The 576,716-nt window shown below is 37.9% G+C and overlaps 1 protein-coding gene and 1 pseudogene across 9 annotated transcripts; both read left to right on the top strand.

The window, feature by feature from the left end:
- Positions 1-52,900: 52,900 nt before the first annotated feature.
- LOC149254045 (glycine-rich protein) lies at positions 52,901-371,154 on the top strand. 9 transcript variants are annotated; one of them, XM_089460056.1, is made up of 14 exons: positions 52,904-53,884; positions 115,030-115,286; positions 115,417-115,482; positions 116,119-116,200; positions 176,431-176,510; positions 177,060-177,083; positions 177,358-177,482; positions 224,071-224,287; positions 224,643-224,696; positions 255,072-255,118; positions 286,309-286,393; positions 364,211-364,274; positions 369,947-370,089; positions 370,773-370,937. In XM_089460056.1, the coding sequence occupies exons 1-13, from the start codon at positions 53,560-53,562 to the stop codon at positions 370,048-370,050; spliced, it is 1,530 nt and encodes a 509-aa protein (XP_089316182.1). In that variant the 5' UTR covers positions 52,904-53,559; the 3' UTR covers positions 370,051-370,089; positions 370,773-370,937. The 9 variants fall into 9 exon arrangements, 5 of the variants coding, with proteins under 5 accessions (XP_089316184.1, XP_089316185.1, XP_089316182.1 ...); XM_089460057.1 differs by having other exon boundaries at positions 370,784-370,937; XM_089460058.1 differs by lacking the exon at positions 369,947-370,089 and having other exon boundaries at positions 52,901-53,884; positions 370,773-371,154.
- Positions 371,155-522,020: 150,866 nt separating this feature from the next.
- Positions 522,021-528,787, top strand: LOC149254046 (DEAD-box ATP-dependent RNA helicase 42-like; annotated as a pseudogene).
- Positions 528,788-576,716: the final 47,929 nt, after the last annotated feature.

Genomic DNA, 576,716 nt, shown 5'->3' on the forward strand with positions numbered 1-576,716 from the left:
CCCTGGCGCGCATATATATAAAGGGGTTAGTTTAACATCTGGTTAGACTAATCACCATAGCCGCCTGTTCACACCACATAAATCAACCCATAACCAAATTTTGTACCCCCGCGAATATTAAAAACATTAAAAAATTACAGCGGGTCCCGTACCATAACCACCCGTCATCTGCATTACCCGTCGACTGTCCGATCCCGTGCCGTAGATCCAACAGCTGGCGGCAATATCGGAGCCCCTGATCTGCTGAGAGTTAGCGTCCGGGGGATGGGCGGTATTGCTGTCGTACCCCTACCACGCGTCGGCTTCCCGGCGTGATCGGAGAGCCCTCCTGCAAAACCACCATGGGCCGAAGATGGTGTGGGGAAAACCACTTACCGCCCGCCGCCTACCACCTGACGTCATCCCCATGTCACCCGATGACGTTGCATCCAAGTCGCCCGCCACTGCTCTGCACCAGCGCCATATCATCTGCTGACATCACCACCCTGCCACCATGTCATCCACCACATCATCCCACACGTCAGCTGCCATGTCATCCTCCATACCCGCTACACGACAAAAATACGTCATGATGATGTCATCACAAAAAAGCGCCAAAAAGCACTAAAATGCCCAAATTTTGTTAAAAGTCGTGAAAACGACAGTTTTACGTTCATTTTTATTTGTGCGCCTGCGGAGAACGTGCATGCCATTTACGACCAATTCGCCTCCAGAACACTAATTAGCCACCCAAACGAGTTCATCCTGCAAACTCAGCCCCCCAGCTCAGTGTTGTACCTGCAATTTGTACCACTCGGGAAACAGGTATTTACCCATTGTTCCCCCGTAAACCCTGTTTTTCGAAATTTCTCCATTTGAAATCGACTGAAGCACTAGAATTCGAAGTAAAATGCACTTCTACCTATGAATCACCACCTTCTAATTCACTGTGTGAGCCATTGTTCAAAATAAACCGGCAAACTTTGCCCTCCTCTGCAAATTGGCCATTAAACCACATTTCGAGCCCATTTCCGCCGGCAGAGTCTCCAAAACTGCCCAAACAGTGAGTTCATTTATCAAAATCCTCTGCAAAGAGCACCATTTCCTCTGTATATCTAGTCTCCCAATTTAACTGTGCAGACTTTGTCCTTCCTGTGAAGTTTACCCAGTAAACCCGTTTTTGTATAAAGTTCGATCTACAAATTCCCTGACAAAAGCCTTAGAGGCGGTTTTCAGTGTTCAGTTGTTGCACAAACCCAAATTCTAAATTACAAACACAGAGAATTTAAAGATAGCCACTCTAACAGCCTTGAACATTACTCCTCTCAATGAACCCCACAAGGAACTGGAAGCATTGCCTTTGGCTGATAGGGACTACTTAATTCAAGACTTGGTTGGTGACAGAAACCACCTGCAAACATTCTGTGAGTTGAGAAACAGTTATTTGAACAACAGTGACATCTATGGCATTTGGGAATCAAATTTGCCCATATACTTCCTCCCTTCTGTCAATGTCTTCCTGAAATAATTCGCCTCTGTTGCGAAAAATATGAGCCAACTCAAAGGGCAGTCAAGTCTCCATCTGGGAGCATCCTCTTCCATATAACTCCTGACTCCATCAATCAAATGCTAAACTTCAAGAAAACTCAGCTTCTGGTCCCTCTTTCTATGAAATTCCTGCTTGATGAAGGTCTCAAGCTCTCCAGCTCAGAGATAGCCCGAATTGCCCAAGTATTCATGAGGGCAGATCCCAGCCTAGAGGGCCACCTCCTTTTCTCTATGTATGTTTCAATGAAGTGGGTAAATTACTAGTAGATATGATATCTTATGTGCTGGGTTTCAAGACAAGTGAACATATTGATGAAAATATACTGGTCTTGATGTCTGCATTTAGCCCAAGACAGCCCCCTGCTGTCAAATACAATTATGCCAAATTAAGTGCCAATAAGATACATGACCAACTACTGAAACTGGATAGGGAGGGAGTCTTCAAATACTCATCCTACATCTATCATCTATTCATGTATTATCAACCAGACTGTTTCCAATGCCCCATCAAAAGATTGGACTCCAAATGAGAAAAGAGGTCTGTGATTTTTTGGACCTCAGTCTTTCATGAAGTCCGCAACTCTCCCTACTCTTACTGTGAGTTCATTGACCTGTTTGTCTATCCAGTCTCTTCTCTCCTAATGAGAACTCCTCCTGCTAGGCTATCCTATGACATGCAGAAAATATTGCAGCTTTCAAAAAACTACAAAATAGGTGACTGGTACTTTTACCATAATCACACTATCATGAGGATATATGGCTGTCAGTGGTGTCCCTACCGGCTGCCAAGATATGTGCCAATGAGATTATTTGCCTTGGAATATTACAGGCAATTTATCAACTCAGATCTAACTCATTTTCATAGCACCAATAAAAAGGCTCAGTTGAAATTCAAAGACCAACTAGGCCCCTTTGTCATGAACAAAAAAGAAGGATGGCAAGATGCTGATCAAATATTAGGGGAAAAACTCAGGTTGAAAAGAAGTTTTTGGTGGGTACTTTATGACCCAAATGGCTTTACCAATGCCAGAAAAATAAAATATAGGCTGTCAGCCTATGAACATTGCAAAATCCCACAGATTGAACAATTTGCCAACCAAGATGAGTGGGTGGCAGGGACACTAGTTGAAGAATTCACCCAAGAAGAAATAATGGAGCAAAATGTGAAAGATTTGGAAAAAACTCTTGACTTGGATTCTTTTGAGCAGGTGACATTCAAACTGCCACAGCAAGTTGGAGAAGGCACATCAGCTGCTGCTCCACAAGCTGCCCAAGAAAGGTCTACACCAGCAACAGGGACAGCAAAGGGCAAGGAGGTAGTTGATGCAGAGAAAGAAACAATGACAGAACAACCAACTACTTCAAAGGAATAGAGTCAAGGGCAAACCCCTCCACTACAGATAGAGGCTCCACAGGTACCAACTTTACAGACTCCTCTCAATGAGGAAAGAGGCAAGAAATGGGACAGGGAAGAAACCACACCTGCTAGTGGGTCAACATAGCAGCCAGAGGCCAAAAGGCAGAGAGTAGATCCTCAAATTGAAGAGGAAGTTAGTGAAGAAGTCATAGAGAGCCCAAGGAGGGAGAGGGAAACTAGCGAGCAAACATCCATCAGCTCTCACAGACAAGAAACAGAGAGGCAACAGGGTATGGAGGTATCCTCCTCAACGCAGCAAGGTGCAAAACCATCTGGTATTAAAGGAACTTTTATGGAAATCAATGCCCAAAATGAGTTATTGAGAATACAGCTGTATGATCAATTTCTCAAGACAACACCCTCCAAACAGCAGAGATTAATGGCAGCTTATGACATTAAGGAGGAGAAAATGATCTTAAGTCATTTCAAGCCGAAGATACCACAGCCACAGACAGCTGCAGATTACATAAAGACAAACTTAGAGGTCCTCGCCAAGGACATACACTCGATGGACCAAATTGAACTACACAAGCAGACAGGTGAGATGGTCTATGCTACTCTAGCAGACAAGGCAATGTTGGCCCACCAATTGAAGGAATCGTTGAGAAATACATCTAATCAATTAGATTTGGAGAGAATGTCTTCCTTGGCCAAAGACAACAGAATAAAAACATTGGAGGAAATTATTATGGAACTAGGGCATGATCCTAAGGATGCCAAGGGCATCAAAGCCCTCATAAGAAAAAAGGAAGAAGATATTGCTGCATTTAGAAAGTAGCTAAGGCTACCTGCAACCATGCACCCTCAAACTACAGAACTTGTACAAGAAAAACAAGGTGAAGATACAATGGATTTGCTAATGAGGATGAATCAAAGGATAATTCAAATGGAGGAAGAATTGGAGAAAGAACTGCAAGGCAAGTGGGGAGAGTCGACCTCCCAACCACCTGTAACAGCTGCAACAGTCCCCACTGCCCTTCCCACAGTGGCAGCAGCAATTCCTCCTATCATTCCAGCATCAACAACAGGTACATCAACTACAGATGCTTCAGTAGCAGCAACAGCACCAGGATCTATCATGAGTATGGAAGAAATGATGCAAGCAGTCAAAGAGCTAGAAGTCCAAATGACAGAGCTAAAAGAGGCCAAGGAGAAGTTGGCCAAGATGGAAGTAAGCTATGACAAGTCCAAGATAACAGTGGCTGAGAAAACAAGGGAAATAAAGGCCTTGGAAAGTAAAATAAAGTCCTTAGAAAAAGAGCTTACTCTAGATAAAACTCTAGCTGAAATCAAGAAAATCTTATGGGCCAAAATTGGCCAATCTATCACTGACCAATGGCAATCAATTCAGACTATACATGAGCAAATAGAATTGATAGGCCAAGCTCAATTTGAGACTCAAAAGGCTAGAGCATCATTGGGAAATATGCCTGAGCAAGCCAATAGAATGATCCAATTTTTGAACACTCATACTAAAGAGCAGCTGGCAGCTCTAGATATCAGGAACAAGACAGACACCATTTTGATAGTGAAAAAGGTGCTGACCCTAAGGAATTTTGTACAGACTCTAGAAAGGAAGTGCCAAGAAATGCAGGCAGAAATAAATGCCTTCAAACTAAAGTTTGCAACATTGCAGAGCAAAGGATTACCCAGCTTGTTAACCAGCAGTGGAAGATTGCTAACACATGAACAGTATGCCAACAGGGTAAATAATTATGTCTCCAATCAAATTACAGCATCCTCAAGCACCTCAGAAGAAACAAGGCCTCCCTCTGGACAGAGTCTTTATGATAAATTAGAAAACCTGTTCTACATTGAACATGAGATAAATCACCTTTTTGAGGTTCAGCCCAACTTTTATAGATATATTGAAGCTGATGAAACACTGATAAAGATACAAAGACATCAGTTGCCTACAGAAGACTGGTGGCAGAGAATGCTAGAAATTTTACCAAGGTGATTTTGTTTCTGTTTCCTTTTTTTTGGTCAGCTACAGGTCAGCAAATTCAAAGGCACGGGCCACCTATCAAAAAGTGAAAACAACAGAAAGAAGAAGTCAAATTGTGATTGCATCTCATTAATGAAAAACCAAGCACTGATGACAAGGCCAGGACAGCAACACAGCAAGACATCAAGGCAGCAAACGCAGGAAACGCAGAGTAAAGACGCAGCCACCAGCCGACTCACTCAGTCCAGAAAGTCAAATATCTCTGACAAATTGGACAGCTAGCACACCAACATTTACTGCGGCATTTATTTCTCTCATTTACTTCTTCTGAAGAGTTGGTGAAGGAAGTTATTGCATGAGAACTTATCTACAAGATATTTTGTGTCTCCTTTTTGTATAAATACCTCCCCATAAAATGTATTTGGGGTTGGTGATTTTCTCTCTGGATTGCACTGTAATTTTGAGACTCTCTAATACAAAGGCTATTGAAGTTCAGTGTTGTTGCACGTCTGAATGTGGATTTGATGATTCTGGGACCTGCTACAGAATTCTTGTGTCTTTCTACGAATCAATAAGTTGTTCTAAACTGTGTTTGTGTCTTCTATGTTTGCAAATTTCATTTATGTTTCATAATCTTAGTATGCTGACATATGTTTTGTATTGTTAAACCTGTAAGCTCCTCCAGGGTTATCCAGGACTAAAAAGATATTCTTGAAAATGAAGGCATCAAAGTTTTGTATTATAGACAATGTGTTGTTTTGGAAAAACCATGAAGGTATTTTGCTGAATTGCCTAATACAGGATGAAACTAACAAAGTGCTCAAGGAATTTCATGCAGGAGACTGCGGAGGACACTTGTATTGGAAGTCAACAGCTGATAAAATTCTAAGAGCTGGTTTTTATTGGCCCTCCTTGTTTGCTGATGCAAAGAAATATGTAGCTTCTTGCCATAAATGCCAAATTTTTGAAGGCAAGAAAAAGTTGCTGCCTTTGCCCCTCAAACCCATTTCAACTGAAAGGCCATTTCAACAATGGGGTTTAGACTTCATTGGAGAAATCCACCCTTCCTCTTTTGGCCAGCACAAGTGGATTTTGACTGCCATAAACTATTTTACCAAGTGGATAGAAGCTGCCCATTGCAGGCTAGCCAATGACTCAATCATCATGCAATTCTTAGAAACCAACATCTTGTCTAGATTTGGTTGTCCGGAAAAGATTATTACAGGCAATGCAACTGCTTCTAAATCCAATTACCCTCAAGGTAATGGTCTAGCTGAGTCCTCAAACAAAAGCTTAATCAACAATATTAAGAAAGTCTTGGAGGAGAACAAGAAAAATTGGCATAAAAAACTGGTAAATGCACTATGGGCAAACAGATTGACCACCAAAAGATCCATTGGAACAAGCCCATATGAATTGGTTTATGGCATGGAGCCAAGATTCCCGTCATCTTTGGGAATCCCAGTGATAAAGTTGCTACAAGAAATACAAGTAGAACCTAATGATATTCAAAAAAGGATCAATCAAACTGTTCACTTGCAGCAGACCAGAGAGGAAGTATATCAGAGAAGTTAGGTTCTACAAGAAAAACTGAAAAAAAAATTAAAAATAAATAAATAAATAAATAAAATAAAATAAAAAATAAAGAAATAAATGTTCGATAAAATAACCAAAGCAGAGGATTTCTTCATTGGGGATAAAGTGTTAAAGTGGGATTCTAGAAGAGAGGATAAAGGGAAACATGGGAAATTTGATTTTCTTTGGAAAGGACTGTTGTGGAGGTAAATCCTCTCTGCGGACAGAGATGATCCCTACTAGCCCAGACCGGGTCTAGCAACAATCAAACAATGGTATCACGCAAGTTCCTAATTGCAAGTAAAAAGTGGATGGTGAGAACCTACTTGGATTCCAACACTAATGTTCATAGAAGAGATGTCGCTCTTGTTCCTTTGCCTCGGCCGATCACGATCCCCACGATCTCCATGATTGGACACCTACACATGCAAAGAATAACACGAATACAAGCATAAAATCCACTAGATGCAATTATATATCAGTCAGAAAAGATATAACTCAACATCAATCATAGAACAATGAGAGTGGAACCATAATGATAGTCATCTATTATTGATAAATAACAAAGAAGAATACAACCATAGTTCTGACGTCAAATCCTCCTTTGGCTGGGTAGTCAGCTACACAAGTCTTGCAAAACTTGTTGGGATAGGGAACAAGCCTCTCTCTCTTTGGGTGACAAGAATCTCCTCACTTAGATTTGGCCTTATGGGTGCAAAGAAGGCTCTTGCAGCTTCAAACTCTTGAACTCCTGGTATTCTCTATAACTATGCTGGAACTAGAACTAGCTTGCTCAAGGCATAGAGACAAAAGATAGAGAGGAAAGAGATAGGATCAACCACATTATTCGTGGGATTGGCTTTATCACATGGAAACTTCCATGAAAGGTGGCAAACCACTTCCCTTCTATGGAGATTCGAAGCCAAACCATCCTAGCTCAACATAGATTCAGTTGGTGAATGGGTTAAGGAGAACCTTCGGAAGCTTGTTCGTTGAAAACTTTACTCAATTCGGTTGGCGCAAGTGCGACTCTGAGACAGAGCGCCAATGGCGCGCCCTTTTTAGAGGATTTCCCTCATTGGCGCGGGTAGTGAACTGTGGACCCGCGCTAATGCAAAAAGAGCTGTTTTCATAGATATTCTGCAGGAGATGTCTTCAGGGCATATGAAGCTCATACTTAGAGGAATATGATGCAAGTGGTTTTAGGTCATGTCACTTCTCACAAGTCCCGGAATGAGTCCTCTAGTGTGTGGGTGAGGGGTAACAGGGACGGTGACAAACGGTGACAAATTGTTGTGTAACAAGGACCATTTCTTATTCAGACTATACAAGGAAACAACACCTATTTTCTGAAAAGCTTGGATAGCACACAGGCAGATGAAGGGCCAGTAAATGGTCGAATGCTAAAGCATTATTTTGACAAGATTTTTTGAAAAGAAATCAGCACTGTAATTTGTACATAATAGTGTTTTCTTTCTGCAAATTTATTACAGCAATATGATAGGGAGTGACATGCAGCAAATTTTGAGGAAAGATGAGGAATTGTGACACCTAATGGTATGGCACTTTGAGTATATCACAAGAAGTTACAAAGAGACTTGGGAACTATAAAAATGATGGCAAATGTTTAGACAGAGTAAGCCAAACACAGCGGCAACTAAGTGAATGAATTCATGAGAAACACCCAAATTCTGCAGAAGCGCCATTAAGTGCACAACAAAGGAGGAATTTCAGATTATAGCAAGAGTTGAAAATAAGGCCATCTGACCTGCTGTTCTTGGCTTTTCACCAGGAAAAGCCATCCCCAAGTGGAGCCAACGTTAGGTTCCTATACCAATAGGTTTCATTTTTCATGATTGACTGTAGAAGAGCCAAATATGTTCATCCTTGCATGCTGTAAAGGTTCCATATTTTGTAAACAAATAAAAAAAATTAAAAAATTAAAAGAGGGTATGCCCTAAAAGAAAAATCAAAGGGAAAAAAGAGTAAATTGGTTAGAAAAACGATGAAAATGAACCCCAAACCAAAAGACCAATAAAGTGTGCTAATTTAAATGCCACTATTGTTTATGGTTGGAGAATTTCATTGTGTATAGGTGGTTGATTCTGCATACAGTTGATGAATAGCCAGACAGTCCACTCGTGGCTAGATCATGTTTGAATTTACTTGTCTTTAGAATAGAGAATAAAGATCTGTCCAAACAGTTCAAGCTTGGCAGATGAGTAAATAGGTAGAGAAAGTAAGGAGCCCAAGTGCTTAATCTGGGCCCTTGGAAGAGATAAGGGTAGATTTAGATAGGAGGGCATTCAAAAGAAAAGAGGAAAATCAGGGTTTGCTAGTCCAAATGCACCCAATTAAAAGGAAGAAAAAATGTTAGGTGTATTAGGCTGGGTAGGCAGTTTGAGGTTGCAGAAGTAAGTTTGTGATCATTTTTGTCTTATCAAGAAAGATTCATCTCATCAATAACACAAATACCATGGCAGGGTGACTACAGGACAGTGGAAGCATGACTAATTTCCCCTATCATTCCCCCAAAAATAATTTGCTAACATCCCCTCAAGGACTTTGGGATCTGCCCAATAGTCCTATTTCACTTCATTTTATGAGAAAAGCTAAGTTGAACTCTGAGTCTACTTAGTGAAAAGAAGCCACATTTCTTGTGTAAAAGATCTTACCATTTTTTCATTTCCATAAAAACCTAAGTTATTACCTTATCAACTTAGTGTTTTCTATCCATAAAATCATATTGACATTAACTCTATTATTTAGCTCCTTTATCATTACCTACCCCTATTTTACAAAAAACTATATAAAAAACCCAAAAAATACTTAATATTCCCACCCTTGGCAACTATAGCCATATAACACAAATTTTGGGGATTATTGGCCACTTGGGACCTTAATAATAACCCTTCCGCGTATAAACCTTCGGGGTTTATTTAACACCAGGTTAAATAAATAACCGGATTGACCCCCCCCCACACAAACCATACAATAAAACCCTCGTGCGCATATATATAAAGGGGTTAGTTTAACATCCCGTTAGACTAATAACCATAACCGCATGTTCACACCACATAAATAAACCCATAACCAAAGTTTGTACCCCCGCGAATATTAAAAACATTAAAAAATTACAGCGGGTCCCATACCATAACCACCCGTCATCTGCATTACCCGTCTGCCGTCCGATCCCGCATCGTAGATCCAACGGCTGGCGACAATATCGGAGCCCCTGATCTGCCGAGAGTTAGCATCCGAGGGATAGGTGGTATTGTTGTCGTACCCCTGCCACGTGTCGGCTTCCCGACGTGATCGGAGCCCCCTCCTGCAAAACCACCATGGGCTGAAGGTGGTGTGGGGAAAACCGCTTACCACCCGCCACCTACCACCTGACGTCATCCCCACGTCACCCGATGACGTTGCATCCAAGTCGCTCGCCACTGCTCTGCACCAGTGCCATATCATCTGTTGACATCACCATCCGCCACCGTGTCATCTGCCACGTCATCCCACACGTCAGCTGCCATGTCATCCTCCGTACCCGCTACATGACAAAAATATGTCATGATGACGTCATCGCAAAAAAGTGCCAAAAAGCGCTAAAATGCCAAAATTTTATTAAAAGTCGTGAAAACGACAGTTTTATGTTCATTTTTATTTGTGCGCTTGCGGAGAACGTGCATGCCATTTACGACCAATTCGCCTCCAGAACACTAATTAGCCACCCAGACGATTTCATCCTACAAACTCGGCCCCCCAGCTCAGTGTTGTACCTGCAATTTGTACCAGTCGGCTCTGAAACAGGTATTTACCCATTGTTCGCCCGTAAACCCTGTTTTTCGAAATTTCTCCATTTGAAATCGACTGAAGGACTAGAATTCGAAGTAAAATGCACTCCTGCCTATGAATCACCACCTTCTAATTCACTATGTGAGCCATTGTTCAAAAGAAACCGGAAAACTTTGCCCTCCTCTGCAAATTGGCCGTTAAACCACATTTCGAGCCCATTTCCACCGGCAGAGTCTCCAAAACTGCCCAAACAGTGAGTTCATTTGTCAAAATCCTCTGCAAAGAGCACCATTTCCTCTGTATATCCAGCCTCCCAATTTAACTGTGCAGACTTTGTCCTTCCTGTGAAATTTACCCAGTAAACCCATTTTTGTATAAAGTTCGGTCTGCAAATTCCCTGACAAAAGCCTCAGAGGCGGTTTTCAGTGTTCAGTTGTTGCACAAACCCAAATTCCAAATTACAAACACAGAGAATTTAAAGATGGCCACTCCAGCAGCCTTGAACATTACTCCTCTCAATGCACCCCACAAGGAACTGGAAGCATTACCTTTGGCTGATAGGGACTACTTAATTCAAGACTTGGTTGGTGACAGAAACCACCTGCAAACATTCTGTGAGCTGAGAAATAGTTATTTGAACAACAGTGACATCTATGGCATTTGGGAATCAAATTTTCCCATATACTTCCTCCCTTCTGTCAATGTCTTCCCTGAAATAATTCGCCTCTGTTGTGAAAACTATGAGCCAACTCAAAGGGCAGTCAAGTCTCCATTTGGGAGCATCCTCTTCCATATAACTCCTGACTCCATCAATCAAATGCTAAACTTCAAGAAAACTCAGCTTCTGGTCCCTCTTTCTATGAAATTCCTGCTTGATGAAGGTCCCAAGCTCTCCAGCTCAGAGATAGCCCGAATTGCCCAAGTATTCATGAGGGCAGATCGCCAGCCTACAGGGCCACCTCCTTTTCTCCATGTACATTTCAATGAAGTGGGTAAATTACTAGTTGATATGATATCTTATGTTCTGGGTTTCAAGACAAGTGAACATATTGATGAAACTATACTGGTATTGTTGTCTGCATTTAGCCCAGGACAGCCCCCTGCTGTCAAATACAATTATGCCAAATTCATTGCCAATAAGATACATGACCAACTACTGAAACTGGATAGGGAGGGAGTCTTCAAATACTCATCCTACATCTATCATCTATTCATGTATTATCAACCAGACTGTTTCCAATGCCTCATCAAAATATTGGACTCCAAAGGAGAAAAGAGGTCTGTGATTTTTTGGACCTCAGTCTTTCATGAAGTCCACAGCTCTCCCTACTCTTACTTTGAGTTCATTGACCTGTTTTTCTATCCAGTCTCTTCTCTCCTAATGAGAACTCCTCCTGCTAGGTTATCCTATGACATGCAGAAAATATTGCAGCTTTCAAAAAAACTACAAAATAGGTGACTGGTACTTTTACCAGAATCACACTGTCATGAGGATATATGGTTGTGAGTTGTGTCCCTACCAGCTGCCAACATATGTGCCAATGAGATTATTTGCCTTGGAATATTACAGGCAATTTATCAACTCATATCTAACTCATTTTCATAGCACCAAGAAAAAGGCTCAGTTGAAATTCAAAGACTAACTAGGCCCCTCTGTCATGAACAAAAAAGGATGGCAAGATGCTGATCAAATATTGGGGGAAAAATTCAGGTTAAAAAGAAGTTTTTGGTGGGTACTTTATGACCCAAATGGCTTTATCAATGCCAGAAAAATAAAATATAGGCTGTCAGCCTATGAACATTGCAAAATCCCACAGATTGAACAATTTGTCAACCAAGATGAGTGGGTGGCAGGGACACTAGTTGAAGAATTCACCCAAGAAGAAATAATGGAGAAAAATGTGAAATATTTGGAAAAAACTCTTGACTTGGATTCTTTTGAGCAAATGACATTCAAACTGCCACAGCAAGTTGGAGAAGGCACATCAGCTGCTGCTCCACAAGCTGCCCAAGAAAGGTCTACACCAGAAATAGGGACAACAAAGGGCAAGGAGGTAGTTGATGCAGAGCAAGAAACAATGACAGAACAACCAACTACTTCAAAGGAAAAGATTCAAGGGCAAACCCCTCCACTGTAGACAGAGGCTCCACTGGTACCAACTTTACAGACTCCTCTCAATGAGGAAAGAGGCAAGAAAAGGGACAGGGAAGAAACCACACCTGCTAGTGGGTCAACACATCAGCAGAGGCCAAAAGGCAGAGAGTAGATCCTCAAATTGAAGAGGAAGTTAGTGAAGAAGTCATAAAGAGTCCTCAGGTACATCAACTACAGATGCTTCAGCAGCAGCAACAACAACAGCACCAGGATCTAGCATGAGTATGGAAGAAATGATGCAAGCAGTCAAAGAGCTAGAAGTTCAAATGACAAAGCTGAAAGAGGCCAAGGAGAAGTTGGCCAAGCTGGAAGTAAGCTATGACAAGTCCAAGATAACAGTGGCTGAGAAAACAAGGGAAATAAAGGCCTTGGACAGTAAAATAAAGTCCAGAAAAAGAGCTTACTCTAGATAAAACTCTAGTTGAAATCAAGAAAATCTTGTGGGCCAAAATTGGCCAATCTATCACTGACCAATGGCAATCAATTCAGACTATACATGAGCAAATAGAATTGATAGGCCAAGCTCAATTTGAGACTCAAAGGGCTAGAGCATTATTGGGAAATATGCCTTAGCAAGCCAATAGAATGATCCAATTTTTGAACACTCATACTAAAGAGTAGCTGGCAGCTCTAGATATCAAGAACAGGACAGACACCATTTTGATAGTGAAAAAGGTGCTGACCATAAGGAATTTTGTCCAGACACTAGAAAGGAAGTGCCAAGAAATGCAGGCAGAAATAAATGCCTTCAAACTAAAGTTTGAAACATTACAGAGCAAAGGATTACCCAGCTTGTTAACCAACAGTGGAAGACTGCTAACACATGAACAGTATGCCAACAGGGTAAATAATTATGTCTCCAATCAAATTACAGCATCCTCAAGCACCTTAGAAGAAACAGGGCCTCCCTCTGGACAGAGCCTTTATGATAAATTAGAAAACCTGTTCTACATTGAACCTGAGATAAATCACCTTTTTGAGGTTCAGCCCAACTTTTATAGATATACTGAAGTTGATGAAACACTGATAAAGATACAAAGACATCAGTTGCCTACAGAAGACTGGTGGCAGAGAATGGTGGAAATTTTACCAAGGTGATTTTGTTTTTGTTTCCTTTTTTTTTTTTGGTCAGCTACAGGTCAGCAAATTCAAAGGCACGGGCCACCTATCAAAAAGTGAAAACAATAGAAAGAAGAAGTCAAATTGCGACTGCAGCTCATTAATGAAAAACCAAGCACTGATGACAAGGCAAGGACAGCAACACATCAAGACATCAAGGCAGGAAACACAAGAAACGTAGAGTAAAGACACAGCCACCAACCGACTCATTCAGTCTAGAAAGTCAAATATCTCTGACAAATTGGATAGCTAGCACACGAACATTTACTGCGGCATTTATTTCTCTCATTTACTTCTTCTGAAGAGTTGGTGAAGGAATTTATTGCATGAGAACTTATCTACAAGATATTTTGTGTCTCCTTTTTGTATAAATACCTCCCCATAAAATGTATTTGGGGTTGGTGATTTTCTCTCTGGACTGCACTGTAATTTTGAGACTCTCTAATACAAAGGCTATTGAAGTTCAGTGTTGCTGAACGTCTGAATGTGGATTTGATGATTCTGGGACCTGCTACATAATTCCTGTGTCTTTCTATGGATCAATAAGTTCTTCTAAACTGTGTTTGTGTCTTCTATGTTTGCAAATTTCATATATGTTTCATAATCTTAGTAACAGAGAAAAAGAATAGCCCAGCTCTGTGTTCAATCTCTGCTATTAATTATGTTTTCTTCAGAATTAATCATAAATAGGAATTCTTAGCTGCTCCTGTTTTCACTAATTCTTTCATTTTGAATACTATTTAGGAATTCTTAACTGCTCTCTGATAATATTCAATCACCTTCCCTCTGCCAACATGATCAAGGATTCTTGACTACCCTTCATCCACTGGCTTACATTCCATGAACTTCCAGATCTCAAAATTGTTCCAAGACTGATTATCTTGCTCTGTAGCATTGCCCTTTACCAAAGAAACACTTTCAGCAGTACATCATCATAGACCCCATTGCCCAATGGTATAAACTGTTTTGGACTTGCATCCCAGCCCTATTTGAGATCACCATCCAACAAACTAAAAACCAAACTTTGTGCAACATAACTAGCCTAAAATACTTCAAAATAAAGCTAAATTACAAAGAGAGAGCCCTCTCTGGTTGCAGATGGGCTAGAATCTACAGCTAAAAGATTGGTTAGTGGTTACCTCGGCCGTATTCCCTTCTGGAGGCAGGGAACAACCTGAGTGATAACATGGACTATTCTTCTCTTTTCTCTAGGAGATAAATAAAATGGCATTTTTCTTGTAGCTAAATAGTTAGCAATATCTGCATACCAAGGTGATTTAGTAGATACTGCAAAAAGATATTCATCAGAAAATTTATCCTCTATGGGTTGAACATTATTTTCGTTTTTTATTCTAGATAAAAGGTCAGTTATTGTATTCTGCTTTCCTAGCCTATCTAGAATGGTTATGTTGAATTCTTGTAACAATAAGAGCCATCTGGTTATTCTTCCATTAGTGACTGGTTTATTCAATAGGTATTTAATGGTAGAATGGTCTGTGTGAACATAAGTTTCATAGCCAGTTATGTAATGTCTGAATTTATTAATGGCATGAACTACAGCTAAAAACTCATTTTCAGTTACAGTATAATTTAGCTCTGCAAGAGTTAAATTTTTACTAGTATAATAGATTGCATAAGGATTAAGATCTTTCTGTCCCAACATAGCTCCTAAGGCTGAATCTGAAGCATCTGTTGAGATATGGACAGGACATTTCCAGTTATGTCCTTTTAAGATAGGTGCTTCAGAAATTTTCTTTTTCAAAGTTTCAAAGGCAGCTTGACTTTCAGAATCCCAATTGAATTCACAGTCCTTGGTGAGCAATTTAAAAAGTGGAGATGCAATTTTTGTGAATTTTCATATGAATCTTCTATAATATCTAGTAAAACCAAGAAAACTTCTAACATCTTTTTGACAACTTGGCACTGATAACTTAGAAATGACTTCAACTTTAGATGAGTCTACCTTGATTTGATCTCCTAAAATATGATGACCTAAAAAAATTCCTTCGTTAAACATCATGAAACATTTTTCATGGCTTAACGAGAGATTTGTTTCTTTACATCTTATTAATATTTTTTCCAAATTCTTGAGTGCTTCATTGAAATAATATCCATAAACTATGAAATCATTCATGTACACTTCCACACAATCATGAATAAGATCATAGAAAATTCCGAGGGCTTCTCTTTGGAATGTTGCTGGAGCATTGCATAATCCAAAGGGAAGTACTTGGTAAGCATAAGTTCCCCATGGACAAGTGAATGTGGTTTTATCTTGATCTTTAAGGGCTACCTGAATCTGGTTATATCAACTCAACCCGTCCAAGAAGGAAAAATATTTTTTTCTTGCTAATGTGTCTGAGACCTAATCTATAAAAGGTAGTAGAAAGTGGTCTTTTAATGTTGCTTTATTTAGTTCCCTGTAATCGATGCATACTCTCCATTTTCTATTTTTCTTAGGAATGATTACTAGGGGTGAAACCCACTAACTGTTGGATATCAGATAGATGAGATTTACATTTAACAATTTCTGCAACTCCTCCTTAACAATCTCTTTTAAATTTGGGTTCATTCTCCGTTCAGGCTGTCTAACCAGTCTTACATTTTGTTCAATGTAGATATGATGTATGCAAGTTTTAGGATCAATCCCTCTCATGTCAGTGTATTCCCATGCAAAAGCAGAAGAATGTTTTTGTAAAATTTCTATCAATTGATTCTTTTGCAATTCTTCCAGGTTTTTATTAACATTCAAGGTTTTCCCTGGAAAGATTTCTATCGAGGAATTCCCAAATTTTTCCATGGAGAGCAATGATACATGTTTAGATGAGAGATACTCATTGCGACTACGATCATAATGTGAGGAAGATTCATTATTTTCCAGTAGATTTAGAATTTGGTCTTCCTCTCTTACTTGTTCAGTAGTAAAAATAGGTTGTATATCTTCTTCATCTTCTATCCATTCTTCAGTTTTTGTATCTATTATCGTCCTTGCAGGAGGGTCTAATATAAGTTTTTTTTGTAGAATTTCCATCTGAGATAAATATGTCACCTGATCTACAATCGATGAAAGCATCAGTTGTAGCTAACCAAGGTCTTCCTAGAATTAATGGATGTCCTCCTAAATTATTCTTAGGTGTTAAGACCATGAAATCAATAGGATATTCCCAAGAATCTAAGGATACACAAACATCTTCCAGCACACCATCAGGTTTAATCACAGACCTGTCTGTTAATTGCAATAAGGTTGGTGTGTATTGAATGTTAGGAACCCTAAGTGTGTCCATAACTTGTTTACTCATTATGTTTACGGTTGCTCCTAGACCAATCAGTGTGTTTGGTATTTCAGTTCCATTGATGTGAATTTTTATAATGGGGCTTCCTGGATCTAAATATTTTTGAATTGTCGTCTTCCCCATCATAAAGTCTGCAATTTTTCCAGCTAATTGAATTCTTTTTATGTCTTTTATTTTTCTTCCTGATCTTTGTGTACTTAGTTCCTTAATTGTTTTCGCAAAAATTGGTCTTTTTTAATGGCTTGTAATAAATGAATCTTAACACAGACATTTCTCGATTCATCCATCATATTGTAATCATGCAAGATAATTTGTTTTTCTACTCCTTCATCAATTTTCAACCATTCAGGGAAAGGTGGTCTAATTGATACCGATGGTTGTTCTATGATGGGAGTATTTATTGGAACATCTTTTGTTTGTTTATTATTTTTTTGAGGGAGAGAGGTCTCCCCTTCTTCTTATTGGTTTTTGTGTTTTTGAAGATCGGATCTTGTTTCTTGAATGACAACAGGGGGTTTTCTTGGTAACATTCTTCTAGACCTTAATTGGACATTATTTAGGTCTAGTGGAGTTATTGCATAAGTTTGAGAATTCTGCCCGTGCATGTTGTACACAAGTTGTTGTGGTATTTTCTTGTTAGGATTTGGAAGTGGTTGAGCAGGTAATTAATTTGGTTTTTGTGGAAATGGTAGGGAGAGTTGTGGATTTTAATTCTGAATTGGAATTTTTGGTAATTGGTTAGCTTGGGTAATTTGATTAGATGGTGGTAGAAATTGTGGTGGAAGGTAGGATAACAAGTATTGTTGATATTGAGCATAGGCTCCATAAGGATTTTTCCATCCTTGATTCCAAGGTTGTGATTGTGGCTGAGCCCAAGGTTTGATTCCAATTATTTTGTGAAGACTGAGCAAATTGTTGTGGTCTAAATCCTTGTGATTGATTTGGTTGGGGGTTTTTCCATGGTCTCTTGGCTATAAAGTAAAGAGGATCTACTTGTTCTGGAATCCCCTCATCGTTAAATACAGCCTTGAGACCTGGTAAAGAAGGACATTCCTTCGTATCATGATTATCTGCACATATGACACAAGTTTCTATGGCTTTTGAATCTAAGGGACACTCTCTTAGAGCATGTTTCTTTCGGCATTTAGGACAGAAGATAGATAATGCAACATTTTCATAATTTTGCTTGTTTTGTATTTTAAGGGTGTCTATCTGCTCACTTAGGCTCCCTAAAATATCTGTCTTAAAGGTATCAAGAAAGTTTCCTAATTCTGCCCTGCTGACTGTCCCAACTGTGGATTTATTAATTCTTGACAAGAGAGGGTCTCTAGGACTTCTTCCAACTCGTGCTTTACCCCTTGAGATATGTACACATACATCACAAATATCTGCAAATGGTAGTTGGGAAATGTTTCCCTTCCCAGTTAGGTTAAGGAGATCAATCCACTCATCTTTAACAACGTTGAGTAAGAGGGCTTTTAAGGTTTCCTCATCCAAATCATCCATTTTTTCTCTTTTAACATTGTAGACAAACCTTTCTACTAAGTCTTCAAGATTTTCATCTTCTTTTTGTGTCATTTTGAAAACTTCATATTTAAGGTTATTAGGCATACAATAATCTCTATATTTGCCTAAGAAAGCCTCTTTCATTTGTCCCCATGTTGTTATGGAATGCACTCCTAGACTCATGAACCATTTTAATGTTGAGTCTTTTAATGTAGCAGAGAACAATTGTAATTTTTGAGCATCATGCAGATAGTCATATGATTTGCATAATACTTCAAATTCGAAGAGAAATGTCTCCGGGTCTTCTTTTCTTTTTCCGTGGAAATTAGGAAGAATTGAGAGTGATACGTTTTTCATTATGAGGGTTGTATCTTCATCAAGAATAGGAAATCCAGAAGGATCTTGGTTTCCTCTACCTCTACCCCCTCCTCTGTTCCTATCTCCACCTCTACCTCTACCCCTACCTCCTCCAATCCTATTTTCCTCGCCATGGACATTGTGTACCTCTCCTTCCCCTTCTTCAGCCATGATAGATTCTTCAGAACTAATATAGTGTTCTTCTAATATTTCTGGTTCCTCTATCAATGGTTGTTCAAAATAAGTTTCATGTTCCTCTTCTTCACTAGGAACTTCTAATTTTTCTCCCAAAATTTGTTCACCAGTGGAGGATAGAAAAATTACTCCTGTAGTTGGGGATGTAGGATTTTCTTCAATTATAGCTTCAGTAGAGGAAGTGGGTGAAGTTCTGGATTGGATTTCTGATCTTGGGATTTCAGGAAGTCTTTGTCGACCTCTAAATGGAATTCGGGTTTGAGTAGGTGGTGTGGATTCTCGAAATCACGGTGAAGTGAGCGGATTTGTGGAAATTAAACTTCTTCCTCGCCATACAAATCTACCTCTAAAGTCTCTATCCCTACGCATGTCATGTTTTGAATTAACGATTTTTTCTTTCTTTCTTAACTTCTATTTGTACTTCCCTGACAACGGCGCCAAAATGTTTGGCCAATTTAATGTATTTAAATTATCAATCATAAATTATCAACCAGGGTAGGTATGAGGATGAAGTACAGGTGCACTATATGTGCTAGAAGTTATTTCTTATGTCATTATGTTTTTGTTAGGATCTAAACTTAAGATTAGTATGCAGATGGTGTCGTTAATTATATTAGTGTCTCAATCCCTAAAGTTATCAGCTAATTTCTTAGGAGTTATTCTCTATTGAACCAATTTATGGATGATATGGGAGTGATTCTAGATTTTACTTGTGTTAGACTATTTTGGATTTTTGTCTTGAATTTTTATGCTGCAGCTCTAATTTACTAAGTGCAAAAGAAATCTATTCTATCAAACTGTAAAGGAATACTGTCTGAATTCAATTGCTAAGGAGAAGACTCTCACTCTTTTACTTATTCAATTTCATCCAAACAAGACATTCTGAACAACAACTACGCTATGAAGTAAACACAGTTGGACTACACTAGATAAAAAGCAAATGAAATAGCCACATTGTACCAGATAAAAAGCAAATCAAATAGCATAGTTAAACTAGGTATAAAGCAAAGGAAATTTCTCATGCATATAACAATTCATTGGCAAACTCATCATACTGCATTTCTTCACACAAAACAAAGTATTCAAGTAATGAAAGAAATCTAATTGCAATTGGTTAAAGACCTGTTACTAGTCGTAGGGACCCTCCATGAATTAGTCAACAATCTCCAATCAACACAACGCATACAAACATAAAACCAAGTCTATTACTTGCAAAACGAAACTTAACAAACTGTTCTAAAAAATTACATCATCTGGTGCGCACCCAAAACACGGTGCGGCCATAGTTTTTATAATAAGTCTTTAGCATAACATTATGAGCATTCCAAGCCTAAATATATTTATTTCAATCAAAATATATCGCTAAACAAACAATTTGCTATTCTGAAAGCAAATCAATAAGATTTCGTTGAAACTCAGATTCTATCCCGACGACAATCTTGTAGTTGACTTTGAGGTTTGATCGTGATATCCTGCGCTCATCTTGATGAATTGGTTCAAGGGAATAGGAAGGAATCCACAAGGGGACCATTCCTTATCCATCCGTATCTTTATTCCTTGAGCTGGAGCTTTTTAACCTTGCAAACAATGAAGGCAGCTGTAGAAATCTGGATTAGCTGTAGAAACAGACTAATTCCATAGCCGAATGTATTCTTTAAAAAAATAATAGGGTATATAGACAAACATGAAGAAGAAGACATGTAATTGCTTACCTTAAACAAAACCTTGTGTCTATTGCATTATTTAGGTGATAAGTATAGGAAAAGAGAGGAAATATAGGCAAAAAGGGATGTCAAGGTAAGACAATCTTTGGACTCTACAATAGCCAAGCCATAAGAAAGGAATTCATATTGACATAAATGCACAAATATATATCCAATAACATGATTATGCTATAAAAGGAAATTAAATCTGCATTAAAAATAATAGTATTCAAAAGAACAGATTGATTAAACCTCGTCTCTTACCTAATTCTTTGAATCTAAACTCCAACAGTCCTCTACAACTCATAAACTATGTTGTTAAAACAAGAGCTACAATAGTGCAAGCTCTGCTTTCCATACATAGTTCAAAATGCAAAAGCAAAACCCTCAATTATCCCAGATTTAAGATCGATCCTGTCTACCTACAACATGAAACTTCTATTACAATAGTGCTCTTAAGAATTCCAAAATTCTAGAGAAGAGAAGCCCTTTGCTCATTCTACAAACCACTATTTATAATTTACAAAACAAATTCCAAGTAGAAGAGTTGTTGAAGAGTAATTTTGCTCCAACCATTTTCATTGGTCCAAAATATTTTTCTTATATTGTTGGAGCAATTTCATTGATTGAAATCTTATTTTCCTCATATCTTCAACTGTTTTCCTACCAAAACCAATTAAAATACAAATTAAAATCAAAATACTAAATCTGGAACATAAAATATCTTCAATCAAAACTCAAATAAATAAATAAATAAAAGAAAAATTGTCTTTCATTGATCCCTGTAAAGATCTAATTGACCAAGGAGAACATAGTCAAATGGATTTGTATTGAACATAGGTTATGAGTAAATGAAAATGCAGAAAATCAAACTCAGAAAATTAATTTTGTTTAAAAATTCGGAGCTTGATCTTCTGCTAAATTTTAGACTCATTAAATGGTCAAATCTGGTTATGCAACCACTTCATAAATATTCTCCATGATTTTTTCTATCCAACAAGCCATCCTGTAGCCAAGTAGAATTCAAATTATGAACTTCCAAAGTTAAAGTGTCAAAATAGCTAGAATTCTGGAAAATGTGCTCCCTAGGCAAAAAATAAGAATTTTTTAATTAAAATATAATCCTAAATTATATTAACAATTATTAGCTAATTAATATTAATTTAATTATAAAATTAAACTAAATTAATTACAAACTAATTATATATAATTAAAATATTTTTTAATTTAAAAATTTAAATGAATTTAAAAGCTTATATATGTAACCAAATCCAATACCAAAACCCTCATGTGGCTTTAACGAATCGAATGAAATGGAGGAAGGCTTTTAATGGAGGTGAAGGCGGAGGATGAAGGAGGAGTGGCAGTAAGGCAGAGGACCTAATGTTAAAAAAATAGTCACGACATAAAATCGAATATCGGAGACGGATTAATATCAGAATATTTAAAATGCACACCAACTAAAAACATCAATTTTCAATATCGGGATATCGAGACTTTTTTATATCGGCAAGTTTTTTCTAGAGATATTTATGTCGGAATAATTTTAGCAGGATACTTGATAATGGAGGAGGTGAGGTGAAGTGGGATCCACTTGGAGTGGAACTAAAAATTCTACAAAATGAACTAAACCACTTTGGTAAAAAAATCTTACAAAATCAACTACAGCCACTTTGCAATTTTGAGATTTCAGGTCTAGTAATTTCTTTTAAAATTAGAAATTGGAATTAATTACCGAGATCCCGAAAACACATAATTTTAATTCTTCTACAATTTGGTTGGGCGATTTTGTAGGACCGTTAGTGAAAATGAAAAAAAGGTAAAAATATCTATAATGAATTACTAATTTAATTACCAAAAATTAAAATTATATATATATATAACCAAGACGATGAAAATTATTGAACTTTAGATGAGCACCATTTGCAAACCGTGTAACCAAATGAGATGAAACAAGTACCGATGGAAAGCTAGCGAAAATTCAAACTCAATGAAACAATCAAAATAGAAATCCGATGAAAATGAAAAATTGGCAAAATTGTAGGACACTTAACCAAAAGAAAATATTAAAAAGTGATTTAGCCAAAAAATTATGGAAAGGGTCCCCATTATTTGAAATAAATAAGTAAAAAATGGGGGTGTTGAGTTTTCACTAAAATACTAGCGACACACTGAGATGAATCAATTATCTCTGGTTAAAGACACTGAACTTAATTTACCAAAAGGTTGAAATAATGGAGTCCATTAAATCATCAAACAATAAAACATTTCCATGGGTCCCACATAAATAGATTAAGCAATATGAGTTTGAAAAGACAAGTACTCAAAAACAAACCTGAGTAAAAATCATGAATTTAAATTTTTGGAAAATTTTGTTTTATAATTACCTCGTATGAGAAATAGAAGAAGGTACGAATATATATATATATATATATATATATATATATATATATATATATTATAAAGCATATATCCATTGTTATGAATGGTCTCTGACATCACTTCGCTGCCAGCGAGCCTGAACAGTACCCCGACGAAGTTGTCTTTTATGCCATATAAGTCTGGCCCTACTGCCAACGAGCGTCCATAGCCCCGACAGGTTTACTTGTATTTCCCATGCTTCCTCTTTTAATCACCCTTTTGATAAGCACATTTGCAAGCTTTAGTTTATGATGTATCTGAGTGAAAGAGGTGGGATGGTAATAAAGACTTATGTTAATGGATACAATACTTTCATAATGTTGACTCCAAATTCTTTTCTCGTGACTATCAATCAGAGGCTTTTATAAAGTGGAGGGGTGGGAGGGATCCATTGAGTTAAACTTAAGTCAGTTATTTCCTTGAAAAGGTAAACCCTATCACTTAGAAAGGATGTGTGTTTATCCATGAAAAAATATTTAAAGCAAGCGGGATTTATGGTTCCATAAAGATATAACTTTAATGATAAATGAAATTTACTAACATAGACAGAGTAAAAGACTTCCCATTTATGGTAACCATTGTTGGGTGAGCAAATGGCATTCCACATAAATCATGGTGGAGTTACCACAATCAAACCATAAGCAATGGCAAAAACAAAAAGAAATCTAGATTGAAATGAAAGAAGAAAACAACAACTCACATCATGTCAAAAATAAGGAAAGGAGAAGCTGAAAGAAAAGACCAAATTTAAAAGGCAAACCCCAACAAGATTAACTACAAAATGTCTCAACAAACGAATAAAAGAAGATAAGCATGTGTGTATTTGCCTTATGTTGAGAGTTTAGTAAATTTTAATCTTGTAGAGTTATAAATAATGAGGCTTTGAAACTATAAGGGAAATAACAGTCATGCAATGAGATTAAGCCAAATGAGAAGTCTTTGTCTGTTGTAAATTTTCTTGTTTCAAAGCAAAACCTGCATAAAATCATCTCAACCATTTTCTAATAAAATACATGCTTAAGAAATAGATTAAAGGTTCTGAAACTCCCCAGTTTAGCTGATTCAATGAGGATCATTACTACTTCTCCCAAAAACTTGAAAGCAAACGAGACAAAGGAGAATGAGATCCAACTCTGATCTGCTAGAGGCATGAAAATTTTATGAAGAGCTGCAAAATAGAGTTTTATATTAACAAAAAACAAAAAACTAAACTGAAATCAAAAGTAACGAAATGAAAATGAATGAAAGTGGACATATGAAACTTACCATTGGAGAATTTCGTTCAATCTTACCTGAGAGATATCATCTTCTCCAATAAAAGATAAATTATTCTTTTAATTAGAATTAAAAGTATGAAGAATTTGAACTTTCTAACATCTTATTGACCCAAAATCATTATTTATTGAATCTAAACTAAAGCAATCAATAAACTCGAAGAAAACAATGATTCATGTCCAAGGAATCTGAAGTAAACCAAATTCATGAGAAAAGAGCATGAAGATATGTTTTTTTAAGAATTGCAATGATGATTGTTCTCTTTATTTTTTTCCATTTTGAATTTACATCAGCCCTAAAATATTGAAATCGATCCAAAATCCAAAATAATGTAGCAACTATGTATATGAAGAGGACTTGAATCTTTATATGATAAGTATGGAGTGATATATCAAAAATTCAAATAAAAGAGAATTCAAACATGAATTAACCATGGTCCATTACCTTTACATGTTCCAAATTCCTTATCACTTGTTATATTACCATAGTGGTTGCTCAAAAATGCCTTGAAGAGAAAATGAAGATGCTTACTAAAAGATGATTGAGATAATAAAATGTGCATCAAATAATGAGTCAAAGGCAAAAAGGTAAATGAACCAAAAGTGATGAAATTTATCATTAGCTAAGCAGATTGTCGAGAAGAGTAAAAGAGAACCATGTGCATACACTATGAAGAATGTATATCCCTAAAGTCATAAAGTCATGTCGATGAATGAATACTTGGATTTGACAAAATTATGATTAAAATACATCCAAGCTCTCGACCACCATGATAACATGAAAGTAGCATATATATACAAAGATAATTAAACAAGACTTCATGTGAGCATAGTGAAAGATCAAAATGAATTGATTAGAGACCTACGAAGATATTTAACCCGATATTATGAAGTTACGAGTTTCTGAGAGAATCAAAGTGAAAGGTAAGAGCTCAAGTTTTCCAAAAATTCGTAATGGGCAAAGCTTCAATAAACAAAGACCTTGCTTTATAATTTTTCGACATCATTCGTTTTCAGAAGTTTAATTAAATTTCACCTCTGATATAATAAGTCCCAATATTTAAAATATTAAAGGGAAGCAAGATATTGGAACAAAAGTTTTTTTTGTAACTTTTACAAACAAAACTTATGATATTGATTGTGTCCAATAACGAATGCTTTTTTAAATGTATAATGTGGGAACATTGCCTTTATAGTACATCAAACATTCATGTATCAAAGGTAAAAGTTTCGTAAGAGTTTATAAAGTAGTTTTGATGACTTTCATTCTGATAATGAGATAACTTTAAGTTTTGTAAAAAATAATAATTGTAAGAACACTTACATTTACCTGTAAAATAAGCTTATGAGGAAAGGAGTCTGAGATTTAATAAATATGAGAATAAATCGGGTGTCAAAGATCTCAAAAACTTTTTTGAACCCAAAATCAACTTACAAGACTTTGAGACCACAAGATTCCAGTAAAGACAGTGAAATAGGGGTCATTTCCTCTGCTAAGTGTAATGGACGTGATAGTGGAGGAAAAGGCAATGTGGATCTCGAAGAGGTAAATATCAAGATTTGTTTTAAATGCTTCTTATATAATACAAATACAAGAGTCCAATACGCTAGAAAGTTTGAAATTCTAAGGAAAAATCTCGAAAAAATGAAAAGCAGAGGATCGGGATTCCAAAATTTACCAATTAGAGGCTCTGAGTCCCTTCAGAAGAAAGGAATGTGACTAAAGGGAAAACAATATGAACAAGTGTGATGCAATGTTTCAACTCAACTCGGCAATTGTAAGATTCAGAACAAGCATAGATAAAATCATGGATAAGATCATTCGCTGCAAGATTTTTGTGCAAAATTTTCCTCTGTTTGTAGCAAATATGAGCAATGAAGAGTGTAAGCATTTTATTTAAGTTACATCGATGAGAGGCAGAATATGATTATTGACTCATATTGCTAAGTGAAAAAAAAAACATGAATTCACGTGGGTCTGCACACATGAGCGTATCAAAAGAAAAATATCAGAGAAATCACTTGGATATACTTTAGAATTACGATATGTGAGGTTTTTGATCCAAGCTTTTTAAAATTATAATGGTTATGAGAGGAGGTGGGATAACAAATCAGAGGAATTTTCACCAACATAGTGTTATATTGGGAATATCGGGAGTGTAGTGAATAGGTGCTTCTTATAAAAAATCTGATATGATAATGATGGAGGTATTGGGGGGAACCAAATATTGGGATATCGGAATATCGGGAGACTGGGATTATCGGGACATCGAGAGTTCAGAGATATTGGATTATCGAAATATTGAATGATCGTGATATCGGAGTATTGGAATATTGGATGATCGAGATATCGAGAGTTTTGAGCATAACACACTTTATAAGTTATGATATTTGCGAAGGTCAATATGCCAAGTGGCAGTTGTGTAGCTGAAAGCTCTTAAAGTTTTTAATTTAAAAGGAAGCACCCAAATCAACTTTTCCTTTTAACAAAAGCCACTTTTAATAATTATATTAACTAACGGGAATATTTAGTCCAAGAATTATTTTATCGTAACTTTCTTATGAGCAGAGTTACGATATTATAATTATTTGATATGAATCTTCTGATAATGCATTAATTTAAATACAAAAGGGCCCCTTGGGGTGTTAATGAAGAGAAGAAAAACTAAAGAATGCACAAATTCTGATGAAACAACAAATACTTCCTTGAACATGTTGCAAATTAGAAAGGGTTGGCTGCTCGCTTATCTCAAGTCTCCAAAATCAAGTCAATGAAGACCTGCAAAAAGAAACATAATAGAAATAAGGAATAAACTATGAAAAAAAAAAAGAGAAAATCAAACAACAGATGAAGATGAACTTGTTAATGCATACCTCAAAGAATTTGACTGTAAGTTTACCTCATGAATCTTCAAGTTCTGCCATGGATTTCTCAAAATTAATGTATGTTCAACCTCGTCTCCTTATTTAATTTAAAATTCTAAGTAATGAACTTTCAAATTGCATGCTCGTCAAATTTACATCATAGGACAAAATTGGTGAAAATGAGTCTTTTCATAAATATTTGTGAATAAAAAAAATGCCAAGCCATAGCAAATCCTTGGAATTTCTTCATATAAGATTTGTTAACAATGTGATGAAGTTTTTCAAAAACAAGACAATCAAGCACTCTCACAAGTGTGTGATTCGACTACATAAGAACTTGATATGTTCTAAGCCACTTTACCAGAGAATGAAAAGGGATGCCAAGAAAAACTTGGATACACTACTTATTTATTAAAAATCCGTAATAATGAAATAAATTCAAACAGAAAGAAAATCCAATCTAAATTAATCTATTCCTATTGCTAATTTAATGAAAAGAAACATGACTAGGTATAGTCGTACTTCAAATGTAACCATTCTCTCATTTTAACTCCTGCATGTATGTATAGGTCAATCAACAGGAGTAAAATTGCAACTAAATTATTAAAAAAAAAAAAAAAAAAAACTCAGTCTACTATATATAACTAACAAGTTTGACGAAATAAATTTATTTACAAAATTCTTACCTTGACATTCTTCCGAACATATGCTTATAACATCATGAAATTCAAGATGTATTTCTATGAAAAATTGGAAGAAGTTCAAAGGAAGAGGAAACATCATGTTGGACTTGAATAATACACTTTTAAATATGGAAGCATACCGAACACTGGCAAAGTTAGAAATATTCTTGAGCACTGGAACTTCTAGGCTTTTTTCAAATGGATCAATAAAGAATGGAAGAATATTTAAAAAGTTTCTAGAAATATTCCATTGCTGGTTAGAATGAAATGGTGTACTCTCAAGTGCCATAATTTGTGATGAACTTATTTGAAAATCCGAAATAAATTGGTAAAACATGAACAAATAAAATTTCAAAATAAAAAGTAGTTGATGTCCTTGCCTGAAACTTTGGAATTGATTTTCATATATGCTTATTAATGCACCTGATGAGTGTCTAGAGATTGAATGTTCAAAATATCAATAGAATGTGCTCAAAAATTCAAAAATGAGATTCAAAAGAAAAACAAATTTAAAGAGAGGGAGCTAAAAATGAAGCATTCAAGTTTACATTAATGTTAAAAATAATGGTACAACATGGCTGGGATTAATTTGCGTAGATTTATTTCCCACAAACATCAATAGAAATTATAAAATTAAACTCATTATTTGTTTTCTTTTGCAGGAATGGAAAGATTTCAAGCTTATGATCCAAAAAGGGCATTTCATCATTGTAGGACTTAAAAATTGGGATAGGTTCTTGAATACTGAAATCATGAGTATGGTTAATTGTTTGAAAATGCGAACTAGTTGAAACAATTTATGAGTTAGAGTGTTCTTCATTTTCACGTGTGATTTGACTTTGACCATGAGAATTCAATTGAGAAGACGACAAATCAACATCTTCAATGTCAAAATAATCATCATAAATAACTTCACAACACCCTCTAGAATTCTCTTCATTCACATCCGGAGTATCAAGGCAAGAAGGAATATGGAGCACATGTTCATTAATGCCAAAATTATGATGAATAATTGTCTCTTTATCTTGAGAAAAACTAGTAGGAAATCTATTTAAACCAACCTCTATGTTTTGTGGAATAACATTAATGCAAAGAGGGGATAAATTCCTATCAACAAAAATATCAAGATAGAGGGAAAAATGAGAGCTTGAAGAAATGAATATCAAACTATCTCTATTTGTGAATTCTTGTGCATTTTCTTCATTGCAAATTTCATATTTATGATCATTCATTTGTTCATTAGTGCTTTCTTGAAGAATATTGCTTGGCTTCCCCGAATTTGTGTTTTGATCAACGTGATCAAATTTAGAAATTTGTATAGCAAATCACATATTATTAGAAACTTCAATTTTTGCTTGTACTTGTTGATTTATAATCTGTTTTTTTTTTTTTTTAAATTTAACTCATAGTGATTTTCAGATTTGGTGGCGGATGGTCCTTCAAGATTATTGCAAGTTTTGTAAGAGCGATTCATTAGCATGATTATCATTAATACTTTCAGAGGCGTGTACTAAATTTAGGAATTTACCAGACATGGTTGAGGCCACTTCATCATGGTTAATATGCACCTCTAAATCAAAGTTTTTAATAATATTACTAGAAGTTAAAGGAGAGTCATCAAAGCTTGGAATTGTTACATACAGATTTGAAATGGGAGGAAGAGAACAAATATATTCAAACCAATCGATCAATTCAATTTCTGAAGGTTTATCTTCAGCGTTGAATCTTAAGCAAATTAATTGAAATCTAACGGTAAAATCTAAAAGAGATTCATTTTCAAATCTTCGTAAATATTTGAATTCGTCACATACATGTTCATAATTATAATCGTCAAATTTATAAAGGAATTGTGTGATAAGTTGATCCCAATTATGAATAGATGCAACTGGAAGAGATCGACACCAGCTTCTGGATTTTCCGGAGAATGTAATAGTAAAAATCCCGCATAAAATGTCTTCATCAATATCATGAAAAGTAGAATTTGATTTTTTTTAATAAACTGCAAGGCATGATCAAATGCAGAAACATTATTTTTATCGTTAAACTTTACCTTTAACAAGTGTCTTACTATTTCTAGTGGAGTATTGATAGATGCACATCTAGATATACGAATCCAAATTGGAAGTTTGAGAGGAGCCATTTATGATTAAAATAAAACTTTAAAATACAAAAACTCCAAAATACAACAAGTCTTTAGGCCTTCCTTCTAGTGCCAAAAATGTTGAATGCTAGAAGTTTTATGCCTCAACATTATAAGGGAAACCACCCGGTCGGGACCTTAGAGAAGCTATTTTTCCATTTGGAATGGTGGTTCCAACTAGTTAAACTAGGTCCAATTACCTTCTCTCTATATCTACTGGCTTAAAGTATGACTTTCACTTACCAGTGGAGAAGAGACATCAGATCGACCCTCTTGCTGATCAAGAAGGAGAGTGATCCTTAAGTTGATCTAGGGCTCAGCCAAGCCACAACTAAATCTTGCCTTTTTTATAAGAGGGCTTCTATGAATGTAGAATTAAATCTAAATGAAAGCAAAAAGAAAGAAATCCTAAACCTATCTCGATTAGGAAGATCTAGATCTAACCCAATCGAGAGCAAGATATTAACAAAATTGGGATTTTAACATGCTTGGCTTAAGGTGAATATATAATTAATGAAATAGTTCAATTAACTAATATTATAATTGCCAAACATGATGTTCGAATATCTATTAACATGAATGATTAATCATTAGCATTAGGAAGTAATTCACATAATGCTAATAACCATTAAACTATTAACAATGAATGATGAACCAATACCATTAGGAAATAGTTCACATAATGTTAATAGTAATTAAGTCAAGATTAAATGGAAGATTTCTAAGTAAATAGTTACTCAAAAATATGGTTTCCATGCACAAGAGCCAAAAGACAAAATTGATAACAGAAATCACGAGACAAACGTATTAGATAACTAAGCCATAAGAAAGGAATTCATATTGACATAAGTGCACAAATATAAATCCAATAACATGGTTTTGCTATAAAAAAAAAATGAAATATGCATTAAAAATAATAGTATACAAAAACACATATTGATCAAAACCTTGTCTCTTGCCCAATTCTTTGAATTTGAACTCTAGCAATCCTCTACAACTCATAAACTTTGTTGTTAAAACAAGAGTTGCAATAGTGCAAGCTCTGCTCTCCATGCATAATTTAGAATGCAAAAGAAAAATCCTCAATTATCCCAAATCTAAGATTGATCCTCTCTGCCTACAACATGAAATCCCTATTACAATAGTGCTCTTAAGAATTCCAGAATTGCAGAGAAAAGAAGCCCTATGCTCATTCTACAAACCATTATTTATAATCTACGAAATGAATTCCAAGTAGGCGAGTTGTTGAGGAGTAATTTTGATCTAACCATTTTCTTCTATTGTTGGAGCAGTTCTATTTATTGAAATCTTATTTTCTTCATCTCTTCAACTGTTTTCCTACCAAAACCAATTAAAATTTCGTTAAAATACAAATTAAATTCAAAATACTAAATCTGGACACAAAATGTCTCCAATCAAAACTCAATTAAATAAATTAATAAATGGAAATCTGAGTTTTTCATTTATCCCTGTAAAGAACTAATTGGTTAAGGAGAACATAGTCGAATGGATCTGTATTCCACAGAGGTTATGAGTAAATGAAAATGCAACAAATTAAACTCAAAAAAATAATTTTGTTTAAAAATTCGTCTCTTGATCTTTTGCTAAATTTTAGACTCATTAAATAATCAAATCTGGTTATGCAACCACCTCATAAATATTCTCGATGACTTTATCTATCCACCGAGTTGTCATCGGCCTCATTTAGCCAAGTAGAACTCAACTTATGAGCTTCCAAAGTTGAAATGTCAAAATTGCCAGAATTCTGCAAAATGTGCTGCATCGGCCAAAAATAAGGATTTTTTAGTTAAAATCTAATCCTACATTAGATTATCAATTATTAGTTAATTAATATTAATTTAATTATAGTTACAAACTAATTATATATAATTAAAATAAATTTTAATTTAAAAATTAAATGAATTTAAAAGTTTATATATATATATATATATATATATATGTACAAATAAAGCAGGATATGAAAGGATTTCATTTGATTGATCCTTTCAATCAGTCGCTGTTAGCCCTGTCGTCATAATCATGTGCATGAGTATCTGGAACAGCTGGATTATTATGGCCAAGTCTGATTTGGTCTTGTTCTATCAATTCCTCAATTAGTTCTTCATTGTTTGGAGCCAGCACTTCGTATGGGACAGATTCATCTAGCCAATATGGTGCTGCATCTCTGGTACAACAAAAGAATGGGAATGTGAACATGAATGTTGGCCTATCATGTGGATCCACTGATATCAATCCTCTGAATCTGACAGAAAGCTTAAAGGACTCATCTTCTTCATTAGGAATGACAATTGTGTGTTTGTGGATGAATTCGAACTCTAAGACGTAATCATTCTGGACAGCTACATGCATTTCCCAATGGAAGATTCTGAAAAACTCAACAAAAGTCCTATCAAAAATGCTTTTAGCTCTAGGCAAATATCTAAACATGAATAGCTTAAACCATGGACTCCACCAATTGTTAGAGGGATCTATAGCGTGAGCATAAAATATGACCTTAACCGAACCATGTATCCTAGCTCTTTGGTGAATAGAAAAGTAGTCTGACCATGTCCAGTCAGTATTTTGAATACACCCAAAATAAACAGGATCTGATTCCCTAGATAAAATAGTGCAAGCTCTGCTCTCCATGCATAATTTAGAATGCAAAAGAAAAATCCTCAATTATCCCAAATCTAAGATTGATCCTCTCTGCCTACAACATGAAATCCCTATTACAATAGTGCTCTTAAGAATTCCAGAATTGCAGAGAAAAGAAGCCCTATGCTCATTCTATAAACCATTATTTATAATCTACGAAATGAATTCCAAGTAGGCGAGTTGTTGAAGAGTAATTTTGATCCAACCATTTTCTTCTATTGTTGGAGCAATTCTATTTATTACAATCTTATTTTCTTCATCTCTTCAACTGTTTTCCTACCAAAACCAATTAAAATTTCGTTAAAATACAAATTAAATTCAAAATACTAAATCTGGACACAAAATGTCTCCAATCAAAACTCAATTAAATAAATTAATAAGAGGAAATCTGAGTTTTTCAGTTATCCTTGTAAAGAACTGATTGGTTAAGGAGAACATAGTCGAATGGATCTGTATTCCACAGAGGTTATGAGTAAATGAAAATGCAACAAATTAAACTCAAAAAATTAATTTTGTTTAAAAATTCGTCTCTTGATCTTTTGCTAAATTTTAGACTCATTAAATAATCAAATCTGGTTATGCAACCACCTCATAAATATTCTCGATGACTTTATCTATCCACCGAGTTGTCATCGGCCTCATTTAGTCAAGTAGAACTCAACTTATGAGCTTCCAAAGTTGAAATGTCAAAATTGCGAGAATTCTGCAAAATGTGCTGCATCGGCCAAAAATAAGGATTTTTTAGTTAAAATCTAATCCTACATTAGATTATCAATTATTAGTTAATTAATATTAATTTAATTATAGTTACAAACTAATTATATATAATTAAAATAAATTTTAATTTAAAAATTAAACGAATTTAAAAGTTTATATATATATATATATATATATATATATAGTATATGTACAAATAAAGCAGGATATGAAAGGATTTCATTTGATTGATCCTTTCAATCAGTCGATGTTAGCCCCGTCGTCATAATCATGTGCATGAGTATCTGGAACAGCTGGATTATTATGGCCAAGTCTGATTTGGTCTTGTTCTATCAATTCCTCAATTAGTTCTTCATTGTTTGGAGCCAGCACTTCGTATGGGACAGATTCATCTAGCCAATATGGTGCTGCATCTCAGGTACAACAAAAGAATGGGAATGTGAACATGAATGTTGGCCTGTCATGTGGATCCACTGATATCAATCCTCTAAATCTGACAGAAAGCTTAAAGGACTCATCTTCTTCATTAGGAATGACAATTGTGTGTTTGTGGATGAATTCGAACTCTAAGACGTAATCATTCTGGACAGCTACAAGCATTTCCCAATGGAAGATTCTGACAAACTCAGCAAAAGTCCTATCAAAAATGATTTTAGCTCTAGGCAAATATCTAAACATGAATAGCTTAAACCATGGACTCCACCAATTGTTAGAGGGATCTATAGCGTGAGCATAAAATATGACCTTAACCGAACCATGTATCCTAGCTCTTTGGTGAATAGAAAAGTAGTCTGACCATGTCCAGTCAGTATTTTGAATACACCCAAAATAAACAGGATCTGATTCCCTAGACAATGCATAATAAACACGCCATGGCCTAATCCTATATGGTAACTCTTTTGTATATGACCATCTAGACTCCTCAGAATCAAACCATTTTTGCAAAATGATTTGTCTTAAGCATAATGGCAAGACTCGGACCTGTTTTGATAGACATTCTAGACAAAACTCATAATGACAGTTACTACAGACTGTAACATACTTAACTCTTTTAGACTCGACATGACTGGACTGACTTGTAGAAGCTTCGTGCTGATTAAGTGGTCTGAACATCTTGATCTCCTTGGTTTCTTGAGCACCTTCTCTGGTAAGCATGTCAGCAAGATAATTTTCTGCACCAGATTTGTAAACAATATCAAAATCAAAACCTTTTAGCCATAGTGCCCATCTTAGTACTCTGGTACTACCTTGTTCTAACAATCTTTTGTTTGCCAACATCTGTTTCATATGCTTTAGATCTGTTCTGACAATAAATTTAACACTTTTCAAGAACAAGTGAAATCTCTTTATTCCTCTCTTTACTGCAAGTATTTCTTTATGAGAAGAAGGATACTTTTTCTCTGTATCATCAAAAGATCCTGAGGAATAGGCACAAACCAATTCTTTTCTTCCATGCTTTTGTAACAAAACTGCAGCCCAAGTGTGATAAGAAGCATCTGTTTCAAGTATAAAAGGAAGATTAGTATCAGGAAGCTTGAGTTTTGGCAAATCATTAAGCTTACTCTTAATACTAATTACTGCTGCTGTCATTTCATCTGTCCAACTGACACCTTTCTTCTTTAGTCTGTTCTGCAGTATATTTGTATCCTCTGATTGTTTAGCATAAAATTTTCTTATATAATTCAGACATCCAAGAAATCTCTGTAGGGTCTTTACATCGACAATTATATCAGGAAACTTTAATAGATGGGTAGCACATGTGGTTGAAGTTCTACATGTCCTTTTTCTATGTGTAAACCCAAGTAATCAATCTTGACTTTTCCAATCTGAAACTTCTCTTCTGAATCTGAAAGTATTAATCCATGCTTATATACAAGTTGGTAGAATTGTTCTAAATGGATCTTGTGCATATTTACATCTCTGCTAAATACAAGCAAATCATCAATATATACAATAATGTACTCTACCCCACCAAAAATGTCTTCCATCCTTTTTTGGAATTCAAATGGAGCATTTTTCAAACCAAAGGGCATCACAGTCCATTGATATTGGCCATGAGGAACAGTGAAGGTTGTTTTATACCTGTCAGCAGGAATAATACCAATCTGCCAAAATCCACTTTTAAGATCAAACTTGCTAAACACATTAGCATTAGCAATCTTAGCAAGTAACAATTCTTTGTTAGGCAGAGGATATCGAATAGGAAGAAGAGCATCATTCAAAGCCTTATAATTAATCACAAGCCTTTTCTTGCCTCTTTTCTGCTCACTATGCTTATTGACATAAAAAGTCGGGCAGGCCCAAGGGCTCTTGCAGGATTCAATAAGCTTTTGTTCTAACAATTGTTCAATTTCTGCTTTGCATAATTCTTGCTCTTTTAGACTCATATGATTTGCACTGGCTTTTTGTGGCCTAGGAATATATCCTTCTCGGTAAGGTAGTGCAACAAAATACTTTTCTCTTGCCCAAAAGGCATCTGGCCTACTGGAAGTACAATCTGCACGAATTTTATCAGAAATTTGTTGCAAAGTTTTGGGACCATGTAACTCTGCATTTTTTACGATTTTATTAATCTTGGTCAGATCTTGCAGACTATACTGGAGAGGATCCTGATCTTCAGGCTGCACATTAATTTTGTAATCACTGGAAGCAGGGACTGTGATAGGACCAGCAGTGGTGGAGAATATAACTTAATCTTGTCCAAAAGTGACTGGCAAATATTTCTTCAGAAAATCTTGTCCTAACAGAACATCAGCACCAGTATCAAAACTATACAAAGTGACAAAAACCTGGACATCATTCAAGAAAATAGGAAATTCAGGAGCTATGTGACTTATTTCCATTAAATCACCAGTGATAGCCCTGAATTGGAGTTTAGTAGGCTGCCAATAATAATGAGGAATGGCTTTATATTTGCAGCAGCTACTCATAGCACCAGAATCTATTTGAGCATCCAAAGTATACGGTTTAATGCTAGGGACTTTAATTCTTATTGGAATAACTACTATATCTCCGATGCCCATAACATTAAAAAGCTCAACATTTTTCTTTGGGGATATCTCTTCAATAACTGGCACATTTTTCATCAGTAGGCTGGTTAATTTGGAATTACAATCATCATAATCAGAAATAAGTATTTGAAGTTTGGAAGACAACTGTATCATTTCTGACCTTGTATGATGAATTGAAGATTCCAAATCTGTGATCTTCTTTTTAAGAGCATCAATTTGATTCATACCTGGAGATACTGAAATCTGCAAAGGTCTGAACATTGAATCGAACTCTTTCTTGATGAAGTCATCATCATCTCTTTCTTCCTCTGAAAATCTTTCTTTCCTTTTGGATGGCAGTTGTTTCTCAAGATTCTCAAGTTTTTCAGTCAATCTTCTTCTTGCCGTAAACTGAACTGGATCTAACTGTGCTAGATCAGCTTTGACTGCTGCAATCTTTGCTTGTATCTCTCCTGAGGAATTCAAACTGAACATTTTAATATCAGGAATGAATGTTTCATCAGAATCAGATGATTCTGAATCAATTGTTAATTTCCTGATTTCAGGAATTTCACTATCTGAAGATTCTGAAGAAGAACTTGAAACTTCAAAATATTCTCCATCAGAGTGGGATATGAGATCCCAATCTTGTGGATCATGTACTGTAGAAAAGATATTCATTATCTTCATCTGCTTTTTATCTTTTCTTTCTCTGCAAGCGTTATCATAATGGCCTTCTTTACCACAAATAAAACACACACCTTTTTTAGAAGGTTTTGATCTTTTCCTAAATACTACCCTTCGTCCTTTAAATGATCTTTTGGAAGGAAAGTATTTTTTCCTTTTAGGAAAGTATTTATTAGCCTTGCAGGAGCAAGAGTTATCAAACTTTGCCTTCTTAGAAACCTTTCTTTCACTTTTCTTGTGACAACCAAAATTATAGGTTTCTTTGAAATTATTGCAAAGCTTTGTGCTAAAGTGCATCTGTTTTGAAAAATTCTTCTTGGCTTTGCTCTCTGCACATTCTTTCTGCAATATTGTGACAATTAATTGGTGAATAGCTGCAAATGATTGTCCTTCCAAATTTACTTTGTGATCTGCTATGTACTGGTTAATTAGATCAGGAATTTTACGAGGCATAGACTGGATGTAATATCTCAGATAGGCAACATTATGTGGATCACTAGCCTGATACAGAAGTTTTTGCATAACACAAAAGTACTCTTGTAAGTAATCAATGTCGCATAACTTCTGGGAGAGAAATAGCTGTGAATGATGGGCTGAATCTTCAGGGACTAATCCAACAAATTCATGTTTTAAAGCTTCAAACAGTGCTCTTAATGGATCAGTACTATGTTCAACTATTTGATCTTTCTCTTCCTCTGCAAGCCTTTCCCACCATTGATTTAGTATGCCAGTAAAAGACCATACAATCTGAGTAACTACATCAGACCATGATACTTTGGCTTCAGCTTTCCTCTGTAATGCCCAAGCATGGACATTATGCAAAACAGCAATTACTTCATTATAATCAAGGCAATCAAAATTTACTAACAATGAATTTCCATATCCTCTGGAAGCAGGATTGTCTAGCCTTATAGGTATAGATTGCAGATTTTCAGTATATCTGTTGAACGGGCTGGATGCTGATGCTTCATGTGCATTGGTATCACCAGCACCTCTTTTTCCTTTGTTGGAATGGAAAAAAGAATCACTTCTGTCTCTTTTAGAACTTGATTCACCTTGTGTTTGCTCACCAGTTACTCCTGACATGGCCATTATTGAAGGAGCAGATGGTTGGCCATTTTGTTTCATCAAAGAACTAAGGCTGACATAGTTCTTTGGTAGTCTTAGACTTTCAACAGAAGGAAGATCAACTAGTCTATTCTTCATCAACTCTGTCTTTTCTCTAGCTAGATTGATTCCTTTCTTGATCTTCTCAAGTCTGGCTCTATCTATATTCTCTATCCCTTTAAAAAAGATTTGCTTTGATTCATCAGAATTGGAGGAGAATTTCAGCTTTGAACTTAAGACATCTACTTCTCTATAATGAGGTGGAGAAGCAGGAGTGGGGAGTGCATCTGTAAGATGTTCCAAAGACTTGGAGATGATACCCATGTTTGACTGAATATTGTTTAACTTTTGTGTGTGTGCATCTTGGATTCCCAATGTCTCAATATAACCAGTATGCATCTTTTTGATGTGCTCTTTTATTTCTAAAACATCTCGGGCTATATCATCAATATTCTGAAGCATACAAACTATTTGGTAGTTTGTATAATTATGCAGCTTTTCATTTTCATTCTGATCTGGATCAGAAGTTGCTCTCATAGATAACCATTGGAAATCTGCTTTCTTCGTTCCATTGCTAAATGTCCTTCTAGAATTTCCAGATTCTAAATATCTTTCTGGTATTTTTGCAGTAACTTCTGACTGAGCTCTAGGAAGTGAGAAACTTTTGATATCAGGTATAAAGACTTCAGAGCTAGGGGATTCATCAGTCTGGAATGTAGAAGATGAAGATGGAACACAGAACTGACAATCATCAGGTTTATGAGAGGTGGATTTTCTATGATCCTCTCTTGGAGCAGAATGTCTTGATGATAAACTTCTGGGAACAGGGGGTATATGTGGATTCCTACCACCCAAAATTGTAGATCTAGGGAAGGATGACATAGATCTAGTAAGTGAAGGAGTGGTAAATTTAAGACCAGAGGATCCGTCAGGATGATGGACGAGAGACAATTTCGGAGGAACTTTAGATGTTTGCAGTTGAGGATATTTCTGTGAAAGTGGAATATAAGTACTATTCCATTCATCTGGAAGAGTACATTCTGCAAAACCAATATGTAGGGGAGCAGTGTTACCAGGGCCAACGATAACACCTTCTTTTAAAGCTCTACCAGCTAACTTTGGATTCAGAGGAGGCATGGAGGTGGAGACAAATCTCAGGCATATAGAAGCATGGAGCTGAGCAATCTGTGACTGTGGGGCAATGTCAAAACCATAAAACTGAATATAAGCATTCAAGAATTCATTGATATAAGGGTCTGTCAATGAAACTTGATACCTAGGGATAACTGAAGACCAAACAGGGCCATTATTGAGGGGACTTTGGAGTCCTCCCAATAAAGCGTCGTTGAAGTTATTCATTCTTGTATCAAGGACACATGTCAAGCATGAAGTATTTAGACCAGGACAGACTAGAGGATTAATTCCAAATTGTATGATACCGATATGGATATATCTATAACCATTTTCTAAACCCCATTTGATATTTTCTGGCTGTATTAGTGGGATTTGATATACAGACTGGCCAGTGGAAATAGGAATATTCACAGATGTAAATCTAAATAACTGAGCAGCTCGAAACTGGAAAACAGGCATTTTATAAAGCTTATCAATATCAATCTCTGGCAATGTCCAGTTAGGCTGTGGTTCAAATTCTTGTACTAATACTTTTTCATCATAGAGAACATCTTCATTTATGGTTTTATTTAAAAACTTATTCATAAAAGACCATCGATTCTTATGAGCTATCTTTCTGTCTTCGGGCTTCTGAAGAGAAAACTCATTCATATAACTAGCCATTGAAAGAAAGTATGAGTAAGCACCTGAACAGAGGAGAATCAAAGCTTTTGTGCACCAGGAAAGCAAACACGGCAGTCCTTCGCCTTCACAGCTTTCTACCAGTGCCTTATCGCAAACTTAGACTCGTGGACAGTAGCTCAGACAAATACTACTTAATGGAAGAACCAGATAATTTAAAACAGCTCTTGGACAAAGAACCAGATGGCTATATATATATACACACACACACACCAAACCCAATAGCAAAAACCCTCACGTGGCTTTAACGAATCGAATGAAATGGAGGAGGGTTTTTAATGGAGGTAAAGGAGGAGGATGACGCATAGATGATGGATGAGCCGGTGTCATAAGGCGAAGGACCTTACGTTAAAAAAGATAGTCACGACATAAAATCGAATATCGGAGGTTGAAGGGGATTAATATCGGAAGATTTAAAATACGCACCAAATGAAAATGTTGATACGCCGATATCAGGACCTTTTTATATCCATAGTTTTTTTCGAAGATATTTCTATCGGGATAATTTTATCGGGTCTTTTTATATTGGGGTTTTTTATATCGAGATTTTTGAAAATGAAGGGAGGAGGTGAGGTGAAGTGGGGTCCACTTGTAATGGAAATACAAATTCTACAAAATGAACTACAACCACTTTGGTAAAAAATCCTACAAAAGGAACTACAACCACTTTGCAATTTTGAGATTTCAGGTCTCGTAATTTCTTTTAAAATTAAAAATTAGAATCAATTACCGAGATTGTGAAAACACATCATTTTAATTGTTCTACAATTTAGCTGGGTGATTTTGTAGGACCGCTAGTGAAAAATGAAAAGAAAAAAAAACAGTAAAAATTAACTAGGAATTAATATTTACAATGAATTACTAATTTAACTACAAAAATAAAAATAATTTACATTTTATACTCTCTTTTTTTAACCCATACGGTAAAAATTATTGAACTTCGGATGAGCACCATTTGCATACAATATAACCAAATGAGACGAAACAAGTATCGATGGAAAGTTAGCGAAAATTCGAATTCAATGGAGCAATCAAAATATAAATCTGATGAAAACAAAAAAATGGCAAAATTGCAGGACACTTAACTAATGGAAAAATATTAAAAAGTGATTTAGCCAAAAATTATGGAAAGGGTCTCCATTATTTGAAATCAATGTAAAAAATGAGGGTGTTGAGTTTTCACTACAACACGACCTTAGGAAGTTGGAGGTCCATAAATCACAATGATCTCACCTATACGATCCATAAATCACTAAAATCAACTAGAATGGGCTCTACCCAAGTCGTCCAAGGCTCCAGATTATTTGTTCCAACCTGTGACTCTGGGGACTAATAACTCAACCCATAAGGCTCCAAAGCGTTTGTCCCAACCTATAGGTTTCAGGAACTAGTAGCTCAACCCAAGTTGTTTCAAGGCTCCAGAGTATTTGTTCCAACCCACAACCATAGGGAACCTGAGAACTAATAATAAAATAAGTGGGAAACCCACAACACCGTGGCAATCTAAGTAATGTCAAGGGAAGGTTGAAACCACTAATAATCCAGGCAATCCTCCATGCCAATTACAACACATAACCAAGGAACTACAAACATATACCATGCATCCAAAAATCAACAAAGAAATCACACATGCAACCTATTACCTGCAAAGTATCCCTGTTTTAGTCGTTGATCCAACTATCTCCTTGTGCTCCCTCACTTTCCTTTGTTTTTTTTCTCCAATCCAAGTGAATGCTAGAGGGCTACAAGAATGCTCTAAGTATGCAAGAGTATGAGAGTGAGAGAATGAACTAGAGCTCCACCACCAAACTGTCCAAAAAGTTAGCAATTGTTTCTTTGAATCTTTTTTATGATTGATTTCCCTTTTTCTTTGTATTCCTTCATTTTTCTTCTAATTTCCCTTGCATGCAAATTTGTGTCTCTTCCATCTCCCTTTTCTCTTATTTTCCTTTATTTTCATAATTAAATGTCAATTTTTGCCTCTTTTCTTTTGCTAATTTCCATAGACATTAATAAAACACAAGTGATGCCCACTATAATGTTTTGCTCATCATTCATCTTGGAATACATGTCCCATGACCTTGGTCGTATTTTATTTACATGTAAAATTAACCAGGGGTTGTTACAATATTGTGTACATGTTGTTTATAACATGTGTATTCATTGTGTTGTATCATGTGTGTGTAAATGTGTTGTTGTTTTACACTGTGTGTATGTAAATGTGTTGTGTTGTACACTGTGTGTATGTGTATGTGTTGTATAATGTGTTGGGACAGGCAGGCAGAGAAAGGAATGACTGAATAGAAGAGAAGTGAAGGGGATTGTTTCTCAGGTTCCCGAGAGGTTGTGGGTTGGGATAGGATCTCTAGAGCCCTATAACAACTTGGGTTCCCTAGAGGCTGTCGGTTGAGGTAGTAGTCCCTAGAGCCTTGGATAGCTTGGGAAGAGACCAATCTTGAGTTGATGATATTGAGGGTGGAGATGGTATAGTCTTGGGATGCCCTTTTGTTGATATTGAGGGTTGAGACAGTATAGTCTCTTGATTCCTTTTTTGCTTTGGGAAACTTATCTTGCATATGGAAAAGGAGAGGAGAAGGCACTGGGTGCTTGCTGAGTTTGGCAATCGATCCAATGTGTGTACATGGTCAAAGAGAAGAGAAGGCAATGGGTTCTTATCGAGTTTGGAAATCGATCTAATCTGTGTATGGAAAGAACAAAGAACAAATGCAATCTATGATGGTTGAGTTTAAAACTAACCGGATGTGATATTTTGATTTGATCAAGGAGCTAATTTTACTTGTTGTGACATGAATCAAACAAAATTGCAAGTGTCACCTTATTGATGAGCTACCAATGAGGTATGATTTAAATTTATTACAATTCGTTTTGAGTCTATTGGAAATTATGTGCTTGATATAGGAAAGCATGGAAAATGCCCAGTTTGGGTGGTTGGAACTTACTGCAAGAGAGTTAACATCAACAAAAAAAGGAATTTGAGCATGCAACAGTATTTTGGTAAAGCACTTTAGGAATAGGGACATTGTGGGAAATTGGTAACCAATAGTGTCCATTGATTGCCACAATCATGCTATGACCGATACGATGGTTTCGAGGCAGGGGTACGCCTTGGTTTTTGGACCTTTTGATGTAAGGAAACCTTACCAAGGCATGGATCGCTTGAGGGACATGAAAGCAGAGAAGGGGATGTCAGGGAACTTGGAAGGTGAGTGACTGCACAGAAAAGGGTGATCATATTTCTCAAGGGACTTGGAACTAGAGAAGGGAAGGTTGGGAATAAATTTGTTTTGGTCAATAACATTGTTGATTGGAATCAAAAGCACAATGAGAGTGTGCTCGAAAACAATGAGTTGGTAACTATTCATTGAGAGAACATGTAACACAAGGATTGTAGCACTAGACATTGGAGGCAGACCTTGATCTTAGCAGTGGATTCTATACTTCCTGGGAAGGAGGTGAATCCCTGGTATTAATTTTGGGGGAGGAGGCGTGAGCCTCTAGATTCCCTTATTGCTGATGCAGCCATCATATCCTTTTATTTGTTGGTTAAAGCAAATGTGCATATGTATATATGTGTATATTATTGTAAATACTGTATCGAGTTGTGTTTATAAAGCTCCATAAACAGTATGTTTATTTGTTGGTTGAAGCAAATGTGCATAAGTATATATGTGTTTGTCATTGTAAATATTGCATCGAGTTGGGTTTATAAAGCTCCATAAGGAATATGTTTGTCATGTGCCAGTAATTGTCATTGTAAATACTACATCGAGTTGTGTTTATAAAGCTCCATACGTAGTATGTTTTGCTGGTCATAGGTGTCATAGAACATCGAGGACGGTTTCCCCTTTGTAACAACCTTGGGTTAAGTTTTCATGTAAACAAATGGGCATTATAAAAAAGATAAAAATCAAGCCAAGGTCATGGGACATGTATTCTATGTTGAATGAGGGGAAAACATTACAATGGGCATAAGTTGTGATTATTATTGGTTATGGAAATTAGCATTGGCAAAAGACAATACATAGAAATTTAATATAAGAAATAAAGGAAAATAGGAGAGAAGGAAGATGCAGAGATAATAATATGCATGAAAGGGAAAATGAAGGAAAAAAGAAGAAGAAAAGGAACTAAAAGAAGAGATAGAACATTCTATCATTGTCTCTTATACTCTTTGGACACTCTTGGAGGATTCTAGCATTTACTTGGACATAGATGTATTCTCACTTGAACTAGGAGAGAGAGCACTTGGACAACAACAAGTAAGAAAAGGAATTCTTGGGTAGTGAAGAAGAAGGTTAGAAAAGCAACTACAATAGGAGTACATTGCAGGTAACAAGTTGCATGTGTGATTTCCTTGTTGAGATTTGAATGCATGGTACATGCATTTGGTTATTTGGTTACTTTGTTATCACTGACATGGGATTTGCCTAGGTTGACAGTGATTACAACCTTTCCTTTGTCATTTCTTGGATAACCATGATGTTTTGGGCTCCTTGTTTTGGTTAAGCTTTGGATGGTCGGGAGACTTTGGATCTTGGTTGAGGTGGTCCCATGAAAATTCCCCAAGGGTCGAGGGTGGAGATGGTGTTTCTCCTAAAACTCTTAACTGATGGGTGGAGGCAGGAAAAATTCTTTGGGTATGGTGAAGAAAATCGAAGGCATCCATGCTTGCTTTTGTATTAGTGATTTTTGGACTGATTGAGGTGAAATCACTATGGTTAAGGTTAGATGTGGTTTAGCCTCTGGACCCTGGTTGGTTTTGTTTTGGTTTATCCCAAGTGATACCACATTCATGCTTGGAATATGGCACGGAGGTGATTGGATGAAAGAAAGAATTGGTTCAACCCAGTCTATGGTTGGGTGGTACGTGGAAGTCCCTAACTTGGTTGGCTTTATGCATATGTTATTATGTGTTATTCTTTAATGATGATCTATGAACACAAGTTCTAGTTTAATGTGTGATTTTATGACTGGTTTGTCATGGTCTCATTCTAGTTCAATGATTATTACATGCATGGTATAATTCTCATTATATAATGTGCTCTTGTTATGGGTCTATTCCATGGTTTGACATGCTCTTGGTTATTTTATATGAATGCATGAGCTAATATGTGTTTGTTACAACTATTAAGAGAGAGAAATAAGCCTTCTTGATGAACATTTGATGAAACTAATGAAAACAATGAACAAAATATGCATCCATGACTTATAGGTACCATGGTCACAAAATGTTTGTAAAAATGAATGACATGTGCAAGACACATTAGATCCTATTTTCGTAATTGCATCTTGGAAGTTGGGTCATGCATAGTACCTCTTAGCTCATGTTTACCCTGGTGAGCAGGTTCAAGTGGGTAAATGTGGGGTGGGGTGTTACAATTTTGTTGTATGAAAGTGTGTTCCCTCTTCCGCTATCATTCACCTATTTTGACCACTATGTTGGGTAAACATCATCAAATTACCTTAATTCCCCACACAACATCACATACAAACACTACACATAAGTAAAACTAGAAATGGATTTGGTCAAGGATTCTTAGGCTAGATTTGATTTAATGCTCCTATTGAACCATGCGAACTAGGATATAGTAGCATTGTGGCTGCACGAATGAACCACATCAACCCAATAAAATTCGTGATTGCAAAATGGGATTTACCTTGCTCGCAAAGCTTACAACTCCATAATTCCCATGCATGAATTAACTTTCTTGTTGTGTTGACACTAAGTGTACCACCCTATACTATCCACATAGGTGAAGAGTGGCAACTTGTATTTAATGCCGCCGAGAAGGGGGGTAATCATTCCACGTGCTAGGGCCCTCATTAGATTTATTGTTGATCTCGACATCTTACACAACCAAACAACCCCACATGTCTTGCCTCATCAAATCATGGGATTGGGTGGGTTTAAGTGGAACCATTCACTCGCAAGGTTCCAAGGGGTCTCCTTATTGTTTGGTTTGCTAATGCATTTATTGTGTTGTTTAGGTCAAGGAGAACATGTATGGGTTTGTACTCCAAAGCTACGCTGACACTAAAATTAATCCTTTTGTGAATGAGTTGTAACTTCAAATTGGAGGGTTGAAGCATAAGTTTAGATACAAGAAAAATATTGTTTAAGTCCTTGATTATAATTAGCTTGTCAACTGGAATACTTTTAGAGAGCTTCATTCCTAGCCATAGGGCATACCATTCCACTTGGTAATTTGAGGTTCTACCCTAGCTCCAAGAGTATGGAATTTCAACTTGTAATTCATGGCTTAAAATGAACCCCCCACACTTGCCATCTCTTATGTTTTTAAATTATAATTAGAAATGGGATAACTGAGTGGTTGGCACAATGGGATGTTATCTCCTCCCCCCAATGTCAACTCCTGCTAACTCATAAATTCCTGGTATATCTTGCTTATGCGTTGTTTGCTATACCCTTGGTGTTTTAGTGGCAGTTGCTTGGTTTGATATTGAGTCTCACCCATATTACTCCAACGAGTTACTGATTCACCATGGTAAGAATAAAAAACAAAATTAGAAATAGAAATAAAAAAGATTATTATTTATTCCATGTGTGAGTGATAATAAGAAATATTTCTTTAAAAAAAATACAAGACCTTATTAGGGTGAAAAAATAAAGGTTGACTTTAAAGTAAATTTAAATTTATGTTGATAAGTTAAAGTAAAGGAAACGCCGTTAATTTAGCATATGTCAATAATAATTATAATGAAGATTTACTTTTTAATATGAAAATGTTTACTTAATTAGTTTCTAATATGAAAAGCAATGAATGCTTATTTTTAAAACAATGCAAAAACCTATCATAACTTAGTTGTTGAACCAACAACCAGTAAATGTTTATTTATGTTCATGAGTTTAATGAAATTAGAAAAATTATTGATTTTATTAGTTGAGAAAGAACAAAATAAAATAAAATTCTATTCATAATTGATTATAATCGTTTACGACCTAGTATGGGGGGATGTTGTCACTTAACATTTAGTGACAACAAAAACATAAATAACTACATATGCACACATCTATATGACCAACCAAAAAATTAAACAAAAAAACTTGTATGTATATATGTACTCTACAACATTTATAACGAAAATCAACATAGATCAATCTTACACCTAGATCCATCAAGCACCCAAAAAAATCAATTTTCTTAAGATTTACCTTTTATAATCATTTAATGTGAAGAAATTATTAAATGACATGGGATTAAGTGATAAAAAATTTCACATCAAAAAATTTAATCCCTCTCGATGCTTGATAGATCTAGGTTTAAGATGGATCTCAAATTTGAAGGTGACAAAATTTATTATAATTCAATTGTTATTTATGGATGCAGGTTGAATCGTTGTTGTTATTTAAAAAAATGCATAGTCTAACTAATAGATGTTTTGACCTTTTCCAATAGAATCCAAGAATGTAGTTTTTGGTGAGATTATTATTTCTTGTTGTTTAAAATGCATTTTTGAATGGATAAGACACCTTGAAGAATTCCTCGAGCACTTGGATTCTACATATTACACAACTCAAAAACTTATGATTCTAAAAAATATCTATCGGATATCAGGAAAAATTGACCGAAAAATGCTCTAAAAAGGGTCAAATTGTTTATTAGTTAAATTATGCTTTAAAAAGGAGTAAGGAGAGTGAAATATTTCTAGGATTCGGGCAAATGGAGTTCCTCTAAGCTCCTCTACCCTAACTGTGTAAGTCTTTCTGCAAAGATGAGGCCCTTGTTTAACAACTTTGTGTGGCCATCTTTGGTGTCCTGGAGGATTACCCACTTGGTTGATGACTCAACATATATGAATTTGTTCAACAACTGTTTCTGGAACCTGAGAAAATGTTGTTGTTGCCATTATGTCAAATCTGATCTTGTTTAACTTGTCATTCACTGTTCGTGGTTACAGGGGAGTTTAGATTTGTCGTACTAAAGTGTAGATCAAATTCAGTCTATGCATAGATCTGAGCTTTATGTTGCTAGAAGTTGCTTGCCTGGGTCCTCTCCTCGTGGAAGCACAACAAGTGCCCCAAATAAATTTGTGAAAAAAAGACAAAAATTATTCCTTCCTTGGATCTCGAGTTTTCCTCCCTAACAAAATAGAATGTGGTTCTTTTGAACAAAAAAGGGTTATTGAGAAAGTTCACTGGCCTGTAGCCAAGCTATGAATCCATTAAAGATTGGGTTTCTGGCGATTGAGAAAATCATGAACCCTTGAGTATTCTCTATTGTGGAAATGGGTACTACACATTCCTTTTTGAGAACCAAGAAGATAAAGACTAGATCTACAAGTCAAGTCATTATTTCATGGGTAACAGAGGCCTATTTTTCACCCAATGGACTTTGGAATTTAATCCCTAGATAAAAATTTCATTTGTTCATGTGCGGATTAGATTGCCATTTCCCCCTCTTCTTTGTTGGGGTGATGATATTTTTAAGGCAATAAGAGATCAACCATGCCATTTTATTACTAGTGATACAAACACTGGGGGGAATCTTTCGTGTGCCAAAATTTGTGTTGAGATGAACCTCTTAAAAGGACTCCCAAAGGTGATTCAGTTAAACCTAGATGGTTGGTCTCATATTTAGGCTTTAGATTATGAACACATTCCTTTCAAGTGTAATTTGTATAATGAGTATGGACACTTCGCAAAAAGTTGTCCAAAAGCTCTAGTTTCATGAAGCTCTGCAAATCTAATGCCTCCTGAAGAGTAAGACAAACATAAGCAAGGATTCATTATAGTTAAAAGAAAGCATAAGAAGCACGAAAATAAGAAGCAACAACCATATAAGGTAAAATCTTAGCACCAACCCCTTTTAAGCATAGTTTTGAAGTCCTGAATGTTCTTGAAACAGAGGATGAAATTATGAGGCCCAAGCAGATCAACCAGTTTCCAAGAAGACTCTCGTTCGAAAGATCTCTCTTGATCAAAAAGATGAAGAAGGCTCATATCAAGATTTCCAAAGAAAACTTCTACATTGGAAAAAATATTCTCCAAAGGAACCTTCTCCTATGAAATATAAAGAAGTTGGCATGGTGGACAAGAATAGGTTTACCTCTTCTTCTCCTTCTTATTCATACGTGCTTAAAAAGTAGTGTTCTTCCCCACCCGTAACAAGAAGTAGAAATAATCATAACAAAAAGAACTCTGGTTCTGAGAACTGACTTTCCTCCCATGTGTCAAGCAATGGATAGTCTTCTTGCATTTTATATAAATGTTGTGTTTCTGCATTTTCTTGTGTAAGCAATTCGTTAAAATTTACCCTTGCTCCCATGAAGAAGTAGGAAGAAAAATCTGAAGATTTAGTCTTGGAACTTCGTCCTTCCTGCTATATTGAGAGGAGGTTGGTTTTTCAATTTCTTTTGTGCCACTAGATGAAGCTAGTCAAAGGGGCTCACTTGAAGAAGACCATATTGTAAAGCTTTTTGTTTATTTATTATGACCAAAAGCATATTTTATAAAGCTCTACTCATTTTTGTTAAAAAAAATTATGCTTTTAAAAAAGCGTACTATTTAAAATGACTCGGTAATGGTTCACAAGGGAGTAGACTTTTATTATAGCCAAATGCCTTGGTCTTATGCAGTTGCCATGTTTCATTGTGTTTAATGAAGACAAACTCTTAACCAGTCATAAACAATTCAATTAACCTCATTCATAAACAAAAAAAACTCCATTAACATTGTCGATTAACCTCATTCATAAATAAAAACTTCATTAACATTGTCAATGATTTTTAAATATTTATTAAAAATATAAAATAATGCATTTATTTCAAACATTTAGAAGGAAGAACCCTAATCACACCATGCAACTTGATTAATAATTTTTATTTTTATTATTTTTTATTTTTATTTTTATTTTATTATTTTTTATGTTATATTATCTTTTTTTTTAACCAAGGGAAATCAATGATTTATTATAGTGATTTGGATCAAGGTTGGTGATTCATATTGGATCAATATAACTATTTTCTTCCATCTTGATGTTTTTTAGAGTGGAAAAATTGGAGGAATAAACTTATAGGACCATTTTTGGTCCCAAGTTGGTAAATTGGGGTATGGAAATTTTCAAAAGCAGTGTGACGCATTATTTTTTTTTTTTTTAGTAAAACTTCACCGCTTAAGTACGACACCTCCTAGCACTATTCTACACACATATTATTTTCCAATGACCCACGAACGCCTCAATTGGAGTTCATGTGCAAAAGCTATGCCACTTGGAAGTTGACCTTCCTATTTCAACCACTATGATTTAAGAGCATGCCATGTCAGCCCCCATTATTCGTGGAAAATGAGCTAGCCACATGATCATGATTTAGAAGACTCTAGAAGAGTCGATATTATAATTCCAGTTAAGAGTTGAACGAGTCAAACTTAATAACTACTAGGTTATCAGGTTGTGTTATAACTGGGCCACTAGGAGGGAAATGGGTTTCATTCTATTTAAGTGCATTTTGTTCTATAAATGAACAAAGTAACTGAGAATGAATAGAAAAAGAGAGCAAACAAAGAGGGTTTATGTATTGTAGCATCCCACTTGCCATAAGCCTCACTCCTTTGTACTTGCATCCATTTCCATTCAAAGAAGGAGAGAGCAGAGTAGCCTTGCCTTCCAATTGTGTTTTCTCTCGAAATAGTTTCTTAGGTCATATCTTGTTATATTATGGTTGTGAGTAATTGTACTTGTGTATGTTCTCTATTTTTCACATTTGAGATATTGCATGCATGAAAATAGTTACTTAATACATCCACAAATCTAAGGAAATATAACCCTCATAATATAGATTTCATATTTCAAGTGTAATTTTATTAGATTTGTTGCGACGAATTGTCCAGTGGAATATTCACGATGGTTTACAGATTAGTTGAGATTAAATCAAATGATTGTCAATATAACCCAATAGTATGTCTAGTAGTTCACAAGTCAATATACCAATATCTTATGACTTAGAAAGGGTTAAGACGTCGAGAGTCACACTTGCAAAACAAGTCCCATTCTCAGGAGGTATCTACCCTTTGACCCTTATCACAGAGGGCCAAATGTCTCATTTGGGATTTGACCCTGAGTTAGGAGAGTGTGATACCTACTTCCCAATCCTTTAAGCTATCACCTCTCAACATCTACATGTTATTTATCAAATCCCTTCTCATAGCTTTTCAAAGACATCCCTAAACCTTAATTTAATCATAACTACTTATAATACAGTCCTTGAGTGGTAAATTGACTACTTTGCATTGAGTGGTAATATGCTCCAGGGTAGTGGTTTAAATCTTGTGTAAAGTCTAATATAAAATTGTTGTATTTTTTTATTTATATATTAGTAGAGTTGATAACTACAAAGGTTGTTAACATTGCCATGTTGAAGTCAAAACCCACAACTAACATGATAATGCTGGATGAGAAATGCTACCACCCACAAGTACAACCTCACCTAGACTAAGCCAATCCAATATCATCCAAATCACATCTTCACAATCCACACTAATTACCATTCAACCAAATCCTAATGGGCTAAAATATTGGATCACTTTGTCAAGATATGTCCAAAGATTACTCCACTTTTTAAATAATGTGCAACAACAAGTCTCTGAAGTGCTCTCTCTTCTTTAAAGTGAAGGTGGTTTGCTTGAATAGTTGAGAATTAAGTCTTGCACTCTCCATACCCAAATTAAAATTTCCCATAAAACTTTAACCCATTGTGATAAGGCTAAAAGAAAAGACACCCCACATGAATGAAACCTGTTATAATATGTTTTTAAACATCTTAACCTTTTACTATATCATGAGTTTCTCACCAAATATTGGCTTGCAAACTTTAAATGCCAACTTAAAATTTATAATTATAATGAATTTGCATTAGATATTAATAATCCCCATCCATTACCAATTTCCCCAACATAATGCCATATGCTTAAACTCCACTTAGGCACCTAATTAGTAGAGTAAATAAATGTTAAGGGACCACTTCATTATTTAAAAGTCGTCTAGGAATTACTTCATTCTTTGAAGCATAAGGAAGGCTTTCTTCGTTAGCACGAGTCTTTACTTACAAATCAATTCCAAACACCAAAACTCCAGAGGCCGAAGTTGGTGATGGGACCTACTTTCATTGCTTGTATATCCTATCTATGAGCTTATGGGCGAAGCCTCTAAGAGTTGAACACATGTCTTTTACTTACAAATCGATTCCAAACACCAAAACTCCAAAGGCTAGAGTTGGTGATGGGACTTGCTTTCATTACTTGTATATCCTATCTATGTGCTTATGGGTGAGGCCTTCAAGAGTTGAACACACTTTTAGTTACAAATCGATTCCAAACACCAAAACTCCAAAGGACATAGTTGGTGACGGGACTTGCTTTCATTGCTTGTATGTCCTATTTATGAGCTTATGGGTGAAGCCTCCAAGAGTTGAACACGAGTCTTTTACTTATAAATTGATTCCAAACACCAAAACTCTAGAGGACGGAGTTGGTGATAGACTTGCTTTCATTGCTTGTATATCCTATCTACATGCTTATGGGTGAAGCCTTCAAGAGTTCAACATGGGTCTTTTACTTACAAATTAATTCCAAACACCAAAACTCTAAAAGCCAAAATTAGTGATAAAATTTGCTTTCATTGCTTGTATATCCTATCTACACGATTATGGACCGCATCGAAAGTTGAAGTGTTTGCATTGTTCACTCCCCATGGATCTTCGTAGGAAGTTGGAACTCTCCCCCACAATTTTTTTCAAAAACATGAGGGATAATCCGTCATTGAATTGGGACCATGATTAGGGACAATTACATCTTTGGCTGCATGTCGTCAATCAGTTACCACGGGTTAGTTCCTCTTACTTTGAGGTTTAATGGTATAGTTGACGTAATTTTGAAAGTTACGGGTGTTGATTTTCTGGGGATTAAGATTCATAGTTGCTATAATAAGATATGCGGTTTAGTGCATACGTGGTGTGTTAACTGTGAAGTGGGATGTGAGAACCAAGAATGTTCTCTGCCCTCACGCTACCCAGTGCCCCGGCCAATTAAATTATTCTGCATCACCAGTTCAGAAGGAGATCCAGAACACTCTCTATGTAAATGTGATAGATTTATAAATGCCAACAACTGACTGAAGCATTTAGTCATTATAGAGATTTCAGGAGCCCCATCGAAAAGGCTCTTAATAGGAACAAAATAAACAATAACAGTTAGCAAGCAAATCCTCCATTAAAACAGGAATTTTAAGAATCATCGATAGGCTTTTGTAAAGGACACACAGCAAAAAATTTGAGGGTTTTGTGGGGTTGGCCTGAAAGTTGATTTTCCACGTGGGTTTTGTAGGAATGAATCTCCAAGTTCATATTTAACGTGGGTTTTACTGCACTGAAAAACCCAAGTTGTATTAATTTCGTTTTTCTTTCAATTATACCCTCTGTTGGGTTCCTGGCAACATCCACGGGCAGTTTTTGGCAGAAGAAGACCGAATTATCTTCTCCGGGTTACCTGTTTTTCGCTGCAGGGAAGTTTCCAAATCAAAATTCTGTACAATTGCTTTGTTTTCTTTGCTAGGTGATCAGTTTTTGAAGTAAATTAACAATGGCGGACAATAATGGATCAGATGAGGAAGTAGATATGTCAGAAGAAGAAAGGGTGCGTTCTGGGAGTGAAGAAGAGAAGGGAGAAGACAGTGAGCAGTCATCATCGTCTTCTTCTTCTAAAGGCGACGATGAATCGGATGCAAGTAGTGATAGCAGTGGAAGTAGGAGTGGCAGTGCTAGCAGTGGTAGTAGCAGCGGCGCTGAAAGCGACGGGCATGAAGAAGCAGCCAATGAGGGCGAGGAGGAAGATGAAGCGGATCTCTTTGGCTCTGATAATGAGGACTATCATCGGACTTCAGCTATCAGTCGTCTGGCCATACCCAGTAAGTGGGTTTACACCGGTGAATCAGTTAATTCTTATTTGTTCTATTGAATTAGTGATTGGTTCTACCATGAAGTCTATTGGTTTACTGATTTTGATTTTAAGTTACTTCACAGCATGGCCTGGGAGCACCTAATCATCATAGCGTAACTTATTAATTTTTTATCATAGCAATTCAAGTGACCCATGGTGCTCTTCAAATCAAAATTTTCAAATGTTTTGAAAAATGTTGCTTTAAAGATCCGAGTTGAACATTAAAAATTCAGTCGTCCACTTTTCCCTGACCCTTATAGAGGGCAGACACTACCTAACATTTTTAGCAGATGTCTTAGTAATTTACAGATGTATTGGAGTTTCTTCCACTTAAAAAAAGAAGAAAAAACATAGATTGGTTTCTTCCCTGAAGAGAGGGCAGAACCCTACCCATGTAGAAAATTTATGCACTGGTGCAATTAACGCAACTCTGAAAATTTTACATTTTTCCTAGAGGTTTCGTGGATCTTAACTCGGTAAATTTTTAGCCTTAGGGCTGTTATACAACATAAATGAAACAGCAGTAACAGCAGATAGTGCTTCACCTTTTAACAACATCAATTCACTAGGCAATTCAAGAGAACAAATACCAAAGTGTGCCAACAAGTTTCCACCCACTAGCACAATGTTACAATGCATAAATCGGATCTGAATTTCAGTTTATGACAGCTGTAAATACAGCAGCAAGTCTACCCTATCTTCTTAATTATTAGTGCTAAATCAGCAAGACATACAAGTACTGGAAATTACAAAAACATGAATAAATAGATTGCTGAAAATCAAATCTGCAATAAAGACAATTTTTGAGAGTTGGAAACTTCATATAGATGTGTAAAGATGAAGTTCATGTACACACCATAGCCTCATCCCAAGGCTAGTACAATCATCTAGCTCTTCAAAACCCTAGCTAGGGAAAACCAAGAAAACCCTATCTCATAGCAAGGAGCTCCAAAAAGTATCACGCTTGCATGTCCTCCAAGGCAAGACGTTTCCTCACACTAGCATGTGCTCAAAGGCAATATGTTTCCTCTTCTTCTTCACTTCAGTAAGCAACCTAGGGTTTTGTTACAAAACCCTAATCTCAAAGTCTCCAAGGAATGAAACCCTTATCTTAATATTCAAGATGCTCCAAAAGCTCTAAGAAACCCTAGTGTCTCTAAGACAAGAGAGATAAAATACAAATGAAGATGCACAAGAGAGAGGAAGACTAGTTTGCCTCTCTTAGTCACATCTCTAACAAAAGATAATGAATAGCAATGAAATTAATGAAAGGAATCTCTCCTTTCATTATATATGAGAGAGGTAAGGGAGGCCATCAAAACATGTATGGGCCTAAATCCTTACAAGCAACCTACAAAGCCACATATAGGCTCATACATGTGAAGCGCTGCACTCCATGAGTACACATGTCAAGTTTCATGGTGATGTCATGCACAAACAAGTTCCAATACAACGGTGCTCCATGTGATGTGTCCAATGCTCCTCCTCCAAGACTCTGAAGACTCCAACATTCCTCATAAGTTATGTACTCCACTGGGTCCACTCCCCTTGTATGAACACTATCGGAAGCCATGTTTACCTAAGTCAATTCTGTGCCTACATGCAAGCATCCAAGCTATCACATGCTGACTAGGGCTCAATGCCCTCTTCCTAAATGCCAAATTCTTCCCTTTCAATGTAGGGTGTTCTCTGACCAAACAACCTCCTCCATGTGGCCAGCATGTAGAATGTCACAAAGTTGTCTGAAGATTTCTAATGCCCTTAGGAAAAAATGTCATACAATCTCCCAAATAACGTCAAGGAAGCATCTAGTGATTTATCTTCAATGTGCAAATCTATCATGGATCATCTAGGGGCTGATCATACACCATGCAACCCAAATCTCTTGAAGCATCCCCAAACATGGTGCAAACACTGTCAGAGTAATCCCTAAAGCTAACAACCCAAATAGTGAATGGATGTCAACTGGAACTCTGCTTCGTCATAAAATTTTGTACCTTAACTTTCTCAACCCTACAACCTACGATTGCAGAGTACTTTTGCTTGCAATAAATGACTGTCATCAAGTTACTATGTGACATATTTTGCCTCTTTAGTGCCGGGTTTACATTATTCTGAAGTTAGTATGTAATTTCACTGGTTAATGAAGTAACTGGCCCCCGTTTAAAAGCCTCATTTAAAGTTTAAACAATATATCTCTTTCTTTCGTGGAATTGACTAGTGAAATGTTGGATGAATGAATGGGCATTCCAATGTGGATTCTCATTGTGTATTGACTCTGATGCACCTAGCAGTCCCTTTGACCTATTCATGGTTATTTGTTGGACATCAATAAAATTATCTGATCTTATCGATGAATTTTATTTTTGTTGGAATAATTACATTCAGTAAGGCAAAAAATGTGCCATCAATCACAGGGATGGATTGATCACTAGACTCCTTTGTAGGCTAGATAATTATATGGAGGTCTCTTGAATGATATCCATTGCAAAATTTAGTCATGCCAAACGCAGAGAAGTATTTTATCTGATGTAGCTATTTGTCCCTTTGACCTATTCATGGTCATTAGTTGGATACTAATAAAATTATCTTATCTTATCTCGATGAATCTCAATATGGTTAGAATAATTTCATTCAATAAGGAAAAAATGTGCCATAAATCAGAGGGATAGATTGATCACTAGATTCCTTTGGAGGCTTGATAATAATATGGAGGTATCTTCACTGATATCCATTGGAAAATTGCTTATAAAATATGGGGAAGTATTTTATAAATAAGGATTGAAGACAGAACCAAATTGTCTTACTATGGTCAATGTCAACAAACATTGTGGTCAAACTGTGGCAGAATTATGGCTGCTTGAACCTGGAAAGGAGCTGCATGAATTTCAGAAACAGGCTCACCTGCTCCTTGCTCCTAAGTTGGAAAGCGGATAAGTCTCATTTGTGTATGGAGAATGAAAGAAGATTATGAAGTTCTATGGATGGCCAAAATACAACCATTGGAATTGTCAAATGCATCATGTATGATTTATAAAGGGAGTGCCCAAGGGATCTCTAAATTAAAGTGAAAAATATAGATGCAGCAATGGCATGGTCATAGGTAAATAGCCCTGTAGTGCTGTACAACTGCCGTAAACGAGATGCCATTAAGTTAAACAGTTGTTGCAAGTCATGAGAGCCTGCACTTTTCAAATTAAAGTGCGAAATATAAATGTACAAATGTACAAATGGCATGGTAATAGGTAAATAATACTGGGGCCTGTAGTGCTGTACAACTGCCATAAGGAGATGCCACTAATTTAAACAGCCATTGCAAGTCATGAGAATCTATACTTACTATCATACGGTATACCAACTGACTCAATTCAGAAAAGTTGCCTGCTCTGAACCATCATGTCATTTATCAGAGTGGGATTTAATGTATCTTTTTACTTAAGTGAATGTGCATTCAATATGGATTTAATTTACCTGTTTTTAGATGTCTAGAAAATCCAAGAAATTCTGCAACTGCTAAAATGAGCAATCTGAAAACTAGTTTCTTTTCATATAGACACAGAATTTCTCTACTCAATTTGCAGTGGAATAGGAACAGAAATAAATACACAATCACACAGTTCAACAACACAATTTTTCTAGGGAACCCAACTGGGAAAACCCTCTGCTTGCTTGAGAATTTTATTGATAGGAAATTTAGAGCAATGGATCTCTTACAATACAACTCTGTCTCAATAGAAACCAATCTGATTTCTCTGCTAGAACTAAGCTTGAAACACCTGCAAGTAACCTTGATCTTGCTCCCTGAATTCTTGTGCACTTCTGGAGGCCTATTACTCTGCTCGAAAATCCCTATTTTCTAGTGCAATAGGTGCTCCTATTAAATAGGGATGCTCCCTATTTCCTAGCGCATTCCCTGCAAGAATTCATCTCCTACAAGCTCCTCTTGGCAGTCTTTCTCTCACAAATTCACACACAAACTAGTGCATACAATTATGATTACAACTGTGCCTTCACTCCTTTTAAAGCAATTCGAATAGCTAAATCTGGAAAATTATATTTTAGTAATTGATTTTGTGATTGATGAGTTCACTGAGTTGAACTAACTCATGCTACTCGTCTCATCTCAATTCTAGAACTTGAGATTCAGTCACTTGTCTTTTTCCCAATTTAACTCGCACTAGAAGACAACGAACTCGGCTTTCCACTTTTGCACATTAGTTAACTGCTTCATAACTTGTCCTAACTTTTAGGAACTCGTATTAAATTATAGGAACTCGTCCTAATATATAGGGACTTATCCTAAATCTTAGGAATTCGTTCTATAACTTATAGGAATTAGCTTCTAACTTATAGGAATTGATTCCTAACTTATAGGAATTCGAGTATGCTAAGGAAAAATTCGTTGAGGTCCCTTTCTTAAGGCACAAAGCAAAGAACCTTTTTCGCTATTATTTTCAACAAGATGAACTCCGATTTGATTGGAATAATTACATTTAATACAGCAAAAAATGTGCCCTGAATCACAGGGATGGATTGGCTACTAGACTTATTTGGGGGCTAGATAATAATCATTGCATATGTATCTTAGTCCATCTTGTTGAAGAATCTAGGTCAAATTAGGTGTAGTGTGATTCTTCGTTACTTGATAACAATTTGTGGAGTCTCTTTACTTTTCTTGTTAGCTTAATCTTCTTCTTCTTCTTATTAATGCATGTGTGTGTACTTCATCAAACTGCTACCAAAACACAAGAACAAGAACACAAGATGTTGGCTCTCTGCCAGGGCCAAAACCTCTCTTCTCTTGAGAGGAAAACCCGTTCGTGAATTTCTCTTATTGCGGCTTCTATTGATTAATGCCAAACCCTAGACCCTTGACAAGAATATCCTCCAAGCACAAGTCAAGTCCTTTCTTCTTTCTGCACTTTGTTTCCTGGCACATAGGCTTCCTTCTTCCGGCACTTTGCTCCCCAGCACTTCATCCTTCTTTGTTTCTTGCCTAGAGATAGACCTTCCTTGAGTGAGCCTTCTAGATGAAGTGTTCCTCTTCTATCCCTTGCTCAAGTAGACTTCTTAAGTGAGATCCTTCTTGATGTATGGGTGTATGACTGTACTGCTGTTCTGCTGCCCTAGTTTTCTTATGTGTGGAGGGTACCCTTAGTGAATTAGGGTCCTTTCACCTTCGCTAGAGAGATAGGCTCCTTTTCTAGGCTTGGGAGTCCTTGTAGACTTGATTTCTCACCCAAACAATGATATTTCATGGACTGTTTCACTAGCTGCTGTTATGCCACAGATATACCCTCCTCTTTTTCGCACGTGTGACTGTTTCTAGCCCTAGAAACAGTCCTCTTCTCCTTGGTCTTATTCTTTCTTCCTTCGTTTGTGAGAGTCTCTTCTTTGCTCTTAGAGGGAGGCCTTATAGACCTTAATTTCTAGCCCAAACAGTGACAAGTATGGGATTGATGTACTGCTGCTGTTATGACCGGAGAGGCCTCCTTTCTTCGCACGTTTGGCTGTGTTTGACCCTCTAACCTTCGGGCTTGTCTTCTCCTTCGCTACGCTAGAGGCTCCTTAAACTCGTCTTCTTTCCCTCCTTTCTCGACTTCCCTTACTCGCTGATTTCAGAGATGAGTTGCGTTATTTTAGAGAGGTGTAATGACCCTTATATATAGATGTCTGCTCCTTCTTTTAGGCCGACTTGAGGCTGACTTGACTTTTATGCTTCGGATTTCTTCCTTTTAGGATGTCGTTGCTTTGAGGAGGCTTGTGACTTTGCTTGGAGGTATTCTCTTGACCATAATACATGCACATACAAGGTGTAACATGCCCTTAAGGTCTTCAACCTTTTCTTTTGACTATTTGACTCGCCTATAGCACTTTAACTAGTGCTAGACCTATTTCAATGAGCAAGAAACTCATTGATATATATTATAAAAAAATATTTATTTTCTTTAATAAATACAAGTATCAAAAGTACATTTATGAAGACCAAACCTAGTTACATTTCCTTCAACACTCCCTCTTAACTAGGGAGGTATTCATACAATATTCCAAGGTGTTTGTCTATTATCAATCTTGAAGAATTCACATAAGAGAAACCGGATTTGCAATCCATTTGTTATAGCATCATATTCATCAGCATTGTCATAGTGCAAGGCCTTGACTAACAACTCCATCTCTCTACGAGACCATGAGCTACAATGCTGGCGAGACCAATGATTTATAGACGCCTTCATCATTGTCTCTCAAGGTACATACCCACCCGGGTGTTAACTGAGTATGACCTTCTGAGACTATTCTTGTCTTGGGTTCCCAGCCCTCAAAGGATATCGGTCCTCTTGCCTACTCTTGTCTTGGATGCCCTACACATCCTAAAAGAGTATCAGATGCCAGATGATTATTTAATCCTCCCATTTTTTCTTCCCAAGTGAAGACAAGAATGTTGTGTCTATCTTGTTTCTACATTTCCATTCATGGCCTTCATCTAGACTTTACGGCTGTTAGTCCTGGTCTAGGGCATGACCCATGAAATGGAAAAACACAATTGTCACTCCTTTGTAATCAGGGGCGATCCAAAATTCCCTCTTGATCAGGGACTTGTCAGAGCTCCCTCTTAACTAGGGACTCTTTTATTCATCAACAACTTCTTCTTCGTGGGTCCTTCAACTGCTTGATCTCCTTCCTTGCTTGATGTCATGAAGTGTTTGTTCGAACTTCTTCTAGGTAGGGCACCATCCATCGATCACTTTCCTTCTTGGTTTGTCATGTCATTGTTTCCTCCGTGGAAAGTGGCTTTCTTATCATTCATCAGGTTTTCTTGTCATCTTGGCTACTCCTTTGTCATCTTGTCCATGCTTCGGAATACTCTTCTCATGGATGCTTCGTTGTACTTGCTTGTTTACATGCTTCGACCTAGTAGCCCATCATGACTTTATCCTGATATTACTTCAACATTGCTTTTTCTTTTGTGCGATGGCTTCTTCATCATGACATCTTTGTAGAGTAGAATCAGTTATCTGCTTATTTCATATCTCCAAGGCCTTCATAGGTGTCACGGGTCCTTTCTTTCTTTGTTAGAATTGTCCTGCCTTCTTTCAGGAGATATCTTCAAAGTATTTTGTCAGACAGTGATTCTCGGTTATCATGGAGTTCTTCACATGATTGATCTCTTTCTTCATTTGCTTCTTCTTAGATAGATAGGTCAACCATCTTATGCTTCTTGTGAGAGCATTTCTTTATTGCTTGCTTCCTAGACTAGTCAACATTTCTTCTTGCTTCTTAGTCAACAATCTTATACTCCTTATGTGAGCATATTCTTTTGTTGACCTTCATTGTATTGTAGTACATGCCTTCGAGCATGTCCTTGGTGAAAGAGATTCTTTCATACTCGATCATGTTATAGAACTATTCCCATGACTCAATAAGATACAAATGATAACATGACTAAACTTTGATGCATACATACCTTATCTTGATTCTCCTTTGATCATCTTAGCTTCATTTGGTTGTCCTTGGTGTGGCCCTTCTTGCTTCATCTTAGCTTGCCTACATATCATCCTTTTCTTGAATCACATGAATGGGATTCCCAATGAGACATCTGCTTTGGTTCATGAACCTTCTTTTGAAGATTCCATCATAGGATCTTAAAGACCCTTATCTTGCAAATGTTTCCTTTTTCTTTTGATGATGGAGGTCTTTTAAGATTATTAATCATGATCAATTTTCTTTCATCTTGGATGAGGTCCTATACTAGGTATGCTTCTTCTACATGAATATCTTGAGCTATATCTGCCATGCTCCTATATTCTAGAAGATATTTCTACCCATGCATTTTTATGCTCATCTTCATGAGTATCTAGAACTCTATGTACATCATGCTTTTAGATTTTAGAGGATGTTTCTAGCCATGCAATTTTATTCTATTCCTGCATGCTCCCATACTACTCAAAACTTTGAAAGAAGACTTGAAGTAAAGAGTTTGACCTAATCATAGTAGAGATCTGGAGGCTCTTCCTTCTTTAGCTTCTTTCCTTCTTCTTTCACCTCTTGAGTTATGTGAGCTTCTTCCCTCTTTCTTTTGTTGTTGTTGTCCTTCTTAAGCTTAGGACAATTCCTTTTGTAGTGTCCATATTCTTGGCATCCAAAACATTGGATTTTGGACATGTCTTTGTTGTTTGTTCTTCGTGGATCAAATTTTCCAAATTTTCCCTTTCTCTTGGCCATGCTAGCAAATGCTGGCTCCTTTGATCCCACATCTTCTTTTGCTTTGAGTCTGGTTTTCTCTGTCCTACATAGAGACCACATTTCATTGAGAGTGGTTGCTCCCTTCTTGGCATATATGCTTGATGTGAAGTTGCCCCTGTCCTCAGGTAGAGCATTGAGTACTACAGTTGTCATCTCTCTGTCAGACATGACTTCCCAAGCTCTTGAAGTTGATCTCTCATTTAAGAGATTTTCATGAAGTAGGGAGCTATTCCTTCCTTTGTTATCTTCATCTTGCACAATTAATTCCTCACAGATATTACTTTTCCGGTTGTTGTGGATACCGAGAATAGCTCTACTAGCTTATCATAAATTTCTTTCGATGTCTCAAATTTGGAGACATAGGGAATGAGAGAGTCTTTGATTGATTCTATCAAAATCCTTTGAGCTCTTGTCTCATCCTTATTGTACTTGGCTAAGGCTTGAGTTTGTTCCTTAGCAGGGATAGTGATATTCCCTTTGACATGTTCTAGGGGTTCATTCTCCTTCAGAAGTAGATCAATCCTCTTCTTCCATGCAAGAAAGTTATTGGTACCTACCAATTTATTTCTTTCCTTGCAAAAATACATTGATGTATATTTAGAAGGGGACATGCACTTACTTGATAGATTTTGAGATGTAGTGGATTTGCTTTCCCCTTGAAGACTTGATGGCTTGTCTTCCTAGGGTCTTGATGTTCTTCAAGTCGCCTTCTCCAAGTGGACTTGCTTGATGATGATATTTGCTTGATGACTTGTAGCTTGATGTAGGTCCTGCTTCAATCTGCTCTTCTTTGTAGGTGCCTTTATGTAAGGCGCTTCTTTTAGCTTTGTAGACTTCCTTGATGAATGATGGATTGTAGGCCTTCTTGTCCTTGATGTGATAGAGAATTCTTGGCTTGGTGCTTCAACCTTGTAGATGTCCTTCCTTGATGAGTGTTCTTGAGATGCCCTTTCCTTGATGTGTCACCTTAGCTTCGATACCATGTGGAAGAATCTAGGGCAAATTAGGTGTAGTGAGATTCTTCGTTACTTGATAACAATTTGTGGAGTCTTTTTACTTTTGTTGTTAGCTTAATCTTGTTCTTCTTCTTATTAATGCATGTGCGTACTTCATCAAACTGCTACTAAAACATAAGAACAAGAACACTAGATGTTGGCTCTCTGCCAGGGCCAAAACCTCTCTTCTCTCGAGAGGAAAACCCTTTCATGAATTTCTTTTATTGAGGCTTCTATTGATTAGTGCCAAACCCTAGACCCCTGACAAGAATATCCTCCAAGCACAAGTTAAGTCCTTTCTTCTTTCTGCACTTTGTTTCCCGGCGCATAGGCTTCCTTCTTCCGACACTTTTCCCCCAAGCATTTCGTCCTTCTTCTTTGTTTCTTGTCTAGAGATAGACCTTCCTTGAGTGAGCCTTCTAGATGAAGCGTTCCTCTTCTATCCCTTGCTCAAGTAGACTTCTTAAGTGAGATCCTTCTTGATGTATGGGTGTATGATTGTACTGCTGCCCTAGTTTTCTTATGTGTGGAGGGTCCTTTCACCTTCGCTAGAGAGATAGGCTCCTTTGCTAGGCTTGGGAGTCCTTGTTGACTTGATTTCTCACCCAAACAATGATATTTCATGGACTGTTTCACTAGCTGCTGTTATGCTGCAGACGTACCCTCCTCTTTTCCGCACGTGTGACTGTTTCTAGCCCTAGAAACAGTCCTCTTCTCCTCAGTCTTATTCTTTCTTCCTTCGTTTGCGAGAGTCTCTTCTGTGCTCTTAGAGGAAGGCATTATAGACCTTAATTTCTAGCCCAAACAGTGATAAGTATGGGATTGATGTACTGCTGCTGTTATGACCGCAGAGAGGCCTCCTTTCTTTGCATGTGTGGCTGTGTTTGACCCTTAGAACAACCCTCTAACCTTCGATCTTGTCTTCTCCTTCTTTGCTGCACTAGAGGCTCCTTAAACTCGTCTTCTTTCCCTCCTTTCTCGGCTTCCCTTACTCACTGATTTCAGAGATGAGTTGCGTTATTTTGGAGAGGTGTAATGACCCTTATATATAGATGTTTGCTCCTCCTTTTAGGCTGACTTGAGGCCGACTTGACTTTTATGCTTCAGATTTCTTCCTTTTAGGATGTCGTTGCTTGGAGTAGGCTTGTGACTTTGCTTGGAGGTATTCTCTTGACCATAATACATACACATACAAGGTGTAACATGCCCTTAAGGTCTTCAACCTTTTCTTTTGACTATTTGACTCACCTATAGCACTTTAACTAGTGCTAGACCTATTTCAATGAGCAAGAAACTCATTGATATATATTATAAAAATAATATTTCTTTTCTTGAATAAATACAAATATCAAAAATACATTTATGAAGACCGAACCTAGTTACATTTCTTTCAACATATCTATTGCAAATTTGCTCATACCAGAAACAAAGAGAGTTTCATAATTCTAAGAATCAAACACAAAACCAAATTGACCGAGGTTAGTCCATCTTAACAAACATTGCGGTCAAACTGTGGCAGAATTTATGGTGGCTTCAGCCTGGAAAGGAGTTGCATGAATTTCTGAAGCAGGTTCCGATAGTCCTTGCCTCTAACTTGTAAAGTGGACAAACCTCATTTGCATAGGGAGAATGAAATAAAAAGGAAAATTATATGAAGCACTATGGATGACCAAATTCAATCAAGAGAATTGTCAAATAGCTCTTGTACAATTTATCAAGGTAGTGACCAAGGCATTTCCAAGCTAAAGTGCAAAACATAGTATTACATTGGTAATGTATACATCCCTGTAGTGATGTACAATTGCAATAAAGGAGATGCCATTAAGTTAAACATCCGTTGCATGTCATGAGAATCTGTGCTTACTATTAAATCAAACGGCTAAGTTCAAAAAAGTTGAACCGTTGATTTATTTACCAGAGGGTGAGTTAATTTATCTTTCCTCTTAAATGATGCGAAGCATACCATAGGTCAATGTTGATTAGGCCCGACTTCTTTGCTCTTAGTGTGTGCATTCGCTGTGGATTAATTTACCTGTTTTTTATATGAAATCTAATTTGATGTGAATAATTACAACAAAAAATGTGCCTTAAATCACAGGGATGGATTGATCACTGGACCTATTTGGAGGCTAGATAATACCATTGGGGAGGTATCTTATCTATTGTGAAATTGCTCATACCAGAATTGAATAAGTATTTCATAATTCTAAGGACTGAAGACCAAAGCCCAATTTTACTTAGGATGGTCAAACATTGCAGTCAAACTATGGCATAATTTATGGTGGCTTAAGCCTGGCAAGAAGCTGCATGCATTTTTGAAACAACATTGGTGGATGGCCTTAGATGGATGATTTTGTCCTCATGTAGCACTTTTGATCACTGTTTGTCACTTGGCAGAGGAGAAATGTAATATACAGGGATAATTTTGCCCTAACTTTTCTCTTAGCTAACTAGGGTTTTGATCCAAATGAAAATTAGCATCCACCCATGGTATTCATCGACCCATCGTATTTATCCACTCATGGAATATAACCATGGTATTGTAAGTGGCATCCACCCAAGGTATTTATCCATCCATGGAATTTACCCATTTTATTGTAAGTGGCATCAACCCATGTTATTTACCCATGATATTGTAAGTGAGATCCACCAATGGTATTCAATCACCCATGGTATCTACCCACCCATGGAATTGACTTGTGGTATTATAACTAAAAAAACTATAAGTAACAAGTCGCATTTTGTAAAAGGACATATTGTCCACCACAATGTAGCTTTTACAATTACTCTCTATTTTAATAAAAATGTTCTTGATGGTTTTGTTTAATGTGTGTTCTCCTATTTTCTTCTGGCATTTCAATTTTTCAGATCTTGGGGGCCTCCCCCCCAAGATCCATTTTAAATTTTTAGATCTTGGGGACCTCTCCCCAAGATCTGGATCAGGGTTTATCCCAAACTTTCCTTTATCATTCAATAATGGAAACATATATCTTTTTCAGAGCACAATACAAGAGTAACAGTGTGGTTCCAATCAATGGCGTTGTACATTTAATGTAGTAAACTATCAAGACAATAACGGATTCAATAAGCAATATTCTTTCAACACATGAAACAATATCTCACTCAATCACAATGCCAAAATTCACCAAGCCCTAGATTTTGGCAAACCAGTGCAATGTCCAAAATTCAACAGGATTCAACTAACAAGTGCTCGTATCCTATCCAATTGACCTGCACTTTAATACACGATTTGAAGTCGTTATTCACTAGTAGGTTCTGTTGTGCAGAAATATCTGATAGCTTCAAAATGAGGGCCAGATTCCATTACAGGCTTGATCATGGCTATAGGACTACCGAATTGTGATCCGACTTTGTTAAATTTGGCAACTAGGGCCAAACTTCACCTTGGACAGCTCATATGTGGTAACTGATATTTTTATTGGATTCCTCTCTCTGAGAGGTGTAGGATTGATCTAAAAATCATCCCATTCTAACATGTACAAATGGAGTTATGAATTTATTTTGATTATGGACAAATTGTCAAGGTTGGCCAGCCATCAAATTAGCATCCTCAAGCCCTAAACGTTGCATATAAATACAAGGAGCCTCCTCCTCATTTTGGCATCTCACACATTCATTCTTCTCTCTCCTTTATTGTTTGGGTACGGATCTTTTGAAGCTTCTCTCTCTCCACACGTGCGAAGAAGGGATTGTTCTTTTGCTGTCCCTGCATTGACCAACATTGACTGAAAGTTGCAGGAAGCCGTTTTGACCAGCATTGACCATCTTTGACTGCGGTTTTGTGTGGGGTATTTCTGTTTGAGTAGGCCGCAGTTGTGGCCTAAAATCCGAGGTTGTTTGACCTTTGTTTGACCAGCGTTGATTGTGCTAGGGCTTGCTCCTGCGTTGGCTTTTGTTGACCAGGTTTGACTGGATATTTTTGGATTGTTTTTTGGTTCATTTGACTTGCTGTTAGAGGTCGAGTTGATCGAGTTTGACCGAGCTCTTTTGGAGGTCAAAATCTATCCTATTGACCAACGTTGACTTTATGGTTAGGGCTTTCTGTTTCTATTGTTTCACTGATCAGATTTCACTGTGATTGGGCAAGTGAATATTGTATATTGTACTCTCTCTGTGCTAAACTTTTGAAGAATTATAAGAAGAATTGATCAAGGGTTTCCCCACATTGGGGTTTGTCCCTGGCTGGTTCCATATCTTGTGTCCTCTTGTCTCAGCTTGTCTTCTATTGTTATTGTTTATGTTCTATCTGCATTTTACTATCATGATGATGTGATTGCTAAATTGGATATTGATATTGGGCTAATAAAGAAATTGAAGTAAAATTGCTCTAAGCATAGAACATACCATTGTTATCTAAAATTAACATGGTATCAGAGCTGAGGTGAAGACAAAGCCCAAGCAAGAGTGAGAAGAGCAATCACTGATCAAGGACAAGATTCAATGGCCTCCACATCCTACTTCAAGTCTGATGACAAGCTTCATGATAAGTCTGATTATCATGCATGGAAGATGTCTCTTGATTTGACTTTAGAAGAGCAAGATGTTATGGATTATGTGCATTATGTGTAGGGAAAGATTCCAGAACCTCCTTCAAATGCATCGATTGCTGCTAAGACAAAGTACAAGAAGGGTGATTTTAAAGCCAAGAAGATCATTAGAGATTCTATTCATAAGCATTTAGTTGCTTACATCTTTGATTTGAACACATCAAAGGAGATATATGACAAGTTGGTTGGCATGTTCAAATCTAGCAATGCAAACCAAGTTCTTTTCCTCAAGAACAAGTTGAAGGATATAAAGAAGGGAAGAAATGAAGATATTCAATCCTACTTCATGAGGATTACTGAGATAAAAAGTGATCTTCGTTCGATTGGAGAAGCTATTGCTAATAGGGAGCTTACTCTCGTTGCCCTTGGAGGACTCCCTTGTGAATGGCACATGTTCAACACTACTATTCTTAACAACGACAGGATTCCAGGTTTTGAAGAATTGTTGACTAGTTGTTCTCAAGAAGAAACAAGGATGATGGAACTATATATGCCTTCAAATAGGAATGATCCTATTGCATTCTCCGCTCATGCTAAAAATAAGAACAATGCAGGTTCAAACAAGGAATGTCAAGGAAGGCCGGGTTTCAAAAATGGAAGGAAGGGAAGATGCTTCATTTCCAACAATTTTGGCCACTATGCTAGGGAGTGTCCTAATAGAAGGGATACACCTCATGATGATGACAACCACAACAACAACAATTTCAGGGGCAACAACAATAAAAAGAATGGTAGATTCAACAACCGAGGAAAAAGGAATGATCCCGCTCCTCATCAAGGAAATGGTCGCCCTCCCAAGAAATCAAGAAACACCAGGTATGATGAATCTAATGTTGTTGATAACAAGCAAAAGAATTTTATCTTATATTTGCCCTTTCCACTACATCTCCTCCAAACTCTTTGGGAAATTGGTTGATTGATAGTGGTGCCTCAAGGCACTTCATTGGGTATAAGGAAGCTCTTTCAAATCTGATTGAAAGGATATAAATTTGGAAATTATCCTTGGAGACAATGCCACCTATCCCGTGAAGGGAGTTGGGGATGTTACTCTTCAATTAAATCAAGGTAACACCATTCATCTACAAGAAGTACTATATGTACCCGATCTAAAGAAGAACCTGATATCTATCTCAACGATAGAAGACAAAGGATTCAAGGTGGCATTCATCGATGGAAAGGTACGTGTGTGGAATAAAAATTTCAAAGATACATTTACACTTGGCTTCAGTGTTGATAGTCTATATCAAGTTGGAGGAAGTCCATTGGGAGCTATGTCTTGCAACACATCACTTCAATCCAAATTATGGCATCGAAAGTTTGCTCATCTACATTATAAGGCTCTACCGGATGTGAGGAAGATGGTGACAGGTATGCCCAAATTTAAAGTAGAACATGAAGCTATTTGTCAGGGGCGTGCCGAAGGAAAACATACAAGGGGACCATTCCCCTCAAGTGATAGCAAGACTACTGACATATTGCAATTGGTTCATTCTGATCTATTTGGTGCGATGCCCGTGAACTCATTAGGAGGATATTTATATTACGCTATCTTTATGGATGATTTCTCTCGCAAGACTTGGATATATTTCTTGAAGAAAGAGAATGAAGTATTCTCATGGTTTCGTTCTTTCAAAGCTTTGGTCGAAAATCAAACCGGGAAGAAGATCAATATATTGAGGACCGATAATGGAACCGAATATGAATCAAATGAGTTAAATAATTATTGTAGAGAAGTTGACATTAAGAGGGAGACTATTACCGCATATACTCCTGAGCAAAATGGTGTTGCTGAAAGGAAGAACCGTTTTATAGTAGAAGCCAATCGTGCCATGCTTCATGATCGAAGCCTTCTGAAGTTCTTATGGGCCGAAGCTGCAAACATTGCCGTGTATGTTCAAAATAGATGCCCCCTCATCAAGCGTTGGTTCCAAAACTCCCGAAGAAGTTTTCACCGGTAAGAAACCTGATGTTTCTTACTTTAGAATTTTTGGTAGTCCCGTATATTTTCATGTGCCGAAAGAAAAGGGAAGCAAACTGGATGCTTCTGGGAAGAAAGGAACATTTGTGGGCTACAATGAAACTTCTAAGGTATATAAAATCTATGTGCCTGGTCAAAGAGAAGTGGAGATAAGTCATGATGTCACCTTCAATGAGGATGATGCCCTTGGGAAGATTAGTAACCTTCCTCCTCCAAGGAAGGACAAAGAAGCAAATTCAGGAAAGCAAGGAGAACCACAGGATGAGCCAATGCCCGATGCTAAAGGACTAGTGGATCCCATTGATGCACCTCCTCATGAGCCCTCCTCCTCAAAAAGAGACCCTCATGGCTTAGGGAGACTCTCGAAGATGCCGAGAGACATGTTGCACCTAGGGGGGATATTTTTTGAAAGTAAGAAGCTGAATAGGTACCAAGGGTACTTAACTGCAATGAGCACCATTGTTCAATTTGAGCCTTGCACATTCGAAGAAGCTGTAAAGCACCAAGTTTGGAAGGATGCAATGAACGAAGAGTATGAGTCGATTATGAAGAATGATGTCTGGGATGTGGTCCTTAGACCCAAGGACAAATCCATTGTCACCTCGAAATGGCTCTAGAAGATCAAGCATGGAGCTGATGGAAGTGCTGAAAAGTTCAAAGCTAGATTCATTGCTCGAGGCTTTTCTCAAAAGGAAGGTGTAGATTATGATGAGATATTTGCACCAGTTGCCGGCTACACTACCATCCGATCGATCATTGCCCTTGCTGCCTCGCAAGGATGGAATCTACACCAGATGGATATCAAGACTTCCTTCTTGCATGGTTCTCTTAAGGAGGAAGTTTATGTAGAACAACCTAAGTGGTTCGAAGTTCAAGATCGTCAGACACATGTATATAGGTTGAGGAAAGCCCTCTATGAGTTGAAACAAGCACCTCGAGCTTGGTATGAGAGAATCGATAGCTATCTAATGAAGCTGGAATTTACGAGAAGTGAAGCTGATCCGAACCTTTACTTTAAGGTTGAGAATGATAGATCTCTCATCTTGGTACTCTATGCGGATGATCTCTTTCTAGTAGGTGCAGACCCTCTTATTCATCAATGAAGAGGGAGTTGGCTTTCGAATTTGAGATGAAGGACCTAGGATTGATGCATTACTTCCTAGGGTTGGAGGTATGGAAAAAGCCAGGTGATATTTTCCTTTCTCAAGGAAAATATATTGTGAAGATACTTGAAAGATTTGGGATGGTGGACTGCAAGTCCGTGACTACTCTGATGGAACTTAACTTCAAGAAGTTGTGTTGCTGGGCCTCATTTGGGAAATCCTTCTGAGTATCGTCAACTCGTGGGGGCACTGATGTTCTTGGTGAACTCTCGACCGAACATATGTTTTCCAGTGAATACATTAAGTCAGTTTATGGTCGAGCCTCATCACATACATTGGATTGTTGCTTGTTAGTTGTTTGTAGCATTGGATGTGCTCCAACCATGAAAATTGGTGGAGAGGCTAAGGCACATGAGTTCTAAAGAACCCAGAAACTGTTTGGTGAAATTCCACCCAGATTGTATTTTATTAAAATAATTAATATTTTTAATGGGGTTCCTAAGTCTAAACTTAGGAAAATTAAAGTATTAATGGGTATTAATAAAAAATTGAGTGAAAATGTTCTAGAAAACGGATAAGTCAAATTTTTAATCTTAGCCGTTGATTAGAGACTTAATCTTGGCCGTTGAAGTCTCAATGAGAAAAGTATAAGGAGGCTCGGGGTTCATTTAGAAAGACACACCGAGAGAACGAATTTGATCTAGAGCTCGAAATTTTTGGGGCTTGGAAGTTGAGAAATTCGAACTAAGTGATCATTTTGCAGCAGAGGGGCAGGGATAGTTTGGGAATATTGGGCAGAGAGGCGGAGAGCCACTAGTGGAGGCAGCGCAACACCTAGAGGGACTGACGCTGGGCCAGTCTGGGCCCACGCAGGCTTGACCTTGAACCAGGGAGAGCCAATGCAGAGGAAAAGTTGCCTTCACGTAGAAATCTGAAACTGCCGGGAGGGGTTGATGCAGAAGCTCTAGGAGGCATAAGAGATAATGCAGGGCCGACTCAGAGCCTTTGAGGCTGACGCAGGGCCAACACAGAGATAGCTGGGGTTTGCCAGTTCTGTTGCCAGATCAATCGAAAACTGATGGGTGAAGTGAGGTAATCTCACTTAGTTTTCCGCCATTATATTTTTCTTTGTTGCTAGATTGCCGGTAGGGCATCCAGCATTGTATTCAGAACTACTACTTAATAATATAAAACACTCAGAGCTACTGCACCGGTTTTCCCGCATTGGGTTTTCCCGGGGACTATTTTATCCAAAATAACGGTGTCTTATGTATCTTGTTCTTTGCTCAGTTTCTTGTTTCATGTAATCAAATTAAATTGGTGTAGGTTGCAGAAGTAATTTACTTAAGTATTTTTGAGAAAATTACTTGATAATGTATATTAAAATCAAGTAGGAGAAGTAAATTCAATTTTGCTGGAGTAGGGGTTCCTTGAGTATAAGAATTTTCACACTGCCAAGAATCTCTTGAGATATCTTTGGGGCACAATCACTTATGGACTGAGATACACTGCCAGGAATGTGAGGCTCCATGGTTACTCTGATGTAGACTGGGCTAACAATGTGGTGGATCGTAAAAGCACATCTGTATGTTGCTTCTCTCTAGGTTCTGCTTTGATATCATTGATGAGCAGGAAGCAGAAGTTGGTTGCATTAAGCACCGCTGAGCTGAATACATTGCTGCTAGTATGGCCTCTTATGAAGTTGTTTGGTTGAGGAAGCTCTTTAGTGAGCTGTTTGGACATGTGCTAGATACCACTGTGATCTTCTGCGACAACCAAAGTGGGATTCGTCTTTCGAAGAATCCCGCGTTTCATGATCGCTTTAAGCATATTGATATCAAGTACCACTTTATTCGGGATATGGTATAACGGGGAGCAATAAGGCTTCGACACATTGGGACTGATGATGAGGGCACCGATATTCTTATGAATCCCTTAAGGAAGGTTAAATTCTTAACCTTCTGTGAGCAACTTGGAGTCGTGGAGAGACCCTCTTATGAGGGTCCCGTATGAGATGGATGTTGAGCTCTGGGAGCTCTGGGGGCTTGGGGTACTTCTTGGAGCGATGAGCGACCATAGGGTGAGTGGTTCACCTTTCCCTAATGGTGCACGATGTACATGGTGAGTGGTTCACCTTCCCCCTAATGGTGCGTACAAGGTGAGTGGTTCACCTTCCCCTGTGATACCCCATGGTGACATATGCATAGGTTGAGTGGTTCACCTTCTCCTGTGGCATATGAGCAGGATGAGTGATTCACCTTCTCCTCCCGGCGTATCCTAGCCATGCAGTCCGGGACTCATGGGAAATACCTCTCATCTGGCCAATGAGTAAGGAAATGAGGATAGGGACCATAGTACTACCGATGGACGCATCGTGTACTACCGTACTCCCTATGCTAGGATGTTGATATTGATCTGGGATCTATGGAAACTGGCTTCGGGTCGGTTAAGAGTGGTATGACACTCTCTATTATTGGAAACTGACTTCGGGTCCGTGGAGAATGGTATGATACATTCTTGATCATTTCTTCTTTCTTCATGGTTCAACAGAGCAGAGACTGTGATGGTACAGATTGTCAGACAATTTGACCAATGAAGTTCTCCCTAGTTGAGAGGGAGTGTTAAATTTGGCAACTAGGGCCAACCTTCACCTTGGACAACTCATATGAGGCAACTGATATTTTTATTGGATTCCTCTCTTTGAGAGGTGTGGGATTGATTCAAAGATCATCGCATTTTGACATGTACAAATGGAGTTATGAATTTATTTTGATTATGGACAAATTTTCAAGGTTGGCCAACCATCAAATTAGCTCCCTCAAGCCCTCAATATTGCATATAAATACAAGGAGCCTCCTCCTCATTTGGGCATCTCACACATGCATTCTTCTCTCTCCTTCATTGTGTGGGTACGGAGCTTCTAAGGCTTCTCTCTCTCCACATGTGCGAAGAAGGGACTGTTCTTTTGCTGTCCATGCATTGACCAACATTGACTGAAAGTTGCAGGAAGTTGTTTTGACCAACGTTGACCATCTTTGAATGTGGTTTTGTGTGGGGTATTTCTATTTGAGCAGGCTACAGTTCTGGGCACGAAATCCGAGGCTGTTTGACCTCTGTTTGACTAACATTGACTATGCTAGGGCTTGCTCCTGCGTTGACCTTTGTTGACCAGGTTTGACTAGATATTTTTAGACTGTTTTTGCGCTGATTTAACTTGCTGTTGGAGGCCGAGTTGATCGAGTTTGATTGAGTTGTTTTGGAGGTCAAAATCTGCCCTGTTGACCAGCGTTGACTTTTTGGTTATGGCTTTCTGTTTCTGCTGTTTGACTGATCAAATTTCACTGTGATTGGGAAAGTGAATATTGTATATTGTACTCTCTTTCTATGCTGAACTTTTGAAGAATTATAAGAAGAATTGATCAAGGGTTTCCTCACATTGGGGTTTGTCCCTGGCTGGTGCCATATCTTTTGTCCTCTTGTCTTGGATTGTCTTCTACTGTTATTGTTTATGTTCTATCTGCATTTTACTATCATGATGATGTGATTGCTAAACTGGATATTGATATTGGGCTAATAAATAAATTGAAGTACAATTGCTCTAAGCATAGAACATACCATTGTTATCTAAAATTAATAGACTTGCATCAGAATGCCAACAGACTGATTAAGAAAGTGATCAAATTTTGCCTCTCGATCTACACCTTAAGTCGTCCCTTGATTTGGCCCAGATCAATGCAATTTCTTTGCAAAACTTGGGTGACCTGTTCTAGATGTCTTTCGGTGCCTCAACCACCTTAGAAAATCTGTTAACCTGCCTCAGAAAACTTGGGATGAGAAACTTCGGTTATTTAGCCTCAGTCCTAAATCTTCACTCTTGTCCCGAATCCTGCCTCAGGAAGAACTCGCTCGGATTTAACAAGTTCTCTCTGTCCGGAATTGCACTTAGAAGGATTCCAGTCCACCAGAAGAAATTTCGCTCTGTCAAGAATAACCGTAATGTGATCCGACTTGCTTTATTACTGCTCTTTCCACAATTCGACCTTGTTGCTTCTTGGAACCTCTCTCTGTCACAGAATGGAGATGATTTTTTCGTATAGGCACAATAACCATCGATCTTACTGAATTTGACCTTCGCTTGGCCTCAGGATATTCGTTTGCTTCAGGAATAAGACTTCTATTTTGCCATAGAGTAGCTCGTATACCTTCAGCCTAGAACCTCGTAATGGTTTGTCTTCAACACTTCGCTTGACCTCAAAGAGAAATCCCGATTTATCTTGCTTCAAAATGCTACCTTAGAGAGGGATTTGATTGACTTGATAACCTTCTTCAGGCCAGAAACCTTCAATCAATAATCTTGTGCCAGAATAGAGTAGAAAAATAGGAAAGTATAAGAGAAAATAGATTTATCAACTAGGGTAGAATCTTTCAACACCGAAATTGATAGGAGGAAAAAGGTCTTAAAACCCTCAAAGCTACAGGCTCAAAGAATAATAGAGATAAATGGTACAATTCCATGATGATCCAAATGAATCCAATCTTCTTGTATTTATAAATTTCTTTGAGAAGATCTTCCTCCTTAACTGATTGAGTGAGGTTCATTGAAAACGCCCAACTTCGGGTTTCTTTGTCTAACTTCCCCAAAAATTGCCCAAACTTTGGGTATTTTGGGGTTTTCCCCTTTATCAAGGACTGTAGCCTATGGATATCGATAAGCTACTTTGTTTCTTAGGCAATTAATTTCTTGGGAACATTACAACTCCCCTTCCTGACATTGCATGTCTTCAAGCAATGGCAAGTTCTGCTATTGCCCCCTTTGTTTCCTTTCTTCAACTTGATGCTCATTTTCAACCCCTCTTTTAGAATCGGAAACAAGTTCATATTCATCATCATCAAACTCAGAGTCACCACCATGGGTAATTTCTATAGCATCCTCTGTAGATTGTTTGTTCAATCCATGCTTGGTGCTTCCAGGATTTTCCTTGGTGGTGTTAATATCTTTCACACAAGCATCAATATCACCAATAGTCACAACAGTTGCATCTTCAACAATATTGTCCTCATTCACAGTTCTGGCAAGATGTTGATCCCTGGATGAAGAACCTTTGTTTCAAGATCACCCGAGCTTCCCTTGTGACTAGTGTTGGAAAAGTAACTAGGTTCGGTCTTCATAATTATTTATGTACTTGTATCAATTTGTATTTTATGTAAAAGAAGAAAAATAATTTTATTTAAGCATGGGTTTCATGCTCAAGTCTAGGTCAAGCATGTTCTTCATGCTTCTAGGTTTTTGATTAAGTCAAAGAATTAATTTTGAGTCAAAGTCCATTGGGACTCTTTGTAAGAAAAAGGAAATATATATATATTTTATTTAAAAGGAGTCAAATAGTCCTCCATAAGACCAAGTCAGCCCTCCTGTTGGTCAAGTTAGCCTGTTGAACAGTCGTGACCCTTCATAGTGACGAACAACTATATATAGGCTTGAATCCTACACGAAAATGATACAAGTTTAGTTGAGTTTTTCTGATGAAGTATGCGAGTTGCAGTGGCTGGGATATGCAAAGTTTTCTTATGAAAGAATGTGCGAGTTCCTTGAAACCTTGTGACAAGACCGAATATCTGAAGCAACTTGTAATTTTTGTGACAGAACCAAAAATCTAAAGAAGTTTGCAATTTGGGATAGGGCTGAAGTTTGAAGAAGCTTGATTTTGACTGTGACTTAGAAGGGGGGCTGACTTGGGGATCATATGGAAGAAAGCATCTTGGTCTTGGTTTTGATATCTCATTTTGATCTGATTATGGAAGAAGAGGATTGTTTGGGTTTTCCCCAGTTGTGGGGTTTTGCCCTGGCGTGGAGCCTATATCTTGTGTTTATTGTCTCTTGTGATCTTCATGTCTTTATTTTGATAATTGCTTGATGAAGAAAAGAAACACAAATAATTTAATAAGAAGCCAACTAAATTCACAAATACATATTATTTAAGGAAAATCAACCTTTACCTTGATTTTCCAACAACTAGTGCCCTCAATTGCTTCAAAATTATCTTTTGCAAGTTCCTTCTCTTGCTTATCATCAGTTTTACCAAACATATCTACATTGTCATCAATCAGAGTATTATCTAATTCACTATCACCTTGCAAGGGGGGAGGGGGGTTTTGTTGCCACAAGGAGAACTGAAGGTTTCTCTATGAAGTTTTTAACATCTCAAGCCTCAACACCAAAAACATTAGTAACTGATTCATAAGCTCCACCATTTTCATCATTGTGTTGAGAGGCACTCTCCAACCTAGCATGGAAGAGATGTTGTAATGTCTTGTCCTGTCCTGTCTTGTTAAACATTTTGACTCAGTCAAATACATAAAAAAAGAAAAAAATATAAAAACAATTAAAAAATAGAAAAAAATAATAATAATAAAACATTTTGGGTGGGTCAAAATTCAAATTACATAAAAATAAAAATAAAATAATAAAATTAATAATTGTGCGGAGAGGAGCTCTCTAGCCCAGTATGGTAGAGATGTATAACATAATGTAATGTAATATAAACATTTTGACTCCGTTAAAATAAAATAACAATAAATAATAAGTAATGTAATGTAATGTAAGGTAAGTTAAACATTTTAACATGGTCAAAATAAAATAAAATAAAATAAAAATAAAAATAATCCTATAAAAATAAAATAATAATAAAAATAAAAATGACCCATGGTATTCATGTCAAATATAGCCTATTTAAGGGGGAAATTAAACCAACCGGATCTATGTGACCATTGCATACCCTTGCCTCCTTGGAGGGTTGAGCATAATATTCAACTGCATCCAAACCTAAGTGACCTAGCTGATTTGTACATTTGCAGCTAAAGGTAAACATAATCAGTCAAACTATGCCTTCTTCGAGATAAATCTTATGACTTTAATCTAAATAGTACTACTCCATTCAATGATGTAAGCAAAATGTGTTTGGACATGATTTAATTTACCTTTGTGGATTTAGATTTCACTATTTTGTCTATCTTATTTAGGGATTTTAATCAAATTGGATTTTTCAAATTATAGGAAATTGAATCCCATTAGAACAATGCATTATTTGAAGGAAATCGTATCGCTTTAATTTAAAGGGCATGTCTCCATTCAATCATCATAACCAGAATGCGATTGGCTATGATTTAATTTACTTTCGTGGATTTGGATTTCATTGTTTTGTTTAATCTTACTTAGGGATAAAGGTTTGTAATTGGATTTCATCGTTTTGTTTATTCTTTATTTAGGGATAAGGTTCTGTATATTGAATGAACTAGGTGGATATTGGTGGCCACTCGCCTATTCCACTTGGACCCCCACTGATTCTTTTTAGTTTCCTTGATTGTAGTACAACTTATTATTTTTAGCAGTTTTTCGGGTCCTAAACTTCCGAAGCTATTTTGAGGGCCTAAAAAATGTTTTTTGGGAAAACAGAGAGATTGGAAAAGTGCCAAACTGATTTACCTATTGTTTTCAACTTCCTCTTGGAGATCTTCCAACTAACCCCAACGAGGGCCACAAGCTTTTGGCACTTCATCTCCTAGAGTTAGGTTTTGGATGTTTAGGGTTTCCTATTATTTCTCAATGATGAAAATGCCACCGAGCCTCATTAGAACACAGTTTAGAGGCATGTTGCCGCCACATCTCTTCTCAGAGATAAGCTACAATTGACTGAGCTAGTTTATTTCCATTCTGTATGTAAGCATATTTCAGTTCTTTGATATTAATGAAATGAAGTTTTATTTCTGCTGCATTTTGGTGTTTATGTTTGTATCTGTATTCTGTTGCGTTTCTGTATAAGTCCGAATCAGTGGTATCAGAGTGGTTTGCTTTTTCTATGTTTTCTTTGCATGTCCCCAATGAGGCCAGGGTATAAGGAGCTAGGGCTCAAACTCGTTGAACCTTTGCAAGGCCAGCCTTGCAAACCCCGATGACCTCCCATGGCGAAGGAAATGAAAGACGAGGGAGCAGGAGATCCTTTCAAAATATTGCTCGAGGAAGCCCTCATGCGACAAAGGAACGTGATGATGGATAAATTTGCCCAGATCCTTCGGCGACTACCCACAGGCGACGCATCTTCATCCAACAACCACTCTGGAGGCACCACTCCCTTTAAGATACAAGTCAAATTTGACATTCCCATATTTGAAGTCCAGATAGATGCAAACATCGTAGATAGATGGTTAAATCTGTTGGAAGGATATTTTTCGGTTCATGACTTTTCCAATCGGGAAAAAATTACTTTTGCACTCCTCAAAGCCGTCCCCCATGTCAAAGACTAGTGGGAAACCTATTGTGAACCGAAGGATGAGAGGGAATCCTCATTGTTTTCAGCCACACCCGCTTGGAATTCTTTCTGAGACGCCATTAAGGAACAATATTACCTTGTCAGGCGCTACAAAGATAAATACATAAAGTGGACCATGTCGTGATAGGGAAGGGACCAAGACGTGCTGGAGTTCACAAATATTTTTCATACGCTTTTGCACAAAGTTGGGTATCAAAGATTCTAAGTGACATTTGGTACTCAAGTAACACAACTGTTTACGCAAGTACATACAAGACGAGATGGAGTTCCTGGACATCTCCTTGCTTTGCGCCGCCTATCGATACGTTGTCAATATCGAGCAGATATTTAAACAGAAGAAGCGAGACTTTGGATTTGCGAATCCGAAGCAAGGGAAATACACCCTCAAATCGCAGAACAAAGGACAAAGCCAAGGCGGGGCGACCCAGGACAACCTGCTGAAGCCACAAGCAAAGAACTACACCACGAAGACAAAGAAGAACACAGGGAAATGGTGTGAGTTCCATAAGAGCCCCACTCACAACACAAGTGAGTGTCGAGCCAAGCAGAGATTGGTGGCCGAGTTGAAAGCTTACGAATCAGATGCATGTTCCGACTCTGAGTTAAAACTCGACAAGGGGAATGACAAAGGGAGGCAGATTATTGATGTGAGGGCCCAATGCCACTGTTGCCACCACCAAGCTCCAGAAAATTGAGCCCGGAGATCTAGAGGAAGGGGAGTGGCTTTTCCACTCACAAATGTGGGTGAAGGGTTCTCTGTTGCAGTTTATTGTTGATAGTGGAAGCCAAAAGAACCTCATTTCAGCAGAGGTCGTGGAGTGGTTGGGCCTATCGTTCACATCACAACCGCAACCATACACCATCAGATGGATTCACCAAGAACGAGATTTTTGCTTCAACGAACAGTGCCGCCTTCCCTACAACATTAAGCCCTTCACAAATGAGGTACTGTGTGATGTTGCTCCTTTTGAAGTTTGTGATGTATTATTAGGCCAACCATACTTGTGGAAGCGTCATGTTGTGTATGAGTATAGGCCTCACACTTGTATTATTTCTTTGGGCAATAAGTTATACATGATATCAGAGGTAGCATCACCTACTGCCATCTCTTTGATCTCTTGGAAGCAATGCGGTAAGATCATTTCCTAGACTGAGAAATTTGTCTTCCTTATGATTCGCTCTCAGGGCAAGAAGAAGGTTGTGGCCACATCCGCAGTCTCTAGACAGGGCTCCTCTGCACGACAACGGTAGATGGACAAGGCCGTGGAAGAGTATAGGGACATCTTCACCTCACCCACAACGGTACCCCTACACTATCAGGTCAAGCACTCCATCGATCTAGCCCCGGGCGCGCTGCTACCTAATGGACCGATCTAACGACGCTCTGTTCTGGAGAATGATGAAATTAAGTTGCAGATTTAGGAGTTTTTGCAGAGAGGGCACATCAGGCCAAGTTCATCACCCTGTGGGAGCCCGATCATATTGGTATAGAAGAAAGACGACACCTGGAGACTCTGTATTGACTATCGGGCGTTGAATAAGATTACTGTCCAGAATAGGTATCCAATCCCATGGATTGATGACCATTTGGACCAGCTCAAGGGGGGCCAAATATTTTAACAAGATTGGCTTGAAGTCCGATTATCACCAGGTACCAAGTGAACCCTCTGATGTGTGAAAGACTGCCTTCAAATCCAAGGAGGACCTTTTTGAATGGCTGGTCATGCCTTTCGGGTTGACGATTGCCCCCACAACCTTCATGCGGCTGATGGACAACATCTTGTGGCCCTTCACCAATTCGTTCGTGGTAGTGTACCTGGACGACATCCTGATCTTCAGTTGGAGTTGGGAAGAGCACATACACCATATCTCTATGGCAACATTGAGGAAGGATTACCATCACCTCAACAATATTTTTCCTATTGTTTAGTTTATTTGCCACAAGGGAGTCTTCCCTGTATTCACCTATACAGGTATCCTAATTAAAAGTCTCAAGATGATAGAAATGGCCTAAGAAAAGATAATTTGAAGCTAAAATAGATTCAAATCTTCTTTATAAAGGAACAAGTATTCCAATCCTAGACTAGCTAAGGACTACTACAAGTTAGGGTTTATTGATAGGCGATGATAAGGAATATCCAGACATGCAGAAGTCAAAAAAAGGATTTCCTTTATAATTTAAGTCAACAAAGGGATAATGGAACCCTTAGATAGGCTTCAAGTTGAAGCTTGGCAGACAATGTGATGGATCATAGGAGTACTTCTAGGTGCTACTTCTCTTTGGGTTCTGCTTCGATGAGTAGGAAGCAGAAGTCAGTTTCTTTGAGTACTGCTGAGGCCGAATACATAGCTGCGAGTATGGTCTCGTGTGAAGCTGTCTGGTTGGGGAAGCTCTTCAGTGAGCTGTTTGGACACGTGCTGGATACCACCATGATCCTCTGTGACAACCAGAGTGGGATCCGATTATCAGAGAATCTCGTATTTCATGATCGCTTCTAGCACATAGACATCAGGTACCACTTTATCTGGGATATGGTACAACAAGGAGCAATAAGGCTCCATCACATTGGGAGTGATGTGCTGGTCGCTGATATTCAGATGAAGCCCCTAGGAAAGGTCAAACTCTTGACTCTCTGAGAACGACTAGGAGTCGTGGAGAGACCCTCCCCTGAGGGTTCTGTATGATATATCGAGCTTTGGGAGCTCCAGGGGCCATGGGGTACTTCTTGGAGCGATGAGAAACCATAGGGTGAGTGGTTCAACCTTCCCTTAGTGGTTTGCTATGTAGGCAGGATGAGTGGTTCATCCTTCTCCTGCTGAGACACAATCATAGGGTGAGTGGTTTAGCCTTTCCCTAGTGATTTGTTGTGTACAGGGTGAGTGGTTCAACCTTCCCTTGGGATACCCCATGGAGACATGTAGGTAGGACGAGTGGTTCATCCTTCTCTTGTTGAGACATCCTACCCATGCAGTCTGGGACTCATGGGAAGTACCTCTCATCTGGCCAATGAGTAGGGAAATGAGGATAGGGACCATAATACTATCGATGGACACATCGTGTACTACCATACTCCCTATGCTAGGATGATATTGATCTAGGATCATTTGGAACTGATTTCAGATTAGTAAGAGTGGTATGAGACACTCTCTTTATTTGGAACTAATTTCAGATCAGTAAGAGTGGTATGAGACACTCTCTTTATTTCGAACTGATTTCAGATCAGTAAGAGTGGTATGAGACACTCTCTTTATTTGGAACTGATTTCGGATCAGTAAGAGTGGTATGAGACACTCTCTATTTGGGACTGATTTCGGGTCAATAGAGAATGCTATGATGCATTCTCGATCACTTCTTCTTCATAGTTCAACAGAGCAGAGTAATGCAGGGCACTGCATTGATGGCAGAGATAGTATGGACTGGCAGGTGGATTAGCAGATGGAGTTCTCCCTAATTGAGAAGGAGTGTTAAAATTGGAAACTAGGATCAAACTCCATGTGGGTCATCTTATTTATGGCAACTGATATTTTTCTTGGATTCCTCTCGTCGAGAGGTGTAGGATTGATCTAAAGATCATCTGATTTCGACATGTATTTATGAAGATATAAATTTATTTGTGTTATTGACAATTTGTCAATGTCGGCCAACAACCAAATTACCCCAACTTATCCTCAACGTTGCATTATAAATAGAAGAGGTCTTCAAGTCATTTTGGACACATTCTTCTCTTAAGATCTCTCTCCACTCGTTTGGGTTTGATGGCTAGAGAGATCAAGAGGGAGAAGCCCTAGACGCAATGGAGGAATGGTTCTATACGCAGTTGATGGAGGAAGCCTAGCCGCTGATCAAAAGGGAGATCTAGCCATGCCCTAGCTGCAATCACAAAGAATGTATGGCCGTTGTCTTGGAGGTGCCCTAATACCCTAACCGCGGGCCTTATTATGTAGCACCAGGAGGCCTAATCAACAACCCTAATCCGCTGTCAAGAGAGACCCATTCGCAGTCTTGAGAGGTTCCTATTTGCTGTCATGAAAAGGCCTTATACACAACTCTCCTAGCCACAGTTTGTGAGGCCCTAATCAGTAGCATATGAAGGCCTAACGCCGTAGTTAGAGGAGCCGTTAACACAGCTTGAAAGGGACCCTTAGACGCAGCTAGAAGTGTGGACCCACCCGCAGCAAAAGGAGTACTACATTAGCGTGAAGGATCTGTGTTAATACCACATTGCTGTAGGTGACAGTGTGCTCTAATTCAGGTTGTTTGGGCATGATAAGGTTGGTCTTGAGCTTGATGTGCAAGGCAGTGGAAGCCACTTAAAGGAGGAGCAAGAGACTATTGTTTGAGGGCTGATTGGGACACTGATTGAAGGGACCAAAGTTGCAGTCCATTGTTGGGCTAGGCTGCAGGCCATAGCCAACATTTGGAGGCCTTTTAGGAGTTGCGTTCAGAAGGTTAGCAGCCCTATAAGGTAGCGTATGGTTGGAGGGACTGTATGAAGGCTAGCCACAGTCAATTGGTGGATTATGGAGTGTGTTTAGAGTGTTGTAGCTCTTTGAGTTTGTGCCCTAACCAGGGACCAGGTTTGCAAAGATATGCACCACTCCTTCAGCTTATATAAGATGCCAGATGAGCAGCCTTGACATGATCAATATAGCAGCAAAGGAAGGAGAGTCTTATGGAAGGAAAGCTTCAGTAATCTGGGTGATTGGTTGAGTTGTTCTAGACTTATCATCTGTTGTATATCTTCCGTCCTTGGTGTCAGAATTCCAACCTCATTGTGTCATCTTCATGGAGAAGATCTTTGATCTCGTATTTGGCAAGTCAAGTATTGACTTCAAATCATTGTACTATATCTCTTTCTCTCTGTTGAACTATTAAAGAATATAAGAAGATTTGATCAAGGGTTTCCCCACATTGGGGTTTGTCCCTGGCTGGTGCCACATCTTGTGTCCTCTTGTCTTGGCTTGTCTTCTACTGTTTATGTTTATGTTCTATCTGCACTTTACTATCATGATGATGTGATTGCTAATCTGAATACTGTCATTGGTCTAAAAAGGAAAATTGAAGTAAATTGCTCTAAGCAAGAACATACCTGAATTTAACAATCTCCTTGTGCTAGGCCGACTTGTATTTTGGGGTTGACCTGAACAATTTAATTCAAATTCGAATTTTTAGTTTCCATCCTTTTTATTTCTCTCATGAGCCAACTGTTGAGAAATCTAGGGCATAGAGATTAGATGATTTCTCTTATTATGATAACTGCTTGTGAGGACTTTTTACTTTTTGTTAATTAGGTTCTTCTTGTATTTGACTATTATTGTGTGTTCTTCTTCATCGAACTACCAAACCATAAAGAGCAATGAGACGAAGGACACAAGATATAGGCAATCAACCAGGGCCAAAACCTCTCCAACCTGAGAGGAAAACCCACAAGAATTATTCTTCTTATAGAATCTTCAATTGATGAATTCCAAGACCTAGACCCTTGACCAAGAACCCCTCCAAGACCAAGTCAATGCTTCCTCTTTGAATAAATTCTCCTTCCAACAACTTCAACCTACTTGCGACTGCAACATCGACTTGCCCAAAAACTGCAACTTTGACTGCAACCAAAAACCACAACTTTGACTGCAACCAAAAACTGCAACTTCGACTACAACCAGAAATTGCAACTTGACTGCAACCAGAAACTGCAACTTGATTGCAACTTCGACTTGCCCAGAAACTGGAACTTCTCTTCTTCGCTTGGGTAGATTCTCTCTCCTAGAGAATTTGGCTTCCAGAACAACTCTTCTTGGTGACCTAACTTCACTTCTGCAACTCGGCTTCACTGCAACAATATGTGCCCTAATTCCTTTGCACATGTGGAGAAAAGTAGCCCAAAACAAATCCAAAATAGCTCGACTTTTTCTCCTTCCTTTGTCTTCCTCTACTTTGCACTTCTTCTTGTCCTTATCATCGAACTTGTGTGTGAGAGTGAAGTGTCTCCAAATGAGGTCGAGGTCTTCTTTATATAGGCTTCTCATAGGGTCAAATTGCTTTTTTAGGCTGACTTGTCCACTTGTGTAGGCCGATTTGAACTTTGTGCCATGACGAGGTCTTGGAGGGTCTTTTGACTTGATTATGACTCAATACATTTTTCTTTACAATATGTAACATGCCCAAATGGGTCGTTCATACATGACAATGACTTAATGACTTTATAACAAACCTAGATGCACTCAATGGGTGCTTGACCTATAAAATAAATTTTCTTGAGCTTGAAACCTGTTGTCGCGCAGATTGACACGACAACGCTCAGACCGGGGGCTGTCACTCTGATCCCCGATCCCTCCGTTTAAGCCTGTCTCCCGCGGCTAAGGGGGGTAGTCCCTGTGAGATGATGATACCAACTGTCGACCAGTTGGTTGGGAGACACGAGACACGATTAAAATAAGCACTAAAATGATTTGATTTATTTAGCAGACCAGTGCCTTAAGAGATTGTTATTAAAACGATTACTTGTTAGATGATATAGAAACATAAACCGTGAAGAGCAATCATTTGTCATCAGCTAAATCACAATGCTCTTAAAATGACCAAAACGATATCCAGCAACTGAAAATTTTGAAAATATGAAAGCCTTAAACCACCACGAAAATCATGAATTATTAACCAGATATCATATTCGCATCTCGACTTGGAAATTTTAGATCTCAGCATGAAAGATGATAAATCCCGAAATTGACTGGATCTGACGAAGAAAATTTTCCACAAAAAATTTATTTTTCAATTTTTTTTTTTTTTTTTTTTACAAACAAAAACCAAATTTCTAATCTAAAATCTAAATATTATATTTTTTATTTTTTATATTAATTTAAAATCCTAATAAAGTCCTAAACTGAAAAACAAAAGATTACAAACTAAAATGAAAAATTAAAAAAAACATAAACATTTTTATCTTTGATTTTTATGAATCTATATACTACGCTAACTACGCTAACACTACATACTATATCAAACGCATATATAACAAAAATAAGAAAAACCTAATCTAACTGCCGATGCGTTTAAATTAGAACTCACCCTAACCTGAATAAGCAACGCAGAACCAAGTGCGTATTGCGTAACCAAGGCAAAACGAGGATAGACTTACCTGTTGCCGGCGTGAATGAAGCTCGATGCCCAGCTGAAATCGCTGTTAGTCGGTGTGAAGGGAGACTGGGCAGAAATCGTTCGTCAGCAAAGAAAAATTTCAGCGGTGATTACGGGCCCACGATGAAACCAGCGATACGCTTTGACTCCCAGATGATTGACGGCAGAAGCTTTCTCAATTGGTAGAGGTTTGCAGGTTGGACGACGCAGATACAGGTCGACCGGAGAATGTACTGTAAAAAGCACGCTTCTTCTGGAGCTTGCGTGTTGAAAAGATGATACTCAGCCACCGCAGAAAGGGAAAGCGTGACCCGGCCTGGATGCTGGCGTGATGGCCTTGGTGAATCACGCTATATCCCTCAGCAAAATCCAAAAAAAAACGATTTACGTATATCACAATGACCAGATGCGTAGAGCATCAAAGCCGCTGAAAGCAGAACACAGGTATACTGGCGGCGGAAATGATTGTCGGCTTTCCTGAGATTGATCTGATTCTCCACGCATGCAGCCCTTTTGGGAAACTGATTTGCAGCTACGCTCTCACTGACATTGATGGAATGCTGGGTACTGATTAAATGTTTTGCTGCTGGGCCTGGATTGGCGTTTATCATTACAGTTGCAGTGGGTGAGAAAAATGACGGCAGTCTTGCAAAAACAAAACCCTATACCTGCAAACACAAAAGAAAACGAAACCCTAATGAAAAATTTGTGAAAAGCAGAAATTTAAAACCCTAGATCAAAAAATTTGAAACCCTAGAACAGCTGACTAATGTACAAACTTGGCCCCTTAACAGCCAGATTCAGCAATAAGCACGAAAATATTTTAAAGAACAGAAATTTTAGGTTTTCACTGTGAAGAACTTCAGAAAATCTCTCATGCAACTTAGAAAAATAAACCGAATGATAGACCCAGGATCAAATTCAACTGGGCTCAGCAAAAAATGCTTGTGGGAGTTGGCTGGCTCAGCCGAGAACTTCCCCGAATGCCCACAAATTTCCTTCAGAAAGGGTTTTCTGCACAACTCAAAACAACCATCAGTAAAGAGGGCAAAAATGCTGCTAGATCTTAGGAAGTAATGGAGATACCTGCCATTACTTCAGAAACCCTAACAACACTCAAACCCTAGCAAGTGAACAAGATACCTGTGCTCACAATACTCTACAAAAAGCTATTATTAACGGCTGAAAATAACATATGCAGAAAATTAAACAATCTCACAGCATTTCAAGAGAGTAACACCAGCAAGATATGGACCCCAAAGTCTTCTTTTATTAACTAGAAACAGTTTACAAGAGAGCTTCTTCAGTACAAGACTCACAGATCCAATTGATCTGAACTGACCCCTAGCACCCTACTTAAAGGAAATGATCCCAACGGCTAGTTTGAGTGATCCATGTCGAAATGATCTCGACCGTCGATGGAGATCAAGACATCTCTTAATCTCATCCGTCGAATTTGTTAACTTATTATTAAAAATAATATTTTGCATGCATTCACTCAAAATATTATTATTTTATTATTTAGGGTTTTTTGCATTATTTTATAATTATTTATTATTTTATTATTATTTTTAATTATTTATTATTTTATTATTTTATTAAATGGATCATCGAACTAAGCCTTCGGAAACATCACCTAGGACCTAGGACTTAGGACTCATGAGGGGATTTAGAACATTTTTCAACCCTCAAGACACATTTCATGATGACTTTTACAATTTACATCTTAAGGGGGGAAAACCCCTTTAACATAGACCCTCACAAATCATCCAGTTCTGCGACACACTTATAATCTAGCAGATCAACACACTAGGATTCTCCTAAAATTCTAATGACAAAATCCATCCCGGCTTTGGGGTCAGGTTTGAAAGAAAACTCTGCCGATCGTAGATCGGTGAGACGAAAAACCTTCTGGGACATAGATTATCATTAGAAAGCTAGGTCCACCTAGGCAATTTTACACACATGACTCTGATCTGCTAAGATTATTTACAAATTATACATGCAGACTGGGTTTACAATCAAAATGATTAAGCTGCTGATGACTGCAGGATGGCACGGACATGCTGTTCAGGTGCTACCCCTTTCTGCCAAGAAAAGAGGGTGTACTGCATGGGAAGTTGACCAGTAGTGGTCAACATCTGGCTCTACTTGGGGACACGTTGCTGCTTGCAGGAATGTGAGAATCCAGAATCTGCATCCATACAACACAAAAATAAGTAGCGTCCATCCAAAAAATCATCATATACATTGAGCACAGGAAAGATATAAGCTCTTCATTTATTAACTATCTAATCCTAAAACAGAAATGGAAATGCTGAAAAAACAAGGAGTAGGGTTAGAAATACAATACAAAGGATGCCCCATGGCATCAGATATGTTCAATATAGTGTATACTGAGCATTTGCCTGCTTTCAGGCAAATCTGTCGGCTGCTTGTCGGATGTACCATGTCCAATTTTGCATATGGTAGGACTTTTTCCTATCCGAAAATCAAGCTGCTCGCGGCCGTCTGATGCATCAAATCTTCGTCTCATTCTCTTTCTCTTGCGCTTTTTCTTTCTGGCTGGTTGTATGACTGATGTCATAGAACTTTCTGTTTCAAAACTATCAGATGAAGTATGTAAGATATGTCTTTCTTTATCCTGCATCTGATCCTTATCATTCTTAAGTCTATCTGGATCACCTTCAATCAACCATCTTTCAACTGAACTAATAACCTCCTCATAATAAGATGGAACTTGTTGTAACAAATGAGAAGGCTCTGGATCTGTTGATGTTCCCTGGTTTCTCTTATCTTCCAATTGCTGAAACCTTTGAACTTGTATTCTAATGGGATCCATCTGACTAGAGTGTTGAACCTTTATATCACTGATTTGTCTGGCATGGTGTTCTTGCATATCTTTTATTACTTTATCGTTCTTTTCCTTTACGTCCATCAAGTAATGCCGCATGAAATTTATTTCTTCTTTATGATTCGCTTGCATGTCAGCCAACTGATTATTATGATTGAACGTCATGATAGTCATTTCCTCATCCATAGTTAATAACTTGTTTTGCATAGAATCGATTTCCCTATCATGATCAACTTTCATGGTCACCATATTTTCCTCTAAGACCGACAACTTGCTTTGCATGATTCTAATTTCTGTTTCATAATTAGTTTTTATGGCCTCAATTTCTTTAGCATGCTGATTTTGCGTGACCTCAATCTCCCTATTACGTTTTTCCAGGTGGGTGCATAAAGTTTTCACATCATTGATATAACTAGTTTGATTGCTTTCCATATTTCTTACCAGCATCATTAGATCTTGTATAATTTGCTTTTGCTCTTCCTTTTCATTGTCATTTGTCCCTGATTTTTCACTACCATGAACTTGATCTGCAATATTTCCGGTGGATGACACATTCTGATCTTGAAATCTTTCTTTCTGTTGCACAATTTTAGGGGCAGAAGGCAAGCTGTCCGGATAACCATATCTATCTTCGAAAGCATTGATGATGTCTTTTAAAGAAGTAAAAGAATCCTTAGGAAAATTGTTAAACCAATTCAAAGCATCATCTTCTAAAGAAAGAACAAATAGACGCATTTTGATATCTTCATGATTAAACTGAGGGGGTCTGCAATATATGATCATGATGCGAATAAACAAGTCTAGATGCCTTTTAGCAGCGATTGGATCACCATCTGAAAAAATAGGTAATTCAGGAATGGCCTCCTCCGGAAAATCATGGAAACGGTGAGTAAAACGACATGGTTTACATGAATAATCCATGATGAATAATAAAGGATTAGATAGATGATAGAACTAGATCTCTGCTCAAGAAAAACAAAAAGATGAAAGGAGTGGAGTCGCCACTTGAACAATGAGTCTGATTCTAAGATCCAGAAGTAATCAACAAACAGATATGCGGGAGGCTTCTTGTCTGGGAAAAAATAAGAAAATGGAGTCGCCACCCAAACAAGAAACACACCGAAGAGACACTGATGATGTGACGAAAAAGATCCAAATGATAACCCCAAAGGTCGAATCTGCCAGCTCAAATGAGAGATGAGAAAGATGAGAAGATGAATGTCGATGAAACTCCAGGAACAGAAAAACTCTATCCCCGGCAACGGCGCCAAAAAATGTTGTCGCGCAGATTGACACGACAACGCTCAGACCGGGGGCTGTCACTCTGATCCCCGATCCCTCCGTTTAAGCCTGTCTCCCGCGGCTAAGGGGGGTAGTCCCTGTGAGATGATGAGACCAACTGTCGACCAGTTGGTTGGGAGACACGAGACACGATTAAAATAAGCACTAAAATGATTTGATTTATTTAGCAGACCAGTGCCTTAAGAGATTGTTATTAAAACGATTACTTGTTAGATGATATAGAAACATAAACCGTGAAGAGCAATCATTTGTCATCAGCTAAATCACAATGCTCTTAAAATGACCAAAACGATATTCAGCAACTGAAAATTTTGAAAATATGAAAGCCTTAAACCACCACGAAAATCATGAATTATTAACCAGATATCATATTCGCATCTCGACTTGGAAATTTTAGATCTCAGCATGAAAGATGATAAATCCCGAAAATGACTGGATCTGACGAAGAAAATTTTCCACAAAAATTTTATTTTTCAAATTTTTTTTTTTTTTTTTTTTACAAACAAAAACCAAATTTCTAATCTAAAATCTAAATATTATATTTTTTATTTTTTATATTAATTTAAAATCCTAATAAAGTCCTAAACTGAAAAACAAAAGATTACAAACTAAAATGAAAAATTAAAAAAAAACATAAACATTTTTATCTTTGATTTTTATGAATCTATATACTACGCTAACTACGCTAACACTACATACTATATCAAACGCATATATAACAAAAATAAGAAAAACCTAATCTAACTGCCGATGCGTTTAAATTAGAACTCACCCTAACCTGAATAAGCAACGCAGAACCAAGTGCGTATTGCGTAACCAAGGCAAAACGAGGATAGACTTACCTGTTGCCGGCGTGAATGAAGCTCGATGCCCAGCTGAAATCGCTGTTAGTCGGTGTGAAGGGAGACTGGGCAGAAATCGTTCGTCAGCAAAGAAAAATTTCAGCGGTGATTACGGGCCCACGATGAAACCAGCGATATGCTTTGACTCCCAGATGATTGACGGCAGAAGCTTTCTCAATTGGTAGAGGTTTGCAGGTTGGACGACGCAGATACAGGTCGACCGGAGAATGTACTGTAAAAAGCACGCTTCTTCTGGAGCTTGCGTGTTGAAAAGATGATACTCAGCCACCGCAGAAAGGGAAAGCGTGACCCGGCCTGGATGCTGGCGTGATGGCCTTGGTGAATCACGCTATATCCCTCAGCAAAATCCAAAAAAAAAACGATTTACGTATATCACAATGACCAGATGCGTAGAGCATCAAAGCCGTTGAAAGCAGAACACAGGTATACTGGCGGCGGAAATGATTGTCGGCTTTCCTGAGATTGATCTGATTCTCCACGCATGCAGCCCTTTTGGGAAACTGATTTGCAGCTACGCTCTCACTGACATTGATGGAATGCTGGGTACTGATTAAATGTTTTGCTGCTGGGCCTGGATTGGCGTTTATCATTACAGGTGCAGTGGGTGAGAAAAATGACGGCAGTCTTGCAAAAACAAAACCCTATACCTGCAAACACAAAAGAAAACGAAACCCTAATGAAAAATTTGTGAAAAGCAGAAATTTAAAGCCCTAGATCAAAAAATTTGAAACCCTAGAACAGCTGACTAATGTACAAACTTGGCCCCTTAACAGCCAGATTCAGCAATAAGCACGAAAATATTTTAAAGAACAGAAATTTTAGGTTTTCACTGTGAAGAACTTCAGAAAATCTCTCATGCAACTTAGAAACATAAACCGAATGATAGACCCAGGATCAAATCCAACTGGGCTCAGCAAAAAATGCTTGCGGGAGTTGGCTGGTTCAGCCGAGGACTTCCTCGAACGCCCACAAATTTCCTTCAGAAAGGGTTTTCTGCACAGCTCAAAACAACCATCAGTAAAGAGGGCAAAAATGCTGCTAGATCTCAGGAAGTAATGGAGATACCTGCCATTACTTCAGAAACCCTAACAACACTCAAACCCTAGCAAGTGAACAAGATACCTGTGCTCACAATACTCTACAAAAAGCTATTATTAACGGCTGAAAATAACATATGCAGAAAATTAAACAATCTCACAGCATTTCAAGAGAGTAACACCAGCAAGATATGGACCCCAAAGTCTTCTTTTATTAACTAGAAACAGTTTACAAGAGAGCTTCTTCAGTACAAGACTCACAGATCCAATTGATCTGAACTGACCCCTAGCACCCTACTTAAAGGAAATGATCCCAACGGCTAGTTCGAGTGATCCATGTCGAAATGATCTCGACCGTCGATGGAAATCAAGACATCTCTTAATCTCATCCGTCGAATTTGTTAACTTATTATTAAAAATAATATTTTGCATGCATTCACTCAAAATATTATTATTTTATTATTTAGGGTTTTTTGCATTATTTTATAATTTTTTATTTTTTTATTATTTTTTTAATTTTTTAAATTTTTTTTTTTTTTTTTAATTATTTATTATTTTATTAAATGGATCATCGAACTAAACCTTCAGAAACATCACCTAGGACCTAGGACTTAGGACTCATGAGGGGATTTAGAACATTTTTCAACCCTCAAGACACATTTCATGATGACTTTTACAATTTACATCTTAAGGGGGGAAAACCCCTTTAACATAGACCCTCACAAATCCTCCAGTTCTGCAACACACTTATAATCTAGCAGATCAACACACTAGGATTCTCCTAAAATTCTAATGACAAAATCCATCCCGGCTTTGGGGTCAAGTTTGAAGGAAAACTCTGCCGATCGTAGATCGGTGAGACGAAAAACCTTCCGGGACATAGATTATCATTAGAAAGCTAGGTCCACCTAGGCAATTTTACATACATGACTCTGATCTGCTAAGATTATTTACAAATTATACATGCAGACTGGGTTTACAATCAAAATGATTAAGCTGCTGATGACTGCAGGATGGCACGGACATGCTGTTCAGGTGCTACCCCTTTCTGCCAAGAAAAGAGGGTGTACTGCATGGGATGTTGACCAGTAGTGGTCAACAAAACCCATGCCTCAAGATTTACAATAAATTTATTTTTCTCTTTTACATAAAATCATAATTACACATGTCATTATGAAGATCGAACCTAGTTACATATTTCAACACTGACTAATCCAACAATTATGCAGTGTTATTGTTTTTTCTTTCTTTAGTTTTTTCTAGCTTGTGGAGGTTTCCTTGTAATTTTTTCAAAGAGTGAAAAGATGATTTCAAGGAGTAATGACCTGTGTATGTGTGAAATTGATTTTAGGATTTCACTATTTCATTTGTAGCTATTATGTAAATTTATTTATGCATTATTTAAATTCAAGAATTATTTGTTTAATTAAGATCATAAGTACTTTAGCCACCTAGGCTTGGAAATTTTCACACATATGCCATGTCATAAAATGTCTAACCAATCCAAGAGAATGTGCCAACATTACATTGATTTAAACATTGAATAATTAAATCAACCTTAATGTGTATACAAAGGACAATGTTGAAATAGAACTATAGTTCCCCTCCAGATAGTCAACATATGATTAAATCACTATGAACATGTGTGCCAATGAAGGGTGCACTCTAATAAAGTGGTTTACAACCATGTAAATAAAAGATGCTCCTTTGCAAAACTCCACAATGATATCAACAAGACATAAAACCTTATCTAAGGCGCTTTAGCACCAAGGGGTTGTTACTTCAAAATTCATCATCTAATCTTAGGAAAAGGTTAGATCACCATCAAATAATAAGTAGTACCCTCCCTTCTAACTCAAACGTTGGAAACAACCTATCAATGAGGGTATCATGAACGTCATGAACTACATCCCCCCTAGGTGATGCCTAACAAATGTTACATCTTAGAGTTAAATTACCTAGGAGAATGCTACAAAGGCCTTATGAATTATCTCACCATAGCAACATCGTAAGAGAGGGGGACATAATTATCTCACCTTTTGCCTTTACCTCAATCCTCTAGGGACATTAGTTGACACCACCATTTTTGATGAAACTACTTAAGCCAAGCTTTAAATATTGAATGAAAAGCTTAGCATGTTGAATCAATGATTTTGGTTTGACTGAAGGGTATTTTTGCGAAGGACATGACATGGGAGTCCAACAAGAAATATCATGAACATCGATATACATAAAGGGATGGTGCTCTTGATTAACTACCAATTCCATACTCTCAGTCTCTCATACATGATATAATCTAATGAAAATGCTACAATCCTACCAATCCTAAAATCTTGAAAATTGTTAAGTCTATTGAATTTTGAATAGGATATGAAATTCTACTTTCTCCATATGAAGTCTGATAAGGTTGGAACCACTCTTAAACAACTTGAAACAATTAATAGTAATGTTAAAAATTTAAGTAAAAGGATGAAAAGGAAAGATAAAGGGAAATGCGTTTTAGTCGTGTTTTAGTGTTTCGATATGCAAACACAGTTGATACGTGGGGGGGAGGGACACGTTTCCTGCGACATGACTTCTAATACTCTAGGAAAATTGACAAGAAATGTAAACTTTGCTCATCACTATCTCGTAAAGCTTCATAATCTCTCTCAGGAAGTATCTTTTTGTCTTTCTTTTGTTAGAATAAGAACTTTCAAGGTGACTTTTATTGAGCTAACCATCTCTCCATTATGTGTGACTTGTTTTGCCACCTACTTAAGGTCATTTTTTACAATACTTCAACCTAGTTGGAAAGTATCTACTTGAAATTTTGAAAACCATTGGTGCTGGGGGATTTGGCCTTTTTCGATCTCAAATACAACCAACTTTAGTTCTTCCCTAGGTTTCATTAACAAACATTTCATACTATCTTTGGCTAACAACTTTAAGAATGTGAGATGACATTTTTCAATTTTGTTAACTTGGCATATAATCATGCATACACAACAAGTTTCTAAATGAAGTTTCTCTTGGCTTGGGGTATCTAAATGAAGTTCTTGTTTGGGGAGGCAATGAGGTTTGGATGTCTTATTAGGTTGTTGGAATGGAAACTTATATTTTTGGTTGTCTTTAGGCATGATACTTGATGCTCTTTATACGTTTGATGTTCCCTTTATCATTATGACCAATGTGAGCCCTATCTAGCCACTCCACGACATAGCAGGTTATCACTGGTTTTTTCCCTGTCGATAGGAGACTAGATCATTAGGTGGTGTCATAGGTTCAGGGAGAGCTACTTGCCTGTCTAAGGACTCCCTTTGAGATGGGGATTCTATAGTAGCTTCAAATGAGTTTGCTAGGTTTATGTGGATTCAACTCGGTGGATTTTCCTCCCTCCCCAAGACATCTATGTGGCAATCTGTTAATTATCCTGATTACATCTTAGTTTTCTATTCACAGTAACTAAGACAAAGACCCCTATTTGGACCTATATGTTGGCATTATTTAGTATTCGACAATGGGGAATGCCATCTTATTGGGTGACTTCAATGCTCAGTTTAGAGCTCTTTAGATACCTCTCCATGATCACTTAGAGGAGTTGTTTTACATTTAGGAAGCATATCCAAATTCAGAAGGATCAAATGGCTATGTGATGGTATCTCTGGGCATCTTACAAGTTATGGCAGGCACCTTTTGTAGCTTGGTGAATCTCATGATCGACTGATCTTAAGCGAGCTTCCCTACAACTTGGAGTCTCGCTTATTCATTTGTCAACTTCATGGTGGAGGGGCGAGTGTAGTAGATTATGTCTTTTCTAGTCAGGTTCTACTCTTCTTTACCCATCATTTCGCAGTGACTCCCATCACCCTAGTTAAGCACGCTCTTCTATCTTTCTCTATTTAGGCTAACAACCCCCCTCCATCTTGGCCCATCTTGGACCACTTCTCTTTGATGAGGGTGATCTCGACATCTTTGTATCCCATCTTTGCTAGATGCTCTCATCTCATTGCTTATTCTCATATCGAGATATTCAGAAAGCCATTGAGATGATCAAAACTAGCAAAGTAGTGGATGAGAAAGGGTTCTAGGAAGTAGGGTCTTTATGCTATGAATGACCACGTAATGTTATAAGAACTAGTGGAACCGGTTGATCCAATTGGATTGGAGGAAAAACCAATCCAATCAGTTGCTTTGAATTGGAGAAGGTTGATTTGGTGCTAAATCGACTTTTCTGTCACCAAATCGACTAATATTGTACAGAATCAGTTAATTCCATATGACATCTTATAATTCGACTAAGTACCCATAAAACTCAATTTAAAAAAGAAAACAATAATTTATGAGTGGGACAACCTAATACTCAACCCAGGGCCCTGCTAATGCTATGTAATCAATGGTAATGTTAAAATTATCCAAGTAAAAGGTTGAAAGTGAAAGATAAAGTAGAATGTCATTTTCGTTTTCATCCTTTTACTTAAATTTTTATCATTACCATTAATTGTTTCAAGATGTTTGAGAGTGGTTCCAACCTCATTGGATTTCTTATGAAGAAAGTAGAATTTTAGATCCCATTCAAAATTTAGTGTAGACTTAACAATTTTTAGGGTTTTAGGATTGGCAAGATTGCAATGTTTTCATTGAATTCTATCATGTATGAGGGTGTGGAACTAGCATTTAATCAAGATCACCAGGCCCTCTACATACCTCGATGTCGTGGCATTGATTATTGAACTCCTTTATAATGACCCTAGTAAAAATGTACCCTTCAACTCAAGAAAAATCATTGACTTTGTATGTTAAGTTTTTTCTATCTTAGTTTAATGCTTAAAGGGTGATATTGATGAAGAGGATCCTAATATAGGCAATGTTTTTGATGATATGTAGTTATTTGTCATAACATGATTTTTTTTGGGATTTTTGGGGCCATTTAGAGCCTCGTTATTGATGTATTTTTGGTTTAGAGATGGATGGCACTCGATGCTCTTTTGGTTATATGCATCCTTGCTATATGTATGAGAAACTTTGCATATTTGTTTATAATGGCTTGTAATCATATGGATGCACATGAATATGTATGTTATTTTTTTCAAACTTTGAATGTTTTCTACATATCTTGGTTGACTGGTTTTTTAGTCCGATTTTTGTTGGTTGTAGGATTCAATTTTAAAAACATTGTAACCACCTAGTTGACTTGTTAAACCATGTGGTCTCGATCGGTTATCCACCATCTTGGTCACATCACATTGTTTACGAACCCACAAATTATGCTCTAGTATGGATACTAACAACTACGAGATGTTCATGGTAGGCCACACATTTTCTAAACTTTATGCTATGGTCCTCCATTTGAAGCTCTCTAGGGAGCTTGATAGGAGACAACTTGGAGCTAGAGGATAGATTGGATTTTGACCTAAGCACTAGATCATTGATCACATCCTTCCACTTTTGGCCATCATTGAGGAGGTGCTACATCTCTCCTTGAAAGTTTACTGTTGCTTTGTGGACTTTTGAAAAGCTTTTGATTACGTTCCTTGATAGGCATTGTTTCGTAGACTTAGAAACATTGGTATCTCAAGGATGTTATTGATTGTTGTTTCGTAGACTTAGAGACATTGGTATCTCAAGGATGTTATTGATTGTTGTTTTGTAGACTTAGAGACATTGGTATCTCAAGGTTGTACCATTCGGGTCAAATAGGGTTTCCCCTTGTCCCCCACATTGATTGGGATCTACATGTAAGTGTTGGAGTCCTTTCATGAGCACATATAGGATGGAGACAGTGTTTTAAAAACCGTTTTGAAAAACCGGTAACCGGTCAAACCGGCCAAAAAACCCGGTCAGACCTTGCCTTTCGCCATTTTTGGGGCCCTAACCGGTGAAAACCGGCCGGTTTAGGACGGAACCGGCCGGTTTGTATCAAACCGGCCGGTTCTGTCCTAAACCGGCCGGTTTATGGCATGCCCACCGATTCATGCAAAAAGGCGTTGGTGGTTTGTGGTTTAGGGGTTTTGGGGGGGAGGTAAAGGTATTTTCCCTCCAAAAACACCCTCTCCAAGCTATAAGAGACCCCTCTCACTCTCATTTGTCTCACACAACTGATTTGGAGTGTTTGTGAGCTTGGAGAGTGTGGAGTTTTTGCTGAAGTAGTCATCTTGGAGTTGGAGTTGGAGCTATTTTGGAGATAGTGTGTAGCTGTCAGTGGAGTTGCCATCTTCAAGAGGAGGCTAAGGGAGCTAGTTTGCATTTCCAGGTAAGGATTTGCACTTGATAATTCCTCATTTGAGTCTGCTATCCATGATTTTTTTTTTTTGTGTTATAAACTTCTCACTTCTATGATCTATCATGTATGCTATAAACTCTCTAGTTCTATGCTATCAAATTTTGTCGCTTGAGCCTTGCATGCGCATTTGTTTTCCTACATTTATCTTTGGTTTTCCATTTTGCTTAGCTGCAATTTTTTTTTTAAATGGCAGATTTCTTTGCAAATTGTTATTATTTCAAGCAAACATGGCTCCAAAAGGAAAGGACAGTGCATGGACTCATTGTGATGTAATTGATGGAAAAATGATATGCAAATTATGCCATAAATCTATTGGAGGTGGGGGTATTCTTAGGTTGAAACAACACTTGGCTGGGATAAGAGGCCAAGTAAAGCCATGTGATGCACCAAATGCACTGTTAGGTCCTATTAGGGCAGAATACATTTCCAAGCTTGAAATTTTTTATGAGGATAAGGCTAGGGAGAAGGCCATCCAAGATGACATTGCAAGGAAGAGGGAATTAGTTGAAGCCATGAAAGAGAGTGGGTATGATGATTATGAGATTCAAGACTCCACTTCTATCCCTTCCACCAATGATCCCTTTCACTATGTTCATCCTTCTATTGGCCAACCATCAAAAGGAACAAAGAGAACAAACATCCAAAGTTATTTCTCATCTTCTGCCAACATTGCCTCTTCTAATCCCACTTCCTCCCAGCCAAGTTCTCAACCCACTTTGGATCAACATTGGAAAAGACAATGCAAAGAAACTTCTCACCAATACATTGCTAGATGGTGGTATGATTCAGATATCCCATTTAATGCTGCTCGCTCACCTTATTACCAAGCTATGTGGGACTCTGTTATCGCTGCAGGAAAGGGCTTCAAAGACCCTAGTATGCATGACTTGAGGGGAGCTCTTTTGCAAAAAGAGATATCTTCCATTGATGAGTATTTGGTTGATTTTAAAGATTCATGGCTCAAAACAGGTTGTTCCATTATGTCAGATGGATGGTCCGATGGAAAGAACCGCACTATCATTAATTTCCTTGTTTCTTGCCCTCAAGGAACCATCTTTTTGAAATTAGTTGATGCATCTGATAAGGTAAAGGATGCAATCCTTCTATTTGAGCTTTTGGGTAATGTTATTCAGGAAGTTGGGGAGCAACATGTTGTGCAGGTCATCACTGATAATGCCTCAAACTATGTTCTTGCTGGAAAGATGGTTGAGGCCAAATATAAGACCATATTTTGGACTCCATGTGCTGCACATTGCATAGACCTCATGCTTGAGGATATAGGCAAAGTGGAGTGGGTAAAAAACACTGTAGAGCATGCCAAGTGCATTACAAAATACATTTGCAACCACTCATGGGTATTGAACCTAATGAGGAAACACACTGGAGGCAAAGAGCTTGTTAGGCCTGCAATTACGAGATTTGCAACTCACTTCCTCACGTTGCAATGTCTCAATGGTCAACATAAAAACTTGCAGAAAATGTTTTCCTCTGATGAATGGTCTGAATCTCGGTGGGCTCGTAGACCAGATGGAAAAGACACCAAAAAGAAAGTGTTAGACACTTATTTTTGGAAAAGGTCTGTAGAGCTTGTGAAAATTACCGAGCCCCTTGTTAAGGTGCTAAGGTTGGTGGATGGGGAAAGATTGGCCATGGGCTACATTTATGAAGCTAAGGATCAGGCAAAGGAGCAGATACGGGCAGCTTACAAGGACAGGTTAGCTAAATATGGCCGTATATGGGAGATCATTGATAACAGATGGAACAATCAACTCCATCGTCCTATACATGCAACCAGGTATTTTTTGAACCCAGGGTATCACTATAAAAATCTGCTAGGAGATCAGCATGATGGGGAGGTCAGAGCTGGATTGATTGATTGCTTGGAGCGCATGGTCCCTAGCCATGTAGACCAGTTGGAAATACATAGACAACTTACTATTTTCAATATGGCAAGTGGTACTTTTGGCAAAAACTTGGCAAAGATGGCAAGAGATATGGACCAACCAGGTAAGCAATTCCAATTTCCATTTTGTTTTTCATTTCAAGTTAAAATTGTTTACGTTCTTGAATCTTTACAATTCAAATTATAAACTAAGTTACTAATTAATTTCTTTTTCTTTGCAGCACATTGGTTGGAGTCATTTGGTGGCTAGTGTCCTCAATTGCAAAGGTTTGCAATTAGAGTCCTCAGTCAAACTTGCAGTGCTTCAGTTTGTGAGCGCAATTGGTCTGTTTTTGAGCGCATACACACGAAGAAGAGAAACCGTTTGGAACAAAAACGGTTAAATGATCTTGTTTTTGTGCAATACAACCTTCGACTGAGGAGGAACCAAATGATGAGCAAATCACCTGATCTAGATCCTATTGTGTTGGACGATATGATCCAACATCAGAATGGGTGGAGGAGACTGAAGACCCTGTGTTTGAGGCTGATTTTGATATTGACATGGCTTTAGCGGGGGATGAGGCAGATGATGTGGCGGCATCAGAACCAGGATCAGTAGCAGCGTCAAGGAAAGGCAAGGAACCAATGGAAGGCACTAGTCGTGCAGGTCGACAAACTCGTGCTTCCATTAGGTCCACTTCTATTGTCATTGGTGGCATTGATACTGAGGGTGCAGATCAGGCTGAGGCATCCTCAGACTCTGAACCAGATGATGTCTATGTAGCTCCTGATGATGATCCTGTGTCTAGTAGTGGTGATGGACTTGATGATTGATCATGTGTACACTGTAGACTTGTAGTAGCCTAGTAGGCCAATGGCCTCATAGCTTGCAGCATTATTTTTGGACTTTATAGGCCATTTAGAGCCTCATTGCTTATGTATTTTGATATTTTGTCGATGATATGTATTGTACTCGGTGCCATTTTGATATATTCACCTTTACATGGTATATAAATGAGCAAACTTTGCATATTTTGTCTCTATTGGCTTGGAATCATGGTTTTACATCTTAAAAATAGTTTTGTTTCATTAAAAATTAATTATTTAATGTATTTTTTTAAAACCGGTTCGTTTAGACCAAACCAGTCCCGGTTAGACCGGTTCCGGTCGGTAAACCAGTTCATTAGGTGGACCGGTCCGGTCACCGGTTCCGGTTTTAAAAACATTGGATGGAGATGAGTGCCTTCTTCATTAGGCCTTGATTTATACTTTTCGTGGAGATGATTTGATCCTGTTAGCCTCAACCCTTAATGGGTTGCAGAGACAATTGGATGTCTCAGCGCTTTTTTGTGACCTTCGTTAGCTGATGTTCATCCTAGGTAAAACTGAGGTCACGATCTTCAATGGGCCAAAGAATATCCTTTTTGATCACCATTTATTTTTCAGAGTAGACATGATTGAGATAAAAAATTCATATACTTATTTAGGGGTGTCATTCACATGACCTTGCTTTAGCTTGTGTAATGCACTTCAACCTCAAGTCAACAAAGGCTATGGATCCTTGGCCCTTCTCAAATAGTAGTGTTTTTAAAACCATTTTCAGGACATATGGTCTAAGAAGTCTCTCACGGACACATTTATTTGGCCCACAGTTTATTTGGTTATGAAATTTGGGGACTTGGTTCATTGGAGTCTAATTGGTCTTCAACAAAGAGAGTACAGATCATCCTCCTTTGCTTATTCTCATACCAAGATATTCAGGAGGCCATTTGGATGATCAACACTAGCAAAGTAGTGGATGAGAAAGGGTTCTAGGTAGAACTCTTCAAGTAGGGTCTTTATGCTATGGATGACCACCTAATGTTATCAAAATTAGTGGAACGGTTGATCCAATTGCATTGGAGGAAAAACTAGTCCAACTGGTTGCTTTGAATCAAAGAAGGTTGGTTTGGTACTATATTGGGCATTTTGTCACTAGATTGACTAATATTCTACGGAATCAGTTAGTTCCATATGACATCTTATAATGCGACTAAGTACCCTCGAAACTCAATTTAAAAAATAAAACAATAATTTATGAGTGGGGCAACCTAATACTCAACCCTAGGACCTTGCTAATGCTATGTAATCAATGGTAATGTTAAAATTTTCAAAGTAAAAAGGTTGAAAGTGAAAGTTAAAGTAGAATGTCATTTTTGTTTTCATCCTTTCATGTAAATTTTTATCATTACCATTAATTGTTTCAAGATGTTTGAGAGTGGTTCCAACCTAATTGGATTTCATATGGAGAAAGTAGAATTTTGGATCCCATTCAAAATTTAGTAGACTTAACAATTTTTAGGATTTTAGGATTGGAAAGTTTGCAATGTTTTCATTGGATCCTATCATGTATGAGGGTGTGGAACTAGCATTTAATCAAGAGCACTAGGCGTTCTACATACCTTGTTGTCAGTGGCATTGATTGTTGGACTCCATTGTAATGACCCTAGTAAAAATGTACCCCACTCAAGAAAAATGACTGATTTTGATGTTAAGTCTTTTCTATCTGAGTTTATTGCTTAAAGGGTGATATTGATGAAGAGGATACTAATATAGGCAATGATTTTGAGGATATGCAGTTGACTCTTGAGGCCATTTAGAGCCTCGTTATTGATGTGTTTTTGGTTCAGAGATGGATTACACTGGATGCTATTTTGGTTATATGCATCCTTGCTATATGTATGAGAAACTTTGCATATTTGTTTATAATGGCTTGTAATCATATGGATGCACATGAATATGTATGTTTTTTTTTCAAACTTTGAATGCTTTCTACGTATTTTGGTTGATTGGTTTTTTGGTCTGATTTTTTGTTGATTCTAGTTTGGTTCACATTTTTGGGGTCAATTGGTTTGTGATGGGTTCAATTGTAATAACATTGTGACCACCTAGTTGACTTGTTCAACCATGTGGTTTGGATGGATTATCCACTGTCTTGGTCACATCACTGTTGAAATTTCTAACTCTAACACGTCATAAATTCTTCCTGCATTATCTGGTTTATTTCATCTACTTGTTTATTCCTTAACAAGTTATTTAACCATATAAATTCTGAAAATAAACACAAATGCAGTCTCAACTCATCTACAGATCATCAACTGAAATAACAGACAAACACACAGGGGACATCGTTATTTTTGGACAATCTTCCCCGAAAAAACCCAACTTGGGAAAACCAGTGCAATAGTTCTGAGGGTTTTATTATTACGTAACTTTATTGAGTACAACTAGGGTGCCAAACTGGGTCACCCAACAAAGATTTCTATCTGGCAGTAATACCTCTCTTCGGAAGCAAATATTTAGCAAGTCTGTCGCACGAAAATCCTTCCAACGCTTCTTTGAGGCTCTGCATCAACCTTGCTAGCCTCTGCGTAGCCCTGGAACCCTTTGCGTCAGCCCTCTGCTCCTCTGTGTCAACTCTCTGGCCTTCTGCGTCATCCATGCAAGCCCTGCTAGCCTCTGCGTAGTCTCTCTAGCCTTCTGCGTGGCTCCTGCTGGCTCTGCGTAGCCTCCTCAATCACTGCGCTGGCCCTTTGGCACTATCTCTGCCTCTCTTCTATGCACTCACTGCCCCTCGCTGCAACTTTGATCACTTGTTCGAATTTTCTCAGCAAACCCCGCTCCAGAAAATCGAACTGACTGATCAATCTTGGTGTATCTCCAACTGACCCTCAAGCCTCCTCTTATACTTTTCCTGTTGAGTCTTCAACGACCGAGATTAAATCTCTAATCAACGGCTAAGATTAGATTTGGCTTGATCCATGTCATTTAGAACATTCTCACCTAGTTTTATATTAATACCCATTAATATTTTAATTTTCCTAAGTTTAGACTTAGGAACTCCATTACAAATATTAATTATTTTAATATATTTCTAACCAGGTGGAATTTCCCCAAACCATTTTTGGGTCTTGGAGATCTCATTTTCTTTGGCCTCTCCACCAATTTTCATGGCTAGAGCACTTCTGATGCCACCCCAAATCAACACTCCCTCTTAGCGAGGAATGTGCTCTAGTAATGCTCCACCACTGAACATCACCCTGATCCAACACCGGTACCTGTGTTGATGCTTGGCCTGTTGCCCAACATCCTCTGCATTGTTGCCTCTTGTACTGCTGCCCATGGCTCTGCCACTGCCACTGCTACATCTGTACTGCGGGCTGCAACTCCCTCTGCATCTGTGTTGCCGCTGGTCCTTCCTCCAAACACCGCATCTGCATTGCAACTCTCTCTCATCATGTTGCATCGTGTTGTCCATAACACTACCACTGTTAATTGTTGAATAACTGATCTACCCAACTACTGGCATCCTTGTCAGGCTAGAAGCCCCTTGATGTTGAAGCTACCTCTGCTGCTATCCTGTGCTCTCTCTGCCGCCTCTGCGCTGCTGCAACACCTCTATGCCTCTCACACTACTGCAACCCTCAATGCTTTGCCAGAGACCAATGCACTCTAGCACTACCTTGTCGCTCCATCCGCATCTTGCTTCTACTGACATCTGTCATCCTGCGATTGTTTCTCAGGGCTCCTGTAGCCGGATATGATCCAAGAGTTTGGGTACCTCAAAGATCCAGCCATTCATCTTCTGTAGTCCCCCTGACTACAACTCGATGTCACCCTACCTCTTCTCTAGAGGTGCATAAGCACTCATGGCACAATCGTCATCCGTTTCAACTTCTTTCTCCACCTTAGCCGGAGCTGCCTTGGAGTCAGAAGCCTCTCCCTTATTCTTCTTCCTAGGACACTGGGTTGCATAATGACCCAACTCCCCACAATGGAAGCACTTTACCTTGGAGATGTCCTTCTTCTTCCTCTTCCCTTGCTGTCCCGCAGATGCCAGATCTGCATCCTTCTCCTCTTTCTTGATTCGACCTCCTTTGCTGCTACCCCCCGCCTTGGTCAGCCATCTGATCTCTTCTTGGCGAAGAGCTGTCCACATCTATTCCCATCCTGGAAGAGTTTCTCTGCCCAAAATGTTTTGGACAAATGTTTCCCAATCCTCAAAGGCTGCATTCAGGGCGGTGCTCATCATGAAATCTTGATCCAGCATGGACCCTATGGAGGTAAGTTGGTCCCGAATCTCTTGCAATTTGCTGAGGTATAGATCTATCTGCTCCACCTTTTGCATCTGATATGATCGCAACTGATTCTCCAGTAGCATCTTCCTTTGCACGAAAGTGCCTTGATACAATGTTGTCAAGGTATCCCACATCTCCTTTGTCGTGTTCTTCTCGGCAATATGCTGAACTGCATGATTCTTGACCCCATCAAGGATTATGCACATTGCTTGGCAATTGCATCCTCATACCTTTCATTTTCAGCTAGGTTGATTGGGATAGCCATGGTTCTCAAGGCGAAGCCCTTGATGCGATGTCTATCCAGAACAGACAGGGTCCTGGCCTTCCAGATGACAAAGTTGGAGGTCCCGTCCAACTTGTCCTGATCCCTCAGTTTGTTCATTCCATCTCCGCTTTTCTCCTGGACTCCCTCTGAGTCTCGACTTCCCTCCTGGAAGTTCTCTTCTAGGCTCCCTCTGAGTCTCGATTTCCCTCCCTCTCGAGTCTCCGATTTCCTCAGAAATCTTAGCTGTCGCTCTCTCCTCCATTGTCTTCTGCAACTGCAACTCAGATCTAGATTTCTTTGCTAGAAATCCCTCAAGGCAGTGGCTCTCGTTACATTGGTTCTGTCTTGTTAGGTATTGTTCTGCTTCGACAACAACAACACCCCACCAGCTTCCCAATTTGCAATCTGCCCACAGCTCCCTAGGCCCCAACCACTGAAGAAACTGAGCCTCTTAGCTCTGCACAATCCCGACAAGGTTGAATCGCTCCCCTGGCCAACTGCGTCAAGCCTGCCTGACTGAGTAAGATGACGTGGCTCTTTGTGAGCCTCTTCTGTCTCTCTCTGCCTCTCCGCTAGCCCTCTCTGGCTCGAAACGATGACGCAGGCCCTCTGCGTCACTCTTTCATTGCTGCCTTCTGCTTAGAAACAGTTTTGTCTCTCGGGACAACTATTTTTGCTGCAAATTTTCTGATTTAGCTGGTACCTTCAACTCTCCTGTGATCTACCATCCTTTGATACCATGTTGAAATTTCTAAGTCTAACACATTAGAAATTCTTCCTGCATTATCTGGTTTATTTCGCCTACTTGTTTATTTCTTAGCAAGTTATTTAACCATATAAATACTAAAAATAAACACAAATGCAATCTCAATTCATCTACAGATCATCAATTGAAATAACAGGCAAACACACAAGGGACATCGTTATTTTTGGACAATCGTCCCCGGAAAAACCCAACTTGGGAAAACGGTGCAACAGTTCTGAGGGTTTTATTATTAAGCAGCTGTCTTGAGTACAACTAGGGTGCCAAACTGGGTCACCCAACAGAGGTTTCTATCTGGCAGTAATACCTCTCTTCGGAAGCAGATATTCAGCAAGTGTGCGCCACGAAAATCCTTCCAACGCTTCTTTGAGGCTTTGCATCGGCCCTGCTAGCCTCTGCGTAGCCCTGGAACCCTTTGCGTCAGCCCTCTGCTCCTCTGTGTCAGTTCTCTGGGCTTCTGTGTCACCCACGTAGGCCTTGCTAGCCTCTGCGCAGTCTCTCTGGCCTTCTGCATGGCTCCTGCTGGCTCTTCGTAGCCTCCTCAATCATTGCACTGGTCCTCTGGCACTATCTCTGCCTCTCTGCTATGCACTTACTGCCCCTCGCTGCAACTCTGATCACTTGTTCGAATTTTCTCAGCAAACCCCGCTCCAGAAAATCGAACTGACTGATCAATCTTGCTATATCTCTAACTGACCCTCAAGCCTCCTCTTATACTTTTCCTGTTGAGTCTTCAACAACAGAGATTAAATCTCCAATCAACGGCTAAGATTAGATTTGGCTTGATCCATGTCATTTAGAACATTCTCACCCAGTTTTATATTAATACCCATTAATATTTTAATTTTCTTAAGTTCAGACTTAGGAACTCCATTAAAAATATTTTATTTTAATATCTCTCTAACTGGGTGGAATTTCCCCAAACCATTTCTGGGTCTTGGAGATCTCATGTGCTTTAGCCTCTCCAATTTTCATGGCTAGAGCACATCCGATGCTACCCCAAATCAACAATCACATGGTTTACAAACCCACAAATTGGGCTCTAGTATGGATACCAACAACTACGAGATGTTCATGGTAGGTCACACATTTTCTAAACTTTATGCTATGGTCCTCCATTTGAAGCTCTCTAGGGAGCTTGATAGGAGACAACTTAGAGCTATAGGACAGACTGGCTTTTGACCTAGCACTAGACCATTGATCATATACTTCCACTCCGAGCCATCATTGAAGAGGTGCTACATCGCTCTTTGAAAGCTTATTGTTGCTTTGTGGAATTTTGAAAAGCTTTTGATTACATTCCTCAGGAGGCATTGTTTCAGAGACTTAGAGACATTGGTATCTCAAAGATGTTATTGATTGTTGTGATGCGCCTATATGATTCGATCCTTGGTTGTACCATTGGGGTCAAATAGGGTTTCCGCTTGTCCCCCTTAATGATTGGGATCTACATGTACGTAATGGAGTCCTTTCATGAGCACATATAGGATGGAGATGAGTGCCTTCTTCATGAGGCCTTGATTTATGGTTTTCGTGGAGATTATTTGATCTTTTTAGCCTCATCCCTTAATGGGTTGCAAGGACAATTGGATGCCTTGGCCCTTTTTTGTGACCTCCGTCAGTGTTCATCCTAGGTAAAACTGAGGTCATGATCTTCAATGGGCCAAAGAAGATCCTTTTTGATCACTGTTTATTTTTCAGAGTAGACATGATTGAGATTAACAATTCATATACTTATTTAAGGGTGTCATTCACATGACCTTGCTTTAGCTTGTGTAATGCATTTCAACCTTGGGTCAACAAAGGCTATGGCTCCTTGGCCCTTCTCAGATAGTAGTGTTTTTAGAACCATTTTCAGGGCATATGGTCTTAGATGTCTCTCATTGACACTTTTCTGTGGCCCACAGTTTATATGGTTATGAAGTTTGTGGACCTGGTCCATTAGAGTCTAATTGGTCTTCAATAGAGAGAGTATAGATCATCCTCCTTTGCTTATTCTCATACCGAGATATTTAGGAGAGGCCATTTGGATGATCAACACTAAGGTGGTCTCATTGCTTGACCCCATTACACACTTCACCATTAGATGCATGCTCTTCGGATCGCTTTGGGCCAGTTTAGAGTTGCCTCTCATAGACTATGGATTGAGATTGATCGATTAGATAAGATTTGTTGGCTGTTCCATCTTTGAAAGTTTGAGACTTAGGAGCTCAATTTATTATGAGGTTTGTGGATAGTTATACTGTCTTTTCAGAGAGCTACAAATGTTTGGCAATTTCTTTAGGTACCCTAACAAATGATGCTTGGCCTTATACACGTAGGAGGTCTTCCATCTTCGCTTTTATATACTCCAGCCACATCCACATCCATGACCAAGGTCCAACCCCCACACAACATATCACTTTCTTTTTTATGGTGCTCTCAACTAGGGGCAGATTGATAGAGATGACGCCAGATCAATAAGGACATGGGGCACTATTTCTATCTCTGTGAGACCCTGGTGGTAATACTAAACTAGGCTTTGCATTAGCAGACATACCAGTCACTAGATGATATATTCTAGAACACAACAATGATATTTTCCTTCCAGAAAACAATATGACACATATTCTATTTCCTCATCTAATTCTTCTATTAGTTTTAAAACCCAACAACTAATTTAATGAAATTTCAGAAATGAAAGAGCTGAACCTGAACTTTCAGAAGACATTCATCAAATATACTGAGTTTTTTAACTGAATACGCAGTCGAAAATAAACTTGAAGACACAAACCCATAAAATCAATACACCAGAAATTTACCCATGAAACCCCAACTGGGAAAAACCTGCAAACTTGTGTGTTCTTATTATGCTTTAGGGAAATATTCAGAAAAGGATTACCAAGAATAGGGAAGACTTTCCTTCACTTAGCAAAACACAAACTGACCTGTGCCCTTCTCTTCCTCTCTGTCTGGCTGCCTGCGCATTGTGCGAAAATCGTACAGGTTCGTACGACCTGAGTATGGCCCCTCTACACAACAGAAATCGGCCTGGCTGAAGATGAACGTTGGCTGAAAATTTTGAGGCTGTTTGACCTCTATTTTTTGCCCTAGTTGCGTTGAACTGAAAACCCTAGGTGCTGAACTAAACACCCTTTTTCCTGCTGAGCTGAACACACAAGTTGTCTAGCGCATAATGAGCCAAGTCTGCACCCTTTTCCTCCTTTGAAGTCGACCTGGGCCCACCATCCCGACGAATGGTTGAGCTTAGATCTCAATGGATATAGGAAAATTTTATTGAGATAAAGTGTAAACTGTGCCTTTGGCCTACTTGTGGGTCCCCCTGGTAAATTTAGTGCACCTCTAAATTTAGCTGAACCCTTCCTCCTCTAACTCCATATTAACATCTTCTTCTGGATTGACATCTATTTTGAGTTTCTCCATTCGTCCTTGGATGTTAGAATGGTTCCAGTCAGTGTTGCAAACATCTCGATAACAACCCGATTTTATCTCGAAATCATGATTTTTTGGCCTAGCCGATGTTTGCCTTTTTTTAAAGATATTTTAATGGTATCTTAATTTTGCCGATGTTTGCCGATTTTTTACCGATATTTTCCCCATTTTCCTGATTATTTGGAGTTCTGGACCCTTGCCGATTTTATCCCGATGCCGATGTTCACAACATTGGTTCCAGTGGACAAGGATACCCTGGTTTCATTCGCGCCATAGACTCTAGATCCACTCACCTTGTACATCTCTCTTGTGGATTATCTCTCTATCTTCAGGGTTAGCTTTCTAGGTTTTAGATTAGACTTCTATTCTACTTTACGTTCTGTGTGGCTTGGCTGAAGATGAATGCTGGCTGAAAATTTTGAGGCTGTTTGACGTCTCTTTCTTGCCCTAGTTCTGCTGAACTGAAATCCCTAGGCGCCGAACTGAACACCCTTTTTCCTGCTGAGCTGAACACACAAGTTGTCTAGTGTATAATGAGCCAAGTCTGCACCCTTGTCCTCCTTTGAAGTCGACCTGGGCCCATTATCCTGACGAATGGTTGAGATTAGATCTCAATGGATGACAAAGATCACTTCAATTTTTGACTATAGGAAAATTTTAATTTTCCTAAGTAAAATTAATGAGATAAAGTGTAAACTGCGCCTTTGGCCCAGTTGTGGCCCCCCCTCCTAAATTTAGTGCACCTCTAAATTCAGCTGAACCCTTCCTCTAACTCCATTTAACATCTTTTGGATAGACATCTATTTTGAGTTTTCTTTATTTGGCCTTGGATGTTAGAATGGTTCCGGTGGACCAGGCTAGCCTGGTTTTCATTGGCGTCATAGATTCTAGATCCACTCACCTTGTACATCTCTCTTGTGGATCATCTCTCCATCTTCAGGGTTAGCTTTCTAGGTTTTAGATTAGATTTCTATTCTATTTTACTTTCCGTTTCTTGCTTTTATATAGGAGCCCTAACAGTCCCATTAACTTACTTCCTTGGTCATTTGTTGGACATTAATAGATTTATCTTTATCTTTATTGAAAACAATTTAGAGCACTTCCACTAATATCTTCCTCGTCATGATTTTATTTGTCGTGGCCCACAATCCTTTTGGCTCTGTACTGAATCCATCTCTTCAAAATGGCCTTTTGGAAGACATGGTATTCTTATCTTCTGCTTTGACCCTCAACATCCTGGACTTGAACCTTCAATTCTACTTATTCTTCCTGCTAATTTTATCTGAGATAATTTCTTTCCCTCAAGCTGCATTTCCTTAGTTTCCTCTTACAGTCCTCCTTGAATCATAGGAATGAGATGATTCATATCCTACTCTTCTTTATCTTGAGGTTGGGTGCTCTAAGCCTTGCAGCAGAATTTAATCCACTGAAATCCCTTCATGAGGATGAATCTTCTCAAACCACACCCATGGTCACCTTGCTGTCAGTGCCTCTTGATTATTATAAAATATCATCTTCCTTTAACCATCTCCAGTTTCAAAAAATGTTTTCTGTTCTTATTTCAATTGAGAAACTAAGGTCAATCGGCCAATGATTATTACTTATCAACCTGTAAGAATTCCGGATTAATTCAGAATTGAACATGCTTTTTGTTTTTCTTAATTTATATAAACATTGGCTAAATGTCGTTGCATAAATTGCATGAATTGGTTTTGGGGTTTTCAGTATTTTGTGAGAAGACGTGTCCTATTACCATTGTATGGCAATTGTGCCTTTCCCCAACCTGGGAATATTACAATGCTATGTAGCTGGCTTACAACACTCGAGGAAGATCCCTTCAGGTGAGAAGCTGCATGTGAAGGATATCTATTCTGCTGAAGTCACCCACGACTTACACCTATCCCCAACTGCTTTAGATGGTTCACTTGCATGAGTGAGACAGCTCCTGAGGGACAAAATGTATCTTTTGGGAGATTTGAATCTTTGTGGGCAATGTGAAACACCCCCACTTTATGATCCAATCTGTTAAAAAATTGTATATTATAGAGAAATGAAACACAAAATATTGCGGAAACACAAACACAGAAAACACGTAAAACAAGAGGCACGGATATATGCAGTTCACCTAATTTGGGTTACATCCACGGCAAAACAGTCAGTCCTTCCTTTTATATTATCCAGCAAAATGAAGAGAGACAACCTACAACAAATCTGCTGTAATTTCCTCTTCGCTCTCATACAATCTCCTCTCTCTTTCTCGCTCAGAATGATAATACCCAGCCGCAATACAATTCCCTCTAAGTCAGGAAGATAATCAGGCTCCACACCCAACACAATCAAACCCCTCATTGGTGGTTTTGCAGTTTATATTTTAGCTTGAGTTTCCTTATTTTATTGCATGACTTGCGATTGTTGTCATAATGCCCTGTCCAGTTGTCCAAAATAAAATTGGGACACTGCTTTATGTACTTTTCTTAGGTATGTTCTTATTTGCTTCTGTGTTGCTTCAGATTGATCTACTGGTAGCTAGCAATTCTACATTCTTTTACTTCAACAGTAGATTGTATATTTGGTAAACTGTCAACTAGTTGGGTTGACCTTGTTTTTTTTGTTACCAGTGCAGGATTTCTGTATGTTTTTCATGATATTTATTGTATGCATCATTGCATGTAATATAGCTATGGGTTTGGTTACTCAGTGATTGGATAATGTAATGTTTAGATTATGTGTATTTGTGTTGTCTTAAGAGTATGCTTCTGGCTTGGACTGCTACTTCTTTCCTTGGCATTATAAGAACTGCATATTTTAAGTTATAGGGGTTAAATTGCTTCCTAAATTATGATGCTTTCTAATTTTCAAAAGAGAATCTGTACATTTTCTCATTCTTTGTTTACATTTTATAAAAATGGCGTAAATGTCCCACCCAGCAAAGTATTGACTGCAGGGAAGTGAATCAATATTTATTTATCCAGAACTTAAAGATTTAGTATTTACTAAAAGTTTCACACTTCTTAAAGAATCAATTTCTATTTACAAAAGTACCCTACAAAATATTGGGTACAGAATGAAGCCCCTGCTGTTGTCTACTATTGTGGGTTTTCTTTTGCAGAGTTTCACTTAAAATATGTACAAAATTTTAATGATTTTCCCACTGATATTTTGAAAATTTAAAATTTCACAAAATAATTCTTATAAAAGATAGCTGTGGAAATATTTACCAAGCTCGACTTCAAAATTGTGGTCACCTGAGGACATTAATAAAATTATCTTATCTTATTGTATCTTATCTTAGTGAGCTGTCTCCTAACTTTTACTATAGCGAATCTGACACTGAAGAATTGGAATCATCCCTATCTCTAATTTCTTCTGTTCGCTGGAGATTGTGCCCAGAATGGCCTGTATCTTTGTATGTGCTCATATTACTCACCCAGAAGGTTGTTACAGTCTTCTTCCTGCCCCCAGGTGATGCTGAGGGCATGAAACAGTATCGCTGTCTGTTTCAGAGGGGTTTGATCATTGCTTCCAGAAGGTTGTCACATTCTTTTCTGCTTCTAGGTGATGTTCGAGTCTCCTGAATCCCTCAGTGTGTGGTGCTTGGAACTTGGGCACTGGCGGTTTACCATGGTTCCCATTCATTGACACCTGTGAAGTGTCCGCGTGTTTCCCTTGGATGGTTGTAACGAAAAAAAATATCAGACTAGGCTAAGCTTCCTATGTTAGAATACCTCTTGAAATTTAGTTTGTGGTATTGTTCTCCTAAAGAACCTTACCAAATTCACTATTGATAATACTTTCGCAGGGGGATGTGATCTAGCCATGGGATGAGAATCCCAACCTCATGCTGATGCAACTCCTCCATTGTTGTTCTTTCCTTATCAAGTTCTCACAGAAAAAATTGGAACACTATTAGAGCTGAAAACCAAATCCAAAACTGATCTGTCTCACATATGAGAAGTTTGATGCTGGGTTTGTCAAATCTGATAAATCGTTCACACTTTTAGTTTTATCTACTAAAACTAGGACGGGAGAGGTGATAATTTTGAACTTGCTTCTAAAATTTAGTCCATCAGCGTGGGCTTTTCAAGGAGTTGTTCCTTTCCTCTGATGCCTTCTTTTATTAAAGGCCTCCCTTGCCTAAATGAATGGGTCCACCAGAACAAGATGAAGAGTGGCTAAAGACCTAGATTACATGCCTTGCTAGCAAATTTAAAGAATACAAGAATTAACAAAGCAATTAAAATAGGGCATCAAGTAGAATTTTTAGGGCTGTCCCAAGATGGACCAACATGGGAAGAAAGGTTTTAGCTAAGGGTGATGAAGCTAACTGGGAATATAATACGGTCACAATGACTTTCATTTACTCAAGCCCCCTAATTGTTCCATAGGCCCCTTGTGTTCTTCAGATTTATATGTTGGTAGTCCAAGAACAATCTAGCCACTTTTCTTGTGTTCTTCTGAAGTTATATGATTTCATATAGTTCAAACATAAGGCTGAATTACAAACCGAATAAGCCATTTGCACCTAACCTTGCATTTTTACAAATGCAAGATGATTTTAAAGTTATTGAGTATTCCCATTAAAATTTTGTCCATATATTTATAAAGGAGAAGTATTACATTTTGTATTCTCTTACTGTGCGTGTTAAAACATTTCGTTTGTGTAGTTTCCATGCTTCTACGATATGCTGTATTTTTGCATACACAATTATTCATAATTTCATATACACATTTCTTAAAAATGTTTTTGTGACGGAGATAATGGTGATTGATTAAGGTGTTCAGGGTATTCAAATATTCACTTGGTACAAGGGTGTTCTTCAGTGTTGCTAACATTGTCTGGGCAATCAAATAACAGTTCAAATTAGATGCAAGAATTCTTGATAGGTTCTGAAAGGCTGGGCTTGAGGCATCTTCATGAAACTTTTATATGGAGTTGCTTCCCTTTGTTTTCAACTATAAAGATTGTCATACTAATTGTGCACATGTTAGGCTATCCTGCTATCGCCCGTCATCCAAACAACTCAAACCGGTCGAATTCTGGGCGCAGTCGGTCGCAATCTGGTAATTCAAATGATAGGGGTCCTCCACTGCTTCCACGTTCAGGATCTTATCAACAAAGGAACTTTTATGGCTCCAGCTCTGGGAGTTCTATAAAAGGAGGGAGACGCCCAGAAGAGTTTGTTGCTGAATTGAAACTTTCGAATAATGAAGAAACTTTATCGAGGAAGTGTCCAACTTTTCAAGAAGTGAGAGATATTTTACCTGCTTTTGATTTTTTTTGGACATTATTTTCAATGATAGGTAATTATTAAAGAAATTTTCCTAGATTATTCAGTTCAACCATTTCTGATTAAAAATTATGTTTTTGATATGAAGCCTTGCGAGATTGCATGTTACAGCCGAGCTTCAGATGGGAATGTCTATTTTGATAATCGTTGTCTGGTATGCAAATCTATGATGTTATATCTGCTATGATGTCTGTTGTGTGGCATGAAAATTTAAAATGCTTATAATTAGCTTCTGAGTGAATTTTGTGCTGCATTGCCCTTCTCAGATTAGTTTAGTTACTGGTGAAACAGAGGACTAAGTAGACAATATTGTCAGGTCTAAAACATTGACTTCAAAATCTCATTGTAGTATTTTGTCAATTATTTATCTCTGACATAATCCAAGATTTGTTGAATCGCTTGTGCTTTGTATAAGGGGTAGTTTTGTGTAACCATTTCTCAAAGTGTTGCATAGTTGAGAGTACTGCTTTATTTAGTCCTTGCATAATAGAAGGCACTTGCCACAATGGGAGAAGCATATAACTTGGTTGCATTACAGAAGTGAATCTTTTCTTAGGTGGATCTTGGAATTCTAATTGTCCTAAGATTGCTGATAGCTTGTGCATACTTCTGAAAGGCTTGTGAGTGGGTAGTCATGTATTTGATTGTAATAAATTGCCACATAAATTTACATGCACCATTGAATAGGCCAAGAGTGATACATGATAATTATGTTTACGTTTATGTATGTTTTGTATATATGGTTGCCATTTTTCTCCATTTATTCAGATATTTTACATTTCTCGATCAGAGGCCTTTCCGGCGCCATGTACTTGAAGAATCAGGAATTGATCTCAATGAAGGCTTTGAGACATTTGTGGAGAAAAGAGAAGGTATTGTTCTTTTTTAGAGATTTCTTTTGTAATTTTCTAAGTGACTGGTCATGTTGGCAGAAATTTGTTTCTGTGCTTACCTCGGATGAAAGATAATCTAATCTCTCTTTCTCCTATTTGATGTCTGATAGGCCTCATAGCTTCTTGAATTCTATGTTTATGATTTTATGAAATAAGATTTTGAATGCAGAGCTACTTTAGGTTGGAAATTGGCTGCACTTCGTTCATACAGACTTAATTATTTAGGTGTTTCCTTACTGAGTTCCATGGTGTAAGGGAAGCTACTTGTAGTCCCTTAACATTATTTCGGTCAAGGAAAAATCAGAAAATAATAAGACAATTTATTATTTAGTTGTTCTCTTATTGAGTTAAGCTACATCTAGGCTCTTAACATCATTTTGGTTAAGATAAGATAACTTTACCGATGTCCAACAAAGTACCAAAGTAGGTCAATGGGACTAGGAAATGCAATAATTGATACCACTTTGTAGGGGTTCCCTAAGCAACCTTCGAAGCATTAAAACAAATTGCAAATTACAACCAGATTAAGGAAGAAAACATTTACTAAATATTACATCAAAGGAGAAGAAAGAGGAGGGAGTACAAGAGAAGAGATCCACTAGAGGTCCATACAAGGTGAAAAGTTAGATGGAAAAGAAGATTAAGTCTTTGTGTTATGAATAAAGTATATTAAATATAAATAATGAGGATAATTTTTATAATGATTAGCTAATTAGTAATTAGTGTTGCAGAAGAATGTCTAAATGGGACATGACTTTCCATGAAGAGGCACATGCCTAGTATATAAGCAGGCACTTCACTCTCATTTGTAACATCATTCTCATTCATACATTTTATATATATTATTGTATCAATGGAAATTTTTATATTCCAAGTCTTCAAGAGTATTTAATTTAAGTACGAACTTTGTTCGCTGCATTTGGTATCAGAGCCACGTTGGCTGATCCCGGTCTTTGGCCATCAAGTTGTCGTCAACTTGATTGTCCTCGTAATCAAAGCATTTCAATTTTCGCTATATAGTGAGAGATTCTCCATTTATCACCAAGCCTTTGGCCATTTAAAAAAAATAACAAAATGATTTTTTTGTTTGTATCTTAAATACAATAAAATAAAAATAAAAAGTCAAAAAACATATATTAAAGGTTAAAAAAAGAAAGAGATTATATCTATTTAAAAAAAAGAATAGAAAAGAATATATATATATATATATATAGATGGAAAAAAAGATTTAAAAAAAAGGGGAAAAAAATTATTAAAAAAATCATTCAAAAAAACTAATAAAAAACAAGTAAAGATATATCTTTTTTAGTTAAAAATATTATTATTTAGTTAAAAAAACAACAACACACACACATAATTATACAAATTAAGAAAAAAAGGGGGTTATTTACAAACCCTAAGTTCTTTGACGAACACAAAATAATTAATATTCGACGAACAAATGGAGTCCAATTAGAAAATGATGAAGGAAGTCAAGATTAGTTTCACACAACATTCATTATTTTGTACTAAATGTCCATATTGTATAACATATATTGAATTTCCTTGGATTCATAAAAATTGTGAATTATGTTGTTCAACATGTGGAAAATGATTTAATGCGGAAGAATGTCAAGATGATGTACTGATGCAAATGATAGAACGAGAGGAAAAACTTGCAAAACTGGAACAAAAATTAACAGAAAAAGACAAGGAAATTTTACGTCTAAGGGACCATGGCCAAAAATTACTTTTGAAGGTCAAAAAGTCCAAGGAACAAAAGAAAAAAATACAAGAAGAAAAGGGATGTGTCGAGAAGAAATTCAATGAGATTCTATCAGAGAAGGAAGAAGAATATTTGCGCTTAAAAGACCTGAACCAAAGGTTATTGGAACAAATCAGATATCTAAAAGATGAGAAACATAATAGTCAAGACATAAAAATAAGGTTGATGTATCAGAAACACGTTTGAGAAACCATAATCGAAGTCTACTCATTCAAATTAATTAACTTAAAGATGATAAGAAATCATTCAAAAACAAGTTAGAAGAATTACTTACGAAAGAATCTTTAGATGTAACAGTCCAAGTTGAAGAAAAGGAAACAAACACAGATCCCATTAATTTCATAATTCAGACAAATCCAAACCCAACTGAAGTAAGGACGTACTCAGAAGTTGCAGTTCAAATGATGGAAAACCTAGGTGAAGATTTTGTGACCAACTCGACGACATCAAAACCTGGAGTAAGTCTCAATCTTGCCACACACATGATAAGGGAAAGACAAACTCCTTATCTACATCCGAATCACAAAAGCAGGCATTCCAATCATTTGCATATCTGTATCTCTCAAAACAAAAACAACAAACTTATGTTCAAAAGGATACTGAAGTGCGCACAATTCAGTGATAAGGATTCATAACAAGTTTCTAGTAATCGAAAGATTCCACAAAAGATTAATTTAGGATGGTCAGATCCTTTCTCTGTGTGACAAATTTATATATCACTCTAAGGATCATATCAACTTGTATCAACGAAGATGACAGTTCTAAGACGAGAAGACATTCGAAACATAAAAAGAGTTCAAGCCTTTTTATCAGCAAGCTTTGAGGACAAAGCTTTTTGAAGAGGAAAGCAATGTTATGAATAAAATATATTAAATATAAATAGCGATGATAATTTTTATAATGATTAATTAATTAGTAATTAGTTTTGAAGAAGCATGTCTAAATGGAACATGACTTTCCATGAAGAGGCACCTGCCTAGTATATAAGCATGCCATTCAATCTCATTTGTAACATCATTCTCATTCATACATTTTATATATATTATTGTATCTTCAATGGAGATCTTTATATTTCAAGTCTTCTGGAGTATTCAACTTAAGTACGAACTTTGTTCACTACACTTTGCCATGGAATCAAGCATTTATAGGGATCCAATACAATGTCAAGTGTTATTGTCTAGTGAGTGCCCAAGGTTGAGACGACATGGCTAGATGATCATAGGAGGCACATGGGAGGCACGGGTAGATCTTCTCCTAATACTCAAGGCCAAGTAAAATAACATGATGTTGCTGTGGCCTGAGTTGGGCTATTGATCCGATCTACATAGAGAACAATTCTCTTGTGGTGAGGATTCCTTTGACTCTAGAGTGATGCTGTAATATCCCTTAGGGTAATTTACCCGTAGGGTTGAAAAGAGCACATGACAAATTTTGTATTCTTGCGAGTGTCACAGGATTCCTTCAATTTTTGCTATCAGAGAATATTAAATGCACAAACAGTGTAGTCAAGTAGTAGATTTCTCCAGCAATACCAATACATAACAGGCTGCCAATTTACAATCTGTTACACTAGCTATACTTTATGTATAAGTTTATAAACAGTCTCAATCTTTCATTGAATGCCACAGCCATTTGCACAAGGATTATGACATTGCTTAATCGTATCAGCAGTCTGTACATTTGGCTAATTCAACTTACAAGATCATCCATTTCCTTGCTGCCTCTGGAAACACCTGAACAATGCCCTTCAATGCTTAGATTACACCTTGCTGCTTATCCAGAGGTTCCCTAATAGGCCTTGCTGCCCAGACCAGTCTTCAGAAAGGCTTCTGCTGCCACAATTGACCCTCAGAAGGATTTGCTGCCTCAATTGATCTCTCAGCATGGATTCACTGTCACAGTTGACCTTCAGAAAGGATCTGCTGTCTGAATTGACCTCTCAGTAAGGATTTGTTTTCACAGTTGACCCTCAAAAAGGATTTGCTGCCACGATTGATCCTTTAGCAGAGGTCTGCTGCCTAATTTGACCTTCAGAAGGGGTCCGCTGCTACAAATAATGCCACAGGGGTAGTCTGTGGTTAATAATAGAGATTCAGTGGGACCTTGCTGTCTTAGAAATGGCTTCTTAGATTGATGGTTGCCTTAGTTATGTGTGTGCGACGACACTTAGCCTCAAATAATGGCACAGGCGGATGTTTCGCTGCCCACGTAGTGCCTCCGGACTGTTGCTGTTGCAGACTTCACTTCACTGCCCAGATATGACATTAAAGAGGGGCTGCTGCCATAAAGAACGCTTCAGAAATGGCTCGCAGCCACCGTAGGGTTTCTCACACTCTTGCTATTTCAGAACAGAGGCTTTCAAACCCTTGCTGCCCAGATAATGCCACAGATTGTTCCACAAAACTGAAAATTTCTACGAAATTTCCATTGCAGCAACTGAAATTAATTCTTCTAAGTGTAAAATTAATTATGCAGTTTATGGCTATGGAAACAATGAATTAATCACACTGCAATCTTCACAAATAAAATACTGCAGAAAATAAAAACGTTGGAAATTGAGAAATGCTAGCACACACACATAAAAATGACACCGTTATTTTTGGACAAAAGTCCCTGGAAAAACCCATTGCAGCAACTGAGGGTTTCTATCAATGTTGCATTAATCGTTATCGGGATAATATTGGTGCGTGGAAAAAATCGTAATTATCAGGAAATAATCGGAAATAATCGGGAAAAAATCGTAATTATCAGGAAATAATCGGGAAAAAATCGTTTGGTACAAAAATATTCATTTTTTTCAATTTTTTTAATATCTAAACCATCTAAAACATAAAATAAATACATTGACACATAAATATGATAAAAGAACTAATATATAAGATGTTTAATATCATTTCTAGTGCTAAAATCACACATAACATGAATCATGTCTTGAATAGTAAGTCCTGACTCTTGAGTCCCAACTTAGCCTCAAAATATCAACAAAAAATATAATAATGTATCTCATCATGTCATAATGTCATATACAATAAAATGAAGAAAATAACTAAAGTCTAATCCTATTGATTTCCTCTGCCCCTCTTGCGAGAAAATGCCACAACTTTCCCTTTCCCTCTAGATGTAAATGCTGGTGCTAGTGGAGTTGGCAGTGGAGTCTGCTATGCTCTAGAAGTTGAAGAACTAGAAGTAGGAGCTATAGGAGGTAGACCACATCCTCTACTGGTGGCAGGGGTGTCACCTGGAAACATTACAATCTCCCAATCCTGAAATCCTGAAAAACTGATAAGTTTGCTGCATTTTGAATGAAATTTAAAATTCTACTTTCTCCATATGAAACCCAATGAGGCCGGAACCACTCTCAAACACCCTGAGTCATTTCATGGTAATGTTAAAAATTTAAGTAAAAGGATGAAAATGAAAATTAAGGAGAATGTGACTTTTACTTTAAGAATTTAACATTACCATGAATAGCATATCAATACTAGGGCCTAGACTTGATCATTACGTTGCCCCACTAAAAAATTATTTGTTTCTTTAAAAAATTGCATTTCGAACATTTAGCATCCCTTATAAAACCTCGCTACCCCGATTGTGCAAATGATTTCATAAAAAAACAAAAAAAAACATTATAAAACCTCGCTGCTGGAGACCCCCACGATAATTTCGATTGTTATCGCGATAAATTCGAATTTATCGCGATAATTTCATAAAAGTCGTGCAAAAAAAATTGCCCGCAATAAATTCGTATAAAAATCGCGATAAAATCGTTTGATCGAAAAAATCACGATAAAACGATAAAATCGCGATTTTCACAACATTGGTTTATATTATTATTATGCAGCAGAAATTTTGAGTAAAATAAAGTGTTGCCAAACTGGTGATTCTACCCAAGATAAATATTGGCAAAAATATATGAGGGATTTTACCCTCCCTCCGAACAATCCCGACACTTGACTGCCTCTGAAAAGCAACCATCCACGTGCTTTGTGCAGGCCTTGCATCACTTTGGCGCAGACCCTCACTTGCTTGGCTTGGAACAACTGCCAATCAAGCCGTTCTGCCTGTTGCTCACTGGGAAAATGCTTCTCTGACCCTCTAGAAAATCTTCCTGGGTCTGGAACTGAAAACGGCCTCCCCTTTAGCCAAGTCGAACTGCTCACTTGAGGCTCCGCGCTGCCTCTGTGCAACCTCTTGGAGAATAATTTCGACCTCCTCTTTCTAACTATCCTAAACTGGAAAACTTCCTTCGGATAACTACAGACTTCTCTCGCCACCTCCTACTCGCCTCGCGACTCGATCTCCATTGCTGAATAACTCCTGCAACTAGGAATTCAAATTGCTTGGGCAACTGAGTATCTACATAGGTGTGTCCTCCATCTACCCATCGACCTTCTCTTATAATCTCCTGTTGGGACTCTAACGACCAAGATTAAAACTTAATCAATGGCAGAGATCATCTCAAGTCGATCCGTGTGAGTTTCTAGATAAATCACACATTTCCTCTATTAATTCCTATTAATTAACCACTTTTCCTATGTTAGACTTAGGAAATTCTTAATTATGGTCAATTAATCTAATTGAGCCATCTCTAGGTGGAATTTCCAGAAATGATTTCTGGGTTTTGGAGAACTCCTGTGTTTTAGCCTCTCCACAAAGTCTCGAGACTAGAACACCATCTGATGCTACAAAAACTAAGAAAAACCCTTGTTTCCACAGATAGATGAATGATGCCTTAGAAATTATGCTAAGTAGAGTAAAGAGAGAGAGGGATTGGCTAGGGTGGAATCTTTCACCAGAGGAAAGGGGCATTAAAACCCTCAATAGCCTCAACTCACAAATCAGAAAAATCAACTTTCCATGATAGTTAAATTGATTCTATTCTTTCCTTTTTACAGATTTCCTTTGGGGTCTTCCCTCTTAATTTTAGTTTGAGGGGCTTACAATTTTCCCTCCATTTTGCCCCCAAATTTGGCTTTTATTACAAGTTTCTCATCATTTACCCCAAATTATGTAATGTTACCCCAATAACATCAATTGATGGGTTTCCCCTTTTACAAATGACTATAGCCTATGGGGTTAGATAGGTTACTTCGTCCTCCTTGGGCAATTTAATTAGAAGAGGACATTACAGTCCCCGCTTTCTAACATTGCTTGTCCTCAAGCAATTGTAGAGTCAGCACATCAATACTATGATCCCAAGTATGCCTAAAGAATGCTCCAACATACATTTGCTATACTATCCTAGCTTTATTGTCAAACTATGAAGACTTCAACATAGTGCTTATTTCATTTCTTTGCTTCCTAACGTGGTACCCACACTGCAACAAATTCAATAGCTTGTCATTTGCCATGATCAAAGCTTATTTTCCTCTCAGACTTAATCTAGATGTTTGAGGTTGTTCGTCCTCAGATTCAAAAAGATCATCCTCATCATCATCATCCAAATCCAAGCCCCTAATTTTTTTGAAGCTGTTCTTCTCTCCTATTGGTTTCAAGAATGAGGACCTCTCAAATGATGCAAATTCCTTTCTCTGATAACTTCCAAACCTTCCATATGCATCATAATTGTGGACGCCTCTTTTTCCTCTGGCATTGTTAGAATTTCTATCATATCTTTCAGATGTGCTTCCACCAGACTTTTTCAATTAGAATCAACAACAATAGATGGAAGAGATGATGTAATGTCCTGTCTTGTTATGCTATGTTATCTACATAGTTTGGCTTGGTCAAATTATTAATTGTTTTTGAACTCATGGGTTTTGACAACCCATGGTTTTTCCCATGGTATTATTCTCTAATGTAGCCTATTTAAAGGCATAAAATTCCAAATAATTTTCCATTTTCCCAAAGGGATTACATTATTTATATAGATTAAGTACATATATAGAAACCACAGTCCTTTTCTGCCTCCTCTAACAGCGTCCAGGGCAGTGGGCGATTAATTGTGTCGGTGTTGATCATAGACCAGGTGAGGTCCAATGCGATCTACACTGCAAATTACTCTATGGGAGCCTTGTTGTTGTTGAATTTTCCTTACATCCTAGGTTTGGTCGATGGCTAGGCTAGCACACAAACACATTAGGAGTGTTTAACCAAACAACTTTGCACAACGGAACTACGACAAGAGTGAATCAATGTAATACACAGATAAATATATTGCCCAAAAGACTTCTTATTAGCACATCAACAATAAATACATAGGGCTCCCATATTAGGGATCATGGCCCTTTTGAAACCTGATACAAGACTACAATATAAAACTAGGGCTTGAGGTCATATCCCTTTGATCTTCAATCTGCCCAACAAAACAATGACAAAACAAATAACTTGCTGATGTAGCCCCTTCACAACCAGCCCCTTCAGTCCTTATTTTCCCTTGATACTTGGCAGTCCTTTGCCTTCTTGACACACAGATTTGGCTCCTTTCAGATGTCTGTACAAGCAGCTGCTCACAATGGTAAAATCCTTCAGATCTCTTGCATATATCAGCTCCAACCACTTCAGCTACTCACAGTCAATTTGTCCGTACAAATTCACTGCATAATCAGCCTTTGACCTTGCTGTTCAAGGCTCCTTTTATGAACATACTTCAAGATATACACTCAACAACCCTCTACGCAGCATAACAGTAGCTCTTTCATCCTTCGCTAGCCTCACACAGGCCTGAGATACCTCATGTCACCAAACTGATTCCACTTGGCTTCTCCTGTCCTGCCACTGAGGCCTCACGGCCCTCAGTCCCTCTGCTTGCGGCCTCCTTAACTCAGTTGCGACCCTCTGGACTTGATCCTGAGGCCTTTATGCCTTCTTCCACCCTCAGCGCTTTCGACGTAACTTTTACAGAAATTAGGGCTTCAGCCCTCTCTCAAATTACTGAACAGAACCTCGATCTAGACTTTCCAGCAGACATGTTCCACGACATTCCTTCTATCAAAGAACCTTACGACCAACAGATAGACTTAGGAGGATACTCAGCCTCATTCACAAGACAGAGCTCTTCTTTAGATCACAGAAATGTCCTCCAGATCTGTGGCTTCTCTTCTTGGCTTGTTCTCTTCACAATATGAGTTGCTATGTGGTGAATGATTCTCATGGTCTTTTCAATATATAGCTCTCCAATTATTGTCTTAGGAGCCCTTAGATCCATTAAAGTGTTTCCTCCACAATAATTAGAATAACAAATAGTTTCTTTGGTTCTCAAGCCCACAGCGTTGAGTCCAAAACTCACTGGCTTCAGTACTTAGCCCACCAAGTGGGTCAAATCCTCACAAGTCAAGTAATCCCTAGATTTGTGGGAGTACCTCCCAAGCTACACTTTTCAACGGTTGTCCCTGTCGCTTTGTGGCCAAGAATGACACCGGGGCGTCAAAACAACCTGATGGTTGTTAACTTTAGGGAACTGGTGTCGTGTTCAATGATGTTTGTTGCCAATAAGAAAGGAACTGTAAATTCTTCCCGTCATTCATTATGTTTAAGACCATCAAAGTTTAAAAATCAGTAATATCGAATTTACCTTTTGCTGGTAAATTCATCCCCTCATCCATTATGTTTAACAACAGCAATTTTTAAAAATTTGTAATATCAGGATTCAGATTTAGCTTTTGCTCAATGATAAAATGGGATATTGCTAAATTGGGATTTACATTGATTGGTTACATACACAGTGGTGTTGGGAAAGATGGAAAATTTGGAATTTTTATTTTATTTTTAGTATAAAAAGGTTTAGTTTTTATTTTAATTATGATGATGATGATGATGATGGTGATGGTTAACGTCCACTAAGACCAAATTGGTCTATCGGACCTATAATTTCTTAATTTCTGATTGCCTAGCTCCTCGTCTTTCTTGGTGAGATTGGTGATGCAGCTTTCTTTTTCTTCTCTACGGTCTTACAACTTTCTTTATCTTGCATCTCCTTCATATCTTCTAGTTCTTGGGACATTGGTGTCTTAGCTTCGTGATCTATTGCGTTCGTCCTTTTGGAGATAGTCGGAGAAGAAGTTTGGTCTAGGAGATCTGCTTTGCTATTAAATGAAGATTTATTTTGCGCGTTATTCGAAACCTCATAACTGTTGATGCTTGAGGGGTTGTTGAGTTCACTCTTTTGTTGTTTGATGGGGCTTTCCCCCTGCTTGTCTTGAGAGTTGTTTCTATCTTGCCCGATTTCTTGTAATTCAGAGTTTTCTCGAGAGTATTCTTCTTGATTGACAATGTAGTGTTCTTTTTGTGCTCCTTCCCACCATGTAGATCTATGGTGATTTTTTCTAGCAGAATTTTTCTGGGAGGCTTTTGGGCAATTTTTGGCTAGGTGGCCTGTCTCAAAGCAGGATCGACATCTGAAGATGACACTTTCATAATCGAGTTTCTGGTTCCACACATAGTCTTTACTTGTTAGGTGTATTTCAGCTGGGAATCCGATGTTGAAGTCCATTTCCACACAGATGCGTGCATACGTGGTTCTAGCATATTCCTCTTGTTAAATTTGGACAACTAGGTCCAAACTCCATGTTCTGATGCTCAGATTAAGAGGCTAATATTTTTGTTGGATTCCTCTTTCTGAGAGGTGTAAAATCCATATAAAAATAGTCGTAATCCGATGAGCAGAACTTATATTTTGAATTTATTATTCTTAATAAATTATATGTGCAAGGTCAGCCAGTTTTGTAATGTAGGCTCACATGCCCAACAGATGTGTCACACACCCTCATTGATGGATATATATATATATAGGAAAAGTTGGAGAGAATTTGAACACACACAACTCACATCTTCCTCTCTCATCCTAAAAAGTACGAGCTACCTGGAGGACGAATTTCAGCCACACGTGGGAAGGACGAAGAGGATTTTTTTGCTGCTAGGGTTTCTGCTGCTAGGGTTTCGCAGAAGTTTGACCAGCGTTGACTTTGGTAAACGCTTGGTCCAAACACGCTGAAAACTTGTGGGAGGTTCGATTTTTGAAGGCCGTACTACCTGGCACAAAAATCGAGGTCAAAGGGTTGACCGTTTTGCTGCTGCGTTGACTTTTAGCTTGCTGCCCCTGCGTTGACTTTTCAGGACAGCGTTGACTTTTGTAGAACTGACTTGGGTTGACTCATCTACTGGTTGGAGGGTTGTTGTGACACATGCTGGGCTGGCTGACCAAAGGAGACTTTGCTGGTTGAAGCACCCTGTTGACCGCCGAAACGAACACATACATTTTTCTTGTTTCTGATTTGTCTTCTGTAAGATCTGCTTATATGTTCTATCTGCATTTTTCTTATCTACTTGTATGATTGCTGTGAGAAAAGTGAAATTGCTCTTAGCATAGAACATCTACAAAACTTTACATGGTATCAGAGCTGAGGTGAAGACAAACTATATCTATAGCAATCATCATCGAAGGAAATGGATTCCTCTAAGCTTGAATTCAGGGAGAATGACAAGCTGACTGGAAGTGATGACTTCCATGCCTGGAAGATGTTATTAGATCTCAAATTAGAAGATCATGATCTCCTAGATCATGTGACAGGGAAGATTCAAGAACCTCCATCAAATGCCTCTGCTGCTGTTAAACACAAGTATAAGAAGGGAGAAATCAGAGCAAAGCTGCTGATCAGGGAATCCATAAATAAGAGTCTGGTTGCCTACATATCTGAACTAGGCACATCCAAGGAGATGTATGACAAACTGATACTTATGTTCCGAGTAAACAATGTGAACCAAGTGCTATTCCTCAAGAACAAGTTGAAGAATATGAAGAAGGGCCGAGACGAGTCTATTCAAACTTTCTTTATGAAGTTGACCGAAACCAGGAACAATCTGCTAGCTATTGGGGAGACAATAGCTGATCGTGAGATGGTTCTCACCGCACTTGGAGGACTTCCATATGAATGGCAAGTATTCACAACTACCATTCTCAACAATAATACCATCCCTAACTTTGATGAGCTTCTGTCTAGATGTATGCAAGAAGAAACAAGGATGAAGGAATTTGATAATGAAAGAAATGCTGCCTATGTTGCTCATTCCCGAAAGAAGAACTCTGGTGGTTCCAAGGACAAAGGAAGGACTAAGACTCAAAAGAAGAAGGGTAAATGTTTCACCTGCCATAGGACTGGACACTATGCTAGAGAATGCCCCTTCCAGAAGAATTCTCCCGATAGTGACGACAACAACAACAACCGAAGGAATGGGAATCGAAGAAATGACAAATCCAAAGGAAAGAGGAAGGCTCACTTTGAAGGAAACAATCCACCTTCTAAAAGGACCAGAAATACCAGGTATGAGGAGTCTAATGTTGTTGATAAAAGAAATGAGTATATTCTAATATCTGCTCTCTCAGCGGCATCTCCGCCCGACACTATGGATGTTTGGCTAATCGATAGTGGTGCCTCAAGACACATCACCGGATTCAAGGAAGCACTTTCTGACATGGTTGAAAGGGATACTAATCTAGAAATTATCCTTGGGGACAATGCCACTTATCCTATGAAAGGGACCGGGACTGTGACCCTCCACTTGTCTCAAGGACAAGTCCTCCATCTACAAGATGTACTCTATGTACCCAAATTGAAGAAGAACCTTGTGTCTGTATCTGCCATGGAAGACAAAGGATTCAATGTAACTTTCTCTGATGGAAAGGTACTCATGTGGAAGAAGAGCTTCAAGGAAGCTATCTCAATTGGTTTTAGAGTTGGTACACTCTACCAGGTTGGAGGGAGTCCGTTGGGAGCTATGACTTGTGATACTATCCGTCAAACCGAACTATGGCACCGAAGATTTGGACACCTTCATTACAAGGCTCTTCCCGAAGCAAGGAAGGTGGTGACAGGGATGCCTGATTTTGGAAATAATCATAAAGGTGTATGTAAGGGCTGTGCTGAAGGAAAACATACAAGGGGACCTTTCCCCTCAAGTGTCACAAAGACATCTGAGATATTGCAACTGGTCCATTCTGATCTTTCCGGTATGTTGCCTGTAACATCCCTGGGGGATGTTCTTACTATATGACATTTACTGATGACTTCTCTCGCAAAACCTGGATATACTTCTTGAAGAAGAAGGATGAGGCTTTCATGTGGTTCAGTACCTTCAAAGCCTTGGTGGAAAATATGACCGGAAAGAAGATCAAGATTTTGAGGACTGACAATGGCACTGAATATGAGTCAAATGAGTTCAAAGACTTTTGCAGAGAAGCTGGCATTAAGAGGGAGACTACCACTGCATATACTCCTGAGCAGAATGGTGTTGCTGAACGCAAGAATAGGACTATTGTGGAAGCTGCCCGTGCCATGCTATGTGACCAGGGTCTTCCAAAGTTTCTGTGGGGAGAAGCTGCAAATACTGCTGTGTACATTCAAAACCGATGCCCTCATTCCGCTTTGGACTCCAAAACTCCCGAAGAGGTTTTCTCTGGTAAGAAACCTGATGTCTCACATTTTAGAATTTTTGGATGTCCTGTCTATTTTCCTGTGCCGAAAGAAAAGAGAAGTAAGCTGGATGCTACTGGGAAGAAAGGAATGTTTGTGGGCTACAGTGAGACTTCTAAGGCATATAGAATCTATGTACCTGGTCAAAGGGAAGTAGAGATAAGCCATGATGTCACTTTTGACAAAGATGCTTCCTTGAAGAAAGTAGTAGATCTTCCTAGATCTGAAGAAAACCATGAAGAAAAACCTGGAAATCTGGAAGAACCCCAGGATGAGACTATGCCTGATGTTGAAGGGCCAATGGACCCTATTGATCCTTCCCCTTCTCTAGGAAAGAGGCCATCATGGCTCAGGGACACCCTCGAAGATGCTGAGGGTCATGCTGCCCCAAGGGGAACATTCCGAGAAAGCAAGAAGCCGTGTAGATACCAAGGGTATCTAGCTGCCATGAGTACTATTATACAATCTGAACCTGGATCTTTTGAGGAAGCCATCAAGCATCAAGTCTGGAAGGATGCTATGCATGAAGAATATGAGGCTATTATGAAGAATGATGTCTGGGATGTGGTCCCGAGACCGAAGGACAAATCTGTTGTCACCGCTAAATGGCTCTACAAGATTAAACATGGATCTGATGGGAGTGCTGAAAAGTTTAAGGCAAGATTTGTTGCCCGTGGCTTCTCTCAAAAGGAAGGAATTGACTATGACGATATATTTGCACCTGTGGCTCGATATACCACCATCCGATCCATCATAGCCCTTGCTGCTACGCAAGGATGGAGTCTTCATCAGATGGATGTCAAGACCGCTTTTCTGCATGGTGCAATAAAGGAAGAGGTGTATGTAGAACAACCTCTGGGATTTGAAGTTCAAGATCGAGACACTTATGTCTGCAGGTTGAAGAAAGCCCTCTATGGGTTAAAGCAAGCACCCAGAGCTTGGTATGAGAGGATGGATAGTTACTTGATGAAGCTGGGCTTCACTCGAAGCAATGCTGATCCAAACCTTTACTTTAAGGTTGAGGAAGGAAAGCCTCTCATTCTAGTGCTGTATGTGGACGACCTCTTCTTGACAGGTGATGACCCTCTCATTCATCAATGTAAGAGGGAGCTTGCTGCTGAGTTCGAGATGAAAGACCTAGGACTGATGCACTATTTCCTAGGCCTGGAGGTCTGGCAGAGACCTGGGGAGATTTTCCTTTCTCAAGGAAAGTATATTGTGAAGCTTCTGGAAAGATTTGGGATGGTGGACTGTAAGTCCGTGTCGACACCAATGGAACTCAACTTTAAGAAGTTGAGTGGCAGCGCTGCAGGGCCTATCTTGGCCAATCCTACTGAGTATCGTCAACTCATAGGAGCTTTGATGTTCTTAGTGAACACCCGTCCGGACATATGTTTTGCAGTGAATACTTTGAGTCAACAGATGGTTGAGCCTCATCATTTTCACTGGGTTGGTGCCAAGAATCTTTTGAGATATCTTCGGGGCACGATAAACCATGGGCTGAGATACACTGCCGGGAGTGTGATACTCCAGGGATATACTGATGCCGATTGGGCTGGCAGTGTGGTGGATCGTAAGAGCACATCTGGATGCTGTTTCAATCTTGGTTCTGCTTCGATCTCATGGATGAGCAGGAAGCAGAAGTCGGTGGCTTTGAGCACCGCGGAGGCCGAATACATTGCTGCTAGTATGGCCTGTTGTGAAGCAGTTTGGTTGAGGAAGCTCTTTAGTGAGCTGTTCCAACATGTGCTAGATACCACTGTAATACTCTGTGATAATTAGAGTGGGATTCGTATGACTGAGAATCCTGTGTTCCACGACCGATCCAAGCATATTGATATCAGGTACCACTTTATCCGGGATATGGTACAGCGAGGCGCCGTAAGGCTCGATCATATAGGAACTGATGAGCAGGTCGCGGATATTCTCACTAAGCCCCTAGGGAAGGTCAAGTTCCTAACCTTCCGTGAGAGTCTTGGTGTCGTGGAAAGACCCTATGATGTGGGTCCTGTTGGACGATGAGCTCTGGGAGCTCTGGGGGGCTTTGGGGATAGCTTCTCGGAGCTATAAGCACTCATAATGCTTCTGCCCCACCCTTGTGATTATTGAGCTGGTTCGCCACTCATTTAATCTGTGCCCCGTATGCATCCTACCCATTGAGTTCAGGGCTCATGGGAAGTACCTCTCATTTGGCCAATGAGGTGTGGAAAAGCTAGAGACTATTAGCAAAGACTGATGGACGCATCAGAGATTGCCGTACTCTCTATCTAGGATGGCATGGTCCAACCACTTGATCTGGGATCAAGATTTGTGAGGTCTGGGACCTCTGGACTGATTATGTCAGTCGGGGAATGATGTCTTTGTGACTGACCCACTTCTGTTCTGAAATAAAGAAGCCAGCAAAGCAAGTTTCGGCGGGATGACTCACGATGTTAATTGCACTAATAGATGGAGTTCTCCCTAGTTGAGAGGGAGTGTTAAATTTGGACAACTAGGTCCAAACTCCATGTTCTGATGCTCAGATTAAGAGGCTAATATTTTTGTTGGATTCCTCTTTCTGAGAGGTGTAAAATCCATATAAAAATAGTCTTAATCCGATGAGCAGAACTTATATTTTGAATTTATTATTCTTAATAAATTATATGTGCAAGGTCAGCCAGTTTTGTAATGTAGGCTCACATGCCCAACAGATGTGTCACACACCCTCATTGATGGATATATATACAGGAAAAGTTGGAGAGAATTTGAACACACAGAACTCACATCTTCCTCTCTCATCCTAAAAAGTACGAGCTACCTGGAGGACGAATTTCAGCCACACGTGGGAAGGACGAAGAGGATTTTTCTGCTGCTAGGGTTTCTGCTGCTAGGGTTTCGAAGAAGTTTGACCAGCGTTGACTTTGGTAAACGCTTGGTCCAAACAAGCTGAAAACTTGTGGGAGGTTCGATTTTTGAAGGCCGTACTACCTGGCACAAAAATCGAGGTCAAAGGGTTGACCGTTTTGCTGCTGCGTTGACTTTTAGCTTGCTGCCCCTGCGTTGACTTTTCAGGACAGCGTTGACTTTTGTAGAACTGACTTGGGTTGACTCATCTACTGGTTGGAGGGTTGTTGTGACACATGCTGGGCTGGCTGACCAAAGGAGACTTTGCTGGTTGAAGCATCCTGTTGACCGCCGAAACGAACACATACATTTTTCTTGTTTCTGATTTGTCTTCTGTAAGATCTGCTTATATGTTCTATCTGCATTTTTCTTATCTACTTGTATGATTGCTGTGAGAAAAGTGAAATTGCTCTTAGCATAGAACATCTACAAAACTTTACACTCTGTTTCTGGGCACCTGCAGTAAAATTTCCCAATTGCATTTCCAATGGCTTCTAGCGAAGAGAAATTCCAGAGATGCAAGGGTAGGTTTGGCAATCTCACCCAAACTGGTGCTGAGGTTATGACTGTTGTTGAGGGATCGAATGATGGGTTCCATGGCCTCATAAATAGCCCTGATTTATCCCAAAACCAAGGGTCGGAATCTAGAATACATTGTCTGCTTTCACGGTTTTCAAAATCTACTATAAAGAAACCCCTAGCACAAGGGTAGATATTAATTGCATCAGGAATTAGAGGCTTCCATACCTCTGAAATCCAACTATGGAGCGCTGTTAGCAGTGGCCAAAAACCATTGAATCGAAATATTAGGGCACTTTCAGAGAACTTCAAAGCCTCATCGAGTGAAGCTTGGACCACCTGGATAGTGGGAGCTGGGGCTTCACTTACGATATGGGCAGGAGCTGGCCCCCCAGAGGTGGACGGAACTGAACCAGCAGCTATTTTCACGAAGCTGGGAGCCATCTTGTTCTCCTTAGCCGGCAAGGGAGGCAAGACCGGGAATGTATATTAAATGTGCTGCAAAGCCGCAGATCATATGATGGTAGATCTGAAAGCCGTAGATCCCCGCAGATCTGAAAGCCCCAGATCACCACATATCTTCAAAGAGAGCGCGTAATATAATATCCACCAATGAAGAATGCCAGCAGATCTTAAAGCCACAGATCACCGCATCAAAAATCTTCACGCAGATCTGAAAGCCGCAGCTATCCCTCACTCAGAAGGCGATCCCTCGGAAGTAGCCGCGCAACATTAGGTGGAAGTTTCACATGCCTGGGAAAATAGAATCCCGCTTAAGTGAAAACAGAGAAGGGCTAAAGCCGCATACCACCGCCGAAAACAGAGAAGGGCTGAAGCTGCAGATCACCGCCGAACGCCGAAAACAGATCACTGCCGAACGCCGAAAACAGAGAAATGAAGCCGCAACCGCAGAAGGGCTGAAGCCGCAGAAGTGCAATATAATTTGTTATTAAGCCTCCGAAAACAGAGATTTAATACATATATAGCCGCAGATCACCGCCGAAAACAGGGATTTAATACATATATAGCCGCAGATCACCTCCGAAAACAGGGTTTTAATACATATATAGCCACAGATCACCTCCGAAAACAGGGATTTAATACATATATAGCCGCAGATCACCGCCGAAAACAGAGAAGGGCTGAAGTCGCAACCGCAGAAGGGCAAAAATAAAATTTAAATTTTATATATAAATGATATATTAGTAATAATAGTAATTTATTTTTAAGGTCACAACGAAGTTAGATATCAAAATGGTGTAAGATCCCTTCTAAGGAAGTTTCTCAAATGGCCACAATTTTCTGGTTTTTTCAGTGAAATTTCTAGCTAGGCATTTTGTCAAACATGTCATATGCATATTACTGTAGGTGAGTTCTGAATAGTTTCCAATTCAGTTTGGCCTTTGAAAACAAATGCATATAACTCATAAATATCTTAGAACAGAAATATACTCCTGCATTGAACTCACTCACCAAATATTATTCAAATGACAACATGTCATAGCAAAAATCTGCCATTTCCATTAAAATAATCAACTCAGATTTATACAGTGAAATGCCATTGTTTGAGAGACTGAACAATGAACTGAAATAATAGATAGGAAGCAGGGAACCGGGTTGCTTGAGATAATATCGTGACAGTTTCCCCTTCAGCAATTTGTATCAGATTTCTACAGCCCAGAATATGTGGAAGTCGTGGTCCTCTCGAGTAGTATAGATCTCTGTGTAGAAGGTTCTTTTATCAGTCACACGTACAGCAAGGAGAAAACACATGCATACAACCAATCCTCAGCCCAGTACACTATATTTCTGAGGTATGTTGGCCAGCAAATGAACTGCAAGGTATATGGCCTTCACACAGCAACATAACACCCAATAAATCGACCCCTCCAAGAAATGTGCTCAGATACCACACACAGTGATATTATGGCATCATTATAAATGGGAATCTCGTCCTTTTATTAATACAGACTTGACCCAGAAAGATGATAGCCCGACCAGCAACAGGAATGAGAAGATTCGTTCCCCTTATCCTCAAGGAAACTTGTGCTAACAGTGTGAGGCGGTCCAGCAAATAAAATGGGAAACTCATGCTCTATTCACTCTTCAAAAACCCTTCCATCTTCCTTCAGAAACTCGACCCATTGGAACAGCAGCAGTATGGGATATAGTCCAGTCCCTTTGGTACCCTTTTGTCCAGCAAATCGACCTCAGAATTGCTTGAGAGTTCGATGCCTTTGAATGTCTTCTTCAGCCTGTAAAAATGAGAGAAAATGCTGTTTAAGCAAATAAAATCAACTGATAACACTTTCTATCTCAAAATCTTCTGCAAATCTTTGTTTCTTTCGAATCCCAATGGTGAAATATGTGTGATTTCACTCCTTGAACTAGTCAAGGTACATAGTTTCAACATCGAAACTAACTTTGGCGGCTAGGATTTCTCAAACCCTAAGCTTCTCTCCAAGAGCTCTTTTTTCTCAAAGTACAAGTGAAAGAATGAGGAGAGACCCCTTCATTTCCCTTTTTATAACTCTTTTACCTTTTACTCCATGGTTACACTGGCCACCCAAAACCCCTTTTTATCAATTCAGCCCTGTAGATCTTTTTGGCCCGATTCTAACAATCTATTACACTAAGGTGTTTCTCCAAGTAATCATCCCGAAACAACATCTTAAATGTAATTAATTAAAATATGTCTGTTAATAACTCTGTTTTATAGGAATCGTCGGAATGCAACGGAGCCAAGAGCAAAGAGTGTTGGAACTGATTGTGGTGGTGAAATATGGCAAGCGATCTCAGCCGGACCCCGTAGAACTTCTCAAAGCCTACGAGACCACCAATAACGTAATCTATTATTTGACTCTTGTGACCTGGCTGACATAAGCTCTGGAGACTCCTAATCTCATCACAAGATAATGCAAAAAATTGGGGACATTACAAATGGTGTATGAGACTCCATTATATATACAAAGGTGTACTTATCCTACCTTTATGGATTTGAACCTATGACAAGATAACACATGTTCTGAACCATTAAGCTAACTCAACTTATATAAATGAACTAAATTGTTAATGTAACTAGCCTAGATCTATCTTAACTCTAGATCTATCAAGCGCCATGAGGGATCAAATCTCTTGTGGTGCAAACCTTTCTTTAAGTTTTGCACTCAGAGATTTTATCACTCTCGGCACTTGATAGATCTGGAGGTAAAATGGATCTAGGCTGGTCTAAATCCAAGTTTGAAACATTATCGTCATCTAAATCCATAGCTGGAAAGTGACTTGCTTTAGTACTGGAAGATCACAATCTCTTTTCCACTCCCAAATCCCTGCTACTGAAAATTTCCTTCTCATTTTCTTCTTTCTTTCTGCCAATTGTGCTTCCACTTCTACCTCCATGTGCAGGGAAGTCATTATGCCATGACCCCTGTTTCTTGCACTATTGAGCAAATCATCATCGGTGTTATCTGAAACAAGACGCACAGGAGCACTATAATTGTGTAGTAGAGAGGGAATTGGCCTTTTAGGAATGTCAACAAAGACAAACTCTTCTTCCTCCTTTTCAATACGGAGGATTATTGTTGAAACAGAATGACCTTCACTAGTAAAGGACTGCAGAGATTCTCCATTATAGACTGATGAAAGAGGCAGATCCTTTCCATTGGAATCCAGCAACCCAAGAACTATAGGTAAAGTGTGATGTGGAGGTATCTGAAGTCCATCAAGCAAGGGCTGTAGTCCATTGTTTTCAGCCCGAGCTATTTGGATGAGTACAAGACAAATAATTTGACAGATCCAGTTTTCCAGCGGCCTCTTTTATAAGAAGGGTACAAGACATCTACACCATTTGAGTCCCAGCGTTCAGACATGATAACTTGAAACTGAATCCTGGGATTTGAAAAATCTTTTCCTTTTTCTTTTTCTAACTGCTCAATCGGAAGCTGCAAGTATTCTTCATATTTTCTTTGCCCATCATATTCTCCAAGCGTATTTCTTGACTTCAACAAAACATGGAAGGTAAGATACCTGATACTTCCTCTACTGAGTGCAGAACTAACAGCATACTTATTAAAAGTGTGATAGATGTAGTCTAATGTAGCACAAGCCTTCTGAGAGTCCTGGTCGATGGAATATTTGCAATCTCCTTCTGAATTTGACTTGTGTTTTGCTAATTCTTGAAACTCCAAAATTTCCGTAGCTGAAACTAGATTCAAAATATTAGAAGAAAGAAAGCCAACAACAACATTGGAGTATACAAGGTGAATCTGACAACCATAGTATAGAAGCTTCACTTGAGAAGTTTCTTGAGGAGAAGATGAGATGAATTCCTCTTTGTGATCTGAACACATTCTAGACATCTGAAAAACAAAGAGAAAAGAACCATCCCCCGAAATGCATGCATTTAAAAAAAACTGAAGAGAGAGTAATGTACCTAGGTTTCATCAAAGGCTGATGTTGAAGTTCTACCACCCTAACCTTGCTCCTGTCATCAACTAGAAGCCATTCTGCTTTCCCAGGAATACACTGTATCCATATTATACTTGTACTCCTAGAAAACAATTCCAACATAATTTCAACACCTGTCCTGTCTGTGTTCCGGAATGATTCATCAAACCTGTATATTAAAACCTTGGATACTTGAGCATCATATAATGCCAGGAATCATGTAGATTCTTCAAAAGACAACAAAGCAAAACCCCGTTTAAATATGCGAATAGGATTGCTCCCTAGCTTTCAGGACATGTACAAGTTCTGCCCATTATGTTTTGTCATGGATAAAAACCAGCAACTTACCAGATCTCAGAAATGCTACCTTTTGATATCTTCTATCTCAATATCACAACTCACTAATTCAGATGGTTCCTAGAAATATGTGATAGTGCAATGCATGGAAATTGAATTTAACTCATCTAAGTCCTTGTTCTTTGGTGCCATCGCTACAATCATCTATTGTACACTGGGCTTTTCCTCTTCTTCACTTTAAATTTGCAAGTTTGCCTCCAAAATTCCAAGCCTTCCAACAGAGCAACTTTCAATGTACGCACGTCTTTCAAGCACTCTTCTTAGGGATGGATTTTCCTTTGTTTAAGTAAGAAAAATTTCCCGTTCCTTTTTGAACTGCTGCTCCTGAAGCTTTTCCACTGCTTCTTTTTCAGATTCAATATTTTCTTAAGCAAGAGTAGCATCTCCTTCCTGATCACTGGCAGGACACTGTCTGAATTCTTCTTTCCCATCTCTGTAGATGGATAAACAGATGTATTCCATGTGTCAATGATAAAGACAGCACTGCTCGAGGTCACATCAAGGTAAAACTTTCTTTGCCATTGCAGATAGGAATCTTGCAAGTGTGGCCTGTTTATGATCAGTCTCTTCTGCATGACCATGCCGGGAGGACCATTTTTTCCTTTTGCACACAGCACAATTACTCTCTCTGTTTGAGAAACACTGGGTTGAGTAGTAACCAGCTCAACGTTATCTACTCCGCCACTCTTTGTTTCATTCAGGGATGTGAATGGCTTAGTACTGTCCATCTGAGAATTTTGGACCTCAGTAATGATCTCTTCAATTTTAAGTTGTCTAGTGGCATCCATATATGTAATATCATGGCCTTATTATATTTAAGTTATAATATATAGGTTAGTCCTTTAACTCCATTAGATGAATTGGGGATAGAGCCAGGATCAGTATCCATATTCTGAGATCCACTGATCATTACCTCCTTCAAAGACACATTTTCAAACTCTTTGCTTGCATCTGATGGCAATACAGAGCTTGTTTCTGATACTTCCAAAGTATTCCCTTCTGATGATAAATAAACATCAGGGACTAATTGCAGCCAAACATCTACTTTCTTTATGTTGCTTTCTTGAGAAGGTATAGAAGAAGGTACAGTGGTCTCCCTTGCTTGATTTATGCGGGCACCCATTCGATCCTTGTTATAAGGCGCTAGTAATGTAAAATAACCTGGGTTTGCCTTCACCCATGTGTTAGCTCGTTCTATCCTTTTTATTAGGTCCTTGTTACAATCCTCAAATATTTGCCAAAAGTCTGCGTGCTCCCTGCCCGAGGGGGAAAATAATTCCTGCTGCCACATTTTTCAAATAAACCCTCCAGGCTGGCAGGAGAGCCAGATCTGCGACCGCTGTAATATCCATTGGGGAAATTTATCTGTAGGGTTGAAAAGATCACATGACAAATTTTGTATGCTAGCTAGTGTCACAGAATTCCTTCAATTTTTGTTAACAGAGACAATATTAAATGCACAAACAGTGAACTCATGTAGTAGATTTCACCGGCAATACCGATACATAACAGAATGCCGATTTACAATCTGTTACACGGGACACCATCTATATAGTACTCATAAGTTTATAAACAGTGGCAATCTTTCATTGAATGCCCCAGCCATTTACACAAGGGTTATGACAACTGTTAATCCTATCAGCAATTGATCCTTCAGAAGGGGTCGGCTGCGTAATTTGACCTTCAGAAGCGGTCTGCTGCTACACTTCATCTAATGGAGTTAAAGGACTATCGTGGCTGATATTATATTATAGTTTTTGGTCAAAGGGATTTGTAAAGGGTCATGATCCCTGGCATGGGATTCCTAAGGCTTTCTCATTGAAGGACTAATAAGGAACATGTTTTTAGCCGTAAATATTCTGTATTGTTAGTGATCTCATTGCTGTTATATTCCATTGTGCTAAGTTGCTTAAAGTTGGGCATCTCTAGTGTGTTTATGTTCTTAGCTAGGGCATAGACTAGACATAGGGTGTGTGGAAATTCCAACACCCACACTGTCATCGAATTTGATCTTATGATCCCTTGCTATCATAGAAGATTCCTTGAGATAGGTTGATGCCTTCAAGAACTGTCCCAAGGATCGTTTGTTGTTAGATAGAGCCCTAGAATTCTCACTGCCATGGACAAAACTACGCTCTCAAAAGAGTCATTTGCTCTGCCCAAATAACACCACAAATTGTTTCACAGAACCCTTGTTGCCACAAATAGATGAATGACATCTCAGAAATTATGCCGAGTAGAGTGAAGAGAGAGGGATTGGTTAGGGTGGAATCTTTCACCACCGAAACCAACCAGAGGAAATGTGTAATGTTCCAAAATAGGAAAAATAGTGATATGCAAGGAAATAACAATTTTCACCACCGAAATTTCAAAACAATTAGATAACACCCATAACTATCAGAGAAATGGAAGCAACTGAGCCATTTTATAATAAACTGGTGCAAGAATACAAAATATGGAAGCGGAGCAAAGCCCCGACGAAACAATGACAACCTGGAGCTACAATCCACTGACCAACTGTTGCACTACGCAGTTCACAACAATTCTGCATTGTCTATTGCAAAGATATGGCTGAAAACCCCAACTTCAGTGCTCAGAAAATTCAGCAAAATTATATCTAGGCTCCTCAGGAAAAACCCACAAAAACCCAGAAATGGTTTGGCCTGATTTTGACCTTCTAAAATCGACTCCCAAAAGGACTGCGCAGTTCCCAGCAATTCTGCACTGTCTGTTGCAAAGATATAGTTGAAAACCCCCCCATCGGTCCTCAGAAAATTGTGCAAAATTATTTCTGAGGTCCTTGTCAAAAACCCAGAAAAACCCAGAAATGGTTTGGCCTGGTTTTGACCTTCCAAAATCGACCCCCCAAAACCCTACGCTTTCCAATAGCTGTTGAAGCACGCTGTTTGTCAAACCACCAACAAAATCTTCCCTAGACACTCCTAAAATGTAGCAATCAACTCCACCAATACTTCCCTTATTTCTCCCGACAAACAATAGCCCCAATGGCTGAAACTCAATCTCCCACCTATGCCTAGTTTTTCTCTTTTGCGCTAGCCACAAAGTCTACAAAATCACTCCTGAATATTGCTGCCACTTCCAGCCCTCAAACTCGCCCAATAGCCAACAAATCTATTGAGCCCTAGCCCTCCAGAAGATTTTTGCAATGACCACACTAGATCCACTATTGCATCTTTTAAAAATACGCACTGCTGGGGCGAGTTGAATACAAATGCTAGAAATCTCTCTACAAATCTCCTCAGGATGATAATTGTTGAATGACACTCGAAGTCCCTTGAAGAAAGGGTCGCTTGGAAAACTCTGAAGCGAACAAAGTTCGTTCTTCAGGTTAAATACTCCAGAAGACTTGGAATATAAAGATCTCCATTGAGATACAAGAATATATATGTTAAAATGTACGAGTAAGAATGATGATACAATTGAGAGTGAGGGGCTTGCTTATATACCAAGCAAGTGTCCCTTTATGAATGGTCATGTCTCCTTAGACATGCCCCTTTGTTTAAATAATTATTACTTATTTACGTATTATTATGTTTATTATTTATTATCTATATTTATTACTTGTTACATAATTATATCCATAACATTGCCTTCCTCTTCAAAAAAGCTTTGTCCCCAAAGCTTGTTGATGAAAGGAGTTGATCTCTTTTTTCTACTATGAATGTCTTCTCATCTGGGGACAGTCTTCTTTGTTGATACAAATTGATATGATCTTTGGAGTGATATATAAATTTGTCACACGGAGGAAGGATCTGACCATCATAAATTAATCTTTTGTGAAATCTTTTGATCACTGGAAACTTGTGATGATCTGTTACCATTGGACTGAGTTGTGTGCACTTCATTTTTCTTTGGCACATAATTTTGTTGTTTATGTTTTGAGTGATCTAGATTCGTAGATTTATTGAGATGTCTGATCTTTTGATTCAGTTGTAAATAAAGAGTACTTTTGGTTTCCCTTATCATGTGCGTGGCAAGATTATGATTTACTTCAGGTTTCGATGTCGTCGAGTTGGTTACAAAATCTTCACTTGAAGTTTCTTTCATTTGAACTGCAACATCTGAATATGTTTTAACTTCCATTGGTTTCTCCTCTTCTTGAGTTGTGATATTTGACAGAATCGGTACTCGTTTCTCTTTCTTCCACTTGGACTGAAGACTTCGACACTTCTTTTGTGATAAGTTCTTGTAATTTGTTTTTCAATTATTTCTTATCATAATTAAGTTTCTTAATTTGAGTGAGTAGACTTTGTTTATGGCTTCTGAGACATAAAAGTTCCTCATTTCCCAAGTCAACTTTATTTTGGTATTCAAGCTTCTCATCCTTTAAACAATTGATTTATTCTAATAACCTTTGGTTAAGGTTTTTTAAGCATAAACTTTTCTCTTCTTTTCTTGATAGACTTTCGTTGAGTTTCTTTTTAGAAGTTTCTTTTTCTTGTTCCAACTGGTGTTTCTTAGCTTTACATTTTCTCACTTGCGTAAATAGTTTTTAGTTATGCTCCTTCAAACATGAATTTTCCTTATTTTTGTTGGATATGACTTCTTCAAGTTCTTTCTGCTTCCTTGATACTATTTTTGGATTCTCTTGAAACATTAGTTTCAAAATATCCTTAAGATCTTTTGTTGAAGGCATTATCAATTTTGATTTCGTTGTCATGTCTTGGAACGTGACCATCTTCTTTTTGAAAGGGAACATCAAGAATTTGTTTTCTGTGTTTAGAATGAACATACCTAATTCCTTGAACCAAGGTCGACTGAGAATTATGGTAACCTTTTTGTCAAACATAGTTACGACACGAAATTGAGATATGTACTCATAATGATCAATTGTCACTTGTAAATCATTAGTTTCATATTCTTTTCCTCCAAAAAGACTTTCTTGTTTGCCTATATTTGGCTCTAAAATTAATAGTTGATTTGCCAAATTAATATTGATGTAATTATTCTCGGTGTTTGTATTAATAGCGATAATAATTTCTTTCCCTTGGATACACCCCTTTAATGTAAATAATCTAAAATCTATAATTGGAATACCTTTATAGGAAAATCTTCATTCCATTGTTTTTGAATTAGACTCCATCTTTTCTTCTTCAGATGAGCCTAGGGTTTTTAAAAGTAACCTCTTTAACTTTTATTTTCCTCAATTATATATATATTTTTTCCACTTTAAAAAACTTAATATAGCTCCACTATTTCAATAAACTGCACCTTATATTTATTATAATGATTTTAAAAAGTACTCTTTCTTTGTTATAACTTGTTATCTTTATGTCTTTTTATAGTTTTAGATTTAACCCTTATAACTTTAATATATGAATCTTTCAAGTAACCTTTTATAATAATACTCGTCTTGTACTCATATATATTTTCAATAATTTTATGACTTGAACTTTTCTTTAAAATAGCCCTTTATAATAGAATACTTCTCTTTATATATCTTTTATTTAGAATTTTTTGTTTTTTTTTTTTGTTTTTTTTGAAAAGTTACAACCCTAGTGAAATGTGGCTATTCACCTCTTTGGGGTATAATATAAAATATATGTCCACTTATGTGCTTTTGATTCGGTTAATTTTCTCCACGTAAAAAGTAAAATCTACCATTCACATAAAGAGATTTTTTATTCTTTTTGTTTTTCTTTTACCTTGAAAATACCATGGGTTGCTAAAACCACGAGCTTGTAAACCATTTAATGAAGAATCAAGATAATATTATCTACTCTTCCTTCTCTTACGTATAGTTTTAAAGACATTTGGAAAGATTCCCTTTTAACTTTATCATGCACTTTTTTATCAATAATGTAGAACCGTTATATATATATATATATATATATATATATATATATGAATGTTCTCCTTCAAAATTTACACCGGACTATATATATCTTTTTTTTTAATAGTATATTTTTATATGATTTTTTTCTTTATTATTATTATTTAAAAAGAAATCTTTATATGTACTTTTTTTGTCTTTGACTATCTTTTTTTTTTCTTTATTTTATATTCACCTCTTTGTGGTATAATATAAAATAACTCGGTTAAATTTCTCCACGTAAAAAGTAAAACTTTCTATTTACATAAAGAGATTTTGTATTCTTTTTGTTTTTCTTTTACCTTGAAAATACCATGGGCAATTACCATGGGTTGCTAAAACCACGAGCTTGTAAACCACTTAATTAAGAATCAAGATAATATTATCTACTCTTCTCTTACGTATAGTTTTAAAGACATTTGGAAAGATTCCCTTTTAACTTTATCATGCACTTTTTTATCAATAATGTAGAACCATTATATATAATGGTTCTACATTATTGATAAAAAAGTGCATGATAAAGTTAAAAGGGAATCTTTCCAAATGTCTTTAAAACTCTACTATACTATATATGAATGTTCTCCAAAATTTACACCGGACTATATGTATCTTTTTTTTTAATAGTATATTTTTATATGATTTTTGTTCTTTATTATTATTATTTTTTAAAAATCTTTATATGTACTTTTTTTCTCTAACTATCTTCTTTTTTTCTTTATTTTATTTTTTGTTTAATGGCCAAAGGTCTCCCAAAAGTGTAGCGAAACGCTTCAATCTTGATGACAACAATGTTGACGAAACCTATATGGCTAAGGGCTTGGATCAGAGAGCGTGTCTCTGTGCAGCGGTGGAGCGACCAGAGGATCGAACTGCTCTGATCCCAAATAAAGCGAACAAAGTTCATTCTTCAGGTTAAATACTCCAGAAGACTTGGATTTCCATTGAGATACAAGAATATATATATTAAAATGTATGAGTAGGAATGATGATACAATTGAAAGTGAGTGGCCCTTTATGAACGGTCATGTTTCCTTAGACATGCCCCTTTGTTTAACTAATTATTACTTATTTACATATTATTATGTTTATTATTTATTATTTATATTTATTACTTGTTACATAATTATATTCATAACAAACTCTTGTTAAACAACAAGTGCCTCGACTAAATAGCTCGAGCAACAAAATCAAATTCACTAAGCCAAGAATGCCAAATGAAGTGTGCTGCCTTCCTTTTATAACTTTCGTGGAGCCTTTCTTCCCTCATGCATTTTGAATCATTGGCTTAGCGAGTGCATATTTCTTATGTGGGTGGTCCCCACATACCATTAACAAAAAATAAAATAAAATTAACTTGCCTCTAACTCCTAAGTCTTCTATGAAAAATCAAATGGGTCCCATCTTCCACCAAAATTGGCACCCAAAATGTAGAAATAAATACTGTTCCAAAATAATTTAGGAAGGGACATTACAGTACTCCCCGCCCAAAATTGCTTGTCCTCAAGCAATGCTTGAACAAGTGCCCTCTCTGACTGTTGATCACCACTGTAACCACCAATAATACTAGGGTCCGAAATGTACCATTGAGGCATCCCCAATCTTAGCACTGTCCCGACATGATAGAATCCGTCGATACTAGGATCCCAAGCCATCCTAATCAATGTGAAGCACACCTTGCTCCACTTGCTATCCAACCAGATACAGGTACTAGAAGCCCTCTGCATGCTAGCAATAAGTAGAGCATCATGATAATGTAGGACTCTGCCCAACTCCCCATGAAATTTTCCTACTGAGTAGTCCATCTCATGCACTACAAGAGTAAACTCTTGAAGATGCAATCCAATCCTAGTGGGATTGAACCCTCCTCTACCCGGGCCTCCCATGATCTCCTCCTGTCGATCACCCTCTGACACTGGTGAAGTTCCCCACACCATCAACGAATCACTAAAACCAAATGGAAGATCTGGATGACCCTCCCTTGTAGAAACTAGCTCACCTCTACAGGTAGCTGAACTGCTCAGCCCTGTTATGCCATAATCCCCTGCTCGTCACAGAAGGAACCTATCCTGTTGACATCGTGACACTTTAGTCATGACTGACTGCCTAGCATGCTCATACCAGAGCCTCCTCTCTCATAACTCTCGGACATAATCTATGCGATGATCGAGGCTAGGCCAATCTTGCCAAAGTGACTCAACAGTGCCAATGCCTATTACTCCATGGCTAGCCCCAATTCTGAGCAACAATCTGCCTCGTCTTATGGTGAGGGCTTCGGTGATCCCCCATGTGTCCACCTGTGAATGAATCAGTCCGCTTGTTATCCCGACCATGCTCAGTGAGGAGTGGAGTATCCCACCAATCCACTGGTTCCCTGGATCCCATAACCATATTAGAGCTCCATAACCCCCAATCCTCTCTGCCTACCACTGTGATATGCTGCTAGCTGTTGGGACCCCTCCGTGTCCCATCTCTACCTATTGTATGTATCCAATAGGTAGGCAAAGAGCATCAAGAACCTGTGCCGTGAATATCCAGCTGCTCTGTGCCTTCCAAATCACACAGCGAGATCTGCTATCCCAACTCCTGATGATGTGCTCGAGTATGCTCGGGTACTGCCAGAAGCCTAGGCATCATCCTTCCAACAAGGACTACTGTCCTCCGCAGCTCATGCTCACCTAATGCCTCGAGTTATCCAGCTGAAAAAGCACCATGTAACTCCCTCATGGTCACCTCCCCGAGTGTGAGCCTAGGGGTGGAACATATGCTATCTTGACAATCAACCATGCCATCCCTAAGCCTGTAACCGTCAGCTTGTGCACCTACCAAGTGACTCAACTGTAGAGTCTCCTCTTGGCCCATGACACACGGTGTCTCATCCAACTGCCTAAGGTGAGCCTCCCATGCCCTGCTGCTTGAATGGAGAGTGTCAAAGGGCAACAACCAAAGCCTCTACGACTGTAAGCAACATTGGAGGATGATGGGTGGGTATGTCCCAAAGAGTATGATCAAGAGTCTTCCGGAATGCTCAAGAGTAATCCTATTGACGACCTTCTCTTCGCTTCGAATCTGTTGATAACTCCCTCGAGGCCCTGCCTCCACTAAACATAGTGCCCCCAAATGCTCAACAATGCCCTCCTCAATCCTAAGTGAGTTGCATCTAAGGGTACACCTACTATCCTTGTCCATAAATCTCCCTAGAGGCAACGCTCCAAGAGCCTACTGTGTCGCATCATGTGTCATTGCATACCACCAAGTACCGCCGCACTCCTTAACATGCCACTGTACGTCGCAACTTGTCCCTGTACACCACTAGATACCCTCGACTACGACTATACCACGCTGTGCCATCCTGTGTCTTCCTTGTATCACTGCACTTGTCACTTCCCGCACGTCCTCAATGTAATGCGAGTCACTCCTCCTACCCCACAGTGTAAACCGACAAGCTGTGGTATACCACATGCATCTCCATGCTCCTCTGCAGGCCATTGCTCCTCGCTGCATAGCCCTGCACACCACTGGGTGCTATGGCCTAGAATTGGGTTTGTATGCATCAGGCCACATCCCTCTATATAACACTGGACGCTACAACCTGACTCTGTGCAGTCATGTGTACCACTGCCTACTGTCATACCACCTTGTAACATATGGTATCCCGCATGTGCCAAAGTGTTTGCCACTTTGCTAGTGACCCCACCATGACATGCGTCATGTCCCCTCATCCATCCTGGTAGACTTGAGCACCCTAACTCCACTCCTGCTAGAGGGGATATCTCTGTTGTGCCGATCCTCTATGACCCCTGAGTCCTAAACCTCAATGGGAGAACATTGTCTCCATACAATATCTGGTCCGGTGGCCTACCCATGCCACATCCTCCAACCAACATGCCAAAAAAACCAGTGGAGTCTGCTCACAAAACCCCTGCCCACTAGCACCGACTAGAACTCCCCTAAGGAATGTATGCGCTCAAGCACTGGGTTGACTACCTCATCAATGCTATAGCCATCCCGCATGTTTGATATCGGATAGGACGTCCCACCTGGATCCCAATGCCAACCTGGGCCTCTAGTACCCTCGATGTCTGAGAGTTCCCACTAAGCTTCACTACGGACTACGACCATCTCCATGAGTCTAGCCCACTCCACCAGGTACCACCTCAGAATCTCTCGCCATCCAACCCCAAGAGAGGGATCGAGTGCACAAACTCCAACACATAGAACAAGCCCTCCATTCTGTGAGCGTTGCACCCTGCGCAACTAATGTCTCCTCAACTCACCATCCTGGTCAACACAAAAAATTTGTCGGGGGTCCTCTGCATCTCTCTCTCCGTGGTGCAAAGGTAGTCTATCAATGTTGCAAGCCCCATCTATATAAGCTCAGAGAAAGCTACTATTTGGAAGTACTGTAACTCTGTTGACGGTCTGTGCATCTATCTGCTCTATGTCAATGGTTGGCCCTAAAGAAGACTGCTCGTCCTCCTCCACCATGGGTTGAACATGAGTCACAAACTGCCCCTCCATGACTAGCTCATGCCCCTCTATGTGCTCTCCATGTTGTTGTAGGTGACTGTCATCCCGCAATTCTGTTGTAGATCTGGGTGCCTTTGTACCTATCGGCTCCTCATCAAGGGTGGTGATGTCTCTCAACACCTCATCATCCCGTCGTGTGCTGCTATCACCTGAAAACTCGGTCACGACCTCAGATACCTCAACAACGGATGTCACCTCCTCAACGGTGGACATGTTTGTGTCTCCTGCCACCTCGTCAATGGATGGCCCTATGGGTGTATGCTCTACTCTCTCCCCCAAGGTGTCAATTGGTGCTATCAAAGAGGCCTCCAACAATGGTGACTCTTGTGCTGAGTATACCAATGTGCTCCTCACACTCTCGCATGTCCTTTGCTTCATGCTTAATCTCCTCCTCAGGCCCTTCATATCTAAATCTAGGTCTCCACCAGCAAAAGTGCCTCCTAGTCTCACCCTCTAATTGTTCCTGTCCTGTCTACTCCTTTCGAGGAGATTTGGTGTCCTGAGTTTGTCGATTTACCCCACATGGTATAGATGACTGCACCCCCACAATCTGTGTAACTCTAGTGTCTCTGTTGTAAGGATGAGGATATGTTTGGTCTGTCACTCTCCCAATGGATTCCACCTTAGAATTTCTGCACACTGAATTTCTCTTGAGCCATGGGTTTGTCTATGGTTTCACTTGTTACTGTACCTACATACTCGAATCTTCCATGATCTTACTGGTTACCCACAGCTAGGCCAAGATCATGCTCTGATACCAGTGTAATGTTCCAAAATAGGAAAAATAGTGATATGTAAGCAAATAACAATTTTCACCACAGAAATTTCAAAACAATTAGAAAGCACCCATAACTATCAAAGAAATGGAAGCAACTGAGCCATTTTATTATAAACTGGTGCAAGAGTACAAAATATGGAAGGAATGCACTTGGGGTCTTAGTCACCAGATACGCCGAATTTGAAGCATTAAATTCGAAATTTGGCGTTTTTCAAGGGAAAACGAACATATTCGGCGTTTTTCAAGGGAAATTCGGCGTTTTTCAGACCTTGCAAGGGTTGGTCACCAAGTATCAAGCATTAAACATCACTTTTTTGTGGTCAAATCTCCAAATTTTCATTCCCTAGCTCTGCTAGTTATTTCTCTATAAGGCTGATCTGTTATTGGCATGTATATGTGCATTGTGGGCTAACAAACTGTGGTTGCAGCAGTCATAAAGGTCTGATATTTGTTTTTGAGCTAACAATTGGTGAGTGCAGCGATTGAAAAATTGATCTATTCTGATATAAAATTTGATATTAAGCATTTAATAGTCTGATTATAAGGATAATCATGATAAAATTCACTCCATACCATTTCTCATATGCATATGATATATCTATCTTTAATATACATTTTTTTTTTTCGAATTTCTATATGTCGAATTTTATCGACACAATTTGAGTTGCCGAACTTTATTCGAATTTCATGGTCCTCGAACTCGAACTCAAACTCGAACCTGGTGACTAAGCTTGGGGTTGCCTCAAAAGCAAGCGGAGAAAAGCCCAGGTGAGCAATGACAACTCAGAGCTACAATCAACTGACCAACTGCTGCACCACACAGTTCCCAACAATTCTACACTGTCTGCTGCAAAGATATGGTTGAACACCCCACCTCCGGTGCTTAGAAAATTCTACAAAATTATATCTAGACTCGTTAGTTAAAACCCACAAAAACCCAAAAATGGGTTGTCCTCATTTTGACCTTCCAAAATCGACCCCCAAAAGGACTGCGCAGTTCCCAGTGATTTTGCATTGTCTTCTGCAAAAATATGGTAGAAACCCCACCTCCGGTGCTAAGAAAATTCTACAAAATTATTTTTGAGGTCCTTATCAAAAACCCAGAAAAACCCAGAAATGGTTTGGTTTGGTTTTGACCTTCCAAAATCGACGCCCAAAAGCCCTATGCTTTCCAATAGCTGTTGAAGCACGTTGTCTGTCAAACCACCAACAAAATTGTCCCCAAACACACCTGAAATGTAGCAATCAATTCCACCAATACTTACTTTATTTCCCCCGGCAAGCAATAGCCCTAATGGTTGAAACTCTATCTCCCACATATGCCCAATTTCTCTCTTCTGCGCTGGCCACAAAGTCTGCAAAATCACTCCTAAATGTTGTTGCTATTTCCAACCCTCAAACTCACCCAAGAGCCAACAAATCTATTGAGCCTTCTTCTCCTAATTTCTCCCGGCAATAGCCCTCTAGAAGAATGTTGCAATGGCCACACTAGATCCACTATTGCGTCCTCTAGAAATACGCACTGCTGGGGCGAACTGAATACAAATGCTGGAAATCTCTCTACAAATCTCCTCCGGATGATAATGGATGAACCTCTCTAAGGTGGCACTCGAAGTCCTCGAAGAAACAGTGAGTTCTCCGCTCGGAAAACTCTTGCTAAACAGCAAGTGACCCGGCTAAACAATTCGAACAACAGAGTCAAATTCAATAAGCCAAGAATGTCAAATGAAGTGTGCTACCTTCCTTTTATAATTTTCATTGGGCCTTTCTTCCCTCTCATGCATTTCGAATCATTGGCTTAGGGAGTGCGTATTTCTTATGTGGGTGGTCCCCACATATCATTAACAAAATAAAATAAAATAAAATTAACTTGCCTCTAACTCCTAAGTCTTCTATAAAAAATCAAATGGGCCCCGTCTTCACCAAAATTGGCCCCCAAAATGTAGAAATAAATCTTGTTCCAAAATAATTTAGGAATGGACATTACAAAAGGGGTCTTAAAACCCTCAAGAGCCTCGACTCAAAAATTGAAAAGATCAACAATCCTTGGTTGAAATGATTCTCCTCTTTCCTTTTTATAGATTTCCTTTCGGGGTCTTTCTTCCTAATTTTAGTTTGAGGGGCTAACAAGTTTCCCTCCATTTTGTCCCAAATTTGGCTTTTATTACAAGTTTCCCTCCATTTACCCCAAATTATGGAATGTTACCTCAATAACATCAAATAATGGGTTTCCTTCTTTACAAATGACTATAGCCTAGGGGGTTAGATAAGCTACTTCGTACTCCAAATGCAATTTAGTTAGAAGGGGGCGTTACAGATGCAATGTGTGGTCTCATTGACGTAGTGTCTGTTGTGCTACCCATTGGAGGATCCACCTATCAATTGACACCACCAAGTGTTGGAAGTTGGAACCAACTAAAAAAGGAGGTAATCAATATGACGAGGTTCGGTTGGGAAGATCCTTGCAAGATTTGTTGTTTGAGAGTCATTGCATCATGCATGTAAAGTGTTAAACACTTTTGGTTAAGATATGGTGTGAAGGTGTATAGGGATCTCCTCAATTCATAAAAAAAAGTAGTGGTATCCCTCCTTTGATCTGACATTGCACGAGGCATCTGAAAAATGATCCTTTGATTCCACCTCCTATTGATGGCATACCTGACATAGCCTCTCATCTCATAGGATATGATGCCTAGACCCAATCCAAAGCTGATGAGAGCCTACCCTAAACTAGCCAAGCAGGAACTTGAGGCCATTAGACTAGTGACACTGTGTATGATAAGTTCCCATCTCAACTACATAAAATGCTCTAATTATAAAGCCATATCAGAACCAAGGGCTTGTGAATGAGATATTTGAGTAGCTTGTTTATACTATTGATAAATGTTTTTTTAGTCACCCTTTTGATCTCTTGATGAAGGGGAGGAATATAGCTAGTAGCATCCCAAAGGATTGTTGAAGAGTGGGGGAGAGGGGGATGCTTAAGGGATGTGCCAATAGATTGAAGCAGTGAGGAAGCTTTAGAGAACCAAACTCTTCGCCAATTTGAGAGGGAATTAATCTCCATCGAAGAGCAAAGGGCCCGGAAAGGATACCCATCCCCTCTTGACATTGTATCAAGTTTCAACCATGGAGCATATCTTGTAAGGAAGGAAACTAGTTTGGAAATACTCTCTAGCTGCATTGTATGGGCTCTAGGATAAGCTTGCACAAATGGCCGTGGGATCATTGATCATGGCATGAGAGATTGCCTTCGCTCAATGCAAGTCCAATAAGTGGGAACTAGGTTAGGGCCGTGGATTTCGAAACCACACAATTTTTTTTATTTTGATGATCATATGAAGATTTAAAAGTAGGTTAGGGCCATAGATCTAAGCACCATAGGGAACATTTGGGCAGTTCAATCGTGGAAATCTGCGTACACAAACCTGCATGACACTTTTAGACAGTAAACCCTCCCACGGTTGAAATTCTCTCCATTCGGACATGGTGTTTTCTAGTCTTGGGGTGTGTGTGTGTGTCCCTAGGTGATATATGCTGTTATCAACTAAATGTTCCTGTGTAAAACTTCAATTTTGATTAAGCAGCCAATAAAATTTCACTTTTGATCTGCCAGTGAGTAATCAAAGGTGAGTTAAACCTTGGAATGAGTGAGATCAGATTTCTAAAAATAATAGTAACAACAAAATTAAATGTCATCAAAGAAATGAATGCATACCTTAAGTGAAATAAATTCAAAACAAATGCACTCTAAACTACTATCACATTGCATAAAAAATTTATTCAATGGCCTCCAAAATATTCAAAGAGTTTAAATCAAGCATAATTGAAATAAATCACAGATTACCCAAGAAGTTGGTTGCACCATAAGGAGTCCTAGGAGACAGGCTGCCATGAGTTCCTTTGCTTGTGGTGGATATAGTGGTCTGCGAATTAGAGCATGGAAGATTGAGGAGATGTCCGCTGCTATGAAAGAGTGTAGAGAAATGACTTGTCCAACCCTTGAAATGCTCCCAGGATCTGCAAATAGAGAAAACTCATCTCTTAAAATCCAAGTTGCCTTCACTGCCTAGAAAAGAAGAAAGAAAACATCCCAAATGGAAAAAGCTATCCATGCACAATGGGTGTGACCTTTCTTGCCTATGGATATCTTTCACTTAGTATTTTGTTCTGCCTTTCCATGCTGTCCTAACCAACTCATCTCCTTCAATCCAAGTCATCTTCATTGCTGAGAAAACAAGAAAGCAAGCATCCCAAATGGCTAAAGCTGTCCAAGCACAATAGGTGTGACCTTTCTTGCTTTTGGACATCTTTCACTTAGTGTTTTGTGGTGCTTTTCCTTGCTGTCCTGACCCAGTTGACCTCTTTCTTGCTTCAATTTTTTTTCTCTGCTTTTTGAATTGGCTTTTACTTTTTTCCAAATGGCCTTTACTCAAGTCGAATTATCTCCCAATATGACTGCTGTTTCCAAGGGAATAAAACTTGAAATTATTGCTGTTTTATGTCCTTTTCCATCAGAAGAAATGTCATTTATTGCTCTTTCTCCAAGGCACAAAGCATCCTCTTCTTCACATTCACTATCTGGCTGTTTTTTGGCCTTGTAACTTTATGGTAACACCACAAATATGCACGCTCACTTTCTAAGGACAGTTGAAGGCAAGAAGAGGAAGTTTGGAAGTCATTTTGATATGAGTGCTACTCCTATCAAGCAAATCATCCTTTGTCATTCCATCTTCAAACAATTCAACCCACTAGTGGAATATGCTTTTGGGAATGACAAGCCTTTTACAACCTTCATTGGTATCTTCCTTTACTATGCTTCACTGCCTTTTCCTCCTCACAGTAAAATATACTACATATATGCGCATTTAGGACTAGTTCTTCTATGGAGAATTATTCCTCTGAATATATTTTCCTGTAGCATGCTATTAAGTGAAAAACCCCTTTCTTTGACCGACTTTGCTAAAAGGATTTCAGTGTTGGGTCATTCCTCCATGCTGGAGTGAATCATGATACCAATTTTCTTTATGTAAATCTAAGGCACTTTGAATTCATTCCTCTTAATTTGCTGTTAGGAGCATCCCACATGGCTATATTTGATTGCATATCACCAAATTGTTTAACAATAGAAATCTTTTCCTGAGTTTAACATGATCATGTGCCTGTTGGGTAAGGAGATTTCCCTTTAAACTGAAAAGACCATATATATACACTTCATACTACACATACAGCTAGTTTAAGCTGTTAGAAACAACTTAGGATATGGCTGGGTATGAAAAAGATATCAACCCGTGTCAATGGCCCAATGGTCTCTGCAGCAACTAAACTATTTTAAGGCATTTGGCTACAAAAATCTTAGCATAATTGCTGTAACGGCAGGTGACTTTAAGCTTTTAACAATTTTTGATTGTGAGTAACACCACAGTGATGGTTGCAACAAGATAATGAAATCTGGGGGATCAAATTACTTACCTGAGTGGTGACCTCAACCCAACATCATAGTGTTGTTCCTGAAACATAACATGCTGATTTTTGCAGCTGCATTCGACTAAATCTGTGCACTGACTGGAGGATGTATTCAGACATCCAAGGTTCTGTATCATTTTTAACAGTTTGATTATAAATATCTCCATAATGCAGCCTTGAACATGAAGTTGAGTTACCAGCTTGGATGATATTATATCACCACCGAATGAACAAGAGAATAAAAGTCTTGTTTGGCTCAATGCATGATAAAATCAATCCGTAAGTGTTAAGAGATTGGAAGAGAGTATGAATAGTAGAATTTTGCATCCCATGAACTGATGCATATTTGTATTTCAGTGCCAATTTTTTGTGGATAGTACTGATTATAACCATGTCCTGTACTTGCACACTCCTCTGCCTTATTCATTCATAAAAATTACTTTTCCAAAAGAATAATGAAATCCTCAAGGAACGAATGACCATCTTAGCTTAATTGATTAGGTAAAAGCAGAAAATCTACTTTTCTTGTTGCTTACCTACCCAAGTGGGTGACCCCTAGGAGATTTTTTCCCATTTGTTCAGCTTGCTAGCCAGTAGCCCTATGATGATCTATAGATAGCTATACTCTAGAGCTCTCCCCATATGTCCCGGTCAATGCTTTCTATTATCTAGCTTTACCTTTTGAAGGAAGGAAGGTTATTTAATATTCTAGTATAAATCACGGGTTGAGCTGGATGATTGACGACACTTGATTGTATCGTTGTTCACACGCTTCACCTTGGTGGTTATCCTTTGCTCCTAGTCCAGTGTGAGCTTCCTTGAGGCCTTTTCTTCCCACTGTCCTAGAGGGCACAAATAGGAGGCACTAATTGATGTAACGTGCCCAAGGTAATCCATACTTATCACCTTCCATCTACCCCTTATCCACCTTCATTCTTCCGGTTGATTGTCATTTGTCATTAATACTAGCACCCTTTATCCTCATCTTTGAGTAAGTTCTTGGAACTTTTCCCTTAAGATGTTGATGCAATTAAAAGAAAGTTAAAAACATATATAGCCACAAAAGGAAGAAAATAAAAAATGCAAAAGATGGTTGGGACAAATAATAGTGCGTGGACAAAAGCCTAGCCTGAGCTCTGCCCCATTCATTAGCCCTCACCTAGTTCCTGACATATTATGCTCTATCCAAATGAAAGGAACTTATGAAATTCCCAAGCTTGATGAGCAATAAACCACTACATTTTTAAGGGGTATTGGAAATATCAAGCAAGCTGGTAACCAAAGCTATGCAAGAAGGAAAAAGAAAAATCATTTAAGTAAAAAACACAATATAGGGGTGGTAAAAATAGGTCGAGGAAAGGGGTAACTTAGGTCCCACTATTTTGCCCTCTTCACATCATTACACTCAATATGTTGGAGCTCCATCAACCCGTACCAAGATGATGGCATCCTCCTTGAAGTTAGTCCCCTTCCATGCCCACCTTTCTCACATTCACCTGCTGATTGATTGGTTAACCTAGGAACCGTTCCTCTCCTTACGGTTGGAAGCACCTAATAAGGCCTTGGGATAACCCTCCCATACCTAAGTGTGGTAACTTGTTTACAAATCATCAACTACAAAGACATTTGAAGGCAATGCTTGTGTGAAGTACTTTTGTGCCTTCAACATTAGATATGGTCCACTGTAATGCTTTTTTGGTTTTTTTACCTAACATTGTTGATCTTATTGCATCCTAAGGGTATCTCTGAGATGTTTCTTACCAAGTACATTTGATGTCGCTTGAGGGATGGCTTAACACTTCTCCAACACCTTATTGAGGATGTCTATCTTAGGGTGAGAACACTTCTGGATTTTACAACCACAATGTTGACCTACTTGAGATGAGTGTTGGCTATTGAGGAGGCCTTGCATTGATATATGACACCTTCCACACCTTTGAAAGTTGGAACACTGCACAAAGAAGCTAGGACGTTTCTAGTATTGATGGTGTACTCTAGAGAACCTATGATGCCCCCAGTTTGGCCTTGCACCTTGATGGGCATTGCCTTGTTCCAAGACCCTATTGAGGATGATGATGACTTGTGATCCTTCTATAGGGATAGTACTCCCCTTCTTGATGATGATGTCATGCCCTAGGCTTGTAACACCACCCATACAAGGTCTAGAGTGATGATGTGGGGCTTGTTGATGATGAAGTTTAGATGAGAGGAGTTGTGACTTGAAGATTGCACCCTTTCATGTTGATGAGATGATTTGGAGTAAGGAGCATTCATGGACCATTGCTAGCACCTTCCTTGATGGAGACACTCACTTTGTGAGGATGATGTCATGTTGGAGAGCCTTTTTTCCTACACGAGTGGAGTAAAAAGGGGGTAATTTTGTTATATTTTATCATATTGAGAGCTATCTAATGGATCAACTTGTGACCTATTGAACTTGTGAACACTTAAAATCAACGTTTTAAGGATTTTAATTGTAAATTAAGGTAATTTGACTTGGTTACGCTCCTATAAATAGAGGGGAGTTGAATTCCTTGGATCGTTGTGACATACACTCGATTCTCTCTCTCTTGCAAAGAGTGCACACTAGCTGTTCTTTCTCTTGGACACAATGGCTCATTAGGGTAGTGAATTGTCTTGGGGAGGATATGTATTGCATGGAGAGACTTTCTTGGAATGACGAAGTAATTCTTGGATGAATGGGTGTAAGTTCATTGCTATTTTTCTTCCATTTTGCTATGATTGTTGGAGTTAGGGTTTTCTTGAGCCATTTTATTAAATGCTATATCTTTTTTGAATTCTTTTTTCATCATCAACAAAATTTGTTGTCAAAGTGACCATCAAGGAAACTAGATTGGATTCCTTGAACTTAAATCTTGTTTAAATGAATTAGAGAGCTAGTTTCTCTCTCCCCCCTCTATCCAAAGTCCTCTTCCTTTGACCTCATCCACTTAACTCCATATGCCCAGTTGATTGAAGGCACTAGTCTTTGTGTGTCGGTCATACTAACTTTTTTTTTTTTTTTTTTTTTCTAGTTTTGTGGTAAACTAGTGTTAGGGTTTGGAAAATTTGCATTTAATTGCTTAATATAACATATATATTATTTTCCTAGAATTAGGGCTTGCATTTGAATTCTAAAAAGAAAAATTTATATTTCATGCGATTTTGAGCCATAATTCTAGGGTTGATGTCTAGGGTTTCCTAGCTGTTTTGTTTATTTTTAGCCATTAGAAACTGTGTTAACCTCTCTTGTTTACGCTTGCGATAGCCTTGGATATTTTTTTGATAACATCATTAGTAGGCTATGTTTTTATGTTGCTGTCATAAATTTTGTATGTTGTAAAAGCGTCTCTACTTCAAACCCTATTTTATAACAACAATATTTAATTTGATGGTCGCTTGTGGCTATGTCATAGGGTTCGTCGAACTCGAACATTGGGGTTCAAAATATGGCGAACCTCTAAAAACTTTGAAATTCGTTCGGGTTCATCTAACCTCAAGGTTGAACTTAAACGAATTTGAAAACAAATTTAAAGGCAAATATAGTCAAATTTTTTTAAAGGTTCTAATTAAAAATCGTTTAGAGTTTTACATTCTTTCAAGGTACAAATTAGGTCGTGGTAAAAATTGGGATGTGCACAATCTTCTTGCCATAGGCTGCACACGGTTTCCATTCTGTCACGCTTTAACATAATTGTGTTTTCAACTGAGCTCAAGTGGTTTGCTTGGAGGTGATCGAACAATGAGCTATGATTGTTGTGCTACTTGCTTAGAGGTGGGATGATTGTTGTGTGGATTGCTTGGAGGTGGGCCTCTCTCTATTCAATGACTCACGCAACTTTCTCACACATGGATTTCCTTCTGCATATGCATTACTTATTTATTGCATTTGCAGTGACGCTCCTTTTTTAGGGTTCCAAGTTCCAATATCAAGTCTACAATGATAATAGATGGGAAACAAAGACATTAATACTTGCGGACATTTCTGGCCGATAACTAAACGGTTTCAAAATGACACACGCTGAGCAAATATACTTCCGCCTCTTTTTAGATATGCGATATAATGACCTAGTGCATTTTTACTATAAATTTAAATGAGATTATAATGGGCATGAAATGATGTAATTTTAAATTATACTTTATTGATATAATTTATCGTAAATTTAAATTTAATTGATTGAAATGTAAATGATATTAAAAGTTGCAATATATTTTGTTAATATAATTTTATTTAAATTTTAAATTATTTTATTATAAATTTATAAGTAAAGTATGAATAATAAATATATTAAATTGAAATTTATAATAAATAATACTAATTATTTGAATTATAATATGTACTTCAATAAAATAACTTTAAAATAAAAATAATTTAAAACTTAAAATATACTTTATTAATACAACTTAATTTATTATTTTAATGCCTTTATATTCAATATAAATAAAACCATTCCTCTCTCTCTCTCTCTCTATATATATATATATATATATATGGTCGAACCTAATGGTGACCCTCATACAAACTGTTAGGCCAAGAGGTAACTCCTCAATGCAAATTGTGTTTCTTCATTAAGATTGCTCATAGTTATATACAAGGAGGGAGAGACTCTTGGGCTTCACCTCCCAGTGTCTCTTCATTTTCTTATTCTCCATTATTTACTAATACATTATTTACAAATGTTCACCCAATCCCAATGATTAGGTGTCAACATTCCCCCCCTTAATTTGAAGGGATGTTGGTGAGTCCATGATGTCAAATCAGATGGTATTTTGTATTGATGTGCTTCGTTCGATCATGGAACTTTGTGTTCTTGGCCAACTTTATTGCAGAGGTGTTGCGAATCATTAGTGGAGTTGAATGTACTTGTTTTACTTGCAAATCTTCCAAAATTTTCTTGAGCCACACAATTTCTTTTGTTGCCTTAGCTGTTGCCACATATTCTGCCTCTGTTGTGGAATCTGCGGGAACTAATTATTTGCGTGATCTCTAGGAGTCAGCTCCTAATCCAAGACTCATAGCATAACCTGAAGTAGATACCCAGTTTCTTTGTCTCCATCGAAGTCTAAATCAGAGTATCCAATCAAGCTGAAGTTGCCCACCTGTGTATACTTGAGTCCAAAGTCTTGGGTACCCTTCAAGTACTTTAGAACTCTTTTTGCGGCAGACCAATGTCCCTCACAAGGCTTTTGCAAACCTGGAGTGGATTCCAACAACAAATGAAATATTCAATATGGTAGTAGTCAGGCTACATGCTGTCTATACCTTGTTGCATCCTTAGATTCTTTTCCTTCAATGGATATGAACTTTAAGTTATGTTCCATTAGAGTAGTCAAAGGATTGCAGTCAGCCATACCAAACCTGTTTAATAGATCTCCAATGTACTTCTTTTGTTAGAGGAATATATACTTCGGATGTTGAGTTACTTCAATACCAAGATAGTAGTGAACATATCCCAAGTCAGTCATTTCAAAACTTTTCCTCAATTCCTTCTTTATGGATGCAATGTAGCTCTCATTGTTCCCTGTCATCAAAAGATCATCTACATATACCACAAGATATACCACTGTTTTGCCAACTTTCTTGACAAACAAAGTTGCATCATCAAGTTCATAATGTTTGAAGTTGAGTTTTAGAAGATGCTTAGTTAACTTTTCATACCAGGTTCACGATGCTTGCTTGAGGTCATACAAGGATTTCACAAGTTTGCATACTTTATGTTCATGTCCCTTCACAATAAATCCTTCTGGCTGGGGCATAATTTTTTTTTCTTTTAGATCTCAATTCAAGAAAGCAGTTTTTACATCCATTTGATGGACTTTCCAATCGTTCTGAGCTACCAAGGCAAAGAGTGTTTGGATGGTAGCCCATTTTGTTGTGGGGGAAAGGTCTCCTCATAATCGACCCCGTCCTTCTGTCCCAAACCTTTTGCCACAAGCTTGGCTTTGTGCTTGTCAAGTGAGCCATCAACTTTATACTTGTTCTTGTAGACCCACTTGCAACCAATTGGTTTGGTTCCCAATGGAGGTTCAACCGGCGTCCAAGTGCCATTCTTTATCTCATACTCCTTTTGCATCGCTTCTTTCCATTCATCATGAGAAGCGTCTTCTTTGAAGGAAGTTGGTTCAAAATCTGTAGACAAATTCAATGCATAATCATAAGAAACATCCATATCAACAGGTGAATCAAAATCATCTACATCACCTCCATTTTGTCTGGTTGAATTTCTTGTACCTGTCTTTCCAACCTCATCAGGATGAACACTTTCAAGTGTCTTTGTTAGCCATTTTGGAGGAACTTTTTGAGATGGCCTAGGCTGCTCAGTTGACTGAGTTGGGATTGAATCAAGATTGAGACTCCCAATTCTGTCAATCATATCACTCAAAGTTGTTAGTTTTTGGTAGCATCAGAAGTGCTCTAGTCTTGAAAATTAGTGGAGAGGCTAAGGCACATGAGTTCTAAAGAACCCAGAAACCGTTTTGTGAAATTCCACCTGGATTGTATTTTATTAAAATAATTAATATTTTTAATCGAGTTCCCAAGTCTAAACTTAGGGAAATTAAAATATTAATGGGTATTAAACAAAATATGGGTGAGAATGATCTAGAAGGTGGATCAAGTCATGTTTTAATAGTAGCTGTTGATTAGAGACTTAATCTCGGTCGTTGAAGTCTCAACCAATGTTTTAAAAATCCGACTCCGGTTCGGAAACGACCGAGGGTCGACTTCGGCTCCGACTTTGACTCCGACTTGGACTCGGTATCGACTTGATTGGTTTGATTTCAATGACTCGGTCGTTGTAAAAAATACCTTAAATATTTATTTATTTATAAAAAAAACATAATTTTAAAGATTTTCATTCATGTTTCCAAAAACAAAGCTTTAGAATATAGAGAGAAGACAACATATGATCAAAGTAGGCTCATGAATATATCCATTAGGGTTTGGAAACAATGCCTTTTTAGGCACGTCTATAATTAGTAACTTTATGTATTTAGTAAGTGCAGGTATCAGTGATGGCTCCTAACAAGCAACTGAGGTGTGGTCTGAGTCTCCTTTGCATGGAAAGTAAGGAGTTAAGGAGTAGCATTTTTTCATTGGTTTGTGTCTCAAGTTGACACTTGACGTGGATTTGAATCCTGTCTCTTGGTAAATTTTCATGGACTATGACCTTAAAGTCATAAGTTGTAAAGTGATTGATTTATCAAATCCTCATTTAATTTATAATTACATGAAAAAGGGGTCAAATTACTTTAATGAGAGATTGAGAGCTTTTACTAAATGTTGTCATGAGTAAAGTTGGTGAAAAGAAAGTTGTTTCCGTTTCATGGATGAGATGAGAAAAGTGGATTTTCTTTAATGTTTCATTCAATGCAAATCTAGCAGCCCAGTGCAAAGCCTCACTAACCACTCTAGATCTTGGGCAACAATGAAATTAGCCACCACTGTCACCTTAGTGGCTTCTACAATGTTGTTTTTTGGTCAGATGTGATTCCCACAAGGGATGCTTCTCCAATAAGACCCCCTAAGGAGCTTGTTAATTTATATCTCCAGTAATGGTTTTCAATAAAGAAAGGCTCAAGGTGAGATTGAGATGACGAGTTGAAGAACACTACTAGCTAAAGCCTAGGAGGTTGAGATAAGTCTTATACAGTTTCAAGATAGTTTTCTGACAAGCCTATGTCACATGGTTTGGATTTGAATTCGATTTTTTCTATGAGGTTTGTGTTGACACTTAATCATTGGGATTGGGTGAACATTTGTAAATAATGTAAATAGCAATGTTGCGAAAATCGCGATCGGGATTTAATCGGTGAGGGTCTAAAATTGGAAAAAATTGTAAAAATTGGGATAAAATCTATAAAAATTGGCAAAATAAAAAAAAATAAAAAAATACAAAATCAATATTTCATGAAAAAATCGGGATTAAATCGCAATTTACTGATTTAATCGGCCTATTTAGTCGTTTCAGTGAAAAAATCACGATTTTCCCAACACTGGTAAATAGTAAATAATGGAGAATAGGAAAATGAAGAGACACTGGGATGTGAAACCCAAGAGTCTCTCCCTCCTTGTATATAACCATGAGCAATCTTCATGAAGACACACAATTTGCATTAAGGAGTTACCTCCTAGCCTGACATGGTATCAGAGCACAAGTCCCAGCCTCTATTTTTAGCTCTCTTCATGCCCTTGTAACTCCCTCTTTGCTTCTGTCCTACCTATATTCTGCATACTAACACCTTTGTTCTGCCATTCAAATCTCTCTGCTCCCCTCTCCACAGTCAATTTTAGACGCCCCTCCATACAACACTCCCCTCTTTCTGCTTTCTATGCCACTGTGTTATTCTCACAGCATAAGGACAAGATTCATCTTTGTCCTGGCATGGTGCCACTAGTACAGTGAAGATAGTGCATTGAAGCCAGAGCACTGTTGGGGTATGTATTGGTAGTGGCACTAATGGTATGTAGTGAAGCACCATACGTTGAATATTGTGACCGTGTTTTTTTAACACTGTGACTGTGAATATCGTGATTGTAAAGAATAGATGTCATTTGAATACTGTGACTGTGAATACCGCTTGGCACCGCTGTGAGGTTTTTAACTACGCTTTCAATATATATATATATATATATATATATATATATGTTGCAGGAAATGTTGCCCCCAGGTCTGTTTCTGCCAGGAAATGAAGCGGAAACGTGTACCGTACAGCCTAGAAACGAGTTTCTGGCCTGGAGAAACATGGCTAGTACAACTGGAAACGAGTTTCCAGGCCGTACAATGGAGACTACCGGGTGTTGTATACCTAATAAATAAATTATTATTAATTAAACCCTGAGGCCACGACCATTTGTCTTGACCCATCTATTCATCACTACATAGATAGATCACATTGTTCGATTATATCAGCACATCCATATCAAAATTGTATCATCACGGCCATCTCAATCATTTTCTATTATTATTTGTCTTTGACATAATATTTTCATGTATTGTGTTCTTTTTCAATGCATACTCAGTTTCTAAAATGAGTTTATGAACCATTCGGTTCATAAAAAATCCCCCTTTTATTTGACTACTTCATTCCACAGTAATTGTTTTTCCCTTCCCTATAGTGGTCCATTCTGTTTGCATTTTGTTAGGTTCATTTGACATGAATGGCTCTGGCTTTTATGGTGGTTTACATACAAACCTGGTAATGCTTATAACAAAAATCAATTGTTTTTCATTCCTACTTAATAGTCAATACATCAATATATAGCCTCCTGGGTTGGTTAAGGTGGTTGAGTCTCCTAGCCCTAGCCTACGTTTATAATATAATTCTATACTTTAACATTTATCACATTAGTCACATATCACTAAATAAAGTGACTTACATACACTCATATATTTGTGTTATTTTCTAACAACACATTGATATCCATCACCACTATATTAATATAGGAGAGTAGGCAAAAAACAAAAGAATTGAAGTTCTATATTGCAGAGTTGAATTCTTGAAGATGAGCTAGTGTGTATCTTCATGAAGGCATTCAGCGACGAAAATTTGATCTGTCCTTGTGTTTAAGAACCAAATTTAGAAACTTTTGTATTGAAGGATAAAGTATCCTAATAACATCCACTTAGACCAATTTGCCCTGTTGGACATATGTTAATTCCCTTTGATAATGGAGGGAAACACCTTAGGAGGTGGAACACCTTACTTGACACACACACATACACACACAAGGGCTCTACAATTGCTGGGGTTTGAACCTGGGCTGTATGTGTGGCAGCTCCCCATAGTACATACCAACCGCTAAGCCACAGCCCAATGGATATATGCTATCAATCACTGTAAATTCATCAATTTCAGTGCAACTTTCTTCCCTCTCTTGTAGTATGTCTTGTATATATGTGATTTGATATCAAACATCTTTACTTTATTGCATTTTCCATCTTGATTGCATTGAATCTCATTTCCTATTTTCTGAAGTTTTGAAACACAGTCCATTTGCCGAAGATTAATTTAAGGATGCCCATAGTTTTAACATTTTCCTGTTTCGTAGATTTTTGAGTAGCCACTTAGTTATCATTTAAGTTGAATTGAACTTTACTGAAAACTGTTTTTATTTTGTATTCATGCTAGCTCTACAATTGCTAGGGTTTGAACCTGGGCTGTTGTTTGGTCAATTTAGAGTGTCCTAAATTGCTATATTAATTGTCAATCCGGGAGTCGTAAACTGTTGAAATGTGACACACGATATGTGCAAGATATCCTATTTCTTACTTTTTGTCGTTTTTGATTTTTTTATTTGTTTTGGGGGTTTTATCTTCGTTTATCTCCTAATGTGAAATGGAAATTCTAAAAGACAAGTATGGATATAAATTTTCAAGGCAATTATGTCTTTTATAAGGATTTCCAAAACTTCAAACTTCAGAAGATCTTTAGAACATGCAATGATGAAATCAATTTCTAAAAGAAAATAAAAATGTGCCACTATTTTAATCAAACAAACAGTGAACTATTGATCATGAAACCATTATCCCTGCTGCTGTCTAAATACAAGAGAAATGAATTAAGCTACTGTACTCAAAGAAATCCAAAAATTGCAAGTAAAATAAAGTTAAAATCAAATTACATCAATTCATATTCTGACCCCTCTCCAATTAGTCTTGCTATGGCTTTCGGAGGTAATCATAAACAACTTGAGCAATCTGCTATCTATTTGCAGACAAGTAAACTTAAAATCAAATCACATCAATTCATAGTCTGACCCCTAGCCAGTTAGTCTCGCTATGGATTTTGGAGGTAATCATCAACAACTTGAGCAATCCGATATCTAATTTGCAGAAAAATAAAACTAATATCAAATTACACACTCATACTTCAATCCCTCACCATTAGTCTCGCTATGGCTTTCGGAGGTAACTGACAATGATATGAGTAATTTAATATCTAAGCTAACTAATAAAGCCAATGAACAGAACTGAAATAAACAAAACAGAGTTGGAATTAAAAGCTAAGAAAAGTAAGTCAACAGAAAGACAAGCTTGATTCCATGTCATTAGTCATTGTGAAAACTATATGCAAATGTCCAGGCTGCCTACTGTAATCTGGAACAAATACACTGATCAGCTTTAACAGCAATGTAAAGCATGTAAAATTATGGACAAAAATGAAACGTTAGTACCATAGGAAATGCAATATACATAAGTGAATAACTATGGCATGATAAACATAAAGAAACACAACGTGAAACTGTACAACAATAAACAAAACCTTGGCGTGTGCAGGGGCCCTCTGCACAACCTCGGGCAACAGCTATCAACCACGAATTATGCTCAGAAACAGAGTCTTCTCATATATTCAAAACGCAGTCACAACAACGAAATAATGTCACAGCACAGTGGGCTCGTTAACAGTCAACAATACATTCGAAAAAGACTAACTATTATGCGTATGGAAACACATTATTTATAACAGAAGGCTACATAACTGATTTCCTAAAAACTGCGCTGACAGAGGACACGTGAACGACAATGTCCATGGATCTAGCATCATGGCTGCCGTGATGATTAAATCTATTGAGGGTGGCTGTTGGATTCGCCTTATGGAGCAGTCCACAGGTGTCGATATGTCCCCAGAGATCTAGGAACGGCCACAAAAGTCTTCACGTGTTTGAAAACGGAGTCCTACTGCTATAGGACTACTATATTTGACCACTGCTTGACCACCTTTGACCACGACCTTCTTTGATGAATTCGACTGAGCCAATAGGACTCGGTCCATGTCGACGTCATTTTCAATTTGCCCATGTGGCTCGATTTGCCTGAAGACATCTGCAATATAGAATTTAACAAAAAGGTTGTGGAAAATTGAACTGGCTGCGGAAAGTGACAAGATTCTGCAGCTTATGAGCAAAAATCTAGTTCAAACGGCAAACACAGAACATAGTTAGAAAACCACTTTATGTGCTCTTTTAAACTCAATATGCAATGATGTTGATAGCTTATGAGGTCCAGGTGGATGGAGAAAGTTTAGGAAAATGTGTAGGAAAAGTGTGGTTTCGGGGCTCAACATACCCCCACTGCAAAGGTGTTGCATGCCCCCATGCAACCAAAATTTTGATCATCCTCCCTTTAGTCCATGTGCTCTGAAACTTCTGCCAGTACATCCAACCCTCTTCTTTTCTTCTTTGGTGCTGCTAACATTCTTAACTTCCTCATCAAGCATCTGAATTTGAGGTTGATCAATGCCCTACTCAACTTCTTGCACTTTCTCTTTAATTTCCTGTTCTTCTTTTGCCATAGCCCAAGGTGTAACATTGTGTTGTTATGAATGATCTTGTCCAATCTACTTTGTTCCTTTAGTGCTTCATTTTCTTGTTTAATGTGTCTGTTTAAGACCTCCAATTCAGAAACTTCTTGTTGCAATGATTGGACTAGAGCTTCTTGTGCTGTGTGAGGCTGAGTGGATGACATGCTTGGACCTGCAGCTGTCTTTTCTAAGGATTCTATATAATCATACATCTCCTGCTGATTCGGGTCTACCTCGGGTGTAGTCTTCCTTGGGCTGACCCCAAAATCCTGTTGAGAGGGACTGATCTCAAAATTTTGCCGAGAGGGACTCATGTCAACATCTGGCTGTGAAATGGAAGTATGGTGTGGGCTATGGTCAGGAGAGGTTGTTGGAGGCTTTTTTGGGGTTTCGCCCCCCAAATCAATAAAGTGGGGTCCTTTGGTTTTTACTGTCTTTAATTTCCCTTTAAGCCTAGAGCTGCTTCTTACATGCTGTGGACTAGTATCTTCCTTCATACTCTGCTTTTCTTTTCGTTTCTTCTTGGTTGTAGCCGCTTGTTCTCGAAGATAAGCTAATCTTTCAGACAGTGTTTGGTGGTCTTCTTTTTGAAAAGGCTCTGAAGTTTGATATACAACTTCTATGTTTCGTTTCCCTTTTGATTTTCCTTGGTTTCTATCCTTGGTTCTTTCTAGCCTCTCTTCTTGATTAACTTTTTTGGTTTTGCTAATAGGAGGGTCTTGAATTCTTACACTTGTCTCCTTCCTCCTACTCCTTGTTGTACTGCTCTCAGGTACTTCGGGTGGCTCTTGAAAGTAGTTTCTCACCAAAAACCATTCCCAGGTGTCCCTCTTTTTCTTCAACTGGTCTTCAATTAGAATTTTCACAAGCCCATGATGATACAAATGGGGTTCTATGTCTTCTATATTCTTTTGGACTGTTGTGCACATCTTTTTCAAGCTCAGCAATAAAAAGTAGGGCAAATTGAGGGTTTGGTTTTCTAAAAAGTTCATCAGAAACTGGGTATGATACATATACATTGACCCGAAACGGCCTTCACAAGTAATGAACTTTTAAATAATTAACAATAAACTGGCCCACTCTTTTAAAGCATGGACATGAATTCCTCTTTTGAATATAGTTACATCCATACCTGGATTGTGTAGTATGACTCTCCAAGTCTTCTCGTCAAAGCTCTTGTTCTTGAACCATCGTTCACCCTCCTGCGGGAGTTCTGTACCGGCTGCTATGGATGCCTCGGTGATTGTAAACTTGAGGTCCCCAATTTCCACCTCCTGGCCGTTAAAAGACCTCGCAAAAGTCTTTGTAATCTTCTTGTTGTAGCCCTTGAATTTTTGAATAAACCATAGCCATCTTGCCTTCTTCAATATGTTTTTCACTTGCGGGTATCCTTCCAAAAACTTGGGCCCTTCCAGTTCTGCCCTCAACAACAGACCCATCCTTCCTTCTGTTCTTAAAACTCGTCTGCGTGAGGAGGGTTTAGCGGAAGTGAGATGGCTGGGTTATGGGAGTGAACAGAGTTTATGGAGAAAACCAATGACTGTGAGTGGAAAACAGAGGACAGGCAACGGAAGTGAATTCGTGAAATGGGGCGAAGGCTTATGTGAGCAAGGTGGAAATGCAGCCGTGATGTCAATAGAACAGTAGGGGGAGTAAAGTGCATCTGGCAGAATTTTAAATTGGGTGGCTGCAGAGTAGACGCGAACATGTTTATGAAACGGCTGCGGATTTTGTGCGGTTGAGAAGAGCCGTAGTCAAATCGACCACGTCCTCATGATTACAGGTGGAGTGTTAAAATGCAGCCAACACAAATTAAATCCGAAGGCTAATCATAAGACCGTTTGGAAAATAAATGCATGGTTCGTGGAGGAATGTCGTGGAATGGTTATGGACGCTATCACACCAATCATTGCATATAGTGGAGCTTATGGTTTAATAACTATGCAAAAATGTGCTTTGATTGCTATTTGAAATAAATTTCTACTCATACCTTGGAATTTTTGCCATTTGTTGTCCATTAACCCTTGATCAGCTGCTCCTTATTGATGCCTTTAGGTGGCCCATGTTTTCATAATATGTCTTCGGTCATACCTGCATTTGATTTCATGATTATTTAACTAACATCTGACTGTTAGTTTTGAAAAACAGAGTGATAGCTGCAGAAACTGCTTCTGGTTGCGGAAACTGACACAACAATCATTTAACTGAATGAAGATGGATAAATGATGACTGAATGGATGAAAATGGTCATAAAAACTTTTATTGGCGGAATGAAATAAAATGGAATGAAATGAAGTGGAGTGGAATGAAAATGGGAATTTTTCTTTTTTGGAAAATATAGGGCGTCAGAGGATTCTGATTTTCGCCCTGTATTTTTTGTATAAGACTGCGAGTCTGTGATTGGTTTTCAGGCTTATACAATTTTATTTTATTATTTATTTACTTAGAAACAGAAAGGAACAAAGGCTAGGCTAGTGGATAAGAAGGATTCTTCTTCACCAGCCTTATCGCAGAACTATCTTGAAACATTTTGACAAATTCTTCTTTTGAGAGTGGCTTATGATAGATCTTTAATCTGTGGCCATTCACAATAAGAGGATTTTGAAATTCATCAATGGTTTTGATTCTTACCGCTCCATTGCTAAAGACTTTGTCAATCTCATATGGCCCAAGCCAATGAGTTTGGAATTTACCTTTGAAGTCTTTAAACTTGGAATCAAATAGCAATGTTCAGTCTCCTTCTTGAAACTTTTTCTCTTTGATGTATTTATCATGCCATTTAGCTCTTTGATACTAAACTAGATCAGTTCTTAGGATTGCTTCTTGTCTGATCTCATCCAGCTCATTCAACTGCTCCATTCTATGCTTTTGGGCTTCTCATAGATTCATTCTCAAATGAACTGCTATGAAAGTTTTGACTTGAAACTCAATGGGGAGCAGAACTTCTTTCCCATAAACAAGTTCATAGGGAGAATGTCCTGTTGTATTCCTCCATGTAGTTCTGTAGGCCCATAAGGCTTCAGGAAGCCTTTCTGCCCAATCTCTTCTGTGTAGATGAACAGTCTTGGTAATGATGCCTTCAAGAACTTTGTTTGTAGACTCCACTTGACCATTTGCTTGTGGATGGTAAGGGGTAGATTTTCTGTGCTTGATTTTGTATTCTTCCATCAGCTTCTCCACCAAGTTGGATGTGAATTGACTTCCCTGATCTGTTACAATTTCTCTTGGAACACCAAAGCGAGTAAAAATATCCTCATAAAGAAAATTAACAACTGAATTTTCAGTAGCAGAAAATAATGCTTTGGCTTCTACCCATTTAGTGACATAATCAGTACATACCAATATATACTTCTTTTGTTTAGATGGTGGATTAATAGGTCCAATGAAATCTAAAGCCCATTTTTCAAAGGGTTCAATGAGTACTTGCGGTTGCAGTGGCATTTCATTTGAAAGGGTCGGTTTCCCTACTCTTTGGCAGCTGTCACACCTTTTGACATATTCTTTTGCATCTTTTAAAAGGGAAGGCCAATGATATCCTAAAGAGAGGATTTTATACGTTGTCCTTTTGTCAGCAAAGTGTCTGCTGCATGGTTCATCATGACATGCCTTGAGGATGTCAGGCATTTCATCTTCCCTAACACATCTTCTGATCACAAGATCGGGCTTTGTTTTAAACAATTCGTTAGAAATCCATGAATATTTTGAACTCTCCTGAATAATCTTTCTTCTTTCACTAGGAAATAGATGTGGAGGTACTTTTCTTGTAACCAAATAGTTAGTAATATCTGCATACCAAGGAGTTTTAGTAGTTACTGCAAATAAATGTTCATCAGGAAACTTGTCCTCTTTAGGAGAACCTTCTTTAGTATTCTGAATCCTAGACAAGAAATCAGCTACTGTATTTTGTTTCCCTGGTCTATCTAACACATTGAAATTGAATTCTTGTAAAAGTAAGAGCCACCTTGTAACTCTGCCATTAGTAACAGGTTTGTTCATTAGATATCTAATCGCAGAATGATCAGTATGGATAAAAGTTTCATAGCCTGTTATATAATGTCTGAACTTATTGATTGCATGAACAACAACTGAGAACTCTTTTTCAGTTACAGTATAGTTCAACTCAGTGGGAGTCAAATTTTTACTGGTATAGTAAATGGCAAAAGGAACTAGATCTTTTTGACCCAACACAGCCCCTAGAGCTGTATCTGAAGCATCTGTAGAAATATGGAAAGGAAGTTTCCAATTTGGTCTTCTCAAGATAGGTGCTTCAGATATTCTTATCTTCAAAGTTTCAAACGCTGATTGGCAATCAGGATCCCATTTGAATTCACAGTCTTTTGTAAGTAATTTTAAGAGTGGAGATGCTATTTTGGTGAAGTTCTCTATAAATCTTCTATAGTACCCAGTAAATCCCAGAAAACTTCTAACATTTTTTTGACAATTTGGAATAGGCAACTTGGAGATGACTTCAACTTTTGATCTATCGACTTTAATCCCATCCCCTAAAATGTGATGTCCCAAAACAATACCTTCAGTAAACATCATAAAGCATTTTTCATGACTTAATGAAAGGTTTGTTTCTTTACATCTTATAAGGACTTTTCCAAATTCTCTAATGTCTCTTTAAACGAATTACCATAAATTGTAAAATCATCCATATAAACCTCTACACAATCATGGATTAGATCAGAAAAGATTCCTAGTACTGCTCTTTGGAATGTTGCAGGTGCATTACATCATCCAAAAGGAAGCACTCGATAAGCAAAAGTTCCCCATGGACAGGTAAATGTGGTCTTATCTTGATCTTTAGGTGCTACCTGAATTTGATTATAGCCACTAAAACCATCCAAAAATGAAAAGTACTTTTTGCCTGCTAGTGTATCTAATACTTGATCGATAAAGGGCAAAGGAAAGTGATCCTTCAAAGTTGCTTTATTCAATTCCCTGTAATCAATGCATACTTTCCATTTACCATTCTTTTTAGGTACTATAATCAAAGGAGAAACCCATCGGCTATCTAAAATTGGATAAATGAAGTTTACATTGAGTAGTTTTTGGAGCTCTTCTTTCACTATCTCCCTAAGATTTGGATTCATCCTTATCTGAGGTTGTCTGATTGATCTACTGTTTTCCTCAATGTAGATGTGATGAATGCAAGTTTAGGGTCAATACTTTTCATGTCAGTATACTCCCATGCAAATGCAGTAGAATGTTGTTGCAAGATTTTGATTAGCTCTTCCTGTTGTGACTTTTCCAAATTTTTATTGATATTCAATGTTTTACCCGGAAAAATCTCAAGGGTGGAACTACCGAACTCTTCCATAGAGTAAAGAGACATTTGTCTTGATGATAAGTACTCAATGTGAGAATCTAACTGAAATTGTGTGTGGTCATATTCTGAAGATGTTTTAAAGTTTTCTAATGTGTTCAGAATTTTACTATCTTCATTGATTTCAGAAATGGTAAAGACAGGTTGTATGGTGTCCTCATCATCGACCCATTCATTATCTCCTACTTCTGTAATTGCTTTTGCTGAAGGATACAGATTGAATTTCTTTGTCGAATTACCATCAGAAATGTACATATCTCCAGATCTACAACTAATGAAAGCATCAGCTGTGGCTAGCCAAGGTCTTCCTAAGATAAATGGGTGCCCTCCTAAATTACTCTTGGGAGTCAAAACTATGAAATCTACTGGATATTCCCAAGAATCTAAGGAGACTGAAATATATTTTAATACACCATCTGGTTTGATTATTGATCCATTTGCTAGTTGCTGTAAGGTAGGTGTAAAAACAAGATTAGGAAGTTTAAGCTGTTCCATAGTCTGTCTACTCATAATGTTGATAGCAGCCCCTAAGTCAATCAAAGTGTTTGGAATTTATATCCCATTTATATGTGTCTTGACAATTGGACTACCTGGATCTACATATTTCTGCATGGTCATTTTTCCCATCATGATATCTGCAATTTTTCCTACCAGGTGGATTCTTCTTGTATCTCTTGGTTTCCTTCCTGGTCTGTTGAGACTTAACTCCTTTATTGTTTTTGCTAGAATAGGAATCTCTCTAATGGCTTGTAGCAAGGATATCTTGATACAAACATTCTTTAATTCATCTAGGAAATCATAGTTAGGCAACAAGATTTGTTTTTCCACCCCTTTGTCAATTTGTAATCTTTTAGGGAAAGGAGGTGTGGATGAAGATGCAGGTTGCTCAACTATAGGAGTTGTGGGGGTTGACTCTTTTTCTTTTTCTTTTTGAGTGTTTGGGTTTTAAAGAGATGCTTCAGAACCTTTATTGACTTTAAGAGAATCTTCCTCGGAAGTACTTTGCTTTTGAGCATCTATAGAAGGTTTTTCTAACACTCTACCAGATCTAAGTTGTACATCATTAAGAGGAACAATCATATAGGTAGGAAATTGTTGTCCTTCTACCATGTAAGCATTCTGAGGATATTTATTATTGGGATTTGGCAATGGCTGGGCTGGTAGTTGATTTGTCTTTTGCTGAAATGGAAGCAAGAGTTGAGAATTTGGATTTTGTTGAGAAGGTGGTTGTTGTTGTGGAAATGGCAATGAAAGTTGTGGATTTTGATTTGGAAGTGGTGGAGCTTGTTGATTTTGAAAAGATGGAGGATATTGACAAAATTGAGCAAATCTCCCATAAGGATTTTGCATACCTTGTACCCATGATTGATATGGATTTTGAGGTTGGGACCAAGGTTGTTGCTAAGAATTCCAATTTGGCGGGGATTGAAAGTTCATAGGGTTGTTAAACCCTTGATTTTGTTGCCCCTGCCAAGGTCTCCTTGAAACAAAACAGAGAGACTCTACTGAATTTGGATCTTCTTGAAAAACAACTTTGTGCCCAAGAATTGAAGGACAATCCTTGGTCTCATGTTTTTCCGAGCAAATCATACATGTTTCTACAACTTTTGCATTCAATGGGCATTCCCTTAGAGCGTGTTTCTTCTTACATTTTGGACAAAAGATGGCCAAAGCTTCAGCTTCTGCTTTCTGCTTGTTTTGTATTTTAAGGGTGTCTCGCTGTTCACTAAGGCTCCCTAGAATATCAGTTTTGAACTCATGAAGCATATTGCCAATCTCTGCCCTACTTACTGATCCAGCTGCAGATTTGTTTGCTCTAATAAGAGAAAGATCTCTAGGCCCTTTTTCAGTTTTAGATTTCCCCTCGAGAGATGGACACATAGTTCTGCTATGTCATTTTTTTTTTTAATTTTTGTCTTCAAGTCGGGCTAATAATTCTCTTTCTGATCTTCCAGATCACACTAGGTGCAAGAAGAGAGCATACTCGAGAAATTATTCAACCAATAACTCTCTTTTCTGATCCTCCAGATCACACTAGGTGCAAGAGGAGAGCGTACTTTGAGAAGTTATCAATTTTTCCCCCCTTTGAATTTTTTTTTTTTAAGAAATTGGCTACCTAGTTATACTTCCCCGGCAACGACGCCAAAATGTTTAGTCAATTTAGAGTGTCCTAAATTGCTATATTAATTGTCAATCCGGGAGTCGTAAACTGTTGAAGTGTGGCGCACTATATGTGCAAGATAACCTATTTCTTACTTTTTGTTGTTTTTGATTTTTTTATTTGTTTTAGGGGTTTTTATCTTCGTTTATCTCCTAATGTGAAATGGAAATTCTAAAAGACAAGTATGGATACAAATTTTCAAGGCAATTATGTCCTTTATAAGGATTTCCAAAACTTCAAACTTCAGAAGATCTTTAGAACATGCAATGATGAAATCAATTCCTAAAAGAAAATAAAAATGTGCCACTATTCTAATCAAACAAACAGTGAACTATTGATCATGAAACCATTATCCCTGCTATTGTCTAAATACAAGAGAAATGAATTAAGCTACTGTACTCAAAGAAATCCAAAAATTGCAAGTAAAGTAAAGCTAAAATCAAATTACATCAATTCATATTCTGACACCTCGCCAGTTAGTCTCGCTATGGCTTTCGGAGGTAATCATAAACAACTTGAGCAATCTGATATCTATTTGCAAAAAAGTAAACTTAAAATAAAATCACATCAATTCATAGTCTGACCCCTCTCGCCAGTTAGTCTCGCTATGGCTTTCGGAGGTAATCATCAACAACTTGAGCAATTCGATATCTAATTTGCAGAAAAATAAAACTAATATCAAATTACGCACTCATACTTCAATCCCTCACCATTAGTCTCGCTATGGCTTTCGGAGGTAACTGACAATGATATGAGTAATTTAATATCTAAGCTAACTAATAAAGCCAATGAACAGAACTGAAATAAACAAAACAGAGCTGGAATTAAAAGCTAAGAAAAGTAAGTCAGCAGAAAGACAAGATTGATTCCATGTCATTAGTCATTGTGAAAACTATATGCAAATGCCCGGGCTGCCTACTGTAATCTGGAACAAATACACTGATCAACGTTAACAGCAATGTAAAACATGTAAAATTATGGACAAAAATGAAACGTTAGTACCATAGGAAATGCAATATACATAAGTGAATAACTATGGCATGATAAACATAAAGAAACACAACGTGAAACTGTACAGCAATAAACAAAACCTCGGCGTGTGCAGGGGCCCTCTGCACAACCTCGGGCAACAGCTATCAACCACGAATTATGCTCAGAAACAGAGTCTTCTCATATATTCAGAACGCAGTCATAACAACGAAACAATGTCACGGCACAGTGGGCTCGTTAACAATCAACAATACATTCAAAAAAGACTAACTATTATGCGTATGGAAACACATTATTTATAACAGAAGGCTACATAACTGATTTCCTAAAAACTGCGCTGACAGAGGACACGTGAACGACAACGTCCATGGATCTAGCATCATGGCTGCCGTGATGATTAAATCTATTGAGGGTGGCTGTTGGATTCGCCTTATGGAGCAGTCCACAGGTGTTGATATGTCCCCAGAGATCTAGGAACAACCACGAAAGTCTTCATGTGTTTGAAAATGGAGTCCTGTTGCTGTAGGACTCCTATATTTGACCACCGCTTGACCACCTTTGACCACGACCTTCTTTGATGAATTCGACTGAGCCAATAGGACTCGGTCCATACTGAGCCAATAGGACTCGGTCCATGTCCACGTCATTTTCAACTTGCCCATGTGGCTCGATTTGCCTGAAGACACCTGCAATATAGACTTTAACAAAAAGGTTGCGGAAAGTTGAACTGGCTGCGGAAAGTGACAAGATTCCGCAGCTTATGAGCAAAAATCTAGTTCAAACGGCAAACACTAAGCATAGTTAGAAAACCACTTTATGTGCTCTTTTAAACTCAATATGCAATGGTGTTGATAGCTTATGAGGTCCAGGTGGATGGAGTCAGTTTAGGAAAATGTGTAGGAAAAGTGTGGTTTCGGGGCTCAACAACTATATGTGTGGCAGCTCCCCATAGTACATACCAACCGCTAAGCCACAGCCCAATGGATATATGCTATCAATCACTGTAAATTCATCAATTTCAGTGCAGCTTTCTTCCCTCTCTTGTAGTTCGTCTTGTATATATGTGATTTGATATTAAACATCTTTACTTCAATGCATTTTCCATCTTGATTACTTTGAATCCCATTTCCTACTTTCTGAATTTGAAACACAGTCCATTTGTTGAAGATAAATTTAAGGATGCCCATAGTTTTAACATTTTCCTGTTTCGTAGATTTTTGAGTAGCCACTTAGGTATCATTTAAGTTGCATTGAACTTTACTGAAAACTGTTTTTATTCTGTATTTATCCTATAGTTTTGAGATTTTCCATTTCGTAATTTTTGATTAGCCACTTGAATGTTATTTAAGTTTCATTGAGCATTTGTTAAGCTGTTTTTATTCTAAGTTTAGCTGTTGTAGCTAAATTAGTAATTCAACTGGTGACTTCTGTGCTTTACAATCAGATTTGGAGTGCCATGGATTTGGCGACCTACTTGATTGCATAAGGAATACACAAATTACACTTGACAATATTCATTTTGTGGTGAGTGTGCTTAATTTTCTTACATTTCATGAATGATTCTGTTATTACATTTTCTGATAACAAAACGTCATTTGATGCTGATCCCAGTTACAAATCTTGAATGGGTCAAGAAGATATTTAAACGAACAAAAATGCCCCTTGCCTATTAATAGACTTTGAGCTCCATGTTTAATATTATCTATTTTTCTTGCTTTTGCATGCTCAAATAAATTATTGGCTTCTTTAAGGAAATAGAGACTTGTTTTCTTTTTTCTGGATGTGCTTCCAGAAACATGCCTCATCAACTTTAGCTTAATTGCTAGGTATGAGGGGTATCTATTCTGCCAAAATTTGCCTTCGATTTCTGCCTGGCCTCACCCCCTTTTAACCTGTGGAAGGCTTAATGCTTTGTCAACCTCACCAGCAGTCACAACCAAGGCCCCATTGGCACTTGCTTTGTTTTGATCTTTTATAGTTTTAGATTTGTAAGCAGTTAGTTGCAATTATTGTTTGTAATTATTCATGACTTTGTAATTTGAGTCTGATGGATTATTCTTGTCATTGCAACAGACTTTTCGTAACAACCTTAATAAGGTAAGTCTTCTTTTATAATGATGCTATACGAAAAAGCTTTTTATAGGAATATTTTGTGTCATGGTTTAATAAGAGTGATGATATTAGATTTTAATACTGAGCTCAGTAATTGCTTGCTGTGCAGATCTTAGAGACCTCATAAATACTTTTTTACTTTAAGTCCCTTACTAGAGGATTAGTAATTTTTACATTTCTCTCATTCATTGTTTTCATAAGAGCTGATAATATGGTATTTTCTGTTGTAAGCTTATGAGTTTAACTGATGATCATGCAGATCTTGGAAACTGCGTATAACCGAACTGACCCATGGGAGATGGGTGTGCACAGGAGAAATAGAACTGTTTATCTTGATGTGCACAAGCTCCCTGAAAGGCCACAAACTAAATTGGATCGCCAAAGGTTTAGTTATTTTCAAAAGTTTTATAAAATTATTCTTATTGTTAAACAAGATTGATCGTTTTTAACAAGGGCATTTTAATACTGCATATATAAAAGGCTGTAAAGAAGTGTGCATTTGAAATCATTCCAGATTTACTAATCTATCTAAATGGCCACTTTTGATAAGATTGGTAGTTTTTCAATGCGATGCTCCCTTGGGTACCCTTATTAAGTTATTTTAGTTACAGTAGATTTTATAATTTAGAATAGAATATTGAACCTTGCACTTGTGGATTTGGATACTTAATCAACAGCTCAAACTGGGTTCTTTGGCAAGTTATCCAGTTTTTATTGGTTTTACTAAGCATGTGAGAAACAATGTTTATAAGAGAGCATGGATGTGATAAGAATACAATATGGCTGAGCAGGACATGAATTTAGCATCCACTAACTCTCATCTTTCTGTATTACATTTTACTGATTGTGTAATACCTACTTGTGGCTGCTTAAAACAGTAGTTATAAATACTGTCTTGACATGCACAACCTGTGGTTGCTATTCTTTGAGGGTCTTCTGCTTACATCTTGCCATGTGGGATAGTTGCTAGTTTTGGAAATTTAATATTATGTTTTAAGTCAAAATGTTGAAAAGCTTTCTTAAATGCTGCTTTTATTTATTTATTTCAATAATGGTTAATATCTGCATTAAAATAACTTTGTGGTCAAGCCAGTCAGCCTAATAATACAAAATTTAAAGGGTCTGACTGCAGATAGCAGGTCTAAGTATCCTAAAAGTCAAAAATTCTCTCCGATAAACTGTTTTAGCCATCCTTCCCAAACCCTATGCCTATGGTTCTTGAAAGTACATTGCTGTACATACTGATTTAACAAAACAAACCACCTGATAAAACTTGGAAATTTTAAAAAATGATATCTAGTCTGGACCTCTAGGGGCTACTACTCTAATTCCTAACTGTTTCTCCATGGTGTGCTCAGCTGGGTTCTTGCCATCATCTGCCAAAGATCCTGCCATATCCTCTCCTGCCACATAGGAATTTTGTATGGATAGTGATGAGAAGATACTTCATCCTTTACCTGTAATGGACCTGACTGCATGGGTATTGTTACTCCTCTCTCAGCAGGGGTGCCTTGGAACTTTTTGGCCACACCATTTAAGCCCAAAGGATGTGCCCAATAGCCATGTAAAGCCATGTGGCTGTGTGTTATCTTGTCAAAGTGACTCTTAGATCTCTGTTCATGTGGGCGTCCACGGCTGTTCACGGCATTGTTTGTTTCATGATATGTCTGCCCCTATGGCATTGCTGACTTCCCCCTGGTGGGCAGTAACTCCCTACCTTGATGGACATTCTTATCAATGTTACTAGACTTGGCATCGACAATAAATCGGCGAGGCAAAAGAGAAAAAAGTTTTAACTGGATCGGGAGAAAATTGGCGAATTTATTAAATAAAAATATACACATGGCTGCTTGGGAGCAGGGGTGGAAATGGAAAGTAGGAGTGGGGAGCGACATTTTTAAAAACTCCAAGGTCGAGAGCAATTTTGGGAGGAAATTTTATATAATATATATTTTTATATATCTTGATGCATATATGTCAACAAAAGCATGTAGAATGATGAATTAGTGATAAATAACATAAAAAAATGGATTAAAGTTTAAACCATATAACATCATTCGTCTCATCAACTGCAATCCATCTCTGAACCGAAAATACATCAACACTTAGGCTCAGTTGACCACTCTATGTCAACGACCCCATAAAGGGATCTATCGTGTTCGAGTGTTCACACCTTTCAAATTTCATCATCAGTCGACAATTTTGTAAAAATGTCATCCCATTTTGCATATGTATAATGTAATCCTAGTATGACCACGTTTGTATGTAACAGCATAGGTAAACTTATTGTTTTGGTGACGATTTTCATTCTAGGAGGTTTTTTGTCTCACTGATTCATTTGTGTCTCTAGACATAAATGATCGACAAAGTTTTTCCCTCCAGCTTCACCCCAAAGCTAGGGTGGATTTTGTCATCAAGGTCTTAGGCGAGTCTTAGTGTTTCAGATCGAGTCTTTGTAAAAATAGTTTGGGAATAATTTTAGTTAATTGGCTAAATTATTTTATTACAAGTCACTTGGTCTATTAGATTATATTTTTTGTGTTGTAGAAATGGGTAAATGTTGAGGGTCTATGACGAACAGGTTTTCCACCTTCATGTATTAAAATGTAAAATCTTCGTGTAAAAATATTTAGTGCATGGTCTCTCATAATTAGACGCCATGCCTACATATTAGAGGGTTGGAAAAATTATTAATCCCCTCATAAGTCAATTAATTAAATTTTCTGGCAAAATTAAATTAAAATCCTAAGTTAGAAATTTAATTAATTCTAATTTTCTGTCCTAGTTAAAATTAAATTCTCCAAAGGTAAAATTCATGGGTTTTAAAGAAATTAATTTTTAAGGTCCCCCGCCAAGGGAATATTGAAAATTTCAAGAGATTTTGGATCCATGGACCTTGGTAGTTAAGTCAAATCAATTTTTGGGGAAATTAATTTTTGAGTTAATGAAAAAGAAATTAAATGAAAAATTCGAAATTCTTCGAATTTCGATTGAAGAGATTAAAATATAATTAAATTTTTTCCAACGGTCGAGATTACTTTGACGGGGATCAAGCCAACTAGTCGTTAGAGAATTTATCTATAAATTAGAGGTCGGTGTCAGTCTATTCTATCCGATCTTTGAATCGTGTACTAGGCTCTCAAGCTCTCTTGTATATTTTCTGGAATTAATGCAAAAGTCTTTGGGGTTTCAACTTGCAGTGGTGTTCCTCTTCATGAATCTATGGTAACATCGTTTTAATTTCTGCAAATATTATTTGAAAATTGCAAAGCAATAGCTCTCTTAGAATAATCTGAATACAAGTATCTTATTCAATTTGTTGGATCTAGGGTAACATTTTTAATTTTGATTGAATTAGCAGGTATTTCTATTTCATCAGAATTTTATTGTTATTCTATTTCTCTACTTGGTTCGATGGTTGATCTAGTGTTTGCAGAAGATCTCTAAGGTTTTCACTGAGTGTTTGGGGATAGTCCTCGGTTGGACCAACCAATTCTCAACATATATTTTCTTAAGAGCCTACCTCATACTAACTTCAAGATTTATCTAAAGATAAAATTTTCATGTATGAAGTTTTTGGGCTAGTACCTCTCTAAAAAACCAAAATATTTTGTGGAAAAATTGATAAATCTGACTAGGAAGAGCCTTATATCTTCAGATTTGGGAGCGAAGTTGGATTCATATTCCTCAGATCTAATAGATTTGCAACTTCTGTGCATAGATATGTAAATATTTTGTATAGATATGAAGTTTTTCTAACTTGGGTTTTTATTCATTTTTCTATATTTGGGATCTGGGTATTTGTTGTTTTTGTTTTGCAGGTGTAGATCTGAAAGAAGAAGTTCATTTGAAGCCAGATCTAGACCTTGGAAGACAAGATCTAGCCTCAACGACATTTGTCAAAGAAAATTATTCAGAAAAATATCCGCATTTGAGGGTTTCAACTTCAATTCGGGATCTTCATAAAATTGTTCAAATAAAAGGTGAAAAATATTTTTTTGAGATTTGAAGGCAGCCTTCGCTCAGTACACAGCCTTCTCCAAGCCACGACTGCTACTCTTCAGGGTTGTTGTCTACCTCCTCCACGTAGTCCCTCTTCTTCGACAACTGTGTCCTAACCCTCATCCACAGTCTTCTCTGCCTGCGGCCCCTTATTTTCAGCCCTCCTCTGGATTGCCGCAAGCCTATCTTAGGCATGCATTACCCTTGCCTGGGCAGGCTTCCTCACAGCCTTTCCCTCTCCTTGCTGCGATTTCCCTCAAGCCCACAGGCTCACCTTATCCCTCTGCCCCACCTTTCTGCTGGACTTACCTTGGCTACAGAATCCTTTTTGTCCCTCTTCTCTCTTTCCTCTCCTTGCTGCCTTCTTCCTATATCAATCTCCTCACTGTGCCAGGCCTGTGCTTTACCTTATCTATAGGCCTTTCGGCTTTCCTACCTCCATCTACCTTGCATTTCCCTAGCCTATCCTCCCATCCACTGCTAGAGGAGCCTCCCTTCAGGCCTTAAACTGCCTTCCACTGTCTCCTCTCAGCTTCTTTCCCTAACGCTGCCCCTCTATATCCTTAATGTTGCTTGTAGCAGCCTCCATGTCCTTGTCGCAACTCCCTTTCTCTCCTCCGCAACGTCCTATTCCTGCTGCTCAAATCTTCTAGCTTCTTATCTATCTTAGCCAAAGTTGTCTTGACTGTTTTGCAAGTGGACATTCTCATTTGAATTTACTCTTCAAAAGTAAAGTAGTTGTGGTACTATTTCACTGCTGTCATAACATTTACTTCATGCTCTGAGTAATCTGCATTTGAAGGAATTTATCTCTTTTTCATCATAAGTATCGAAGCAGTCTATTGTTGTCATAAATCTGCTTGGTAAGAATTGATAAGCTTGAATTCTAAAGAAGCGGATCTAAAGTTTGCTGTGCTTGTGTCATTTACAAATCTGAATAAGGTTGTTGGTTTTTGATGTCGACCATTTTTCCAAAGAGAAATCCCATCTCTTGAAGGTTTTTGTTAATAATGGTTACAGTAAGAAACAAGGCTTTAAAGCCTTCCTCAAAGCCAACAAAAGTCCTAAGGTTAAGACAGACCCTAAGGATTGTAGTTTTGGGGTTAACCTCCCTTTCATCCAAGGGACGACTGACAGGATTGCGAGAATCCTGAGAAAGCACAACATTCCCTCTACCTTTCGACCCCTTAACACCATCAAAAGTTCCTTGAAATCAGCAAAAGACCCTATGGACCCCAAGGATATGAAGGGCGTTTATGTCATTGCATGCTCCTGCGGAACTTCATACATTGGTGAAACTGGTTGTTCTATTAATCAAAGGATTAATGAACACGTTGCCGATATTAAGCATGGAAAGACCCGCTCTTCGGCCTTAGCAGAGCATGCTGAGAAAACCAAGCATCAGATATGCATTGAAGAGGCTAAGGTCATTGCTAAGATTTCTCAATTTCATCACCGTAAATTTAGGGAAGCCATTGAAATTGAGAGGAGGCCTAGTAATCTTAATAGAGACGACGGTTGGAAAATCAGTAGTTGTTGGATTCCAGCCCTTTCCTCTTAGTTCCTTCCCTTTCTTGTCTCTTTTTTCGGTTTCTCTTCCCTTGAGGGTTTTTTATTTTTATTTTTTATTTTTTATCATTTATAAGTTACCAAGAGCAAAGGAAATGAAAATTAATTAAGAATAAATATCATTAATTCATTTATTTATTTATCTTTTTATTTTTATATTTTTAATTAGTTTATAAAAGTACATTTATATCTACTATCTATGAAACAATAAATAGACACCTACGATCTGGCAACAAAAAATAATTAGAATACATTCAAATTTAATTCATAATTTTATATTATATATATTTATTTATTTTTTAATACAAATTTCATTTATAACTAGATAACTAGACCAAGATTATTAATTTACAATAGTATATCTATTTGACTTAAATAATATAATATTATTCATTTAGCTTAATTAGTGTTTCATTAAAAAAAATAAAAAAAATTGATTTATAAGGGTCATATTGGTTATTCTTATAATTATAAACATATAATTGAAAATAAGCTTAGGACATAAACATGTTTCATTTATACCAAGATAATTAATTTATAACTAAATAATATATCTATTTAATATTATTTGACTCGATTATCTCAATATTATTATTTTTTACATTTAATTCATTAATTCATTTGACTTATAAGCGTCAAGTTGGTGTTTATAGGTTTATAATTATACACTATATTTGATTTATTATTTTATTATTATTTATTAACAAATAATAATAATTTGTCCCATTTTTCCTATCCAGTCAAAAATAGTCGTTTTTAAGCTGTTTCCCCTATAGCCATTAAAAAAATAGCCGTTTTTTAGTTGTTTCCCCTATAGCTGTTACATGGTCCTGACTCCTTATTTAACTTGAAGCTATGATCTGATTGTTCATCTTGTCCTGATGATGAACCACACTGGTTGGTTCGAAACGCATCAGCCTCATTCTACCAATGTGATTTCTTCTGAAAATGTCTTCAAATAATCAAGGTTGTTGGTATTATCTTATTGGATCTTTTGTACAACAATTCTCTTTCTTCACTATTCTCTCATTTGTATTTGGATCTAATATTTGAAGCTTGTGTTCTTTGCTTGTAACATTGATCATACCTTGGAAATATCTAAACATTGGCATCTTGAAATCTCTTTAAGTGGCTGTACTTTTCCATTATCCTTATGGTAAAGTCATCATCTTTATTATCTTGTACTAACATCTTTTTGCAACACTATTATTTTTTGTGGATTGACATCATTTCTTAGCAAGTGCTTTGAATTATTATTGAGTATTATTGTCTAAAGGCACTGGTCTAGTATTCCTATTTTGTGGTTTTCTTAATCAAGCTTAATTTATATATCTTAACATTACTCATATCATAAATACTTGCATTAATTAGTAACCAAGTTACATCATTAGCAAATTGCCTTGCCATAGATCTCCTAGACCTTGTTGTTTTACACCACTCTCATCATCCATCTGCGTACAGGGACTGCCCCCCTTGACTTAGCTAGGATAGAGTCTAAACAGAGTGAGTAGGGATCAGAGTGACATCCCCTACTTTGAGCGTTGTAGCAGTGCCTAGACACTTTGTGCAACAACATTTCTTGGTGCCGTTGCCGGGGACAAAGTTTTTCTTTCCTTGGTCCTCACGACATTTTTCTAATCTAATAATCTTTTTCACCGTTCATTAGCCATTCACTTTTTCAATCTCTTATCATTTTTGTCCCATAAACGCCACATTTTCTGACGCCATTTCATCTCTTCATTTTTTCATCACTGTATCTTTTGTCATCTCACTAATCCTTTCATCTGCATCTTTAGCACCTGGACATTTCGGTTGATTCCCTGTTTGGGTGGCGACTCTACTTATTCATCCATTTACTCTCAGACAAGAAACCCTCCCTAATATCCATCTGCTTCTCTCGACTGACCTTTCGGTTTCTGCTCTTAGAATCTTAAAGCTAGATTCATGATCAAGTGGCGACTCCATTTCTTTCATTTCTTACAAGAATTTTTGCTAGAAGCTCACTTCTTGTGGATCTTTTTGATTTTCTTGAGCAAAGATCTATCTTTCTAGCATATTTGGTTGTTCCCTTTCTCCCCTTTAAGCAAGTGATCATGGATACTCTTCTTGATATGCTGAAAGAGGCCATTCATAAATTGCCTTGTTTTCGGGTGGTGATTCAGCCAATGCTGGAAAGCATCTTTCCAGAGTTGCTCATATAATAACCAGATATTGTTTTCCTTCACAATATAATCATGAAGATGTCAAGATATGTCTCTTTGCCTTTTCCTTAGAAGGTGATGCTATGGATTGGTTTTGTAATTGTCCTGAGGATTCTTTCGCTTCCTTACAATATATCGTCAGTGGTTTTAAGGATATATATATAAAACAAGGTGGCTCGCCTTGTGTCCCTAGTACTATTATGCAAAAGAGTGAAAGTGATCTTGTAAAGAAATCAACTATCAACATAATATTTCAAGACAATTCTCATGATGAATCCACTTGTACTATTGCAAGACAAATCTGTGATAGTGGAGAAGCAAAAACAAGTTGTCAAATTAGTGTTGACAACGATAAGCATCTTGTTAAGGAATTGATTCAGATGGTTAAAGACATACAGTTGAATCACTAATCAAGAATACAGAGGTTAATCAGGCTCAACTTATTAAAGATATGGAACTTAACCAAGCAAGATTAACAACTGATCATGCCAGGGAAATTGATTCTATATAGAACAAGTTATTAGCCTTAGAGGAAAAGATAACGATCATGGAATTTAATCACTTAAATAAAATGATTGCCATGGAAGAAAGACATGATGAAGAAATGGCCATCATGGAATTTGATCACAACAATCAGTTAGCTACCATGCAAACAAATCATAAGAAAGAGAAACTATTTGCAAAATTGCTTCATGGGCATGAAAGCGAAGAATGATAAAATTATAAAGGACATGGAAGTTGGTCAAATATCTCTTCAGAATAGATTATTGGCCATAGAGAAAAAACAAGCACCGTGTCTTATAAATATGGAAGAAATGGATACCATAGAAAATAGATTAAAGATAATGGAAGTTAATCATTCTAATTAGATGTCCATTATTCAGAATCATGTGATTGCAATGGAAACAAAGTACACTCGGGAAATGAAAACTATGGAGGTTAATCATATCACTTTGCAAGACAGATTTGTGAAAATTGAGCTCAATCAAGCGAAATTAATAGTAAGGCATGCTAAAGAAATGAGTTCCATACATAAGAGGTTGGAAGAAAGGAAATCACAGGTACAAAAGTTTCAGTTTGATCCAGATGATAGATGGCAGAAAATCAAGGAGCTTTCAACAGATCATAACTCTCCCAATCCTTTAAAGCAGGTCCCGTCTTGTTGTGAATATCCTGAGAAAGTGGCTGACCCCATTAATGAAGATTTAGCTAAGGATGACATGATTAGAGAAGAAATTGAAAATGATCAAGTTATAACTCATAACACTTGTGAAACTGATTCATCATTTATCACAGAATAGATGCAGAATGAAGAGAGGCATTTGTCACAAATATGTTAAATACTTCGTCCGAAAGTTCTCAAGCAGAATGTTCCACATCATCAGGAATACAACCTGCCATGAAGAAAATCTTGAAGCGAAAAAGAAAAAGAATAAGGAAGCGGTTTGATGCATCTGATGGCCACGAGCAACTCGATTTTTAGAGAAGACAAAGTCTTACCATATGCAGGATTGGACATGGCACATCTGAAAAACAACCCACAAATTTTCCTGAATGCAAGAAAATGCTCAGTATGCACTATATTGAACACATGTATTTCTAACCTTACACCCTGTTATTTCAACATTTTCACTTTGTAGTTAGATTAAATTTATATTTTCGTGTTAGTAGAATAGTTAATAAATGAAGAGCTTCTATTTTCATGTGCCTAATGTTATGTGATGAATTTTGGATGGACACTACTTATGTAATCTTGTGTATTGCTTGGATGCAGATTTTGGATTCTCATATTCCTTCAATGGAGCAACGTGTCCCCAAGTAGAGCCAGATGTTGACCACTTTGTGTCAACGACCCCTTAGTAGTACACCCCTTTTTTCGCAAAAGTGATTTATCGTGTTCAAGTGTTCACTCTTTTCAGTTTCATCATCAGTCGGTAATTTTGTAAAGATGTCATCCCATTCTGCATATGTATAATGTAAATAATCCTAGTATGCCCACGTCTGTATGTAACAACTTAGGTAAACCTATTGTTTTGGTGATGATTTCCATTTTAGGAGGTTTTTTGTCTCATTGATTTATCTGTCTCTAGACACAAATGATCGGCATAGTTTTCCCCTCCACCTCACCCCAAAGCTAGGGTGGATTTTGTCGTCAAGATCTTAAGCGAGTCCTAGTGTTTTAAATAGAGTCTTTGTAATAGTGGATTGGGAATAATTTTAGCTAATTGGTTAAATTATCTTATTACAAGTCACTTGGTCTACTATATTATATTTTTTGTGTCGCAAAACTGGGTAAATGTTGAGGGTCTATAACGGACAGGTTTTCCCCCTTCATGTAGTAAAATGTAAAATCTTTATGTAAAAAATATTTAGTGCATGGTCCTTCATAATTAGACACCATGGTTAAATATTCGAGGGTTGGAAAAAATATTAATCCCTACATAAGTCAATTAATTAAATTTCCTCGCAAAATTAAATTAAAATCTTAAGCCAAAAATTTAATCAATTTTCTATCCTAGGTAAAATTAAATTCTCCAAAGGTAAAATTCGCAAGTTTTAAAGAAATAATTTTTGGTGGTCCGTGGCCAAGGGAATATTGAAATTTTCAAAAGATTTTGGAACCTTGGGCCTTGGTAGTTAAGTCAAAGTCAATTTTTTGTGGAAACTAATCAAAATAATTATTTTTGAGTTAATTAAAAAGGAATTAAATGAAAAATTCAAAGTTCCTCAAAAAATAAAATAATTTCGATGGAGGAGATTAAAAGATAATTAAATATTTTTCAACGGTTGAGATTACTTTGACGGAGATGAAGCCAACTAGCTGTTGGAGAATTTATATATAAATTAGAGGTCGGTTTCAGTCTATTCTATTTGACCTTTGAATCGTGTACTAGGCTCTCAAGCTCTCTTGTATATTTTCTAGGAATTAATGAAAAAGTCTTGGGGGTTTCAACTTGCAGTGGTGCTCCTCTTCATGAATCTATGGTAACATCGTTTTAATTTCTGCAAATATTATTTGAAAATCGCAAATCAATAGCTCTCTTAGAATAATCTGAATACAAGTATCTTATTCAGTTTGTTGGATCTAGGGTAACATTTTTAATTTTGATTGAATTAGCAGGTATCTCTATTTCTTCAGAATTTTATTGTTATTCTATTTCTCTACTTGGTTTGATGGTTGATCTAGTGTTTGCAGAATATCTCTAAGGTTTTCATTGAGTGTTTGGGGATAGTCCTTGGTTTGACCAGCCAACTCTCAACATATATTTTCTGAAGAGCCTACCTCATACTAACTTCAAGATTTATCTAAAGATTAAATTTTTATGCATGAAGTTTTTGGGCTAGTACCTCTCTAAAAAACCAAAATATTTTAAATATTTTGTGGAAAATATGATAGATTTGGCTAGGAAGAGCCTTAGATCTTCAGGTCTAAGTGTGGAGTTGGACTCATACTCATCAGATTTGATAGATCTGCAACCTTTGTGCATAGATTTGTAAATATTTTGTATAGATTTGAAGTTTTTCTAACTTGGGTTTTTGGGGTTTTTATTCATTTTTGTATATTTGGGATCTATTTTTTTGTTTGTTTTTGTTTTTGTTTTGTAGTTGTAGATTTGAAAGAAGAAGTTGATTTGAAATCAGATCTAGACCCTGGAAGGTAAGATCTGGTTCCAAAAAATTTTGTCAAAGAAAATTATTCAGAAAATATTTGAAGGTTTCAACTTCAATTAAGGATCTTGATCAAAATTTTCAAAGAAAAGGGGGAAAATAAATTTTTGAGGCATGAAGGAAGCCTCCGCTAAGTTCTTAGCCTTCTCCAAGCCACGATAGCTACTCTTCAGGTCTACTATCGCCCTCCTCCACGCAGTCCCTCCTCTTCTTCAACAGCTGCGTCCTAACCCTCATCCACAACCTTCTCTGCCTGCGGCCCCTTATTTTCAGCCCTCCTCTGGCTTGCCGCAAGCCTATCTTAGGCCTGTGTTACCCCTACCTAGGCAGGCTTCCTCACAGCCTTTCCCTCTCCTTGTTTCCGTTTACCTCAAGCCCGCAGCATCACCTTATCCCCTCGCTCCATCTTTCTGCTGGACTTAACTTGGCTGCAGAATCCTTTTTCTCCCTCTTCTCTCCTTCCTATCCCCGCTGCCTTCTTCCTATATCAATCTCCTCTTCCTGGCAGGCTTGTACTTTACCTTATCTACAGGCCTTGCGGCCTTCCTAACTCCATCTACCTTGTATTTCCCTAGCCTATCCTCCCATCCACTACTACAAAAGCCTCCCTTCAGGCCTTAAACTACCTTTCACAGTCTCCTCTCAGCTTCTTTCCTTAACACTGCCCCTCCATATCCTTAACGCTGCCTGTAGTGGCTTCCATCTCCCTGCCGCATCTCCATTTCTCTCCTCCGCAACGCCCTATTCCTCAACTGCTCAAATCCTCTAGCGTCTTATCTATCTTAGCCAAATTTGTCTTGACTATTTTGCAAGTGGACTTTCTGACTGATTACAAAATTTGCAGTGCCAAATCACAACAACATTAACAATAATAAGGTTTCAAGAGGACTAAAGAATAACCACATAATCAAGCAAGTATTTTTGCTCTTATCTCATGTATTTAGAGACTGATTCGAATTGTTGAATGAATGATATCAAAAGTCTGAAATCTGAGCTTACAGTTTGACAGTGACACTTACCGTGACACATAATTCATATAAAGAGGCCTAAAATATTTTTGAAAATTTTCTTGCGCATTGATAAGTCCCTTAAATACATATGAGCATCCTTTTCTGGGATTAAATCATATGTTTTGGTGACTGTCATAAAGATTTCTATAACAGTGCATTCTCATTTAAATGTACTCTTCAAAAGTAAAGTAGTTGTGGTACTGTTTCACTGCTATCATAACATTTACTTCATGCTCTGAGTAATCTGCATTTGAAAGAATTTATCTCTTTTTCATCATGTTGAAATTTGATGACAAAATAAAAAGTTTCCTGCAATCCCAACCTGGTTTTAACTTCACCTTATCACTCCCATTCAGTTGAATGCCCTTTCCCATAAACAAACATTCAACATATAGAATTCTGGAAATGAAATTTTCAGATTAAAACACATGGGACTGTCAACACAAGCTGAAAATAAATATGGACATAACCAGACCAGCGACACACATAAAAATACATAGATTTTTGGTCAATGTTGACCCAGGCAAAACCCCTTCAATCTTCTTTGGGGAAACCTGTTAGAGAGCTCTTCAAATTTATTTATCTTTCAAGTTTAGGAAAAATACATTTGCAGACAAAACGAAACAACAAAATACAACTTATCTCATCAGCCCAAAACTCCTTGAAAACCGTGCCCACTTTGCCTCGATTTCCGTTCCTATTTGAAGTTGAAAATATGTACTGTACGAATACGACTGCATGGGCTCCGTATGAACTGTACAGATTTTCGTACCATTGTATGGATTTTTTTTCATTTTTTTTTTCAAAACTTCTCTCGAACGACGTACATCTCACAACATTCAATGTTGTTCATATTGTACCTTCTGCTGTATTCTATGCCTTGATTTCCATGCCCAACTTTGCCCATAAATCACTCCTTCAGCTTGCGACAACAAATTTCTCCTTCAGATATTTTCTCCAGCGCTCAGCCTCCTTTCTCCAATCTGTTCATGAAGAATGAATGCAGTGTCTCTTTTCTTTTCACCCTTTTGTTTCCCTAAATGACTTTTCGGCAACCCTAAGATCTAATGGCTCAGATTCATTTAGATCATGGGATGAGAATAAATGTGCATTTAATTCTCACTTTCTATTTTTTAACTCACCCATTAAATAAAGTACCCACATTGTACTTTATGTCTAAAGTCATTTTTCAATTTATAATTTAACATTGACTTTACCACTTATAAAGTCACACTAACCCACGGGAAACCACTTGTCCAAGGTACATTAAAAATCAATACATCATAAGTATCGAAGCAGTCTATTGTTGTCATAAATCTGCTTGGTAAGTATTGAGAAGCTTGAATTCTAAAGAAGCAGATCTAAAGTCTGCTGTCCTCGTGTCATTTACAAAATCTGAATAGGATTGTTGGTATTATCTTATTGGATCTTTTGCACAACAATTCTCTTTCTTCACTATTCTCTCATTTGTATTTAGATCTAATATCTGAAGCTTGTGTTCTTTGCTTTCAACATTGATCATACCTTGGAAATATCCAAACATTAGCATCTTGAAATCTCTTTAAGTGGCGGTACCTTTCCATTACCCCTATGGTAAAGTCACCATCTTTATTATCTTTTACTAACATCTTTTTGCAACATTGTTATTTTTTGTAGCTTGACATCATTTCTTAGCAAGTACTTTGAATTATTATTGAGTATTATTGTCTAAAGGCACTGGTCTAATATTTCTATTTTGTGGTTTGCCTAATCAAGCATAACTGATCTATTTTAACATTACTCATATCATAAATACTTGCCTTAATTAATAACCAAGTTACATCATTAGCAAATTGCCTTGCCATAGATCTCAGGAAATTTGATTAATTAAAGGATATTAATCAAGTCATACTGAGAATCTTCTAGAAGAAGACATGGATCAAGTTCTAGTTAATCTTAGCCATTGATTATGTTTTAGTCTTGGTTGTTGATGCCTTAACGAGAGATTATAAGAAGAAATTCGATGGGGGTTGGAGAACACACTTGAGACACCAAGGCAGTTACCCAATTGCCCATGTAGATCGATTTTCTCAGTGGCTGAAGTTCAACAGAGAAAATAGTGCCAGTGGGTGAGTTGTAGGGGAGAGAGAGAGGGCTTCAACAGTGGTCAGGGAAGTGCAAGTCGAATTTTGGAGGAGACAACGCAATGATAGAGGGAGAGACGTAGTCATTGCGCAGTCATTGTGCAAAGTGTGATGCAGAAACACTTGCGTATGGGTACGGGTCCATCTCGGGGTTAGGGAGTAACGGTGGAAAGTGAGAAATTTGTTTCTAAATTTCTCTTCATATTTTCTTCTATTTTGTTGTCCGATTCTTGTACTTGAATTACTGCTGAAGGATTAATAAAGAAACCCTCATCTACTGCACTGGTTTCCCCGCATTGGGTTTTTCCGGGGACAATTGTCCAAAAATAACTGTCAATATCTTTACATGTGTAATAGAATTTTTCTAATTTTCAACATTTATTTTCTTCCGCAGTATTTGTTTTGTGAACGGTGTAGTGTATGTGTTTCAATATTTGCCGCCGTAAGTTGCAAATAATTTGTTTAATTACTTTAACAAATAGAAGAAATATTATCAGTTGCTGTAGTAGGATTCTGGATTTCAGAATTTTCACAATCTACTCCAAGAAAGGGCCAATACCCAAAGGGTTTTTCCAATGTGAACATTGAGGAAATTATAAAACAAGCAAGTCCCCAAGGACTAAAGCCACTTAATCAAGGTGTCTACAAGTGAAAAAAAAAACATATCAATGAAGTAAGGCATCCGTTGAAGTGGTTTAGGGGAAGGGAGCTCGAGTCCTGTTGAAGGAAGGAATAACCCTCTCATCAAGCAAAGTGAAGAAAGCATGTTGATGAAGTAAGGCCCCCAAGGACATTGCAAGGTCAAAGATGCCAATTTTAAGCCTATTTCTCAAGCAAATTCAACCCCAATCAACTAGCCATTTCCAAAAGGAGAAGCTAGTCAAATAAACAAAGAAAAGCTTAGTGAATTCTTTAGCAAGTCAAGTAAAGGGCCTCCAGGCAAGGAAAGACAACATTCAAAGCAATTATTATAAAAAAGAACGCAAAGATACCTTCACCAAACAAGTTGTTCCCTAGCCCTAACGACTAGCCTTGACCCAAGCCGTTTAGGGGTTAATTCTTAGTAAAATGAAGTTGTTCTACCACCTATTGGACGTTAATTTTCCAAGCAAGACAAAACCATGAAGCCACAAGTGGAACATTTGGTCAATAGGAGTCAAAACAACCCTCTTGGGCCTCTTTGTTGTAGCATGATTGCCTCTTTTGGGGTTTGTCCAATGTAAATTTTGAAAATTAATTTTCTTAACTTAGCCTCCAAGCATTTGTGGATGGAAAGTTACTTATTTTGTGGGAGACGAAAAAGGATATTTTGAAAATCCTCACCTATAATTTTAGGCCTTCTCCTCCTTGTTAAATCAATGTAAACTTGTTGAGCTATCAAAAATGTGAATTCTTTTCATGAGAAAAAAGGGTGCACACATGAATTCTCTTCTTTTGTTTGGCTGATCAAATATTTTTCAAAGGCAATTTTTGGAGAAACACAAAGTTACTACAAGGCTAAGTTAATTGATCCAAGGAGTCTTGGAGAAGGAGGTCTAGGGTTTATCTAACATCTTCTAATTCATTCAAGGTACTGTTGCTTTTTGTGGGACATGATTTGCTATCCCCTTTAGAGGTAAATAACCTTATCTTCAATAACTGTTAGTTGCTTGGTTGGAGGATTCTCTTTTTGGCGGGCCCTCCTAGTAGATTTTGATTCCCATTCTTGTCCTGTTTTGATGCTAGGGTTGTATCCCTTGTGTTCCATCTAGCTTTCCAAAACCTCAACCCTTGAGATACAAGTCAAGATAGGAGATAATTCCATGTCCTTGACTCTTATGGAAGAAGGATTATATCCTTGTTCCAACAATTTGCAATCATCTCATTCACAAAATTATATCCCAATTTTTCTTGTATTTTTTGTAATTTTGTAGTTAGCCCTAAATGTAAAAAAGCCCCAAATTTTATATTTGAGAAAATTCAAAAAATATATTCGATAAAATATCCAAAAAATTCTAATAGTTAATTTCTTCACTCAATTGTGGTTATATTGTATTATATTGGTTATATCTTTGGAAAAATCACCACAAAACTTGTGATTCGAGGAAGCCCTAAGCCCTAATGCTATATGGTTTCCTTTTATTTGCATTATATTATTCTAACCACATTTCAAGTGGTTAAGACTAATTACAAGTGTTGGAAATAAGCTACAACAATTGGAAGTATTTGGAGGCAAACCCTTTCCTTGGGATACGTGAAAGAAAAGGCTAAATCTTTTGTATCCATTAGAATTGATCTAACAAGCTTTTGATTGATTAATTACTTCTATTAAACCTTATATTGGTTGTCCAAAGTGATTTCCAGGTATGATATTTATTTTTGGTCTAGTCATTTTTCAACCCCCTCAAAGTTGTGGGCTTAATTTTGGGTAGTCATATTGCAAATCCAAGATCTTTAAGACCGATTGATTAATTACTTCTATTAAACCTTATATTGGTTGTCCAAAGTGATTTCCAGGTCTGATATTTATTTTTGGTCTAGTCATTTTTCAACCCCCTCAAATTTGTGGGCTTAATTTTGGTTACTCATATTGCAAATCCAATATCTTTAAGACCACTTGTCCAAATTTAGTGTTCTTGTCCTCATTGGAAAAATCTTTGATAGTACTAACATTTTAAATAAGGTTCCTTGAGTTTCATGTCACTAAGGGTTAATTTCAGGCCACTGAAGTGGCCCTATATTTGCTGGCCTCCAACACCCTTCAAAAATTTCAAAGTTACAGGTATGAACAACAAGCATTTTTGTCTTCATACAACTAATATGGAATATTTATAAAGGCTCTACTTAGCATTCAATAGTGGTAAGAAGCTATTGTACTCAATTTGTGATATTTTGGGTTCATCTTTCCAACATATTGGGTACTTTTCATTTGCTGGTTTGCATTATTAATTGGTTGTTATATCACTAATAAAATCAGATTTAATATTATCATACTAACTCCCAACCCTTCCATTTACTAGAATTAGGAATTGGTCTACTCATTTGTTGGTTGAGTTGTGTGTAGGGATATTGCCTGTGGCTTTGAATGGGAGTTGGCCTAAAGCAAGAGAAATACACTGTGGTGACATTGGGCATATTTCTAATAGTGCTTAACATGGAGCAGTCTTGGTTGAACCTTTCCAACATTGTTGAATTGAGCAGTAACATTCTTTGGCGCCATTGTTGTAGAGAAGGTTTTTCAATCCAACATTTCAACGACATTTTAAGGACATACCTTCAACAAGGACATTTTGGTTCCATCTACTAGAATTAGGAATTGGTCTACTCATTTGTTGGTTGAGTTGTGTGTAGGGATATTGCTTGTGGCTTTGAATGGGAGTTGGCCTAAAGCAAGAGAAATACACTGTGGTGACATTGGGCATATTTCCAATAGTGCTTAACATGGAGCAGTCTTGGTTGAACCTTTCCAACATTGTTGAATTGAGCAGTAACACTCTTTGGCGCCATTGTTGTAGAGAAGTTTTTCAATCCAACATTTCAACGACATTTCAAGGACATACCTTCAACAAGGACATTTTGGTTCCATCTACTAGAATTAGGAATTGGTCTACTCATTTGTTGGTTGAGTTGTGTGTAGGGATATTGCCTGTGGCTTTGAATGGGAGTTGGCCTAAAGCAAGAGAAATACACTGTGGTGACATTGGGCATACTTCTAATAGTGCTTAACATGGAGCAGTCTTGGTTGAACCTTTCCAACATTGTTGAATTGAGCAGTAACATTCTTTGGCGCCATTGTTGTAGAGAAGGTTTTTCAATCCAACATTTCAACGACATTTTAAGGACATACCTTCAACAAGGACATTTTGGTGAGTTTCATTACATTTGTCCCTTTGTGAGATTTTCTTGTACTAACCTGTTAGGTCTCATCTGGTGACTCCACTTCAAGAAGATAGGAAAAGGTACAATACAAAGGTCAACTCTATAGGTGTTAAAATTTGGCAACTAGGGCCAAATTCCACTTTGGGCAGCTTCTTTGAAGAAGATAATTATTGCATTAAATTTCTCTTCTCGAGAGGATGAAAATTGACCTAAAGATCACCAAATTTGGATAAGAAATAAATATTTGTTCTTTCAAAAGAAATTCTATAAGTTATCAAGGCAGGAAAAATAAAAAATTTGAAATTTTGAATTTGCCTCCTAGTGTCAAGGTCGGCTTCACCTTCATAAGGACAAATCATCAAGTCAAATTATATATAAAGGCATCCTCCATCCTCTTTTCACATATCCAAAAAGATTTCCAATGTATATCTGAGGTAGCTATTCTCAAGGAGGCCGAAGGTTAGTTCTGTTTTGGGTTCATCTTGTGTAGCTAGGCTGAGATGCTTCACTTAAGGCAGCCGCAAGAGAAGGGAAGATAAGGTGTGGGCAATTTCTGGATTTTGGAGTGTTTTCTTGCTTCTTATAGGTCCGAGTTTGGAGCTGAGGCTGCCACCTTGCATAAGGGTTGATCTAATTATAGTTTGGGCATGATCCCCATGGTGAATCTCTCTTAGAAGCTAGCCGCAATAGCTTGAGTCACCTTCAGTCAGGCCGCTGGCCTTGAACACCCTATTCTGAAGACCTAGAAGCTACAACTCGGATGTCACAGTTTGGAATGCATGATCTGAAGGTTGTGTGGTTCGTATTTACAACCTAGATGAAGGTTAATGGGCAACGTATAGTTGGAAGGTCTGGTTGATGGAAGTTGCAGTCAATAGAAGGGTGCTGTAGCGGACTGCACTTGTGACCTAACTTGTGATCCGAATTACAGTGATGAAGCATGCAGAGGGTGCCAAAATTACAGTTTTGATCAAACCCTTCTTTTGTCTAAGGGTCATAAATTGGCAAGTCATTCCGACTTTAAATTATTGTTCTCTCTCTCTACTGAACATTTGATATTGATAATAAGAAGAATTGGTCAAGGGTTTCCCCATCTTGGGGTTTTTCCCTGGCTTGAGCCATATCCTTGTGTTCTCTTGTCTTGGCTTGTCTTCTGTATTTATGTTGAATGTTCTTTCATCAGTTACTGTCATAAGTTAATGATTAATGTGATTGCTAATGGATTAATGGAGTTAATTATGGGCTAATGAAGCAACTGTCCTAAGCAAAGAACAAGTTAACCAAAAATTAACAAGAGGTGAGTCTCTTCAAGTCCCCCGAGCCTCATTTAACTTGTCAAAGAAAGGGCAACGAAAGAACTTTATCCTCATATTGTAGTTTTGAAGAAAAACTCTGCTTGTAAAAATACACTCAAGATATAATGGTTGCCACCTAGATGACAAACACTTATATGTGTAGAAATTTGATGATCTGTACACTTAACCAGTTTACAATTTTTCATGTGTTTGTTTAGGCCCAACCCACATGTTTTGTCATGCTGATATAAATTTCAGTATGCATTTATTGTAAACATTAAAGAGTGCTTCTATTATTTTTTCACTTTCGTATCAGCAGGTAATTAATATAAATTTTTTTAGGAGAAGGTAATTAATACAAAATTTAGGCAAGCATTCACACATATGAGACACTTATTTTTGGTCAAGCTGACCTTGGAAAAGCCCCACTGCCTCTTTGGGGAAAACAGGTCTTCAAATGATGATTTTATTGCTTCAGAAATTTAGAATAAGTACATAAAACAAACACGGTACTTATCTCCCTTTTTTGTTGTAGCATTAAATGCAAATTTATGGAAATTTGTGCCCATTGTAATTTTTAGATTTTCACAAAATTTCATGCCCAGAATTTCTGCATTTTCTCACAACTCAGTTCCTTGAATTTTGTGCCCAAATTCTGCCTCAAAATCTGTGCAATACCTGCCTCAATTTCCTTGCCTGAAAGTGACTATTTTGCCTCAAAAATTATGTCAAACAACTCGATTTTCACGCTATTTGAATCCGATGTCTCGAAAATTGTGCCTCAAATTTAAGGCCTAACGGCAGAAAACTTCTCGAATTTCAAGTTGCTCTGCTCCTCGAAATTCATGCAACAGCTCCTCAAAATTTGGGCCTCCATGCCTTGAAATTCCTGCCTGTTGTAGCTGCTAATCTCCTCAATTTTTGTGCTGCTGTGGCTGCCTCCTCCTTGGAATTCGTGCCCTTCTCTAGCTGCAAATTTTCTCCTCCATGAAGTTTCTCACCTCTCTTCTTCTCATGTTCTCTCATGTGTGAAGTGAAGAATGAGATCCATTTTCTCTCGTCTCCTTGGAAAATATTGAATCCCTAAATCTAGGATCCAATGGTTGAGATTTAATCTCCAAATCTCAAGATGTGTGGTTGAGATTAGTTCTCCCAAATGACCTTCCTCATACATTGGCCCCATCACTTAAAATTCTCCTAATACCTTTTCCAAGTTGTGTATCTTTTCTACTTTTTCTCATAAATTGATTTTTCAATTCACTTTAATATTAGAACAATAAACTTAGTACTTCTCACATAAAGTCACTTTATAAAGTACAATTGACTTTAATATTAGAAAAAGTACACTTAGTACTTTTCACATAAAGTCAATTTATAAAGTACAAGTGACTTTAATATTAGTAAAAGTACATGGTACAACACTTTTAAGTACCTTCTCCACCCATGACATTAATATAACTGATAAATGTAACCAAGACAAAAGTAATTAATGTAGGCTAAAAGGGTTAAAATCCTACTAACACCTCTCCTTGGTATTATTTTCAACACTCCGTCTTACCGAGGAAGGTGTTGCTCACCACTCCCATCCTGTCTCTAAAGAAAACATGCTTGCCTCTTGGAAAAGACTTGGTGAGAATGTCTGCTACTTGCTCATAAATGGATATATACTCAAACTTCATTGCCCCTCGCTGAACCTAGTCTTTGATGAAGTTGTATCTGATCTCTATATGCTTTGACCGGCCGTGAAATATTGGATTCTCAAAGAGTTGAATACAACTCTGATTATCACAATAAATTGTAGTTGGTCTCAACATCTGACCAAATAAACCATGAAGCATCTTGCGAAGCCATAATGCCTTGCACCTTGCCTAGGTAGCTTGCATATACTCTACATCTGTTTCTTGCTTAACCATGACACAACTGTCGAGCCCAATGAGAAACAACATCCGGAAGTACTCTTCCAGTCACTGATACTGGCAACCCAATCTGAGTCTGTGCGACCAATCAATCTGACTCCATCACACTTGACATAGTCTAAGCCATAATCCGCTGTGCCCTGTAAGTGCCTCAACACATGTTTTGTAACTACCCAGTGTACTCTCCTGGGCTCCATCATAAATTGACTCAATGTGTTGACTGCAAAACAAATATCCAGTCTCGTGTAGACTAGATACATCAATGAATTGATCAATTGTCGATACAAGGTGGGGTCCAACAAATCAGAATCGACATCATGTAGCTTCTTCCAGTTGGTGATCATAGGAGTAGCTATAGGCATGCGACCATCCATACGAAATCTCCTTAAGATATCTCCTGCATACCTGCCCTGGCCCACGAAGATATGCCCATCCTCTTGCCAAACCTCCAACCCCAGAAACTAATGTATCAACCCCATATCAATCATATCAAACTCTGAAGCAAGATCTCTCTTGCAGTGTTGGATGAGTCTGTTCTCCCTTGTAATAAACAAGCCATCCACATACAATACTAGAATGAGTGGATCGTCACTTGCCAAGATAAAGTATCGTTTCGGATTTGCATCACTCTTCTGGAAACCCATCTGCTACAAGTAGGCATCTATCCTCTCGTACCATGCCCTCGGTGCCTGCGTCAATCCATACAAGGCTGTCTTTAGCCTACACACATGAGACTCCCTCCCATGCAACTCAAAAACCCCAGGTTGTCAATGTACACCTCCTCCTGTATAACACCATTGAGAAAGGTGGTTTTCACATCCATCTGGTGAATCCTCCAACCCATCTTAGCCGTTATAGATATCACTACTCTATTGGAAGTATAACGAGCAACCAGTGCAAAAGTTTCCTCATAGTCAACTCCCTCTACCTGTGAGAACCCTCGCGCCACAAATCGAGCTTTGAACTTGTAGTATACCTAGGGGGGATAGTATGGGGTACAGAGGGAGGTACCCAAGGGAATAATGTAATAATGGGATGGGTCATAGTTATATGGTAAGCCCATGGTATTAGATATATGGTATTGAGAGAACCATGGTAATGACCCATGGTATTGTATGTATGAATCATATATAGAGGCTAGAGACTCCCCATTGAGAATGTCAATGAATATTGTATGGACAAATATATGGCTTGTGGAGTGTTTTCCTTCCTTAAGGAGTGATGTATGGTGTTATCCTACTGTAAGGGTTTTGATATCAATAAAGATCTGAAGTTTTTCTATTTCTCTCTTGTTATTTTGGGTATATCTGCTTTATTATATATTTGCAGGTAAGATCTATTACAGAATTTTTCCACGCTTCCATCCGCAACATGTTTGATCTTATAGAGCCACTTGGAAGTCACAAATGACTTCCCATCAAGACGTGGCACTACCTCCTAGACATAATTTTTCATGATAGAGGCATACTCCTCCACCATGGCATGCCTCCAGATCTGCTGTCTAGCGGCCTCCTCAAAACTAGCTGGCTCTGTCTCTACAACATTGCCCAAAAGCCACCTAACTCTCTAGTGGGTCTGCTCTCCCGCACTGACCACTTGGGTCTCCCCACTGCGTCCTAAGCCTCCTTCACGGTCTCTCGAAGCCATCTTGGCTTCCTCTTCCTTGCAGTAGTCTCCTACAATGGTATGTGAAAATCCTCAACTGGTGCCTCTCCTCCTAACGAGGAAGGCTCGACTATAACCAATGGAGATCTTGGACTCTGAGATACTGTGCCTGATGATCTTGCACCAAGTGATCTCAAGCCATGCGAAACTGTACTAGGTGAACCTGTCACCCATGATGAAGGTGAACCTCCTGATCCTGATGTACCACCTGATGCACTTGAAACATGTAGTGTGCCCCCCTATAGACAAGCCTGCTGCTCTACTTGATGAACCTCTCGAGACCTCCTCAAAGACCTCTCCTCCTCAAATGTCACATCCCATCTCAGGACAATCTTCCTTTGTGCAGGAAGATGTATACGGTAGGCTTTGTTGGTCTCACTGTAACCCACTAGGATACCCTTCTCTGTAGTGGGTTCCAACTTCGTCCTCTTCTCCTTAGGGACGTGTGAATATGTAATGCACCCAAATATCTTGATGTGCCCAACTTTTGGTTTCTTGCCAGTAAAAACCTCTTTAGGAGGCAAATCCTCCTCACAGTGCTCTAGTTACAACAATAGATTCAATTTTGGGGCAAGTAGGCTGTCCATGTGGCAAAACAAACAACATAATTTGAAGCCAAGTGATGAAGTGGGCAAGGAAAATGAGGCAAGAAGACAACTTGTACATGTCAAATAAGCTTAATCCACACCTTTGAACCAGACATGTGGCATGATGTTACTCTTTTTGGGGTCATCTTGATGAAGTAAATGAAGAATAAGAGGCTAATGTTGAAACGATGGAGCTCAAGGTGCAGATTTGGAGCCTCGAAGGGCCAATTATCAAAGCTTAAAGTATAATCTATGTTAGTTTTTGTAGCTTCGGATGTGTTCTAGCCACGAAATTTGGTGGAGAGGTTAGAATACATGTATTCTCCAAAACCCAGAAATTGTTTCCGGAAATTCCTCCTAGAGACGACTTAATTAAAATAATTATTCATTTTTTAATGGTGCTTAAGTTTAAACTTAGGAAAATTGATTAATTAAAGGGTATTAATTAAGTCATGGTGAGAATCTTCTAGAAGAAGACTTGGATTGATTTCTAGTTGATCTTAGCCATCGATTATGTTTTAATCTTGGCCATTGAAGCCTCAATGAGAGATTATAAAAAGAAATTCGATGGCGGTTGGGGAACACATTTGAGACACCAAGGAATTCGATTTTGCTGGGAAATCGATCTTCAGAGTAGCAACTATGAGTTGCCGGAGGTGATTCAGTAAGATTGAAGCAGTTAGAGAGGGGTAGGGATAGTAAGGTCGGGAGGAATATTTTCTAGTCCGGTGAGTGCATAGTAGAGAGACAAAGAGTTCCACAAAGAGGCAACATAGTGCTTCAGAGGGGAAGTCATATTTTGCTGGGGAGAAGCAGTGATTCAATGCTAGAAGCCGGAGTGGGAGCCCGGAGGCCAGGAGAGTCCATCTCCTAGACAACAACTGATCAGTTAGTGAGAGAGACGTTGGTCCGAGTTGTGTGATGCAGAACTGCGTAAGCTGACGTAGGGACTGCGAAGAGGCAGCAAAGAGTAGCTCATCTTGAGCCAAGGTCTATGTTGGATCAACGGTGAGAGTGGGATTTTCTCACTAGACTTTTGTCAGTGATTTCCTGTATGGATTACTAGATTTGAGCATCCATAGATTTGTACTCAGATTTAGTACCGCATAATAATAAAACCTTGAACTGTTGCACTGGTTTTCCCAAGTTGGGTTTTTTCAGGGACATTGGTCCAAAAATAACAATGTTATTTATGTGTGTGTGATTCTATTCTTCTAGCGTTATTTTTCTTTCGCAATATTGTATTTGTGAAGGGTGTAGTGTATTAGTTTTGATATTTACTGTAGGATGCAGTGAATAATTTGTTCAAGTTATTTAATAAATAGAAGAAACTTAATCAGTTACTGCAGTAGGATTTGGAGTTTTCAAATTTTCACACATAGTACTCATATCCACTGAATGAAACTTGGGACATAGGGCCACATACGTCAGAATGAATAAAGTCAAGGATACTTGTAGCTCTGTTGTCACTGCTCGTGAAAGGTGACTTGGTGTACTTTGCCAAAGCACCCCCCCTACATACATCATGATGCTCTGTGCTGAAGTCAGGCAAACCTGTAATCATCTCCCCTAACATCTTGAAAGCTCCATGGTGCAAGTGGGCCATCCTTCTCTGCCATAGCTCACATAGCTCACTGCTACTGGTCTGCACTACCATAGCTCTAAGAGGCTGAAACATAAGTCTGTATAAAGTCCCACTACGAGCTCTAATCACACGAGCAGACTTGATACTAGATCCTCTGGGATATATTAACATTTGTCCCTTTCAGAACAATACCTCAAACCTCTGTCCTCCAAGCTAGAGATTGATATCAAACTCTTCTTCAACATCGAAACATAAAGAACATTTGTCACCTTCAAAGGAGGTAATGACTCCCTCTGAAATGAAACTTTCCCCATTCCTGCCGCTTCCACTTTGGAGTTGTCTCCAAGCACAACCTCCAAGTCCATATCATCCTCTAGAAGGCTAGTGAAGTACCCTCTCACTTCAGTCATATGGCAGGATGATCCACTTTCAATGAACCACACACAGGAAGATGTAACATGAGTGGCTAATCTCACCACCAAAGCACACTCTGTATCAAATGTAGCCCAAAATTATCCACCTCAGCTGAAGCTGCAACTCCTTGTTTCTTCTTAGCCTTCTTGTTGGGACACTGTAGAACATAGTGACCCATCTTCCCACAAGCAAAACATTTCACTTGTCTCATGTCCTTCTCCTTAGCTTTCTGCTTCCCCTTCTCCTGCTTTGCTCCACTAGGAGACCCCTTCTTGGCCTTCTTCTTCTTGCCCTTTGTCGCAAGAGCAACATTCTCCTCTTCACCTCTACCCCCCCGCCCTTTGCACTCCTCCTGATCTCCTCGTGGATGAAATCGTCCCACATTCTCCTCCAACCAGGAAAGTGCTCTCTTGCCACCAGACCATGGATGAAACCATCCCACTTCTTGGTGAACCTATCTAAGGCAATCCTAACGAACTGTAACTCTAGAACAACCTCTCTAATGGCAGCTAGCTCATCCTTTACCTGTGAGACTTTGGTGAGGAAAGTGGTCACACTGTCGGTTTGGTGATCTTCGTGTTATGTAGCTTTTGTCTCAACACCATCTTTTTGTTCTCATTAGAACTCTAGTGTAAAGAGACCAAGGACCCCCACATCTAATAAGCATATATCATCCCTGAAACATGAGGGAATAAAGAGTCCTTGATGGCATCTAGAAGGATCCTCTTTGCCTTCACATTCTTTTTGTTGAAATCCACCAACTGAGCTGGATCAGTGGGTGCTTGTACAACTGCTTCAACAACATCCCACACTTCAAATTTCTCTAGTAAAAGCATGATTCAATCCTTTCGTGGGCCAAAGTTTTCAGCCCCAACCAATCTGTCCTATACTCTCAACCTTGTTGGCATGACCCCACAACTAACACAATGGAGCAAATTTGTAAGCTAGAACCTTCCTCCCTCTGAACTGTTGAAGTCTTTGGGTTTCTGGCAAAGTTTCAAAGGTATTGGTTCATTGTTTGAAGGCTTTAAATGCTTGTTGCCCTCTTTATCGGTTGACTGAAATTTGAGATTTGAGTCTCAACTTGTCTCAACTCGGCTCTGATACCATGTAGATAATAGAAATTTGATAATTTGCACTGTTAACCCAATTTACAAGTTTGCATGTGTTTGTTCAGGCTCGTCACGCTGACCCTGGAAAAACCCCACAGCCTCTCGGGGAAAACCGGTCTTCAAAGGAGGATTTTATTGCTTGAGAAATTTAGAATAAGTACATAAAACAAACACAATGCTTATCTCCCTTTTCTGCTGTAGCATCAAATGCAAATTTCTGGAAATTGTGCCCACAATAATTTTCAGAATTTCACAAAATTTCATGCCTAGAATTTCTGCATTTTCTCATAGCTCAGTGCCTCAAATTTTTGGCCCAAATTTTGCCTCAAAAGCTGTGCAATCCCTGCCTCGATTTTTGTGCTTGAAAGTGATTGTTTTACCTCAAAAATTGTGCTAGACAACTCATTTTTTGTGTTGTCTGGGTCTGCTGTCTTGAAATTCATGCCTCGAATTTTGGGCCTGACAGTAGCAAACTTCTCAAATTTTGAGTTGTTATGCTCCTTGAAATTCATTGAACAACTCCTCGAAATTTGTGCAGCAACTCGAAATTTGGGCCTCCCTGCCTTGAAATTCGTGCCTACTGTAGTTGCTAATCTCCTCGATTTTTGTGTTGTTGTGGTTGCCTCCTTGGAATTCAACAGATAAATTGTTAATTAATTAACAATTAGGAGAAATAATACTAGTTGTTGCAAGACGATTCTGGTATTGAAATGTTCACAGATTTGTCCCAAGAACATCTGTCCATCTCCCTACCAAACCTTTGTTGGAAATATTGAAGGGGGGGGTGAATCGATATTCCTTGGCAATTAGCACTTTTAAGTCTTTTCAGAGCATTAGTTAATCTTCAATTATTATTAATGTTTATGCAGTAATAACAATAAATAAAAGAACACAGTAGGCACAAGAATTTTAGGTGGAAACCCCCCTTCGGGTCAAAAACCATTGAACGTTTTTCTAATAAATTCTTTAATCTTCAACGCCAATTGAAATGAAAGCAACAACTCTCTAGAATTCTAGAAAAACATTATTCTCCAGCTCCCACTAGAAGGACGCCCCAACGCCCTTGTTTCTTCAGTAATCAACTAAATGGATGCCCCAACACCCTAGCGAGCCACAACTCGCCCTAGCACCACCCTACCACCCTAAAGTGTTCATAGGCCCCAACATGTAGGCGACTTCATACTGCCATCACCTCCCTGCCACCCTATAATGACTGAAATAAGACAAGACTGTGGATTCCCAAACCGGGGATAACAATCCATGATACAATAAGATGTACAATGATTTTTGTGTACATCACCAAATACCCAATCACTCTATGACCTGCAAGCCAACCATAATATCATCCCAACAATGACTCCTATACATCCCAACACTGCCTCTTTGACTCTAGCCAGAATACTCTTTCATAAATGACTTTTTTTCAATCTTTACAATGGTGACTCTTTTACAAATGAATCTTTTACAGTGATGACTCTTTTATAAATGACTCTTTTACAACTTTACAATGATGGTTCTTGGCCTTAACAATACTTCACGATATTTGGATGGCTGTTATGTCTTCAAGGATGTCCCACTGCAATGCTTCCTTTGATTCGATACTTCTGCTCTTGAATTCTTGCTTGACTTTATACTTGAATCTTCTTCTACCTGCATGAAAAATTTGCCTGGCGAAACCAATCCCAAAACAAAACAAAATACCCTTCAACTCACCTCTCCCTGCAAAAACACATGCAATGCGTACCTGAATTGTGCTTGTCACTTTGTTGTTGACTTGTTGCAACAATAGACAAAGACTCCCACTCTTGATATAGGCTTGGACTCTATGCAAGACTATATCTAAAACTGACCTAAAGATATATACAATAAAAATTGATGATACACCCTAGACTTGTGATGGACCAAGTTCTAAGTACAACAACAGAGACCATTCTATCAACTGTGACAAGACAAGTAACATTAACTTACAACATCATGTATATTTAACATACTTGGTGTAGCATCAAGAATATGTATCATCAAATGTGTAGTATCAAGAATAGGACATCTGAAATGTGGTATCAAAATAAACTGTGACATATAGAGACAGAGAGATATAATCGAGACCCTGTATATACTTACGTTGTCATGCAAAATCATATGTTAGAGATGATACTCAAAATTCAAACGTAAACACTAATCATACATACCTTGCTGTAGGAGACTTACCCTTGATTGTTGATGTGTGGTCCTTACTGCACTGATCCTTGAATGCATGCTTTTTCTTGCCTTCTAGGGGTTCGATATTGAATCTGTTGTATCTATGTAATTTCAGATTGCTAGGGTCTGAAATTTCATCCTGTGGTAACCCTCTGAGTCCTCTTTCCAACCCCACAAGTTTGATCAAGATTGGATTCTTCAAGAAAGAGTTATGCCCCATCTCCCACGATGACTTGATTATAGACTGGTTCAGTAGAGTGAACTTGTATGAAGTGCCATGTGTCATTGTTGTGACCTTCGGCCCTGAAAACGATACCCAACAAATTACAGTTCGTTCTCTATTTGTCACTATTTACGAAATTTGAATCCAATGCTCAGAGAAAAAGTTACGACGATTTTCCCAATGTCACCTGTTTGACATGGAATTCGGGAGCTTGCAAAAACGCTAACTTTCTCGAATCATATCTCCGAAAATATAGCGAACCAAGATCTGAGTTTCGGTCATGAGGTTCATCAAGATTTCAACTCAAATGGGTTTTAATTTCAGCTTCTGAAGCTTCGTAGAAAAAAAAGTTATAGCGCAAATGCCAAGATGACCTGTTTGAAGCCACAAAATCCCTACTAAGGAGGATGTGAGGGTCACTATTTATATGAATGCCTTGAGTTGAGAGGGTCCTCAACAATTGAACGTTGGAGGGATTTTAGGAGCAAAAAAACATTATTAATTATTGACTATTCAATGACCACAACCAGTTATGAGTGCCATGCCATAACCTCGTGGGTTTTAACCCACTAACTAGGGTTACCAACTTCAAACATGAATATCTCCCAAACCATGAAGAATTACGTGGTGTGCCATATATCAATGGAAACATCTTGACGAGTAGAATCCATCTAGAAGATCCTTGACTCAGAATAGAGTAAGTTCTCAAGTCAAAATTCCCATGCAAGATTGGGGTAGCCCCTGGTGCTGCTTGTGTTGACATCAATGACAACCACTGATCAACAACCTCCAACCCAAGGAAATAGTGCATGCGCCATTTATCCTTGATGTCAAACTCTGTTGCAAGATCCTTCGTGCAATCACTGATGAGGTCATCTATGTACAACACTAGAATGAGACGCTGCCTACGGACCATAATGTAATGCAAGGTTAGGGTCAACTTCACTCTTGGTGAAGCCTAGTCCCAGAAGATAGCTGTTAATGCATGAATACCATGCTCATGGGTCCTGCTTGAGCCCATAAAGAGCTCTCTTTAGCTTGCTCACATGCACCCCCCTGTAATGTACCTCAAAACCCTCTAGTTGCTCTATGTAAATCTCTTCCTCAACAACACCATTGAGGAAGGCAGTCTTTACGTCCATCTGGTGGATCTTCAACCACATTTGAGTTGCAAGTGCTATAATGGTCCTGATGGATGACTAATAGGCCACAGGTGCAAAAGTATCATCATAGTTAATGCCCTCCATCTGAGAAAACTCTTTGGCTACAAATTTGGCCTTGTACTTCTCCATGCTCCCTTCAGCTGCCTCAGGCCTACTCAATGTTGTAGACCCACCTGGATTCAAACATAGATCTGCCCTCTGGTCTAGGCACGATCTCCCAAACATCTTAGGCCTGCTTAATCTTGTAGACCCGCTGGATCCAATCACAGATCTGCCCTTTGGTCTAGGCGTGATCTCCCAAACATCATTTTGCATGATGGAAGAGTACTCTTCCACCATTGCATCATGCCAAAACCTGCTGAGAGATTGCTTCCTAGTAGCTAGAAGGCTTTGTGTCTATAGCGTTAGTTATCAAGGCCATAAAACCTCAATATCTCTGAGGTTGTTTGCTTTGTGTGAAAGTACAGCTGGGTGCCCCAACCCGGCCCCGTGCTTCCTGAATTAATTGATCAACCCACCTTGTCTTCCTCCTAACTGTGTTAGGTATCGCTGCTGGAGTGGGCCCTGCTCGCTCTTCTCCCTCCTCTTGCTCTTGTGCAACCTTTCTATATGACTTGCTCAACAACTGGTTGTGACATGCCTTGAGAGGCTGGCTGAGCCTCCTACTTAGGAACCAATAACTCCTCCACTTGTGCTGAAATCTTGCTCATGCTCTAAGGACTTGTCAAGAGCCCTTTCCTCCTTAAACTTGACATCATGCTTGATAACTATTTTCCTTTGTGTTGGTATGCACACCCTGTATGCCTTGGATGTCTCATTGTAGGCCATGAAAATCCCTTTTTTTATTGTAGGCTCCAACTTCTTCTGGTTCTCTGAGGGTACATGGCAGTAAACAATGCTACCAAAAATCCGGGAGTGTGAGACATCCGACTTCTTGTCGGTGAATGCCTCCTCTGGTGTAACTCGTCCAAGCACCTTATGTGGACTCCTGTTCTGCAAATAAACTGCAGTGTTGCATGCCTCTGCCCAAAGGAATAATGGCAATCTTTGGTCATGCAACATGGCTCTGGCCGCTCCAACAATACTCCTGTTTTTGCGCTCTTCCACCCCATTCTGTTGAGGGTTATAGGGTGTGGTGAGCTCTCTCTTGATGCCCTCCTTGGCACACAAATCCTTGAAGGCATTGGAGATGTACTCCCCTTCGTTATTTGATCTCAGTGCTTTGACCTTCTTTCCTGTTTGGTTCTCCACTAATGCTTTGAACTCCTAGAACTTCGAGAACACTTCGTCTTTCTTCTTCATGAAGAAGATCCATGTCTTCCTCAAATGGTCATCAATGAAGGTGATGTAATACCTGTATCCCATGAGGGATGGAGAAGAGAATGCACCACATATGTCTGAATGAACCAAGTCCAAGGTGCCCTTGGCTCGGTTTTGCTGATGGGAAAGGACCTCTTGGTAGCCCTTGCACATGTCATGCTGGTCTGTGTTGCACAGTGGCAAGCTTGTGGCTATCTTCTTGAGGATTTTCAACGCTCCAAGGTGTAGACGGCCCATATGCTTATGCCAATCTGCTTCATGGTTCCAGAATTTAAGGGCTTGAGGTAGGCCTTTCCTCTACTGAAAATGACCTCATAACCCTTGTCCTCTAGGGCTGAAACAGAAACAAGGTTCTTTTTAAGCCTTGGAACATAGAGGACATCTTTGAGATGAAGAGGGTTACTTGACTCCCTCTCAAATCTCACTGTACCCATTCCCTTGGTCAAGTATCTCCCATCGTCTCCTAGCTCAATGTGAAACTAAATGTCCTTTTTAGTCAACCGGCTGAAATATTCCTTGCTCCTAGTCATATGGCTAGATGCTCCACTGTCAATGTATCATACACTGCTAGCTACAGAGCTTGCCATTCAATCTTTTAGCGAGAACTCCTTCTCACACTTGGAATTGAACTCGTCCGCTTCTGTTGAGGATGCGACTTGATCCTTCTTGGACCCCTTCTTTCTCTGTGGACGCTTGGTGGTGTAGTGTCCAAACTGATGGCACTGGAAACACTTTATCTTGGACAAATCCTCTCCTCTTTCTTCCCTTTGGGGCTGAACTCGACCTCTCCTACACTCTGCTCGCCGTTGGCCTTGCCCCCTTTACCAGCTTAAGGAAAAGTTCTCCTCTTCCTCATGCTTCACACGAGCTCCAGATCTGGATTGCCTATGAATCTTCTCCTGAACACAGTCACCCCACAACCGCTCCCAATTTGGAAGATTCTCTCTGCCACTCATTGCATCGTGGAAGTTATCCCACGATTTGTGAAGCCCTAACAACACAAGGCTCACTAAATCTGCTTCTGGTACTGTCTCCTCCACACCGGCCAACTCGTCCTTCACCTGAGTGAATCTGGTGAGATAGGAAACTATGGGCTCAAACATGCCCATCCAAATGTTTCTCAACTTGTCCTTGAGCACGAGCTTTTCAGGTTAGCTTGTGCCCTGGTAAAGGCTCATGATCACTGTCCACATTTCCTAAGTAGTCTTCTTGCCATAAAGATGTGGGATGACATGGTCTTTGACTCCCTCATGAATGAGCCTTCTCGCTTTGACATCATTCTTGTTGTGTTGAGCCTCAGCCAACTGCTAGGGATCAAATTGTGTAGTTGGTGGCATAGTTTTAAAAAATGGCCGTTTCGTTGAATCTGGTGAGATAGGAAACTATGGGCTCAAGCATGCCCATCCAAATGTTTCTCAACTTGTCCTTGAGCACGAGCTTTTCGGCTTAGCTTGTGCCCTGGTAAAGGCTCATGATCGCTGTCCACATTTCCTAAGTAGTCTTCTTGCCATAAAGATGTGGGATGACATGGTCTTTGACTCCCTCATGAATGAGCCTTCTCGCTTTGGCATCATTCTTGTTGTGTTGAGCCTCAGCCAACTGCTAGGGATCAAATTGTGTAGTTGGTGGCATAGTTTTAAAAAACGGCCGTTTCGAAACGGAAACGACCGAGTTGATCCGTTTCGCTCCCAAAAATATTGACTCGATTGAAGAAACGACTCGGTTGGCCAAGTCAGCCATGACTCGGCCAACTCGGCCGTTTCCATACTGACTCGGCCGAGTCACAAACAAAGGCCCGTAACCCAAGTAAAACAGCAATTTAACTTTTTTTTAATGAAATTTTAAGGTGTTTGCTGATTGGTTTGGACTCCACTGTGCTTTATGAATTAGTTAAATGTTATTTGGGGTCCATTTCCCCCTCCCAAACCCTATTTAACACACTCAAATGCTCTCATTCTCTCACAACAATCTCATGCATTTGAGTGAGAAGTTCTTTGACAGTTAGTGAGCAGTTCTTGAGCTTGTTTTTGGACCAGCAGTGAGGAGTCTTGGGGGAGCATTGTAGCTGGAGTGAGGAGCTTCTTGGGCAGCGATTTGGAGCAGCATTGAGGAGCTGATTCTTGGAGCAAGCTTGAGGAGGCAGTTTGTGCCTGGAGGTATTTTTTTCATCTCTATAAATCTGTTTTTGCTTATTAAATTTTAGGTGCATATCTAGAAAGCCTAGAGAGTGTTTTTTGTCAAAGAAATGAACATTGAATCAAGGTTTTTTTAATTTTTTTCATTTTCAAATTGTTTGCTTTCATTTCCTAGTAAAAAAATGGCACCTAGAGCGAGAGATCCTGCTTGGAAAATTAAGGAAGGTCCTGGGGGCATTAATAGGCTGAAACAACACTTGGCAGAGATTAGAGGCCAAATTACTCCATGTACCTCACCAGAAATTGTAGAGATTAGGAAGCAATTGTTGGCCAGCTTTGAGAAATTTAAAGAAGATAAGGCTAGGCAAAGAGACATACAGGCTGAAATTGGGAGGAAGAGGGAGATACAAAAAATGATGGCTACCAACCCCAATTATGATTTTGAGGGTTCTTCCTCTATCCCTCAAACTGATACATCCAACCCTTTCCGATATGTTCCTCCCTCTTTTGGTTTTGTTCAAGATAAGGGAAAGGGTAGAATGAAAAAGGGTGATGTGACTATCAAAAGTTATTTCACTCCCTCCTCTCCATCAGATGCACATGGTCCTCAAGCTAAGTTGCACGAAACGGGGAAACGGGGAAGCGAAACGAAACGCGACCTCCCCAAATTTTGGAAACGGGAAACGCGAATATATATAATAATATATATATATATATTAAAAACATTTAAAAATTATTAATATACATATGTGCAATCATAAAGCATTAATGATACATTTACTTAAACAGCTTAGAAACTTTAGAAATGGTTTCTAGAACAGCTTAGAAACCCTAAAAAAATTTACAAACTAATTAGAAAAAAAAAAAAAATTAAAAAACAAGTGATTTTTTGGAGGAAACGGGGAAACGCCCATGGAAACGCGTTTCCATTTCGGGAAACGTGACCGTACGGCCGGAAACGCGTTTCCAGGCCGTACGGTACGCGGAAACGCGTTTCCGTTTCGTTTCCGTACGGAAACGGACCCTCCCCCTGCGTTTCCTGCAACTTAGTCCTCAAGTTAGTAAAAGTCAAATGCAGCCCACTTTAGATGACCATTGGAAGAAAGAATTGAGGGAGACTGCTTGTGAGTACATAGCTAGATGGTGGTATGATGCTGATATCCCCTTTAATGTTGCTCGTTCACCATATTATGAGCCTATGTTTGATGCTATACATGCTGCTAGAAAAGGCTTCAAAGGGCCTACTATGCATGAGCTAAAGGGGTATCGTTTGCAGAAAGAAATTCAATCCATTAATGAGTATTTGAAAGAGTTCAAGGACTCATGGGCAAGAACAGGATGTACCATCATGTCAGATGGATGGACTGATCAAAGAAACTGTACCATCATAAAATTTCTTGTCTTCTGCCCACGGGGAACCATGTTTTTAAAATCAGTTAATGCATCTGATAAGGTAAAAGATGGCCACTTGTTGTTTCAGCTATTGGATTAGGTTGTTGAGGAGGTGGGGGTGGCTAATGTTGTTCAAGTCATCACAGATAATGCCTCTAACTATGTTCTTGCTGGTAAACTGTTAGAGGAAAAACACAAGACCATCTTTTGGACCCCATGTGCTACACATTGCATAGACCTCATGCTTGAGGATATTGGAAAAATAGATTGGGTCAAAAACACTATAGCTCATGCAAAAAGCATAACCAAATTTATCTACAATCATACATTGATTTTGAGCCTCATGAGGAAACACACTGGGGGCAAGGGTATTATTAGGCTTGCCATCACTAGATTTGCTACTCATTTTTTGACATTGCAATCTATGCTTTCCCAACATAGAAACTTGCAAAAGATTTTTTCCAGCTTTGAATGGAATCAAAGCAATTGGTCTAACAAACCGGAAGGCAAAGAATTGAAAAAGAAAGTCTATGAAGAACCTTTTTGGAGAAAGGCAGCAGAGATTGTGAAGCTTGCTGAGCCACTAGTTAAGGTGTTGCGGTTGGTGGATGGAGAAAGGTTGGCTATGGGCTTCATTTATGAGGCTATGGATCAAGCAAAGGAGCAAATAAAGACGGTATACAAGGATAGAGTGGCAAAGTATGGGCCCATTTGGGCAATCATTGATGAAAGATGGAACAATCAACTCCGTCACCCCATATATGCAACTGGGTATTTTTTGAACCCACAGTATCATTATAAAGCTAAGGAGTCAGGAGCTTTGAGGGGGGAGGTCAGAGATGGATTGATTGATTGCATTGATCGCATGATCCCATTGGAGTCTGATCAGCTGGAGATACACTGACAGGTCACAACCTTCACCAATGCCTCAGGTACCTTTAGGAAGAACCTAACAAAGATTGCAAGAGAAGCAGATGAGCCAGGTAAACAAAAGTTTCAATTTTCAAATTCTTAATAGTTTTACTTTTTTTTTAATGTTTGTTAAATCGTTTATAATTTGAAAGTTAGATATAATTTGTAATTTTGTTGAGCTAACTCATTTCACTCCTATTTTTTTTGCAGCACAATGGTGGGAGGCCTTTGGTGGCCATTGTCCTGAATTGCAAAGGTTTGCAATTCGTATTTTGAGTCAAACTTGCAGTGCAACTGGGTGTGAGCGCAATTGGTCTGTCTTTGAGAGGATTCACACAAAGAAGAGAAACCATTTGGATCAAAAATGGTTAAATGATCTAGTTTATGTCCAATACAACCTCCGGCTCAGACGAAACCAATTGCTGAACAAAAGACCTGATTCAGATCCCATTGTGTTGGAAGACATTGATCCAACATCAGATTGGGTAGTGGAGAATCATCCAGCAGAGTTTGATCCTGATGAGGATCTTGATTTAGATTTAGATATCGAGACATCAGTTGAACTTGAACATGCTGTTCAATTGAATGCAGATCTCGATCCACTAGCCTCAGTCTCATAGCCAGCAAGGACTCCAGTTGTAGGTGCTTCCTCTGCTCAACCACGACAGAAGTGCAACCGCATATCTACTCTATCTCAGCTTGCATCTGCTGCAGTTGTATAGCCTACTAGTGGTACCACTTCTACAGTTGCAGTTGGAGATGATGATGATGATGAGGAGCCATGGGGCCCCCTGTCTGACTTTGATGATCATCCAGAGATTGATCGACATGATCTTGGCTCCTCTGACAGTAGCTACTAGCCAATAGTAGTGTAGTACTAGTACTAGAGTCTGGTCACAGTTTACTTTTGTTGTAGAGGCCATTTCTAGCCTCCTTGGTTATGTGTTTTTTGTTTTGAGTTTTTGATCATGTATGACAGTTGACTATGAGTATGTATTGCCATTGGACAGTGCACTGGGTGCCATTTTGATATAATGGATTGGTTCATGAGCCTACTTTGATCATATGTTGTCCTCCATCTATATTATAACGCTGTGTGTTTGGAAACATGAATGGACATCTTTAAAATTATGTTTTTTTATTAAAAAAAATATTTAATGTATTTTTTTACAACGACCGAGTCATTGAAATCGAGTCGGTCGAGTCATACCGTTTTGGAGTCAGAGTCGGAGTCGATCCTCGGCCGAGTCAGAGTCGGAGTCAGAGTTTTAAAACATTGGTTGGTGGGTTCTCCACAAACTCCTTCACACATTGCTCCTTAAGCACCACAGTAATTCTCTCCTTCCATGAGTAGAAATTTTGTTGCTCCCTCCAAACTGTGCTTTGATCTCAAACCTTGGTATGACATCTTGCTGGTCAAACTTGTCTAGAAACCCTAACACATTGGTTTACTGGTAAAAACTGTGCTCTGTAGGTTAAACCCTTTGGCTGCACTGCTAGAAACCATATCACAACCCTTTAGCTCTTTTGTGCCTTCCCTCTATGCCTTAACTTGTTCTTGACGTTGAAAAAATAGTGTTGGGCTTCACTCAGAGACGAAGCTCTAATAGCATGTTAGCTTTCTAAAACCCAACTAACTAATCTGTGAATTTTAACTAAGCAGAGAACAAAAATCTGAACTTTATTTTTTAACCCACAAATATTATGAGTTTTCTAACTTGCATGCAGTGGAAAATAAAAGGAATAGATGAAGATAAGAACACCATAAAAACAATACACTAGTTTTATCCAGGAAACCCTAACTGGGGAAAACCTGCAATCTCAGTGTTTTAGTGTTCAACTCAACAAATCTTTTTAAGGAAAACATTACATTCAGAGGGGAAAACTTCCCTTTCTCTCTCTACAAATCCGCTACTCAACTATATTCGCACTCCAAATTTGCACTATGTTAATTTTAGATAATAAGGGTATGTTCTATGCTTTAGAGCAATTTACTTCAATTTTTCTTATTAGCCCAATATCAATTTCCAGATTAGTAATCACATTAACATGATAGTAAACGTAGATAGAACATAAATAATAAGCAGAAGACAAGCCAAGACAAGAGGACGCAATATTTGGCGGATGCCAGGGAAAAACCCCAATGTGGGGAAAACCCTTTGATAAAATCTTCTTATTATTCTTCAAAATTTCAGCAGTGAGAGAGAGTGCATCATACAAAATTCACTAGCCCAAATACTGTTAAAACAGTCCAACCAAACAACAGTCAACAGGATGCCCTAACCAGAAAGTCAACGCTGGTCAAACCAGTAGAAATCCTCCTCCAAATCAGCTCGGTCAAACCCAGTTAACTTGGCCTTCAGGGACAGTCCAAATCAGCCCAAAACAATGTGGAAATTCTCGGTCAAAGATGGTCAACGTAGGTCAACACTACGGTCAAACTCGCTGTAGTCAATGCTGGTCAAACAACCTAGAAAATCTCGGTTTTGTGCCCAAATATGTGGCCTACCCAAACAGAGATATTCCCACAAAAATCGCAGTCAAACGAAGTCAAACACTTCTTGGTCAATGCTGGTCAAAGCTAGCTGCAACTCGGTCAACGCAGAAATTAGAAAACCTAGTCAAACCTTCACACGTGTGGAGAGGAACAGGATACTCTGAAATTCGTACGAACCAATCATATGAAGAGAGAGAAAGATGTGTGAGTGATGAGTGACCAAATGAGGAAAATGACTCCTCTATATATACACAATGTTGAGGATGAAGAGACATGTTTGTTGGGCTTCATGAGCCTACATTAGACTTCTGGATGACCTTGACAATTTGTCCATAGAAGAAATAAATTCATAATTCCATTTCTACTTGTCAGAATGAGATGATATTTAGATCAATCTTGCACCTCTCGGAAAGAGGAATCCAATAAAAATATCATCTCCATCATATGCGCTGTCCAAGGTGGAGTTTAGCCCTAGTTGCTAATTTTAACACACTGGCTCTTCTTTGTGCACTGGTACGGACTCGCCCCCCTTGTACGACCTCCTCTGTGCAACTATTTCAGCGCATAGAGAGGTATGCGAATGGCTGGAAGTAATTCTGGCTGAATTAACCTCCCTTCTCTTCCCTTCTGTGTCCTGCTGCGAGTTCATACGACCTGTATGACCTCTTCTACGCCTAGATTTTGGCCCCCTGAAGAAAGCCTGCAAATTGCTGAAGGTAACTTGAACTTAATCAACCCCCCTTCACTTTGCAATTTGCCGATCTGAAACCCTAGTGCTAAGTTAAGGACTTCTCTCTATTGCTGAGTTGTTTGACTTTAGGAAAATTAAAAAGTTTCCTAAATCAAAATGATGAGAAAAAAAGGTAAATTTGTGCCTTAGCCCCACTTGTGGGTTCCTCTGCCAAATTTAGTGCACTTGCTAAATATGGCTAAACCCTTCCTTCACTAACTTCATTTAACAAGTATTGCTAGGAATCATGGTTTAAAGGAGCACTTGCGTCAATAAAGCCATGCAAGGGTGATCACAATATGTACTTTCCCCTCACACTGTCACTCTGATCTTGGTGCACCCCCTACCCCACATGTGCCATATGTCATATGTATTTTGCACTCCCCTTTGGCCTTGGTTTTGCATCTCAATAGTCTCACAGTTACCAATGCATTTGCGTCTCTCGAGGCAACATGCTATAGGTTTTGAGGCACAACAGGTGTCCATTTGATTCTTAATGCCCAAATGAACCACTTGCCTTTCAAAGTAGTTATATTTTCCTCACAAAACTTTAGTTACAACTCTGGACCAAATTTTGCGGCAAGTGGGCTTTCTGTGTGGCAGAACAAGCAACATAATTTGAAGCTAGGTGATGAAGTGGGCAAGGAAGACGAGGCAAGAAGACAAATGGTACAGGTCAAATCAGCTCAATCCAAGCCTTTGAACCACACGTGTGGCATGACATCACTGTTTTTGGGGTCATCTTGAACAGAGCAAGAACAAGAGGCTAATGTTGAAACGTTGGAGCTTAAGGTGCAGATTTGGAGCCCCCAAGGGCTAATTTGAAGAAATTTCAACCCCCACTCCGGTTATCAGTTTTCCTTATCACTCCATTTAGTTTTAAATCCAAGCATGATAAAAATTCTAAAATCTGGAAATGATAATATTTTCTGAAAACATAAATTTAGAGATTTCACAACTGTTGAATTGCAGAAATAAAACATAGCAAAATTATGACAGCCACACACAGAAAATAACAGTGATTTTTGGTCAATGTGACCCTAGAAAAACCCCCTACAACTCTTGGGAAAAACCAGTTTTAGAGCTCTTCTTTATTTCTGAAAATGCTTTTACAGAGAAATTGAAACACAGTAAAAATTCCAGCAACCACAAATTACAACTTATCTCGATTTTCGTGCTTGCATTCTGCCTCGAAAATCGTGCCAATCAACGAACAACCAAAACAAATTTTTTCCAACAATAAAACAACATTAAATGTTGTAGGGCCTGCCTCAAAAAATGTGCCCAAAACTTCTTGTATTGAATGTACGGACCATATAGATTTCAACAATATGACTCCCTCAAAATTCATGCCCAAATCTGCCTCGAAATTTGTGCCCTTGCTGATGTCCCTCCTCGATTTCTGTGCTGTCTCTCTTCCTCGATATCTATGACTTTCTCCTATTGTACGGTTTTGCCTTGGGATGCGTGCCAATAAATTCTGCTACCCAGATTTGCTGAAATGTTTTCTTGCTGCTTTTCTTCACTTCTCGCTGCTCTCCTTCACTTCCTCATTGCTCATAAATTTTCTCCTTGCTCTCTCTTCTTTTTCTCTCAAATGCTTATGAAAGAATGAATTGATCTTTTCCTCTTCTCTTCTCCTTTTATTCTTTAAATGATCTTTTGGGTTACCCTAAGATCTAATGGCTGAGATTCATTTAGATATAGGGATGAGAATGACCAAGCAAGATGACCATGGAGCCACAAGTTGAATGTGTGGTCACTAGGAGTCAAAACGACCCTCCTGGGCCTCTTTGTTGTAGCATGTTTGCCTCTTTTGAGTTTTGGCCACTTCAAAATTTGAAAATAAATTTTCTTAACTTAGTGTCCAAGTTTTGTGGATGGCAAGTTACCTATTTTGTGGGAGACGAAGGAGGATATTTTGAAGAGCCTCACCTATAAATTTAGGCCTTCTTCTCCTTGGCAAATCATTGTGCACTTACTGAGCTATGAAAAATGTGAATTCATTTCATGAGACAAAAGGGTGCACACGTGAATTCCCTTCTTTTGTTTGGCTGATCAAATACTTTTCAAAGGATTTTTTTGGACCAGCACAAAGTTATTACAAGGCTAACCTAATTGATCCAAGGAGTATTGGAGGAGTTCTAGGGTTTATCTTACATCTTTTTCTAATTGATTCAAGGTAATATTGTTTTCTATTGGGACATGATTCCCTCTCCCCTCCAGAGGTAAATAACCTTATCTTCAATAATTGTTAGTTTCCTGGTTGGAGGATTTTCTTTTTGGAAGGCCCTCCCAGCAGAATTTTGGTTCCAATTCTTGTCTTGTTTTGATGCTAGGGTTGTATCGCATGTGTTCCACCTAAAATTCCAAAACCTCAAACTTTGAGATACTAAATCAAGAGAGGACACAATTCCCTATCCTTGACTCTTGTGGAAGAATGATCATATCCTTATTCCAACAATTTGCAATCACCTCATTCACAAAATTATATCTTAGTTTTCCTTGTATTTTTGTAAATTTGTAGTTAGCTCTAAATATAAAAAAACACCCAAAGTTTTTATATTTTAGAAAATTCAAAAAATATATTCTATAAAATATCCAAAAGGTATCCAATATTGAATTTCTTCACTCACTTGTGGTTATATCTTTGGAGAAATCAGCACAAAACTTGTGATTCAAGGAAGCCCTAGGCCCTTAGGATCTGTTTCTATTTGCATTATCTTGTTGTTCTAATCATATTTCCAAGTGTTTAAGGCTAATTACAGGCACTGGAAAGAATCTATGACAGCTGGAAGTATTTTGAGGCAAACCCTTGCTTTGGATACATGAAAGAAAACACTAAATCTTATGTATCCATTAGAATGATCCCAAAAGATTTTGATTGATTAATTACTTCTATTAGATCTTATATTTGCTGTCCAATATGATTTTTAGGTTTGATATTTATTTTTGGTCAAGTCAATTTTCAGCTCTCATGGTTGTGGGTGTGAGTTTTGGTAGTCATATTGCAGATCAAGCATCTCTAAGACTACTTGTCCAAATTTTGTGTTCTTGTGCTTATTGAAAAACTCTTTGATAGTTGTAACATTTTAAATAAAATTCCTTGAGTTTTAGGTTCACCAAGGGTTAATTTTAGGTCCCTGAAGTGGCCCTATACTTGCTAGCCTGCAACTCTCTTCAGAAATATCAAAGTTACAGGTCTGAACAAGCAGCATTTTTTGTCTTCTTACAACCATATAGTATAGATATAACAGCTCTAATTAACATTCTATAGTGGTAAGATGCCATTATACTCAATTTGTGATGTTTCTAGTTCATCTTTCAAGCATATTGGGTACTTTTAATTTGCTGGCATGCATTATTAATTGGCTGTTAGATCACTAATTTGATCAGATTTTCTATTATCATACTAACTCCGACCCCTTCCATCTACTAGAATCAGGCACTGGTCTACTAATTTGTTGGTTGAGTTGTTGTGTAGGGATGCTGCCCGCGGCTTTCAGTGGGAGTTAGCCTAAAGTGAGAGAAATATGTTGTTGTGACATTAGACGCATTTCTAATAGTGCTTACCATGGAGAAGTCTTGGTTGAACCTTGCTAACACTGCGGAATTGAGTAGTAACAGGGTTCATTGGAAGATGTAGAATCTACAATCCTAGAGACTAGTGTATACATGGAGTCTCTATGTTGGCCAATTCTTGATACTTTGTCTTGTGACTGCATAAAGTTGACATGCACCCATTCATTATCTTGAAGTGCAACAATTCCTCTTGCCACTATATCATCTCCTGGATGAATTGGATAAGTTGCCCTGCACTTATGAATTTTGATTCTCACACTACTGTATGCCTCCTTCCTTTTATCAACTCACACGTGATACATTGGCCAAATAGGCAAGGAACTATTGCGCCAAGGGTCTTGCCCTTAGGTTTGTCAGATTGTGGGTGGAAAAGTGTGTGAAATCTCTAGATTATCACAATTACATACAAGGTATCACATCAAAATAAAGGATGGACAATCCACTTGAAATCCTCGCAGGTTGGTGAAGACTGTGGGCCTTGAAGATAGCCTTGGAGATCCTGCTTCCCCACGAAGACCTTGCTCCTAGCTTCTTCGATCCAAGCCCCCTACACACGATCACAACCAAACAAGATGATTGTTTCTCCTCTGTAGAGAGTAGGTTAGCGTGCACAAGAATCAATCCACACCATACATATATAGACAACAGATAGCATATATGGAAGAGAAATCACAAATGCTTTTTTTAACTCAAAATATAAGTACAATATACCTTGGGACACTGATGACCCCTCCTTGATGCTTGGTAGGAATCCTTCCTTTGGCTTACAACAAGATAGGGCTTGCCTCACATGCAATGGAAGTTTGGTAGAAATCCACCAACATAACTGAGCAATACTCTCCAAGATGTTCCCTCCTCTTGACAAGTGTAGTTTATATAGGTTTTCCCCATCGCTTAGGAAGATATATCTGGACACCTAGGGGTTTGAGAAGTTAAGAAATTTCTGTAATAATTGATGTCTAGCAAACTCATAAACAACTAGGTTGAGTTGATCTCCTTGGGAATGAAAGACTGCAGAACTTTTGACTATGGTCGCTCCTTGCACAAAGGCAACTAGGGTGTCATGTTCACAGGGTGTTGCACTATTTGGTAGCAATTTTGCAAATGATGACAGTATTGTGGGAGTGATTGTGCTACTGAAGATGGCTAATCAAAGAGGATAAAGGGTGCATTAAGGTCAACAAGTCTGATGATGAACTAGGGTTCCTCTCACTGACTCTGAGCGGGATAAATGGGCTATAACACATGGTTATCTGTAGCTTGCAGCAAGAAGGTCCTCCACAGAATGATGCCCAAAGAGCTTGAAATAAATGGAGTTTTTTACTAGACAACCTTTAGAGGGGACGAGCTACCAACTAGGGACCTCGGTCACATGAGTTAACCAACAGCCCCAAGACTAGAGATGCCACTAGAACTACCAACTCAATAGTCAACAATAGAACAAATAGCCCACAGTCAAGAATGTTCCTTATGCTTTAACCCTTTGTAAAACCTATTGCATGAAAAGGGTAATCACCAAGCATGCGCCTCCTCAGTGGCTTTATCTCCTACTCCTTGATTGCATGATCTGACATTTGGGTTTACGATGCATAATCTTGAGCTTGGAAATTAATTCTCATGGTAGGGGGTAGATAAACATTACCTCCCAATTTAATATAATCTCCCTTTCTCCTAATTCAACGCCCAGCCTGGCCTGGTAGTCTGCTCAAGAGTTGTGGTTGCACAGGACCTGATTTTTATTTTTTATTTTGTCAAAATCTTTTGCCAGTGCTTGAATTAGGAGAATGTATTGTGCTATATGTACATCTTGGAAGATCCGTTTGAGGTGCAAGTGAAAGACTATGATAGATGACTCCCCTATTGCAAATGTACATTTTACTCCCCTGCCCTTAATAAGCTGACAATACCTCTGCCTTGTTGTTGGAAGTGTGATTTAATCCCCAGGCATGATTAAGTTCTTATTCCCGGGATCTAATATGATCCCCTTGGCACCCGACTCCCCTTTTGCTAAATGCTTCTGGACAACATTGGCATTGGAAGTTTATTTGGAGTTTGAAGGGTTAAACTTGGACTTTAGCCTTATGGACACTTTTGCTATTGTAGACAGCTGTTACTATTTCATCCTAATCAAGAAGGAATGTTTCCATTTCCTTGTCTTCATCTTTTTTATAATAATATAACTTAAATATATAATACTGTTTAATTTGTAGGAATGGTCAGCTGTTTCAGATTTGCATAAAAAAGATAGATTATCATCATATTGCTTATTTATTTATTTTTCTAAGAAAAAAATTGTTATTTATATTTAAGAAGAAAATAAATCACCCTCTTATTGTGCTATTGCACTTACAAGACAAAATGTGAGGGGCGTTCTAAGCCTGTTACCATCCTCATTACCCTTAATTTAAATCTTCCAAAAAACCCTATCACTACCCAAAAGTAGGTCTTTCCAGACTTTCCACTAATAAGCACTTACTGTCTCCAAGTAGAAATTTAGACAAAACGTTTATGATACTGTTTTAATGGAGAAATGCATTAACATCTGGCATGGTCCTCTTGAACAAAATAAAATATATGATAAACTTTGACCAGAACAAATCCAGCATACTTCAAAATATCATTTGATTTGCTTCAGATGAAAGTGTGTTCTAAGAGTGAAGATATCCCATCTCTGAAAACTTCATGAGTCACCCTACCTTCAGCAAACATGATGTCCATTCTTGGAGAGCCTGTCTGCCTCTGAATTCTGTTATCTACACACATGAATGAAGGAAAATGACTTGAAATTGCTTTATATGGATATAATTGGCTGCCTAAATTTTTTAAGTGGATATTAAGATGTTGACCAGATCAATTCATCCATTTAATCACTATTGTTGTGTTTCCATATACCTGAATAGCCCTTCCACTATTCTCCATAACAGCTTTTAGTAATAACCTCAGTGCTATTAGAGCTGCCTTTGTCTTTATTGAATGAGTTTCGGAAAGGAATAAAAGACAGCCTGCACTGCTTTTGCCCTTTGGTCCTTGACTAGAACTGTCAAGAAACCCCAGGTCTGTTCCTAGTTGATATTTAAAACTGACAACTTCATTTCAGCCTTCTGAGTCACTAGCATTTTATAGGCAGAGGTTAGATCTCTAATAAAGGCTAGAGCTATAGTTCGATTGGCCACCTGAAAAGATGGAATCCTTTTCTCTTCGATAAGCATTTGATTTTGTCTTAACCAATCCTTCCAGCTAGTCAAGAATGGTGCAGCCTTCCATTCTTTTAACTCCTTTTTGCTCCGCTGGTGTTTTAGACATCACTCTGAAGAAGCTTCCCCCTGCCATCCTTTACACCTATGAACTTCTCAACTTGTACACAACTCTTTGACATGAGAACAATTACTGAGCAAGTGAGTATATTGGTTATTTATTTACTTCATCTTGCCTTTGCTTTGTGGTTGTGATAGTTCATTCTTAAGTAGTTTGTAATATCTATATGTGCTATTAGTTGAGGTATCAACCAGAGTTACATTCATGCATTTGTCTGTTGTATATACTATTGTGTGAGAATACCCAAATCAAGATTATTGGTTTTCTACATGTTCACTGTAATTTTGTGACAAATAGTAATAGCTAGAATTTGACACTAATATTACTGACCTCCAGTTTTACGAAGGTCAGCAACATCTATGAGAATTTGTGGATAGTCATCTAAGCTTTGCATTCTTTGGAGCCTTTGAATGGTTTTTCAAAATCAATTCATGATATCAAATTCAGATGGCAGGATGGTACGATTTATCGGACATAATTTTTATCTGGGTTATGCAGAACATACTGGGGCTACTATTTTGAGCAAGTTGCGACAACAGATCCAAATGAAGGTGCAAGTGAAGATTCACGCATAGTTGATGCAAATGTTGAATACTGTGCTGTTATTCGAACAAAACTAGGTGCCCATCGCATCATTATGGGTGCTGAAATGGACTGTTATGAGAATAGCAGAGATGGCAAAAAGTACTATGTTGAATTGAAAACTTCCCGTGAGGTGTGTGTAAGGTCTGTCACAGCATTAGTTAATATCACGCTTGACTGTGGTTGTGTGCCAAGCTTCATACTAGAGTCTTCTTTGACAGAATAAATTAAATTTAAAAACTGTTTTTACTTTAGATAAGAGGCATTATTTTCTTGCTGGTCAGTATTGATTTTTTGGGATATGTTTGCTGAGAATTTTTTTGTTCATTGTCCCATCTCTGGTCTGCTAGACATACGGCGAATGCTTATTAGACTTTAGTATATTCATTTCTTATGCTCTTACTCAGTGAACTGCGAGTTGATTTTCTCTTTTGCAAAATTTGGAAAGTCAGAGACATTTTGTCACTAAATTATTTTTCATTTTGCAGTTGGATGCACGGAGTGTACAAAACTTTGAAAAGTTCAAACTATTGAAATACTGGGTAAGACTGACACATAGGTTTTGGTACATGATATTCTTTCAGAAAGAAGAGTTAGTTATAATTTAATATATGCTTCGTTTTCTCTATGCTTAGTTTGGTGTTGCTTCCTTTTCTTGTTTCACGTACCTCGGTTAATGTTGTCTGCTATCTGCCCATATACCCTCAAAAGAGTTATTGCCATAGTTACCGGGCTCTTTCACATTTGAGTCTGCTATCTTCTGAGAAAACTGAGTTCTGTTGGCTTTTCCTATTCTAACATGGCCCTGAGTCATACTAGTGATTTTGATTTGCATGTCAAGTGCAAGTCAGATTGACATGGGGAGCTTGACTTGCTAGTCAAATTACGGATTTGACCCACGAGTCTCTGAAGTCCGAATTGGTTGTTTGGCTATGAATGACATCAAGAAACATAAGGAATCACTCATTGTGCTTGTTTTCATGATTCGATTTCACAATAGACAGCTAATACACTTGTCCCCCGAATCTGTGGTGTTTTGTAGCATATAGTATCATATATGTAGTTTGATATGAGTTATTATTGAATATTTGCGGCACATGGAAATTGGAATTCACATTAATGAAAAATATAATTTCATTTAAATTTAGTCTGTTCTAATAATTTTTTAATATCCTGAATCAATGCATGAGTTTTTCATTTGTTCAAGTCAACTCTTACTCCTCAACCTTGCTGTGTCATTGTCTGAGTCAAGTTTGATAACTTTGGCATGTACATTTTCTATGTCTTAAATCTTTATTTTCGTATCTTTATGAAGTTTTTTCTAAGATTTTTTTTTGCTTATCATCCCCATATCTGTAATTCTTTTTCATACAAGTGAACATGTAATGTTTTATTTATATATAAATATTGTCCAAACACCCATGATTGGTAAGTGTGGCCAATGGGTTTTAACCAAAATTGTGACCATGAGGAAACAATTACACTCTTTTAGATGCTTTGTAAGGTTAAATATTCTTGGTGAGTTGAGTATGAATAGAAGATCATGTCCTTGAAGACATTGCTGAGATAGAAATCTAGTTGTTGCTAAGGAAATTAAAAAAGAAAATGAATTGATTCAAGACTTGAGAAGTGAGATTGAGAATAACTGGGGGCAAAAGAGATTATTTTGATCTTAAAAAGAAGATAAAATATTAAGAGCAACCTTCATGTTAGTCAATGCCGTGTTTATTTTTGGTAATTAAAAACTATTGATTACCATTAATAATACAATAGGGTACAAAGAATGGGAATATAGTAGTTGTAGGAAACACTGATGGGGGGGGGGGGGGGGGGGTTGAATCAATATTTCTTAGCAATTAGCACTTTATTAATCTTTTTAGAGCATTAGTTAATCTTCAACAATATTATTATTATTCAGTATCAGATAACAAAACCAGTGAACAACACCATACAACAATGCAAAAAAATAGATATAGTAGACACAAAGATTTTTAGGTGGAAGACCCTCTCCAGGTCAAAAACTACTGAATGCTTTTTAGTAATTGTGTTCTCTTCTTTTAAGAGAAAATAATTACATCAAGTTTTCAGCTCCGACTGAAGGAGGCTCGAACCCCCTGGTTTACAGGCACCAACCTGAAGGACGCACCAGCACCCTGTTTTACCAACTGCGACCGGGAGGACACTCCAACGCCCTAGATCTAAGCTCCAACCTGACAGATGTTCCAACACCCTATATACTGCTGCAACCAGATGGATGCTCCAATGCTCCGTGCTTTATCAACTCCCATTGAAAGGACACTCTAACGCCCTACTGTAGGCTACGACTTGCCCTAGCACCACCCTGCCACCCTGAAGTATTCTCAGGCTCCATTCTGAAGGTGATTCCAATCCCCTGCCTTACACCACCCTGCTACCGTAATCAACAGGGGAACCACGGTTCATAATTTTCACACTGGATCCCCCCGTGCTCTGAATCAATATAAGACAACTGTAATGAAGATTATACTGCTCTGCTCATTATGTATATCTGTCATGTCGTGGTAGCCTCACTACACAACACTGCTCAATCTGACCACTGCACTGTCGTACTTCAAACTATCAAAACCAACCTGAGCACTCAATCACAACATCAAACCAAGCTATTGCACAACTGTACATCAAGCCCTGGCTGTCAATGCTGTCATGTCCACTGATCACTGCACAATACACTGTCACTGCTGCTACTACACTGCACTGCTCATGAATGAATAAGCATTCAACAACTTATGAGGCAGTCAATTAATTCACTGTGCCAAGTTGCTAATGATGCTTTAAGTATCGGGTACTAAAGTCTGATAATGGCTCAATCCAAGATGCTTTAGGTCATCCCTATGACTCTTTTGCAATTGTCTCAAACTCTACTGAAGGAGGGCTACCAACATATGTCTTATGGATGCTCAAATATAGCTATGAAAACCCAAACTCTTACTGCAAACCAATGAACCTAATACTGCTGCTATATATATACTTCCAAAACTGTTTTCATAAAATTCATTCAGTTGTCTCACTATTATTTTCGATACTGTAGATAAACTCAGGCTTCAATAATTGAACATGAATACTCAACAAATGTGTAATCAATGATGTCTACAATGAGGTCACTTGTTGTATATATGTTAAGTTTGTGTGTCAAATCACTGTTAGGTCCATATGCCTGTATGTTAAGTCTTTGTGTCAAGTCTATATTTCAAGTCACTGTCAAGTCTATATCTCAAGTCACAAACACATGCCACTGTCAAATATATAGATCATTTGTAAGTATATTCACTATTGTGCATATACTGTTCAATTTTCACCATTTCAAATTATTGTACTTATGTCTCCGTTATACCACTAAGTTAATATCACTGTCTCATTAATGAACAACCAATGTTATGTTTATAGATATCACTGTTTGTAGTTGATTAGTGGAGTGTAAAAGTTAAATACTTAACAAAATGATATATATATATATATATACTTGAATGATGATTGTTACATAGAAGGGCCACTGGTTTATATACTGCCTTGGGTGCCTCTTGGTGAAAGGGCATGATCTTTTGATCATGCCCTTTTGCCTGATTAATCTATAATTACAAAACTATTAATTTTTTACATAACATTGCCTTCCTCTCGAAAAGATGCTTTGTCCTCAAAGCATATGTAACGACGGATGTTGTTGGAAAAACACTTTTGTCTCCCATGAAGTTTCTTCTTCTGGTAGGTCTTTCCACTTAAGTAGGTATTTTTTGATTACTCGTGATCACAACTTATTTTCCCTGGTGGAGACGATACCTTTTGGTTCTAAATTGATCTTCCCTTCGTCATCTAATGTCGAAAGTGTTGTCTGTGCCACTTGGTGTTTGCCTAGTGCTTTCTTAAGGCAGGATACATGGAAGACGTTGTGAACATGACTTTTATTAGGAAGGCTTAAACTGTATGCTACTTGGCTGATCTTTATGTTAATATTGTACAGTGCATAGAATCTTGATGCCGATTTGTTTTTTCCCTTTTGTTTTTAGGACAATTGCTTGTAAGGCTGAAGTTTAACAAATACCCATTCTCCAACTTCAAATTCTCTTTATGTTCTGTTTCGGTCAACTTGCTGCTTCATATGATTTCTTGCAATATTTAGATTTTCCTTTAGTGCTTGGAAGAATTTTTGTGTTTCTTCTAACTGATCTTTAACTGCTGGAAGTTTTGTTTTGATAATGGCAAGGTCCTTCCATTTAGGAGGTTCGTAATTGTACAGAGCTTGAAATGGAGTCATTTTCGCTGAAGTGTGGTAAGTGGAATTGTACCACCATTCGGCGAGATGTAACCATTGAGCCCACTTATTTTGTTTATCTGTTGCATAACAACGTACATAGGATTCTAAACATTTATTGACAACTTCTGTTTGACCATCTGTTTGACGATGGTATGTTGAACTCATGTTGAGATAGGTTCGTATATGTTTGGAAAATTCGTTCCAGAAATTACCTTTGAATTTGGCGTCTCTATCGCTAACAATGACCTTGGGAAACCCTTGTAATTTGTAAACGTTCTTGCAAAATATCTTGGCGATTTGTTTTGTTGAGTCTAATTTCCTCATTCCAATGAAGTGTGCATACTTGGTGACTCTGTCGACTACTACGAGAATTTTATCCTTGCCATCAGATATCCTTCAATAAAGTCCATTGATATTTCCTCCCACTTCTGAATTGGAATATTTAAGGGATGTAGCAGTCCGGGGGTCATAATGTTCTCATTTTTATTTCTCTAGCATTTATCGCATTTTGCTACATATTTTTGAACATAATTATTCATTCCCTTCCAAAAAAATGATTGGCATGCATTATAGTAGGTTTTAAAGAAACCTACGTGTCTGGTTGACAGTGGATCATGGGACTCTTGTTGGAAATATTGAGAGGGGGGGGGTGATTCAGTGTTTCTTTTCAATTGGTATCAAAGCCAGTACCTTCACTCAAAGCCTAACAACTTGAAGGTTGATCCTTAGAACACAAATGGAAAAGCCAAGGAAGAAAGCCTCCAATCCTTCTAAAGATGTCTCTTCCTCATCTGTGAAAACTGAAGACAATCAAATTGGGAAAGTTCCATTGTTCAATGGAAACTTTGATATATGGAAGATGAGAATGAGGAATTTCTTAATGGCTCAAGGCATTGAAGTATGGGAATCAGTGATTACTGAAAGCATGATGGAAGGAGAATCCAAGGAGTATAATGCAAGAGCGATGAAGGCAATCTTGAATGGGCTACCAGATCCTATAAAGGCCAAAGTGGAAAAATGTTCATCAACAAAAGATATGTGGGACAAACTTCATGATCTTCACTCAAAAGGAGCATTGACCATGATTGCTAGTCAAGAAGATGATGGAAACCAAGAAGGAAATCCAGAACCCATTAAGGAAGTTGAAAACAAGAGTGAAGATATCAAGGCCAAAGAAGACCTAGAAGATGAAGAAAATAAAGAAGACTTCGAAGAAAATCTCATGGAAAAACTTATAGCTGCCCTAGAAGAGATTAATAGTTTGAAAAAGGAAAATGAGGAGCTTAAGAAGCAATTACAAGATGGTGACCATAACCTTGACAAGACAAGGAAGGAAGTTGACCTATTCAAGCTTCAGGTTCAAGAAAGAGATAAGGAGCTCACCAAGCTAAAGGAGTATTGTCATCAAAACAAGAAAATACATCATGAAGAAGTCATATCCATGACAAATCAATTGGATAAAGCAAATAAAAAGGAAGACACTTTGTCAAGCCACCTTGAACAAAGACACAAGATCTTGAACAAACTTGAAGCAGAAATTGGTCAATACAAGGAAGAGGTCTTGTCCCTTAGATCTCAACTAGAAGAAGCAAAGAAACAAGCACAAGGAGCTGAGAAGGTGATGCAAGCTTTGGCACTCATAGAAGGACAAGTTGATGATGCAGAAAAGGAAAGAAACACCATGATATGCCAACTAGAAGATCAATCTATCAAAGAAGGATGAAGAGTGCAAGAAAATGAAAGAGGAAACTGATATCCTTGAAAAGGAAGTTGATCATCTGAATAAGAGCCTAAAGGGCTATCAAACCCTAGATGACATCCTAAGTCATCAAAGATCTCTTGATAAATCAGGTCTTGGCTATGTAGGTGAACCCTCAAGCAAGAATGATGCAAACCCTAATGCTTCAAACAACAAGGATGTGGAGAAGCCTGGAAGAAATATTGATGCCCCCAGTTCTAGTAAAGGCAAGGAGAAGGGTCAAGATGACATTGGAAGAAACCCTACTACAAGAAGATATGCAAATGGTGTCAAGAATGCAAGAGGCAATGGATATGATCAAAGGATCCCAAGACAGAATGACTTCAGAAGTACATCAAGGCAATCTCCATCCTCCAGGTATCAAAGTATATTTTTTGGTTATTGCTATTCTTGTACAAATTTTGGGCACATGGCAAAGGATTGTAGGGCATACCACGAGGACAAATATAATGATCCTCATCAGCTCCATAGAAGCAACTATCCAAAAAGAAGTCATGATTCCTCATCCATGAACTAGATGGAATGATTCAATTGCCATAACATTGGACATTTGGCTTGTGATTGTAACTTGACTTGGGTCCCTAAACAAGCTAAAAACATGTCTACCAAGCAAGAAAAGAAAGTTACACAAGTAGAAGGAAGCAAATTGGATCCGAAAGTCTCTTGAACACTCAAGCCAACAACACATGTTGTTGACTTGATGAATACATTCTTGGCAGATGTAATATTCCAAGTGTTTGATGGTGAGAATCTGCCAAAAAAAGAGAGACCATGCATACAGTTAGGGGGAACTTGTGATTCTTGATCATTCTTGCAAAAGATATCCATGAAAGGGTCCTATGAAACCCTTGATGAGTCACACATGGACATCTTTTGATAGATCATCTCTCGGGAGCAACTCCATTAAAGAACATAATCGTTTACACATCTGATGGACCATTTTTGAAGATAAGGCAAGCAATCTTTCTTGAGCTAGAGGAATTTATGTTGACAGGGGGGGCAACATATCTATCATGAAGAACTATCATTGATGAAGAAAATATGATGGGAGTAGCATATCAAAAAGCAGCTTGATAGGAGGAGTACTTGGGCACCCAGTTTGCCATTGATGTCAAAGGGGGAGAAAATGTTGGAAGGGCAAGAATATTGCCATCAATGACAAAGGGTGAGACTGTTAGTCAAGGTTGTCATTGATGTCAGTATGGCATTGTTTGTGATGGCAAATTCCTTTGATCCGTGATGTTGCCCTAAGATGCCCCTAGTGATGAAAGCTCTTATGAAGATGTCATAAGTTATAACCTCATGTATATTATGATATCCTTGCTCTTGATAAAGATGCCCCAAAAACCATGATGATGTCCTTACTCTAAATAAAGGAGTCTAAGGTGCCCATGATGCCCCTATACATAAAAGATGGATGTATAATCTTTAAGTGCCAATTATGTGCCTAATATACAAGCCCTTGCCCTAACAATATGATGTCCTTACCATTGATGGATACTGCACTATTGGAGGACTTAATGACATATGATGACATACATGAATGACTACACTTGATGATGACATATATTATCGTGTGACTTTAATCTTCTTATTAAACCGAAGTTAAATCGGGCTTTTGAATAATAATCCATTATTGGAGTAATATACTTTGGAAACCTTTTAACCGAAGTTCACAAATGAAAATATATCACAACACATATAATAAAACCCTATTGGAGAAATATCATATCAACGTTTTATTGTGTGTCACCACTCAAAACCAGTGTTGAAAATATCGGTATCGGCAAAATATCGGCAAGGGTCTAGAAAATATCTTATCGGCAATATCGGCAAAAATATCGGCAAAATATCGGCAAATTTCGGCAAGCATAAAAAATAATTTTTTCAAATTTTTAAATATAGCCGATATTTTGCCGATATTTTCAAAATATCGCGATATTTTGCCGATATTTTCCGATATTTTGAAAATATCGCGATATTTTCAAAACAGAAAATATCGCGATATTTTCTCGGCGATATATCGTTTTGCTGAAAATATCGCGATATTTTCGAATATCGCCGATATATCGCCGATATTATCAGCAGTGCTCAAAACCTTCGATCTCCGATATGTGATATCATATAACCTCTGACTTGCTCCGATTTTCGATATGCGGACCCGACTTGATTTACGATTAAATTATCAAATCGCATCTGCCACTTTATCGAAACTTTTGAAATGGCACCTCCAGTAAGACCTAATCTCCAATTTCCAATAGGGTTGCGGATTCGATTGGCCTTATCATAACGTTTTTAATATAATATCGCATCTGTTGCATGAGAACTTTCCTATATCGCAAGTTTTGCAAGCTGTGTCATGTTAAAGCTTATGATACCCAAACCTCTATTACCCATCCATGTCCACCACTGATGACACTTGATGAAGGATTTGATGACATAGATGACGTGGATAGTTGTTGAGGGCACTCTTATTTCAAGAACAGTCACGAAGAAAAATATTTTTTTGACATCTAGCTGACCTATACCCTATCTCTCATGTCGGCCTCCCTCCAAGGGTCACGTCCCTTCATTTTCATAACATAATGCATATAAATATTACCGCAAACCTTCATTTCAAATCATCATTTTCGGTCAAGCAATTTCAGAGATATCTACAGGACGTCGAGGAACAGGAAAAAATTATTTTGGGCAAATTCTTTTGAGGACAATCTTGTGTTAAGGGGTCAAATTTCTTGCCTCCAATAATCTCTCATGTCGGCCTCCCTCCAAGGGTCACATCCCCTCATTTTCATAACATAATGCATATAAATATTACCGCAGACCTTCATTTCAAATCATCATTTTCGGTCAAGCAATTTCAGAGATATCTATAGGAGGCCGAGGAACAGGAAAATATTATTTTGGGCAAATTCTTTGGAGGACAATCTTGTGTTAAGGGGTTAGATTTCTTGCACAGAACCACAAGCATACTTGGCAAGCTTAAGCTATAGGCAGCAAAACTCGGACAAGACTTGGACAGGTATCATAGAACAGGGTTATACCCTCAGACACCACCACAACTCGGACAATGCTCAAACACTCGGACCTGTAGTGATATGTCAGCAAGCTCGGACAAGTGTTTTTGGCTTGAACAGACCCACACATTCTTCACTTATGAACTCATACCTATGGAGGAAGGGCTAATCAACTTAGCAACTCAGACTTTATCAACATACTTCACCACAGTCAGTCTTAATCATCTTGGGCTCTACAAATGTACACCATGCAGATCAAGAGGAAGCAGGAGGAAGCAAAGAGATCCTTAGCTATCCTTTTCCCTAGATGCACTAGAAGGCACCCCATAAATGAATGTCCATTGAATGTTATAGAGGTTTACTCGGTCTATGAGGAAAGCCATTCCACAGATAAGTGCCCTTCTTTGCCTAGATTGAAGGCTGTATACTAAGGGGCTGAAGGTGGGGCTGAAAATCTCTGTTATATCAATCAAAGGAGGCCTCAAGGACCTCGACCATATCAGCAGGGCATATAAGGGGTATCCTATTCCTATTACAATCCTAATCAGACTTCCCAACCTGCCAATCAGTCATTTCAGCCATATGCTTCCCCACATCCTCAGTGGAATACCCTATCACAAGGTTGGAGGCCTCCATTCAACCAACCTCCAGCCTTACTGCCTCCACCTCAATCTCAACCACAACTCCTTCATCCCGCTCCACCTAAGCAACCTTAGATGCCTGCTCAACCAAATCCGAACCCAAACAACAAACAGACACAATAGGTCTATAGTGGAGAGACATTCTACCATGCTTGCCTATGCTGTGGAAATTCAAGAAATCAACCTTAGGTCTGGAAGAGTGCTTCCAGATAACCAACCTCCATCTCCACCTGAGGAGCTTGAAGAGGAAAAGGAAGAGAGTGTTCCTAAAGCCAATCCACCTCCTTTTCCTGAAAGATTGATCCATCCTAGTCAACACACCCCATAAGAGACTGAACTTCTGGGAGAATTGAAAAACTTGTGTGTTAAAATCCCACTCCTCCAAGCCATCAAGGATGTCCCCATCTACAACAAGCTAATCAAGGAGAAATGCTTCAAACATCCTGGGAGGAGAAAGAAAGACACCCCTACCATTAATGTCATTAGACAGTTGTTTGACTTAATGCTGGGGAGAGTGATTTGCCCAAAGTATCTAGACCCTAGAAGTCTTGTGGTAGATGTACACATTGATGGCATCATTGTCCCCCACACCTTGATTGATCTTGGGGCTGCCATCAATGTGATGACCAAGGAGACCATGCTCAAATTGAATCTCCAAGGATCCTTAAGGAAGACCACAACAATATTGCAACTTGTAGACAAATCCACAGTAGCTCCCGAGGGAGTTGTTGAGGATGTGATGGTCTCTATTGATTCCTGGGAGTACCCTGCTGACTTCTTAGTTCTCCAGCCCAAGACCAAATTCAATGGTTATCCTCTCATCCTTGGAAGGCCATGGCTAGCCATTGTTGATGCTTACATAAGTTGCAAGGCTGGGAACATGACCATTAAGAATGGGCATTTGTCCAAACAGTTGGTCTTGTACCCTCCTTCTCAATTGTCTCTAGAGCATGACTTACCCTTATAATTGGAAGAGGAGGTGGAAGATGAAATATACCATACCACATCCTATCCAATCTGTACCCTAGATGCTATTATAGGAGGGGGGCAACTTGATGAAGATGACCTCATTGATCAAATCCTCTAGAACCAACATCCTAGCACCATGCCTCTTGATGAGCTGCTGAAAAACTCTGAAGATAACCCTTGGACTGATTTTTGCCTAGTTGACTCAAGTCCTGCTCATATCAAAATGGTAGAATTTGGTCCATCTAAAACATTGAAAATCAACCCCTTTCTCAGCCCATCAGGAAGAGAAGTGCAACATGTTGAGAGAGCACTTGGATGCTTTTGCCTGGAGCTATAAGGAAATGAAGGGAGTGCATCCTTTGGTGTGTACTCACCACATCTACATTAAGGAAGGATGCAAACCAGTGCGCCAACCTCAGAGGAGAATGAACCCAACCCTCAAAGACATAGTCAAAGAAGAATTGCAGAAGTTGTTGGATGCAAGGTTCATTTACCCCATCTCAGATAGTGAGTGGGTGTCCCCTCTAGTGAGTGGGTGTCCCCAGTCGAGCCTTGGATTACAAAGAGCTAAACAAAGCCACTAAGAAAGACCATTTTCCTCTACCTTTCATTGATCAAGTCTTGGATGGTCTTGCAGGGAAGAAGTTCTTCTCTTTCCTGGATGGATTCAATGGTTATAATCAGATCCAGATCAACCCAGAGGACCAAGATAAAACCACCTTTACTTGTCCTTGGGGTACCTTGTAACGACCACTAGTCGTATATGTAGCGGAAATATTAAATTTTAAAATTATTCGTAGATAAAGACATCCATTGTAGGATAGAAATTGTAAATTGTATATTATATAAATAATTGATATAGGATGATTACAAATGAGAATGAGGGTCCTGTATATATAGCCAGGTAAGTACCCTTTCATGAACATGCATGTCTCTAGGACATGCCTTTTCACTATTAATTAAATAACCATTAGTTATTTTACTTATTATTTATTATTATATTTATATTATTATGGTTATTATTTATTATCTATTTTTACATAATTTATGTTCATAACAATCATCCTCTTCTTCGTCATGAAACCTTTTTAGCATGGCGCTTTTAAATTTTTCCAATTGAACGAGCGAGCTACACATTTGTTAGACCACCATAGGAACCAATCATACACTTTTGCTTCCAGGTAGTTGGATGCAGTCATGACCTTCTCTTGCTCACCTATTGGCTTGTTTGCTCCGAAAATGGTGTCCATTTTATTTACCCATACAATGGTGCCTTTATGGTCCTTACCATCGTATTTAGGTAATTCTCTTTTAATTTTAAGGTAGTCTTTGTTGGAAAACTTTGTATGGTATTGACTTCCTTCGAACTGTATATGCGGGACTTGTGGCATTTCGTGCATTGACATAAATTCATGACTTGGAAAAGTTTTGCCTTCCGGAGTCTTGGGACTTTGCGTAGCCGACAGGTTAAGAGGTGGATTGGCTCCTCCCATGAACTGGATCATCATGCTCTTTATTGCTATGATATCTTTTGCCATTTGGTCTTGACTCTTACCGAAATCATCTTGCTTCCTCTCAATATCGTCAAGGCGCTTGTGCATTCTGTCAAGTTCTTCTTGAAGTTTTTTTGAATTGTCGTCATTGTTACTACTCCCCATTTTGTTTTTCTTTTTTCTAGTGGACAAATTTGTTTTTTTGTTTTTGTTTTTTAAATACTATATATATATATATTTTAAATTAAATAATTTTAACTAATTAAATTTTGTTGATTTAATTATAATGTGACCATACCATGGATCTATATCAACGCAAATGTATATATCACAACTATATATGTCGCGACCATATATAAATTTATCCGACGTATTGCTAGGGAACACATACGTATGACCCAGAGTTTGACTGGAGACACACCTTGTGACGGCGACAACAACCATTTTTTCTATTAACAACGAATGTGTGGAAGGCTGTCGGAAAAGTGGGTGTGACGACAGGGAGCACGATGGAACAAGGGATGCAGTCGGGGGAAAGGCCAATAGAGAGGGGATGATGGAGCAACATAGAAACGGGGAAGCATGATGGAACAATGGATGCGGTCAGGGGAAAGGCCAGCGGAGAGGGGACAATGGAGCAACACAGAAACAGACAGTGGAATCGTCGGAATGTACAAACAACGGAACGAGAGGAGTGACAACACAAGCGAAACAAGTGTAGCACAAGCTGTAGAATTGGTAGCTCTGATACCACTGAAACATAGAGCGAGTACGCAACCGTAGTATTTGTGTGTATATTTTGTGTTGTAGAGTAAGTAATTGTATTTATATAAAACTATGAATGGTGTTTACAAATATTCGTGGTTGTGTGCCTATATAGGCATTGAATGACCACAATGATAGAGTGACGCAAATTTTGACCCATGTCTCTTCACAACTAATGAGACATTAACTAATTTAATTAATTTATTATTATTAATATTTGCTATTTTAATATTTATTATTTAATTGATGTTTATGAATATTTTTATTCATAACAATTGTAGGAAGAATTTTCTAAGGTTGTGCGAGTTCCAGAACGGGCTGTATGCACTACCAAAGTTGCTAGTGCAATTTGCAGTGAAGTTTTGCAGAAGGAAACTTTGGGTTTCCAGATCAATGTAGCCAATGGAGAAAAATTATCAGAGCTTTTCCAGTGTCAGTTAAGCAATTGATGTAATCTTTAATTTGCTAAAGAATAATAATAAAACCTTCATCTGCAGAATTGGTTTTCCGTTCAAGGTTTTTCCATGGACAATTGTCCGAAAAGTCGATGTCCATTATTTGTGCGTGTGTGCTTTCTCAGTTCCTGTGCTTAAATTATTTTTTAGTGAAGTTGCATTTGTGTTTTATTCAGTATTTGCCACAAGGAACAAATGATCTAAATATATAGGTGAATAATAACTAGTAATTGTAACAGTAATTTGAAATTTCACAAAAGTTTGGGATTGGAGAACGTAGGTGAGATACCAATGTAACGAACAAAGTTCATATACGCATGTCAAATAGTCCAAGATATTTGGAATATAGTAAAATAATCCATTTTATGAATAAAGAATATATTGTATTAGATGTATGAATGAAGAATATGGTTGGTTACAAATGAGGGCCTTGCTTATATACTAGGCAAAGTGCCCCTTCATGAATAGTCATGTCCTTTGGGACATGTCTCTTCAGTGACTAATTATTTAATTAATTATTATTATGATTATTATTATTTATATTATTTTTATATTATGATATTCATAACCAATGTTGCAAGAAGCGCCCCCCCCGGTTCCAAGCCCTGAAGCGCGTCCTGTGCAGATGCGCCCAGGAAGCGTCCTCGGAAGCGCGTCCCGTGCGGATGCATCCAGGAAGCGTCCTTGGAAGTGTGCTTCCGCCTATTTTTGACGCTTCCTGGAAATTTCTGAAGCTTTCCTCCGAAGCACGCTTCGGCCTTATGAAGCGTGGTGCTTCGGAGGGCGAAGCGCACGCTTCCCATATGGTTTCGTATGATTCCATACGATTCCCGTGGGTCCACCTTGGTTTAGGGTGAGGAATGAAGGCAAAAAAAATATAAAAAAATATAAATATAGCAGATGCTTCCTCATGGTAATGTTAAATTCTTAAAGTAAAAGTGGCATTCTCCTTTATTTTTCATTTTCATCCTTTTACTTAAATTTTTAACATTACCATGAAATGACTCAGGATGTTTGAGAGTGGTTCCAGCCTCATTGGACTTCATATGGAGAAAATAGAATTTCATATCCTATTCAAAATTCAGCAGACTTAACAGTTTTCAGGAATTCAGGAACAATGGGATTGTGGCATTTCATTAGATTATATCAAGTATGAAGGTGTGCAATTAGCATTTAATCAAGAGCACCAAGCCCTATATGTACCCTAGTGTTGGTGGTGTTAATTTTTGAACTCCTTTGTCACGCCCTTAGCAAAAAATTACCTTTCAATCAAGTCAAAATCATCGATCAAGCATGTTAAGCTTTTTCCACCATATTTTAAGTCTTGAATTAGGTAGTTTGATCAAAATTGGGCAATGTTGACTAATATCCCTAGACAATCGAGGTAGAGGCAAAGGCTAGACAATCTAGATTCTAGATGGTTGATGCATTTAAATGGTTGATGCTTGAATAATTAATCATTAATGTACAATGGATGCTATATCTATCTTGATTTATGCAAAAATATGCATGTTTTCATATCTTCTACAACTAATTTGGTATTTGGGATGTTTGTTTTGAGTATAATTCAAATATATATAGATAGCAGACGCTTCCGTAGATGCTTCTTTTCCTAGATTTTTGGAAAATGACGCTTCTGCGTCCCCGCTTCAAAAAAGTGTCCCCGCTTCGTCCCCACTCCATGCAACATTGTTCGTAACGCAAAATTTGAAACTACGCTAAAAAGGAAATTTCAATAAATGAAAAGGAGCTAAACTAATCTAATGCTCATGCTAAAGAGCTTATTCAATTCTACCATACTCTAATCAAAGAAAAATGAAATATGCTAAGGTAAAATCATAAACCAATGTAGCCAACAAATTAATTCATCATCACCATGGATTTTAGCTCAATGTTTGGTTGCCATCTGAAACAATGAAATATCAAACCCATGGAAGGAATATGTTGAAAGCTTGTTTGTGTCATGGATATCTCCTGTAGTGGGATGATTGTCATGTGAAGAAAATCGCAGAAGCGCCAAGGTTTACCTGTATGACTGCAAGCTTTTTTGATACATAGATCGATAGGGCTCATATACTCATTGATCTTAATGCCAACATTGCACCACTTGTTCCTGCTATTCATCAGATCATTCAACAATGAGGGTTTTAATAGCAGCCCCAATTGGCAGATCTATGAACATTGTTGTCTTTCTTGGCTGCCCCTAATCTTATGTACACACAAATGTTGAGAAAATTTACATATGGTTGAAACATATTGGAAAGCTCAAGTTACAATTAGCTACTTTGGCATGTGAGGTTGAAAGCCATTGAAGTATGTCTAAATTTGAAGACGTTGTGGCCTGCCCACTACTACTAAGTTGAAATCATTCATGTTAAATGGGTCTTTCTACATCTTAGAATCACATGTGATGGACATCCATTGTTGGAAATTTTCTGTTGGATATTTGAATGTATAAGTCCCCTTTTTGCACCTATACATAATACATGTGTTGGCTCTTTGTTGAAATTTGATGACTAAAAGAGTTTTTACAATCCCATCCCAATTTTAATTTCACCTTATCACTCCCATTTAGTTAAATGCCCTTTCCCATAAACATACATTCAACATATAGAATTTTGGAAATGAAATTTTCAGATTAAAACACATGGGACTATGCTGAAAATAAATATGGACATAAACATACCAGTAACACACATAAAAATACACACAGATTTTTGGTCAACTTAGACCCAAGAAAAACCCCTTAAATCTTCTCCAGGGAAAACTTGTTAGAGAGCTCTTCAAATTTATTTATTTCTCAAGTTCAGGAAAAATACATTTGCAGACAAAACAAAACTGCAAAATACAACTTATCTTACTAGCCCAAAACTCCTTGAAAACTGTGCCCACTTTGCCTCAATTTCCATGCTCACTTGAAGCTGAAAATATGTATTGTACAGATATGAATTCCATTCAGACTGTATGGATTTCCGTACCGCTGTACGGATTGCACAGATTTTTTATTTTATTTTTTATTTCAAAAACTTCTCTCAAACGATGCGCAACTCACATAATTAAATGCTGTTCATATTGTACCTTATGTTGTCTCTATGCCTTGATTTCCGTGCCCAACTTTAACCAGAAATCACTCTTTCAACTTGCGGCAACAAATTTTTCCTTCAGAACTTTTCTCCAGTTCTCAGCGTCTTTTCTCCAATCTGCTCATGAAGAATGAATGCAGTCTGTCTTTTCTTTTCCCCTTTTTGTTTCCCTAAATGACTTTTGGGCAACCCTAAGATCTAATGGCTTAGATTCATTTAGATCAACGGATGCGAATAAATGTGCATTTAATTCTCACTTTCTATTTTTTAATTCCCCCATTAAATAAAATACCCACATTGTACTTTATGTCTAAAGTCACTTTTCACTTTATAATTTAACATTGACTTTACAACTTATAAAGTCACTTTTACTTTATAAAGTCACACTTAGGAAAATAATTATTTTGGACACTTTTCCTTAAGTAGAGACTAACCCATGGGAAAACACTTGTCCAAGGTACATTAAAAATAAGCACTCTTGTAAGATTTGATAGGGTTGCTCATAGTCTATGGTATAACTTGGTTGTTGATGAGGCCAAAATTTTGCAATTCGACATCCCTTAGTGTCTATGTCATATATAAGATCACCAATGAAGCTAAAATTCTATAACATCTGTTAACTATGATGAATGCATTAATATTTTCCATTCTTTATGGTCACCATCCATTTCAAGAGCATGCCTGATTATTGAATCCCCTTTTCCAAATTAGTAGGAGCTGTGTCATGTAGATTTGAGGGCAAAAGGAGAATCTGCACAGGCACATGAAAAGAAAGTTCGAGGGTTTTAACCCAGTCGAGTTCTTCAGTTTATTCTGTAGTTTATTTGATTTTTGGTATATTTACAAATTTTCCAGAGATGGTCGTAGCAGATTTGAGAGATCAAGACAGGTTGGATGGAGCCTCCAACTTTGGCATTTGGAAACCCAGGATGTCATTCCTTTTGGATGAGTATGGAATGAAGGAGTATGCAGAGAATGTGATTGCATACCAACAGATCCACAACAATTGGCTACCTATAAAAAGAAGAATGCTAAAACAAAGAGGATGATCCTTGATGGAGCCAAGGACCACATTTTTCCACATATTGTAGAGAAAGGCACATCGGAGGAGATGTGGGACGCCATTTTAAAACTGTACCAGGATCCTTCAGAGAACAGGAAGATGATTCTCAAAGAGAAGCTGAGGACCATCAAACAACAAAAAGGAGAAGACGTGACTTCCTACCTCACCAAAGTTCAACTTGTCAGAGATGAGTTAGCTACAGTTGGAGACAAGCCTAGTGACGATGAGCTAGTGCATATAGCACTCAATGGGTTTTCCAAGGAATGGAGCATGTTCTTCCAAGTGATTTTTGGGCGAGACAAACTTCCAGATTGGGTTCGCCTATGGAGTGTTTTCATTTAGGAGGAGTTGAAGCTTAGCTTAGGCAATGACACCAGTAGCAGTAGAAAGACACTGAAGGTTGAGAGGGAGTAGGAAAATGCTGCCTTATCAAGAAAGGGAAAAGGGGAAGAAGGGATCTTGTAAGGGATGCGACTCAAAAGGGGAGAAGAAGGACCTACCAAAGGTCAATTGCTATGGCTATCATGAATTTAGCCATTATGTTAGCGATTGCCCACAGAGGAAGAAGAACAGAAAGAAGCAAGTTGCAGCTTCAACAGATGCAGATGAGCTCTCTAGTAGAATGGAGCAGGAATTCACATTAATAGATTGCTTGTCTAGCTCGAATTCATAGGGTGTGTGGTATATATAGATAGTGGAGCGTCATTTCACATGACGAGCTAGAGAGTACTTCTCCAGTTACAAGGAGGAGGACATTAGGTTCCAGATTCAAATGGGGAACAAGTCCAAGTGCAACCAAGTTGCCAAAGGGACTGTTCTATTTCAAAGGGAGAATGGCAAGTAGATACATATCCATGACATGTTGCATGTGCCAGGCTTGGGGATGTACTTGATCTCCATATTAGTCCTTCAGGACAAAGGATACAATGATATCTTTAGAGGGGCGAAAGTACTGTTGAAGCACAAGGATTGGAGATCACTTATAACATTTGGTGTGAGGAGTGGCAGGTTCTACAAACTGCAGATGGATATTCCTAATGCACCAGTTAGCAACAAAAGTCTGAGGAACTAGGGCGAACAAGTCCAAATGGGGAACAAGTCCAAGTGCAACCAAGTTGCCAAAGGCACTGTTCTATTTCGAAGGGAGAATGGCAAGTAGATACATATCCATGACATGTTGCATGTGCCAAGCTTGGGGATGTACTTGATCTCCATATTAGTCCTTCAGGACAAAGGATACAATGATATCTTTAGAGGGGCGAAAGTACTGTTGAAGCACAAGGATTGGAGATCACTTATAACATTTGGTGTGAGGAGTGGCAGGTTCTATAAACTGCAGATGGACATTCCTAAGGCACCAGTTAGCAACAACAGTCTAAGGAACCAGGGCGAGCTATGGCATAGGAGGATTGGCTATAACCATCATGGAGCACTTAGACTACTTCGTGAGACAGTGACAGGTGTTCCAAAGGTGAGCACAAAACACGATTATGTATGTACAGGATGTGTTTTGGGGAAGTTTGAGAAATCAACTTTTCCAAGGAGTGACAACAGATCACAGGGGATACTTGACCTTGTGCATTCAGATATATGTGGACCAATGTTGACGAAATCTCTCACGGGGTATGAATACTTGGATACTTTTATTGATGATTTCTCCAGGAAGACCTGGATCTATTTCTTGAAGACCAAGGATGAAGTCTTTAGTCACTTTCAGGAGTGCAAGGCTCTAGTGGAGAATGCGGCAGGTAGAAAAGTCCAGACCCTTTAGTCAGACAACGAAGGTCAATACACCATCAAGGAGTTCCGAGGGTTCTGTACCAAGGAATTAGGAGAGAGTGGACGGTTCCCTACAACTCGCAGTAAAATGGGGTCGCTGAGAGGAAGAACCAGTTTGTTTTGGAGGCAGCGACAACGATGCTGTATGACCAAGATCTCCCACCTATTTATGGGAAGTGGCATGCAGTACAACAATTTATATCCATAACAGGGTCCCATAAAGAGCGCTTGGCAAGATGACACCTGAGGAGGCATTCAAAGGGAAGAAGCTAGAGGTCAATCGCATTGGGATATTTGTTTGCCTAGCGTACTATCACATTCCAAGAGACACACGATCGATATAAGACCAAACTGCAAAACGAGGTTACTTCGTTGGATACAACGAAACCTCGAAGGCATATAGGATCTTCATCCCACGTTCCAGGAGGATTATAGTTAGGTAGGATTTCAAGTTCATGGAGGACAAGGCGTACAAAAGGTCAAGAGGGTTGCTAGTAGTTGAAGATCAGAGTGCGCATCCAACATAAGCTCCTAGAGTAGAGCAACAAAATTGGGGGTAACAACAGAGCACGAGTACAATGACTAGTATGAGCACGAGTTCAAGTGCGAACACTTTTGACGCTTCTCAGAGCATGGAGCAACAGTTCCAGGAGACGCATCAAGAGGATATGGAGGTGGATATTCCAAGCCCCATTATTGGCAGGAGGAAGCGGGAGACACTCAAAGATGCTTAGGAGTTCATAGGGACTCTTAAGACGGGCAGGAGAGAGCGGAGACAACCATCGTGGTACACTGGCTACATGGAATTGGTTAGTTGGCGGATAGCGAGCCTTCCAGCTATTCGGAGGCTGCACAACAATAGGTATGGTGGATGTAATGGATGAGGAATATGCTTTGATCATGTATAATGATGTTTGGGAGCTTTTACCGAGATTGATAGATAGGGCAATGGTTGGATCACGTTGGATCTACAAGATCAAGCACGGTGCAAATGGCAACATCGAGAAATATAAAGCTAGGTTTGTGGTCAAGTGGTTCTCTCAAAAGGAGGGAATAGATTATGAGACATTTGCTCCTGTGGCCAGGTACACTTCTATACGAGCCATGATCTCATTAGCAACACAGTTGGGATGAAAGAGACATTAGATGGATGTCAAAACGATGTTCCTGAATGGTGAACTAGAGGATGTGTATATTGAACAAATGGAGGGCTTTCTGGCACACATCAGAGAGACCCACGTGTGTAGGTTGAAGAGAGCTTTGTATGGGCTCAAGCAGGCTTCTAAGGCGTGGTATTGAGCACATCGATAGATACTTGCAGGGCATGGGCTATGTGAAGAGTGAGGCAGACGCTAACCTCTACTACTTGGTTGTTGGGGGTGATGTTCTCATACTTGTCCTATACGTGGACGACTTGTTCTTGGTAGGTTCATTGGGGCTCATTAAGGAGTGGAATAGGGATCTTGCAACTGAGTTTGAGATGAAGAATTTGGGGTTCATGCACTATTTTCTTCACTATTTGGAAAAAAATTCAATGTGGCATGGTATTTCCTCATCACACTGATCATTTTGCGACCAAGTTGACTTTGACTTCCAAGACCACTTGCATTAAGAAACGTGAAGCGCGTTGGGAAATGTCAACAATTGATTTTGTGAGAGTTTCATGCTAGGAACTGTTTGCGGAATACTGCACCAAGGTCAATGCCACATAAATACTAGATGACACAAGTAACCATGCAGTAAGACATAGATGCACTCTGATGTGGGGTGGATTGGCCTCTACACCAGTGATCACTGTTACATAACCAAGGCTCCCCAAACCATGAGTCCTAATGGAATCCATTTGAAGTCCTCTAATCCTATCCAGGACAAAAGGAACTAGGGATGTAACCCAAAGGGATTGGCCATGGCTGACCATCAAAAGGCCTAGGACACCTAAATACAAAGACCCACAAGGTTTTAACAAGGCTTTTGACTTGTGACCTTGGACTTACAATGATGATAATGTGAAGTAAAAATATATGTACCCCTCCTCACATGAGGGGTAACACTACCCATCACCAAGATGCCCTGAAAGCTTTCTTTATCAAAGCAAGGTTGGTAATAATGTTTTTCAAATAGTTGTAATTTCTGACTTTGTTTCCTCCTAAATCAAAACTCTTCAGTGAGTTCATTATATGTTTTCTCCAGAAGAAACCTCTGCTAAAGATGTTTTAAAGGAAACTTAGTCTCCGAAACCAGCCTTGTTTTTAGGATTTGATTAAGGAGATTTATAACTATAACATCTGGCATTTCTAGATTTTTAGTGGTACAAACATTTTTCTACATTGATTAAGAGAATTGTGGTAATTGATTTACCTTCATTTCAAAGAAAATCCTTCAAGGTTATTTTTCAAGAACTGATACTATAGATAAGAGAGACTAAAATTAGGTGTTGCCCCAAGGACATATTTTACATTAGTCAACCATTGAAATTTAGCTTCTAAAAGTCCAATTTTTTTTTAATCTTCATTTTCTACAGTAGACGTAACCAATTTGAAATACCCCCAATTTTGATTTTTCATCTAAGGTCAACATGATCCTTGGGGTGGTGCTAATCATATCACACTTTTGCAATTCGGGCATTGGAGGCATTTGTGGTATGGGAGACTTGAGGGCTTAGGAGAATAGGAGAAATGATATGTAATGTCTCCACAAGTCAATTTGCTAAGGCATGAAAACTTTGGAAAGATGGGTTGTGAAGACATTTTTTTATTTTGGAGAGAAAATATTGCAAAACATTAGAGGAGAGGGAAAATTAATTTGTTGGTGGAGTGTGGGGGCCACTTGAAGGAGGGAAATTTGAGCCTCTTGGAAGGAAATTTGTTGGGGAGGAAAAGTCAACGAAGGAGGTGGACTTAGGGGACCCCCAATGAGAGAGAGGGGCAACAAAGATAAATAAAATGAAGAGGCATCATTTTGGGGCTTTTGACAAATTGAATTTATGAATTAGAGTACTCTTGAGTTGCTTAGCCAAGAATACTAGTGCCGCTTAGCACAAGGAGTTTCTAGGCGGAGATTCCAACTCTTCCTTCGGTGAACCTTGAGTGTCACCCTAGGAGAGCACTTGGTGATTGGTTTCGGGCATTTGGAGGAGAAAATCACATGGTTTCCTTCAGACAAGGCATGCTTTCTGCAAGAGCATAGAGGCAACTCTTGGGACTGAATTGGAGCAATGAATTAGGTTGTCGAAGGGAGGAAAATTGTAGACAATCCATCATCGGACATAACATAAATTTTAGTAGAATTTCCAGGGTCAGTTCAGCCACATTTTGGGAGAGACAAGCAACTAGAATTGAGGGCCTGCACAGGGGCAGTTTGGGCATTTCTGCACTAGATTGGGAGTTACTTTTGTTGGGAGTTTGGGAGCTGGAAAATCATTGGGTGATGAGCGGAAATTTTTCTTAGGAGTTGGGAGAAATTTGGAGTGGATCTCTGTTGATTTCTGGTAGCATCGGATGTGCTCTAAATCCCAAAACTTGTAGGGAGGCTTAGACACATGCATTCTCCAATACCCAGAAATCGTTTTGGGAAATTCCACCCGGAGACAATTTTATTAGAATAATTAATTATTTTTAATGGGACCCTAAGTCTAAACTTAGGAAATTAAAATAATTAATGGGTATTAATCTAAAATGTGGGTGTAAGTTCTAGAAGAAGACGAGGATCAAGCCAAAATGATCTAAGCCATTGATTAGAAGTTAATGTGGGCCGATGGCTATCCAACAAAAAAATAGAAGAAAAGGCTTGAGCAGCACTTGGAGAACACATAAAGGGGAGATTAGAAGTTCGATTTTATGAAGCAGAGCAACTGCCGGAAAGATTTTCGATAGTGATATTTTGCAGTGAGGGTTAGGGATAATATCCATAGGGAAATCTTTCCCGGTTGGAGAATACTCAACAGAGAAGAGAGAGAGATCCAGTAGAGGAAGTGCAGAGCCAGGGAGGCTAATGCAGAGGCAACGTAGGCTGACGTAGATGCAACACAGAGCCTTGAAGAAGTCCGAAAATTTGTTGAGGAGATCGATTTCTGTAGCTGGAAGCCGGGGTGTTAGACCGGCAAAGCAGAAGTCAGAATCTTAGAGGCAAATCGATCAGGTGGGAGGAGTGACGCAAACCCTAGACAGTGTGACACTGGGCTGATGCAGTAATTCCGCAAAAACAATGCAGAGGCAACCAAGGGCTAGTCATTCAGTGGCTGGATCGACCAAGATTTCCAGTGATAGAGTGAGCTAACCTCAGTTATCTCTCTGTTAGTGATATTCTTTGTAACCGGATTGTCGGGAAGGCATCCAGAGATTGCATTTAGAAATTACTACTACATAATAATAAAACCCTCAGAGCTACTACACTGGTTTTCTTGCATTGGGCTTTTCCGGGGACATTTGTCCAAAAATAACTGCGTAAATGTGTTATATCTCTTTCTTGTTCAGTTTCTTGTTTCCGCTTATAATTTAAATGGTGTAGATTGCAGTGTATTAGTTTCGATATTTACTGTAGGAAACAGGAAGTAACTTGATTCAAAAATTAACAAGTAGGAGAAACTTAATCAGTTGCTTTAGAAGAAATTTGGGCATCCAAATTTTCGCATGGTATCAAAGCTGCAAGTGAAACAAGAAAACAGTGCAGGAAGAGCCCAACCCTGAAGGAGAAAGGGAGTTCGAAATTTCTGCAGAGGCAACAATTTGAACCCCTGAGGGTTTGCGCAGTCAGGCTAGGAGGGCAAGATTTTCGTGGTAAATCTCTCTTTGAGTGAGTCGTCAGAGAGATAGGATTTCCAGATCAAAATTTGTTAGCAATAGAGGGAGCAGCACAGCAGAAGCTTCAACAAAGAGGGTTTCCAAACGCTTTCTAGGTTTTTGTGGGTTTGGTGAGAGGAGTTTGAGGTTAATGTTGAAAATGCAACAAGATGATGGAGCTTAGTGAAAAGAAGTCGCCTTCACTAAGTGGGCCCGCAGGCTATTTTTGGCGCAAAGTCTATTTTTAGACATATGGATCATGGTCTATGAGTTGCAGGATGCTATTTGTGGATGATTGGTCATGTTGGTAAAAATAGATGGACTTCTATTTTTAGACATATGGGCGGAGTCTATTTTTAGATTGCCAGGCTAAAAATAGAACAGTGGAATATTATTAGCTCTTAATAATATTTGGACTATAAACATTATCTTATCCTCTTGGAGCACTTCAGTTCGAGCTACGAATGTGGCACATGTAGCTGTCAGAAGGAAATACGCTTTTCCGATGAGTTAGTTGAGCTATTGCATGATGGACTTCAGTTAGAACTCAAGTGATTGAGTTTGGTGGAGTTGATTGAGGAGTTGATGGAGTTGTGTTCAGTTTGACTTAGTTGAACTAGTTGTATTTAGTCTAACTACAAAATACACTAGTGATGAGTGATGTGAATTAATTATTAATTAATTCACTAATTATTAACTCATAAAGCAACTAAAGAATACATCAGTTAACTCAGTGCATGGACAGTTCAGTGGAGACAAGTGTTAGAGGTGGGTGAAAGAGTGAGACTGCTATCAGTTGTGACTATAGCTATGCATGAGATTTGCACAATCATTGATTGAGATTGCCAATGAGGATTGCATAGTACAACAAAAGGGAATTCGAACTTGGATCATTCCTATTCTCACTTTGGATTGCGCAGTAGAGGCAAGCAAACAGTGGAGGATATTTGAACCTGTGACTTGTTCGGATCTGAGCTAGTTTGTGTGTAACAGGTGGAGATAGTACTGAGTACTTGTGAGGAGTATTGTACTATGTATTGTTACATGTTCTCTATCATTATAATATACAGATAGTTGGGTGTTTTCAGCTGTATGCTTTCCCCAGTACATACTGTGTTAATGTGCGCATGCGATTGATGTTTCATTGTTTTTAATTCCGCAAAATTGATGATCAATGTAGAGGAGGTTATGTATTATGCATGCATTTTGCAAATAGTGTATAATCAGGATAATCTCTGTGAATAAGCGTTATATTATTCAAAATTTCTACATGGTATCAGAGCAGTTGATCATCAGATCTATTATTCAGAAAGTGATTACATTTTATTTCTTCAGGCAGAGTCTGTAATCGGGCCAGGTAGCCTCTGGATTCATCCTTCTTTTGGAAGGTGAGATATCCGGTGAATGCGCATACAGTCAATCTCTGTACGAGAAATACTTTGTTATCATGAATTTTAGATCAGAAGCGGTTGAGTTTTGAGCTGGTGGAATTCGAATTTGCAGTAGTGTTCTCTTGGTGTCAAAGTTGAAATGTCTTTCAACGGATTGCGATTGGAGTATGCTCTTGAAGGCAGCTCGAATTATATTGCATGGAAAGACAGGATGGAGGCGGTGTTAGATGACAATGGGTTGAAGGATTTCATAGAGGCTGAGGTCCCAAAGCCTACTGATGCTGCTCAAGTTGAAGTTTGGCAAAAGAAGACAGCAAAGTGTCGAAGGATTCTGTTGGAGGGCGTGAAGGATCACATTGTATCCAGCCTGCATGTAAAGGCTTCTCCATACTTGATGTGGAAAGCGTTGACAGATCTATTCCAAAGCAAAAGCGACCAGAGGAAGTTGGCGCTCAAGGATAAACTCAGAAACATTAAGTGTGAGAATGGAGATAGTATGCCCAAGTATCTCACGAGGTTCACCCAATGCTGGGATGAGCTGGGAAGTGTGGGGGTGACTGTCGATGATGAGGACTTAGTGAGCTTGGCTCTCCTTGGTCTTCCGAAGAGTTGGCATTCCTATCAGGACCTGTCAATGGTTGGGAGAAATTGCTAGGACGGGATAGACTTTGGTCGGACTCTTGTGCAAGAGGAGATTAGGCGGAATATCAAGGACGGATCTTCATCAAAGGCATCTGATGAAGAAAATTGCGCTTTGGCTGCCAAAGCAAAGAAGGGGAGGGAGAAGGTTTCTCTTTCTGAATCCAGTTCTTCCAATGATGGGATTGACAAATCGAAAGTGCGATGCTTTCGTTGTCATGAGGTGGGCCATTATGTTGCAAATTGTCCACGGAGGAAATCCAAGAAGGGATCCGGGGAAGGATCTGAAGGTGAGGCACTTGCTTCACAGTTCGAGTTGGATTTCACACTCTTCGCATGCATGGTTTCATCCATGGTTGGAAGTGGTTGGTTTCTTGACAGTGGAGCTTCTTTCCACATGATCGGTGACAAGAGTTTGTTCAGTACTTCGGAGGAGAAAGATCTCCAGATACACATAGCGATGGTTAATGATGAGTATAGTGTCTCAGGTGTAGGTACAGTTATTTTTCAGAGGGAGCATGAAGCTCGCCTTACCTTGACCGATGTCAAGTATGTACCAGGACTGAAGAGAAACTTGGTGTCGATCGCGATGCTGGAAGACAGAGGCTATGATGTAGTCTTCAGTAAGGGAAAGGTTTTCCTTAGACACATCATCACTAGACAGGTGAAGCAGATTGGTTCACGGGTCAAGAACCTGTATGCTCTTGAGGTTCAAGATGCATGCAAAGCCTTGAGCAGCTAGGCAACAGATGGAGACTTGGTGGTTGGGAGGGAGCGTATATTACCTCTCAACATGCAGAGCCAGAAGAAGTCTCAGACGATTGTCGAGGAGCCACGATTGGTGCAGCAGCTTCAGGAGGTTGTGGAGCAACCACAACAAAGGAAGCTCAGAGGAGATCGAGTAGAGACATCTATTCATGCAGAGACCTCCAGTAGGGGGAAACTTCGAGCCAGGTGAGTTGAGGGATCACATGCAGCCATACCTCCAGGTAGGAGGTGGGGCGATATAGAGTGATCGTCCCAAGGAGGAGGGGCAGGATCCTTGAGGTACCCAACGTCTTGGATGAGACCTTGCTATGGGAGCTCCAATGTGGAGTAGCAGGAATTGACTGATTGGGTAGAGACAGATGCGGATGGAGTGGCAGAGAGAGCGATAGTGTAGGGAATCCCAAGACAGCGCATAGCTAGCAAGCTGCAACAATGCGAGAGGCACAAGTATTTTGCACAGTGCTAGGTGGCACAGAGAGGTGTGTAATGGTGCGAGATGCATGGAGATGTTACAGTAGCGCAGATGTTAGAGAGGGAGCACTTGTCAGCAGCAAGTAGAGCTTCAACATCAGAGTATGTTCTAGCCCAAGAGAGTGGTCAGTTGGGAGTGTTTTTGTTCCAAGTGTTGTTGGAGCAAGTGGACCAGGCAAATGCGTTGCATGCATAACATTCCAAAGTTGCAGGATAGGGGTTGCAAATAATCCATATGTTGTTGAGAGGGAGTGTTGAAAATGCAACAAGATGATGGAGCTTAGTGAAAAGAAGTCGCCTTCACTAAGTGGGCTCGCAGGCAATTTTTGGCGCAAAGTCTATTTTTAGACATATGGATCATGGTCTATGAGTTGCAGGATGCTATTTGTGGATGATTGGTCATGTTGGTAAAAATAGATGGGCTTCTATTTTTAGACATATGGGCGGAGTCTATTTTTAGATTGCCAGGCTAAAAATAGAACAGTGGAATATTATTAGCTCTTAATAATATTTGGACTATAAACATTATCTTATCCTCTTGGAGCACTTCAGTTCGAGCTACGGATGTGGCACATGCAGCTGTCAGAAGGAAATATGCTTTTCCGATGAGTTAGTTGAGCTATTGCATGATGGACTTCAGTTAGAACTCAAGTGATTGAGTTTGGTGGAGTGGATTGAGGAGTTGATGGAGTTGTGTTTAGTTTGACTTAGTTGAACTAGTTGTATTTAGTCTAATTGCAGAATACACTAGTGATGAGTGATGCGAATTAATTATTAATTAATTCACTAATTATTAACTCATAAAGCAACTAAAGAATACATTAGTTAACTCAGTGCATGGACAGTTCAGTGGAGACAAGTGTTAGAGGTGGGTGAAAGAGTGAGACTGCTATCAGTTGTGACTATAGTTGTGCATGAGATTTGCACAATCATTGATTGAGATTGCCAATGAGGATTGCGTAGTACAACAAAAGGGAATTCGAACTTGGATCATTCCTATTCTCACTTTGGATTGTGCAGTAGAGGCAGGCAAACAGTGGAGGAGATTTGAACCTGCGACTTATTTGGATTTGAGCTAGTTTGTGTGTAACAGGTGGAGATAGTACTGAGTACTTGTGAGGAGTATTGTACTATGTATTGTTACATGTTCTCTATCATTATAATATACAGATAGTTGGGGGTTTTCAGCTGTATGCTTTCCCCAGTACATACTGTGTTAATGTGCGCATGCGATTGATGTTTCATTGTTTTTAATTCCGCAAAATTGATGATCAACGTAGAGGAGGTTATGTATTATGCATGCATTCAACAAATAGTGTATAATTAGGATAATCTCTGTGAATAAGCGTTATATTATTCAAAATTTCTACAGTTAATTTCACAGAATATTTTGGGTAGTATTTTTGACAAAAATCAGTGTTCCAGTTAGTAGCCAACAACACAAATTACTTGAGGATGGCGCAGTTCTGTCTGCGACCGTTTCCACCACTTGGGTTCGTGAGATATTTCTGGGTTTGGTTGGGCTTATTGAGGAGAGGTGCTGGATAAAATTTTAGAATTTTCTGAGCACATCTGAGGGCTGAATTTCCATCTCCTTTCAGCAGCAGCGACAATAATTTTCTGGGTTAGTGCAGAGGTTTTTGGTGGAGTCATTCGAGCACTTGGGCATCACAATTCTGACCTGGTTTTGCCTAGCTTGCTGTTGCAAGCCCGTGTTCCACTTTCCATACTCATTTGTACTCCATTTTGCTTAGAAATAAATAAAATGGCTCAGAGTTTTGGTGCATTTCTTCTTGTGTTTTGATTTTCTGTGATTGTATTGATTTCCTAGTTGTTGTTATAGTGCATGTTTCTGTTATTCACTTAATATTTCCATTAGGAATATTACACAATCATTTTCCTTAAATCTTTTAATCAAGATTGGTACAACTAGAAGTGAGTAGGTTTTCTGAATTTTTTTTCTTAATAAATCTTACTTCATCGTGTTTTTTCTGCAATGAATGGTGTAGACTTGCACTTGATTTCATTCAGCTTCCCACTTGTGGCTACAAAGTAAGCGTCTGAAATTCTTTTAACTTTCTTAGATATTTTCACTGAGGCTGTCCCAACTATCTTGGTATTGTAAATGAATTGAGCATTATTAATATATTTTCCAGAGTAAAACTGAATCTTTAACAACCTCATTGCAACTTATTTAGATTTTGGTGTAGGATTTGAAACATAGTTACTGGATACAGATACGAATTCGGTACCGTACTATATATGAAAAGATTCAGTATGACCCTGAGAGGAATGTACATCTCTCACATACCAAAATATGCAATTTTTAAAATTTAAGAAAATTCAAACATATAGATTGGCAAAATTATAGTCTGTTTGGCTGTCGTGTAGTGGCAACTTGGAGTGGTTGTTGTGACAATGATCCATCCTCAAATCCTGTTGGGCTTTCTCCTCCCCTATGTGGGGTTTGCTGGATGTGGCTATTGATTTGGTGTAACATTTTGGCAGATTATTGTATGGGGTTAGCAAGGTACCAGCAAAACTATTGGGTGGGTTGAGCTTATTTCCAGATTTACTGCCCATAAAACGATGGGTTCCATTGATTAAAAACCATAGAAAAAAAGTAAATATATTTTATGCTATAAATTACAAACCGTCAAACTTTCATCCTTATTCTTACCTCCTCTTTTAATTGACATTTTGTTTCTTTCAATCTGTAAAACTTAATGTATTTTTACATCAACCATATGGCATGGATACGGATACAATTCAGTCAATGATATGCTGAGTTGCTGATCATTCTCTACAGGAAAAATATGGCTGAATCATATTTCTGCTGTATTTTTCGCATAGGAAGTTGCCATACAACCAAATTTGGTTACTAGGGTTGTAAGCATAAGAAAATACAGGGTTGGAGACAAGAAACCCCTATGTCTCAGACATCTGGAGTCTTTATAAGCGAGTTGGAAAACCAATAACCAAAACCAAGAACTAAATGGTATCTATACAGGCTAATGAACATGAATTTACTCAATATATGCACAGGAAAATCTTTATTGCACTGCCTATGTCTAACTTGACAATATTTTAAGAATTTTGGACATCATACTTAGAAGTATTGCTTTCTTGACCAGAATAATGTTAGCCAACAACTGTTTTCTCTTAACATATTTTCCTCGTTTATTAATGGAAGACATATTATAAGTTCCTTCTATCTGTTAGCTGCCACAGTCACTGTTTTATCCAGTAATGTGAAGAGTTATGTTCTACATGGAATCAAGGCCATGTGTTCTATATGTTATATATCTCTCAAGAGAATATGCCTTCATTTCTTTTGGTGTCGGGGTTAAAATGTAATGTTCAGGGCCCATCTCATTATAGGACTCTGACAATATGCCACTGAAGGGTGTCTTATTTCTGATGAATTTGTGATTTATTCTTGTGAAGTTGAGGACGTGGATGAAACTAAATGAACTGCTTAGTTATCATTTACTTTTGGTCTTCAGGAGGACCCTTTTCTGTTTTTTTTAATGATTGTGTCTTTATTTCATTTTTCAGATTCAATCGTTTTTAGCTGGGGTTCCACGCATTGTGATTGGATTCAGGTACATTTGTTTCAATTTTTTTTTCCTATAAATTTTATGTTGATTCAATTTTTTTCTGCTTTAGCTTGGAATATTAATAAAATGCATTTTCATTAATACTTGGGTACCATCACATGATGCAAGAGTAGAATTTGATTTAGCAACAAAATATCCTTGAATTCTTGTAATATTCTCAAGAGATGTTCAAGATTAATCCTCCAAATCCTCTACTTCCTGGATTTTACATCTTGCAGGTTAACTCTGAAATGTCTACCCTCTAAATCCTGGATCCTCTCACCTCTGATGATTTCTTTGTATGATGCTTTAGATTAAGTTGTAGGTTATTAGTTTGCCTTTTCTGATACAATCACATGATGTAATAATGCTTGGACCCACTTTCAGTTCTGGATTAACCTTGTACTCCAACTCGTTCAACTATTATACACCTGTAGATAACCTTTAGGTTCCACCAAATTGTGGAAGATTAGAATTTGATTTTACAATCAGATATCCTTGAATTTTTGAATCTATTTTCAAAAGGCATTAGAGATTAATCCTCTCCAATTCCTATACATATCAGATTTTACATTCAACAGTTCTGTTAAAATTGGCAACTAGGGCCAAACTTCATGTGGGTCATCTTATTTGTGGCTGATAATATGTTCATTAGATTCCTCTCGTCGAGAGGTGTAGGATTGATATAAAGATCATCCGATTCCGATAAGTATTCATGGAGATATGAATTTATTTTGATTATGGAATTATTATCAGGCCGACCTACAACTCATGTAGGCTCAGAAGCCCAATAGTCGCATCTATTCAAACACCAACGTTGTGTATAAATATAGGACTTTTCTTCATTTGGACTCACTCAACTCATCACATCTTTCTCTCTCTATTGCGTAGAAAAGAATCTCTTCTCTACTGCGCAGAGAAGGGTCTCTCCCTCACACATGTGAAGCCGGAAGCTGTTGGAACTGAAGCTGCAACTGCAGAAGTAAAGTTTGACCTGCGTGGACTAGAAGATCTCATCATATGAATTGCGTTGTAGGTTCATCTGAACCTCCTCTGAAAGCCGCAACTTTTGGTGGTGGAATCAAGTCAATCCGACGGACGATTTGCAAGATATCGACTGCCCTAGTTTGAAGGAAACTACGGAAATTGAAGCTGCAACTGCAGAAGTAAAGTTTGACCTGCGTGGACTAGAAGATCTCCTCATCTGAACTGCGCTATAGGTTCATCTGAACCTCCTCTAGAAGCCGCAACTTTTGGTGATGGAATCAAGCTGATTCGACGGTCGATTTGTGAGATATCGTCTGCCCTAGTTTGATGATGAAGCCATTAATGCTGATGCTGCTGATCTAGGGTTTGCTACTACTGATATAAATTAGATTTAATGTATTATTTCTCTCTGCTGAATTATTGAAGATAAAAGAAGATTTGATGAAAGGGTTTCCCCACACATTGTGGGGTTTGTCCCTGGCTAGTCGTCACATCTTGTGTCTCTTGTCTTGGCTTGTTTTCTGTCGATCGTTGAATGTTCTATCTGCTCTTTACTTTATGTACATGTGATTGCTAATATGTGTAATATAATAAGAAAAATAAGTAAATTGTTATAAGCATAGAACATACCATAACTTAACATGGTATTGAAGCTGAGGTGAAGACAAAGCCTGAGCAAGAGCAAGAGCAATCACTGAAGAAAAGATTGGCAAGGCTATCCTAAAAGAACTATGGGGTCCTCATCACTCTTTCCTGATGAGGACAAGCTCTGTGGGAAAGCTGACTATCACGGATGGAAGATGTCTATCGATCTAACCCTTGAGGATCAAGGAGTGTTGGATCATGTGAGAGGCAATATTGTTGAGCTTCCAGCAAATGCATCTCCTGCTGCCAGGAACAAATGGAAGAACAGAGAAGTTAAAGCGAAGAAGATCATCCGGGACTCTATCGACAAGCACTTGGTGGCCTACATCTCTGAATTGAACACCTCCAAGGAAATCTACAATAGACTGGTGAGTTTATTTAAAGTTAATGATGCAAATCATGTTTTGTTTCTTAGAAATAAGCTGAGGGAAATCAAGAAGGGTAAAGATGAGAGTATGGAAGCATACTTCTTAAGAATCACCGAGATCAAGAACGATCTCCTATCTATTGGGGAGACTATTACTGACAGAGAAATGGCTCTCACGACTCTTGGAGGATTACCATCTGAATGGTACGTGTTCAGGACTACTCTTCTGAACAATAATGTAATTCCTGGTTTCGAGGAATTAATGGCTAGATGCATTCAAGAAGAAACAAAGGTAGAAGAGCAAGAAATTCCCTTGCCTAAAGGTCCTCCTGCTGCTTTTTCTTCTCATGCTAAGAAAAGAAATAATTCTAGGTCTAAATCAAAAAGAAAGGCTGGACCTAAGGGTGGAAGAAAAAGACTATGTTACATTTGCAATAAATCAGGTCACTATGCAAGGGAATGCCCTGATAGAAAGGACTCTCATTGTGACGATGATCAAAATCCCTCTCATGGTAATCAAAGAAATGGAAAATTCAATAGCAAAGGTAAAAGGAATGCCGGAAATCAAGGAAGAGGGCAACCATTCAAGAAGGCTAGAAATTCCAGGTATGAATCTAACATTGTTGACAATAAGCAAGCTGAATATTATCTATCAGCTGCTCTATCTACCTCTGCTCCTTCGGACTCAATGGGAATTTGGCTCATTGATAGTGGTGCCTCAAGACACTTCACTGGTTACAAAGAAGTACTCGATAATCTGGTAGAGAAAGAAACTAACCTGGAAATTGTCCTTGGAGATGACATGAAATACCCTGTGAAAGGTGTAGGCAATGTTTCTCTCAAATTGAATCAAGGTAATACGATCCACTTACAAGATGTATTATATGTACCTGATCTCAAAAAGAACCTGGTATCCATCTCGGTAATGGAAGACAAAGGCTACAAGGTAACCTTCAACGATGGCAAGGTACGTATATGGAAAAATAATGTTAACGATGCTTTCACTCTTCGGTTTCGAGTTGATTCTTTATATCAGGTTGATGGAAGTCCGCTAGGTGTCATGTCTTGTGACACAACTCTTCAGTCCGAACTTTGGCATCGGAGGTTTGCCCACCTTCATTACAAAGCTGTCCGGGCCATGCTACATGATCAAAGACTTCCGAAGTTTCTATGGGCTAAAGTTGCAAACACCGCCGTATATGTACAAAATCGATGCCCTCATCAAGCATTGGGTTCCAAGACCCCTGAAGAAAAGTTCACCAATAAGAAGCCTGATGTTTCTCATTTTAGAATTTTTGGAAGCTCTGTATATTTTCATGTGTCGAAAGAGAAAAGAAATAAATTGGGTGCATCTAGAAAGAAGGGAATTTTTGTGGGCTATGGTGAAAGTACGAGAATCTATGTAGCCGGTCAAAGGGAAGTCGTGACTAGTCATGATGTCACCTTTGACGAAGATATGGCTCTCAGCAAGGTGGACAATCTTCCGACTTTGAGGAGCTCTCAAGAAGTCGACACCAGGGAATCGAAAGAAAAGGATGATGAATCAATGCCTGATGTAGAAGAACCCATGGATTCGATTGATCCTCCTCCACATGAGCCTTCCTCTTCTAGGAAGAGGCCTTCATGGCTTAGGGGGCTACTTGATGATGCTGAAGGACATGCTGCACCCCAAGGAACCTTTCGTAAAAGTAAGAAACCTAATATGTATCAGGGATACCTGACCATCATGAGCACGAACATACAAAATGAGGCTTCATCATTCTCAGATGCTGTCAAGCATCAAGTATGGAAGGATGCTGTGACCGAAGAATATGAGTCTATTATGAAGAATGATGTCTGGGAAGTAGTTCCAAGACCCTAGGACAAGACGATTATTACTTCCAAATGGCTTTACAAGATAAAGCATGCAACAGATGGAAGTACGGAAAATGTATCAGGGATACCTGACCATCATGAGCACGAACATACAAAATGAGGCTTCATCATTCTCAGATGCTGTCAAGCATCAAGTATGGAAGGATGCTATCACCGAAGAATATTACTTCCAAATGGCTTTACAAGATAAAGCATGCAGCAGATGGAAGTACGGAAAAGTACAAGGCTCGTTTTGTTGCTCGTGGTTTCTCCCAGAAGGAAGGTATAGACTATGATGAGATATTTGCACCTGTTGCCAAATATACGACCAGTTGCTCGATCATAGCCCTTGCCGCTTCACAAGGATGGAACCTACATCAGGTGGATGTCAAGACCACGTTCTTGCACGGCTCGATCAAAGAAGAGGTCTACGTGGAGCAAACCGAAGGATTTGAGATTTATGATCGAAAATCTCATGTATGCAGGTTGAAGAAGGCTCTCTATGGGTTGAAGCAAGCACCCTGAGCATGGTATGAGAGGATTGGCAGCTACTTGATGAAGCTGGGATTCACTAGGAGTGAAGCCGATCCTAACCTTCGCTTTAAGGTTGAAGATGATAAACCTCTCATACTGGTGTTGTATGTGGATGACCTCTTTCTAATAGGTGCAGACCCTCTCATTCTCAAATGTAAGAGGGAGTTGGCTTCTGAATTTGAAATGAAGGACCTAGGATTGATGCACTATTTCCTAGGACTTGAAGTGTGGCAGAAGCTAGGGGAAACTTTCCTATCTTAAGGAAAATATGTGGTGAAGATATTGGAAAGATTTGGTATGGTGGACTGCAAGCCTGTAACTACCCCGATGGAGCTTGACTTCAAGAAGTTAAGCGGTAGTGTTGCTGGACCTATTTTATGAAATGCTACTGAGTATCGACAACTCGTCGGAGCATTAATGTTCTTAGTGAACTCCCGTCCAGATATATGCTTCGCAGTCAACACGTTGAGTCAACATATGGTTGAACCCCACCACATACATTGGATTGGTGCCAAGAATCTGTTGAGATATCTTCATGGCACTATCACTTATGGGTTAAGATACACTGCCGGAGATGTGAGACTATTTGGATACACAGATGCTGATTGGGCAGGCAATGTGGAGGACCGTAAGAGCACTTCCGGGTGTTATTTCTCCTTGGGATCTGCTTCGATATCCTGGATGAGCAGGAAGGAGAAGTCGGTGGCTTTGAGCACCGCTGAAGCAGATTATATTGCTGTGAGCATGGCCTCTTATGAGGCAGTTTGGTTGCGAAAACTCTTTAGTGAGCTGTTTGGATTTACATTGGATACCACTGTGATCCTTTGTGACAACCAGAGTGGGATTCGTTTGTCAGAGAATCTCGTATTTCATGATCGCTCCAAGCATATCGATATCAGATACCACTATATTCGAGATATGGTGCAGCGGGGAGCTATAAGGCTCCAACATATCGGTACAGATGAACAGGTTGCCAACATTCTGACAAAACCCCTTTGGAAAGTAAAATTTCTGACTTTCCGAAAACAACTTAGAGTTGTTCAAAGACCCTCCGATGAGGGTCATGTATGATGCATTGAGCTTTGGGAGCTCCAAGGGGGGCGGGTACTTCTTGGAGCAGCATATGACCACAGGATGATTCACTATCCCCTGGTGGTATACATGTACACCCCGTGGCGACATTGTAGCAGGATTGATGTGTTCTCCTGTGAGGCCTAGATTGATGTGTTCTCCATGGCGATTGTAGCAGGATTGTGTGGTCTCTAGTGAGGCCTGGATTGATGTGTTCTCCATGGCGATTATAACAGGATTGATGTGTTCTCCTGTGAGGCCTGGATTGATGTGTTCTCCATGGCGATTGTAGCAGGATTGATGTGTTCTCTTGTGAGGCCTGGATTGATGTGTTCTCCATGGTGATTGTAGCAGGATTGATGTGTTCTCCTGTGAGGACGGGATTGATTAGTTCTCCTGTCAAGGCATCCTACCCATGTAGTATGGGACTCATGGGAAGTACCTCTCATCTGATCAATGAGCAGAGAAATGAAGTTAGGGACCATAGTAGTACCGATGGACGCATCGTTGTATCTACCATACTCCCTACACTAGGATGACCTCCATTGATCTGGGATCAATGATACTGGTCTGGGACCAGTGGTAGGAGTGGTACATTCTATGACACTCACTTCGGGTCGGTTGAGACTGGTCTGGGACCAGTGGTGCGCACTCTAAGACTGACTTTGAGTCAGTGGAGGATGTTACTGGTTTGGGACCAGTGGTAGGAGTGGTACATTCTATGACACTGACTTCGGGTCGGTTGAGACTGGTCTGGGACTAGTGGTATGCACTGTGAGACTGACTTTGAGTTAGTGGAGGATGTTACTGGTTTGGGACCAGTGGTAGGAGTTGTACATACTATGACGCTGACTTCGGGTCGGTTGAGACTGGTTTGGGACCAGTGGCACATACTCTGACACTGAATTTGAGTCAGAATGATACATCCTCGATCATTTCTTCTTCTTCATAATTCAGACAAAAGCAGAGCAGAACAGAACAAAGCAGAGCAGCCGCATAACAGAGCAGAGCCGTACAGATCAGTACAGGGCAGAACAACACAAAGCAGAACAGTCAGAATAGAGCAGATTAGGGTAAGGGTCAGGCTGTCTCGGAAACTTGGTGGAACATTGCTTCAATGCCAACAAGTTGAGCCTTTAGGGCACACTTCCTAAGCAAATTACAGATCTGGGAAACGGTAGTAAATCTTCCTCTTTGTTTTCTAGATATGTATTAAATCACCCAACAAATTCTGCTTAATGTTATGTCAAATCAGCATGCATAACTTGTGCTAGAATCTACTCAGTCATGATGATAATGTAAGATGAAATTTAAATCTGTGGGTATACAAAATTTGGATGACACACACACACACACAGATAGAAGATGAAGTACATGTACATACCAACAACTGAATACAAGTTGGAATAGGCCAAGTTCTGCAACCCCTAGCCGCCAACTACTCTTAGCTAAGAATCAAAGATTCTGATTCAATCAACTGCAATCTTGGAATCAATCACTAATTCGATAGTAGGTTTTGAACTTATCTCCATAGCACCTCACCGTACATGCTTTACATATGTCTTTTTAAAAATAGGAGGCTCATCCAGCTTCCTGCCATTAAGGCCTCTAGTGAAATTTCTCGAATCAGCTAGACTACAAACATTGATAGTACATTCTAGTCCTTCAAATGCAACTTGACATTGATGATATGTCATAAGAGTAACTAAAAGAAATTTTTTCTTAAATCTAGAAGTAGACAGAAATTCATCCAACTCAAGAATGCCACCTAATAGGATAAGTAGCACTGTCTCCAAAATCCAGACTCGATCCTGCCTTTTGCACCTAAAGCTTGTTGAAGAGTTTCCTTTTATAAGTGATATGTGTCAATGTTCCATTCTGCACATACCATGCAACAGTTGACACAGTGTTAGAAGATAAACAAGAGGCCATGGAGAAGGCTGTCTCAAGATGGGATGGTCCTCATCCCCTCCTGCTACAGTAATAATGACACCTTTTCAGCTAGGAATCGATGCACTAACTCTTTGTTCAGCTGGGAATCATTTAGTGCTTCACTTATTAATGGAGTAGACTTAAAAGTCTGCTGCAAAGTATAATTGCATACTTTTCATTGGTCGTGTAACTAATTGCAGCTTGGTATCCATTTAAGGCACGCTCAAAGATTGAAATGATTGAAGCCATTTTTCAACACTTGGTTCTGCTATTGCGGTCGAGACCTTTTTTCTTGGTACTTAGTGCTTAGTTGACACCCTCATCAAATCTTTTGAAAGATAAAGTTAAGATGGCATGCCACAATAATGAAGAGACTTGTTGAATAGGAGGCTTGAATCTCAAAATTAGACCACGAGGTTGGGATCAATGTGCATAAATTATGCCATGCTGAACCAGAAACAATATTACTCGTGTTTGTTTGAGTAATGAGTCTTCCATTGAAAGATTCTTCTCCTTGACCTTGTGTTAAGGTTTAGGATGAGCTGATGGTAACCTAGTGGATTGGTAGTGTTTAAAATTAAGCAATAGGAAGATCCGAAAGAGCATAATGCATTGGGGATGTAATATGCATTGTATGTATTCAATATTGTACCAATTGAGGCTAGGCATCACAGATAAATAGGTTTATTGTTTACCCTTAGGACCGCAAAGGGTCGGCCTGCTAAAGTGGTTAACTATAAATGGAGTGATCAAGTGGTCCAATAAAACCATTAAGTTGGATTTACATTAATTATTCTCAGATCTTGGATGTTAGGAGTGATGGACATCATTAATCTATGGCTACCCCTAGGATTTCACGGTGAGGACCCCTTATTCCCATATTGGATGGCAACATCAGGCAGTGTGCATTGGCACCCTCACAAAAATTGATGACTCAAATAGGGAGGCATTGTTTCTCTCTCCCTTGTCGGAAATACTGAGGGGTGGTGAATCATTGTTTCTTTTACATTTGTTATTTAGTACCAGTTAAGATCACTTATAAACAAAACACAAAATATTAATAACAAAAGCATAAATCTATTAATTAAAATAATGAGGACTCCAATTCTCTCTTACAATAATCAAATTTTAATTTGCACAATAATTCTTTAGGGCCCCAACCCTAGATGAAGACTCCAACCTTCAATTCAACCAAGTTCCAATCTGTACTTCAACAAGCACCAACTTGGTCTACTTGAGGACTCCAATCTTCTAGGGCTCCAACCCTCTCCTCTAGCTTGGGCTCCAACTTGGTCTTCTTGTGGACTCCGACCCTCAGCTTTAGTTCTTCAAGATAGCTTTAGTTACTTCTTTAGGACTTCCAATATGCTCTTCAGCAAGTGCAAGATCTGCTTCAACAATTCTCCAAAATGCTCTAGGGGCTAGTCTATCAAGGTCATCTTCAACATGGCTTAGCATGTGTCTCCAAAACTCTTCATACCTGCACAAACAATCTTCTTCAAACACTACTTCATTAGGGCTTCAACTATGATGCTTCAAGGGATGACATCAATGGTGCTCCAAGATCAGCTACACAAGTCCTCAAGTCAATGCAAAGGGCTTCCAAAGACTGCTTTAACAAGGATGTTAGTAAGACTGCTACAAATGGCCTTCAAAGGCTGCTCCGACAACAACTTCCAAAGGCTGCTTCAGCAAGGACTTCAACAAGGGCTTCCAAATGCTGCTTTAACAAGGACTTCAAGAGGCTCCAAACAAGTCTACATTGTTGTGTCAAATAGGGCTTCAACAAATATTCAAAATGCTCCAAACAAGTGTTTAATGTGTATCTTTAAAGCAGCTCCAGGACTATACTTCAACCTGGCCTTCTATTCTTCTTTAATCTGCTCCAAAGGTATCCTTAATTCTGGTACTTAGGTTGCTCCGAACAATGCCCAAAAGCTTCTCTCAAACTATACCAAAACAGTCAACAAAGTGTCACTTGTCCATAGTCAAGATGCTACATGTTTGAATTTATCCTCTGCCACAGGTTCACAGGTCCGGGTAGTAGTGACAGAGTTTTGTTACAGGTACAAAGTGCTTGGAACAGGTCTGAAGATACAGGTCCAAATATTTTCGCACATGTTTGCACCACAGTTTGAAGTCCTTCTCACAGGGCTGAGATTTTGTATGCTACAGATCCACAGGACCGAACTTTTACAGAGATCTGAAAAACTTGTTGCTACACATTTGATATTTAGGCTCAAACTTTTTCCAGACAAACCACAAAAAAGAAACAACGAAAAATACTTCAAAAACTCTTCCTCATGCTTGGATTTTCAACTCTGTGCATGACCGAATTATATCTCTGTTTTCATCTTATCTTCTGAGATCGCACTTTTCTGAGCCTTGACCAAATTGGTGGCTTAGAATGATGAGTTTAGCTTGCTATTTATAGTTGATTGAGTGTATAGTGGAGGGACACATCTGTTTGTTGATTTTTGTAGCATCAAATGTGCTCTAACCTCGATATTTCCCAGAGAGGCTAAGGTACATGCATTCTCCAACACCCATAAATCGTTTGAGGAAATTCGACCTAGAGATGGTTTAATTAAAATAATTAATCATTTTTAATGTATTGCTTAGTCTAAACTTAGCAAATGTGATTAATTAAAGGGTATTAATTAAATCTGGTGTGAATATTCTAGAAGAAGATGAGGATCAACTCCTAGTTAATCTCAACCTTTGATAATGTTTTAATCTTGGCCATTGGTGCTCCAACGAGAGATTATCAGGAGCTTGATGGGCACTTGGAGAACACACTGGGAACACCAAGATAGTGAGATCAAGAGATGGACTTTCTCAAGAGTATCAACGTTGAGTTGCCGGAGAGAGATTGAGTGATCTTCTTGCAGTGAGGGGCAGGGATAGTAGACTAGAGGAGAGTTTCCAGATTCGAAGAGTGCAAGGTAGAGAAGGCACAAAGAGGTTTAGAGAGGCAGCGTAGAGCTTCAAAGGGAGTCCAAAATTTTGCTGGGAGAAATTGACATCTAGAGCCAGAAGCTGAGGTGTGAGACCAGAGGGCCAGAGGGTTGAAGTTCCAGTCAGCGGAGGATCAGAGGAGGAGGTGACACATAGCCTAGAGGTTGTGATGCAGATCAGAGGAGATGTGCTAGCCATCCAAAGCCTGGATCAGATTCGGATCACCAATGACAGTGTGAGAATTTTCTCACTACCTCTTTTCTAGTTTATGTATCAAATTGCTAGTTTGGGCATCTAGAGATTTGTGCTCATAAACTACTGCATAATAATAAAACCCCCAACTGCCCCACCGGTTTTCGCACATTGGGTTTTTCTGGGGATGTTTGTCCAAAAATAACGGTGTATTTGTGTGTGTGTTTATTTCTCTCCTGTGCAGTGTTTAGTTTCCGCAGTATTTATTTTGTGTACGCTGCAGTGTTTGTATTTCGATATTTTTTGTAGAAAAACTGCAAGTACTTTGTTTAAAGTAATTTAACAAATAGGAAAAATATCATCAGTTTGCTATAGTAGGAATTAAGTCACCAATTTTTCACATGGTTTCAGAGCATAGATCATAAGCAAGAGAGCTCAGTAATAGAAGAGGAGGAGGAGGTTCGAATTTCTGTGTAGGTAGCAATTCGTAACCCTAGAGGTAGTGCAGTCCTTGGGCCAAGACGGTCGAGTCTTGAGGAAAGGTCCATATCTCTGAGTGAGTTGACAAAGAAATTAGATTATCCATATCAAATCTTACCAGAGGCGGAAGGGAGCAACAATGTTTTCCTTGTAGCGCAGATCTTCAGCTGGGACACAAATTTTGCAGTAGTTTGCTAGTGCAAATAGCATCAGGAGGAAGAAAGAGCACACATTGAGGGAATTATTTTCTCAGGGGACTTCTAGACCAGAAGTTTGAATTTTCCTAGCAGAGCAGCAATCGTTGTGAGCAGATTTTCCCACTCTAGCAGGGGGTGCGAAGAGCTAGTCAGCAGCTACGCAGAGGAGAAGAGGAGGAATAAGACGTTTTTTGTTGAGATGGCCACAAAAGGGTAGGATCCATGGAAAAGCAGCAAATTAGATCCAGCTGTTGCAGATTTCTCACATGGATCAATATCCTTGCTACAGGAGCCGAACAAAATCAATAGCAAGAGGATCACAGTGTCAACAAATGCAACTAGTCATTCAAATGATAGTTGCATAGCTAGTTGTAGTCAGTTCCCGGAACACAGTTGCAGAACTAGTTGCAGTGACATAGGCAGTGTTAATTGGCCAGTTGCAGTATGCAGGTGTAGTTTCAACCAGGACTTTCCCAGCGTAGAGCTTTGCATTCCAGTTTCCAATGCAAGAGCACTGTGCAAGTTGCCAGGAGGGAGTAGAGAGATTTCCCATAGGGAGATCGAGACTCAGAGGGAGTTTAGTTTTCAAAGGGAGCAGTCCTATGGAAGCTAGTACTTCTGGATATGGGGAGATCATACCCATTATTGCAGTAGTTGCAACAACAGTGCAAAAGCATCAGTAGTAGCAACTGTAGTATGAGTAGATCATATTTTGCCATGTTGGTAGCCATACCTCCAGGAGTACGATGGGGTGATTAGGTTTCGTAGCCCCAGAGAGCTACAGGATGGGCAGGATTCTTGAGGAGGTCCACCTCATGAATCAATAGTTTTCTATGGGAGCCAAAGACGTGCAGTAGCAAGATGGATTAGTGGCAGTTGGTGCAGTCAGGTGCTAGAGTGACAGATGCGGTAGCTAGTAGTAGGTCAGAGACTGAGAAACATAGAGCAGAGTTGGCAATATTGCAATTAGCATAGTGCAGAGTCAACAACAACGTAGAGGCTTCAGTGACAGTGCAGAGGCTAGCAACAATGAGAACACGGACGACGGATGCATCATACTGACCACAGTTGGTTTAGTGTTTTGGATGCTTTTTCGTTGCAATTGTAGTTGCAACAACAATAGATGGAGAAGGTTGCAGTGCAGATGCAGTGTTGGCAGCTGTTCAACAGAGCCAACAACAACACAGATGCAACAATCAGAGTTGCGCAGTGGTTAGTGAGTAGCAACAGCCAGACATCAGTAGCGCAACAGGAGATGGTGCAGAGAGAGAGTGATGCTTCAGTGGGTTGCAACACTAGAGCACATTCCTTGCTAATAGGGGGTGTTGATTTCTGTAGCATTGGATGTGCTCTAGCCTCGAGATTTCGCAGAGAGGCTAAGACACATGCATTCTCCAATACACATAAATCGTTTGAGGAAATTCCACCTAGAGATGGTTTAATTAAAATAATTAATCATTTTTAATGTATTCCTAAGTCTAAACTTAGGAAATGTGATTAATTAAAGGGTATTAATTAAATATGGTGTGAATTTTCTAGAAGAAGACGAGGATCAACTCCCAGTTAATCTCAGCCTTTGATTATGTTTTAATCTTGGCCGTTGGTGCTCCAACGCGAGATTATAAGAAGGAGCTTGATGGGCACTTGGGGAACACATTGGAGACACCGAGATAGTGAGATCAAGAGATCAAATTTCTCAAGAGTAGCAGTGTTGAGTTGTTGGAGAGAGCTCGAGTGATCTTCTTGTAGTGAGGGGTAGGGATAGTAGATCAGAGGAGAGTTTTCCAGATCCGGAGAGTGCAAGGCAGAGAAGGCACATAAATGTTCAGGGAGGTAGCGCAATGCCATGCAGAGGCAACACAAAGCTTCAGAGGGAGTCTGAAATTTTGCTAGGAGAAATTGAGATATAGAGCCAGAAGCTTGGGTGTGAGATCGGAGGGCCAAAGGGTCGAAGTTATAGTCAGCAGTGGATTAGAGGAGGAGGTGACACAAAGCCTAGAGGTTGTGACGCAAATCTGCATAGGCTGCGTAGAGGTAGCATGGAGCTAGCCATCCAGAGCCTCGATCAAATTTGGATCGCTAGTGACAGTGTGAAATTTTTCTCACTACTTTTTTGCCAATTTATTCTCTATATCAGATTGCAAGTTTGAGCATCTAGAGATTTGTACTCAGAAACTATGGCATAATAATAAAAGTCTCATCTGCTGCACCGACTTTCCCACATTGGGTTTTTCTGGGGATGTTTGTCCAAAAATAGATGTTTATTTATGTGTGTGTTTATTTCTCTCCTGTGTAGTATTTAGTTTCCGCAGTATTTATTTTGTGTAGGTTGCAGTGTATGTATTTCAATATTTGCTGTAGAAAATTGCAAGTAATTTGTTTAAAGTAATTTTACAAATAGGAGAAATATCATCAATTTGCTGCAGTGGGAATCGAGTCACCGATTTTTCACACTGTTGAGGTTGGAGCGCTAACCTAACTGTTTGGAGCCGACTTATGCTAATATCAATTTTAATAAAAGTTCAACTATGTAGGAGCTGACCTGTTGTTGAGTTGAATGGCACGTTTTCCTGAGCCCTTCTAGTGATTTGGATGAGTGCATCTCTCGCAATAGTGGACTTCCAATAGTTTGAACAAGCTTCTTATTTTCAGAAGCACATTTTGGTTTCTCATCTTTGCTTAATATGCGAATATTTGCTCGAGTTTGCTTCCTCATCTCATTAATGATGTTGCCACCTTTAACAAGAAGGCAACCAAAGTGCTTTGACAAAACAAGAAGCCTTGTAGGAATGGAACCATCTTTGTCACTAGTTCCACTAGTTTTTCCTTGCAATTGAAGGATTGCCTCAAGAGTAGGTGAAACACGATCATCAGCCATTTTTGTTGTAGAAATTACAATTACACATTCACGTGAGTCTGTTTGTGCATCTTCAACCCTAATACTTGTTCCTGTATCGTTCCTCATGGTTTTGAAAGTATTACCACCCTTACCAATCTTATTATTTGGGCATAGTACTATGATAGAAAACTCCTTAGGACTTATCTTAAAGTCATAATTCCCAAGCTTTGATGAAATGGCAAGAGCAGGGTTACTAAGAGGCCATGCACTTCGAGCTTCACTTCCATATCCTCCCCGTCTTGGTAGTTGGGAGGCAAAACCAAGAATTGGGGCACCTGAATTGTGGAGTCCTTACAGACATGCCAAGGTGAGATGGTCTATGATTTTCTATAGAAGGATGTTCCTTGTCCTTCCTCCATTAAGCCTTGCTTCAAAAACTAGGATTTCTTCACGTGTTTCTTTCATCAATTAGGATTAGGGCATCTTCTAGAGCTAGGGTATCATGTAGTTATCAATAGGGCTTGCGTCAACACTTCTAGGGCTATATGATTAGCAGTGCTTAGGGCTTGACATCATCAACCTTCTAGGGCTAGGGCATTAGGGTTTCACCATGTATGAAGCATATGCATCTAGGGTTTCCTTAATGCTAGGGTTTCATCTAGACTACTTCATCTAGGGCATAGCTCCAACTAGGGTTTTACTTGTTGGTTTGCACTTAGGGTTAGGGTTTGTACCTAGGGTTTCATCTAGAGCAGACTTTAATGATGCACCTAGGTTGCCATCTCATTGACATCAACGACAACTTTATCCAACATCCCCACTCTGGTTTTCGCTCCAGCATGCCTTGACTGCAGTTTTTTATGCTTGATATGGTTATGATCTTGGTTTTTTTCTCTACACTACCTGCGATTCTATTGGATTAATTAGTTATCTCTTTTTCTGCTTTTAGTTGAGTAGCTGTTGTACTCCCACTATTTATTCACAATTGCTGTACATCTGAGTCCCATTGATGAACTTAGTGGTCAGTTGTTGGACAATAATAAAACTATCTCATCTTATCAATGGCTCTTGAAATCCACTAAATAATTGCACAGGAAGCACAATTATCTAATGCTTTAGAGGTCTATTCTTTTGATTAAATGAGCCTGATTTATAATAAGAAATCTCAGTATGAATATTTCCAGAGTCATTAACTTGATGTAGTCAAAGCCTTCTGGTAAACTGTGTGTTGTTATTGATCTGCCCGATGTTTTGGGTGAACACTTCACCCATCTTCAAGGGCATTAAGCTTTTATGCTTATATGACATTTTGGGAACACTTCACCCATCTTCAGGGATGGGTGAAGTGTTCTATCGAAACATCGGGCAGATCAATAACAACACACAGTTTACCAGAAGGATTCAACTACAATAAACAATCTTCTGCAAACAACCCTTGTCTAGCTGTACAAGCTAGTTCCATCTTGCCAAGTAAAGCTATTGAAAAATTACAGTAATACAGTAGAAAGGTAGTAGAAAATCACTGAAATCACCATAAAAACAAAAAATTAGACATGAATCTGAGAAAAACAAATTATGAAATAGAAAAGCACATCCAAATTACATTATAGCTGCAGCATACAAGGCCAACTATTCTCAACAGGAATTGCTAATGAAGATGCATGATTCAGCAGATTCATTCTAAGATTAACGACACTCCTTGGATATTCTTCTTCAACTTCGTCCACTGAAAGAAGAGATTAAAAAAGTGATCAGGGAGGATATTTATTATCAGTTCATTCAAATGGACTTAGCTCTGCCCTTATCAGCCTCAGCCCCCCTTTGTACTTTTACATAGATAACATTCAGTACATTTCATATGGCCTCATTTTCTATACAGATCATTCGTGGCAATACTTGTCACATGGTCAAAGATTCTTGCAGCTTCCTGTTATTTTTACAGACATGCTTGGACAGGATACACATGAATGAGAAAGAGTGGATTTGTTCATCCATTAGAAGATGCAATGTCTCATTACATAGTAGGAAAGAGGACTATGTTAGCTAACTCCCAAATACCTAATAACCACTAAATTAGTGGGTACAATAAATGCTCCATTATTACCTCACTTTATTAGGGATTTTATTATTAATCTAAGTCCTAATACATCTAAGTACTAAATATGACCGATATCTCCAAACATGCACCTATAATGGGTTTTGGTTGTCTCATTTGAGGTAGATTCTATAAGAATAGAAGATACTTTTTGGGTTTTCCCCTTAGAGGGGTTTGGCCCTGGCTTGGAGCCAAATTTCTATGTCCATTGTCTTTACTGTTTTTGCACTTGATATTTGTTTGATGAAGAAGATCTAATAAAGAAACACAAGAAGATAATTAAAGTTCACAAGAAATTATTAAATTTAAGACGAAATTGAATTAGTAGCTGCCATATTGCACTGTCTAAGATTTTGCAACATATCTAATCCCCCTTGTACATTGTTGATGGTATGGGGTATCAAATTTTTGCTTTTCTAATTCAATTCAAAACTTTGTTCTGAGACTGCCATCACCTTCTGCTCTTTGAGATCTTTTCGATGGTATAAACTTTATTAAAATATGAGTCCTGATTGTCAATATATGGTCAATTGAAGGTTTTCACGTTTGGTGTCATGTCAATGCTACTGGGCAATTGCTATGTGGCAGATGATGTGGACCCCTTGGGCCGCGTGTCATCATGGGGGTGGTGTCATGCCAACACCTGTTATGTAAAAAATTAGTTAATTTTAGGTTTATTGTTTAATTGAGGTTTAGTTAGACGAAAGGGCACGATCATAAGATCATGCCCTTTCCCAAAGGGTGCCCATGGCGGTATATAAGCCAGGAAACCCATTGTAAACATTCATCATCGGTATTTCATCATTGTAATAAAGTATTTATTCATATATATTCTGCGTATCATAAGTTTTTCCGCTTCATCTGGTATCAGAGCGAGTTTGATTGCTGGCTTCTTGCTGCATACGACCTCCGATTGTCCGCAAGCACTAGTCCACTTGTCAACGTCCCCAACTGCCTCCTCCCTGTCACAACTTCCGTTCATCTCTATTTCCACTGCATCTTGGTTACCTATTCATCGCCCACCGCCAGATTCAACACCAGTGCTACTTGGCCTAGCCATGTGATCTTCTAACCCAAGAATTAATCACCTTACATTTGATTAAGCTAATCTTGGATTCATTTAATTTACACCATGATAAGTTGATAAATTACCAACATGCACAATTTCAAAAGTGCCAAAAATTTCGCCGGCCGCTGTTGAAATCCAAAATTTACTATTGAAAAACATTTCATCATTGATGGAGTCGATGTCTTAACTCTTTGTTGACCCTTGATGAGCTCATCGACCATCATTAAGAATTACCATGTAGCTTTTAGTAACCTTGCCAAACCCACGCAACCCTGACAAAATTTTCGATTGTTAGCTAAGTTTGTCATGTAAACTTTATTAGCCTTGCAAAATCCATTGAACCCCGATGGACTTTTTCGCTATCGGCTAAATTTGTAATGTCAACTTTATTAACATTGCCAAACCTGCCGAACCCCTGATGGACTTTTCAGTCGTTGGCTAAATATGTCATGTCAACTTTATTAACCTTGCCAAATTCGTTAAACCAATGATTGACTTTTTGGTTGTTGGCTAAATCTGATGTGTTAATTTTAGGAAACTTCTATCAAATTTGTTGAATCCCTGATGGTATTATTGGCCATTGGAAAAATTTAACATTTTTATTTGATAAAAGCCTTTTGAGTTCTCTCAACCATCGATGGAGTAGATTTTTGCAAGCTTTGCAACAAATCTAAGAGAATTTGCATTAGACATTGAAGACAATTATTTGTGTTGAAGAATTTATCCATTTTACCAAAAACATTCTCTACATTGAGCTCCAATGGTTGTAGAATTATGTAAAAGCTCTCGTCTAAAATCTCCTTCATACATGAGAAATTTATGATTGTAAGTGATTATATGCATCCATATATTCTCATATATGTAATGCATTAATTTATTTTTTTTTGCTTGGAATTGATTATTACCAAAATTTATCACATTCACTCAAGTAAAATAAGATTTCTTACCAGCGTCTACTAACCCTAAAATATATGCAAACATTGCTCAAAGTTAATATGAACTTTATAGTTGAAGCTTGAATTCAATTCCTAGGAATAAGGAAACTTCTGACATTCTTCATACACATGTAAATAGACATAATAAACATAATTACCTGAATTACTACTCACCATAATTTAAGTAAGCCTTTGCACCAATATAGGTGTGAATCAAATGTTAAATGACCATACTTACCAGAAGTTACTTCTGTTGATTTGGTGTAGCATTAGATGTGTTGTAGCCATGAAAATTGGTGGAGAGCCTAAAGCACATGAGACCTCCAAGACCTAGAAATGGTTTGGGCAGAGTCTAACCGGTTTGGGAGATTTTAAAATAATTAATATTTTTAATGGAGTTCCTAAATCTAAACTTAGTAAAAATAAAATATTAATGGGTATTAATATAAAATTGGGTTAGAAGGTTCCAAAAGTCATGGATCAAGCCAAATCTAATCTTAGCCGCTGATTAGAGATTTAATCTCGGTCGTTGATGGACCAACGAGAAAAGTATAAGAGGAGGGTTGAGGGTTAGTTGGAAAATACACCAGAGTGATCAGTGATTCATTTTGTTAGAGCGGGGTTGCTAAGAAAAAGTGAACCAGTGATCAACAACGAGGGGCAGTGAATACATTGTAGAGGCAGAGTTAGTACCAGAGAGACAACGCAGAGCCTGGAGAGGTTGACGTAGAGGCTGATGGATGCTATGCAGAGGTAGCTGGGAGCTGTGCAGAGGCAGTTGGGAGCTGTGCAGAGCCAGAAGAGGCCAGCGTGGGTGACACAGAGGGTCTAAGGGCTGACGCAGAAGCTTCAGTAGCTGTGCAGAGGGTCTAAGGGCCGATGCAGAAGCTTCAGTAGTTGCGCAGCGGCTATTAGAGCTGACGTAGGGCCAAGAGGCAGCATTGGGAGGATTTTCGTGGGGGAGACTGGGTGCTGGTGAGCCGGATAGAGTGACGCATTCCCTATCAGAATGAAGCAGAGCAGTGGAAGCTACAATTGTTGCTGTTGGATCGTTCATCCGGTGATTATTCAGTCGAAATACCTATCTCCGGGGAGAGGTACTACTGCCGAGGGCATTCTTTGTTGGGTGAGCCATTTTTGGCACCCTGGTTGTATTTTGAAAACTGCATAATAATAAAACCCTCTGAATAGCTGCACTGGTTTTCCCGCATTGGGTTTTTCCGGGCACATTGGTCCAAAAATAACGGTGTCACTTGTGTGCTTGCTTTTTTTTAGTTGATGATCTGTAGATGTTGATACTGTACTTGTGTATATTTTCAGTATTTACATGTTAAATAACTTGCTAAGTAATTAAACAAGTAGGAAAAAATTAAACCAGATAGTACAGGAAGAATTTCTAATGGGTTAAATTTAGAAATTCCAACAACTTCCCATGAAAATTTATGCACTTCTTTGCATAAATTTAGGTAGGAGAATTGTCTCCTCATGGGCCAACCGAGTTGTTCACACAATGGGATGTTATACCCTCCACTAAGTTTCAAAACCCACGGGGGGTATCTTTGGTCTTTCGTGATAAGACTCAAGGAGTAGGCCCCCCACCCTTGGGAAACCTTGATTGAGATATCGTAGTTCCATTTGCCCCTATATCCTACTTAATACTTTGCATCTTGTATTACAAGCCCTTAGCTCACCTCCATTCTTTGGGTTCAACATGTCATGAGTTCTTTCAGATTTGGCATCCATATCTCCACATACCTGGATAGGGCCTGGAAACTTTTCCCTAGGAGGTTGATGCAACTAAAAGAAACAAAAAGAGGATCATGGTCACATCAAAATTAAAGAAAGAAAAAAAAAATACAAAAGATGGCCAGGGACATACATATTGACACGTGGGCAAAAGCCTAGCATGACCTCAACCTCACTCATTTTGGCCATCACCTAGTTCCTAAGAACATGCTTCAGTTCATCAAAAGGAGGAACCCTTGCATGTGCCAACCTCGATGAGCAATGCACTGACTCATCACTAAGGGTAACACAACTCCTATATCATTCAAACTTCAAAGTAAGCTCTAACCCTTGAACTATGAGTAGTAATACAAAGAAACGATCAAGTAAAAGGTATATAAGAGGTGTTGAAAAACAAAGGCCGAGTTGGTAACTCATGCATCCACAAATGCTCTATAAACTCACGATGTGGATACCCCCATCAGTCGGTCCCTGTGTCCATGGCACTTGGCCATGAAGTCTTGTCCCCTCTATTATCATGATTATTATTCACTAACACCTATCAATTGAAGGGTGGACCGAGGCAATGTTGCTTCCCCTCGGGGGTTGGAGACGCCTAGAGAGAAAACATTATTGCAATTTTAGGGTCCTTATTTTGGAAGGGGATCCTTATTTGAAGTATTAAATAGCCATCAAGCTTGGTTCACTTAGATGCAATAATGATTTTTGTCCCTAATGACTGGTTTGTTTCACTAGAATCTATGTTGTAATTGATAGGTGGTTCAACAACCCATGTCTTGGGCACCTTCTCCATGAGTACCCAGGCTATTAGAGAAGCATACTAGCACAAATAGGTGAAGCATTGAGACTCTTGAGCCTCCTAGCAACAACAACACATGACAAATGTTCCAGGGCACCTCTTGCATCCAGGATGTTGGATCACTTTGCACTAGATTTAATGATTCTTCAAGATGACAAACCTAGACCCAACATGCCCCTAGGTTGGCCTTAGCACTACCTCCATGTTAAAGATCAGATGTTCTATGTTGTTACAATCACTTAAATCCATTACCTCTTTATGCTGCAATATAAGTTAAGTAATTATAGATAGAACATAAACCATATAAATCATATCTTCAATAGAAGACAACCAATAACTCAATGAGACATGGAGAAGTTAGGTCAATGACCAGGGCAAAACCCACAAGGGGAAAACCCAACCAGATTCTTCTTCTATTAGAAATCAATTGTTCAGTAGAGATACAAGTACAATGAAAGAATGAAGAAGTTCACCCAAATTTGAAGAAGATATCTAATAGCAGTAGCTGATGCAAACACTGAATCACTTTGGCTCTTCAAGATTTGCTCTTGCTCCTCAAGACTCTCTCTCAATCTTCCTCCAGATTCTCCAACTCTCTCTCTCTCAAGTTTGAATTCTCCTTTCACAAGCACAAGTAAGTGTGTCAAGTGCGGATGAGAGGCACAAATATATAAGAAGAGCAAGGAGGTCGAATTCATGAGGGAGTAACTCCTATGCCTGGAGTTACACATGCCAAAATAGGTGTAACTTATGCCATAAAGGAGAGGAGTGTAACTTATGCATTTAGGAGAGAAGTGTAACTTATGCCATTAGGGAGAGAAGTGTAACTTTTGCATTAAAGAGGTGTAAGAGGAATTTTTTTATGACGAGTCATTAAAGAGTGTAAGAGAGTGTAAGAGGTGCGTAAGAGCATTAAAGAGAGAGAGTAATGAATCCATTAAGAGAGAAAAAGTAACATATGCATTGATTAAGGGGAGTTACATATGACATGATTGAGTCCCATGATGGAGAGACTTCAATTTCTTTTTCATAATAATATAATAATATCATAAAGAGGATAATAGTAATAATAATAATAATATTGATGATTAAGTTAAAAAATTAAACAATTGAGATTGATTAAGGACGAATTAAGTAATTTTCCATCACATATATATATGATTATGAATTGATGGAAGGTGATTTACTATTTTGGAAAGTCATGGCTGCAAAGATAGGCTTGACTTTCAATTTTTAAAAAGTCACTCTAGAAAGGTCAGAAATGAAATTTTATTCAAGGAAGTTCATCCCATAAGTGGCAATTTTCAACACTCCCTCTCAGCTAGGGAGGAATTTCTCTCTAATACAAGGATCTCCGCTATCTCTGCTTTGGAACAATGATGTTACAATATAATGAAGAAGAATCATCATAGGGGAGATACATACATCACCCTATACACACTTGGGGGGATCCACTTGTCAACACATGACAAGGATCTTCGCACAACCAAGACTTGTCTCTGCTTTCGGGGATCCACTTGTTAACACATGACAAGGATCTTCGCACAACCAAGACTTGTCTCTACTTTCGGGGATCCACTTGTCAACCCATGGATCTCACACGTTCAAGACTTGTCACTATTTGGGGGGATCCACTGGTCAACATATGACACAGATCTCGCACATCCAAGGCTCATCTCTGCTTGGCGGGAATCCACTTGTTAACACATGACAAGGATCTCGGTCATCCAAGGCTCGTCACTGCTTGGGGCATCCACTTGTCAACACATGACAAGGATCTCACACATCCAAGGCTCATCATCCATAACCACCCTCTCTAGGAAAGGTCACCTCTGTCAGTCCAAGCTGCTCTCTGAAAACCAAGAACTTCCTTTTTGGTAAAGGCTTGGTAAGAATGTCAGCAATATGATCATCGATCGCTATATGATGGAGTCTCACTACTCTTTGCACCGTACCCCAGATATAGTGATATTTGATCTCAATGTTTTTGGACTTGTGGAACACGGGATTTTCAGGAATTCAAATCCCACACTTATTGTCACACTAAATTACTGTAGTATCTAATACTTGCTCAAACAACTCTCCAAAGAGATTCCTTAGCCATACTACCTCACAGCTAGCCATGCTAGCAACAATGTTTTCTACTTCATTCGTGCTAAGGGCAACAAACTTTTGCTTTCTGCTCATCCAAGATATCATGACAAGTCCTAAGTTGAAGCAACACCCTAATGTGCTCTTTTTGTCAGAAGAGTTACCATCCCAATCAACATCAGAGCATCCATGTAGCCTTACATCTTCGACATTATATCTCAATCCAATATTGATGGTTCCATGCAATGTTGCGAAAATTGCGATCGGGATGAGATCGACAAGGGTCCAAAAAAGGAAAAAAAGAGTAAAAATCGGGAAAAAATCGGTAAAAATCGGCAAAACATCGACAACATTAAAAAAATATAGAAAATCATTTTTTTTTTTAAATTTTAAGTATCTAAAGCATCCATGATTTTTTGACGATTTTTATGATTTTTGGCGATTTTTACGATTTTTATTGTGATTTTTTCGTTTTGGAAAAAATCGTCGATTAAATTGCCATGCCGAAAAAATCGTGAATTTTTGACAAACAATTTTTTGAAAAGGAAAAATCACCGATTAAATCACCATGCCGAAAAAATCGCGATTTTCGCAACACAGGTCACTTGTAGGTACCTCAACACATGCTTTTCAACAACCCAATGTGCATGAGAAGGCTTAATCATGTATTGACTCAGAGTATTGACTGCAAAGCATATATCTGGTCTAGTGTTCACTAAGAACGTTAGTGTCCCAATCAGTTGATGGTACTAAGAAGGATTAGCCAAATCAGGTCCTGCAACTTTACCACAAAGCTTCTTGAAATTCATTTCCGTTGGAGTATTCATGGACTTACACTCAGTCATGCCAAACCTTATTAGTAATTTGACAACATATTTTCCTTGAGAAAGGAAAATCTCACCAGATTTCTACCACACCTCCGAGCCCAGAAAGTAGTGCATCAAACCAAGATCTTTCATTTCAAATTCAGAAGCTAACTCCCTCTTCCACTGGAGAATAAGAGGTTCCCTCCCGTCAGAAATAAATCAACATACAATCCAAAATCAAAGGCATACCTTGGACTGTCTTAGAGTAAATATTTGGATTTGCATTGCTTTTGGTAAAACCAAGCTTCATCAAGAATCTATCTAATGTGAGCATACAAAGCTCTTGGAGCTTGCTTCAAACCATAGAGGGCTTTCTTCAGCCTACACACATGAATTTTTTTGGATCATGTACTTAAAAGCCTTGTGGTTGCTGCACAATTACTTCTTCTTTAAGGAAGCCATGCAGAAAAACAGTCTTTACTTTTGATAAGTCTCTGGTCCATTGAGAGGAACTGTTGGGAGCAGGCTTTCTCGAATAATGAATTACTCTTCTTCCCTTCTTCTTTCTTTGTACAACAAAGGCAATAGGTTCTCCCTACTCATGCTTGAGAATTCTCCCTCTGGAAATCATTCTGGCTTCTTCTTGACCACACTTTCCTAGAAGCTCATCAAGTGTGGGAAACTTATCATTGTTGCAGATGGTAGTAATAAAAGTCTCCCAAGAAGAAAGAAGACCTTGACATGTAATCAACACCAGTTCTTTGTCAGGAACAACTTCGTCAGAAGTTGACAACTGATCTTTGATTTTTGATATCCTCGTGAAGTATGCTTGAATGGTCTCTCCTTTGTTCATTTTAATATCCTTGAGCTGATTCTTTAAGGCAAGAATTTGACTCAAGTTGTTCACTTGATACATTCCAATCAACTTGTCATACATTTCTTTGAATTTCTTCAGATTGGCAACAAAAGTGATGAGGTGGTCTCGAAGAGAGTAAAGGATAATCTTTGTAGCCTTGACTTCTCCTTTCTTGAATTTGGCTTTGATAGCAACATTGGAGTTTTTAGTTGGTTCTGCTATCTCTCCCTCAACATACTCAAGAACATCATGTTCTTCAGGAGTAATATCCAATCTGGCCTTCCAAGGGAAGAAGTTTGAAGCATCAACCAACTTCTCTTCATTCTTAAAGTAAGAGGAAAACATCTTGATCCGCTCAAAATTTCAGCAGCAAATAGAGAGGGACAATAAGAGATATATTAGCAGAAAATGGACCGCAAAAAGAGTGGACAACGCTTGATATTTCAGCAGAAAAATGAGTTGCAAGTAGAGTGGAGATCAAGTAGAAAATGAGCTGTAATTGGAGTGGATAGCAAGCAAAAAATAAGCTGTAAATAGAGTGGACAAGCAGAAAATGAGCTGTAAATGGAGTGGACAACAAGCAGAAAATGAGTTGTAAATGGATTGGAGAACACTTATTTCAACAAAAAATAGGCTAAGGAACAACAAGAGATTTTCTAGCAGAAAATCGACTGGAGCAACACTAGTCTTCTTGAGCTTGTCTTCACCAAAGCTCTGATACCATGTTAAAAATTGAATGTTCTATGTTATTTGTGATGTAGCACTAGAAATGATATTACACATCTTATATATTAGTTCTTTTTATCATATTTATGTGTCAATGTATCTATTTTATGTTGTAGATGCTTTAGATATTAAAAAAACTGGAAAAAGATGAATATTTTTGTATTTTACGGTTTTTTCCTGATTATTTTCTGATTTTTATGTTTTTTTTCCCGATTTTTCCCTCGACGATAATATCCCGATAACGATAACTGTAACATTGGTCACTCTAGCAGTTTCGCTGAGTTACAAGTGCTGCTTAGCACAAGAGCTTCCCAAGGAGTGAAGCTCAACCTTTCTTCGGGGGACTTCAAGTGCCACCCTAGGAAGGATTTTCTCTTGCTTTGGAGGTTGGGAGAGGGACATCACACAGGTACACGCTATTTGGTTCAACTGGGACGCAAAGGGAGAGGCCACGCAGTCATTGGGAGAATTGGTGCCGGAAATTGGTGTCTTTATTGCTGCAAGGGTGTTCTTTGTCAGATTCCAGCCAAAGGAGGGAGATTTTGGGAGGCAAAAGGGAGTCCCTCATTGCTGTACGAATTGCTGAAGCTTGCTACTGCGTCATCCCTTATAGGCCTGTGCAATTCTTCTTGGGTGATTGTTGTGTGGGGTGTCGATTAGAGGATTTAGGGGATGAGCTGCTAGGATTTCATTTAGAGGGAGATTGTGGGGAGATTGCTAGCATTTTGGAGCAACAATTCATCATTTTCTGCTACAGGTGGAGCGTTTTGGTATTTGAGGAGGGCCAAGCTATTTGGGGTTGAATTTGGAGGGTCAAAACCGGAGCAAACCCTTTCTGGGTTTTTGACAAGGATCACAACCCTAAATTTATAGAATTTTTGGGCAGTTTTGAGGGGCCAAATCAAGGGGCCAAGTCAGCCAGCAGTGCAGAAAAACTAGCCAGCGTAAATTTATGGAGGAACAAACTATTGCAGTAGTTGGGTATTGAGAGATTGATCACTTGGGGCTTGTAGCTTGCCTTGAGCAAGCCCATGTGCACTCCTTCCAATTTATTGTACTCCAATAGTTTAATTATAATAAAATTGACCATTTTGGTGTTGCCGAGCATTTTTCTGTTCATGGGTTTTTGTTGAAATTCATTGTGTTGTTATTTCTGTGCATGTCTTTGATTATCTCTATAAAATTTCTATTTGGAAAATTACATCTTGTACCTTGGAGAGATGTGATCTATGGAGAACTTTGTCTCTTGGCGCTATTTCATTGGAATTGAAAAAGTTATCTTGGATCAATAGTCGATTATACATGCATTTTATCTTGTAAGTAAACCTTGTTCTTGATAAATTTTTCTTATGTCTAATATATGGAATGAATTGATTATCTAGGGTTTTTCTATTGCACCATTTATTATTGAAGATCAATTGTATAGAATCTAGATATCATCATTGTATGCATTACTCATATATGAAATGTGAATGATAATCCCTTGGTGAATCTTTGTAATAGCTCTCCCAAGTGATATTGATCCCTCACAAAGATAATAGTTAGGGTTTTGTGCTAGGGCATCAAAACATCCTTACTCCTTTGCAAGATTTATCTAATCTATCACACACATAGACTCCATCATCCCAAGGACTAGGCACTGGCCTTGTCAATTTGGTGATGAAAGCTCATTTTATGCATAAAGTTGAATTTCACTCTCTTCCTCCGTCTTAATTTTGATGATCTTAATGATAAGCATCCTAACTAGGGCCTAGTGCGAATTGGCCTATAGGAAAAATTTTGGGGTGGTTGAAGGATTCAATATTTAGGAAGACTTGGTTGCCTCAAAATCAACCTCTCTTAGTGGCCTATCTTTCCAATTGAAGCCCTATTTATTTTTCCCTAGAAAAACCCTAGTTGTTGTAGAGGTTCAACTTGAAGGCTTGTTGAAGGTTCCTTGTTCCATTGGTTTTCTAATATTCATTGTTGGGAACCTTTTCATGGTTTGTTGATCCTAGGATGTCCCATTTGGCTTGCTATTTCTCAAATCCATGTCATTTGTGCCCTAATTTGGTATTACTATAGGCTGCAACTTGCAAGTTTCCTTTCTTTCCTTGATTGAGCCTTGTACTTAAGAAGATCCATCCTTTATAAGCCTCTAGTGTCGCCTTAATCCTTGAACCTAGCATATCTTTCATAGGTGACCTTTATAACGGTAAGCCTACCTTTATAACAGGAAGCCTCCCATTGGTGAAAGTCCATAAGGAGCATGGTTTAGTGGCTAAAGCAATAGTGAGCCACACCTCGTTGTTGTCACTTAGTCTAGTGCTTGTCTTATAGGGTACCCTTCCCCAAGACCTGCTATATTTTGAGGCAACAAAGCTTACTCATACAAACTCAATGGTTTATATTATACCAAACCTACATTTTACCCCTATAACCACAAAGACGAGGGAGGCATCATATGACAAACCTGTACACCTTTAGATCACTATATTAGCTTTGTATGACAATTTAAAATGTGTACCACATTCAAAATTCCATGCAAGGGTCTCATATCTAAATTTTACCAACAAACTTCAGAGAGAATATGAACAATAATCATAGGAATCAAAGGCGACACTTATATGAAATTTCAAGATGGAAATTGATCGAGGAAAGAGCCCTTTCCACCCCACCGTAGTTTTAGCTGCACCAATTCTCTCTAAAGCAACCACCCATTAGCCAGGCTATAATACCACAAGGGGAAACTGTCAACTCACAAAAAAATTGGATGGGTGATCGAAACTCTCCTTCAAAGGAACCAAAAGCATTAGAGAACTCCTTTGCTGAGCTTTGGGTCTCAATAAATCTTAGGTGCCTCTTAGCTAGCTAACATGTCCATACAAAAATCCTTTAATTGCTCTACATTCCTTCAGTGATTTCCTTGCCCGTTGCTTATCATACTGACCCAACATGCATCAATTCATGGTCCCACTACTCAGCTAAGTTCCATAGCTCTTTGATGAGTAATGGTCATGCAAAATTCATTTTTAGAGAGCCCAAAATACATTAGCAATGTTCCAATTCAATATTTTCACTTTTCAAGGTGTATTTGGGCACCCAAAACTCTATATAAAAACTCAAAACAATCCATCAAGTTTTCCACTTGAACATGGCGACTTTTAGCTCACGAAAATCACCACTCGAGGCACCCATATCTCAGGTCTCTCTGGGTATGGTCTGAATGAACTCGTGGATGTTTGATCCACTTGTTTTTCCCCAATTTCGCACACCATTAGTGGGTCAACCCTTGAATTTTGAGATGGGTACTTTCCCATGATGCCTAATGAATTGCTAGGGTACTCCACAATCATCACTCAACCTCCATAAATGTGGTAGGTGGTTGCTTCAACGACCCATTGCTTCATTTAATGAATTATGGGTTGGTGGGAAAATTCAAATTTTGGCATAGATCACTTGAATTATGGGTTGGTGGGAAAATCCAGTTTTGGCATAGATCACTTGGTGAGGTTTTTGTAGCGATAGCAAGTATGGTTAATTTATCATAACCCCTTAGTAGTTCCCATTCCTTGCATCATAGCCTATATGGGTGTTCACATTTCCAGTTGGCTGGTTAGCATTTTTAATTATCAGAGGAATATTTACATCCATATCGTTTTTAATTGCTCAATTTGGTTTATCGCAAACACTTGAATGCTAATACAGGCAATACAATACCATTAACATAGTTACAATCAATTGTAATTGAACCCGAGATAGGGATATTGCATCTTTGATGTGTTCTCTTAAAAGGACCAAAAGGCGATGCTCCATCATGACCCTATTTAATGGCATGCCAACTCTTCAATAGATATGACACGATGTGACTATGTTTTGATTGCCTTTGACTGTGACAATGATTTGTTTGGATGGGCTATTCTCCAATATTCCTGATGGCAATGATGGTCATTGGTCTTACTTCAACAACCCATGGCTCTGTTAAATTTTCACTGTAGTGCCTCTTTATGCCACTGCTGATAACCCATAAAGGAAAATATCTTATGATTGGCTTCTTACAACTATTTTTTTTTTTGTAATCTTTTGTCCAATGTGTTTGTGTAGTCCCTTGGTGCCATCTCTGGTCATAAGAGTCCCTTGGTGCTTCCTATTTCCTTGCTTCTCTTCAACATGGCTCTGATGCGAGGTTTTTACAAACACAACATGGATAGGATTACACATGAATGAGAAAGAGTAGACTTGTTCATCATTAGAGTATGTAATGTCTCATTATGTAGTAGGAGAGAGGAGTATGTTACGTAACTCGCAAATACCTAACTAATAAGCGCTGGTGTCCTGGATGTTCCCTAGGTTCTCCCTGGATGCTCCCTAGATGCTCCCTAATGGCAATGTTAAATTCTTATATTAAAAGTGACATTCTCCTTTATCTTCAATTTTCATCCTTTTACTTAAGTTTTTAACATTACCATCAATTGACTCATGATGTTTTAGAGTGGTTTCAACCTCATTGGTTTTGATATGGAGAAAGTAGAATTTTAGATCTCACTCAAAAATTAAAATCCAACATTCCTAACAGTTATGAGGATTTCAAGATCAATGGAATTGCGACATTTCATTAGATTTTATCACATATGAGGTATGTGATTGGCATTTAATCAAAAGCACCAAGCCATATATGTACCCCAATGTTGGTGGTGTTTATTGTCAAACTCTTTCCCATGGCCATAGAAAAAACATACCCTTCACTCAAACCAAAATCATTGTTCAAGGATGTTAAGCTTGTTCTACCATATTTTAATGCTTCAATTAGGTAGTATGATCAAAATTGGGCGGTGTTGATTGATGTCCCTTGAGAATCGAGGTAGAGATAAAGGCTAGACAAGAGGAGAAGAAAGAAAAGTGATACTAGTGATCAGGATCTAGATATAAGTGATGGTGGAACATTGTTTGTCAAGGAGCAATGGAACACGCATTATGGTGCTATCCCACAGTTACAACATTTGGCAACATGGGTTTTTTCACAATTGGTGAACATTTCTTCTTTCGAGAGTTGTTTAGCAATTAGCTCAATTTATTGTTTTGGACCTTTTGGCCTTCATATTTTGGTGTGCAAGTGGCCTATTTTGTAAACATAGCCATTTGGTCATGTAATTGTTGACAATTTCTAGATAACCTATTTCATTCCATATGTTAAATGGTTTACTTTCTATTATATGACTTGAAAATTTGTACGTTTGTTGGTAATTGATAGAATATAGATTCTAGATGGTTGATGCTCGAATAATTAATCGTTAATATACTATGGATACCATTGCTATCTTAATTTATGTACAAATATGCATGCTTTCATATATTCTGCAACTAATTTTCCATTTTGGATGTATTTTTTTTTTATTATAAATGCCACACACACACACACACACACTTACGAGATGTTTTATCTCCGAGGGTTTTTGGAAAATGCTACTTCTGATGCTTCGCTTCTCAACAACGCACCCACTTCGTGCAACATTGGTTGAGACAAGTTTTTGCATCCCTAGAGTCTAGACTCTAGACTCTAGAGAACATTGGATTTTTCACTGTGCCCTCTTTTAGTGGGTAGAGATTGAAGAGTATTTCATGTTGAGGTGCCCAGTTTATTATGATATTAAGGGGATGTATAACTGTACTTTTAGATATGTTTCGACAAAATATGCTTGGCTTAGTTTCTCAGAGAGGTGGTAGCCTTCAGACGTGAGGCACTGAATTTCTTCTTGGCAAACCATCTTAATTCCTTAGCTCTAAAATTGAATATTAATTTCTTATGGTTATTGACTTTATTCATTAGATATCTGGATTTATTTACTGGATATATTGGTGTGCCATGTACATTCTTGCACCAAATCTATTAAGTCATTTCTTCTGGCACTTTTGGTTTTCCAAACTCCCTTATGTCTTATACCTTGTAAGTGCTATTGAATTGGAATTTGTTAATGTGATGATATGTTTTCTTTGTTGATATTGTGCAATTCTACAAAATAATTTATTTTGCAAAACAGGAATGATGGTGGCAGGCTTATTCGTGCACAGACTCTTTCAACAAGAGAAATCACACAAAAAGTGAAGGCAAAAAATTATTGGCAGGTGAGGATGATATGATGTTATGTGGATTGTGCAATTTGTATGATACTGGTCTTAACTTCTGGTTTGATCATTCAAAAATAGCAACAGAGATTGTATTAGAGGTTTAGGCCCTTTTCCTTTGTATTATTGGCCAAAATCTTGGAAACAGAGGTTTTTATCCCCATAAAATTTAAAAATTATAAAGAAATCAGTAATTTTCAGGGGGAAAAGTAACTGGCATCGTCTTTTGGTTGTTTGTATTTTTAATGTTTTTAGTTAACCTTTCCCAGGCAATATGGCCAAGGCAACATTTTTCATTGGTTTTTGACATGAATTTATACTGGTTCCCTATCAGGGTAAAGTTTAGTGGTTATTATTTGTGATTTCAATTGAAAATAAGTATCCATCTTAATTTATATAGACCAAAATTAATTCACTCCAAATTATTTCCAATGTTTTGTATAGAATATATGAGAGCCTAAAAATTTGGAAATATATAAACGGTTATCTTCATGCTGTGAGTATTCCAAGCTCACCTGCCTCAACGAATTTGAGCTCTGTAACTATGTTTTCAGGATTATAGTGATTCACCAAGGCTTCTACAAGAAAAATATGGTTCCTTCAAATCTAGTTTGTTCCTTGAAATTCTATGTTACCAGGAAACGGATATGGATACAGATTCAGATTCAGATTTGGATATGGATCCATGAAATTTTTGAAAAGACAGGATCCGGATACGGTGGGGAAATGCCATGTATAAAAAATACAATAATATCTTTATAATTAAAAAAAAACATATTCAAAGTTAAAAATCAAAACCTTTTATGAATCACAACATTAGAACTGAAATCATTAGATAATTCATAAATCTGAAGATTAAAATCATGATGCATCATGCTATATACAAAAGGATAATTGTAAATATAAAATTTGGTGTCTCATGGATGACTAGTCTATTGATATGATGATGTTGAGTAGGTCTAACTACATGTCAAAAAATGGGTCTACATGCTTATTAATTGAATATTTCAGCTCTACATCATGATCACCTTGTCATCTTCCTTGAAATTTGCCTTAAAATCTAAAAAATCCCATCTAGTTACAATGGTAAATGATATTGTACACTCAGAACATGCTAGTCTATGTATCATACTGTTCTAAGAGGAATCTTCGCCTAGAGTTGGATGGGATTGATCTAATTAAATTATTATTGACGCATCTATTTTTTGTACACTATCAAACCTCTCCTAGAGCTTGACAAGCCTCTATAGGTCCTCTGGAAGCCACTGAACCCTCTGCAACATTCCAACAATCCATTGTAGCAACTCCATCATCGTACCAAGTCAAACTAGGTTGACTAGGATGCCAACCAACAACCATACTAAGCAACTGAGCCATCAAACTTCTCTGCAACATCCATGCCATCAGTATGCAACTCCAATACCTGTCAGATATCCTCTAACATCTACATAACCATTACAAGCATCCATAGAGTGAAGCGAACAAAGTTCCTTCTTCAGATTAATTACTCCAGAAGACTTGAAATATAAAGATATCTATGAGGATACAAATATTATATATTAAATGTGTGAATAAGATGATACAATGAGAGTGAGAGGTCTGCTTATATACTATGCAGGGCCCTCTTCATGAAGAGTCATGTCTAAATGAGACATGACTCTTCAACCTAATTACTAATTAACTAGTCATTATTAATTATTATTATTTACATTTTTCCCTATATATTTATTCATAACATTGTCTTCCTCCTTAAAAAGCTTTGTCCTCAAAGCTTGTCGATGAAAAAGGCTTGATCTCTTTTTCGGGTTCGAATGTCTTCTTGTCTCGGAACAATCATCTTTGTCGATAGAAGTTGATATGATCTTCTAAGTGACAAACAAAACTGTCACACTGAAAAGAGATCAGACCATCCTATATTAAGCTTCTGTGGAATATTCTGATCACTAGAATTTTGTAATGACTTGTCATCATAGGACTGGATTGAGGTTACATCATTATTCTCTGGAACATCAATTTATCTCGATACGTATCTTGGTTGAGTTGTCTCCTCTCATGATTCAGATGTCAATAGAGAACCTTTTTGGTTTGACTTACCCTTATTAGGTGTGTGGAAATTTTTTGATTTCCTTTTGGTGCTATGGTTTTTGAGTTAGGTACATAATTTTTGTTTGGAATTTTCATCACCTGGATTGTAACACGTGAATGTGTTTTTCCTTCCACTGATTGATCCTCTTCTTGAGTTGTGCTATTGACTGGTTCGGTATTAATTCCCTTATCTTCAACCTGGATTGTTACGTCTGAAGACTTTGATACTTCTTGATTAAGTTGCTCTAACTTGTTTGTTAATGACTTTTTGTCCCTTTTAAGCTTCTTAATTTGTGTTAGTAATTTTTCACTATGATCCTTGAGTCACAAGACTTCTTCATTTCTATCAGCGGTGATTTTGTCAATTTCATTTTGCATATTTTATAATACTTTTTTACCTTCTTGAGAAATCACTTTTGAAATATTTGATATATCTTCTGGCGTCACTGAATTGCATTCAGTGTAACATATTGGAGTGTTATTTTCTTCTTCTTGTAAGAAAATGTTAGAAACTTTTTCTTCGTATTTAAGATGACAAATCCTACTGTTTCCATTTAGGGTGATCCCAACATAATGTCACCTTGATTGCTCCATAGGGTTTCAACTGAGAATTGCGATACAAATGTATAATCTTCAATGTTTAAATGTAAATTGGCTATCTCAGAGTTTTTATTTTTAAGAAAGTCTAATTTTTCGGTTATATTTGACTCCGGGATCACTAATTGGTTTGTGATTTTAGGTGTTATATAATTTTTATCTTCTGTGGGAGAAATAGAAATAATAACATCTTTTCCTGCGAGAGTTCCCTTAATGTTAAATAGCGCTTTACCGTCTTTGTGTAAGGTTTCTGGGAATCTTCTGGCCTTCATTTCCTTATTATGCTCCTTTTTTGTCTCTCTTCACTAGTTGACTTCAATTGCCTTACTTTTAGGGTTTAATAATAATGCCTCTCTCATCTTGAATTGAATTATTTATTTATTTATCTTCACTTCTTTTGCTTCCATGACTCTCTTTTTTTGACTGATATAATAATATATCAGCTTGAACCTTATCAACCTTAAATATAATATATCAACTCGAACCTTTTTTTTCTCTCTCCCTTTGAGTGATATAATAATATATGAACTTATAATAATAAATCAACTTGAACCTAGAAAGGTATATATATATATATATATATATATATATATATATATATATATAATCTTGGAATGTGGTTCACTTAATATTAATTAAATTCCTTATGTATTCCTTTTAAAAAAACATTGATTTGTCAAGGGTCGCGATGCTCCAAGTGATAACGTTTGATGAGTAAGAATATGGGAAAAGAGAATATAGTGAGAGACATGCACGGTAGTCACAAGAGTTGTGTCGGCCACAATGGAATAACTTAGAGGAATAACGCAGAGGGACAAAACGATGGTAATGACAGCGGTGGTGGAAACTATTATTGTTGTGGATGCAGTGGGGGAGAGGCGGACAACGACGGTTGATTGGTCGACGCGCAGAGTAGGGTGGCGCAGGCATGGGGGAGGTTGATCTGCAAGAGTACAGAGATGAGCAGTGTGAGGAGTATCGTGGCGGCAATGGAGGAATTTGCGGTAATGTCTGGTGACCGTGGTAGTTGTCATGGCCGCTAGGCAGCATCGAGTGTGCTGTCTGAGTTGACAGTGTTGGAGAATGTCACAACAATGCGGGAATGGCCCAAGGCTACTGTTTGGTAGCTAGCTGTGTGGGTGGGCCACTGTACTATTTTTTATTTATTTATTTTTTTGTATTTTATTTTATTTTATTAATTTTTTAATTTTCCCCCATTTTTTTAATAACCTTTTATATACTTTCTCTTTTAATTTTTGTTTTTTTTTTTTTATTTTCTCTGTTTTCGAAATCAGTAGCACTTTTTTTTCCTTGATATTATTGTAATAATTTATATATATTTTTAATGTTTTTTTATTTAATAACTTTAAAATCACTGCCTCAAATCCATGTAGATCCTCTCCAAACCCAATGTATAAACATGTTATCTATGTATTGCCTCAAAGCTTTCCTGTTAGCATTATCAAAATTGAAAATTAGAATTTTGATGTGTCAAACCTTTCTTTCTAAAACTATCATGCGCTGTACAGCCTATAGGTAATTAATAAAGTATACAACAATACAGCCTATAGAATTACTAATAAGTAATCTAACTACAAATCCAAATAGATTATTTGCTTGATAGGGTTTTAAACAGGTGGCAAATATCATTAAAAAATAAAAAATAAGCCAAAAAGTCTAGTGTTATATGCTTGGGATCCATTACGTGAGGGCTAGTTGGCACATGATCCATTTTAGTAGCATGGGATCCATTTCTAGGTTTGAAGGATCTGTTTATGTGGAAAATCCTATGTCGATCTGGGTGGATCTGTATCCGTATCCAAAACATGGATCCGCGGATCCAGCGGGAAGACCCTGTGGATCTGGTAACATAGTTGAAATTTGAGATTAGTAGAAGATCTGTTCTAGGTCTATATAATGTTAGGGGCTTTTGAGATAGAATTGTTTCAAGAGATATTTTACAACCAATTTGGCAATTTCCATTAGTGGATCCTTGGTAGAAAGTTTACAAGATGCCCCATGCCATGTATTCATGTTTGAATGTTATATTTTTTTATGGGATTACCAGAACAAGTTTTCAAGAGCTTAAGAAATTAAACCTATTTATTAGTTTGTTGATTGTTATTTCAGTGTTTTATGTTTTGAAACTGATAATAGTTCAATAAAGGCATAATTTAGGTAATTATTGTAAAATGAGCTGCATTGGGAACCAATAGTGAGTATTATTGATAGTCTAGTTTACATGATTTTATAAGATTTGATATGTCAATGCCATTTCTCAGTAAAAAAATCTCATGTATTTACTCTAGCCTTTTGTGTTCCTTTCCTAATTTGATTCCTCTTTTATTTGTAATCAAAGGTCTATGGCTGAACAATTCACCAACGCAGATCTTAATGCATAATCTTGTGAACTGTAAACATAGATTTTTATTAACCCATTGTGCAAGATAACAGTGATTGTGTTGTCTTTAATAAATATATGCTAACAGAAATAACAATGCAATCACACATATACAGAAACACAAGAAATTCCCTGGAGAGAACTGTTTTCAAAAAAAATCTTTTTTTGAAATCCATCTTGCTCTAGTTTTTTATTACATATTGTGCTTTTACAGTCTACACGTTTCTCTGGTCATTGAGCACAAGAAATACATTGATAGCGACAAATCTACTCACTGTAATTAGACCTCTACAATTAGGATCTAGTCAATTAGCTCCTATGCAGGTTGATCTCTCCAATATCTGCATGCTGTGCAGTTCTGACATCAAATCGACCTATTTTTTTCTTACATCTCCATTACCAGTTAAACCTGCGGTCCATCCTCGTCCTTCTACCAGCCACACAATCCCTCCTCCATCTGTGCAATCCCTTTAATGCTTGTTGTGGAAGGGAATGCAGAAGGTCAATGGCTTCTGCAACTAGTTTCCCCTAGATATAGTATCTGTCACCTAGGTATAGACACTTGGATTCACATTTTGTTGAGTCTGAACTTTTTTGGTTTCGCCCAAATTACGATGTGGCACCATGTGACTAGTCAAAGGGGCCATGTGTTAGTACTCTAAGTGGCCATGTCACATGCTAGCTAGGATGCAACCTTCTAGTCTTTGGGCACTTGTTGCTTTGATGTGAAAGATGGGTTGTCTTGTGCTTTACTTCACTTGGCTCTTTCATTTTTCTTCTTCTCTTTACAGACATTTTAACCCCTAGATTTGCCCCTTGTAAATCTGGAGGGTTAAGGGCTGACACAGTTTGTCAGGCTGGTATTAAGAGGTATCTCCAAAGATAGTTTTTCTTGAACCAGGGTTGGTACCCAAGGAGTAGTTTTTCTTGAACCAGGGGTGGTACCCAAGGAGTTCTGGTGTGGGATTGGTTCAGCAACCTTCTAGTCTTGGGCACTTGTTGCTTTGATGTGAAAGATGGGTTGTCTTGTGCTTTACTCCACTTGGTTCATTCTTTTTTCCTTATTTTTTATAGACTTTTTAACCCCTAGATTTGCTCCCTTGTAAATCTGGAGTGTGAAGGGTTGACACATTTCGTCAGCCTGCTATGAAGAGGTATCTCCAGAGATAGTTTTGCTTCAACCAGGGGTGGTACCGAAGGAGGTCAATTGTAGCATTGGTTCAATGGCGCGATTAAAATATTGCACATGTTTTTTCAGATTGGAGAGTTACTATTTTTGGCAGTGCTTCTAGTTCTACATTTTAGGTGACAAGGTTTTGAGGCCTACATGGCATTGAGGACAGTGCATTTGTAGTGTTTATGAGCTTCCCCTAGATGACATGCATGGCACTTCTATTTTTAGTAGGTTGAGTCTGGAGAATCATGTAAGAGATGATGGTATATTTGATATTTCAGATCCTTGTGAGCTCACAATTTCAATGAGCTACTTTTGGATTACATGTGAGACAATGCTATTTTTAGTAAGGGTTTCATCTCAGATTTGATTACATATTTGGACATTTTGCTAAGAATCGAGTCTAATGAGAACAATATCAAGGACATGCTTCGTATTTTTTGTAGTAGTACCTATTTTTAGGCATTCTATATTTGGTACGGTTCCCCTAGTTTTTTTTTTCACTTTTGGTTCACGGATACCCGGGTCAATGGGTAGCCGCTACATCCAGGGTTGTTCAACACTGAGTGGACGCACCCGAAGGCATCAACACCCCTCGGCCTATTTACTGACCTAACCCCAAGAGCTTTCAGGATTCGACCCTGTGACCTCCCATTGGCGAGGCACTTGATTTGACCGATTGAGCTAACTCTTGGGGCTACGGTTCCCCTAGTTGTTACAAACATTTTCTATTTTTTCCTATTTTTTAGGGGAATTATATTGGAAATTCCGAGGGGGGTGAATCAATGTTTCACTTCAATTAGTTAATTCTTTTAATTTCAGAGCATTAATTAGCATTAGCATTAGATCAAAACATAAATCAACAACACCCGCAATGTTCTCGAGAAATTAATCGCTCAAGAGACAAAGTAGCCTATCGATCCCCATAGGCTATAGTCCTTGATAAAGGGGAAAAACCTCAAAATACCCAATGTGTGGGCAAGTTTTGGGGCAGATTAGCAAAGAAACTCAAAGTTGGGGTTTGGAGTGAATTTTTCTCAATTATTTAGGAAGAGAATCCCCTCAACGAAATCTATAAATACAAGAGGGTCAAATTCATTTAGATCATCATTGAATTGGATCATTCTATATTTGTTTGTCTTTGAGCTAGAGTCTCTGAGGGTTTTAAGACCCCTTCTGTCAATTTCGGTGGTGAAAGATTCCACCCTAGTTGACTCAACCTTATTTCTTCTTTTGAATATGTTTTGGCACAACAAGAGAATATCATTTTGAAGCGATCAAATCTTTGACCAAAGACTAAGGCAGGAACGAAGCCATTTGGGACAACTTATTTCCCAAGGGCCAAATTGAAGGGAATGTGGTTTTCTCATGTTCCTGTAATTAGTAGCCGAGTTCCAAAGGTACCACAACCTTTCTCAATATCAAGTCATATGAGGATGGCCCAGTGCGGGGGCCCTGAGCGAGTTAGTGCCATTCGAAGGAAGCACAACCCTCTCTACTTGCAAACGAAGCATCTAAACGAATATGGGTTTCTTAAGTGCCATTCGACGTCAGTTCAGTGAAATTTTGAAGCATTGAACACGCTTGATAGAGGATGAGTCACTCGTTTCCACGCAAAGATACCAGAAGTAGTGCAGGACCATTCAAAGATGAACAGGAGGGGTATGTTAAGGAGTTGAGACCCATAATAGAGCAACGTATTGGAAGCTTTGCGCGTCAAATTAATCCGTTGAATCGACGGATTTGAGGACAAGATCGAATCCCCTATCATCTAGCACGAGAATCCTTTGCAACAGGGTTAGTTCGAGGATCTAGACAAAGTTGATGCTATTTCTTTGCAGACCACTTCCTGAGGCGAGTTAAGATGGTTCCTGAGGCAACATCATCTCCTGAACAAAACGAGATTCTTGGGTGCAAGGTGGACATAACTCTTTCGGAGATAGTGCGAAATTGTCTGAAGGCCCGCTGAGGCAAACTGAATGTCTTGAGCCTTGTAATCTTGGAAGTGGTCGACTCAGTTGAAGCAGGTTGATCCGTACTGTGGCTCTGCTGTAAGGGGTTTTTACCTAAAATTGTAGATAGCAAGCATATTAAGGCATTTTCTTAGTCAATAGAATTGGCAAGAATTTCATATATGATTAGTAGGATTTTAATATACAGTGGAGTTGATACGTGCGGAGTTGTAAAGCTTTGAATGAATATTGGTGGATTGGATCATCATTGTGAATTATGGAAAATTATTGTCTTGCCGTTATTGAAATAAATTGTGTAACTTAAGAAGTAATGTTTGCTGTAATGTATTAAGCACTTTTGCCCTAGGTCATTACAGTGGAAAATTTCCCTAGGACACTACAACACCATTCAACAATGCATAGTATTAAAGACAGTAGACACAAAATTTTAGGTGGAAACCCTTCTGGGAGAAAAACTACCAAACGCTTCTTAATATAGGTCTTCAAAATTTACATTGATTAGGAAGCTCCAACTTCCAAGAATTTCAACAACAACTAAAGGAGGCTCCAACATAAAGGATGCTCCAACACCTTGATTTACCAACTCCAACTGGAAAGTTGCTCCAATGCTAAAGCATAAAAATTGATAGCTTGTAGACTTGAATGTAAAAATACACGAGGTATTTAATAATAATAATTTATTATATATATAAAAATGTACAAGTGATGTGAATGTTACAATGAGGCCTTGCTTTTATACTTAAGCAGGTGACCTTTCATGATTAGGTATGTTTTTTAGACATGCTTTTTCACTTAATGACTATTTAACATAATCAATTTTTGAATATTTAATATTTACATTTATTCTATTTATTTACTTGTTATGAATATAACATAGCCCTTTCCTTTGGAAGCTTTGTCCTCAAAGATTTAATGTTGTGGATTTTCTTCACTTAGCATTTGTCATCTCGATGTGTATAATCTGGCCATCCTCTCGTCTTATAGCTCATCAGTAATATTCCCTTTTTTAAAAAGTCTAAATTTTTTTCCTTTTTTTTTATAACTCTGTTTTCTTTTTGTTTAAACTCAATTTTTTTTTTTAAATAAATCTATCTAATTTTTTTTTTGACTCTATTTTTTTTAATAACTCTAATTTTTTTTAATATAATAATATAATAATAATAATAATAATAATATATATTTATATATATATATATATATATATATATATATATATATATATTTTAATTGATTTTTTTTTAAACACTGATTTTTGTTTTTTTTTTTTAATACTGATTTTTTTCAATATAATATATATATTTTGTATAAATATACAATTTTTTTTTTTTTTTTAATTAAATTAATCAATTTATATAAATTAATTAAAATTATTTAACTCAATTTAATTAAATTATATTATTGTAATTTAATATACCTATACTTTTGCTGCTGCGATTATGCGTGGTGGTTTGGTCAACGCTGCCACGGGAGGATTCACGCTGCAGAGGGTTCACATGTCGTCTGAGTTAATCATCTCTGAGGGATTGAATTATTGACGCCATAACCTTTTAAAAGGTGTGATACGTCACTGGGCACCATAACGTATGACGCATGAACTGGGGCGCAACGCTTGACAGTGGGTGGGGGGGGCAGCAACCCTCTTAATCGGTGTGTGCATGTGCGACTCCTCATCGGTTGGATAGACACAACAATCGGAAGGATATGGAGCTATAATAACAATAACTCTCTCCTCGTAGTCTAGAACACCCTCAATTCTGATCTTTGCACCAGGCTCTTGTCTGGTTGGCTTTATAACGATGCCTTGCCAATTATACCTCCAATATCTGATCCAACATAAAGTATGTTAAAAACTGTTTCATTGGGTCCCATTTTCAAAGGAGGTGGTGGGCCCCGAGATGATGTAGCAACACATTTTTTTTCTCTACCGTTGGGCTCTTGGAAATCCCATATGTAATTCCGCTTTTTAGGAGGCATAACAAATGAAGGTTCCATGACAGTAAGGAAGAGCACCTCCTCTTTCTTCCTTTGCTCTTGACAATTCGAACTTCGAATCTGCCAATTAGAGGAATTGTTTTGAAATCCTGTAAACCTGTAGCTGTAATCAGAAAACCCCCTTACAAAAGCAGCACAAGCAGATTTTTGTTCCTGTTGGTTACTATTATTACACGAATTCTCCTTCGATGTAGGAGTTCCACAGTCTGCAGCATGATCAAGTCTGACAGGACGTTGTAATAAATCCTACCCATTTTTTGTTCAGCTTCAGTTACTGATTCAGGATTGATGTTCATGAAGGCATTATGATTTTCCTTCTCGTCCTCGCTGATCTTGAAGCTAATGTCCATCATTTTATTTTTGATTGCTAGTATTTCCTCCTGTACAAGCTCTAACATATCCTTATCTTTGTAGTGGAATTCCTTTGGTGCATTAGCAAATTGTAGTACTTATGCAACCGTCCTTCTTGCTCTATAGGAGGATTTTCAACAATTTTGTAATCATATTCCTCTCGTTGATGCTATGTCTGTCACAACCATTCTAAAAGTATTTGGCTTCATTGATTTGGGAGATTTTGGTTTGTGTCTTAATGCTAAAGGATTCTCATCGTCAGAGTCAACACCACGTATAAGGGAGCCTTCACTGGGTGGTTTTGTCGACTGTTTTACCTGAAACCTCACACGCAAGGGAACATCATCATCTGAATCATTCCTAGACATCACAGACTCTATTTGCATAGATTCTTTACGGTGAATAAATTTGCTAGTAGGCAACAAATTGCGACTTTTTTTAATATCTCTGGCCAATTTGTTTTCTGTAGTTCCTTTTGGCAATATAGACACCTCATGACTTAAAGGTTTTCCATCTTCAGATTCATCAATGTCTTCTTCAACATTTTCCTCATTGTTATGATATTGTTTATCTTCTTGTCTCTCACGATAGTTCTTATCCACCTCATCTTCATCCTCATTATCATCATTCTGATGAAAATCTTCTTTACTGTCGCTTTTATCTTCCTTATTATTGATTTTCTTTCGACATGCTTTAACTTTTGCAATTGATTTTTCTAATCGCTGAAATGCTTCTTGAATTTCACTGAACTGCTCAATGCATTCAAGACGTGAATGTAATGGCACATTGTGTTGCGAACAACGTTCAAAGACCTGCATCATTATATTGTGCGACATGGCTCCGATACCACTGAAGCATAAAAATTGATAGCTGGTAGACTTGAATGTAAAAATACACGAGGTATTTAATAACAATAATTTATTATATATATATATATATATATATAAATGTACAAGTGATGTGAATGTTACAATGAGGCCTTGCTTTTATACTTAAGCAGGTGACCTTTCATGATTAGGCATGTTTTTTAGACATGCCTTTTCACTTAACTTAATGACTATTTAACATAATCAATTTTTGAATATTTAATATTTATATTTATTCTATTTATTTACTTGTTATGAATTATATTCATAACAAACACCTTGGTTTAGATGCTCCAACTTGAAGGAAGCTCCAAATCCTTGATTTACCAGCTCTGACTGGAAGGACTTTCCAACACCCTAGTTTACAGGCTCCAACCTGAAGGAAGCTCCAACTCCTTGATTTACCAACTCCGACTGGAAGGATGCTCCAACACCTTGCACATGCTCCAACCTACCCTAGCACCACCCTACCACCTTAAAGTGCTCTTAGGCTCCAACCTGAAGGAGACTCCACTCTCCTGCCTTGTACAACCCTACCTCTCTATTCAACAAGTGGATTACGTTTCATGTATTTTTAAATTGGATCCACCTATTGTAGAAATTTCTCATTTCCCACCTCAGTTTTCAGTTTCTCCTTATTTCTCCCATATAGTTAAATGCCCTTTCCCATAACCATACATTTAACAAGCTGGAAAAAATAAATTTGCTCAAAACACAAATTCTAGAAATTTTACAGAATGCTGGAAATTGCAGAAATAAAAATCAGCGGTAATAAACAACCATTTAAACACTGAGATTTTTGGTCAATGTGACCCTGGAAAAACCCCTTACAACTCTTGGGGAAAACCAGTTTGAGAGCTCTTCTTTATTTATGGAAAATGCCTTTTTACAGTAAGAGAAATATTCAGCAAAATTCAGCAAGCAAACTTTTACAACTTATCTCAGCCTTGCTGAAACTCAGCCTTGCTGAAACTCAGCTTTGCTGAAACTCAGCCTTGCTGAAACTCCGCCCTGTTGAAACTCCGCTGTATAGACTTGCTGAAACTCCGCCCTGCTGAAACTCCGCTGCTGAAACTCCGCTCTGCTGAAACTCCGCTGCTGAAACTCCGCTCTGCTGAAACTCCGTTGCTGAAACTCCGCTGCTGAAACTCCGCAGCTCATTATCTAGAAATCTCCCTTGCTCTCTTGCTCTCCTTCTCTCAATCTTCTCATGAAAGAATGAATGACCTTTTCCTCCTTTAATCTAACCCCAAGTGACTTTTGGGTGATCCAAGTGACTTTTGGGTGATCCCTAAATCCAATGGCTGAAATAGATTGAGATTTAAGGCTGAGATTAAATGCTCATTTAAATCTCACTTTTTATTTTTTAATTCACCCCACTTTAATAAAGACCCACTTAGTCATTTATTTCCAAAGTCACTTTTCCTTTCTAATTTTTCATTGACTTTATAAAAGTCACTTTAAAATTAGACTTAGTAACTTTATCACTTAAAGTCACTTTTAAATTAGATTTAACTTTATAAAATTATAAAGTCACTTTAGGAGAAAAATTAAATTCTTTTGGACACTTTTCCCTAGGCCAAAGATCAAAGCCTAAGGGAACCACCTGTCCTCCGGTACCAAATTTCAACACTCCCTCTTATCGAGGAAGGTGTTCCTCATCACACCCATCTTGTCTCTGAAGTAGACATGCTTGCCCCGTGGTAAGGCTTTGGTAAGAATATCTGCAACCTGCTCATCAGTGGAAATATACTCAAGCTTCACAGCTCCCTTCTGAACATAGTCTCTGATGAAATGATATCTAATCCCGATATGCTTTGACCTGTCATGAAATACTGGATCCTCCGTGAGTTTAATGCAACTCTGATTATCACAGTAAATCACTGAAGGTCTCAACGGCTGACCAAATAAGCCAAACAACATCTTGTGAAGCCAGATAGCCTCACAACTAGCTAGACTGGCTGCCATATACTCTGCTTCCGCTGAACTCAGTGCTACTGACTGCTGCTTCCGGCTGAACCATGACACTACTGCTGAACCCAACCCAAAACAACACCCTGAAGTGCTCTTCCTATCAGAAGCACAACTTGCCCAATCAGAATCAGTGTATCCTGCCAATCTCACTCCATCTCCCTGCCTGTAGTCCAGACCATAATCCACTGTCCCCTGCAAGTACCGCAAAATGTGTTTCGCAGCCACCCAGTGAACCTTCCTAGGCTCACACATAAACTGACTCATCGTGTTGACTGCAAAACAAATATCTGGTCTAGTGTTGACCAAATACATCAAGGAACCAATCAGCTGCCTGTACAATGTGGGATCCACCAACTCGGAATCCGAAGCATGAAGCTTCTTCCAGTTGGTGATCATCGGTGTCGACATGGGTCTACAATCCTCCATGTGGAATCTGCTAAGGATGTCCACAATAGACTTCCCCTGCCCCAGGAAGAAATGCCCCTCCTCCTGCCACACCTCCAAGCCCAAAAAGTAATGCATCAAGCCGATGTCCTTCATCTCAAACTCCGTCGCAAGATCTCTCTTGCAGTGCTCTATGAGTCTCTCTGCACCTGTAATGACCAAGTCATCCACATACAGCACCAGAATGAGAGGCTCCTCACCAATCACAATAAAGTAAAGGTTTGGATCTGCCTCACTCTTTGTGAAACCCATCCCCTGCAAATATGTATCTATCCTTGAGTACCAAGCTCTGGGAGCTTGCTTCAGGCCATAAAGGGCCTTCTTCAGTCTGCACACATGGGACTCCTTCCCATGCACCTTAAAGCCCTGTGGCTGCTCAATGTACACCTCCTCCTGTATGAAGCCATTGAGAAATGCAATCTTCACATCCATCTGGTGGATCTTCCAACCCATCTCTGCTGCTATCGATATAATGGAGCGGATCGAAGTATATCGAGCCATGGGAGCGAAGGTCTCCTCATAATCAACTCCCTCTACCTGGGAGAACCCTCTAGCCACAAACCTTGCTTTGAATTTCTCAATGCTGCCATCTGCAGCATGCTTTACCTTGTAAAGCCATCTGGAAGTAACCACGGATTTGCCCTCAGGCCTTGGCACCACCTCCCAAACATCATTCTTCATGATAGAAGAATACTCCTCCTGCATGGCCTCTCTCCAGAACTGCTGGCTAGCTGCCTCCTCATAGCTAGAAGGCTCAGAGTCAAGGATGCTGGTAACCATCGCCATATAGCTACAAAACCTCTCAGGTGGTCTACTCTCTCTGACCGGCCTCTTCGGCTCAACAACAGATGAGGCATCTCTCAAGGTGTCCTGAAGCCACTTGGGCTTCCTCTTCCCTGAGCGCACTTCTCCCACCGGAGAATGAAACTCCTCCTCATCATCATCAGGAGTCTGAACTCCTGACTGTCTGTCTGCTGTCCTCCTGCCTGCACCTAAACCTGTAGAAGCTGAGGTACCGTGTGAACTGTCCATCAGTGGACTCCCTAGTGAACTGCTCTGTAAACTACTTTGCATGCTGCCCGAAGCACCACCCCTCTGGCTCGATGAGCCACTGCTCACTGACGGACCTGACATCCTCATAGATGTACCTCCTGATCCTCCTGATCCTCCTGATCCCTGCCCATTGGATCCCTGCGACTGACTCAACTGCTGCTGAGGGTCTGGCTGATCCAGATATTCTAACTCCCGTGACCTCCTAGAGGCCTTGTCCTCCTCGAACTTCACATCCCGTCTGACAACAACTCTCCTCTGTGCAGGAATGTAAATCCGAAAGGCCTTTGAGGTCTCACTGTAGCCCACAAAGATACCTTTCTCTGCGGTGGGCTCTAATTTGGTCCTCTTCTCCTTGGGTATATAGGAGTATGTAATGCATCCAAAGATATGAAGATGACCAATATCAGGCTTCTTCCCAGAGAAAGCCTCCTCCGGAGTCATGTGCCCCAAGGCACGATGCAGACTCCTGTTTTGCAAGTAAGCAGCTGTGTTGCAGGCCTCTGCCCACAAGAACAATGGCAACCCCTGATCATGTAACATGGCTTTGGCAGCCCCTATGATGGATTTGTTCTTCCTCTCTGCAACCCCGTTCTGCTGGGGGTTGTAAGGAACAGTGAACTCCCTCCTAATGCCTGCCTCCGCACAATAGTCAACAAACTCTCCAAGGGTGTACTCTCCTCCATTGTCCGACCTCAGGGACTTGATCTTTCGACCTGTCTGTGTCTCCACAAGAGCTCTGAACTCCTGAAACCGCTTGAAGACCTCACTCTTGGTCTTCAAAAAATAAATCCAGGTCCTCCTGGAGTGATCATCAATGAATAAAACATAGTACTCATATCCACTCAAGGAAACATGAGACATTCGACCGCTCACATCAGAATGAATCAAATCAAGTATCCCAGTCGCTCTGCTGTCACTGCTGGGAAAAGGGGATTTGGCAAACTTGCCCATCGCACAACCTCTCCAAGTATCAAAGTGATCAGTACTGAAATCTGGCACACTTGTAGTGATCTCCCGCAATGTCCTCAAGGCTCCATGATACATATGTCCCATCCTGCGGTGCCAAATCTCACACAGCTCAGAACTGCTAGCTCTGCTGCTGGTACTACTGCTCAATGCCAAAAGGGGCTGGAATGCAAACTTGTACACCTTTGCATGGCGTACACCTATCACTCTAGCTGAATCAGCTGGAGTGCCCCTGGGATACATCAACACCTGTCCTCCCCTGAACAGTACCTCATATCCTCTGTCCTCCAAAGCTGAGACGGATATGAGGTTCTTCCTCATCCCTGGCACATAAAGAACATCTGACACTTTCAAGGGAGGTTTGGATTCCCTCTGAAATGTCAGTGTCCCCACCCCGACTGCTCTAACAACTCTGTCATCACCAAGTACTACCTCTATATCAGTGCCACTCTCTGAAAGCTCTGAGAAATACTCACGGACTCCTGTCATGTGACGTGAAGCCCCACTGTCCACATACCAGATACCTGAAGATGCTCCGCTAATCGAGGGAAAAGCATGCTCCCTCTGAACCTGTGTGGCAGGTGATCCTGCACTAGAGGACTCACACGTAGTGAACGTAAACACCCGGTCAAAACGACCTGCAAAGTCCTCAATCTCTGCTGAAGCTGCCACGTCCTGGTTCTTCCCCTTCTTCTTCTTCTTCTCCGGACACACAACTGCATAGTGTCCCATCTTTTGACAATTCCAACACTTCACCTTGGAATAGTCCTTCTGTGTGTTCCCCTGTTTACCTTTACCTTTGCCTTTGCCCCCACCACTGCTTGTGGAAGCCTGCTTCTTCCCTTTGCCTTTCTTGCCTCCTGCCACCAGTGCTACATCCTCATCCTGCTCAACTGGCTTGGCTGCCCCAAGCTGACCTTTCCTGATCTCTGTCTGAATGCAATCATCCCAAAACCTCGCCCATGTGGGAAGGGTCTCACGTGCACAAACCCCATCAGCAAAGTTCAACCATGAACGGGGGAGGCCATTCACTGCAATCCGCACCAACTTAGTGGGTGGAATGGCCTCTCCAATCGCTGCCAACTCATCTCTCACATTAGTAATCTTTGTGAGATATCCAGCTGCACTATTATTACCCATCTTAATGTTCTTCAGCTTCTCCTTCAGGACCAGCTTCTGGTTCTCATTGGTACTTTGGTAGAGATTGGACAATGCTGTCCACATCTCATGGGCATTGCTCTTTCCTCTCACATGAGGAATGCAATGGTCTTTGATTCCGTTTAGAATTAGCCTTTTACCCTTGTTGTTCTTTTTATTATAAGCTGTCAACTGAGTAGCATCAGTAGGCACAACAACAAGGTTCTGTGTGGTATGCACCATGATATCCCAGACTTCTGCCTCCTCAAAGATACTTTGCATTCTCTCATTCCAAACGCTGTAATTTGTATGCCCATCCAGCCTATCCTCCACCCTCAATCCCAATGACATCCTGCTGTCCTAAAACTGAAAAATAACACTGCTGTAGTAAAGATAAAACTGTTGTTTATGAAAAAAATCAGCTTGCTGGAATTTTTGAGTGAAAAATCAGCAGCTGTAATTTTCCCTTTTGCTGTCCCAAACTGTCCTCCAGCACTCAAGCTCTGATACCATGTAGAAATTTCTCATTTTCCACCCCAGTTTTCAGTTTCTCTTTATTTCTCCCATATAGTTAAATTCTCTTTCCCATAACCATACATTTAACAAGCTGGAAAAAATAAATTTGCTGAAAACACAAATTCTGGAAATTTTACAGAATGTTGGAAATTGCAGAAATAAAAATCAGCGGTAATAAACAACCATTAAAACACATTTAAACACTGAGATTTTTGGTCAATGTGACCCTGGAAAAACCCCCTACAACTCTTGGGGAAAACCAGTTTGAGAGCTCTTCTTTATTTCTGGAAAATGCCTTTTTACAGTAAGAGAAATATTCAGCAAAAATCAGCAAGCAAACTTTTACAACTTGTCTCAGCCTTGCTGAAACTCAGCCTTGCTGAAACTCCGCCTTGCTGAAACTCCGCCTTGTTGAAACTCCGTTGTACAGACTTGCTGAAACTCCGCCCTGCTGAAACTCCGCTGCTGAAACTCCGCTCTGTTGAAACTCCGCTGCTGAAACTTTGCTCTACTGAAACTCCGCTGCTGAAACTCCACAGCTCACTGTCCAGAAATCTCCCTTGCTCTCTTGCTCTCCTTCTCTCAATCTGTTCATGAAAGAATGAATGACCTTTTCCTCCTTTTCCTCCTTTAATCTAACCACAAGTGACTTTTGGGTGATCCCTAAATCCAATGGTTGAAATAGATTGAGATCTAAGGCTGAGATTAAATGCTCATTTAAATCTCACTTTTTATTTTTTAATTCACCCCACTTTAATAAAGGCCCACTTAGTCATTTATTTCCAAAGTCACTTTTCCTTTCTAATTTTTCATTGACTTTATAAAAGTCACTTTAAAATTAGACTTAGTAACTTTATCACTTAAAGTCACTTTTAAATTAGATTTAACTTTATAAAATTATAAAGTCACTTTAGGAGAAAAATTAAATTCTTTTGGACACTTTTCCCTAGGCCAAAGATCAAAGCCTAAGGGAACCACCTGTCCTCTGGTACCAAATTTCAACACCTATGCTCAAAATCAAAATAATCTACTGACTTTGTTGATTTGCAATATTGACATATTTTATTTTAAATTCTTAAATATCAATTTCAATTGGTTTAAATTTGGTCAAATAACTAGTTTAATCATTAATTACTTTAATCTAATTTAACAATTATTTCTAATTATTTTATTCTAAATTTTTTTTTTTTTTTTTTTTGTAAGCTGGGGTGGGACTCTCCGATTTACATGTCCATTATGTACCCCTCTACGGGGGAAGGGTAGCCCAAGATTTGAACCCAAGACTTCCGGTTCGGTGAGACTTCATTTCCACGACCCTTGCCGCTTGAGCTACCCCATGTGGACTTTCTGAATTCTTATTTAACCTTTGACTAAATTTATTTTAAATTATTAAATATCAATTTGACCTAGTTTAAATCTGGTCAAATAATTGTTTTAATCATTAATTACTTTAATCTATTTTAACAAATATTTCTAATCATTTTATTTTAAATTCTTATTTTTCATTTTTACCTTTGAGTAAATTTATTTCTCTTTAATCCTTAACTCAACGGATCCCTAGTTCCCTTTTCTTATAAAAGGACTCTTCAACACTTGTTTAATTATAAAGCTCTTTGCCCTTGTTGATGGATGGAGTAACCATTCGAAACGTTGGACGAATAAAAAACATTACATAGATGACATCCGGAAATCTCCAACAACAATATGAATAATTGTGCAAGTCTCCGATCACTTATAGTATACAAACAACTTGTTGAGTGTGGCCCACATTGTAATTTTCATGATTTTTACCTTAGCCTAATGATTAAGCAAAATGTGTTTGACCTCTATCCTTCAATATATGACCTAAACTTAGGGGCTTATTTATGGCTATGAAGCAATAACTCTAGCCCTTTCTCCATTCTTTGTCAGTGTACCACCTACAAGCTTCATCTAAGATATTTTGTACCAATAATGGTTGGTAATTACAAATAGCATGTTCCCATTTTTTTCTTTTTTAACTACATACAAATAGATCAACATGACAAGAAAAATACATCGAATCAACATTTGATTAAGGGAGTGTCAAGATCACCCCTAGATGCTAAGAGATGAAAATATACAAATAAAAGTACAAGAAAAGAAGCACATGAGAGTGGTTTAATTGAAGGTAAGACGGAGAAAGGGAGGAAAAACTTCTCAATCATCAAAGTTAAAGATATAGATATAAATAGAGGAGTGATTACGAACATTCTTATCACATCTATTATTGTGAAGAAATTGATGCAAAGCTTGATGATGCCCTTTGTATAGTGCTTGATGTTGGGTGGACTTGGTTGGGTGATCTTGGGAGGAACTCAAGAACAATACATTGGAACTCTCCTATAATCTGAGGCCATAGAGGAAAAAACATTAATTTCACTTTAACCTACTAAACTTTGGTCTGTGGATTTTGGATAGCATCGGATGTGCTCTAGCTCCAAAATTTTGTGGAGGGGCTAGAATACATGAGATCTCCAACACCCAGAAATCATTTGGTGAAAGTCCACCCGCTTTGTGTTTTATTAAAATAATTAATTTTTTTAATGGGTTTCCTAAGTCTAAAATCAGGAAAATAAAAATATTAATGGGTATTAATAAAAATATGGATGAGAAGCTTCTAAGTGACGAGGATCAAGTCTATTTTAATCTTAGCCGTTGATTAGGGACTTAATCTCGACTGTTGATTCATTAACAGGAAAAGTATAAGAGGAAGCTTGAGGGTTAGTTGGAGATACACCATATTGATCAGTTAGTTCAATTTTTTTGGGGCGAGGTTTGCTGAGAAAATCGAATAGGTGACCAGAGTTGCAGCAGAGGGGCGACGATAGTTGGGGTGGGGGATCTTCTCCGGAACCCCGAATACTCAGTAGAGGGAGGCTGTTCTACAAATGATTTTTTTAATTGTTGAAACGATTCTCGATTCTCGAATTTCACTTAACTGTTCAATGATTTCATGACATAAACTTAATAGTAGATAACGTCCAAACGCTCACATGGCTCTGATACCACTGAAGGAACAAAACTGTAGCTTGTTGACTTTAAATATAAAATACACGAATGTATTTGTAAATAATATTTTATTAATAAGATGAATGTACAAGGATGTTGAATGTTACAATGAGGGCCTTCTTATATACCTAGGCAGGTGTCCTTTCATGATTGGGCATGTCTTTTAGACATGCCTTTTCACTTAACTAATAACTATTTAAAATAATCATTATTTTGATTATTTACTAGACGTGCCTTTTCACTTAACTAACGACTATTTAAAAAATCATTATTTTGATTATTTATTATTTATATTTATTATATTCATTTTATTTTATATAATTTATTTTCGTTACAGAGTAATAAAAGACCCTCCAAGACAAGTCAACCTCGTTGCAACAAGTCGGCGTCATGGAGGCAATTCATACCACTAGAAAGCCTATATATAAGAGGCATTTGACCTCATTTGGAGCATACACAAAAAAATATATGGAGAAGCATGAGAAGATGTTCGATCTTAAAAAGAAGAAGTCCTAAGGCAAGTGAATTTCAAGGAGGAAGCTAGAGTCGAAGCTTTCGGGTCTCTCTCTCTCGTGCAACGAAATTTTGAAACTGCTAGGTCAAAGTTGTTGAAGAAGTTGCTGGAATCGAAGTTGTTGGATAAGTTGCTGAAGAAGTTGTTGGGGTCGAAGTTGCTGAAGAAGTTGTTGGGGTTGAAGTTGATGAAGAAGTTGTTAGGGTCGAAGTTGCTGGGATCGAAGTTGTTGGAGAAGTTATTAGAAGGTCAAAGTTTGTTGTTGTAAGCTGTGTTGAGAAATCTATCAGGAAGCAAGTAGGTGATTTCTCTTGATAATTGTTTGTGGTGTATTTTTACTTTACTTGATTAATTCTTCTTTTCCCTTGTTATTATTAGTGTTCTCTATCATCAAACAACTACGAAATCATAAAGAACAATGAGACAATGAAAACAAGATATAGGCTATCAACTAGGGCCAAAACCTCTCCATTCTGAGAGGAAGTCCCACAAGAATTCTTCTTCTTATAGAATCCTCAATTGACGAATTCCAAGGCTTATACCCTTGATAAAAGACTTCTCCAAGACCAAGTCAAACTTGCCTCAAGTCAAAGTTAACCTATTCTTGATTCACCTACAATCTCTTCTTCAACTTGAACCATCGACCCTTCAACACTTGTTTTGAAATTCTCAACCTTCTTGACTACAACTCTCAGCCTCCTGTAGTGATTGTACCTTTCGCACGTGTGACATATTTAAGGATGTTTGAGACTTCTTCTTTCCTTCGCTTGGGTAGGCTTCCTTTCTTTGAGTATTCGACTTGCCTTTTCAGACTTCTTCACCCTTGATTTTACCTTCTTGACTTGATTGTAGTTTCGTCCTTTCTGTGGTTGAGAATGTGCCCTAGTTACAATCCACACATGTGAGGAAATGAGCCCAAAACATATCTGAAACATTGCTATTTTATCCCTACTCTTATCCTCTTCCTCTTCGCTTGATGTGAGACCATTTCTTGTCTTGAGTATTGAACTTCTGTGATCTTGATTGATGATTATAAAATGAGGTTGAGTCCTCCTATATATAGACTTCCTCATCCATGTTTCTAGGCTAACTTGAAGCTGTCTCTAGGCCGACTTGATGCTTGAGAAGGCTGACTTGTGTTTTGCACTATGACTTGGTCTTGGAGAGTTCTTTGACTCAAATAAATTCTTCTTACAATATGTAACATGCCTAAATGAGTCTTTCATACATGACAATGACTTTAATGACTTGTAGACTCAATGACAAGCCCTATGAGCTCACAATGGGAGCTTGACCTAAAAATAAATTTCCTTGAGCATGAAACCAATGCCTCAACGTCAACAATAATAAATTTATTTTTCTCTTTACATCAAATATATAAAATCATGATTACATATGTCATTATGAAGACCGAACCTAGTTACATATTTCAACAAGCTGTGCAAGGAAAAAGAAGGAAGGTTGACATGATCTTGGAGGGGCTTTTGTCAAGTGTTTTAGGTCTTGGAATTCGTCATCTGAACATTCCATAAGAAGAGAAGAATTGTTGTGGGTTTTCCTCTCAAGAGGAGAGGTTTTGGCCCTAGCTTACAACCTACATATTGTGTCTTCTTGTCTCATTGATCTTCATTGTTTGGTAGTTGTTTGATGATAAAGAACACAATAATAATCAAGTAAAAGAAGAAGCTAATGAATTTAAGTAAAAGAACATCACAAATAATTATCAAAGTAAGAGAAATCATCTAATCTAGTTGCCCCTAGATTTTTCAACATGATATTAGAGCTAAGGTGACTACAATGAGACGAAGAGGCGGCTTGAAGATCATCCAATTAAAGAAGTATACATAAGATCCGAGCATAAGATATCATCAAGGATAGTCAAGAAGGACTAAGAAGCAATCAAGGACACCAAATACAAAGAGCATCAAGGAGAAGTACCTATCACATCGCAAGGACAAGGATCACATCATAACAACAACAACAAGAAGACCTCAAAGACCCTACCTTCATTCAAAGAAGGATTCTACACACTCTACTTTTCTACATTCAAAGGAAGCAAGAAGAAGAATTGCCATCATCATCAAAGAAATAATGGTAATCTCCCTCTCATTGAAGAAAGGGTCTCATCTCAAACATACTTGAAGAAAGACATCTCTTATCATCTAGAAAAAGAAGTATTGTCATCTTTGAAGAAGGAAGACATCATTAAGGAAGCCATCATCCTCAAGAAGGTATCTTCAATTGTCAACATCATCTAGAAGGGATCAAGTTGAAGATAACATCATCAAAGAAGAATCTTCACTTGACAAGTAAGTATTCTATATATTTATGCCTGAATCCTCAAATCAAAAGACTTCATTTTGCAAGGAAAGGAATAAATTGGTTGGGACCTCAAACTACCTTGCATGGAAGAAGAGAATTGATTTAATTCTCATGGAGAATGAAGTTATTGAATATGTAAAGGGCTCCATTTCCAAACCATCACAAGAGCAATACCAAGCATTGTCAAAGTACATGAAAGGAGAAATAAGGGCACAAAGTGTTGGAAAATGTAACTAGGTTCGGTCTTCATAATTGTACTCAAAGTCAAAATGTAATTTATTTGTCAAAAGAAAAGAAAAAAGAATTTTTATTATTGATTTAATTGACTTGTTAAAGCATGGGTTTCATGCTTGGGTCAATTGTTATAGGTCAATCCTCCATTGTAGGCTTTAGGATTATTTATTTGCTAAGATACCGGATTCGTCCAAAAGCCTTGTCGAATCACGAATCCAGCGAATCCGACACGATTCTCTGCGGATTCGTGTCCAAACTTCAGGACACATCGTGTCCTTTTATGACACGTCGTGTCCTATAACGTGTCCTGAATTTGCAGTGAGTGTCGCAATTTTTGGGACGTGTCAAGCCAAAGTTTTCAGCATTCTTTTGTACTGTTCATAAGATTGGCGATTAATGAATCGATTATAAGTTAAAGGCCTATTCTAGTGTCTTCCATATCCTAACTGTGTGAAATGGTGGTTTTATTCTTTGATTGATTGGATGATTTTCTAATGAAATATGGCCTCTGTCTTGAATGTAGCTGCATATTCAAGAGCCAAATTTGAACAACCCTTGCTTCACTGAGATGCTAAATGCTGCTAAAGGAATGCTGCTGTAATAAATGGGATTTGGTTCACTGAGATTCTTTGCTTGAGATTGGCATGGAGTTCAATATTTTAATATCAAAGCAAGCATTTGACGAAGTGGTTGCTTTCAGTTTTTCCTGAGTATAGATGTGAGATATATAACCCTAAGGTTTGGAGTCTGGACAACATTATATCTTTTCATCTTGAATCTGGTTTGCTTGGAGGGAACAACGTTATTTACAGAGAAAAAAGTGGTCAAATGTTATTGTTGATATTTAGAGGTCAAACAAGCATGATGTGCCACGTTGATTGATTAAGTTTTTATCTGGTTCTTTTGAAAGGGTTGCACCATTTAAAAAAAATGGTGAAATCTAGTTGTAAGTTGTCTTTCAGTGATGAATTATGAATCATGATTTAAATTTTTAATAAATTTATCATTTATGTGACCAGTACCACTGACATTTATTTGAATTTTGTATGTACTATGCATGCTAATTAGTAATTACTAATAGGCATAGCTATAGATGAAGAATCAAGATCTATTTTTGAAATCAATAAATTTGTATCATTAATTAAAATTTGTGTAAGAAATATGATAATATCTAATTTTGAAATATATATATATATATTTTGAAATATATATATATATATATATTTTGAAATATATATTATATATATATATATATATATTTTTTTTTAATAAAATAATATATAACGTGTCCTGTTCCGGGGGGTCAGCGTGTCTCGAATCCGACACCACGAATCCCGAATCCTACGTGTCCCGAATCCCCGTGTCAGGTGACTTAGTTTATTTGGGTTAAAGTCAATTTGTTTATTAGTCAAAGACTCCTCCATCAAGTCTCCTTCTGTCTACTTCAAATGGATCATCATCAAGTCAGTTACATTCAAGTATGATCATGTCGGCCTCTCCTAAAATAATGACACAACTATTCATGATGTGTCGGCCTATTACAAGGAGAAACTACTATATATACAAGCCTAAGTAACTCACATTACACATAGAAGCACAAGTTTAGATTATATCTGAAATCAAATTCAGTCATCACAGAAGTAATTTTAGTGCAAGCACAGTGAGAAGTTCGGACAACAATTCAGAGAGGGAATATTTTTAGTGATACAACAGAGGCTCGGATTTCACAGTAAGATTGCAGTGATCTTAGAAATAATGGTTCGGTGGCATTACAAGAGCCTTGATGTTTTCAGCGTTTCCACAGTAACCTTATCTCGGTGCTACTACAGGTTCGATGTTGCCATAGTTAGATGCTTCCACAGTAACATCAATTCTAGTGCCTTGACGCTACTTACAATTCTCACAATTTGCGTGCTACTACAGTTCAATGCAACTATAGTGATAAAGGTTCAATACCACCATAATGAGGAAGGTTTGGTGACACTACAGGACAAATGCTTCCATGTCATCACAGTAAGAAGATCTAAGTGGTATTGCAATGATTATGTCTCAGTGAGAACTCAATGGCAAGTATTCGATGCTAACACAGTGAAAGGAAGAAGGGTGACTTGATGGAGGTAGTCTCAAGTCTAGATTGTAAGGGTAGTGGTTGTCTCATCTTTTGAAACTACTAAAGGAAAAATTTGTGACTGGGTTTTCCTCTCGAGGGGGGGTTTGCCCTGGCAGCGTGCATATATCTTGTGTTCTCTTCTATTTGTTGCTTGGCATTAATCTTAATGATAAAAAATGATAATTAAGAGATCTAATACTAATAATGAAAACATCACAAGTTAATGTCATAATAAAGGAAATTGTTTAACTACCAGCTCCTCGGATTTTCCAACATGGTGTCAGAGCTATGGTCAAAAGGCAGTTTGAAGATCACTTGGGTGCATTTGATCAAGTCTAAAGGAATTCAAAAGCATCTTGAAATGCATGGTTAGACAATTCGGTCACTTCAGAAACTGAGTAACGATATTCAGTATAATTTTAGTGAATACATTTCAATATTGTTAAAGTGGAGGATTTCAGATTGATTGATGTTCTCTTCAATTCGGTGCAACCACACAAGGAAAAGTGTCACGATGCTTGTACAGTGACAAGATCTCAGACTTGGTGCCATTGAAATGATCTAATCTCGTGAAGAAGAATAATAGAGATAACTAGTTCGAATAAATCAAATGTTTCGTTGTCATTACAAGGATCTCGAATAGGGTGGAAAGATGATCTCTATGCTTCCACATTTCGTTGTTATTCTCCCATGCTCTCACAGTTTGCTATTATACTTCCACATTCGATATTATTCTCCCTCAGTTCGGTGCTACCTCAATTCGGTGTTATCACAGTGAAGAAAAATCAGTCATCACAAGAACGAAGAACCAAAGTATAAGGCCACCTTAATGAACTGTGTCATGACATAAAGAATCCGAAGCTTGTCCTATGGAAAATGAAATTGACAGTCCAAGGAATTATAGCTTGAAGAAAGGACTCTTTAAGGATCTAAGTAAGTATTGGTACTACAACAAGTCTAATAAGTTAACAATTTAGAGTTATGTAATCACAAGGTACGTATGTTCTTCTAATATTAAATGATTCTTGCTTATAGTTAGACTAGGATAAAGATTGTAATCCCTAGATAACTTACATCCTTATCTTCTAGGGTTTACATGTAATCTAGGATGTCAAATAAAAGGTCCCACTGATGTTTGAAAGATTCCCTCCTCCATGATTATGTAGAAGATCTAACTTAAGAAATTAAATTATGTCCTTGGTATCACATGTTGTGCTTGTAAGTATGTACTACAGGTATAAAAGATGATGGCTTAACACTTAAAGGAATCCTTATCAGGTTTGCCAAGAAATATCTCTAGGTATGTCTCAAACTATACTCCTTACAAGATTCTCTTAAAGGTATAATCATCCTATTTTGAAGTTTGCATTACATTACTAACATCACTATGTCTAGCTATCTTGAATCATAAAGATTCTTGTTTAGGGTGATCCATCTTTTGCTAAATCTACCCTCATATTCTTAATTGACTTTATAGAACCCTAGACAAGTTCTCAAAAAACCCTAACCTAAGGGTATGCTAATGTTAATGTCTGAAACCCTAACACTGTTCAGGGTTATTAAGAAATGGTATTTGAAGTTTTTGTTGATAATGCCGTGTTTGGGGTCTTGATATGATTATGAAGACCCTAACTTGTTAGGGTTGAAATAATGTTGTCTGAAATCCCGAACCTTTGAAGTTATGGTAAAGTAGAGGTTTTTATGAATTGAAACCCTAGATCCTTAGGGTTTGGATGAGTCTATAAGCAAAGCCCTTGTTATGTATTTAAAGTCCTAGGAATGAAACCCTAGGTATGTGTCCATTTGATTGAAACCCTAGCCTGTTCTAGGTCGGTAAATGTCTAACATATTAATATTGCCTAACATATGATGTGCTTATGATACATTGATGAATTCCTAGATATATGTGTTGACCTAAGTGTTAATGGTCATGAGTCTTAGGGTTTGGAAACAAGCCCTAGTCAAGGTTTGATGTTCTAGGATGATGTTGTTTGGTAAATCTAGGGTTTTATAGCTAAACCCTAGTAGTAGTTAAATTCTCTGGTATGTATGATATAACAATCTGGAATCTATGAATTTATATAGTGATTGCGGAGAAACCCTAGCCTGTTCTAGGTCGGTAAATGTCTAACATATTAATATTGCCTAACATATGATGTGCTTATGATACATTGATGAATTCCTAGATATATGTGTTGACCTAAGTGTTAATGGTCATGAGTCTTAGGGTTTGGAAACAAGCCCTAGTCAAGGTTTGATGTTCTAGGATGATGTTGTTTGGTAAATCTAGGGTTTTATAGCTAAACCCTAGTAGTAGTTAAATTCTCTGGTATGTATGATATAACAATCTGGAATCTATGAATTTATATAGTGATTGCGGAGAATTTGTAAATGGAAATCTAGGGTTTACATCAAACTCTAGTAGATACTAGTCATGATGTCGATTAAGCTGTGATTGGTTTTGATTGTTGAAGTTCATGTATGAAATCTAGGATATGCATGAAATCTTAGTGAGGAGTCTAACATATGAACTCTAAAAGCTGTTAGATTCATTGATTTGATTTGTTTCTAGGGTTTGCTATATGAAGGAACTTGTTGTTGAAAGAATATTGGAACCCTAGAATAATGAGTTTGAAATGTTGATGAGCTATGATGTGATTTAGGATTTGTAACTAAACCTGGGCAAGAAGTTGAAGTGCAATCTCTTGTTGATTATGTTTGTAAAGTCTAAATGCTTCTGTTGTTATAAGATTTTGATATGGCTAACTTCATGCTTCTATAATTTTGGTTGCACTTGCTATCTAAGTTGTGCAGGTACATCATATTCAAGTTGGTGAAGATGATCGTAAGTAAAATTGATGCGATAAGGATGATATATGAATGCTCTGATAAGAAGGATGGAAGTCATGAAAGATTCTCCAATGTCGTAAAGGAGTAGGACTCCCTAAGTTAATGTTGATTTCTAGTAACATCGGATGTGCTCTAGCCTTGAAATTTGGAGGAGAGGCTAAGGCACATGAGATCTCCAAGACCCAGAAATCGTTTTGAGAAATTCCACCCGGATGAGGAGTTATTAAAATAATTAATATTTTTAATGGGTTCCTAAGTCTAAACTTAGGAAAATAAAAATATTAATGGGTATTAATAAAGATAAGGGTGAGAAGCTTCTAAGAGATGAGGATCAAGTATATTAATGGGTATTAATAAAGATAAGGATGAGAAGCTTCTAAGAGACGAGGATCAAGCATGTTTTAATCTTAGTCGTTGATTAGAGACTTAATCTCAGTCGTTGATTCATCAACAGGAAAAGTATAAGAGAAGACTTGAGGATCATTTGGAGACACACCGACAGATACTCAATATCTCAAGGAAAATCGATTCTCAAGAGAAAGAGATCGATTTCAGAGGGAGAGTTGCAGGGTGGAGGAAGAGGAGGGCATCAATAGCAGTCAGTGACTGAGGAGGAGGTGACGCAGGGATAGTGAGAGACAACGCAGAGAGAGACGCAGTCCAGAGGAGAGACATAGCCCTCACGCAGGCTGATGCAGAGGGACACAGAGCCACTCAGAGCCACATTGAGCCACACAGAGGTGATGCAAGAGTGGGATAAGGGTCTCCAAAGTGTTAGAAAGATTAAAAGGGAAAGTCTCAGGTGTTTTCTTTCCGTTTCTCTGTAATCTCATTCCTTGTAAAAGTGATTGTTGCTGAAGATTAATAAAACCCTCATTTGCTGCATCGATTTTCTTGCATTGGGTTTTTCCGGGGGCAATTGTCCAAAAAACAACTGTGTTGATGTGATTGGTTCTTGTGCATGTATTTTCTCTATGCAATTATGTGATAACTGCAATATAATTTATTTTAATATTTGTTGAAGGGATTTCATAAATAACTTATTGTGAAGAATAAGTAGGTGAAATAAATCAGTTGTTGCAATAGAATTTCAGTTTAGAAATTTTCACTTTTAAGATCGAGTTTTGATGAAATCTCCCTAGGTTAAGAGGGAGCTTGAATGAAAGGAATCTCCTTGTACAAGAATAATTAGTTCCTCTCTGTTTAAGAGGGAGTGACATATATGATTCTCTACTTCATGTGTCATGCATTAGACCAGGACTAACAACCATAAGTTTTAGTGAGTGCCATGAGTGAGAGAAAGAAATTAGAGAATGCATTTCAGGTGCTGCTGAAAGAAGGAAAGTAGGATTCGATTGAAGAATATGTTGGTGCATATGAAGTAGGAAAGGATAAGTGTATGATTGAGGAGTCTTCTGTCAAAGATTCGATTGATGGCCCTACTATGAAAAGTTGAGACGCAACATCAAGTTTTCAGGAAGACCCCGGAGGTTTGTATGTGATTATGTACATGTGAAAGTATATTATTGATTGGGAAAGTCTCTCGAAGGTTTTGATAGCATGCTAGTTAACGATTAGTTTGATTGGGAGAGATTTGTTATTCTTGATTTGCGGGATCAAAGGGTGTCGAGACTTTGTGAGTGAAGCATTGCCTAGGAGGACATAGTGTCGACACTGTGTTGATGTCTAGGTCTCGAAGTTGGAAGGGTGGCATTGGTCATTGAGCTCTGACACACACTTGGATCTCAGAGTTGATGGTTTGCAAGTAAACCTGATGGTACCTAGAGAGGCTGAAACCTTGAGTCCATCTTAGTTCCACTCGTATAGATTGCCTTGGTTAGGAATCTAGTCTGTGGCATTGCGGTGCCTAAAGTGTTGAGAGACCAATGGATAGAATGCCCTGGTCAGTATTCTAGTCCATAGCATTGTGGTGCCTAAACTTCTTCATAGATGATGTGGTTTGAAGTCTTCCATGTACCTCTTTGGATATATGTAAATATGAATACCTCCCTAATTTAGAGGGAGTGTTGGAAAATGTAACTAGGTTCGGTCTTCATAATTGTACTTGAAGTCAAAATGCAATTTATTTGTCAAAAGAAAAGAGAAGAATTTTTATTATTGATTTAATTGACTTGTTAAAGCATGGGTTTGATGCTTGGGTCAATTGTTATAGGTCAAGCCTCCATTGTAGGCTGTAGGATTATTTATTTAGGTCAAAGTCAATTTGTTTATTAGTCAAAGACTCCTCCATCAAGTTTGTTTACTTCAAATGGATCATCATCAAGTCGGCTACATTCAAGTATGATCATGTTAGCGTCACCTAAAATAATGACACAACTATTCATGATGTGATGTCGGCCTATTACAAGGAGAAACTACTATAGATACAAGCCTAAGTAACTCGCATTACACACAGAAGCACAAGTTTGGATTATATCTGAAATCAAATTCGGTCATCACAAAAGTAATTTCGGTGCAATCACAGTGAGAAGTTCGGACAACAATTTAGGGAGGGAATATTTTCGGTGATACAACAAAGGCTCGGATTTCACAGGAAGATTGTGGTGATCTTAGAAATAATGGTTCAGTGGCATTACAAGAGCCTTGATGTTTTCAGTGTTTCCATAGTAACCTTATCTCGGTGGTACTACAGGTTCGATGTTGCCACAATTAGATGCTTCCATAGTAACCTCAATTTTGGTGACTTGGTGCTACTTATAGTCTCACAATTTGGGTGCTACTACAGTTTGGTGCAACTACAATGATGAAGGTTCGATGCCACCACAATGAGGAAGGTTCAGTGACACTACAGTAAGAATGTTTTAGTGTCATCACAGTAAGAAGATCTAAGTGGTATTGCAATGATGGTGTCTCAGTGAGAACTCAATGGCAAGTATTTGATGCTAACATAGTGAAAGGAAGAAGGGTGACTTGATGGAGGTAGTCTTGAGTCTAGATTGTAAGGGTAGTGGTCGTCTCATCTTTTGAATCTACTGAAAGAGAATTTGTGACTGGGTTTTCCCCTAGGGGGGGTTTTCTCTGGCAGGATGCCTATATCTTGTGTTCTCTTCTATTTGTTGCTTGGCATTAATCTTGATGATAGGAAAAGATAATTAAGAGATCTAATACTAATAATGAAAACTTCACAAGTTAATAACTTAATGTCATAATAAGGGAAATCGTTTAACTGCTAACTCCTTGGATTTCCCAACGCATAGAATCATCATAGAGTCAATTAAGGATTCTCTCATCTCTTATGTTGCAAAGTTGAAGACAATGAAGGAGATCTATGACAAATTGGTGGAGTTGTTTTTTGTAAGCACTGCAGGAGAAATCATATCTTTAAGAACCGAACTATACAAGATGAAATTATACAAGGAAGAAGGGATAACTTCATATTTCATGAAGGTATATGAAATTAAACACCAACTACAAGAACTTGAAAAAGTAATGTCTGATCGAGAGATGACCACCATTGTGCTAAATGCAATACCTAATGAATGGGGCAACTTCGTGTCAAGCATCTATGGGAAGAAGGAAACCACTCCATTCAACGATCTATGCTCATTATGCAAGATTGAAGAATCTAGATTAAAGTCGAAGAACGATGTTGGGTCAAATGAACAAACCCAAGCATTTGGAGCTATGGCAAGGAAGAAAGGGAAATTTGGAAAGTTTGGGCCTCAAAAGAAGTTTCAAAAGAGAATGGATATGTCAAAGATCCAATGCTATGAATGTGATGAATATGGGCATTTCAAAAGGAATTGTCTTAAACTCAAGAAGAACAATAAGAAGAGAAAGGAAAGAAATGAAGCCCATGTCACTGAAGAAGTAGAAGAAGAACACGAAAATAATAAGTCAAAGAAAGAAGAAGTGATAGACCTCCACTATTAGAAGGTTACTCACTCAAGCCTATTGTTCAAGTTCATAGAAGTTAGCAAGTAAAAAGGGAAAGCATCTCAAGTATGATGGGATGCATTGTAGCAAGATAGAGATGACATCATCATAGAAGCATGGAAGGATAGTTGAAGTAGAAAGTCTACATGGTTACAACAATCATCATGATAGAAATGGCATCTCCATTGGAAGCATATAAGGACAACTGAAGTAGCAGTGTATGGTTGGAGGAAAGTCATCTAGCAAGATAGAAGATAAAGAAATCATCATATATCATCATCATTAGGAAGAAGCATTTGCAGAATGAGGATCATCAAGATCCTCCATTGGAATCTTCATTAAAAGGTTCACCTCTACTTAGAAGAAGCATCTCTTTGATAATCTACATTCCACCTTGTGTGGGATCCACTGGTTAAGAAGGATGAAGGTATGATGACAAAGTTGTGCAGCATGTCAAGTTGGTTGAAGTACTCTTATCTTCAAGCAAGGAATGAAAGCTGCCAAAGGAAGTTTGGATGACCAAAAGAAGGAAGAGGTATGTATATATTTGGTAATAAATAGATAAATTCATGTCATCATATGGTTACAAATGGTATGGGTTAAAATGCTCTATCTCATGAGCATGATGAAAGAAGAAGAAAATTTTCCATTAGAATGATGGATGAAGGCATGTAGTTGATGTTCCTAGAACTCTTGTACATATCGACATGGTGAAATCAACATAATATGACCTCATATGAGGTGGTTAGCCACTATGGATCCTATGATGAAGGAACTATGAAAGATCTTGAGGAAGCAATAAGTAAAGAAAAGGTGAAAGAAGAGTTCATGAGAAGATGCATCTATTGTCACGTAAGATAAGATAAATAATCAACATCTGATAACTAGAAAGGATTAGCTATGACATCTCCATGGAGAAGATATGAAGACCCTGATATGTTGGAAAAGGAGGACTTTGGTAATATATGCCATGTAGATGGATTCATATGGTACACGAAAGGATGTTGATGCAAGAAGCGTATGTCATGACAAAAGGCCATCATAAAGAGGTAACTTTGATTTAATGTTCATTTTTGATTTTAGAAATCATCTAGTTGGGTTGAAACAAGGCTACCAAAGGAAGGTTTTAAAACTCACCTACAACTAACACTCATGAGATTGGATGGAAGATCATGAAAGAATGAATGACTTGTAAGAGGTAGTTGTATAAAGGATAGCCAGATGTGGACTAGAAGATCATCTTCTGATGAAGAGAAGGATGACATGACCATTGGTTCACCACGATGTTTCGTTGAAGGGAAGTGATGAAGAAGATGGTTGATGCCCTTTGAAGAAGAAGAAGGTTCCATAATGAAGAAGTTGAAGTTAAGGACACGATGCAGAAAGGAGCACTACAGGCAGTTGATAGGATCATGATCTCCACTGAAGAGAGATGTTATTGATGACAAGTCCCTTGTTAAGAGGGAGCTTGGGTATATTCCTTTTATAGGAATGAGTTGATCCTCCCTAGTTGAGAGGGAGAGATAGACACATCATTCTTGTCTTCATGTGATAAAGAAAGAATGACAATTGGGTAAGCATCTGAGATTGATTTCGATACTCTTTGAGGATGAGGTAGGGCATCCAATAGGCAAGAGTAGTCGAAGAGGAAATTCCATGAGGATGTGTTAATCCAAGATGGGAATGGTCCAAGAAGGACATACCTTGTGAACATCCGAATGGGGTATGTGCCTTGAGAGACAATGATGAAGGTGTCTATAAATTATTGTCTCCCCAACATTGTGCTCTATTGCTATGGAGAAATAGAGCTATTAGTCAAGATCTTGCTATATAACAATGTTGGTTGTTATGATAAGATGCACTGAGATAAGCTAGAAACAATAGCTTATGAAATGGCTTACCATTCCGGTGCTTCATTTGAGAATTCTTCAGTATGAGAATACCCAAGTACCTTGTATGGATTATGAATGCCTCCCTAGTTAAGAGGGAGTGTTGAAAAGTGTAACTAGGTTTGGTCTTCATAATGTCTATTATAATCATGATTTTATGTATTTGATGAAAATATAATTATTTATTTATTTATTATTATTATTATTTTGAAGCATGGGCTTCATGGTCAAGGTCATTTTATTTATATGTCAAGCAGCCATTGAATGCTTTTAGGGCTTTGTCATAAAGTCTAGGAGTCAATTGAGTCATTGTAATATGTAAGACTTGTTGACCACTCCAAGTTAACTACCCCATAGTTGTACATTTTTCCGTGCAAGGATTTCCATCATGTCCGAGCACTCAGATGATCCATTGATTGATCATTATCAGCTCTATGTAAACTGGAGTTTTGTAAACCCATTTTGCGTTTTGTAATGTAAATGATCCTAGTAAGACAAATCTATGTGACAACCTAGGTAAATTTATTTTTCTAATGATGATTTCTATACTAGGAGGTTTTTCGTCTCACCGATTCATGTGTGTTTTTAAACATGAATGATCGGTGGAGTTTTTCCCTCTAGCCTCACCCCAATAGCTATTTGGTTAGATTATTTTATTACAAGTCATTTAGTCTACTAGATCATATTTTGAGTCGCAAAAATGGGTAACTTATAGAGGGTCTATAACGAACAGTTGTTCCCTCTTCATGGGTTAGAATGTAATATTTCATGTAAATAATGTTTTAACTATAATGCTATAGTATTAGAGGGTTGGAAAAATACGTAATCCCCTCATGAATCAATTAATTAAATTTTTTGGCTAAAATAAATTAAAAAATGCTAAGCCAGAAATTTAATTAATTTAGGTCTTAGGAAAAATTAAATTCTCCAACTTTTAAAATTCGTGGGATTTAAAGTTTATAATTTTTGGAGGTTTCCGACCAAGGGATCATTGAAAATTTCAAGATATTTTGTACCCTTAGGCCTTAGCAGTTAAGTCAAAGTCAATTTTTTGAGGTAATTAACTCAAAATAATCATTTTTGAGTTAATTAAAAGAAATTAAAAGTGAAATTCGATTTTCCTCAAAAAATTAACTTAATTTTGACGGTGATGATTAAAAGATCATTTGATCTTCATCAACAATCGAGATTATTTTGACGGGAATCGAGCCATCTAGTTGTTGGAGAATTTATCTAGAAATTAGAGGTCTCTCTCCATTATTTGGATTTGATAATTGAATCGTCTACTTGCTCTGAAAAGCTCTTGTAATGTTTTTCTGGTTAATAAAACACAAGGCTTTGGGGTTTTAGACATCGGTGTTCCTCTTTCATATTTATGTGATAATATTGCTCTTAATACTCTACTGCTTTTATTTGTATTTGTTAGATAATAGCCTTTAAGGATTGATTTGTGCACAAGTATCTTGCACAAATTTCTGGGTTTTTAAAATATCATTTTGATTTGATAGAACTAGCAGGTATCTCTATTTCTTGATGATTATATGATTATTTTGAATCTCTATTAATCTAACAATCAGATCTAAGTGTGGAAAAGTTATTATTCAGCATTTGGGCGTTTGAGGAAGTCCTCAGCTGGACCAACTGACTCTCACATTACATAATCTGAAGAGCCTGCTGTTTTTAATTCTTGAAGTCATCTTACAAAATATTTTATTTGCAGGGTGTTTTTGGGCTTGTGCCTTTTAAAAATTTCTAGTGTATTTATAAATTAATGCAAAATTGTTTAGATTTGGCTAATAGAGGGCTTTGATTTGCAGATCTGGGAGCGAAGTTGGACTCATACTCCTCAGATCTGCTAGATCTGTAGAATATTATTGTAGATTTGTAAATTTCAAATTTTTATAATTCACTGGCATTTTGGGTATTTCATATTTTTGTATATACGTGTTTTGGGGTTTTCTATCTTTTGTTTATGCAAGAGCAGATCTGAAGATTGTCGACGATTTTTGTGGATTTTGGAGACAGATCTAGGCCCTGGAGGGCAAGATCTGATCTCCATTTTATTTGCAGGTCAAAAAAAATTTCAGAAAGGAAACTCGTAAAATTTCGATCCGGGTTTTGCAAATCTTGCAAAAGATTACGGACAATTTTTTTTGGGGCCTAGAGGCCCTCCGCTGGCCATCTCTAGCTCTCGGCCCCCTTTCTTTCCCCTCGACCCTCACCTCCTTATATCTCCAAGCTCCCTTCCTTCCCCTCTATCCTCTCGTCTTAACTCACAGGCTCCCTCATCTCCCTTATCCCCTCAGCCCTAGCCTCCTTTTCTCCCTTAGCCCTCGGTCCCCTACCTCCTCGGCCCTCATCCTCAAGCCCTTCGCCCTAAGCTCCCTCTCGGCTTCCTTCCCTGCACTGGCCATCTCCAGCTCTCAGCCTCAAGGGATTTCTTTCTTGGCCCTCATCCTTGCAGCCTCTCTTTGTTAAAATTGGCAACTAGAGCCAAACTCCATGTGGGTCATCTTATTTATGGCAACTCATATTTTTCTTGGATTCCTCTCGTCGAGAGGTGTAGGATTGATCTAAAGATCATCCGATTCCAACATGTATTCATGGAGATATGAATTTATTTGTGTTATGGGAGAATTTGTCAAGGTCGGCCAGCAACCAAATTGCCCCCACTTGTGCTCAACGTTTTAGTATAAAAATAGGTGGCTTGCTAGTAATTTGCACACACTCTCTTCTTATCTCTTCCTCTCCACTTGTCTTTGGGTTTTGGTGGGAGGAGAGATCCTAAGAGACAACGTTGCCCCAATGGAGAAGCCTATTGCAGCCATGGAAGAAGCCTTAGTGTTATCATGGAGAAGGCTGAATGCTAGTATGAAGAAGCCCTAACCGTTGGCCTAATGATGCCCTAAATGCAGTCACGAAGGCAGAATTCCCTAGCCGCAGATCTGAAGGGAGTTTATGCAGCAGAGGAGACTTGTCCACGCAGAAAGGAGATGTCACCTAATCATAGTCACTAGAAGCCTCTATGCTGCCCTAAAATGAAGTTTTTATGCAACATTATGTAGGATCCTTTCATGCTAGGCAAAGGAGCCCTTGAAAGAAAAAGGATCCTTGTAAAGATCCTATAAGCAACCCTAATAGCAGTCATAATGAAATCTTAGAAATTTCCCTAGCCGCAACAAGAGAGGGAGGCTCTAAGACAGTGTGGAGGAGGCGTGAGTTCCTTGTTGGAGGCCGAGTTAATTGCTGGAGCAGTGGTTTGTTTTTGGGTCACTTTGATGGAGGCCAAGAAGCTGTCTTGGATGCCGCAGGTTGTTCTTGAGGGCTGAAGGCATGAGGAGTTTTTCATGGGGTTAGATCCCTTGGAAAGGGCCACTGCAGCAAGGGACAGGCTTGTTGTAGCAAGCCGCAGTCCCTTATACACCTACAGGTCTACGTTAAGGCCAACAAGGAGGGCGTAAGGCCTGGTTGTGACTGTTGGGGTATGACAAGCCAACATTGGGTTTAGGAGTGTTGGAGAAGGATGACTGTAACCTTACAAATTAGCTGGAGGGATGTTGCAGCTAATTTGTGAGGGTAGGATTGTCATTGATTCCCTAACTAGTCCATGACCACATTGTGAAGGCTGTCCAATTTGCTGTTAGAATGCTGTCCAACGATGCAGCAAATAGAGAATCCCCTAAAAGTGAACTAATGTAGTGCAATAGCATGATATGATAAGATGTGACAACATTGTAATAAGGTACATCATGATGTTGAATGTTGCTACATGATGATGGGCATAGTGATGAAGTGTAGCATAGCATGATGTGTGCAACACGAGTGTAACAAAGTGCAACACAGTGATGATGAATGCTGCAATGAGATGCAACATGATGGGCACAATGAGGTGCAACATGATGATGCAGCACAGTGAGGTGCAACATGATGATAAGGTGCAACAGTATGATGAGTGCAACATAGTAATGAGGTCCAACATGATGATTGGGTGCAACACAGTGAGGAACAACACGGTGAGGTGCTGCATGGTGATGGAGTCACCTTGGAGGATCAGTTGAAGCATTATGCCTTCACCTGAGTTCAGATCAACTACCTCATGTGTTCATCTTCTTAGTGAAGATCTTTGCTCTTATATGACAAGTCAAAATGTTGACTTCTGATGTATATGTACTATCTCTCTCTCTCGGCTGAACTATTGAAGAACATAAGAAGAATTGATCAAGGGTTTCCCCACATTGGGGTTTGTCCTTGGCTAGCACCACATCTTGTGTCCTCTTGTCTTGGCTTGTCTTTTGCTATTTATGTTTATGTTCTATCTACATTTTACTATCATGCTAAATGTGATTGCTAATCTGGAATTGATATTGAGTTAATGTGAAAAATTGAAGTAAATTGCTCTCAGCATAGAACATACCTAAAATTAAAATGGTATCGAAGTTGAGGTGAAGACAAAGCCCAAGCAAAAGTGAAAGAGAAATCACCGAAGACAGTTGGAAAGGACAAAAGGCTCAATGGGTTCCTCATCCCACTTCAAATTCAGCAAGGGTGAAGTCGAAGCAGAGAATATTATCCGAGTGGTGCAGCAGAAGCATTTGATGGCCTACCTAAAGATCACTTCAATGGGAAATCCGGATCTAAGGATAGAAGGAAGGCAAATGCCTTGCTTGCAATAAGTTTGGCCATTATGCGAGGGAGTGTCCGAATAGAAGGGACACAACGCTTGATGATGATAACAATCATTCCAGGGACATCTTCAATGATTGAAGGAATGACAGGTGCAATGGAAAAAAGGAATGTAGGTCATCAAGGAAATGGTTGATTCTTCAAAGAAGGCAAGGATCTCCAGGTATGAAGTATCAAATTTTGTTTCTGATAAGCTAGAGAAGTATTATCTTATATTGGCCCTCTCCCCTACTTCTCCACCAGACTCTTTGGGAATCTGGCTTATTGATATTAGTGCTTCAAGGCACTTCCTCGGATAGAAGCAAACTCTCTCTAATTTGATAGAGAAGGAAGCAATCAATGTCACCTATCCCGGAAAGGGTGTAGGGAATGCTACTCTTCAATTGAATAAGGGTAGCACGATTCATTTACAAGAAGTTCTTTAAGATCTCAAGAAGAACGTGGTGTTCATTTCGGCAATGGAAGTCAAAGGTTTCAGGGTGGCATTCATTAATTGAAAGGTATGCATGTGGATAAGGAATTTTGAAAGATGCTTTTGAGTTCAGGGTTGGCAATTTGTATCAAGTTGCAGGAAGTCCATTGGGGACCATGTCGGTTGATACATCTCTTTTATAACACCGGAGGTCTGCTCATTATGGGGCCCTACTCGACGTGAGAGAGATGGTGACAAGGATGCATGAATTCAAGAAGAGCATAGAGGTACATGTTCGAGATGTACCAAAGGAAACCTTACAAGGGGATCATTCCCCTCATGTAGCAAGTCCACAGATTTGGAACAACCTGAGGGGTTTGTGATTCATGATCAAGAATCGCATGTATGCAGGTGGAAGAAAACCCTCTATGGCAAGCAACCTGGGTTTGGTATGAAAGGATAAACAACTATCTGATGAAGCTAAGATTCACTAGGAGTGAAGCCGATCCAAACCATTAATTAAAGGTTGTGGAGGATAGACCTCTCATACTGGTAACTTATGTGGACGATCCCTTTCTGACAGGTGCAGACCCTCTCATTTGCAAAAGTAAGAGGGAGTTGGATTCCGGATTTGGAATGGTAAACTGTAAACCCGTGACTACCTTGATCAAGCTTAACTTTCAGAAGTTATGTGGTAGTGATGCTGGACCTGATTTGGGAAATGCTTCTGAGTTTCATAAACTCATTTGCATTGATGTTCTTGGTGAACTCCTGTCTGAATATATGTTTTGCAGTTAGCATGTTGGGCTCATATATGGTTGAGCCTCACTGGATTGGTACCAAGAATCTTCTGAGATATCTTCAGGGCACAATTTCTCATGGATTGAGATACACTGCTGGAAATATGAAGCTGCATGATTATTCTGATGCTAATTAAGCAGGCAGTGTGGAGGATCGAAAGAACACTTTTGGATGCTGGTTCTCCTTGGGTTCTGCTTTGATATCCTAGATGAGCAAGAAGCAGAAGATGATTGTTTTGAGCATTGCTGAGGCCGGATACATAGATGCGATTATGACTTCATGCAAAGCTGTCTGGTTGTGGAAGCTCTTCAATGAGCTGTTTGGACACATGTTGGATATCATCCTGATCTTTTGTGACAACCAAAGGGGGATTTGATTGTTAAGGAATCCCATGTTTTATGATTGCTCTAAGCATATAGACATCAGGTACCACTTTATCTGGGATATGGTGCATCGAGGAGCAAGAAGGCTCCATCACATTGGGACTGTTGTGTAGGTCGCCGATATTCTGTCGAAGCCCCTGAGAAAGGTCAAATTCTTGACTTTCCGAGAATGACTAGGAGTCGTGGAGAGACTCTCTCCTAAGGGTCCTGTTAGCGCTTGAAATTTCACCTCAGGCTGAGAAAGGAAAACCTCAAGGCCACATCAAACCATTCAGCCTCGTAGCTAGCCCTACGGGGCAGGAGAAGGCTCTCTCCAGTCAAATCTCGGTAGATCTTCAATGAGATGAGATGACCAACAAAGGTAACACTGATATTAGGCTAGTAAACTGATTATAAAGGTTGATTTGGGGTTTTTTGGCTTTTTTGGTGGCAAATTGAGGAGCTGCAATTTAGGGTGCGGGGATTTGACACAGTTTCTGCAGGGGGGTCTTTGGGGCAAGGTAGAAGCTTGTGTAGATGTCTTTAGCTGAAGTGGATGATCAGGAAGAAAGATAAGAGGGCTAAAGAGAGCAAACAATGGTTTTGAATTCTCTTTAGACAACAGAAAACACATAAATTAAACAAATTTGAAAGCAGAGCATGGCAAGCATGAATTCTAACTTTATCACTTCATTTGTTTAATATGCAGCAGTATAGAAAGGAAATGAATCACATAACATAGCTTACAATAACATGAAGAGACACACCATCAACACAATGAGTCCACAAGAATCCCAAAGATGACTGCAAAACCCTGGTCTTCCTTAGCCACAAATTGCAAAGATACAAGTGAATAATACAATAATAGTTCCTCCCTCAAGAGTCCAACCATGAAAATGAGCATGAAAGTACATAATATAGATGATCTAACCTCTTCCCCCACCTCTAGGGGTCGAGCTCATCCTTCTAGGAGCTGTTTGAACCACTTCTAAACTAAGCACTACAAAATAGGCAGTCAAAACAACTTGCCTCTAAAAACTTGGAAACCAGTTCATACAGTCAAATTTACTCTTTTACATGAGAGAAACTTCTAGAAGAGTAAAACAAGAGTAAAAGTACCCAAAAAGTGCCACAAGTACAGTCAAAAGGACCACCATCGACCTCAGCAAGTCAAACTGGAGCTAAACTGCAAATTCTGGGCTGAACTGGTCAAATCTGGCAAAGTTCCCTCAACGGGTCGCGCACATCCAGCTCAACGGATCGCGCACTTTGGAGCCCTGTTTGGAGGCCTTCCCGATGTCAAAATGAGGTGCAGGATAGCTTGTTGGAAAGGTCTTTGAGTCTACTTTCCAACCCAACCAGAATTTTTGAATTTGGAGGTCATTTGCCCAGTCAAAAGTCAATTCTCCCAAGACTACTTCTGCAGCTCAAAAAAGGAGCAGAAAGTCAAAATTTGACTGTATTTTGACCTTTTGGAGGCCCAAAACTCCATGAAAACTCAAGGTAATGGATGGGCATATGTAACTTTTCATGACAAATCCACCAATGCTGAGTTTCCGCAAAACGGAGCTACGATGACAAAGGGTCTCACCGGGGGTGAGACCCGTTGAGAAGCCAAAACCTGTAAATTGCCCAAAAATGCCAAAAATGAGCCAAAACTTCCAAAATTTTTTGTGCTTGGTGCTGTGAAGAGGCTAATGAGTGTCATGATGAGTGAGAGAAGCCTCGGCCAAGATGCGGAGTGGGTTGGCCTTCTTCTTCCTCTTGAGAGCCTCGGTCAATCTTCTTTGGAACACTTTCATCTTTGCTTTACAAACGTGCATCCTAGCCCAATAGTGGTTTTTCATGTTCCTTAGCAGCCTTTTGTCTTGGTTGGCCTTAGCCAACAGCCTCTCCAAGTGGGCATTCTCCTGAATAAGCAAAGACTCCCGGTCAACAGGCAATGGATCACCGGGCCTCCTACGGTTTAGGACTCGATCACTACGAATCCTCCAAATCTCATCAAGAGCCTTCTCCTCCTCCAGCTGTGTGTTCCGCTGCTCTAGATATGTGATGGTCCACTGAGCACCATCAAGTCTCCGCTGCAAAATATCATTCTCGGCCCTGAGCTGCTGGATGATCTCCTTTGCCTCTTGGCTAGGAGAACTGACCTCAAGATCGATCACTGGGTCCTCATGAACCATGGGCTCTTTGCCCCTCTGCAATACCTCTGCTGGTGAAGAAAGCGAGGCCCCTTCCACCTGCTGTGGAGATAATACTCGCCTAGCTGCTGCAAATAAGGCCCTTGGGCCTTTCTGATAAGTGACCATGGGAGTAGAGCTGACATGTCGGGTGATGGGAGCATCAGGCTGCTGAGATGGTCCCCCCTCCTCATAAATGGCCTCCTGATGTGGCTGAGGTGGCACTGTGAAAAACTCACGGGAGATGAACTCCTCCCATGAGATGCCCTGCTGTGTCAACTGATGCAAAACTATGAGCTGAATCAAACCATAGTGACAAAGGCTCCTGTACTGCTGGGCCGGGGTCTTCCTCTGCAACATGGGTACCATCCTCTGAATGTTCTGAAACAGGAAGATCGGGAGGTTCATCATCCTCACCCGGGTGAAATGCATCAACAGGCGAATGTGATATGAATACACCTGTGAAAATCTGCCCTCACATGTGAAGTAATGCATGATGAGTCTCATGAGGGGGGCATACTCACTGCGAAGAAACCTGAATGGGAAAACACTCGTCAACAGTTTCACAAATGATGGCCGGACATAGGGCTCAAAGTGAACAAAATCAAGTAATCGGCGCTTAGGCCACACCTCACCCACATTTGGTATCCCTGTAGCCTCTGAGATCACCTCGGGTGTCAATATGAAATTCACCCCTGCAAGAGTGACATGTCCATCATGGAGGTGTAAGACAAACAAGCGGGCCAACTCTCTATGATGCTGAATCTGAGAGAGCCTCTCACAAAACTGTTAGCATGACATGTACTGGAAACAACTCAGTGCCAAAGGACAAGCCTGTAACTCTTCCAAAGAAGTAGGCTCCTTCCTCTTATGATGACCTCCCTTACCCCCTCTACGAGGCCTCCTCTGTTCCTCAATCTCTGTAGATGATGAATGGTCATCACCTTGCTCATAAGTCTCGGTATCTGACATGGTTTTGGAGCAAGGTGGGCAAACTGAAGGACAAATTGAACTGCTGCCTCTGCCTGCAAAAGTACTGAACTCTATGCTGTTTCAAGGGGAAAAACATGAGGGGAATGTTAGGGGAGGGAACTTCTTAACGAGGAATGGGAATATATGAAAATAACAGGGAATTTTCAAGGGAAACTTTACAAATTGTCATGCATATAGGAACAATTTTAACATTGGGAAATCATTTGCAAAGAACATCTCATATGGGACAAAACATGTATGATAATGAACATGTAAGGGGATACATATATCAATAGGGGCATAGGGACACCATACACCAAATTTGCTTGTAGGAGTTCATGTGTGTCATAAGGCAAATTTTGCTTTTTTTTCTGTTCTTAAGGAGTACATGCACATTATTTTCACATCAAGGGAAAGTGTTCATGTACAAGGGGATGTCAAGGGTATATAGGGGTTATGTACATGCCTTTAGATATACAGCACATTAAATTCACATGACTCTCTTCTTTCTTTACAAATGTATTTTTTCTTTTCGTTTTATTTTTTGCATGTGTATGGTAGAGGGAATTAGGGTTTTGTGTGCTTGTGAGAGGGGTAGGGTTTATAGCTTAGGGATGGGGGAAAAAGTCAACATTTTATGTACAAATAATATGAGACAGAGATGCAAGCATGACTATGAATGCAAGAGGAAAAGAGGGAAGGGACCAATGGGACAAAAACACTTGAAACAGTCACAAAACCCTAGCACTTTACAAACATTAGCAAGCAACCATATTAATCCATTCATTTGCAAATTTAGAAGATTGAAATCATAGCATACATCCTTATTTTCACCACCAATATCAACAACCATGCATTAAGAGCCTACCTCGACTGATTGAGCAAATTTGAAGTGGAATGAAGGAATTTGATTGCAGTTTGGTGGCAGACAGTTGAACGGGTCGCGCACAGCCCAACGGGTCGCGCCCATTATAATTTTACACTGCAGGAAGGGTCTGGACGGGTCGCGCATCGCCCAACAGGTCGCGCACCTGGCTCAACGGGTCACGTTTTGCAGGAGGCTTTTGGAGGCCTTCCCGGTGTCGGAATCGGGTGCACGATAGCTCGTTGGAAAGGTCTTTGAGTCTACTTTCCAACCCAACTGGAATTTTTGAATTTGGAGTTGATTTGACCTGTCAAAAATCAAATCTCCCAAGACTGGTCAAAAAGTGCCAAATGAGGCTGCCTGAAAGAAGAGTTCTGTTGCAGTCAACTTTTGAATGCCTTCCTCAACCCCAAATTGAGCTCATGATAGCTCATTGGAAAGCTCTTTGTGTCTAGTTATCATTTTACCCATCAATCAAATCATTTGGCCAACCAAGCTAGGAGAAAACTTGATTTTCCCAAGGTCACTTCAGAGGTGTCTTTGATTCTCCTGAGGCAACGATATTCTTGACATTTCTCTCAAACCATGACACCTGTGCAAAAAGTGAAAGAGGTTTTTCTTCCTTGGCATGTTGTAGACAATAACCTCTCTCAGTTTTCCAAAATTCATCTTTTATTGCTCAGAAACATCATTTGAGTGAAACTTGTCCCGATGTGTGAAACAAGGAATTTTGCCGAAATGAAGCGAAATGAAGGGGATAGGGGGCTTCTAAATTCTTGGGGAAATTTTTGGGAGTGGGGAGGGATGTTAGGAAGCAGGGGAAAGTGGAATCGTGGAGATCGAGTGAGGGGAAGGGGTCCAAAAGGGCAAAACATAGGCCCAACCTAGAAAATTGCCAGGTTGTAGCTAGAAACTAGGGTTTGTGGAAAAATGAGGAATTTGGCGGATCTAAGGGATGGGAAGTGTTTGATAAGGTACTTTAAGGATAGGGGAAGGTGTATGAACATCAGGATATGAGTTTTGCTGATTATTTAGCCGCCCAAGAGAAATTGCCTTCAAAACCCTAGGAGAGGGAAATGACCTTGCCTAGGCACAACTGAAGCATGAACGAGATGTAAAATGACTCATTAGACACTGACATGACAATGAAAACCCTCTGAATGATGATAGGCTCAGCTGAATGATGACATGGACTGACATTTGGGCAAAGCCTAGACCTAATGCCTAGTGACCAAATTTTGCTTGAAAACTCTTTGAAATGACAAAATTTGACTTGGAAACTCTGAGACCACTTTGTAAGAGCATATTTGATCACTGGAGGAAGGTTGGGAAGACTGACACTAACAAGTCCTGTATGATGTGGACATTGAGCTCTGGGACCTCCGGAGGGCTTGGGGGTACACCTTGGAGCGATGAGCAACCATAGGGTGAGTGGTTCAACCTTCCCCTAATGGTCTGCTATGTAGGCAGGATGAGTGGTTTGTCCTTCTCCTGCCGAGACACAATCATAGGGTGAGTGGTTCAGACTTCCCCTAGTGATTTTTTGTGTATAGGTTGAGTGGTTCAACCTTCACCTGGGATACCCCTGGTGACATGTAGGCAGGATGAGTGGTTCATTGTTCTCCTGTTGAGACATCCTACCCAATGCAGTCTGGGACTCATGGGGAGCACCTCTCATCTGGCCAATGAGTAGGGAAATGAGGATAGGGACCATGGTAGTACCGATGGACACATCATGTTACTACTGTACTCCATATGCTAGGATGATATTGATCTAGGATTAATGGGAACTGACTTCGGGTTAGTAAGAGTGATATAACTCACTCTCTTTTGGAACTGATTTTGGATCAGTAAGAGTGGTATGATACACTCTTTATTTGGAACCGATTTTAGATCAGTAAGAGTGGTATGAGACACTCTCTTTTATATGGGACTGACTTCGGGTCAATAGAGGATGGTATGATACATTCTCGATCACTTCTCCTTCTTCTTAGTTCAGCAGAGCAAAGCAGAGTAGTGCAGGGCACTAATGGCAGAGATAGTATAGTCTGGCATATGGATTAGCTGACAGGGTTCTCCCTAGTTAAGAGGGAGTGTTAAAATTGGAAACTAGAGCCAAACTCCATGTGGGTCATCTTATTTATGGAAACTCATATTTTTCTTGAATTCCTCTTGTCGAGAGGTGTAGAATTGATCTAAAGATTGTCCGATTCCGACATGTATTCATGGAGATATGAATTTATTTGTGTTATGGGACAATTCGTCAAGGTCGGCCAACAACCAAATTGCCCCCACTTGTGCTCAATGTTTTAGTATAAAAAGAGGTGGCTTGCTAGTCATTTGCTAGTGACTTGATCTTCTTTCTAGTTAAACTTAGAAATTTTCTTAATTGTTAGTTATTAATTTGTGATGTGAAGTTTATGTTGTTACACAGAAAAAATCTGAATCTTGAATGGTTATAGGATCACTGGTTTAAAATAAATCGCTAGCATTGCCATTTGTTTTAAGAGCAGATTAGTAGATTTGATATTTCAGAGTTTGCACCTAATTGTTGTGATCTGAGTTTAAACGCTTAATTTAATTCTAATTTCTTGTAGTGCATTTGTTTTTGCATGCCCATTCAAGTAGGATTAATTTAGTGTTACTTATGCATCTAATGATCTCTAATTGAGTACCTCATACAAATGGATTTCTGAATATAAAGTGTTTTATTTCCAACATTTTACATTGGTTTGTTATTGTGTTTTCAGTAATTACTTGTGTAGACTTCATATTTTACATTGCTAAGTATTTGTTTTCAGATTAAGATCATTTTTTTGAGCCTTAAGTTAAAAGACATTCATGACATACCTCATAATAACTCATATTTTAGGCCCTCCTTTCGCCATCACATCATTTCACTTTGCATTTACATACTAAGTTAGTACTCGCATATTAAAATTTTACTTCCAGGCATAAGCTTGGTCAATAGAAGCATTGAGGGATCAAACTTAGAACAAACATTTAACTAAAATTAACCAAGTCCCTGCATTTCACATAGTTTTAAGTTTTGTATTTGCATATAAAGTAGTTGAATCATTTAGCAATAGTTTCCCATCCTTTAATTGGCTTTTATTTCTTTCGCAAGATAGTTGACTCCACAAGGCATTAGTATCATTTTCCTCAAATCAAATTGAATCCTTCAAAATCTTGTGCAATCTAAACAAGTATTGGTTGCTTAACTATGTCTCCTAGATTGGTTGGTTCCCAACTAATCTCTTCTCTTTGCATTTCCATAGGGTCTAGTCCCCTTAGTCTGCTGTTGAAAAACAACTCAAACGAAGAGATTGGGGATCAGGGTGACAACCCCCGATCTAAGTCATTGTCATTGTGCTTAGAGATTCTGTGCGACAACAAGACCCATTTCAACATCTTGTATAATGTAAAAGAAATTTATTTGATTTAGAAAAGACCCTCCAAGAAAAGTCAACCTAGCTGCAACAAGTTGGCCTACATTAAAGATCAAGTCGGCCTCATGGAGGCAATTCATACCCCTAGAAAGCTTATATAAGAGGCATTCAACTTCATTTGGAGCGCACACAAGATATACGAAGAAGGAAGAGAAGTAGTTCGTTCCTAAAAAGAAGTCTTAAGGCAAGTGAAGTTCAAGGAGGAAGCTAGAGTCAAATTTTTTGGGTCTCTTTCTCTCTCATGTGCAACGAAATTCTGAAACTGCTAGGTCAAAGTTGTTGAAGAAGTTGTTGGGTTCGAAGTTGTTGGGGTTGAAGTTGCTAGAGAAGTTGCTAGGATCAAAGTTGCTAGAGAAGTAGTTGGAAGGTTAAAGTTTGTTGTTGTAAGCTGTGTAAGGAAAAATAAGTAAGGTTGACTTGATTTTGGAGGGGTCTCTGTCAAGGGTCTTAGATCTTGGAATTTGTCATCTGAACATTCTATAAGAAGAGAAGAATTCTTGTGGGTTTTCCTCTCAAGAGGAGAGGTTTTGGCACTGGCTTACAACCTACGTTTTGTGTCCTCTTGTCTCATTGATCTTAATTTTTTGGTAGCTGTTTGATGATAAAAAACACAATAATAGTCAAGTAACAGAAGAAGCTAATAAAGTTAAGTAAACGAACATCACAAGCTGTTATGAAAGTAAGAGAAATCACCTAATCCAGCTGCCCCTAAATTTCTCAAGAATTCTCTCATTGTACTTTGTATCTCTGCTGAACAATTGATTTCTAATAAAAGAAAAATCTGATTGGGTTTTCTCCTTGTGGGTTTTGCCCTGGTCATTGAACTAACTTCTCTGTGTCTCATAGAATTCTTGGTTGTTTTCTATTGTGCATATGAAAAGTCACAAAAGTAGAAATCACCTAAATCCAAAGAAAGTAAACATTAACTATCTATAAGATGAATTCTACTCTCTACTGATACCCTAATTCTATTTTTTGTCATAGGTCGTTCTACTATCCATGTATGGTATATGGTTTATGTTCTATCTACAATTACTTAACCTTTTTTGCAGCATAAAGAAATTCTGGATTTAAGTGATTGTAACAACATAGAACATCAGAATTTGAACATGGTATCAGAGCTTTGGTGAAGACAAGCTCCATTTCCAACTCTTTTTGTGTTGGAATATCTCTTGCTCGCACCTACATTTCCAACTCTCTTTTTGCTGGAATATCTTTTGTTGTTCGCTCCATCTGTAGCTCTCTTTCTGTTGAAATATAGCTTGTTGTCCGCTCCATTTGCAACTCTCTTTCTGCTAAAATATCGCTTGTTGTCTGCTTCATTTGTAGTGTTGTTTTTGCTGAAATATAGCTTGTTGTCCACTCCATTTGCAACTCTTTTTTTGCTGAAATATCTCTTGTTTGTAGAAATTTCTTTTCCCTTTTGCTACTAAAATATCTCATTTACAGCTAAAATATCTCTTGCTGTCCCTTTCTATTTGCTGCTGAAATTTTGAGCAGATCAAGATGTCTTCTTCCTACTTTAAGAATGAAAAGAAGTTGGTTGATGCTTCAAACTTATTCCCATGGGATGTCAGATTGGATATTACCCTTGAGGAACATGGTGTTCTAGAGTGATGAAGGAGAGGTAGAAGAACCAGCTGAAAACTCCAATGCTGCTATCAAAGCGAAATATAAAAAAGGAGAAGTCAAGGCTAAAAAGGTTATCCTTGACTCTCTTGGAGACCACCTCATCACTTATGTCTCCAAAGAAATATATGACACTCTGATTGGAATGTATCAAGTGAACAACTTGAGTCAAATTCTTTCTTTGAAGAATCAACTCAAGGATTTTAAGATGAATTGAGGAGAAACCGTTCAAGCATGTTTCATGAGGATATCAAAAATCAAAGATCAACTCCCAACTTTTGGTGAAGATGTTTTCGATAAAGAAATGGTATTGATTATGCTTGGAGATCTTCCTTATCCTTGGGAAACTTTAATTACTACCATCGGTAATAATGACAAGTTTCCTACATTTGATGAGCTCCTGGGAAAGTGCAATCAATAAAGCCAGAATGATTTCCAGAGGGAGAATTCCCAAGCATGATCCCAACAACTTCTCCAACGACTTCGATCCTAGTTCTAGTAGAAAAACAAACTGGAAAGCAAATCAAAAGATTACAAAGCTCTAGTAGAAAAACAAACTGGATCTTGGTTACAAGGCTTTCCAGCAACTTTGATCCAAACAACTTCTTGAGCAACTTCGACCCCAGCACCCTACGACCACTATGGGTGCTGCAAAGCACCGATGAGAGTTCTTTTCTTCCTAAACTACTTTCACCCAGACTACGCCTAATACTTAAACACTTAGTCAATTTTTCATTCAAGTGTTCTTTACTTCAATTATGCAACGAAAATTCAATTAATTTACTTCACTTACATTTTTTTCATAAACGTACGATAAGCATCAACGACAATATAACATTGCGATATCACAAATATGACAGTAAACACAAATCTACGATGGGAGTGAGAAACTCCCAAAGTAGTTTCAACTTTCCCATCACATTGGCAAACACATGCTTCATTCGCTCATCTTTGCATACTATCCATCTTCCAAAGATTTCAATGAAACATAAGTTACTACAATACTTACATCTTCATGAGGTCTCTCCAAGTGAGTGTCTCCATTGTTTGATGGCTACATATTCCACGAATCTGGTTCAACCTAGGCAAGCTCCATCACACCAAGTTCCTCCTCTTTCATCGGTACCTCTGCAACACTTTCTTCTTCACACATTGCGACCTCTTCTTCATCATCACAATCAACAACTTCAACCTGCCCAACCAAGTCGAAGAAGCTCCCTTCTAAAATTGTCTTCCAAAACTTCAAGTTCTTCTCGCAACCGTGGCATCTCTTCCTTCTGCGGCCCAACCTGTCCATGAGCTGCATAAGTCTATGGTAGCCCTCTTGCCAACCTACGATCATACTACCCAACTTTCAGCAAGCTCACAACCTTGATTGTTGTTCTTCCAAACTTCTCCAAGTGCCCACCTTTGTAAAGTAGGTCTAGTAGAAAAAAAAACTAGAAAGAAGATCAAAATTTTCAGATCTGACAATGGAGTAGAGTTCACTTTCGGTGATTTCATTGACTTTTGCAAAGAAGCTAGAATCAGAAAAGAGACCACTGTACCATATAAACCAGAAAAGAATGGTGTCATTGAGAGAGAGAATAGAACTATCATGGAAGTAGTCAAAGCTATGTTGCATGATCAGAAATTGCCAAAGTTTTCGCAGGGAGAAGCTGCGAACACAACTGTCTATGTCCAAAATCGCTCTCCTCACCTTGCCCTAAACAACAAAACTCATGAAGAAATCTTCACTGTCGAGAAGCCTGAAGCTGAGCACCTGAGGATCTTTGGTTGTCCTGTCTATTTCCATGTCCCAAAAGAGAAAAGGAACAAGTTGGAAGATTTAGGTAAGAAAGGTACGTTTGTTGGTTATTGTGAAAATTCTAAAGCTTACAAAATATATGTACCTGAATTTAGTAGGGATGTAATATTTGATGAAGATGCAATTCTTGAAAAAGCAAGAGACACTCCTCTTTGTCCAGCTAATGTTGATAGTCAAGATGATGTATTTGAAGTACAAGAAGATCTTGAAGCTAAAACTAATCTCGCTGATGAACCCATGGAGCCCATGGATCCTTCTCCATGTGATCTTCTTAAAGGGAGACCTTTATGGCTTCATGACACTCTTCAAGATGCTGATAAACATGCTACTCCCAAAGGAAGTTTCACAAAAAGCAAGAAACCTTCCCGGTTCCAAGGATATGTTGTAGCCATGAGCAACATTATTCAAGCTGAACTGTGCACTTTTGAAGAAACTGTAAAGGCCCAAGTGCGGAAAGATGTAATGGAGTACGAATAGGAATCTATCATTCCTAATGATGTATGGGAAGTGGTTCCAAGGCCCCAAGGTAAATCTATTGTGTCTTCTAAATGGTTGTATAAAATTAAACATGGTGTTGATGGCGGTATTGAAAAGTATAAAGCTAGATTTTTGGCTAGAGGTTTCTCTCATAAAGAGGGAATAGACTATGACAAAAATTTTGCCCCTATTGCCCGTTACACCACCATCCAATCTATTGTAGCTCTCGTTGTTAGCCAAGGATGGTCTCTTCACTAAATGGATGTAAAGACTGCTTTTCTACATGGCTTCCTTAAGGAAGAAGTATTTGTGGACCAACCACAAGGCTTTGAAGTACATGATCCGAAAACTCATGTGTGTACGCTGAAGAAATCCCTCTATGGTTTGAAGCAAACTCCAAGAGCTTGGTATGCTCACATTCTTGATGAAGCTTGGTTTTACCAAAAGCAATGCAAATCCAAATCTTTACTTTAGGACAATCCAAGTTATGCCTCTGATTTCGGTATTGTATGTTGATGATTTATTTCAGACCGGTAGTGAACCTCTTGTTCTCTAGTGTAAGAGGGAGCTAGCTTTTGAATTTGAAATGAAAGATCTTGGTTTGATGCATTGCTTTCTAGGCCTGGAGGTATGGTAAAAATCTAGTCAGATTTTCCTTTCTCAATGAAAATATGTTGTCAAAATACTAGAAAGGTTTGGCATGACTGAATGTAAGTCCATGAATTATCCAATGGAAATGAATTTCAAGAAGCTTCGTTGTAAAGTTGTAGGACCTGATTTGGCTAATCCTTCTGAGTAGCATCTACTTATTGGGGCATTGATGTTTTTAGTGAACATTAGACCAGATATAAGCTTTGCAGTCCATACTTTGAGTCAATATATGAGCTTTGTAGTCAATACTCTGAGTCAATATATGATTAAACTTGCTCATTCACACTAGGTTGTTGCAAAGCATGTGTTGAGGTACTTGCATGGGATCATCAATCCTGGATTGAGATATACTGCCGAAGATGTAAGGCTACATGGATATTCTGATGCTAATTGGGTTGGTATCTCTATTGACAGAAAGAGCACATCAGGGTGTTGCTTCAACTTAGGATCTTCCATGATATCTTGGATGAGTAGAAAGCAAAAGTTTGTTGCCCTTAGCACGGCTGAAGCAAAATACATTGCTGCTAGCATGGCTAGCTGTAAGGCAGTATGGCTAAGGAAGCTCTTTGGCGAGCTGTTTGAGCAAGTATTGGATACTATAGTAATGTACTGTGACAACAAGAGTGGGATTCAACTAACAGAAAATCTCGTGTTCCATGACAAGTGCAAACACATTGAGATCAAATATCACTATATTCGGGATATGGTGCAAAGAGGAGCAGTAAGACTTCATCATGTAGCGATTGATGACTAGATTACAACCATTCTTACCAAGCCTTTCCCAATAGGAAAGTTCTTGGTTTTCAGAGAGCAACTTAGACTGATAGATGTGACCCTTCCTAGAGAGGGTGGTCATGGATGATAAGCCTTGGATGAGAGAGATCCTTGTTATGTGTTGACAAGTGGATCCCCCCAAGTAGTGATAAGCCTTGGATGAGCAAGATCCTTGTCATGTGTTGACAAGTGGATCCCCCCTAGTTATGATGAGCCTTGGATGAGTGTGATCCTTGTCATGTGTTGACAAGTGTATTCCCCCCAAGCAGTGATGAGCCTTGGATGTGTGAGATCGTTGTCAAGTGTTGAGAAGTGGATCCCCCGAAGTGTGTATAGGGTGATGGATGTATCTCCCCTATGATGATTCTTCTTCATTAGATTGTAACATCATTGTTCGAAAGCAGAGATAGTAGAGATCCTTGTATCAGAAATAAATTCCTCCCTAGCTAAGAGGGAGTGTTGAAAGTTGGCAGCTTTGGGATGAATTTATTTGAATACAATTTCATTTATGACATTTCTAAAGTGACTTTCTAAAAATAGAAAGTCATGCCTATCTTTGCAACCATGACTTTTCAGAAGTCGTAAATCACCTTCCATCAATTTGTAATCATATATATATGATTGAAACTCACTTGTCCTTAATCAATATCAATTGTTTAATTTTTAACTTAATCTATAATTATCAATATTATTATTATTAATATGATCCTCTTTATGATATTATTATATGATTATTAAAAAGAAAATCAAGTCTCTCAATCATGTCATATGTAACTCTCCTCAATTAGTGCGTATGTTACTCTCTCTCTCTTAATGGATTCATTCCTCTCTCTCTTTAATGCTCTTACACACATCTTACACTCTCTTACACACTTTAATGACTCGTCATAAAAAGATTCCTCTTACAACTCTTTAATGCATAAGTTACACTTCTCTCCTAAATGCATAAGTTACACTCCTCTCCTTATGGCATAAGTTACTCTCCTATTTTTTCATATGTAACTCCTCAAGGCATAGGAGTTACTCCCCCATGAATTCTACCTCCTTGCTCTTCCTATATATTTTTGCCTCTCATCCTCACTTGATACACTTGTGCTTGTGAACGGAGAATTTAAACTTGAGAAAGAGAGAGTTGGAGAGTCTAGAGGAAGCTTGAGAGAGAGAGAGAGTCTTGAAGAGAAAGAGCAGATATTGGAGAGCCAAAGTGATTCAGTGTTTGCATCAACTATTGCTATCGAAGATCTTAAGATTTGGGTGAACTTCTTCATTCTCTCATTGTACTTTGTATCTCTGCTGAACAATTGATTCCTAATAGAAGAAGAACCTAGTTGGGTTTTCCCCTTGTGGGTTTTTTCCATGTCATTGATCTAACTTCTCTGTCTCATAAAATTCTTGGTTGTCTTCCATTATGCATATGGTTTATGTTGTACCTACAATTACTTAACTTATTTTGTAGCGTAAAGAAGTTCTGGATTTAAGTGATTTTAACATAGAACATCATAATTTCTACAATTTTGGTGTTGTATGTTGATGATTTATTCTTGACAGGAGGAGAACCTCTTATCCTCTAGTGTAAGAGGGAGTTAGCTTTTGAATTTGAAATGAAAAACCTTGGTTTGATGCATTACTTTCTAGGTCTAGAGGTACTGCAAAGACCTACAAAAATGTATCTTTCTCAAGGAAAATATGTTGTTAAGCTTCTTGAAAGATTTGCTATGGTAGAATGTGAGTCCATGCATACTCCTATGGAAATGAACTTTAAAAAATTATGTGGCAAAGCTACAGGACCTAATCTGGCAAATCCAACAGAGTATAGACAACTCATTGGTGCTTTGATGTTTTTGGTAAACACTAGGTCTAACATATGCTTTGCTGTAAACACTTTAAGTCAACATATGATTGATTCCTTTCATACCCACTGGATTGCTGCAAAATATGTACTCAAATACCTGCATGGAACTATCAATCTAGGATTAAAATTAACTGCTAAAAATGTAAGACTTCATGGATACACTGATGCTAATTGAGCTGGTAACTTTGCTGATAGAATGAACACTTCTGGGTGCAGCTTTAGCTTGGAATCTGCCATTATCTCTTGGATGAGCAGAAAGCAAAAGTCTGTTGCACTGACTACAGCTAAATCTGAGTACATTTCTGCTAGCATGGCTAGCTATGAGGCAGTTTGGCTTAGAAAGCTTTTTGGGGAACTATTTGAGCAAGTTCCAGACACAACAGTTATAAATTGTGACAATAAGAGTGAGATTCGTCTTGCAGAAAATCATGTGTTTCATGACAAGTCCAAGCATATTGAGATCAAGTATCACTATATTCGGGATATGGTGCAGAGAAGAGTAGTGAGGCTCCATCACATTTACAATGATGATTAGATAGCTAACATTCTTAACAAGCCTTTACCGAAAGGAAAGTTTTTGGTTTTTAGAAAGCAACTTGGACTTATGGACGTGACCCTTCCGGGAAGCGGTCACAGCTGATCGAGAACATTGAGTTGTCTTTCCCCACTGTTTGAGGATGAGGGACCTCTTGTGTAGTGTGTGCCACAAGAGTAGGCCTCAATATGCATCCGACCCATAGTTTAGGACGTGGGAAAGGAAAGTTCTTGGTTTTTAGAAAGTAGTTTCGACTTATGGACATGACCCTTCTGGGAAGCGGTCACCGCTGATCAAGAACACTTAGCTGCGTTTCCCCCTTGTCAAAGCTCATAGGATTAGGGAATGCCGGAAAGCTCCTGAGGATGAGGGACCTCTTGTGTAGTGTGCGTCAAAAGAGTAGGCCTTAGGATGCATCTGACTCACAGTCTGGGACATGAGAAGAGCCACTTATGTGGCCAATAGGTGTAGTGAGACTTCTCTAGGATGTAGGTGTTCCACCACTTGACATTTAATTGAACTTAGTTGTGTTTGATTCTTGTCTGTGTGAGTTGTTTTAGTGTTGTCTATGTGGTGCTTGTGTTCTATCACTTAATTTTTGAGATGAAAATTGGTTCAGTGTAATCCTTGTCTATGTGACACATGATGATCCTTTCCTTTCCAAATTCGTATCGAGTGGATGATTCTTCTTTAGATTGCGACTTCTTTGTTACAAATGTTACAAAGCAAAGTTGAACTGAGATGAATAAAGAAGATCAGAGGAAGCAGAGATCTTTGATGCAAAAATAAATTCCTCCCTCGCTGAGAGGGAGTGTTAAAATTTGGTAGCTCAGGGAAGAATTTCTCTTAGAAGAAATCATATCTTCCAGTTCTGTTTGAACAACATATAATAAAATTTCATTTCTGACCATTCTAATATGACTTTTCAAAAATAGTAAGTCACATCTCAATTTGGAAGTGACTTCTCGACATATGGAATCCACTTTAAAATCAAATCAATCACGATTATACAAGCCAAAAATTAATATTTTATCCTTACTAGTATTATTATTATTATGATATTAATATTTATAAAATAATCTAAAGTCATTCACCTGTAATGGATTAAATAAAAACAAATTCTCAATAGTCTCATGGAATAAGTCAATTAAATTGAGAATCTCTTACTTGGAAAATCGAACCTCTCTCGAATCCCTCACTAATTCGATGTATGGCAAAAGTGTAACTCATTAAGTGAACATGTAACTCCCTTACTCAATTCGATTCGTAGCTCTCACCAATATTCTTTCATATATAAGTGTAACTCTCTCTCTCTCTCCCTAATTCGAATTGTAACTCCTTAAGACAAGTGTACCTCTCTCTCTACTCTTGGGATGAGTTACACTTCTCCTCAAGTAACTCCTATTCGATTTTCCTATTTTTGGCTTAAGGAATGAATTCATTTTGTATCTCCTCTCCTTTCTCATATTTGAGCAAGAGAAAATGAGAGTTGAGTGTAGTATGTTCATTGTAGTGAGCAAGTGTTGAGTTTGTGCAAGAGAAGTGTGAGAGAAAGTGTTGAGTATGTGCAAGAGAAGTGTAAGAGAAAGTGTTGAGTGTGTGCAAGATAAGTGTGAGAACAAGTGAGAAGCAAGAGCAAGGGAAGTGTTGGAGCAAGTGTGAAGGACAAGGTGTGATCAAGAGAAGGAGGAGATCTTCAAGCAAAGAGCAAGAGTACTTCAGCTGCATGTTGATTAGACATTGGTGACTTTATTCATTCTCTCTCTCTCTCTCTCTCTATATATATATATATATGTATGTACATACATATATATATATATATATATATATATGTATGTATGTATGTATATATATATCTATATATATGTATCTATATATATATATATATATATATTCTACTTAACAATTGAAGAAATTTAATAGAACAAAAATCATTTGGGTTTTCCCCCTTGAGGGATTTTGCCTTGGTTATTGGACCTAAATCTTAGTGTCTCATTTTTGTGCTTGGTTGTCTTCATATGATCCTTAAGTTTATGTTCTATCAACAATTCTTGATCTGAAAAGCTTTGAAGAAGAAATTTGCATTCTAAGTAATTATAACAACATAGTACATTCAATTTTTTACAAAGTGTTGAAAAGTGTAACTAGGTTCAATCTTCATAATGACATGTAATTGTGACTTTTGTAATTGATGTAATGAAGAAAATAAAATTATTTTTGTAAGCCTTGCTTCATGGATTTCATGAGCAAGTGATTTTATTTTAGATGGCTCTCATTGAGAGCCTTAGGTTGTATGGAGAAACCCTACTTGGGGATATATCAAATGTATTCTAGTCTATAGGATTGTAAAATAGCCCTGCAAAGACCAGCATGATTCTCCTCTTCATGTCGGCTTATAGAAGGAATATCGAACTCACGTCGGCTCACACTTAAGGGACACATCCCTTCGTTGAATACATGTCGACTTATATATATGGGCAAGCTACTATATATAGGTGTGTAAGGTATCCACATTTCCACAGTTGAACAGTTCAGATTCCTCTGAAGTTTCGGTGGCTAAGAACATAAAACAATCTGGTTACATCTTTGAGATCTTCAGATGGATAAGTGAAGCTGATCACAGTAAGTAAAGCTTGGATTATCTGAGATTGAGATCATATAGAAAAGATAAGCTCAGAGAAGGTATTGAAGGGGCAACAAAGGTCCATGTAGTATTCGATGTCATGAAGTAACTAGTTCGAATAACCTTACAGTCAAGGAACTCAGATATAATCACAGTCATGGAGTTATGTATCAGTCAACAATTCAGATTGCACTACAGTTATGAGTTTTGGGTTTCTGTGGTATGAGAAAATCACATATCAGTGTTATAATGAAGCCACTGAGATTCAGTGTTCATTACTTCTCAAAGATCACAGTTTAGTGATGTGATAATGATGAGTATGTCTATAGTTCGATAGGAGATGATCTCAGTTCATAAGCACAAAAGGTCGAAGAGGAAGAGGAAGCAAGAAGAAGGTTAACTGTCAAAGGAAACTTTTGTCTTGATGTTGGAGTGGCTAATAGGTCAAGGGTCTTGGTCTTGGTATTCGTCAATTGGAATCTCTATAAGAAGAACTTGTGCGGCTTTTCCTCTCATAGAGTGAGAGGTTTTGGCCTTGGCTCATAGTCTACATGCCGTGTCTCTTGTCTATTTATGTTCACAAGCAGTCACTAATAGAAGAGAAATCACCTAATGCTAATTCCATAGATTTCTCGACATGGTATTAGAGCTAAGGTGCTGAAGTCAAAGGAAGGGCATCTAATCAAAGAGACACTCAAGGATCGAGTTTCAAGAAAGGCATCAAAGCAAGTTGAAGGTTATCAAAGCAAAATATCAAGATCTACATTGAAGGATAAAACCCTAGATCGAAGAACAGTCTACAACAACAAAAGTTTTGGATCCTCTAATCATCATCAAAAGACCACAAAAACCCTCATCAAGTTATCTACAAAGCAAGGTAGCTCAAAGGACTTTAAAGATGAAGATCACATCATCTTGAAGAAAGTTGAAACCCTAGAAGCAATTCTGATCTGCACTCATTCACTACCAAAGTAGTTGAAGTATCTTGAAAGCAAGAAGGCATTATCATCATCTTCAAAGCTATGAGGCAAGTTCCCTCTCATTGAAGCAAGGATCCTATCCTTGCCCTTGAAGAAGATCATCCAAGGAAGCAACAAAGAAATCCTCATCAATCACCATCATCAAAAGGAGCTAGATCAAAAGGCGTTGTCTTCTTTAATGAAGAAAGGCTTTTTCAGTTGGAAGAAGATCATCCAAAAGGGAACACTAATACATGTTCTTCAACCATCATCAAAGTGATCAAGATGAAGATTTCATCTTCACTTGCCAAGTAAGTATCTTTCATTCTTTAATCAAATTTGGTAAAATGACTTCGTGTTTGCAAGGAGATCTATAAACTGGTTGGGTCATCGAAATTCCTTGCATGAAAAAGGAGGATAGACATAGTCCTTGAAGAAAGTAAAGTCATTGAAAACATCAATGAAAAAGGTCTCCTCTGAATTCATGGAAAGGGATTCTTATGAAAGGTCCCCTCATATAGCAATATTGGAGACGTCAAAGAGATGTATATGATAAACTCATAAGAATATTCTTCGAAGATGTGATAAAAAAGGTCACATGACTTAGATATGATCTACACAAATTGAAGGTATCAAAGAATGAAGGGATATCTTTATAAGATCTCAATTGGGAGAGATGATAAGAAGATAATCATCATTGTTCTAAATGCACTAACTAATGAACAAGGTAACAAATGTCCATAGGGATAAGAAAGTTACCTCATTCGACAATTTGTAGTTTCTATGCAACATAGAAGAAGACAAGTTGAGGGTAAAAGTGTTGAAGGTCAAAGGACTCAAACATTTGTAGGAAGGAAAGGTAAGTTTGGAAAAATTTGTTCCTCAGATGGGCTGATGTAGGACTACGCCAAAGGGAAAATCTGTGGATGACTTCCAAGAGGACCATATTGAAGGATATAAGATCCTTCCGGAAAATATGGCATGAAGGTAGAATGACATAAAGCAAAGGCCAGATGGAAAATCTGATGGATCACTTTCTGATGAGATGAGGACATGACTAACTCATGGATGAAAGTGATGGATGGTCTGTGCCCTATGAAGAAGTCCTCGAAAGATGAAGACTCCATGACAAAAGAAATTGATGACATCAAAGAAGAGAGGAGTTCTTTAGGCAACTGGTTGTTCCACATGAGGCATTGTTGTAGGTCCCTAGTTGAGAGGGAGCTAGAAAAAGAAGTTTCTTACTTTGAAGAAACTTGAAAATTCCTTAGCCAAGATGGAGCTTAGGTACATTCCTTTTTGGTAGGAATGAGTACATTCCTTTATTGGAATGTCCTCCCTATTTGAGAAGGGAGAGATAAACATGTCATTCTAGTCTTCACTTGGAAAGACAGATTGGAGGATTGGGTAATCATTTGGCTTCCGATACTCTTTGGGGATGAGATAGGGCATCCAATGGAAGAGTAGTTGTGGAGGACCGATAGTCTTTGAGGGTTGGGGAATCCAAGATAAGAATAGTCCTCATGGAACATACCCTGAGAGAACCCCGGTGGGGTATGTTCTGAGAGAGACAATGATGAGGGTGTCTATAAATCATCGGTCTCACCAGCATTGAGCTCAATTCTTGCAGAGATGAGGAGTTGTTAGTCAAGGCCTTGCTATATAACAATGTTGGTTGATATGTTGATATACAAATTAGTTACCAATCCGAATTCCTCTTATGAGAAATTCTTCATATTGAAAATGACCAAGTACCATTATGAATACCTCCCTAATTAAGAGGGAGTGTTGAAAAGTGTAACCAGGTTCAGTCTTCATAATGACATGTAATTGTGACTTTTATAAATGATGTAATGAAGAAAATAAAATTATTTTTGTAAGCCTTGCTTCATGGGTTTCATGAGCAAGTGATTTTATTTTAGATGGCTCCCATTAAGAGCCTTAGGATTTATCATTAGAGTCATAAAGTCAATGTCATGTATGGAGAAGCCCTACTTGGGGATATGTCAAATGTATTCTAGTCTAAGTTGCACGAAACTGGGAAACGGAAACGAGTTTCCGAAACGGGAAGCGAAACGAAACGCGACCTCCCCAAATTTTGGAAACGGGGAAACGCGAATATATATATATATATATATATATATATATATTAGGAATTTAAGAAATATGTGCAATCATAAAGCATATATGATACATTCTAATTTATTACATTATGATAAAATTGTCAATTGTCAATGCATAGACTATAAGTATCTAAATTTACATCACATTTACTCATGAATAATCACATAATGAAAATAGAAATATCCAAAATCAGCCACGAGAAATTTCTAATTTTTTGTCTCGTGGTTGATTGGGAGTCTCCTCCTACATAGTCGAGACCTTAGTGCTCTTGATTAAATACAAGTTTCATACCCTAGTACCCTACATTCTCTTGATTATTGGGAGTCTCCCCTGCATAGAGGGCTTTGTTCTCTCGATTAAATACAAGTTCCATACCCTAGTACATGATAAAATCCAATGGAAACATTGAAATCCCCCCAATCCTGAAATCCTGAAAAACAAATAAGTCTGCTGGATTTTGAGTAAGATCTAAAATTCTACTTTCTCCATATGAAATCCAATGACGGCGAAACCACTCTCAAACATCCTGAGTCATTTCATGGTAATGTTAAAAATTTAAGTAAAAGGATGAAAATGAAAAATAAAGGAGAATATCACTTTTACTTTAAGAATTTAACATTACCATGAATTGCATATCAACACTAGGGCAAACAAATGTAAGAGATCTACATTAGAAAAAAAAAAATTAAAAAACAAATGTTTTTTTGGGGGAAACGTGGCCCGTACGGCCTGGAAACGCGTTTCCGGCCGTACGGCCACGTTTCCGTTTCGGGAAACGTGGCCGTACGGCCGGAAACGCGTTTCCAGGCCGTACGGTACGGGGAAATGCGTTTCGTTTCGTTTCCCCTGGAGAAACGCCCCCTAGGGCCACGTTTCCTGCAACTTAGATTCTAGTCTATAGGACTGTAAAATAGCCCTCCAAAGACAGGCATGGTTCTCCTCTTCATGTCGGCTTATAGAAGGAATATCAAACTCATGTCGGCTCACAATTAAGAGACACATCCCTTTGTTGAATACATGTCGGCTTATATATATGGGCAGACTACTATATATAGGCGTGTAAGGTATCCACATTTCCATAGTTGAACAGTTCAGATTCCTCGGAAGTTTCGATGGCTAAGCGCAGAAAACAGTTCGGTTACATATCTGAGATCTTCAGATGGGTAAGGAAGGGACGACGAGTCCTGTTTAAGGCTGATCACAGTAAGTAAAGCTCATATTATTTGAGATTTTGATCACAGAGAAAAGATAAGCTTGGAGAAGGTATTGAAGGGACAACAAAGGTCCATGAGGTATTCAATGTCATGAAGTAACTGGTTCGAATAACCTTACAGTCAAGGAACTTGGATATAATCATAGTCAAGGAGTTTTGTATCAATCAACAGTTTGGATTGCACTATAGATATGAGTTTTGGGTTTCTGTGCTATGGGAAAGTCACATATCAGTGTTATAATGAAGCCACAAGGATTCAATGTTTAATATTGCTTAAAGATCACAATTCAATGATGTGATAATGATGAGTATGTCTACAGTTCGATAGGAGATGATCTCAGTTTAATACCTACAAAAAGTCGAAGAGGAAGAGGAGGCAAGAAGAACGTTGACTGTCAAAGGAAACTTGTGTTTTGATGTTGGAGTGGCTAATAGGTCAAGGGTCTTGGTCTTGGTATTCGTCAATTGGAATTTCCATAAGAAGAATTTGTGCGAGTTTTCCTCTCAAAGAGTGAGAGGTTTTGGCCCTAGATCATAGCCTACATGTTATGTCTCTTGTCTATTTATGTTCATGCATTGGTTACTGTTTGATGAAGAAGAACACTAATAATCTAACATGAAGAAGATCTTAATCTAAACAAGTAAAAAGCATTCGCAAGCAATCAATAATAAAAGAGAAATCATCTAATGCTAAAGCCCTAGATTTCTCAATACAAAGTACATTCAGTGTTCTGCAAATTACATTCAACTTTCTGCAAAATACATTCAGTTTTCTGCATAGTACTTTCAAGTATCTGCAAAGAATTTTTAAGTTTTTGCGTAGAACTTATATATATATATATATATATATATATATATATATATATATATATATATATATATATATATATATAATTGTGTGTAATTGTCATACATACATATAGAATTGTATATCTGCTTCTTATATAAAACTTTTACCATTTATTGTAACTGTTATACTATGTATAATATATTTATAATTATACATCCATGCTAATACATAATGCTTACATAGTACATACAATAAAAATCAATTTACAAATGCGTATACTAGATTATTCTAGTCTTAATTGTCTTAACATTATGTGATGGTTATAGGGTCTGCCCTCAACAATAGTATCTAGTTTGGTTACACATGAAGGTTGTAACTATATTGGATATTTTTAGCTTTATGGTTATTTTGAAAGTATTTACACCATGTTTGGGGTTGCCTCGTGAGATTTGAGGTACACAATGCACATTCAACCCCTAGATGGTTTGAGATGGGTTGACACATGGAGATGGTTCATGATGGATTTGTGCATTGGAGATGGCTTGCTTAGTGGTTGGTTGACTTGAGTTGGGTGCTTGCTTGACATTCTTTTTCTAGGTCATTGGAATTCTCTTGACAGCTTGGGAGACATCCTTCATGATGGCGACATGGAGATATTTGCTTGCTTGGAAAACACTCTACTTAGGTGGAGGAGCATTGTGCATCTTGGAGGAGGCTGTTGGGACCTAGATAGCATGGGGTAGATTGGATTCCTTTATGGAGAGGTTTGGAGTTGGCTCAAGGTTTCCTAGGTTGCAACAATCTTCATGCAAGGGGAGCGTTATGAATAAAATATATAAAAAATAATATAAATAAATAATAATCATAATAATAATTAGTTATTACAGAGGTACCTTCCTAGGTATATAACTAGGCCCTCATAGATATCTCTTGTACATTCAACATTCTTTATATAATTATTACTTGTCCTATAATGTATAATTGCATATTCCAGATATACTGAATATTTCTGTGTATATAAATCTTGTTCATTACATTAGTGTCAGAGATGCGTTTTTCAATCCCGACCTTCAGCTGTCAACTCTTCGTCAAGTTTTTTGCCATTGCGATTGAGGTTTTTAAGTACAAAAATCTTGTTTGGAGGTTCACCATTCTGTTGTTAGGTGTTTGGCTATTATATATATATTGTTAGGATATTCCGACACATAGGATATAGTTAAGTTCAACTTGGTCTAGTATAGAGTTAGGTTAGAGTTAGGTAAAGTGTGTTTCTTTACCATTGTACATTTTGTAACTTATAATCCGACGGTCACGATATGTAGTGATCCGACGGTTCACTCTCACCTCGATATTACCGACACTTGATCCGTGGCTTGACACCCGATTGGTCCATGAGTTCTATTTAAAGCGCATGGAGGGTCATTGTTCGGGTAATCTGTGCATGAGAGAAGCTTATGTAAATTTTCATTCTTTGATTAATAAATTGCCTGTAGTACCCACGTTGGGACAGGCCGTGGACTGTTTCCCTCCTTGCACTCTGAGGGTTTTAACCACGTCAAAAATACTGGTGTATTGATTTGAGATCTGGTTGTGAGCGGTGTCCTTTTGGTATTCTTTCTGTGGAACTTACCCTGTAAATTCCTACATGGTATCGGAGCTATTTGAGGGCCGCATCCGTTGGTGATCCAAATCTGAAGCCGGTAGAACTGCATGCGGCTGTCGTTTCCTAGATCTGCTGTTTATGACTGCTTTCGGGCCGAGAGGACTGCTCTGTTGCGTTCGGAGCATCTGTTCCAGTGAGGAACCCCTTTCGTTTCACGCGAAAAGGTTTCCGGTAGCCCTAGCTGCGTCATTTTTCAGATCGGGAGGTATACAGTGTTTTTTTTTGCAGTTTACTGTTAATTTCTCTCTGCGTATTTCGGTCTCAGTTTATTTAGCATTTTTTTTAACCGGATCTATACCTTTCATTTCTGCGTATGCTCTTTGCCCTGCGACTCTGTGCGATCTGGGCAAATCAGAAACAGAAAGGAAGGATTTTTCTCATGCGTATGCTCTCTTCCCTGCACCTTAGTGTGATCTCGGAAAATCAGAAACATTGAGAAAAATATTTAGTTTTTCGGCTAAAGCTAACCTTGAGATTTTTTTTGAAATTTCTAGTTTTTTGGCTAAAGCTAACTTCGAGCCGCAAGGTTCGTTTTTCTTTGTATATTCGTGTTGGGTTTTGTGTTTTGTGTTTTGTAGGGAAAAAGAGCTTTCTCAAGGCAAGCACGCAAACCAAGGCCCCCCCCTCTCTTTTCTCTCTCTCTCTCTCTCAAATTTTTTGTATAGATCAATTGGTTCAAAGCTATTTTTAGAGAGTAGAGGTCTTGGGTTCAAGTCTCCATTTTGTGGGGGCGGATTTTTTCCTTCCCGCACATTCGCGCACTTTGCCGGCAACGTCAACAATTTTTTTTCAAAAAGCCATAACTTCTTCATCCGGAAGCCTTTTTCAGAGCCGTTTTTTTTTAAACCGCCTATTTTTTCGAGATCTATCCGTTGGTACACTCACTTTCAGCATCTTCAGCTTCAGTTTTTAAAAAAAAAATGGAAAGTCCATGCCAAGTCATTCTTGACAGCACTAACTACTTCCAATGGGTAGAATACATGGAAGATTTACTTAGAAGTAAAGGTCTCTTCAGAATAGCCACAAACCAAGAGAAGAAACCAAAAGATGAAGACAAGGCGGCAAAATGGGAAAATAGACAAGATCAAGCACGTGGTTTGATAGGGATGTCCATTTCTCCTGATCTTAGATTCCACATTGCAGGACTTGAGACTCCTCATGAAGCATTAGAAAAACTTGCTAAAGTTTTTGGGATTAAAAATGAAATTAGATCCCATCAACTTGAAAATGAGCTGCTTACTTTGGATCCTAATAATTTTTCTTGCATTGAAGATTTCTTGTCCAAATTCAAGACCCTTAGATATCTCTTGGAAGGTGTCAAAGTTAAGAAAGACGATGGTAACCTTATTTATTCCATCCTTACTAAGTTGGGACCAGCCTACTCTGTATTTGTTTCCACTTTCCATTCTACAAGGGAAGCTTTCATTTGTCAAGGACAAGACTACAAGGCCCCTTCCTTTGACTCCTTTTGTGATTCCTTAATAAGAGAACAAGAAAAACTCTTACACCTTGGTCTTTTTAATCTTGGAAACTCTTCCACGAAAGCGTTAGCCGCCCAGCAGCAACCAAATTCAAAGAATCCTAAGAAGTCATATCCTCAAAAGAATGGTCCTAAACCATCTCAGCCTCAAAATGAAAGATCATTTCAGCAAAATGATAAGACCAATAAAAACAAATGGAAGAAGACTGATAGACATTGTAACTTTTGTAATCGAGATGGCCACTTAGAATCTAAATGCTTTAAGAAGATGGAAGCCTTGGAAGCCGCAATGAAGAAACATAACATCCATTTGGAGCCTACTTCAACTTCAACTTCCGGAATGGCACTTTCTGCATGTGATCGTCAATCATCTCAGTCTGGTTATGCATTAAATGTATCTTCTTCTTCTTCTCATTCTCATGAGTGGCTCATTGATTCTGGAGCCTCTTGTCACATGGCCAAAAACCAAGCCATGTTTTCTTCTTTAAATGATTGTAACACCAAAAATATATATATTGGTGATGATAGATCTCTTAATGTTGTAGGGACTGGAACTGTTCATCTAGACAATGGTCAGTTTAATGATGTATTATGTGTTCCAAACTTATCCTGCAACCTTCTATCTGTCTATCAGATAACTCATTCAGGTGAAGGTAAAATTGTTGAATTTTCACCTCATGATGTTGTAATCAAGGATCTAAAAGATCCTAAACAGATTCTAGCTACTGGTCTTGCTGATGATTCCAAAAGGTTGTATAAGTTTCACAACTTTGGGTCATCCAATCTTCCCTCAGTATTTGTTGCTCATAATGATGAAGTGAGCAAACTTTGGCATGAGCGGTTTGGTCACTTAAACTATCGCTCCCTTCAGCATCTATGTAAAGAAAATATGGTGACAGGTCTTCCTATGGTATCTTGCAGAGATGGTGTTTGTTCCGGATGTGTACTCGGAAAACATCATCGGGACAGTTTTGACAAACGTGCCTCTTGGCACGCCTCAGCCCCTTTACAGCTTGTGCACAGTGATTTATGTGGTCCTCTTCCTGTTGCTTCATTCTCTGGCTGCAAGTACTTCTTAACTTTCATTGATGATTTCTCCAGACGCACTTGGGTATACTTCTTAAAACTCAAGAGCGAAGTATTTACCACTTTTTTGGCCTTCAAAGCATTTGTTGAAAAACAATCTGGACATCAAATTCTTAAGCTAAGAACTGATAATGGTGGAGAATATGTTAAAAACACATTCATCAACTTTTGCACCGAAAATGGAATTCAAATGCAACATACTGTTCCATACACTCCACAACAAAATGGTGTAGCTGAAAGGAAAAATCGCACCTTAAAGGAAATGGCTAATTGTATGCTGCAATCTAAAGGACTCAGTCTTAGTTTTTGGGCCGAAGCAATTAATTGTGCAAATTATATAATCAATCGCACTCCTACTAAGGTTCTAGAGAATATCACTCCAGAAGAAGCTTGGAGTTCCATTAAACCAGATGTAAGTCACTTTCGTGTGTTTGGAAGTGAAGCATGGGCCCATATTCCAGATGAAAAGCATAAAGCTTTAGAACCTAAGAGTGAGAAATGTACTTTTGTTGGATATTCTGAAGATGTAAAAGGTTATAGACTTATTCCATTTAAGTCCAAAAATGTTATCATTAGAAGAGATGTAAAATTTGATGAAAATAAATCGGCCTGCGAGCCTAGTCCGGCGGATGTGCCACCTCTTCCTATCTCTTCTATCTTTGAAAACATTTCTTCTTCAGATGATGAAAGCGAGGATGATAATCTCCCCCACCTTCTCAGGATCCTCAACTTCCAAGATGGGTCCGTGCTACTCGGGATGCAGCAGGTGATCTTGCCGGTGATCCTACAGATCAGCGACGTACACGTTCTCAGTTTGAAAGAGCCTCTTCTTTACTGGCTCAAGCTCCAGTAAATCATGATCCTGACACTTTTGCAGAAGCTTCAGGCCATCCACATTGGGAAGCAGCTATGAATGAAGAATATCATTCATTGATGACAAATGATACATGGGATCTTGTTCCTCTACCAAAGGGACGCAAACTTGTTAGATGTAAATGGGTTTACAGAACCAAGTATGGACCAGATGGGAAAATTGATAAACATAAAGCTCGTCTAGTTGCTAAGGGCTTTTCACAGGTTGAAGGCATTGACTACACTGAAACCTTCTCCCCTGTTGCCAAAATGAACTCTATCCGCCTTGTTCTTTCCCTTGCTGCCTCTTTAAAATGGGAAGTCCATCAAATGGATGTTAAATCTGCCTTCTTGCATGGGGACTTGCAGGAAGAAATCTATATGGAACAACCCATTGGCTTCATACAAACAGACTCCAGCCTTGTTTGTCGACTTAAGAAATCCCTTTATGGCCTCAAGCAAGCTCCTCGGGCTTGGTATGCCAAAATGGATAGCTTTCTTTTAGAATCTGGCTTTTCTAGGTGTCATTCTGACAATACTGTCTACACCAAGAAAGTGGGCAACTCTCTTATCATCCTTGTTCTTTATGTTGATGATCTTATTCTTACTGGTAGTGATCCCAACCTTATAAACCATGTGAAGTCCAGCCTTAAAAAGAAATTTGAAATGACAGACTTAGGACACTTACACTATTTTCTCGGTCTTCAAGTCTTGCAATCCCAAGAGGGTATTTTCCTTTCCCAGTCCAAGTATGCTTGTGATATTCTTCGTCATTTTCACATGGAAGACTGTAAGCCAGCCCCTTCTCCCTTTCAGTCTGGAGTCAAACTTTCAGTCTCTTGTACTTCTCCTGAAGTTGATGCTACCTTATACCGTCAACTTGTCGGAAAACTCTTGTATTTAACCCATACTCGTCCTGATCTTTCCTTTGCTGTTGGCCTTGTTGCTCGTTTTATGCAAAACCCCCGTGAAAGTCATTGGAAAGCAGCTAAAAGAATACTTCGTTATGTTCGAGGTACAATACAGTTTGGGATTCATTACAGTGCCAAAGCAGCTCCTCTGTTAGTTGGTTTCACTGATTCTGATTGGGCTGGTGACCCTGATGATCGGAAGTCTACTGCCGGTTATGTCTTCACTCTTGGTTCAGGACCTATTACATGGGCTTGTAAGAAACAGGCTGCCATTTCTCTTTCGTCAGCAGAAGCAGAGTATCGTGGTGCCGTGGAAGCTAGTAAGGAAGCCTTGTGGCTTCGTCAAATCTTATCAGAGTTTGGCTTTGAGCAGCAGCATCCAACCACACTTTGGTGTGATAATCAAAGTGCCATTCAGCTATGCAAAGATCCAGTCCAGCATCAGCGCAGCAAACACATTGAACTACACATGCACTTCATCAGAAAGCTCATTCATGACCATGTTCTTGAAGTGCAATATTGTCCAACAGATGATCAGGTTGCAGACATCTTCACAAAGGCTCTCACAGAGGCGAAGTTCACTAAACTTCGATATATGCTTGGAGTTCAGGAAGTTGTCACTAAGGGGGGATAGGCTCTAGTGCCTCCTTCCTTCTCCTATTGTGTCATATTTGTAAATCCTTCAATCCTATCCCAAGTTGTTCTTAAGGGGGGATGTTAGGATATTCCGACACATAGGATATAGTTAAGTTCAACTTGGTCTAGTATAGAGTTAGGTTAGAGTTAGGTAAAGTGTGTTTCTTTACCGTTGTACATTTTGTAACTTATAATCCGACGGTCACGATATGTAGTGATCCGACGGTTCACTCTCACCTCGATATTACCGACACTTGATCCGTGGCTTGACACCCGATTGGTCCATGAGTTCTATTTAAAGCGCATGGAGGGTCATTGTTCGGGTAATCTGTGCATGAGAGAAGCTTATGTAAATTTTCATTCTTTGATTAATAAATTGCCTGTAGTACCCACGTTGGGACAGGCCGTGGACTGTTTCCCTCCTTGCACTATGAGGGTTTTAACCACGTCAAAAATACTGGTGTATTGATTTGAGATCTGGTTGTGAGCGGTGTCCTTTTGGTATTCTTTCTGTGGAACTTACCCTGTAAATTCCTACATATATAAGGTTAAAAAATGGTTAAAAAAAGAAGCTGAATACAAAAAAATAGTATATATATTAAAAAAAACGATAATTATAAGTAAAGAAAAAGGGATTATATAAAAAAATATTTAAAAAAATGTATAAGTCAAAATAAAAATTAAAAAGGAAGGCCGCTGCAACCATTGTTGATTAGCCGCCCTAACAACAACCCACCATTGCCGGTTTGATCATCGATGTTCGCTTATCTAGCCATACTAGCCAATTGCAAGACCACGCAGTTTACAGATCCAAATTATTTCACTCACATCTATATAGTTTCAGTCGTTTGCAATCCATGTACTAATTTGTATGATCCACCATCCCTAGCCACCAGTTTGAATTTTTATTCGTTGTACTCTAACATGCTCTCCGCAGTATAAAAATTCCCCTAGTATGACACCCTACAATCATCTTCTAGTGTGTAGTTAGTGTAACTCAACTACTTTGATATTGTATTGTAGCACACTTGAAATTGGTGTCCACTGTCAAATCAATTACATTCATTTCATAGACAAATCTGTACAATTAAAGTCTATTCATTCGTACTCTCTAATTATCCACGTGACTGTACAAATAGTCATGTCTCTCATCACTCATCACACCTTTTAAATCTTTTGAGGGGTATTCCATAGAGAGTAAGCTATTTCTCAAATTTGTGGAGATAATATTAATCACTACCAACTAGTGCACCTTAATTTCCCACATGACGATACATGTTCCCTCTCGAAAAGCCTTTGTGAGAAGCATTTTAATTAAGAGATTTAAAAAGTGAGTAAGTGGAAAAGAAGAGATTGTGCTTTAATAAAGTATCTAAGTTTAAGTAGATAGTTATGAAGGAAATATTACCGAGTGATTATATATATTATCATTAACTTTAGTGAGGTTTGAGAAAGATACCTTTTGAAACCCAATTATTAATTAGGGGAATCAATAAAGTTAAATAAAATAGATTTAATTAAAATCGAGGAAGTATTTTCTAAAGAAACCAAAGGAAAGGTTTACTAACTGAATAAAATAAAGTATTTTATTTTGGATACAAAAATATTCAAGGAAAGGGAAATTACAAAATGTTGTAAAATATAGATTGAAATAGATTTCAAAAAGGGTTACCTTTAAAACCCTAAGCTCATATGGACAAAACAAAATGGAGTCAATCGCTGATGAAAAATGAATGAATTATAATTCTACTTTTGGACTAGATCTCTGTATTGTAAAACATATTTTGAATACTCGCCGACTTTTAACAATTGCACAACATTTTGCCCAACATGTCAGAAATTGTTCACCTTGGAAGAATATCAAGGTAATACATAGACATGAATTAAAAGATTAAAGGAAGAACTCATAGAATTTCAATAAAAGAAAGAAGCATCAAAAAAGAAATATAAAGATCTCGAAGATCAATTTTACGAAGAATCAACAATAAGTAATGAAGAAGTCTTGTGTGTAAGGGACCATAGTCAAAAATTACTTGCAAAGGTCAAGAAGTCCAAAGATACAAAGAAAAAATTAGAAGAAGAAAATGAATGTTTCAAGAAGAAATTCAATGAGAATTTATTGGAGAAGGAAGCAGAAAATTTGCACTTAAAAGACCTTAATCAAAGATTATTAGAACCAATTAGAGTTTTAAAAGATGAAAAGATTGAATGTCAAAATAAAGTTAATGCAGAAACTAAAAAGCTCTTATGTCTCAGAAATCATAATCAAAGTCTACTCACTCAAATTAAAAAACTTAAAAATGATGAAAAAATCATTGAAAAACAAATTAGAAGAACTTATCACAAAAAAAATATCAAAATCTTTAGACGTAACAATCCAAGTTGAAGAAAAATGAACAAATTTTGATCTAGTCAAAGTCACAACTCAAGAAGATGAGAACCAATTGAACTAAAAACATATTCAGATGTTGCAATTCAAACGACAAGAATTTCAAGTGAAGATCCAACAATTAACCAAGTGCCTTTCATATTTAAAGGAAATCATATACCTCAAGTAAACTAAGAAATTACTGCATGCATGATAATGGAAAATCAACTCACAAGAACAAAAGCAGACATCTCAATCAGCCTGTGTATTTGTATCACTGAGAATAGAAACAACATACTTATGTTCCAAAGAATATTGATGTTTGCACAATCCAGTCTTATGATAACAATTTATCCCAACTATCAAATAATTACAAAGTTCCACAAAGGATTGATTTAGGATGGTTAGATCTTTTCTCAGTTCAACAATTTTGTTCATCACTCAGAAGATCCTATCATCTTGTATCATCAATGATGATAACTCGAAGAACTCCGAAAGATACGAATAGGTTACAAAACAAACGAAGAGATGGCACGCCTTGTCAACAAAGATTTGAGGAAAAAGATTTTCTTAAAATCAAGACAATGTTATGAATAAAATGTATAAAAATAATATAAATAAATAATAATCATAATAATAATTAATTAAATAATAATTAGTCACTGAAGAGGCATGTCTTACAGGACATGACTGTTATAAGCGGACCCTCATTTTTAATAATATCTCTTGTACATTCAACATTCTTTATATAAATAATTCTTGTCCTATAATGGATAATTACATATTCTAGATATTCTGAATATTTTGCTGTGTATACGAACCTTGTTCGTTATTGGGAGTGGACCTAGTGGAGTACATGGTCTAGGAGTGATGGAGTTTGTGTGGGCTTATGAGGAAGGGGTGTAGCTACATCATCTTGGAGCCTTCACTATGTATGACATTACCTTGGAGCCCTCACTATGTATGCATCACCGTGGAGCTTGACATGTGTACCCTTGGAGTGGAGTGCTTCCACTGTGTATTTCTACAAGTGTGTGTTGTAGGTTGATTTTAAATGGGCTCACACTATATTGTTGACCTCCCTTACCTCCACACTAGGGTTGCGGAGGAGCATTCCCCCCCCCGCTCTTGCTCCCATTTCGCGCTCCAAGCGAGAGCGGCTCTGGAGCGCCTCGAGAGCGCGCTCCTAAGGAGGGAGCGTTTTCAAGAGGGAGCATTTTCGGGAGCACGCTCCCTGCCTTTTCAAGAGCGTTTAGCTTTTTTTGCAATTTTTTTTTTTGCAGTAATGTTCCAAATGCAATTGTTTTTCAAAGAAACAAACAAGTTTTGAGTGGGGCAGCTTAATGATCAAGCATATGGCCCTAGTATTGATATGCGATTCATGGTTATGTTAAATTCTTAAAGTAAAAGTGAAATTCTCCTTAATCTTCATTTTCATCCCTCTACTTAAATTTTTAACATTACCATGAAATGACTCAGGATGTTTGAGAGTGGTTTCAACCTCATTGGATTTCATATGAAGAAAGTAGAATTTTAGATTTCATTCAAAATCCAGCAGACTCATCAGTTTTTCAGGATTTCAGGATTGGGGGATTGCAATGTTTCCATTGAATTTTGTCATGTATTAGGGTGTGGCACTCGTATTTAATCAAGAGCACCAATCCCTCTATGTACCTTGATGTTAGTGACATTGGTTGTCGAACTTCTTTATCATGACCCTCCTAAAAATGTACGCATCACTCAAACAAAATATTGACTTCACATGCTATGCTTTTTCTATCTTATGTTAATGCTTAGAGGGTGATATTAATGACAAAGGTCCCTATATAGATCTAGAGGTAATGACAAAGATACCTCTAGATATTAATGCTTAGAGGGTGATATTAATGACAAAGATCCTGATTTTCCAACAAGACTAAAAAATTAGACATTTCTCGTGGTGGCAAGAGGCCCAAGCATAAGTAATAGATAATAGATTTACTTGTCTTTTCTAGTTTCTAGTAGTTTTTATAACTATTGACTCTTTCATATTTATTATGATATTTTTTTAAACAATATATGACAATTTAAGTTTGAAGTTTGAAGTTGGCAATTATAACTCATTAGTAATGAATTATGAATATGATGCTTCATGAAAGTTGAAAGTTGTTTCATTTCATTTCATGTTATGTTAGATATTATTTGTTATAATGGTTACACTTAGCTTACAAGTACAACTTTGGTGATCAATGATGATAAATGTTATATATTGAATTTTGAAAGCTTGAAACTTTAAGATTGATGAATCATGAGACTCAATATGTTGTATGTTACTATGTTACTAACTTGTGGACGTGGTTGATGAAGATTATAACTTCTAGATGATTGTTGTTATATGGTTCAATCTATGTTTTTTATGTTTTTTATATCTAATTCATTATTCTACATGTTTTTGTTGACGTATATGCATCAATATATATATATATATAACGCTTCGAGATTTGTTCCCAAACCGGGAGCTTCTGAAAATGTTGCTCCCGCTCTTGCTCCCAAGTAACCTTTCTCCCCACACTCTCTCTCTCTCTCTCTCTCTCTCTCTCTCTATATATATATATATATATATATATATATATATATATAAAGGAAGGGGTCATTCATCATTCATTATACCTCATTTAGATCGATCACTCTTGTGTTAAAGATGTGATCAAGTAGAACACATTAGTCATCTTCTCTCTCTTTGATCTTAATCTGTATTTGGGCTCTCTCTCTCTCTCTCTTAGAGGTGCTAGGGTTTCATGATTTAATTGGAGCATCTCGAGGTCTAGGGTTATGCTTTCACCCCTTGGAGAATTGAGATTAGGGTTTTGAGATGAAACCCTAGGATGCATTTGGTGAAGAACAAAAGGATATGTTTTTACTTGGAGGACTTGTTTGAGTGATTCATGCATGTCAGATCTCCTTAGTTGAGTTAGGGTTTTTTGGTTTTCCTTAACTAGTGTTTTGGATAGCTAGTGGATTGTACTAGCCTTATGATCAATGTTGCATGACTCGTATAAGACTCATCTGGCTGTTGACTCAACAACTTGTATAAGAATCGGGGACGACTCATATAAGTCTCGGCAAAATACAAAAAAAACTTAAAATATGGTAAATTTTAAGCGCAAAAAATAAACTAATGACATTTCCAATCCTTATAAAACCACAATATATGCAATAATTGATAACATCATCTCATAGCTAGGATAGTACAACATAACATATTTGTTTTTTGTAAGCAAAAGATTTAGATGAAAAAAAAATTGAAACAAACAATTGAACTTCATGAAGCCTACTTGGTTGTGACGAAGTTGGGTCTAATGAAGCCTCCTTTAGCCTCCTGCAAGAGCTCCTTCACTGTGAAATGGAGTTACTTAGCTCCTTCAGTCAAGACTCAACACTCAACACTTAGTGAATGAGAATTAGAAATGAGTCAAATGACAAGTGAATGAGAAATGAGGGGGAGGGAGGTGTTTATAAAGCATTTCCTTCCCTCCATTTTCCCTTTCCCTCTATCGGATCTAAAAAAAGGAAAAAAATCGAAATTTGTTGAAGTCCATGTTGGGTCTAGGAATGGGTCTTATACGGTCCGATATGAGTCTTATGCGAGTCCATGGCTCAACGCGGGTCTTATGTGAGTCAGCGTGGGTAAGGGTCTTATGCGCAAGTTCTATGCTTCAGACACGTTTCAAGAGATGACTCGTCAAGATCCACGAGTCTTGAAGGGTCTTATAAGGGTCTTGCTTCACTACTTATGATAAGGCTATGGTATGTACATCTACTTCATCTTATGCATGTTAATGAAGCTTTTAGCTATATAATATTTGTGTAATTTGTAGATTTGATTTTCAGTCATCTATGTTTTGCATGGTGCCACATTGTATTAATGACCTCCCTTACCTCCCATATATAGAGAGGGAGAGAGTCCATCTTCATTCATCAACTCATTATGCTTATCACTTTTGTGTTAGAGATATGATAGAGTAGAATGCACTAGTCATCTTCTCTCTCTTTGATCTTCATTTTACTCCCTCTCTCTCTTTCTTTTTGAGTTAGGTTTTTTTTTTTTTCTTGGAGAATTGAGATTAGGGTTTTGAGATGAAACCCTATGATGCATTTGGTGAAAAAGAGAGCAGGATGTCTTGCCTTGGATGACTTGTTTGAGTGATTGATGCATGTTGGAGCCCCTTGGTTGAGCCATGGTTTTCTTGGTTTCTCCCGTCTAGGGTTTTGGAGCCAGTGGATTGTACTGACCCTGTGATAAAGCCATAGTATGTACAACTACTTCATCTTATGCATATTTGATTTTCAGCCATTTTCTTTTTAATGGTTTGTAGTTATACATGTCTTGCTGATTTGATATAAGGGAAAATATGTTAAGTGATTTAACATTGTAATTGAGAAAGCTAAAGGATATTTTACTGCTGTGAATGGGAGTTTTCAGATCTGGTGTATGCATGATAATATTGCCCCATCAGGCTGAAAGACACTTTGGTATCTTTTCTCCTAGGATTGCCTAGATGAATAGATTTTTAAGGATTGAAATATTGTTTACTTTCTGGTGCTGTTTTTCTCTATATTTTATAAGAGTTCTAAGTCTGAAAATTCTCAAGATTAAGATGCAGGAAACCTCTAGTTAAGAGGTGAAATTTCTATCTTGCGTTAAAAACCTTAAGGTTCAGAATTTTCCACAGAAACTGGATACTGGATATGGCATATCTTGAGCCCTAGGTAACCATATCTGGTAATTTCTGATCAGCTTTCTCATCTTGCTTCTTTTACATAAAATTGTTGGTGCAGAGCCTCATTTTTTGCATTAGTCTTGAAAAAAATTGTGATAGGAGGCCTGGAATTGCTTGTTATGAGCTCTTTTTCCCCAGGTTATCCATAATGCTGAATTAGAAAATTCAACATGTGGATGAAACATCATTTCTGTATATTAAAATCCACAGAAGCATCTAAGAAATGCTTCTCTAGACATTTCACAGCCTTTTCCATCCTACAGACCAGATATGCTTCCTTTTCGTGATTCCTGTAGAAAGGGTGGTTTTGGATACAAATTATGAGATAAAGGTGTGCTTCACAAGGTGCTATTACTTTCATGTTGACTATGAAGATAAATGTTTGCAGTTGCAAAACCCTGGATTCTTTTTATGTTATTTAATATGGAACCATAATTTAACTTAACATATCTGGCATGTTTACAAGTGTCTATGCTTTTTAAGATTCTGGATTGGGGGCTGATCTCTTTGTAATTGTTATGGGTGCAGGGTGGTGTCTGCCTGGCTTTCGCTGATGAAGTGTTGTGCTGGCTTTACGGCACAGTTAAAGATAGTATAATTCATGCATCCTTCCTTCTATGTTTTATATTGTCGTCACTCCTCTATTATCCTTAATTTTGTTTTCTTGTTAAGCTGACATGTATTCTTTCTTTTATGAAAGTATCTTTTTTAGAGGCTTTTTCTGTAATTTTTGGATTTATTGTCAATCTGAAGTACATGATTTCTGATGTGCTTTGGCCACAATTGCACTTGATTTATAGTTTAGGGTTTACTTTTGTCATGTGCCTTGTGATGTAATTGGTGTGTGATTTTCTAGCATTTTATACTATGGTTGAAATGTTGGTTATCAGTTTCTGAGATCTCTATTCTGCTGCTAGTACATGAGTGATTGTTACATGGTCATGACTGATGAGCATTGAAATGCTCATGTATATACCATGTAAGGGTGAATATAGAAAAATCACATTGACTGAAATACATACTGGAAACAAAATATATAATCAATGAGGCTCTAAATGGCCTCTAGAGTCCAAAGAACAACATGCTACAAGCTACTACTAGCCTACTACATATTGATATCACTGATCATCATGGTCAATCATCAAACTCATCAGCGATTCAGCACTACTGGACATGGGATCGTCTAGCTTGAGCTTGCCAGACTTTTCAGGGACATCTGTAATTATACCAGTAGTAGCATGACTAGTCCTTGCCATGCCTAGTGCTACTAGTGGATCATCATCCAACCCTATCCACCCCAAGTCATAAATATTAGGATCAAAATTTGCCACGTGAGTGTCCTCTATCCATTTTGAGGTTGGATCAATATCATCCAAGGCAATGGGCTCTGTATCAGGTCATCTGTTTAGTAATTGCTTGCATTGTAGTTAGAGATTGCATTGCACGAAGGTGAGATCATTTGATTGCTGTTGTTCCAAATGGTTTCTCTTCTCCATGTGAATCTGCTCAAAGAAAGATTGGTTGTGCTCACACCCTGAAGTGCTGCAAGTTTGACTTAGGACATGAATTGCGACTTTTGTAGTTGAGGACATTGGCTATTAAATTATTCTCACCAATGTGCCACTGTAAATATTAAATCATGACTTTCAAAGATGATGTTAGTTAATTCAACAGATTAGTTTGTGGCTTTGGCTAAAACTTCAAGTATTTTAAATTTAAACAATTGAACTTAAGGACTTTGGAATTGATTACTTGTTTTGTCCACATCTCTTGCATTCTTTGCTAGGGGTTTTGCCAAAGATATCTAAGACTTTATTGAAAACACTGATTTGATAATGTATTTCTGGTTGTGGCTTTGATCGAGGACCATGTGCTATAGGCAGTCATACAATCCATCTTTGACCTCCCTAGTTTGATTATCTCTAAACTAGGTACTGCAATGATGCCTTGGTTTAGGAAATACCTAGCTGCATGTATTGGGTGACAAAGTTAATTGTTTCATTGTTTATCAATAATCTTCTAGATAGGCCCATACAGAGCTACTCTAACCTTGTATGCTCCTTTTATTTTCTCCTTTGCCCCATCCATAGCCTCATAAATATATTCCATGGTCAATTTTACTCCATCCACCACCCACAATTCCTTAACAAAGGGGTCGACAATTTTCACAACCCCTGTTGATTTTTACCAAAATGAGTTCTCAAAAACTCTGTTAGGTGCATTTTCCATCTTGTTTGTAGCTCTGCTAAAATGCATTCCATTCAACACTTCAAAACATCTTTTTCAAGTTCCATCACTGGAAAATGCTAGATTGCAACAAAGCTTGTTGAAGATCTTGTGATGGTGGCCTAACAATCTTCTTTTCCTTGGGGTTTTTCCTCATTAGGTTTAGTGCCAATGAATGGTTGTAAGTTTATTTTGTAATGCTCTTGGAATGATCTACGATATTCTTCATCCAATCTTGTTTCCCTATATCCTCAAGCATGAGGTCTACATAATGTGCAAAACATGGGGTCTAGAATATGGTTTTCTATTTACTCTCTAACATCTTACCAACAAGAACATATTTAGAGGCATCATTTGTGATGATTTGGACAACATTTACTATCCCCACCGATGTAAAAACGCCGTGCAAAAGTTGAAATAACAAGTTTGTGCCTTTAACCTTATCTTGTGCATCAAATGATTTAAAAGTTCCTTGTGGGCAAGAGACAAGGAGATTTATTATGGTGTGGTTCTTTTCATCACTCCATCCATTTGGCATGATGATACATCTCATTTTGGTCATCGACGCTTTAAAATTCTATGGACCCAACTTCTTTTTGGAAATGAGATTTGCGTAGGGCATGCATGTTAGGGCCTTTGAAGCCCTTACTGGTAGCAACAATCGAATCCCACATACATTGGTAATAAGGTAAGCTTGCAACATTGAAGGGGATATTTGAATCATATCACCATTTGGCTACAATAGAGAAATTTTGAGCTCTAAAATGGGCCACCTAAGGAATATTATAAAATAATAGTGGAAAAAATAAAATAAGATTAGACTACATCATCAAATTTTAGATGGAAAAAAAAAAAAAAAAAAACTACTTTTTCAACTCGTATTTTCCACTTATCTCCCTATGGTTTTACTCAAATTTCGAGTGGGGGCACTTGTTGGATGCATAATTTAATTCCTCATTCAAGGAGTACCCATGTTGCATACTTTTGATGGTCCCTGCTACATAAAAAATGATAAATACATGAAAAGTGTGATTGCAATCACGTTTTTTTTATGTATTTCTCATTTTTCGTGTAGCAAGGTCCATCGAAAGTATGCAACATGGGTACTCCTTGGATAAGGAATCAAATTCTGCATCCAACAAGTGATCCCGTAAAACCGTAGGGAGATAAGTTGAAAATCCGAGTTGATAAAGTAGTTTTTTTTTTTTTCTTTAAATCTTTTTACTTTTTTACTCAAAAAATGGTGAATCGTCCCTTATAGTTGACATCATCATCTTGAATCTTGTTGGTTCTTATAAAGTTGATTTCTATACATTTTTGTTTTGAGGCTCATTTTTTTACCTCAAAATTTCTCTAATGATGTATTCAAAATCATATTCCTTGTATTGCTTCTTTCGGTGGTTATATGAGATGCACTAACTCTCACTCGACTGTTAGGAACTTGTAGGGGTGGAGAACGGTGGAAAAAAAATTTGTATGTTCTTTTTTTTAAGCCATATTTCATGAATGGGAGGAACATGTTGAAAGTGGTCCCAAATTGAAGGGTCGGAGCAAGAACCTTCAAGGTTTCTTTGGGATCCCATGGTTCTCCCCATTTCAATGTCTATCTCTTTCTGCTTAGCCTTGTTTTCTTTAAATTTCTCAATCATGTTTTGCATTTCCAATGTAATGGAATCAATGTCTCTAGCTTCACATGGGACAACTTGGCCTCTTTGACCAACCTAATATTGTTTCAACCTTATGAATGTGCCACCTTTTTACATGTTTCTCGTTAATATTTGCAATACAAGTCATCATCTTCAACATCAACACGGATCCATGTAGGGTCTTTGACTTGTGGGGCCATGCTAAATGCAAACAAATTTGCAAATGCAAATCTGCAAGCCCTGCTTTATTGCAAAAATATGAGATTACATATAAAATAACCCGTGCATATAGTTATAATTACATAATAGACATGTGGCTAGGTACACAAAAACAGTTCATGTGCATAGGGCTTAATCACATAATAAAATTATTGCAGTTAGGTACACCACAATTGATGGGTTTTGTAGTAATGGGTTCAAGTGACCTGTTTTGCTAGTGGGAAGGCTCGTAATTTTCTATGAAACAACAAATATGAGATTTATTGGTTTGCATCCTTGAGTGATTGTGATGGAGAAATAATCTGGAATTATACATGAACTCAACAGAATACTGATATAAACATAAACACAAAGATGTAGCAGAAATAAAACTTCATTTCATTAATATCAAAGAATTGAAAAATGCTTACGTGCAAAATGGAAATAAATTAACTTGGATGATAGTAGCTTATCTCTTTGAAGAGATGTGGCGATTACATGCCTTTGAACTGTGTTACAATGATGTTAAAGGGCCTTTTTATTATTGAACAACAAAGGGAAAACCCTAAACAACCAAAACCCTAACCCCAAGAATTTGTGGGCCCTATTGGGGTTTGTTGGGCAACCAACTTCCTGGGGTTGTAACTTGGCCATATGATCTCCATTTGGCATGTATGATACCTTGTTGGAAAGATCTCCCCAATTACTACAGGATTTGTGGCAGGCCCGTACTTATGGCTACGGGTCTCTTGCAAACCTCAAAAAAACACCATCTAGGGGGTCAAAACTGTTCCGGAAGTTCAAAACCCCCAAAACTGCTAAAAATAGTAAATGCTGCTATAATCAAGGACACTGAGGAAACCCACTGGGGGTCTAGGTGGAATAGGTGGGCGGCCACTAATATCCACCTGGATCAAGAAACCAGCTTTTTAAGTTTTAACTCGTTATTTATTATTTTGATCTTTGGTCCATGTCTACACAATGCATATAGCTCAGCAGTTTTATCACCACCCCATGGAATTAAGTTGAGATGTATCTCCTTTTCCATGGTCTTACAGTACATATTCCCCATCTTCTTGGTTGGTTTGGTAGTGGTGTCCTTACTCTAATTGTTTGCTATTAGATTGGATGAAATCTTTCATGGCTGCAAATGCACATTCATACCACCAGTATGCAGTCACTGGGTTCTCCCTAGGGCGCCCTCATCCAGATCTTCGTGGAATCTCAGAATCTAAGATCCATATCAGATTCTTGTTTTTTGTGTATTTTGGATCAGATTTGTTTCCTAAAATATGATCTGCTTCCGGTGACAGGATAATGGCAGATTTCAGATTTGATTCAGATTTCATCATCAAGATAACCAGTCTCACCACAATTTTAATTACTGTGCCCGTATGGTGCGACAACATCTACTGGACTCCTGGGTAACCAGTACTTGCCAATTCAAAAAGCTCATTGTAATTTATTAGCATAGTTGGTAGACACTTCAGTCACTTCAGCCTGGATATGCAGAGGTCAAAATATGAGTATTCCCGAAGTTTGGTTGAACATGGTGAGTCCATCAGACAAACCAGGTAGGATTAAAGGACGTTTGGTCAAACACAGAGAGTCACAGGCTCAGGCAGGATAACGAAAAAACCACTTTTTAAATCATTTTTCATTCTTGCTGCTGGTACTCATTTCTCAAGAAACATTTTAACTGAGAAGAATTTAGAGCATAGCGGAAAGTGTTTGCTTCATTACTTTTTCAAGATTTTATGACCATTTCGAGACTAGAATTTCATGAGGAGTTCAGATGCTAGTTATTATTTAACATTTACCATTGATTAATCTCATTCCCCAATATGAAGGTACACTAAACAGTTGATTTGTTTTTTTTCTAATATAAAATATAAAAATTTAATTTATGTATTGAAAAAATTAGCATTAGGGTTCTGATTCTTAATTTCTGGATGAGTGTCACACTCACTGGATTTTTCTGCCAATTCTGATCATACCTACGGTTTCTATAATTTTGCCAGTATGCCATTTTGGTTTTGTTGACGTTCGAGTAAAAATTTTCATCTCTATTATTAAATCAAAATCTTGTCTGCCTTGGCTTCTAGTTTATCATATTTGTTTTACATAGGTTATAATAGTTGCAGAAAGGTTAATGATTTTTCTTCTGAAATGGTTGCACTCGCTGTTGTTTCAGATGAAGATTATATACTCCAGTTCTCACCACAATCAAACCGGCTCGAACTTTATCGAGCAGTTTCTTGTCCACCATTGATAACGAGACACGTGGAGCAATTGTAAACGCTCCTGTGGATGGTGTTTCTGACCAAGCGCATATTTGTAATGAGCTTACCATATAATCCGTTATATTCTGCAATTGCCGAGCAATAAAAAAAATTTGTTTCAATTCAATGCGTATCGTTTTCTTCTATGTTTATAAAACAATTTTTTATGTTTTATTTCGGCTTCGTGAATTTTGTGTCGAGGGTAATCTGTTTTATGAGTTGTGTTTGGATGAATGCTCTTCTTATTTTACAATTTCCGTCAGTTAATTACTCTGCAGAGACTTGAAAAAGCTAGTAACATTTGTTCTCTTTTACTAAGCTGAGCTATAAGTTACATAGGATGTGTGTCTGATCTGTTGATTTTTTGAGAAGTTAGTGTTTGAAGACGGGAAAAGATAAATACAAATTACAAATATTAACAAAAACTATGAAATAGAAACATAGAGTCTAAACTACTGAGATTTCTGGGTATATTTTGCTTCGAATCACACTCACAAATTCATAAATGCTAGTTTACATTTGAAACTTGTTCCTGTGTTTTAGGCTGGAGAAGGGACTATTTTATAGAGAAATTTTGGGTTTTAGGGAAGAAATGCAAATTTATATGAAAAACTTTCTCTTCTTTTGCGTAAGGGGCAGGGACTATTTTATAGAGAAAAGTAGGGCTTTAGAGTCTTCCACTTTGCTCGTTGATTTTGGATTTCAATGCGTTCTAACAAAAATGTCTTTTCTTGAAAGAGATCCGACAGTTAATCCGAATGCAAAGCTCGTGCAAATCCTTCGACGCTTCCAAATTGGAAAAGCAATCCATGGAATGTCGATCTGCATGTTAACAGTCCTATTGATGATTTTTGGAGGGCAACCTTCTACATAGTATAAAGAAATATATGCAGTAAGCACACATTTTTTCTGGTGTGCTGATTTTGTTAGGGAACGTTTTAGTATTCGTCGGTGACCGCTTCCCAACAATATTGGGGTGTAAAACTATGTAATTGGAAGCGTAAGCCCTTTGACATGCCACTGAAATGTTTCAGGTTGGGGCTTTTCGGTGACAATTGGAAGTAGTATAAAAACAAAAAATTGTTAACCCTAATTTATGGAATACTTTCTTTTTGACTTTATTTCCATGCTTGAGATTCTGACTTTGTTTCATCTTTGGAATTCACTAATGATATCCAAAAATGTTGGTCTCTCTCATGGCTATGTATGCTTGTCATACTCTAATGATATCATATCTTGGTTTTCTAAATATTTACCATCTCTGTTCCAATATGATTTTTAAGATATCTAGAATATCCATTCCGATATTGCATGGACATATGTATGCATGCAACTGGAATATACAAAGAACATGTGGTTAGTGTTCTTGTGATAGCACTTTAAACTTCATGACAGTATAACCACATGCTTGTCTAGAGTATCTTGCATTTAAATTGGTGTTAGGGTTTTTTCTTTATGACAGCATAACCACATGCTTCTCTCGAGTATCTTGCATTGGTTATATATATATATATATATATATATATATACACACACACTCGTGTTTAAAAAATAAAACATATTTAACAAAATTATCAAAAACAAATTAATTTAGAAGAAAATATTTTTTTTTATTTAAACATAAATTGTCAATTTTTATTGCAATGAGAGAAATGAGATGCATTTTACTACTCACTAAGAAAACATGTGTCTAATACTTTTACTACTCTTTTACTACTCACTAAGTAAACATGTTTCTAATACTTCCATAATTTCATTTTTTTTTTCAATTCTCGAACTTTATTGCATTATTGAAATTATTGCATTATTGAAATTAGATGCATTTTTCAACTTCATCATAAAAAAAACTTGTGCTTAATACTTTTATAATACCACTTTCATGTTAACCCTCAACCATATGCATGTTCCGAGTATCTTCTTTTATAATATTTTCCTCTCCACTTTAAAAAGGTTTAGTTGTCTATGTTAACAAATTCATTACTCTGACTTAAAAGGAAAATTTCCTTTTTTGTTGTTTTGTCTTTTATTTTAACAAAAATTGTCTTTTATGTTAACAAAAATAAGAAAATAGTGATTGTTTTAATTGATTTAAGATGCAAAATTAACATTTTAAATTGAGACAAGGTGGCGCAAGGGGAATGTTTAATGTTTGTGCGTAATGTTGGTAATGACATGATATCAATCAACACTATTTGATTTTTTTTTAATCCATTTGGAGTTAATATGGATTATTTTGTTGCATATAATTTATAAAAAAATTAATAAATAATGTGAGATACATGACCTTAATTGGAAATATAATTGTGATTTGCAATTTTCAAAGTTACTAGATTGTTGACCTTTTCTTTGAAATATTATTCTACTTTTAAGTTTTGTGTATGTTGCATCTAATTAACAATTCAATTATTAGGTTGACTATTGCATCATTGCATGTTGCTTTTAATTTATTAGGGTAGTTTTCCCTTTTTGAAAAGGGAGACACCATGCTCTTTTGAATATAGGTGAAGAATTTGCATTTAAATGAAGAATATTAAATTTATGTGAATCCCTTTGACAAAATAATTTCTATCTTTTCATTCTACAAATAAATGGAGGGGCTTTACAATGTGAATATAAATTTTGGATGGAATAATTATAACACAACTTTGTTTTTTCAGAAGATTCAAATTTTGGGTGTTGATCAATTGGAGCTATAAAAAGTGAATTTTAATGTTAATATTATTGAATGGTGTTGTCATTGATGCCAATGTTGATCCTTGAATGCTCTTAATATAGGTCTAGGTTGCATTGATTGGAAGCTTCAAATAACAAGAAGCCTTGGAAGAGAGGAAGGGAAACCTTAGAAGCCTCGTACTTGTTAAAGATTTTGAGGATGAAGATCATTGTATTTGCTTGCAAGGCCATCTTCATTTGATAGCCCTTGTCATGTTGATTCCAATGATGGGTGGTACGTCTCCTAACTCCTCACAGTTGACGAGATATGCTTCGTCAAAGTTTGAGTCTCGAAAGTGTGGTCAGAAGCTCCAAAAAGATTCTACAAGCATCCTTTGAATTGGTTGTTTGATGGATAATTTCCTTCTGCAGATAGAAGCAAACTTCTTAGATCTAGTGGCTTGATCTAAAAACAACAAAGACAAAATGGCTTATGTTTTCCTTAGAGAGTTTAGAATATGGAATAAAGACTTACTGGAATCCAACACAAGCTCTCCTCTTCTCCTTGCTTGTAATGCTAGCTCCAACTCCAAATGTTGTAGGTAGAACCTGCAAAACAACTAAAACCAGTAAGAGAACGACAACATACAAATAATATATGCTAACATCTCTAAACAATGAGTCAAGAAAGCAAAACACATTTTGTATTAATGAATGTAGGAGAATATTACAACCCTTTACAGATCTTGACCTAGTAGATGTCTCCCAACTATCTTGTTCTTCATTTACCATAAAGTAGGCCTTCAATCACAACTCAAGTGCATGGATGGATAATGGATTCTTAGGCACAAAGTAGCAGCATGAGGGAATAACTAAGAGTCTCCAAAAGCCAACCCATACTCTATGGGAGGCAACAAATTTATAAGCTAAAAGAGGTGGTTTGGAATTTACTAATCTAGGACTTAGATCCACATATGAGGGAGGATAAGCTTTAGGGATAAGACATAAGACCTCAAGTAGGAGTTCAAGATTTTGATCCAACAGTAAATAGTTAAAACACTTTGGAAGCTTCTAGAAAGAGAAGATTTGAAATTATTTTTTATTTTTATCGAAATTCAGGGGAAATCACACTTAATGTGAAGGCAACATGTGCTGGTCAGTGCAGATGTTGTGTGTACAACTTGCAACAATGAAAGTGCGATGGGGCCAAAAAAACAAGTTTTTGTTTAGCTGTTTAACCCATAATTCTTGGACTTTTTGGAGAGAAGATGCTCTAAGCTTTACAGTGGATGAATTCAAAGTGTTAAGGATGATGGTTGATCCAGGTTTTAGGCCATTTGATTGGACGTGACAAAATGACCTGTAACAAATTGTCCCCTAAAGTACAAAGTCAGGAGTGGTGGCTGAGGATTGATGTGCTTTACCATGTGACAAGTTTGGATCAAGAATAGATTGGTTGATATCATTGCGTATCATCATGATATCATTGTTGAGGTAGATATACCCATACTTAACATATAAGCCCATTTACATGAACAATGATCAAAAGTATTGTCCACAGGTGACAAATTGTGGGCCCATGCTTGGATGACTTTCTATGTGACCATAGCCATCATACTTTGTAATCTTATATGAATTCTAAAATCGTTGCCTGAATGGATGGAACTAGATCCAGGGTATTCTACCTTGTCACTCGATAGTACAAGTCTGACCATGTGAATAGATGTGTTGGAGTTGAACATGGTAGACACCATCTGAGTAGCGGCCAATGATGTAAGTCATTCGCAGATGCGAGAGGAACCACCGTTAATGAGAATGGCCCGCAAGGTACTACACTACAATCCATTAGGTGTGAATGAATGAGCTAAAGTTGAACACCACAAATTCTCTTGGTCGAAGGCCAGTGATGGACCTATCGCCGAAAGCAAGGAAACTTGTCATTGAGGTATGCAAGCTCCAGGGCACTAAAGGGAGCTTCTAAGTCAACTTGGATAATGAATTAGTGTCGACGGGAAGTGACCCGTTGCTAATGTATCCCCCATCAACGACATGAAACGAGTATCAAGATTTGAGACAAAATGATGATGATTAAAAGTTGGTTCAGGGGCGGCAAACATGAATGAAGGCTTAAGGTGTTGTAGCAGATGTCAATAGAGGGTGGACTTCTCTTGAACATATCGACGATACTTTATGGAGTTGGCAGCATTCACTCAAAATCGATTATGAAGGCTCTTAATAAGGTGTGATCAACCAAAGAGGCAAGTAGATTTCCCAACCCAAAGCAATCACGAAGATGAGAATGTCTCATGTTCAAGAGTGACTCGCTACCATAAATAGGATTGGTGCTCAGTTTTCCCAACTTCCCAACCATTTCTGGTTAGTAACTCTTTATTTTTTAACAAGCTTGAGGAGGATAACATATGCTTGTCCTATAAGTTCATCGTTCAGATGAATCCTTATGTGTATATTTTACGAACCCTAAGGAGGAGTTGTTCGGTCTTGTCATGCTGAGTCCAATGTTGTTTAACAATTTCACGAGTCTAACGAAGGTATAACTCGACTTCTTTTGCATGTTTAGAGAGTTTGAAAAAGAGGCAAAAAAATATATTCCAAGTGGTTCCTTTTTAAAAATTTAGTGTATTGGGCCTGAAAAGGCATAAAACAATACATAGGAGAACCTTTTAGCCATGTTTGACTAAAGTATTATTTTTTCGTAAATAGTCTATCTAGTTCGAAAAAGGGTTAAACTTATATTGGAGATATGTCTTTTTATTTACTTTAACGAGTTCGAAAAGACGAGTACTCGACAATCTTTTCATGTTTTGGGAGTCTGAAAAGAGCTTAAAAAGGACTCCTCCTAGAGGAATGTGTGGTATAAAGGGTAGTAATCGGTTCCGGTCATGATGGAATTGCTCAAAACATGTAGAGGTTGAGAGGTGGGCTAATAAGACCACCCATTGCAACAGTTCCTCAGGAAAGAGCAAAACACCAAGTGAAAGATAATGATTGGCCAAGAAAATGGCGATGATGGAATGAATAAACCAAGACTCATCTTGCATAAACAAGCTGATAAAAAGTGGCAATCGCGAGGGATAAAGTGTGCAATCTCATTACCCTAAAAGGATTCTGAAAAGATAATAAAAATGATTGCATGGATACCAAGACTACAAAATGGTGTTATATTAAGGCATCCATGGCTAGGTAAGTTCTATGATCAAGTTATGACATGCATAAGATGGGGTCGGACCTAAGGCACAATGAAGGCACTGGCGATCAATAAGCTCATAGTGGGTTTCATTTTTATACAAACTTGAAATAGAGACAAACTATGTTTGAGATAAGTTTTCATGCCCCAAACATAATGACTTAATTCTAGGCACATGCCCCCAACCTTCATTTCATTCACCTAAGTAGACTACTGGTTACTAATAGGTGGATGGAATGAAGGTTCATTTACAAGATCAAGTGAAAGACTCGACTCAACGTTTATGAGATCTAGTCAAAGACTTGAATTGGAGGGGGATTTGTTTCAATTCTTAATGAGCTCGACACAGGAAAAGAACTATGCTCACGACACCTTATTTCATTTTTTAACAAGCTTGACAGAAGAAAATTTACTCTGCTCATGGTGATTTGTTTCATTTTTTAATGAGCTTGACACAGTGAAAGAACTCCGCTCATGGGATCTTGTTTCATTTTTTAACAAGCTTGACACAAGAAAAGGAACTCTGCTCACGAAACCTTGTTATATTGATCATGGCTCCCCAGAGGCCAAGGCTCTGGAAGGAATACATGTCAAGGGCTTAATCATGGCTTCAAAGAGATTTTAATCAGATGGAAGAACAATGCTTTGGAAGGTATCAAGGGATTCAATAGGCTCTAATGTTCCCGATAAATAATTTACCATATCACCTACTAGATCCAAGTCAAAAGAAGTTGTGCAAACAGTGAAAGGCTCTTCTTTATCGGTAGGTGTATGCATGGAACATGTTTCCACATAATTAACTTGTGGTGGCGGGAATACCACTTGCATATTCAGAAAGTTTAGGAAGTTGGATGGTTGGTAGTCAAATTAGGAACAACAAATGAAAGTTGGTCAATAATCACAATTTTTCCATTATGTGAGAAACACATAACTCAAAAGAGTGTGGACTCGAGAACACTCATGGCATAAACATAGTCTCACCCGAGAAGTAAATTGAAATCCAAGGGACCTTGAACTACCATAACATCAATATAAATAGTTTTCCCTTCCAAAGTAATAGGAAGTTGAGGAAGGATCCCTAAGGGTTCATTGGTTCTTCTGTTGAAAACCAATAGAGTATGAGTAAAAGACACAAGCTGAGGAGAACCTATAGCTTACCAAGCAATTGATGATAAAATGCTAACAAAAGTGCCCTCATCTATAACAGTATGATATAAGTTCTTATCACAAGACTTCACCATTACTTGGAAGGGCATGTAAGAAGGGAGACGAGACTCTGTCAATTGATTCCAATCAAAGGCAATAACATGATTACTCTGAGGGGGTTCCGTAGGAACAAGAGAAATATCCCCTTGTTCGACAAGATTTGAGGTAACAAAAAGAACATGAGCGATATGAAACTCACTCTCTACAGGAAAAGTGTGATCGACTGAAGGTGGAATCAAGTCAACCATCTCATCAACCAATGGTTGGTTGGGAACATAATCATGTGAATCATGTTCAGAGAGAGTGGGATTGATAGAATATGGATTTGGATCAATCACTTCATCAACTAGTGGAGGATTGGGGGAAAGCTTTCGATGACCAACCAGAAGTCATTGTTGAGAAGCAGTAAGATTCCCCAACAATTTGGATGCTTCATCCATATAAGGGAAAAGGTGAATTGGATGATTCCCTTCCCATAATATACAAGGAAACTTGACTTTATCCTTTTTATCGTGAACCTTATTATCAGTGGTTGATGGTTCATCAAGAGCATGATCTCCAGAGGCTGACGATAAGGGAGTTGATGAGAGTCTGTGGACCACACTTCTGATACTTATGGAATACCAGGACAATCTCTAAGAAGATGGTCACTCTTACATAACTTGCAAGGGAATTTAAATTTGTATGGTCAACATTAGCTACATTCATAGCAATGTTTGTTTGGTTGCCCCTTGCTTATTTTGCTTCTTCTTCACCGTTTTCTTCTTTTTCTTAGCTTCCTGGTTACTAGACTTTCACTAGGCGAGGAAGAAGAAAGGGATGAAGGAAAAATGGGGTCAACTTGAGGTTGATGTTGTTCAGGTGGAGGAATTAGTCGTGGAGTAGTTTGAGCATTCAAAACCAATGAGGTTGAAAACAACCATACTGATAAACCTATGCTAAAACTGGGAAGGACAACATAGTCATATAAGGAGCACCAATATTTCCAAAAGAAGGAAAAGGACCAGAATTCCTGTCAGAGGGGTTTCCTTGATTGGTACACTCTGAAACTATTTCCATCAACTTCAACCTAATATCCACTAAGGAGTTTTTCCACCACAAGGATGTTCCACGGTTAATTAATTGATTTTAGAAAATAAAAAGACAACTAAAAATAAAAAGGGGTAACTAGGCATATAAGGATTACCAAACCACTGTGAACTACAATATACGGTTAAGTATGTGCAAACCATCTCCCTGAATATTATTTTCAGTGTACCACAGTTAACAAAGCGGTCGACTCTGTTAACTATGGCGGGTTTGCAACCTAATGGGGACTTCCAAAATATACCCGGAGGTACATGGAAGCGCAGTCCATGTTAGTGTTGTCTAATGCATAACTTTTCGATGGGGGTGTTCCTATATACTCCTTATACATGGAACATTGCTCGATATAACAAAAGGTACGTGGAAGAACGTTATGATATACTCTAATGTACATGGAAAACCAACAACCATCCTTGGGATGTAACACTCACAAGTAATGACAACTCCTATCTTTATAAGACTGAAACAAGTCTTCTAGCCTAGACCACTAGATGTGTCGTTAATGTTTCAAATGCTCCTTAAGTTAATTAAATAAATTTTAAAGTTGACCTTGATTTAAGTTTCAATTTCAAGGCTCACAAAACGAATTCACCTGAACTCCTATAATGCAACTAGCATGATAAAAATAACTCTTTTTTGTTCAATGAAGATCTATCAAAGGGAAGGAAGGAGTTTCAAACAATGATGCAACAAACAAGAACTTCATAAACTAGACTTTTCAATTGTACTATTCCAATTCAATTCAAAGCCCTAAATCATAATGCAAGAAATGAAATATTTTCTTTTCTTTCCTTTTCAAATGCCAAATGCAATGAAAAATGAAATGTAGTTAGATCATTGATCAAAATAATTCACACATATTGAAACTATAATATAAAAAGGCAATCAAAAGGTAATCATACTCAAATTTAAAGACATTATTGGCTTCATCGAGACAATGAACAATTTAGGGACTCCGGGAAAAAAAAAAAAAAAGGAGCAAATTTTGCATCTTACAAGGATCATCGTAGGCTATATATGACAACTAGTGTGATTCATTGCACTTACAGAGAGAGACAAGTGCGATAGGTCGCTCTATTTCAAAATAGAAAGTGCACTAGGGTTGATTTTACTCAAAAGACGAAAATCAAACCTTATCAAGCTCAGAATTATACTTTCCTAAGATTGATTACTGTATGAACAAGTTAAATTGAGTTGTTTTCAAATGTCCTAGAAGATTAGGCAAAGGAAACCACTAAAGGAACATCTCGATCCCCAATGGAGTTACCAAGTTAAATAACAAATAATTTCATTCTGCGGATAAAAGCAAACTCCCTAGATCTAGTGGTTTGATCTAGAAACAATAGAGACAAAAAGACTTATGTTTTCCTTAAAGAGTTTAGAATATGGAATAAAGACTTACCTAGAATCCAATGCAAGCTCTCCTCTTCTCCTTGCTTGTAAGGTCCAACTCCAACTTTAAATGCTATAAGTGGAACCTGCAAAATAACTAAAACAAGAAAGAGAACTACAACATAAAAATAACATATGCTAACATCTCTAAACAATGAGTCAAGAAGGAATTGTAATACATATGCATAAATGAGACATAAGTATAAGAAAACAAAACACTTTTTGTATTAATGAATGTAGGAGAAGGTTAAAACCCTTTACAGATTTTGACCTTGTAGATGTCTCCTAACTATATTGTCATTCCTTTACTACAAATAAATCCTTTAATCACAATTCAAGTGCATGGATGGATAATGGATCCTTACGCATAAAACAACAACATAAGGGCATAACTGAGAGTTTCCTAAAGCCAACCTAGACTCTATGGGAGGTAGTGAATTTATAAGGTAAAAGAGGTGGTTTGGGATTTACCAATCTAGGACTTAGATCCACATATTATGGAGGATAATCATCTAGGGATAAGACATAAGACCTCAAGAGTAGGAGTTCAAGATATTGATCTAACAGTAAATAGTTAAAACCACTCGAGAAGCTTCTAAACAGAGAAGATTCAAAATTATTCTTAATTTTTATGGAAATTCAAGAGCCATCACACTTATTGTAAAGGAAACATGCGTTGGTCAGTGCAGATGTTGTGTGTACAACTTCCAACAATGCATTTTACACAAAGGGAAAGTGTGATAGGGCCAAAAATTAGGTTTTTTACTTGTTTGACCCAAAATTCTTGGAATTTTTCAAGAGAACATGCTCCAGCCTTTGCAGAGAATGAATGAAACGTGTTAACACGATGATGATTGATTCGGGTTTTAGGCCATTTGATTGGATGTGAAAAAATGACCTAAGCAGATTTCCCCCTAAAGTACAAAGTCAGAAGTGGTGGCTGAGGACTGAAGTGCTTTACCATGTGGCAAGTTTGGATCAAGAATATATTAATTGAGATCACCATTTATTATAATACATAGTATCATCATGATATCATCGCTAAGGTAGGTATACCCATACTCAACATATAAGCCAATTTAAATGTACAATGATCAAAAGCATCATCCACATATGATAGATTGTGGACACATGCTTAAATGAATTTCTGTGTGACCATAGCCATCATACTTTGTAATCTTGTATGAATCCTGAAATCACAGCTCGGATGGATGGAACTAGGTCCCGGGTCTTTTACCTCGTCACTCAATAGTACGAGTCTAACCATGTGATTAGATGTGTTGGAGCCGAACATGGTAGGCACCATCTAATTACCAGCCAATGGTGTAATTTGTTAGCATACACGAGAGGAACCACCAATAATGAGAATGGCCCTCAAGGTACTACAATGCAATCCATGAGATGTGAATGAATGAGCTGAAGTCAAACACCACATAAAATCTCTTAGTCAAAGACCAATTATGAAAACTTGTCGCTGAAAGTGAGGAAACTTTCCATTGAGGTATGCAAGCTCTAGGGCATTGAAGGGCGTTTCTAAGTCAACTTCCTAGAGAATGAGTTGATGTCGACAGGAAGTGACCCATCACAAGAGGGCCTTAATGTATCCCCCATCAACGACACAAAATGGGTGTCAAGATTTGAGACAGAATGATGATGATTAAAGGTTGGTTTAGGGGCGAACAAGATGAACAAAGGCTTAAAGTATTGTAGCAGATGTCAACATAGGGTGGACTTCTCTTGAACATATCAATGACACTTTATGGAGTTGGCAACATTGACTGAAAACTTATTATGAAGACTTTTAATAAGGTGTGATCAACCAAAGAGGCAAGCAAATTTCCCAACCCAAGGAAATCACGGAGGTGAGAGTGTCATGTTCAAGAGCGACTCACTGCCATAAATAGGCTTGGTGCCCAATTTTCCTAATTTCCCAACCATTTTTTGCTATTACCTATTTATTTTTTTACAAGCTTAAGAAGTTTAACATATGCTTGGCCTATAAGTTTCATCATTCAGATGAATTCTTTTGAGTATATTTTACGAACCCTAAGAAGGAGTGGTTTGGTCTCGTCATGCTTAACGATTCCAATGTTGTTTAACAATTTTACGAGTCCAACGAAGGTGTAAATCGACTTCTTTTTCATGTCTAGAGAGTTTGAAAAAGAGGTGAAAAAGAAAACTCCAAGGGTTTATTTTAGTAAATTTAGTCTCTTGGGCCCGAAAATACATAAAACAATACCTAGGAGAACCTTTTAGCCATGTTTAACTAAATTATTCGTTTTTCATAAATAGTTCATCTAGTCCGGAAAAGAGTTAAACTTATACTGGATAGACATCTTTTTATTTACTTTAACGAGTTCTAAAAGACAAGTACTCGACAATATTTTCATGTTTTGGGAGTCTAAAAAGAGCTTAAAGAGGACTCCCCTTAGAGGAACGAATGGTATAAAAGGTAGCAACTGGTTTTGATCATGGTGGAACTGCTCAAAACATGTATAGGTCGAGTGGTGGGCTCATAATACCACTCATCGCAACAGTTCCTCAGGAAAGGGTAAAACACCAAGTGAACGTAAATGATTGACCAAACGTATGGTGATGATAGAATGAGTAAACTAAGGCTCATCTTGTAGAAACAAGCTGATAAAACGTGGAAATCACGAGGGATAAAGTGTGGAATCTTGTTACCCTAAAAGGATTCTGAAAAGATAATAAAAATTACAACATGGATACCAAGACGACAAAAAGCTGTTATACTAAGCAACATCCATGGTCAAGTAAGTTCTACCATCAAGTTATAACATACATAAGATGGGGTCGGACCTGAGGCACAATGAAGGAACTAACGGTCAATGAACTCAAAATAGGTTTCATTTTTATACAAGCTTGAAACAAAGGCAAACTATTCTTGAGATAAGTTTTCATGCCCCCAACATAATGACTTAATTTTAGGAACATGCCCCCCAAACTTCATTTGATTCATCTAAGTAGACTACTTGTTACTAATAGGTGGATGAAATGAAGGTTCATTTACGTGATAAAGTGAAAGTCTCAACTCAAAATTTATGAGATCTAGTCAAAGACTCGAATTGGAGGGGGATTTGTTTCATTTCTTAACGAGCTCAACACAGGAAAATAAATATTCTCATGACACCTTGTTTCATTTTTTAACGAGCATGACACAAGAAAAGGAACTCTATTCATGGTATCTGGTTTCATTTCTTAACGAGCCTGACACAGTAAAGAACTCCACTCATGGGAGCTTGTTTCATTTTTTAATGAGATTGACACAAGGAAAGGAACTCTGCTCATGAAACCATGTTATATTGATCATGGCTCCCCAGAGGCTAAGGCTCTAGAAGGAATACATGTCAAGGTATTAATCGTGGCTTCCAATATATTTTAATCAGATGGAAGAACAATGCTTTGGAAGGTATCAAGGGATTCAATAGGCTCCAATGTTCCCAGTAAATCATTTACCATATCACCTACTGGATCCAGGTCAAAAGAAGTTGACAAAATACTGAAAGGCTCTTCTTCATTGGTAGGTGTCTGCATGGAACAGGTTGTCACAAAATTAACCTATGACGGCGGGGATACCACTTGCATATTCAAAATTTTTAGGGAAGTTGGATAGTTGGCAGTCAAATCAGGACCAACGAATGAAAGTTGGTCAATAGTCATAATTTTTCCATCATGTGGGAAACACATCACTCGAAAGAGTGTTGACACGACAACGCTTATGGCATAAACATAGTATCGCCCAACGAGTAAATTGAAATCCAAGGGACCTTGAACTATTATAACATCAATACAAAGAGTTTTCCATTCCAAAGTAATAGCAAGCTGAGGAAGGATCCCTAAGGGTTCATTGGTTCTTCTATTGAAATCCAACAAATTCTGAGTAATAGAAACAAGTTGAGGAGAACCTATAGCTTACCAAGCAGTCGAGGATAGAATGCTAACAAAATCGCCCTCATTTATAATTGTGTGATATAAATTCTTATCGCAAGAATTCACCATGACTTGGAAGGGCATGTAAGAAGGGAGACAAGATTTTGTTAATTGAGTCCAATCAAAGGGAATAACTTGATTACTTGGATGGGGTTCTATAGGAACAGGAGAAATATCCCCTTGTTTGACAGGATCCGAGGTAATAAAAATAACCTGAGCGGTATGAAACTCACTCTACGAGAAAAGTGGAATCGCCTGAAGCTGGAATTGGGACAACTATTTCCTCATCCAATGGTTGACCGTTGGGAATAGACTCATGGGATTCACGTTCAGAGAGAGTGGGATTGATTGAAGATGGAATTGCATCAATCACTTCATTAACTAGTGGAGGATTGGGGAAAGCTTCGGGTAACCAGTCGGAGGTCGCTGTTGAGAAGCAGTAAGATTTTCCAACAATTTGGATGCTTCATCCATATAAGGGAAAAGGTGAATTGGATGATTCCCTTCACATAATCTACAGGGAAACTTGACTTTACCCTTTTTCTCATGAACCTTATTATCACTAGTTGATCGTTTGTCACAAGCATGATCTCTAGAGGCTAACGACAAGGGTCGATGTGAGCCTGTGGACCACACTTCTAATACCTGTGGAATACTAGGACAATCTCTAAGAAAATTGTCACCACTACATACCTTAGAATGAAATTTAACTTTGTCGGGCTTGTTGGAAGGTTTCTCGACATTAGATGCATTCATAGAAATTTTTTCTTGGTTGCCCCCCTGCTTATTTTACTTCTTCTTCTTAGCTTCCTGGTTACTAGAATCAAGACTTTCACCATGTGAGGAAGAAGAAAGGGATGAAAGAACAATAGGGTCAACTTGAGGATCAACTTGAGGGTGAGGTTGATGTTTTTTAGGTGGAGCACTTGGTTGTGGAGTAGTTTGGACATTCATAACCAACGAGGTTGAAAACAACCATATCGGTAAACCTATGGTAAAATCGAGAAGGGACAATGTAGCCATATAAGGAGCACCAATACTTCCAAAAGAAGGAAAGGACTAGGATTCCCGTTATAGGGGTTTCCTTGACTTGTAGATTCCGGAAATGTTGCATTCAACTTCAACCTAAGATCCACTAAGGAGTTGTTCCACGACGAGGATGTTGTTCCATGGTTAATTAATTGATTTTAAAAATAAAAATCACAAATAAAAATAAAAAAGGGGTAACTAGACATATAATGCTTACCAAGGCACTGTGAACTGCGATATATCGTTAAGTACATGCAGGGAATCTCCTTGAGTTTTATGTTCGGTGTATCATAATTAACAAGGCAATCGATTCAGTTACCTATGGCGTGTTTGCAACCTAATGGGAAAGTCTTCCAAAATATACTCGGAGGTATGTGGAAGCATAGTCCAAATTAGCGTTGTCTAATATGTAACCGTTCGATGGGAGTATTCCTATATACTCGTTTTACGTGGAGCGTCATCTGATATATCAAAAGATACTTGGAAGAATGTTCTGATATACTTTGATGTACTTGGAAAATAGAAAGTGGATTCACTCTATCTCAAAACAAAAAGAGCATTGGGGCTGATTTTGCTCAAAAGATGAAAAACAAACCCTACCAAGCTCAGAATTATACTTTCCTAAGACTAATTACTTTCTAAACAAGTCAAATTGATTCGTTTTAAAAGGTCCTAAAATACTAGGGAAGGGAAACCATTAAAAAAACATCTCGATCCCTAGTGGAGTCGCCAAGTTGTTTGATGGATAATTTCCTTCTGTAGACAAAAGAAAACTCCCTAGATCTAGTGGCTTGATCTAGAAGCGACATCGACAAAAAGACTTATGTTTCCCATAGATAGTTTATAATATGGAAGAAAGACTTACTTGGAATCCAATGCCAACTCTCCTCTTCTCCTTGCTAGTAAGCTCCAGCTCCAACTCGAAATGTTATAAGTGGAACCTGCAAAACAACTAAAACAAGATGAAAACTAGAACATACAAATAACATATGCTAACATCTCTAAAAAATGAGTCAAGAAGGCATTGTAATAGATATGCATAAGTGAGACACAAGTATAGGAAAAAAAGACAATTTTTGTATTAAAGAATGTAGGAGAAGATTAGAACCCCTTATAGATGTTGACCTTTAGATGTCTCCCAACTATCTTTTCATTCCTTTTCCACAGAGCAAGCATTCATTCACAACTCAAGTGCATGGAATGATAATGGATCCTTAGGCACAAAGCAATAACATGAGGGAATAACTGAGAGTCTGCAAAATCCAACCCATACTCTATGGGAGGCACCGAATTTATAAGGTAAAAGAGGTGATTTGAGATTTACCAATATAGAACTTAGATCCACATATGAGGGGGGATAAGCTCTAGAGATAAGAGATAAGACCTCAAGAGTAGAAGTTCGAGATCTTGATCCAACAGTAAATAGTTAAAACCACCCTGAAATCTTTTGATAAGAGAAGATTCATTTTTTTTTAAACCGAAATTCAGGAGCATCACACTTACTCTGAAGGCAACATGCACTGGTCAGTGCAGATGTTGCATGTACAAATTACAATAGTGAAGGTTGCATGAAGGGAAAATGCGATGGGGCTAAAAGTTAGGTTTTTTTAGTTGTTTAACCCATAATTCTTGGACTTTTTGGAGAGAAGATGCTCTAGGCTTTGTAGGGAATGAATGCAAAGTGTTAAAGGATGATGATTGATCAGGGTTTCAGGGCATTTGATTGGATGTGACAAAATGACCTATAATATTGGTGACAATTTTTAATCTAAAATTAATGATGGGCATATCCTAATCAAGTTTGCTTGCAAAATAAAATATAGTCAAGGAAAATTTCACTTACTAAAGAAGCCATTTTCAAGGGCATGTAATTATTTAGATTTGGAATCAAGTCAGGCTCCTAGGAAATTTGAATTTTGGCTCGAAAATAAATTTCAAATTGAATTTTAAATTCAAATTTTGGAAGATTTTCTCCCTCCAAATATCAGGTTGGCTCCCACCAACTGCGAGGTTGGCTTGACCCCTGCGTTAGAAGTATCCTCGGCCTCTATAAATAAAAAGTTGGGCTGCCTTCCAAAAACGAAAAAAAAGGTACATTTTTATCCGTAGTGATCTAAGGCTCCTAAGTAGTCATTAAGATATGAACGAATAAGCCAAGGTTTGGAGATTATTTTTGTAGCTTAAATTTTTTGTTCTTCGTTGGATATTTGGGGGCTGATTTGTTTAAATTTGCTGAGGCACTTCGTGGGATTGTCACACATTTGAGGTAATTTTATGAGACAGACAGATGAATCTGAGGCCTAATTCGAGGTAACACTAAGGCGTCTCTAAAATATCTTCTGTGGCTCATTTTGAAGCGTTTTTTTTAAAGTAGGTTGAGGCTTTGTTTTGGCTCTCTCTTTGACATCTGATTGCGGATTATCTGAGGTCGTACTCTTGTAGAAAATGTGCATTTTCTGAGAAAAGATTCACACACATTTGAAACCATTCTCCTGTAGCCGAGTTGTAGGTCCTGAGGCCTTATTTTCGGCCTTGGACATATGACAAACACAAATTTCTAGGACGTCCTTTTTGCTATTGTTTGTGACATATCTATGCTTTTATGTGGAGAGACATTTTTTAATTTCCAAGGGCTTAAGGCACGAATTGGAGACATATTTTTGTGCATGCTTGAAACTTATTTAAAGATCTAGAGCAGAACGTCTTGATTCATCTATCTAGCCTATCCAAGCAATGTGACTATTGAAAGAGTTGTCTTTTGACTGATACCATTTCTTGGCTATATGCGTCACTTGAGGGCTAAGGATTTTGCAAATTTTATTAACAGTTTCTCGTTGGCTAAAAACTAAAGTCTGTTTGGCCTCTTGGTCCGAATTTTCTGATTTGTTTCCTGGGTAATTTGGTTTGAGATTTTTTCGGCCCTTTCTTGGCAAGAATATGTGACAAATTTGTGGCATTTTTTAGGGTTTATGCATAGGTGCAACTTCTTTATGGAATGTCCTATGGATATATATATATATATATATATATATATATATATATATGTTTTGTGGTTTTGTGCAATATACAACTTTAGCCTAAAAACTATGTTATCTTGATCTCATTTGAGGCATCTTTCAAGGATCTTTCTATAAATGATTATGTGTTTTATACAATTTCATGGTCAGATCGTGAACTGTCTCATAGGTATTTCAAGGTTCTTTTAAGGTCACGAACAATGATCCACCTCATATCTACTTATCATAACAACTTGATCATTATTTAACATCAAAAGCAACAAAAGGGTATTTTATCTACGACATTATGAGAGCTAATTTACTTGCAATAATTTGATGCATTGATAAGCAGTAAGAGTATCTACTATTATGAATTTTTTGCTAAGGTATGACAATGTCTTGGTGAACAGAGATTGTATCATCTGATGCATGGTTGAGTATGAGTAGACTTTTCATGCAAAGCTACTACGAATATTTGAGTGTAACGCTGCTATGGTTATTGATGAATATGTTATTGTCATGTTGCTATTGTTGACATTGATGCTAGGAATATTGTTGTGAGAGTTTGGTAGTGTTAATGGTTTGAGGAAAGATGATTTATGTTGAGTACAAAATGTTATTGAGTATAACTAAGGTTTGCATAACAGGTTGTTGCTCAAGATTTTCTAGATGACAAATGATACGAATTTGTGGTGGGTGTAATTTTGTTACAAGGTGATTGTTAGGGTTTGCGTTGTGCAGTTTCCTTATGAGCAATCATTATTGAAAGACTATTGTTATGGTTTCATGGTATTGTATCGCTAAAATCAAATTGGTTTTACGAAATCAGAGGTTGAAACATATGTTGCTGGGCAAGAATTGTCCAGTTAGGGTTTAATGTAGTATCTAACAGATTTTTTTGTGTCACAAAGATCACATTGGCTACTAACATGCCATTGATATAAGTTGCTAGGGTTTGCTAGTGATGTATACTTTGAGCAGAGGTTGTGTTGCAGTTCGTTTGTATTGTTATTGAGCACAAGTGGATCTAATATGAAATTTGTGAAACATGGTTCTCGTTGAGAAGGGTGGTTGGAGCTTCCTTGAGGTTGGAACCTATAAACTAAGGCATTGGAGCATCCTTCTAGTTGGAGCTGGTAAACCAGGGTGTTGCAACATCCTTTTAGTTGGGGTTGATAAATTTAGAGGTTAGAGCCTCCTTCAAGTTGTACCTAGAGAATTTTGGAAGTTGGTGTTCCCTATTGATGTAAACATTAAAGACCTATACTAAGAAGTGTTTGGTGGTTTTTCTCCCAAAAGGGTTTCCACCTAAAAATCTATTGTCTTTGATATTATGCAATGTGAATGGTGTTGTTGATTTATCTTTGATCTAATGCTAATGCTAATTAATTCTCCAAAGATTAAAATAATTAACTAATTGAAGTGAAATATTGATTCACCCCCCTCTAAGTATTTCCAACAAATACATATGTATGAAAATTGAATTTTCATGAATTGAGGTAGCCTTGAAAAAAATAATTGAACAAAAACATCATGTCTCTATTTTCATTTGGAAAAAAAAATAAATGTTTTGTTTAGTGAGTAAATATTGGGTGGTATCCATCCAAGTTGGAGAGATATATGTATTCTCTTCCATAGATTAATAAATTTTTTTAACTAAAGTTGCCCACATAACTCTATTGTAGTTGATTGTCAAAATATGAAAACACAAGTTAACTCACTCAACAAAAAACGCAATTCAACTCATTTATCAACACAATTAATGTTACACACACACACAAATATACCCAAGTAAATTATCTTGACACATCAATGCATGGCTGTAGAGTACCTACTAGCTTGCCAACATTTCTATTAAGAATTAAAAAATATGGCTTAAAAATTTACATTCTCTTTATGGAATATTCAACATCGCCATTTCAAAGGAAATCTCCCCTTTGTTTTCAAATGAAGGGCCAATATTATATTTATAATCCAAAGGAAAATCATTTTGTATCTAACAATGGCCATTCAATTTCATCTAATGGTTCCATCTTGCTTTTTTCATGAGGTTAGATCAGTTTTCTTGTAATAGACCTAAGTTGACATCCTCTTAAGTTAAGGAAAATGGACCTCAAATTTGGTTGGGTTAGCTCCACGCTTTGGGGATCGATAGGAATGTCCTTTCCTTGGCCACTTCTTAGAGTGAACACCGCCAAATATGCACCAAATGAACTAATTAAAGGCAATAATGTTGCATGTATGTAATAATGTGTAGATGTCTTAACCCACATGTAACTAAAATAAGAGACCAATCCAAAACTCGTGGGTGAGGAATAAATTGAGTTATTGAAAATTCTATTTATCGTTGTGATTCATTTACAAATTTAGTTAAACAAGAATGCAAGATTTATATAGGCAAAAAGTACCTCGCAACCAGTGATTTAATCACATACATAATCAACCAAAAAGAACTTAATTGTAGCATAGAAAACAAAGATTTTACCCTAGAAACCCAAAAGGGAAATCATTTAGCAATGATTTTATTAGAGGAAATTGTTACAACAATAAAGATGCATTCTCCATTTGAGTTTTAAAGAATTCTCATCATAAACAACATTGTAGATGGTTTATGCTTAGAGACAACCTTCGATTTTTTGAACATGCTTCTTCCTCCATTTTTTGTTTTTATTTTTTATTTCTGCTACCCTTCTTTTAATCTTAAGATTGTTGTCTCATTTCTCAAATTCCCTTCTCTACAAACTTCATATTTATTGGGTTTCTTGGAATCCCAACCATCACAATGGATCATTTTCATTTTCCATGTGAGAATAACTTTTAGACTATTCACTTAATTTTGTAAAAACAATTAAATGATTTTTACAACGTTTATACAAGAGATTTAATTAGGATCAAATTTGGATCATACCTCCACATCAACAAGCTTTTGGTCCCCAAATGTTTCAACTTTCTTCGATCTTCTTTGCATATGCATGTCTATCTCCTTTGATTCCTCAAATGATCTCTTGCAAATCTCCATGAAGGTTCCTCCATTGCATGATGAAAGTTAAAGCACCAAATAGGGGTTTATTTGGCATGACATTATTTCCATCTCTTGGTTAGATATATGATATTCTCTATTGAAATAGGTCATTGGATAACCATTTCTCGTGTTGTAGGTTCAAGTATCCTCTTTTTACCCTTAATAGTAATGCTCTAGTGTTCTACCTCACTATTTAGTTCTTGGGATGGAGTTACTGGTGAAGCCTCCAACATTTGGCCTTCCAATGCCTACTCAATTTTGTGTACTAATAATAGTTCTTGCATGTCCTGGTTTGTATTTTAGAATGCCAAATATTGCTACCCTTATGACCTATTTTTTTGCAACTAAAACAAACCAAAGATACTATGCCACACCTTTTTTAGTTTGTGATGATGCTTACCTTGACAAAGCTGGCATGAGTTAACTATATTTTTTTTTCTTATCCACAAAATCATGGTCTCTATTAAGATACAATAAGGATCATAGTCCCTTGCCCTTTCTCACCTAACCCTTGGTCCTTTTAACTCATTTGCCTCAATAATTAGGAAATGATTAATCTAGTTTGCTTTTAGGGATCACTAAATTCTCTTTAGGAAGGATCTTAGAAGGTGTGTTTTCCATTATTATGTCATGATGCTAGCTTCCAAAATTGTTGTGGAAGAGGTTGGATTGTTCTCTTGTATAACTGCTTGTAGATTTTTCAATGTCTCTTCCTTTGTTTCCAAATCTTGGTATACATAAGAAGTGACTTCAACAAAACTCTCTTTTCAATCATGTCACTCGGTGAATTACTCCCACAATTGCAAGATATGTAATTTAGGTTTTTCTAATTCCACCCTTGTGGTGAAGGATACTTGGCATTTGGAAATGTCTTTTTCCATCTCATCTGTTTTCCATCCCCACTATTGACTTTCCTTTTGGATTCACTTGTTTAAATACATTAACTCTTCTAGCCCCTCTCTTTTAAACGGCTTATTAATACTAAGTCTATATTTTGTCAAACTGCTAACAACTACTTCAAAACCACAAATTAAATCATTGCCATATTAATATGAACTATAAATGTGAGACTTATAGCTGACATGTTTCACTGATAGGGATCCTTTATGAAATAAATTTGATTGCCTCTATTCTCTATGCAATTTGATCCTCTCTTTCCTAATTATAAAAAATCATAACACTTAATTGTTCGATTTCCGTGAATTTGGGTTTAACATGCGTGTGGTGGTTGGACCAAAGCTTATCATCTAATTCAAGGGAACCGTACCTTTATTATTAGCAATAGAAAAACCATGGTGTTATTACATGAATATGTAGTCACCTTTAAGCTAAGTTCAAGGCTTCAAGACTCATTAAGGTATTTTCACAGCTAATTTATTGGAAACTCTATTTTTTCTACATTCAATTGATCAAATCTTTGCTTATTGGAGAGATATATGTACTTTTTTAGATTAATAAGTTTTGCTAAGAGTGCCCACACAACATTATTATAGTTGAATGCCAAGAGATGGAAAATTAATTCAATTCATGAAATCTCTCTCTCTCTCTTGTCCCTTTGTTTCTTACCCAAGGACCAAGATAATTTCATAACCCAAAGGAAAATTGTTTCATGTTAAATGATGACAAATTGATTTTTGCTAATGGTTCAAACTTGTTTTCTTAACCATGTTGAAATAATTTTCCTTCAAAAAATCTAAACTATGATCCTCTCAAATCAAGGAGAATGGACATCTAACATGGTTGGGGTGGTTCCACTCTCTGGCATCAATGTGAACATTGACCTCCATTTCCCTAGTCTCTTCTTGGAGTAATTACAGCCAATAACGAAGTTTGTAAAATGATTAAAGCCAATAGCATTGCATATGTGCAATAATGTGCAAAGATCTAATCCACACATAACTAGTATGGGAGAGAGAGCTAAAGTGCATGGGTGAGGAATCTGTTAGGTTATTGTTAAAGTGTATTTACTTCTATGATTCATCTTTGAAGTGGTTTGAACAAAACTATAAGCTTTGTATAGGTAAGAATTTCTTGACAACTAATGATTTAACCATGCAAAACAATCAACTAAAGAGAATTCATTGCACCATAGACAACAAATACTATACCATAGAAACCCAAAAGGAAAAACAACATTTGTTGGGGATTTATTAGGCTCAGGAAATTGTTACACCAATGCTCTAAATTTTCCATAAGAATTTTAATGCATTCTTATTCACAAAACCATTTTAGATGGCTTAGGAATGAATATGGACTTCAATATTTGAACATGCTTCTTCTTTCAACTCCATCATTTATACTATTCTTCTTCATTTCCTCTTGAGTTATTTTGCTTTCCTCTATTGATTGTCCTTCTCTTCAACTTTCATATTTAATGGGTTTTCTAGGAAATCAACCATCATAATGGTTCATTTTCATCTTTCAAGTTAGAATAATTTCTATAATACTCACTCAATTTTGGTAAAACAATTAAATATGTAACTACAAAGTTTACTAAAGAGTTTTAATTAAGATTTTTGGTCAGCAATGAATTTATATATTGTGCTTTGTGGTGACCATGTAATATTTAAAGTGAACGATAATAATTAGTATTAATGTAAATTAGGTAGTGAGACCACCCAATTTGTAGGGTCCTATATACAAGGAGATTTGTGAGGAAGCTACATGTCTTTGATATCCTTGGGTTGCATTTCTTTCCATCATATATTGTGTTTATTATGATGTGTATATGGTTGTTTTAAAATCATACATGGTATTAGTGCGACATCAAAAGATGATGCATAGAAAAACTTGGAAAACACAAGAATTTCGATCTAAAGCTAAAGATAGAGCTTATCTCTAAGGTATTTGGGAGTTTGGGAAAATAAAAAGTTATTCACAAGCATATGTGCAAGGTAAGAAGTTACGAAAATTGGATTGACGAAAAATAGGTGATAAGTTGGAGGCCAAAGATGTCAAATAAATATAGATGATTTAAAGTCAAAGGGAAAGTCATTTGGAATAGGTGATTTAGGAATTTGGGAGTTTTAGTAAATGAAAAGCATTGAGAGATGTATGTGTAGGGTAATGAAAAACAAGTAGAATCAAAATCAAATGAGATATATGAGTATTCATGTATTTAGTTTCCTCTAAATTTTTAACAATTATTCAGAGATATTCCAAGAATAAAATTTGAGAAAAAAATAGAAATAATAAAATCAAAAGAAAAATAGTTGGAAAACTTATAAAAAACTTGGGGAACTAATACTTATTATGTGAAATTTTATATCCATAAGAAATAAAATTTGAAATACAATAATAATTTTTGTTAACTGGTGGTCTATATGAAATTCTCAATAAACAATATTTGGATTGTAGGGTTCTCATAGTAGTGGTGAAAATTCAACTTATGAGGAACAATCCACATAAATGAAATCATGATCAAGTGGCTTGAATTGGTAGGAACTAAATGGTGTTTAGGGCATTCAAAGTGTAATAGAGATGAACTAAAATAAATTCAATTTGCGTTAGGTTTCTTACGAGGAGAATCATGGACTTGCGAAAGGAAAGTCATGGATATGATATTGATGGCTATAATCTATCTATTGGTAGATATGTTATGAAAATTCAACATGAAAGTGAAAACAAAGCAGAATTCATAGTCAAATAAGTGAGTGGAATGCCATAATTTTTATATGCATTATGCTTCACAAGCAATCATGCTACAATCAAAATCTAGTTTTAAGTGCATTAGCAAGAATAACTAAGAGTAGTTATCCACAAGGTACAAGGAAACTCTAAAATTAAAGTTCAACTTAACAAGAGTAGTTATGACTTCATTATATAGTGAAATTGATTTTCTTATCCAAGAGGTTCACCCTTGAAAAATCACTACTTTCACAAGCATGCAAAGACCTTATAATGTTTCTCTCCATTTTAGGAACTTATATACAACCTTTAAGGTTCACTTATATGAATACTAAATGTTAGTACATAATTAAAAACTACTAGTGAGTTGACGTGAAGGTCAACATGCGCATTCACATTCATATGATTCTCTAGCCAAAAGATTCAAAAGTTGGAGTAATGACATAGTGTTAAGAATCTATTAACCCAAAATTTTCAAAGCAATTGTTCAATAATGGTTTTCCATCGCATATATCCTAATTAAAATCACAAATATAAGTGAGCTAACAATATAATCCAATTATGACAAGTGCAACTAGCATACTTGTTACTAAAGACTTGAGAGAATATTCTCATAAGCCAAATTCTAATACTTTTAGATTCCTTATTTCTTATATTTATACTTATTTGCATATTAATGTAAACACTTAGTAAACAAGCTAAGAATAACAATCCTTTAATTAAGAACTTCTAGTAACCATTTACTTGCAAACACCAACAACACAAGTTGCCTTCATATCTTTTTGGCAACACATTTGTAAGATAGTTGAGAATGCTCATAATAAATTAACATGAGAGCAACGCCAAGACCTAGAACATCTAATTTCCAAAAAAAACACTGCTCAATTAAAGAACTATTTTATATGTGAGAAAATATCCAAAATTTTACATCAAACCAAATTCTAAGCTCGAATAGTAAAATCAAATTAGAAAGATAGAAACATATTTTAATTGATGTAATTTTTTGAATATATGTTGTGTGCAGGTTTAACAGTGTCCTATGTTTTGAGTGATCTCACCACCCATCATCACGGGCGCGAAAAAAAAAAAAGAGTTAAAGATGTAATTGAACATTAGTTGAGATTTTAATGAAAAGAGAAAAAAATATTCTCCTCCTCCTCCTCCTCGCTTTATTATTCTTACCTTATCCTTATAATTTTTCTTGGTCTTACCTCTTTCCTTATAATTCTCCCTCATGGTTAACTCTCTTCACATTTATAATTATATAAAATCTTATCTATATAAATAAATTTTATATTTATAACTAAATTGATTTTTCCAATCAAATATATTACTTTTATCTATACAATCAAAAATCAAAATTTATAATTCATATTAACAATTTAATATTATTAATTTTATTTTATTAACTATTTACTGATTTCATCCTTCAAAATATTTGTATTTGAATATTAAATTGATGGCACCTCATAGTGAACTACTACTTTCATCCTTCAAAATATTTGTATTTGAATATTAAATTGATGGCACCTCATAGTGAACTACTACTACATTATTAATTTTATTTTATTAACTCTTTACTAATTTCATCCTTCAAAATATTTGTATTTGAATATTAAATTGATGGCACCTCATAGTGAACTACTACTACTACTACTACTACTCCTCCTCCTCCTCCTCCTCCCCCCCCCCCTTTATTATTCTTACCTTATCTTTATAATTTTTCTTCCTTTATTATTCTTCACATTTATAATTATATAAAATCTTATTTATATAAATAAATTTTATATTTATAACTAAATTGATCTCTCCAATCAAATTTATTACTTTTATCTATACAATCAAAAATCAAAATTTATAATTCATATTAACAATTTAATATTATTAATTTTATTTTATTAACTCTTTACTAATTTCATCCTTCAAAATATTCATATTTAATATCAAATTGATGGCACCCCATAGTGAATTCCTTTAAATAAAATTGTTTAAAATTCAAAATTTAATTAAGCATCTTATGGTCCAAATTTTATTTTATTTGTTTTACAATTTTTTTTAATAAAACATATTATTTTAATTCAAATTAAGATTAATTGTTTTTTAATAAAAAAATTTATTGATCACTCTTTTTAAAATCTTTTTATTTATAATTTTATAAATTTTATAAATTTTATTTAAATTATTATCAATATTTGTTTATATTCTTAACTTAATTTTTCGGCTAAAATTCTTTAATCCATACCCTGTGGTTAACTTCTTTTTACAATTTATTCTTATTTAATTTCATAGAGAAAAATTATTTTACATTTTCTTTATTAAATTTATATACAATTGTTACATTTTAAGTAAAAAATTTATGGTAAAAAAAATTACATTGAAAATCTTTTATTTATAATTAATATATATATATATATATATATATATAGAGAGAGAGAGAGAGAGAGAGAGAGAGAGAGAGATTCCATTCCTAATTCCTTAAATTGATAGTCAAAATCTTGTTACATTTTATTTTTAATTAAATTTACTATAAAAAAAAATTCCTTCTATAGTGAAAATATTTATTTATAATAAGTAAACTTATTTTATTATTTTTATAATAAATATTTTCTTCTCAATTCGTTAAATCGTTTATGATAAATGGATTTTTCTCTTTTCATTAAAATATCATCTAATTTTTAATTATCACTTTAATGTTCATATTAACATTCACTTGATTAACTTTTCCTTTATAATCAGTTCAACATTGTTTTCTGATCTATTATGCTTTTTTCTTTTAGCATGGGTGGTGAGACCATTTGAAACATAGGACACCATTAAACCTACACACATCATATGTCTCAAAAATTATATCAATGTGACTACAGGTCGTAAAATATACACACACAAATTTCAATTTCTATACACTTGTACAATTGAAACCAATAAATCATAATAAATACCTAAACATATTTATTTTCTCCTTTGGAGATTCATCATCATCTATAGGATTTGAGCATAGGTGCAAGACTTGATAGTCATGGTTTCACATGCCCTATATAAATCCCATTTATGTGCACCCACATTTGTAACCCCTACAAGTCATGATCATATTGAAACATAAAGATTAAATTTATTTAGAAATAAACTTAATCTATCCTTCAAGTATAAATTATATAATGAAACCACAATTGAAACATTGTTGGGCTTAAGACATATGATTTACACTTTAGACATCAAAAGTCCAAATACAAAGTCAACTTGACATATAAACTAGAATAGAAAATCAATAAACATAAACCTTTGAAGGTCATGAGAGAAATTAAAGATCATAAAATGGAAAATGACATAACGTAAGGAATTACACAATACACAAATATTTTACCCTAGAAATTATTGGCTGGGAAACTAGTGAACCTTTGAGCTTCACTTCCCACTTATTCTCGACCGAATATTTTAGCGAGTTTACAATGAAAATTTATTTCGATCCACACCTAAGACCAATGCATCGATACATCACCTCATCTCTATCGATACGAAGATTCATCATACATCATCTTCTCTCATGAGCCTTACATCATGGTATATTAATAGGTATAGAAAGACCTAATTTAAAGCATCTTGAATCAATATAGGTGGATACTGATAATTGGCTAAGATCTAGGAAATCTAAGGATTCTTAATAGTTTTTCAACCAATTTTGATTGTTTTCAATTTCCCTTTCGACCACTAGTTGACCACCAATCTAAGTTGACAATACATGTATTCTTGACAACAATCACTGTAATTGCTCCAAATGATTATAGACTCCCATCGACTGCTTAACTATCCATCGAATTTGTTTGAGGTAATTTCTATTGAATTGATTGTTGACCTATCAACTTAACTATCAACATTTTTTCCCATTGAGTTTAGTTTGACTATCCCTAGTCAATTTTTCTTGACCAAACTTACTGAGGTTGATTCCTGGTAGTCTTACCCACCTATTCCATTGAATGATTGAATTCCAATTGATTAAGATTACTTGTAAATAGTACAACACCTCAACATTCTCCCACTTATTTTCTTCTTTGTGTGAATTTCTAATACCATGCATTTAGTGAACCAAGCCCTCGGGCCAAACTCCTATTGGAAACAATAAAATTTATCAAAATTTACCAACTTTGTTAGAAAGTATGCAACATTTTTCATTGTGTCTACTTTTACAATTAACACCTTCTTACTTTCCATCATGTTTCTAATGAACTAGTATTGCACATCAATATGTTTTTTTCTTGATTGGTAATGTTAACACCCAGGTTGTTCCCTATGACTCCCAAGGGAATACGGCCGGGGTAACCACTAACCAATCTTTGGACCACAGTTTTTAGCCAAACTGTAATCAGAGAGGGCTCTCTCTTTATAATTTGTCTCTGTTTTGATAGGATTTTTAGGCTAGTTATTATTCTCAGGTTTTGGTTTATATTTTGGTTGAAGGATTTCTTTCAGGGCTTAAGATGTAACGTTCAGAGAGTAGTATAACATTGGGCAATGGAGTCTAGAGCTGTGAAGTGCTTTAAGATGCTGGAGTGATGATGTTCAGACTGTAGGGCCTATTGTGTATCTCAAACAAACAAATTTAAACTTAAGTGGTGGGGCATGGTCAGCCAACAGAAAGCAATTAAGAATTCTCTATTAAGCTGGTGATGTGAAAGTGAAACATGTTGCACAGGAGCAAACTTGAATTCCTGAAACAAAGATCACTGTGAAAGATATTTTCTGAAAGTGCAGCAATTAAGAATTACACTTATCAAGATTATAGCTGAAGAAAAACATTCATTAACAACACGGATTGAACTCAGGGTATTGCATGAATAAGTCCTGAAGGTTATTCTTTTTCTTTGTTGCTAAACAATTAGAAACTAGAAACATATATGGGTTGTAAAAGATTAAAGCACATAACAAAGAGAGTTACAGAAACTTATTGTATTGTGAAGTACACAGGAATCCTGCAGTTTTCAACAGACACCAGAACGCATTCAACACTTCAGAACTTTGAGAAATTCCATCACTTTCTTTATTAAACTCTGAAAGGATTACAGCTTAAGAAATTCTTCAAGAGAAATCAACAACAACCTCTGCAAGCTTGTGCGAGGGGCAAATATATACCATCGGTCATTACAAAATATCTAAGTGCTAAGTTATCTCAGAATTGAATATCTTCACCAACTTTTCAAGATATTTAGATCAGAAAGTTATTACATCATTGAATACAAAGTAAATGCATCTTTATGCTTGTCAGAAGATATTTTGGCCTTTGGAGGCCACTGAGTCGGTTGGAGTGATCTGCATAAATGCTGAGAAATGCGCTTTTGGAGCTGCTCTGCTGTAGCTTCTCGGCCTGGACAACTGTAGCTTCCTACTTTGCTTCGTTGGCCAAAATTTCTGCTGAGTTGGCTCAGCTTTAATCTTTAATGCATGCTAATTCTTTTTAGACTGTCCTGTGTATGACAATTTTGCATTTTCGATGATCAAAATTTGTTGAATGGCTTCCTGTTTATAAAATTGTCTGTATGGCCTTAGTCCACCACTCTAGTGTAGGTAGTTGATGCCTGAGAATGGCATCCATAGTCTCCTCTGCCTCTGTATACTTATAAAAATTGGGAGGCGCCTCAAACATGTGTTTGATTTCATTCATTATAAAAAATAAATTCTCTACTCTGTTGTAGAGAGTCTGTCCTGTGGCTGGCCCTGTTTCCTCTAAGGTGCTGGGCTTCTCATTGATCTGACTTGTGGCAAATGTGTTAACCCTTTTGGCATATTGGTCATGTGTGAACAATCTCCCTGCGCTGTTCAGTAAGCTAGGGAGCCCTCTGTTTTCTAACACCTGAAACTTCTCCAAAAACTTGTTTACCTCAGTCTGCATATCCTGGGTTCTTCTCTCTAATGTCTGTACTAAGTTTCTCAGTGTAAGAACCCTTTTGATTAACTGAATGTGCTCAGTTCTGTTTGAGATCCCCATGGCAGCCAACTGAGTACTTGTCCTATTGTTAAGCACATTAATCATCCTGGTGGCTATTTCAGGCATGTTGCTTAGAGCAGCTCTTGATCTTTGAATCTCAGTCTGTGCTTTTGGAATGAGCTCCAACTGCTCATGGATTGTTTCAATATATTGCCATTGCTCATTAATAGATTGGCCAATGTTAGCCCACAACACTATTTTAAGCTCAGCCACCACCTTATCTAATTTGAGCTCATTCTCTAGCTCTTTGATTCTATCTTTGAGGGATTTTATCTCCCTGCCCTTTTCTGCCACAGACTGCTTGGATTTGTCATATCTGTCATTCACTTTGGCCAATTTATCCCTAGTCTCATTCAGCTCTATCATTTGAGCTTCCAGGGCCTGGATCTCATTCCTCAGCTTTTGCATGTCCAGGCTCGGGGCCTGCTCTGTTGCTGGTGGTGCTGCTGAAGTGGATGTTGTTGCCTGTTCTGCTTGTTGAGGAGGAGGAACAGTGATTGGAGCAGTTTCCTCAAGGTTTATTACTTCAGGAGGAGGCTGGGAGGTCTGACCTTCTTCTCTTTGCTTCAAAGCTGCCTGTAGTGCTGCCTGTGCAGCCTCTGATTCTCCCAGCTTTTCTTGTGTCTGGATTAACTGTTTATATAGAGACACCAGCAAGGTTGAGGCCTCTTGATCATGCCTCTGCTGGGCAACCTCATCTATTTGGGGGTGGATTGTGGCTAGCATTTTGATCTTTTTCTTCAAAGCAGCCATGTCCGCATCCCTTAACTTCAATATCTCCTGGATGCCCTTGATATCTTTGGGATCATGCCCAATCTCAATAATTATATCTTCTAAGGACCTAATTCTGTTGTCCTTAGCCTGTGATGATGCCCTTTCCAACTCAAGTTGGGCAGCTGTATTATTAAGGCTATTTTCCAGCCTATAATTGTCCAGTGTTTTGTCAGCCAAGGAGGCATAGACCATCTCACCTGTTTGCTTATGCAACTCAATTTTATCCATTGGGTGGATGTCTTTGGCAAGGACCTCAAGATTGGTCCTTATATAATCTGCATGAGATTGGGGCTGTGCTACAGCTGGCAAGAAATGACTCATGATCATCTTGCCTTCACTAACATCAAAAGCAGACATCAGTCTTTGCTGGTTAGTGGGAGCCATCTTCAGCAAATGATTATAGAGCTGTATTTTTATGGGCTCATTTCTTTTCTTTATGTCTATGAACTGCTGTTTGATGCTCAGTTCACCCTCCCTCTGCTGGCTAGAGGAGCTGACTTCTCCTCCCACAGTTCTGTTTTGTTCCTCTTGGAAGGAACTTGCAAATGCTTCCCTGCTAGGTGGGCCCATGCCCAGAGACTGCCCTGTTGGCATTTCCTCATCAGAGAAAGGGTTCAATCTCTGTCTTTTCTCACCATGAATTTCTGATGTGGTCAAGGGAGTCTCTCTGTCCCTTTTTCTGCCAGTATCCTCCTTTTGTGGAGTTTGGAGGATTGATGCATCAACTGATGTTTCTTGCCTAGGAGGCACCATATTTTGTGCCTGCTGTTCTGTGGAAATTGGGGCCTCAACTGCCCCTTCTTGCTGTGGGGGCTGCTCTTTATTATGCTGCCCTTCCTCTTGCTGCAATTGCTGTTGTTGTTGTTGTACCTGTTGTTGCACCTTCTCATGCGGTGGCTGTTCAGTATCCATCTCTTTTTCCTTGCCCTTGCTAGATATATATTCAGTGGCTTTGGGTGCTTGCTGATTTACAGTCGAGGAGGATGCAACTGCTCCCACTTGTGTGCTTGGCAGTGAAAACACCTGTGAACAAAGTTCAAGGTCAACCATCTTTTTAAGATTCCTCATCGCTCTTTGATTCAGCTCTTCTTTTGTAACCGGCTCTTCTAGGGTTCCTCTCCTCCATTTTGCTTGGTTTGCATGTTTTTCAATGTGAGGGATATTTACATGATCATAGCCAGAGAGCCTATATCTGAGCCTTCTCAAAGTGATGAAGTGGTTGGGGTCATAAGGTTTCCAGAGGAAACTGGTTTGAAGGCCAAGGGACTCAAGCATTCTGTCTGCTTCTCTCCAACCTTCCTCCCTTTGGTTATAGACAAAGTGGCCAAGTTGGTTCCTGACTTTCAACTGTGCTTTCTTACCTTTGCCAGAAAAGTGAAGCACATCAACATTTCCAAACTGCCTGAAGTATTCTAGGGCAAATAGCCTCATAGGCACATATCTGGGTAGTTTGTAGGGAGGCAGTTCACACCCATACATCCTGATGACGGTGTGGTGCTGGTAAAAGTACCAGTCCCCAATGCTGTATGATTTGGATAACTGCAGGATCCTTTGCATTTCATCTGTGAGCCTTGGAGGAGGTGAGCCCATCATCATTGACATAGTTGGGTGGATGAACTGATCTATGAACTCACAATAAGTATAAGGAGTTTCAAATCTACAGTGGAAAACAGATGACCAATAGACCACTGATCTTGGATTGCCTTGGGCATCCTCTCTTTTGATTGGAAAAGAGAATTTCTGATGTTGATGATATAAGATCAAGTGGTAAATGTAGGAGGTATATCTGAACACTCTTTCTCTTGCCAGGTTCATTAGTTGCTCATGTATTTTGTCTGCTATATAGGTGGCATAGTCATAGCAGATAGGAGACTTGCCAGGAGCAAACATGAGCATGATTACCAGCACAGTTTGATCAACAAACTCAATGGAGTTGTAGCCCAAAATAGGACTAATCATGTCTGCCAGATCTCTGCCCAGTTGGTTGAGGTATACTTGATTGATAGGAGGATACTTCACAGAGTCAGAGCCAATGTATAGCTGGTTTAGTTTGGTGACCTGAGCATCTATCATTCTGGCTCCTTGATTTATCAGGTCTACAAGTGATAGAGGGACCAGTTTCTTCTCAGTCCTAAAGCAAAGCATATCCTTGATAGCTTCTGGGGTGACATAAAACACAGCTGATCCTGAAGGGTCAAGAACTGCCCTCTGAGTGGGGTCATAATTTTCAGCACACAGATGGATCAAATCAGGGAATTGGTTAACTTGAGGGAGCTTGAAAAGAGGGAGGAATGAGTCCCATATGCCCAGCACATCTGTTCCAGCCTCATGCTTGGCCTTCAGTTCATTGAGCAGGTGGATGTCGAACTTAGTACCCATCAGTATTTCCTCTGAAATCTGATAGTCCATGTATGCCAGAGACTGCCATTCCAATTGTCTCTGAGGGGCATTTAATGGAGCAACATTTAATGCTATTGGAGCTACTAGTGGATCCATGACTTCTCCTAGAATTATGGATAGAGTTGCTATGCAGAGCAACACCAAGAGTTTTCTTTGAGGGAGAAATGCGAATTGGATAGAACAGAGGGTGAGTGAAACAGCTGCAGCAATTGAAATACTATTTAAAGTGAAAATAAGACCAATGTGTGGTCTCAATCTGTCTTTTTTAACAGGTAGGTGCAATTTGAGTAAGTTGTCTCGCGATTGCGCGAACAAAGTGCAGTTTTTTGTGAAAGTATGGGCAAACAAGGCTCAGCTGGTGTTTTTCGAGCTCACAGTTGTAAATGGGGGCTAGGCACCAAGATTTCGCCGGTGAATTTTGAGAGTTTTTTGTCGTTTAAGCTCTTTTGAGGGAATTCACAGACAAAGTAGGCATATGAAGGATTTATAATGGAGAATACCTGGTAAAGAGCGAGCAATGTCACGGATGACTGTGGAAATAGCGCGCCGGATGTCTCCGAGTCGATTTCAGCAAAGGTGGTATAATTTGGAGGGAAAATCATGCAGAGAAAGCAACAGCTCTTGCGGCAAAAAGTGTGAAAAAACGCAAAAATTGGCCTAAATATGGATTTTTGGCATATTGGCGCGTTTTTTGGATGACGTCATCAGGTGGGGTCAAAGTCGGATGACGTCAGCATGACGTCATCGGGTGAGGTGGCAGGCTGTGATTGGTCCACGGCTATGATGAAGTGGCAAGGCAGATCAGCATGGGGGCGGACGCAGGGGCTGACGCGACGGCGGGGTGGCACTGACGTGGGTATGACGTGGTGGTGACGTTGGCTGGGCGGATCGACCTAAAACCGGGAGCGGTTAGCGGTTTCTCATCGCACCGCTTATGATACGGAAGAGGGATTTGTCAGGCGTACCTCCGATAAACTATGGGGATGACGCGTGGCGGAGGCATGACGTCACCCTCTAACAGATATCGGAAGGTATCTGTCGGACGTCGGGGCCGGTCCGATATGGATTAGGGCCGTCCGATCAAAAGCGCTCGATCGGACGGTTGACGGGTCGCTGAGATGATCGGTGGATATGACAAGGGGCGGGATTATTTTAATATTTATTTTCGGGATCAGTGCTGGGCAGAAACTCTTGGGATATGGCGGGTTTTCAAAGGTTTTTTCAATGTCTATTCAATATAAAAATAAAATAATAAAAAAACCCGGCGCCCATACTTTGGATAAACAAAAAAATGGGTTTTTGTTCATTTTTTGCAAATTAAAGCGGGTATAGGTAGAACAAGGTCTTTTATAAGGTTTTCTTTGACAACTGAGGGTTTTAAGGGGCCAAATGGATTCAGAAGGGGGGAGGGGGTTAGACTTAGGTTCAACAAAGTGCCCAAGTGCCAATTTGTTCCCTAACAGAGGATTTATTGGCTATAATGCCAAGGGGAGGGATATTTATACAATGCTTGGGGTTTATACACCATGGTGTTATAATACTAGGGGAAAGGGAATCATAGGGGAATTATATAATAGAGTTAGGGTTAATATGGATGAAAGGAGTGGATGAGGGGAGATAACACTAAGTTTATTTGAAAATAACTTAGCTTAAGGAGTAGATCAAAATGAAAAGAGTTTTAGACAAGATATGTGGCTTCCAATAGGACCAAGAAACCCTAAAAACCACCAATTCTTTCATGAATATCCACTGATGAGGGGATGTTAGTAATGAATGGAGAGGGGAAAATTGGGAAGTTAGACATGCTTCTCTGCTTGCTGCAACCTGATGGAGAAGAAGGACTTCTCAATTTCACTGATTTTGCTTTGTGAACAAGGCTAGCATACCTTCAATTTGTGGGAGTGACATTTCTGCAACCCCAACTGTCTACCCATCTACTTGCCTAGCATTTTTTGTTTCTTCTTGGAGGGTGCACTTGGACTTGCAGACCCTTATCTACCTTTTTTTTTCTTTGGCCTTTTCCTTTTGTTTTTCTATCTACTTCTACCCTTATTTCTTCCAAGGTCCTAGATTAAGCTGTTGGGAGCTTTTCTTCTCTACCTAAACTGCTTTGTCTGCCAAGATTAAACAGTTTGGACAGACTTCTTTCTCTATTCTACAACTGAAAATTTAAAACATGGCATGATCCAGATTAGGCTGTTGGACCATCCATCAAAATTTGAGTCTACATCAAGCTATAAGCACAGATTGTATTCTCTTGGAAATATGTGATCTTTGCATTATCAAAGCAGAGCATATTTGGACCTTTTCATTGCCAATCATGAACTATGAAACCTATTGGTATAGGTAGCTAACAGTGGCTCCACATGGGGATGGTTTTTCTTTAGAAAGACCAAGAACAGCAGGTCAGATTGCCTTGGCCCCTTGACTGTTTTTAACAAAATCTTGAAGTGTGCTGCTTTGAAATGCCAAAATTGTGTAATTCCCTTCTTGGTAGACCTCTGAACCTATTTGCCTTTTGCTGATAGTTAATAAACTTGGAAAACTTCATTTTTACATGTTGACAAAAAATAATATATACATCTGGATATGTACAAGGGAAAATTCAGGCTGCACTTATGGATGGTAGTCAAAATAGTGCTTCGGCATCCTGCCATTCATAGGACCTTCATCCAAATCAGTTTCATTGAGGCTTTTAAGGAAATAGGTGTTGTTTCCTTGTACTGCTTGGACAACAAATGGTCCTCTCCAAAGGGAATCAAATTTTCCATGTTTTCCCTTATCCTCTTTTCTTGCATCCCACTTGAGGACTTTGTCACCAATGTTGAAATATTCTGCCTTGGTTCTTTTGTCAAAGGCCTTCTTTAATTTTTCTTGTAGGACTTGAACTCTGCTGAAAACTTGGTCTCTAGTTTGTTGTAAACATATGATTTGATTGATTCTTCTTTGCATATCATTTGGTTCAGCTTGGCTTTCTTGAAGAAGCTTCATAACAGGTATCCCTAGTGATGAAGGAAACTTGGCTTCTAATCCATAAACCAACTCATATGGGCTGGTCCCAATTGATCTCTTGGTTGTTAGTCTATCTGCCCATAGAGCATTGACAAGCTTCTTATGCCAATTCTTTTTGTTCTCTTCTAGTACTTTCTTTATGATGTTTACCAAACTTTTATTTGATGACTCAGCAAGGCCATTTCCTTGGGGATAGTATGCAGTAGAATGGCCCAAGGTGATGTGAAATTTATGGCAGAAATTCACCATCTTCTTGGATCTGAAAGCAGCAGCATTGTCTGTTATTATTTTGTCAGGACAGCCAAATCTAGCCAATATGTTGTTTTCCAAGAACTGAATGATAGTGGAATCATTTGCTTGTCTGCATGGAACAACTTCAATCCACTTAGTGAAGTAGTCTGTGGCTGTTAAAATCCATCTATGTTGGCCTGAAGATGAGGGATGAATTTCCCCAATGAAATCCAAGCCCCATTGTTGAAAAGGTATCTCTGTTGCAATAGGCCTCAAGGGAAGTGGCAGCAAATGTCTCTTTCCCTCAAACACTTGACATTTATGACATGAGGTAGTGAATTTCTTGACATCAGAGAACATGGTGGGCCAGTAGTAACCAGCCCTTAGTATTTTATCCACAGTGGACTTCCAGTACAAGTGTCCACCACAGTCACCTGCATGAAATTCCTTTATGATATTGTCAGTTTTATTCTCAATTAGGCAGTTTAGCAATATGCCTTCATGGTTTTTCCACAATAGATTTCCATTTATAACACAGAATTCAGAATCTTTCATTTTTAAGAACCTACATTTAGTTCTGGACAATCCTGGGGGAGCACACAGGTTTTGCAATACATAACATATATCAGAGTACCAAGGGGATTGTTCAAAGGCTACATTGATCTTTGGAGTCGCCAGCTCCGGTTCACTGTCCAGCTGGTTGATGTCTAAGGCTTGGAAGTTTGCTTCTGTCATTAGTTTGGCCAAACCTTGCCCTTTTATTAATTTTGCAGGTTTTATCTCAATATCAAATTCCAAAATGTTGGCAATCCACTTTCCTCTTCTGCCCTCCAAATTTTCTTGGGTGAGAATGTCTTTGACAATAGGACTTGGTACATAAGCTATAACATGTGAATAAAGGATGTAAATCCTAAAGTCCTTAATGGCCTTAACCAAAGCATAAGCTTGCTTTTCCATGATTTGATATTTTAAAGGTGCATCTCTAAGAGCTCTGCTAAAGAAAGCAATTGGTTTCTCATTTCCTTGGTCATCTTTTTGTAACAAAACAGCAGCAATAGTATGCTGGGAGGCAAAAGAGAAGATGATAAATTCTCTGTCAAATTGAGGATTGGTCAAGACTGGGGTTTGGGTAAGAGCCAGCTTTATACCTTCAAAGGCTTGATTTGCTTCAACTGTCCATTTTACTTTTGAATCTTTCTTTAGCATGTTATTTAGTAATCTGATTAGTTCAGCTAAGTTGGGGATAAACCTTCTCAAGAAATTGATTTTTCCCAAGAATCCTTGCAGTTCTTTGATATTTCTTGGGTGGGGCATTTGTAGGATAGCTTGTATCCTGTCTGGATCAATTCTAATGCCATCTTTAGAAATGATGTGGCCCAATAGTTTACCTTCCTCTAAACCAAACAGGGATTTCTTGGGATTCAAGGAAATTCCATATTTTCTGCATTTTAGGAAGATCTGTCTCAAATGTTTTATATGTTCTTGGTCTGATTTTGAGAAAGGTGTAAGGTCATCTAAGTAAATGACTAGAAAGTCATGAATCTCCTTGGCAAAAGCAATATCCATTGCTCTTTGAAATGTTGCCCCTGCATTTTTCAATCCAAAAGGCATCTTTACATATTTGAAAGTTCCCCATGGGGTTGTGAATGTTGTTTTGTCTTGATCATCAGGGTGCACCAGGATTTGATTGAAGCCTGAAAATCCATCCAGTAATGAGATCCTTGAGGCCCCTACCACTCTTTGGAGAATGTGATCCATCTTGGGTAAGGGATAGTTGTCTTTGAGGGATACTTGGTTCAGATTTCTTAGGTCCACACACAACCTTATTTCACCAATTTTCTTTCTTGTAGGGACTAAGTTGGAGATCCATTCAGAGAATCTGATTGGTGCTATGATGCCTGCCTTAAACATTTTCTGTACTTCTTGTTCCATTGCTGGGAGAAGCATAGGATTGATTCTCCTCAATTTTTGTTTAAAGGGCTTTTGATTAGGCTTGAGAGGGATTGTATGCTGGATAACAGAGGTGTCATAGGACTTTAGGTCCTCATAACTCCATGCAAAAACATCCTGGAACTCTTTAAAGAGGTCAATGTATTTAGGCTTTTGGTCAGGAGGTAAAGAAGCAGACAATTTAATTATTTTGGGCTTGTCAATGGTACCAATGTTGCATTCTTCAATGGCTGCATTTAAGGGCTGCATTTTTTGTTTTCTGGGAATATCATTTGAATCAAAGATGTCCTCTAGTGGAGTTAGGCATGTTGGTAGAAAATTGTCTTTCAGCTCTATGATTTCAGTTTCAGCATTGGCCACTTCCTCACAATTGATTGATTGAATTTGCTGAATGTTGTCCTTGTTGAAAATAGTTGGGTTTAGCATTTGTTTTGCTGTTCTAGGTGATATTGGGTGAGTAATCTTTTGAAACTGTATTTGTGATGGACTTGCTCTTTCAAGTATTTGTGATTGACTTGCTGTATCAAGTATTTGTGATTGACTTGCTGTATCAAGTATTTGTGATTGACTTGCTGTATCAGTGTCAATATTTAATCCTGCAAATTCTTGTTGCAGAGTTAAAAAATGGTTTATTTTCTTGTCATCCTCAAATACTTGCCAATCATTAACATTGTTTGGAATGGAGGGTCTGTGTTTTACCTCAGCTGTAAAACAATGATGGGGCTCAAAAGGCAGCTTGCAGGTACTTGCAAAGGTGGCTAAACTATGAGCATGCAGATTGTGGGTTCTAGGAATTTTAGTGATTTGGAATTCAGAGAAAAAGTTTAGTACCTCAGCAACAACAGACCTATAAGTCCTTAGTCTTTTGTCATTAATGACAAAATTTCCCTTCACTTGTTGGATAACTAAATCTGAATCACCCATGATTGAAACCCTGGCAGCTTGTAAGAACTTTACTAACTTGAGGCCTAGTAAAAGAGCTTCATATTCTGCCATATTATTAGTACATCTGAAGTTTAATCTATAGGCTCTGCCTTCTGCATGACTATTTTCTTTATTGTGTACCCAAACTCCAGCTCCTGCCCCGAACTTGTTGACTGAGCCATCAAATTCAAGGAACCATAGAATATCCTGTTGGGAAGGAGATTTAATGATCTGTTCATGGGCTGGCAATGTAAGTAGAAGTTTTGGTTTTTCATCTGGCTTGTCTTCTAGGACAGTTTCATCATTTGATTGGGTATGCTTGATATTTAGAACAACAGCAGTGTCTAGCATTTGATTGACTGTTGTTTCATGGGTGGTAATTCTTTCATTAGAGTCTTCCTCCTGTATGAGTATTTTGGTTTCAACATCATTTTTTGAGAGAATTGTGCTGTTATTGAAGATAATGTATGAGTCTATGTCTGAATGGACAACATATATGGGAAAGTTTTGAGGCTTTTCTTCACTGCTGACCATGTATTTCATGAGTGTTTCTCTGTATAGTCTTTTTGGTTGCCCAAAAACAGAGATGGTGGCGTATGACATGTCTAATTGTAGGGAACCTTGGAGTTTAGCTCCCCATGATCTTGATAATAGCATCCCATACTTAGGTGGGATATCAGCAACTACCACATCCATTAGGATTGTTTTGTTTGGATATTGAACCAGAGACACACATAAATCTTTTATGAGACCCAGACACTTGACTTGGCTGGAGTCAAAGGAAAACAGGTCCTTTTATGGTCTTGTTATATCTAGATTCAATCTCTCCATGACTGCTTTTGGCATGAGATTGTGAGAGGCACCTGAGTCAAACATTGCATTATGTAAAATTTTATCATGAATATGTAAGCTGACATAGAAAGGTAACACCCCTGTGACTACCGTTTTTCCATCCACTTCTGGGCCGAACAGTAATTCTGGGGTGTCATCCAGCACATTGACATCATCTTTGTTGCTAGTGAGTTGAAGGGACTTCTTGATCTGTAGTTTATAGATGTCATGCTTGGCTAGTTCTGAGAGAGGAATTGCTATCTTTAGTTTGCCAATTTCAGTTTCTAGGTCAAAGGGTTTTTCAGATTGGGTCTTAGGGTTATGGATAACAGTCCTTTCCTTGTTCATTAAATCTTCTTCTTGATTTTTATCTTGACTTTGGGACTTGTCTCTTTTACTCATCTCTTGGGGAGTAGCATTTAAATTAGGTTGAGAGGGTGAAGTGGCCATAGGCTGCTGTTTTAAGGACAGTGGTTCAGTGATCTCTTCAATAATCACTTCTTCTGCAGGTGAATTTGTTTTGGCATTAGGCTCTGTGACTATGACTCTTTTAGGCTGCTGATTATCCTTTATCTTTTCAGGCTGATTTACGTTCACAGTTCTGCTCCTTAGCTTGTATTGTTTATGGACTTCATAGACAGCAGTGTCATAGCCTTGTTTAAAGTCAAAGGATTCACCTGATTTAGTTTGGAACAGTTTGATTTCATCATCCTCATGATCTTCTTGTGTTAAGAAAACTTGACTTTCACCATCTAGACCCATTAAATTAATCTCAGGATCTTCATTGGGCTCTGTTGATGTGGAAGTTTCTGCATAATTTTCTTGGAAAGGGGGTATTATGTCTTGGTCAGCACTGGCCTTGCCAACGTTTGGGTTTTGAGTTCTCCTAAAATTTGGATTCCTAGGAGGGTTGTTTTGTGGTGCTTCCCATGATGATTTTCTCTCAACCGATTCCACCCTATCACCCAATCTTTTCATTCCAGTGAGTATTGCATCCAGTTTCTGATCAAAGGCAGAGGGTTCCTCTTTGAAAACAGTCCTCTTTTCCAACCTTGCTCTGTTTCTTTTGGCAATTAGGTTGGCTTCCACTGTAACAGCAACCCTTTGGGCCTCTACAAGGGATTGAGGATCTCTTTCCTTCAACTGATAGGCCATGTCAGGGTCAAAACCATCAGGGAATTTTTACAAAGCTAAATCAGGAGGGGGTCTTAAATTTTGTGGGATTGCGTTATATACATTGTTAAATCTTGCACAATACTCCAAAATAGTCTCTTGGGGACCTCTTTTGATAGTGTCATATTCCCCAAGTATGTGCAGAGGATCCTTCTTCTTCTCCCATCTGCTAGTAAAGGCTTGATAAAGCTCATCAGGAGTTGTGATGGAGTTTGCATTCAGGGATCTAAACCAAGTTCTTACATCCCCAGTTAGGCTTTGAACAAACATCCTCATTCTGACACTGTCATCATCTATTTCATAGGTCTCAAAATGGTCTTGCATCCTCTTAGCATGCTGGACAGCTGTCAGAGGGCCATTGGAGTCAAAATATGAGATTTTGGTTTGGTAATCTTGGGGTAGAGCTGCAGCATTAGCTGGTATCTGCAAGGGTGCATATCTGTTAGCCATATTTACAGGGTTTAGAGGATTAACAGGGGCAGCTGGGATAATAGGAACAGTGGGTACCACAGGGGTAATAGGTAAGGGTGAACCTAGAGTGTTGGTCAAGGGGATATGTGCAGTGGATGAAGATGTGAGAGGAGGACTTTGAGATGTGGATGGTGAACTAGGGGAACTAGGGGTAGACCGGAAAAGGACCTTGCATGGAGTAGAGATAAGGCTGGGATGATCTGAATCTGAGGTTAAATCAGCAGGCTGCTCCTGCCTTTGCTGCCTCCTAATGTTTCTAGGGATAGTATTTGGGTTATCAACAATGATGGGTGGATTAGGGTCAGGATTTGCCCTAGTATGCCGTGGATTTTTCTTGGGAGCCAGCTTCTAACTGTTTTTTAGGATTTTATAGGAAGCTTTTATATCTGCAAGGACTGGATAAAAATTTTGGAACGACTATATATATTTCAAAGCTGAGATGAAGACTCACTGAAAAAGCTCTTCCCTAAAGCTGTCCATGTGATACAGAAACAGATTTGAAGGCCTCCTGACTAATTTCAGGCTTGATTTACAGCTCTGAGAGATGTATAGAAATTGGAAAATCCTAAGAAGTCCCCAGTGGAGTCGCCAATTATGTTAACACCCAGGTTGTTCCCTATGACTCCCAAGGGAATACGGCCGGGGTAACCACTAACCAATCTTTGGACCACAGTTTCTAGCCAAACTGTAATCAGAGAGGGCTCTCTCTTTATAATTTGTCTCTGTTTTGATAGGATTTTTAGGCTAGTTATTATGCTCAGGTTTTGGTTTATATTTTGGTTGAAGGATTTCTTTCAGGGCTTAAGATGTAGTGTTCAGAGAGTAGTATAACATTGGGCAATGGAGTCTAGAGCTGTGAAGTGCTTTAAGATGCTGGAGTGATGATGTTCAGACTGCAGGGCCTATTGTGTATCTCAAACAAACAAATTTAAACTTAAGTGGTGGGGCATGGTCAGCCAACAGAAAGCAATTAAGAATTCTCTATTAAGCTGGTGATGTGAAAGTGAAACATGTTGCACAGGAGAAAACTTGAATTCCTGAAACAAAGATCACTGTGAAAGATATTTTCTGAAAGTGCAGCAATTAAGAATTACACTTATCAAGATTATAGCTGAAGAAAAACATTCATTAACAACACGGATTGAACTCAGGGTATTGCATGAATAAGTCCTGAAGGTTATTCTTTTTCTTTGTTGCTAAACACTTAGAAATTAGAAACATATATGGATTGTAAAAGATTAAAGCACATAACAAAGAGAGTTACAGAAACTTATTGTATTGTGAAGTACACAAGAATCCTGCAGTTTTCAACAGACACCAGAACGCATTCAACACTTCAGAACTTTGAGAAATTCCATCACTTTCTTTATTAAACTCTGAAAGGATTACAGCTTAAGAAATTCTTCAAGAGAAATCAACAACAACCCCTGCAAGCTTGTGCGAGGGGAAAATATATACCATCGGTCATTACAAAATATCTGAGTGCTAAGTTATCTCAGAATTGAATATCTTCACCAACTTTTCAAGATATTTAGATCAGAAAGTTATTACATCATTGAATACAAAGTAAATGCATCTTTATGCTTGTCAGAAGATATTTTGGCCTTTGGAGGCCACTGAGTCGGTTGGAGTGATCTGCATAAATGCTGAGAAATGCGCTTTTGGAGCTGCTCTGCTGTAGCTTCTCGGCCTGGACACCTGTAGCTTCCTACTTTGCTTCGTTGGCCGAAATTTCTGCTGAGTTGGCTCAGCTTTAATCTTTAATGCATGCTGATTCTTTTTAAACTGTCCTGTGTATGACAATTTTGCATTTTCGATGATCAAAATTTGTTGAATGGCTTCCTGTTTATAAAATTGTCTGTATGGCCTTAGTCCACCACTCTAGTGTAGGTAGTTGATGCCTGAGAATGGCATCCATAGTCTCCTCTGCCTCTGTATACTTATAAAAATTGGGAGGCGCCTCAAACAGGTGTTTGATTTCATTCATTATAAAAAATAAATTCTCTACTCTGTTGTAGAGAGTCTGTCCTGTGGCTGGCCCTGTTTCCTCTGAGGTGTTGGGCTTCTCATTGATCTGACTTGTGGCAAATGTGTTAACCCTTTTGGCATACTGGTCATGTGTGAACAATCTCCCTGCGCTGTTCAGTAAGCTAGGGAGCCCTCTGTTTTCTAACACCTGAAACTTCTCCAAAAACTTGTTTACCTCAGTGTGCATATCCTGGGTTCTTCTCTCTAATGTCTGTACTAAGTTTCTCAGTGTAAGAACCCTTTCGATTAATTGAATGTGCTCAGTTCTGTTTGAGATCCCCATGGCAACCAACTGAGTACTTGTCCTATTATTAAGCACATTAATCATCCTGGTGGCTATTTCAGGCATGTTGCTTAGAGCAGCTCTTGATCTTTGAATCTCAGTCTGTGCTTTTGGAATGAGCTCCAACTGCTCATGGATTGTTTCAATATATTGCCATTGCTCATTAATAGATTGGCCAATGTTAGCCCACAGCACTATTTTAAGCTCAGCCACCACCTTATCTAATTTGAGCTCATTCTCTAGCTCTTTGATTCTATCTTTGAGGGCTTTTATCTCCCTGCCCTTTTCTGCCACAGACTGCTTGGATTTGTCATATCTATCATTCACTTTGGCCAATTTATCCCTGGTCTCATTCAGCTTTGTCATTTGAGCTTCCAGGGCCTGGATCTCATTCCTCAGCTTTTGCATGTCCAGGCTCGGGGCCTGCTCTGTTGCTGGTGGTGCTGCTGAAGTGGATGTTGCTGCCTGTTCTGCTTGTTGAGGAGGAGGAACAGTGATTGGAGCAGTTTCCTCAAGGTTTATTACTTCAGGAGGAGGCTGGGAGGTCTGACCTTCTTCTCTTTGCTTCAAAGCTGCCTGTAGTGCTGCCTGTGCAGCCTCTGATTCTCCCAGCTTTTCTTGTGTCTGGATTAACTGCTTATATAGAGACACCAGCAAGGTTGAGGCCTCTTGATCATGCCTCTGCTGGGCAACCTCATCTGTTTGGGGGTGGATTGTGGCTGGCATTTTGATCTTTTTCTTCAAAGCAGCCATGTCTGCATCCCTTAACTTCAATATCTCCTGGATGCCCTTGATATCTTTGGGATCATGCCCAATCTCAATAATTATATCTTCTAAGGACCTAATTCTGTTGTCCTTAGCCTGTGATGATGCCCTTTCCAACTCAAGTTGGGCAGCTGTATTATTAAGGCTATTTTCCAGCCTATAATTGTCCAGTGTTTTGTCAGCCAAGGAGGCATAGACCATCTCACCTGTTTGCTTATGCAACTCAATTTTATCCATTGGGTGGATGTCTTTGGCAAGGACCTCAAGATTGGTCCTTATATAATCTGCATGAGATTGGGGCTGTGCTACAACTGGCAAGAAATGACTCATGATCATCTTGCCTTCACTAACATCAAAAGCAGACATCAGTCTTTGCTGGTTAGTGGGAGCCATTTTCAACAAATGATTATAGAGCTGTATTTTTATGGGCTCATTTCTTTTCTTTATGTCTATGAACTGCTGTTTGATGCTCAGTTCACCCTCCCTCTGCTGGCTAGAGGAGCTGACTTCTCCTCCCACAGTTCTGTTTTGTTCCTCTTGGAAGGAACTTGCAGATGCTTCCCTGCTAGGTGGGCCCATGCCCAGAGACTGCCCTGTTGGAATTTCCTCATCAGAGAAAGGGTTCAATCTCTGTCTTTTCTCACCATGACTTTCTGATGTGGTCAAGGGAGTCTCTCTGTCCCTTTTTCTGCCAGTATCCTCCTTTTGTGGAGTTTGGAGGATTGATGCATCAACTGATGTTTCTTGCCTAGGAGGCACCGTATTTTGTGCCTGCTGTTCTGTGGAAATTGGGGCCTCAACTGCCCCTTCTTGCTGTGGGGGCTGCTCTTTATTATGCTGCCCTTCCTCTTGCTGCAATTGTTGTTGTTGTTGTACCTGTTGCTGCTGTTGCTGCACCTTCTCATGCGGTGGCTGTTCAGTATCCATCTCTTTTTCCTTGCCCTTGCTAGATATATCTTCAGTGGCTTTGGGTGCTTGCTGATTTACAGTCGAGGAGGATGCAACTGCTCCCACTTGTGTGCTTGGCAGTGAAAACACCTGTGAACAAAGTTCAAGGTCAGCCATCTTTTTAAGATTCCTCACCGCTCTTTGATTCAGCTCTTCTTGTGTAACCGGCTCTTCTAGGGTTCCTCTCCTCCATTTTGCTTGGTTTGCATGTTTTTCAATGTGAGGGATATTTACATGATCATAGCCAGAGAGCCTATATCTGAGCCTTCTCAAAGTGATGAAGTGGTTGGGGTCATAAGGTTTCCAGAGGAAACTGGTTTGAAGGCCAAGGGACTCAAGCATTCTGTCTGCTTCTCTCCAACCTTCCTCCCTTTGGTTATAGACAAAGTGGCCAAGTTGGTTCCTGACTTTCAACTGTGCTTTCTTACCTTTGCCAGAAAAGTGAAGCACATCAACATTTCCAAACTGCCTGAAGTATTCTAGGGCAAATAGCCTCATAGGCACATATCTGGGTAGTTTGTAGGGAGGCAGCTCACACCCATACATCCTGATGACGGTGTGGTGCTGGTAAAAGTACCAGTCCCCAATGTTGTATGATTTGGATAACTGCAGGATCCTTTGCATTTCATCTGTGAGCCTTGGAGGAGGTGAGCCCATCATCATTGACATAGCTGGGTGGATGAACTGATCTATGAACTCACAATAAGTATAAGGAGTTTCAAATCTACAGTGGAAAACAGATGACCAATAGACCACTGATCTTGGATTGCCTTGGGCATCCTCTCTTTTGATTGGAAAAGAGAATTTCTGATGTTGATGATATAAGATCAAGTGGTAAATGTAGGAGGTATATCTGAACACTCTTTCTCTTGCCAGGTTCATTAGTTGCTCATGTATTTTGTCTGCTATATAGGTGGCATAGTCATAGCAGATAGGAGACTTGCCAGGAGCAAACATGAGCATGATTACCAGCACAGTTTGATCAACAAACTCAATGGAGTTGTAGCCCAAAATAGGACTAATCATGTCTGCCAGATCTCTGCCCAGTTGGTTGAGGTATACTTGATTGATAGGAGGATACTTCACAGAGTTAGAGCCAATGTATAGCTGGTTTAGTTTGGTGACCTGAACATCTGTCATTCTGGCTCCTCGATTTATCAGGTCTACAAGTGATAGAGGGACCAGTTTCTTCTCAGTCCTGACGCAGAGCATATCCTTGATAGCTTCTGGGGTGACATAAAACACAGCTGATCCTTAAGGGTCGAGAACTGCCCTCTGAGTGGGGTCATAATTTTCAGCACACAGATGGATCAAATCAGGGAATTGGTTAACTTGAGGGAGCTTGAAAATAGGGAGGAATGAGTCCCATATGCCCAGCACATCTGTTCCAGCCTCATGCTTGGCCTTCAGTTCATTGAGCAGGTGGATGTGGAACTTAGTACCCATCAGCATTTCCTCTGAAATCTGATAGTCCATGTTTGCCAGAGACTGCCATTACAATTGTCTCTGAGGGGCATTTAATCGAGCAACATTTAATGCTATTGGAGCTACTGGTGGATCCATGACTTCTCCTAGAATTATGGATAGAGTTGCTATGCAGAGCAACACCAAGAGTTTTCTTTGAGGGAGAAATGCGAATTGGATAGAACAGAGGGTGAGTGAAACAGCTGCAGCAATTGAAACACTGTTTAAAGTGAAAATAAGACCAATGTGTGGTCTCAATCTGTCTTTTTTAACAGGTAGGTGCAATTTGAGTAAGTTGTCTCGCGATTGCGCGAAAAAAGTGCAGTTTTTTGTGAAAGTATGGGCAAACAAGGCTCAGCTGGTGTTTTTCGAGCTCACAATTGTAAATGGGGGCTAGGCACCAAGATTTCGCCGGTGAATTTTGAGAGTTTTTTGTCGTTTAAGCTCTTTTGAGGGAATTCACAGACAAAGTAAGCATATGAAGGATTTATAATGGAGAATACCTGGTAAAGAGCGAGCAATGTCACGGATGACTGTGGAAATAGTGCGTTGGATGTCTCCGAGTCGATTTCAGCAAAGGTGGTATAATTTGGATGTAAAATCATGCAGAGAAAGCAACAGATCTTGCGGCAAAAAGTGTGAAAAAACGCAAAAATTGGCCTAAATATGGATTTTTGGCATATTGGCGCGTTTTTTGGATGACGTCAGCATGACGTCATCAGGTGGGGTCAAAGTCGGATGACGTCAGCATGACGTCATCGGGTGAGGTGGCAGGCTGTGATTGGTCCACGGCTATGATGAAGTGGCAAGACATATCAGCATGGGGGCGGACGCAGGGGCTGACGCGACGGTGGGGTGGCACGGACATGGGTATGACGTGGTGGTGACGTTGGCTGGGCGGATCGACTGAAAACCGAGAGCGGTTAGCGGTTTCTCATCGCACCGCTTATGATACGGAAGAGGGATTTGTCAGGCGTACCTCCGATAAACTGTGGGTATGACGCGTGGCGGAGGCCTGACGTCACCCTCTAACAGATATCGAAAGGTATCTGTCGGACGTCGGGGCCGGTCCGATATGGATTAGGGCCGTCCGATCAAAAGCGCTCGATCGGACGGTTGACGGGTCGCTGAGATGATCGGTGGATATGACAAGGGGCGGGATTATTTTAATATTTATTTTCGGGATCAGTGCTGGGCGGAAACTCTTGGGATATGGCGGGTTTTCAAAGGTTTTTTCAATGTCCATTCAACATAAAAATAAAATAAAAAAAAACCCGGTGCCCATACTTTGGATAAACAAAAAAATGGGTTTTTGTTCATTTTTTGCAAATTAAAGCGGGTATAGGTAGAACAAGGTCTTTTATAAGATTTTCTTTGACAACTGAGGGTTTTAAGGGGCCAAATGGATTCAGAAGGGGGGAGGGGGTTAGACTTAGGTTCAACAAAGTGACCAGGTGCCAATTTGATCCCTAACAGAGGATTTATTGGCTATAATGCCAAGGGGAGGGATATTTATACAATGCTTGGGGTTTATACACCATAGTGTTATAATACTAGGGGGAAAGGGAATCATAGGGGAATTATATAATAGAGTTAGGGTTAATATGGATGGAAGGAGTGGATGAGGGGAGATAACACTAAGTTTATTTGAAAATAACTTAGCTTAAGGAGTAGATCAAAATGAAAAGAGTTTTAGACAAGATATGTGGCTTCCAATAGGACCAAGAACCCCTAAAAACCACCAATTCTTTCATGAATATCCACTGATGAGGGGATGTTAGTAATGAATGGAGAGGGGAAAATTGGGAAGTTAGACATGCTTCTCTGCTTGCTGCAACCTGATGGAGAAGAAGGACTTCTCAATTTCACTGATTTTGCTTTGTGAACAAGGCTAGCATACCTTCAATTTGTGGGAGTGACATTTCTGCAACCCCAACTGCCTACCCATCTACTTGCCTAGCATTTTTTGTTTCTTCTTGGAGGGTGCACTTGGACTTGCAGACCCTTATCTGCCTTTTCTTTTCTTTGGCTTTTTCCTTTTGTTTTTCTATCTACTTCTACCCTTATTTCTTCCAAGGTCCCAGATTAAGCTGTTGGGAGCCTTTCTTCTCTACCTAAACTGCTTTGTCTGCCAAGATTAAACAGTTTGGACAGACTTCTTTCTCTATTCTACAACTGAAAATTTAAAACATGGCATGATCCAGATTAGGCTGTTGGACCATCCATCAAAATTTGAGTCTACATCAAGCTATAAGCACAGATTGTATTCTCTTGGAAATATGTGATCTTTGCATTATCAAAGCAGAGCATATTTGGACCTTTTCATTGCCAATCATGAACTATGAAACCTATTGGTATAGGTAGCTAACAGGTAAGTCGTGTTTTCTACTAAGAAGAATTCACTTTTACTGTCTCAACCTATCCTTACTAGTTGAGAAAACCCAATCTTTGAACACAGCTATTGCAACTAGACTACTTCCTTACTTGGATGAGTGGCTTCCATGTGTTTGTCTTCTATCGTCAATAGTTCCATGACCAACCATTTCTTACACATCTAGCTAATAGCTTTGTCAAACAACTTGAATACATAATCTCTAGTTAATCTTCTTTTGTCTATATTTCCATCCAAGTCAACATTGACAAATCCTTGTAAAATTACTTCAATTTCATCCTCAAGCCATTCATGACAATAGATCGCATGATCAATTATGCCACTTCAATAGTTGAATACTCTTTTGATAACAAATGAATTCTCTTTTCTAGGTGTTATTATGTATCTACTTCGTACTTCCTTTGCATGAAAAAAATTGAGTCAAGTGCAAACCATTGCATACATCAAACGAATACAATGTATATATATAAAACAAATAAAATGCATAAATGGATACAATGTGTGTGTGTGTATATATATAATGTTTGAATGCATAAATGGATGCAAAGTCTTGGAAGTCCCCTTGGGCACTTGAAATGTATACTTTATACAAATTAAATTTGAAATTCTAACAAATCTTTGATAGATTTTAGACAAAATTGATCAAAAAAATATAATCCAAAATATAAAATAGTGACATTACTTGAAAAAATATAGCCATATTTTTTTTTTCAATGGTTTGTTAATATATACATATATGCATAGTTAACATTGAAATATTTTTACTTAATATTGACATTGGAATATTTTAATTATGGACTACATTGTTTATATTAAAATGTTATATGTTATTTAAGTTATCAATATATTCTCAAATATATATTAATATATATTAATATATATTAATATTGTATAATAAGATATTTGGTTTATTATCTAAATTGAATACTTTTATTATTAATAATATATTTTTCAATGCAACATATCAAATTTATATTAAGACTTGAATGAATTACATATCTCTCTCTATTTAGAAAATTGTTGATTTATTTTACTTTTGATTACTATACACACACGTGAAGTTCATATTGAAATATATTAATTAATCTCGATGTCTCGAAAATATTTATAAAGAAAACATAAAATTTACTATATAAAAAATTATGGTACTTAAAATAGTAATTTAAATATTTTATTTATGACATTGAAAGTGAATGTAAAATAGTTTTAACACACCTCCTTCATATTGGGTTGTACTATTAACAATGAACCAAGTGAGTGGAGTGAGAGTGGAATTATTGATGTTTTATAATGCTTTTAATTAGAACAAGCTAAATATGTATATTTTTTTTGATCATCTTTTGGTTAGAACAAGCCAAATGTGTATATTCATTTCTATTTTTATTATAGCCAAAATTTTGTTTTTATTTAGAGTATATATATTTTTATTTTAAAACATGTGTCAACTCCACATCAAGAACAGATAGAATCACTCATTTCCCTCATATGGGGCTTTAAAATGCATCTCAGTGCAATAAGACTATCTTCTCAAAAATCATAATCCCTAGATGTATGTGTTGAAATTTTGGTACCACATCTTGGGTGACTACTTTAGACCATAAAGGGGCTTCCTCATCTTGTAGAAAAAATTCTCCTTCCCCTTGATTAAAAATACTTCAGGATGTTTTACAAGACTTCTTCTTCGAAATCACCATGCATGAATATTGTCTTTACATACATTTGTTCTATCTCTAGATCAAATGCTACAACTAGACACATTAGTACTCTAATGAAAGTTTATTTTGTAATATGATAACATTGGTTCTGGAACTTGATTTAGGTCTTGTTTGTAGTTACATTTGGACACTAGTTCTTAACGAGGGATGTAGTGGGGATTTCCCCTTACTATTGTCACCAAGGGGTCAATGTCGAGGGGGTTGGTAACAATTCTTTAGAGCTCCCCCTAGCAGGGGTTCGAGGGAAGTACCTCTGAAGAGAAGTTTTTGGATTTTTTTTTGTGAAATATTGTAATTTCATAGTCAATCTAGACTTTTCATATTAGGTAATAGTTCTGATGGTAGATCTTATGTTAGATTTTTTTCCCTAGAAGGAAACCCTATTTTTATGAGGGAATTGTATTGTGGCTATGTATTATTAAGATAGCATTGTAATTTTGAGAAGATATTGTGAGAGAGAAAAGATAAGGTTGTAGTAAATGTGTTGCAAGTTCTATTCCCTTTATTTTGGTCGACATAACAAAAGGAAGGACTAGCTATTTTACCATAGGCATAGCCCAAATTAGGTGAACCACATATATTGGTGTCTCCTTTGTATTTTTTCATTATATGTTCTATTTCCGCATTCGTTTTGATTTTATCTCCTTGTGATTATATCCCTAACACTTAGTATTAGAGTCAAAGTATGTTTTTAGATAATAAACTCACAAAGGGTTCTTGGTTCAAGTGGGAGCAATGATAGAAGAAATTTCTATGGTTGAGAAATATAACATCCAAAACTAACATCTATGGAAAATGCAAATGACATATTATCTATATTAGAAAAAAAATTATACTATTAGGTGGAATAGCAAAGATTCCAACAACTATGAAAGACAAAGAATGTGAAATTTTTGAGAGAATGGAATCAGGAACAATACTGTTGTGCCTAGGAACATGAGTGGCTTTAAATATTTTGAAAGAAAATAAAGTGCATGGTTTAGTGACGACATTGGCTAAACTATATAAAAAAACCTCAATTTCCAACAAGGAATTTCTTATGAAACATTTATTTAGTATGAAGATATTAGAAGGTGGGTTTTTTTGTTGATAATTTAAATGAATTTAACATATTCACATGTCAATTAAGTTATATAGGAGTAAATTTGATGATATAGGACTCTTTTGATTTTATGTTCATTTTCAGAAATCTAGATTGGCTTGGTCATGGTTGTGACTAGTTTTTTCTTTGGTTCAAACACTTCAAAGTTTGAACATGTTGTTGGTTTTATCCTTAGCGAGGAAATGTTATAGAAAAGCATAGGTGAGAAAACAGGTAATGCTTTTACTGAAGAGAACATGGGAAGAGAAGGGGAGAGAGGAAATAGCTTAGGGAATCATGGAAAGTCTAAGAAGGGGAGATCCAAGTATAGAATGAGGATCGAATGCTAGCATTGTTAGAAGAAAGGATATGTTGAAGTTGCTACAAGACCCTCCAAAATTTTTCCTACATTCAAATTTTGGAGCCTCCTAATGATCGTGTGATCTATCATTTCAAGTCACTAAGTTGTTCCATGCTTATTATTTGATTTCTTCTAAGTGTTCAAGTTCCTTTATAAAGAAATCCTAAGTGTTGTCTTTTGTTAAAAGTAGTTCTAATACACCTTCTAGATAAAGTTATAGCACACTCTCTTGCATTAGTTGATCCTATCTATCATAAGGCTATGCGTTGGACACATCTGATCCACCTAGTGCACTTTTAGGTTGTAGTCAACACTTATGTCGCAAAGACTTGTGCCCCAACTATCGCACTTGGAGACAAGTGTCACTTTGTTGTAATTTCAATGTATACGTTGGTTTTTGGCGTTGTTCATTTTATTGTTATGAGTTTGATTGTGTATGTGTGTGTGATCATGTTCAAAACTTGTTTATATTTAGAAATCAATGCATGTAGGTATTAGGGTTTGATTCCTCTTTTCTTGATAATTATTTGCAATTTATGTTGGCTTCTTTTACTACTTTATAATGTTATATTTCATCAAGAAATTACCAAATTAAATGTATATGAAGATCACAAGAACAAGAGACAAAATATGTAGGCACTCAACCAGGGAAAACCCCCTATCTAGGGGAAAACCTAGCCCAACTCTTCCACTAGTAGATTCAAATCAAGATGAGACAATCCAATACCCTTTTGACTGAGAAAAAAACCTCCTCCAGTAACCAAGCCAACCCTTCCATCAAGTAGACAAACTCTACCAAGTCTTCCAAGTGTCAACTCCTCAAATGAAGCTTTAAACAAGAATTTCACCCCCCTAGCTTTAGAATTTCAGACCTGTAGTGACTTCAAAATTTCATCCCAGATTCTTGTCTAGAAACCCTAGAAAACTTCGCACGTGTGAGAGAGATATGCCCAAGAACTTCGATTTTGTCTTTCCCAATTTATTTCTTCCTTCTCATTCCCCTTCGCTCTTCTTTTCTTGCTTTATAGTTGCAGATCAAACTTGAGATTGAGATGAAGCCAAATAGGTCGAGTTGCACTTCTATTTATACTATTTCTACTTGTTCGAATAGCTGTAATCCAGGCCGAATTCATCAAGACATGGACGACTTGGTGCGGAGGTGACAAATGAAATTTTTTACTCAAAAATAATTCTTTTTACATGATACAAAATCCCAATAAGGATCTAATAAAGGTGACAATAACTCTTTTGAATCATGACAAAACCTAGAAGCCTTCAATGGAAGCTTTGACCTAGAAAATAAATAAAAGAGCATAAAACCCTGCTTCAAAATAATTTTTATTTTACAATAAAAATTCTTTTTCTTTCTTTTCATCAATTGCAATTATGAAGATCGACATTAATTACATTCTTTAACTCTCCCTCTTAACTATGGAGTTATTCATAATTAAATATATATAGGTACATGGAAGATCTCAAAATGATATGATATATGAAGAGTCATAGCACATGTGGTGCTACAGATTAGATACCTAATCAGGGTATCCTAATCAAGTGTGATTAAGGTGTATTCAAGCTTTAGCCACTTCTAGGTATCATCAAGATTTTAAACTCTAACACCAACCCAAGGATTTAGCTACATATCCAAGGCCGGAGCTCAAATACCAATGCCACCCTTCTTACTTTGGGATCTAGATGTCATCATAGGTCATCCAAATGTCCTCCTAATCATTTTGTCTCCCCAAGATGCTTCATCCCTCCCTATCTACTAAATCTATAATATCAACCAATCCAAGCATTCTTATGAAATATTCAAACTTCTTATTTGAAAGAGACTTCGTTAACAAGTCAGCTACCTGCTCATTTGTCAGAATATATTGTAGCTTCACAACCCCATCCTGTAACAAAATTCTAATGTAGTGGTACTTGTTGTTGATATGCTTCATCCTAGCATGAAATACAAGGTCTTCAAATATCTTGATGTCGCTTTTATTATCACAATTTATCACGATAGGATACATTGGTCATCCAAACAAATATGACAAGAGTTTTCTCAACCAAATTTCTTCTTTTCCTACTTTACATGAAACAACATATTCGAATTTAGCACTAATTAAAGCAACATGATATTTTTTTCTACTCACCCATGAAATCATTGTAGATTCCAAACTGAAACAACCACTAGTAGTACTTCTTCCATTTGTCTCACTGCCACCCCAATCAAATTCGGTTAAACCTCTTAGTTTAACTTCCTTTCCATCATACTTCAGGAAATGTTGAATTATTCCATGTAGGTATCTCAAAATGTGCTTGGAAGCTATCCAATTTTCATGAAGAGCATCCAACTAAAATTGACTAAGAACATATACAACAAATCATATTCTAGGTCTAGTATTCACCAAGTACATCAAATATCCCACCAGCTTACGATAACTTGTAGGATCAGTGGGAATAGAGTTAGAGCTTCTCAACTTCTTTAAATTTGTGATAATGTGTAGTATACCTAGGGGGAATAGTATGGGGTACACAAGGAGGTACCCAAGGGAATAATGTAATAATGGGATGGACCATAGTAATAAATAAAGTGGTTAACCTGTATTATGTAAGGGACCAAAAGTAGTTAACAATGATGTAATAAGACCATTGTATTAGATAGATGGTATTGAGGGAACCATGGTAATGACCCATGGTATTGTATGTATGAGGCCTATATAGAGGCTAGAGACTCCCCATTGAGAGGATGTCAAGGAATATTGTATGAACAAACATATGTCTTATGGAGTTGATCTGAAATGGGGACCTAAAGGCTTCTTGTCTGCTTACAAAAACCTCTCCCACTCCAAAGCTTAAATATTTCCAAGACCTTATGATTAACCAAATGCAGAATTAATAATGCTTGAAAATAGATGTATGCTTCTGTTTGCCTTTAACTGTTGAGTGCTTTAAATTCTGTTGCTTATGCTGATATTTAAATACATGTGATAGTAAATAATGTAGCAAATAAAACAAACACATAGAACAACAATATAATATGGATTTCACCCAAAATTCTTGGGATACATCTCCTTGAGCTCTAGTCAACTCAACTAGGCTCTTTGGGATTATGGCATAAGTTCTTTTACAAGCTCCATGCTCAACTCCACTGGTTTACACAGAACACAATGGACTTAGAACACCATCTTATCCCTGGCTCTGCAGCTCTTAGGCTTTCTAGCTCTGGCTCTTGGCTCTGGCTCTGGCTCTGGCTCTGGCTCTGGCTCTTGGCTCTTGGCTCTAGCTCTAGCTCTGGCTATTGGCTCTGGCTCTGGATTTGACTCTGACTCTTGGCTCTGGCTCTAGCTCTTTGAGCTTCTCTCGGCCTCTACATGCCTTTGTAGTTCACTTGACCTTCAAGAGACTCTCAACAACCTTTCAGCTTCCTTCAGCAACAACTCGCTGCTGTCAATTGAGCTCTCTAGTTCAATCGACCTCCAAGTGATTCCAAAACTCTATGTTGTCCTCTCAATCGTGCTCTCTGGCTTTTGTGAGGCAACCTTTCAGCTCTGCAACTTCCATAGTCATTCCTCTATCCCTTAAATCATGAGGAATCATTCTTTTTCCTGGTTCTGCCTCTTCGTGCTTCAAAACGCATCCCTATTACAGAAAAGCCCGCCTGCAACGTGGCACAAGGAATGATGGCTATTTCCAATGGAAAATGAACCAATGGCCTCTTTCCGAACGAAATCCATGAAATCACGCATTTCTGGCTTGTAACGGAATTACATAGGAAAACACTATCGGGCTCAAAAACCCGAACATCAAAGTTTGTGAAATCACCCCTATAAACCATATTGGGTCCGCCTTCCATCAGCATATTGCAATCGCATCATTGCATGGCAAAAACCCAACTACACAGGAATACACAGAAATCTCGAATTCCTGGATATCAAAACTTATGGAATCGGGTCTATAGACCCATCGAGTCCGGCCCTTATCCGCATATCACTATCGCAATCACATTGGCCCTGGCATCGGGGATCGCTAATCAAATCTGGACCATTGATCTACTCCTTGATCGGATGGTCGATATCGCATATTGCTATTGCATATCACTGTCACAATGACCCTTTGTATCGGGGATCACTGATCTCCCAACTGCCGATTAAATCTGGATCGTTGATCTCTTTTCCTGATCTGACGACTGTCGTGAAATTGCACATCGTCCCATCGCTTTATTGCATATCGCATTTGTAATGGCCTGAGGGCTCTTCCTTTGGCTATGGACTACGTTGACGTCGATCCACCGATCCAATAATCGGCAATCACAATGTCACATAGTCTGGGGTCCCAATATCGCATACAACCTGCCTCCAATTGCGATATGTCGGGGATCGCTGATCGGGGGTCCCTTCCACCTCGGTCTTAAGTCCGCCCTTTGAACCTTTTGCGATGCGATTTTTCCTTTATAAGGCCTTTTATGCCATTTTTAGAAGAAATGCCTCCTTTTTCAAAGGACAAATGCAATCTTCTTTCTGCGATAACTTCTTCATCCAAAGTCCATTTTAACCCATTCAAATTGTAGTAGATTCAGAATGAAAATATCTATGCAATGGGACTATTTCGAGGAGCATACCTGGACTTTCATTTTCCTCTGTGAGGAACACTTTAGACTTAGAAGTCTATCCAAGATTCGTTTTGGATCAGGAGTGTTCTCCTTCCTTAAGGTAGGGCAGCACCATACATTCACTCCTTAAGGAAGGAGAACACTCCACAAACCATATGCATGTTCATACTATATTCATTGACATCCTCTCAATGGGGAGTCTTTAACCTCTATATAAGCCTTATACATACAATACCATGGGTCATTACCATGGTTCCCTCAATACCATCTATCTAATACAATGGGCTTATTACATTATTGCTAACTACTTGTGGTCCCTTACATGATACAGGTTAACCACTTTATTTATTACTATGGCCCATCCCATTATTACATTATTCCCTTGGGTACCTCCCTCTGTACCCCATACTATCCCCCCTAGGTATACTACATTCCACCCCCCTTAAACATGTTTCATCCCCAAAACATAAGAATAACACAAATAATAACATCTACTCAAAAGAGTAGTCCACTGGTACCATGCATGTGCATCTAGCCATCCAAGAGAAAGGTGAACCCTCGATCTAGCTAGTGCCTCACTCGCTTGAGATGGAATTTGACCCTGGAAGCTCTTTTGTGTTGTTGTGTTGTGGGTGGATCGTCGCCCCTCTCTATCTGTCATGTGGGGCTTGTTGTCCTTGTTGCTGATTCGTTGCCATTGTGTTGGTTGTTTTCTTGCAGGGTGATGTGGGTGGTGATATGCTGAAGTTTTCACCAACGGTGTATCTTTCTTTAATTCACCACCTAATGGAGCTTGATTGGTATCTGGTACATGTTGTGGTGCCTACTGTTGTTTCTTATCTTCCAATATTACTTCAACCACTAAGTCCTCATCTGATGTATCAGTACCTATAACATTTTTTGCTTCAGCCTCCTTGGACACTCCCTATTTTTCTGGTACCTGGTTTGATGTTTGTGTTTGATTGTCAACCATCAAAGGCTAATCATCTGATGTGTCAGTTTCATTAGAATTTTGTGCTTTTGCCTCCATATTCTCTGCTTGGGTCTTAATGGAAATATCTTGCAATGTAATTTTTTTCTTTTTATACTAGAGCTTCATGAATTTCTTCTGCACATTAATATTGACAGTACCCACAAATTCCATCCAAGGATATCCCAAAACAACATCCATGTTATCCATATCTGAAGTATAAAAATCACAATGCAACACATACTTTTCCATAGAAAGCTTCAAATCTTTATAAACTTTAACATCCTCATTATCAACCTGTGTGTTTTCAATGTGTTTTGTTGGAACTTGCAATTTTTTTCAAATTAACATTGATAAAATTATGCTTGCAGCTAAGCTTTATAGACACAATGATCTTCTCCTTTTGAATCAATCCATGAACCTGTAATAAAGAGATACCAGCAGAAAATAACCCATTATGTTTCTTGGTTTCCTTCTTTCCTGTAAAATACAATCTTTGTTAGGTTTTGTGGTTTCCTCATTTCTAGTATGAGACCATTTGTCCAAAAGTAGTTTTTCAAATTCTTCCTCCGAAAATTGAACTTCTGGGTGTCAAGTGAGTACCACCATATGACAGTCTCGTCTTTTACATTATGCCATAGGAAACTTCTCCAAGATTTCTGATGCTTTTTCTTAAGATTTTTTATGAAATCTTCAATAGTAGGACCATTATCTTTCCCTATGGAAAATTGTTTGCTAGAAGCTATGAAGAGGGTTTTGAAAAAAAATCACTTGGCAAAAATTTAAAGTGGTCACAATTTAGTCAATATTGCTCAAAATCCCTATTATGACCTGTTTTCGAAAATGGAACAACCATTCTTCATCTTCCCATGCGATAGAAATCCTGATCCAGGCATTGAAATTTTAGATTCACGCTACAACTGTCTCGCCGTCACAAAAATTTCTAAAAAAATAGTTGATTTTAAATCAGCGATATCTCCCTCATTCGGACTCTGATTCAGCCGATTCTTTTTTCAAATTAGGTATTTTTTTGCAAAAAACACAAATATGCAATCAGATTCTACAAATATTTCCCCAGAACATACATATATGATCCGCAAACTCGCCGCCCCAAAAAATGTCTACAACACAACTGATTTTTAAATTAGTGATATCTCTCTCATCCAGACTTCGACCGTTTTTTTTTTTTTTTTCAAATTGGGTATTTTTTCACAAAAAAAACCCAGATATACAATTAGATTATGCATATTTTGCACCAGAATGTATAGATCTGATCTGCAAACTCGCCGCCTTGAAAAATGCCTGCAACATAGCTAATTTTTAAATCAGCGATATCTCCCTCATCCGGACTTCGATTCGGCCGGATATTATTATTATTATTTTTTTTTTTTTTTTTTAATTGGGTATTTTTTTTACAAGGAACTTAGATCAGCAATTAGATTTTGTCAATTTTGCACCAGAATGTATAGATCTGATCTACAAACTCACCGCCCCAAAAATTTCCTGCAAAAAATAAAAAATAAAAACAATTTCGCCTTGCCCAAGAAAGTGCTCTGATACCACTTATAGATCTAACCATAAAATCTATGAAATGATACCAATATACCCAATAGCTATAAATAATCACTAGAAATAACAAGATCTAAATATAGATAGAAATACTTCTTTATTGATCAAACCCTTAAGGTAGGGCAACACCATACATTCACTCCTTAAGGAAGAAGAACACTCCACAAGCCATATGCTTGTCCATACAATAATCCTTGACATCCTCTCAATGGAGAGTCTCTAGCCTCTATATAGGCCTCATACATACAATACCATGGGCCATTACCATGGTTCTCTCAATACCATCTATCTAATACAATGGGCTTATTACATTATTGCTAGCTACTTGTGGTCCCTTACATGATACGGGTTAACCACTTTATTTATTACTATGGCCCATCTCATTATTACATTATTCCCTTGGGTACCTCCCTCTGTACCCCATACTATCCCCCCTAGGTATACTACACTCCACAAGGCATAGTTGATCAAGGATTAGCACAAAAGGAAAGTCTAACCAACAAGAGTTGGATGGTTTTTCTCTAGGGATGTGCAATGTGCTTGCGAAGGGAGTTGTCCTCAAGATGGGTGCAATGCACAGGTTTAGGAGAAAAGGGTCTCACAATTAAGCTTACACGTGTGTGATGCGCTCATCACTTTGGTGATATTCAATGTGTTCATAACTTTAGCAAGATGAGAGGACAAGAAAGTATCCCAAAATTGACTAAGTGTAATATCAATAGAACAAGAGAGAGAAAGAACATATAAATTGTTGAAGAATCTAACTCGTCTCGGTATTCATAATTATTTATGATGAAAAGAGAAAAAGAAATTTAATTGTAAAAGAAAAATTATTTTGAAGCATGGGTTTCATGCTCTTTTATTTATTTTCTAGATCAAAGCCTCCATTGAAAGCTTCTAGGTTTTGTCATGAGTCCAAAGAGTCATTGTCACTTTTATTGGACCCTTCTTGGGCTTTTGTATCATGTAAAAAGAATTATTTTTTGCATGAAAGTTTTTATTTGTGACCTCCAAACCAAGTTGGCCCCATTCTGATGAAGTTGGCCAGGATTAGGGCTATTCGACCCAGCAGAAGCAATATAAATAGAAGTGCAACTCAACTTATTTGTCATCATCTCACTCACAAGTTCGATCTACAAATCTAAAGCAAGAAAAGATGAAAAAAGGAAAAGAATAAGGAAGAAAGAAGATAGGAAATAAAAATTCTAAGTTCTTGGTCATCTCTCTCTCACACCTATGAAGTTTTCTAGGGTTTATAAACAAGAAGTTGGGCCGAAATTCTAAAGTCACCGCAGGTCCAAAATTCTAAAGCTAGGGGGTCAGGGTTCTAGTTTGAAGTTGCATTTGAGGAGCTAACACTTGGAAAACTTGGCAGAGTTTGTCTACTAGATGGAAGGGTTGGCTTGGTGACTAGAGGAGGTATTTTCTAGGAGGTTTTTGTGACTGGATTTTCTCATCTTGATTTGAATCTTCTAGTGGAATATTTGGATTGGGTTTTCCCCTAGATAGGGGTTTTTCCCTAGATAAATACCTACATCTTGTGTCTCTTGTTCTTGTGATCTTAATAAACATTTAATTTGGTAATTTCTTGATGAAATATAACATTATAAAGAAGTAAAATAAGCCAACATAAATCACAAGTAATTATCAAGAAAATATGAATCAAACTACAATACCTACATGCATTGATTTCTCAACATGGTATTAGAGCTAAGGTGAAAGAAGGACTATTTGAATATCACTTTGTTGGCTATAATTTGAAGGAAGGAAAGAATCTTCGAAGTAAATATAACCCCCTCAATGGAAAGCTTTTGAAGATCGGACTCAATGTCTTAAAATTTGTAGGAAGCTTTGTTAGAAGGATCTTCTACAATCTATCCAAGAAGGCCAAAAGTGAAGGATTCTTGGTTGCACTTATAGGTACACTAAATGATGATAATTCATGGATTATTGATAGTGGAGCCTCAAGACACATGATGGGATAAAGTGGAAAACTTCATACTCTATCAAAGGGATGTTCATCACATGCATTGGAGCTTGGAGACAACAACAATTATGTAGTCAAGGGCCTTGGAACTACATCTTTGAAGCTAGAAGGAGGAGGAAAACTACACCTCAACAACATTCTCTATGTCCTAGATTTGAAAAAGAATTTACTTTCCATATCTTATTTAGAAGATAAAGTAGATAGAGTTGCTTTTATAGATGATAAAGTCTTGGTTTGGGGAAAAGATTCTAGTTTTTCTATTAGTCCTATCGAACTTTGGTATAGAAGATATGGGCATATTAATTATAAAATAATACCCTCTCTAAGTCAAATGGTGAATGGAATCCCCAACATCAAGGAATAATATGAAGGAGTATGCAAGGGATGTGCCTAGGGAGAGAACACTAGCAAACCCTTTACAAGCAGTGACACAAGGTCTAAGGAGATATTAGACCTCATTCATTTTGATGTATGTAGGCCCATGTCAATAAATCTCTTGGAGGCCACATTTACTATGTGACCTTCAATGATGATCACTCTAGAAAGAAATGGCTCTAACTCTAGAAAGAAATGGCTCTATCTTCTACAAAAAATAATATGAAATATTTGAAAAGTTCAAGGAATTTAGATTTGAAGTTGAGACCCTGGCCGAAAGAAAGATAAGAACTCAAAGATCCAACAATGGAGGTGAATACACTTCAAAAGAACTTATAGCATATTGCAAAGAAGCATGCATTAAGAGGGAGCTCATTGTTCCCTACAACCCTAAACAGAATGGAGTAGCAGAAAGGAAGAATGGAACCATTAAATAATGCATAAGGACTATGATATTTGATCAAGACCAACAAAAATTTCTATGGGGAGAAGCAACCATTATAACCATGTACATACAAAATAGATGTCCTCATAGAATCCTTGATAATATGACACTAGAAGAAGCATTCTCAGGAAAGAAGCCCTGTGTAGACCATATATGAATCATTGGATGTCATGCATAGATTAATGTTCTAAACGACAAGTGAAATAGGTTAAAATCTACAAGTATAAAAGGTATATGCATTGGTTATATCCTTACATCAAAGGCTTATAGAATCTACTTCAATGAAGAAAGACAAATTGAAGTTAGCAGGGATTTCATATTTGATGAAAATCATGCCTACAAAAGATCCAAGGATATACCAATAGAGTTCGATGAACAAGATGTATTACTATTTGAAGAGAAAGAGCAACATTACAAGTCACCTAAAAACCAAGAAGAATAAGGAACACGTGAACCTATTCAACCTGAAATCATTCCCAAAACAAGGAAGAGACCAAATTGGTTAAAAACTACACTCGAAGATGTCGAAGGAAATGGAGCAGGGAAAGGAAAATTCAGAGAAAGAAAAAGACCGAAAATATACTATGGATATGTAGCATACATGAAAAAGTTAATTGAAGTAGAACCAAAAACTTTTGAAGAATATTCTCATCAAGAAGAATGGAAGAAATCAATGTAGGAAGAATATCAATCTATCATGAGGAATGGGTTATGGAACATCGTTCCTAGACCTAGTGACAAATTTGTTGTCACTTCCAAATGGATTGACAAGATTAAACATGTTGTTGATGGAAGTATAGGCAAATACAAGCTATATTTGTTGGAAGGGGTTTCTCTCAAAAGGAAGGGATAGAATATGAAGAAAGCTTTGCTCCTATTACCAGGTACACTACTATTACATCTTTGGTTTCATTAGTAGTTACTATGGGATAGAATATCCATCAAATGGATGTCAAAACAACCTTTCTAAATGGAACCATTGATGAAGAAGTAAATATCGAAAAAACAAAAGGATTTGAGATAAATAACTGGGAAACTCATGTTTGCAGATTAAAAAAAGTTCTATATGGCTTGAAGAAAGATCTTAGGGCTTGGTACGTAAGAATGGATGCATATCTCTTAATGATTTTATTTGTTAAAAAAAAAATTCATTTCAAATCTCTATATCAAGATAGTGAAGAATGAACCAGTTATTATACTTTTATATGTGGATGATTTATTTATTACAGGTGTATAGTGTAGAGTTCTAGAATGTAAGAAGTTGTTGGCAGCTGAATTTGAAATGAAATATTTGGGACACATGAATTATTATTTGGGCTTGGAGGTTTGGTAGAAACCTAGTGAGATATATATTGGTCAAGGAAAGTACATAATCAAGATGTTACAAAAGTATAGTATGATGGATTCCAGGCCTATGACTACTCCCATTATGTAGTATATACATAGGGGGGATAATATGGGGTATAGAGGGAGGTACCCAAGGGAATAATGTAATAATGGGATGGGCCATAGTAATAAATAAAGTGGTTAACCTGTATCATGTAAGGGACCACAAGTATTTAGCAATAATATAATAAGCCCCTTGTATTAGATAGATGATATTGAGGGAACCATGGTAATGACCCATGGTATTGTATGTATGAGGCTTATATAGAAGCTAGAGACTCCCCATTGAGAGGATGTCAAGGAATATTGTATGAAAAGGCATATGGCTTATGGAGTGTTCTCCTTCCTCTTAAGGAGTGAATGTATGGTGTTGCCCTACCTTAAGGGTTTGATCAATAAAGAGAAGCATTTCTATATTCAGTTCTTGTTATTTATGGTGATTATTTACAGTTATTGGGTATATTGGTATCATTTCATATATTTTCTGGTCAGATCTATAACATGGAGCACATTGCACACTCTCAGTGGATAGTAGGGTCATCCCTTAGCCCTTGCAGTTGTGACCTATGCTCAACCTAGAGCCTTCTTCTTAGGTATAACACATTGAACATTCCAAATGATAAAGCCTAACACTCATGCCTCTTAGGAGTGCACTCTACACCCAAACTTCCATCTCTTCCTCTTTCCCTTGCAAAGTGCGCTCTTACAGTGCCTAGACCTCCACCTTCTTTCCTCTTAAACCTGCACTTTGCACCTAAGGAAGCCTCTCTCTCAATCCTTGTGCACTATCCATCATAGTAAACATATTGCATGAGTAAACAAGGTAGCATAGGTGATTTTGAGACTGATATTATCTTGCCATAAGTGAAATTCATTTGTAGGTGCTTTCATCTTAACATGGCAGATGATGTTTAAGGAGGTAATAAAGAAGAGTTTTCAAGTTGATGCTTCTGGAGATGAGACACAAAGATACTATCATGATAAAGGAACTCTAAACTATGACAGATGGATGGTGACTCATGATGACTTAGAAGTATTCAATACTATGTCCAGACCCTTTGGAGGGTGAATATGAAGTACATTTCAAATCTATCATGAAGATTTGAAGACACAATAACAAAGAGAAGAAATTGGCATCAACATATTATAATTAAGTCTCATGTCACATGTTGCCAAATTATGATGGACATAAACATTTATTTTGCCACAAATTTGGTAGAATGTAATTTTGTAATTGTGAAAATTAGTAAATGTAAAATGTGTGGTAGCCCAAGGACGAGACATCGAATTTGAAGAGTCACTAGGAAGTCCAGGAGTCATGTAGGAGCTAAAAATTCACATGGGAGCTTAAGACTCATGAGTGAGGTCAAGAATTACGTGAGAGGTGAAAGGTCACCTCATTTGTTATAAATAAACCCTCATAACTCAAGCAAAGGACTTTTCACCTTAGTTTCTCAAGCTAGGCATATGAGAGAAGATCATTCTTTTGAGAAGAAAGTGGTGGCTTGACGTGTCGCTATTAGGGCTAGTGATGAAACTTTGTAATTGTTTATCTTGGCACTTTCACTTAATAATTTGAAGCTCCTATAGCCTGGCATAATTTCATGCATGCATCATGAATGTTGTAAGACTATTCTTTCATTGTTTTTGATGTATGTTTGTCTATATATATATATATGAGCTATTGCATTGGCTTTGGTATACATCTTAATTGAAACATGCTCCTTCTTTCATGATCATTATTACTTTGTGAACTATTTTGCTGATTAATTAATGATTCTTTATATACATGTGTGTGTCTATATTAGGATAGTACTATTACTTTTCTTCTAAAGGCTCACTCTTTCTTTTGTCATTTGTGAAGGTACTTTATACACATTGCAATTGCATATTTCACAAGGCTAACCTACTTTCTTATATCGAAAGTATATGTGTGCTCTCTTATGTTGTAAATTGTAGCCAATGAAAATATTTTAGATCATTTTAAGTCAGGCCTATTTCCCAAATGGATCTCCTATTCCAAATGGTATGAGGTTTGGTTAGGACTTCATGTCAGGGATACCCCCTTGTGTTGGCAACTTCCAACATCATCAACATTTTGGTGCTAGAAGGAGGGTAGCCAATGTATGGATGATAATTCAACACATTAACATCAACAACCTTCAGTTCAAGGAAAAAAATATTTGAGTCGTACTCTAACACACATATCTGAGAAAGAAGAATAATCTCCTCACAGTCTAGCGCAAGTCTTTGAGGTTACTTATCATTAGCTCCATCATATTCATCCTATCACTCGTTAGTTTGCAAGAGCTCTTGGATTACTCCCTATTACATTTATTCTTCCTCAGAAGTAATCAAAGAAAGAGACAACTTATTGTGGTGTTCTAGTTTTTGCAGTCCAAGAATTGGTTACCTTTACCCTTGAAGATTTGACTAACTCGCTTGAATAATTTTTACATCAAGGGGATGTTGCACCCCCTAACACAAAAAATATGGAGGGATATGAGGAGAACTTTCATTTATTAGACAACGAACAACAGAGTGATAATGATAACTTCAATGCTAATGAGAATTTAAATAGTGAAGAGGAAGACTCTTCATAATCAGATAGTGAAGAGGAGGAGGATAACAAAGACATGAATGACAACCAATTCGATTAGATAGCCTAAGTGCCTCTTTCTCTTATGAGACATCTATTATAGCATTATTCAACACTCCTGTAAACCTGATACTCTTATATGGTCGTGGGTAGTCCTTTTACCCTTGCAGACTTGACTTTATCTTTAAAAGGTATATCTCAAATTCCATACACGACCATGCTGTAATGCCCTATTTAATCTTATCCTACAAATTTTACTAAGTGTTTAAAATTCCTTAAAATATGGACTTATAATTATCAAGAAATATTGGTACATACCTACATTGGTGAAACTGTAAATTTAGTACTGATATAAATTTTGTTATTATTCCCAATTTACCTCCCCAAATTTTTAAATTTTGAGAAGACATAGTCCTCTCCAATTAATTACCAAATTATATATATATTCATACCTCATTCCCAAAATGTCCTCTCATATTTTCTTGGGAGAAGGAATATTCCTCTCTAATTAATTACCAAATTATATATATTCATCTCTCATCCCCAAAATTTCCTCTCATGTTTACTTGGGAGAAGGCATAGTCCTCTTCAATTAATTACCAAATTATATATATTCATACCTCATTCCCAAAATGTCCTCTCAAATTTACTTGGGAGAAGACATGGTCCTCTCCAATTAATTACCAATTTATATATTCATCTCTCATCCCCAAAATGTCCTCTCACATTTACTTGGGAGAATACATGGTCCTCTCAAATTAATTACCAATTTATATTTTCATCTCTTATCCCCAAAATGTCCTCTCACATTTACTTGGGAGAAGACATGGTCCTCTCCAATTAATTGTCAATTTATATATTCATCTCTCATCCCCAAAATGTCCTCTCACATTTACTTGGGAGAAGACATGGTCCTCTCCAATTAATTACCCAATTTTATATTCATATCTGTTGGGTCCCTATAATACTAGTGATTACCCCATTACTATTGTAGTTATACCCCTTATTTATATTGATGTACCCATGTAGTGCCCATATTGTTACTATTGTGCCACATAGAAGCCCACTATTGTTATTGTTGTGCCCTACAATATTATTGTTGTGTAGGCTTTGATTGTATTGGGACCACTTAGACTCCTATATATAGAAAGGAGGTATTTTCATTTGTATCATCCAAGAATTGTTCATTTATGTAATGTAAAGGAGGTTGCCCCCTCGAAGAGGCTGAATTCTAAGGCGTGGATCTCTCTTTTCTATCTTTTTGTGAGTTGGTTTCATAACATTTGGTATCAGAGCTTTGGATTCTAGGGTTTCGCTGCTCCAAACAGGTCATCGTGGAATTTTCGCTATAACTTTTTTTCTGTGACGTTTCAGAAGTTGCAAAAAAAACCCATTTGAGAAGACATCGCGCTGAACCTTGGGTCCGAATTTCAGAGCTTTTCGCGCGATATGTTCGGAGATATGATTTCAGGAAGTTGGTCTTTTTTATGACTCCTGAATTACACTCAAAACAGGTGACCTGGGGAAAATCGTCATAACTTTCTTTCTGAGCATCGGATTGAAGTTTTGTAAGAAGGTACAGAAATAGGACGGACTGTAGTTTCTTGTGGGTGTTTTTCAGATCCAAATATTGAAACAGTGACTCGTGGCACGTCGTACAACTTCGCTCTACTGAACCAGTCTAAAAGCAAGTCACTGTGGGAGATTTCACATAACTCTTCCTTGGAGAATCCAATTTGGCTCAGACTTGTGGCATTGGAAAGAGGACGCAGAAGGCTACTACAGGTAGCAATTTCAGAATTGGATGATCCGAAATTACAGAGATACATCAGATTCAATATCAGGCTTCTATAAAGTGAAAAAAGGTGTGTAGTTTTTATTTTTATTTTTGTGTAAGCTTGGTTTAACGAAATTCAAAGGGCATAGTAAAGCATTATTATCGGTAACTGATGCCCCGAGGAAAGAAAATGCAAACACCTAGTAAGGAACCTGAAAGCTCTAGCATGACTCATGAAGAAGAGGAAGAAATGCTACATGATATATCAAAATTACAAGAACAAGTGCAACAAATGTCATGCTCACAAAAGCTAACAGAAGCTAAGATAAGTGGCGTGGAATCTAAGGTAAATGGTGTGGAATCTAAGATAAAGGGCATGGAAGCTAAGATGGAGGATTCGATGGCAAATTTGAAGATAGATTTGAATACAAACATGGAAGAATTGAAGAAGTTGCTACAAGAAAGGGTCACTAATGGTGAAAAGGTAGTAAAGGAAACTCATGATGAGAACAAAAGAAATGTTAATCATGATTCCATAGACTCTAATGTTGGATCAAAGACTCACCATGTTCCAAAAATCGATATGAGGAAGTTTGATGGCAAGGATCCCGCCACATGGATATTACAGATGGAGCAATTCTTCGATCTCAATAATGTGCAAAACACACAAAAGGTACGTATGGCAACTTTATATTTGGAACCAAATCAGTTTGTATGGTATCAATGGCTTTGTTCTCGTAAACCATTTATCACTTGGGCCATTTTTACGGAAGAATTAATATGAGGATACAAAAAGCAACACTTTTTTTAGCCAATTGATAAGTCTCAAACAAAAGGGTTCAATAATGGAGCACATTGAGGAGTTCCAAAAATTGAACATAAGGGTAAAAGATATTCCAGAGGAGCATAGGATTGATGTGTTCATAGGGTCTTTAAAGGATAATATCCAACATGATGTGCGCCTTTGGGAACCTGATTCATTAGAGAAGGCATTCAGGTTAGCAAGAAAAATGGAAAGCAAAATTATGGCAACTAGGAAGCATACCATTCACAACTATAAAGAAGGAAGTGTTGTTGCCCATAGTCTTCCACAACCTACAAGGTTGACACCACAACAATTGGAAGAAAAAAGAGCAAAAGGGCTTTGTTACAATTGTGATAGCAAATACACAAAAGGTCATAAGTGTGCTGAGAAGAAATTATTCTACATAGATTGTGAAGAGGAAGAAGAAAAGGAGCAAGAAAGGTCAAAAGAAGAGGATATATTCCAGGAACAAAGCCTAGATGAAGAACAAATAAATCCGACCATATCTTGTAATGCATTGGCGGGAATTACCACTCCTCAAACCATCAAGATAGAAGGACAAATCAAGAAGAAAAAGGTAATAGTGTTGATTGATTCAGGAAGCACCCACAATTTTATTCATTGTAGGGTAGCAAAAGAATTGAATTGCTTCCTATATCCAGCACCAGAGTGTCAAGTGATGATTGCAAATGGAGGAACAATAAATTTTTCTGGAAAGTGCCATAATATCAAGCTATCCATGGGAGAATATGTATTGACTAGCCCAATGCTTTCCATTCCAATGGGAGGTGCTGATGTTGTACTAGGAGTCCAATGGCTACAATCCTTGGGTACAATAGCTTTTAATTTTCAAGAACTTTTCATGAAATTTTCTGTGGAAGGAAAGGAAGTTGAATTAAGGGGTATTGCAGGGAAACCAGGAAAGATAATCAGCTCTAATGGAATGACAAAGCTTCTAAAAAAGGAGCAAAGAGGTGTAATTGCACAATTATGTTCGCTAGATGTTTCCACATTGGAATCATCTATTTCTCCAGATCTCCAAAAAGTCCTGGACAATCATTCCAAGGTATTTGAGACTCCCAAAGGTCTCCCACCTATGCGTGATCATGATCATGCTATTCATCTGATTCCAGGAAGTGTTCCTCCAAACATCAGGCCGTACAGATATCCATATGTCCAAAAAAGTGAAATTGAACGTATGGTTGCAGAAATGCTAGAGGCTGGTATAATTCAACCGAGTCAAAGTTCTTTCTCAGCTCCAGTAGTATTGGTGCACAAGAAGGATGGATCATGGCGCATGTGTCCAGATTATAGGGAGCTCAACAAGCTCACTATTAAAGATAAGTTCCCCATTCCTGTTATTGATGAATTACTGGATGAATTGCATGGATCAATTTACTTCACCAAGTTGGATCTTCGTTCGGGATATCATCAAATCAGAATGAAGATTGAAGACATTCCGAAAACAACATTTAGAACTCATGAGGGTCATTATGAATTTTTGGTCATGCCTTTTGGCCTTACCAATGCACCTTCAACATTTCAAGGTTTGATGAATTCAATTTTCAAACCATTCCTTAGAAAATTTGTGTTAGTATTTTTTGATGATATACTAATCTACAGCAAGTCTTGGAAGGATCATGTTGAACATGTTGACAGGGTGCTACAACTATTGGAGGAGAAACAATTATATGCAAAAAGATCCAAATGTTTCTTTGGAGTCCAGGAGGTGGAATATTTGGGTCATATTGTATCTCATGAAGGAGTTAAGGTAGACCCTAGCAAAATTAAAGCCATTAAGGAATGGAAAATCCCCACATCCATAAAGCATCTGCGAGGATTTCTTGGGTTGACAGGGTATTATCGCAAGTTTGTTAAGAATTATGGGAGAATAGCAGCACCTCTAACAACATTATTGAAGAAAGATTCATTTTCATGGACTTCGGAAGCAACAAAGGCCTTTGAACATCTTAAAGAGGCAATGTGCCAAGCACCGGTCTTAGCTACACCGGACTTCACAAAAACCTTTATTGTGGAATGTGATGCTTCAGGAAATGGAATTGGTGCTGTTCTAATGCAAGATGAAAGACCCATTGCTTTTGAAAGTCGTCCAATCAAGGGAAAGTTTTTAAGCAAAGCTATTTATGAGAAGGAAATGTTGGCAATACTCCATGCACTTAAGAAATGGCGACCCTACCTAATGGGAAGACACTTCAAGGTAAAAACGGATCATGATAGCCTTAAATACTTTTTAGAACAAAGATTATCCTCTGAAGAGCAACAAAAGTGGGTCACAAAGATGTTGGGTTATGACTTTGAAATCATCTACAAAAAAGGGAAGCAAAATGTGGTGGCAGATGCACTCTCAAGAAAGGATGAGGATGTGGAAGCATTGTTGTGTGCCATTTCTATTATCCAACCAGATTGGATAAACGAAGCAAGGGAGGAATGGAAGAATGACGAAGAAGTGTGGGCACTTATTCGAAAGCTACAACAAGATTCCAGTACTTCTGATACATTTAGCTGGAAAAATGATTCGTTATGGTACAAAGATCGCTTATACCTCTGTAAGAATTCCCAGCTAAAACAAAAGATTCTTATGGAATTGCACACTTCTCCCTTAGGAGGGCACTCAGGATTTTTAAAAACTTACCACAGGGTTAAGAAGGAATTTTTTTGGGATGGCCTTAAATCAGATATTCAAAAGTTTGTGGCGGAATGTTTGGTTTGCCAGCAAAATAAAGTTGAAACAATTAAGACACCGGGTCTATTACAACCTTTATCCATTCCAAGCCAACGTTGGGAGGAGGTTTCAATGGATTTTATCACAGGTTTACCCAAGTCTGAGGGAAAGAGTGTCATCATGGTGGTAGTTGACAGACTTACCAAGTATGCACACTTTTGTGCATTATCACATCCATTTAAAGCCAGTACAGTTTCTACTGCATTTATGGAAACAGTTCAAAAGCTACATGGAAACCCAAAGATTATTGTAAGTGACAGAGATCCCATTTTCACTGGAAATTTTTGGACAGAATTATTTTCTTGTCTTGGTACTCAGTTAGCTCATAGCTCATCTTATCATCCTCAATCTGATGGGCAAACTGAGATAGTAAACAAATGTTTGGAAGGATATCTTCGTTGCTTTGTATCTGATAAACAGACACAATGGGTCAAATGGTTGCCTCTGGCTGAATGGTGGTATAACACTTCCTTCCATACAGCAACAAAAATGACCCCATTTATGGCACTTTATGGGTATCAACCACCATCCATCACATCATATTTAAGAGAAAATTCTAAGGTTCAGGCAGTGGAACATCACATCGAACATCAACAACAAGTCCTCCAACTCTTAAAGGATAACCTCGTGTTGGCACAAAATAGAATGAAACAACAGGCAGATCAACATCGCAGTGAAAGAAGTTTTGATGTAGGTGATTGGGTATTCCTACGGCTACAACCATATAAGCAAATGTCCCTCAAGCAAGCTAAGAAGGATAATAAATTATCACCAAAGTATTATGGTCCGTACAAGGTGTTGCAAAAGATTGGTACTATGGCATACAAATTGGAGCTTCCTGCAGCTTCTCGATTGCACCCAGTTTTCCATGTTTCATGTTTAAAGAAGGTTATAGGCGACAAGCTCCCAGTTCAAACAATATTGCCAGAACTTGACGAGGAAGGAAAAATTATATTGGAACCGGAAGCAGTCACAGAAACAAGAACTCGACAGCTACGAAATCGATCAATTTCAGAGTATCTTATCAAGTGGAAGAACTTATCCGCTGAAGATTCCACATGGGAGGATGAGAATTTTATGCAGAAGTATCCAGAACTACTCAAGCGTTGAGGACAACACTTTTTTGAAGGAGAGGGGCATGTTGGGTCCCTATAATACTAGTGATTACCCCATTACTATTGTAGTTATACCCCTTATTTATATTGTTGTGCCCATGTAGTGCCCATATTGTTACTATTGTGCCACATAGAATCCCACTATTGTTATTGTTGTGCTTTACAATATTATTGTTATGTCGGCTTTGATTGTATTGGGACCACTTAGACTCCTATATATAGAAAGGAGGTATTTTCATTTGTATCATCCAAGAATTGTTCATTTATGTAATGTAAAGGAGGTTGCCCCCTCGAAGAGGCTGAATTCTAAGGCGTGGATCTCTCTTTTCTATCTTTTTGTGAGCTGGTTTCATAACAATATCACATTCCCAAATGTCCTCTCATGTTTACTTGGGAAAAGAGAAGTCAAATGTAAGGATGAGGGAGAAGTTATGACATTAATGAGAGGTGGTTGAGGTGGAGAAGAGAAGGGGGAAGGATGAGGGGAGGAAGCGGGATACTTAGTCTTGCTTTGGTTTTGGTTGGGCTGTGGTTTTGGAGGAATTGTTTGAGAGAGAGGAGGGGAGTATTGTTTTATCTTGGACACACTACATCTGGTTGGACTTGGGCTCGGAGAGCTAGGGAACCTGTGGAGGTTTCCTAGGCTAGGAATTACTTCCTAGTAGGCTGGGAGGTAAATCCAGTCAATAGTCAAGAGGAGTGTTCCAATAGGAGCACCAACTTAAGGGCATCTCCACCGGGTCATCGATACAGGTATTCCTCTATGCATAAATTACTCATGTAGGTGATTGAAATGAAATGTTCACTATTTAAATTGTAGGAATTAGATTTTAAGTGGTAAAATATCATCGTTTAAATGTCTTGTCAGAAAATAAATTATTGCCCTTTTATTGCATTTAAAATTAGAGACTATAGATCTAGTAGAGGACCCTAGGAGGGGACCTTACACGTGGTATTAGAGCCCAGATTCAAAATCTGGACCCAAGACCCACTAGACATAAATCTCCGCAATTTTTTTTTTTTTTGAATTATGTGGATCTGATTTCTCCACCTTCCTCTCTTCAGTAGAAAGGCCAGCACTTCCTGGAAGACCAACTAATGCATCCCACAAAGAATCAAGCTCCACTAACCTCATTACTTCATTTACAAAGGCTTCACGTGTTTCCTTGACCACATCTCTAAGAAGTCATAACCATGAGTACATACAACCCAGAGTCATTCATTTCTAACTCAAAGAAGTGTCCTGCAACATGTATTGCTCACTCCAAATTGCCATGGGTCCTGCAAGCATTCAACAATGCTCCCCAAATACCCACATTAGGCTCATATGGCATACTATTGATATAGTCCTCTGCTTCATTTAGGAGGCCTGCTTGGCCAAGAAGATCAATCATACATGCATAGTACTCAATTCTTGGCCCAAGATTGTAATCCTCACTCATGGAATTGAAGTATTGGCAACCCTCATTGACTAAAGTTGTATGGTGGTATGAAAAAATAACACTAATAAATGTAATATGGTATGGAATGATACCTGTCTATAACATCTGTTTGAATATCTTAAGGACACAATGCCTGAACATGATTCAGTTTCATGGAATTCTATCATCATCAAATATGCTGAACATGGGTACGGAAAAGTAATTTACCATCCAGAGGATCTCCCAATGTTGGGTGTTCAGAAATACCAATCATCCAAATTCCTATAATTCACTGACTTCGAGTAAACATTCTCCTCGTGCTTTTCATTTCTCTGTGGTGACGAGTAAAGATTTTACCCGAAATATCAGAATCTTTACTCCAAGAGCATAATGAACAACTATACCAGCTGTGAAAATTGACATAACAGTATGCACTAACCATTTTTAGCATCAGGTAGAGCTTGAAAGGATGACATCAAAATTGAATCCATAAACTATGAAATGTGAAGGTTTTTGAATAAGGAACTGGAACTGTAATGGTTTTCAAGAATGGAGAGAAAGGCACAGTAAGAAGAGTCCTGCCCAAGGCTACATTAATGGAAACTTTTGAAAACTATCTTGACCACCAGTGAAAGAGTAAAAAAAAAAAATTCTGATATAAATTTCCAGATATGGTTCAGCTTTCAAGACTGTCTTTTGGGATAGTGTTGATGTTCCCACTAGAAAAATGACATTTAAAAAAATGTCCACTATCAAAGAAAACAAATTACTTTTAAGTTGTTGTGCATGTTAAGATGTGAACTGTTTTGTGAGATGGTTGTTGTTCATATGTAGATCTTGATTGAAATAATAATCTGAGCCATAGGTGAAGTCATTGTGTTGTGTTTGGAAATAACTCCAGTGCTAAACACTGGAACTACGTTTGTTACAGATTGTTGACTCTTTGGCAGTTGATCTCGAGTGTTTTCCACTGATGTAAGTGTGGCTTGAGGTGGAGAGGCAAATATAGGAGGCATTGTGTCGAATAGAGTCCATGCATCTTTTATGTTTCCGCATTTGGCATACATGATAATGAGGGCATTGCCCACAAACACATAAGATTCAATGCAGCTTTGAATCTGTTTACCTTGTTTCAAAGCTGCCAAGTTGGCACTTGCACCCACAGCACAAGCAAAGGTGATCCAATCTGGATTAGTGTTTCCTTGATGCATTTGACTAAATAATTTTAAAAGCCTCTTCACCCAAAACCATGTTGGACGTATGCTGCAATCATCGAATTCCAGGATACAACATTTCGCTCAGACATACTATCAAATAGGTGGCATGCAAGATCTATATACCCAAACCTTGCATATCCTGTAAATTATTGTAGTCCAGGATATTACATCCTGAATAGCCATTTTTTCGAGTACATGTTCGGCGTCTTCTATGCTCCTGCAACTTGCATACATTGTAACAAGGGTGTTACCAACAGAAACATATCATTCAAATCCTGCCCTAATGGTGTATGCATGAAATTGCATATTCTATTTCAAATCAGCCAGTTTGGTGCAAGCGCTGATAAAAATGACATAAGTAAACTAGTCTAGCTTTGTGCCTACCTATAGCAATTGGTAGAAGACTTTCAAGGCCTCCTCACTCTGCCCCGTTGAGCATGACCAGAGATCACCGCAGTCCATAAGACAACATTCCTTTTAGGCATTATCTCAAAGAAGTAGCGAGCATCATTTACACTACCACATTTAGCATACATATCGACAATGGCACTACTAACAAACTCATTAGAATCATAAGTAGATTTGATAATAAGGGAATGAACTTGTTGTCCCCGTTCCAGAGCCTCCATTCCTGCACACACACTGCGAATACTGCTAAAGGTGAAATGGTCCAGCTTCATGTTTAACTTGTACATTCGGAAAAATAGTTTAAGAGCCTCTTCATCATACCCATGCTATGCATAGCTCGCAATCATGGCATTCCAGGAAACAGTGTCTCGTTTGGGCATTTTCTTGAGCAAATGTTGAGCATTCAACATCCCCCCAAAATTGACATATCCTGTCAACAATATATTACTTGACATTACAGTCCCTGCAGGCATTCTGTCAAACACTTTGCGTACATCCTCTGCTCCCTCCTTGCCGAGGAGGAAGAACTCCCCCTGTCCGTCCGAATAAATGCCGACGAAGGAGTCAGCGGTCTCTCCTCTTCCTCTAAACCCACCAACTGCTCCACGGCCCTGCAAAGACATGATAAATAAACAATCTCAATCACACAAATTCACTTTCAAAATGATGGCATTGCTATGCATTTTGGGCTTAAATTAATTCTGGAAATGAGGCCTTGGATGATGGGAAAAGAAAAATGTAACGGATTTTACCATTTGGCAGCAGTGTAGGGGCCTCGATCCCTCAACCGTTGAACGTCTTTGCGAAGTTCAAGACGATAGTTATCTTTTTGTCCCATTTCTTCTGTGATATCTTGTTCATGCAAACCCTTATTGGACTTCCTCCTCCTCATTGGTGTTTTTCCCTCCTCTGCAACTCCCATTTATTCAAACTCGGAATTTTAATTGTGGATTTTACCTGTCAATGGATTGCGCTAGTTTCAAACACGACTCCACCATTTTAGCCTTAAGCTAACTATAACCCAAATTTTGCAGTCAAACCTTCGTGTTTTGGCAGTGTTTAGAGCAGCCAAAGTATTTAGAGCTCTAGAAGATAATACACATAATGCATGATGTTTTGTTTTCTTTAAAATTTAAGTCTAAAAAAAAAATATTAAAATGGTTGTGAAACTGAATCACCACAATCAATGAGCCCAAAAACCACAAAAGCAAAAGCTCCATAAGCCCTTTACAATATGAAGGAGCCATAATTGCTCCTAAATATTACATAATGTCAAATTCTAGGACTATTGTGCCATATTAGGTAGTGCATGAGCCATGATAGGCTATAGGAAGAGGATGAGCCATAAATTCCCCTAAAGATTACCCTTAGGATTATTGTGGTCATATTAGGTAGAGAATTGTCTTTATTTAGATGGCAATGTCTTATTTTCAAATTGTCTTTATTTACATGGTAATGTTTTGATTTTCAAATTTTCTTTATTTACATGGTAATATCCTGATTTTCAAATTGTCTTTATTTACATGGTAATGTAGGAATTAAGAATAGTGATAATTTTTATTTTCTTTATTATTTTTTTTTGTTTTAGGTTTAAACATTTTCCTATCTTAGAAGTCATTTAATCAATAATTGTTGGAGAAATTTAAGTTATACTTAGAACCAAACCAACTTTTACCATTATCATTTGAAAATATATATTATCATTATTTATAAAAACTTGTCATTTTAATGAGTAAGGTCACTCTGAATTATTGTGTTGCCTTAGCGTTTATGAACAATGCTAGTAGCTCTATGCCTAAAGTGCCATATAGAACTTCGACATGGAGATGTTAATTAATAATCGTGATAAATGTAGCTTTAATTTTAATTAAGTGGTAGTGGCCTGTATCTACCTAAAAATTAGGTGTAATATTGGCATGCAGTCATGAATCTCAATGTTTGGTTGTTTTGTTATGTTATGGTATGTGTTGTGTTTGTCCTCGCTTTGAGAATAAGCACATTATATGTGTTGTATTGTGTGTGTTGCAGTTTGTGGTTGGAAATTTTGCATTAGGGTTTTAATTGGTTTAATGTACTTGTGATTAGTCACACTGTGTTTTATTGAGGTAAGGATAATTTAAATTTATGGTAATATCTTTTTATGTAAATAATTTAAAAAAAAATATACCAAAACATTTAAATAATGTCGGTTAAATAATGTATGTGAGTCAGCTAAGAGTGGATAAGTCCTAAGTTGGATTAATGAGTCTTGCATATCCTACAGATATTTGAACAATTCAAATGGTGAGGACACAAAGAAATCAAGGTCAAGGAGGGTCATCACAAGGACCTCCTACAAATAACCCATTACCTTCACCGGAGTTGACTCTCATCTTGTGTTCCCTAGAGGCGATTAATGAGGCTTTAAAATGGCGCCAAACAATTGAAGTGGAAGTAGAGCACCCTCCATCATGGTTAGTAAATCTCAAGGGGTCAAGAGACTCTGATAGAGGACCTCCAATTTAGGACATTACTAGGGAGCTCAAAAATATTAAGCTCCTAGAGTTTGTGGGAGGTCGTGCTAGTGAACGTGCAGAAGCTTGGTTAAAAGGAATGAGAAGGTGCTTCACATTAAGGGATTACAATTCCAATTCAAAAGCTAAAATAACAATATTCCAACTCAAAGATAGTGCTCTAAATTGGTGGGGTAACTTGGAGCGTCAACTACACCTCACTCCAGACACAGTTACTTGGGAATTATTTGAGGAGAGATTCAGGAAAAAGTACCTGCCAGCATATTATGAAGAACAACAGGTAGGAGCCTTCCATGCCCTGGTACAGGGAAATCATACAGTAGAAGAATATGAAATTCGATTCATGGAATTGGTCAAGTATGTCTCCTACATGGATACTAACCAACACCAAGCAGATCGTTTTATTTATGGATTGAACCCTAAGATTAGGGCAATGGTGTAGATGTGGAAACCACCCTCAGTTGTAGAAGTTGTAGAACGGGCTCATTATGTTGAAGAACACTTAGACTTAAAGGGTGGAGGCAAAGCCATTTTTCCACGCCAACCAGGGTTTATGGGAAAGGCCCCTCATACCTTCCCCAGGGGAGGAAATTTGAGGCCATCACCATATGGAAACAGGGTTGTACCTAGAGCACCAATAGTGGGGATTTCAATGGTTACTAGGGAAACTTCACCCACAGCTTCAAGGGCACATACAGATCAAAGTCATACGCGAGGAGCAACAAGTGGGGGCAGGGGTCCCAGGGGAAGGAATTCTTTCCAAAGAACTCCACAACATTCGATTCAAGGTATACCATGCATCACTTGTTGGGGATGCAGAGGACCTCATTACCAGCGAGATTGCCCTGAGTTACAAGCTGGTAACAATCATAGAGAAGGAAAGGCACTAGTGGGGGGGGGGGGGGGGGGGCAAGTAGCCACCATCGAATCTATGCAGTAGTTGACAACCAGCAAGTTGAACACCAGTCTGCCATGGTAGAAACCTCAAGTATGATAAACAAAGTAAAAGTTAAAATTTTGTTTGATTCTGGTGCTACAGATAGTTTCATTTCACCAGTTGCATTAGAAAAATGTGGGTTGGCAGCCTATGAGCATGATGACTTTAAACAAGTTGAGATGGCTTCTAGGATAAAACAAGCAGTAGGACCTAGTGTTGACTAATGTCAGGTAAACCTCAACGTGTGTATGACTAAGTTGAAGGCATATGTCACAGCATTAGGGACATATGATGTAATTATTGGAATGGACTGGCTAGAAGCTCATCGAGCTTTGGTAGATTGTTTCAAGAAGAAGGTGATTTGTTTAGATGATGAAGGTAGGCCAATTCAGATTTTTGGAATCAAGAGGGAGTGTTGCTACGATTCATATCCATGATGAAGGTAAAATGTTGTCCCCAACAAGGTTGGAAGCTATACATGGTCGAGGATGTAAGTGACTAGAAAGGACCCTCCCTAGATCAACATCCAGCTTTTTCAGAATTCAAGGATGTTGTTCCTAAGGAATTTCCTGGATTACGTCCTGTAAGGGAGATTGATTTCACATCTCCAACACTCCTATAAACCTGATACTCTTATATGGCCGTGGGTAGTCCCTTTACCTTGCAGACTTGAATTTATCTTTAAAAGGTATATCTCAAATTCCATACACGACCATGCTGTAATGCCCTATTTAATCTTATCCTGCAAATTTTACTAAGTGTTTAAAATTCCTTAAAATATGGACTTATAATTATCAAGAAATATTGGTACATATCTACATTGGTGAAACTATAAATTTAGTACTGATATAAATTTTGTTATTATTTCCAATTTACCTCCCCAGATTTTTAAATTTTGAGAAGACATAGTCCTCTCCAATTAATTGCCAAATTATATATATATTCATACCTCATTCCCAAAATGTCCTCTCATATTTTCTTGGGAGAAGGCATATTCCTCTTCAATTAATTACCAAATTATATATATTCATCTCTCATCCCCAAAATGCCCTCTCATATTTACTTGGGAGAAGGCATATTCCTCTCCACTTAATTACCAAATTATATATATATTCATACATCATTCCCAAAATGTCCTCTCACATTTACTTGGGAGAAGACATGGTTCTCTCCAATTAATTACCAATTTATATATTCATCTCTCATCCCCAAAATGTCCTCTCACATTTACTTGGGAGAAGACATGGTCCTTTCCAATTAATTACCATTTTATATATTCATCTCTCATCCCCAAAATGTCCTCTCACATTTACTTGGGAGAAGACATGGTCCTCTCCAATAAATTACCAATTTATATATTCATCTCTCATCCCCAAAATGTCCTCTCACATTTACTTGGGAGAAGACATGGTCATTTCCAATTAATTACCCAATTTTATATTCATATCACATTCCCAAATGTCCTCTCAAGTTTACATGGGAGAAGAGGAGTCAAATGTAAGGATGAGGCAGAATTTATGACATTAATGAGAGGTGGTCGAGGTGGAGAAAAGAATGGGTCATAAAAGGGGAAGGATGAGGGGAGGAAGGGGGATCCTTGGTCTTGCTTTGGTTTTGGTTGGGTTGTGGTTTTGGAGGAATTGTTTGAGAGAGAGGAGGGGAGTATTGTTTTATCTTGGACACACTAAATCTAGTTGGACTTGGGATCAAAGGGCTAAGGAACCTATGGAGGTTTCCTAGGCTAGGAATTACTTTTTAGTAGGCTAGGAGGTAAATCCAGTCAGTAGTTAAGAGGAGCGTTCCAACAGGAGCAGCAACTCAAGGGCATCTCCGTCGGACCATCGGTACAGGTATTCCTCTATGCATAAATTAGTCATGTAAGTTATTGAAATGAAATGTTCACTATTTAAATTGTAGGAATTAGATTTTAAATGGTAAAATATCATCGTTTAAATGTCTTGTTAGAAAATAAATTATTTCCCTTTTATTGCATTTAAGATTAGAGAATATAGATCTGGTAGAGGACCCTAGGAGGGGACCTTACACATGCCCACAAAAAAATTCGTACATACGCAGGTCCCAAAACACTATACTCGTGTATATATTTTTAAATATGAGAAAATAAATAAAATTCTATTTTTTTCAAGTGGGATTTACAAGTTTTACCGAGAGCCCGCCTACAAGAGCCCATGGCCTAACTGAAATAACCAGTTTGAGGTGGTATATATACACTCCTTGGGTAAGCATAATTCATAAAAGAAGAGAGATATCAACATTATACTCGATTTCCCCCAAATCAAGTTTGCTTTTCCCATTCCTCCCGCACTCCCAGTCTCTAGGAAACCTAGGTTTCCTTTGAAGAAATGCTTAGTCCCTTTATATAGAATCTTCTTGGATCTATTAGAGAGGTTGTCTTCATGGATCGAGCTGGAAGAATCTGGAGGAAGGCTTCATTAGTGCCTTTGGCCTCGATTAGGTTGTATCTATCTTATACTTACTGTTATTCATCAATAAAGAAGCTCATGTCTTGTTCCTGATATATGTTGTCATCTTATTAATGATAGTATAAATTACTATTTATGATGATGTAATTTATTATCTAAGTCGTGGCTTCGCCGATCCTGAACTCTGATACTCTCACGTTGAGAAATTGGATTTAGTAGTAGTACATGTTGTCTAGCGACTCTGTAATTATATTTTGCTGAGAAAAATAATTATAATCGTTGACATCAATACATTTCAATTTTTCCTAAGTAGGTGACTGATTGGGGGAAAATTTAACAAATGGATTGTGATTTTACAAGAGTTCTATCTCAAGTTCATGTTAGCCAAATCAAAGAAATTTCTGGTTTTTACAGAATTAATTCGGAATTGCCTTGTGAGGGAGATTTTATTTATGAAGAATCATTTTCAGATGAACATATTTTTCTTATCTCCTCACAAGACCCTTGGTATGGAGACATCATTGTATATCTCCAGAATTTCGAAGTTCCCTTAGTATTTTTGTAAGGACATACATAAAAAATTACGTCACATTGCTAAGAGTTATCTGACCATTGGAAATACCATATATCATCGTGGGGTTGATTCAATCCTAAGATGTTTTTTGAACTTAGAAGAAGTTGAGTCAATTTTAAATGATTGTCACAGTGGGGCTTGTGGTGGTCATTTATCTGGGCTTGCAACAACTCAGAATATTTTGTGTGCAAGGTATTTTTGGCCTTTGATTTTCAAAGATTGTATTGAAGTGGTCAAAAATGCCACCCTTGTCAAATCTATACTCAGAAAATGTGTGCTTATACAACTCCACTTTTTCCTGTCATCACTGTTGGTCCATTTACCAAGTGGGGAATTTATTTTATAGCTTGTCACTCGGCTTTTGCTAAGGGACATAAGTACATTATCGTAGCAGTAGACTACTTTACAAATTGGGTTGAAGCTATGCCCACTTTCAATAATGATGGTGAGATAGTAGCACTTTTCCTTTTTAATCAAGTTATCTCACGTTTTGATATCCGTAAATAGATTGTCACTAACCATGGTAGTCACTTTCAGAATAAAATGATGTATGAGTTGGATTTGAAACTAAGAATTTGGAAAGAGCACTCATCTCCTTATTATCGTCAAGCTAATGGACAAGTTGAAGCCATTAACAAATCCCTTAAGACCATCCTAAAAAGGACAATTAATCAAGCCAAGTCCAACTACTTTATCTTGCTTTGTGGGAATATTGAATGTGTGTTAAGACTTCCACAAGGTTCACTCCTTTTTAGTTAATCTATGGTTGAGAATCAATGTTTCCTATATAATGTGAGATTCCATCCCTTAAGTTGGTAGTCCAAATTCTTCCAAAAACCCCAATTTTAGAAGAACACCTTGTTTGCTATGAACATCTTGATGAGCAACGTCAAGATGTTGCCACAATAAACGAGGCTAATAAGAAAAGAGTTAAAGCTCAATATGATAAGTTTGTTCAACCTAGGGTTTTCTTTGAACGTAACCTTGTCCTGATCTATTACCAAGATAGAGACACTTTTGGGGTAGGAAATTTCAAACCTACGTGGTACAGTCCTTTCATTGTCAAGCAGGGCTTAAAGAAGGGTGTTTGTGAGTTAGTTGATTCGAAGGGAATGTGCTTTCAGAGCCCAGAAATGTGCTTTATCTCAAGAAGTATTATTCTTAGGCTCTTGCCTAAGCATTTTCTTTGTTTGTAAATATTGTACATAATTTTAGTTTTTGTCTATGAGTATCATGGTGACTATGCTGTTTTCGATATGCTTTGGAAGGTATTGATGGGTGATTCAGTGTACCTAGGATTCACAGATGGTGCCAGTAGGAATTCTAGGAATATAGCTTCTACAGCATGGGTAATTCCTTATCCATCTTTTCAGTTGTTGGTTGCAAGAGGCATATGTATTGGTCTTGCTTCTAGTAATATGGTTGAATATAGTGTCATTATTGATTTACTTTCTAAGGAAATATCTTATGGTATTGAATCATTAATGGTATACCTAGACTCACAATTGGTGGTGTCTTAGTTAAATAACATTTATCGTGTGAGAGATCCTTCATTACATCATCAAATTCTGAGAGTGAGATTATTACAAAGATCATTTAATTTTATCACATTTATTCATATTCCACGATAAAATAATGCATTTGTTGAGTCTATAGCTAACCAAGAATTGGATTGGCACATCAATATTTCATCACATTGAATTAAAACATAAAAAAATCATTTGTATATATAATGAAGTCATCCTGAAATATCTGTATATATAGATAGATCAATTTTTAAAAATATTACAAAATGTGGACAAATAACGTGAAAAATTAGGGCTTATGCTCAATCATGTCTCTATCAAAAGATTAGTATATCTAAAAATATAATTCTGAGGGCCCTAACTTGGATGAGAATATCGGTAGAAGATAATGACATTCACCACTCATCGCAAGAGTCGCACCCACTCTCGTGGTACTCCGAACGCTCGTCTCTGTATGGCATCTAGAAGGTCCTCTACTGCCGCCATGGGAACCTGACGAGTTAAACTCTCCAAGTTCCTTTATATTGCTCATAAGACCCTCTCAAACTCTGTAGTTGCACCTTTTGCATCTATGCCATGACGCCTATGCCTTGGTAGACCTTCAGGTCTCATTGGTCCCACATCTGCATCACGATCATCATTATCTTGTTAGTATTTTTGTTTCACAAAAAAAGTATTTTAAATTTCGTGATATTATATTTAAAAAAATAAATCAAATATGTTAAAAAATTACTAATGTCACCCCATGCAGCCCCCTTAGGAAGTACTAACTTTGGGTCCCCTCGAAATTCTAGTCTTGCATAGGGGTAGTCTTCAATGGCTACGACTTGTTCCTCCCACCACTAGAAGAAATTGTCACCAAATGCCGCCTGGGTGACTTCGCCTCCACCAAGTCTCCTCATCAAGTCTTCCCATCCAACCATCGTAGGATCTTCGGGCTTGTTAATGGAAGATGTGACTCTGGGTCACAACGCAGGGATTCGCTCAAATAAGAATGAGCAAACAATAGTGTCATAGCCAAAAAAATGTGTCTTCCCCTGTTAGCAGAATGTGAGTTGCCTCTTCATGTTGACCAAGAGCTTTGTGCATCAATCATATACCATTGGTTTCAAGAACTCTATTATTAGAAACATATATGGTCGTGAAGCCTAATGCAAGGAAGTTAAACCTGATATCCTAGCAATTATGAAAATAATGATCTTTTTTGCCAAGTTTGTGATGTTCTTGATTGGGATTTATGACCCAACCTTATCAGTGTTTGGTGCTCATTACACAACAATGTAATCATCAATATTAGGCCCTTGTTGGACCTTCCTTTCAAATTTATTTCTTCTCCCATCTTGGAGATACCTGTGATGAAGCAAATATCTTCCACCTCAATTTGCAGTGGCATTGAATCTATGAAAAATTGCTCCTGCTCTAGGTCCCAATAATTGATTAACATCTCCAATAATCAAGTTTGGGCTCTCATATTCAGCATCATGAAAAACTTGAGAAAGCCACAATTTTTTAATCCATCTAATGATTCTTAGTCTTCCAAGACTTCATTATCAACATCACTATGTTCTCTTTCTCTCCAAATGATAGACATCTTGAAAAAATTGGGCAATTCAACCGTTAGAAATTCATTTATGAATTTGATTATGCATGTATGCAGTTTCTGTAAAAAGTAGTCACGTATACATGTGATTTCTCTCTAACAACCCGCATAGAGGGATTTCTATATGTGGCCCGATAGAACTAGACCCGCGTATATGTAGAACTAGTTCTAAATTTAATTTACTCAATCCAAAAAATCAATTCAATCATTAAAAAATTTATCCAAATGAAATAGAATGGGGTCAAGAATTACCTGGAGTTCGTGGTTTTCGAAATCATTGGTGAAGTTGGTTCGATTGGCTTGCCCAAGTTTGCTCTCAAAGCTCTCTCCTTAACACTTGAATGGTAAGAATGAAGTTGGGTAAGCTCTAAAATGTTTTTTATAGTCAAAAACTTAAAACCACTTTTATAAAGTTCATTTTAATTTTATTATTTTAATTTCATGAAGTTTTTGACCTTTCTTAAAGTGTTGGGAAGGGCCTTTTCTATGATAACGAAGACTGCTCTTATCACTTACTGATGTTTTCTTCTTGTTTTGATTCCACGATCGTTGACCTATCATTGCATTTATTTTACTCTAAATTGGCATATAAGTTAAGACATAATTTTCGCTGCATTTTGCATCTTGGTCTCATATTGCGATGCTTAGCTACAAGGTCGACCTCGCTATGTTGTGATTATTAACCTCTCTCACTCGTCGTTTCATAAAATCGTAAACATAGTGGTAGAGCCTTTCCTTCCATGGGTTTCCTAGTTAGAACCTCACTAGCATATGTTGCCCATGTTGCAAATCTTGTGTAGGTCTGGGAGTCCTCTTTTAGTCCCGCGATGACTTTGCATTGAAGCTGCATTTTTCTTCTTCTCTTTTTTTATTCTGACTTTATACCCTAGAGGTTCCCATGTTTTGAGTTGTAATTTTGCATTGCATATTACCCACTTGCACCCCTTTCTGGAATTAATCTGACTTCATTGGACTTGTATATAAGCCACTTTTGACCATGAATTTTCTACAAGATAAATCCATGCATTGATTAGCCTTTTTTGAATTGACACCCTTTTCCATGGTGGGAACATTCCCCGAGTGTTGATGACTAGTATCCACCACCTTTCGTTGAGCATAGGAATGTTCCAGACCCAGGAACTAGTTCACTTCACCTTGACACTTGTTCTCTCCACTATACTATAGGAATTATTCTATTATTTTTCGGCCTTTATAATATGATAAAGACAAAAAAAAAATTAAAAAACTTCCAAAAAAGAGAGGGAACGAGACAATTTCTTCATCATTTGATGGCAGCAAGTGTCAATCGTGTCGCCCATGAACAAAGTACTTAAAAATGAGTCTTTCCTCCATCAGGATGGGACTTAGTTTGAATTTAGGAAAGCCAAAACCTTGTCTTTGAGTTAGTCCTCCAATAGTTGGTTTGATCTTCCAATCATATGGAGAGTTTGTTGATGCCTCCCGTGTCGCAAACTTATACAAAGTTAGTTTATGCTGCCATGAAGTCACATAAAGTCATGATTTTGTTCAAGGGAGGTCAACTTGTTGTTGGCCATTCTGTGGTGTCTCTTGACTCATTTATGTCGACCATACCCAGTCTGTTAAGTTATTCTTAGTATCACATCAGTTACTTGGTCCTTTACTTGTGTCAGTTAAGAAGGTCCCCATTGACTTCTTGTTGGCGGGTCTGCTCATATCGACTCTAAAAAATTTCTCTAAGAGTATACCTAGAGTCACACCCTAGCCCTATTTACATCATTGATAGGTGACCTTGTGCTCAACATTGATCAGTATCAGGGGTCTTTGACTGAGTGTTTTCCCTTGTGTTTGACGCCAACTTACATTATCACACATTAGGATTCATGCGGTAAATTGGTTTCCATTTGACCATATTGGTGGATTCCTCGCCTCTATGTTAGATTTAATTATCAGTTGGTTCAGAGGATTTCGTTCATGCGTTAGCCACATTTTGAGCATGTCGAAAATGTACTTCAGGTTGGTTACTTCAACTTTATTTTTCCGAGTCATTCCAAATTATTGGCCTTCAGGTTATGCTAGTGCTGGTTGGTGTGGGATGCCTTAATTCATTCCTTCCAGCAGATATTTTCCCGTCGACTCCTACTCATTACTCTGGAAACAAGTTATATAGTTCTTTTTTAGCACCTTAGGGTTTGCAATCATTAGTGGAAAAATCCTTCACTATCAACAGTGAGAATACATCAATTTCTCCTGATTGGTAGATTCTTTCAAGTGTTCGAATTCAACACATCTATTCACACTTGTTAGATTGTACTGGGGTACCTTGACCTCAAATATTAGGGGGAATTAGTTATAGCATCATTTAACACTCTTATAGACTTGATGCTCTTATATGGCCTTGAGCAGTCCCTTTATCCTTGTAGACTGGAATTTATCTTAAAAACGTATATTTCAAATATCATACATGATTCTGCCCACACAAAAATGCATACATAAGTGGGTCCAAAAATACTATACTCACGTACAAATTTTTAAATATGAAAAAAAATGTTATTTTTTGAGCGGGGTTTACGAGTTTTACTCAAAGCCCACCTACAGGATTCTGTGGCCTAAGTGAAATAACCAATTTGAGGTGGCATATATACACCCCTTGGGTAGGCCTGATTCATATAAGAAGAGATATTTCGACATTATACTCGACTTCCCCCAGATCAAGTCTACTTTTCTCGTGCCTCCTGCACTCCTAATCTCTAGGAAACCCCGGTTTCCTTTGCATAGATATTCAATCCATTTATCTAGCATCTTCTAACATCTTCTTGCCTTTGGCCTAGATCAAGTTGTATATATCTTATACTTATTGTTATTCATCGATAAATAATATCATGTCTTGTTCTCGATATATGTTGTCATCTTATGAATGATAGTTTAAATTGTTATTTATGATGATCTAACATATTCTTATGCATGTACTTTGAATTATATATTCTATCTATGCTTCTATGATTGAATTGTAGGTTTTCACCTCTTGGAGGAAGTATAGGGTTTGGACTCTACAGGAACATCTTCAAACATAGGACCCTCAAGTACGTTCCTAAGTCCAACTTTAATAATTCAAGTGTTTGGCATGTTGGATTGAGTGTTCTTTGTTGATTGATATATTCCTCTCTATTGAGTTTTTCAACATTGGGCTTAGGGATTATTTCCTATCAACAACAACTTCATCGCTCACTTAAGCACCCAGAGAAGCTACTTAAAAAGTATTATCCTGACAAGAAAACGAAGGTTGAATATTACATTGATGATTTATAATTACATTTAAGAATGCTAGAGGTATACTATTATGTTGTTGCTTGTAGGTTATTTCCTTGTACTCTTGAAGGCAGAGCATCAACATGGTACCATAGCCTTCCACCCAATACAATCCACAATTGGAGGGAGTTCAAGTGGTTATTCATGGAGAAACTCGCCGATTGTAAAAATATAGTCATGTTACTTAAGGAAATCAACAATATCAAGATGGGGGACAAAGAAAAGGTGTAATATTTTAATCAAAGTTTTACTCGTACTTTGAACAAGTTCCCCATAGGTGTCGAACCTCACAATTCTATCAATAAGGATTAGTATACTTTTTCCTTACCTACAAATATTTCTATTTTTATGAAAGAGACGTGAAGGAAACAATGGATCTAAACTTTGTGGAAGTTATTATTGTGGAAAAGGACTTAGGATCTAATCAAGAAGATTCAAAATACTCTAAAGACACTAGAAGGAAGTCTCAAGCGTCTTCTGCTAAAACTAAAGAGAAGGATTATTTTGATATGGAGAGCTTGACTGAATCCTTGAAGCTTATAACTAAAAAAGTATTTGAGATCAAAAGAAATTCAAGTGAGGAACCCACCAGTAGTAAGTCCTTTAAGTCATTCTTTAAAAATAATACCAATCAACCTACCAAATTTTCTCAAATTTCCAATGTAGTTTTCAATGTTGAGGATGTGGTTATGGACAACTACTATATGTTTCATCAAGAAGCACATTCTAAAAAAACCTGCCCACAATGGAAGCATAATATGAATATGATGTTTGCTAATGTATTGGAAAGTTTTACTACAAAGGAACAATCCGAGAAAAATAAAGAGGCTAATGAAGTAACCCCACCAAAGGATAATACAAGTGTTGGTGATTCGATTTCACTTTTGATATTTTTATGAATAACAATTAACAAGGTGCTAGTGATCCCCCAATGCGTGAAACTCCTCTGAAACAACAATCCAAATCATTCAATTTATGGAGGAAAGGACTTGTGCCTGAGCAAGATGTGAGGACTTAATTTCTAAGGAAATCTTACCTCATAGTAATCCAAATCAGAACTATCAAACCAAATCTAGAAGTTTTCATCCTTCAAAAACCACTTTCTAGAATACCAAGACATAGTCCATCACCCCTAAGGCATCACAAAAAAATTTCATCACCCACCACTTCAACACATGCTACCAAGGATGAGGATATTTTGTGTGATAATGATTACAATATTATTGAATACATGAAAAAATATTGTGCTTATATTTCCATTTATGAGCTAGAAAAATTGGCAGGTCAACAAGAATTGATCATCTAGACTCTCGCATCCAAGCCTCCATCAAGTAAGACATCTACTACTTCCAAAGCTTCATCTGGCAAGTCTCTTACCATCATTGAATCTATAATTAATGCTGCTAATATCAATTTTAGATCTTCTTACCCCCTTTTCTCTTGACATTTGAAATTTTCAACTATAATGTCCATAATTGTTTAGTCAATTATGGTGCATCCACAAATTTTATGCTTTTATCTATCACAAAGAAAATAAACAAAAAAATGGGAATAAACTGGCACCACAATCATAGAATTAGATAGATCACAAGTCAAGACAATTAGTGAGCTAAATATTGTTATAATTCACTTATCTTTTGATCATAGGGTTCAACAATGCATATATATTATTATTTTGGACATTCATGAGGCCTATGGGTTACTGCTAAGTAGTGATTAGTCTAGTAAGTTACAAGGTTATTTTTCTACTGTATGGTCCCATATATAGCTTCCTTACAAGGGGAGAAATAATCATATTCAATTTGATAGTGAACCATTGATGAAGTACACTATCATGATGCTTGAAGCAAATAATGAGCCAATTAGTGTAACGCAAGAATTTTTTGGAAATTTCTTTTCAGAAGCTAATATTGGATGTTATTTTGCGCAACCATCTTTTGTACCACGAGAGACCTAGTTGGAACTCCTTCCTTGCACTCTAATTGGTGCTAATGATCTATGTATTATTGATGTAAATAGTACTAGTGTAGAAACTAACCCAGTTGCTACTAACATTTGAGCTTTTTATTTTTATGGTTTGAAGACACACGAGGGATTTGGAGCTGGTTGTATCCTAGTTGACCCTGAATGAATAGGTATTTTATTTCATTCCATTTGGAATTTGAGTGCATGAATAACATTTTAGAATACACAAAATTCATACTTGGATTATAGAAAGCCATTGACCTCAAAGTAAAGGCATTAAAGGTAATTTGTTATTCGAAGATGTTACATGACAGGTACAAAATACAATTCACTGTGTTTCACCTAATATTAAAAATTATCAGCAAGACGTATGGTGGATTATATCTTCATTCAAATAATTTAACATTATATTTGTTCCAAGGATTAAAAATGCAATCGTAGACACTTTAGCAAATGCAACTACTAGGTTTTGTCCACTTAGAGATGCTTTTTCTGTTGAAATAATTTATAATCCATATATACCAAACAACGTATCTAAATTACATGTGTTCAATGATGACCAACAGATACTGGATTTCATAGATAATGTTGACGCATTTAAAGATGCGACCATTTCCGAGGGTGAACATGAGAGGTCAATATGAGATGGAGCTGAAGTACATAATGGAAATCCCATGCCTAAGGGTGTGGTATCTTTGGAAAAGCTCTATGACTTTCAGAACCATTTCAGGTGACCAACTAACACAAAGACCTAAAGTTACACATTATTGCACAAACAATTCAACTTGGGTACCAAAGAATATCCAAAGTACGTGAGCCTCAGTACATGTTTTTCTCCCTGAGAATGACAAGCCTTTATCCACTTATTTAAATAGTACTGAGATGTATTCACGTGGACTTGCGATGATTTGAAAAATTATGATACGTGAATCATCCAACACATGATATTGATAAAGCAAGGGGTTAAATATTTTCAACAAAAGTTACATAAGGTTCATACTACACTCAAACCCCTGATATAAAAAAACTGAACAAGTTGTTGGTTGCTCAAATTATCTTTAAATTTCATCACTCTACTTTGGTATCTAACTTGGTTCCTATCAAAAATAATTCTAGTGAAATATGCTTTCATATACTTCTAAAATTTAAACCAGGATTTAGACAAAGAACATTATCATGTTTCATCCAAGGAGTAGATCCTTCAAACAGTGTCTGGATCTAAAATGTTCTCACTATTGGACATATTTTCACGGTACAACCAAGTTCTAGTAGTAGAAACTGATAGATTAAAAACAACATTCCAGACAAAATGAGGTACATTCACGTTTAAGCAAATGTTGTTGGACTTACCAACACCGGTGAAAATTTTGAATGGGCTATGGGTATCACATTTAGAGGATTGATTGGTCAAAGTGTAGTCATGTATTTGGATGACATTATAGTTTTCCCTAAGAAAAGATATGACCACTAGCATCATCTGTAGAAAATCTTCGAGAGGTGTCAGAAATATGGCATAACCTTAAATCCTAAGAAAAACATCATTGGAGTGTTCGTGGGAAACATTTTGGGACACATAATCATAAAAAGTGGAATTAAAGTGGACAAAAATCAAGTCAGTTATTTCCCAAGTTCCATATGCTGTGAATAATAAATCTATGTAGTCCTTCTTGGGGAAGAGAAATTTTCTTCAAAAGTTTATCTCTAATTATGCATAGATTGTAAATCCTTTACAAGATATGATAATGAAGGACACAAACTATAAATGGGAGAAGAGGGAAAAATATTATTTTTCCCAACATTATACACTCTAGACTTTAGCAAAGATTTATTGTCATATACCTTTTCTTCCAATACATCGATCATAGTTGTTTTGATGCAGAAAGACAAACAAAAAAATGAACAACCGATCTCATTTATGAGTGCAGGGCTACAGGGATCCAAATTAAACTATCCCACCATAGATAAACATGCATATGTAGTCTACAAGGCAGTGAAGCATTTTAGGCCTTACCTGCTCAAAAGTCATGTTATTATCTTTGTTCCCCATCCAATGGTTAGATATCTATTTGTACAACGAGTTGGGAGAATGAAGGAAAAATTGGATGATAAGTCTACAAGAATATGATTTATAATTCAAGCCAGTTCATATCAATAAAGGCCATGGTATTTTCCAAATCGTATCAAAAGCAGTTAACTCGCCATAAGATGATTCATAAGGTTGGGAACAAGAAATTGATATGCATAATATTGATTGACTTACCCCTAAAAGTGAAACCTCATCTAGATACATTATATGTAGAAAAATTTGGAAGAAGGCACCTTTCCCTCACACCTATCAGTAAAGAAAAAAAGGGCAGTTTGTCTCAAATAATTGTCTTATTATCTCATTCATGGTGTTCTTTTCCGAAAGCACAACAATGATGTCTTACTTAGGTGCTTGGAATCTCCAAAATCAAAAAGGGTTTTAAGAATCTTCATAATGGGCCAGTGGGTGGGCATTACACAGGTGACACTATAGGTTTTGAAGTGATGCGGGCATTATATTACTAGCCTATACTTTTTAAAGATGCACATGTCTATGCCCATTTTTCCAAAGATGTGTTGGTCGTGAAAATAGGTCAACCACTCCATTACAACCAGTCATTTTTTAGGAACCTTTTCAGCAATGGGATTTAAATGTAATCGAAGCGATCTTTCCACATTCATCAAAGCAAGATTGGTATATATTAACTGCTACATATTATTTTACCCTATAGGTTGAGGCCATTTCACTAAGACAAGTCAATGACCAGGAAGTCATCCACTTCATCAAAAAGGATATCATTTCCATGTTTGGCATTCCTACTTCACTTGTTTTTGAAAATGAAACTCAGTTATCGTCATTGAAACTTTACGATTTTGCATTGGAAGATATTATTGTGTTAAAACATTCATCTAACGACTATCCTTAGGGAAACTATTTGGCTGAGTTAATAAATAAAAATCTAATATGAATTGTGAATAAAACCGTTTTAATTGAGCAATGAAACTAACATAATTCTTTGGTGAATTCTTTATGGGTTTACCACCTAAAACCCAAACTCTATTTTGGAAATTCACCCTACTTCCTTGTATATAGCAAATAAGTTATCCTTCCTCCGAAATTGTACCTCTAGGCCTTATAACTATCTCAAGCTTCTTGAGGTAAACCATTTCCGATTGTTCAGAGTAGGATAGATACCCTTCTCAAATTAAAGGAAGAAAGACATAAAACTAAGGAGAAGTTTTCCATGCACCAAAATCATTTTAAACAATGGTTTGACAAGAAATTTGTAGGTAATAAATAATTTGGTGTGGGAGACCTAGTCTTAAAATGGTACCAAGCCAATGAAGAAAATGGAAAACACACCAAGTTCCAATCCCCGTGGATCAGACCCTTTACTGTTCATGAAAAGATTGGTCCCTATACTAAACACATTTAATCTTTAGATGGGCAGATTGACTCTCTTCCCTTTAGTGGCCAATATTTAAAGCATTACTTTATGTAGTAGTCTTGGGCTGCATTTCTCACTTGTACATATTTATTTCCTTTCATGTCTTTGTTGTTATTTCCTATCCTACATTATAGTTTGTCTCTTTTTTTGTTTGTGTATGTTTTCTCTATCACTGTACATAAATAATATCTTGTGTGAAAGTGTTTGGTTCTTCTCTGAAAAATTGTGGCAAAGGATCAAAAGGGCATTGTGGTGATTGAAAAAACTTGGTTAACTTTTTGTCTCCTTCTTTTCCAAGGTCTAAATATCTTTAAGGTCAATTATATAGATGGAAAATACAATTCATTTCAAACATAAAGCTTCTAGTAGAAATATGATGCCCAAATCCATTATAGGATCTTCATTCCTTGAGTCAACATTTTAAGAAAGTGATGTTTTGACCTACCAACCTAGTCAAGTAGAGAAGGGAAAGGAGAAAAAATTAAGGAAGCAAACTAATCTCAAAGTTATATAAATAATAGTCTCTTCAAAACAAGGAATGACCTGTCTTTCTCACAAAATAAGTTAGGATCCTTCTTTCGCCTTGGCAAAATTAACACCTAATAAATGCCATAAACATATTGAAAATAAAATAAAGGTTGAAAGAAGATAAAAGATTCCCATGCAAAGAGGTGAAGCAAGATCCTTTCTTGGGGTACTGAACATGCCTACTAGTAGTTAAGAGATAATTGCGATTCCTTGAAGTGAATCTGATGTGGTACTGAATAGGCATGTTGGCATCAAAGAAAAAATAGAGATGACACTAAAAATCTATCTTAAAATTGTGAATACACACTATCCTTCTCCCCAATAAAAAAAATGGATATGGCGAGCCTTGTAAATGTGTTTGAGTCGACTAAGGGGATAGGAGGGACTATATCTATAACTAGGATAAGTGGGGAAGCTAAGGTGATCCACGTAGTGAATCAAAACTTCTTGACAGGCTAGACCTTGTGCATAAATTTAGACCTAAGCAATGAAGTTGGGAGTTGTTCAATGTATCGCCAAGTGTTGCAGCTACTACAAAACCCTCCAAAGTTTTTCCTACATTCAAATTTTGGATCCTCCTAATGATCACATGATCTATCATTTCAAGTCATTAAGTTTTTCCATGCTTGTTGTTTGAGTTTTTATAAGTGTTCAAGTTCCTTTCTAAGGAAATCCTAAGTGCTGTATTTTATTAAAATTAGCTCTCACGCACCTTCTAGAGGTAGGTCCAACACACTCTCTTGCATTAGTTGATCCTATATATCACAAGGCTATGCATTGGACACATCTCATCCACCCAGCACACTTTCTAGTTGTAGTCGACACTTCTGTCACAAAGACTTGCGCCACAACTGTTGCACTTAGAGACAAGTGTCGTTTTATTATTGTTTCAATGTATACATGTTGGTTTTGGGTATTTTTCATGTTATTATTATGATTTTGATTGTGCATGTATGTATGACCATGTTCAGAACTTATTTATATGTTCTTACTCTCTCTTCTTTACTGATATTGCACTTTGTCAATTTTGGGATACTTCCTTGTCCTCTCATCTTCTGCAAGTTATGAACAAAAATCTCACCCAAGTGATGAGAAAATTTCACAACTTCAAGCTTCAGTTATGATACCATTGTCTCCTAAACCTACACATTGCGCCCATCTTGAGAACAACTCCCTTCAGAAGTGCATTGCACATCCCTAAAGCACATCCATCTAACTCTTGTTGCTTACACTTTCGCTTTGTGCTAAGACTTGATTAAACCTTCATTGTGGAGTGAATTGTGCACTCTTAGTGGATAGAATAGTGATCCACTGGCCCTTGAAGTTGTGACCTATGCTCAACTTGGAGACTTCTTGTAGAATTTTCTCTACAAATCAGTTAGCTCACTGATATCATGTAGAAATTTCACCTGTAGATCAAAATGATATATGCAATGTACTAAAGCATAATACTGGATCTACATCTACCATAAACTTTGTGGAAGCTTAATTGAACATGAGAAACATCAAGCATGAACATATATAACTGAGAATGAGAAGAAATCAGCCATAACACAGAAGATATAACCTAGGGAAAGCACTAGCCTAAGACCCCATCTCTGTATTATCAATCAAGTGGAAATCCTCAACAACATACAAAAATAATCAGCTCAAAAGCTATCCTGCTCTCTCTGTACTTTGATGATGTAGCTCATGGACTACCTAGGCCTATATATATAGGTTGCACAAGTCCTCCAAGATCCTATTTCCTTGCGCAATTTTCATTGGGGTCCAATTTCATAACATGTGTGAATTGGCCAAATCATACATGTTGTCACCTCAGGTCCAACTACGCAATCCATAAAGGAATAATATTCCTTCTGCATGTAAGGAATATTCACAAGGAATATCCTAGAAACTAATAGTACATTGTCCCTCCATCTGATCTCAACTGGGTCTCTGTCTGAACTGACATGCATGAGTTATCCATGAGTGAATCTTCAGTTATCTGAAAATACCAGTTGTTACATGCATGCAAGCATTAACCAACTGAATCTCATTAATTTAACAACTTGTTAAATTAATCTAACTGGACTTGACTCAGTTAACTGAGCCAACTAATTACAACTCATCCTCATCCTTTAACTGATGGTTAAATCCCTCACTCAAAGGAGAAACTGTTGCATGTCCTCAAATAGACTTCAAGTTCATAATTCCTTAACTACTTAACTCAAACTGAATTAATTAATTAATTTACAAACTACTGTTAATATCAAATTCGAATTTACTTCCTATTTCTAGTCCATGGACTGGCTAAAATAGGAATCCACACTGAACTACTAAATATAGAACTTCTATTTTTAGCACTTCCATTTTTCATTTCCTATTTCCCAATCCAACACTGGTACCCAAATTGCTATTTTTAGTAGTGCTATTTTTAGCAATTTCTTGTTGCCAATTTTCAACACTCCCTCTCAACAAGAAAGGCTTCCTCTCGAACCCGTTCATGTACCTTCGGAATGTTCTACATGCAACACTTCTACCAAGTGTGGTTGCTCCAACAACTCTCGGAACAAAAGAAACTCCCAACTGACCTCTCTATTGGGCTAGAAACATACTCTGATGCTGAAGCTCTACCTACTAATGACAAGTGCTCCCTCTCTGACCTCTGCACTACTGCAACATCTCCATGTGTCTTGCACTGTTCCACACCTCTTTGTGCTACCCTAAACTGGTACAACACACTTGTGCCTCTCGCATTGTTGCATCCTGCTAGCTCTGCGCTGTCCTAGGATTCCCTGCACTATAGTTCTCTCTATCGCTCCATCTGCATCTGTCTCTACCCAATCAGTCAGTTCTACTACTCCTCATCAGGGCTTTCGTAGCAAAGTCGAATCAAAGAGGTTGGGTACCTCAAGGATCCTGCCCCCATATTAGCCTCCGTGGGACGATCACTCCACATCGCCCCACCTCCTACCTGGAGGTATGGCTGCATGTGATCCTTCTCCCCACCTGGCTTGAAGTTTCCCCCTCCTGGAGGTCTTTGCATGAGTAGATGTTTCTACTCAATCTCCTTTCAGCTTCCCCTCTTGTGGCTGCTCCACAACCTCCTGAAGCTGCAACACCAATTTTGGCTCCTCCACAATCTTTTGGGACTTCTTCTGGAGTTGCATGTTGAGAGGTAATATACTCTCCCTATCAACCACCAAGTCTCCATTAGTTTCCTTGCTTCTCAAGGCTTTGCACGCATCTTGAAACTTAAGAGCATACAGGTTCTTGACCCATGAACCAATCTACTTCACCTGTCTAGTGATAATGTGTCTAAGGAAAACCTTTCCCTTACTGAAGACTACATCATCGCCTCTATCTTCCAACATCGCAATCAACACCAAGTTTCTCTTCAGTCCTGGTACATACTTGACATCGGTCAAGGTAAGGTGAGCTCCATGCTCCCTCTGAAAAATAACTGTGCCTACACCTGAGACACTATACTTTTCATCATTACCCATCGCTATGAGTATCTGGAGATCTTTCTCCTCCAAAGTTCTGAACAAATTCTTGTCACCGATCATGTGGAAAGAAGCTCCACTATCAAGAAACCAACCACTTCCCACCATGGATGAAACCATGCATGCAAAGAGTGTGAAATCCAACTCGAACTGTGAAGCAAGTGCCTCACCTTCAAATCCTTCCTCGGATCCCTTCTTGGATTTCTTCAGTGGATAATTTGTAACAAAATGGCCCACCTCAAGACAACGAAAGCATTTCACTTTTGATTTGTCAAACTCCTTCCCACCATGGGAAGAACTGGATTCGGAAAGAGAAACCTTCTCTTTCCACTTCTTGGCCTTACTCGCTAAGGCACAGTTCTCTTCATCCTCCATGGATGAAGAACCATCTCTGGTGCTCCATCTGATCTCCTTCTGCATCAAATCTTACCATAGTCATTCCCAATCTGGCAGTTTCTTCCTTCCATTAACCAAGTCCTGGTAGCTATGTTAGCTCTTAGGAAGGCCAAGGAGTGCTAGACTCACCATATCATCATCTGCTATCATGATCCCTACACTTCCAAGCTCATCCCTACATGAGGTGAGCTTGTTCAAATACATAGAGATCATGTCATCCTTTTCACACTTGATCTTTCAAAGTTGTCCTTCAGTGCCAACTTCCTCTGATCACTGCAATTCTAATAAAGATCTTTCAATGTTTTCCACTTCGAAAATGGAGTCTCCTTCCCATGGAGGCTCGAGACAATGTGATCTCGAACTCCCTCCAGGAGGATTCTCCTAGCTCTAGTCACACACTTCTTCCATTTCGCCAGTTGAGTAGCATCAGTCGGCTTCGGGACTTCTTGATCAATGAAGTCCTTAAGGCCATTATCTTCTAATACTGCCTCCATGTGATCCTTCCAAGCTATATAATTCGAACTGCCATCAAGGACATATTCGAGTCTCAAACCATAGAATGCCATCGGTGAAATAGATGTGATAAGAACTAAATTCAATATTCAAAAACCACAAACTTCAAATTCTCCCTTATTGTATACTGTTCTTCCTTGATCACTTGTGATCCGATACCATGTAGAATTTTCTCTACAAATCAACTAGCTCACTGATATCATGTAGAAATTTCACTTGCAGATCAAACTGATATATGCAATGTACTAAAGCATAATACTAGATCTACATCTACCATAAACTTTGCGGAAGCTTAATTGAACATGAGCAACATCAAGCATGAACATATATAACTGAGAATGAGAAGTAATCAACCATAACACAGAAGATATAACCTGGGGAAAGCACCAGCCTAAAACCCCATCTCTGTATTATCAATCAAGTGGAAATCCTCAACAACATACAAAAAGAATCAGCTCAAAAGCTATCTTGCTCTCTCTGTACTCTGATGATGTAGCTCATGGACTACCTAGGCCTGTATATATAGGCTGCACAAGTCCTCCAAGCTCCTATTTCCTTGCGCAGTTTTGATTGGGGTCCAATTTCATAACATGTGTGAATTGGCGAAATCATACCTGTTGTTACCTCAGGTCCAACTACGCAGTCCATAAAGGAATAATATTCCTTCTGCATGCAAGGAATATTCACAAGGAATATCCTAGCAACTGATAGTACATTGTCCCTCCATCTAATCTCAACTGGGTCTCTATCTGAACTGACATGCATGAGTTATCCATGAGTGAATCTTCAGTTATCTAAAAATACCAATTGTTACATGCATGCAAGCATTAAAAAACTGAATCTCATTAATTTAACAACTTGTTAAATTAATCTAACTGGACTTGACTCAGTTAACTGAGCCAACTAATTACAACTCATCCTCATCCTTTAACTAATGGTTAAATCCCTCAATCAAAGGAGAAACTGTTGCATGTCCTCACATAGACTTCAAGTTCATAATTCCTTAACTAATTAACTGAAACTGAATTAATTAATTAATTTACAAATTGTTATTAATATCAAATTCGAATTTTTACTTCCTATTTCTAGTCAAGGGACTGACTAAAATAGGAATCCACACTGAATTGCTAAAAATAGAACTTCTATTTTTAGCACTTCCATTTTTCATTTCTTGTTGCCCAATCCAGCACTGGTACCCAAACTGCTATTTTTAGCACTTCTATTTTTAGCAATTTCTTGTTGCCAATTTTCAACACTTCTTCTCAAGAACAACACATTGCAAATTCCCAGTGATCGAGGTTTTCATCATTTCCTCTTGGACTTGTGCTCTACACCTAGACTTTCTTCTCTCCCTCTTTCCCTTGCACCATGTGCACTTCCAGTGCCTATACCTCCAACTTATTACCTCCTAAACCTATGCTCTATGCCCAATAAATCCTCTCTCTTAGTCCTTGTGCACTGTCCCATCACAGTTAGCATCTCACAAGGGAAAAAAAGTAGAATAGGTGATTTTGGGGCTAATATTGCCATTTGTAGGTGCTTTCATCTTAACATGGAAGATGATGTTCAAGGAGTTCATCAAGAAGAGTTTTCAAGATGACACTTTTGAAGATGAGACATACATATACTATCATGATAAAGGAACTATGAACTATGACAGATGCGTGGTGACTCATGATGACTTAGAAGGTTTCAATACTATGTCAAAACCCTTTGGAGGGTGAAGATGAAGCACATTTCAAATCTATCATGAAGATTTGAAGACAAAAGTTCAAAGAGAAGGATTTGGCATCGACATATCATAATGAAGTCTCATGTGACATGTAGCCAAATTATTATGGACATAAACAAGTATTTTTTCACAAATTGTGTGGAATGTAATTTTGTAATTTCGAAAATTAGAAAATGTAAAATGTGCGGAAGCCCGAGAGTCACAAATGGAATGTGAAGAGTCTCTAGGAAATCAAAGAGTCATGTAGGAGCTCAAAATTCATGAGGGAGGTCAAGAGTCACACGAGCGGTAAAAGGTCACCTCAGTCGTTATATATAAACCATCACAGCTCAAGCAAAGGACTTTTCACCTTGGCTTCTCATGATAAGCATAAGAGAGAAGATCATTTCTTTTAGAAGCAAGTGGTGGCTTCATGTTCCAATATTGGGGCTAGTGATGCAACTTTGTAATTGTGTATCTTAGAACTTCCACTTAATAATTTGAAGCTCCTAGAGCCAAGTGTTCTTTCATGCATGTGTAGTGAATGTTGCAATACTATTCATTCATTGTTTGTGATGTATGTTTGTGTCCATACATGAAAAATAAAATTAACTATTTTGTTGGCTCATGTATACATCTTAATTGAAACGTGCATCATATTTGCTTTCATGATCGTTGTTAATTTTCAAACTATTTTACGGATTAATTAACGATTATTTCTATACATGTGTGTTCCTTTATAAGGATAGTACTATTACTTTTCTTCTAAAGGCTCACTCTTTCTTTTCACATCCGTGAAATTACTTTATACACATTGCAATTGCATATTTCACAAGGCTAACCTACTTTCTTATCTCAAAATTATATGTTTTCTCTCTTATGTTGTAAATTGCAGCTAAGGAAAATATTTAAGACTATTATAATGCCAACAAACCTATTTCCTGGATGGGACTCCTATTCCAAACAACCTTAGGTCTAGTTGGGACTTCATATAAGGGAGACCTCCTTATGTTGGAGCCTTCTAGCACTGTCAACAGGACATAAGAAGAAATATTTTTAGTATCTAAAAGAAAAGAAAAATACAACAGGAGAACAATAAGTAAGCAAATGCAGTAGATGGTGTGTTACAAGATGTTGTTATGTAGGCTCTGATTATATTGTAACCCACTGGACTCCTATATATAGAAAGTAGGTCTTTTCATTGGTATCATCCAATAATTTTTCATATATGTGATGAAAAGGAGGTTGCCCCCTCGAAGATTCAACATGGATGACGTGTTAATTATTTCTCTTCCAATAGTTTGAGCACCCTCTCAAAATGTTGAACATGATCCTTCCAAGACTTCTTGTAGATTAGTATAACATCAAAAAGTACTAACGCAATTTTTCTAAGGAAGGGTTTGAAAATGGAATTCATTAAACCTTGAAACGTGGAAGGTGCATTAGTAAGGCCAAAAGACATGACCAAAAATTCGTAATGACCTTCATGAGTTATGAATGTTTTTTTTCAGAATGTCTTCAGTCTCAGTCTTCATTCTAATTTGATGATATCCTGAATGAAGATATAGCTTGGTGAAGTAAATTTCTCCATGTAATTTATCCAACAATTCATCAATGATAGGAATGGGAAATTTATCTTTAATAGTGAGCTTGTTGAGATCCCTATAATCTAGAAACATATGCCATGATCCATCCTTCTTGTGCACAAATAGTACTGGAGTAGATAAATTAGAACTTTGGCTAAGTTGAATTTTGCTAATCTCTAGCATTTTTGCAACCATACATTCAATTTCACTCTTTTTGGCATAGGGTTATCTATAAGGTTTGATGTTTGGAGGAACACTTCTTGGAATCAAGTGAATAGCATGATCATGATCACAAATAGGTGGGAGACCTTTGGGAGTCTCAAATACCTTGGAATGATTGTCTATGATTCTTTAGAGATCTAGAGAAATGCATGATTTTTATGTTTGAACATATAATGAGAATAATTATATAATTATGCCTTGTTGTTATTTCTTTGAAATAATTTTCATTGCATTAGAGTTGATTATCATCCCTGGTTTCCCTGCAATTCCCCTTAATTCAATTCCATTTCCTTCCCAGGAAAATTTCAAAAAAAGTTCTTGAAAATTAAAATCTATCATCCCCAAAGATTGTAACCATTGGACTCCTAATACAACATCAACACCACTCATTGGAATGGAAGTAATTGGACTATTCAATACGTATTCCCCCATGGTTAGATTGCTATTATGACACTTCCCTAAGAAATTTATAGTTCCTGCATTTGAAAGCATCACTTGACACTCTGGTGTTGGATATAGAAAGCAATTCAATTCCTTGTCTATCTTACAATGAATAAAATTATGGTAACTACCAGAGTCGATCAACACTATTACCTTTTTTTTCTTGATATATCCTTTTATCTTAAGAGTTTGATGAGAGGTAGTTCTTGCCAATGCATTACAAGATATGGCTGGATTCATTTCTTCTTTCTTTGAGGTTGGTTCCTAGTGTAGATCCTCTTCTTTTGATGTTTCTTGTTCCTTCTCTTCCTCCTCTTCAGAATCTATGTAAAATAATTTCTTCTCAACGCACTTATGATCCTTACTATATTTTCTATCACAACCGTAGCAAAGCCCTTTTTCTCTTTTTTCCTCTAGTTGTTGTGGTGTCAACCTTGTAGGTTATGGGAGGTTTGGAGCATAAGCACTTCCATATTTATAGTTGTGAGTGATAGGATTCCTTCTTGTCATAATTTTTCTTTCCACCTTGAATGCCTTCTCCAATGAAGCAGGTTCCCAAAGAAAAACATCATGTTGGATGTTATCCTTTAAATTACCTATGAATACATCAATCCTATGCTCCTATGGAATATCATTTACCTTGATATTCAATCTTTGGAAGTCCTCAATGTGATCCACTATTGAACCCTTTTGTTTGAGATTTATCAACTAGCTAATTGCTCTTTGTATCCTCATAATGTGTTACCAATTCTTCTAGGAAAATTGTCCAAGTGACAATTGATTTATGAGAACAAAGTCATTGATACCACACAAATTGATTTTTTTCTAAATATAAAGATGCAATGTAGTGTGCGACACATCATGTAAATCAAAGAATTACTCCATCTGTAGTATCCATTTTACCGGATCCTTACCATCAAACTTCCTCATGTCGATTTTTGGAATGTGGTGGGTCTTAAACCCAACATTGGAGTCTCTAAACTCATAATTCATATTCCTTTTTTCCTCATCATGATTTTCATGGATTACCTTTTCACCACTGGAATCCTTTCTTGCAACAACTTTGTCAACCCTTCCAATTTGACATTCACTGCATCCATGTCTACTTTAAAAAGTCACATATTTGCTTTTAAACCATCCTTCAAACCTTCCACGTTTCCTTTTATTTTTGCTTCTAAATTATCCATCTTAGCTTCTAGTTCAATTTTGGTTACTCTTTTGGAAAACGAAATTTGTTGCACTTGGTCTTGTAATTTTGATATATCATGTTGCGCTTCTTCCTCTTCTTCATGCATCATAGTAGATATTTCTAGTTGCTTACTAGGTGTGTCCATTTTTTTATTTCAAGGAATTTTGGAATCAAATAATGATATCTATGCTTCACTATGCCCTTTGAATCACTTCAAATTGATTTTTCAAACAAACGTTATGCAAAATTTAAAAAAATGCACACTTTTTTATTGCTTTTTAGGAGTTCGATATTGAATTTTTTTTATTTCTGTAGTTTCATATCTCCAAGGTATGGAATTTCATTCTGTGGTATCCCTCTAAGTCTTCTTTCCAACCCCACAAGTCAGATCTAGATTGGATTCTTCAAGAAAGAGTTATGCCCAATCTCCCGCAATGACCTGATTATTGACTGGTTCAATAGAGAAAAATTGTACAGAATTCCATGTGTCCCTGTTTCAACATTCAACCCTGAAAATGATACATGAAAAACTAAAATTTGTGTAATTTAAGTCACATTTATGAAATTCAAATGCTATGCTCAAAGAGAAAGTTATGACAATTTTCCCTACATTTCATGTTTCAAATTGAATTCTAGAGCCTGCAAAAACCCTAATTTCTTCGGAGTATATATTAGAAAATATAGCAAACCAAGATCTAATATTTCTACATAAATTTCACCAAGTTTTTTAATCCATTTGTTCGAAATTTCAATTTCTGATACCTCATATAAAAAAATTTATAGCAAAAATTCCAAGATGACCTGTTTGAAGCTGCGAAACCCTAGAATCCAAAGCTCTAAAACTAAATGTTATGCAACTAGATCACAAAACAAAAGAAAAGATAGATCAGCAACTTGAAAATCAACTTATTTGATGGGGAAACCTCCTTTACATCGCATAAATGAACAACTATTGGATGATACAAATGACAAGACCTCCTTTCTATATATAGGAGTCTAAGGGGTCACAATATAATCAAAGCCTACATAACAATAATAATGTAAGGGCACAACAACAAAAATAGTGGGCTTCTACAATAATAAAAATATGAGAGCTACATTAAGAATAAAAACAAGGGGGCTACATTAGTATTATAGGGATCTAACACCTTTAAGGAGATACCATTTCCAATTCTTTGGTGATAGACTCGGGAGGTTAATTTCATGCCGCACCCCATACGAAATATTTCAATATTATGTTCAAGAAAATTACGAACAATTTTATTTGGGTGATAATCAACCATGTAAAATTATGGGAAAGTACAAGGTATGTATAAAATTACAGAATGGAAAACAATGGTTTTGGAAAGATGTAAGGCACATTATGAATTTAATAAGAAATATAATTTCAACAATATAGTTGGGAAGTGAAGGTTATATAATTAAATTTATAGGAAATTCACAGGAAGGTCAGTAGAGGATCTATGATAATAGGAGAAGGAGATAGGGTGGGTACATTATATTTCGGTATTGGTAATCTTAGCTTGTCTATTTCTTTAGCTTCTATAACATCGAATACATTATCTATAAAGCATTGTGGATATTCCACTAGATAGTTCATCACAATGAATTTGATAAAACTATATTTAAAAATATGAAATCTACAATATTAGGATTTTAATTTTCTTTAGATTTCTAGATCTGTAGATTATGGTTGATTGTGTATTCATGAAAATTATAATTATGTTGAAAAGATAGAACAATGAAACAAAAAATCACAAACAATGACTGACACAAGATATGACCTAGGAAACCCTTTCGGGAGAAAACCTAGTTGGAAGGTGAGGTTGCTTTGCTCTCTTTCTATAAATAGAAAATAATTGCGAGTATAAAGAAGTATGGCATGTGGCCCATGGGATACTATAATGCACAAATCCTCTTTGTGTTCTCTATCTCCTATCCCTCTCAGCTATTTTTTCTCATATATGGAAAAAATGCACTCGAAAAGAATAGAACCCCTTTTCCTCCTAATGGCTTTGTTATAACACAACCCAATAGCCTACTAGCGGTTAGGTTTGACTACCTTAAATATTAATGAGAGTTAAAATATGGAATCTTCTAGAATCTTATTCATCATAATAATTGGCTAGCCCATTTTCCATGAATAATGGGAGGTTACATGGCATCCTCTTGAATTATGGTAGTGAAAGCAAGAAGGTTAAATTCTAAGTGGCATAAGTTTTGCATACAAACTCTGATTGAGGTGACTCTTACACCGTTGGAAAGGTATCTGTGTGTATAATATGGAAAAAATATGAAATATTAAAGTGAAAAAGTCCCCCCACCCCCATGAAAAAAATAATTTTATGCTTCAAATTGCTCCCACAAGGTTTCAGACCTCGATTTTCAAAACTAGGTCCCACCCTTAAAAATCGTCCTATGGGATGATTCCTCCATTTTTCCACTCTGAAAGAATCGAGATGGATGAAAAAATATAATTATCCAATATAGATGAATATTTCATTGTGGAATTATAGGATTGAGCACATGAGTGAGAAGGAGATGCATATTCTCCACTTAATAAAATTATTTCTAGATTTAAAGAAGGTTGATTTGGAATTTTGTAAGAATTTCATTAATGGAAAACATAAAAGAGTTATATTTCTAAGAGTTGGGAAGGAAAAGAAGAGTGAACACTTAGAGTTTGTGTATACAAATTTATGAGGACCAACAAATGTATCATCTCTTGGTGGCTCTTATTATTATGTTACTTTTATTGATGACACAACAAGGAATACTCAGGTTTGTTGCATTAGAAACAAATTTGATGTCTTTGATATCTTTAAGAAATGGAAAGATTTGGCTGAGAATGAGACAAAAATAGGTTGAAGTGTCTTGAATCAGATAATAGATGTGAATATGTCAGCAATAAGTTTGATAGTTATTGTACATACCTAAGGATTCGTAGATAGAATATAGATCCAGAAACATCCCAAGGAAATGGTGTGTTAGAAAGGATGAACAGGAAAATCATTTAGCATACAAGGAGTATGAGATTGCAGGTAGGATTTGCCTTACAATTTTGGGTAGATTCTCTTACTACTGTTGTTTACTTAGTAATTAGAGGGCCTTCAAGTTCCTTGGATGGTGGAATTACAAAGGAGGCATGAACAAGTAAAAAGGAAAAACACTCATTTTTTAGCACTTTTGGTTGTGAAGCATTTGTCCATAAGACAAAGAAAATTGAACAAATATTGAGGCAAAATCCAAGACGTGTACTCTTATTGGCTATGGAGTTAATGATTTTGGAAATCACTTATGGGATTATGAAAATCACAAAACTATTAGGAGTAAAATGTGATATTCAATGAGAAGTCCATGTAAAAAAATCAATTGCAACAAAAGCAACAGGAAAAGGAAAACATAGAAAACACAATTCTTGATGATATCATAGAAAATGAAATTCCAGAGGTGCTAGAAAATAAAAATGTTCCACAATGAAGACAACACGTAGTACCTCAAACTACTTTAAGTGTTGTTAAGAGATCTACCATGTTAAGTAGACCGCATGAACAATGCTCTCCTTCATAGTATTATGTATTGTTGGTTGATTCTAGTGAACTAGAAAAATATGAAGAATCAATGTAGGTAGAAAATAGAAAGAAATGGGAACAAGGCATGAAAGAAGAGATGGAGTATTTGGTACATAACCAGACTTAGGACATGGTTCCATCACCTATTTGGAAAAGAGTATTGTAGAATAGATGGTTCTGCAGGTTGAAGGAAGAAGATCGAGGGAAAAATAAGTACAAGGCCAAACTTAATGTAAATGGCTTTGCACAGAACAAAGGTATAGACTTTGATGAGATATTTTCTCCTATTTCCAGAATGAATTGAATTAGAACTATTTTAAGTTTAGTGGGAGTTGAATTTTTGCATTTGGATCAATTAGATGTATAGATAATTGTCGAGCAATAAAAAGGGTCTTTTTCACCTCTATTTACCCTACATTAACTTATCAATCCAGGAACGATTTGTTATCTCAAAGAGTGTACTCAGTTTAAGGCGGTCATTTGTCAGAGTAGTGCTAGTAGTATAGTGCTCTAAATAAAAGAGTAAATGGATGCTTGAAACATGATCTACTTACAGAAAAACACCTTAAAACTCGAATCATGCACTCAGAAAACTATAACAATTTACCAATCAAGGGTACAGTAACAGTAACTCATCCCTCTGTAAACTGATGTAACTAAAGATAATCAAGGAAAAGATCATCAGCCTGGGAACTAGACAACAAATGTCAACGCTCACTACAGTCTCAGATCGTTCTGCACACCAAAGCAATGATAATAAAAATAACGGGAAATGGAACATCAACTAGTTCTTATAAATAAGATCGAACAACAAAACCTTAGTATATGGAAATAAATGCAGCAATTGTATCCTACAAGAATCAGATAACAATCTTTACTCTAAAGATAAATCGGACAGCAAACGGGAATAGAACGACAACTAATCAACGATGAAATATAGAACAACAACTAGGGTCAAATATAAATGTACAATGAACCAAGATAAATAACACACATGGCACACTTAATATTAAGAGAAATAGTAATCTGACTTTGATCAATATCAGTTATAAAGAATAACAATTGTAATCCGTAATGGAATAGCAACACCAATTTAATAACAATTGCGATTAAGTGTAAAACATAGATGGATACAGTAATACCAACTTATGAATGTTACAACACGATTACTTTGTAATTGAACAACAATAGCATTTTGTAAGGAACAACAATGTTATATCAATGGTTAAAGGAATAGCAATGCGTTACAAAATCAGAATGAACAACACAACATTCCTGTCACAGAGAACAACATTACTCAGTTGAGCATAAATCAAATATAATAGAACCGTGATGTAAAATAGCAAAACACATCAGATTACCAAACAAAGCTAATAATGAAAACCACACACGAATTAGAGATAATGGTACAGGAGCAAGTGTTCCACCAGGGTCGGGCCCTTAGCCTCCAGGGACACACCGCTTGAGATTACTCCAGAATCAAAGATGGAATGACAACCAGATTTATATTAAAACATCAAAACAGAGTTACAGTGGATCACTTCTCAACGAGAGTCGATGATCAAAGTTTCAAATACAAAGGAGAATTACATAAAAAATAACAACAGGTCATCCCCCGGGCTAGCAGTGTTGCCCCTTCTTATAACAGTCGAGTGGAGATATCAATGATGCAAAAATAGTTAAGATAGCGATCCCTTAGGATCAAAGGATCCTAAGGAATTCGCGAGACTGTTAATCCCAATTATCCATTTGTTCTCTTACGCCGATTTGATATCTCCTTTTCCTTTTCCTGGTTGATACGCTCCAATTTGGATTGTCTTGTTTGCATGCGGTTTCCTGCTAGAGGGACAGCAGTTAACTTTTTCCTGTCTTTTCCTTTGGGACGACAAACTTCCGTTTTCTTCTTTTCCTACATAAGAAAATGGAAATTATTAGTTGTTTTGCATTGCATTTAAATCCCTTAGATTTTGTCATCATTTCTTATTATCTACCTAGTTCATGATGCAAAGAGGTTATGAGTTTTAAAGCAAAGATGACAAAATAAATGATAAAAACATACCTTCTTTAGTACTTCACACACCCCCCTGCTTACCCTTTTTCATGCCCTCATGAAAACATTGTAGTTGACATGTAAGGTGGTGAGAGAGTAGGCCGGAGATGGGATCTCATGTGGTGGTCTATAGCCATGATGCCTAGCTAGGTGTTCAAAAAGATGTCCTGTCTGACCCTCAGGCATCTCATACAAGGCTTGGTATCCAGGTGTAGGGTGCCAAATAACCGAACTACGGAACCTTCAGCCTAGCCAAGATGGCCCTTCCCTCAAAATAAGATCACCATAGAGGCTCCAGCAATCAGTGGCTAACTTAAAGTTATCATAATTAAATGTTTCCATGAGTTGGATATTTGGATTAGAGGTCTGATATCAAAATTTAGCAGCTGCAATAGCAAGGTCCTTAATGGTAAAAAAATATTCTATCCCTTGTCGATTGATTGTTGTATGAATGGGTCCTAATGCTTCAATCACGCCCGGAGTCCTCATGAGGTTCCTATGTTTATTCCACAACTGTAATGGATCTCTAGGCTTATCTCTTACCCATAATTCTAATCTGTTTTCTTGTCTTTGGAAGGCATTATAGGCTTTAAGCCATTTGATTTGATTAACTCCAAACGAAATAAATGCCTGCAGTTGGATATCCCCAAAAAAGGGCCTGGGTTTTGCTTTGTCTCTTGATCTAACACAAGGTTATGCAGATAGAATTCACACAATAATATTTGAACCTTTACTCCATAGTGCTTACAACAATTTATGAAATCATCAATAGTATTAATTTGTATAGGGGCTCCTGCTTTGACAGCCTTAATTTTCAATTGCAAGTATTGTTCCATTAAAAACAAGGCATAATTCTTAGCAGGGGCTCTACATGCTAGGACGTCAGCGTACAAAGAGCATAAGGTATCAATCTATTTGATAACTACATCTAACCTATGAGTTACCTTTGCGACTCTTTCTTCTTCCTTTCACCATTAACATTCCTTAGTTTTTGTTGTAATTCTTCATACTTTTCTCGAGAAACCATTTGTTCTGTAAGTTTTTCTACTGCTTGTTGAGCTTGCATCAAACCCTCTCATAGGGTTACTGTCCTCAGATCACTGTCCCACATGGTAGTGGTAAGTGGAAGGTTTACTTGAATCTTCTTATTGCATCATCTCATGTTTATGATTCGCATTTCTTCAGAGGGTTGTGCCTCTGTCTGAACTTCTTTGTCGCAGGCCAATATATCATCTGTTTGCACTTCAACATGGGCAACAGCTGAATGCTGTTCCTTTTGGTTTTGAACAGTAGGTTGGACTTGAGTCCTCCTAACCTTTTTCTTGAGGGGTCTCATCGGAGTGGTTGCATGTCTTACCCCCGAGGTCCTTTTTGCTCTCTTTCCCATTTTCAAAACCCTGATTTGTTGTCGAAGTCGTGCTATCACATTCAACAGTCTTTGTTGTTCTTTTCATAATCTTTTAATTTCTTCTGTTTTCTTAGAAGGAACAGTTATCTGTTTACTCAAGCCTGGATTGTTGTCTTGGCCAATTCCCTAGTTTTCTTCTTGGGGTGCCCCTTCATTGTTCTGATCGGGTTGCTCAGGAGTAAAAACCCTGACTGGTTCTGTTATTTCCTGGGTGACTTCTTTTTCCACCCCTTCTTCTCCATGAAATTCTTTTGGTGTAGTCTGGCTGGGAACAGATTGTTCCTCTTTTGTATCTTCATCACTTTTCTCTCCAGATATACTTTCATCATGAATGGAATGATTCTCTTCTTCTTCTTCCTTGTCGCACAATTCTTCGGATGCATTTTTGTCATGAGCAGAATGCTCGTTTGGTTCTTCTTCGATATGGAGGTCTAGCAGGCTGAGAGGTTGAGCATATTCGCCCATATTGGCTAGAATTTGGGTCAATTCATCCTCTTGCAATAGATTTTGCAAAGGGCTCTCTTTGTGTTGCTCTGTCTCTTCCTCTGCCTGCCCAAGCTACTCGGTCTCATCCTCTATTTCTCCTTCCTCATTTTCCTCCATCTCTTTCTCATTCTCCTCTCCTTCCAATTGCGGGGGTTTCTCATCCCCTGAATCATCTATCTCCACCGGTTGGCTGGTATTCCCTTGGGAATTTTCTAGCTTCCCTCTGATCCATGCCAATCTAACTAATTTCATCCGTTTCAATGGTCTATTCAATGTACTGGTAGCATGTTTTCGTTTTGGGGCTGGCAGATTCAGTCCCCCATCTATCGTGGCAATTAGTTCTTCCAAACTGCTATGCTGCTGAGCAAGACTGTAGCTAACTATCAGTCGTATTAGCCCATGGTGACTTACTACCGATTCTACGTGTCATGATTTTTTCATGCTCCGGGCAACATCATGTAGTAAAGAATTTAAAAATGCAGGTAAATTCATAGAGAATTTATGTTTTAATACAGCTAAAAGTTTAAGTTGTGGTCTTACCACATCTTTCCTGCCTTCATAGGTGATGTAGCTCTGGATGATCTTCACCAATTCTGCCCACGGCTCTCCTAATGTTGCTGGTAGAACTCCCTTTCCTCTTACTATCAGGTTCTGGCCTTCATCTTGGAAGATTTTTATGATTTTTCGCAGTCTCTCCTTCTTTAGAGTCCATACAGGTCCAGTGGCTGGTAGTCCCAAGCCCTCTGTAGTTATGTCATCGGTGACTGCTATGTGTCTCCCTCTTACCATGGAGTGATATTCTTGCATGTTCTACAAGAATTCTATTGCTACGATCTCGTTGGATTCTTGTAAATGATTGAGATAAACTAGCCATCCTACCCTTGTCAGGATTTCCCGTGCAGCATCAGAAACTGTCAATACCTGTGGTTCTCTCTGAATTGATCTTCCTCCCATGTTTTAGCACACTGTAAAAACGCAGAGACGACAATGGAATAGCAGGTTGTTCAAACTGTTAGAAATACAGAGAAAATAACGAAACAACAAGCTCGTTCAAATCCTGAGTCACTTACTAATTGCTGCAGAGCATAATATGGAAATAGCTTAGGAATAGCAAGCCATGCAAATTGAAAAACAATATACCGTTAAGCCTTGCTATTCCCAAGTGAAAATTTTCTGAATAATAGTCTGACACGTATACCAGCAAATTATGAGGTCACCTGCTTCCCCCTGCAATGTGATAGGCCATCCTCGGCCGTCAAATGAGGGAGCGGCGTACTGAATTTCCATGGTACAGATTCATAAAGGAACAACATATATCGAAATGCCATGTTTACAAAAGGAGCAGGTTGCCGAAATCGAGGTGTATAATAGGATCACTTAACAAATAAGAGAATGCCATGATATGATGTGAGGCTGGGAGGATAGGACAGCTGACGTGCACAAAAAGTCTGATGCGATCATTATCAACTTTTCCATCAGGATTGGTCATAATAGATTTTCATGTGTTTAAAGGTTTGGAGAAGTGATATACATAATCTCATTTGATCTATTACAAAGGTATAAGACAAAAAAGGTTGTTGATGATTGCTATTGGTGTATAAGGAATGTGACTTCAATACCATCAACAGAGCTCTGTTGCCCACAGGTGTTCATAACCTTGACAAAGTTGTTTGTTTCACCCATGGAACCATGATCCTTTGTGTATCCTTAGAAAGTGCTATGAAATGTCAAAATGGAGGTCATTACGTTGGTTTGGTAACCAGCTAAACCATAATGCCATTCACCAGGAAGGAGTGAAAGGTGGGCAGGTCGGCTCATGATGAGACCTCCTATTCCAATGACTTTATTTTTTCTCATGTGCCTCTTGGATCATATCCCTGGTGTGGTGGCCATAGTGGGAATGCCACTTCACTTTCTTCATTATGATCATGGTAGGTTGGCTCTTGATGAGACCCCCTATCCTTCATTTGACAACCCATATTAGCAAATTATATAAACATTTTTCTCTTTTTTGTTCTCTTTTAAAAAGTACGTTCCTATTTGTACTCAAAGGGTGGTTTAGCCCTCCTTAAGAGTAGGAATGGTGGAAGAAGTCTTAACATCTCAATAGAAAAATATACCCTTTGTTCTTACTCCTTAATAATGATCAAAGAAGATTATGGGAATTTAAAAAGAGAACCACCATGATAAAGATAACCAATCATATCAGTATTAGTGGAATAATGACAGCAGAGTGATGAATAATTGTGTCCTTTCCTCTTTCCTCCTATCAATTCAAAGCAATTTCTTGTAAAAATAGCAATTTTATGTAATTTGCTGATTTCAGTATGCTCTAGTTTTGTATGCATTTCATAAGTGTATAGATGTGCTCCAAATCAGAAGAAAAAGACTTGAAACTATTGTATATTGAGAGGAACAACAATTGTCTTTTAATTGGAACAGCAAGGAGAACAAGCATAAGTAAAAGGAATACGAAAATGTTGTCATTTCAAAAAGGAAGAGCAAAAAATACAAGTGTTGTTCCTTTGGAAAAGGAACAACAGAAAACGCAAGTGTCGTTCCTTTGGAAAAGGAACAACAGAAAATACAAGTGTTGTTCCTTCGAAAAAAAGGAACAACAGAAAAACGCAAGTGATGTTCCTTTGGAAAAGGAACAACAGAAAATACAAGCCTTTTTCCTTCGGAAAAAAGGAATAGCAGAAAAATGAAAGTGATGTTCCTTTGGAAAAGGAACAACAGAAAATACAAGTGTTGTTCCTTCGGAAAAAAGGAAAAGCAGAGAAACACAAGTACTGTTCCTTTGGAAAAGGAACAACAGAAAATACAAGTGTTGTTCCTTTGGAAAAAAGGAACAACAGAAACCAAAAGTGTTGTTCCTTTGGAAAAGGAACAACAAAAACGAGAGTGTTGTTCCTTCGGAAAAAAGGAACAGCAGAAAAACAAAAGTGTTGTTCCTTTGGAAAAGGAACAGCAAAATGAAAGTGAAAAAGGAACAGCTAAAACAAAAGTGTTGTTCCTTCGGAAAAGGAACAACAAAACAAAAGTGTTGTTCCTTCAGAAAAGGAACAACAGAAAAACAAAAGTGCACACAAGTGTTGTTCCTTCAAAAAAGGAACAGCAAAAACGACAGTGTTGTTCCTTCGGAAAAAGGAACAACAGAAAAATGCAAGTGTTGTTCTTTTGGAAAAAGGAATAGCAAAATGGTGAAGATGTTGTTCCTTCTGAAAGGAACAACAAAAACGATGGAATTGTTGATCCTTCAAAAAGGAACAGCAAAATGCAGAGGTGTTGTTCCTTGAAAAAGGAACAGCAAGGCAGTGAGAATGTTGTTTCTTCCTAAAAGGAACAGCAAAGTGCAAATACAAAAAAAAATATGTACAGAGAATAATTTATGCTAACAAAACAAAGGAATTATGTACAGAATGTAAGAATAGTTGAATCACTTAATGAACCAGAGGTGAGGAAGATTTCTCTTCCTCCTCCAAAATTTGCATGTCGGAGTCTTCGCGGAGTTGCTGGTAGAAGGATTCCCGAGTAAGTGGTTTGCGGTATAGTCGAACTCGGTGGCCATTTGCCTTGAAGGTATGTCCAGATCCGTCAATGGTGATTAGAGTAAGGGTGTCATTATCATGTACCTTCTGGATTTCATATGGCCCCAGCCAACGAGTCTGAAGCTTCCCAAGAAAATCCTAAAACCTGGAATCGTATAGGAGCGCCCAATCTCCTTCGCAGAAGACTTTCTTTTTAATGAGGGCGTCATGCCATTTAGCTCGCTATCGTTGGATCAATGCAGTGTGTTAAGGGCAAAGAGCTTGATTTCATCTAGCTCGTTGATCTGCTATAATCTATTAATCTGTGCCTCATTTATATCTCGACCGACTTCTTGTTTTGTAAGCCCACAAGGCTTCTGGTAATCTTGCTGCCCAATCGCGTCTATGTGATGCAATGGTTTTTGTTAGGATTGCTTCTATTATTTTATTGTTGCTTTCTACTTGACCATTTTCCTGTGGGTGGTATGGAGTAGTAATTTTATGCTGGATATGATAATTTTTTAGTGTTGCAGCGATCTTATTACCAGCAAACTGTGGTCCACAATCTATAATTATATCTCTTGGAAGCCCATATCGCACAAATATATGGAACATGAACTATATGACGGAATCCTCTGTAGCTCTCAGCAATGCCTCTGCTTCAACCCATTTAGTGACATATTTTGTTGCTACCAAAATATATGTTTTCTAGTTCGAGGAGGGGTTAATTGGACCAACAAAATTGAGGGCCCCTCGCTTGAATGGTTCAATAACTAGCTGTGGATTCATGGTTCAATAACTAGCTGTGGATTCAGGGGCATTTCGTGGACTGTCCAGGGTGTCCTGCTCTTTGGTAGCTGTCACAAGCTTGAACGAAATTCTTTGCATATTTGAAGATCGTGGGCCAATAATACCCTGTTTGCAGCACCTTATGTTCAGTTCTTCGATCGACGAAATGTCTGCCACATGGTTCGTCGTGACAAGCTTTCAAAATGTCAAAAATTTCATCTTCGCGGACACATCTCCTGATGTGCATATCTGCCCCTGTATGGAACAAGTAGCCCCCAATCCAAGAAAATCGAGTATTTCGCTGGACAATCTGTTTTTGTTCATTAGGGGTCAGATATTTCAGTAATTTTCCTACTACTAAGTAATTTGCGACATCAGCATACCAAGGTGTTTTAATAGTGACAACAAACAAATGCTCATCTGGAAATCGATCTTCAACTATTGTTGTGTCCACTGGTTTTGGCATTCACGAGAGAAAGTCAGCTATAGGATTTTCTTTTCCAAGTCGATCCTTGATTGTGATATCGAATTCCTGCAATAAAATCAGCCATCTAGTTATTCTACCATTTGTGATTGGTTTATTTCGTAAGTATTTTATGGCAGAGTGATCTATATACAAGATATCAGGATATCTAGTAATGCAATGCCTGAATTTATTGACAGCATGTATTACAACTAAAAATTCCTTTTCAGTAACAATATAGTTCAATTCAGCAGGAGATAAATTCTTGCTAATATAATAAATTGCATATGGTTTTTTATCTTCTTCCTACCCAAGGACTGCTCCAATAGCTGTATCTGAAGCATCTAATGAAATTTGAAATGGCAGGTCCCAATTTGGACCTCTAAGGACTGGGGCTGTTGACACAAGCTTTTTTAGATCCTGGAAAGCACGGTCGCATTTTTCTGTCCAAAGAAAGTCAACATTGCCTATCAGTGCATATAGAGGTGCAGCAATATGAGAAAAATGTTCTATAAATCTTCTATAATAACCAGAAAATCCAAGAAAACTGCGTACCTCTGTTTGAGTGGTAGGAGTGGGAATTAGAAAAATTATTTGAATTTTGGTCGGGTCTACCTGTATGCCAGCTGCTGAGATATAATGGCCTAGAATAAGTCCTTCAATCATCATCATATAGCATTTTTCATGGCTCAAACAGAGCCTGGTGGCAATGCAACGCTGCAGCACTTTTTCCAGTGTGTCCAATGCTGGGTCAAAATCATCTCCGTATGGTGTAAAATCATCCATGTATACTTCGAGACCTTCATTTATTAAATCTGAAAAGATGCTGAGGATAGCCCTTTGAAATGTGGCAGGGGAATTACATAAGCAAAAAGGTAGAACTCTGTAGGCAAATGTTCCCTAAGGACAAGTAAAAGTGGTTTTGTCTTGGTCTTCAGGGGCAATCTGAATATGATTGTATCCACTGAAGCCATCTAAGAAAGGAAAGAATTTATTTCATGCCAAAGTGTCTAATACTTGGTCAATGAATGGAAGGGGAAAGTGGTCTTTTTGTGTTGCTTTATTTAGCTCTCTATAATCTACACAAATCCTCCACTTTCCATTCTTCTTTGGTACCACAACAAGTGGAAAGACCCATTTACTAGCGGAGATAGGGTAGATGAAGTTCACATCTAAAAGTTTTTGAATTTTAGCTTTTACAATGTCTTTTAGATGAGGATTAAGTCTCCTTTGTGGTTGGCGAACAGGTCTCGCATCTTTCTCTATGTAAATATGGTGTGTACATAACTGGGGATCAATTCTTTTCGTGTCAGGATAGTCCCATGCAAATACTTCTTTGTATTTCCTCAGTAGTTGGATGGGCTTCTCTTCTTGTTCAGAAGTCAAGTTGGCATTAATGTTTAAAGTCTTTCCTAGCTCAATTTCTACAATTTTTCTATTTGAGACAGAGGTAGCAAGTATTGTTTGATCATGAGTATCTTTAAGAGGATCTTCTTCTAATTCATTATCAAATGTTGCTTCTATCATGTGACATTGTATGTGGAATCTGGATTGAGCTTGGCTAATAAAATTTTTAATGGCATCATCTTCTGTTTGGTCTTTGAAATCGAGGGCCTCTTCTATGGTTAATGGAGATCTAATATTTTCGGTGAGGTATGATACAGGATGCTTGTTAGTTTTTATTATTGTGACACTTGGCTGTGCTGGAGGATATAAATCTAGATTCTTAATATTAGCTCCCCTAGTTATGGTCATACTGCCTTGTCGGCAGCCAATATAAGAATCAATAGTGTTGTGTGTGGAGCATGATTGTTTAGAGGTTTTTGTTTTAGTCGGATGTATACCCTAGGAAGTTTGTACACCCCTCCACGCGGGGGAGTGTGGGGGGGACTTGTCCCCCCTGTGGGGGTCCGGGGGGGCCAATCTCCCCTGACTGGGGGGTCCGGGGGCCAGCGGTCCCCCGGTGGGGGTTTGGGGGCAGCGCCCCCGAAGCAAAAAATAGATGTAAAATTGCCTTGTAAAAGTATAGTAATTTCTAGTCAATCTGGGCCGTTCATTAGGCGGATGATCTGACGGTAGAACTTATGTTTAGTTTAGGGTTTTTTGCCCTAGAAGGCAACCCCTCTATTTTGTATGAGAGCATTGTATTGAGTATGTGTAATAGATGTGTATTCTCTGAGCAAAAAACAGAGAGGTGAGACTGTGAGAGAAAACAAAGGATATTACAGCGGATCTATTATAGGTTGTGTCTCTTCATTTTGCTGGATAATAGAAAGGAAGGACTGGCTATTTGGGTGGACATAGCCCAAACTGGGTGAACCACGTATATCTATGTCTCTCTTGTTTTATGTGTTTTCTGTGTTTATATTTTTGCAATATTTTATGTGTTCTATTGCTCCGTAATATATAATATTCTAACAAGCAGTTGCAAGCCAAGGTCTACCTAAAATCAATGGATGTCCATCAAGTCGGTTTTTGGGATTTATTATCAGAAAATCGGCAGGATACTCCCAGGAATCAACAGATACCATGACATCATGTAGTGTGCCTTTTGTCCTAACCACAGATCGGTCAGCCAGTTCTAATAAAGTGGAAGTCGGTTCTACTGATGTAATGCCCAATTTTTGACAAGTGGTGGTTTTTAAGATATTGATTGCAGCTCCTAGATCAACTAAGGCATTTGAGAAGGTTTGTCCATTGATTTGTATGGTTACTATTGGATTTCCTGGGTCTTCATATTTAACGGGTGTTTCTTTTCCTGATAATAGGTCGGATAGGGTGCCAACTACTTGGACTGTTGGGTTATTTGTTATTTTCCTCCTTGGTTTCTTTATACATAGCTCTTTGATGGTCTTTGCATATATTGGGATGTCTTGAATGGCTTGGAGGAGTGGGATTTTTATATACAGATTTTTTAGTTCTCCCAGAATGTCAAAATCAGGATGTTGTATAGGTCGAGGTGTAATTAATCGTTCTGGGAATGGGGGAAAGATATGGTTGCTTGATCATTAATTTGTTTTTGGTCACATCCTCTTTTTGTGGCAGTTGTTCTATAGGTAACTGATTTTCAACTTGAGCGGTTTTATCTCCCTCAGTTTCAATGATGCGCCCAGATCTTAATTGAAGGTCATTATACTCCCTTAGATCGGTGCCTATCTATGGTGTTTCAATTATTTGAATAGATTGGACCGTTTTGTTATTCGGATTAGGGTTGGGTTGGGCTGGGAGTTGCGGTCTTAAGTTAGACTGGGGGTTTTGTTGTAATGCTGGCAGTGTAGTGTTACAGGGAAAAGTGTCTATGCAGAACTGCTAATCCCACTAAGGTGTGGTAGCTACCTTAGAAACAAACAAAGTAAAACTACTTTCGTTTTCCTTTATGAAAGATAGATGAGAGAAGAATGAAGGAGACCAACCTCTGTCTTGTGCTTGGTTCCTTGCTCGATTCCTCTCTCTTCTGATAGTCCTTTGCTACTTGCTTCCTTGTATACCCAGCTTTACAGAGTACCTGTAGAATCAAAGCAGCATAACACTATACGAGAACATGGATCTATTATCATAAACAATCTAGGATCATATGTAAATTGACCACACAAATGCACAAAACATAGATTACACAAGAGTATGGAGGAAAACTTGAATAGCTTTATTGATAATCAAGAAAGAGCCAAGAGAGTTACAACCAGTTGTTCTGACCCAACATCATCCTCTCAACAAGTAAGCCCTTCTTCACCTCATGCAAAGCTTATATCACCCAACACTATGATGTTGCCTCAAGAAACCAACAGCAATTTCTTACAAGATGCAAAATTCCAGCCCCTGGATCTCTAGGATGAGGGATCCATATATAGATATCTGTAAGGGAGATGAGTCAACTTGTGATTTGATTAGTGTCTTCCCTCTGATAGTTCTTGCTTCCACTTGGATATTGATGATCTCTTACTCATCCTTGGTCGCATTCAGAGAGGCAAGTGTCACAAGAGAAGTTTCTGGAAGATTTCATGCCTCTCCACCTCGCGGATTGACACTGCCATTTGCCTCTTCTCGCCCATCGCACCCCATAGAAGGGATTTTTGAAATGCAACACACCCACAGAGTGTAATTAGGTGAGATGCAACGCACTTTGCCTATGGAGCAAGTGAAATGATCCTGTTTTGACCAGTTCTGAGTGGTTTTTTATGGAGAACTTCTGGGAGAAGCTGTAATCAGATGACCTTGTTCCTTTAGGGGTTGGAACAACACTTTTAGGGACTTAGGAGCCCTTGGTTTATGGACATTTTATGCTTGGGGTTGCAGTGCCCAAAAATTTCTATAACAGTTGCCCCCTAAAGCATGAGGTCATTAATCTTTTTGATGTCAGGTGAAATGTTTTATCATGAGGATTCGAAGTTATTTCAAGCTGGAAGGAGACCTGTAATAAGATACAATACAATACATTATCTTCATAATATTTTCATGATATAGCTGAGGCGGGCATTCCCATGCTTAACTTTATAAACTCATTTTCATGTACATAGGACAGACAATCGTCTGAGTGTAGACTGATGATTCTGGTAGAGCCATCATCCCTTTGATTGGATGATTATCTGTGCAGCAATGATGTACATTTGATGTCTTTATTTTCTTGAATATATATCACAGCCCGAATGGATGAAACTAGATCCGGGGTCTTCAATCTCGTTCGATCTGCACTCAAAGTACAAGTCGATCCATGTGAGAGAAGTTCTGGAGTTGAACATGGAAAGACATCGCCTGATTACCAGCCAATGATGTAAGCTGTTAACAGGCGCGAGAGGAATCACCGATAATGATAATGACCCTCAAGGTACTGCAGTACAATTCACGTGGTTTGAATAAAGGACTTGGCATCGAACACCACGCAAAATCTTTCGGTCGAAGGCCATTGATGTAAACCTGTCGCCGGAAGTGAGAAACTTGCCATTGAGGCATGCAAGCTTCAAAGTACTGAAAGGGGTGTTCCTAGATCAACTTCTTGGATAATGAGCTGATGTTGACAAGAAGCGATCCATCATAGGAGGGCCTTAATGAATCCCACATCAATGACATGGAACGGAGAAAATGATTTTAATGGAAGTGAAAACGATCTGGTGATATAAGGTTCAGGGTGGCGGTCATGAAAGAATGGAGCGTAAATGTATTGCAGCGGGTGAGACACAGGTGAATTCTCTGAATGACTTCTCTTGAACATATCGGCGACACTGACGTGATGGATTGGTAGCATTAACCCCAAATGTGGATGGTGTGATGGGACCATGGTGATGTGACCGGTGAATGAAACAACCCAACCCGACTTGGATGTAGAGTGAAAGTGTCATGTTCAAGAGCGACTTGCTACCAACAAAGTTTCTTCAAGTTTTCTTCCCAATTTTTCCCCAGTCATTGCTGACCAGTACCTCTTTATTTTTGTCAAGCTTGAGGAGGATAACATATGCTTGTTCTATAATTTTCCCTTCGGGCAAACCCATCGCTATGTTTTAACGAGCCTAGCGATAGTGAAACTCGTTCTTGTCTGCTATGGAGAAGTTTGTCGCTATTAGGTTTTAACGAGTTTAACGACAAAGATAACTCGGTCCCTTTCAATTTTAGAGAGTCTGAAAAGGGATGTAAAGGAAACTCCAAAAATCCTTTTTCGTCATCTAATCCCTTAAGTCCGAAAAAGTATAAAACAATACAGAAGGGATGAATTTTCGATACTTTTAACGAGCCGAACAAAACAAGCGCTCGATCTTTTTGTGTAATAATCCCTCAGGTCCAAAAAGATTAAAATCTAAAGGAGGGATAGCACTTCTGGTCCCTTTAACGAGATGGAGAGGCCAATGTCTCGGCAATCTTTTCATATTTTACAAGTCAGTTGAAAAGAGCTTAAAGGAGACTCGTCTTTGAGGAACGAGTGATAAAATTGGGTAGCAGCTGATTCCAGGTAAGGTTTGGAATTTTCACATCACGACAGTGTTACAAGGATGGCTAGCGGGATCACTCTTCGCAGTTGTTCCTCAAAAGGGTTAAACAATCAAATAGAGGTGAATGATCGGCCAATACAGAGTGGAGGTGATGATGGGAACACGACCAAGGCTTTAAAGGCTGAAGTATTATATTCACGATGTTTGTTTACCGGGAATTGGTTCATTTTTTATTGAGCTTAAATGTTGGGGGAAACATTTGCTCATTGCTTATGTTTATTTTTTAACGAGCATGAAGTCTGCGTTAAAACTGCTCGATTAATCCAGTCGTATAATAAGAATGTCTCATATATAAAATGGCAATTTTTCAAATCTTTGCCCCACATCCTTTCTTTATGCAAGTTAGGAAACGACCAATCCTACGAGTTTAAAGGGTTAGAGGACCTACAAATTTAAAAAATAAATGGTCGCTCTTCGCTTGCACGCCAAAAGGTTTGCATGCCCCCAGGTATAAAATAGAGTTTCAAGGTCACCTTTTATTCTACCGACAAGACATTCGTTTTATCGGGAAAGGCCTACCTCTTTCAGGTTACCAAAGATTGTTTAATCTGTCCTGCAAACAAAACACTTCTTCGGCGATGCCTACCGAAATAGATAAAGGTGGGTGGCGCAGACGCCTCCACCCACATAACTTTGACAAGGGAATCGTATTCCAGTCCAACCCCCTTTTCCAATCGCGGATGGGAACCTTAGACTAGTCATATATCCCTCGCGGAAACCTACCCTACATCTGAAGTTTTCCTGCCGAAGCAGAACAGGGTGCATGCCCCCTGGGTTTCAGTCATGTCCCCCGAATCACTCGCGCTCATCAGGTGGACAGACTGGGGATTGATGAGACATTCCTTGTGTGAAAATACCATTCAGGGATGGTATATGACTATTTGCTATGCGTGAACCGGGGAATGAAAGCTGGTCTACGAGCTTGACCACTCTTCCTTCGTGCGGAAAACACATTACTCTAAAGAGTGATGAGACAATGGCTCCCATGCAATAAATATAGTCTTGTCCAAGGAGTAGATTATAATCCAGGGGTCCTTGGACTACCATTAAGTTCATATGAATAGTTTTCCCTCTCAATGTTATGGGCACATTAGGAAGGATCCCTAACAGTTGACTGGTTCCTTTGTCAAAACCTGTTAGATTTCTCATCTCAGGAAAAAGCGATGGCAAACCAAGCGCTTTCCAAGCAGTCGAGGAAAGGATACTCATAGAAGCCCCTTCATCTATGATGGTACCGGCCATAACCATTCTATATATTTGAGCAATGATTCGGAATGGTATACTAGCCGGTAAATGGGGTCTGCCCAGCTGATTCCAGTCGAAGGAAACAACTAGGTTGCTTGGAGGTGGGACCGAATAGACGACCGAGTACGATTCTGATGAACTTCCTTCCTGCGGTAAAGGAATGGGTAAATTGACCCCATGTTCATCAGAGTCTGTGTTTATGAAAAGAATTTGGACGGTGTCATCCTTGTTCTCTTCGGTGACTGTATCATCTAAAGATAAGACCTCTGAAGGCAAGACCGGGTCAACTGCCGCCTCGACCTTTTGACTTTCGTCTGGTATGGGTTCAGCTGGTTTATCTTCAATGATAGATGCTTCGGCCGACCACCTGGGCGGTTCAGCGGGATTTTCAATTAGTGACGAACTCGGCAAGAGTTTCTTATATCTAGGAGGAAGTCGTAACGGTGAAACCGGATGATCGTCCAAAACTCTTTTAGCCTCGTCTAAGAAGGGACAATGGTGGATGGCGTGATCGCCTTCACACAGTTTGCAAGGAAATTTGCACTTTCCTTTTTGTCCAGGGACTTCACTTTCACTAGTCGATGGTGTGTTTTCAACATGATCATCAGAGGTTGACGACACCGGGTTGTGCAAACGAGGAGGCCAGTACCTTAAGATCCGAGGGATGCAAGGACAATCTCTATGATAGTGGTCTACTTTGCAAATGACACATGGCGATTTAGGCCTAGTCGGTTTAGTGTGTGGATTTTCGCTAGACGACGCTTGGTTGCCCCCTTTCGCCTTTGGCTCCTTCTTCTTCTTCTCTTTCTTCTTCTTTTCCTTCTTCTTCTCAGATACTTGATCTTTGGCTTTACCAGCCCCATCAAGCAAAGAGGAAGGAGGAGAGGAAGAATTGGACGAAGTAGAAGGTTGAGGGGTAACTCTGGAATTGTCTAGTTGTCGACTCGATTATTCAGGAATTGCGGTGTTCTGAACGACGGAGGTTGAGAAAAGCCATACGGGCAAGCCAATTGTCAATCCTGGAAGTGACAATGTGGCCATATGGGGTGCACCAACATCTCCCCAAGAGGAGAAGGGACTAGGATTTCCTCCAATGGGAACTCCTTGGTTGGTGGAATCCATTCTCTCAACCCAAGACCAACGTAGGAAAGGTGGTGATTATTCCGTTTAAAATAAATTTTAGACGCTTTGACACAACTTTTTTTTTCAATTTTAAAGAGTCGAGAAAAAACAAAAGATGACTCTAGTCGCCTTTGATTTTTAATGAGCTTGAAGTGACAAGTGATCAGATGGACCTTTTCCTTTAAGGAGTCTGAAAAGGAACGAAAGCGACTACTCTGGAAATCTAGGCAGAGGGATTACCAAACCAATCGCAAAAATGCAAAATACTTTTTACGGTACGGCAGTCAATCTTCCTGAATGCTGTGTTCAGTGCATTGCGATCGATATGGCGGCAGACACGGCTTCCTAAGGATAAAGGATTAAGCCTATTGTGGTATCCCAAAATATACTCGACGGTACATGGGAGCACAAGTCCGTACTGGCACTTATCGTCTCAAAGTGGAGGAATCACCCAACCAACAGTGAGAACAACAGTTACCAGGCTTTACGACGTCGTAATACATCTCTAGCCTAGACTTCTAGACGTTGTGCGTTAGGTTCCAAAGCGTTGTTAGATTCATTAAATTTATTTTATAGTTGATCTTGCCTAAGAAATTTGCCTTTCAGGTTCACCGCATGATGTAGATGTACAATTCCTAAAATGCAATCTAAGATGATAAACAGTCTTTTATCTTCTTTGTGCAATGAAAATCCTAGCTACTAAGGAAAGAAAGACAGAATTCTTTCAACAAAGAGCAAAGAGCACACACTATATGCACTGTCCTAAATCAAACCAATCAAACAGTCTAAATGCAAATGCACATGCATGTATTTGTTTTCAGCCTTCTTAATATGTGAATGATAAAAAGAAAGCTAATGCGCAAATCTGAATTACTTTTCAAGCGACAATTACTAACAAGTTTCTTTTCAAAATCAAAATGAAGATAATGACAACACTTTGCGATTTGGAAATAAAGACTTGCTTTCGACACTAGAAAAACTACTAATTCAGATCAAATACAATAGTAACAGGGTAATCGACTATCAAGAGTAATCGGACTCTCTTCTATGACTGAAAACGACACTTGCGACACTTTCAAATCAAGAAACGACAGTACAATTACGTTACTTTTTTGCAAAGGAGAACTGAAAATGACTCAACAAATACACAAAAACATTTATAGTTCTTTGCACAATGGAGGTGGAATAACAGCAAGGAAAGGGGTTTCAAACAGAGGTGTACTGACTACAGGCAGCAAAATTCTTGAATAGATCTGAAAAGAGTGAACACAGAAACCAAAATCTAGGAACAATGCCTAGTCTGATCAGCGCACCTGTAACACAGTGAATTTGAAATGCAGCGCACCTACTACACTCGGGAAGTGCACTGAATTTCAGATTCACAGAACAAAGAGTGCGCTGGTCCAGGGACGAGACTTTTCTTGGGTTCTGGGTCACAGTCTGCAGTTCAGTTCAGGGATTTTGGCCGAACAAGTGGTAATCAGTAAATCAACAACAGGGGTAGATCTAAGGAGGTTACTAGAGCCACCACAAGGTCAATTAGAGAGTTTGTAAATCAGTTGTTTAATTCATAAACAAAACCCGGAGATTGACTGAAGTGGCATTTATCTACTTTGGATTTGCCTAGCAAATGCAGTTCGAAAGCTACTTGGCTCAACTTCAGGCTCCGTCTGTAAGTTTATAAAGTAAACAAATGTAGATAAACAAACAACCTAGTCACTCCCCAGCGGAGTCGCCATTTTGTTACAGGGAAAAGTGTCTATGCATAACTGCTAATCCCACTAAGGTGTGGTAGCTACCTTAGAAACAAACAAAGTAAAACTACTTTCATTTTCCTTTATGAAAGATAGATGAGAGAAGAATGAAGGAGACCAACCTCTGTCTTGCGCTTGGTTCCTTGCTCGATTCCTCTCTCTTCTGATAGTCCTTTGCTACTTGCTTCCTTGTATACCCAGCTTTATAGAGTACTTGTAGAATCAAAGCAGCATAACACTATATGAGAACATGGATCTATTATCATAAACAATCTAGGATCAGATGTAAATTGACCATACAAATGCACAAAACATAGATTACACAAGAGTATGGAGGAAAACTTGAATAGCTTTATTGATAATCAAGAAAGAGCCAAGAGAGTTACAACCAGTTGTTCTAACCCAACATCATCTTCTCAGCAAGTAAGCCATTCTTCACCTCATGCAAAGCTTAGATCACCCAACACTATGATGTTGCCTCAAGAAACCAATAGCAATTCCTTACAAGATGCAAAATTCCAGCCCCTGGATCTCTGGGATGAGGGATCCATATATAGATATCTGTAAGGGAGATGAGTCATCTTGTGATTTGATTAGTGTCTTTCCTCTGATAGTTCTTGCTTCCACTTGGAGATTGATGATCTCTTACTCATCCTTGGTCGAATTCAGAGAGGCAAGTGTCACAGGAGAAGTTTCTGGAAGATTCCATGCCTCTCCACCTCACAGATTGACACTGCCATTTGTCTCTTCTCGCCCATCGCACCCCATAGAAGGGATTTTTGAAATGCAACGCACCCACAGAGTGTACTTAGGTGAGATGCAACGCACTTTGCCTATGGAGCAGGTGAAATGATCCTGTTTTGACCAGTTCTGAGTGGTTTTTTATGGAGAACTTCTAGGAGAAGCTGTAATCAGATGACCTTGTTCCTTTAGGGGTTGGAACAACACTTTTAGGGACTTAGGAGCCCTTGGTTTATGGACATTTTATGCTTTGGGTTGCAGTGCCCAGGGAGAAGAATGGTTCCTACTGGCTGATTCATTGGTCTTTGCCATTTTGTCTGCCAGGCTTGACTCTGTGAAGTAGGAGGGGACCATTGTGCTGGATATACATTGTTTTGCCAATATGGTGGGGTATAGGGAAAATTTGGCCAATTGGGTTGACTTGCTTGATTCGGCCATGGAGATGATGAAGGAAATGGTTGCTATGACCAATTCGGGAAGGGAGGTTGATTTTGCCACATTGTATTATATTGTTGAGCATGATATTGCGGAGGCCAAAAAGAAGAAGTTGGGTTTGAGAACATACCTGATTGTCGTGGCTACCATTGACAGCGCTGATTGAGTAGGTATACCGGTTCTGGCTCTTCTTTTGCTTCCTTATATATTGCTTTCAATCCAGGAAGTGAGGGACAACGCTCTGTAGAGTGGTATTTCATACAAATGGCACAAAATTTGACTGCATCTAATGGACACTCCTTGCGGTTGTGTTTCTTTCTGCATCTGGGACAGAAGATTGCCAAATTTTTTTCTGCCTCTTCTTGCTTTTGTTTGGCCTGCATAATATCAAGTTGTGTTTTCAGTGTCCCCAATATTTTAGTTTTAAAATTTTCTAATAAATTTCCAATTTTTGCACGAGTTACTCCTTTTGCAAAAAATTTGTTATCTCTTGCAAACCGATCATGTTCTGTTGGTTTTAGTCTTGTGCTGCCTCTCAATCTCCTGATACATAGATTAATAATGTCAGCAAAATTTTCCTGATCAATATCTCCTTTTGGCATAATATTTAGTGTTTCAATCCATTGTTCCTTCATTCCCCTAATTAATGTTGTTTTTAATACATTATCAAGTAAGGGTAATAATGCATAAGGAGATCTTTGAAGATTATACTGGAAACATCCAACATACTCTTCTAATGTTTCAATCGGTCTAGCTACTATCTAAAATATTTCATCTTTTAACTCTCTAGACTTGCAATAATCTTGATATTTCTTTAGGAAAGACTCTTTCATTTGATCCCAATTATTTATAACACCACCACCCAATCCCATAAACCATCTTAAAGCAGCCCCTTTTAATGTAGAGGGAAATAATTTCGGTTTCTAGGGATCAGTGGTATAGTCATATCCTCTACACAACACATCAAATTCAAATAAGAATGCATCCGGATCTTCTGATGTAAGGCCATGGAATGTAGGGATATGTTGGAGAGGAATTGCTTTCATAGGTGCATTAGCTGCAGTATCCATAATGGGGTATTGCATTGTAGAGGTTTGGGTGTTTGGCTGGTTCTAGGCCATTTGGTCAAATATATGCCAATAGCCTTCTTGGATATCTAGGAGGGTATTCCTAGGTTGTCGAGGGGGAATGGCTCTAACAGGAATGGCCTTAACAACACTTCCTTTATCTGGGATGATGAAAGTGCCTAATGTCTAGGGGGATTCTGGTTCTTGAGTTTCTTCAACTTCGTTATAAATGATTTTTGTAGCGCTTCCCTTATCTAGGCTACTTAATGGTTGAATTATCCCAAGAGGAGATCTTGGTTCTTCAGTTTCTCCTGTTTCTCCTCTCCCTTCACAGAGGTTGCTAAGGTTCCCTTCTTGCAATGATTTTGGGCTAGAATTTTCAATTTCTTGAAAATCTTGCTCTTTGGTTTGACTATGCACCTCAGCAAAGGCTACAGATGGTGATCCTGTGGCCTGAAGGGAACTAGTAGGCTGTCTAGAAGTAAATTTTCTAGGTCCTACTTAAGGCTGAGATTCTACTTTCTTAAGGATTTCGTTTATAAAGGTTGATCGGCCAAGGGTCACCGGCCCCTTAGCTTTGTTAGGCTTGGGTAGAGGTTTAAGATTATTTTCAGGATTTTTCTGCTTAGTCATGCACACAAATCAAATGTTAATTTCTATAGCAACAAGTCTACAGGAAAGCAGGCAGGGGAGTAGGGCTATTACATGCTCCGTACGCAGGTTCTTACCTTCCATTTTTAAAACCCAGTTCTCTCCTAGCAGGTTCTTACATCACTTTGGAAAAGAAACAAATGGCTACACTCTTCCCCGGCAACGGCGCCAAAATGTCAAGCAGTAAAAAGGGTCTTTTTCACCTCTATTTACCCTACATTAACTTATCAATCCAGGAACGATTTGTTATCTCAAAGAGTGTACTCAGTTTGAGGCGGTCATTTGTCAGAGTAATGCTAGTAGTATAGTGCTCTAAATACAAGAGTAAACGGATGCTTGAAATAGGATCTACTTACAGAAAAACACCTTAAAACTCGAATCATGCACTCAGAAAACTATAGCAATTTATCAGTCAAGGGTACAATAACCGTAACTCATCCCTCTGTAAACTGATGTAACTAAAGATAATCATGGAAAAGATCATCAACCTGGGAACTAGACAACAAATGTCAATGCTCACTACAATCTCATTCTGCACACCAAAGCAATGATAATACAAATAACGGGAAATTGAACAGCAACTAGTTCTTATAAATAAGATCGAACAGCAAAACCTTAGCCTATGGAAATAAATGCAGCAATTGTATCCTACAGGAATTAGATAACAATCTTTACTCTAAAGATAAATCGGATAGAAAACGAGAATAGAACGTCAACTAATCAACAATGAAATATAGAACAACAACTAGGGTCAAATATCAATGTACAATGAACCAAGATAAATAACACACACGACATGCTTAATATTAAGAGAAACAGTAATCTGACTTCGATACAACAAGTATCAATCTCAATTATAAAGAATAACAATTGTAATCTGTAATGGAACAACAACGCCAGTTGAAGAACAATCGCGATTAAGTGTAAACCATAGATGGATACAGTAATACCAACTTATGAATGTTACAGCGCAGTTACTCGGTAATTGAATAGAAATAGCATTCTGTAAGGAACAACAATGTTATATCAATGGTTAAAGGAAAAACAATGTGTTACAAAATCAGAATGAACAACACAGCATTCCTGTCACAGAGAACAACATTACTCAGTTGAGCATAAATCAAATATAACAGAACCGTGATGTAAAATAGCAAAACACATCAGATTACTGAACAAAGCTAATAATGAAAACCACACACGAATTAGAGATAATGGTACAGGAGCAAGTGTTCCACCAGGGCCGAGCCCTTAGCCTCCAGGGACACACCGCTTGAGATTACTCCAGAATCAAAGATGGAACGACAACCAGATTTATATTAAAACATCAAAACAAAGTTATAGTGGATCACTTCTCAACAAGAGTCGATGATCAAAGTTTCAAATACAAAGGAGAATTACATAAAAAATAACAACAGGTCGTCCCCCGGGCTAGCAGTGCTGCCCCTTCTTATAACAGCCGAGCGGAGATATCAATGATGCAAAAATAGTTAAGATAGCGATCCCTCAGGATCAAAGGATCCTGAGGGATTTGCCAGACTGTTAATTCCCAATTATCCATTTGTTCTCTTGCGCTGATTTGATATCTCCTTTTCCTTTTCCTGGCTGATACGCTCCAATTTGGATCGTCTTGTTTGCATGCGGTTTCCTACTAGAGGGATAGTAGTTAACTTTGTCCTGTCTTTTCCTTTGGGATGGAAAACTTCCGTTTTCTTCTTTTCCTGCATAAGAAAATGGCAATTATTAGTTGTTTTGCGTTGCATCTGAATCCCTTAGATTTTGTCATCATTTCTGATTATTTACCATGTTCATGATGCAAAGAAGCAAAGATGACAAAATAAATGATAAAAACATACCTTCTTTAGTACTCCATAATAATATTTCTCCGTTGTAAATTGGAGTAAGAAATTTATATGTAATTTCCACAAGGATATGAGGTAAAAGGGAAATAAAACTTAGTATGGAGACTGTTAGGATATTCCGACACATAGGAAATAGTTAAGTACAACTTGGCCTAGTATAGAGTTAGGTATAGAGTTAGGTAAAGTGTGTTTCTTTACCGTTGTACATTTCGTAACTTACAATCCGATGGTCACGATATGTAGTGATCCGACGGTTCATTCTCTCCTCGGTATTACCGACACTTGATCCGTGGCTTGACACCCGATTGGTCCATGAATTCTATTTAAAGCGCATGGAGGGTCATTTGTAGGGTAATCCATGCATGAGAGAAGCTTATGTAAATTTTCATTCTTTGATTAATAAATTCCCTGAAGTGGCCGCGTTGGCTCAGGCCGTGGACTGTTTCCCTCTTTGAGGGTTTTAACCACGTCAAAAATATTGGTGTATTGATCTGTGATCTGGTTGTGAGCGGTGTCCTTTTGGTGTTCTTTCTGAGGAACTTACCTTGTAAATTCCTACATGGTATCAGAGCTATTTGAGGGCCGCGTCCGTTGGTGATCCAAATCTGAAGCCGGTAGAACTGCATTCGACTGCCATTTCCTAGATTTGTTGTTTCTGACTGCTTTCGGGCCAAGAGGACTGCTCTGTTGTGTTCGGAGCATCTGTTCTAGTGAGGAACCCCTTTCGTTTCACGCGAAAAGTTTTCCGGTATCCCTAGCTGCGTCATTTTTAAGATCTGGAGGTATACAGTGTTTATTTGCAGTTTACTGTTATTTTCTCTCTGTTTATTTCGGTTTCGGTTTATTTAGCCTTTTTATTACCGGATCTATACCTTTCATTTCTGCTTATGCTCTTTGCCCAGCGACTCTGTGCGATCTGGGCAAATCAGAAATAGAAAGGAAGTATTTTTCTCATTCGTATGCTCTTTTCCCTGCGCCTTAGGGTGATCTCGAAAAATCAGAAACATTGAGGAAAATATTTAGTTTCCGGCCAAAGCTAACTTTGAGCCGCTAGGTTCATTTTTAAAAATATTTAGTTTTTCGGCTAAAGCTAACTTCGAGCCATAAGGTTCATTTTCTTTTCATGTCCATGTTGGGTTTTGTCTTTTTTGTTTTGTAGGGAAAAAGAGCTTTCTCAAAGCAAGCACGCAACCCAAAGCACCCCCCCCTCTCTCTCTCTCTCTCTCTAAACCGAAGGATGAAGATAAGGTTGCTAAATGGGAAAATAGACAATATCAAGCACGTGGTTTGATAGGGATGTCTATCTCTCCTGATCTTCGATTCCATATTGCAGAACTTGATACTCCTAATGAAGCATTGGAACAAATCACTAAAGTTTTTGGGATTAAAAATGAAATTAGAGCCCATCAACTTGAAAATGAGTTGCTTACATTGGACCCTAATAATTTTTCTTGCATTGAAGATTTCATGTCCAAGTTCAAGACCCTTAGATATCTCTTGGAAAGTGTTAAGGTTAAGAAAGAATATAGTAACCTTATTTATTCCATCCTTACTAAGTTGGGACCATCCTACTCTGTATTTGTTTCCACCTTCCATTCTACAAGAGAAGCCTTCATTTCTCAAGGAAAATACTACAAGCCCCCTTCCTTTGACTCTTTTTGTGATTCTTTAATAAGAAAACAAGAAAAACTCTTACACCTTGGTCTTCTTAATCTTGGAAACTCTTCCAAGAAAGCATTAGCCGCCCAGCAGCAACCAAATTCAAAGAATCCTAAGAAGAAGTCATATCCTAAAAAGAATGGTCCTAAACCAAACAAGGGTCCTAAGCAATTTCAGCCCCAAAATGAAAAATCATTTCAACAAAATGATAAGACAAATAAAAACAAAGGGAAGAAGACTGATAGACATTGCAATTTTTGTAATCGAGATGGTAACTTAGAATCAAAATGCTTTAAAAAGATGGAAGCCTTGGAAGCAGCAATGAAGAAGCATAACATCCATTTGGGGCAATCTTCAACTTCAACTTCATCTTCAGGAATGGCACTTTCTGCATGTGGTTGTCAAGCATCTCGGTCTGGCTATGCATTAAATGTATCTTCTTCTTCTCATTCTCATGAGTGGCTCATTGATTCTGGAGCTTCTTATCACATGGCCAAAAACAAAGCCATGTTTTCTTCTTTAAATGATTGTAACACCAAAAATATATATGTTGGTGATGATAGATCTCTTAATGTTGTAGGGACTGGAACTGTTCATCTAGACAATGGTCAGTTTAATGATGTATTATGTGTTCCAACCTTATCCTGCAACCTTCTATCTGTATATCAGATAACTCATTCAGGTGAAGGTAAAATCATTGAATTTTCACCTCATGATGTTGTAATCAAGGACTTAAAAGATCCTAAATAGATTTTGGCTACTGGCATTGCTGATGATTCTACAAGGTTGTATAAGTTTCACAACTTTGGGTCATCAAATCTTCCCTCAATATTTGTTGCTCATAACGATGAAGTGAGCAAACTTTGGCATGAGCGATTTGGTCACTTAAACTATCGCTCCCTTCAGCATCTATGTAAAGAAAATATGGTGACAGGTCTTCCTATGGTATCTTGCAGAGATGGTGTTTGTTCCGGATGTGTACTCGGAAAACATCATCGGGACAGTTTTGAAAAACGTGCCTCTTGGCACGGCTCAGCCCCTTTACAGCTTGTGCATAGTGATTTATGTGGTCCACTTCCAGTTGTGTCATTCTCTGGCTGCAAGTATTTCTTAACTTTCATTGATGATTTCTCCAGACGCACTTGGGTATACTTCTTAAAACTCAAGAGTGAAGTATTTAACACTTTTTTGGCCTTCAAGGCCTTTGTTGAAAAACAATCTGGACATCAAATTCTTAAGTTAAGATCTGATAATGGCGGAGAATATGTTAAAAATACATTCATCAACTATTGCACTGAGAATGGAATTCAAATGCAACATACTGTTCCATATACTCCACAACAAAATGGTGTAGCTGAAAGGAAGAATCGCACCTTAAAGGAAATGGCTAATTGTATGCTACAATCTAAAGGACTTGGTCTTAGTTTTTGGGCAAAAGCAATTAACTGTGCAAATTACATAATAAATCGCACTCCTACTAAGGCTTTAAAGAATATCACTCCAGAAGAAGCATGGAGCTCAATCAAACCAGATGTAAGTCACTTTCGTGTTTTTGGAAGCGAAGCGTGGGCCCATATTCCAGATGAAAAGCATAAAGCTTTAGAACCTAAGAGTGGAAAATGTACTTTTGTTGGATATTCTGAAGATGTCAAAGGCTATAGACTTATTCCATTTAAGTCCAAAAATGTTATCATTAGAAGAGATGTAAAATTTGATGAAAATATATCGGCCTGCGAGCCTAGTCCGGCGGATGTGCCACCTCTCCCTATCTCTTCTACCTTTGAAAACATTTCTTCTTCAGATGATGAAAGTGAGGATGAAAATCCTCCCCCACCATCTCAGGATCCTCCTTCAGCTCCTGAGCTTCCAAAATGGGTTCGTGCTACTCGAGATGCAGCAGGTGCTCTTGCCGGTGATCCTACAGATCAGCGACGCACACGTTCTCAGTTCGAGAGAGCCTTTTCTTTACTGGCTCAAGCTCCAGTAAATTATGATCCTGACACCTTTGCAGAAGCTTCAGGCCATCCAGATTGGGAAGCAGCTATGAATGAAGAATATCATTCATTATTGGCAAATGATACATGGGATCTTGTTCCTTTACCAAAGGGACGAAAACTTGTTAGATGCAAATGGGTTTACAGAACCAAGTATGGACCAGATGGGAAAGTTGATAAACATAAAGCTCGTCTTGTTGCTAAGGGCTTTTCACAGGTTGAAGGCATTGACTACATTGAAACCTTCTCCCCTGTTGCCAAAATGAACTCTATCTGCCTTGTTCTTTCCCTTGTTGCCTCTTTCAAATGGGAAGTCCATCAGATGGATGTTAAATCTACCTTCTTGCATGGGGACTTGCATGAAGAAATCTATATGGAACAACCCATTGGCTTCATACAAACAGACTCCAGCCTTGTATGTCGACTTAAGAAATCCCTATATGGTCTCAAGCAAGCTCCTCGAGCTTGGTATGCCAAAATGGATAGCTTTCTTTTAGAATCTGGCTTTTCTAGGTGTCATTCTGATAATACTGTATACACCAAGAAAGTGGGCACCTCTCTTCTCATCCTTGTTCTTTATGTTGATGATCTTATCCTTACTGGTAGTGATCCCAACCTTATAAACCATGTGAAGTCCAGCCTTAAAAAGAAATTTGAAATGACAGACTTATGACACTTACACTATTTTCTCGGTCTTCAAGTCTTGCAATCCAAGGAGGTTATTTCCCTTTCCCAGTCCAAGTATGCTTGTGATATTCTACGTCATTTTCACATGGAAGACTGTAAGCCAGCCCCTTCTCCCTTTCAGTCTGGAATCAAACTTTCAGTCACTTGTACTTCTCCTGAAGTTGATGCTACCTTATACCGTCAACTTGTAGGAAAACTTTTGTATCTAACCCATACTCGTCCTGACCTTTCCTTTGCTGTTGGCCTAGTTGCTCGATTCATGCAAAACCCCCGTGAAATTCATTGGAAAGCAGCTAAAAGAATACTTCGTTATGTTCGAGGTACAGTTCAGTTTGGGATTTATTACAGTGCCAAAGCATCTCCTCTATTGGTTGGTTTCACTGATTCCGATTGGGTTGGTGACCCTGATGATCGGAAGTCTACTGCCGGTTATGTGTTCACTCTTGGTTCGGGACCTATTACATGGGCTTGCAAGAAACAGGGTGCCATTTCTCTTTCATCAGCAGAAGCAGAGTATTGTGGTGCCGTAGAAGCCCTCTTTGAGGGTTTTAACCACGTCAAAAATACTGGTGTATTGATCTGTGATCTGGTTGTGAGCGGTGTCCTTTTGGTGTTCTTTCTGAGGAACTTACCTTGTAAATTCCTACAGAGACAAAAGAAGAGCTTGTATGGTTTAAAGCATGCTCCAACACAATGGAATTTGAAGTTTGATAGGTTTATGACAGAACATGGTTACTATAGATGTTATTTTAACCATTGTGTTTGTTTTAGGTGACTAGATAATGGTAGCTATATTATCTTGTTATTATATGTAGATGACCTGCTAGTTGTAAGGTCTAACATGTAGGATATAAATGTGCTCAAAAGAATATTAGCTAATTCATTTCATATGAAGGATTAGGGTGTTGAAAACAAAAGCATTGGTATGGGAATAATAAGAGATAGGAAAAATCATAAATTAACATTGTCTCAAAGTGAGTATGTTGGAAATATTTAAAATCAAATATGCAAAACCAATTAGTACACCCTTGGCTATCCATTTCAAATTGTCAAAGGATATGAGTCCCAAGACACGAGAGGGGATAGATTTCATGTCCAAGGTTCCATATACATCAACTTTTGGTAGTTTGATGTATGCGATGGTGTGCATAGGTCCATATATTACACATGTAGTGGAAGTTGTGAGTAGGTATATGAATAATCTAGGTAAATAGCATTAGAAGAAAGTGAAGTGGGTTATCAGGTATTTGAGACGTACTATTACTTAATAATTATGCTTTGGAGGTTCAAATGTTATTTTATGGGGATATTATGACTCAGATACGGTATATGATATAGATAAAAGGAGGAACACCACTAGGTATGACTTTACTATAGTTGGAACAACAATAAGTTGGATTTATAAATTTCAAAAGCTTGTTGCACTTTCAACAATAGAATTAGAGTATGTTGTTGTTATATAGGAAAGTAAATAGATGATTTGGTTACAGAGGTTCATGGAGGAATTGCAGAAGAAGCAGGACACTAACATATTGTATAGTGATAGCGAGAGTTCCATTCATCTTGCAAGGAACTCAACATTTCACTAATACTAAGCATATACAACTCAGGTACCATTTCATAAGATTAACTTTGAAAGAGGGACAACTAAAGTTGGAAAAGATACATACTAGCTAGAATCTTGCAGAAATGTTAACGAAGGCATTAACCAAGGAGAAATTGAGCTTCTTCTCAGTTGTTCTTCAAGCATGATGATAAATATAAGAAACTAGCTAGGTCCAAAGCTAACGATTAGTCTATAAGGTGCAATAGAAATGGAGTTGATGTAATGAATCTCTAAGTGGGATATTATTGGTTGTGGAGCTTGGTTATCTTCCTAATTTAGAGGTCTTTCTTTAGCCACATTTGGACCCAATTCTTGATGGGAAGTTTAGGGGGCTCCCCCCCTTACTATTGTTGTTAGGGGGTCTTGGTGTAGGGGGGAAAAACTCATTAGATCCCTAACTAAAGAGGTTTGGGGGTAGTTCTGATTTGGACTTATGCAGGAATGCAACAAAATACAGATATACACATAGACACAGAGATGCATCATAAATAAAACTTCATTTCATTGATATCAAATAACTGAAATATGCTTACATACAGAAGTGGAAATAAGCTAGCTCGGGTGATGGTAGCTTATCTCTAAGAAGAGATGTGGCTTCTACATGCCTTTGAACTATGTTAGAATGAGGCTCAAAGGCCTATTTATTATTAAGAAATAGTGGAAGACCCTAAACATCCAAAAATCTAACCCTAGGAGATGAAGCGCCAAAATTGTTGGCCCCATTTCAGTAAATTGGTACATCGACTTCTCGGGGTTGTAACTTTGGCATACAATCTCCGTTTGGCTATCATAATACCTCATTTTGAAGATCTTGAAAAGGAGGCTGAAAACAAACTTATAAACTAGTTTAAGACTATTATGGTATCTCCCTTTTTTCCCTAAAAATGGCTTTTAGTCCCTCAAAACGAATTTAGAAGTTTAGGACCCGAAAAAACGCCAAAAATAGTAAGTTGTGTTACAATTTAGGAAACTAAAAATAAACAACAATGGAGGTCCAGGTGGAATAGGCGGGTGGCCACCAATATCCACCTGGATCAAGTTCCCTCAAAGAGAATTCTTTGGAAAAAAAACTCATAAAAGATTGACATTGAAAATACAGATGTTTCTTTAGTGTTTTTTCCCCTAGAAGGAAACCTTCTTTTTATGAGGGAGTTATATTTTGGTTGTGTATCATTGAGATAACATTGTAATTGAGAGATAGGGCACTATGACATAGAAATAAGCGTTTGTAACAGATGTGTTCCAGGTTGTAATCCCTTCATTTTTAAGATGGAATAAAAGGAGCTACTGGTTATTTCTCTGTGGATGTAGACCAAATAGGGCTAGTCACATATATTGGTGCCTTCTTTGTATTGTTTCATTATAAATTTATTTTTTTCATTCATTTTTATTTTATTGCTTTATGATTTGTGTCCTAATAGACCAAATATCTCACCAAATTTAACTCCCTTAACTTGGGAATAACCTATTACCACAATTTGAGCCGTGTATTTGCGACTAGATCTATTGCATTCAAATTTTTATTGAATACTGCACTTCCAACCAATAAGTTTCCTTCCATCATCTAATTTGAAAAATCCCTACGTCTCATTCTTATGCAAAGAATTTGTTTCTTCCTTCAAGGATTTTGACCAAAGTTTACCCTTTGTCGAGTTTAATGTCTAACAATTTACTAGCGCCATCATCTTCTTGTGAGAAGGATTGATTATTTACTACAATAAAAGTAGAATCGTTTGCACTTTTCTCCAATTTTGAAAAATGAAATTTTCCTCCAAGATACAAATTCTGCAACTCATCTGACATTTCTTTAGTAGTCTCATAATGCTTCACATGCATGCTATCATATTTTGAAATACTATTCAAAATAATCTTTTTAGCCAAATCATTAGATTCATCTTTACACCATATTCAACTGATAGAAAAATATCTTCATCAAAGAATAAAAAATATAAACCCAACTTTGCTCTCCAAGTTATAGATTTACCTTCATGAAGTATTGGGATACCTTGTTGATCCATTCTGGAAAATTTGCAAAAATTATGTGAAAAGATGCAAGATCCACTCTCCAATGATCAAGTTGCACCTTAGAGCCCCTCTCTAATACCAATTGTTGGAAACTAGATCACTACCTGGGCGGGGGGGGGGGGTTGTATTAGTAGTGAGAGCACTTATACAAATTTTCTCCAATTAATTAATCTTTAACATGCATGAACTAAAACACATAATCGACATTAGAGCATCAACCATAAACCAAAAACCATGAAATAAATCAACACAAAGAACACAAGTATGTCTAGTGGAAAACACTTCACCGGGAAAAAAACGACCCTGTTTCTACCACGCTGCTCAATATTTTATTATCTTTTGAACAAATTATACATGGATAAGCTACACACATAACCAAAAAACTTGGCTTCTTCTACAGTATGCTAGCACCTATTAGATAGGAAATTGTTTCTCTCATGGATCTACGGACTACCATCCATTGAATTCCACCATGATTAATGATCCTCGCCCAGTTACTCCTGAACTAACAATTGACTCTATAAAATCTGATTTGTTGGTACTATCATGACCAATGAGCCTCGCCCAGTTTCTTCTGAATTATCCAACCACCATTGGACGAAGAAAACTCTTCCTTCTACTGAATCCTGCAAGTCATTGTATACTCTAAAGCCTCCACGCCTTCACTTACTCCATGTGAGCCTCATTTCATATATTTTCATACTAGACTCCTGCAACTTGATCAACATGAGCACTGCATAAACATAGCATCAAAGCTCAATCAAATATGAAATCTCCAAATTCCAAATACTACACATGCAACAATACCATCTCACCAAACACTACTCTAATCAACACTTCACTTCACACTCACTACATCAATCTGATGGTTGAAACATAATTCAGCTCACTATTGCTACAACTGCCAACTGCTTCAGAATTTTATGCACCAGACAACAGATGCAGCTTATAGAATCTTCACCACACACATATTCACACTACACAACTAGACAATCAACCATACTCACAATGAGATTTCTCCAATATGTAGATGAACTCGAGTGGTCAAGTCAATAATTACATAGAATAATTGAGCTCAAAATCCTATTCATATGCTTGATTTGATCCAAATTCATCTCATTGACTCAATCAACCACAAACTCCACTAGCCTTTTTGATATTTTCAACTTTAATCAACTTCTGGATGTCCCACAAACTTTTCCGACCATAAACCGATTTTTTTTTTATCAAGAATGTCTCTATAACATAAAAATTAGTTCAACAAGAAATGCAGAGTAAAACTTGAGAAATGTCTAGGTCGCATGCACAGGATTTCCTAAAATTGACAATAAATTTCGGTCGCTCGCATAAGCCTGCCTTCGAGCGACTGGAGATTTCCAGTCGCACTGATGACTCATCCTCCATGCAACTAGGGCTAAAGCTCAGTAAAAGAATAAATCATTTAGCCTAGAACCTCTGTCGCCTATTGGACCATCTTATTCAACATTTGAACACACCTCCAATCCTTTGTGTTAAGTCTGCAGCTAATGAAATAGGCCAGGAACAAGTCAATGACATGAAAGAATTATTCTTCCAACTTTAGCACCAAGGCAAACACCTCCAACTCTTCAGGCAAAAACCGCAACATCTCTAAAAATCTCCAACACCTGTAGCAACTTCTCCAACTTATGTAGCAACATCTCTACCTCCTATAGCAACAACACCAAGTCATACAACTACCTCCATCACTGGTAGAAGCACCTCCAACATAAGAAACCACAACTCATCACATATAACATCATATACAATGTCTCCAAGACATGTAGAGACATATGCAACATCTAGAGCAACACTCTAACCACCTGTAGTAGAAGCATCTCCAATCAACTAAACATGCCAACCTCAAGCCAACATAGATGTGGAATCTCCAAAACATGTCCACTAGGTCTAGTCATAAGTATGTTGACTTCAGTGCCAACTAACAAGACCATCAACCAATCATCCATCACCAAACGCTCATCACACATGCATATGACCAGCAACACCATGAGCTTGCTCACATCAACGCTAACATCTTTGCCCCGATCTCATTTTGTTGTTTTCATGCTTCTCTAGTCATAATTATTTTTTAAGCAACACAATGAGCTGCCTTTTGACCAAAATTGTGACAAGTAAAGCATTGACCATTGAAGTAAGGATACCTGAGAGTATAACTTCTTGAGTAGCTTGCCTTTTGTTTATTGTAAGGTTGTTTTGCAAGGGAAATATTTGATCATTAATTATTTTGCTAAGGTCTATAATTATGATGATTGCTTCCTTTTACCACATTGACGTAGCTTCCTATACATGTTTCAAAAGATTTCATAATCTTTGACGTTTCAACATTTGGATTATATCCAAGACCTACCTTGATTAGAGGAGAGTTTTGCACTTTAATTATTTCTTCTAAATTCTTAGATCCTCTAGAAAATCTAAGATTTAGATCCTTTTTCTTCTCAAGTTTCTTTCTTAGACCCACAATTTCAAGTTCTAGTTAGATGATGGAAGGAAACTTTTTTACCAAAGCTTACCCTTTGTCAAGTTTGAAGCCTGAAACTTTTGGCGTGTGTCAATTGAGGTGGAGACCTTTTAGGAGTTCACACGCAACCTGACGCAGGAAAAAATCTGTGATACCCATAGTATGCATATAAAAACGAATAATCTCATTCATCCCAGAAATTTCATTGACCTGACTGGTCAAACCTTCATTACTTAAGGGTTAAGGCCCCTTCATTTAATCTCATGCAGAGACATTTCATTAGACTTTCTATAGTCTAACCCTTCATTAATCTTTCTATCGGGACTTTATAACTCAACCCTTCATCCTTTTCGCGAAACCTTTCAACTCAATAGAATATGCTTTCAGAACTCCCGACTTGCGATATGCGATTATCCTTTTCCACCATTGATTTCGTCCATCAGATCAACGGTTGTCGCAATATCGCATCACCCCATCATGTTCCTTCATCGCCTTTCACATGCGACATGCAACAATACAACCAGACTTCAAATAACATAAAACTGCGCCTATAACCTCCTCAGGTCCACTCTTCACAAATATTTTCACTTCAATCTCCACCGTCAATCTTGCCTTCAATCCGACGGATGCACTTTTTCCCTATCACTAACCTGATGCTTTATAATTGTTGATCAAGATCTGCTTGATCCGACAATCCACAGCAATATCAGTTGGATCACTTACACAACATTTAATGCCTTTACGAAGCCGATGAGAATTATAAGTCCTCGATTTATAAAAGTTCGGGTCTGCCCTTGCAGTTAAAGCTTGATCTCTTTACGACCCGATATCCATTGGATGACGAGGCCCTTAAATCCTACGATCTACGGCCTTTCAACTAGCACGCGGGTTATCAACCAACTTAACCCCATAGTTGACTATGATGTAAGCATTGACTTTTACAATCAACGGCCAAGATTAATTGTGGGACTTCAACCACGATCAAGGGAATTTGTCCTCTTCTACCCCCGCAGCTCTTTACTTTGGTTTTACGTCGTTTCTTCAATGTCTTCCTGTGGTTTCGGCTTCCTTCAGGGTTCTGGTCCTTCGCTAATCTGCCATCACTCTCTCCTCAATTTAACTTCTCTCGCACCCTTATTCTCTTCCACCTTCAATGTAATACTAAAGGCTTCCTCCAATGTATACAGAGTTGTAACACAAGCTCTATGGTTCCCTCCTCAAACCTCATGCTGACTAACAATTCTACCCAACACTTCTTTTGTTGGAATTGTTATCTCTAAGACAACTCTACCCACAATCGTAATTGTGGAGCTGCCTCAACAACTTCTACCCAACCACAGTTGGAAGTTGTTTTGTTACTCTTCTCTGTATTTCGCCTTTGATTCTCCCCGAACTACACCTGCATACATATACAATGCAAAATCTCTAATTCACATACAGATTACAATCAACTTACTCCATACACACACATAACTCAGAATTGAGTTGTTTGTATTAATAAACATGTATTTACACAGAAACTCTTTCCTTGGCCTGATCTTCTGTATCAGTGGCCTTTGTTCCTCTCTTGCCTATAGGCTTACAATCTGACTAACTGACTCTTCTAACTACCCTCTAACTACTCCTCTAACTACTGACTCTCTATGCCTTTTAGGCTTACATTTATACAAAATATTTTGTTGAACTAATTCTGGTTCAGATCCTTAATCTGCTGAACTAACTCCTAAATATCCTCTAAGTCCACTTTTGACTCCTACTTATCCCTAAGAATCCTCTCTATCTCCTCGAATCATGAAACCACTTTCTAGTCCAAGACTTACAATTGATTTCTAACTCTCTCATCATCATTAATCACCCATGTTCTCCTACATTCGAGAGCATTTACAAATATCCTCACAATATCTAATTAATTCCTATTCTAATCACTCAAAACATTAATAATTACATACATAGGAATCCAACTTCCTTGAAAACACAAGACCCCCTAAGTCAACTAAAACATAATGAAATTGCTGAGCTGTATGCTCCTACATCACAACCAATGGTAGATAAGGGTTACAAAAACACTTATGACTGCATGCCTAGAATTCCCTATCTGAGAACAGAGAATGTAAAAGGGTCAGGAACTCCTTGGAGTTGTATTGGCTCAAGCTCAGGAGGGATAGCACCATAGGGCACCTTAATAAGCCATTGGCGTTGGCACCGAGTACTGGCATTGATTCGGTGGTATACAAAACCTCTAAGACAGAGTTATGGTCAAAATAACCAGTTCAAGGAAATTATGGCCAGGTCAAGGCTTTCTCTTACGACAGTCATAAAGGTCCTCGTCTGATGCATTGCTTAAGGAAAGGTCAATATCCCTTAGTCGAGTCATGGCAGAGATTGAAGGCAAGCTCGATGTAGCATAGGAGGGAAAGCCTGAAACTTATAACAAAAATTCTACAAAACCTTGCACTTCTCTAAACCCTAGCCATGGAGAATCTTTATTGGTGCAACCTAATTTTTCATTTGATGCAATTGGATGAGGAAGTGACGATGTGGTTCGGAGGTAAAAACCCAAAATATTACACTAGAGGATTGTGTGGCACAACTATGGGATCGACTCGGATGAGTTGGCTGACACGCCAACCCAGAAGTTCTATAGATCCAAGCTCCATTTTCTCACACAAACCATGCGAGAAAATTACACAATCTACCACACTTGCTCCATTGTAAGTATTGCAAGTGAAATTACCGAACAATGCCCATCTATTCAAGCGACTATGTTAGGCCCCTATACTACTAGTGTAACCCCTTACTATTATTAGTAGTACCACCTTATTATATTTTTATACCCATGTAGTCCCCATATTGTTACTATTATGCCCCATAGAAGCCCACTATTGTTATTATTGTGCCCTTACATTATTATTGTTATGTCGGCTCTGATTATATTATGACCCCTTAGACTCCTATATATAGAAAGGAGGTCTTGTTATTTGTATCATCCAAGAATTTTTCATTTGTGTAATGTAAAGGAGGTTTCCCCCTCAAAGAGGCTGAATTCTAAGGCATTGACCTATCTTTTCTATCTTTTTGTGAGTTGGTTTCATAACATTTGGTATCAGAGCTTTACATTCTAGGGTTTTGCTGCTCCAAACAGGTCATCACAGAATTTTCTCTATAACTTCTTTTCTGCGACATTTCAGAATCTACAAAAAAAACCCATTTGAGAATAAATCGTGTTGAATCTGGCATCCGAATTTCAGATCTTGTGTCGCTACATTTTCGGAGATATGATCTGAGGAATTTAGTGTTTCTGCAAGCTCTAGAAATTCAACTAAAACAGGTCATCATGGAATTTTCACTATCTCTTTTGCTACGAAGTGCCAGAAGCTAAAACAAAAACCCATTTGAGAAGAGATCGTTTTGAATCTCAAGTCTGAATTTCAGATCTTGTCTCACTATATTTTCGGATATATGATTTGAGAAAGTTAGGGTTTTTGCAGACTCCCGAATTATATTCGAAACAAGTCACCTTGGGAAAATCATCATAATTGTCTCTCTGAGCATCAGATTGAAATTTAGTAAGAAGTTGCAAAAAGAGGACGAATAGTAGTTTTCTATACATAGTTTTCAGATCTGAAGGTTGAAACAGGGACACGTGGCATGTCGTACAAGTTCGCTCTATTGAAACATTATATAATTAGGTCACCTTAGAAGATTGGGCATAAATATTTCCTGGAGAATCAAATTTTGATCAAACTTGCGGAGTTAGAAAGAGGACTCAGAGGGCTACTACAGGAAGAAATTTTAGAACTTAAAGATCCGAAAGTACAAAGTTACATTCATTTCAAGATCGAGCTCCTAAAATCAAGAAAAATCGAGATGAGGAAGTTTGATGGCAAGGATCCGGTAAATTGGATACTACAGGTGGAGAAATATTTTGGTATACATGGAGTACCACTATTACAAAAGGTATGTATTGCATCTTCGTATTTAGAACAAGATCAATTTTTATGGTATAAAGGGCTTTTTTCTCGTAAACAACTTGTTACGTGGTCAATTTTAATGGAGGAAATGATAGCACATTATGAGGATATAAAGAGCAACACATTCATTAGAGCAACACCACAATAATTGGAAGAAAAAAGAGCAAAAGGGCTTTGTTACAAAGTGGAAAGCAAAATTATAGAAACAAGGAATTCTACCCCTCACAGCTATAAACATGGAAGTGTTGTTTCTCCTAGCCTTCCACAACCTACAAGGGTTACACCACAATAATTGGAAGAAAAAAGAGAAAAAGAGCTTTGTTACAATCATGATAGAAAATGCACTAAAGGTCATAGGTGTGTTGAGAAGAAATTATTCTACATATATTATGAAGAGGAGAAAGAAAAGGATCAAGAAACATCAAAAGAAGAGGATATGCACTAGGAACCAACCCCAGAGAAAGAAGAAATGAATCTGACCATATCTTGTAAAGAATTGGCAAGAATTACCACTCCTCAAACTCTTAAGATAGAAGGACATATCAAGAAGAAAAAGGTTCAAGAAGTGAAAGATCACATCTAGAAAGAAGAAATGAATCCAACCATATCTTGTAATGCATTGGCCAGAATTACCACTCCTCAAACCATCAAGATAGAAGGACGTATCAAGAAGAAAAATGTTCAAGTGAAAGATCACATCGAGCATCAAGAAATGAATCTGACCATATTTTGTAAAGCATTGGAGGAAATTACCACTCATCAAACTCTCAAGATAGAAGGAGATATCAAGAAGAAAAAGGTTCCAGCAGTGAAAGATCACATCGAGCATCAACAACAAGTTCTCCAACTTTTAAAGGATAATGCCACTTTGGTGCAGAATCGAATGAAACAACAGGTAGATCAACATCACAGTGAAAAATGTTTTGATGTAGGTGATTGGGTATTTTTACGGCTACATCTCAAGCAAGCTATTTATGAGAAGGAAATTTTGGCAATACTACATGCACTTAAGAAATGGCAACCTTACCTAATGGAAGACACTTCAAGGTAAAAATGGATCATGATAGTCTTAAATACTTTTTAGAACAAATATTATCTTTAGAAGAACAGAAAAAATGGGTCACAAATATGTTGGGTTATGACTTTGACATCATCTATAGAAAAGGGAAGCAAAATTTTGTTGCAGATGCACTCTCAAGAAAGGATGAGGATGTGGATGCATTGTTGTGCGCCATTTCTATTATCCAACTAGATTGGATAAACGAAGCAAGGTATGAATGGAAGGATGAAGAAGTGTGGCCACTCATTCAAAAGTTGAAGAAGATCCCAGTTCAAACAATATTGCCAAAACTTGACGAGGAAAGAAAAATCATATTGGAGCCTGGAGTAGTCACAAAAATAAGAACCGGACAGCTACCAAATCAATCAATTTCAGATTATCTCATCAAGTGGAATAACTTACCCTCTAAATATTCCACATGGGAGGACAAGAATTTTATATAGAAGCATCAAGAATTACTCAAGTGTTGAGGACAACACTTTTTGAAGGAGAGGGGCATGTTAGGCCCCTATACTACTAGTGTAACCTCATATTATTAGTAGTACAACCCCCTTATTATATTGTTATACCCATGTAGTCCCCATATTGTTACTATTGTGCCCCATAGAAGCCCACTATTGTTATTATTGTGCCCTTACATTATTATTGTTTTGTTGGCTCTGATTATATTATGACCCCTTAGACTCCTATATATAGAAAGGAGGCCTTGTCATTTGTATCATCCAAGAATTTTTCATTTGTGTAATGTAAAGGAGGTTGCCCCCTCGAAGAGGCTGAATTCTAATGTGTTGACCTATCTTTTCTATCTTTTTGTGAGCTGGATTCATAACATTTATACCAAATGTTATGAAACCAGCTCGCAAAAAAGAAAAGATAGGTCAACACCTTAGAATTTAGCCTCTTCGAGGGGCAACCTCCTTTACATTACAGAAATGAACAATTCTTGGATGATACAAATGACAAGACCTCCTTTCTATATATAGGAGTCTAAGGGGTCATAATATAATCAGAGCTGACATAACAATAATAATGTAAGGGCACAATAATAACAATAGTGGGCTTCTATGGGGCACAATAGTAACAATATGGGGAGTGCATGGGTATAACAATATAATAAGGAGGTTGTACTAAAAATAATAAGGGGTTACACTAGTAGTATAGGGGCCTGAAGGACTACAAATGACTAAATCAAAGGCCCCACATAGAGTAAGCAATTTTTCAGCAAAGAGATTGTAGCCCTTGTCCTCTAAAATTTTTTCCCACTAATGATTACTTTCTTCTGTAAGCTAGATAGGGTCACAATCATATTTACAACAAAGAATGATATCTTGCTCACTTGCAGTCCTAGCATTGAAATCACCCACTATAAGGACTTCACCTAGCTGCGAATATGTTGCAATATTCGCTTTTAAGGCTGCAAATGGATCTTTGTGGTCAAGCCCTCTACCTTTGTAGATTTTTGAAACATGCGGTGCAAAATAGCATGCTGCAATTCTAATGTGGTTTCCATTTTCTAATATTTTAAACCAAATGAATTGCTTATTTGAGTCTTCTTTTTTCTAACTGAATGAGACGACCTTCTTTCTCCCTTACTAAAACCATGATACCCTCGTGCCCTTTGCCATTCTCTGTTTCCTTGTTCCACACTGCCATCTTCCAGTATCCTTTAAACAGAGGTGTCTTACACCCTTCATGCTCATGTGTTTCTATGAGGCAAATTATGTCTCCATCTTCCGCAATAGGCCCTAACCTAGGTCCTCGTCTCGATGGTTAATCTCTGCAGTTCCAACAAACTAATATTATGGAAACCTAGTTATGACTTGATTGCTATTTATTCTGACATGCAGGACTCACATTTGAGTCTTCGTCCATGCTTTCCCATATAGGCATTGCTTTCTCATTTCATGTTGAAGAGTTTTTTGCCTCTTCTTTATTACCATCTTGTTGCTTTGTTTTGGAAGGAGGTCCAAATCTCGCTACCACAACTTTGACTTTATAAATCCATGCTCTCTTGCCTTCATCTCTTGCTGCCCTAACCTTTAAAATTTTCTCCCTTCTTTCCTCCTGTTGTTTTACAGTTAAATCTTCTTCTAGGAAAAAACGATAACCCCTCAAGAGATGTTTCTTGCTTAGAATGATATATTTATCATACAAGCTAGCAATAATGACTTTTATGGGCCTGGCTCTATCCTCGTTAAACTTACCCACCCTTCATGCTTGGCATATTTGTCCTTCCCATAACAACTTGTCTTTCAAGAAGCCTCTTGCAAGGTCAAGAGTACATTCATTTTTCCCATAGTATTTCACCCCTTTAATAATTATGTTTCATGCCCTATTTTGTCTTTCCTTGCCTTCACTATCTTGCATGTTGTCAACCTGAATATTTGTTTCTCCTTCCTTATTAGCAGAATTGCTAATAACTTGAGCTCAAGTTTTGGAAACTTTGGTGGAAACTCCTTTCGTTTCTTCTCTTGTGTTCTATTCATGGTTGTTTATCTGGGAAATCATTTTCCCTTTATCCTGGGATGATTCACCACATCTGTACTTTCCACTACATATTTCTTTATGTTGTGCACATCTGCCTTCATGCGTTTCCATTATGTCTTCCCTATCAAGAGAGATTCTTGTAACAATGCCACTTGTTCTTTTAAAACTTTATTTCTTTCTACTAAACCCTTGTTCTCAATTGTTATTATATGAATTTTATGATCTCTTTCCTGCCCTTTAGCTTCTAAACACTCCAACCTTTGTTTTTCATTTAACAATTCTTTCACATAAAGATCAGATGATCAGGTGAGAGGTGTGGATGTGGGACTATATAAGGCAAAATCATCAATGTATTTTCCTCTGGACTTCTTGTTGCCACGTGCTTGTAGAGGAGACTTGTTTGAGTGCTTTTTATAGAGGGCTCGAGTACTTTTCTTTTTAGACCATATTTTCATTTTAAAATGCCTCGATATTGTTTGGCATTGACCCAAACCCACTTCCCAGCTTTGGCGGATGAGACAATTTTCACTTGTCCTAAATCATTTGTCTCCACATGTTCTGAAATTTCTTGTTCCTTTGTCATGTTTGAATGCATTTTTCATCCAACCTGTTTCAAGAAATATGTAGGTCTATAAAATGCCAAGATTACTTCGCACTGCTCCCTATTGTTCAGGTTATCATTGCTCCTTGCTCGTTGCTTGATACTTCTGCTACATAAAGGCTCCCTGCTCTCACACTACTCACTGTTCACTGCTCATTTCTCTTAATGTTGACCACACTGCTCACACTGTCTGCTCACACAACTCATTTTGGACTACTCTGCTCACACTGCACATGATCTGAAAATGAGATCTTAAATCAATATTAAGGTATTACAGACTCATGTGCAGGAATGCCTATATTATTTAGTGAAATGGATTGAAAATATTGCTAATAATATAGACAATGAATAGTTATAAAACATAATAAACACACACATAAACACAGAAAATAATTAAGGAGTTCACCAAAATTCCTGGCTACGTCTCCTGGTCCAGCTTTCAATGTCGACCTCTATATTATGGCTTTAAGAGCGGAATATTACAAGTGTGAGCTCAAAAAGAGTCTCAACACAACAGCGACAAAACAACAGGGATTTACTCAAAATCCTTAAGTCGAAAAGAGTGCACAGACTCTCCCTCTTGCTCTCTGTCTTCTTCTTTCTCTTGCTCTCTTCTCTATCTATTCATGCTCTCTTCTATGCTACCATTGAATGGCTTTTAAGCCTCTCGGCCCTGTCTATTTGCATTCCCTCTTCAGGCTCTCTGGTTCTCGGCTGTTGTCCCTTCATCTCCTTATTGATCATTTAACAATCATTGCTAAATGCTCTAAGGTATTGCGGCCACCTATTTTTAAACGAAAAGGACCACTAGCGCGGATGACATCCCCGAGAATACATTTCTCTGTTTACACAGAGAAATACACCCAAACAGTGAGAATTTCCGCCAAGCTAAACTTCAAATGATATTGAATCCAACCTATAATCCTATCGGTTCCGTTTTTATATTGCTATCGCAAGTCACAAGCGATATGGTCATAATCCCTTTGTATTTTGGTTTTATAACGAAAATACACCAATACACAGAAAAAGCCCGACAAACACTTTTGTATCGGAACTCAAATTTTATAGAGCCGCATTTATAATTCCTTTCAGGTTTGCCCTAATTGTAATTGCATGTCACATGTCAATGACCCTTTGTATTGCACTACTCGATCGTCGATCACCGATATCAGTGTATTGCATATTGCGAGGTCACGGGTCCATGGCATCACCCCTTTGTATGTTTCAATGCGATATATCACAATTGCATATCGTCGATCGGGCCCGGGGATTGGGGTGGGTGGGTAAATAGTGGTCGAGTGTGCTATCCTTGATGCTTATTGGGTGGTGGGCATCGGAATGAGTGAGTCGATGGCGGCCTTATAGTCGAGAGTTCGGCAGGCTCACCCTCACCATATGAATAGTGAGCCCCCTAACGGGTCCTACCGGGCCTCAAATTAGATTGCGTAATTACGTATATAATGACTGGAATCACGGACAAGTTTCAGTGATGGCGGCCTTACTGCTTACGCATCCTCCCCAGGTTAGATCAGTCCAAGAGCAGGCTGGTTCCGCTGGGCTCAGGGAGTAGGGAGGCCATTTCCAGGAGTGGGAAAAGGGCCCGGGAGGGAAGGTTGCACATCGGCCCTTTGCTATGCTTTAGTCCTTTCCCTTTGGTTCTATGCGATGCGATAAGTCACAATCCCACATCGCATGGTCTTCAGGCCTACGGGTTAAGTCCTCCCTTTATAAATATTGTGATGCGATGTGTAATCTCCGTCGTTGATCTGTGCGCTCGATCAACAGTCCATGTTGTGTCACTGGATCGCAATCGCAATTTCCATAGGGACACCTCTGATATACTCCGTCAATGCGATATCGCTGAACCCTCCGATGCAATCCGCTAATTTGATCTGGACCATTGATCGGTCCAATCCAACGACTCTGGTGCATTCACTGCTGAACTCTGTTTTCCGCCATTCTTCATGGTTTTTGCTTGCAATAATGTTTTCTGATAGTTTTGAGGACTTAGAATTAGAGGTTTTAGGATCCATTTTGGATCACGCCTTCCCACTAAAAATCTTTTGGACCACCAAAAGTTGGTTTTTAAGCATCGAGCAAGTGAGGATACAACTCCCTCACTTGTTTAACTTCTATCCATCGAGCTCTACTTGGATTTGAAACTTTGAGTCCCACTCTCAAGTACTCAACATCCCCTTGACGTGTAGTTCTTACCTTCCTGTCCAGAACTGTGTCCTCCTGTAACTCATTGAGATACTCAGGCAACAAATCCCTAATAGAAGGCAACTGACTTTGCTCTTCAGGATCTTCAATCAATGAAGGTTCATACAATCTCAAGTTTTCTGCATTAATGATTGAATAGATATGCATATAAGCTGGAAAATCAAGGTGAAAAGCATTTTCACCAATTTTATCAAGTATCTTGAAAGGTCCATATGTTATTGGTTTTAGCTTCTTACCTTCACCTTGCATTTTTTCTCTGTTGATGTACAGCTAGACTTGATCACCAAATTGAAAACTATACTCAACCTGATGCTTGTCATGTCTTGCCTTGTACTTGGCTTTACTTCTTTCCAGTTGTTCCTGTACTGCCTGTTGAATTTCTTGGATTTTTTCAATGAACTTGGTTTCTTTTTCCATGTCACTGTGTCCATCAACTGCTATGTCTTTACCAAAGACAAAATCCAAGGGAGACTTTGGTATAAAACCAAAACAAGTCTCAAAAGGAGATCCTTGAGTAGAAGAGTGCTTGGCACAGTTGTAAGCATGTTGTACATAACACAAATGCTCATCCTAAAGCTTGGGATGCTTGCTGCAATAGCCTTTGAGCAACTGGATCACTGTCATGTTGACCACTTATGTCTGACCATCTATTTTTGGATGAAGTGTTATGCTCTTCTTGAACCTAGTTTCCATCAACTCCCATATATTTGACCAAAACTTCCCAATAAATCGAGAATCTCGATAAGATATAATAGAAGTAGTTAAACCAAAATGAACCCATACATTCTGAACGAACAACTTTGATGTTTGTTCAGTTGTAACCTGCTTGTCACAAGGTATCAAAATACACATTTTACTGAACCTATCCACAACAACATACAAATAATCATGACCTCTCCTAGATTTTGGCAATCCCCTAACAAAATCCATGGTAACACTTTCCCAAGGAAGAGAAGGAATTGGAAGTGGAGTGTACAAGACTAATTTTCTATTACTTGGTTTGCTTATACCACACATAGTACACCCTTTGATATATCTAGAAATTGTCTCATGCATTCTTGGCCAATAACAAAACCTTTACAATTGTGCAATTGTTTTACTTATAGCAAAATGACCTGATATGGGATAACGTGTGCTTCTCGGATTATGTTAAATCTTTCAGTTTGTGGAATGCATAACTTTCCCAAATGATATAAGAGTTGTTCCTTCACATAATAATCCAATTCTTCTACCTGTTTGCCATGACTTAAAGTTGCATATACATCTTTAAAATCTACATCTTGAGCATATTTTTCAATGTAACTTTCATGCATTATTGAGTTATGCTTAAGTATAGTAGATGCATTTATGATTGGTCTTGATAAAATGTCTACAACCTTATTGTGTATGCCCTTCTTATATGTAATGACAAGATGAAATTGCTGTAGAAAACCCATCCACCTATAATGTCTTGATTGATGCAATTTCGTTTGTGAGTGAAGATATTGAAGTGGTTGATGATCTGTATGTATGATTGTTTCTTTACCCATTAGGTAATGTTTCCACTTTTTCAAACATTATACTAATGCATACAATTCTCTATCATATGTGGGATAATTAACTACTGCAGAAGTAAATGTATCAGAATGATAGCATATGGGTTTTCGTGTTTCATCAACACTGCTCCCATGGCATAGTCACTGGCATCTGTCTCAATCTCAAATGGATGTTGAAGATCTGGCAATGCTAGTACTGGTGTTGTACTAATTTTCTCTTTTAAGGTGTCGAAGGCTTTCTATTGTTTGCCTCCCCACTTAAACACCTATTTCAATCATGTTAAAGCATGTAATGGAGCTGCAATCAAAGAAAAGTTAGCAATAAACTTTCTCTAGTATTGTGCTTCCCCTAGAAAACTCCTAACCTCTGTAGCATATTTTGGTTTAGGCTAGTTCACAATGACTTCAACCTTAGACGGATCTATCTTCAATTCACCATCCCCCCACAATATGACCCAAATAATTTAAAGATGTTCTACCAAATTCACATTTTGACAGTTTTACATAAAGATTTTATCTTTTTACAACATCTAAAGTATGCTTTATATGCTTCACATGGTCTTCCCATGTCTTACTAAAAACAAGAATGTCATCTAAATAAACAATTACAAAGTCATCAATAAAAGGTCTGAGTACATCATTCATAACTCTCATAAATGTAGCAGGAACATTAGTTAAGCCAAAAGGCATAACCAACCATTCAAAAAGCCCTTGCTTTGTCTTGGGCAGTCTTCCATGCATCTTGTTCTGCAACTTTGACCTGATGATAACCACTTCGCAAGTTTAACTTAGAAAAGTAAACTGCTTCTTTCAATTGATTTAATAAATCATCAATACGAGGAAGAGGATAACGATTCTTGATCGTTATTTTATTTAGTGCTCTATAATCAATGCACATTCTCCACGAACCATCTTTCTTTCTCACCAGCACGATTGGAGATCCACATGGTGATGTGCTTGGTCGTATAAACCCTTTATCGAGCAACTCTTATACCTGTTTCTTTACCTTTGCATTCTCTAAAGCTGACAACCTATACATTCCAATCTTAGGTAATGGAGCATCTTGCTGCAAATAAATATCATGTACTATTTCTCGCTCGGGTGGCACACCTTTTGGTTCTTGAAATAGAACATCATACTCTGAAACAAATTTAACTAAATCAGCTTTCTGTTTAGAATCATAGCCTTCAAATACATTGGTTTTATTAGGGTCCTTTTCCTTTACAACCATTGGTAAAAATTTCTTACTTGAATTCACAATTCTTTTCATCTATCTTGAGTTTATGAGAGAATAGTTACCTTTTAGTTTATGAGCTCTTACAATATATTCCATTCCATCTTTAGTGAGTTGATACTTATTTTCAGCTCTATAGAAAATAGCTTTCCTATCATACAAGTATGGACTTCCTAAAACAATACCACATATATCCAATGGAACTATATCTAACTCAATCTCATCTACAAATGTTGATCCAATAGAAAACCAAAGTTTACATTGTCTCATTACTTGTAGCTTTGTTTTATCACACACCCAACCTAATGAATATGGCTTCTCATGAGGCTTTGTTTATAATCCCAACTTCTTTACAATTGTTTCAAAAATCAAATTTACTTGTGATCCACTATCAAACAAAGTATCAATCTTATTGTGCTTGGAAATTACTCTAATACAAAAAAGCTCATTTCTTTCTCTCTCATTACTTTCATTATCAATAGATTGTGTAGAATTACTTGTAGATGCTTCAAAATATTTACCTTTAATACATGTGATTGTAACTGTTGTTTCATCGCCTGAATCGGATCCCAAGTCCTGTTGACTAGCAGCAACATTCTTTTTCTTCTTTCCACCGAACTTCTTAGGTCTCCGTTCTGGATGCAAAAACCAGCAATGTGCCTCATCGTGTCCTTATTTCTTGCAATCAGTGCATGAAGGTTTATCCTTATTTACAGTGTTTGCTTTCCTCTCCTTCCATTTCAGTTTCTTCTTTTCCTTACTCTTGCTTACAGAATATGTTATGAATATAATTCATAACAATTAGATAAATAAAATAAATATTAATATTAAATAATTAAATATTATTTAGGTTAAATAGTCATTAAGTTAAGTGAAAAGGCATGTCTAAAAGACATGCCCATTCACAAAAGGTCACCTGCTGAGGTATAAAAGCAGGGTCCTCATTGTACATTCAAATCATCTTATACATTTTATATATATTAATAAATTATTATATTAAATACCTGTGTGTATTTTTATATTAAAATCTACAAGCTATCGGTTTTCTTGCTCCAACCATAGTTTTTATGCTACAGTGGTATCAGAGCCATGGCACACGATATAATCATGTGGACCTTTGAACGTAGTTGGCCGCACAATATATCATTGCATTCATGTTTTGAATCCATGGAGAATTCTAATAAAATTCAAGGAGTACGGCATTTAGAAAAATCATGTGCTGAAGCTACAACATGTTTTAAGGAGACCTGTGCAGAAATCGATAATAAAAGAGAGGGGAGGATAAGGGTGAACCGGAGGCTAAAGCTGGAAAAACATGGACCCTTGAAGGTGAAGAATCTAATGATGATGATGTATTTGCTGTTAAGAAAGCACATGGAGATGTTCTTGGGTTTGAAAATGGAAATGTTGTAATGGTTGATTTGGAGGATGAAAAATATACAGAATGGAGAGGCCGTGAAGATTGATAAATCTGATGCCAATGTTGAAGATGAAATTGATCCTCTGGATGCATTCATGAATACTTTGGTTGCATATGACATGGAAAATTTGAATAGCACAACAGAAAATTCCATGCCTAGTAATGAAATTGAGAATGAAGCCAAAGGTGTAGGCTCCAAAGGAAAGAGGACTTTCAAAAACACTCTCGGGAGAATTATACCAGGTGAGGGGTCTGATATGGATAACGAAGAAGATGAAGACTTCAATGAAGATCAAGTGGATGATGAAAATGATGACGAGTTCATGAAGAGAGTGAAGAAAACTAAAGTTGAGAAACTATCTATTGTGGACCACTCCAAGGTGCAGTATGCTCCTTTCAAGAAAGACTTTTACCGGGAAGTAAGAGAAATATCTCTGATGACATCAGAGGAAGTTGCACTTTACAGAAAGCATCTTGAGTTGAAGATTCATGGAAAAGACATACCGAAACCTGTCAAGACATGGAACCAGACTAGATTGACTCGTAATGTCCTCGAAGTCATCAAAAAATTAGGCTTCGAGAAGCCTATGTCTATTCAAGCTCAGGCCCTTCCTGTGATCATGAGTGGAAGAGACTGTATCGGTGTAGCAAAAATAGGTTCGAGTAAGGCTCTTGCATTTGTTTTACCTATGCTAAGGCATATTAAAGATCAACCTCCTCTTGCTACAGGTGATGGACCAATTGGTTTGATTATGGCTCCCACGAGAGAGCTTGTTCAACAGATTCACTCTGATATCAAGAAATTTGCTAAGATTTTAGGATTGAATTGCATACCTGCCTATGGAGGTTCAGGAGTAGCACAACAAATTAGTGATTTGAAGAAAGGTACTAAAATTGTGGTATGCACACCTGGTAGAATGATTGATATCTTATGTACAAGTGGTGGTAAGATATCAAATCTTCGCAGAGTCACCTACCTTGTTATGGATGAGGCTGATAGGATGTTTGATATTGGTTTTGAGCGTCAAATAACTAGAATTGTTCAAGGTACCAGACCAGACAGACAAATTGTGCTCTTCTCTACCACATTTCCTAGGTAGGTAGAGGTTCTTGCTCCCAAAGTATTGAATAAGCCAGTGGAAATTCAAGTTGGTGGACGTAGTGTTGTTAATAAGGATATAACGCAATCTATAGAGGTTCACCCCGAAGGTGAAATATTCTTGAGACTTTTGGAGCTTCTTGGTGAGTGGTATGTAAAGGGAAAAATTTTAGTCTTTGTACATTCACAGGAAAAATGTGACATTCTGTTCAAGGAATTGCTTAAACATGGCTATCCATGTCTTTCTCTTCATGGGGCCAAGCACCAGATAGATCGGGAGTCTATAATTTCCGACTTTAAAAGCAATGTCTATAATGTGTTAATTGCCACTAGTGTTGCAACAACGGAGTCTCTTAGTCATGCATTGGACATTAAGGATATCGACCCTACGAAGTCAATTTCTATCCTTTGTCAGATAATTGAAAACCCTTCTTCATCCTCTGAAGCTATCCGGGTCAAGGAGCAGGTGATTTCCAACCTTTCTGATCTTCTCACGTAGGAGAAGAGTGGGGAAGAGCTGAGGAGTCTCCTGACATTTTTACGCCCCTTATACGTTCCACCTGCTCAACAAGGGACTATTAATCTTCAGAGTGGTATTCTTCATGCCAAGGAGAAGGAATATAAAACGGGTTTCAGCTACTTCTTTGAGGCATTTGAGGCTTTTAATGCTTTCGAGGATTCGCGTGCAGTATTTAGTTTCAAGTACATGCTTTTGTGCAAGATCAAGGTCAACGATGTAGCGTGACCGTTGAACAACATCGGTTGGGTGAGTACCGGGTTATAAAATTTGATATATAAATTATATAATTACATATTAATTATAACATATATATTATAACCTTATAATGTATATATATATAAGAGAGAGAAAAAAAAATTACTTGAGTTATTAAAAAAGGAAGAAAAGAATTGAAGTTATATCTATATCTATATATATATATATTATAGAATTATACAAATAAAAAATATATATATAGTTTATATATATATATATATATCTATATATATATATATATATATATATATATATATATATATATATATATATATATATATATATATATATATATATATATATATTATTAGACTTTAAAAAAAGAAGAAGGGAAATATATATATACAAGGAAATAGCACTGATAAGCTACATGACGAATAAATGACGAGACAATAGACACTAAATGAAGAAAACCCCCAGTAATATAGCTTTGAGGACAAAGCTTCCGAAGGGAGAGGCTATGTTATGAATATAATTCATAACAATTAGATAAATAAAATAAATATTAATATTAAATTAAATATTATTTAGGTTAAATAGTCATTAAATTAAGTGAAAAGGCATGTCTAAAAGACATGCCCATTCACAAAAGGTCACCTGCTAAGGTATAAAAGCAGGGTCCTCATTGTACATTCAAATCATCTTATACATTTATATATAATATTAAATTACATTATTAAATACCTGCGTGTATTTTTATATTAAAATCTACAAGCTATCAGTTTTCTTGCTTCAGCCATAGTTTTTATGCTACAGAATATTTAGATGATCCCCCAACCTCTGGGTTTACATTCTTACCTCTAGCCTCTAAATGTGCCGCTTGAACTGATACATCATCTAAGCTAGTGGGATTAAACATGAGTAGAGTATGCTTTAAATAACCATGCATACCACCTATATACTTCAATAAAGTCTTAGGTGAGTCCAAGGATATACCTAGAGTTAAAGCTCTCTTTCTGAATTCCTGAGTATAACTTTTTACACTTTGACCCTTCAACTGATAGAGAGTTTGCCAACTCATCATTGCCTACTGCATGTAAGCTAAAGGATAGAATTGCTTTTTGATAGCAGAAACAAATTCATTCCAGGTATAAATGATTTTACCATCTTTTTGTAGATCATCTTGTGTCTTTCCTTCCCACCATACTAGTTCAGTTCCTCCAAGTTGAAGGCTAGCCAGCTGAATCTTTCTCCTTTCTGAATCAATGTTCTACACCCTGCAATATACATCAATTTGCCTTATTCAATTATCTAACTTTTCTGCATTAAGTTCTCCATCATAAATTGGCAAATCAAACTTCACATCTAATTTAACCAAAGAAGTTTTCTTCTTTTTCTTATCAGGGCTAGTTTTATGCGAAGAAGATGATGAGGATGATGAAGGCGATGATGGAGGAGATGGTGGAGAAGGAATTTCTCCTTTTACTTTGCCTTCTGGAGGGGCAATTAGAAAAGGTTCCTCTGCTCCTTTGTTTGGTTTGGGTTTTAAAGTGCTTTCACCTCGACCCTTCTTAAACTCTAGATACATCTCTTCCACCATGCCTTGCATGGCCATAAAACTGTCCATGAACTGAGATTCTGATCCTAGTGGAGCTTCTTCTACCATTTTCCTTTGAGAATAGACTCTTCCAATCTCTGGATTGGCCTCAACTAGTTCTCCTTCTCCTAGTCTGAGATTTAATCTAGTTAGCATTCAAAATCCAACACAAGCTTGTCTAACCTTAACAAATCCTTGAGCTCTAATACCACTTCATCTGAAAATGAGATCTTAAATTAATATTAAGGTATTACAGACTCATGTGCAGGAATGCCTATATTATTTAGTGCAATGAATTAAAAAGATTGCGAATAATATAGACAATGAACAGTTATAAAACATAATAAACACTCACATAAACACAGCAAATAATCAAGGAGTTCACCAGACTTCCTGGCTATGTCCCCTAGTCCAGCTTTCAATGTCGACCTCTATATTATGGCTTTAAGAGCAAAATATTACAAGTGTGAGCTCAAACAGAGTCTCAACACAACAGTGACAAAACAATAGGGATTTACTCGAAATCCTCGAGTCTAAAAGAGTGCACAGACTCTCCCTCTTGCTCTCTATCTTCTGCTTTCTCTTGCTCTCTTCTCTATTTGTCCATGCTCTCTTCTGTGTTGCAATTGAATGGCTTTTAAGCCTCTCGGCCTTGTCTGTTCGCCTTCACTCTTCGGGCTCTCTGGTTCCCGGCCGCTATCTCATCATCTCCTTCTTGAGCATTTAACAATCATTGCTAAACGCTCTAAGGTATGGTGACCACCTGTTTTTAAACAGAAAGGACCACCGGCGCGGGTGAAATCCCCAGGAATACGTTTCTCTGTTTATACAGATAAATACACCCAAACAGTGAGAATTTCCGCCAAGCCAGACTTCAAATGATATTAAATCTGACCTATAATCCTATCAGGTCCGTTGTTATATCGCTATCACAAATCGCAAGAACTATGGTCATAATCCCTTTGTATTTCGGTTTTATAACGGAAATACACCAATACACATAAAAATCCCGACAAACACTTTTGTATAGGAACTCAAATTTTATAGAGCCGCATTTATAATTCCTTTCGGGTTCACCCTGATCGCAATTGCATGTCGCATGTCAACAACCCTTTACATTGCACTACTCGATTGTCGATCGCCAATCGCCAATATCAGTGTATCGCATATCGCAGGGTCGCGGGTCCATGGCATGACCCCTTTGTATGTTGTGATGCGATATTCCAATGTGATATATCGTAATCGCATATTGTCTATCGCTATCACACATCGACCCTTTGCTATGCTTCGGTCCATTTCCTTTGGTTCTGTGCGATGCGATAAGTCGCAATCACATATCACATGGTCTTCGGGCCTGCGAGTTAAGTCCTCCCTTTAGAAATATTAGGATGTGATGTGTAATCTTTGTCATTGATTTGCGCACTCGATCAATGGTCCACGTTGTCTTGCTAGATCACGATCACAATTTCCATAGGGTCGCCTCCGATATACTCCGCTGATGCGATATCGCTGAACCCTCTAATGCGATCCACTGATTTGATCTAGACCGTTGATCGGTTTGATCCAACGACTATGGTGCATTCTCCGTTGAACTCGGTTTTCCACCATTCTTCATGGTTTTTGCTTGTGATAATGTTTTCTGATAGTTTTGAGGACTTAGACTTAGAGGTTTTAGGATCCATTTTGGATCAACTCATGTTGGATAAGTAGGTTGAGATCAGTGATCAAGTTTGAAAGGACGTCAAACGTCGTATAAATGGCTCATTATCAAATCACGATTATCCAAATCAAGTGAGCATGGTGTGATATAAATAAATATCAACCACAAAAGAAATGCTCTTCGTGATCAGTTTCATAAATTCTACTCCACAGACTGCAATTCAGCTTTAGTTTCTGCGACTTCCTCAACAACTTCCATTTACAATGTTAAGCTTACGGCTCAAGGTTGGATTTTCACAGCTCTGCGGGTCGTCTGTGCTTGTGGGCTCCTGCAAAATATCGTGCATCCTCCTCACTCCTGACCTAAATTAGCAGGCAGCTAGAGCACCATACACAAAAATCTGGATTTGACTTCTGAGCGATACATGTAAAAATGAGTATGGATAGAGTACTCAAACAATATCAACTTCGTATGAAAGGAGGTCAAACTGTGAAAATATCTCTACCAGTAGAGTTGGTGTTTGATTAAGTGTGGACAATTGTTACTATGTTAACCTTCAAATTTTTTTGTGTGATAAGGTTAAGGCTTACCATCATATTTCAATTTCTTTCATAACCAAAGTGAGAAGAATATTAAAATTTATAATATTTATATTTGTGGAAGGGAAGTTATATTGTTATTATTTGGACTAAAATTATGTTGTTTTTTATTTCGGTTAAAAATTGATTTTTAAATAGTTATAAATAAATTAAATGGATTTTATGAAATTCGTTCAAATTTTGAAAAAATAAATATTAAATTGAATATTCTAAAAATAAAAAAATAATAATTTTTCAAAATGTTGTAAATTAAATTATGAGATATACAAATATATTAAAAACTAATATATATATATATATTTGCCAGGTTTTATAATTTTGCCCTAACATAATGTTATGTGGATAGTTGCCCACCAATTTTTATGTAACAATGTCATGTGGATAGTTTCTCACCATAATTTAAGCAAGTATTTGCATAAAAAATGGTGCGCAACTATCCACATGGCATTTTGTGGTAAAGGAAATTCCTAATTATATGTATATGTATTTTCACCATATATCTACTAGTTGCAAAGGAATTTCAAAATATGTTAAAACTCTCACATATTAAAATGTTAATAACTATGAACTTTATATATTTCTATAATTTAATAAAATCCATTCATTGCTTTATTATTTGGAAGTGAATAAAATTTTAAAAAGTATTTTAAATACTAATTTAAGATATATATATATATATATATATATATATAATTAGTATTTAAAATACTTTTTAAAATTTTATTCACTTCCAAATAATAAAGCAATGAATGGATTTTATTAAATTATAGAAATATATATATATATATATATATATATATATATATATATATATGAAAATATATATATATATATATAGAGAGAGAGAGAGAGAGAGAGAGAGTCATCAATGTCTTTGGTTGTCAAATAATTTTGCATAAGAGGCAAGTACTATGCAAGTATTGAGACTTGTTTGGTGTCATTCATTTTACACTAATAAGATTAGAGAAATAAAGAGTACAACTTCCTTTAAAATAATCATATAATTTATCTCTCTTTTTTAATATGTTTCACAAGGTTTTTTTTTTTTTTTTAATATTAAGGTGTGTTTAGGTTGAAGTCGGATAGAAGAACAATTTGTTAAAAACAAGATAATGCAACCCCACAATTTTTTTTCCTTTTTAATTGTATAGTTAAATTATTTATTTGTGGCTATATTTTATTAATATCATTTACTCATAGCTAATGTGCCTAAATTATATATTTATCAATCATTACATTAAAAGATGTTTGTAAAGCTGGAAAAGTGGGATTAATATCAATAAGATTAATCATGTAATATTATTTGTCAGCTTTGGAAGTGCATTTTGGAATGGGTATATCTTTTATAAGGTTATCTATCCCAAAACTTCTTTAACTTAAGTATGTTTAGTTATAAAGGTTTTTTTGCATAATTAAATTTATTTAGTTTGTTATTTTATTTACAAAATCTCAATGAATATTGTCTCTGGTAAACTACTCAATCAAAAATCCATATTCTTTATTTCAAAATGTAAAGGGTTTTTGCAGTGTAATAGTGTGTAATGTCATTTTTTTTTTTTGTAGATTATCAGCATATTGAAAGTCATTCGTCTATATGACCACATCCCATGAGCATCAATTTTCATTAGGGGAGTTTTGAGGTCTAAAATGGGCCTCCTAAGGAAATTATAAAATAACAGTGGTAATAATAAAGTATGATTAGATTATATCATCAAATTTTAGAGGGAAAAAAGGAAAAACTGTTTTTTCAACTTGTATTTTCAACTTATCTCCCTATGAGTTTACTCGAATTTTGAACAAGAACACTCGATGGATGCAAAATTTGATTATTCATCCAAGGAGCACCCATGTAGCATACTTTCGATGGACCGTGCTATACGAAAAATGAAAAATACATGAAAATGTGATTGCAATCACTTTTTTTCATGTATTTCTCATTTTTCGTGTAATTTTTCATCCAACGAGTACTCCGCTCGAAATTTGAGTAAAACCTTAGGGAGATAAGTTGAAAATACAAGTTGAAAAAATAGTTTTATTATTTTATTATTTTTTAATATTTTTATTTTTTTACTCCAAAAATGGTGAATCATCCCCATGGTTGAAGTCATCATCTTAAATCATATTAGTTCTTATAAAGTATATTTTGGTTGTACATTTTTCTTAGGAGGCCCATTGTAGACCTCAAAATTCCCCTAATGATTGATGACCATTTTTTCTTGACTTTAGATAGTCCACTTAACACTTACTCATCTGGTGATATTCAAAAGGGTGGAGATGTAGAATTGAAACCAATTAAATGGATCCCAAAACAAAAATCATCACCTTTAAAACTTGCACTTGGTAACGAAGACTTTCAAGAAAGGTCACCCATCCCAAGACTCATTTGACTCAAGTGCTCTTAACCATAGATATTTTATCCATGGTCAAGCCAATGTAGCTTTCTACCCCATTTACAAAACCTTAGTAAGTATTGTACCTTATGAACCATTCTTTTCTTTTGCATTCTCAGAATTCTATATTAACATGAGAAATATTTATATCGCATATAATGGATCAAAATACCAAATTGGTTTGGTCTTCCTAACAAGAAACTAGGCTATAGACAATAGATGGGAGTTAGACTAGTAACAATATTCAAAACTAGCCTAACAATTGTCCCCAATAAAGAATTCTGGCATAGCAACCATTGATAGAACAACAACTAAAAAATGCAGATACATAGTCTCTATAACTGAAAGAAATAAAATATAGCTACTATCAACAGCATACCTAGTAACGATGCTAAGGCAGGTTGGCAGGTGCATGGCACTCAAGATTGCCTAGTGGTGGTGCGTCTCATCGTGAAATGGCAGCCTCCATGCGCCCATGATCCATACACTGGTAAACTAGGTGAAATTCCTCCATGCAGAGGATAATGTCATCCTTGCTCTCATTGCACCCAAACAATTTTTTTCCTAGGAGATCCTCAATGTGCTAATAGAGGTCAATGATGTGTAGGTAATGAATTTGGTGGCTTCAAGAAGTCCCAAAATCAAGGACCCACTTTGAGACTAAATCCCTTTAAATAAAAAACATTCTCCCATTCCTCTACGGCTTCTTTCTCAATGTCATTGATTTCATGTTGAATTTCCAAGGGGATGTGTTCATGGAATTAATCAGTTGAGATATGGGCTCAAGGCTGGGCATGGGCACTATTGAGGGAACCATGACAGGGAAAAAGTGGTTGTCGAGGGAGAGAAAGAAGACACAACAACGATAACAAAGGACAAATGACAGAAAGATCTTCGGAAAGCCTGAACTAAAGGTGAAAAAGGCCATATAAAAAGAAAGAGAATGTACTCGTGAGAAGGCTTAGAACCAACCAACACAAATTGAGAATAAATCAAGTGAAACTAGCTAAGAATCGTTACAAAAGGAGATTGTATATCTAAGGTGTGGTGAGGATAGAGTAGTTTCCAAAGGGTGATGACCACCGAAAGAGTATGATGAAGATTGAGTTATGAAATATTAGAATTTTGCAAATTTTCGCCATACACCTCTAATAACCAATACAAAGATAAAACTCACGTACCACCAGGTTTTTTTACCCTGGACCTATTATCTGAAGCAACCAACTCATTGTGCACGTAAGCTTCCCATTAAATAAATTAAAAAATAAATAAATAAATAAACATGTGCACATTCCTGGTGATAAACATGTGCATGCATTCCTTGCATCAGGAATGTGTATGCATTCTTTTCATTAAAAACACACATGTTCCTAGTGGTAAGAACATGCATGCGTTCCTACCTCTAAAAATGCACACGTGGTCATAGAAGCAAAAATGTGCGCATGTTCTTGCTGCTAAAAATGTGCATGGATTCCTATGGTAGGAATGCACACATGTTCTTGCTACTAAAAACATGCATGCATTCTTAGTGGATGAATGTGTGTGTGTTTTTCCATTAGGAACACATGGAATTCCTACTACTATGAACTTTAACACATGGGAACTGATTAAGGTGGGGTTAGGGGGCAAGGGAGGAGGAGAAAGGGAGGGATAAAGGCAAAAGAGGGGGAGAGAGAGAGAGAATGTGCGTTGAAAAGTGAGAGAGATAGGGAATGAGGGTGGAGAAGGAAGATATAGAGGGAGAGTTGGGAGGTGGGCGATAGAGAGTTGTTAAATACATAGGGTGAAATAGAGAGACAAAGTTGGAGGGGGATTGTTATGTAAGATGGACCGAGGAAGGGGTAAAGAGAGAGAAAGAGAGGGAGGGAGGTTGAGAGAGAGAGGGAGTGGGGGGAGAGAAAGAGAGGGAGATTAGGAAGAGTTACATGTATAGAAATGATGTGGGGAAGAGAATAATAGGGGGGGAGTGATAGAGAGAGAGAAGGATGAAGGGAGAGAGATAGAGAAAGTTATAAGAGGGTTGTTATGAAGGAGGGAGCACATAGAGAGAGTTATAAGAGGGTTGTTATGAAGGAGGGAGGGGATAGAGAAATAGTGGTAGGGGGAGGGAGGAGGGAAGAGAGAGAGAGAGAGAGGGAGTGAGGGGGAGAATGAGAGAGAATGAGACTGGGAGGGAGATAGAGACAGATATTGAGGTGGGTGATAGAGGGAGAGAGTGAAGGTGGGGGGTAGAGAGAGAGAGCGAGAGAAAGAGGGAGGTAGAGATGGAGCTAAACGGGGGAGAGAGAGGGAAGAAGACAGTGATAGAGAGAGAGAGGTGGAGAGAGAGGGAGTGATGGGGGAGAGTAAAAGTGAGAGTGAGGGAGTAAGGGAGAGAGGAGAGAGCGAGGGAGGGGAGAGAGAGAGAGAGGAGAGGAGAGGAGGGAAATTTTAAGGGGAAAAATGTTGCCAATTGGCAATTTTTTTGACATTTTATGAACAAAATATTAGCCCATTTTGTTAAAAAAAATCCCATTTTTTCCATATATGATTAAATTTATGATATTTGCCAAAAATATACTAGTTTTAATAGTAAATTATATTTTTTTCTATCGAATATTTTCCTACATGCTATATATATGATTTTTTAAAGCATAATAATTTCTTATAATGCTATACATAGGCATAATATTTGAATCCTTAAGAAATACCTTAGAGAGAAGGAGAGGGAGAGTGAGAGAAATGTGGGGAGAGAGGAAGAGTAAGAGACAGAGAGTGATCATGGGGTAGAGAAGGAGATATGTGAAAGGATTCGAGGAGAGTGAGAGGGAAGGAGATGGGGAGGGAGATAGAGATAAATATGGAGGCAAAGAGAGAGATATGAAGGAGAGAGAAACTGAGGGAGTAAGGAAGAGAGAGAGGGAGGGAGATATAGATAAAGCTGGAGGCAAAGAGAGAGAGAGAGAGAGAGAGAGATGAAGGAGAGAGATAATGAGGGAGTAAGGAAGAGACAAAGAGAGAGTGAGAGAGGGAGAGAGATAGAGATATGGAGGGAGGAGAGAGAGAGATACAAATAGAGAGAAACATAGAGACAATTGTGTGTGTGTGTGTAGAGAGAGAGAGAGTGATGGGGGGAGAGATCCCTCTCTATCTCCCACCACTCTCTCTCTCTCTCTCTTTCTCTCTATTTCATGCTCTCTTACTATTTCCCCCCCTCTCTCTCCCTGTTGCATACTCCCTTACTCTTTTCCCCTCACTCCCTCTTCCTCTCTCTCTCTCCCACTCTTCCCCTTTCCCCCACTCTCTCTCTCTCCCTTCCCCATTATCCTCCCTTTCCCTCTTCACCTCACTCTCTTTCTCCGTCACTCGCTCTTTACCCCCTCACTCTCTATCTATCTCTCTTTGTCTTTCCCTTCCTATCACACTGTTGTCTCACCCCCTCTTTCTCACTCTACCCATCTATCCTTCCCTCCCTCTCTCTCTCCCCTTGTCTCTCTCCCCCATCCTCTATCTCTCTCTCTGACTACCCATATTATCTCTCTCTTTACCTCTCTCTCACTACGTCCCTCCCTCTCTCCCCCTACCACCACCTCTCGCCCTCTGTCCCTCTATCTCCCACCACTATTTCTACCTCTTTCTCTTCCTTGTCCCCTCTCTCTCGTACATGTTCAATATCTCTCTCCCCCTCTCCTTCATCCTCTCTCCCCGACTCTCTCTCTCTCTCCTTTCCCTATTATCCCCCCCCCCCTCTCTCTCTCCTTCCTTTATTTCTCTATCCCTCTCTCCCTCCCTCCCTTACTCCCTCCTTTACAACAATCCCCTGAAGCTCTATCTCTCTCTCCCTTTGTCTCTCCCTACTTCTCAAAGGTTATAGACATAAAATTGTGCACGTGCTTTGAAAAGTGATAGTTCTTTTGAAATGAAAACATAGTTTCAAATACATAAATGTGCTTTCCAAAGTGCACATATGCTTTTGAAAACATGAATGTATCCAAGCTTGCAAGCATGCATGTAAGTTTAGGGAGTACCAAAGCTATAAGATAGGGAATACATGTACATTTTTAAAAATGCATACTTGTTCCTATATGATTACATTTGTGATGTCCCCATTGCCACGTTTGAGGACATATTCTTTGTGTTAGCACCCATAAGTCACAGGAAAAATACAAGGCCAATCATGATTAACACATAACAGATAAGATATTTAGAGTGGGGAACAAATTATACTTGTGATTGAACCAAGAGAGGCTATAAGGTCCTCTTAATTTGTCTAGTTTATACTTAGATTAAATTTAAATTTCAAATTCAAATTATTTGTCATAGTATCAATCTTCTTGATTTTTATACGTGCATTTTTGGTTTGGTCAAAAAGATTTGACTTTCTATTAGTTCTGAAATTTTTAAACAAATTCTATCAAATTTTATTAAATTTTTGCAAAAAAATAAATATTTAAGTGAATATTTTGAATATTTTTTAAAATGTAAATTATTTTTTTATTGGCTGATTTACACTGAATGACTAATTTTATGTAGTTTTAAATTGAATTGTAAAATATTAAAAATATGTTAAAAATTAAATCTAAAAAAAAACTATTTATTTAGTATACTCATATATTAATACAAATATGCAAACAAATTTGGAGCCTATGTACCAAAACAACTCCATATTTTAAAAATTTGACAATCAACACATTAATCAAGATTTATTTTCACATTTTGCCAAACTTTGAATAATATTAATCAAGCTTTATTCTCATGTTGCACATGGTAGGACAATTAGGATGATCACATGAGTCATCAAACTCTTTACGTACATGTAAGCACGTTTTTACGCTCTTTCATTTCACCAAATCTCTTGCTCCAGATTGTTCTTTCAGTGCAACAATTTCATTGGCAGTCAAATGCATGAAGGTGATGGGTTGTCAAGTGGGCACTACTGAGCCAGGTACAAAACATGATCTACCTAAAACAAAAAATGTGTTTAGTGAACTACAAAACCGACATTTCTAGGTCAGGTGGGGTAGGGAAGTGCAAGTCATTGAAATGATGTAAATAAGAATATCAATGCAATCACATTCAAAGATGTAAATTTTGTTATAAATTCATCCATGGTCATTTGGCCCAGGTGAAGATCATGAAATTATTTTGCTTTCTCATCATAAAACCTTTCGCTTAGATATTTTTCCTTAAAAAATTTCTAGAATTTCTCCCAAGTTATGGTTTGCTCATTGACCCCTCGTACTGTTTTTACTTCTTCCTACCACAATGTGGCCTTCCCCAGAATTTGGAAAATGGTCAGACAGGCCTTCAAATTGTAATCATACTCATACAACTGGAAATATTTATTCATTTAAATTAACCATGATTCTGCCACCTCTTCTTGCTCACCATCAAAGAGAGGAGACTTGATTTTCCGAAACTCCCCTTGGAGTTCAATTTTTTGTTTTTTCTGGGTCTTATGATCGGACACGATACCTGATTCTCCTTCTTGGTTTTCTTCACCTCCTTCTATTTCCAAATTTTCAGTCTGGAACTCTTATTCCCCAGTTGTATCGCTATGCTCTGGGCTGGGAACAAGTGGTCGATGATTTTGTCTATCCGATAGGATTTTTAAAATCTTTTCTTGTTCCTGCATTAATCTTTTGTTGTCTGCCCGGAGTCAGGCCATTTCACCTTTCAATTCTTGCACAATTTCCCAGAGGGCTGTATTGGGATTCTGTGGCTCATTCCCCAGCTACACCCAAACCTTTGGATTGCCTTCCTGAAATAGGGCTGGTCCTATTCCTAATATAGAGTTGTGTGGCAGATTCCCAGTTCGCGTCATACTGACTTTTGTTGCCTCCTACGTGCACAGTATCAATTTTTTTTATTCCACATTCTAGAGGTCTCAGTTTTGAAAACCTAAGCGCTCTAATACCATATGTAACACATCCATATAAAAAAAAATATAATAGAAATACAATAATATATGATTATGTCACCATAGTAAAAAGAGTTACGATATTTCTTTATTTTACAATCTGAGAATTCATTATTACAAATATGAACTATAGCATCATTCTTACGTTTTATATTGCAATGATGGATTTGACCTTAGAAATTACTATACTTAGATTTTTCCTAAACCCAAGTCTCTAATATTTGCACATGCATCATTAAATTATTGATTGCAATCGGTTCTTTATTTATTGTATCTGGTACTTATGGGATTTTGGGCATTTAATACATATCTAGCTCGGTCCTTGTGATTTCGCCAAGTGTATGAAGAGTTAATAGGCCTGATTATCCATGGCCTAGGTGGCTTGTCATCGTTCATTGAGTTGTCCACTTGTTTTTCTACTCTTGGGATCCTCCACCCTCATCGACGACCCCAGTTAACTTGCTTGATCATATGGCATTCATAAGTTTTGACCTTCTCTCCTCAGTGATTTTGTTTCTGTTCGTCAATGTATTACTCCGGAGCTCCGTTAAACTTCGGCTTCGCTCCAATCTTGTAACTTGGATCTTGTTTTGTCAATTTTCTTTGTCTGATGCAGGGATTTGTTTATCTGCTAGCTCCACTGCCTAGCTTCTAGGTTGTGCTTGGGTTTGTCTATTGACCGCTTTAGAATTCTTCAAGTCCTGGAGTTCGACTGCTTGTCTGAGTTTTCGTGTTGCTTCCCAATGGTAAGTTCTACAGCTAATTCCGCATCTTGCATTCGATTGTTTTAGTTCTTGAGAAGTATTTAATCTAATCACTGGATATGTGTCTTCAATGCGGAAGGTCTTTCAGGTGATACAAGGTTTAAAGGATACCGAGGGTGAAAACCTCTTGCTGGCTTCAGATTCTAAGAAGAAGAACTCATCAGGCGTCGGGTATTTAATTCCTATTGCCCATACTTGGCAGGATTCTGCGGCTAGAGGGTCAGGCCTTTGCTTAGGGTTCTGTTGTTATTTTTGAGCGTTTTGCTCAGCTTAGATGGCCTTAATCCCACTGTATATTTGCGTTCTTATATATGTAATTTCTTTAGCAGTTTTTGGCTGTAAATTGTAACTCTAGCTTTTACTCAAAGAGCCTTAATGCTTTGAAAACTATCAGAGATATATAGTTCATGTTATTTATAGTTTTCGGCCTTAAATTTATCTCTGGATTTATTATTCACAAGTCTTATTGCCTTCACTTTGAACTTATGAGGAATGTATAGTTGAGTACTTTTACAATTTTGGCCATATAATGTATCTCTGATTTCCATGTTATTCAGAAATTCTATAATACAAGGTTTCTGGTTTTAATATTCAGATATGCTATAATACAAGGTTAAGAATGTATAGATCAATCCTTTCGGCTTTTATTTCTTCTATTCTCCTGAGACTCTATATACGATAGCGTTGCAAATATACTTCTACAAGAATTCTATAGAATTTAGCATTATTTTAATAGGTCTTATGGAGGGAAGTCTCTTTTATTCAACTATCTTAGATTAAAATGGTGAAGGAAATGAATACTAAATAGTTTAGGTATAGTGTAAATGCCTTATAGCATTTATGCCAAGTCCGATAATGGTTTATAAATTCTCTTTGTCGTGTTGCAATTTTATTCCATCTCGAGTCTGAATGTTGATATTACATCTTGTTAAAAGTATTGATTTCGTATGAATCCCTCAAGGGGTATCAGAAATTTAGTAGAGTCTGTGCTATTCTTTATTGCCTTCGGTCTAAGGTTTATAACCAGAGAAAGTTGGAATTGTATAAATGGATAGGGTCTATATTCTGAAATTCATATATTAAAGGCAATAGTTATGCTAAGGCGTTTTCATGTTTATTACAGTTATTTCACTCAAACCATGTAGGGTTCTATATATTCAGAATAGAGTCTTTTTTTCCTATGATATATGTTTACCTGAGTCTGGTAGACTTAACTTCTACAACATGAATTCTTTGTAATTCTTTCAATTGAACTTATCTATTACTAGCTTTCTTTTCTTAGACTTAAACTCACTATTGCACCTATTATTGTTGTAATTCTCATTGAGTAAAGAAAGAGGTTGTTCTTGTTTTTGTTCTTGTAGTTCATGAAACTTTGATAAATAATTCTACTTTCAACTAGAAGACCCTTTACAGAATTATTACCAGAATCAACATTCCAAGCATTTAAATCAAAATAGTTCAAATTCTTAAATAACTCAGATTTAGATCAAACTACATAATTTCAAGCTACATTAGAGAATATCACTTATCTGATGGTGTAATTTCCAAACTGAGTAAAACTTGTCTGTTGCTACTTCGAAATATTTCTTAGTCTATTCAAATACCTACACTTGGTTTCCTCCCTACCATGAGATTCGCTATGCCAGTGAATCTCCCCTTATGTTATCCCTAAACTAGGGAATTATTTCTCTCCTTCGAGAGTATGTGTCTATCCAGCTATCTGGTCTCTACCAGACATAGCTTTCACAAACTGTCTGACCTCTCAGCATAGTTTCTCCCCTTACTGATCTCAGATACCCCATCCTCTTGATATTTTCCTCTTTTTAAAATATTTTTCCAAGATTTGGTTTTCTTTATTTTCTTGGAACAGGTAACTGTCTCTTTTAACTAACTATTCAAAAGAAAACAACATTTGCTAACAACTGCCAAAAATTCCTCCCCACAACTTAATTTAAAAGTAGTTTATATTTTAAAGAAAAAGTAATAGTTTGTTTGGATGCAGTAAAAAACAAATATTTACAATATCGAGGGATGTTACATCTCCCCCCCCAAATAAAATGGAACATCGTCCCGATGTTCTCCTTCTGCAAATAAACCCGGAAAGCTTTCTTTCATAACGTGCTCACCTTCCCAGGTGGCCTCTTCCGACCCATAGTGTTGCCACTGCACTTTAACCTGGGTGATAACTCATTTCCGCGGCGTTACTTCTCCCTGATCTAGTATAACTAGAGGTTCGACCTATACATAGAAAAAAAATGTGTTAAGTCCTTAACCAGTTGATTTAATACATCCTTAAAGAGAAACTATTTGTATATATATACATTACTTGAATGTCTTGCCATTTGATTACATGATTAGGGTCATAAACATATTTCTTAAGTAGAGAAACATGAAAGACATTGTGTACACGAATGTGACTGGGTAAGGCAAGTTGATAAGCCATTGGTCTGATTCAAGCTAGGATTTGAAAAGGTCTGCAAAATCAGGGTGCTAATTTAGCACACCCAGTCCATTGCAACGTGCTTTTCTTCGCTCATACTCAGATGTAGACATGATCCCCTACTTAGAATTCTCGAAAGCTCCTCTTCCGATCAACAAAGTTATTTTTCTGGCCTTAAGAAGCCTTTAAATTGATTCTTACCTTTTTCACCATTTTCTCCATCTCCTCTGACATGTCTGGCCCTAGCAGCAACTTATCCTCCGATCCACTCCAACTCAAAGGTGTCCTGCACTTGCGTCCGTACAATACTTCAAAGGGACTCATTTGTAAATATGCATGGTACCCATTGTTATAGGAAAACTCCACTAGGTGCAAATAATCTTCCCATTTGGTGGGTTTCTGCATTACATAAACTCACAGCATGTCTTCAATAACTTGGTTTACTTGCTCAGTCTGCCCATCTGTTTCAGGATGGTAGGCAGTATTGAAGTGCAGTTGTGTGCCCAATGCCTCAAAGAGGGCTTCCTAGAATGCTGATGTAAATTTTACATCTCAGTCGGAAATGATCATCTTGGGAATCCATATAGTTTAAAAATGTTTTGCATAAAAATATTAGCAATTTCGATGACTTTATAAGTTGATTGGACAGGTATAAAATGTGCATATTTGCTTATGTCTACCACCACCGTGACAGAGTCATTTTGCTTCCTTGTTTTAGGCAACCTGATAATGAAATCAAAAGATATTATTTCCCATTTTCATTCCGAAATGGGCAGAGGGTGAAGTAACTCTGCTGGGTGTTGATGCTCAGCATTCACTTGCTGGAATTCCAAGCATTTGGCTAAGTATTCTGCCACCTCCTTCTTCATGGGACAAAAAAATTCCTTCCGCAGGGCAGAAAGCATTTTCTAGTATCCGGAATGACTTGCATAAGGCATCTTATGGTATTCATTTAAAATGAATTTTTAAGATGTTGTTGGTTAGGTGCATATACACTTTTCCTATAAATCAACAAATTTTCTGTACTTACTTCATAACCCATTTGTTGTTCATGACTGTTTGGAATTTTTGCTTGCTGCCATAAATGTTTATATGTTGAATCTTGCATGGCTGATTCTTGAATCTGCCCAAAAAAGATAGTTCTTTATTCACTAGAATAAATTTCATATAAATAGTTTACCTTCCGACTTAAAGAATCTGTCACGCGATTTTCCTTTCCCTTTAAATGCTTGATTTCGTAATAGAATTCACTCAGGAAATCTGCCCATCGAGCTTGCCTGGCATTTAAAGTTGGCTGTTTAAAATAATTAATTAGACTATGGTGGTCAGTCGTCAACATAAATTTCTTACCTAATAGGTAATGTCACCACCTCTTTAAGGCATGTATGACTGTTGTCAACTCCAAATCATATGTTGAGCACTTTTGTTTGTATTCTTTAAGTTTTCTATATTCATATGCTACCACCCTGCCTTATTGCATTATTACTCTACCCACACCTTCCTTACTAGCATCCATACAAACCACATATTCCTTGTTGGGATAAACAATGCTCAAAATAGGTGATGTGGTAAGAAGATGTTTGAGCTAATCAAAGCTCTTTTGATAGTCATAGGTCCTGTTAGCGCTTGAGATTTCACCCTACTCTGAAAAAGGTAAACCTTCAAGGCAACATCAAACCATTTCACCTCGTAGCTAGCCCTACGGGGTATGAGAAGGCTCTCTCCGGTCAAACTCGGTAGATCTTTCAATAGGATGAGCTGACCCAATTAGGAACACTGATATTAGGCTAGTAAACTGATAAGGAGGGTTGATTTAAAGTTTTTGGGGTTTTTGGTGGCAATTGGAGGGAGTGCAATTCAGGGTGCGGGGATTGAGCTCAGTTTTTGCAGGTGGGTCTTTGGGGCAAGGTAGGAGTTTGTGCTGATGCCTTAAGCTGAGATGGATGATCAAGGAAGAAAGAGAGGGAGCTAAAGAGGGCAAACAATGGCTTTGAATCCTCTTTAGACAGTGGAAAACATAAATATCAAACAAAATTGAAAGCTGAGCATGGCATGCATGAATTCAAACTTTATCACTTCTTTTATTTAATTAGCAGCAATAGAATAAGAGATGGAACACATAAACACACTTACAATGACAAGTAGGAAACACACCATCAACACAATAATCCACAAGAATCCACAATGATGTCTGCAAAACCCTAGCCTTCCTTTTCCTCAAATTGCAGAGATACAAGTAAAATATACAATAGGAGCTTCTTCCTCAAGAGTCCAACCATCAAAATGAGGATGAGAAGGCATCATATAGCTGATCTAACTCCTTTCCCCACCTCTAGGGGTCGAGCTCAGCTTCCTAGGAGCAGTTTGAACTAATTCTAAACTAAGAACTAGATAATAGGCAGTCAAAACAACTTGCCTCTAAAACTTAGGAAACTAATCCATGCATTAAATTTTCACTATTTACATCAAAGAAAGTTCTAGAAGTGTCAAAGGAGAGTAAATTCATCCATGTGCCATGAAAATTACACCAAAGTTTCTTATTTACATGCCCAAAAGTCATCCAAGAGTAAAAACAGTGTTTTGCTGGCCGAAATGGTCAAATCTGGCAATTTTCCCTGAGTGGTCGCGCCCCTTTGCAGCTCTGGTTGAAGGCCTTCCTGGTGTCCAAATCAGGTGCAAGATAGCTCGTTGGAAAGGTCTGGGAGTCTACTTTCCAACCCAAGTGGAATTTCTGAATTTGGAGTTGATTTGACCCCTCAAAAATCATTTCTCCCAAGGCAGCTTTCTGCAACTCAAAAAAGGGGCAGAAAGTCAAAATTTGCATGTATTTTGAGCTTTTGGAGGCCCAAATCTCCATAAAATTTGAAACCCATCCATATCCAAGTGTATTTTGTCATGACAAATCCAAATATGTAGAGTTTTCCTCAATCTGAGCTGTCCCCATGAGTGGTCGCGCGCGGGGTGAGACCACTCCAACGACCAAAACCTGTAAAATGCCAAAAAATACCAAAAATGCCTCAAAATCCTCAAAATTTCTTGTGTTTGCTGCTGGGAGGATACTAATGAGTATCATGGTGAGTGAGTGATGCCTCAGCCAAGATACGGAGTGGGTTGGCCTTCTTCTTCCTCGAAAGAGCCTCGTTCAACCGCCGTTGAAGGATCTTCATCCTTGCTTTGCAAACATGCATTCTTGCCCAATAATGATCCTTCATGTGTCTGAGCAACCTTTTGTCTCAGTTGGCTCTCTCCAACAGCTGCTGCAAGTGTACATTTGAACTGATGAGCCTTGATTCCCGGTCCCTAGGCCACAAGTCACCCGGCCTCCTACGGTTCAAGTCTCGGTTGCTACGAATTTTCCATAGTTCATCCAACTCTTTTTCCTCTTCTAGTTGCTTGTTGCGCTGCCCCAAGTAATTTATTGTCCACTTGGCCATATCAAGCTTCTCCTGCAACAAGCGGTTTTCCGCCTCTCTCTGTCGGATGATCTCGTGCAAATCTGATGTAGGGGAGCGAGCATCAAGATCAATGATGTCAACTGGCATGTCAATGGCTCTCTCCTCCTCGGTCACGGGCTGTTTGCCCTCTCGTACCGCTGATGAAGAATGCGAGGCCCCTTCCACCTGATGTGGAGATAACACTCGCTGACCTGTAGCTGATGATGATGGCGAGACCCCTTCCACCTGCTGTGGAGAAAGTACTCGCCGAGCTGCTGCAAACAAGGCCCTCGGGCCTTTCTGATAAGTGAGGCGAGGTGAGGAAGCCATGTGTCTCGGAACAATAATCTCAGGCTGATGTGAAGGACCTCCCTCCTCAAAAATGACCTCTGGCTGTGGCTCTGTGAAGAAATCCCGAGAAATGAAGTCTGCCCATGCAATGCCCTGCTAAGTCAACTGATGGGCAACAATAAGCTGGATAAGACCGTGATGGCACAAACTCCGATACTGCTGAGCTGGAGACCACCTCTGGAACACTGACACCATCCTCTGAATATCATGGAAAAAGAAAACCAGGATGTTCATCATCCTCACCCGGGTGAAGTGCATCAGCAAGCGAATATGATAAGAGAAGACCCGAGAAAATCTCCCCTCGCATGTGTAGTGCATGATAAGCTGCATAATAGAAGCATACTCCGCCCGGAGGAACCTGAAAGGAAAGATCCCCGACAAATGACTCATCAATGCTGGCCTGACATATGGCTCGAAATATACATAGTCCAGCATCTTGCGCTTTGACCACACCTCACCCACATTGGGTATCCCGGTAGCCTCTGAAATCATCTCAGGAGAGAACACAAAATTCACCCCTGCAAGAGTGATCTGCCCGTCATGAAGGTGCAAAACAAATAATCGGGCCAACTCCCTGTGGTGCTGAATCTGGGCCAGCCTCTCACAAAACTCAAGACATGACATGTACCGGAAAAAAGTCACTGCCAAAGGGCAAGCCTGTAACTCTGCTAGAGAATTGGGCTCTTCTCTCTTATGATGACCACCTTTGCCACCCTTCCGAGGCCTCTGTACCTCAGACTCCGAAGAAGAAGACCGGTCATCACCTTGCTCATTAGTTTCAGTGGTTGACATGATGTTATTGAGCAAGGTGGAGAAAAAGAACACAACTAATTGCTGCCCTGCCTGCAAAATGCTGAGAAGTATGTTGTTTTCAAGGGGAAAAAATCATGAAGGAAATGTTAGGGGGGGGGAACTTTTAATAAGGAAAGGGAAATATATAAAAATAGGGAATTTAAAGGACTGATTCACAAAATATCAAACATGTTCCTCATCTCTTATCATTTGGAAATCATTTGCAAATAAATACTTTATTAGGGAAAATATGTGTAATGATCACCAAGGGAAAGGACAATATATATTTTTTTTAACATGGGGTAAAGGACAGCATGATCATAGGGGTATGGGGTAGCATCAATCATTAGCATCAACAGGCTGCTCCTTTAATTTGTCTTTGAATGTACTTTATAAGCATACTCTGTTTTTTCAAGTTTATGTGCTTTTGATGCTAAGGGGAAACAAAGCATTAGTTTGTATTTGTCATGAGGGAAAAAGGGGCTTTAATTACATGTTGACAAAAGGGAAGAGGGATTTCAATTGCACTGGGATTTTTAGGGAAGGAATAGAGCAATTGAACTGGGATTTTAATGAAGGGAAAAATGGGGAAAATAGAGTCTAAAATTGGGGAGATGCAACAATTGTTCCTGTGCAAACCCTATCACAGTAAACTGTCCATTTTGAGCATCATGTACAACTGTATATTATTGATTTTGGCATGAATGTTTACACAGCATCCTTGCCTCTGATTTTTACACAACAATATGTCTTTTTTCTCTTGTAGTGGCTAGGCTATGGCATGGTAATACTTGACTCTGTTTTTGTGGTGAACATGCACATGCATTTGCCATATATATATACTCTTTTCTTTTTCATAAAATTTCTTTTTATCTTTGCTGTGTTTTTATATATCTTTGTTTTATTAACTGTTGTGTGATAATGCTTTAGGGTTTGAGTAGGGTATATAGGCATTAGGGTTTGGGAAGGAAAGATAGGCATTAGGGTTTGGGAAGGAAAGATAGGCATTAGGGTTTTAGGAACTTTGGGATGGGATTTTTAGTATAGTTTTCAAATGAGATAAAAGAGAGAGACACACTGACATTTGTGAACCAAAATGGGAAACCAAGGAGGGAAAAAGGAATTATAAACCTTGAAAAACAAACATAACCCTAGCATAATGCCTACAACACAAACAATCATTCCTATCCTTTCTCCATGCATTTTTTCTGTGATAACATACATATCAAGCCCATGAATTCATATCTCTAGCTTTCAAATGTATAAAGAGACCCTACCTCGACCGATTTGAGTGAATGAGAGAGAGTTTGGGTCGATTTTGGAGGTTCTTGGGCAAATCGACCTGAGTGGTCGCGCCCCCGTGCTGAGTGGTCGCGCCCCTGCTGAGTGGTCGCGCCCTTGTAAATTTACACAGCAAAAATTGTGCTGAGTGGTCGCGCCCCACCCAAGTGGTCGCGCACCCTGCCTGAGTGGTCGCGCACCAGGAAAATACCCAATTTTGCTGCAAATCGCCTTCTTCGACCTCTCAAGTGTGTTTGCTTGCTCTCAAATGCATAATGAGGCTCCTTAGAGGGAAATTTGGCCTTTATATGCCCAAATTTGAAAAAATTAACTCACCAAACCCACTTTGTAATGTTTTTTCTTTGGCATTCATTTTAACACTGTTTTTGAGTTCATTTTGTCCTGATTTTGGCCTTTTGAATGTTTTAACTCCGTTCTTTTTGCAGGTTAGCCATCTGAGGGATGCTAGTGAGGAGACCAGGGTTATTGCCAACATTTTGGAGAATTTTGAAAATTTTCTTTATTTTTGCAAATTTCACATGACCTTGGGTTTAAAAACAGAGTTTTTAAAACCAAGGTATAAATGAGCTGCAACTGATGAAAAATATTAATGAAACATATGTACATGCTTCCTTCTGGTTTGCTGGGCACATGAACCTTTGACTCATGACCTTGCAGTGATTTTTGACTTAAAACCCTAGACCTAAGACTTGGGATCTCAAGACCAAAATAAACAAGTATAACACAAGCTCATTAAATGACATGACCTGCTCCAGCAAAACCAAGAAGGGAACAAAAGACTAGCTCCTCCATCAGTGTTATGGCATGCCTAATGGGATGCAAGACTGACACTGATGAGACACCTACTTATGCAAAATGCAAAGAGCTTTTGATCACCGATGGAGGGCTCAAGACCGACACTAACAGGTCCACCAGAAAGCTTTTCCTTTCTTTTGTAGAGAGGTAATAGCATATGCCACTCTAGAGAAACCTTATGCAAACCTTCAATAGTATCTAGCTAGGCCCATAACTGATCTTATATCAGCTGCACCTTTTGGTATTGGCCACTCCATAATGGTTCATATTTTCTCTGGATCTACCCCAATCCCGTCCTTGGTGATGACATGTCCCAAGTATTGAATTTTCTCTTTAAATAAATCACATTTACTATACTTGTCATACAATTGGTGATCAATTAGGACTTGTAGGACGATACGGAGATGCTCCTTATGCTCCTCCATGTTCCGAGATTAGATCGGTATGTCGTCAATGAAGATTAATACAAATTTATCTAAGAACTAACGGAATATTTTGTTCATGAAACGCATGAAAGTGGCTTGGGCATTAGTTAGCTCAAAAGGCAAAACCACAAACTCATAATGTCCATAACGCGTCCTGAATGCAGTCTTTGCAATATCTTCCTCCTTTATTCTGATCTGATGGTACCCAAAACAGAGGTCGGTCTTTGAGAAGACGGTTTCACCTTTCACTTGGTCAAATAACTCATCTATATGGGGAAGGGGGTATTTGTTCTTAATTCTCAGCTTGTTTAGCTAGCGGTAATCCATGCACATCCGCAGGGTTTCGTCCTTCTTTTTAACAAATAATACCAGATCTATGTCTCTTTTTCGGGGCCGGCCTAGTATTTATTCCGGAAATACATCTAGAAAGTTTTGTATCACAGGTATATCCTTTAGTAATACAGATTTATTTTTAGAGTCATCATACCCCACCTAGATGGCATAAATTTGACGACCTTTTCTGATGCATTTGCTAATTGGGAGGCTATTATAGGCCTTAGTTGCATAGGTTTTTGCACACCTTGAATTTCATGTCTCTCTCCTACCTCATCTTGGAACCTAACAGTCTTTGCCTTACAATTTATGAGGGACCAGTGCTTCTCCAACCAATCCATACTTATAAGAATGTCGTATGTCCCCAGTGGCAATACATTCAAATAAGCTATTATAGGTTGACTAGCTAATTTTAAAGGGCAGTTGCTTACTTTAGACAAAACTCTCCTTTTTGCTCCTGTGGCTAGCTATACTAGCCATGGATTTTTAAATTTTATAGCTTGCAATTTACATCATTCCACTATCCTAGGACTAACGTAACTTAAATTAGCTCCAAGATCGATTAAAATAGAACAGGTCTGGTAAAAAATAGTACCTTCAAATTTAACCATAATTCGTTGAAACTCTACCTGATAATCCTCAAGCGCTGCGTTAATCTTAGGGATTCTCCTTGCCAATTTTCCCACTATAGATGCCTCTTGGATTTGTGAGATGATCTTCTCCCTTGTGGTGGGGACAATTTTTGACATAATGCGGGCCTCTGCATCCCCAACACTGTACAGGTGGTCTGTTAATAATTTCTACTTCATTTCTTCCATCCTGTTCATTTGTCTGAGTTTCACCAAGTATTTTAAATCTAGGTTTATTCATACTTTGGTTATTTTGTCCTTTATATAAGCCTTTGTTGTTGGTTCCCTTATTCCCCTTGTGGATGGGGATAAATTTGTTTCCTTTCTTATCATCCCACTTTTTGTTTGTATCACCCTTTGGTTTATTTTGCTAGTATCAAATTTGTACTTTCTGAATGACTTCGTCCATGGTTTTTGGGTTGTTGAATTGTTCCTTCATGAACAACAAAAGGCTACTGATAAACGTCGTACCTTGGCCTTTTCCTCATGAATATAAGGAACGTACCACAATAATGATGCAATTTTTTTTATAAATTCATCCATGGTCATTTGGCCCAGGCGAACATCATGAAATTCTTTTGCTTTCTCATCATAAAACCTTTCGGTTAGATATTTTTCCTTAAAAAAATTCTGGAATTTCTCCCAAGTTATGGTTTTCTCATTGACCCCTCATACTGCTTTGTTGAAAATAGCAAGAAGAAATGCTAAAAATAGCATTTCTATAAATATCATTTCAGGATATACTCCAACTCTGTTGGAAATAGCAAAAAATAGCATTGCTATAAATAGCATTTTGGGATAGATTCAAATTTTAATTAGTCCCTGAATTAAAATTGAGAATTAAAATTCGAATTTGGTCTCAGCAGCTACTTGAAAAATAATTAATTAATTCATCTTGAGTTAATTAGTTGGAGAAAATCAAACATGAAGTCTGTGTGAAGATATGCAACAATTATCCCTTAATTAAGGAGATAAGGATGAGTTGTATTTGAGTTTTAATTAGTTAGCTCAGTTAACTGAGTTAAGTCCAGTTAAATTAGTTCCAAACAGTTGAAGGAACTAATTCTGAGTTCAGTCAATTAATGCATGCATGCATGCAACTAGTGTTCTCCAGATAGCTAAATATTCTCTCATAAATAACTCATGCATGTCAGTTTAGAGAAAGACCTAGTTGAGATTAAAGGAAGGGACAGTGTACTATCAGTTGTAGGAATTTTCCTATAAAGGAAACTCATCCATGCAGAAGGAATCAACTCCTTCAGGATTGCGCAGTTATTTCAGAGGTCAGTGTTGTGTGTGAGGTGAGAATCACACAGGTTGCTGCTGGAGGACCCAGGAGAAATTGCGCAAGAAAATAGGAGCCTTGGAGGACTGAAGGAAGACATATGTGTTGTCTATTCTGTCTATGAGCAGCAATGAGGGATGATACTGAGAGCTCGATAACTTGAGAGCTAAAGCTTTGTGTAATCCTGAGATATTTCAACTTGTATGATAATACAGATAGCAAGGTTTTTAGCTGAGGCTTTCCCCAGAGTATTCTTCTGTGTTTCATGTGTGATTGAATCTTCTTCTCTGTTATATGTGTTCTATTTGATCTTTCTCAAAATCGATTAAGCTTCCGCAAGTTTGATTGTAGAAGTAGATTAAGTATTTTGCTTTAGTACACTGCATAATCAGTTTAATCTATGGTGAGAATTTCTACATGGTATCAGAGCAAGGGTGATCAAAGTGGGAATAGTATACAAAGAAGAGAGAAGTTCGAAGTTTTGAAGTTCTTGATTGTATGTACAAAATCGATTTCTTATCACATCTCAAAGTTCACCAATGGCGTTCAATGGCTTGAGACTCGAGTATGCCTTGGATGGCAGCTCGAATTACATAGCCTGGAAGGATCGCATGGAAGCGGTATTAGAGGACAACTGTTTGAAGGACTTCATTGATCAAAGTTCTCGATCTCTATCTTTCCACTGCTCGCCATCTTCTTTCACCAACAGAATCGATCTCGTAGATCTCCCATTGAACAAGGTCTACCACAGGCCCAAGCGAAACTCCTCAGCAACAAAGGCGTCCCATTGAAGCCAAAACTACTCTGATACCAAAATGTAAGTTTTAACCCCATACAAAAATTATCTACATACGAATTCTAAAACACAGAAAAGAAACAGTGCAAGAGAATAACACATATACACAAAGATTTTCCCCTGGATCCCAAAACCGAGACTACCAACTTGACTTTTCATTATGTTCCTTTCAATGTTACAATACATATTTATACATGTCAAAGCATCCAATACCATGGACCGAAAACCATCGTGTCCAATACCATGGACCGAAAAACCATCGCGTCCAAAAAACATGTGCGAAAATCATGCAAAAAACCATAGATGGGTCCGCCCAACCTAACAAAGGTTCCAAAACCAAAATTTTCCGGGGTGCTGCCCCGAACCCCATAAAGTGGGGTTACGAGTACGCCTCAAACCCCATGTGACACCCCCCCCCTCTAACCCACCGGTTAACTACGTGGGCTAGTCGTGGAAAGAATATAACAAAACCCAAAAAGAATTTCTGCATGGTATCAGAGCAAGGGTGATCAAAGTGGGAATAGTGTACAAAGAAGGGAGAAGCTCGAAGTTTTGAAGTTCTTGATTGTAGGTACAAAATCGATTTCTTATTACATCTCAAAGTTCACCAATGGCGTTAAATGGCTTGAGACTCGAGTATGCCTTGGATGGAAACTCAAATTACATAGCTTGGAAGGACCGCATGGAAGCGGTATTAGAGGACAACGGTTTGAAGGACTTCATTGATCAAGAATTCCCCAAGCCAACAGCAGCTAATGCCCAAGAATTGGTGGAATGGAAGAAATGTGTGGCGAGAGCGAGGAGGATTCTTCTGGAGGGAGTTTGGGACCATATTGTTTCAAGTCTCCATGGGAAGGAGACATTGTTTTCAATGTGGAAGACATTGAAGGATCTATATCAGAACAACAGTGATAAGAGGAAGTTGACACTGAAAGACAAGCTTCGAAAAATCAAGTGTGAAAAGGGCGACACGATCTCTACATATTTGAACAAGCTCACCACCTACAAAGATGAGCTTGGAAGTGTAGGAATCACGACAATCGATGATGATATGGTGAGTCTTGCTCTCCTCGGTCTTCCTAAGAGCTAGCATAGCTACCCAGACTCAATGAATGGAAGAGATAAACTGCCAGATTGGGAATGAATATGGTTGGATCTGATACAGGAGGAGATCAGGAGGAGCACCAGATATGGTTCTTCATCCAAGGAGGATGAAGAAAATTTTTCCTTAGGGAGTAAGGAGAGGAAAGGGAAGGAGAAGGATTTTCATCCCAAATTGAGTTCTTCTCATGGAGGGAAGAAGATTGATAAATCTAAAGTGGGATGCTTTAATTGCCATGAGGTGGGCCATTATGCAACTAATTTTCCATTGAAGAAATCCACGAAAGGATCCTCGGAAGGATCTGAAGGTGAGGCATTGGCCTCTTAGTTCGAATTGGATTTCATCCTCGTCGCATGCATGGTTTCATCGATAATGGGTTGTGGTTGGTATATTGACAGTGGAGCCTCATTCCACATGACTAGTGATAAGAGTATGTTCAGTACCTTGGAGGAGAAGGACCTCCATATGCGCATAGAGATGGGTAATGATGAAAAGTATATTGTTTCAGGAGTGGGCACAGTTGCTTTTCAGAGGGAGAATGGAGCTCACATCACCTTGACAGATGTGAAGTATGTGTCAGGATTGAAGAAGAACTTGGTATCGATCACGATGTTGGAGGGAAAAGGCTATGATTTAGTCTTCAGTAAGGGAAAGGTTTTCCTTAGACACATCACCACGAGGCAAGTGAAGCAGATCGATTCACGAGTCAAGAATCTGTATGCTCTTGAGGTTCAAGATACATGCAAAGCCTTGAGGAGCAAGGCAAATGTTGGAGACTTGGTGGTTGAGAAGGAGAGTACATTACCTCTCAACATGCAGCATGGAAGAAGTCTCATACAAAAATGGATTAGCCACAATTGGAGAGGCAGCTTTAGGAAGTTGTGGAGCAGCCACAACTAGAGATGCTGAGAGGAGATCGAGTGGAGGCATCCACTCGTACAGAGACCTATAATAGGGGGGGAATTTCGAGCCAGGTGGGTAGAGGGATCACATGCAGCCATACCTCCAGGTGGGAGGTGGGGCGATGTGAAGTGATAGTCATAAGAAGGCTGAAATAGGGGCAGGATCCTTGAGGTACCCAACCTCATTGATTAGACCTTGCTACGGGAGCCCCGACAAGGAGTAGCACGACTGGCTTAGTGGGTAGAGACAAATGCGGATGGAGCGGCAGAGCTACAGTGTAGGAGTCCCAAGACAACGCGGAGCTAGCAGGCTATAGCAATGCGAGAGGCACAAGAGTGTTGCACCAGTGCAGGATGGCAAAGAGAGGTGTGAAATGGTGCGAGATGCATGGAGTTGTTGCAGCAGCATAGAGGTCAGAGAGGGAGCACTTGTTAGCAGCAGAGGGAGCTTCAGCATCAGAGGGTGTTTCTAGCCCAACAGGGAGGTCAGTTGGGAGATCAGTTACTTATTTCTCAGTAACTGAGTTGTAGTGCAGCAATGGGTAGCACGATGCAACATGATGAGAGGAGGTGCAGTGCAGATGCAGTGCTGGGGGAAGGACCAGCAGCAGCACGGATGCAGTAGGAGGAATCAGTGGGATTGATGCAGTCAGGGATCAAAGTGACAGAGGCTAGAGCAGTCAGATACTAAAGAGCGTAGAGGCACAAAGTTTTTAGTTGACAAAGGCAATAGCAGTCAGAGACTTTGATGAAAAATGCATCATTTTGATTCAGGTTGGATCTTTTTTGTGTTCTTAGAGTTGCTGGACCAACAACACTCGAGAGAAGTGTTGCATGCAAAACATTCCAAAGGTTCAGGATTGGGTTCGAGTTGAATGCCTTTCTTGTTGAGAGGGATTGTTTAAAATAGCAACAAGAAATGCTAAAAATAGCATTACTATAAATAGCATTTCAGGATATACTCCAACTCTGTTGGAAATAACAAAAAATAGAAATGCTAAAAATAGCATTGCTATAAATATCATTTCAGGATAGATTCCAATTTTAATTAGTCCCTGAATTAAAATTTGAATTTGGTCTCAGCAGATGTTTGAAAAATAATTAATTAATTCATCTTGAGTTAATTAGTTGGATAAAATCAAACATGAAGTCTATGGTAAGACATGCAACAGTTAACCCTTAATTAAGGAGATAAGAATGAGTTGGATTTGAGTTTTAATTAGTTAGCTCAGTTAACTGAGTTGAGTCCAATTAAATTAGTTCCAAATAGTTGGAGGAACTAATTGTGAGTTCAGTTAGTTAATGCATGCATGCATGCAACTAGTGTTCTCTAGATAACTGAATATTCTCTCATAAATAACTCATGCATGTCAGTTTAGAGAAAGACTCAGTTGAGATTAACGGAAGGGACAGTGTACTATCAGTTGGAGGAGATTTCCTATAAAGGAAACTCATCCGTGCAGAAGGAATTAACTCCTTCAGGGTTGTGGATTTATTTCAGAGGTCAGTGTTGTGTGTGAGGTGAGAATCACACAGGTTGCAGCTGGAGGACCTAGGAGAAACTGCACAAGGAAATAGGAGGCTTGGAGGACTGAAGGAAGGCATATGTGTTGTCTATTCTATCTATGAGCAGTAGTGAGGTATTGTACTAAGAGCTGGATAGCTTGAGAGCTAAATCTTTGTGTAATCCCGAGATATTTCCACTTGTATGATAATACAAATAGCAGGGTTTTTAGCTAAGGCTTTCCCCAAAGTATTCTTCTGTGTTTCATGTGTGATTGAATCTTCTTCTCTGTTATATGTGTTCTATTTCATCTTGCTCAAAATCGATTAAGCTTCTACAAGTGTCATTGTAGAAGTAGATTAAGTATTTTTCTTTAGTACATTGCATAATCAGTTTAATCTACGATGAGAATTTCTACATGTTTTTACTTCTTCCCACCACAATGTGACCTTCCCCTGAAGTTCGAAAATGGCCAGACAGGCCTAAAAAATTGTAATCATACTTGTACAACTGGAAATATTTATTCATATTAATTAACCATGCTTCTGCCGCCTCTTCTTGCTCACCATCAAAGAGAGGAGGCTTGATTTTTTCAAAATCCCCTTGGAATTCAATTTTCTCTTTTTTTTTGGGTCTTATGATCGGACATGTTACCTGATTCTCCTTCTTGGTATTCTTCACCATCTTCCGTTTCCAAATTTTTAGTTTGGAACTCTTGTTCCCTAGTTGTATGGTCGTGCTCTAGGTTGGGAACAAGTGCTTGATTATTCTGTCTATCCAACAGGCTTTTTAAAATATTTTCTTGTTCCTACATTAATCCTTCATTGTCTGCCCGGAGTCGGGCCATTTCACCTTTCAATTCTTGCACAATTTCCTGGATTTCTGTATTGGGATTCTATGCCTCATCCCCCAGTAGCACCAGACCTCAGGATTGCCTTCCTGAAATGGGGTTGATCCTGTTCCCAATATAGAGTTATGTGGCGAATTCCTAGTTCACCTCATACTGACTTTTGTTGCCTCCTACGTGCACAACATCATTTTTTTGTTATTCCACATTCCAAAGGTCTCAGTTTTGAAAACCTGCGCACTTTGATACCATATGTAACACATCCATATAAAAAAATAAATTATAATAGAAATACAATAATATATGGTCATTTCACCATAGTAAAAAGAGTTACGATATTTCTTGATTTTACAATCTCAGAATTCATTATTAAAAATATTAACTATAACATCATTCTTATGTTTTATATTGCAATGATGGATTTGACCTTAGAAATTACTATACTTAGATTTTTCCTAACCCTAAGTCTGTAAAATTTGCACACACATCATTAAATTATTGATTGCAATCGGATCTTTATTTATTATATCTGGTACTTATGGGATTTTGGGTGTTTAATACATATCTAGCTCAGTCCTTGTGATTCTGCCAAGTGTATACAGAGTTAATAGGCCTAACTGTCCATGGCCTAGGTTCCTTGTCATCGTTCATTGGGCTGTCCACTTGTTGTCCTCCTCTTAGGATCTGCCTCCCTCATCGATAGCCCCGGTTAACTCTGCTCGATCATATGACATTCATAAGTTTTGACTTTCTCTTTACAATGATTTTGTTTCTGTTTGGCAATGTATTACTCCAGAGCTTTGTTAGACTTCGTCTCCACTCCAGTCTTGTAACCTGCGCCCTAGTTCGTCCATTAGCTTTGTCTGATGCGGGGGTTTGTTTATCCTCCAGCTCCGCTTTCTGGATTCTAGGCTATGCTTAGGCTTGTCTATCGAACACTTTAGAATTCTTCAAGTCCTGGAGTTCGATTGCTTGTCTGAGTTTTCGTGCTGCTTCCTAATGCTAAGTTCTACAACTGATTTCGCATCTTGCATTCGGTTTTTTCAATTCTTGAGAAGAATTTAATCTAATCATTGGTTATATGTCTTCCTTGCGGAAGATCTTTTAGGTGCTACAAGCTTTAAAGGATACCAAGGGTGAAACCCTCTTGCTGGCTTCAACTTCTAAGAAGAAGAACTCATCAAGAGTCAGGTATTCAATTCATATTGCCCATACTTGGCAGGATTCTGCGACTAGAGGGCTGGACCTTTGCTTAGGGTTTTGTTTTTATTTTTAAGGGTTTTTCTCAGCTTAGACAGCCTTAATCCCACTGTATATTTGTGTTCTTGAATATGTAATTTCTTTAGTATTTTTTGCCATAAATTGTAACTCTAGATTTTACTCAGAGAGCCTTAATGCTTTGAAAACTATCAGAGATATATAGTTCACGTTATTTACAGTTTTCGGCCTTAAATGTATCTCTGGCTTTATTATTCACAGGTCTTATCGCCTTCACTTTGAATTTATGAGGAATGTATAGTTGAGTACTTTTACAATTTTGGCCATATAATGTATCTTTGATTTCCATGTTCTTCAGAAATGCTATAATACAAGGTTTCTGGTTTTGTTATTCAGATATGCTATAATACAAGGTTAAGAATGTATAGATCAATCCTTTTCGCTTTTATTTCTTCTATTCTGCTGAGACTCTATATACGATAGCGTTGCAAATATACTTCTACAAGAATTCTGTAGGATTTAGCATTATTGTAATAGGTCTTATGAAGGGAATGTCGAGTCTCTTTTCTTCAACTATCTCAGATTAAAATGGCGAAGGAAATGAATAATAAATAGTTTAGGTATAGTGTAAATGCCTTATAGCATTTATGTCGAGAACGTTAATGGTTTAGAAATTCTCTTTGTCTTATTGCAATTTTATTCCATCTCAAGTTTGAATGCTGATATTACATCTTGTTAAATGTATTGATTCTGTATGAATCCCTCAAGGGGTATCAGACATTTAGTAGAGTCTGTGTTATTCTTTATTGCCTTCAGTCTAAGGTTTATAACCAGGGAAAGTTGGAATTGTATAAACAAATAGGGTCTGTATTCTGAAATTCCTATATTAAAGGGAATAGTTATGCTAAGGCATTTTCATGTTTATTACAACTATTTCACTTAAACCCTGTAGGGTTCTATATATTCAGAACATAGTCTTTTCTTCCTATGATATATGTTTACCTGAGTCTGGTAGACTTAACTTCTACAGCATGAATTCTTTATAATTCTTTCAATTGAACTTATCTATTACTCGCTTTCTTTTCTTGGACTTAAACTCACTATTGCACCAATTATTACTGTAATTATCATTGAGTAAAGAAAGTGATTGTTCTTGTTTTTTCTCTTGTAGTTCAGGAAACTTTGATAAAGAATTCTACTTTCAATTAGAAGACCCTTTATAGAATTATTACTAGAATCAACAGTCCAAGAATTTAAATAACCAAATAGTTCAAATTCTTGAATAACTCAGATTAAGACCTAACTACATAATTTCAGGCTACATCCAAGAATATCACTTATCTGATGGTGTAATTTCGAAATTGAGTTAAACTTATATGTTGTTGCTTCCAAATCTTTCTTGGTCTATTCAAAGACCTACACTTGTTTGCCTCCCTACCATGAGATTCGCAATGCCAGTGAACATCCCCCTGTGCTATCCCTGGACCAGGGAATTCTTTCTCTCCTTCGAGAGTATGTGTCTATCCAGCTATCTGGTCCCTACCAGACCTATTTTTTACAAACTTCCTAACATCTCAGCATAGTTTCTCCCTTTACTGATCTCAGATACCCCATCCTCTTGATCTTTTTCCCTTTTTAAAATAATTTTCCAAGATTTAGTTTTCTTTATTTTCTTGGAACAGGGAACTGTCTATTTTAACTAACTATTCCAAAAAAAAATAGCATTTGCTAACGACTCCCAAAAATTTCTTAACACAACTTAATTTAAAAGTAGTTTATAATTTAAAGAAAAAGTAATAGTTTGTTTAGCTGCGGTAAAAAACAAATATTTACAATATCGGGGGATGTCACATCCCCCCCCCACCTATAATGGAACATCGTCGTAATGTTCTCTTTCTACAGATAAACCTGGAAAGCTTCCTTTCATAACCTACTCATCTTCCCAAGTGGCCTCTTCTGTCCCATAGTCCTACCACTGCACTTTAACCTGGGTGATAACTCGTTTCCGCAGTGTTACTTCTCTCCGATCTAGTATAACCAGAGGTTCGACCAAGAACTCGCCTTCCGATTCGACCTGTACATGGAAACAAAATGTGTTAAGTCCTTAACCAGTTGATTTAATACATCCTTAAAGAGAAACTATTTGTATATATATACATTACTTGATTGTCCTGCCATTTGATTACATGATTACGGTCATAAACATATTTCTTAAGTAGAGAAACATGAAATACATTGTGTACACGAATGTGACTAGGTAAGGCAAGTGATAAGTCGTTGGTCCGATTCGAGCCAGGATTTGAAAAGGTCCGCAAAATTAGGGTGCTAATTTAGCCATCTCAGTCCATTGCAAGGTGATTTTCTTGGCTCGTACTCAGATGTAGACATGATCCCCTACTTGGAATTCCCGAAAGCTCCTCTTCCAATCAGCAAAGTTCTTTTGCCAGTCCTGAGCAGCCTTTAAATTGATTCTTACCTTTTTTACCATTTTCTCCATCTCCTCTAACATGTCCGGCCCTAGCAACAACTTATCCTCCAATCCACTCCAACTAAAAGGTGTCCTGCAGTTGCGTCCATACAATACTTCAAAGGGACTCATTTGTAAAGATGCATGGTACCCGGTTTTATAGGCAAACTCCACTAGGTACAGATAATCTTCTCATTTGGTGGGCTGCTGCATTACATAAACTCGCAGCATGTCTTCAATAACTTAGTTTACTCGCTCAATCTACCCATCTGTTTGCAGATGGTAGGCAGTACTGAAGTACAGTTGTGTGCCCAATCCCTTAAAGAGGGCTTTCCAGAATGTTGATCTAAATTTTGCATCTCGGTTGGAAATGATCATCTTGGGAATTCCCTGCAGTTTAAAAATGTTTTGCATAAAAATATTAGAAATTTGAATGGCTTTATAAGTTGACTGGACAGGTATAAAATTAGCAGATTTGCTTAATTTGTCTGCCACCACCATGATAGAGTCATTTTGCTTCCTTGTTTTAGGCAACCCAGTAATGAAATCAATAGATATTATTTCCCATTTCCATTCCAGAATGGGCAAAGGGTGAAGTAACCCTGTTGGGTGTTGATGCTCAGCTTTCACTTGCTGGCATTCCAAGCATTTGGCTAAGTATTATAACACCTCCTTCTTCATACCAGGCCAGAAAAATTCCTTCCGCAGGGCAGAAAGCATTTTTTCGTATCCAGGATGGCCTACATAAGGCATCTTATGGTATTGATCTAAAATGAAATTTTTAAGATGTTGTTGCTTAGGCACATATACCCTTTTCCTATAAATCAGCAAATTTTATGTACTTGCTTCATAACCCATTTGTTTTTCATGACTATTTGGAATTTTCGCTTGCTGCCATAAATGTTTATATGTTGAATCTTGCATGAATCTGCCCAAAAAGGATAGTTCTTGATTCACTAAAATAAATTTCATATAAACGGTTTACCTTCTGACTTAAAGCATCGGCCACTCGATTTTCCTTTCACTTTAAATGCTTGATTTCAAAATCGAATTCACTCAGGAAATCTGCCCATCAAGCTTGCCTAGAATTTAAAGTTGGCTATTTATAATAATTAATTAGACTATGGTGGTCAGTCATCAATAGAAATTTCTTACCTAATAGGTAATGCCGCCACATCTTTAAGGCGTGTATGACTGCTATCAGCTCCAAATCATATGTTGAGTACTTTTGTTCATATTCCTTAAGTTTTCTAGATTCATATGCTACCACCCTACCTTCTTGCATTAGTAGTCCACCCACACCTTCCTTACTAGCATCTGTACAAACCACATATTCCTTGTTGGGATCAGTAATGCTCAGAATAGGTGTTTTGGTAAGAAGGTGTTTGAGCTTATCAAAGCTCTTTTGATAGTCAAGGGTCCACCGGAAAGCTTTTCCTTTCTTTTGTAGAAAGGTAATAGGATATGCCACTCTAGAGAAGCCTTCCACAAATCTTCGATAGTATCTAGCTAGGCCCATAAATGATCATATATCGGTTACATCTTTTGGTACCAACCACTCCATAATGGTTCGTATTTTCTCTGGATCTACCGCAATCCCATCATTGGTGATGACATGTCCCAAGTATTGAATTTTCTCTTTAAAGAAATCACATTTACTATACTTGGCGTACAGATGGTGATCTCTTAGGACTTGTAGGACAATATGGAGATGCTCCTTATGCTCCTCCATGTTCTGATAGTAGATCAGTATGTCATCAATGAATATTAATACAAATTTATCTAAGAACTGATGGAATATGTTGTTCACGAGACACATGAAAGTGGTTGGGGCGTTAGTTAGCTCAAAAGGTAAAACCACAAACTCATAATGTCCATAACACATCCTGAATGCAGTCTTTGCAATATCTTCCTCCTTAATTATGATATGATGGTACCCAGAACAGAGGTCAACCTTTGAAAAGACAGTTGCACCTTTCATTTGGTCAAATAACTCATCTATACAAGGAAGAGGGTATTTGTTCTTAATGGTCAGCTTGTTTAGCTGGCAGTAATCCATGCACATCCATAGGGTTCCGTCTTTCTTTTTAAAAATAATATCGGAGCTCCCCAAGGAGACACACTGGGGCAGATATATTTATTATCAAGCAACTCCTGGAGTTTCATTTTAATTATGTTAGTTTTCGTATGCTCATTCGGTAGGGTGCTCGAGAAATAGGGGCAGCTCCCAGAATTAGCTCAATGGTAAAATCTATGTATCTTTTTGGGGGTAGGCCTAGTATTTCTTCCGGAAATACATCTGGAAAGTTTTGTATCATAGGTATATCCTCTAGTAATACAGATTTATTTTTAGAGTCAGTATACCCCACCTGGATGGCATAAATTTGATAACCTTTTCTGATGCATTTAGCTAATTGAGAGGCTATTATAGGCCTTAGTTGTAGAGGTTTCTGCACACCTTGAATTTCCTGTCTCTCTCCTACCTCATATCGGAAGCTAACAGTCTTTGTCTTACAATTTATGAGGGACCAGTACTTCTCCAACCAGTTCATACCTGTAAGAATGTCATATGACCCCAGTGGCAATACATTCAAATCAGCTATTATAGGTTGACTAGCTAATTTTAAAGGGCAGTTGCTTACTTTAGACAAAACTCTCCTTTTTGCTCTTGTGGCTAGTTGTACTAGCCATGTATTTTTAAATTTAACAACTTGAAATTTACATCATTGCACTATCCTGGTACTAATGTAACTTAAAGTAGCTTCGGGATTGATTAAACTAGAACAAGTTTGGTAAAAAATAATACCTTCAAATTCAACCATAGTTGGTTGAATCTCTGCCTAATGATCCTCAAGCGTTGCGTTAATCTTAGGGATGCTCCTTGCCACTTCTCCCACTGTAGATGCCTCTTGAATTTGTGAGATCTGATCTACTCCCTTGTGGTGGGGACAATGTTTGACATAATGCGGGCCTCCACATCCCCAACACTATACAGGTGGTCTGTTAATAATTTATGCTTCATTTCTGCCAGCCTGTCCATTCGTCTAATCTTCACCAGGTATTTTAAATCTGGGTTTATTCATACTTTGGTTATTTTTTATTTTATATAAGCCTTTGTGACTGGTGCCCTTATTCCCCTTGTGGCTGAGAATAAATTTGTTTCCCTTCTTATCAGCCCACTTTTTGTTTGTATCACCCTTCGGTTTATTTTGTTAGTAACAGATTCGTGCTTTCTGAATGACTTTGTCCATGGTTTTTGGGTTTTTGAATTCCAGCCATTCATGAACAGCGGAAAACTGCTGATAAACCACTATACCTTAGCCTTTTCCTCAGGAATATAAGGAATGTACATCAATAATGATGTAAATTTTGTTATAGTTCATCCATGGTCATTTGGCCCACGCGAAGCTCATGAAATTCTTTTGATTTCTCATCATAAAACCTTTCGGTTAGATATTTTTCCTTAAAAAAATTCTGGAATTTCTCCCAAGTTATGGTTTGCTCGTTGACCCCTCGTACTGTTTTTACTTCTTCCCACCACAATGTGGCCTTCCCCTGAAGTTGGAAAATGGCTAGACGGGCCTTCAAATTGTAATCATACTCGTACAACTGGAAATATTATTCATATTAATTAAACATGCTTCTGTCACCTCTTCTTGCTCAACATCGAAGAAAGGAGGCTTGATTTTCCAAAACTCCCCTTGAAGTTCAATTTTCTATTTTTTCTGGGTCTTATGATCTGACACGTTACCTGATTCTTACTCTTGGTTCTCTCCACCTCCTTCCATTTCCAAATTTTCAATCTGGAACTCTTGTTCCCTAGTTGTATGGTCGTGCTCTAGGCTGGCAACAAGTGGTCGATGATTTTTTCTATCCAATAGGTTTTTTTAAATATTTTTGTGTTCCTGAATTTATCTTTCGTTGTTTGCCCAGAGTCAAACCATTTCATCTTTCAATTGTTGCACAATTGCCCGGATGTATGTATTAGGATTCTGTGGCTCATCCCCCAGTTGCACCCAGACCTCAGGATTTCCTTCCTGAAATGGGGTTGGTCCTATTCCCAATATAGAGCTGTGTGGCAGATTCCCAGTTTGCCTCATACTGAATTTTGTTGCCTCCTACAGGCACAACATCAATTTTTGTTATTCCACATTCCAGAGGTCTCAATTTTGAAAACCTGAGCACTCTGATACCATATGTAACACATCCATATATATATATATATACACAATAATATGTGGTCATTTCACCATAGTAAAAAGAGTTACAACATTTCTTGACTTTACAATCTGAGAATTCATTATTACAAATATTAACTATAACATCATTCTTACGTTTTATATTGCAATGATGGATTTGACCTTAAAATTTACTATACTTAGATTTTTCCTAAACCCGAGTCTGTAATATTTGCATGCGCATAAATAAATTATTGATTGCAACCAGTTCCTTATTTATTGTATCTGGTACTTGTGGGATTTTAGGCATTTAATACATATCTAGCTCAGTCCTTGTGATTCTGCCAAGTGTATGCAGAGTTAATAGGCATGACTGTCCATGGCCTAGGTGGCTTGTCATCATTCATTGAGCTGTCCACTTGTTGTTCTACTCTTGGGATCTGCCTCCCTCATCGACGGCCCCGGTTAACTTGCTCGATCATACGACATTCATAGGTTTTGACCTTCTCTCCGCAGTGGTTTTGTTTCTGTTTTGCAATGTATTAGTCCATAGCTTAGTTAGACTTTGGCTCCACTCCATTCTTGTAACCTGGGTCCTAGTTTGTCTATTTTCTTTGTCTCATGCGAGGGATAATTTATCCGCCAGCTCCGCTGCCCGGCTTCTAGGCTGTGATTGGGCTTGTCTATCAACTGCTTTAGAATTTTTCAAGTCTTGGAGTTCGACTGCTTGTCTGAGTTTTAGTGTTGCTTCCCAACGGTAAGTTCTACAGCTGATTTCGCATCTTGCATTCAATTGTTTCAGTTCTTGAGAAGTATTTAATCTAATCGTTGGTTATATGTCTTCCTTGCAGAAGCTCTTTCACATGCTACAAGGTTTAAAGGATACCGAGGGTGAAACCCTCTTTCTAGCTTCGGCTTCTAAGAATAAGAATTCATCAAGCATCAAGTATTTAATTCCTACCGCCATACTTGGCAGGATTCTAGGGCCAGAGGGCCTAACCTTTGCTTAGGGTTCTGTTTTTATTTTTGAGGGTTTTTCCCAGCTTAGATAGCTTAATCCCACTGTATATTTGCATTCTTGAATATGTAATTTATTTAGCAATTTTTTGCCATAAATTGAATCTCTGGCTTTTACTCAGAGAGCCTTAATGCTTTGAAAACTATCAGAGATATATAGTTCGTGTTATTTACAATTTTCGGCCTTAAATGTATCTCTATCTTTATTATTCAAAAGTCTTATCACCTTCACTTTGAACTTATGAGGAATATATAGTTGAGTACTTTTACAATTTCGGCCATATAATGTATCTTCGATTTCCATGTTATTCATAAATGCTATAATACAAGGCTTCTGGTTTTGTTATTAAGATATGCTATAATACAAGGTTAAGAATGTAAGGTCAAGCCTTCGATTTTTATTTCTTCTATTTTTCTAAGACTCTGTATAAGATAGCGTTACAAATATACTTCTACAGGAATTCTATAGGATTTAGCATTATTGTAATAGCTCTTATGGAGGGAATGTCGAGTCTCTTTTCTTCAACTATATCGTATTAAAATAGAGAAGGAAATGAATACTAAATAGTTTAGGTATAGTGGGAATGCCTTATAGCATTTATGCCGAGTCTGGTAATGGTTTATAAATTATCTTTGTCGTGTTGCAATTGTATTCCATCTCGAGCCTGAATGTTGATATTACATCTTGTTAAAAGTATTGATTTCGTATGAATCCCTCAAGGGGTATCAAACATTTAGTAGAGTCTGTGCTATTCTTTATTGCCTTCAGTCAAGGTTTATACCCAGGGAAAGTTGGAATTGTATAAACGGCTAGGGTTTGTATTTTAAAATTCCTATATTAAAGGGAATAGCTATGTTGAGACGTTTTCATGTTTATTACAACTATTTCACTTAAACCCTGTAGGGTTCTATATATTCAGAACAAAGTCTTTTCTTCCTATGATATATATTTCGCTAAGTCTGGTAGACTTAACTTCTACAGCATGAATTCTTTTAATGCTTTCAACTGAACTTATCTATTATTAGATTTATTTTCTTGGACTTAAACTTGTTATTGCACCTATTATTACTGTGTTTCTCATTGAGTAAAGAAAACGGTTGTTCTTGTTTTTGTTTTTGTAGTTTAGGAAACTTTGATAAAGAATTATACTTTCAATTAGAAGACCCTTTACAGAATTATTACTATTATCACTCAGGTTGTCCTTAAGCTCCGGAAAAGGATACGGCCGAGGTAACCACAAACCAATTTTGGACTACAGGTTCTAGCCAACCTGCAATCAGAGAGGGTTCTCTCTTTTAGATTTAGCTTTGTTTGAAAAATATTTTAGGCTAGGTCTTGAGTTCAGAGGGTTTTTGTTTTGTTTTTGGTGGGAAGAAAGATGTCTCAAGTAGAGAGGCAAAACATAGTCTGGTAAGTTTCAAACCATTGGGCGTGGAGTCAAGGAGTGGGACTGCTTGTGCGTTTTCTTGGTCACAAGAGAAATCAGGAGCAAGGTAGCTGCTCATGAAACAACACTTTAAAGCTTAAAAGGATGGAATGAGGGATAAGGAATGAGAGGCAATAAAGAATCTCTCACTTGGCTTAAAAGGGGGAAGGTGAATGAGCTCTGTCTAGGAGCAATTAAGAATTCCTAGACAACTGTCAAAGATGAAGGGATTAGGGGAAACATGAGCCATATGGAATTCATATTCATTACTAACCCAGATGAAATCATAAGAAATAGCAGAAAATGAGTATAGAGGGCGTTTAAACCAATTCTAGACTATTCTTTCTTTCTACTATTTTAGACGGTATATCAATGGAAAAGTAGAGGTAGGAAAACTTATTGAGTCATGTTGCAGCACAAGAATTCCAAATTCACTTCTTCAAAACCATTAGACACAGAGCAGACAGTCTTTCCTCCAAGCCTTTCAACAGTCTTTGATTACAGAAAACATATTAGGTATACAGTGTGAGTCTCCACTGAAGACTATCAACCAACCGACCCTTAAAACAATACAGAGGGTGGTATATATAGGGAAGATTTATCCAAAATTTATCTATTACAGCCGACCTAAGAGGTCTGACAGAAAACTGATTATTCTAACCTAATCTTATCCAGAAATAAATGCCAGAAAATATCTTTGAGCTATGCTGGGGGCAGCTGTAACAAGATGAGTTGACGTCTGTCCTGGTGGTTGTGTGTTGTTCATCTCTTATAACTGTACATTGGTCTTTGCACCCTTGTTGTTCGGTGAAATTGAATGCTTCTGACTGTGATTTGAGAGCTAGGACGGGCTTACTCTTCTTGTTTTTGACTTTCTAGGGGGGCTCATCAATGTTCAGGTGCTTCGAGCCCCTAAAAAATCTTCGGCTGATACTCTTTGGCTCTCCTCCTTCCTCTGATACTCTTTGGCAATAAATTGATGCTGTTCTGGCGTGCTGTGGGTCTCATTCACAAATTAATGGCCGTTGTTCGGCCTCTTTTTCTTTCAAAACTGTTTTCTGCTCCTTCCGGCAAGCTTTGCGAAGAAAAATGGGTCATTCTGCGCCTTTCAGGCTTGCTGGGGGCCGCAGAATGAAAAGATTCCCTGAAGATTCCTCATTCAGGCCCAAAAAATCTAGCGATGACACAAATCGCTCATCAAAAACTGCCTCAGAATTGGATTCCGGGGCCCCGAAGTGTGATTTTCACCTCTACGCCAAAAACTGATGATGACGTCAGTATGACGTCAGCATGACATGGCGTTGTACGGCGGGTGACGTCAGCATGATGACGTGGCAGGATGACGTCAGCATGACGTCATCATGTACGGACGGTGACGTGGCATGACACATGGCAAGGGGCCACGCAGGCAGATGACTGGACATGTGACTGGGCAGAGGGGGGTGACGTATGCAGTGACGTCACCAGGCAGGAGGCGGTAAGCGGTATTGTGGCGCACCACCTTTGGGGGAGAGCGGTTTTGTGAGGGGGGCCTCTGCCACAGCCCAGGAGCTGACGCGTGGCGGGAGTACGGCGGCAATACCGCCCATCTCCCGGACGCTAAAGCTCGGGCGCTTCGGGGATGGGGCGGCCCGCCCACCATTGATCTGTGGGGCGGGCGATCCAACGGTTGGCGGGAGACGCGAGGTGGCGGCGGGTTAGTGGGCGGGGATATTCGCGGGAATATTCCCAAAATATAGCGTGCGGGTGGGTTATGACTTAGGGAAAAGTGGGTTATAGGTTTAATAAGCGGTGGGGTTGATGTTTTATGCGAAAAACTTTGGGTTAGGCACGAAAAAGGGGATTATTTGCGCGCGGTTGAAGTATTTACAGCTGGGACTTGGGGATGAGGGGTAAAACGTGGGTTTTTTTAGGGTTTTAGGGCTAGTCAAGAGGTTGTTAGCATGACCAGGTGTCATCTAACCCCTGCTATGACTCGGATGGGCTAAAAACAGCCCCAGATGGACTATTTTTCCCAGGACTTTATAAAAATATGGCTATATTTCCAGGGAGGGTATATTTACATAGGGGAGTTATATGTACATAGCTTTAGTAAGGGAATGGGAAAATTGATAGGGAGTTTATATAATACCGTTAGTAGTTAATATGAAGGTGACTAGCAAGCGCTAAGGTCAGGGACCTTAGGCAAATTTTGGGGAAAAGAATTTGTAGAGAAATGAACTCCTTGAGTGAAGCAGATCTTCACCAAGGCAACTGATATGGAGTATGATGAGACTAAGAGGCTCAAGCAGATCTTGACCTCTTTGGGGAGTTAGTAAGTGACTTGGGAAATTAGAAGAAGGGGGAAGTTAGTGATGTCCAGCTCTGAGCTCCTTTGAATAAAACTGCCTGCACTGATATGAAAAGATAAAACAGTTTGAAACACAAAATTGATCATCAATTATCATCCTGCAACCACAACTACCTACCCAGCCTACTCACTTAACATTTTTTTTTTCTTCTTCTTTAGGTGCATTTAGACTTGCAGACCCAGATTTACAATTTTCTTTTGAATTCCTCCTATCTAGATCTACACTTATTTCTGCCAGGGCCCAGATTAAACAGTTGGGTCCCTTTGATTCTCTACCTATCTATAAATCTGCCAAGATTAAACTGTTTGGACAGATATCATTCTCTATATTCTAAAACAGGAAATTGAAACCTAGGGAGGCCAGGATTTAGCTGTTTGGCCTTCCCTTAACTGAAAAACTTATCAAAAATGGAATACAGCAGTGGCATTTGGACCAGCACACTTTCATTGTTTCTTGTGGAAATATGGAACACTGCAGCTTGCAAAGTATGACATATTTGGCATGTAAAAATGTCAATCATGAAAGATGAATACCTGCTGCAGCAGGAGGCTAACAATTACCAGAATCAACAGTCCAAGCATTTAAATCAAAAAATAGTTCAAATTCTTGAATAACTCAGATTAAGACCTAACCACATAATTTCAAGCTACATCTAAGAATATCACTTATCTGATGGTGTAATTTCCAAATTGATTTAAACTTATCTGTTGCTGCTTCCAAATCTTTCTTGGTCTATTCAAAGACCTACACTTGTTTGCCTCCCTATCGTGAGATTCGCTATGCCAGTGAATCTCCCCCCGTGCTATCCCTGAACCAGGGAATTCTTTCTCTCCTTCGAGAGTATGTGTCTATCCAGCTATCTAGTCTCTACCAAACATAGCTTTCCCAAACTTCCTGACCTCTCAGCACAGTTTCTCCCTTTACTGATCTCAAATACCCCATCCTCTTGATCTTTTTCCCTTTTTAAAATATTTTTCCAAGATTTAGTTTTCTTTATTTTCTTGGAACAAGTAACTATCTCTTTTCACTAACTATTCAAAAGAAAACAGCATTTGCTAATGACTGCAAAAAATTTCTTCCCACAACTTAATTTAAAGGTAGTTTATAATTTAAATAAAAAGTAATAGTTTGTTTGGATGCAGTAAAAAACAAATATTTACAATATCGATGTTACATCTCCCCCCCCAACCTTAAAATGGAACATCATCCTGATGTTCTCCTTCTGCAAATAAACCTAGAAAGCTTTCTTTCATAACCTACTCATCTTCCCAGGTGGCTTCTTCCAGCCCATAGTCCTACCACTGCACTTTAACCTGGGTGATAACTTGTTTCTGCAACGTTACTTTTCTCCGATCTAGTATAACCAAAGATTCAACCAAGAACTCGCCTTCTGGTTCGACCTGTACATGGCAACAAAATGTGTTAAGTCCTTAACCAGTTGATTTAATACATCCTTAAAGAGAATATATATATATATATATACATTACCTGATTGTCTTGCCATTTGATTACATGATTAGGTCATAAACATATTTCTTAAGTAGAGAAACATGAAAGACATTGTGTATACAAATGTGATTGGGTAAGGCAAGTTGATAAGTCACTGGCCCAATTCGAACCAAGATTTGAAAAGGTATGTGGAATCGGGGTTCTAATTTAGCCATCCCGGTCCATTGCAAGGTGGTTTTCTTGGCCCGTACTCAGATGTAGACATGATCCCCTACTTGGAATTCCTAAAAGCTCCTCTTCCAATCAACAAATTTCTTTTTCCGGTCCTACGCAGCCTTTAAATTGATTCTTAACTTTTTTAACATTTTCTCCATCTCCTCTAATATGTCCAGCCCTAGCAACAGCTTATCCTCCGGTCCACTCCATCTAAAAGGTGTCTTGCACTTGCGTCTGTACAATACTTCAAAGGGACTCATTTTTAAAGATGCATGGTACCCATTGTTATAGACAAACTCTACCAAGTGCAGATAATCTTCCCATTTGGTGGGCTGCTGCATTACATAAAATCGCAGCATGTCTTCTATAACTTAGTTTACTCGCTCATTCTACCCACCTGTTTGCAGATGGTAGGCAGTACTGAAGTGCGGTTGTGTGCCCAATCCCTCAAAGAGGGCTTTCCAGAATGTTGATCTAAATTTTACATCTCGGTCAGAAATGATCATGTTGTGAATTCCATGTAGTTTAAAAATGTTTTGCTTAAAAATATTAGCAATTTGAATGGCTTTATAAGTTGATTGGACATGTATAAAATGAGCAGATTTGCTTAATTTGTCTACCACCACCATGATAGAGTCATTTTGCTTCTTTCTTTTAGGAAACCCGGTAATGAAATCAATAGATATTATTTCCCATTTCCATTCTGGAATGGGCAGAGGGTGAAGTAACCCTGCTGGGTGTTGATGCTCAGCTTTCACTTGCTGGCATTCCAAGCATTTGGCTAAGTATTATGCCACCTCCTTCTTCATACCAGGCCAGAAAAAATCCTTCCGCAGGGTAGAAAGCATTTTTTGGTATCCAGGATGGCTTGCATAAGGCATCTTACGGTATTCATCTAAAATGAAATTTGTAAGATGTTGTTGGTTAGACACATATACCATTTTCCTATAAATCAACAAATTCTATGTACTTGCTCCATAACCCATTTGTTGTTCATGACTGTTTCGAATTTTTGCTTGCTGCCATAAATTTTTATATGTTGAATCCTGCATGAATCTGCCCAAAAAAGATAGTTCTTGATTCACTAAAATAAATTTCATATAAATATTTTATCTTTCGACTTAAAGCATCTGCCACTTGATTTTCCTTTCCCTTTAAATGCTTGATTTCGAAATCAAATTCACTCAGGAAATCTGTCCATCGAGCTTGCTTGGCATTTAAAGTTGGTTGTTTAAAATAATTAATTAGGCTATGATGGTCAGTCATCAACAGAAATTTCTTACCTAATAGTTAATGCCACCACATCTTTAAGGCGTGTATGATCGTTGTCAGCTCCAAATCATATGTTATGTACTTTTGTTCATATTCCTTATGTTTTCTAGATTCATATGCTACCACCCTACCTTCTTGCATTATTACTCCACCCACACCTTCCTTACTAGAATCTGTAGAAACCACATATTCCTTGTTGGGATTAGCAATGCTCAGAATAGGTGTTGTGGTAAGAAGATATTTGAGCTGATCAAAGCTCTTTTGATAGTCGGGGATCCACCGAAAAGCTTTTCCTTTATTTTGTAGAGAGGTAATAGGATATGCCACTCTAGAGAAACCTTCCACAAATCTTCAATATTATCCAACTAGGCCCATAAATGATCTTATATTGGCTACATCTTTTGGTACCGGCCACTCCATAATGGTTCGTATTTTCTCTGGATCTACCGCAATACCATCCTTGGAGATGACATGTCCCGAATATTGAATTTTCTCTTTAAAGAAATCACATTTACTGTACTTGGCGTACAAATGGTGATCTCTTAGGACTTGTAGGACAATACGAAGATAATCCTTATGCTCCTCCATGTTCTGAGAGTAGGTCAGTATGTCATCAATGAAGATTAATACAAATTTATCTAAGAACTGATGGAATATGTTGTTCACGAGACACATGAAAGTGGTTGAGGCGTTAGTTAGCTCAAAAGGTAAAACCACAAACTCATAATGTCCATAACGCATCCTGAATGTAGTCTTTGCAATATCTTCTTCCTTTATTCTGATCCGATGGTACCCAGAACAGAGGTCGATATTTGAGAAGACGGTTGCACCTTTCACTTGGTCAAATAACTCATCTATACGGGGAAGGGGGTATTTGTTCTTAATAGTTAGCTTGTTTAGCTGGCAATAATCCATGCACATCCGTAGGGTTCTGTCTTTCTTTTTAACAAATAATACCAGAGCTCCCCAAGGAGACACACTAGGGCGGACATATTTCTTATCAAGCAACTCCTGGAGTTGTATTTTTAATTATGTTATTTCTGGTATGCCCATTCAGAAGGGTGCTCGAGAAACAGGGGTAGCTCCCAGAATTAGCTCAATGGTAAAATCTATGTATATTTTTGAGGGTGGGCCTGGTATTTCTTCCGGAAATACATCTAGAAAGTTTTGTATCACAGGTATATCCTCTAGTAATACAGATTTATTTTTATATTCAGCATACCCCACCTGGATGGCATAAATTTGACAACCTTTTCTGATGCATTTAGCTAATTGAGACGTTGTTATAAGCCTTAGTTGCAGAGGTTTCTTCACACCTTGAATTTCCTATCTCTCTCATACCTCATCTCGGAAGCTAACAGTGTTTTTCTTACAATTTATGAGGGACTAGTGCTTCTCCAACCAGTCCATACCTATAAGAATTTCGTATGACCCCAGTGGAAACACAGTCAAATCAACTGTTATAGGTTGACTAGCTAATTTTAAAGGGTAGTTGCTTACTTTCGACAAAACTCTCCTTTTTGCTCTTGTGGCTAGTTGTACTAGCCATGTACTTTTAAATTCGATAGTTTGCAATTTAAATCGTTCCACTATCCTGGTACTAATGTAATTTAAAGTAGCTCCGGAATCAATTAAAATAGAACAGGTCTGGTAAAAAATAATACCTTCAAATTCAACCATAGTTGGTTGAAACTCTGCCTAATGATCCTCAAGCGTTGCATTAACCTTAGGGATGCTCCTTGCCACTTCTCCCACTATAGATGCCTCTTGAATTTGTGAGATTTGATCTGCTCCCTTGCGGTGGGAACAATGTTTGACATAATCCGAGCCTCCGCATCCCCAACACTGTACAGGTGGTCTGTTAATAATTTCTACTTCATTTCTACCAACCTGTTCCTTCGTCCAAGTTTCACCACATATTTTAAATCTGGGTTTATTCATACTTTGGTTATTTTTTCCTTTGTATAAGCCTGTGTTGCTGGTGCCCTTATTCCCCTTATGGTTGGGAATTAATTTGTTCCCTTTCTTATCAGCCCACTTTTTGTTCGTATCACCCTTCGGTTTATTTTACTAGTAGCAGATTCATGCTTTCCAAATGACTTCGTCCATGGTTTTTGGGTTGTCGAATTCCAGTCGTTCATGAACAATGGAAGACTGATGATAAGCCACTGTACCTTGGCCTTTTCCTCACGAATATAAGGAACATACCACAATAATGATGTAAATTTTGTTATAAATTCATCCATAGTCATTTGGCCCGGGCGAAGATCATGAATTTCTTTTTCTTTCTCATCATAAAACCTTTCGGTTAGATATTTTTCCTTAAAAAATTTATGGAATTTCTCCCAAGTTATGGTTTTCTCATTGACCCATCGTATTTTTTTTACTTCTTCCCACCACAATATGGCATTTCCCCCGAAGTTGGAAAATGGCCAAACAGGCCTTCAAATTGGAATCATACTCGTACAACTGGAAATATTTATCCATATTATTTAACCATGCTTCTGCCACCTCT

Source organism: Pinus tabuliformis, chromosome 7 (genome assembly GCF_031772625.1).
Source record: "Pinus tabuliformis cultivar Carrire ecotype Pingquan chromosome 7, CPIR1, whole genome shotgun sequence".
Classification (NCBI taxonomy): Eukaryota; Viridiplantae; Streptophyta; class Pinopsida; order Pinales; family Pinaceae; genus Pinus; species Pinus tabuliformis.

Bases quoted from the DNA above. Each gene is read 5' to 3' on its own strand.
- LOC149254045 (XM_089460056.1), top strand. From the start codon at position 53,560: ATGGCGGACAATAATGGATCAGATGAGGAAGTAGATATGTCAGAAGAA. The intron at 224,288-224,642 runs GTGTGTGTAAGG...TTCATTTTGCAG, and splicing joins AATTGAAAACTTCCCGTGAG to TTGGATGCACGGAGTGTACA. The intron at 364,275-369,946 runs GTATAATTCATG...CTGTTGTTTCAG, and splicing joins TTACGGCACAGTTAAAGATA to ATGAAGATTATATACTCCAG.